Source organism: Catharus ustulatus, chromosome 4, assembly GCF_009819885.2.
Source record: "Catharus ustulatus isolate bCatUst1 chromosome 4, bCatUst1.pri.v2, whole genome shotgun sequence".
NCBI lineage: Eukaryota > Metazoa > Chordata > Aves > Passeriformes > Turdidae > Catharus > Catharus ustulatus.
In genome coordinates, this window is record NC_046224.1 from 44963772 (window position 1) to 45501050 (window position 537279).

General features: G+C 36.9%; 3 protein-coding genes and 1 long non-coding RNA gene across 16 annotated transcripts; 2 read left to right on the top strand and 2 right to left on the bottom strand.

Annotated features, from left to right (window-relative positions):
* Positions 1–71505: 71505 nt before the first annotated feature.
* PPFIA2 (PTPRF interacting protein alpha 2) lies at positions 71506–361397 on the top strand. 13 transcript variants are annotated; one of them, XM_033056913.2, is made up of 34 exons: positions 71507–71835; positions 79642–79892; positions 219760–219822; positions 246733–246834; positions 256545–256709; positions 266286–266360; positions 284660–284776; positions 293804–294025; positions 294612–294758; positions 296564–296698; positions 306153–306239; positions 306654–306737; positions 307089–307220; positions 308130–308192; positions 310127–310218; positions 312613–312748; positions 313231–313451; positions 316791–317028; positions 319545–319574; positions 320427–320557; positions 321073–321227; positions 325467–325560; positions 335479–335487; positions 342226–342307; positions 345996–346196; positions 347996–348058; positions 349409–349438; positions 350934–351109; positions 351957–352054; positions 353807–353982; positions 354074–354142; positions 355115–355274; positions 356830–356919; positions 359940–361397. In XM_033056913.2, the coding sequence occupies exons 2-33, from the start codon at positions 79644–79646 to the stop codon at positions 356886–356888; spliced, it is 3861 nt and encodes a 1286-aa protein (XP_032912804.1). In that variant the 5' UTR covers positions 71507–71835; positions 79642–79643; the 3' UTR covers positions 356889–356919; positions 359940–361397. The 13 variants fall into 13 exon arrangements, with proteins under 13 accessions (XP_032912808.1, XP_032912804.1, XP_032912805.1 ...); XM_033056917.2 differs by lacking the exon at positions 266286–266360 and having other exon boundaries at positions 71506–71835; XM_033056914.2 differs by lacking the exon at positions 335479–335487.
* LOC122149392 lies at positions 355459–358925 on the bottom strand. The gene is made up of 2 exons (XR_006162983.1): positions 358713–358925; positions 355459–356543 (listed from the first exon to the last, which is right to left on the bottom strand). It is a non-coding gene; the product is annotated as an uncharacterized LOC122149392 (long non-coding RNA).
* A 2981-nt stretch (positions 361398–364378) lies between the features above and the next one.
* ACSS3 (acyl-CoA synthetase short chain family member 3) lies at positions 364379–436278 on the bottom strand. The gene is made up of 16 exons (XM_033058454.1): positions 435971–436278; positions 428759–428903; positions 421363–421551; positions 416373–416507; positions 415938–416078; positions 413505–413585; positions 413326–413421; positions 405946–406097; positions 401111–401214; positions 384995–385090; positions 381408–381471; positions 370761–370842; positions 369662–369784; positions 365410–365509; positions 365154–365329; positions 364379–364876 (listed from the first exon to the last, which is right to left on the bottom strand). The coding sequence occupies exons 1-16, from the start codon at positions 436276–436278 to the stop codon at positions 364811–364813; spliced, it is 2058 nt and encodes a 685-aa protein (XP_032914345.1). The 3' UTR covers positions 364379–364810.
* Positions 436279–475455: 39177 nt separating this feature from the next.
* LIN7A (lin-7 homolog A, crumbs cell polarity complex component) lies at positions 475456–522807 on the top strand. The gene is made up of 6 exons (XM_033057643.2): positions 475456–475735; positions 495166–495284; positions 511482–511553; positions 513882–514091; positions 518989–519197; positions 520703–522807. The coding sequence occupies exons 1-6, from the start codon at positions 475456–475458 to the stop codon at positions 520743–520745; spliced, it is 933 nt and encodes a 310-aa protein (XP_032913534.1). The 3' UTR covers positions 520746–522807.
* Positions 522808–537279: the final 14472 nt, after the last annotated feature.

The window sequence follows — 537279 nt, forward strand, 5'->3', positions numbered from 1 at the left end:
AGAAACAAATCCAGTATAGCCTCAGCAGCCTCAGCCTTTAAGAAAGAAGGGTTTTTTTCCTAACCATCTCCTTCTACTGAGTCAATAGTTCATGTGTCTCCTTTGGGATCCCCTTTCCTTTAAAACGTCTCTTTCCAGGAGATAAACTCAATATGTCTTCACGAAAGCATAGGCACAATCTGCGTTCTTTCTAATTTCACTATTTTTTTCCCTAAAGAATGATTAATGAAACAACAACAAAAAAGTAACACACTGACATGATTTTCCTATTGCTAGGATACCAAAAAAAAAAAAAAATAAATGAGGCAAAACCTGAACTCAGCAACTTGGGTCCCTTTCCTACATCAATGGTTTTTATTTGCATTTCTATTTGAGAGGACAGTGCAGATAAATTCAAAGGAAATATAGGGCTGAAACTGACATTAGTCTTGTTTTAATATCTGTAGTCGTTGCTATTGTACATGGCTATCCATGACTCTTCTGGAACAATTCATAGCATCAATTCATTAAATTATTTAGATAATGCTTTTGTAAGTAAAGAAAAGACAAAAACCAGAGGAGGCAACAATGTATATCTACCAGCTGCAGCTGTAACAGTTTCTGCCTGTGCATCCCATGTCATTTCAGCTGTGCAAGGCAGAGGATGGGCTGGCGCCCATCCTGAGCTGAGCACCTCTGCCAGGTGCTGCACTACACCCCGTGGATGTGCCAGCTCAGGTGATGTGACATTATTTCACTCTGGTTTGTGGTGGAGACATGTCCAGAGCAGTAACCAGACCACAGGCATTTTTAGATCCTGTATCAGTCAGAGAAAGGCTCTGAATCCCATCCCCTCCTATCAGACACTGCCAACAGTGCACAGCTTTAACAATCCATTTTTTAAGAAGGAATTAATTAAATACTTTATGTTAAAAATCACACTAGCTATAGTACTGCAAAGTATTTTATATGCTACTCTACTATGAACTGCTGCTTTGTAGGAAAACAATTTGTATTCTGTGAAGATTTCTTAAGTATTCACAAACACAGTTCTTACTTACCTTGTCCCATAAATTACAAAGAACATAACTTACAATGTTTCTGTTACCCATATGATTACTGTGTCAAGCATATAGTAAAACTTCAGAGAGCTATGAAAGCACCATTAATCATGAAGTGCTTGCCCAAATGTTACCTTACCTTCTTTTACCAACCCCAGTAAACCAGCTTGATTCAGAAAGAAATGCAGCATCATTTAAAATCTGAGGAACCATTGGCTTAAAACATTGACCATTTTAAACACAAATTTGAGTTTGAAATATAACTCACCTTCTTTGTTGAGAATATTTCCTATTTAAGTGTAACAGTGTATATATGCCCCTGAAAAAGAATACACGTTCATTATCACATCAAAATATTCTTTCTGCTTCCTGAGGTATGATCTTCACAGAGATCCCACATCCACTAATAGTAGTGGGACTATTTAATTGTCATCAAACTTTCCAAGGCCTGAAAAAGCACTAGAATGCTATACGTCATAGGCTTTGTAATTCCTTTAAATAACTTAAAATCACGAACCTGTGATTTAGCATTTTTTAAACCCATGTCTATATATGCATTTTCCAGAAAATATTTTGCTCAACACCTGCTATCAAATGAAAAGTTAACCTTTCATGGAGTCAGAAATAGCTTGTAAAAACAAACGAAAAAACCCAACCTGATCTCACCTGCAAAACCAACACATAAACCTAGCAGATTCATTGTATATTTACATTATTATTTCAGAGAGTAAACACTGTAGCACAGGTTTAAGGCATTGACCTGAGCAGTGCCAGAACAAGCAGAGAGACCTCTGGCAGGACCAATGCAGGTTCTCATGCCCCAGAGACACATCTAGGGGATATCACTTCTCCTGCCTGTCCCTGAACCCTCTACAGCATTTAAGCAAGGAGCCACACAAGACCACAACTCTCTGACTTTATTAAAACACTGTAAGAACAGAAAGAATAAGTCAGTGACCCTTTACTTGGCAATGAAAACAAAAAGAGTGACTGGGTGTGTGTAATGGCTTCATTCTGTTGGTTGCTGACTCCTTCATAAGAGACCAAATTTAAAAAGGAAAATTTTTAAATATCCTACGCTTTTTTTTTTCTGACAAAGAAGATGCAATACCTTTTCCAGTGCAAGAATCCAGGCTGCTGCATTCCTGCTGTCAGACTCCATGAAAGAATCTCTGCAAGTCAGCATAATGGCTGTGAATGGGAAAATGAGAAGACAGCAGTTTCAGAAAAATCTGCAGTTATTAAGTTAGGGTTTAAATGGTTGTAGTGACCTCAACCGAAAAAAAAAAAAAAAAGTTATGCAGTATAGGATAGAATAAAGGACTAATTCTACAATTTTAGGGTTTTATATTTAAAACCAAAGCAAATTTAATTAATCTGAGAAATTTTCAAGTAACAGCAGCCCCTGTTAAGACCTTGAAGGATGACTTCTAGTTTCTTCTCACAATATTTGTAAACAACCCTTTTGTTTTTATAAAAAATCCTGCATCATTCTCATTTCCTTTTATTTAATTTGTATTGACTGCCATTGGTACTAATTATCCTTTCTAGTACCTTATTTCACGTGGCTAATATTTGCTGTAATGGAAGTTGCATAAATGGACTCCCTTCTTAGATGGGAGAGAAGATTGGAAGATTTGTAGGGCAAGAATTATTCTTTTTCTATCTGAATAGTGTAACTAGCCTTTGTGTTCTTGACCAAAGGTTCATAGTCATTGCTGTACTAGAAACACAAAGCCTACATGCCATTGCCAATGCCTGATTTAATGTAGCTAACCTAGTGCAGAGGGAATTCTAAGTCCCAAGCTGGGACCACAAGAGAGACTGTGTTGCTGCTGTAATAATTACAAAAACAAATTTTATTGTGCAGCCTTCCTTAGCACTTACGACCAAAATCGTAGAAAAAATGTATTATGTTTGGTTGGCTTTACTACTATGAAATTTAATATAAGAATAATTTAGTTCACATTGCTGCTATGACTTATGTTTTACAATTGCAACCCATTCTCTCAACATTACAAAATAAATGCTTACATGCAAAATTGGTAAATTTATTATATTTTACATTTAGCCTCAGTGCAAAGTAAACATGTCAAATTTAACAAATCCCAGTGCCTTCCTTGCTAAAAAACATATAACCTAAAAAACATATTTTATTTTGATGAGTAGTTATGTTCAGATTTTTAAAAGTAAGCAGTGATAGAAATAATTCCTGAGGAGGCAAGATGACAAACAGGGTTAGAGGAACACCACATCAATCTTAATCACTGCACAGAAAATAATTCATTTCATCTGACCTGTACAATAGTAATGGGAATAACAGACTCCCTATACTTTTATATCCAGACGCTTATTAATGAATATAAGAAAAGCGTGCTTGTGCATACGTGCATATATCTCTACATTGACAATGCAGCCAGCATTTTACACAATGCATTGGAGAGAGGATTTCCATAACTGTGCTTCCCAATAAACACATAGGAATGATTTGCTGCAGGGGAGAGGGGTGAGACTGAAAGGAGGCATAGTGTAGTGCCTGAGCCTCCAGTCTGCAAATTCAGGTATCACAGCTGTATGCACAGTAATGTATCCCTCTCATTAGCAGTGAATAAACTGGGACACATGTCACAGAGGATTAAGTACAGGCCACGGCACAAAAGAGCAGCTGGAAAACAAAAGAAAACAGCTTGGTCCCCATTTGCTCTGAAAGAAATAGTTTTTCGGGGAGCTTTGCTTAACAGGAGCCTTTGAATACATATCCGTAGCCACTGGCATCTGGGGTGAAAGTCAGTTTTTCCTGAATGTAGGCCTGCTGTGCAGGCACCAGCAGGTGCATGAGGGTGTCAAGCTCTGGCTGGGATAGGAAGGAGATGTTCAGCAAAGTAGATGGAAGGCTAAAACACCTGTGAACCATGGCTGAACCACTACAATCAATAGCAGGGCTGGAATTCAACACCTGTCTGTCCCTCAAGCATTGGTGCCTGGGTCCTGCACCAAACTCTCACAGGGGACAGGATGGGCACAGAGGCAGTGGGTGCCCATCCCTGCCCTGCTGCTGCCCCACTCGCCTCTCCTTGGCCCACAGCTTGCAGGAGCTGGGGATTCTGATAGAGGGCTGAAGGACTGGCACCAGGTAATGACCCAAATAATCCAGATACACACACTGAAGGTGGTCAAAGCTTTACAGTCAATGTTGCTCTCTAAAAAGGAGGATCATACCTCCATCTTGAGGCATTTTTTCCCCACATAAATATTGCATCTTTTACAAGGATGTTCAGATGGAAAAGGTAAGTATACAAATATAAAAATGCTAAGTTATTAAATCTAACCATTAACTGACTTATTTTGTGCACACTTAGGGTGATCCAGTCTTTACTTACATTTTGATTTGAATGGTTGCTTGTATCATTAGCTAAGCAAGTACCTACTTAGTATGTGCTTTTCTCATTTGATCTATGTTCCTATGGCCCATTTAGCATATACTTCATATATAATTTTTTTTTTTTTAAATGGCTTTGTTCACCTTTCTGGAGAACATCATGACTTAATGTAAGCCTGACTGTTTGAAAAACACCCACATCCCTGATACTGGGCCTCTGGGGAACAAACTAATGTAAAATTTCATAATTCAAGAGAAAATTCAATTTTATGATTCCATTATTCGGCCACCCCTTAGAGCAAATGAATCTTGGGTTTAATCCTAGGTTCCTGACTATTGCTTGTATTTGGTTCTATGACTAGCTGCTATGAAACACAAATACAGTGTCTCCAGTACCCTTTGTTCAAACTTTTAATCACTAATATTGAAATTAATAAGGTGCTTAAAGCTGTGACTTTGATTCCCATGTTTTCTTTTCCCCAAAATAAAATGTTACTTAAATTCTGCAGGGAGAACTTGGAATATTATATTGTGATGGTATGTCCAGTTCAGCACGGAAAATCCTCACTAAAAATTTACTGAGAATATTTTTTTAATCGTGACAACAGGCTAATGGGACCCTTGAAGTTGTTTATAATTTGTTTTTATCATTGTTGTGAGATCATTATGATAGAAAGTGTGAGGCTTGAAGCCATAGGGAATGTTAAACTAATTTTAACTGTGTGCATGACCAGCAGCTCTGCCTGTAGGATGGTAAACCTAGGAGGATGTCTATTTGTGTAGAGAAATAGAAATTTAAAAATAGTTATTTATTAAGAAATAAAATCCCTCATTAATAGAATTTATATATAAATATTTGAATATATTTTTGATTCACTAAAATCTAAATCTTTATGCATTGCAAAATCTTTGCTAAAAAACACGAAGAGTTAATTTCTGTGTGTGCTTGCAATCTACATTTTATGGGGATGACTGAAGTCCTGATTAGTGATGGTTTACTGTATAACTATAGAGCAGAGTAGGAGTGAGAAGGAAGAACAAAGACCTCAAAACAAACTGCAGAATATAGTAACAATTACTTCTTTTTTTCATAACACTTGAGTAACTGCTTTTAGCTTTTCAGACCTGTGTAAAATGTGTTCCTCTGGAATGTGTTTTCCTTCAATATATGCATTTTCCAATACAAATTTCTCGAGGCTGACATATTTTCAGTATATTTTGCATGACTAGTAGTGGAACAAACAGTAGAGGGGCTGCCTTTAATGGAAAGGACTGAGCAGTAGCTATAAGAGTCACAAATTTGACTGTGGGAAATTATATTCAACAAAATCCAGTGATTGCACTGAAATGATTCTTCTCAAGGCTAAATTTAAAACAGATTTTTTAATACTCAGTAAATAACTACAGAAGGATAAGAACAAGTGCAGGAAAATTATTTCCAGCAATGTGCAATGATGGGACTGAAACGCAATTAATTGTGACAGCAAATTTAAAATAACTTTTTTAATGTTTACTTTGAGATTGGGTGGCTACTGAATGTCTCCTATAACATCCAATAGTTGGTTAAAGACATTGTTTGGGGTTTCTGTCATTTCCACAAAAAGAATGAGAGCTTTCCTCCCAAGCCCAAATTTCTGTGTATAATCTATTTAGTATTCAGCGATACCTCATTATCATCACAGACTAAATGAAGCAGAATGGTGTAGTAGCTTGGTTTGCATTATTTTACTCCATGATTCCTGACCCTAAACTTAATTCAGTTTAGCACAGCTGAATTGTTACTGTCTTTTGCAAATTGAGTTGATGTCCTTGCCTTTCTTCTTCTTCCAGTGCTGATTTAAAGCTATATTGTAAAACACTGGGTGGTGGGCTGACCTCAGTGGGGCACAAGGTGCCAAGCAAAGCTCTTCTATCCCTCCCCTCCTTAGATGGTAGGGGAGGTTCCTGGGCTGAGAAAAGGACAGGGTGTCATCTCTCAACAGTTACTACCACAGGCAAAACAGATTTCACTTGGGGAACATAGAACAATATATTACTGAGCAAATGAGAGTAGGATAATGAGAAATAAAAACAAATAACACGTCCCCTGATTGCCTACACCGCCTCCCTTCCAGTGGCAGGGGAGGAGGAATGGGATTGCAGTCAGTTCCTGACGGACACAGGGGAAGCTCCAAGCAGCTTCTCACAGAGCCCAGCCCTGCAGCCCTCCCTCTACCAAAGAAATGCTAATCAATACTTCTCCCATCTCCACAACCTGAGATTGCAAATATACACAAAAAAGATCTCTTTATGCTTTTCAACAACAACAAAAAATAGTAATAAATATGGTACAAGCCTTCAGAGGAAAAATAAACAGTATTTGTGCAGGTTACTGTAAAGGTTAGAGGCCAATGTAAATGTAGAAGTTAAATAATGACTTAAGAATTCCACAAAGAAAAATCCATGTAACTTTAAATTTTTTGGTTCATTTTTGTTTCTGCATAACTATAAAATTCAGAGACTTTAAAGCTACCATTCAGTCCTCAATGCACAATAGTAAAATACTACTATGAAAAACATGTTAGCATATATTATGTCTTGAATTTTCAAAGTACCTAATCTTCTATCTTACATAGAAAATAATGGAAGATCTTACTAATATAAAAACTAGATCACAATATAAACTGTTCTTTTTCCATAAGCAAAAATTTAAAAAAATCTTTAATTTCTCATACTTTAGTTTCACCATATAACTTTGACTGTTTTAATCTAGAGGTTGCTAAACCTGTATGTGTTGTTTATCTGAACCACCTTTCAGAAAAGAGGGTTCCTGCTTTTTCTTCTCCTTCCATATTAAAAGAAAGAGATTTCATTCATCCCTCTTAGACCCTGTAAATCCTCACAGCCAGCTGTATATATATATCAAAAGCGGGCCTCCGTTTTCTGTAAAAACAAGATCCTAACAAAGATTCCTTTGCTGGCTCCTTTGCTGAAAAAAGGCAAAATAAGTGACAAAGAACTGAGGGTAATTTTTTCAGATCCCACGTCACTCTCCTGGTAAGCTGCAGAAAACTGAGAAAGAGCCTGGAAGAAGACATTTCATGTTCTCCTAAATCACTCTTAAAGGAGGCAGTCTCACTCTTTCACTGAGCTATTTGACCTGCAAGACCACACACAGCTCAGGAAAATAAGGTACCTTGCATCATTCAATAATTTACTCCCAGATAACTTTTGTCTCCCCATCATGTTTATCTCCAAAATATTCTTTCTATTGATAAATGGAAAAAATGCTCTCTTAATTGTTTGCAGTCTGCTCCCAGTGTATTTAGAATGAAAAACAACAGAAAATAAATTAAATGCATAAAAATACTTCTGGGAGATTACACCAATTTTCTAATTTGGTTCCTTAAAAAAATAAGGAGAAAGACAATTATCTGCTCAATTCCACAGACAATCTTCTACAGAAATTGTAGAGTTGGTACAGGCACTGGATCCTTCAACATATGAAAGCAAGCAATGTGTGCTGCTTGTTTTAGCTTTCAAGCCTGCCTACAAGTCAGTAGGCAGATAAGTATTTCGGAATCTAAGACTGAGATCAGCCCTTGAAGTGTGCCTTCAACAAATTACAGAATATAAAAATAAATTTCCTATAAAAGTACTGATGATCTCTTCTGGGAGATGCTCAAAGAGAGCCTTTTGCTTTTTCTACAAGCAGTGTCTTCAATATCTTTCAAAACCACCACTTAAACTCCTTCAAAACAAGACTGTGAGTGAAAAAAAAAAAAAAAGGAAAGATTATTTACAACATTAAAAATGCTCCATTTCATTCAAATCCTGTGGTCTTTTATTACCTAAAGAAGAAGGCAGGTGAATGGAAATAACACTTGATTTTCTAAATGACTGCAAGCTTTTAAGAAAATCTGTCTTGGCTCCTTAGCCACAGAGTTTCAGATGCTTAGAGCGGCAGAACACTTGCTTTGCTTTTAACCAGCAAAGAGAGCCACACAGAGTATAAAAATCCTGTTTCTTACCTAGCCACTCTCCAGAGTAGCTAACTCTCCTCTGGTATGGAGCAGAAAAGAACTGCTTCACCATACAGATATTGGACATGTATGAGGGGATATGGATGCATTCATCTGAATGTCAAACTCATTTCTTGATTTCAAGCAAATGGATCTCAGGAAACATGACACATACACAAGTGCTAAAATGACAGAAAATCGGCGCTATCAGAAGTAGTTGGGAACATTTCCCAGGGAGAACTCTTTTGGGGCAAAGTCAGAATTTCTCTTCTCTTGAGCAGCATTAGAGTTGAGATGATGCTGTCCAGACCAGCTAATCTCTCTAGGCATCACAGATTGCAAACTGGCTTATGTGCTCTGCATTCAAATCCAGATGCAAAGGTAAAAGAGCTCTATTCCATGGTCCATGTAAAAGCAAAGACTATTTCATAAATATGCTAAATGCTTTACTCATATATTTGTACATGACTGAAAGTAAAGTTTGTGAAAAGAATTGTGAGGTGACAAGCCTCAGTGATTTCAACTGCAATCTCATTAACCTTCTTTGCTTTGGTTCTTGATTTCAATGGAGCTGCAAACTCTCCCCAGCAACATATATTTGAAATACAGTAGAACAGAGAGCAGTCCTGAAATAACAGAGAGCAGTCCTGAAATCAGAACCCAGTGTTTGGGACAGAATGATACATGTCCTGAAGTAAAAAAAGAGTTTAAAAACACTTAGTCTTGGCTGATCAAGCAAGGTAACCTGACTTAGTGAGATGGCTCTCTGTTGCTATTTAAATAATTCTTAGCTGATATGTCCTTTTAAAACTTTCTTTAATTTCTGTAATATTAGTATCATAAACTTAATTTTTAAAAAATCAAATAAATTGTGATTCACAGCAGATGTGAATCTGTACGCCTTCTTGGTACAAGTGAGCATTTCATGCTGAGGATATGGCCTTAGTAGAGGTCATACATAGATTAGAAAAAGGTTACCTTTTTTATAATTTTTACCACAACAGTTGATTTCCTAAAAAGTAACAGAAATAGCACACTGTAATTACTAAAAATTTTCTAGTTACTGGGATGGTACTTGAAAAAATCAGAAGGGCATTTTGCAATATATATTCTCCTCCTCTAGGGGAAACAACTATTTTTTTTAACAAGCCTTACCTAAAACATGGCATTAAATAACATTTTTGGACAAGATTTAAAAGCAGCCTCTTTCAGGGATATAGGGTGGGAAGTAAGGGGAGTACAAAGGAAAGATAACTATTATTAATAGGATTTAGTCATCCTGGAATATCTGTTTATATTTGGGCTTTTAATAAAAAGTCAAGATTTTAAAGATTTATTAATACTGCTGGCTAACAGGGAAGCCTTTTTTTCTCCATTCCTCACTACAAGATGATCTGATGAGAAGGAATTCCAACCATTACCCCTCTATAGTGACATTATCTTAATAAAATTTATGAAAGTTTTATGGAAATAAATGATGATGTGTGAAGGAAATTTTATCTTGCTAAATTCAGATGAGGTTGTAGTGGGTTGACTCTGGCTACTAGCCAAGTTAAGCCCCAGCTGCTCACTCACTCCATCTCCTCTAGAGAAATGGGAATAGGAAGACGAAAGTGAGAAAATGAAATGGGCAACATAAAGGCATTTTAATAGGTGAAGGAAAGAAAAGGAAAAAATACCCAAGCAAAGCGTTGGTTGCTGAGTTATCACTACATGTGTTTTTGGAAAACCCCTTTGGCCAATCTGAGCCAGCTGTCCCCGCTGTGTCATCCTCCAACCTCTTGCCCATCCTTCAGCCGAGGTCCAAGGGTAGTGACAGACTAGGAAAAGGAAAAGGTTTTGATGCTGTGCAATCACAGTTTAGCAATAGTTATCAATGCTGTCTTAGTCACAGATCCAAAATAGCCCAGGAGGGGCTTTTGTGAAGAAAATCAACAGCTGGTGAGCTACCCTGGGGTTCATTCTGCTGTGTGCATTGTTCTTCACCCTGATTACATATCAAACCATACTGAACCAACCAGCAGAGAAAACAGGTCTGCACAAGATTTTCTGATGCTTTGAAAAAAAATACCGTTGAAGTCACTGTCCAAGTTTCAAGATCTTTAGGAATAAACCTAGAGGGAAAGAGCCCTTGTAGATGGTTAAATGCCAGCAGATTGTCACTGGCTATTATTCCCCTAAGCTTTACGAGTAGCTGATTATATTATACACAGTTGTGCATTCATTAAACAACATAATTATTCAACTAAATTTTGCTGTTTAGGCTACAGATGTCTCATTCGGTATATAATAAAGGCTAATAAAACATAATAATATTGAATAATTGGTTCATGCCATAATTAGATTTGACTCAGCATACTTGTGTGTTTATAAAGGCTCTAGATAGAGATTGAGCTTTATTCTCTTGAAACAAATAATTCAATAAATGAGGTAGTTGTTTTTTCTGGTTTTGTTACAATTCCTCCATTTGCTGATTTATTTTTTTAAATTAAATTCTTTTAATTTGAAGATGGATGAAAGAATTTTAAAGGACACAGGAGAAAGCAGCCAGAATTCATTCTTCCAGTCTGAAACTGAAGAAACGAGATTATTTCTCTGTATCATTATGCATTTTCAAGCATCTTAGTGTCAATTAACAGTATAAAAATTACTTTGCCTATTACAGGATGAGGATGGCCACCAACCAATCCAGAAAATTGAAGGTCCTTTAGATCAGGTGCAAATGCAAATCTCTCTGAATTCTATACCTGCAGTGACATGTTAAGAGGTAAGTGTACAGACCTCCTGAAAGGAATATTGCATCTTTAGTGGAAAGATTAAAAATCAACAAGATCAACTCATAACAAGAAATGTTTAAATTCTCTGAAATTATCCACTGTCTTATGGAAGGACATAACCATTTTCAATTTAGCTAAACTGATGGCCTTATCAGTATTTGCCCATGATAAAAAGGACTGTACAGAAGTTTTACTGTAAGAAGTTTACTGTTACTTGGAGTAACTAAGTATGCCCCCATTCGGATATCCCCAAATGAAAATAATTCAAAATGTATAGAAGGATATATTTTTAATATGGATACTAAGAGAGACCATGGTATTTCTGCTCTAGACACATCACTAGAAAACTTGTGCAGTGCTACCTGATTAGCTGTAGCTTGGTGTTTTTTCAGGTTTTGCCAAAGAAGCGGATCCTTGGGGGCTGAGTTATTGGCAGTGTTGCTACATCTCCCTTCCACTTCCCTCCCTCACAATTTTAGAATATCTGTATTCCCCATTTGTTTTGCAACCCAAATGTCTTGTGGACTTGAAAATCAGAAGTCCCTTAAGATATTTTTAAGAGTAGATTCATTCTCTGATCTCCAGCTATTGAATGTAGGAATACACTGTTGTACATCGCTCTCACTACATAGCTACTTATTATAATCAGCTCACAGATGATACTGACACTGCCTAGAGAGACTCTAAATGGTAGAGTCCTGGTGTCAAATATTTATAATCCAAATACAGTTTGTCTGAATATAAAATGAGTGCCATAAACTGAAGCATTCTCATTTTGAAAAGCTATTACAATTTAAAATTAACTTGAGAAAATTACGTAAGACCTACTATATGTTTTTCCTCTGGCATTAGTGCTCCAGAAAAGGCTTTATCATTTTCCATGAGCTGTAAGGCTTGTGATAAGATTTACAATGAGAATTCATTATTATGAATATTTTGAATTTGGGTTTGTTTTTTTCTGTTTGCCTTCTTTTTAGGCAGGGTTTTTTTATTTATTTGATTTTTAATTTTTTTTAAAATTTTTTTTTGGACTACTGCCTTGTTTCTCATACACAATATTTAAAAATATGTTAGTTTGTGCTTCAACCAAATATTCCACAAAAGTACACTTTCTTTGAATGGAGAGTGCTTTGTTCACATGATAAAAAGCAATGTGTCCACTCCTCTTTCATATCAGAAACCATTACTACAGGTACACTGTTTATGATAGTATTAACAATAAAGACTACTTTTCTAAAGAGCATTTTAGTAGAAAAAATCCACTACACAATGCAGTTCTGCATGTGACAATGCAATAATTCCTTATTAGTTTGGGTGTTCCATTTCTAGTTTAACTTCTAAAAATGTCATTATGCTAGGTACCCTTAGAGAAGAATATTAATCTGATCCATTTTTCTCTCTGTTGTTAAGTATGAAACAAGGAGGATGATAGACACAGTTTTGTAGAGATGAAGAAGCAAGAAAGCACAAAATGAAAAAGAAAAAAGTCAAACAGAGGTTCAAAGCCTCTTCTCACTGCATATGAGAATGGGGTCTTAGGCTGTACCAAATGTGCTCACATGTGCTTTGTGCACTACAGCCCTGGTTCTGAAATGAAATCAAACATCACATGAAGTCACTTCTTTTAGAAACATTAGGAAAATCAGGACTAGCATCCATCTCCCACTCTGCTATGCTGCCCCAGGGCAGTTCCTGGCAAAGCCTGGATCACGGGTTCGTCACTGGAGACAGCAAACTCACTGGCCCCTCAGATGTGACCTCAACAGTCTGTGGAGACAGGAGTGATTCTTCTGTCCACTCCTCAGCAATCTCCATTCCACTCTGCCCCTACTCAATCAGCTCAGAAAAAAAGCTCCAAATATGTAATGTGGTCCATATGGGATAAACTGTGTCAGAAATATGAAAGTCTAATGTAGTTTCTACCACCCACTGTGTTTTAAACGATGAATTCTTCTTTTGGGATACATTTTAATAAAGGTAATATTCAAGATACACAAGACACATCATGACTTCCAAAATTCAAATGTGCTGGTAACGGCAGCTATTTAAGATCTGTAACTCTGATTTGTGGTCACATACGTGAGTTTTTTATGACTTTAATTCATATTTATACCATTGCAGTACTAAGTTACACTCTTCCAAGTCAAATAATTTCTATGACGTACAGGTACCTTGGAGGTCTTCATGAGTGGTTTCTTTGTATGATTCCACTTAGGACATCTGCCAAAACAAGTGAGATTTAGATGTTCTAAGCTGAAGCTGGATACACACTCCTGAAATATTAGAACCATGGGGTTCTTTGCTACAGCAAGGACAGTTAATGGAAATAATTTGCACATTTTGGAAAGCAAAAAAAAACTTAAAACACAGGCTCCAGTGATAAACAGAATAAAGAAAGTATTTTGAAAATAATACATTCAGTCTTTGCTTTTATCTATGCCAGATTGTTATGTTAGAATGATAATATTTGATGTAATGGTATTTAAAATTAGATAAAATGTTTATTTTGTGATAAATTTGATTTGTTAGAAAGGAAAGGTAGGTATATTAAAAAAATCACATCTTTGCATATGATTTTGGTCTCAGAGCATTTTCTGAACACAGTATATGTTTTATCATTGAGCAAAGAAAATTTATGATTAGAATAGAGGCTAACAGCTCTCTTAACTATGTAAGCACAAATTGGAGTTACAAATCATAAATTGCTGTTGCCAGCAAATTTAAATTTTGAAAGACATGTCTTCTGCATCTTGAACATTGCCTTTATTAAGATGTATCCTAAGATAGGAAGAATTCACAAAAAAAAGAGACAGTTCTATGAAAAAAAAAGAAAATAAAAACTCAAGTTTGCTTTAAAGAAGAGTAGACAAAACAAACAACAGCTGTTTATAAAAATTTCAGCTGTCATACGGTACAAATGAGTGTCCCTCCCTTCCACACAAATCACTATTTGTTTATTTTTTCTGAAGCCTTCACTATGTTGCATTTGTGCTAAGTTTTTTCTAAATCTTAGAAAACTAATCCCATCAGGGTACGGCTCTGAAAATGAAGTGCTTCTGGTTTTCAAAACTGAAAGCAAAACTATCAAGATTTGTAAGTATTGCCTTATACTTTTCCCGGTTACTTATACAGTAACTTATACTGTTTCCAGTTACTTATAGTTTTGGGAAATGTTGATGTTAGGTTTATCAAGGCTTCTTGTTAGATTCGTATGAAGAATTTTTCTTGATAAGAATCTATCCCTGATTGACTAACATGCATATAAATTTATACAAACACATACATTTATGTATGCATATATAAATTGCAGCCAAAATATTCATCACTTCAGAGAAGGTAGAAAAAAAAAACTTTGTTTGTCTTAAAAATCTGAGTCTCATATTGTTTGTAGAATGCTATTTCTTTGCACTTTGAAGCAAGTCAGAATTTGGCAAAGAATTCATCCAAGCGTTATGAAGATGATTTTATTGTCTTTTCACAAAAGGTCCTAAAAATCTAAAAAGATTTGTTTATTTTCTGGGTTCGTAAAAGATGTCCCAGAATTTCACACAGTTGAGCTGCCTAAACGTCCCACTTCTCCTAACTCCAGACTTCCCAGAGATTTCCCAGAGGGCAGACACTGAGTTTGAGCTTTCCTGAAATTTTTCTTCTCTGCTCTGGGAGGCATTATGCTACAAGACACCAGAACTGAGAGCCTGATCTCCCCTGTCAGGTAAGGTAGTATGCAAGAAAAAAATGTGTGTTCTACATATAAATAAGGAAGATGCTGAACTCAGGACAACAGAACTAAGTGTCTCCACAGACAAAGTGCACAGTGTTGCAGTTTCAAGCAGTAAGAGAATTGATAATAGTAGCTCCTGTCCTCTTAATTTTCTATACAAGTAGAAGTTCTCTTGACCTGCTTTGCAGATACACTCAGGAGAGAAAATGCAACTCATGACAGATCTATTTCAAACTTTAGAATGTATCACATGCTACCAAACACTCTGGGGAAAAAGAAAAAAAAAGAAAAAAAAAAAGCACCTTCGGGCTTCTGTAATTAGCATTCACAATTAATTATTTCGTGAAAATTTGGACATTACTGCACTTCAGTTCCAGGCATGCAAGTTGGTTTAATAATTCCACTTTTTTTTTACAGAGAGGATACTAAATTATATGCCTTAACATCTGCTATATGTTTTGTACATAGTGGAAACAGAAATCCTTAAAAAACAAGCAGTGATTTTTTTCTGTTCAAAATATAGAGAATATTTTAGTGAAAAAGAACATTTTGCCAAGAACTGACTGATGTTTATGAAAAGTAGTACTGACTAACGACGCATTCAGTGAAGAAACTAGAGACACTGGGACAAAAGAACAGAATGAGAGCTTGTAGTTGAAATCTGGTTTCCATAATCACAGAGGATTCAATTTAACATCATATTGACAGGAACAAAAATTATGTGCTTCTTAAAACTTGGCTGCTTGATCCAGCACTTAAACACCAGAAAGTCCTTTCAGAGTAGGTAATCTTTTGTGTAATATTCATATCCTTTAGGGAGCAATTATTCCCACTTATATTGAGTAAGTTGGTGCTGTGTGGCAGTAAATTTCATTGCAGCAAAATTTCTATGAGCTGTGCTCTGCTCCCCAGGTTGTCTGAAAAGTTAAAAATGAGGAAGTTTATATTTTGCCTGGCTGTAAAAAGACACACTACCTACCAGTCAGTCAGGAAACAGAATCTGACAGCCTCACCAAGATTCAGCATTCAAATAAAAGCCAAAGTTAATTGAAAGTTTCTTTAAAATACTGCCAGGATTTGAAAAAAATGTGATAGCATAAATCAACAATTTATTAATTCGTTATGAGAATCTTGAAATATTTATTTAGTATTATCTCTACATAATTCCTCCAGGAATTACTGTTTTGAGTTGCTCATTTGTTTGTAATCACAGGTCACCTACAGGAAAATAAAATACTTCTAAATATGAGACAAAGATGGATGAATATTTTCTTATGAGTTCCTGCTAAAATTTCTCTGCTAAACATGGCTATATTCTATGCCATTCTTCCTTCAAAGGTGAGATCATTTCATGTGCAGGAAGAGTCTGTTTAATCTATTTCACAGACAAAAGTCATTCACTTCCAGAAATTCCCAATGCACTGACTAGTGACAAACTTATCTATTGCACAGTATAAAACACATTCTTCAAATCAATCACGACACTCTGTAAAAAATGTGCAATTCAACAAAGTTTTAGAATTAGTAAAGATTGAAGGAAAGATGATATTTGAGCTATATAGGTAGGAAATTGCAGTACCTTTTGCACTTGTATGGGAGAGCAGAAGTACTGTACCAAATGAACTCACTACTCTGACTGACCTGGAAAGTGCTAATGTTTCTGCTTCACTTATTTTGTTCCAAGTAGAAATACAGTTTTGAAGCTAATCCCCTTCTTGTCCCCATTTACCATGTGCTCCTTCACTGCTGAGAGCAGATTTGGTGTTCATTAAATATATTTTTTTCAAATGCAACTGAATCAGAAGCTTTTCTCTATAAGTGCTTCAGTGCTAATGGGGGCATTATGCTCTGAACCAGTTTTACCATGACAAGATCTTCCACCACATACTTAAAATTTTTCCTTAAAAAAAGAATCTGACCTCATGAGTAACTATAACACTCAACCAAAAGAATGAGTTGAATCACTCAATCCAGATTGAATTTAAACCAAAATAAACCCCATACTATCATATGGAGGGAGTGGGAGTAGCCTGTTTCAGTCCCTTCTGTTTATACATTCTATCCCATTGTGCTGTTCTGCCTCCAGATCGAGGTATAGAGATAAACTAAGTTTAATATTTTATGACTCAAATGAACTTCAATGATTTTAGAAACTCTTAAGTTGAAAACCCTATGTCTTTGGTTTTTTTAGCAGTGGCAAGCACATTGGCAGGAAACTCACTAGTTTCTTTCCTCATTTGATCTTGAAATAGAAGTCAAAAGTAGTCCTATACTCGCTGTTACAGTTAAATGATGTATTGTAAAAAATATGGAAAGAAAATGGACTAAATTATTAACACTATTTTCTCAGTCATGTTTCCAATGTTTCTGATTTCTGATAATCAGAAATAAAGTTTTTTTCAGTGTCTCTGACTTCTTATGAAATAAAGATGAAGTCAAGGTAACTATGTACTGCTGCACAGAGAGTGCTTCAATAGTGCTTTAAGAAATCATTCTAAGAGTAGATATTTGGAAAACAATGGTATCACTGATCCAGGAGTCTGATTACAGGAAAGTGGATTTATAGAAACATTGATCTGCAAGGAGCCACAAAAAAACCAATATCTTTCTGTTGATAACAATAAGGTCCTACACTGGAATATACGGAATATACACATAAAAACCACTCCTACAAGGTCACGCATAGCACTTGCTGTAAGTTTTGGCATATCTTCATACATTACCTAGAAAGTATAACAATTCTTAGCTTCAGATCTTGAAGAGTTCTGGTGTTAGTAATGACAGTGATAATTTAGATTTAATTTAGAGAAAAATAAAATCCCAATAAAAACTTTAAAATTAGATAAAATATTATTTTAATTGATATAATGTTGCTTAATTTATATAATATTGTTTGCTGTGAATCTGCCTATTATTTGCTATAGTTTATCACATTTTATTTTCCCTCAGAATGAAAGGAATGATATCCTTTTTAAGCAGCTAATTTTTGTTGTAAAAAAATATTTAAAATATATAATGCATCCTGCATTTTACAAACTGTCAATATTCAGTGTATGAAAAGAGAGAGGTCGAAAGAGGACTGAAAGAGTTTGCTACTGAAAACTCTTAAAAATTAAAGAAAAGATAATTTAGTGACCAGAAGCTGTATCTTCTCTTCTACTAGTCCAGACAGTGTTGGTTAGATAGGGATTACCTATGTTTGTGCTCTCATTAAAGTCACTAGGAATTAGCAGTTGAAGTTGATTAATCAAGCGAAAGTCATTGGTCCCTCGAAGCAGTGAATCTGCCTGGCAGAGATCTGCAAGCACATGGAACAGCCACGGCTCTTGCAGGCTGGGGAGGGAGGTGGTGTGGGGAAGTGTTGCCTGGGTGAGAGACATGCCTTGAACATCCTCTCCTCTGCCATGGCAGGTATGACAGAAATGTAAAGAAAGCAGCAGAATGCTTTCATACAGGCAGACTGAGCCCACTCACAGCTGAGAAACAGAAGACTGAGCCTCCAAGGATTTTCGCACAACTCCTTTGAATCATGAAATATCTTTTTTATCTATTCACCAGCATGGCATAACAATAGGTGCACTGTAAAGGGATTTATTTTCCTCTGGAACACCTGATGACCACTTCCACAGTGAATAAGACCTAGTTTAGTCAGAGTTTTCAATTATAAGCCTGAATCTTTCACAAATGAGGCCTCATCATCTCCATTTTATAAACAGAGAAATGGATGTAAAAAGATTATTTGGTCATGTCATCGCTGTTGAAGCTGGAAAGGGACACAAACCAGGAAATTCTCCGCTTTTGTCTTGTTCAGAAGAATGGCTACATAATATTTGCAATACATGCATCTCAGGGTTGAGACAGCAAAACAATTGGTGGATTTTGCCTTAAATATTGTGGGAAAAATGGGCTTTCCTTCCTTGTTTTATGCTTGTTCAGAAGTGAGTGTTTAGCAGCAGTAGGGAATGAAGGTTTTGTTGAAGAAATAACAGCAGGCTGATGGTAGGCACTGTGTGGTACTTCTCTGGTCTGCATTCAGCCCAGCAGGAGCACCAGAACAGCAGTGTTTGCTCACTCATAGCTCTGTGTTAAAATACAGTTAAACCCTTTATAATATATTTTTTTAAATATTATTGTTTTCAATTGATTTTCAGTTCAGTTTTCAATGCATGGGCCTGTCAGAAGCATGCAAACTCAGTTCTCTCCCCACCTCTCTCTTCATCCACTGAACATCAAATTTTGTAAAATGTAAGATATATCTTCTCAACTTGTACAAGAAGTGTTCTCTTTTGATGCATTTGGGTGCCATCATTATAACATTCAAATGATGTTCAGCAAATCAAAAGGTGGCATGGTAATGTGTGTTTATGGTACATTTTCTCTGTGTTACGTATATGCTTTTTCTTTTCCTTATGAGCTGTCAGTACAAGTACTTCACTACTTCAATTCTAAATAAACCCCAATGCATGTGCAAAACTAAAGTACAGTAATTTCACGAATACAAGCGGAACCATTTTGATCAAAATTTTGGTGGAAACCCGGAAGTGCGGCTAGTACTCCGGGGCGGCTAATATATTAACAATATTCTAAAAACTACCAACATGAAAGTGAGAGCCCGTGGCAGCCCCAATCCAAGCTGGAGCCTGGCCAGCCCCAGCAGAGGTGGGAAAACCTGGCAGAGGCGGGGCCAGCGGTGCAGGGGGCGGGTGGCAGAGCGCAAGCCAGCAGGGCAGGGGAGCCCTGAGGCGCGAAGAAGCCCAGCAGAACCGGGGCTAGCAGTGTGGGGGAACCCGGCTGCACAGGGGAGCATGGCAGAAGCAGAAAGCCCGGCGGTGCGGGGATGCCCAGAGGCACGGGGAAGCTCAGCAGAACCGGGACTAGCAGTGCAGGGGAGCCCGGCAGAACCAAGGCCAGCAGCGTGGGGAAGCCCGGCAGCGCAGGGGCCTGCAGTGCCGGCCAGGGCGAGCAAACGCGGCGGCAGCAGTGCAGATGGGAGGGGCGGACGAGCGAGCCCAGCGGCAGCAGCGGCAGCACCACCCACCCAGCCCCGAGCGGCCCCGCTGAGCTGTAGCGCTGAGTTGGGCCACCCGGCCCCGTCGGCAACCATGAGCGGGTCGAGCCTGCCTGGCCCCGCCCCGAGCCAGTAAACCCTGCTATGTCGCGATCCCGTTACTAATTGGCAAATTTGTGAAAATTGCACATGGATCCTTGCTACGAATGAAGGTGCAGCTAATATTCGGGGTGCGGCTTATCTATTGACAAAGACATCAACGTTGTCGACGCACCGGAAGTGCGGCTTATACTCCATGCGGCTTGTATTCGTGAAATTACTTGACAAAGGACAGAGGCCTTTGTAGCCTCAGTGCCCAAGATATTGCAACAATATTTGCAAATACTAATCACTTTGTAGCTGTCAGTACTCAAAAATGTTTATTTATTAATAATGAGAATTTTATTAGGTATGTGTCTTTATTCTGGGACCTGTCATGCTTCAAGTCTAATATGCTGCTTCATGGATTTGGACTTTATGGACCTTGTCATTTATGTATTAGGACAAAACAGCAGTAACTCTTCTCATGGCATTTGTTTTACATTCATCTCCATTCACCACTATTCCAAACGACCTGAAAAGACGTATTAATGTCTGTGTCTGCCTATTCTTTATTTAGGACTGTTGCTTTCTTTTCATTCTATGACCCCTCTCAATCTTTCGGACTGAATTTTAAGGAATACTTACTTGAACCTGACAGTTTTAAATTTCCTCCAAGAGACTTTTAGATTCTGGTTTTTGAAGCTGAAATGAACCCATTAATTCAAATGGTAAGCCTAGTGAAACAGTGGCATAGCTAAATATCTCTCCCACTAACATGACCAGAAAATGCCTCTGGAGTACTTGTTCAAAAAAGGGAATATCTGACAGAGAACAAAGGACATACGGGCATTAACCAATGTGACATTTTTTGCCCTGTGATAAATATTGTGGGTAGCAAACAACTGGAAGTTATAGCACTCCAAACCAAGAAGAAAGCTCTTATTCTAGGATATATGTACTGGATGTTTAAAGTCTTGTAGGCTATTTAAGTGTAAAACCACTCAGATACACAGAAGATGCAATGTTTTCTTGGAATTGAGGGCACAGTGAATTACACATTTAATTTTTATATCAGTAGACTGTCTGTAAAATGCTATAGGGAGTTAACCAAATGAAATATTGCCAAGATAAAATATTTTCTTGCTTACTTATATACCCAAACGTTGGAGATTAGGTCTAATAGTATTAGGTCTAATAGTTTAACTTTACCTCTAATGAATAGAATTTCTAATTGTAGTAAAGAAATATTAGAAACTGTGAAATAATGCTGCTAGATTGATTACTACAAGTGTTGGCCATCAGCCAGTCAAAACACATATGTTGGGATAACATTTAATACAATAACCTGAGACAGAACTCCATCAAAAATCCTAATACATGTTGCCTGATTAAAGAATATCAAAATACATAATCTTGGAGACAATGACTCAATGTTAGGAAAACAAACATGCTATTGCTTTTAATATTCCTTGATTTATGCCTGCTGCACTTTACAGAATCAATAATAAGCGAACTATTTTCAAACACAAATTTCCTGGCAGGCCTAAATGCAAATTGCCATACCTGATAAGACCAGGGAGCTTCGGATCAATGCCAATGCTCCAGGAATTGCATGACCCACCTGAACAGCAGGGCTGTGCTCCACAACAGATGCTTGCTGAGCAATGCACAGCTTCCCCACATAGTAATCCAGGTTTGGAAAATGCCACAATACATGACTCTTTGCATCTCTTCTTACCTTCCAGTAATGTCTTCGGACACTAAATTTGCTGTCCTGACAAATTAAATATTCTGTCTTATCACAGTTTTACGAACATCAGTGATCAGTGCTTTTGGATGGCCATCACTTTAAGTCTTTTTTTTTCCTCCTGTGACTACCTAATCACTGTAATTCCAAACCCTCATTTTGTTTATAAATTTCAAAATTACAGGGCAATTATTTGATGATTTTTACGCCATTTTAGAGAACCAAACTTTCTGAAAAGCACAGAGGTCCCAAAGTCTCCTTCCCACTGTGTGCTAGATTGGAAGTTGTGCAGATCAGAAGAGTACTTTCACAAGTGGGGATGTCAAAGGTGAATTCACCACTAAAGACTTAATGCAGTATCAGTGTTACATGCTGTTAGTTAGGGAGCATTTTAAATGGGTTTTGTTTCATGCCACATGTTACGTCTATTTAGTGAAAATTGATAATGAAAATAGAGGCTGCAGGGAAAAATCCTCACATTTGAGCAAGTTCCTTCAGTCTTCTAAAGCAATTGTCCTCAGTAGTTATTGTAAAGAGGAAATTATCTGTGAGAAAAAAATACATGCACACACACACACACATATATATATATACATATATATGAAGGAAAGATATTACTCAAGTTTTGCTTCAGTAAAAGAATTGTTAAGACCTCTTCTTGACAAAATGTCAGGAAGCACCCTTGTAATATGGGTTAAGTCTTTTTGTGGGTTGCTGGCAGTCTGACCTTGTAATGTTTAGCCTGTTTGGAAAATTCCAGGAATTCGGAGGACTGCAAGTGAGAAAAATAAACAGTCTGTTTTGTGTAATTTGTAATTGACAGTTGAACTGAGACAAATCAGTGAGTAAATTTATTTTATGGCGTAATAACTACAAGTTAGTTGCTCACCAGTAACTATTAGTTAGAGTAAAAACAAATGGTGTCTGCTTACACTGGAAAGAAGAGGAATTTTTATAATGCAAATTGTTAGGGATTGTAGATTAATAATTTCTCTTCTAATACCTAAGAATTCTCAACTCTACATTTTATGCAGTTATAGGAAGCACATAATACATGTTATGTATTTTAGGTGAAATGCCAGCAAGTCAGTCTTTTAACTGAATTTTGACTACATGGCAAACATAGAGGCATCTATAAACACCAGATCTTAAAAATCTTGGTTTTAGGGGTGGAGGAAATGTGCAGGTGTATCAAAGACTGTAAAAACTGCATCAGTACTATAAAATATAACAGCAAAAATTAGAACTGATAACCAAATGTCTTTTTCAAAGGTGTTTTTTCTTGTGAGTATATCATACTTAACTCCTTAAGCAGTGAACTATATTCTCAAATGAAGCAATGTTCCAATGCTACTGGAAACACAACCTCAAAAGACACATGGAAGACAAGTAATACAAAAAATGAAAAATAAAAAAGAAATTTAAAAAGGAAGAAATAATTACAGTACATAAATGTATATTTATGATTGAAATGTAAAAATGATTAGGGGTTGTTACAACCAAAACAGCCACTTTTTGAAAATAAATGTTTCAGTAGCAAATTGGACCACCTGAATTTGCAAAGCTCATCTCCTAGTTACTTGCTTTGAAAATGTGATTCATGGTGATTTCCTGTAATGACTGAAAGATTCTTGAAGAAGAGAAACTGGTTAAACCTTAAACCATAAATTTCTTATGTTGCAGCTACCATTTTATTGACTATGGCTGCTGTTTGTTTTTATTGTGGCATCTGTGTTGCTTTAAAACAATTGCAAACTTGTTCCTGTGAATGATGGCTATGAAGCACATTGTAAAAATTGCCTTTTACAGTAAAATAGTTTTGTTTTAAATATTTCTTCTTTTTCTCTAAGTCCAGTGACATGATATTCAGCCAGTGCATATGAGCAAAATTCTGTGACCTTTCTCCAGAGCTGTAAATAAAAGCTATCAGGACAAGCAATAAAATGTACTGTTTTTACAGTCCAGTGTCCACAGGATTTGTTGTATCACTAGTAAACAATTTCTCCTTCAAGATGTTTTAAAATTATAAGAAATAATTAAAAGAACAATGAACTTAGAGGACAGAAAAATACTTAGGGTATCCTTCCAAGAATTCATACTGTTCACTAAAATATATTTTCTTACTTTTTAATCAAGTGATTCTTATGTTCACTTGTACTAGAATCTCTGCAGAATTATGATGTTGTCTTGTGTGTCAGCTGTCGATATGGATGGAAGCAACTACTGCACTGATGTTCATGAGAAGTGAATTTGCAGAGGGTAAATGAATAACTTGTACTGGAATGAGTGTTTTTGGTGTAATCTATTTTGTCACTGCTTGTTGACCATCTCTGCTCCTCTCTGGAGTAAAATCTAATTAACTGGTGTCAGTCAGTGCCTCCTGTCATTCTCAAAATACACCATGCATATTGTTGGAATTAATAGTAAACCAGAAAACAATTAAACTAAGCATCACTCTGATTTCAAACTGGCGTTACATCAGTGTATTACCAAGAGAGGCAAGAGAAGAGGACCTTGTTGTTGGGCACTGAGCTACAACTCAGAAAAGATGGGTGAATTTTCCAGTTTCTCAGATTTTATGAGATTGTCAGAAGTCACAATCTTTAGGCATCTTAAATTCTTCAAACTATCATAGAAACAATACTGTAACAGTAAAAAAAAGACTATGTGGAAATCAACTTTTCAAGAGTTTCTGTAAAAAACTTAGGAATGTACAGAGTGTCCTACAACTCAGAACAAATGTGTTTATTTATCTGATGTATCACTGTCTTCAGATTAAGAACCAAAAAAATGCCAAACATGCCTTTTTTGCCTTAGATTACCTTCACTGAACAGTATAGATTTATCTAAACCCACAACACCTATCTTTACAAATATATTTTTTCAAAATAGAAAATTGAAAATTTTCTTACCTGGATGAGATAATCTTACCAGGCATCCTTGGTATTTAGTCAATAATTATTGCAAATCAAAAAACAGTTTAATTTTTCTCTTGTGTGTCTGTTTGTAGAGTAGCTTTTAAATGAAAAGAAAATATTAATTTGTTTTCTCTTGTGGTAAATGGAAATCTCCAGTGTTAAACAATTTAGGTGTGACTATAAAAGTTTTCTCAAATGCCTATGAAATTTTCTTCAGTATTTAGAGTTTATTTCATGTTATGCTGATATGGGGAAAAAAGGGGGGAGAAGAAACAATTGTCCCTCAATTGCTAGGCTATATCCCTGGAAATACCTGAAATTTGAGCTTTTCTGTGTTTGACCACTTATGCAAATTATTTCTGTTCCTCAGTTAGATGGATGTGATAGCATTCTGTTGGCTTTTTTCAGACTGACAAGTAGTGGCTCCTAGGAGAATTGCAGATGGTGTGCCTAATAGGAAATCTAGCAAGGTGGAAAGGTGAAAAGTCTTAAAATTGTAAGCTTTCCTTTCAAATAAAAGGAATGCGTACTGTCTTGGAAGATGATGGAATTTCAGAATAATTTTAATAATGATACTTCAGCATTTACTCTGCAGTGTTTATTCATTTTCTTAGAAAAACTACATTACATCAAGTTTTTAATAAGGTATAATCAATAAAGGTTAGGCTTTCACATGGGAAAACATTTAACAACACAAATTTTCCCTAAAAGGCTGACATTACACTTGAGCTGGTAGTCTTCTTTTGGACTTATATGACGATTGCAATGTAAACCTGGGAAAAGTCCTTTACATCCATGCCCTGCAGGGCTGCCTCAAGACTGTTAGATTGCATGGATTTTTCTTCCTCTGAGACCTAGCTCCACGGCATACAATTTCATGCCACTGCTTCAGGAAATTTTGTGCAGGAACTGCTTTCAAAGACAATGGTGGTGTTTCAGACTTCACCCACTTTTTACTGTCTCTTTAATGTGGTAAACGATGAGGGCCTTCCCTTGATGTCATGGAGTCCCATGCAAGTCCTGGACCTCTTTTTTATAACAGAGACACTGTGCTATTTGCCTTTTCAATTTGAACTATGTGCTTTCCATGCTACTAAAATAAATAGAAAACTCTTGACAACAATGGGGACAGAAAGAGATACAGCAAAGCACACTTCTTTTTCGCAGTTGTGATGGGGAAATAATACGACAATTAAAAAACAAACAAAAAAATAATACAGTAGCAAAAGGAAGAAAAATCTAGAAAGGAATATTTTAGCAAAAATATTTATCTAAAGATTTATATTGACATACTTGTACATAAAAGTAAAAGCAATAATCCTAATTTCTCCTTTGTGACAGAAGTCCTATCTGAGACTCAGAAGAAAGTTCCACATTCTATTTTTTCCCATGTGCTCAGTATCTATGAACATTCCTGCATTAACTGCAATACAGCTCTTTCCCCTTGCTTATGAAGGCTAAATCTTAGCTTAACCTGTCGCAGCAGACCTCTCGTTAGAGGTAGAAATGAGCCAAGACAGACTCTTATTCAACAACATGGAAAGGGTCCCAGTTTATTCTTCTTTTCAGATTAGCCACTCTGACTCTGCTAGAGCAAGCTCCTGCTGTAGGGTCCAACTGCACACTGACTGCTGGCTGTTTCCTGCTGGGCTATGACTGCCAGTATTGGTTTGCAGACTCTGAGCGCAGCTTTCACCCAGCTCAGCTATAACTGCAGGCTCCATCAGCAGGCTCTGACTCCATCGGACTCAGACTGACCTCACGGCAGATCTTTTACTGCAGCAACTCTATTCTTTATTTTATTCTTATTTGTATCTCTCTGGATCATTCCTTCTTCCTCAGGGCTCCTCTACCTCCTCAAGGTCTCTTCCTCCAAGATCCTCCTGACCAGCCAACCCACCCCTTTTATCACACTTATCTTTATTAGTCATAGTGTGACCCATTAAAGGCAAAGCTATTCCTCTTCTTTGGAAATTTGTACAACTTTGACTTATCAGGGGCGAGGTCGTCTGTAAACTCTTCTACACCTACATTAACCATTTGAAGCTTAAATGCACCAGGTTGAATGTCACTTTTTGAAGAAAGAATAGTTTGCATTAGAGAACAAGTGAAGTGTCAATAATACATATTTTTTTTAAAAGCATTTAATATGGTAATAGTTCCCAGATGTTTGTGTCATATTGTACAGATGCAAAGATGAAACATAAGTACAGATTATTACCCAGGGTTGCTTACATAGGAATATGTTTGGAATGAGGACAGTAAATGGACTGAGAGAAATTATTAACAAACAGATTGCTCCTTGTGCAGCTGTTGTAACAAACCAAGGTGGATAATAAATTCATCATAAATCAAAATTTAAATCTAAATCAGGCAATCAATTAACACTCATGTAATTTTTACACCACTCTAAAATGAATGTATTGGTTCCTAATTCCTTTCAGGTGTGTACAAACTTGCTTAACTGTAAACCTCAGGGAGAGTCAAAGCACTCGATTATTTTCAAGCCAAATTATTTCTCAATTGAAATGGAACAAGACAAAATGCAAGTTCCTGTTCCTGGAAAACAAAAAATCTAATTTTTTTAATGTCAGGAACTCAACTGGATTTATCAGAAATACAGCAAAGAAACACCAGCTGATTACAAGATGATTTGAGGCCATGAAAGTAACAATATCCTCCCAAGATCTGAATTCTATGTATAATTCTGCTGAAGAAGGATGTAAGAATTGCTGAAGGATACAAAAAGATTGCTATGCTGATAAGAAGATTGAAGTATTTTGTACATGGAGGCTAAAAGAGGCTGAAGTTCTTTGCTTTAACAAATTCGAGTTGAAAGGAGAGATCACTATTGCACAAAATATGTGAGAAAAAAAGTAATGGGAAGAGAATAAAATCAACTCTGAGAGCCCAGAGTAGCACACAGAAAAAAACCCAAAAAATCAACAAAGGACGAATCTACAGAAACTAGAGGAAGTTTTGGAACTTACCTAAAATGGAAGTCTTGGGCCCCAAAATTGCTATTGTCCCATGAAAGAAGATCACTTAGCTGCACTCTGTGTCTCAGGAGGGTCATTCTTCTTTCCAGCCTCACCAAAATGACAAAATAAATTAACTTCTATGTTTTTTCCCCCTTTAAGTTTTTCGTGGTCTATCTGTCTGAAAATGATAATAACTTTCAGTCCTAAGTTTCTTGTGAATTAGGACAAAATTTAAACATGGTGTTTATATATTTATTTACTTGCAACCAGATTAATTCCGGTGTGTGAAGAGGACAGATGGTAATAAAGAAAAATTTGCAACAGTGTGCATGCATGTGCACACATACACTCACACACACTTTTTCTGCATAGTTGCATAGCTTTGTATAGAATAACTCTTCAGCTGATTTTCAGTGTCTGTAAGCTATTTAAATACATATAATTGAACTGGAAAATTATGGTAGCAGTCGTCCTCAGAGATGTCTGAAATTAAACAGACTCTGTCATTAAATCACAGATATGTCTCCTAATTGTCTTGTTTCAAAATAAAGATAATTATTGGTAAACCAATTGAGGGCTCTGTAAATGTAAAATAATAACTGTAAATGTACTTGTCAGTCATTTAGAATGAAAAAACTGCATAATTATATCTATCAAACAGAAAGAAGTCCACTAAAATTTTCATAGTTATCAAAAATTAATTCAGGCTTCACTCTAGGAACATTTATTCTTACTCAAATAGAAAAGCCCCACTACCCCAGTTAGAATTTTCCGATCCAGAATAAGCAGGCACAAGTCTCTGAGTATTAACACACTAATTTACAGTTCCATTTTGAAAAACAGCAGAAGCAACTGGACCGTGGAATAAATTATCAAGGGAAGTGGTCATGGCAACAACACTTCAGAGTGAAGCCTGTGATATTAGCAAGAATGGCTTAATGAACTGCTGTGCCAAATGTAGGTCGAGATCTACTATACACATAGTTGGATTATCTGACCCTGAAAATGGAGACTCCAGTTTCTGCCACCATCAGTCTCTGCTTTTCCTTTCCCCCAGCCTTCCTGTCTCAATCTGAGGCTTTTTCCAGCTGCTGGTGACTGCCAATGGTGAGGGGCGGCTGTGTTTATGCCTAGCCCAGGAGCACCAGCTGTTTGGGCTCCTGACTGCCTCCACTGCCTTCCATATCCCTGGAGAATCCTCATTTCTTGTTTTGCCCCAATGAAGAAGCCATGCACAAACCTCATGAGAACACTAGTCTGACAGCCTGCATTTGCTGGTTCAGTAAAGCAGATGAAGCAAGTGACATAAGACAGCTCTCCTTCCAGAGTTAAAAAAAATAAATAAATGAAAAATGGGGCTGGAATGTTTGAAAAGTGCCTGTACCTATAACACAGCCCATTTTGTTACTGCAGGTATATACCAGGGGTTATCCTAGCAGGTAGGTGTACTCTTCTGGTTTTGACACCATCACCTCATAGTTTTTATTTCTTGTCTTGGTTTTATGTTGTTGTCCCCAATGTCAAATTGATTGATGGCATTTTTTTACCTTTGTGTATTTCTGCACCTTTGAACATGCAGAGATGAGTGCAACCTCAGTGTCTAGATGAAACACATTGCATGACATGTATGAACACATTCTTTGTGAATATAATCATTCCCTTGGTCTCCTTTCTAAAACCTTCCTTTGACCAGGAAGCTCCTCAAAAGAGAAATCCCTACAAGGATTACTTTTTTCTATCTTTCTCTGAGCTTCCATTACTAACTAGAGCTGAAAACGAGATAGACGTTGAGTCAAATTTTAGGTCCTGAGCCAGTAATGTCACTCTTTTCATGCTCTACTCTTACCACAGTATTATACCATAGGACTCATGCAGAATTCAGTTGTTTCCTATTTTTTTAAATTGATGAAGTTTTCAATACAAATTACAGCATTCCTAAAGCTACAAAAGAGTAATTTTATTGAGCTATAGCCTTGAAAAGAAAGCCTTTGCACAATTTTTCAACAGCGTATTTCGTAGTTGAAGACTATAATTACTATGTCTCTTGTAGAACCTTAATAAAAACCGTAACAGAAAAACCATAGCAAAACACATCCCCAGAAGAACACTGAAATACCTTGAATATTTCCCTTCCAGACTGCCTTCTTGACTCAGTAAGTTCATACCCAAACTGTGAAACGAAACTTTCAATAAAAATGGCATATTTGCCACAATAAAAGAAGGGTTACATTCCACACACATGAAAGTGAAAAATGCAGTCTATGCCTCTGCATGTTGTGATAGGTACTGCTCTGGATGATGCACTATGTAAGAAGGTCTATGCAATTATATATGAGTGTGTGCCTGTTGCATTTGTTACAAAAAACAACAAATCAAACCTCTGTACCCTTTAGTTATCTGGAATGTGATCATAATTTCAGAATGCAATTTACCTCAGAAACAGTCACAGAGTAATATTCAGTCACTGGTTCTGTTGGGCAGGCAGGTGTTCAGCCATGTCCAGGAAAGAATGGCTCCATCACACATAAGGGTGTTTTGGGAAGACAAACATCACACTACTCCAAATGTTCTCCCTACTCTCTTCTTCTTGCGGCTTTATATGCTGAGCATGAAGCCATATGGTCTAGAATATACGTTTGGTCAGTCAGTTGGTGTCAGCTGTCCTGGTTGTGTCCCATCCCAGCTCCTTGTGCATCCTCAGCCTCCTTGCTGGTTGGGTGATGTGAGTGACAGAGAAAGCCAGAGGGCTTATAAGAGAGGGCTTATAAACAAGCTGAAAAGGGACTTTTAACCAGGGCCTGCAGTGACAGCACAAGGTGCAATCGTTTTAAGCTGAAAGAGGGTAGATTTAGACTGAATGTAAGGAAGACATTTTTCACAATAAGAGTGGTGAGGCACTTAACAGATTTTCAAGAGAGGTTGTGTGTACTCCAATTCTGGAAGTGTTGAAGGCCAGGCTGGATGGTGCTTTGACCAGTCTGGTCTAGTGGAAGGTGTTCCTGCCCATGGCAGAGGTTTAGCGCCAGATGATCTTTAAGGTCTCTTCCAACCAAAACCTTTCTATAATTAAGTTTATGTCTAGCCATTCATTTATCTATCCAAACCAGTTAAAAACATAATAACATAATTACTTGTCCTATAGTTTTCGGTTGCCTCTAAAGTGAGCAAAGGCAGACAGAAAACATGTAAAAATCATAGTTCAACTATATTTGCTCATGGCATATAAATATTTTTATTGAGGCTGTTGAGTAGGTCATCACTTTCCAGTCTAAAGCATTTTCTGTATCTTCATTCATTCACTGGAGAAAATAAAATGGGAGGCTTCAACATTTCGGTGTAAGTAAAATAAATATTTGTTGTTTTTTTTAATGTGTATGAACAAAATATGTCCATATTCTTGTTTTTAACAAAGCTGCACTAGTGTAGATTGTATAATGACATTATTATTTGCTTTCTCATTTTCTTTTAAGATTGATTCCTTATATTGAATTCCATGAATTTGAATTTTTTGAAAGAATAGAGGAGGACTAGAATTCTGTGCATGCTTGTATCTCCTGTATTCATTTATACCATCATCCAAAAATGGTTGTGCAGCATTACTGAGACTCCCTAACAGAATTTCATACTCACACATTTTACTGCAAAAAAAAACAGAAAGAGAAGCACAGTGCAAATCAAACCACTTTTGTGTGGGGACTATGTGGTGAGAGCCATGTGCTGATAAAGACCTGTCAGAAAACAGATGACTCCAGGCCAATCTCTCCCTCTCATAAGCATTTCATATTCTTTTGGTGAGCTCTGGCCACTGAGCTTAAAAAGATGCCTTCCAGCCTCTCAAGTCTTCAAGGCAAGTCGGGGATAGACTTGCCCAGTCATTCCTACAAGGATCTGAATTTGTGGTTTGAAAGAATTTTACAACCTTTTACTCATACCTTATCATTACATGTTTGTTTAAGTAAGTTAGCTCATTATATCAAAGCCAGCCTCACCTTGTCCTCAGAGCAGTCAACATCTGGTGCTGATATACTGGTTGTGTAGGATTTTTATTTGCTTTCAAAGAAGGAAGGGAATTTGTTCAAAGCAAAGAACAAACTGACTTCACCTACATTCTTCTCACTACAAGAGGTGGTTTTGTACCCTGTAATAATTGAGCAGAATTGAATAGAATTGTCTCTGAGCATTGTGCAGATAACAGCTGTAGTATTATTAGTGGAAAACAGCTCTGTTAGTACTACTGACAAGCTGTTTCTGTTTGTATGAGTTCTTTTCTTATAAAGCATGCAAATAGACTAACAGAAAATTTCCCTTGCTTTTTCCACTTATTGTTAAAGGACATACATACTTTATAATTTAAAAAACCTGTTTCTAATGTTAACATAAAAAACATTGCTTTAAAAAGTTTTTAAACAGGTGTACATAGAATCTTGTATGTTCAGGATGTAGTAGAAAAATATGAAAGTCCAAAGTGTTCCATGGGTAAAATTGAGCAACAGATTTGAATTTCATTTCTTACAGGTGATGTAAGTAGTAAAGTCTGTACTTTAGGATGCCTACTAATTTCCATTAGAAGACTCAGTTTTTAATTACTTTTAGTCTTGTCAGACCTAATGTACTTTTTAGTTTGGAATTTTCATACTATTCTCACTAAAGAGAGAAATTGGAGAGGAAATAGAATTTTAAATAATTCAGTCTTTGCCCAGAAAGATACTTGGAAAAATATTTTGATTCCTTACATTAATAAGTCTTTAAAGCAGAGATATTTTTCTTTCTTTTGGAATACATACTATTTTCAAATTTTATTGAGTATAATAAAGTAACTACATTTTAAAAAAAATACATATTTCTCTTAGTGCTCTCTCAAACTTGGACAACTTATAAACTTTTAAAAATTACAATAGGCAAATAACAATTAACATTCATCTCTGTCCACTGTGACCCATCCACTCTCAGCTGATTGATGTGAATGAGCTTGGACTGGGAATATAGAACATATCTAGGCTGTTGACACAGTAGCAACAGTGGTTATTGGTAAAAATTGGTTGCAACAGTGAGAATTACAAAGAAGAACTAGAAGTTAGGGCAAGGCAATAATAATAACAATAACAATAACAATAATAATAATAATAATAATAATAATAATAATAATAAAGTTAGTGATCTGAGTATCTCTGTTGCATCCATTCAGAAGCAGAGAGAACAAGGTATGGACTGATCAAAAAAATAAGAGATGCCCTAAAGGAGTGTAGGGTGTCCTTGCTTCTGCCACTGAATGTCTTTGTGAGAGGCTATACAGTTCACTTAAACAAGACTGTTAGTATGTGGGTTTGGGTATGTCAAAGAACTCACCTTAGATCTATTTAGCAGAAAAGAATGAGGAGTTCTGCTCACAGCATTTAGAGAGGCAAAATGCATACAAATGCTATTAAAGTATTAAGTACTCTGAAAAAAAATCACCTCTGTGAGCTTCAAATTAGCACTATGAAAAATGGATGCTTTGGATAATTTTGGCCTTAAGCTATTTTTGGCAATTCTCGAGGTATGGAGTTACCTCACAGAAGGACTGTGTGGAGACTTTTATTTGCATCTTTTAAAAATGCATTGGATGCACTGGCAAGCATTTAGAAAAGCTCATGAGAGAATGAACAATTCTATGTGCCTCAGTAAATAATGGATGGATCCATGCACCTAGAATAATGAAGAAGAAGCAAACAAAACAACATCAAGATATGCTGTCAAAGGATAGTCTTTATTGTTGCACTACAGCAGACAGTGTTCTGAAGAAAAAAATTACATATGTCTTTCAATCAAATCTGTATTGAGATGTAGGAAGCCTAGTTTATGTAGACTGAGCCAATTTTGCAATTTCAATATGCTTTTCAGGAGTGGAAGAAAATGCATTATTATGTAATGCTAGAGATTTCCATCACTATTTAATTTTTTTATTTGGATACAGCAAGTAAGGTTCCAGAAAGGTTTTCCTTTCCACATTGTTTCATTAAAAGAAAATGCTTTCTTTTGGGCCTTCACTGAGGTGGAGGCAAAGGTCTCATTTAGTTTCACATGTGGGAAAAATGAAACTGCTTAGTATGCTTTCTATACAGTACTTTTCTAAATTTTCTGTCATTATTATGAGTATTTAATGAAAGTCAGAACTCACAAATATATGTTTTGTAAACATTTTCTATTGTTTTTTAAATGAATAATATTTTCTGTGCATATCTTTGGCACACTTTTAATTTTTTTCTCTTTTATTAAGCACAGCATTTAATTATTCCATCTCAAATAATAATCACATCTTGGAATATATTGTTGTTCTAGCATGAGGAAAATAAGATAAATGTGAGCCTGCACACATATGAATGCGATTCTCTGCACATTGCACAAACAACTTTTGGCGGTATGTATTTGACAGCACATAAATGTTTTTTAAAGATTTCAGTGCAAGTAATAAATTCCTGTGCTTAGCTTCTCTACTTGGCAGTTTCCCCATGATCCCTTGTTACAAGCAAAAGTTTATACTCTAATCTTTAAGGACAGGTTACGTAAAAGAAAACACCCTTGAAGCAAAATAGTGGCGTAGTTAGTTGTGTCATTAAAACCTTCCTGAACATAATGATCAGTCAGGCACACAGCATTATAGACTACTGTGCTTCTTTCAGTTTTAAATTACAGAAGGGCTCAGACCATGTTATCTGAAAGTCATTGAGAAGAGTCATCAGTGGCCATCCATGCCATGAAAAGGTCATCATTTCATAATAATTCAAAGTGGTGTCAAGCTGGCAGTTCATAGGAAAGAGTGAAACATCTTAATATAGAAAGGTTAGTTTATTTTCTGCTTTCTATATCCCAATTTACTGTTAGTATGAGTGAGGGAGAGCTCAGAGAATGGAGACAAACTTCTGTACCATGGCTCAGGTGTCTGTTCAGTTCAGCCATGAGAGGATTTAGGAAAGTTTACCACTTAGTATTGACTTTTGGTTACTTATTACTTATTCATAGAGATTATGTAAACTCAACTTCGTGTTTTGAAGAATGTCATACATATGTTTTCAGGGAACACATTCTGTACTTGCATACATTGCTTTTATGTTACGTTGGTTTTTTAGAGAGTTTGAGACAGATTTGAGAAATGAATGAAGCCACCTAATACCTTATCCTCAAAAAACCCAGTGGCTTCAACTACATAAGAAGCAATTTCATAGCATGCAAATGGCTGTGGCATATCCCTCCCAGCCCAAATTATTCTATGATTCTGTGAAAATATCAGTGGAAGATCATTTGTAAAAACCTCAATGCTCTACATCACCTCAAATATTATTAACTTTGGAGCATATTCTTCTTGAGCATAATCAGACTTCTGCCTTCTATTTTTAAAGGAAGTGGTACACTTCAGTCTGAGATTCTGAAATCAACAAATATGTTCTGTATAGCTCCTTGTCTATTGGGAGTCTCTGTTTTCTACTTTGAGAAAAGTTGTCTCACTGAAGAAATACTCAGAGATACACTGACATGAATGAGATTGCTTATGGTCTTGTAGCTCTGTTTCCTCTTTTCAGTTAATAAAATATCGATTGAGGCTCCAAGAATGAATAAGCGCAATAAAGCATCACTTAAATTGCATATATGAAACAAAATTAGATTTTATGAAATTAAACATCTTTACATTATAGTATGCTTTGTAATTCATATACACAACCTAAAGGGAAGAAGATAAATGTGGTCAGATTCATGACAGCCCTAAACTGGTTAGTGTGATGCTAATTATTCTCGCACTTAGAAAAATTTATTTTGCAATCAGAGCAAGTGTGGGGGGCTTCATGAGCAATGTGGTATGGCAACAGCACTGCATGAATATTTGACAACACAGTTTTAATGGTACAATACCGATTCATACCAGGAGATAGGTCACCTACATCATGTCCTAAATACTTTATAAGCTTATGTAAGCAACAAATACTTGAAGAGGAAAAATATTAATCTCTCTGAAGAACAGAGATCTCACATAACAGTATTGTTTCCTTGTTGCTTAGTCGTCTTAGTTGAAACAAGCTAAAATATGAAAAGAAATCCAGAATACATTGCATTTGAAATTAAATACAACATTATGCAATGGTAAAGTTTCATATCATTAATTATCTTTCAGGCACAGGAGAGTCCAGCTTCCATAGTCTAACAAAACTAGAATTTCTCTGCCTTTGGAATTGAGTGTTACAGTTGAAATATTAATAGAAATCCTGAGGAAAAGCAGTAGCTTCCCTAATCACAATGCAAAGCATGAAAACATGAAGTATTTAGGATGTCTAAACATGGGGGTAATCTAATCAAGATACCCATGGATATAATAATGAGCAGATTTTATGACTGATCATCTTTAGAATAACTTTACTTTTGCTGTCTTTGAAAGTTATGCCTTGAAGATGTGAGAAGAATTTTTTAACAGTCCTTTTAATCCATTTAATACCTTCGTCTCCTTGTTATTTGTGCATCTCTAAAATTTGGGGTGCAAGCCTGTTTCTATCCCTGAAGCTGTGGTGTGTTTCCTATCTGTACCCATCCACCATGCTGGGTGCAGCTCAGCACTGCTCTGATCTGCTCCTTGCTTTGCTTTCCAGGGAAAGACAACAGCACTGCATGGAGCAGAAGGAGTGCAGCAGTCCTTGGCTCGGATCTCATCACAGTCACTGATATCCTGGGCAAACAGTGCTCATCTGCCAGTTTAGATCCTGCTTTGTTGTGCCTCTGGCAAGTCAGGCATATGACTAGAGACAGGACATACAGAAAAAAGTAAAAGTACAGAAAATTCATACATACACGCCCATATGTATAGATAGATATCTGTGTACACATACATCTTTTTCTATACCCAGAGGAAAAGCTCTGTTTTAACCTGTGTGGAAAGTTTTCCTGTTACAGGCATGGCAATACAAATCCTCAGGACAGCTAAACAGCATATATTTTTTCCTTTTTTCTCTTTTTTGTTTAGATTAAATAGACACTGTATCTGAATTTGAGATCAATCTATAGTGTTATCCAGCAGGAAAAAAAAAGAATAAAAATCCAAAAGGACCTAACTTTTTGAATGTTCTTGACATGTAAAATTAACATAGTTGCTGTGTACTGGCACATTGCAAACACAAATAACAGATGTTTTTAAAATTCTCAGAGGTAAACCATTCTGACAACTTCCAGCAATGATAAAATCTGACAAGACACAGAGTGCTAAATTGAAGTGTCTTGTGCCTGGCAAGACTCTCTGTGTATCCAAAGCACTCACCTGGGGCTCTCCTACATGCATCACCTAAAGAGTTTCCATAACCTGTATTGGGAAAGCTCAAGAACAATACCACAAATGGCACTAAATTCTCTGTGTGCAAAATGGAAACTTATGGGCTTGCACAGGGATCAGCATCTGCCCTGTGATTTACAGAACAGTATTAATTAAATAGGAGTTGAAACTCCCTCTCACAGAGACAAAGGAAACTAGACTAAATGTATTTCTCTAATCAAGGAACTTGACAAGACACGTTTCTGTCTTTGGAACTGCATACCTTTGAGTAAACCATGCATACTTTTGAAAACATCAGTTTGCCTGCATTGTGGTGATTCTGAAAGAATAATATCATGGAACCATAGAATCATAAAATGGTTTGGGTTGGAAGGCACCTTCAAGATCATCCAGTTCTAAAACCCCAATATGGGCAGGATCACCTTCCACTAGACCAGCTTATAGAAAGTCCTGTTCAAACTGGCCTTGAAGACTTCCAGGGATGGAGCATCCACAAATTCTCTGGGCAGCCATTCCAGTGTTTCACTACCCTCACAGGAAAGGATTTCTTCTTAGTAACTAATCTAAGTCTACTCTCCTTCATCTTAAGATGATTCCCTGTTGTCTTATCACTAGACGCCCTTGCAAAAAAAAACCTTCTGCAGCCCTCTTATAGGCCCCTTCAGTGACTGGGAGGTGCTAAAAAGTCACCCCAGAGTCTTCTTGTCTCAGGCTGAAAAACCCCAACTTTCTCAGGCTTTTCTCATGGGTAAGGTGTTTCATCCCTCTAATCCTCTTGGTGTCCTCCTCCAATCAGTCCTTCTTATGCTGAGGACCCCAGCACTGGTTGCAGATATATTTGATTGTGTACCAAACACATGTGCTCTGTCAGTATGCTCTGGTGCGCAGTTGACAAAATGACCAGATCATGAATATTCTTATTTGAAAGGGACTCACAAGGATCCCCTAGTCCAGCTCTTAAGTGAATTGCCCATGTGGAGATTGAGCCCACAGCTTGGTGTTGTTAGCACCATGCTCCAACTGAGCTACTGTCAGCAGTGTACTCCATGGAAAAGGAGAGAAGGGTACTCAAACCTGTCCCCACAAGAACGTGCTTGCACATGTGTAAATGGACAAAAAAATACGACTTGAACTCCAAGCAGGAGAAGAGGTTGAAAAGGCCAAATACTTTTTGTTTTCAAAGGAATGTTTCTGATTTGTGTGAAATAATCAAGCATCTGTCATTCTTTAAGATCTCAAGATTTCTAAGAGATTTTTGCCAGCTAATCTGCAAAGGAGCAAACACTTTGTAGAATGCCTTCTGTGCATGTCTGCTTTTCCTCTTTTTTTCTCAGGATTTCTTTTGGTGTAAATTCAATACTAAATAAATCTGTAGGGTACAACAGGACTGAAAATTTAAACCCATGCAAATCTGTAAAGAGACTTGAGGAATAAATTGAGATATGAAAATACATTTTTTGTATACTAGCTACATTCAAATAAGCAATGGCACAGATACACCATAGAAGTAAATAACCAAGCAACTACATTTATCTTTCTGTTGATTGAGAACTTATTTCATTAAAATACATGGTAGCTTAATTGAGAGCTTTAGTCTTTTAATTTCTCTTGAGAAAATGCTTTGATACCGGTTTATCTGACAAGGCAAGACTTCAATAAATGAAGGAAAGAGCTTAGCAGACAGAAGTGCAATCAGTACACTGCAGTTATTCAAAGCTCTGCATCTGCTCAAAAGAACAACTCATAACAGTGCAAGAAATACTAATTTTCTTTTCTGTTTTATGCAACTCACTTAAAAATTTTTACTCAATTATACAGAAAAAACCCACCAGCTTTGAAGTTCAGGGTAAGTAACCTTCCCATCTAGCTCCCATTTACTGAAGGATGGACAGTGTTAAATTGTACATACATGTATATATAAAAGATAGTTCTAAGAGATTATTAGACAGTAAGGATTTGATCCACTTTTGGAAATAAGAAGAGATTTTTTTTCATGCAAACCTACTTTGGAATTAGATATAAAAGGGACTTATCTAGATAGTGACTTTATGGACCCCAAGGATTGGATATGAATATCATTAACATTATTAGAGGTCATCAATAATGACAAAAAAACTTTGATATCAGAAATTCTGATAATGCAAAGCCAATGTTAGGCTATTCTGCAGTATGTATAGTAATAGGTATGATAACCTACAGATTTTTATGCCATAGTCACTGAAAACAGACTGCCTTATTTTAAACGTGAGTTTTTAAAAAATGAGGTCATTAAAAAAGAGTTGTAAGTAAAGAGCAAGTAAAAAATATCTTGGATTGAGTGACCATAGGTGGATTTTACTGAATTAAAGTATGCCTACAATGAAGGTTCTTCAGACTCAGTTCCATCAGGCTTGCCTTTTTTCAGGAGAATGTAATTTTTCATTAAGAGTTAAATCAGGATAGCTATTGGTAAGTAAGTGGGAAGGCATCAGAATGACTCAGAATAGTATCCCACAGCAAATATTGAGAGTAGTTTGAGAATGAGTCACTGAAGAGGTTAGTTCCACCTCCTGAATTCATTAAACTGTTTTTTCAATGACCTCAGTAAAAAACAAATAAAAGGACCCCAAAACACCAACGAAAACAACTCTCCCCCCCCCCAAAAAATCCCCAACAAACCCTAGAAGCCCAAAAGCAGGCTAAGAAACAGAAGCTTAGTCAAAAATGAAACTCGGGAAAGGAAAAGAATGTTAAGGGCTGTTCTAGGGACTGATAAAGAAGTAGAGAGGCTGTGGCTATACTGAACAGTGGAGTTCAGCTGGGACTTGCATTTGTGTAGGCAGTCTGTTGTTTTAAATACCTTTCCTTCAATACAGTGCTTGTACCTGATGTGATGATGACGATGATGATGATGATGATGATGATGATGATGATGATGATGATGAACGTCCTGTTTAGTCTGTTTATCACTGATCACAGCCTCCCAAAAAGAACATGCCTGTTAGCTAAGACCAGTGATCTGGAGGGCATTTCTAAACAAGGTTCTGCCTGAAAACAAGTAGACTGGGTAGCATGAGAAATGGAGGTTGGCAGCCAAGAAGCTGTCTGCATATATTCCTAAAACTGGATGCTGTAGTGCTGAAAGGCCTAGGAACTGGTTTAGACACTGAAGCCAAAGACCATTTGAGTGGTTGAGTGTCCACATTTCTTATTTGGCTCAAGGTAATTCCCACCCCATCCTTTCCTCTCCAAACTCTAGATAAACATTTTTTGTTTACCCTTTCCAGTTTGAGTACAACAATGCCTGCCAATGTATGCCAATATATGTCCTGTAGTCCTTCAGAACGGAGCTATTTCATATAATGAAGCTGAATCTATTCTGTCAGCTGTGCCATGGTGAGGGCATGAGAGTGTTTAGAGGTTGCAAAACCTGGTGGGAGGTTCTCACATTTCTACTGACAACTAGAAAGAAATCATAAAAACAGCTAATTGCAAAGACGTCAATTTAGGTGATTATTCTTTTGTTCAATGCGCAGCCTTAGGGAGGAAGAGGCCCTGATGCTGACGAGTCTTGCTGGTTCTCAGAAAGGAAGTGTGTTGGGTGGCTTCTGTCTGTTAAGGTAGAGAATGAAGTGAGACTTTGTCAGGAAATTATGAACCATGAAACTGTAAGTACAGTATACAGTAAAACAAGGAGGAGGGGAAAAAAAAGAAAAAAAACCAACTGAGTACATGGAAATACATCATTAACACCCGTCATGTGTAGGACAGTATGCTGCATGTATGTAAAATAGGGGGGAAAGAAAACCATATAACCAGACATATGCAGTGAGTCAGGCTCAGCTTGTTTTTCACTAGCAGAATTTGTTTCCTATACAGCTATTTTCAGGCAACTTGTAGAAACTTAATAAATTCGATATAATTTCCCTCCAGGGGAAACAAACAGACATACCACATACAGGGTGTAATCATGGAATGTATTATATTCAAAATGAAATAAATTTCTTTATCTCACCAGTGAAATCTTGTTGATGTAGTTAGAAGAATGAATTGTGGCTGAAGTTTTTGAATAAAACAATTAAGTTAGCTAGCAGTGATGGTTGTTTTATAGTAGTTAGGAGAGAAAACAGAAACATGGAATATGCTGAATGGGAAGGAATGCATAAAATCCAGTCAGGATTTACAGGATTTTTTTTATTTTTTTCCCCCTTCCTAAAATAAAATAGTATTCTAAATAAGCAATCTTATATATAACTACTTCAAATAGACAGGTAAGACAGTTCAAATTATATCTGTCCAACTTTTTACTTTAGAAAAGTCCGAAAATGAAAAAAAAGAAAAAATATGCTTTGCAGAATTGGAAGTAACTGGATTTAGACAAGATGTGTGGAAGCAAGTGATTTGAACAACCTCATTTCATAAACACCTCAATTACCAGATTTGCCTGAATCACTTGGAAATTCATGAGAAAATCAACTGGTAGCTCTGTTCAGATAATGACCAAAATTTTATTTGAAGTCCACAGTTGTCACAAAAAATCAGAGAAAAGATAGCCTTCAATGGAATTTGAGTTTAGTAATGCCTTCTGGAAGAGATTGTAATATTCATATGTCTTCATTTAAAAACAAATAATTTATTGGATTCCCTTATTTATACTAAGAAGAGTTAACATTAGCATGTTTCTCCATGGGAACACTAACAGGATTTCTTTCCTCTATCAACTAGCAATTTTCTGAAAGACTTAAGTAGCACTTAAATATTCTGAAGTGGCAAATTTGGTCAAAACTGAGCCAGTGGTATCAGAAAATATTAGGTGAAGGCAGAGGAGGTATCTCACAATAGTCAAGCAAACAAAAATCCATGAAAAAAACCAATTTGAGTGCAGTGTCTTCACTCAGCTATGCATTCTGGTTTCTGTCCTTGCATCATGTTGTTTTCAAGACCATGCAACCAAAATCTGAGTAAAACTGTCACAACTTTCTACTCAGTTAGACACAGAGGAAAGAATTTAAGTTTAAAAAAGACAGATATTGGGGAATGATAAAATGCCAGTGTTGGGCAAAGATTCCAGTGGGGAATTCCCCAGAAAAGAATAAGAGATGTAGGAACTTCAGTTTCTTAACAAATGCTCACTGAGATCAGGCTAATGAAAACAAGTTTATTTAGCCGTCAGCAAAGTGAACCTTTTAAAAATAAGATAATTTCATTCCAGTTTGTCTGAGCACATTGCAACAAGGTGCACACACTTCTGTAAAAATGTGCAGTTATATTGGGGCTGAAGGTTTTTGCTATATATCCAAAAACCAGAGTTTGAGTATCACTTCAGACTCATTTCCAAACTGACCTTCATTGGTTCAGCTCAAAGGGATGTAGGTTATCAGGAGGGGAAACAAAGCTGATTGGAGTGTTTCTCATACATCTCTGGCTATAAAACTCTTATCATTTTCTTATTTTTGCTCAAAAAAGGACCTAGGTTTAACACAAATTATTTTTCTGTGTGTAAGGAATGTCAGTGATGTGATTTAAACCACTTCTGCAGAAATTTGTAGCTGTTATATAATGGTTCACAACATGTTTATGAAATGATTCATGCTGCCGTCATAGTGCCCTTCCAAGCCTTCTGTTATTTTTGTAGCACATAGAGCACACAGTACACAGAGATCTCAGCCATACATCAGTGCCTTAACGTGCCCTCTGTATTTCAGTATATTAAGATTTTACAAGATACACCAAAAAAGAGGTGCCCTGCCTCAACAGATCTTGCAGTTGACTTTGATACGGTCCAGTCTTGCCCTTGGAGCAGCTTGTAGCACTTTTAGTGCTCTTTCGCAAAATTGCATGGGAGAAAATGCTGCATACTCATTTGGAACTGCATTGAAGGCAGTGTTCCATGCTAGAGAATATGTGAACATCTCCTACTAGCCTCAATGAAGTTGCCCAATTAATTAATCGATGTTTAAACTACCTTAAAAATTAAAAGCGTTGTGTGTGATTAGTGCTTCTTGATGTCTTACGATGATTGTATTAAATGAAAATATTCCAGTTAATTCATGAAACCTCTGAATGAATCTTGTGCTGAATGATTGTAATTTCACGATTCTAAGCCGCACTGAGTATAAGCCGCACTTTCAGGTGTCGGCAACTTTTCGTTCTTTGTCCATACATAAGCCGCACCTGATTATAAGCCGCACATTACAATACAGAGTGTGATCAAAGGTATCTATTCTATCACCATCTGTTGAGGGTGGGGGCAGAGATCCTTATCTCAACAGCAGATATTCTGCTAATGGAACATCCATTGAAACCAGGCAGGGCATTGTTCTTTATCTTTTCACAACCCATCCTTCCTCCAGCGAGGCATTTTCTGCTAATGGCCATTGAGTCCCACTGTAGGACTGATAAAATTACTGCATCCCATTGGAGTTGCTCCAGCCAGGAGGAAGAGCCCAACATTTCTTACCAAGATAAAAACAGAGGTTTTGGGACATTAAGGGAGCCCCTTTCTCCACTGGACTCCAGAGGAAAACCAGATTTCACCACATCACCACTGGACCTCCAGAGGGAAGCTGCACCTTCTACAGGAGCACTGCTTCAACTGAATCACATCTGTCACTGCAGGAGGATGCAGCCACCATTTAATGGGACTGCTACCAACACCCTGCCTGACAGGGTGTCAGGTTGTACTCTGACTTTGTCAGGGTTTGGAGTTTGTTTCTTTGTAGTACTGTATTTCTATTTTAATTTCCCTAGAAAAGAACTGTTATTCCTAATTCCCATATTTTTGCCTGAAAGCCCCTTGATTTCAAAATTATAATTTGGAGGGAGAGGTTTTACATTCTCCATTTCAAATAGAAGTTCCTGCCTTTCTCAGCAGACACCTGTCCTCCAAACTAAAACAGCAACTTTTCATTCTTTGTCCATATATAAGCCGCACCTGATTATAAGCTGCACTTCGGGTTCGGACCAAAATTTTAGTCAAAATGGTGCAGCTTATAATCGTGAAATTACTGTACAATATGGGAACATTGATTCTATGCGTAAACAGAAAACAAAATCAGGTTATTTGTTTCCAGCACATCATCTAAAAGATGAATGGATATTTTCTTTAAATTAAGCAGAAGAAACATGAGTTAAAATAAAATGAAATGCCTAGAAATGTTGCTTATTGTACGATATAATTTATTTTTTTTAAACTTCTAACAAATGTCTTCCATTCCCAAATAGTGAATCACTTTACATTAGTAACTAAATGCTTTTTTGACAGTTTTCAGTTGAATTAATTGGTACCATGATCAAATGCTCTCTGTGACTCTCTGTCAAATGTCATGGGCAACAAAATGCTGAGTGATTTTATGACCTGGAATGCCAGTAATCTCAAGTGCTAGTGCAATTATTTGCTAGATTTCAACATCAAATAATAAATTGACTATCAGAGCAAAGGTTTATTGTAAAATGCACTGATTTTAAATAAATGTGAGAATTTGCAGACACACAAAAAAAGATGCAAAAGGATCTGGATTATTTAATAAGCCTTTTTTTCAGGAAGGGGTAAAATTTCACAACCTCACCATTAGTAATATCAAGAAGGGGAAGCAGGAAGACAACTATTTTTTTTATTCTATGACAGGCCTGACATTAATTTCCCGAAGGAGGCTCCTCAGAAGCCATTTATACAATTTATAGATCAGTTTTAACAACTGCTCCCATTTCAGAGTGTGTTAGCTACATTCATTGATATGGTTGAGTATTGTCTTACTAAGGTTGTTGATTAAGATCTTCTAAAAATTTTCTAGCTTTTAAAAAACTTTTGTCTTTTAAGAATTCTAATTTTTCAAAATTCTTCTGATTCCTTTACATAGAAACATCCAAGTCCTAATTCTTGACATACATGGGAAGAAAAAAGTATGCCTGTTTTCAAATTACCATGTCTTTGTCTTTCCACCAGAATTTTTCTGAGTATCTCTGAATTTCATGCCTACAGAAGTGAAGCATTAGAGTGCAGGGTAGAGTTTGGATCCTGCTTGGTTGTAGCAAAATAAGTCTTTTTGTCTGACACATTTTTATTTTGTCTACCAAGCAGATCAAGTAGCCTAGTAAAATCTGTTCCTCTAATCTAGAGGAAGTCTCTGTGGCTTGAGACAGGCCCCCAAAACCTGCTGACAGCAGTGATGGGGCAGTGCTGCAACACCCTCCATGCCAGCCTGCTGTGGGATGAAATGGCTGAGCAATAACAGATTGGCAGAGGGCATAAATCTGCTAATGGTGATTTGATGTTCTGGGTCCTTCTCTAATGACAGCAATATTTGGGAGGCAGCTGGAAAGACATTTGTAAATAAGATGGTGAGAAAGTCAGGCTCCCTGGGGAGATGGGGTCATTTAACATAGAGCTGTGGTGGGCAGGAGGTCGAGGGCTCTGTGGCACCTCACCAGGAGGCAGGAACAGCAGCTTGACTGGTGCCTGGGCGGTGATGTGCATGTGGCTGCAGAAATTCCTGCACGTTACAGCAAATCACTCAGTACCCACGTAAACTGAACTGATGGTAACAATTATGAAAAGACACTAGGAAGCGGTTGAGAATTTTGCCACAGAAATTCCTAAAACAGAAAAGTCAGTTTTCTTACCTATGTTACAACTGCTTCTCTCAAAAGCATTGTACTTGTCCAAGATTATTAACTATATCTCAAATATTTTAATTCAATATTTTATAATAACAATATTAAACAATAACCATTTCAACCAAGATTTTATAACCGTATTTATTCTTGTATGTAAAATTAATCCCCCAACCTCTATATATGAGAATCTTTAAAATAAATTAATACTTCTAAAAGAGTGAATATGTAGTGAAATTATGATGTCGCTTCTTACAACAGTTCGTGGAAATACAAATATTCACCTGCCTGTAGAGATTTCATTATACACAAAAATAAAATTATTAATAGCAGGAGAACTATGAATTGAATAACTAATATTTCTCTATACAGATATTGATAATTTTCTCTAGATAATGCTGTTAGAATTGTAGATTGATGTGTTACTGTGATAACTGATTGTCCTTTAACTAAAGAAGTAAGACTCCAAAAGATTCTTTTAGAGAAGAAAAATGGAGGTACCAGGAGTAGAAAGAGTCTCAAATGGCTATTATAAAAGAACATTATTTGAATATAAAAGAATTAATTAATAAATATATTTAAAAATAATTAAGAGAAAAGCCTTACTGACATATTAATGGGAGAAAGTTGAGAAATATTTTGCAGATTTTTCCCTATTAAATTAATCACTGAGATAAAAAATCCAGTGCTTTCAAATATACTATTCTTAAACAGGAATGATAAAGGTGATGGGAAATCAGATGTTCATTTTGAAAAACATAATGATTTCAAATAATAATAAACCTTTCAATTCCAATCTCCCTGTTTACTTTTAAATTTAGCTATTTAAATCCTATTAAATTTTGAAAAAGAAAAAAAAGAGAAAAAGCAGAGAAAACGACCATATACATAACCAGAATCACTGGTCATTTGTCTTGCCAGTTATACCACAGAGTAATGCTAAAACCTGACTGGATATTAAAAAGTCATCATCTCCTCAAGTGATCTTTCAAGATGACTCCCCCAACACCCTTTTTCTTGTTTGTAAAAAAATGCCTTCGCTGAAGCATGTCTTTCTACAGTATGATTATTATAATAGCAGTGATACAGATCACAGTTCTTTTAAAGTATGAGCCTCTTTCTCAAAAATTGAAAAAAATCTCTCTTACCCATTCTGCTTCCATTCTGATGGCAATGAACATGAAATACTATGGCTATAAAATAGGCATTTTTGAAATCACCTTCAGGCCAATATTCTTGGGATCTATCTACCTATCAAGGATCATGCTAACCCTTCAAATGAGATGCATGAGCACAGCCTAAAAAGATATATTTAATATAGATCAAATTCAGCAGGTAAAGCAATCAAAAGTTATCAGCTCAGGTTTCCTTGTGGGCCTATGAGAACATGCTTTCAGAAACTTGACTACAGGTGTGACTTTTGTGCAATGATTGCTTCAGCTAGCTGGATGCAAGCAAGTTTAAGTATAGTTGCTGCAATCATGCCTCTACTTGCAATGTAGACATAACATAAAATCTCCTGTGGAGAGATAAATCAAATGCTGAGAGTCAAATACATTTGTTGTCTCAGGTATGATTCAGGTAATTTACCATTACTAAATTTGCACAGTAGGATTGCTGGTTCAACATGATCTAAGGTCTTTGGTTGTTCTACACCAGTTCTCTCTGCAAAAGGAAAAGCAAGGAAAAAAGTTATTTTAAATTAGAAAAAGAGATGCTGAAACAAGAAACTCATCTAAAAAAACACTTTCATGCAGCCACAGATCAAATAATCTGTGCAATTTTAAACTTCATCTTGAAAACATATCTTTAAAAGAAATCCAGGGGAAAGTGCCTTTTCCTTTCCTTGATTTTTGTCCTCAATAAATGTGAATTACTTGACTTAATGATTTTTCATGCCACAAAATACAAAAACATATCTGACACTACAGTTAGGTTATAGTCACATTAATTTGTGGATTTATATAATTAAATGTAGAAATACAGTATTTTTGTCATTTCCTTCCTCTAATTATGTGGAGGCAGTACAATATATGCAAAAAATTCTTTTGCAATAAATATAAGAATTTACAATGGAAGATAATGGAGTCCTTCACTGTTTTCAGTGACAGTTTAGAAAAACATACATTGGTTTCTTGTTTCATGCATTTTTATCATACCTATTACATAGAAAGATGTGAAGCTAATAAAATACTAAATAATAAAATACTTAATAATAAAATACTTATCACAGAATATAGACATAGAATCACCAAGGCTGGAAAAGACCTCCAAGATCATCAAGTCCAACTTTTGACCAACTTCTACCACAGACATGAAACCACATCACAAAGAGCCATATCTACTCCCTTTTTGAACATTTTCAGGGATGGTGATTCCACTGCTTCACAGGGACCCTGTTCCAATGTGTAACCACTCTTTCAGTAATTTTTCTTAATATCCAACCTGACACTCCCCTGGGCAGCTTGAGGCCATCTCCTCTTGTCCTGTCACTGGCTGCCTGGGTTGAGAGGCAGATGCCTGGCTGCAGCCTCCTTTCAGGCAGCTGTGGACAGTGATAAGGTTCCTCCTGAGCCTTCTTTTCCCCAGCTCCCTTAACCACTCCTCACAGGACTTGTGCTCCAGACACTTCACCAGTTTGTTGTCCTTCTCTCAAAAGCCTTCAGCACCTTTTCTTTGAAGAAAAACTAAGTTGATAACAGTCTGCTTCTAAATATATATATATATATATATATATATATATATATATATATATAATGTTTATACAAATTCGCAACAGATGTGTATCAGTAAGATACGTGTTACCTCTTTGACAGATTAAGCTAGAACACACTTCTTTATTTTAATTCAAAAGCATAGGGTACAAAAGCCTTTTGACCTCTATTGTGAAACAGGACTTCAGGCTAAAGGTAATCTAAAGCATTCATTAAACCAGTTTAAAAATCTAAAATACACTCTGAGAAAAACTTCTCCCGAGCTGCAGATGTTGAGAGTTATTAGGCATCTAGAACCACTAAAAAGAAGCTATGTTTTGACACACACTAATTTATACAGGGTGATAAGCTGATAAGAAATAATGAACAACCTAAATAAGACAACAATATTGCATGCACATGCACATGGTGACAGATGTTGTTGTCATGTTTGCAGGAGTTTGATCCATTATTTTCTGAAGTCAGTGGAAATTATCTGGCTTTATAGAGACTGAATGAGACTCACAGAGCTTTATGGATTTTTTAATATCGTGTTAGGTTCCTTTGTCTAATAGTTAAATTCATAAAGGTCCCCCTTAGGAGAAAAAACCCTGTAGTAAGAAGCACTCTGGTCTCTGAAAGAAATTAGCTCCTTACAGATATTCAAAACTATTTATGAGCACTTTGGTGTGGCTTCATGTACTTTCAAACACTAGTTTGTGTGTATGTTGCTCTCACCCCCTTGCAGTGGTAAAATACTGTTCTTCATTGTCAATTGTTTTAGAAATGTCAGTTTCATTTAAAACTACTGCTTAATCTAAGTACCAGCATGTAACATAGTACCCCTGGAAAATGGATATGAGCAGAAGTTATAAAAATTATAACATTGATACCAAAGTATCATTGCTGCCTTCTTGATGATCAAGATGAATATTTTGCGAAGAAACCAAATTTTTACATATGACATCACTTGGTCCTCTGTGAAATTAATGCAATGCTGTAAAGGAAGGGACTTAGAGGAAGTGAACAGCACAGATATTCTGTGTTGGTTTCAATTCTAGGGGATGTTTCTATGCAGGTAGGTGTAGAACATGATGGGTTCAACCCACACATGCCCTGAGCCAGCTGGCCTGCACCAGCAGGTTTGGAAGCCACGGAGATCCAAGAGCACAGAATGATGCCTGAGTCAAGGACATTGCTCCTTATTTAATGACATAATTAAATAATTAATAATATTATTAATAATGACTTAATTAGTCATTGTTAGTCATCCTAAGAAGCAAAAGAGAGGATAAAGTATGGAAAGAATTTGCAAGATTGACAGGAGGAATATATCAATATCTTCACCTATAGATCCTATGCCTGTAGTAAATAGGTTCTAGTACTTCAGACCTTCTGCTCCAGAGATTACCCCCAAGCTCTTCCTTCCTAGAACTTTCAAACTCGTCTATGTTCACACCTCCCTCATTCCATTTAATGCACACAGTGCCTTACTACTTTTCCCAAAGTGTCCTTAAGCTTATTCAGTGTATTTGAGAGCTACTCAGTGGTTGTCAAGTCACTTACAAAGCGTCCTCACAATGGACAATTCTGTGAAAGGCTTCTTTCCATATTCGCCCGATCCAAGACTTTCCACTGAGAAATGTGTTTTCCATTTGTAGCTGTGATCCTGGAGCAAATTCAAAGAATTACATGAAGAACTACCATGAATTCTTTGTACTAAGTGGAGAATTGTGTATCCTAATAGGGCTATGATTCTAAAGAAATGTAAGTATCAATGACTTACCAAAATGTATGGGTCCCAAAACTTATTTGATAATCTGGGCTTCAGTGATTTCCAAAGGGGACGGAGGAAGTTAATAGCAGAGAGAGGAATTACAGAAGAATGCAAATTGCAAAATAATCCTTGTTTTTGTAATAAGTGTCCTCTCTTTAATAATACATTGCAGAAAAATTATTGTATTTCTGGATATACTGCATGCAACTGTAAATTGTTCCAGTTCTTCAGATGTACCCTTTCTTCCAGGCCATGCCTCCTCTTTTATTCACAGTCTCTCCGACTGAATGTCCGTGTTCTATTTAGTCATTCATCAAACTACACTCCTTAGCCCTGCAAAAATTTGCTTTTTTGACCTGTGAACACTAATACGGCTCAATGCCACAGCTTCTCCTCCAAACAGCTCCTGATTGACAGCACTCAAAGGAATTAAAAGTAATAGGTCTCTATGTGTATTTACTCTTTCTGCTGGCTTTCCTTCAACCCCTTAGATAGACAGAATTTAATTTAGAGTTTCCAGTTGTCATGAGTTGCTACAGTCTAAAATCAGAGTGGGGTACCTCCAGGTTCTCTTCCTTTGTTTGTAGTTTGAATCTTTTTCCCACTAACTCTTTTGGTTTCCAGGTTCTTATTTTTAGTAAATGGGAATGCAACAGCAGGGTTCTGCTGCTTATCAAGCCCTTCTTTCACTTTTCCTGCTCAGAGCATTCCATGATCTCAACAGTACAAGTATAAAAGTTCAAAGTAATATGTATTTGTCCTTCAATTCACAATGCTCTTAAAAATTTTAAGCAATGTTTCTAAATCTGGGATTAAACTAAGAATAGACCAAACCTTTCAATCACAAAGTATCATGTTTGCACTTTATTTTTATTTTACTGATGAATACAATGACCAAACTGTCCTGTCTTCTTTTAGGTTGTCATTTAATCTTTTCTAGTTATGACTCATACATTAAAAATAGATGATCAATATTTATGTGTATTGAGTGTGTTTATGAGCACTGAGTGTGCTCTTATAAGAAGAGACAAAGATGTTCTTTCAGAAGACCTAACCTGTTCTGTAGGCAAGTTATTTTTAAAAAATGACATATTTTTGAGTACGTGGAGATTCTGCTACTGTGGCAATATTTGATGCCTACAGTGTTGGCATTGATTGCACCCACTTCAGGCAGAATTACTTATTATAACGTTTATTGGAGCACTATAGCTAGTTAAAAGCATAGTTTCCTTTTCTTGCTTAAGGCAGTAGAAACCTTTGCACCTTGATTTTTATTTTAATGTAGCTATCACATTATTAAAGAAACTATGCTTCACTTCTGGAAACTACAGAACTATGTGGATAGACTTATGATGTAGATTCTAAAAAAGTGTTTTCTTTCCTGACACTGAACACTCTAAACTCAACTGGAACACAACAATAATTGTTATATTGTTATATGAAAATTATTATATTGTTATATGAAAAAATTATAGTAGGCAGAGAGTCATCTTTCAGACTGATTTAAAATACATATATACATTTGTAAACAAAATCCTTTTTTCTAGTAGTGGATCTATATGTTGCTTATTTTACCTTGTAGCTGCCAAGCCACAAAGCATATAAAATGGTATTTTTGATGCTATGAGAAGCTTATTTTGGTTTCTACCCTATGTGATGGTACGGACATGCCCACACAGTTTGGCTCATTACCTCTAAGCATGACTGATTCATTTTTGATGAAAAAAAATGGCACAAGGTGGCAAATGAGTCAACTGAAGCTATAATTAAAAGTAGAGCACATGAAAGAATTATTTTGAATGCCCAGATAAATCCACTTGACGTTCACTACTCACACCTGACAAAGCTGACAAATACTCTGGTGCTATAAAAGCCTAAGACATGCAAAAGCCTTTGACACCCAATTTGTTGGAACAAGTAGTGGAAAATACTGTTTCAGAGTGGGAAGGTGAACGGTATGAAATGTGATAAGTTTGGTTTGCTAGTGCTATATCTGGGTTTTATTCAGAGAATTATAGTAAATACAAGCTCTAGAGATTTTTCTTGTCTTCACCCTACCACAACATTTTCTGTCTATTACAGCATCCTGGAAAATAGCCTGTAGTTTGCCCTGTTTTAATTAAGCAGCCTCTTAGAATTTACTACAGCTCACAATTTTTTCGTTCAGCATTACAACAGGAAGGTTATTGAGGACCTGAGTTGCACACAAGCTTAGGAAATAGAATTAATTCTGGTACAAAATCATGAAAACACAAAAGCACAGAAACACTTAACAGAAGATAAGAATCAATATAAATTACCAGCATCTGTAGATTCACAACAATCTTCCCATCTCAGCTGGGAACTAATAGAGATACCGTCTCACCAGAAATACAGATGACTGCTCCAGGAAGGTATTGATCCACCTTGTCTGAATTCCCAGATCCAGCTTGTCTGAATTCCCAGCCAATGAAGAAAGTGTCTCCAATCACCTACTGAGGCAGACCCAATTGTTATGTGTTGACCCTGGCTGGATACCAAGTGCCTACCCAAGCTGCTCCATTACTGCCCTCCTCAGCTGGGCAGGGGAGAAAAAAATAATGAAATGCTTCTGGGTTGAGATAAAGGCAGGCAGAGATCACTCAAACAATACTATCATGGACAAAATGCACTTTAATTGGTGAAATTAATTACCAATCAAAACAGAGTATGATGAGAAATGAAATGAATAAATTAAATCCCAATATCCACAGAGCCCTACTTGTGAAGCAGGTGATCGATCACTCTGTCCAAAGCAGCCTCTTTAAGTATCAACAACTAATGTTAAATACCAAGGGAACTACTAAAAAACCAGGAATAATCCTGGGAAGTAGATGAACTGCACTGCTGCGTACGCCAGAGAATTTTGAAATGGACCAAATTCCTAATTAGGCAGGATTTAGTGCACGACTGAATCTAAATGCACACTACTTAGACAATCTTTAAGAAGAGTCATGAGAGAGGTGACAATGTGGTAAAAAGCATTCTGAAGAATTTTCCTCCCAATTACAATTCATTGAAACATTCCCATTACAGAGTTACTTCTATCTATACTCCTTTTTTCATTGAGAATTTCAGAGGCATTATATTTGATTAGATGTACTTATATCCATGTTAATTATGCAAATAAAAATGTAAAATTGTATTACATAAATCTAGGATGTTACTGTGAGAGGTTTTTTTACTGTGATTTACATTTCTTCCATTAGCAGTTCATTATTTTTCACAATGTCTTAATGAGTTGTCTAAATAATTCAGCATTGCAGTAATAATGCTAATTTGAATAATACAGCATCACTGTTAGTTATCTTGCAAACTTGAACTTCTACCTCATACAAGTTTTCAGATCTGTTTGTTTCCTTTAACACTCAGCCTGGTTATAAGCCTGTGGACATGATTTAAAATTTCTGGAAATCAGAAAATCAGCTCAAGATTAAGGTTTTGTCATACAGTTTTAGGTAGGTTTGACTGGAAAATGTTCACTATTTAAAGAAACTTATGGCTTATACTTAAGCACTCAAACCAATGCAATTATTGCAGTTCTGAGTCTCATGATCTCAAACCTCCTGCCATCTCACAGAATAGCCATTCAGAATCAAACCAGAATTTGAGTGTGCAGCCTGCCAAATTCTGAAACAACTCTCCTAAAGGGAAAATCTGGAAGAAATAATTTATCCCTTTAAGCAAATTATGAATTGGAATGAGAAAACTGAGACAACTTAAGTAGCTACTCTTTATTTAAGATCAATGTCTAAATCTAACCAGATAGGTGATTCTTTCTGACAGAGATACCTTGATAGAAAACCTGTCCTATTAATTGTCCAGAAATTAGTAAACTCTTACGGACAAAATACCATTATGTATAACAGAATAGCCATTATCTTAGCAGTTAAAGTTTCTCAGGCATGTGAAAGTGCAGAAGTTTTATTTGAAACAGAGGTTTCATCACCAAAGTCAGTCTGAAAATCATTGGTCTGAACAGGACAACCCCCTTTCAGAGGTCATTCTACCTGTACTTCTTTAGTTTTTAAACTTAGATCCAAAAAAGGCAAGGAGGTATTTTGGTCTCAGTGTGCCACAGGTGAGGACTAGCCTCCACGTTACAATTCTGTCCCAAAGAACACTCAGTTGCAGAAAAAGGAAGAATTTTAACATCTAGGACTAAGATTTTATACTTTCCCATTGATCAACCTAGGACATTTGCCCAAAATACAAATTCAGGTAGACTAGGAATGTGATCCAAAACCTCTTATCTCAAATGGACTCATAATCAATGCAGGCTTTTGCCCAGGAGTTTTCTCTCTCATATGCTACATTTGGTAAATAAGACATCTGACAAAGTCCTGGTCACTTCAGGCTCTGGTCCTCAGAAGTTCATGAGCTGTGCCATCAGTTTTATTTAACTAGTTGTGGGACAGAATCAGTGCTTGAGTAATCTTTTCATCTGCTCACTGACATGCAGTCGTTGTTGCATAAATTCAAGGTGGAGCTAGGGACTTTGAAATGTAAATTGGATTGTAAGTACTTTGTTAATCTTGTCCATAAATTGAAATTATTCCTGGGCTTGCAGAGGACAGGACTTTTTGCCATCTCTTTACCTCTCTTTAGATTTTGACAAAAATAATATGAAATCCAATTTTAATCAATGTAAACAGTGTTGCTCCACCAGAATATATTAGACCATAACCTAGAATACAGTAAGTTCTATTTAGTTAATGTATATAGAGGACATATGAAGGTCTTACACTTAATGGACGCTTTCTTTTTTGGATCCTTAAGTGATCCAAAGGCAGGTGCAGCCCTGCATGCATAATTCTATTTAAATAATGCAATATGAGTTTAGGAAAATGAATTTTTTTTAAGATATATACCTTTGTGTATGGGAAAGTTGCAAAAATAATTTAATCAGAAGTGGGGATTTTTTAAATTTCTGTTGATAAAGTTGACCTTGTGGTGCTTAAGGACATGGTTTAGGTGTCGACCTGGAGCTGCTATGTCAGTGGTTGGACTCAGTGATCTTTGAGGTCTTTTCCAACCTTAATCATCCTATGATCTTATAATTTACAGAGTCTCCCAATACAATGAAATAATAATAATAACAACAATGGGAAATTTCTTAAATCCTCTGCAAACTACAAAGGGAGGTTTGTTTCTGCCTTACTATCGTCCACCACTCACATTCCAAGCATCAGAAAGGACAACAAAATACATCCAAATAAACCCATTTGTACAATTCATGAAACTCTGTAGAAAGGAACTTGATCTTGAAATAAATAAATGTTTTTTCTGTGATTAAAACATCTCCCAAGCAATTCTGATTTCTATTCCAAATCACTCTCACATCCTGCAAGGAGCTGCTAGGATTTTTTGAACTGCAGATTATACTAAGATTTATATTTCTTCCAGCTACATGTGAGCATAAACCACAAGGAGCTAAATTCCTTTTTATTTCAACCCTTGATAATGTGATCTCCCTACTGAATAAGATACCCATTCCTGGGTATAATTTTTAAGTATACCAACATGAGAGAATAATTTACTTCAACAGATTTAGTAACAGAACTTAAATCTAAAATTTATCTCATAACCCACAAATTTAATATATAGATTTTTTATTAATGAAAAAATTCTGCATATAGAGTTTTAACACGGAAATATTTTCCTCCTTTGATCCAGGTATAGCTCCTTCTTTGTTTCAGACCGCTTTTAAGATTTTTTCATAAATCCAGTCTTGTTAAAGCCACAAGTAGTAAGAGCCCTTCACATAATCTAATTTTCTATATTGTTCAGCTAAAGATAAAAGATAAAATTTCAATTAAAACAGTGCAAATGTCATATCTAGACAGGGCCAACTTTTAAAATTCCAACTGTTAAATATTTATTATTAGTAGCAGCATGACTCAAGGAGATACTACTTGCTTATAATTCCAAGTGAGAACACTCATGCTTTCTCATTCTCCTTCCAACCATATCTAACACTGTCCAGTTTCCAAGCATTGCTCATTTGATAAGGGATATTAAGCAGTAACAAAAATGCAATAGCCACAATGTTATTTTTACAGAGGCATTTTCAAGACCATTGGACATTTCTTAACAGTTCACAAATTTTGCCTGAATTACAAGCTATTTCATATTTATTTTTAAAAATTGCTTTTATATTTACTTTTATTATTCTTGTTAGAATTATATTATTTTTGATAATTTTAATTAAATTTTTTATTGTAATTTGTGTTTCCTGTTCTGAAAGCAATTTTTTTCAGCTTTCCCAGTTTCAATTCAATTTTTCTTCAAGGAAACTGCAAACAGGAAATATTTATACAGGTATCCCAAGGATTAAACACTTTTCTTAGCGCTCTTTCCAAAGTTTCTTCAGAACTTGAGTTTAAATATTTCCATGCATACACATGGTAGAAAAAGGAAAAAAACCAACTCTGTAGATGTTTGACTGATGTTTGGTTTAAAGATGAACAGCATTTTTCACACCTCTAACCTATGGTTCTGTCTTCCTAAAGGAATAAAACATCACAGATCAACAAAGGTTGCATTATTCTATGACCACAGCATAACTATACAGCTTTTTTTTTGGTGTGTAGGAAATAAAGTCCCATTTTGAGATGCAAATACTTCATTCTTATTAGACTACAGAAAATAAGTAATACTAAAACATCTCAGACAAAAAAGTAAAATGCATCAAACTGCTTTCACATTTGCTCTATACAACCAAATTATCAAATTACCTTAACTAAAGATACATGATTTTTAAAAGAATGAGGTGACTTTTATGAATTATAATATCTTAGCTCAATGCTCACAACATTTTATTGCTGGATTAAGAAACAGGTCATCTCACATTGCCACACTAACTTGCTGCTTCTTTGCTAGAGCTTCTTCTATTTTTCATTCTTTGGTCCATTTTTATTTCATGTCTTTTTTGACTGGGCAATTCAATTCTCTATTTTTCTTCATTCAAACTATTAAGTTTTTTTTTTTTTGCATCCGCTTTTAACCTTGATTTCTGTTGCCAGTCCATCCTCTACTCATCCCCACAGATGTTGACCATGCAGAATTGGTGTCATCCAAACTGAGTCTTGCAGATGTAGCAACAAGAAAGGTGACATTGCTGTTTCCTCAGCTCAGGTGAGTACTTGTATAATTCCACCATATATATCAGCACAGAACAGGAGATAGAAGCAAAGGTAGGAATGTTCACAATGGACAGAAATCCTGTTTTCATTTTTGCAGACATTATAAGGATGGGTTTGCATTATTTATGCTTATTTAAAGTCAGCTTTCCTGATCCATTCTAAAAGTTTTCTGTTCATTATGTAAACTTTCCTTCCAAAGGAGATGACATCATTCTGCAAATTGCTGAATTTCCTTGTAAGTATACAAACTTCCATTACTGATTTGGTGGTTTTGGTGGTGATCAAAATACCTTCAATGCTAGCTCTAGTACAGTGCATACCAACACTCATTATAGAATAATGAATAAAGACATGTCATTAAAACTGCAATGGCAGTTTAGAAAAATGAAAAGGAATGGGCACAAGCACATTTCTCACAGGTACAGCAGCACTCCTCCATTGTCCAAAACCAGTCTGAACTCAATCTTTTGAGGGGTCTGTTCATTCAGGTTTTTGAGCTGAGGAAACTTTTTCCTGTACAGCTGTGTTGGGAACTGTTTGGTAGCTCACTTTTTCTTTTGGTATAATTTGGGGGGAGGGGAGGGGTGTTTGGTTTTTTATTTTCCTACTACATTGCATAAACTACTCCACAGACAAAAATACAGTAAGTATCATGCAAAAATTAGAAGTGATAATGAATGTTCTGTTTTCCTCTGCATAAAAACTCCTAAGCAGACTAACCAACCCAAGTTTCACACAACTAAACCAAGTTGCTTCTAAATGAATGAATTCTAAACATGCCATTAATCCACAATTAGACCCACTGTCTTCAAGCTGGGTTCCAAAGTAGTTATTGAAAAAGAATGTTCAAGCATGGTGCAAAGAAAAGATTAATATACTGATATAGTAGTATATGAAAATGAAATGCAAACATCATTCTGTCTTGAGAAAAATTTTAATATGAAAGATTTTTTTTTTCTGCTCTATTTGCTGTTTTGGTGTAGAAGATATAAGGGGAAGAGATGATTAATTTGTTTTGAAAAGCAATATATCCATTGCTTTATTTGCTGACCATCTAGAATCCTATTCTGTCACATTTAAACTTCTCTCTGACGAGTATTTTACTTTGAGAACAGCTTCATTTATTTTTGGTCTGGCCCTGATTCTGAGGAGAAAAGTGTCTGAGAAAAGTGTCTTGTATGTGCTTGGGCTTAGTTTTCCCTTACATCAGTGATGCAGAAGGAAGGACAACTGATATGTCATTTGAAAAGGAATGATGTCAAATCAGCATGTTTCTTGCTGATCTTCTTCCACTTGCTGAAGAATCACAAGGATGTATTTAGAATTTTGAAGACTGAGAATTCTTTCTTGAATTCTTTTTCGTGAAGGAAGACCAAAGCAAAGGTCTCTCTCTGCTCCTGCTGCTCTCCCTTTCTCTGTTTTTCTAAATACCAGAGCAATTTCTACTAATGGAGATGCTGCTTATATCTACAATGAAGGACACAGGAAAAATGAACAGGACTTCACAGTGTTGCAGATATAACTTATTCCCACTGTAACCATGGTTTCTTCAGTGAGTACTTCTATTGTTAGTACCTAATTTTAAAGGCAAAGAGGAAAACACCAAGTCTTTCTGATAGTAAAACAGATTTGAATCCAACATGACAGAATGTCTCACATAAGGAAAACACAAGACTTACAGGAGATATATCACATCTCTCCTTATTGCTAGGACATTCTTGAATTACTAAAAAAAAATAAAATGCTTGAAAACATTATATGTCTTTACTGATTTCTTGATACATTGTAGAATACTCTGAAATTATGAAGACTGGTTCACGCAACAAAAAGATCAAAAAGATAGTTTGTAGTATGTTAATTAGTATCATATACGTTCATCAAATACTTTCTTTAATAAGCAGTTTTTGATTAATTATGGGAATTTTAACTACATTTACTCCCAAATAGGCATTTTATAGCAAGTCATATTAATACTGGCAGATACTTCTTTTCCTCTTGAAATTGTATCTGAAACTTGGGACACTCCATCTTTAATTCCCATAGAAAATATCTACTTCAAATATAATAATAGTAAGGATTAATTCAATACAGAATTAAAAGTAAAATCATTAGATGAAGTTGTCAGAAATAAGCAGAGATAAATACATCTCTGTTTCCTACAAATATTGACTACAAAATAATCAAACCTAATATAGTAAGAATGGTGAAAATTCAAGCACATGGCAGGTAGGTAATTTCAGACATAAAGACTAAAAAGCAATCGCGTATGAATGCACACACATATATATATATATATAAACAATATTTTATGAATCCATATTTTTAAAATCCCTATCATAAGTTACGTCTAAATTTCATGATTTATGACTTGACTCTCTGAAACATAGTCAGGGTAGTAACTGAGTAAGAAAGTTTTCTCTCTTTTATATACACAGCAATAAAAGTCACGACAGACTCTACCAAAGTAATGCAAGCATTTGGAAATTCTGCCACAGGAGTTTCTGTTTATCATCTGGAAAACAGATTTGGGCTACGGAACAAACAGCTTTTACAAACCCAGAACAGTTGAAAGACAGATGGACAGATGTACCTCTCTTGGCTTTTTAGCCCTTGTATTTTGAAGATAATATTAAACAACACACAGATGATGTATCTTTAGGCCAGTCTACCTGCTCTGGAGTTTGCTGTTTATGTGGAGAAGTCAGGACAAAGGATTAAAGATTTCTCATGCTATTTTTACCTTCTTCCCTAATTCTCCCAGACTGAGCTCACAACTTCAGTCTCATTGGAACTGTTTCCTCCAGGTTCAGAAGCCCTAATCCATGTATAAAATGAAAATGAAACAATATGAAAGAAGAGACTTATGTGCTTAATTTTTTTTTTCACAAGCATCATTCTAGTTGTCCTTATTCTGTCTCTTTCATCCTCTCCACTCGGAAATCCTAGTTAAACTACAGGTTTGACATGCCTATCACTTCAAATCCCAGAGTCATAAGATTGCATGAGAACAAGTTTATTTTTAAACAAAATATGAAACTCTCGGGTTCCATTATGCTGCAAAAGAAGTCTTGAAAATGTGGCTAAATGTAACAAATACAGCCATATGCACAGAAAACCTGAAACTCAAGTTCTGAAATCTGTCACAATGAGGTACAGCTGGAGAGGAGAGCGCAGACCTCACAGCCCTGTGTTCTCTGCAACCCTGTGCTTCTGACAGCGCTTCTACCACAGATGGGCATCCCTGCAGCTCAGCACATTGCCAGCACTTGCTGCTCCGGGGACCCAGCGACACTGTGGCAGCCGCGACAGGAGACGACAAGATGCATCTCCGGAGGTGGAAAGGAGAGAAATGTCCTCAAGCAAAAGCCTGTCTTGTCCTGAGAGGGGTTCTTCAGGAGCCATGAGTTGTACCAAGGCAGCTGCAGCCCAGCTCTGGCCTGGCAGGCTGATGGGCACACCCGGTGACACCTCGCTTGCCGCAGCGCTGCATCCTACGCTTCTCCCTGCAAAACTCTGTCACCTCAAATGAACCCTCACTTGAAACAACAACAAACCAAAAAAGCAAGAAAGCTGCATGTACTTCAGTCTCCTGTTCTCTAACTTACACCTCATTTATGTGGCTCCCTATTTAAAGGAATCAGTCTTTGTGTACAGTCAGTATGAAGTTATTTGTAAAAATAATGTGTGGTAAATTGGCAGACAAGCACAGTTTAAAATATAGGCAATCTGTTGAGTGATTTAGGAGAGCTGCCATAAAATTTCATTTCTTATCATATGTTTAGCATTTCATGCAACATAGTACTTCAAGAAAAATGATAAACAGTAAAGATTACTTGAAAATGCCTTGTAGGGAAGAACACATAGGGCCATGTCAGGGCAGAGTGGGGCTCAAGGGAGAGTCTGGTGCCAGGGCCCATGTCATCTCCAACAAGAAGTGGGCATCTGGGGCATACCAGTGCAGCCCCAGCCCTGGGCAGGCAGGGTAGCACTGCGTGGAGCTGGAGAGCTGCTCCTGTGCCAGCGGCTAACACAGGGTTCTGTGCCCCAGGCAGGGTGGGGAGAAGTCAGGGAGGGGAGAGGGACGGTCAGGAGAGATGGTGCCTTGGGGTTCACTGAACTTTCAAGGAATAGAGAAATATCTATAAACAGTCCTATTTTAACTTTCAGAAAATTAAAACCTGATATTCTATAATCCGCAGAAAGAAAACTTCATTGCAATTTGTTCAGGGTGAAGCTCATAGTACTGTGATATAGTGAGTTTATGAAATAACGGGATTCCACTTCTTGCACTGGGCTACAGAAGTTTCCAAATACCTTGTAATATATTTGGAGCCTGAGGGCCCTGGGACCTATTAACAGTGATGGTAACTTTCTCCTTAGATTCCCCACTTGCTCAAATTGCATAAAGACTCAGAAAACCACAGCCATTTTCTATGGTCAGATATTAATACAGGAGCAAACATACCAACTTTTTAAAAACCATGAGCAAAAGGGAATATCAAGTGTTTTTGCAATTGTAATTAAAAATTAAACAGACATAATAAAGAATGATACTTTTGAACACGTAACTATTGTGAAATCCCAAGACTGCTGAGGCTAAAATCCATGACTATGTATGCCAGAATTTCATCCCAGTATCTAGTACTCAACATAGCCAATTTGTGGCATTGTCCTTCTGTATTAAAATCTATCTCAAGAAAAGTAGCAGGTCTAAAAAAAATTGACTTTATTTAATTAAACTCAATAGGTTTGATTTTTAAAGAAAGTAAATGTATTTTTTGTTCAGATGTTTATTAACATATATTTAAGTTCAAGTTCTGCAGAAGATTTCTCCATGTTTAAGAATGTAATTTATGTTTGGTTGGCATTAGGACTCCAATTTCTTGTGTGTTACACACATACAGATTTTCCTTTATCAGTAAAATATTTTCTATGCCAAACTCAGTACTTTTTTCAATAATTTTGTTGACAAAAGTACACTTGAATATTTTTTTCCTCAATTTGCATCTGTAGCACTGAAGTTCCATATTAGGGAATTTCTCATCTTTTTAAGATCTAATTATACCCACCATACATTTTAGGCCTGAGTTAAGTGTTAGATGAAGAGGTATCCTACTGCTTCTGAGAAGAGTCACACAAGAAAATGAGCTATACATGAAAAGGAAACTGTGAAGGAAAACAGAGTTTAGCATTCTAAGAGGGCCATACTGCATCATGGGATGAGGACCGCCATTAAATATTAATTAAATCAGTAGATGGGAAAAGAGCATCCTATACCTTGTGGGTGCTTTGACCTCTGAACCCTGCTTATAGTGGTAGTCACGGTCTTTATTCTTCTCTGTCCTTAACAAAAGGACTCATCTTCTGAACACAGCTTCAATTTAATTAAAAAATAACTGACTAATTGTATTGATCACCCTATGATGATAATGGTTGTTTTTTTTCTTCCTGAGAATCATGTAAATGTTTAGCTACATCTCTCTCTTACCATCGTGTGTTGTGTTTCAAATAATTCCTTGTATAGAGATTATTTTTACTTTAAAATGTACATTTTTCTTCTTTGCAAATTTCAGATAGTAATTTTCCTATTTTTTGAGAGATTTTTTATATTTTATAATAGTTATCTATGTGTATTAGATTTTATTTGCTTTTGTATCAACAAATGAAGACAAACAGAAACTGACCATCTAAAAGTAAAAGGTAGAGTAGCTCTTTAAGAAAATTATTCCTAATCAGTAATAGCTGTTAATAGCCATCTTCAGCATTCCCATAATAAATTGGAAAAATATTCTTGCCAAAATCAAAGAAATGCTGAAAAAGTAGGAAGAAAGAAGAATGTGAACAACAAAAATAATTTCCTAGGTGTGTGTGAAAAACCATGAAAACTTCTACTGGTCACATTTTACAGTAAGATTTGCTCATTTTCAATATTTTCATTAATTTGTGATTTTGACAAATTTATCTCATAATTTTCTGGAGATTTCTTATTGCACGGAGATTTTGTTTTAAACTCTTTTGGGGATATGTTGCTGCTTGTGCACAGAAGTATGTGCATGGGCATGTATGTCAGGTCTTCAGCTGGGATCTGGAATACTGCAAACAATGAGTTTTTGTTTGTCTCCGCTCTTCTACTTGTCTTTCCTCACCATATGTTAGCTAATGGTAGAAGTGTGAAGTTTGCCATATACATACAGATGTTAAGAAATCTTTGTCATGACAGAAAATAGTTTGAAACTAACAAGATAAATTGCTAGCAGCAATGCATATAATTAGCAGAAAATATGACTCATTTGAGGGGTAAAATTTAAAAATATTGCAAATACATACATTTCTCCCTACTACTCAATTTCTAGACCATTACAGTATTTTTCTGTTATTTTGTGTAGATACTTGAAAAACATAGAATTAGCATTTTTATATTTTTCATTAAATTTAACAAGCATTAACTAGCACTTGAACTTATAAGCAAAAGTAACATATTTGACAATAATGCATAATGCAACATATGTTGTAGAATAACTTCCTTTTATCTAATGTAATCTATAACAATCTAAGATATAGACAGCAAAATAAGGAGTAGGCTCAACATAACTCAGTTTTGTGTAAATTTAAATTTGTAATGCTGCATATTTAATGGCACCACAAGCAGTCATAGTTCTTGCTTCATGGATGGCTGAGTATTCATGTTACTGAATCTGTGTGCAGAAAAGAGCAAAGCCAAGAGCACTGTATTGGTGTGCAGCGTGACAAGGGGAGAGGCTGAAAACCGGCAACCCTCTTGCAATGCACTTAATGCTCTTTGGACCACACTGGTAAATAAACTTCTGGTTGCAAGAACAGTTGCATGCCACCCACTTCAATTTCTCTCTCCCCATCCGCCCCCCATTTTTTTTTGTTTGTTTGGTTTTTTTTTTTATTGTTGTTGTTTTTGTTTGCTATGTTTTATTTTGCTTTTTGTTTGTTTTGTTTTGTTTTTTTCTTGTCAGTCATTTTGTATTAGTATTTGAGATTCTCTGTCAGGTATATTTTGAGGGCAGCAAACTCAGCAGGTACATAATAAAATGGTTTGGGTATGACAACACATGTGAGTGCATGACCAATCAAAACAAAGAACTAATAGTGACTTTCTCTACTCCTACACCTTCCACTGTTTTCTTCTTACTGATGCAAATCTAAGGCTGTATGGTATGGTCCACATACTACCTTTTCTTCCTCAGTTTTACATCAATTAAGGAAATATTTTGTACAGATGTAACTCCCAAAGTCAGTCTCCTTTTTCCAGAAAAGAAACTGAAAATCTCTCCAAAATACTTGGTATTATGAGGTCTACAGGGCTGTTAGATGCCACAGTAAATAAATAATTCCATTTCTTCTTCTTGTTCTCTTTTTTAAAAGGCCTGATTTTGTAACTGGCCCTATGTACTCAACAAAATTAATTTACATTGTCCAGAAATCAAGAAAATTACTTTCTTTTGCTTCAATGTAATTTCATTAACAATTTGCACATAAAAAACCAAATAAAGAAAACCAAAACAAAAAACAAAAAAAAAAACCCCAAAACAAAACAATACAAAACAAAACAAAACAAAACAATACAACCCATAATGCAAACCTTAAAAAACTGTGAAAAAGCCGGTACACATATACGGTAAATCTAAAGAAATATCTCAGTGGAGAAAGATTTACAACTGTATAGTTATTTTATGCTCTGTAAGCATATGAGTATTTTATTAAAAAAAAAAGAAAATAATAAATGTTATTTTGAATACCTATGAGGATTTTTTCCCAGATGTAACACAGCCCCACAAACAACTCAGCATTCTCTAAAGTTTTTTACACCCAGCAGGAATGAACAACAACTGATATCAGGTTGTAGTGCTGGAATCTCCTAAATTATTGACTTTGCCAATTGACAAAGCAAGGAACTATTCTGTTGGCAACCAATTATCTTATTAAATTCTTTCATAGTACCAGATGTCATCATTCTCTTAACTGCACCAAATGGAAGGGGACACACTTTGGCTATATGTGAATGGTTTAAAGATGCATTGACATTTTTAAAGTAAACAGATAATTTTTTAATGAAAATTTGGTTAACTTTCCAGATAATGCATTTAACCTATGGTTTGTTATATCCTATTCTCCCTGATAGTATTGATATTACTTTCAAGTAATTCACTAATCATTTCCACTAACAACTGTTTTAAATAGCATCTCTTGTGCATTTTTTACTTTATCTTGTCACAGGCAGGTGGTGTACAATGAATCGTCTTACTTCAGCATCTTTCCTTGTGTGTCTTTGTTTTGGCATCTTTATACACTGCTGCATTCAGCCTAGAAGCTATGAAAATCCTGTGAGAGTCCTTCATTTTATTATTTTTGCTGAGCAGATGAGATTTTTTCCAATAATGACGCATTCTTTTTTAATAATAAAACATAACTCTCAACCACTAAACTTTAATTAATTCAAACTACAGACATGGAATATTTGAAAACATTGAGAATCGGGGCTTGTTTTAAAATTCTCTCTCTCTGTGCATAAAATCTGGAATAAGAAGTGGAGTGTGCATTTTGGCTTTCTCTGGCTAACCTGTCTAGCTGAGGAGCAATATTGCACCACAATGCAGTAATGCAATTTCCTCGTCATTGAAGGATTTTCATCCAGATGGACGGTGCTCTTGCAGCAAAGTTGAAAGATGATGAAATCCAACTAGTGTGAGCTATCTCATAGAGATAGAGTTACCTGGCAATTAGTGTGGAAATTCGGATTTAAATAAGGCTTTATGTGGGTTTAGTGGCAAAAGATTACATTTATTTATTTATTTATTTATTTATTTATTTATTTATTTATTTATTTATTTATTTTATGTGCCAGGCATGACCTGAAACACCTGTGTGATGCCTCAACATCTTGAATTTTTCATATGGGGAGGTTATTGGTCTTTACCTTCTAAACATTTTCGTTTGTGATGGAGCAAGAATCTAGGGGCGGACAGAGAGACTAGTGGTGTCAGTTTGTTGTGATGCCGGTTATGATATCTGTTTTGCTACCAATGGCATTATAGATTGGATTGTTTCTTAAAGACAAAATCTTTCAGCAGCAGCAGTTATGTGTTGTGTTATTCTTTGCTGATTCCTCTGGTCAACATGTACTTTGTGGTGCTTGAGCTTTGCTTTGGGATTAGTTCCTCCCTTAACTCACACTATGTAATGAAGTGGATTATGAATAAAATGACCTTTGACAAATGCTTTATGATCACAAACTTGAAAATGCTTGAAGTATTTTTAACACCATTATGCACTGTTTTTTTTATTAGACTTGCTGTTTTCATGGTCTCCATGTTTTACATTTTCATGGACTAAAAGGATGCTCCATAGATGAAGAGTGTGCATACAACACAATTTTCTCTTTCACGTTTTCATTTCAGCAGCTTTTAAAGACATCGCTGTTACCACTCAGATCTGTTCCACACCACTGCCAAAGCTTAATCTAGGGCACTTTGTAAAATACATGAAACTAGACAAAAATTATGCCAGAAATACAAGAGGTATCATGCCTCCACACACTCTTTTGCTTGCACTTATATATTGAAAATACTTAAAATAATAAATAAATGGTATTCTGAGAATCTGATAGCACAGCTAGCTACTCTCAATACAGCTGAATGGCAAGTTTCAATTTTTATGGTAATTAGGTAAAGTAAAATTTTCTATTGCTGCATAAGTATTTCAATAACAGACTGAATTAAAATGTTTACTCATATCATATGCCACTTTGGTTGCAAGTGACAGTGACACTTCAGCTGACCAACAGGAGACAGAGTGGAAAAAGAACAAAACTATTGTTCTTGAAGCCACTCTTAGATCACAAAAAAAATTTTCCCCTCCAGTTTCAGGTTCTCAAGTACAAGTGTGTGAGTAACTGGGAAACTCAAGCAGGTTTTCACCAGCCCTTAAATCCAGAAAAATCACACTAAAGGACCAATAAGACCAAAAAATTCCAGTGGCCCAATCAGCCATCCTGTAGCTGCAAACCAGAGCCTGCCCTGCAGATCAGACTGAGACAGAAATAAAAACTATCCTTTCCCAGCTAAGGGCTTTGATCTGTACCAAAAGGTGGTAACTATGCTATAAAACTCTCAGGCTTGTATTTTATTGATCTTTAACTGGCTTTGAGTAAATCACATCTAAGCTAAATGTATATTCCTCCTTTGAACTTTCTCCCTCCCCATCAAATGTCTGCAATGAGAGACTTTTAAGGCTGTCATGTTGATTTTTGAGGCCACATGTGAATTCTATATGTGGGGTGTGTGTGAGAGAGAGTGAGAGATAGAGAGAGAGAGAAAACAGAGTTTATGACAGTCTTCTAGTAAAATGCAGCAATCAAGTTCATAGCTGAAACAGGTAAGCAATTTAAAGGGAGGAACTACGAGGGAACCCTTAAAGCTATGATAATATGCAGAAAGCTTTTGGGAAATAAGCATGAATGTAATTGTAAAGTACAACTGGAATTCTAACTCAAATTACACTGGAATGTTATTTATTTACACAATATAACATTTTTCCTAGTCTTAGCCAAGATCTCCTGAACTTTATTTTTGTGCCTATCTCTTAGTCCCTAATGGTTTCTTTATAATTCTAAATACTGCATTTTTTGTTTTGTTTTTTTCTTTCTATGTAAAATTTCTAAGACTTATCTTCTTCATTTTAATATAGAAACCTTAATCGGGCCTTCAACATGCTGTAGTACCTATTAAAAGGCTTTAAAAATTAAAATGGTGCATCATTCATATGATTCAGGTATGATTCAGGAATCACTTTCCACTCTTACTGTGTTAGCTGAATCATGTAAGTTTGCCACCATTACTTGTTTCTCAGTTTGCACTGTATGTCTTCAAAGCAACAGCAAACCTTTTCCAAGTTGGTCTTCACCTCCCTTCATCATGATCAGTTATTCCTCGAGAGCATGGTGATGTCCTCTTTTACCATGTTCATAGCAAAGGATTTCATTATTCTCTACTCTGCCTTTGTTGGAGACAGCAAATGAGAAAGCCCCACGGCAACACTGACAGAGGCAAGGAAGACAGCTTTCAGATGTGTCCTCCTGACATATGATTATATATTTTTTGAAGTAACCTGAATAATGGTAAGGAGGACTTCCTAAGGTAACAGAGAATTCAGTCTCACCATATTCTTCCTACCAGTGTTCACTGATTTACTTTATCAGCTGTTAGTTGCAGTTACTCAGACACCTGATGCCAGTACATACATACACAAACACAGAACCTCCCAGAGCAACAGGGCATTTCATATTTCTGGGGTAATTAATGGACTGATTATAATTAATATAATAGAATAGACATATTAATAGATAATAGAATTAATATAATGCTTGGAGCTTAGATAAGCAAAACCATGTTTTGGAGATCTAATGGTCAAGTTCCATTCAAGGAGCTTTTAAGCTCATAATTAAAATAATATACTAAATACCTTTCACTACTAATACCTTTTCATTATTTCCATGGAATATATTATTATGCTCTTAACCAAAACTCTCCACTTAGGTTTTACCAAAAGATGTCCCCTACTGTAGGGAGAATTCCTTTATTATTATCAAGCCCAAATATCTTTTTCCATCCCAGGTTTTGTGGTTTTTTCATAGTTTTTCGTTTCCAATTCTTTAGGAGTTTTCCCTTCCTCCATCTTATTGATCTCAAACCCCTACATGCTTGAAGAGAAGGAGGCTCTTGTTTAAATTGGTGCCACAAAGCACAGGTGCTAATTGGCAGCTTCTGCACTCTGCAGTAACCTCAGTGCTGTGAAACATGGTCCTTCAGCCACTTATTCATCTGTGAATCTGCAATGGAGAAGATGAGGGCAGCAGGTCAACTAGTACAGGTAGCAATCCCAATACCTTGAGAAGCAATAATAATCTTTCTGCGCTGGGCTTTTGCTTTAATGATTGAAAGTCAGTAGGGAGGATGGGCATGAGGAGCTGAGGGGCCAATAGACTTCCAAAACTATTCTATAAATGTTTGTAAATCAAATGGCTGTGAAGGAGTTCTGTCTGCTATACAGCTTGCAAATAATTGCCTCCTCCAGTACATGGAACAGGGACTGGAATATTTTCCAAGGTGAGTGATGAAAACAGTCACATTGGGTGAACACGGACAGATCTCTCACATGTCTGACAAACACTTTATGCAGCAAAATGCTGTTTGAGAGAAGGAAAAAGCAGGATGTCATCAGTAGCACCCATCTTTATCAACATTTAGAACAGAGTGATACTTCCATGCATATAGATGTGTTATAAAAAGTAACAGTGGTGAGTTCTAGAGAGTTTGAAGCTGCAAACCATGATCTTTAATTTCAAAGAAAGGGATAAAAACCCTTAAACAAATAATGTAAAATCCTCCATCAGCTATGTCCGCCTTTGAAAAAGTTCATACCACCTAGTCTGGGCGGTGCCTCCTGAGGATGACTGCTCTCAGCAAGTGCTTTTGAGTCTTTTACTTTTTCCTTACTTGCCTAACTCAAAGGATCAGATTTGTGATAGTCATGCAGTGGAAGAATCTCATAGATTACAGCTCTTGCCCTCAGCTACAGTGAGATTATCAGGCAACTGCTCTAATGGTTTGTATGCTGATAATTAAGGCAAGATAATGATCTGAAATGTACAAATGAAATGACAAAAAGCTGCTTGGAATAATGGCACAGGTGGAGAGGAAGAGTTGTTTTTTTTCTCTTTTCACCTAGGCATTGCACTAAGAGGCCAAGCTCTGGTAACACACTCTGGCATGGCACCAGTATTTTCTTTGCACTTGGATTTGGAATGTCCATGTTGACAATTCTTCTCAGCTATCTGCCTTACAGCGCAGATGCGCATCCTCCATGCATTTATATTTCCCACAATACGGTGTCACACCTGCTGTGAAGCCAGCTCAGAGCAAGCATCACTGAGTCTCAGCACACTCCTGGCTGTGGCTCCCTCCTCTCTCCAGCACATGAAGAGACTTCAGGCTTCTGAAGCAACAAAGTCAATCCTTCAGGGATGAAATTCTTCTTCTATACAGAAGAAATGTAATATTTTTTGCAAGAACAAACTTTGAGTAGCTCATACACGCACATCATCATCCTCAAGGTGGGCTGAGCGAGCATCCTCAAGCCGGCTCTGAAAGCGCCGGCTGGTACCGGTTCATTGACGATGCCGGTTCCGCGGACAGCCGGCACTGTCCCGCTCGCCGCCCTCGCTCCGCCCGCCCCGGGTGCGCCAGCTCGGGCCCGGGGCCGGCGCTGCGGGAGGTGCTGGGGGCTCGGCTGCCGCGGCCCCTCCGGCCCCTCCAGCGCCCGGGGGCAGAGGAATTGTACGGGCTGGAGGCAGCGCTGCTCAACATCCACGCCCTCGCGTCCTCTTTTTTCTTCTTTTTTTCTTTTTCTATTTCTAAGGAGTGGGCGTGAGGGAATTAACGCCGAGCGAGCCGCGAAGCAGCGGCAGCAGCATCTGGGGAGCCGCGTGCGTGAGGCAGAGGAGGCAGACGCGATTACTTCAGAATTTATTTAAGGACTGGTGAAAACCACTGCAGCGGCTCCAGGGGAAGTCCCCGCGCCGAGGAGCGCGCCCAGCCCGGCTCCCTCCGCCTCCACCCTGCCCTCCGGGCCCGGCCGGGTCTGGAGCCCGGCCCCGGGCACAGCCTGCCCTTCCCCAGTGTGTGATGTTAATTACCCGCCCGGAGCACTGAGATATGGCAGGTTTTATCCCTGCTTTCTCACGGTCGGATGACCGCAGATGATACATTTTATTACACTCTACGGTTGGAAGAGATGTTGTGGCGTTTGCCCGAGCTCCTCAAAGCGCAGGCTGTAGCAGCGCAGCGCTGCGGTGCCGCTCTGGCTGCCGCTGTCCCCGGGCCGTGCGGGGCTGGCAGCGGTGCCCGGGGCGCGGCCACGTGCCCTGTGTGACCGCGGCTCCCGGTGCCGCTCCCGGTGCCGCTCCCGGCTCCGTGCGGCTGGCAGCGGGCTCTGCGCGGTGCCAGCCGGGCTGCGATGTGCCAGCCAGCCAGCGGCTAGCCGTGGGCAGAGGATTTCTCTCTGTAAAAGCAGAAAACCGCGATTGCTTTTTGACCATGCAGGCAGTCGTGCGTGTGTGTCGACTTCAGTCACGCAGAGGGACATAATTAGCTTGGGAGGTATCGAGGAACCAGGGAGGGCAGATACCGCTTAGTTAAGTTTAGCAAAGGATAAGAAATAAAAGAGAGATGCTTTCGCCCTGCCCCCTCCCCCTGTGATCGTTTGCCTCCAGCTGCAAGGATGCTGTTGCTCGAAAGGGGCTGCTGGAGCTTTAAGAGCCGCTCCCCCCCCTCCTGCTCCCGACAATGGTCTGAACCGAGCTCTGCTTCCCAAAGCAAAATTTGTAATATGCCATTTTTCCCATGGATGCTTCTCCTCTTGGCTGCTGACGAAGTGACCGAAGAAAATGTTGAGGTGCCAAGCAGCGAGACTTGCCGGAGGACGGGTGCGGGGGCTTGGGGTTCCTCGGAGCAACGCCTGTGTCACCATTGCTAGGAAGATGGTCCAGGAGTGCTCGGCTGTGTGAGTCCCCGCTCGAAGCCGGTGGAGACTGCGGTTGTTATTGATCAAGTGAAATAGCAGACGCCGAAATAAAAGATACTAGGTACTGAACCTTCTATTTCTGAGTTAGACCTTCCTTCCTTAGCCCCTATATCCTCGGGGGATGAGGTGCAAATGCAAAATCTAGCTGTCTGCCTCTTGCTGTAGTACTTGTCTGGTATTTAAATGCATTTCTATAATGGGAGTTGGGGGATTTCAGACTAAAAATGTGAAACCAACTTCTTTTTTTTTTGGTTGTGATTAAGGGAAGTAGAGGGTCAGAGGAAAAAGATACATAAAGATCAGATAGTTGGAATGAGTCCTTTTTCTAAGGTACTGTGCTGACCACCCCTCCTGTGAAGGAGAGCAGGATGCTTCTGTTAAAGGTGATATCATAGTTTAGTGGAGACTGGCAGGTAAGGAGTTAACTAGGAGGAGGAATATGCATGTAATGCCACTCAGACAATAGGAAGGATTTTCCTTATTGGAATTACACTGTGCTTCGAGTGATCCTGCTGAGGACATCTGAAGAGACATAATTGCAGTAAGATATGGTTTTATCAGTCACTATATCTATTTAACGATTTGGAAAAAATAGCTTGTAAATGCAAAATACCCGGAACAATCCAATGAAATGAGTTTTCAAGCTGATGTCACTGTGGACAGGCTAGAATGTATGGTAGGTAGATTTAGACTTCTTTTTCCTGCAGCAAAATTACAAGTAACTTGAAATGACTGCTCAACCTTGGTGTGCAAATCAAACATCAGAGTAAACAGAAAAGAAGCTTTTAAAGCCAGTTATGGCTAGAAGAGTGAGGGACTAAAATTAGATTCACATCTAAGGTGGTGGCCTTCAAGGTGAGCAAAATGAATGCTTGTCTAAGAGCCTTTGTCAGGCAGAAACCAAGTAGCTTTGTGTCTTCTTATTCCCAGAGCTTCCCAAGTGAAAGAACTCCATCTGGTAAATTATTTCCAGGCTAAATGAGATTGCAGAGGAGTTTGTTACAGTGTTCACTTAAATAAATATTTCCAAGACTCAATTAAGACAACAGAAGATGCCAAATAGGGTGGGGTCCAGTGAGAAGAAGAAAGACAACTTTTTCTTTTCTACTTCTATGGAATATGTACCACAGAAATTTCAAGTTGTCTTAGAGCAAGTCAGTATTGAGGACATACTTTGATACCTTGTCCATACATGATCATAATTGGAGAGAAGTTAATATAAGAGAGCTACTATCAATTAATTTGTTAAGGGAGTCCCTTCTGAAAAGAAGCTTTATAAAACTCTTAACCAAGGATGGCCATATCCTGTGCTCTGTGTAGGAATTTTTGTCCATTCCCCTTATCTGGATGTTTAAACTGAGCTGCAGAATTCCTAATTGAGCTAATACGGAGTTCACTCTTAATGGAGACATAATGCAGCTAATGCTATAGATTTGCTATGACATTTTTGCATGAAAAATCTTAATGTAATGACAGTGTAATGTGGTTACATTCTTTCCTCCTCTAGTAGAATGGATTACTTTAACCTGTAGTTGCTTTTTACCAGTTGAGCTTTGTGTGTTTAGAGGGGAAACTTGTTCGTGATTTCAGGTGATATGGTAGGCAGTGGTCACATAATATCCAGCATGCTCCCTGGTATCACATAACAGGCACTTGTGATATTTATGCGTTTGTTTGGAGGGAGTAAAATGACAGGAGATTGATGGCTTGTCTATGTTAGTGACTTTTCCAACCATCTGTAATGATCCAAACCCACTGAAGTCCATGAGAGAATTTCCATGAATTCGAGCATTTGCTGGATTAGATTCCATGCAAATGACTGGAGAAAACACTGAACTAGGAATCAATCAACCTGGAAAAGGCTTTGTAGTAGATGCAGTAGATACATGATGGACGAGAAAGATGATGTGTTTAGAGAACTTCAGTGTACTGCTTCTCAAGCTGCCATTGTGTATGGCTGGGTTGCCTGAGCACTCAGGTCCAGAGCTACTGTTAAAATAAGAGCCTCGGTTTTGTTTCGAATTGGAAGAGTCCTAAAATCATGACATTACCTAAAAGTCTATTTCTAGGGAGTGTTTATGTGCTCCATAGATTTCAAAGAAAGCAGGTATTTGTCAGTATCCTGGTCCCCCTTCACAACCTCTCTGGGGGTTTGGGATAGTTGCAGGTGCTATACAAGTTCTCTATGTGTTGCAGTTCTTGCAAGTTTTGGATGCTGTGGGGGCACCCTGACCAAGGGAATTGCAATGTCTGCTCTGTGGCTCAGGATGGATCTAAGGAACAGTGATTATGTACTTATAGTAAAATGCTGGTGATTTAATGCATCTTTCATTGAGGGGTTGCTTTACTTACCTTCAGGATACTGGGTAAAGTGATAAACTTTGAACTGTAGAAGTACTAACTTCAGTATCAATGAAGCTTTTATTTTTCTATTTAAAGAAAGAGAAACATGTTTGAAAAGTCTTATTTTTGTTGGCTTAGATCAGTCAAGCATAACTTTAGTTAAATTGTATTACTACAGGGCAAGTAAGCCTTTTTCTGACAAAGAGCACAAACTTTCCTTCTCTTCCTTTGAATTAAGAGGCATATAGTCATATAGTGCACATCCAACTTTTAATGTCACCTCTTTAAGTTGAAGAATATGTCACCTTGTCTATCCTGCCCTTCCTTTTCATTGCAAAAGAAAGCACTTCCTGGCTGCATGGGAAGCCTTAGCATAGAATGATGTACAGGAGAGCTCAATCAGTTATCATGGACTTCTGTGGTCTTGAAAATATGGGACAGAGGTGTTTAATCCACCACCTGTAGTTCTTAACACCGACTGGAAAGAAATTTCAGCTTCCTCAGTGTTCATTCTTTGCTGTATGTGTTCCACTCAACATACCTTTAGATTGAAGGAGATGAGCTCCAGAGGTTCCTTGCAACCCTAAGTATTCAGTGATTCTGTCATATCCTGACAGAGCAAGGTGGCTGTCCACTCACTAGTGGGTTGCTGTAGTTAGCTGGCCTGTACCTCACTTTCTCCTGATGACAAGGATGGACCGTTCAGGTCTTAGTTACCTGTTCCCCCTCTACTTCATTCCTCCCTCGACTTCTTTTCTTCAGTTTATTGCGACAAAAACCTGCAACTCTCTGCTGGCACAATGAGCTGCAGTAGCTTGCTAGATGCATGGTTAGACACCACTGGTATAACCAAGCAGGATTTGAGGTGTCAAGTCTTGGTAAAGAAATTCTCAGTAAAATCCGTCAGTGGGAATTTACTCGGTCTCTAAGAAGGTGCCTTCTTTTATGGCTGGGTATAGATACCTGAGTTTACTCAATTCAACACCATTCATCATTCCTTTGGAAAGAAGCAAAGTCTGTGTTTCTGGGTTCTTGGATTTGTTTGGTAGTTGATTCATTTGATTCCTATCCCATGGGATTATTCTGTGTGGAAAGGACCTTTGTAAGTCATCTGTGACAACCCCTTGCCCTGTGCTGGGCCAATGCAAAATAAGATTAATCTACTCACTGCAGTTTTGAAAGATAAAAAGATTATTAGTGGTAACTGTAATTTTCTGGATATTAAGGCAGATATTTATGCACTCGAATTTTGTCAAATTTAGATTTTGTAACCTTACCTGAAATTTAAGAGAGGTTAGTTTGCAATTTAGAGTTGTGGCAAGGCAATTCAAGGTTTCTGTTTTAAACTTGAGAGGTGGGATGCTAATGCTTCATGTACATTGTTGATTGTCTTTGCTTATTCTCTTTTTTTTGTCACTGTCAACTCTGAATTATTTTTCACTAATAGGACTCATCAAAGAAATGTAACTGTAATTGCCTCATAGGAGTTGACAGGAATGTACAGATTAGGGAAAGGGATACTATGCTGCGATAACAAATACCTGAACATAGGAGCTGGTGTGTGCAGACCAAGTGGAGAGACTTGAAGATATTTATGCATCTGATTTTCAGTGTGCATTCAGAGTTGAATGAGAAACTAACAGCCTATTACACTGTGTAAAACCAATTCAAAAGAGTAGAGGGCTCATTCCAATCTATGATCTTTTGGGGCCATTCCTGGGCATATGGTTATATTCCATCAATCATATGACAGGCTGATAAACACAGTTAGAAAACATGGAATATCCAGATGTCAATTTATGAATGTGCTTGGTCTTTCCAGCAGTTATGGTTTGAAAAATCAACTTGTCTGAGCCGAGCCAGTTTTTGGAATGGTAAGAATGGAGAACAAAAAGAAAGCTTAATGGCAGTCCTTTATTAATCTTGTTCAGTTCTGTTCTGAGTAGAATTGATATCTACATGTAGTTCTACATGTAGAACTGAGTACCTGAGACAAATACCTGCTATGTATGCACAGATCTGTTCAGCTGTACATTTATCATGTAGTCCAGGATGCAGCTTTGATTCATGCATATATAGGGTAAGATATCTGAGTTTTTTCAGAAGTTATGTAAATTCACAGGTCAGCCACAAAAGTATGTGTGGCATGGGAGTTCTGGAGTGTAATAGAAGTGGGCCTGCCAATATCCTTATTTCGATCCTTTTTGAACTGCAGCATTGAATGTGGCTGTGTCTCCCTATTAATACAATTGAAAAAGAAATATATTTTTCACAGAAAGAATGACTTATTCTGGTTAATTTATTAGAGAGATCACTTTCAGTGTTTAATGATTGAAATCCTTCCTTTGTAAAATATACTTCAGCTTAACACAGATTTATGGTCTGTGATAAGTGGGGAAGAGTAGGTAGATAGAGTGATTGCTTCTAATTTAATTGTATGAAATATTTCAACTGATTATATTATGAAACCAGACTAAAAATTGTTGGGGTCATGGAGGCTTTTAATCACCAAATTTAGGTTTCAAATTCAAATTCAAACAGTAGGAAAATCAGAAATGGCCCTCTTTCCCTACTGGAAATTTTAAAATACAATTCAAGTCACTCAGGATATCACCACATAGTGATTGGACCAAATTGATCATAGCAAAACAATTTTTATTTTATGTTTTAGCATGAGTCTCTCAGTTGTGTCTGTCTGCATGTGTTGTCTTGGTCCTCTATGTGCTTCTGGTGTATACAAACTCAATTCCTTTCAGTGATAGCTAAACTGGGAGCTGACTCTTAAATTTAAATCTCCTGACCCCATGTGTGAACCACATCATCCTGTGGTTAGCCAAAGGTTGACTAGTACATGCACACACCATCAGAAAGCTCAGGAAACATCAAGAGCTCTTGTAACTCTGTGACATAATTCACTTCCTATATAACGATCAAAATCATTTGTGCCCTTCTATTTGTCCTCAGCTTCCAATCTTATACTCGTGGATTGTGATCGGTCTATTTGCTGACCCTCCTCCTCTGTTTCTGTGAAGCTCTTCCTCTGCTTTGCCTGTCCTAGCTTTTGCTGCAGTCCCTCTAAATAAGCCTTCTTTCTTTTTTTTTTTTCCTTAATTTAAAAATTCTTCAAATATTCTCAGTATTTTGATTCTTTCCTGCTATCAATCAGGAAATTCATAAAAGGTGTAATAAGGTTCTGGGGAAGTAGCTCTATTCTTCAGCTTGTGTTTGGGGGCAATGCTAAATGGTGGCTGCCTCAGGTCATTGAAAGCATCTCCTGTGTTGACACATGTAAGAATGATAAATGCAAAAAAAGTTTAAAAAAAGGAAAATGAAAATGCTTTTCTAAAGGCAAGAAGACACAAATCATAGTAAATTGAACCGCACTACATACTAGAAAGGCTCTAAGAAATTTTTCTTCGAAAGCCCCACAGCAAACCTCCAGTTGATTGAGATTTTGTTCTTTTATTTATGGCTTGGTGACCCAGGAGCACTCTGAGAAGCCATATTTCCTTTAGAGTCGTTTGGGGTCCTCATGGGCCCCCACAAACAATCTGTGTGAGGGCGTGGTTCAGGATTCCCATATATCCCACTCCTCGCTGTTGCAAGAGTCAAAGCGTCCCTATCAGCGTTTCTGTCTGGCTCAGATTAAAAGATTGCTTTACTGTGTTTCTTTCCACTCTCAGGGTGAGGGAGGGAGAGGATGTATGTGGTTCCAATGGAATAATGGCATTGATCTCTGAACTTCCAGAAAGTGATGTACATCACCAGGCTGACTGCAAGAAGTGCTGTACCTTTTAAAGATTCTCCTGGGGCTGTGAGCCGTGGGAGAAAACTTCCAAATAGCAACTGCCTACACCAGGAGCTGCCCACCCATTCCCTGCCTTCTCTGCTGTCTTAGTCATAACCCAAGTTTGTTACTTCTGCTGTCAGAACGATGCAGTCCAGGCATTCAAAATAAGAGTAATGCATGGCCCCCTGCCTTCCCTGTACGCAATAGCCGAGACGGACAAGATGTGATAGTAGTGACATGAGCATTCATCTCATGGATTCCCTTTCTACTCCACAACCACTTACATATATGGCTTCCCACATCCCCATAATGACTTTAAGAGGTTTCCTATCTAGTTTGAATGCAAGGGGCTGAGGTAGCAGCAACTGTCCACACAGAGGTTTCCCTTCCTCTTTTCACAGTATTCCTGCAAACTTGTACCACTCTCACTCTGCCAGAGCCTGTGTGCCAGGGTAGCAAATGCTGTGCCTTTCACACCAGAAAACGATTTGCATGTGTAGGACGTTGGAAGTAATTTCTTGAATGGCAAAGCTTCACCGATGAGAAACCCCTGGGACAAGAAGTGTGACCCATGAGATGTTGATGATTGTGAGACAGGAAGAGCTCAGTGATATCCAAATTGTTAACTTTGCTCTTGAAGAATGGTCATGCAGAGACCATGGTCTCTGGCCACCTGCTGCGTACTGAAAAGTTATGATTGAACTGAACAAGTGGCAGATGGCCTTGGAATTTTTTAACTATCCCTTTGCTCACTATGAACTTTTCCATCCCAAACTGGTTAGGCACAGGTGGGAGCTGAGTGGAGACTGGTGATGGCCCCTTGCTGAGTACAGTGTACTAATATGATGTTGTGAGAGGTTCCTGGAGGCAAGACAGGCTCTTCTGGCTGGCATCCTGCATCCTGAGGTCCCTGTGGACAGTGGACAAAGCAGTTAACATCAGAAAGCTCTCCCAAGAATTCCCAAGGCTTCTCCCTGTGTATGAGCAGGGGGTTTGAGATTTACATAAGAAGCTTTGTAGCTGAAGCATGGGACTAGGTGATGCTATTTGCTCTGCTCAGGACAGATTTAAGAAACAAACTAGAGTGGTTCTGCTTCTGGTAATTCAATTTGCACAAGATATCACAGGGATGTAATTAGCAGAGTTTCTAGTTCTTGACCTCTTACTGAGCAAGCTCACTGGAGAATAATTTCCCCTGAGGATGGGAATAACTAGATAGAAAAATAGATTAACCTGGCATTGTTAAGGCAGCATGATACTGGATCAATGGTTAGCCTGAGCTGTACTGTAGAATTGCCTAGAGGAGGACAAAATCTGGCATTTAGTGGCAGCTATTGACATCAATAACAACAATTCAACAATGAAATTAAGTAAGAGAAGGGAGAAAAGCAACGATAAGGGAGACTACAATTGCAGAAGAAGTAGTTTCTGTCATTTTAGGAGAACATTATTTCCAAAACTATTTATTTAAAATATTCTGTAACACTCCATATTTTTCCAGTCAGCCTTCTTTAATTTTGGGAAGCACATTCAAAGTCTTTGCTCTGTGGAAGTAGTCACTGTATTTAATCCCTCTCTATTGACCATCTGATTAACATTGCACACCAGTTTGAAAGTGGGAACAATGCAATAATCTACTAACTGTGTCCATGCGACAGTTTATTCCTCTTATGAAATATCCTCAAATGTGTTCTCTACTGAAGAGCTCTTCCTTGATTTGTGTTCTTTTTAAAGAAATGATGTGTGAAGTGATGCCAACGATAAACGAGGACACCCCGATGAGTCAACGGGGGTCCCAAAGCAGTGGCTCGGACTCGGATTCTCATTTTGAGCAGCTGATGGTGAACATGCTGGATGAAAGGGACCGTCTCCTTGATACCCTTCGGGAGACACAGGAAAGCTTGTCACTTGCACAGCAACGCCTACAGGATGTCATCTACGACAGAGATTCCCTCCAGCGACAGCTGAACTCAGCACTGCCTCAGGTATGTAGTTAATAAAGGTGCTCTTTTTTTGTTTAGGTTCACTGATCTTTTACTTGATACCAATTACTTTAACCCTAATCAGTATGTATTCCTTGAGATCCAAATTTTGCTCCCATTGATGTCAGCTGCAGGACTCCTATTGAATTAATACTACCTGGTTTGGCCTCTCTGGGACCTCTTTTCATATTTAAAAGTAGGAGTAATGCTGTTGACTTGAAGGAGAACAAGATGAGGACTGTAGCTACTGGTTCTTTTGGCTGTTGCTCTAGCATTTACTACAGGTGAGGGATCATTTAAAAAAAAGATCTAATTGTAGAAATAAAGCAAAAAGAATGAGAATGTTTTCTGGATAAGAGTTACTAATAAACAACAAATAAAACTGACCTATGTAGATTAAATAAGGTACTACAAAAACCCACAAAAACAACTAATACCTTAATATTTAATGAAATTAAATTTAAATATTTATATAAATCTCATTATCTGAAGTAACCCTAATCTTTTTTAGGAACTTCAAAATGAACTATTTCAATTAAAATACTAATGTGATATTATATTTCAATATTCTATATCAATATAATTGTTTCTTAGTACACTAGAATTAAAAGCAAAGAAACATCTTACTTCAGTCTGTCTATGTTGCCAGAGGTTGGAAAGATACCAATTAAAAATTCAGGTTTTCTCCATGCTTTTTAATTCCTGTCTCTCAGCTGTCACTTATTAGGAAATGTGACCACGGGGCCTTGGGAGGAATTATGTCAGTGTGTGGTTGGAATAAAGAGGTAATAAGGATGAATGAAACGAATAAGAAAAACTTTAAGGACAGAAGAGGAAAATGACACCCTCTGAAATAAGGAACAGAAGTTGTTCAAGGGCTAACCTCAGCAGGTTTTTGAAATATCTTGGGATTAGACTAAATAAGAGTGAGAGAGACTGTAATTGTTTGAAGAACAGCATTAGCAACTTGAGCATTAGCTCCAGACAATAAGAATGCCTGTAGCTGTCTTGTGACAAACAAAAAGTAGTAGCAATGATCTTGATGTACTGTAAAATCAAGGTTGGTTTCTTTTTCTCCTTTTTGCATTTTATTTGTGGGAAGTTTTAGCTACATTTGTACAGGTGTCTCTCCATAGAAGAGTGAAAAGAGTAAGTGAAAGACAGCATACATTTTTTATTCAAATATTTACTGCTGGAAATCCAAAGGAGAGAGGATGCTCTGCATCTGTGAAGTCCCATTCAGCGCGCTGCTCAGTGTGCAGAGGCTCTCTCCACTGAGCCCATAGTGAGGTACTTTTGTTGAGCACTAGCAGGTGTCTAAGCCCTAATGATTCTGTCTTGCATATGCAGAACTCCTGCTAAAATACTGGAGACTAGCTAAGGAAAATACTATTCAGCATAAATGTCATACAGAGCATAAAAAAGAATTCTAAGGAAATGGATCACAATAGTATTTTATTCTTTATTTTTCTAGTAAGAAATAAAAATTAAAATCATACTGTGTTATGTGGTTTTGAATGATAGCTACACACCCCCAAAAAGCAATTGATTTGTCGGGTGAACACTTTGGTTTATCATGAACCATTACGAATGTTTGTTTCAGGCAGCATTCATCCTTATGTCTAAGACAGATGTAGATTTTCCATATGAGAAACTGTGTGACCCACTGCTTACACTTAAAAGAAGAATCAGGTTTTTTGTCCATCAAATATGTTTTCTAGATCTTGATGTAAGTGATTAAATTCTGTAGAAATCTGTTCTTATAAGTACAGAACACTGGCTTAGTAATATAACATTCTAGTAATAGAGTCTTTCAAGAATGTGATTTTCACATCATTGCCATACTATTTAGTTTCAATTCTGGACTTGAGATATTCTACATAGTACTTTTATTGTTTTTTGGTTTATGGTTTTATGAATGGCAAGCTTGCCTTGTTAACTGCCTGTTAGAGCCTTCTGAAAAAATACTACCTAATGGAGACAAAGAATTGTCTCTTCACTCAATTTAGGAAAAGAATATATAAATATAAGATATCTAAATGATAATTATCATATAGTTTCAATTTGACATCTAATGAGTCTTGCTTTATCAGAATTTATTCTTTTAGCTCTTGATCCCTCGAGTGGTTTCCAAAATTCAATTATTTCTTAGTATTTGCATAGTGCTTTGGGTGTAGAAACTGTGTATTGACACGCTTATATTCCAAATCATTTTTGTTAGGACACTGTTTTTGCTTATTGTCTGTTTAACTGTTGGCAGTGAAAAATATGTTCTGGAAAAATCATTAGACTTGTAATAAATAGAACCTGAACAAAAAGAGCTGGCATGAAAACTCAGCCATTGAAAAATCTTGTCTGATGGGAAATAGGAAATCATAAATAACATTAAATAGGAAGGTTGCATTATTAGTTAATGCTGTTACAGCTGTTAATGCTGTAGCCAATGACTGTAAATGTCTTTAAGTTTTTATACTGGTCTGCACTACAACAGAGCAATGTATAATTAACTATGTCTTTCAAATCTGAGTTACAGAAATACAGTTATCATGCTAAGTGCTATCACTGAAATAAATTTTATTTCCATTAGATTGGCAGTCTTAACTTTATGAACATCTGTGTGTAACTGAACAGCTATTTTTAAGGAAGGAGGGGAAAAGTGAACAGAGAATTACAAATCAGCTAGTCTAAATAAAATAACAGGGAAGACTTTAAAACTTGTTTTGGAGGAAAATCTAGTAACATGACAAAAATCTAACTTAAAAATATGACAAGGGCTTATCAAAATTATCTTTATACAGAGTAGCTCATTCTTTTGAACCAGAATTTTTAAAGTGGGGAACTACAGCATCCCTAAAATGGTATCTTTTGAAGTAATCTCATTTAAATTATTAATAGATGGGAGGTGTGTAAGGAAAAGCAATATAAAAGTTAGTAAGGTAAGTAGTAAAAGAGACATAAAATTTTCACTTATAGTAGACTGACAGGATGGAAGGAGAGTAGTAGTAGTTAATGTATTTTGAGATCAATTTTTATTAATTTGAACATAAGAAGCAGCATGCTAGTGGAAATTTCAGATGACACAAAATTGGATTGAATAGGCAGCTAAGGGAGTATTACAATACACAAGAGATGGGATGGTAGTGCATGATACAAGGGTGAGCACCCTATATCTAGAAGGCAATAAAAAAGTTCATCACCTTCTAGGTAACTGTAGTAAAGAGGGATAATATATGATTTACAATGGTGGTAGGCAGCAAGTGGGAGGTGGGAAAATGGAAAAATTGAGGTAAAAAATGGAAAGTACCATTTTGAAATGTCTTATGTAAGAGACTTCTGTTGGAAGCAGGTAAATATTAATGCAGTTAAACTAAGGGGTGGTTTGTACCTTATTTTCCTGAGTTTTGACTCAATAGTGATTGGGAGTCAACCTGAAACTGAAAGAGATTAAGAAAAACACTGCTAGAGGAAAGAAGAAGTAACTAATATCTTCTGCCTGAAAAGACTAATTGAAGTTTTCTTATTTCTGGGGAAACTGATTTGAGAGGGACCTTGAGTGATTTCATAGATTTTCGTGGAGAGACAGGAAGATGGAATGAGAAGGTGAAGGTGAAAGAAATGTTTTAAACCAAAAATAATGTTGATGAAGAAATAAATTATTATAGGGTACCATGAATAAAGATAGATCATTCATCAAAAGAAGGTCTTGAATTATGAAGTAATGGCATCTTTCTTAGACAAAGACATGGTGAAAACCCCAAACTGTTTTCAAGATGAAGCTGATATAAAAGACATTGTATGTCATAATACCTTTGGTTAACCTGTGAACTTAACTCAGAACAACCCTTCAGGTTCTTTATTTCAGACTTTATTGTGGAGATATTCAAGTGATCTTGTTTATTCTTCCCAAAGCTTCCTGTTGACAGTGGAAGCCTCTAAGGAAAGTGTATTTGGGTCTGCACGTTCCTCAAAAACAAGAATTTATTGCATTTAGGTCATGACTCTTGAGTCCAGAAAAAAAAGAATTGCTAAATACAATGAACTACACTGTAATGAGGAAGCATCTCAATACGTAATAGTGTGTTTTTACTTTATTGGAGAAAAATTAGGTCTTTTACTATAGCATAAGAAAGTGTTCTGCTAAAAAGGTTAGGAACTAACTCTGTTTCTGAGTGCTAGAAAGGAAAATGTTCAGTTACAACTTTCTCAAACAAATTTAACCATAATCTTCTCTAAGCTAAAATGTCTAGAAAATACCATCTTGATTAGTTACCTTGTAAATAAACTGGAAAAACACAGTGTACATCATTGTAAGACTTCGAATGACACATAGTTTTAAATGTACACTGGTAAACAACACTGAATGAGTCTTGCTTTTTAGTTGTTTTATTGTTTCTTTTAACCTTTCAGGAGTAATTTTCATGTTATGGAAGATATTACTTAAATGAAGATGTTAATAAGTTATCACTCTCTACTCAAGTTTATTTTGTTCATTAATAATGTACTTGCTCAGTGATTTACTTAGAAATTATTATTCACTGAATAGTTGAGGTTGGAAGGGACCTCAGGAGGTCACCTTGTCTAGCTTGTCTGCTGCAGCAGGGTTACTAAGAACAGGTTGCCCAGGACTGTGTCCAGATGGCTTTTGAATATCTCTGAGGGTAGATTCCACAGCCTCTCCAGGCAACCTGTGCCAGTGCTCAGTCACCCTTACTGTAAAAAATAAAAAATGTTTCCTGATGTTCAGGAAGAACAGACTGTGTTTCCATTTGTGTTCATTGTCTCTTCAATATTACATTACCAGGAAGTCCTGACCTGATCCTTTATGGTAGCAGATTTTTTTTAATGGCTATAAATCTTTTCATGTATTGATCATCAGAATATGCACATATGGTATAACTTTTTCAGTACTGTTGGCTGTCACCAGTCAACTCATTTTCCTCATGCTCTAGTACAGTTTCCAGGAGGATCTGCTCCATTATCTTGATGGTCACTGAGATGAAACTGACTGGCCTTCGTTTCCCTAGATCTTCCTTTCTACCCTTCTTAAAAATTAGGGTTACGTTTCTGCTTTTCCAGTCAGTGTGGACTTCACAAAGTTGACACAGCTTCTCAAATATGATGGATAATGGCCTAGACACTTCATCCACCAGTTCCCTTAGGACATGTGGATGCATCTCATCAGGTGCTATGGATTTGTGCACCTTCAGGTTCCTCAGATGTACATAATCTCAAACCCAGTCTTCAGTGGGTGGTTCTGCATTCTCCCAGTCCATGCCTTTGCCTTCTGCGATGTGGGATGGTGTGGCTGGAGCACAATGCGTAGTTTGCATGGTTCTAAACAGTTTAACTTATATGAATTGAATTCTTCTATGCATGGGTATAAAAGCTCCTGTCTTTAAAATAGACATTATAAAACTAAAGCAGTCCAGATATGTTATTCTTTGGTGGAGATAATTGAATAATTTATACTGAGAGAGACCATTGGAGCTCTATTTTCTTTGTTTTTTAAAATTTAAATTGTTCATTTTCAGTGAGTTTGAATATGTTGTGATTCGAGTGAACCTCTCTGGTGGAGATCTAAACACCTAGTTCTAGCTCAGTTTAAATTCTTTTGAATGTTGCAATTTTTTAAAAAAAATCTGCAATAGATATTTTTGTCAGCACTGTTTGCAAATCATTCTGGATATAGATATTAAAATTGTTTGAAGTGTGGAACTGCAATACTAAAATGAATCCTTTGATATCCTCTGGTACCCCATAGATTTCTACTAAATTGTAATTGTTAGCTACAACAATTCAGTAATAAAATCAGTAATAGAAATATAGTGGTAATCATTAAGGTTTTATTTGATCTAATAAGATACCACTCATTTAGAAATGCTTACTAGAGGCATGATAGAAGGGAAAAACCAAAGAGGGAAATGTAATGGCCTTGTTTTATTGAACCAGTTTATGTAATTTGATCAATGTTAACCTTTAATAGGATTGTGATTAGAGAATTTTGTTGATAGACTTGCAGTTTCTTCCAATACACTGAGCAATGAATTTTTTACTGCCAGACACAAGAAAGGTATAGGGAGACAATAGTGAGTCAGTAAGGCCTCATTCTGACGTTGTGTTTTCTGTTTAGAGGTGTGTGCATATAGTACATGGATACAAAACAGTGGCATCACACAGATACATATGTAGATACAAAAATTGAATAGCCCCACAGAAATAAATACACAGATTTAAACAGTCATAATTAAAATAGGCTTCATTTATTTAAGAATGGACATTTGCTGTTTGGGTGAAAATAATAGCTTGACCCACAGTATTGTTTTCAAAACAGCTCTTGTTCCTATGATGAAGATGGAATGATGGCTTTTTTTTACTATTTATTTCTTTCTGGTTGCGCTGAAGAACATAGAGTACCAATGGCATCCTGTATATTTGAATGAATAATCAGTACTTTTCTAAAGTTCTAAAAATATCCTCGTGTTGAAGGACTTCTGTAAGTTCTCCATCTATTTTTTTTTTTATCTTGCAAGATTATGCATTTTTCTCAGATTTTCAGGGAATAATTTAAAAATAATTCCAAGCAGTGAAATGGAGATCTGAGTGAAATGTGTCTGAGGTGAAAGTTCCACGTTTTCTGTCTCAAAAATCCAGTGATGTACTCTGCATTCATGTGTGAAAACTAAAGCTTCACCCAATGTTTGTTTCTATACCTGAATTTCCTCTATTTTATAGTTTTGCGGGCTACTGAATATAAACATGTTAATTTTCAGGTGTTCTGAATCCATGCAGTTTCCACTAAAATCAATGCAAGCAGCAAGTCTTTGTGACTGCCAAAAGCAGTTTAGATTACTAAATAATAGAAATATTTTCATGAAGAAATTGGGATGGTGCTTTTTTTGCTAATTATCTTAGCTGTTTGTCTCAAGATATTAACACTGAGGGGACCATATTGAGAGGTATGCCAAAAATCAGGTACTAACTATAACTATTAGTTGTAATAGAGGATACAGGATTTACATGTATAGAGGGAAGACAGAGTATCTGGAAATTGAAGAAAACTTGGAATTATAAAGTTGCAATGGTTTAAGTCCAATACAATGCTGAAGTATTACTTGTGTCCAACCTAACAAATGTTTAGGAAAAATTTAAGGTTTTCCTTCCTCAGTAGCAGAACATATAACAGCACATGGCAGTTCTTTTTTCCACATAAAATTGAATGAAAGTTGTTTTCGTAATGTTAAATACCCATTTTGTTCTGGTGGGTGACTCCTAACTAATATCGGTGGTTTACGTAAGACAGTGCTTTAGCTGGGTACTCTCTGGACTGTTTTTCTAAAACTGTCATCATATTCCCAACAAAGCCCAGTTAAAGGTATAGTTATACATACAAGTAACAATTTGAATTGAGTTTATTTCCTTGTTGTTGTGAAATTCTGTGTGTTCAATAGCATACTGCAAATAATTATAAGCTGGAGATTTTCTCTTAAAAGCTTTGGACTTAATAAATACTTGATGACTGAAGAAGACTGATGTAGCAATCCAGAAGAGGAATAAAATGTGGTATGGGGAAAAAAAGACAGAAACTTAAATATTTAGAGGAGGAGGAACATGTGGTGAATGCCTAAAGCAATCGTCAAGACTATGTACTCCCATTTCACTCTGTATCTGCTTCATAAACATTGATATCAATTATTTTAGCTTGAACCAGGTACATCAACTGCTACATTAAGTATTGATGGCTCATTATCTGAGTGTTTCAAAAGACACACAAATATAAGAAAAAATATAATGGTGCTGGTCAACAGAACAGAGCACAGGTGGTTGTCCAAGTCCCTATAAATTAAGCTGTTGCCATCAAAACTGTAGACACTGTAGTTTTAATAACAACCATAGTCATGTTTTTTTCCCCTAGTTTTCATAACAACTATAGTGATGCCTCTCAGTGTTTAAGAAGCATTTGGACAATGGCTTGAACAAAATGATTTAACTTGGTCAGCCCTAAACTGGTCAGGTAGTAGAACTAGATGATTATTGTAGGTTTCTTCTAACCAAAGTGTTCTATCCAGTTACACAGTGAGGAAAATCTGGGAAAAATAATGCAATTCTATAGAGCTTGAATTTGATAGTTTACTTTTTGCTCATGTCCTTGAAAGTGGATGGTAGAGGCTGAGACATCATCCAAGAAGATCTTGAAAACATACTCCCTTCTTCTTAAGTTCTCTATTGAAAGCAAAGGAAATGCAGAATATTTAAGAATGTTTGTTTGTATTGATGAATATGGATCTTTCATATGATCTCCAGGAATCTGAACTTCTGTGTATAGAAGTTAAGGGCCAGGTAGAGTAGTAACTTTATTTTGTGTAGTGTAACATTTCTATAGTCTACTCAAGAATCTGCTCCAAATCATCATTTGCTGAGTATATCTTATCCTTTAAGTTTTTTCCTATATAGGATCAGATTATAAGCATTTTTTGTTTTAATGATTGTTGGTGAACTGCATTCTTTACTGGGTATGAGTTCTAAAAAAATCCCAATTATACTGTGACAGTTGATTTGTTATGACAGTCAGTCATATGTCAAAACTGAAAATATTAAATAAATCTTGGAGACTTACAGTAAGGTTCTTTGTTGTAGGTTGGTTTATTTGAAATTATGAAGTAACCAAAATTACAGATTTTTTTTTTTTCCTTCTATGGTATTTTTTTAATGATGCTCTAAGCAGAAGGGAATATAGAGTTAAATAAAGGGAAGAACCAATAAGGAAAAGATAATGAACAAGTAGATAAACCATACTTCTGTATCAAAGGGACAGAATTCTCTAAGAAGGGTAGAGCAAAAGTCAGTCTACACAGGAAGTAAAGCCCTAGACCAGAGTTCATGAAAATCATATGGAGGTTTTCCCAGTTATTTCAATCAATGATAGAACTAGTCCATAAAGAGCAAGTAGTGAAGGAACAAGTTGAGCAAGGGGACAGAAAGAGGCCTGGGGATGATGGTGACAGTGGGTGAACATGAGCCAGTGTGTGCCCAGGTGGCCAAGAAGGCCAAAGGCATCCTGGTCTGGATCAGCAATAGCGTGGCCAGCAGGAGCAGGGCAGGGATTGTCCCCCTGTACTTGGCACTGGTGACCCCACACCTCCAGTTCTGTGTCTGGTTCTGGGCCTCTCACTCCAAGAAAGACACTGAGGCTCTGGAGAATGCCCAGAGAATGACAACAAGGCTGGGGAAGGGTCTGGAGCACAAGTCCTACAAGGAGTTCTGAGGGAGCTGGGGTTGTTTATCCTGGAGAAAAGGAGGCTCAGGAGAGAGGAGAGACCTCACTCCAGCTCCCTGAAAGGAAGCTGTAGCCACGTGGGGGTTGGCCTCTTCTCCCAGGCAGGAGGAACAGGATTAAAGGAAGCAACCTCAAGCTGAGCCAGGGAGGTTCAGGTTGGACATCAGGAGGAGTTTTCTCACTGAAAGGGTGATTAGTTGTTGGGATGGTCTGCCCACACCATCCCTGAAGATGTTTAAGAAACGGCTGGACCTGACACTTGGTGCCATGGTCTAGATGACAAGGTGGTGTTTGGTGGTAAATGGGATTTGATGTTCTCAGGGGTCTTTTCCAACCTAATTGATTCTGTGTTCACAAGTGCCCCTGGACATTCTCACTATCAAAATAAGACTCATGACAGTATCTGAAGTGCAAAATTCTAATTTTTGTGTTTTTTTCTTCCTGTCATAATGAGAAATTCTTTATAGGTATTCAACACTGAGAGAATTACTGCCTAAAAAAAAGATTTTTTATCCTGGAAAAAAAGGCAAAACTCCTTTCTTTAGTACTATACAAGTGCTATTTGGGGAAATGTGTTTTGGAGATGGAACTTGGAGATTATATACAGTAATTTCACGATTATAAGCCGCACCATTTTGACTAAAATTTTGGTCCGAACCCAAAGTGCGGCTTATAATCAGGTGCGGTTTTTATACGGACAAAGAACAAAAAGTTGCTGTTTTAGTTTGGAGGACAGGTGTCTGCTGAGAAAGTCAGGAACTTCTCTTTGAAATGGAGAATGTAAACCCCTCCCTCCAAATTATTATAATTTTGAAATCAAGGGGCATTCAGGCAAAAATATAGGAATTAGGCATAACAGTTCTTTTCTAGGGAAATTAAAATAGAAATACAGTACTACAAAGAAACAAACTCCAAACCCTGACAAAGTCAGAGTACAAGCTGACACCCCATCAGGCAGGGTGTTGGTAGCAGTCCCATTAAATGGTGGCTGCATCCTCTTGCAGTGACAGATGTGATTCAGTTGAAGCAGTGCTCCTGTACAAGGTGCAGTTTCCCTCTGGAGGTCCAGTGGTGATGTGGAGAAATCCGGTTTTCCTCTGGAGTCCAGTGGAGAAAGGGAAAGATAAAGAACAATGTCCTGCCTGCTTTCAATGGATGGCCCATTAGCAGAATATCTGCCATTGAGATAAGGATCACTGCTCCCACCCTCAACAGATGGTGATAGAACAGATACCTTTTATCACACTCTGTAATGTGCGGCTTATAATCAGGTGCAGCTTATATATGGACAAAGAACGAAAAGTTGCTGGCGCCCGGAAGTGCGGCTTATACTCAGTGTGGCTTATAATCGTGAAATTACTGTGTACTAAGTTTGGGTTTTTCTACTTCCTCTGCTTAATATCAGGCTGACATTGGAAATAATAAATATTCAAGACATTAAGATATACCGAACGCATTTGCAATGTTTTCTTTTCTCAAAGGTCAAGGATGAATACTATCTCATAATTGGTGCATAAGCCTATTGTCGTATATCTTTGGTCAAAATATGTAAAGAAAATTCTTCTGAATTGGCAATACTAGGTTTATGAATAATTTCTCCATTAAATTAATTTTTCGTTTGCAGTAAAATCTTGATATTAGAAATATTAAAAAAAGGTGGGGTATTTTAAGATAGAGAATTTCTTCCTGTTCAGTAATTGATAGACATTGATATCAGATCCTTGCTTCTGAGAGGATTAAGAACACATTGTAGATTGTCCATGCAAAATTTTTCTGTTGTCACTTTTCTACAGAACATACCCTTAAGTAAGAAGGTAACCTGCCTGCCTTGTCTTTTTCCATGAGTCAGTTGTGACGCATGATTGTTGTACATCATCTTCCAGAAAGTGAGTTATTTTGTGAGTGTAAGATGTGCTATGTATGAAGAACTGTGACATAAGTCAAAGTCGCAGTAGATATTATTGGAATATTTACATGGAAAGTTGTACATCAGCAAAATTTTAAATAGTTTGTGACATCTTCTGTTTTGAAAAGGATGATGCTCTACATGCTGAAGTTAAATAACATATTTCTTTTTCTGACAGGGTAGTAATTTTTAATGTATTAATACAAACGATATAATTTGTTTTGGCCATAGTATCCTTCAGGATCCTTCTTTTAATTTATATTAGTAAAATCCATATTTGTCTCTGTTGGACACTTGAGGTTCTTTTCCCAAATCGGACCTTTTTCCCAAAACAGTTCTTCAGCTTGTGCTTTCTGAAAGAAATTGTTTTCATAACATACAACTTGTTGGGAACAGTTTTCATCACTCTTAAGAATGGGTTTACCAGGACTATAGATAAAGCACTGGTGGCTGAGCATGCCCAGTCTTTGATGAACTACCATTACTGGAGGAGTTCTTATAGTAATAACACATGTTCTGATAACCAAGAATTTCTATTAAAATTCAAGTGGTTCTGCAGAAAATTTTATACTGATTTTTATTTTTAAAAAATTACAAAATTAATTTCATTTCATAATCAAACTGTAAAATATGATTAGTTTTCTAAAACATTTTTTAAAATCATACATTGCATTTTCAATGAAAGAGAAACTCTTTAAAATATTTTCAATCTTTAATTCTATCATTTTAGAGGAATATTTTGGAAACATTTAATTCAAATGCATCTTGGAAAAACAATTTTTTTAAAAATGTAGAATTCAGTTTTGGCAGCAGAGTCTCCATTTAGAGAAGAATGAAATTATTATTATCTAAAATTACTGTTTTGACAGCCAGACCTATTTTCCAGAGCTTTTCGTGACTAGGTTATTGTTTTTGTTAAGAAAAAAAAATAGAAAAGTTAGACATTTCTTAACAGACATTGAAACATTTTTTATGTTAATGAAAACGAGTGAAATGTTTATAGTTTTCATTTATAGATAATCTTCTACCTTGAATCTGCCTATTTAAAAAGGAAAAAAAGCAGCTTCAGCTAGAATAAAACATTGCACCTGAAATGAAAAGAAAGTTTTGGGTTTTTTTCAGTTTTTTGTTGTCAATGAAAGCAGAAAAAAATTTGCTCTGTAATGGAGAAGGTAAAAGCAATCTGTTAGAAATTAAAACAGTTAATTGGTAAATACTCAAAAGAACAAAATCATTATGAATATGGTCTATTACTTAGTATTCTCTATTTACTATTGTCTATTTGTGAATTCTTCTTCCCTATGAAAATATAAAGGTTTAGAAAGAGGAGCAACTAGGACTCTGGCTAGCCGTTCACACTCCAGTTTTAATAAGGATTACTTTAGGACAATATCCACATATGTGAGGTTTTTTGTCTTCTGTTATAAGATATATAATTCATCACTACTTCATGTAGGTGGGAAAATCTGCTCATTTCTCTTCTGTTTTAGTAAAAGGACACATGGCAATTATTTTGCCTCCCACAAACATTCCAGTTCCAAATATATTTATGTTTGTCTCTATTCATTGCTTGCGAGGAAAAAAGATAAGAAAATACTATGGACTGGCTTGATCTCATTAATTCTTTTTTTTTAAAGCAAAGTATTTAGAAAAAAATGAGGGCGTGCTTCTATTTAATTAGTTCTTGTTCTGTAGTTTAAAATAAAATGTTTCCTCTTTTTAAAAGAAAAAAATGAACTCAGCCTATATGCCCGTATAAATTGCCAATATTTAGGTATTTTGCACCTGGTTTATGTAAGAAGCTTCCCGGAAATTATTTAAGGAGCTTTATGTGCTTGCTCTCATCTAAGCAGTCTGGTCTCCTAACCCTTTGTCTCCAAAAGTAATTAATGCACTGCATTTGACATCAGTGGCTTTATTTTTGAGTCAAAGTCTAATGTTTTTTCTACTAATACCATGGCATATACAAATGGCTGGGAAATCTGATTAATATTCTGTTTGGGATTTCAGAGATAATTGGCCTTTAGGACCTCCAGGAACTGAATAAGGCCATTTCTTACCAACTTTTGTATAGACAATTGTCAAAGCTTATTCAATCACATTCGGTTAATGTGGAGTTCAGCAAACTAAAACTGTACCTTATAGTTCCTTCCACATTTTGGTCATAGTAGGAACTAAAAACCTGATTTGTCGTTTAGTAGCTATGGGGTGTTCAGTATTACTGAGCACATGGAGGCAAAAGAAAGCGAACAGAAAAGTTCACTGTGGTTGAATGATTTGCAACTTCAGCAAAGTGGTTGGAGTACGCAGAGAATAACAAATAGCATGGTTTCTAAGTTCTTGCCTTATGGCATTTTGGTAGAGTTTAGTTTTAACTAATTAAAGCAAGCTGTCAATTTACATCTTAAAATATAACATGAAGTTTAATTTAACGAAGTTATGGAAATAAGAGTGATATTACTGCAGAGCAGTTTAATTTTTTTTTTTTAATACAGTTTACTCTGGTTTTTTGTTGGTAGAAATACTTTTGAATGATGAAATTATTAATTTGTCTATCTCTCCCCTATAGAAGGTGCTTCTTTTCATTCATAATTTACTGTCTCTGAAAAACTGAGGAACGTATTTTTTCCTGTTTCGAACAGATAAACATTGCTTCCATGTTTACTTTCAATAAAAAACTAAAAATTTATTTACACAAGGTTAATCTTTATTTCTTAGGACTGAGGAGCAATTGCATCAAGGAGTGAGGTGACAACCTGCTGTAGATAATTTTTTACTTTCTTTGTTCGGGTCACTCAGCTGGTGGAAATGTTACAAGAAAATTGAGAGTGATCTTACAACTGCATTCAGTCAGAGATGAACAAATTGCCTTTGTAGACTGCACATGTGCTGTTCTTGTTCTAAGCTGTCTCCTTGTCCTGCAAAGTGAAGCTGAAGGTAGTGAAGCAGTTCATTTTTTAAAAGGAAAAAAGTCTTACATAGCCTGAAGCCTAAATCTCACATACATTACATGGGTAAACCCCCCTTAACATCAACCACGATTGTATAATTTTTGAATTCAAAATGAAAAATGTGAGACTATATGCTTGGGAATCTGTAAATGGGATGTAAGTGCACAGTGAAGAAATGAGACTTGTTAAAAAATACACTTGCCTGTGATTTATAAAAGTTCAGGTGTACTTAGGTCTGCCTCTGATGTACTATGAAGCCATAGGTCAGTCATTTTAATTTGCTGTTTATCAAATCCATTAAATAATTTCCTTTCAGTTTCTTTATATTCTCAGCCCATGCTTTAATCTATCTGGTCATTCATTAATTTTCACTGTCACTAAAGAAAACAGAAATTGTCCATACATTATGGTGCACATTATTCTAATTTCTTGATATCAAACTATGTTCAGATATACATTAGTCTTTAAAAGAGAACAGCAGAGTGATATTCACTCACTGTTTGATAACAGGCTGAAAAAGTGTTTTAATTGAAACTTTGAGATGGTTTTTGAAGTAGATTATTTGGACACTCTCATATGAGATTTCAGAATCTTTTCTTATTCAAACACAGGAGCAGAGATTCATCAAGAAGCCTGTTTTAATAAAGCTTTTAAGCAACTTTTGAAAGGGGAGTTGGGAGCAAATTGGTGTTAACAAGTAAGGGAAGGATAACCTGTGCACCAACCAGGCAGGTTTAATGCCAAGTCTGTGTGACATTAAGTGAAGCTCAAATTTCTGATTTAGGCTACAGGCAAAGAAGCACTGTAAGTTTTATGGAGTGGAAACTATTTATGAGATAGCTAAGGAAGAAGAATACTTAGCAAGTTTTCCTCCTTTCACCAAGCTTTCTCAGAATAAATGTTTGTATTTTAGTCTTTTTGCAAAAGTATTTTCTTTTTATATCTTGTATCTGTTCAATTTAGGTGTTTTTAATTTTTTTGCTTAATATTGGACCATAACCTTGGAAAAAAGGGAGTTGCTTGCTGTCTTTTTTGAACATCACTTTTAGGTTTAGGTGTGTAATATTTCTAGCCGTCTTAGAGCAATAAAAAGAACCATATATATGGTATACTGAAACAGCTGAAAAACTATAGTGTTCTAGCAGCATTGGTTAACCAATCTGCATGGGAAAGTGATTTGAATAGCTATTAAATGGGTGTATTTAATACAGAAATTAATTGCACTGATGCACAATCTTGCCAGATTTTTCTGATGTTTTGCTTAGTATGCAAGAATAATGCAAAAAAATAAAAGTGAGCTTTGAGTTATATACTTGTGGCATTTATGCTGCATATTTCATATTTTATTAGCAGTCCATATTTAGTGTGGCTGTGTACTTTAGATATTTACTGTAGATATTTACTATGTAATGATTTAAAAAAATATATAAATAAAAATTGAATAGATGCTTTTCTATCATATGGCTATATAGTGCCAATTGGCAACAAGAGCAGGGGCTTCCTGGGGATTCAGGGATCTGTTGAGGTGGGATCTGGCACCAGAGTCCATCCCACCTCCAGCCAGGAGTGGGACAGGTGAGAGTACGCACATATACTGTGACCTGTGAAAAGGTTTTTGTTGACTATGTTAATTTCTTTATTTTTATTGTTATGTTAATATGCTTTTTGATTTTTTTTTTGCACATTTCTTATTTGAAAGGGTAATTCAGAAGGAATTTCTCAATCCAGTTTTTACACTGACGGTTACATTCAAAAAGTATGATCTTGGAGGTTGAAGAAACTGGTGCACAGCCCATTTGACTTCAGCAGGATTCAAATACCTGCTAGGGCAGAGTTCTTCTGAAAAAGCAGGGGGCCTTGAGGATCTCAGACAAGTAACATTCATTGAAGTTTATGAAAATCTGAATTCTGTCCCACAGAGATTTAACAGTCATTTGGCTATCTTTTTAAACTCTGCTACCACAAATGTGATGAGTCCAATTTTATATGTAAGAATGACAAAACAGTATAAATTAGTGGATTTTGTTATCAATACCTAATTAGGTTGCAACTGTGGTTTGTTAGGGATGACAGTTATTACTGAGATTTTACAAAAAAATTGCTTCTCAACTAAAATTTCTTGAAATTCCCTCATATGGGAAATAAATTAGTCATTAGTATGTTTTGAACTTTATCACACATGATCTTACCTTGTGGTTTAGGGCTTAATGATCTGCACATGTTCTTTTGTTATAACAGAGATACTTTATGTAATTGACTGAAGAGATATAGTCAATGATTTTTACAGTAGTTGTTACATCAGGGTTTTAGTGGTTGTCCAACGTGCAGAAAGAAAGGACACTTCATTTCATGACAAAAAAACCAAAATCATCATGAGGCAAAATAGAGTCTTATTATCCCTACAAATGATTAAGTTTGATGTGTACTTCAATCTTTTAGAATGACTACCCTTCCTTTCAAAGGATTTTAGATGGGTGGGATACTCTCCTAATATAACAGCCATAATTAGAAAAGTGTCCCTTTTGGAAATGAATAGACAATTCCATTTTTACTTCAGTGATTATATTTGTGAAGACTGTCTAGTTAATTTAAAGCTGCAGAGGTACAGGATGCTATTAAGTAGCAGTCTCGTGCATTTTAATAGTTGTGTAATTCTGAATAATTTCTAGGAGGTTGTTAAAACAGATTCTGTGATACTGTTAGCGATGCTTTTAGTACAGTAGATTGTTCATAGCTTCCAAATATAAATGGGAAAACAGGTATAGGCTAAATCACTTGAGAGGCTGGGTGATTAACCTAGTTAGCAGGCTCACACAGTCATTGCAGCTCCACTTAACAGAGTCAGATGGGCATACATCAGTAGGGCGACTCTGTGGCCTAGTGGGACAGATTGCCCTTTTTCTTTGGGGCATCTGAAGCATTCCTATTGCTTTCCCTGACTTAAGGGAAAATGGCTCAGATCCTTTAAAGTATCTTTTGCCTAAATACCTTTGATTCCTCAAAGACAATAAGCTTCATAGAAACTGTTGAGCATAACCCAAGTTGTTATCCAAACCCCCAGACCTTCCCCTCCCTGGCTTTAGGTAAATGCTTCTCACTGTGCCAGTAATTAGCTCAGAAAGTCCAGCAGCTGCAACCTCTGCAGCCAGCAGCCTGCACTGCTGCAAGTTCTTGGTAAAGGAACCTTGATTTTCATCTGATCATCATCTGTTTTGTGAGAAATTAAAAACCTATAATTATGCTTCATTGCTTTAATGCTGAAAAATCCAAACCTGGTATAAAATGTAGGTTTCTAGAGTACCAGATGTTATTTTTTTTATTGCCTACAGGCTGGCCAATTGAGCATAATTGACTGAGAATGTATTTATTTTTTGGCTTCTCAGGCTGCTCAAAACTGAACGCTGAATTGTATAAGAGAGGTCATAGAAAGAGCACAGTATATTATGCTGTTCATCTCCTCTAGGCAGATATATGCAAATATATGTAATTTTGCATTCTGTTGTCTTTCTTCTGTGTGGAATTATTTCAAAAGAAAGTTGGTCTTTTCTGTTTTTTAATAACTGCTTGTAGTTTAGGGCACTTATCCTATGACCACTCTCACTAAAGGAATGCAGTTTCCCGTAATGTAAATGTAATTATGGGTATTGGTTTCATCTAAATCTGTTTTCCTGATTTTTTTTGCCTTGTAATAATAGTCACATGGTACAGAACCAACTAAAAAGAATAAACAAAGCATCTAAAAAACTTAGTCTACCTCATCACTAATGAAAAAGTCTTCAGAAAGTCTTCCTTTTTCATAGAGAGAGAAGTCTGTATCAGGAATATGTAAGTAAATCTATCATGTATATGCGCACAGAAACACTCTAACTGGACTGTTACTCTTAAAGAGCTATGGTGAGGGAATATGTTTCCCTAAAAATCTTTTGAAGTATGGACTTAGGCTTACAGTAACTGTGAGTTGAGTGTTGTAGTACAGAACACATAATGTAATTTATGAAACACACCACCAGCGTCTCAAAGTCTGGATATGAAAACAGGACAACAAAATCTGAAAATTTAATCTCTAGTAAATCTTTTTTCTAGGCTAGGATGAAGGACTGAAGTCACTAAGTCAGATGTAGTACCATGCTGATGCAAAATGTGTCAAGAAATATTTTTGAGATTTATTGGAAATTTTTTTTTATTCCAAAATTGCTAGTCCATTAATAAGCTTTCGGTTTCAAACCTATTGAAATTGTCTGTATTTTAGGTGCTAAAAGGATATTTTAAAAGTAAAAAAATAATTTATTGGATAAATTGAGGTTGACAGTAGTCTGGAAAAAAAACCAAAAACAGATACAGGGATAACATTTCTACTTTCTAATGGACTCATGAATTTCCTAGCAAGACCTGTAAGGTGATGTAAGATACTAAGGATGCTTTTCAAGGAATTTGGTAGATTCTCTCTTTTTTTTTATTATTTTTAATATAAGCTGCTCTTTGTTAAAACTGAAGACTTCAACCTTTTTCAGTGGTTTCTCAGTAAAAGTTTACATTGCAGCTAAAAGCATATTACTTCAAAATATCAAGAAGGTAGGAGGAAGATGCAGTAATTCAAACTAATGCCACATGAAGTTGTAAACTGGACACAGAGGTAAGGAAGCCTTAATGAAGACAGTTTACTTAACAATGAAAGGATTCTCAGGTATTGAAAATAGAAAAGTAAAAGACTACAACTGAAAAGGGACTGTTTGAAGTAACAAATGAAATTTGCAGCTGATGGTGAAATACCATGATTAAATATTATATAATTAATTTCACGATTATAAGCCGCACCATTTTGACTAAAATTTAGCTCCCAACCCAGAAGTGTGGCTTACACTCAGGAGAGGCCAATATATGAAAAAATTTCGGATATTTCCCTACCCAGAAGTGGGAGCTCGCAGCAGCCCCGAACTGGAGCCTGCCTGGTCCCAGGTGGCGGGGCAGCGGCAGCGGCAGCGCAACCCGGCTCTGGCAAGCATGACGGCTGGGCACGCCGCTCCCCTGCTTCCCGGCAGCAGTGGCGAGCAGGGCCAAGCCAGTAAACCCCGTGATCATGTGATTCTGTTACTGACTGGCAACTTCGTGAAAGTTGCACGCGGATCCTCACTGCGAATGAAAGTGCGGCTTACAATCCGGTGCGGCCGAAAAGTTGCTGACACCCGGATGTGAGGCTTATAATCAGGTACGGCTTGTAATCGTGAAATTACTGTAATTTATTTCCTTAAGTAAATCTAAATCTAGGAGGGATCCTGCAATATGGTAGTGCTGATAACACTAGGAAAAGTAAACAAGAAGTGTGTTAATCATAAAATTTAGAATGCCTGTGGAAAAGTAAATTATTTTTGTGTGTAATTAGTCTATATGTGAATAAAAGCAATTTTTTTCAGTCTTGAAAGTAATAGAAAAAACTGCTATAATGCCAATATTCTGGTGAAAATAATTCCATAGAAAATCATGTGTAATAATAAAATGCAGTTAGTATCTTAGTAACTATGTGAGTGAAAATCAAGCTAGTCTTACAACTGTTTTCTTTGTTTATGATCATATATTGTGGGTAGGAGAATGTACCTTAACTTCTTTCCAAAAGGTTGTGTTACATTTCCTCATCTGCTTAAAATCATAAAAATGCAAACGGAAGTTCTGAGTAAAGATGGTGTGGTTGTTCTGAAGCGCTTGGTAAGCTTCTGTAAAAAGAGATTTTACAAGAGTATGGTCCATCACTAATAATTTTTGCCATAAAAATCAAACATTCAATTGGTGTACTGTGAAGTGGAAGAGCTGTGATAAAAAGGAAGCACAATAAAAGTATCAAGCAAACTGAAAGAAAGTCACACTGATATTTAAAGGCACATCTTAGAACATTATTAAACACAAGCAATAAAAAACCCCTAATGAGCAAAATGGATTCTTTGTGGATCCGTGGTCCTTTCTGCTGTTGCTTTGTAATCAGTTTGGTTTCAGTGCCCTGAATTTATTAATGTGTTGTAAGGTAATCTGTATGCAAGTTTCCCTATTCTGCTCCTTTTGTTTCTCTACTATGAATTATATATCAGTATTAATAAAACAACGCTTTTCTCTCGAGAGCACGTTTTTAACACAGTGTGGGGACAGTAAGCAGTAGAATGTGCCTCACACACAAACCCTGCTCCTGCCATCCCATTGTAGTTCATGTATGCTTAAAGGAAATTCTGTGGGCCTGTGTGTAAATAGAAACAGCAGCTTCACAAAGTGTTTAGCTTTGTGTTGTTTGTTTGTGGAATGAGAACATGACCTATCCCAGACATACAAAATCGCCTAGTTTAAAAGGAAAGATTCTGGCAATTAAGTAATTTTTGATAGTTTGGTTATTTTATTGATGTTATATGGATCTTTTGAGATGTAAAAATGTTTCTGATTTGATACATTTTACTCATTTTAAAACAGTATAGGAGTAGCTGACAAGGAAGCAAGCAGAGGTATTTTTGACATTACTGGTTTGTATCACAACCTATTGGGCACTTTTCTTCCTTAGATCATTAATTTAGTGTTTTAAACCCTTATCAACTACTGTGTGACACACTTATCTGCAAGTTCCCTTACAATTATGTATTTCTAAATGTTCTTTTATTATTAGTAAAATTGCTTCTGGCACATGATATACGATATGCTCCAGTGCAGATGAAAACTTTGATATGTTTTGCTTTGCAAGTTCTTTGGCATAAGAAAAGCAGTATCTGAAAATGTCATGAAGGACTAATTACTAGTGGAAATTAAAACATGGCTGGTGATGGAGTAAAGAACCAATGTTAGAACTGAGTTGGAGCAAAATCACAAGTGCTTTCCTATTTATTTTAAGAAAACAGACTTGTTGCGTGCAACAAACAGTTTTTTTGCATGTTCTGGAGTGGTGAAGAAGTAGAGGGCTGGCTAGCTACACCTGAGTGAGTTTGAGGTTTCTGAGACGTCAAACAGAGGACAATGGCAAAGTGGTTGCCAGAGGCAGCAAACAGTTGGTAAGGGGAAAGGAAGGCACACAGCTGTGTGCAGGCAGAAGCTCAGTGGGCTAGCTCTTGTGTCAGGGAAGAAGCTGACCCCACAGAGTTACTGAGTGAGAAAGAACCTCTTATCAGGTAGTTTTCACTGTCAGCAGGATGGTTTTGCCCTCGGTCTACTTGCAGGTAAAGGAGATTTGAAGGGGGATTCTTCAGCACTTGAAGTTAATTCTTCTTGAAGAAGTCACGTTAAAATATCAGGAAGAATAACAGGGAGTGGTAGAAAAATGGTTATAGCTACTGAGAAATGGTTATAGCTACTCTAATCTCAGTAGGTTAAAATTCCCTGCTGATTCCTGTGACACTGGTTACTGAAGTCTGCATAATACATCAGGAGTGGTGTTGCTGTGAGTTTCTTGTGATCTACTGGATGGTGAAGTGCTGATATGGTGTCCTCTTGAAGCATTGTCACACTTTTGCATCAACCATGAATAATGCAGACTTTTTCCCTGGTACTTCCCTACATTAATGCTCTCTGCTTCATCTCTAATTTGCTTTCTTGTGGCAGTGCTGATGTTTTCATTAGCTGAGATTAATTTAACAGTGCTTCATGCTGATATCTAACTATAGTTACTCTATATTTTTTAATAAAAGCTCTTAAGCATGATTTTCAATTCACAACATTGTGTTTTAAGAGTGAATATTTTTATTGTGATCTCACTAGCTGTAAAGCCAAGTGGAATCTTTATCAGTGTTCTGTCAAGATTTTATAAGTGACCTTCTAACTTACAGAGAGAACTTCTTATCTCCTTCCACAGGGAAGGCAAATTACCTATAACTAAATTTCTACTGTCGTTTTACATGATTTATCTATCATGCCAATGTCTTCCTTTGGTTTGTGTTATGTTTGTGATTCAAAATCTTGATGATGTGCTGTTTCTGTTCAGAACCACTAGTCAGAACAGTTTCTGTAGGGCTATCTCACTCCATTGTGTTGGTGTAAAATATGTATAATTCTGATACCGTGCTATCTACTGGTGGCAGTAAAATCAGAAGTATGTCACTTTCTTCTACACATGAAAATAACTTCATTAAAAAAGAAAAGTGGTATCAGGATGGGCCGTTTTTTTTTCCTGATCTGTTGTAGAACTTTTGTTAGCCTTGCCTCTAATAATAACACTCTGGATCACTTGTACAGTCTTGAATTTCTGTTACTTTCAAAACCTATTAGTCTCTCCTTTAATTTTTCATTTCTTTGAAAAGGTCATATTCATTTCTTTAATTCTTGTAAGTCCAGACATTTGGATTGTGCCTTGTTTTAGTCAAGCAGTGACAGCTGTCTGCTACCAATAGCCTGAAGAAATGCATGTATTTTTTTTCTAGTAGCACCTTTTTTTCCCATTTCAAAGAAATGTTTAATATCAAATGAAGAAGTTAAAGCCTTTTAGTTACATATTTATGCTAAGATTAAATTTCTGCAAAGAATAAAATACTCGGTGTTTTGCATACTGATGCATAGTTTGAAGTGCTTTTTTAGAAAAAAGGCATTTGTCTAAGTATGTAGTTTGCTGGAAATAATTCAGCGAGCACTCAAATGTCCTTGTGGGGTTGTTGCAGATTCTACAGTTTTGTGCTATATTCTCTTTAAATATATGCTATGCCTTCTGAAGTTGTTAATTGTATTTTGTATTATCATTAAGTGATACAATCCCATTAATTAACTTAATTTTGATAAGAGCTTTATGTGAAGTAACTACCTTGTATGATGATATAGTAAATGCAGAGTACAAATGGAAGGGAAAGAAATTTTGTTTTAAGCTGTTATTTAGATTTGAGATCACTATAGATTATTGTTTGAACTTAATAATAAAATAATCTAATATTAGTAAATCAAACAGTGTAAGAAACATGATTAATCTGATATGCAGACCAAGAAGTCTAAATGTTAATTCTGGTCATTTTGTTACATTTTATTTTATCTATTTGTTGTAGAAATTTGTATTCAGTTGAATGTACCACCAGAACAACTTTTTGTCATTGTTTCCTGAAAAGTGCTTTTCTTACTGATAAGGCTTATAGATATTCAGAACTTTAAGTGGTGAAGTTAGGATGGTATTTCTATTAAAAAAGTAAACCATTGTTAGTTGTCCTTTAGTTCATAATGGAAATGGGGGATGGTGTGAGAGACTGAAATGTCAATGACTCAAGGAATCATTCATCTGCAAAAGCAGCAGGTGCTTTGTTGAGGCCAGGTTTGCACCCCTAGCCGAAGGGGAGGAGCAGAGTGCTTGGTATGTGGCGGTGAAATTGTAAGACAGAGGAGGCGTGGACCCATCAGCTGAGAATGACCACAACAAACCAAGCTTTCTCAGAATCACAGAATCAGGGAATAAGCTGAGTTGGAAGAATCCCCAAGGATATCAAGTCCAGCTCCTGGCCCTGCACCAGACCATCCCCGAGAGTCACATCATGTGCCTGAGACTGTCTGAGTGCTTCTTGAGCTCTGTCAGGCTTGGTGTTGCGACCACTTCCCTGGGGGGCTTGTCCCACTGTTGGAGTCAATGATACAAGAGTCTCCCTGAATTCTTCAGGGAGAGATTAGAGTGCAGAGGTTGAATTAAAGCCCTTGGATGGATTGAAGTATATTAAACTACTCACACATAAAGTAGAAGATTAAGCAGAAGATTACGTGTCAGTTTAAGTTTAAGTTAAGTTTTAGGATAGTAAGTGAGTCAGTAAGTAAGTTTTAGAAGGAGCTTCAGTGCTTTCAGTAAATAAAAGGTTCAGATGCCAGAGTAGAAGTGTGAGTTCTAGTGAAGGTTGAAAAACATAGTAATGTTTTTAGTAGAGGCTCCAGAAGCTCAGTTATAGACAGTGCTTAGACATTACAGAGCTCTAGTAAAAATATTGCTTACATTTTTCAGATAGAACAAGATAGGTTGTATGTGTAGTTTATACATATCCTAGCGTGTTAAGAAATTAGAATTCTAATAGGTTAAGAAGTGGTGGTCCGAATTTGTGTCTTAGCTTGTTGGAAAAGTCCTATATAAGAGTATACGCTGGGGAGAGCTGGTGCTTTTTGCCATCTGCTTTTGCCACTGCTTTGTGCCATGGCTTTTCTATTTTGCTATTGCTTTGCTTTGCTCACCATCATCTCCAACACCCAGGAAGAAGATAGGAGCAGCCACAGCAACATCAGCTTCCTGGGATCTTGACAAGAGCAGCTTCTGCTTCTATTTGGGACTCTATGCCAAAACTATGCATAGACTTTGATGACTGTGGCTTTGGTTTTGAGACTGGTGCGCTTTTGCAATAAACAGTCTTTTAGCAAATATTAGCTGCTTTGCTCATTTAAAATAACCCAACATGAAATTAGTGCGTTAAGAGCACCAAAAGTCATAACCTCGCATCCCACCCTCTGGGTTCATTGTTTAGCTGGGTTTTGAGACAGATAAGGGAAGAGGCTTAAAAGAAACAGATCCTGTGAGGAAGGGATCTGTCTTTCTGTCTTGCCAATATCCTCCTTTACACAACTGGCTCAGGTGTAAAACACTCCTCTGGGGGAGATATCAGGACATTCACATGTTAAGCCTGAAGTTCTCGTTGCATCTGATGAGTCATAACTTGCTCAACCACGTTGGTGTGAGAAACAGGAAAGATCTGTCTAAGAAAGGATCATAAACCATTGAAGCCCCCAAAGTGCCCCAGGGCCTCTCATTTCTGGCCCTTCCACCAGAGGCCTGTGCATAATCCACAGTGTTGGAACAGACTGTGTTAAATTCCCCCCCAGGAGAGGTACCTGGGCATTCCCACCTGAACCTGAATGTATAGTAAGCATTGAAGTCTTTGTTTTGTGGGCTTACCCTACCCCTAGCAGATCAAGACTGTGACCATCACTTCAACCAATGGACATTTGAAGTGAAACAATCAAGTCTCATCCCTGGATTCACAGGTGGTGTTTTCTTTCCTCTCTACTATCTTCTCCTCTCCTCTCCTGTCTTTCTTGAAAAGAATGAATTTTATTGAAAGAATTTTAATTTTTTCCCCTTAATGCACAGATTAAGTACAATTTGCATAACTGCAGAAAATCTCAGATCTCCACAATCAGGAGAATGCAAATTTTCTGTTTCAGTGACAAACTCCTTCATTCTTTCCCTGTTATGTATTACATTAAAACAATGGGATGTCTAGTTTATCTGAACTATTCTTTTTTTAGTGATGTACTATCCACAAAATTACTGAGAGGAAGAAAGTGAACTGTTTTGTCTCCTGTCTGCCTTTCTTACTTTAACAAGATAATATAAAAAGAAATGACAAAAAATCCATGTTGGACTTACAGTATGGTAATTTTTTCCTCAGATCCTGTGAGGTAGCTTTTCTAGCATAACTAGTTTTTTATAAATCCATGATAGTGAGCACTCGAATTTGTGAACACTCAACAGTGTTCAAAATCAAAACAAATATCATTTCACCCAAGACTCTTTACTAATCATTATCCTCTTGTTTTCTGTTGTTTGTTCTTTAACTATAGGAGTGTTGTAACCTGGTACCCAAGACGTGGTAACATAGGAGGATTTTTTCAAGGACCTTGTATATTTATGTATGTTACCTGAGTGCACATCAATATCTTAAAATATGTCCCTGATGAGAATTACTGTGGTCACAGCTTTTTAACTGTGAACATATTTAGTTACAGTCTGGTTTTGCCTGGTTGGTTTTTTTTTTTTTTAAATTTGGATCAGGAAATGTACACTGTGTTCTTCCTCAAATATAGTAGTATTTTAGTTGTCTGCTCATTCCCACTAGTTCCATAGGAGAATCTTTGGCTGAAGGAAACCAAAATGGTCAGCAGACTCTGCTGTGTATGCCATGGTTGTCAACATTAAATCAGAACTTCAGTTTAATAAAAGCAAATGAGATTGAGCACTGTTAATCTGATACTATTTGTCTGAACTTAAAAGATCTAAACATTTTTATTTTGAGAGATTGATAATGCGTTTGCAACAACCAAAAAAAGTCTTTTAAAGTACTAAACCCACTGGATAAAAATAAAATATTGAATCATAAAATTGTAGCATCATTTAGATTGGAAAAGACTGTTTAGGTCATAGAGTCCAACTGCTAACCCAGCACTGCCAACTCCACTGCAGCCATGTCCCTAAGTTCCACATCTATGTGACTTTTAAATACCTCCAGGGATAGTGACTTGACCACTTCCCTGGACAGCCTGTTCAAGTGCTAGACAACCCTTTTGGTGAAGAAATTTTTTTTTTAAATATCCAACCTAAATCTCCCTTTGGCATAACTTGAGGCCATTTCCTTTTTTTCTATTGGTGGTTACCTGGGAGAAGAGACCAACCCTCACTTGGCTAAAGCTCCTTTCAAGGAGTTGTAGACAGTGATAGGGTGTCCCCTCAGCTTCTTCTCCAGGCTAAACATCCCCAGCTCCTTCAGCTGCTCCTCAGACACTGGAGGGCAACTTAATTTTATTCCTCTAATAGTGAAATAGTTCTGATTATCATTCTATTTGGCATGAGATATAGAGTGTTCTATTTCCCTTCTTCCAGCACATTTAAATACAGCTTGATTTTCACTGTAGTTTAGAAACACTAAATCTATCTGTCAACAGTGAAACATAGATTATCATGGCCAGAACTTGTCTAAACAGATGACATGGAAGTGCATTTTAGTTTGTTGAAGCAACTGGGGTTATTACACAAGAGAAGAATTCCAGCTTCCTTGCAACACTGAAATGCCACAAATTACAACATGGTTCTTTTGTTACCTTCTGAATTTAATACATTTTGACATAATTGCATAGATTCTGAAGTCTTATGTAGCAAAATACTAAATATTTAATCATATTCAAGTTATACTATGCTGGCTGGAAGCAAAAAACTACATGGGAGATGCTCTGCAATATGCACATTCGTGGTACTCAGTGCTGAGCAGTTTCTCACAGATGCATGAGTTTCCAGACTTTCTACCACATTTTTTAATGCATTCTAACTGTATCACAGATTGTCATTCATATTGTTGCTCTTTTTACTATTTCATCCTATCACTGACAGTTTTTGTCTTGAAGGTGCAATGGCTGTTGAAATCTAATTCTCTGTGTAAAAATTTTAAAGAGTGATGTATGCTGACATGCAGAAAAGCAGATAATGAAGACCTCAGAGTCTAAGGACACTTGTTATCTTACCAAGCCCTGTAAGAAGGACACAGCTTGTAACTGCCAATGTATTCCATACAGGTCATACCTCCCCCCTCCCGTATTTACATGCCAACCATGCCCATTTCAGTGACTTAGTAGAGAAGGTTATGTGTATGCAAGCCAAAAAAAAAAAGTTAACTGCAACTGGGAACTATGGTGTAGATCGATTTAGATCAGAGCTACCAAACAAATAATAAAGATAAATTATTGTGAACATTTCTCTTCGATCTGAAAGAAGACAACGTGTTTTAACCATAGGAACAGTATTAGTACATAATATTATACAGCTAATAGAACCAGACAGACCTTAGAAATTCAGTCTTAAGGAGGCAGGAGGTCCTGGTGGTGATCAGAAAAGGCTGTCTAGTACAATGCCTCCCACTCTTCACTGTTCAGATTTGATTTCATTTAATCAAGAACTTTTTCATGCTTCATTATTATACTTCCCTCCTGGTGAATTAGAAACTGTGAGAAACTTTGTCTGTATTTCTAATGCCATTGGGAGAATCTCTGACCCAGTAGCCCATTCCAGTGTAGTCATGCTAACTCTGAATTAATGTGTGGATCTTGTCAGTCTTAAGAATGTAGATTAATAATGAAAGTGCAGAATGAGCAATGGATGATGATCTGGCTACTGTAAGAGAAAAACTGCAAACTGCACTGCAGATGAAATAATTAATACTGCTATGTCATACACCAGTTTTGCATTGTTCTCCCCTTACCCCTCCCTGACTATAAATTGCACTGACAGGCTCAGAAGCAGACATTCAAGTTGCTCTATGCTTCCTGGCTCAGGTAGGAATTCAGTTTGATCCAGTGTTCTGCCTTCTAAACGGGGTGTGAGGGATGATCAGATACATACGAGAGCAGTATGTGCTGCTCCTCTGGCTTGTGCTGATTTCAATGCTGCCTATGTGGATTTTAAAAGAACTGTCCCTGTCTGCAGTCACACACTACAGCTGTGCAAGAATTCCTGATCTGTATCTTATTTTCCAAGGAGTGTATTTAATTAAGAAATGGAAACTGCATTGCTCCCTTTTAGCCTATCAATGCTCAGTAGATCCATAATTTTATCAGATGTGCATTTCTCTCCCTTTTTTCCCTCCTCCTCCCTATTTGAATTGTTCTGTATCTTATGTTAGAAAGAGATACTGTTTATAGTATAAAATAGGATTTTATAAAGCAATAGTAAATAAACCTGAAACTTTGTGTAAACAGTGGAGGTTAATGAAACAGTGGGAGACAAGACTTTTTCCTGGTTATGAAAAGTTTGAAAAAACTGGTTATGAAAAGCTTTGGGTTTTGTTTTAATTTTGCTTTTTTCATGCTTTCCTTTTATATTTCTAAATCATACTTGTCAATTAAAGTTTTCTGGATCAGCTAACTCAGTTTTAAATGCCTTAGTCTCAGGTGTTACACTTCTTTCTCATATTTTCCAGTCAGTGAATGACAATGTGTTGGCTTTCTTTGTTTTCCAAGTTGATTTCTTTCCAGTAGATCTGTTCTAACATTTATCCCCTAATCGTGGTGGTTGGGAAATAAGTTGGGAATTGAGATGAGTGTATGTGCTTGGGTTCTTCTGTGCCCCATTTAAGAATTCTCATTAGGAATCGACTCTTCATTTGATATTAGGTTAAGAAGTTGTTCACTCCTTATTTGAAATTAACTTTCCTAATTTGCATATTTTTTCTTTAGTTGTATTTTTCTGGAAACAATGTTAATACATTATTTCTGTTGTATAGAGTTAATAATTTTGTATAATTATATCAGCTGTTTTGTGATAGGAAGTAAATGTGAGTTTGGGAACTGCTTCATTTGAAACAGGGAATTTCAGTACCACTCTACTGCTCCAAAAGCAACTTCAATATTCTTCTCCATTTCATTTATGTTGTGATTTTAGAAAAATTCCCTTGGGCCCCTTTCATCCCACTAGGAACAGGAAGGCACTAAAGCAAAGGCAAGCCATGTCAAATGCCACACAAAATGGAAGTGTATCAGTAGATAGTGCTAGTCCTGTCAGTTCATTTTTGTGGTATGAGGGGTTTACATGACAGTGTTCATTACTGATGAACCCTGAAATATAGAAAATTTGAGTTTGGGCAGGGGAAGAAGAAGAGGAAGGCTCAGACTATATCTAGCCTTGCTCATTAATATTGTGTGTAAATCTAACCAAGTTTCTTTCTTGGAAATTGTTTCAGAACACCACTTTTTAAAAACATGTCTATATGAGATTAATTTTTTTTTCTTGGGCTTTAATCGGCACTTCTGGATACATCAGTTTTGCAGATGAATCAACTTCTTACACTTAGTCAAGAACATGCATGTTTATCACATTCTATGAATGTATTGATATTATTGTCAGTTTTGCCTGACCATATATTTGGACTTGAACAGTCCGATGTAATTCTTTTCTTCTTAATGTGTTAGATATAAAATTTTTAATGTGGAATAGAATACAGAGTAGGCAGGCAAAATCCTGAGAATTTCTTTCAAGACCATCTAAAATACAAAAGGATTGTTGAAGTCGGTCTCAATTTATTTAAGCAACTTGTAAGCAGAAAGCATTTGGAATGCCTACACCATTTTGATGTCCTACATGTGCCTATGTAATTTTAAAAGAAAAGAAAAAAAAAGACAGCAAGCAACCTGTTACTGAGAGACTGCTCAGGAAGATTTCAATTTTTAAGACAGTCACAACTGCAACACTGAAACATGACTCTAGAATTTTTCTAAGCCTATGCAGATTTTGTCCACCAATAGCAGACTTAGAAGTGGTTTTATATATCTATCCTTTCCTGTGATGAGCCATTCAACATTGTAAACTGTTTCACTTTGTGGGAGAATAGAATGGCAATTTTGTCAGTTGACTCCACTGTCGTTTGAGTATTTTGTGTGTATTGGTGTATTCCTCCCACTGATAAATGAAATGGGTATGCTGCAGTAATTCTTCCATACTTAGAGTAGATCATAAGATTTGAAGGTGAGTTTTATTTACTTCAGTATAAAATTGTCTTTATTTCCTTATTGTGCATCTGGTTCACTACAAAAAGAGTTATAGAAAATCACAGCATCTATAAAAGTGGTGATTTTTGTGTGTCTGTAAAACTCGGTAGTTAATTTTTGAAGGCTGAGGTTTTTGAACTCCGGTTCAAAATTTTGTGATTACCTGTGTTTGATTCCTAGAAATTAATTTTCTTTTTCATAAAATTAAAGACTGCCTACGATAAAAAAAGATTCACTTTTTACTTGATATTAAAAAGTGTGAAATGGTCAAGGATAAAGGGGCCTCTGATGACTCTGATCACTCTGGATTTCTCAGGCCCACGTCCAGTTGAGTTTTGAATATCAGGGTCAGACTCTCCTTACCTGCTCTCAATAAACTGTTCCAGTGTTTGTTCATGATTGCAATAAAAAAGCATTCTTTTAATGCTTTGTTCAATCAGAATTTTTTGTATCCCACCTTGTACCCCTTGTCCATTGACTGCATTGCAGGAGCAGTCTGGTTCCATCTCCTTTTCACATTCTTCTTCATTATATATACACATTGATAAGAGCCCCCCAGAGCCTTCTCTTCTCAAGTCTGAACAGTCACTTTGAAATCTAAACAAGTGAGATGGTACTGTTCATGAATGTACTTAGAATTTTCTGATAAGTAACAACTTCAATGAAGACATGCCATTTCCATCTATTTGGTAGCTTTCTATTTGGCATCATGCCTGTACCTTGTGCCTGATGTTTGCACAGCTGTTGGAGTGTGCTCACAAAGAGACTTGCAGTAGGGAATCCAGCTCATAGTATGACATATTTCAAAATTACAAATTTTCAATCAAAATATAAAAAGAAAAAAATTTTAAGTATTTCAAAACTCATCCTTAGTAATGTTAATTCATTGTGCCTCAAGACAGTGCCCTGTGAAGTTTTTAAAAAATATGTGTTTGCTGTCAAATTTAGGGCTACTTCTGGCATCTATTAATTCTCTGCAGTGAACATGGAGATGATTTCTTCAACAAAGATGTGCTGTTAAGGTGGGGCAGTGGGTTAAGATAACAAGAGGAATTTAACTTGGCAGTGTTGATTAGCGCAAGGCAATATTGATCACAACAGTACTTTACGTGTTCTTGCATCAACCCTTGCATAATTTTTTTTTCTTACAGCAACAAAACATAACTCAATTAATATATTTGAAGGGAAATAGTAAAATCACAGAAATTTGTGGAAAATTCCTTTCACAATTGAGAAATAACTTCAGATAAAAATCAAAGATGTAGACTATCACAAGGGGCATTTTGTATCATGGTATACTTAAACGTCAGCTCCCACTGACTCCTCCATAGAATTCTGTTTGGTAATTCAGGTAGCTATCTTTCTTGTACTGTAGTTGGAGAAAGAAAGACGTCAAGAAACATCATTCCTCATGGAAGATAAATTCATTAATAATCAAAAAACTACTTTCATAGTTAGATGCACAAGAGAAATTATGAGGGAGGTCATTGTTTTGCTTACTTTTCATTCTGGTTACGTAGTCCCTGTTATGTCGCTGTATCTTGGTTTAAGGGTTTGTTTTCTGTTGCATTCAATCTGCATGTCAATATCTGGTATTAACAGGTTGCAATTTGATTTACTGGTGGGTAATTTCACCATGTATTTGAGACATTACAATAATTTCAGGAGTGAGTGTGGGTGGGAAGGCTTAACTAGAAACTTCGTGTGTACAAGAAATGCTTAGAGATTTTCAGGAATAAGTTTTTCTTCTGGTTCTGAGACATGACTATTTTTTCTGCTTTGATAGCAGGACTATTTTCAACCAAATGGTGAGGGCTCCCTTCCATCTTTGTTTCTTGATGCTTTCTTGTAGACACTCAGAACAGGAAGGGAAATTTGAAGAGTTTCACTCTTGACAGAGATCTCAAAGCAAACCTGGAAGTTCCTAGTTCTCCACCCCGATGGAAATGTATGATTGTATCTGATATATCCTTAAATTAGAGTTTGAAGGAAAAATCAATGTGAATACAATCCATCAGCTGGGGTGTTTGTTTTTTTGTTCGTTTTTTTTTTTAGTTACAGACATCAGTGTTCTCTTCTACAGAAGGAAGGACAATTTCTATTCATAAACCAGTTTATAGTGCTATTGTGTGGTTGTGAGAAATACATGATTAAGCAGAGCAAGAAAGAACACCCAGAAGCCTTATTTATTTCTCTGTTTCTGTAAACACTTCTGTATTCTGAGTTAAATAACAGAAATCCAAATCCTCAAATCCAAACTGCTCCAACTTCTGGTCCAGGTAGTGATGAAATTTACTGGGATTTTGATGTCACATTTGGTACAAAGTTCTGTTGTATTGCATGTTTAATGATCTGCTTTAGGGTCTGATCCAAGATCCCTTTTGAGCAACCTGTCACATTTCTGAAATGTCCTGGCAAGAGCAACCAGATTGAATGAACACAGATTAAAGTCTATTGGAGAACTTTGTAATTAGCATTTCTACCATTTGGCCAAAGATTTGAATTAAGACTTCATTATCTTTCTGTTATTTTTAGCTCCACACTTATCTTTACTCTGTCCTTTAGACTTGTAAAAAGCTTTTAACCACAGAGAGGGCTTAGTGGAATATTCTTTTGCCTTGGTAGCTTTGAAACTGTAGGTAGGGAATGTAATGTAGGGAAGTGCATCAGGAGCAGAAAAAATGGAGTTGCAAACTCTTGCACATCAGCTTTGGACAGCCCTGCTACCTAAGGGAGTGCGGTATTTCCTGCTGTACCTTAGATGTGCCAAAAGCCATTATGAGCACTGGCGCAGCACAAACTTAGGAACATGCAATGACCTTGGCTCTCACCTCCCTCAGGCCTCTCAGAAACAGAAACAGTACCATACAGTGAGATTGTCTTGTATTTCTGGAGCCCATACAGGTACTAGTTGTCCCCAGTGAGGGCTGGTGTTGCTTGCAATGCAGATCTGAAGCTGGGAAGTAAATGCTATAGACTTGTATTCTTTCCATTTTCATTGCATAATACCTTAATCTGTCCAAATCCTGTCAAATATAAAAAAGTGATATACTCACCAAACTTCTTAGTTCTGCTTCTGTGTATTTGAATAAAGGAAATAGTGAAGTGGCAAGGTAAGAATACACAGATGCTGCTTGCCACTGTAGGGAGAAAATTTTTGCAGTCAAAGCTCAATGGGAGTTGAAACTAGCAAGAACTGTGGGGGACAATAAAAAGATTTTTTTTTCAATTGTATTAATGGAAATAGACAGTGTAAAAATAACACTGTCTTGCTACAAGATGAGGATGGTCACCTCCTAAACAGGGACAAGGCAGAGGTGCTTAATGCATTCTTTGCATCTTTCTTCAAGACAGGTGATTGGCCAAGGGGCTCTCAGTATCCTGAACTGGAGGACCATGACTGCTGACCTTGAAATTGTGTAGGATCTGCTGCTTAAGTTGGATCTTCACAAATGTATCAGGTCTGATGGGATCCATCCAAGGATCCTCAGAGAAGGCAAGCCTTATGAGGAGCAACTGAGGTCACTTGGTCTGTTCAGCCTGGAGGAGACTGAGGGGAGACCTCACTGCAGTCTGCAACTTCCTCATGAGGGGAAGAGGAGAGGCAGGCACTGATCTATTCACTCTCATGACTAGTGACAGGACCTGAGGGAATGGCCTGAGGTTGTGTCAGGGGAGGTTTAGGTTGGGTATTAGAGAAAAGCTCTTCACCCAGAGGGTGCCTGAGCACTGGAACAGGCTCCCTGAGGAAGTGGTCACAGCATCAAGCGTGACTGAGCTCAAGGAGTGTTTGGAAAATGCTCTTATGCACATGGTGTGACTTGGGAATGGTGCTGTGCAGGGCCAGGAGCTGGACTTGATGATCCTTTTGGGTCCTTCCGACTCAGGTTATTCTGTGAAGGTATGAATATTCTGGGAACTTCCTCATCAGTCTTCCATTGTCCAGAGAAAAGAAAGTTTAGATTCTAAGGAGAAGTTATGAAATGGTGTCTTTAAAAGGGCAATAATTAGATTTGTTTATTTTGCTTGCAAACAAATAAAAATATCAAAAGAACAAGATAAAAATCTGTAACTTCAAGTTTAATTAGAGTGTAAATAATTACAGTATGTGAATTATCACTCATCTGCATTTTGTAATTTTTTTCAGATTTCTTTGGGTTTTTTACATCAAATCAGAATAGATTGCCTTCAGTTTTACTTGTCCAAACATGTGAGTAATAAAAATTGGATAAACATAGTGTTCTCAAAATACCCACTCAAAAATAAAGGACTTTATATTAGAAAAAGCAAACACCCATGAATAATCAAACAAAACTCTCCGTGTATATTGGGACTTAGTAGGAGGAAGAAAAAAAGAATCATTAGCAAAAGAACATCTGTCAGAAACACATGTTTATTCTTTATGTGTCTCATGAGATATACAACTTTCTTTTCTTATTGGAATATTTAAATTAATACTCTTCTTTGTAATAAAAACAGTTCATGTAGCTTGACTGTAAGACAGTAAATTCTTTCCAATTCTTCAGTATAGTTATATCTGTTAATAACAATGAGCATTTACTAAAAGCCACAAAGTGACAACTACATACCAAATATTTTAGATATTTTGTTTAAAATTAAAATCTGGAATAAATATAATTCTGTACCCATCTGAAGCAAGATTGTGTAGGGCAAAAATAATTTTTCTCACAGCTTAGTAATATAACCTTACTCATAGTTTCCTTAACCTATTCCACTTCAGTTGTAGCCATTCCTTGAAGCAAAACACCAAAATAATACTGGCTGTGATTTTGTTTTATTTCTAAATATCTGTGAACTTATTTTTGTAAATGGTCTTGAATAGAGAATCAATTGGTCATTGAACTGAAGGATCATTAGTAACAGATATTCTGTGCCGTATCTGAAGGGTGTGATATTTACCATTAAACTATTAGTAGGATAGATCCTCTTAACTTGCTGTCCCTCATTGTCTTTTGTAGATACATAAAATATCATTAAAGATTCTACTAAAATGAGTAGCTTACTTGGTGTAACTTCTGTCATGTTCTGCCAAGACTGAAAATCATGGATATGTATATGGATGAAGTATTTATCAAGAATTTATGATCTCAAGGGTGTAACTTACTGAACTGGTGTTCAGCAAGGGTCAGTTTGACACAACATAGTTTCCTCTGAGTCCTGCTTGGCTGAAAAGAATACAGATTGTTGCTGTACACAATCTTTTGTGTTGTGCATACCTTTCCTTCACTATTTAAAACCACATGACTGAAATACTGGTGCGTGCCTGGGCAAAAGGGCAAAATATAGCTTGGTCCTTTTTGGTTTGGTTTTTTTTTTTTTTTTAAATATACATACAGCTTTGAAATGCCTACTTTGAATTCATTATGCCTCCTCAATGTCAAACATGTTCATGAATAGAAGAAAACACAGCTTATTAATACTTAGATATGGTTGAATATTGTTTTTCAAATATGTGATGCAACAAATTTTTGTTGAATAATTTGAAAAAAAAGAAGAAAAAAAAGGAAAAAGCTTTAGATTCTTTTATATGGTGCTGCCAGGGCTCACTTGAAATATATAAAACTGAAAATACCCTATAACTCCAAATTGTGTTGTGAGTGAAGAATAATAAAGGCAGATTTGGCAGTGGCAAACCTTTAGTTATTCTGATGGTTAAAGCAGAAGAAATGGAGAGGTTGGTTTTTTGAAAGACATATAGGATAACTGAAAACCTGCATCCATGCACTAATTGTTGCTTTACAAAGAGATCTTTGTAATGTGGATGAAGAATAAGTAGGCTAGAATGAGATGGATGCATATGAAACACCGAGTCACTTTAAATTATTGTTCCCGTAAGTGAAGACTTTACCAAGACTTCTGTGTTACAGTCCATTCTTCATCTGTCTTTTCAAGTTGCCTTGTGACTGTGACTTCACCAGTCTGCTCCTGTGCAGGGTTTGTCCTGTGTTGAATGATTTATTATTTCTTTTGAGGAAAGTAACTGGCAGTGCTTGATGGAAAGTTCTCCTGGTTGAATGGACAGTCCTTTACTGGAAAAGCCTGGATTCATCGTTTCCCAGGCAGATTTCCATCAAACAGCTCTTCGTCATGTGTAGTTAGCCTGTGCCAGGAGCTGCAGGCAGGAAAACCTGTCTAGTTTCTCTGCTGCATAAGTGCCAAGGTGATCCTTTGGGAAAGATACTGCATCCTGGCAATTACCAGGAACTTCTGTTTTTCTTCTCCAACCTGTCTTGGTTATAGTTGGGCAGTTCCTTCACTGAAAGAAGAACATAATCTTCAAAAGTTCAGATCTGTTGGAGGTATTGACAGCTCCTGAAGCCAGGGTTTTAGAGCTTGCCCTGAGTATGTGAAGTCCAGCCAGTGTACTAGTCAAGCATTTCTGTGGATTGTGTGAAACACAAACCTGGAATGAGTGCCATTATGGCACAATTCAGGTGTAGGATACCCATGTACTGTGATTTAGATACATCTCTTTTCAACGTTTTGTTGTCAGCAGCTGTTCCTGAAAAGCTGTGAGTCATTGCCTAGGGATACCCAGAGCAGGATTGCTGGGTTTCCTCACAATTAGGCGGGAACTGCTGGCAGTGAACTGCAACTTTCCTTCAGATCTGCCACCATGGAGTGGAAGGACACGATTCTTGTAGTGTAGGTGGAGAGATTCCGTCTAGAGAACAATTTTTCTTCCTAGCAGGCTAGGTGAAATGTGTGGCTGTGCCAAAACAGCATTGCTTTCTATTAATCAAGGGCTTGCCAGGACAGTATGCTCAAGGGTAGGACTTCATTGCAGGTAACATTTTGTTTTGTTTCCAGACTGAGATGAATTTCTATTGAAAGTTCTGCTTCCAGTGGTGTTTGTTTATTAACATGTAATATTTAGGCTACCCTGAAAAACATTAATATTTAGGACCTTACTAAATCATGCATATTTGCATGAGCTATATCTGTAGCCATGTTTCTTTTGTCCTTTGAAGAAGACGCTATAACATGGTACTATAATGTCTGAACTTCAAGGATTACTAAAACAGTTACGAACCCTGTGTTTTTTTCTATAATTTCTTTTTTGATTTCCTGTGAATACATCATATTAAATCAGTATTACAAATGGCCTTCCCGTGAGTTTTGTTTTAGTAGCATTCCTTGTTTGTCTGGTGTAAAAACATGGAATTAGCTTTGGGAGTTTTGATATTCAGACAAGCTCTTTTTTGCCTTGTGCTTAAAAAATTGATATTTCCTTTTCCCCTCCTCCAAAGTATTTTAGCATCTTTGCAACTCTTCTCAATTATCTCTTCCTGTGGTATATGAAATCTTACCTTGTAATTTTGAGAGAGAAATTTTCAAGTATGGACATTGTAATAAGACACTAGTTATCCCAATACACATTTAGTATTAAAAATTAAATGTGTAAAAGGCTAAACTGAAAAACAGAGTTCACACTAATAACATAAAAGTCTAATGTACAACCATTTTCATAAAGTGCCTGCTTTTTTTGTGATTGATACAATAAGTGAGAGGAGTAGTTGGGAGGTACTGATAAATATTTGTCTATAAGGCTTTGTTCTTTTCTGTAAGAAATTATTTTATAAAAAATAATAATTAATGATTGCAATTCTCATATGTCAGGATTTAATTTGCATTAAATTCCAGCATTTGTGAGTATGAATGTTTTAAAAATGTGCAAAAATGCTGCCTAGTACTGCTAGGAAAAAAAAAAGGTGAAATGCATCAGGGCATTAATTGTGAAAATTCTTTTAATGTGAAAGCTAGAAGGTATGTGATGTTCCAGAACTTCATGTGCCTAGTACATTGATACATAAACTATAAGGCATCATCCACTAGAGCTCATTAAATGTTGCATTTCCATTTTCTATACAGTGAAATAGTGGGTGAGAGGATGTTTGATTCAGACTACTTTGAAACTAATCTGGAAGAATTTTCATGCAAAAATTCAAATTTTGATACTTGATCCAAAAAAGAAGCATGTTTCTGAAAAAAAAATCAATTTAAGACTATCTGGGGCTAATGCTGATTAAAAATTGGCAGATTTTTTAAAGAATTACTATTTCTGTCCTTTATTTAATGAGTATACTTGCAAGAAAAAATTTTATCTGTGATTCCGACTTCGATTTTGTTATGTTGCCATTTTGAAGAAACGTGTGCTCACCATACCTCATTAGAATGCAAATGTGTGATAATGCTAATTAATGCTTCTCGAGTTAAGATCTCAAATTGGAGAGCTAGCTATAGTTGGTGTTTTAGAGGAGCTCATTTTAAAGCTTCTCATGTGGTCTTTATGAAACCAACTGGACGGGTTTGTCCTCTCATTGATGCTTCTTACTCCAGACTAGTACACCTGGGGCTCCCCTCACACCAGTGTGAGATAAAGTCCTTTCAGTGTAGGGTAAGTGTGGATTGTTTTAGCAGGAAAGATGAGGCCTAAGATGCTAATTAACATTAATTAGGAGCAATTTGTTTTAATCGGGATTTTTACAACCTACTCTAAGTGGTGCATTCCTCTCTGCAGCAGCTCTTTTCAGGAATTCCACTAGATGAACCGTGTATAATGCTTTGAATAAAGGTTGGATCTGAATATCCGTGGAATCTTAACCTGTGCAGAGTACATAAACCTTTATTTACACTGAATGACAATTATTTGCATTTTTTTATAGTAGTAACTCCTGTTACATTGCATTTTTTATTGTGCTCTGTTACAAAGGTAACATCAGCGCATTGTACACACATTTGAGAGGTGGAACTGAGATTGGTGGACACTAGTGTTTTCCAATTAAAAAAAATTTTATTTAGTTTACAACAGGTATAAGGAATTCCATCCCTGAATATTTGGGTAAGGCTTCCTCTGGTTCTACAGCATCTGAGGTCTAGGCTGCAATATTTTGCATTGTATCAGGGACATGAGATCTGTTGCATTTAAAGGATCATTCTTAATTTTCATTGATATCTTTGTTATTATCCTGTTAATCCATATAAAGAATAGGGGAATAGCTGACTTATTCTTGATTATAGCTTGATGTCTGAAATGAGACAATGGAATCCAAGGAACAATTTACATAAATTAAATTGGAAGGGGAGCCAGTAACAGCTTTATAGCACTTAAATTTTAAATTCCAAAATTAAGCAAAAAAGTAAGACCCTTAATACACTTTTCATGGTGAAAGCAGACATGTTCACAAAAATGTATACAAATATCTCCTCTCATTTTACAAATGCTTTCAATTGAGATGGCAGGATGTAGTGGTCTTATCTAGTGCACAGTAAAAACACCTGACAGGTCTCACAAAAAACCCCAAACATTAGGTTGAAGACTGGAAAAAGTTGCACTATTGTTCATATTGTTACTTCCTGTTTGAAATTTTCCTGATTAACATACTTTAAGATCACGAGTTTTCATCACAGTCAGTTTTTCTGTGTGAAAATGAAGGAAAAGGAGTTAAGGCTTTAGGAGCTGAGACCTTCTGAGAGCAGAGTTGAGCTTGCTCACCCTATGTGAGCTGGAACAATCCCAGCTGGTAGAGAGTTCATGCACTGTGATTCCAGTCAAAGGAACTGAACTGTAAGCTGCTGCCCTGGATGTCATTGTCCTTTGGAGAAAGAATTATTCTGGTGCCTGCACCGAGACATCAAATTGCAGCAGTCAATGAGCGCAAAAGAGAGCCCTGTTCTGGGGGTAGGAGGCACAACCTCACCCAAGGATGGTTTGGAAATACAGTGTCTGGCTTGGTGAACCTTGGAACAAACACATTGCTTAAGGTGCAGCAGTCCTTAATCCCTTCTTGAATCCCACTTGTATGAGGAATTAGGGGAGGGAACAACTTTCAAGCAGATTATGTTTGTTACAGTACGCTTACAGCCAGTAAGATGAACAGTCTCCAGCCCCAGATCTCCTCAACACTGGTGAATGCCATCTCTCCCTTCAAACTGAATGATCCTCCCATAGCCATATTCATGTGGATTGTTGGCTTATTGTTTAAAATTAAGTCAAGAAGCTGGGGAAGGAACTAGTGCAGCCACAAGTCAAGGAGAAAGCTACTAAGGGGCATGTGAACCAGCAAGTTCATTCTAATGGGAAGATAATTTTCCATTACAGGTTTTCAAGGCAGACAAATAAAATGACTGTAAGGCATTTCCTCATCCTGTTACACTCTAAAACCATCCAAGTGCCATTTATGTTATTGAGAATTCAATTTATTTCACAGCAAGGTTTAGGCTCCTCTGTTTCTTTCAAAGTGGATGGAGTATTTTATTGACATAAAGACTGTAAAATACTGCAATTCTTTATGTGATCCATGGTGTCAACATAGTGCACTGCAGTGAGACACAGCTTATCAGTTTTCCCACTTCATATTCAAGGGAATTGCTTGCTAAATTTTGTAGTCACAAATAAAACCAAGTAATAGAAAATAACTTCTTAGAAGGACAAAATTAAGACGATGTCAAAATTGATGTTTTACCTATTTTTCCTCTTTATTTTCAACGTCTGTATTTTCTACTTTTACTGTGGTAGTAAATTACCAAAATGGTTGCCTTTCAAATCTCTGTTGTTCGCTTTTGGCAAGACTTGGGGGTACTTAAAGAGGTTAAACAGGGCAAGTACTAAATAAAGTCTATCAACAGATGTCTCTTACTAATGTGAGAAAAATTATGCAGGCTTCAATTTGAATGAGAAACGGAAAAGGTAATTTTATAATAGACCATATTACTGTAGCATATGATGTAAATGGCTTGGAGAAGTACGATGGTATGTTGGAGAATGGAGTATGAATGAATATTTTTTTTAAGCTTGTTTCAGCCCCCATCCCACTCTGAACTGTGAAAAGTCTGATATTGCAAAACGTTACATAAATTAACAGCTGTTCATAGCAGTTAAAAAGTGTAATTCATTAAATAAGATCTCTTGCATCTCCTAGTAATTCTGAGAGGATTAAGAGTGTGGTGGGGTGGGGAAGGGGAAAGCTGCACAGAGCTTGGTCAGCATTTGTCTTTACTGGTACTAGGAGGTGGGATTGGAGCAACCACATTCCAGAAAATTAATGTGATAATTTAAATATAAATCAGAATATTCTGTGGATGTTGCAGTGAGCATATTGCACTGTTGAAACACTTGTTGGAAAGCAATCAAAACACGGAATAAAATCTTTTGTTACATTGTTATGCTGTCTCTTTTTTCTGTTGAAAATCAGAAACACGTATATCAAAGAAGCAGAGGAGACAAAGGAAAATGAAAGTACTGCACCTAAGGAAGAAATAAAGTGACTGTGATTATGGAAAAAAAAATAGTAGTCATAATTTTGGTTGTGCTGTGCCTTTGTTGAAATTGCTACTGTCATTTTATTCCAACCTTTGGCTTTATCAAAGGTGTGAAAAAGAAGATGGTGCTTTATGAAGCCCAGTGGTTGTGATTTCAGCCCAAAAATGGCTACATTAGGCATTATGGAAGTGCAGCCATTGTTTAGAGCTTATTTGACAATGGTACTGTTAATATCTTTAGACCTTTTAATTTGAAAGGTTTATAAACTTCACTGTGATATGTGGGAAATTGAGAAACTTACTACTTTTAACTGGTATAACTGATAATGGGAGCAAGCTGCATGAAACTGTGTTCCACCACAGACACATTCTTGCAAAGAAGAAAGTCTTCTGCCCTGAAGGTAGTAATTGGTTTGGTGGATTTTAGTTAGTCTAGCCAAATGAAAGAAATGATTTGTAATAATTTATGTATTTGGCGTATGTATGTCATAAATTAATATTTCCATCAGAACCATACCCACTTTCATTTCCATCCATAATCTCTGTGAATCTCTTTAAATATGTACTAGGGTTTGAAATGTGCCCTCCCTAAGTAAATACTAAAAAAAAATCTATTTTATAAAGTCACCACTGGTTTGAAATAAGTTGAATCAGGTGCAAGTTATGTACATTATACACACAAAACAAACCTTTTAAAGAAAAATACTTGTGCCTTGTGTAACAGGTGATGCTTACATGTTTACTATGACACAAAGGTGAGTGATTTTATGTTTGCATGTATTTTTTCTTTTTTATAGAAGCATTGCAATTATTACTGCATCAGAAATCATTCCTGTTAGCATCACAATCACATGGAAAACTTGCGTCCTCTTGAACACGTTGTTATATAGGAAAAAGAAAAAAATTATGAAACTACTCTTTGCTCTATGCAGGCACAATTTTCTGGATAATAAATGCACTAATTATTTTAAGAGTCAGAAAGCAATTAAATACTGTGAATTAATGTATTAAATAATCTTGAAGCTGATGTAAAGAGTATTAATTTCAGCTATTTCATAATAAGTTGATTTTTCAGGCTTTTTCTGGGTTTTAAGGGAAACCATAAAGAATATTTCTAACTTTGCCATCCTCTTTGAAACATATCCAACAAACCTAGTGCAACTGAAGGCTGCATTTTATTTCTCCTTTTACACTGTTGATAGAGCTCTTTTGGTGTGACTCAGATTATCCTTAATCATATTCCCTTATCTTTGCACCTGAGCATGAATTCTGTAAGTGCTGTCAAAATTTCTTCCAATGTGTTAATGCCCTTTTTCTTTTAAAATTACAGTTAGTGTGAATACAGAGTAAGTTGCTTAAGATGTTAATATTTTTCTGCTTAAATTTTCAGGCAATACTTTCTCAGTGTGTTACTACAGATTTCCTCCAATTTAAAAGGTAATAAAGGGGAGCAATATTTCTCTCAATTTTTCCCCAGTGGGTACTATAAATTACGAAGAAACAAGTAATATGCTGCAGTTGAAGTTTTGAAAATAGAGACTTTTTGTAGAGCTTAATTCCTTAAAATAGTGATGTTCTGGAGATTGTGACAAAAATATACATTTTGCATTTGCAAACAAACACACTTTTCCATCTGAATTATCTGGCACTTATTTGAAGAATTGCTGAATTTGTCAAAGGGCAAAGAGTTAATTTTGTTGTAAACAAATAAACTTCTGCATAAAAGCCACCAAAGTGTAATCTTAAAAATGATGAAGTTATGATTACAGCATGTTACTTATCCTCAGGGAGGGGAATACAATTTTTCAGATGTTTATTCAGGAAGAAATTGGACCTCTAATTTTTTGGGACTATCTTTGTTGGTTCAGAAGCAGTGGCACTGTCTAGTCCCTGAAAAGAAGGTTTAACACAACATGTCAGAAGTTCTGCCAAACCTTATTCAAGGTTCTGGGCTGTCATCCAATGAACTTTTCTGGATTTTGAAAAAAAAGTGTGTCAGTCTAGACTTAACTGCAGGTAGTGAATAGCCACAGAGAAAATTGCTACTGTAAAAGAATAAAATTTTATGATCAGTCCAATTCATATATAAGTTAAACCCCATAAAACCTCTTCTGTGCACTGAAAGTTTTTAAGTAGAAACTTGTATTCATGTTATTACTTTCTGACATAATCTATTGTAGAAAAAAAGAGAGAGGTGATGTTTCAATTCTTTGACTTGATATCTAAACATTACACGGTGTCTTCACAGCTGGGATTTTATTTGACTCTCTGAAATATATCATTCAGGTAAATAAAAAAATCTGGTTTTTTTTCTGGGCAGAGAAAGATATCACATAGTCTGTGACATAATCATACATATTTATAGGGATTTCAGAAGTAGTTTTGATGGAAGTACTGTTAAGCTTTTTCTATTGAAACTGAATTTATGATCCTGTGCTTGAAAACCATCTGTTTCCAAAATACAAAAAAATTAGGATCCAGTAAGTGAGAGACAGTATTTTATTAAAAACACTTGAAAAGTAAAAATAAAGCACTAAAAATAAACTATAAATACAAATGCAAATATGATGTATATATTTACACAGACACCAAATTCATAAATACCTACTAGGAAAACCAGGTACTCCCTACCTGGTAACCCAATGGAGATGAGCTGCTATTTGTAGATAGTCACAAAAACTCAGGTCTTGCTTTCATACCACTGATTCAATAGAAGTTCAAGTAATTAAAATTCTCTGCTACAAAGTCCAATTAAGGATAGATTTACAGGGGTGGTGAAGTTGGAATTTATGTTTGGCCAGCAGCTCAAGTCTGTTGGTGAAACCTCAAAGGTGTGAACAGAGCTAATTAATTTAAACTTCCAAACCCATGGCAGCTCCAAGAGGCTGTCATCCCACTAGCATGAGGCTGCACAGGGGGTTGCCCACAAACTTTGGCATGTATTGTTAATTTTAACTATGTTTATATTTAATCTTTTTGCCCTTTTCATAGAGAAAATCTGAGAAATCAGTGTTTCTGTGGAAGCTGCAAAGACTATGTGATAGGCATGAGTGAAAACAAGGGTGAATTTATCTCAAAATATTGTCTGATTTGAGCATTCAATAAAGAATGTCAGAGAAAGCTTTGTCCTCTCTCCCTGCTCTTTTGTGTCCATAATTAAGAAGCAGTGATGAAATGCAAACAATGAGGTAAGAGATATCTTATGCCAACTATAGCATGTCTTAAAATCCACTAGCAGTTAACTAGTTGTTCATTGCCTCAATTATATCTATTATCTAATACAGTATTTGTAGTCGGTGTAAGGATGGATGAAAAGCAGATGGTAACTTAATAAGATACACAAGAATGATCAAACCATGTGTTCCCCTACAAGCCTAAAACCTTAATTGAATTTGTGTTTTAGGAAGCATAGAAGCAAAAATACCGTCTTTAAATTTGCCATATTGCATAAAGATAAATCAAATATTCCTTCTGTGTTGACAAGTAATGCAACATATCTGGTTTAGCTTTGCAACTTTTAAGGTATTAATCAGGTTTCTTTCTCTTATTAATAATAAAAATACCAATGTCAAGTTTAGGCAGAGTTGTCAGGAAAAAAATTAATTTTCACTCACTGCTATAATATGTATGGATGTGTGTAACTCATGCATCTGCATTTTAGTTTTATAATAGGTAGGGAGTACTAATGAGATTCCAAGCAGAATTCTTGTCATTAGAGTCCTGAACATTATACTGCTTCCAAAAAGATCTCTGATATTGGTTTAAAGAAGTTAAATTATGTAGACAAGAATGCTCTTTCTTTGGAGAAATCTGTAGTTCTGTTAAACACACCTTTATTCTTCTGTTTAGTAGCCTTGTACTTTGAAGGGGAAATCCTGAAGAGTATGCTTATGCAGGGAGTAAAGCATCACTGATAGATAGAAAGGTTTGTGATTTCAGCATCCTTGTGAAATAAATAGTGACCATGATCTTAATCTTCCATGAAAATCTTTCACTTACAGAAGTACTTGAGTCTTGGTCAATTAAAAAATTCAATTTGCATTTGAATTTATCACAGTTTTCTATTTCATGTATATTTCAATCTTATTGCAGAAATCCAAAATGTTTCATTTGGAAGAATATTAATGGACCATTTCAGCGTAATTTCTTGTGTGAGATTTTTGCTCAAAGTTCAAGTGAAGTTAGAAAATCTGCATTCATTTAAAATGGTTTTGACAAAGCAACATTTTTGAACAAAATAATACCCCATATTTATATATTTATATATTTATATATTTATATATTTATATATTTATATATTTATATATTTATATAGTTATATAGTTATATAGTTATATAGTTATATAGTTATATAGTTATATATATTTATATATCTTATTTTAAAACCGCTTTACTTCAATAAAGAATTTTTAAAAATAGCATTTTTAATTTTCTGGTGCTGTACTGCCTCTGTTCTTGTATCTGCACAATGGCATGTGTTGCACATTCTCAATTTGTTTTACCTCGCTCCTTCTTTCAAACAAGCAGTTTGCATTTTTCTCCACTGAATTATGTATTTGCATTTAAGTGATCAACAGCTGAATTCCCAGCTTCATAGTAGCCTCTCTTGTGCTTTGCTTATGCAGCTTGTCTGTGTAACACTATTCTCTGCACAGGTGGAACACACTTTTTGCAACTATGAAGTGTGAGGTTGTGCCTTGTGCTATTCATCTGCAAACACCAACCTTACTTCTTAACTCTTTGGGCCTAAATATTCTGCTGTACTAATGTGCATTGTGATGAGATAGAAAAGTCCTCTCTCTTGGAACCGTCTGTGCCCAGTCTGTGCATTGTGAGTGATAGAGTTACCTATAAACTAAAGTTCTAGGAATCACAGCTGTCTTTCTAAACATAAATAAAAATTATCTTGGGCATGAAGGAGAGAGATTAGTGGATATATATTGGTGTATCTCTCTTTTAATCTCCCAGTATTAGATAATCTCTTCCAAATAATCACAGCATGTTGAAAGTTCATGAAGTTCCTGAGTTGCCAGCTAAATCTTCTGCTAGTTAAAGGAACTACTAAGGTTATTTTAAATTCTACTGGTGGTGCTGCTGTTACCACTACCTGGAGTTTCCCTCACAGATATAGAGACTACAACTACTGGACAAAGTTTACTCTAAAAGGAGTCGGAAAAGGATAAGGATGTATCTCTGACTAGCCAACTAGAGGAGGGTATGCAGAGAAAACAAAGAAGAACAATGGATTTTTCACTGTGATACTAACACAAGAAGCTGATGAGCTGCTCTGGGCTCATCAGTCTATTCCCTTATGTGAACCCATGTCCAAAGGGATAAGAGTAATTTCTGCCTTTCAAACTCTCCCATTTTTCCTGATTATCCTTGCACCACTGATTCAATCATCTGGCATTCTGTTGCAGATTAATTCCCCCCTCATGGGTTTTTTTATATTGTTATTTTTATGGAGACAGGGTATGGCTTCAATATAGAAATGCATGTTACAATTTTAGGAGGTCCATTTGCAGCTGGATGCTTTCATATCAGCTAAAGGGAAAGGTAAATAGGATGGAGACAAATGAAAGGAGCTGAATGGGAGAGAGAATGTAATGGAGAGATTATTTTCTGGATAAAATGTCAAAATAATAGGAATGTGGAAAGTTGCTCTGGTTGTGGCACTCCCAGAGGATTTTATGAAAAAATTAAGTCATCTGCAAATAACAGGCGAGTGACCTGTCCTTGTGAAAGGAGCACACAAAAATGTTGAACTTTTTTCAGGTTTATGTATGATTTCTCATTTCCTCTTATCAGTCAAAGCTGAGCAATATTAATTACAAAATTAGACAACCTGTAGGCATCTTAAAAACACATGGCAACTCACTGTATTGGTATTAATCATTTAGGAGAGTAAGGCACAAAGAAGAAGCTGAAGCATGGATTTTTATGTTCCTCTCTCCACTAGTATCCAAAAAGCTAAAAGAAAGGGACATATCACGTGTATAAAAACTGAAGAGGGCAAAAAACAGTAAACTCATAGATTACCAAGAGAACTGGGGCTGTTGACCCCTGAAGAAGGCTCCAGGGAGACTCTGTTGCACCCTTTCAATATATAAGTAGGGATTATAATAAAGGTGGAGATTTTTACCTGGCCTGTAGTGACATGACATGGGACAGTGGTTTTGAATGGAAAGAGGATAGATTTAGATTGAATAGGTGAAAGAATTATTTCATGGTGAGGGTGGTAAGACACTGGAACAGATTGTCCAGGGAGTGCATGTCTTATCACTGTAACTGTTTAAGTTCAATTTGCAGGAGAAATGGTTGAGCCCTGCCTTTCTGATTCTGTTATTCTGTGATTTTTTGAAGATTCAAATTCTGTACAGGACCGTATTCAGCCATAACAATAGAGCTAAATTATTCTGGTGTGTATAGTATACATAACAATCATAGAATCATAAACCAGTTTGGGTTGGAAGGGACCTTTAAAGATCACCTAGTCCAACGCCTAGTGAGCAGACATATCTTCAATTGGATCAGGTTGCTCAGATCCCCAACAAATCTGACCTTGAATGTTTCCAGATTTCCAGGGTAAGTGATGCAACCGATGTTTCAGGACTTTGAGCACAGCAGAAATCAAATAAAAGATGAGATGCCCTTGGAAGGCTTTAGCTATACATAGGAACTTTTATGTTGATGGTGTCCAAACAGAAAAATACCAGATGTGTCTCCTATACTGTATTTTTAAAACTTCATTGTGTAAAATCACCATATGTAACAAACTTTTTCACCTTCTTAGAGGAATCCAAGTATAGATACCAGAGAAGACATTTAAGAATCACCAAGTGTAAGTTCCATAAACTCCAGACAGAAAATGAGCCTGCATCCCATCTGTTGAACTTTTTATCTTCTTTTGTAGTAAAAGTTCAATTCCTAAACAAGCTTTTTTAAACAATTACCTATCTTAGTCTTTCTTAGGATATGTTATTTAGATACATTAGCGGGGAAAGAGCTATTCATTTTCCAGAATCTTTGGTAAAGATATGATTTTGTATATTAACAAAAACTCAGAGTTGATTTTATATAAAATTTTGACACCAGAAGTTACCATCTCACTGAAAGGAAAGTAGGTTATGCAACCACGTTGGATAAAGCTTTCATCTGAAAATAATTAAGAAGAATAAACAATCGCACTAAAAAGTGATACGATTGTTTACTTGAAACATGCAGTAGATAAGAAGCTTAAGATAGTGAATATATTTGTATGGAAAGGTAAAATTAACAGCCAAGTTTAATGTCTCACTTAGGAAACTTTAACCATTATGAGGAACTTGAGGCTTGCATTGGCTCTTCATATTTCTGAATCTTACTGCAATTTCATAATGCTTTTCTGTAATCATCCCATGCCAGCTACATGCACCATGGCATCTCAGCTAAGTCATGCACAGTATTAGGAGTGGAAATATTGCAGTCATTAAACTGCCTGGAATAAAATATTCCATATATTAGGAGCACTGTGCTTTGTCAGTGAAACACAGTGAAACAGTACTGGAGTGAATGCAAGAGGGCAGTGTGAGATATTCATGTGGGAGATCCTCTAAGGACATAGACTGTAATAATTCCTGCAGTGACTCTGTGATCTCAGCTCCTATCAGCAGCAGCCATGTGTTGGCAGTTTTAGAAAATCCCTAAGTGTAGCATATTGGCCCCAGAGAAGATGGTGGGGGGGAGCCCTTTGTAGGTTTTAGGGGTGTGCTAGAACTTCGTGCCTTCTTCAATTAACATGGAAGGTTGACTTAATGTTCTTCAGCTATGATTCTGAATTGTTAAAATACAATTATGCCTTTATTATTACAGTATTATTTAATTTCTTAGAGAGTGATTTTTTTCTCAAACATGATGAACCAAAACCATGCTCCCTATGAAGGTGTTAAGGATGCCTAATAAAAGTGATGTGCTTGCTTCAAGCTAGTGATTTGACTGACATTTCTCTTAAAAATAAAATAAATTCATTTTAATGTGCATTTAGAAAGAAATGTAAATACTTTATATGTTATGCATGAAAAACACTCTCAATAATTTCTACTTTTCCAGTTATCCCACTTCCCAATGGGAGCTGGGTATGTATTTCTCTTTTAACAGAAAAGAAAAATATTCCTACTAATGTATGGTCGTCCTGAATCTGGATATGTTTATGAATACATACTTATAAGGGAAATTGATACAGTACTCACAGAGGCATGTAATTTATTAAAAACAATTTAATATTATTTATGAAGTTTAGGAACAGCTTGATGCTGCCTGTCATTATTAAAGTAATTGCAATACTTAAGTACATAATAAGGCAATTTTTCAATGTTGGAAACAATAATCAAAAGATAAAATACGCTCAAATCAAGGAAATTTTGAGTACATCCTTTACATGCTCCTGGCTCTTGCTTTTCTTCAAAGAACTCACATTGTTACTGTGTTACTTTCTAAATACAAAATCGTATTTTTAACTGATCCTCTCAGGAGAATTTAGTTATATTTGTATTCACACTGCTTTACTGCACATAGGTATAGAGATAAAGCAAGGCTGTGCCTGTAAGACATAGACCCAAGCAGAGAGAACCACAGACCTCAAGGAAATGCAGAGGCGCAATTTGTGCCTCTGGGAGGGAGGGACAAAAAGAACAACTTGTTCAACAGGGAATGTGCTTATAGCAATGCTCTGAGAAAGATGTCATCCACTGCTGAAGGTGATGTGGGATAGGAATGATTTGCTGCCTTAATGGCTTGCATTGTTTGCAAGGCTACATTCCTATTTGTGCTACAACTGAGGGATCTGAGAGCTCACATTGTTGCAGCTCTGCTTCTCCTTGTATACCTGACTTTTAATTATGCCCTGAGAATGACTCCTGACTATATATTACACAGAAAACATCATGGCATGCCGTCCATATTGGACCTGCTCTGTCACCAACAGTGAAATATGAGTACAACAGCGGTGGTTGTTATGTGGGGGAAATTCGCAGTATGACTGATTAGATTTTCTTTTGACATTTTAATCATCATAAAGGCTCATTGCTGCTTTGTTGCACTGGAACCTTTGTGAATTGGATAATAAATACATGTCATATATTTGAAGGATGACTCCTTTCCCTGAAATGAGTTAAGCTTGACTAAATGTTGAAAATGCTACAATGCTATCAATTGGCAAATACGCTGATTTCTTAGAATTGGTCTTAGAGTGTATGGGACATTTCTTTTAAAATATCCTACAGCAATTATAGTAAAACTAAGACTGTGTATTTTCTAGAAACCAAACTGCTAGTGGGCAGTTTATTTGAACAGGTAACTAATTACTATGATAACTAATTTAAGCTATTGTAGTTTTTCTGATAAATGCTTTTGGGAATTAACTTTATCCTAGTACAGTTTAAATGCATTTCAGAATAACTTGCAGTAGATTTGGATAATATCCATTCAATCAGCATCTAATTGGCAGGAAAAAAAAGATTATAGTATGTGAGTAGTTCTTAAAAAGATAGATCGTTTGTAAGTGTGCTAAAATACCTGAATAACTCTGCAAGGCATTACACAATGTAAATAGTCCCATCAAGCTACTAAGACTCATGAATTGAGTAGATTTAACTTTCAGACATTGCTAACAAACTATCTTATGAAAGTCGCATAGGAAAAGGTTCTCAGTCCTGTATCATTAGATACTTTTTTGAGATTCAGGATTAGGTCTTACTCTCTAGGTAGCCCTGAGTTATGAATTGCTTGTCTACATGCACTACTAAATAAATTTGGACTTTATATTCTAATAACAACCCAGACATTATTTCTAAAAGTTGACATTTGCCATGAGCAATTTTATTACCTCTAGTTGTTTCTGTATAGTACCTAATTTTAATGTCCTGCTTAATATGTGTCAGTTTGCAAAAATATGTACATAACATATGTCTTTTCTGTTTGGTCATCTGAAACTGTTTTAGCACAAATTAGTATGTAAATAGTGACTATTATTAATGTTGGCATTAGTCTGGAATAATTTATTATACCCACTCATCTTTATTTCAGATACTGATCATGTTGAAAATCAGTGAAGCATGTGAAATTGCAAATGACAAAGTGGAAGCATTTGCAATTCTGTCCACTTCTGCTTACAAATTAACTGTTTTAATCCTCAAAAAATAAAGTCTGCATGATATTGAAGCCAACAATATGAGTCCAGCCATTGGAAATTTTTCATGTCAGCAAGTGGAGAACTGTACCTGTTGTACCAAAATTTCACATAAGGAGGTCACATGATAAAGCAGTTATAGGCATGTGTATTCATTTCTGTTGTAGTTGTTCTGCACACGTTGACTTGGTCACATAATGTTGCTCTTACAGTATGTAAGTTGGTGTTGGCAAAACAAAGGAAACAGCTACAAAGAGTGTAGCTGATTTTGCTCAAGGTCATTTATGAAGTTAGCAGCAGAGGTGGGACTAGAAGTCAAATGTTTTCATAACTGTGCTCCAGACCCATCAGTCCCAAAATCCTATCTAGGTGATAATATCCACGTTACATTACAATGCCTTTCCTAAAGGGCACTAAACTCCAAGCTTGATTAATGGTGACACATTACTTTCTGTGACAGGAGCATAAGCTCTGAATGAACAATTATTTAAATGTTCTCAGCTGAGAATCATGCCCTCATCATCCATGCTTGATGTACAAACATGGTCTCCTGACTGTCTACGCTTTTGCCCATCTGTTTGGATGGCATGATGCCTGTTCTCAAGTAGGTCAAAACCTTGCCATAGGGCATGTATGCCAGGCAACAATGGATTTCAGTGGAAGACTGCATAACCCTGAAAGTCTTCACTTTTAGTGATGTTAGTCCTTCCTTTGGTAGGATTCCATCATTAGCTCCTCAGGAATGTATACTCATTTTCAGATATCTGAACAATAGCAAGGGAAAGGAAGAAATAGACCAATAGCATGAAAACGAGGTGATAAAGCATCTTTAGTTTTATCTCCTATGAACTCTGAGATAAAACAGTATCATTTTAGCGTTCTAAAGGGTGCAACCCACTAGTCCAAGGGGAGAATGTGGTGTGGTCTCTGTTGCATTAGGCTTCTCTGTTCATTTCTACTTCATCTGTTCAGTCCCCTGAGGCTGAAAACCAGGCAACATTGGTCAATGCACAGACCTCAGATTTCTCAGGAAGGCCACTTGCTGTACAAAGTATCACATGGGGAGCAGATTGTCTTAAAATAATTCTCATTCAGTAAATGTGTGAGTATATACACACAGTTTTAATTTCTCTGACCTAAATACTTGGCTTTTTAATATCTGGTGCATAAAAAGGAACATACAAAATGTAGTAACGGAACTGCCATGACTAGCTCATTGTTTGAACACTTATTTATAGACAGCAACATACATATCTCTTTCCAGAAGATAGTAAAATATCCTATATATATGTGTCAATGTAGGTCTTCTCTCAACAGAGCGACAGGAATCAGATGATCTGAGCCTGATGGCCACTGTACTCTGCAAATTATAAGCTAAGCTTTTTTAGGTTATATTAAATAGTGATTTAAATTTTCCATTACAAAATACTTTAGAAGCTATCATGTTATTTTATTTTTAGCCAGTATATACTAGTATAGCAATATAAGCAAAAAAGTAGTTAAAGCTGTGGTTCAGTACCCTGAAAGTCATCAGAAGGATTTAAACTGGCCGTAGTCCAATTTTTTCCCCCTATAATTTAAGATCTTCAGGGTTGTCTCAGATATGTGTTGCCTGAAATTGGTACTTATATTCATGTACTTGTTGAAAAAAAACCAAAACCAAAACCTACCAACACATTAAAAGCTTCTGGAATTCAAGTACTGCAAAAAACTTCATACAAGTAACAGTGCACTAATTCAATGAAATATAAGAGAATAAGCAAGGTGCCCTCTAGTGTAAAAATCTTAGCAATGCCTATTTATCGAGTATATTTTATTTCATATATATATATATATATATATATATATATATATATAATCATCCACTCTCTGAACTTTTAAAATTCCACTGATAATTCATAGCTGATTTTTTCGCTAGCATATTAGTCTGATTTATTGATGGTGAAGGCAAGTTCAGGCTCAACACCAGGACAAATCAAACAAAAGAATAAATAGCTCGAGTAGTTTTAGGCATGTGCTGTCCTAAATAACATTGGTTTCCATTATGGAATACTACTGGTCTTTTTTGAACAGTGTCAGTCCTGATATCCTCAGCCAATTTGTTGTGTTTCTTCCTCTCCCCACTTACTCCTGTGTTGAAGATTGAACTGTTGTATTCAACAACTGTGAAGTTGCTGCTGTGATCTAGAATCTAGAAAAAAGACCAATATCACCAAGGTTACTGCTTAAGGCTCCTCACATATACCTTATGATTGGTCAGCTGTTCTGTTCTGGATATAATCCAATGCACTCTTTTATTTAAATTGTCCCAGTTCTAAATATGAACAATATATGTATGCATACATATTTGTATATATCTTCAGGTGGACAGTCCGGAGTGCTTAAACCAAGACCCAAAGTCTCCAGATTAGTTTCACAAGTCATCTTGCTCTGTAAAGGGATTCAGTACATCTTCATGTTAGCCTGGAAGTCTGAAGGCAGCTGGTAGGAAATGTTAACTCAGATATTTCTGTGCACACTTGTGACTCAGTGCTTCTGAGAATTATTCACGACATGTTTTATCTTCTGAGATGATGGACTCTTGCTTAGTAGTCTAAAAGTAAGAATAGGAGATTTGAGGTAGTTCTTCTCATCCTAAATGAATGACCTGGCCACCAGTCTGCCAGCAGCTGTCTGGGGGCCCTCAGCATCCTGCCCACGTGGAAGCTGTGGTACTCTGCAGCCACAAGTGCAAGAACCTCTCAGGTAGAACAAGGGTGAGCTGGGATCCAGCAAACGGCAACCAAGTGCCCCATGTTCTCACAGGGCTTATGTAGCAAGGCTCATTTTGCCTTATTTCTGTACCATTGCATTGTTTTGCAAGTCCTGCATCAGCAAGAGCCATGGCAGGAGCTCCCATGCAGAGTAGGCATTTGACTGGAATTTAAGGCTGCCTTCTTGAACTGGGAGCTCTGATTTACAACCTTCTGTGTATTTTTACCAAAAGACATGACTTGGCTTCATATTTGGTTGGAAGGGACCTTAAAGACCATCTACTCCAACTGCTTGACTTGACAGGGAACCTTCCACTGGACTTGAGTTTACTCAGAGCCCCATCTAGCCTGGTCTTAAACACTTCCAGGAATGGGGAGTCCACAACTGCTTTGGGCAACCTGTTGCAGTGTCTCATCACCCAGAATTTCTTCCTAATACCTAATCTAAACTTACCCTCCTTCAACTTAAATCCATTCCCATTTCTCCTTTCACTACATACCCTTGTGAGAAGTCCCACTCCAGCTCTTTTCTAGGAGTAGGTACTCCATTAGGTACTGCAAGGCTGTTAAAAGACCTCCCAGAGCCATTTCTTCCCAAGGCTGAACAACCCTATCTCTCTCAGCCTGTCTTCATAAAAAAGGTGTCCCAGATCTGTGGTTAACTTAGGGGCTTCTTCTGGAATTGTTCAACAGGATGTAGCCTTTTACCTATGATGTACCTGAAGAATCTTTTTTTATTTCCTTTGATGTCCTTGGCCAAATTTATTTCTGCCAGTCTTTAGCTTTCCTAAGCGACTCTCTGTTTAGAGAATTTTTCTGTATTCCTTCTGGGATACCTTCCCCTGCTTCCACCCTCTGTAAGCTACCTGTTTCTGTTTAAGTTTTTCCAGGAGCTCCAGGTCTCCTGGTATTCTTCCCTGTGATCCATTTTGTAGGGATGAATTGGTCTTGAGCCTGGAGGAGACAATCTTTGAGTATTATCATTATTATAGTGTGTTGCTCCATATACTTCAGCTACATCTAAACATTCTTCAGGTACCTGACTTCCAATAATGGAAAAAAAGGACCGGGAAGTGCTGAGTCTTTGGAATGCATCACAATATACCTTCATGAAACAGCAAACTGTCAGAGAATCAGAACCAATTCAGAGTCATATAAACAATTTCCCTAATGGTTTTTTAGAGCTGCTTCAAAACCACTTGTCTAGCTTGAAGGAACATGCAGGGCCTTGAATATTCTTAGAGCAGTTTAGAAGGACTTAAAAAAATGCGATTTTGTCTGCTTTCTCTTGCTGTATCCCAGAAATAACAGGCAACGTTCAGAGAAGCTTGAACAGTTGTGCTCAAAACATTAGACCAAATCTTTCTTAACAAAGTTAATGAATGTGCCCTGCTGATGTCTCAGGGTACATTGGCAGTGATGGTCTTTTTCATCCAGAGAATTGTTATGATAGACCACAGGAAATGAAGCATCCTCCTCTGAAACACTAAGGGAGAGTTCCTGTCTCCCTCCACTGAACTAATACACAATGGTGTGCAATACAGTTCCCAGTTTCATCAGAACTTTCTGTAGGTTTATCTCTCCTACAACTTTACACCCCCCCCTTTAAGCATATAATTAATTTAAATTACATAGTTTGGAGGTCAGTCTGCAGAGGAAGAACTGTAGAGGAAGCTCTAGGAAAACTATCTGGATAAATATTTTGGTTAGGGACTATGAATAATCCTCTATTATTTGCTTCCTAGATTTAATCCTTTCAGTGGTAGCATTATAATAAGGGTCACCTATGATTTGCCTTGCACTCATGTTAATAATACTAGGAAGGAGAGAGTCATTTTACAGATCTTACAACTTCCCAGTCAGCAGGTCTGTATTTAGGGTTGCTATTCTAAGATACCTAATTTCCTGTGCGCTCTGTGAAGCCTTTGGTGCCTTAGTACAGGGTTTTGGATTCCACCCCAGTGACCAGATGCCTCCAAGTTTCTTACACAAGCTCCTGACACTTTTTTCATGTCTAGCCATTAAACTAGAGAGTTAGTCACGGTTGAACTCCAAAGGTCTTATGTCTCATCACGTGAGATATCTGGATATTGGGAAACAATATGGTGAAGAAGTCCCTGATCAGACAAATTGGACAATTTTTACTGAGGAAAAAATACTTAAGAGACAATTTATTTTCATAATCATAAAAATTCATAATCACAGCAATCAGAGCAGTACAGGTCAAACCCACACAACTACATATATGTCAACCTTAATTTAAATGTATTATTAAAGAGATTTTATAGGATTAACATAGCAGAAACTTGAATTCAAAAGCAACTCCCTTTGAATGAAAAGTAGTTCACAGAATGTCAAAACTTTGTATAAAAATCTGAAGATACCTGGTGCAGGTCTTGTTAATATCTGTGAAACATCTGAACTTAATCATTATTAATAACAATAATATATGTAGATATAGGAACTATTGCATGTATCACAGGAAAATCAGTCAGGCTCCTGGAACATTAATGACTGTCAGGCTTAATCATTCCTGGATTCACTGGATAGTGATGGATCTGATAAAATGTGATTTAGTCTCATGAAATTCTTTCAGGCCAGGTTGCTGGTACTGAAAATCAAAAATATTTGATCTGTGGCAAAAGCAGCTTTTTGCAGTAAAGGTCAAGTATTAGTTGTTCTGAAAACTCTCCTACCAAGTGAAACAACTCTTTTTGTTGGCGTTCAGTAGCTCTATAAAGTGGGGTGTCAGGGGGATCTTGCTGTGGCTATCAATAAGCAGCAACACAGACAAAAGCATCTTTAAAAATGTAGGTTAAATAAAAACTCAGAGGGAGGAAGTGGTCTGTGGTCTTCCTGCTACCATCCCTGCTACTTCTGTAGCCTTTCACCTTCTGTGCTAGAACTGGTAAACTTTATAAGGTGAATCCCCATGTGATGCACTTTTGATTGCTATTTTATTATGTGCATCCCATTTTCAGCATATTTTTTCCTTGCTGTTTATCTCTCAGCTAAATTTGGAAAGCTCTCTGCAGGCTGGTATTCTGTTGAATAAGCTGACTGCATGAATAGACAAGTGACGTGATTTTGCACCAGTTAGGAGGGACTGTAAAGTAAGAGTACTACTCTCTGTCTTGTCAAGGGTCTCTCTGTCTATATTAAATCTTGTTTCCTCATGTCATGTGAAAAGGCAAAACTAAACCAATCATCCAATTAATTCTCAGACTTAGCACATAAATCATTTGGAATAAGGGAGAAAGGGGAGATGCCCCATGCTCCAAAATAACATAATCAGGTCATATTTAACAAGTAAGTCTGGAGAGGGACCAGGAAGATCAGCTACAGAGATCTGCCCATAGAGCTCCTCTTAGGTACTGTTGTGTCTGAAGTGGCTGAAACCACTTCATGTTAGAGATTTGGGTTGAATGTGTCACATTTTGTGATAAATTACTCTGGGTTTTAATTTCTAAGCAGAGAGATGTTCTTGCATCATAATTCTAGTTTCACTACTGTGCCAGATCAAGAGTGAAGCAAATATGTATCTCACATCCAAAATCTTGAGATTTTGCCTTTTTTTCTCTCAATCAAAATTAACCAAATGTTTATTTAAATTTCATGTATATTTTTAAAGATGTCCAGGCTTGAGTTCACAAAGACATTATTTCACAAACTTTTATCACAAAGGTGCTTCTGCATTAAAATATAAAACCAAATGAAACACAGTACTAGAGAAGAGATGATGAGCAGGAGAAGATGATAGAGAAGACAGAAACAGGGCAGAGCTCTGAGGCATTTCAGTTGTGAGGACTTTGCCTGTGATACAAAAGGGAATCCGAGATGTCTTTGCTGCCTCTCTGGCTAAGTTTAAAGAGCTATACTTTGATGTCTATACCTGATTCTAATGGAGGTCCTTTGGGAATCCTCTAATCTTTTCCCTTTTGGTCATACATTAACCACCTTGTGAGAACATTCTCATTTCTTGTCATCACCTTTTGTGAAGTACATCATATACTGCTTTCCCAGTATCTCATTTTAGATATTGCTCCTGTAATGTTTCCTTTATTGAGTGAAGAATGTACCATATAAATGTCACAGTTTTATATAATATTATTGCAATTCTATAGTACAATAGGAACAAAATGAAAACACATAACTTTCTAAAGGTATCTATTGTAACTGCCACTGGCAGATACCCAAAAATCCTGTAAAAGAAGCTGCTACATGCTGCTAGCAGGTCATAACAAGCACACTCAAATCTTTGCATAATATGTCCACTTTGAATAAGCGGCTTTTAAATCTGAAAGTAATGCTGAAATTACTTCTCCCTGATTCTTTTCTGAAGAATATACATACATTTCCTAGACCATTCTTGCTTTTATTAGATGAATTTACTAACAGGAATGTTCAGTGATAAGAAGAGTTTTATTATTTATAAAAAATGAGTTTTGTAATTACAATTGTGAATTGATGACATCAGAAATTGCTTTATGTTATATAAAGATATAAATAAGCCCAGTTAAGGGACCAGAGATGTCAGATGAGAATACTCATACATTTCCAGAAAAAGAACAACGAAGAGTTGTTAATAAAATAATTAGAACACCCACGACATTGAGTAAATACTGAAAAAAACACTTTTCTCAGATTTAAAAAACAGCAGTAGAGATACAGTGAGTGAATAATTGTTCACTGTGTATTAGTCACCCTACTGCAGTAATTTTTATTACTAATAGTAGCTGTTTGGACCCCGAATTTGGATAAACTTTTCCATCCAATCGTTGATAAAAGTCTGCAGTTACACGGAGACTTGGAAAGAATTATTAGGAACTGTTGACTAAACACAGCTAGGGATTTGTGGAGACATGAGCTGTATCTTTCACTATCTCTTCCAGAGCAAGGGCTACCCCAAAGTCACAGGAGATATTTTATCATTTTCCCTGTGTAGTGATTGTAGGATTTCCCTTGCCTTCTCGGGCCTTTGTCTCTAAGAGCTGCTCACAAGAGTTCGCAGGATAAAACTGATACCAGTAGTCCAAGACTTGAGAAGATCCAGCTCAGCATCACGCTGATCTTTTAACCAGCCTTATGGTGAGAAGCAGTATAACTTCTCATTGCACCATATTGAAACGACCATCCAAGTGATGTTTAAGGGTTGAAATGTGCTCTGCATCATGGCACACAACAATCCATGCACACTGTGCCGGCTCTAGAGGAGTAGATCTTTCCAATTACCTGGTTACTTTATCCTTGTAACATACAATTCCAGACTGAGAGGAATGAAAGTGAGGTGTATGAATGAATGAGAATGGTTAATGAAAGTGTTACTTTCTTTTTTTTCTTGCTTGCTTGTTTTTCAAGGCTACAGAAAACAATATATAAAATTAGAACCTTAGTTTTAAACATTTGCATTTGATTTCAAGAATGTAGCTTACTGATTAAAAAAAAGTTTGCATTTTGTGGTACAGCTTCAGACTATTCCATATTTCTGCAATTAAAAAAAAACCCCACATGTTAAGTTTCCACTGTTCATCAAAAATACAAGAGGAAACGTAATGGTTTTTGCTAGCATGGAGCTTCCTACTCCTCTGTGCTCCCTGTTTAATTGGTTGCCTCTTCTCCCCAGCTGCTTAAGAGATTGTTCTGTCCCTGTGGCTTTGCTCTCTGAGGCTTCACACTCCTGACTTGCTCTCTGCAGTTGTCTCCTCTGCTGCTTCGCTCTGCATGTGAGCCGCCGCAAACTGCCATTGACAAATCTCTGAACATTAGATGATGGGATTTTTCTCTTTTCCTCTTACTGTGCCTACATGTGGAAAAGCAAGAAAACAAGGATGGGGGAGCATATTTGGTTGATGTTTATTCTGTTTCCCTCTCTATCCTGTCTAAATGATGATACATATTGTGCTTATATGTGCCTAAAGCATAGCATAATCAGGGTACAGGCAGTAGCATTGTACTGAAACTAAATAAATAAGACAAGAGTTTCTCTCAAAACCTTTTCAGTGATTTTCTTTAAAAGATTGCCATAAATCCCTATTTGCTTCAGAAAAACAATCTCTGCAGCAAAGTTGCAGAAAGACAGCCTTAACACAATGCCAGATTGTTTTTCTGGCTAAGTCAAACCATTTTCATAAAAGAAAATTAAAATTATAATCATATTGGGAGATTCTGAGATCCAAGTTAAAAGAAATTACATTTGAAACTTAGCATCCATCCAAGACAAAGCGATTTCCACTATTGGTATTTTTATTGACAGTATATTTCAAGAGAAATGCATTTAACTTAATTTCATAGAATATGGTTGCCTGAATTTATTGAGATGCAAAAAATGTCCTGTGTGCTTGTGTAAAGCTTTCTTATTGCTAATATATTTAATTTAAAATTAAATTGAAATTTAAAATTTTAATTGAAAAATTATCCCAAGCCTACCTATAAAATAGAATTCCTGCTTCAAGTTTTTTGTTTATCAATAAACATATTTCTCAGACAACCGCAATCATAATCTTAGGGGAGGACTGATTACCAACATACTAGGAAAATTTAATTGTATAGATGTCTTAGATTACGCAGGAAGTGACAGCTAATTATTATTTCTGGGAGTAACCTTTGTATATCAGTAGTGCAAAACAGCTCCACTGTGCGGCTGTACATATCACAAGTGGCGCTGCCCGGGGCTCAGTATTGGGGCCAGTCCTGTTTAATATCTTTATCAATGGTCAGGATGAGGGGATCGAGTTCCCCCTTAGTAAATTTGCAGACAGAAGTAACTTGGGCAGTAGTGTTGATCTGCTGGAGGTCAGGCAGCTCTGCAGAGGAACCTCGACAGGCTGGATCAATGGGCCAAGGCCAGCTGGATGAGGTTCAGTAAGGCCAAGTGCTGGGTCCTACACCCCAACAACATGGGGTCACAGCAACCCCATGCAGTGCTACAGGCTGGGCACAGAGTGGCTGGAAACTACCCAAAGGATAAAGTAGCTGGGGGTGCTGGTGACAGTGGGTGAACATGAGCCAGTGTGTGCCCAGGTGGCCAAGAAGGTCAAAGGCCTTCTTGGTCTGGATCAGCAATAGTGTGGCCAACAGGAGTAAGTGAGGACGCATCATGAAACCTGTGTTCAGTTTTGGGTCCCTCAACCAAAAAATTGACATTGAGATGCTGGAGTGTGTCCAGAGAATGACAATGGACCTGGTGTATGGTCTGGAGTGCAAGTCCAGTGAGGAGCAGCTGAAGCAGCTCTGGAGAAAAGGTTCAGGGGAGACCCTATCACTTTACATCTCCCTGAAGGGAGGCTGTAGCCAGGTGGGGATCAATCTCTTCTCCCAGATAACAATCTATAGGACAAGAGAAAACAGCACCAAGTTTTGTCAGGAGAGTTTCAGTCCGGATCTTAACAAAGCTTCTTCACTGAGTCGTCAAGCATTAGAAGAGACTGTCCAGAGAAGTGGTGGAATCACCATCCCTGGAAGTGTTCAAAAAATGAGTAGATGTGGCACTTCATTGTATTATTTAGTGAGCATGGTGTTACTCATTCAAAAGTTGGACTTGATAATCATGGAGGTCTTTTCCAAGCCTAATGGTTCTATGATTCTATATGTAACGTGAAGGCAGAGGACCCAATATTAAGTCTGAATCTCTCCACTTCAGACTGTAACTTTGAATTCTTACTTAGAAGATTTAATAATTTATCCATTGGTGAATTCCCATTTTATTGATTACACGTACTACTGAATCAGAATTAATTGGAATTACAATCTCAGTGTGCATTTAGATGCTCAACATCTGTAAATGATCTTGGACACAGCTCTGTTGTGAATGGGGAGAAAGCTTAGATCTTGTGGTGAGGGTGGCCCTTCAGTATGAGGCTTGCACTTGACTTGAATTCCTGATTCCTATGACATGGTCTCACTGAGTTTGCAGCACTCAAGTTTACAAAAGGGTTGTATGATTTCTAATTTACTCTGGGTGAAACAGCTAGAGAGAGCTGCAGGATTTGCACAGCATCAGGTTGATGGAGCTGGCAGGGATGTGAAGCCCCGTTTCTCTCCCCTGGTATTCTTGCACACTGTAGCTACAGTGATGGAAAGTATCCTGCCAATTGAGCTCTCTTGATACTAGAATTGAGAGCTAAAGGAAACCAGCCACCTGGAGCATTAATTATTGAGACATTTGCAGCAACTCAGAAATCTTCCCTTGGCCTTCTGGGCCTACATCAATGCTGTAACTTCAAATAATTATTGGGTCATTCTGTTCACTGACCCAGCCCCCTTAGAACATGCGAAGACTTTAAGTTATCTGAAATTTGAATCACTGGTCCTCATTAGTCATCCTGAACATTATTGATCAGAAAAGGATGTTGTAAGCTTACCTGACATCGGATTTCAGAAAGGCTGAGCCACCTAAGGCCAATTACCTCACTCCAGGAGGGAGAGCAAAAGTGCCAATAGCAGCACCCCGTGGTATCAGAGGTAGATCACTGCTCCTGGGAACTGGCACATGCTTGGGGCAAAACTGCTTTCCAGAGGGCATGGAGGTACAGGTTGTGTTTTGTCTTCAAGTGTCTTACAAATGTATGGCTGTCAACATGTGATAATGCTTTCACATACTGGCATCTCTTGGATACTTTGTTTGCGGGGAGAGGGGACAGGTAAAAAAAGGTTGTGCACAATGGATAGAGCATCCTGGAGCAGTTTCCTGCAAAATTAACTGAATATGTGTTTCTCCTTAGGCTTTGTCCACTGATATAAAGATCAGATTGTGTATTTTCTGTGAGCTGATGCAAGTCACAGCCATCACAATACAAAAGACAGCTTCCAATGTCATGCAATATTATTTTCTGTTCAGCCTACATTCCATAGCACTTTAGCAAAATGAAGACTTTCTGATGTGATTGCTACAGTGTCTGTTACAAATTACAGTTCAAGTTTATTTGTTGATAAAAGAATTTGTAATCTGACTGAGGGCAGTTCAGGTCACAAGCAGAAATTTTTTTTCAGGGAAAACAAATGTCAACATCTGCAAATGTTGTTAAGTTAATGAAAATGGTCTGAGTTCAATAAATATGACATATCCCTCATGGCACCAGAGTTTCAGGTTTCAGAGATGTTTGCACAATTCCCACCAAAGCCTGTCCTTTTCATCAAAAGCAGAACATTACCATTCTATTAATATTTAACCTTACTATGTGTGTTTTTGTTATTTATCTGTCCCTGTGAGTAACACACAGCTTTATTGGATTTGTGCTAACCTCGTTCCCGCAGGACTCTGACATGTAATTGTCTTATATTTCCCAAGTGAGGAAACAAAATGAAGAGAGATCAAAAACCTGGATTTGACAATTCTGCTTACCCTGTAGAATTCCTGAACTCTGAGAATGACCCTATTGGTGCCAGTGAAGGTTTTACATGGAGCAAATTGCAGCTGTTACAGACTGGAAGAGTGTCTCTGAGCCAGCTCCTTAGTGATAGATTCAAAGAGAATATAGGAGGTTAACTCCAGGCTTCCTACACCCAGTCTGACACTCTGAAACCGGTTTCCATCACACAGTTCTGTAGCTAACCCTTGCAGCTCATGAAAGGAGTGGGGTGAAGCTCCCCAGACCAGAGCTCTGGAGCTGCCATCTCCTCATGGGGCAGGAAGCAGCAGCTCCACACACACTTGCCGCTGCTGCAGAACTGCTGTCGAGCTCTCTTGGCTTCCCAGAACTTCGCCATGGTGAACATCATCTTGGGAAACAAGGCACAGAACACCTTTTATCTGACCTTGGCTGCACTGGCAGGAGTTCACTGGCCAGAGACTACAGTGTTTAAATCACATGTTCCCAAGCAAATTGGTTCCTTTTGGGTGTTTTTCTTCATTGTTTAATAGTCAAAACATTTTATTAGGCAGGCTTTGGCAATGTATCATTGAAAATATTTGCATAGGTAAAATGGAGTTGAACCTTTGCAGTTTCTTGGCATTTTTCTTCTTAGGCACAGTAAAGTTGGATTTTTTAAGAAAGAGCACCATCTTGTGGAGGTAGGTGTTCCAATGTGCAGAGCAGCCAAAATCCTGTTGAAAGCTGTGCAATTTAGCTTGGGCACTGCATATTTCAGCCAGTTGTACTCTCTATAGTTTTACCACTGATGAGGTAACATATTCCTTTTGTAATATCATAGAGATTCATGAGAACTTATTTGGAAGCATAAAATTAATTTCAGAGCTTATTGAAGTAGATAAAGGATAAGATTAAGTAAAGTGATACTTCTATACATACTCTAGAATGACAAAGTGACAAAACTAGATTTGAGACTAATTCCTGAGGCTTATGATTCCTGCAAAAACCATTTTAGACTGTAAGTTTGGCTGTAAGATTTCTTATAATGACCTTTGGACAGAAGCCATGGCTTTTAAAGCGAAGACAAGGAACTGTCCTTTGCAGTAGAGAGAGCTATTACAGCCCGGATTTGAGCCTATAGTGCATTTCTTGTACAGCAGTCACTTCTGTTCTAGATGTTATTATGGTGTAGGGGAATTGCAATTTTCGTAGACCTTCTGCTATGTTCGATATTTGTGTGTATCTTTCTGAACCAGCTCTGCTTCATGCTTTTTATTCCAGAGTCATTAAGCCATAAATGTCAAATTTAAGTCATAAAAATGTAAGATAGAACTGCTCCATTAAATGGAAATGAGATGATAAATTTATGTGAATTGATCAGTTTACTCAAGGTATCACTTGTTTACATAAAATCTAAATAAATCAGGGCTAAAAATTCACTTTCTTTACTGTACTTCATATGTATGTGGCATGTTCAGACCTTTCAGTGTAGTTGCTATGGCTCTGAACAACATAGAGTAGCTGTTGAAACCAGACCTGGTATTGCAGGTCCATGATCAAGAGTGGTCAACTGTGCTAGCATCTGTCAGGCAGCTGCATCACACTGACTTTGAGCATTTAGTAATAAATTAAAATCAGAAGTAAAACCTTTATCTCGGAGAAAAAATGTCTCTTGTTTAGAAACTAAATACAGATTTCTTTCATCTTCACTTAACCGCAGGAGAGATTACCCTATGGCAAACATTCTGTTGCACTGATATTATTTTAACATTTTATATAAATGTATATAATAATTCCTAAATATATATAATACAAACACGTATTTTCAGTTAGAAATAGATATATATATGTAGATATATGTGTGCACAATAATTTCCAAAAGTTTATTCAATAAGTGAATAGATTTATATTTTTATGTTTCTTTCTGAATATAACACTTTGCAATAACTTGGGTTTTTTTGGTGTAAGTGCAGTTCAAAATGGATAGCTTAATGATGTACTGAAGTACTTAGAAATACTTAGTATTACTAGAGCGAACTTCATAACCATGAAAATAAATTTTATATTCTCATTAAATGTCCCAGCCATCCTATATAGCCATTTATTGACACTATTATTTCATGTCAAATGGTTTGTGTTTAAAGTGAGCACTGACTCAGACTGAAACCTATGCTTTGATATGTGAATCACTCTTTAAAAAGAAAATTTCCTGAAAGGTTCCCTTTTGGCTTTAGAAGGAGTCAGACTATTTCTGATGGTTCCTGAAACACTTCAAACTGTAGATTTCTTTGTAGAAAGTAGCTTGTTCTTACTATCGCTGAGGGTAGGCTGACGCGACAGATGACAGTGTACCTTTGTTCCTATTCCAGTAGGTGTATTTTGTCTGTGCTCTGCTAAGGTCTGTGTATTTAGGCTAAAGGCATATATTAAAGTCCTAAAGTTTTAGCTCCAGTGAATGCAGATCAAAGTAAGTGCACACTATATATTACACTCTCATCCAAAAGATCAGTAAGGGAGACCTTTTGACCAAATGTAACAGAAAAATACAAGGAGAGAAGACTGGACATCTGACAGTCTGATATGCCCTTTTACCATGCTTAGACATACCTACTTTCACAGAAAACACAAGAAATTTGGTAGGACAGTTTGACTATCCATTTACAATACAAATTAACTTTTTGTAGGGGTATTGTTCTGTTTTAAAATTTGAAAGTAAAGATTTTTGTAAGCTCTGATTTTTTTCCAGAATTTAAAAATATTATCTTGCAGTGCTAAATGCTTTTTGCATGAAGGTAAATGACCAGTCTTTAACTTGAAGCTTACTAAGTGCTGTAAGTGAAAACTCACAAAAATAGGCTGTGTGTATTCTGAATTCTGTGGCTTTGAATGACTATTCTAGTGGAATTGGCATTTGTTGCCTTCCCCTATTTAGCAGTTGCTGCTTTGCAGTTTTGGGAAGCATGTTTCCTCTCTTATGTTGCTCAAAAAGCTATCATATGGTGTTCTGAAACAAACGCTTGTAGCAGCTTCAGATATTGTCACCTCTCCAATAGGTGAGAGATGCCTACTCTGGGTTTTGGTCACCTCATGTTTTGACAGAAACAAAGACGAATATTCACCTCAGCCACTGGGAATCAGAATCCCGTTCAGCAGTGCAAATTATTTTGATTAGTAGTTTAAGCTAATATTGAAGCCTACAAACTGTAATGTGGGACAGTGAATCTCCGTGAAAAAGGCAGAATACTATAAATGAGTATATATACCACTTTGTCTAGTTTGAGAAAGTCATTGCCTTTAGTCAACGTCTGTTCATGTTTAAGATGTGTGAAAAGTTTCTTCGTGTTAGGAACAACTTTTCCTCTTTTGGTACGTGTGATGGATGCCTCCTTCTGAAATTACACATAGTAATACATCTGCCTGGAATCTAAGAGCCACAGCTTTACTGGAGTTGTAAGGAAGGTGGTGCAATTTTATGTTTATTTTGTCTGAGGGCTTTTTATCCCATGCTTAATTATTTCTTATTTAGAACACTGCTTTAAGTTTTGTTTTATTGTTTTTTCTCTTTTTATATATACTGCTATTACAGTATAATATTCAGATTTTAATGTGCACAGCAAATACATCAAAACAAAATCATAAAAAACCCAAATCTTCTTATATAAAGAAAATATAAAATATAAATATTCTAGTTTCTTTAATGATCCTGGCTTTGTAGAGTTAGAACTGTAAAAGGCTGTGAGATGTGTATTCCTGCCAAGGGTTGTTATCTTTTATTATGCGTATCAAAATAATTTCAATAATTTGGCCCTGTATTTTGTAATGTCAGGATTGATACTCATCCAAAGAGGTCATTAAAACATGCAAGCTGACAGACAAGCTATATTTAAATATTCTATATGAAGCACCTGATTTTACGAACGTTCATAAGGAAATGTTTCCTTGGCAAAAGCTGGGTAAACCTTTCCATCATGGTTTGCTGGGGTGAATGTTAAGGTGTTGTCTGTTATCTGGTGAACCAAGAGAATGCAGCCATCAACTACTTAAACTAAATTGCAGTCTTTGTGTGGCCAAGAAGGCACAATTTCCCTGCTGTACTGTGTGTTATCTTTGATAAATTTCTGTAGATTTGTCACAGCCCTGCAAGCACAGTCACTGGCGCTGCTGTCTACTACTTCTACTTCTTAAAACCCTGAGTAAATAATCTTCAATTTACCTGAGTTGCTTTGATATAGAGCAATTTTTGCCCAGTTTTTACAAATCACAGTTACTTCCGAGATCCAACGCCTTTTCAGCCATGGCCACCTTGATTCCACTCCTGCAGGCAGGCTGTGTTTGCAGATGGGCATTTGAAAAGTTGAAGCATATATGTAGAATAGGACACATCTATAGAGGTGTTATGTGTGAGATGATTATTTCTGACACAGAAGTCTAGAGAAACTTTGCATCTTCCACGAATTTCCCGGTTTCGGAGATCCTATTCCTTCCAATTTTTTGATCATTCTTGATTGGGGACTTTGAGGTTTCTGTTTGGTTGCTGCAGGTTTTCTTAGTTCCCTTTGGCCTGGTGGGGTGCTGTGACAGATCCCCTGCCTGTGCTGAGCTGGTGGTGCTCTGCATGGTCCCATGACTCAAGAGAAGAGGTGACTCCCACCAGAGTTTGCTTTCCTTGTCATGCGCTTGCTTCTCTTTCTATTTTGCCACCCACTTGCAGAGAAGGAGAAAACGTTCTCAGAGATCACCAGTGCATAATTTTGTATGTCATGAATCAAGAATACTGGCAACAAATGGCAGAATTTGCATATTTTAATTCTCTGATTGGTGAATTTCACATTAATAAATTCAACAGAAATCGTTAGTGCTGACTTTTCCTGCAAAGAGCTAGAAAATTTTAAAACATACTCCTATACTCCTAATACAGCAACAATTCAGATAAAATTTCAGCCTCATTGCACTTTACAGCAGTGTTGTTACAAATGTCGTGTACACAATAATACCTCCAGAGAACAGACGTTACTGTCTTTTGTACAGTTCTTTCATGAAACAGAAGGACACACAGTTCTGTACAAATTTTTCACGAGGGATATGAATACTTGTCCCACTTGTGAGCTTTAAAGTTCAGTTCAGTAAGACATATATTTGCTATCTTAATGAGTTCAATAGTCTAAAAACGAATTTTTAAAAAAATCATGAGAAGTACTTGGTATTCCTATCTATTAGTGATTTTGATGGTTCATCTTAAACCTTTACCTAAAGCGGTTTAAGGGCAAATATTTTTGCAAGACTGGAACTCTAGAGACTTTTCATGAGTTAATACCTGGCCTTTTTGCTGAGCTTTAAAAAAATCCAGAAACTAAGAAAATGGTAATCCAAAATTATGTCCCATATTTTTCCAGATAAAATATTTTATGCATGTATTAAAAATATTTAACAGTTTACTTTATGGTCTTTTCTCTTGAATGAATCAATAAAATTTATTAAGTTTCATTAATAGCCATAATAACACTTCAAAGGACCCCGATTTACTTCCTTTGTAATTGCCTTCAGCATCCATTAGAACTGTTTATCACTCATTTTAAGCAATACGTAACACAAAGGATTTCAAAAATTATATCTGTTTGCGTTAGCTGTAAAAAGACATGTGAATTAGCTAAACTTTGTCATGCCTTTTCTGACAGGAAGAAATGAAGATATGGCTTACAGAAAAGTATTTTTTCTATGTAGTTTATATATATATTGCATCTAGGTTAAAGTAATAATGAAACAGGACCACTGACCAAAATAAAACTTTAATAATTAAATGGTCTCAATTTAAAATTTAATATTGAATAGTTTCAATAGGTTTTTTTTTAATATAAAGCTGACACGCTAATGCCAGCAAGTCATCATGACATATTCCAAACTCCTTCCTGTTTTTTTGGTGTTTTTAAATCTGCACCACTGTTACGGATTGGGCACTCTGCATTGTGCAGCAAGGTCCCATCCATGGCTGGGATTTGATTTTCCCGTGCGGAGAGCGTCAGCCAGGGTAGAAGCCCGGCAGACATGGTGTTTTCCAGTACTGTCCTTGCTCCAGCCAAAGGCCTTGCGTGTCCCTGGGATGCCTGCCTGTCTCCAGAGGTGCCAAGCCCCTGCTCCCCTGCAGAAAGGGCATCCTGGATGGTGCCGCGGTGGCCGGGCGGGCGAGGGACGGGTGGCGACCGGCGGGAAGGGATGGGCGAGCGCTCGGTCCGTGCCCAGGGCTGGACACACCGGGGCTGCTTTGGGCTCACAGCAGTGTCACGGCTCACTGGGAGGATGCCTGCTTTTCTAGTGTCATTTAACAAGTGTTCCTTGCTAGGAACAAAATAAGCTGTGTGCATAAATCTTCCCTTCCATGTCCATTAAAATGAAAATAGGCCTCTAAAGCATCTGTGTCAACTTGGCTGCTCTCTAAAGATTGAGTGCCTGAGTGCTGGCAGAATTTGTGACACGTATCGCTGTGCCTCTGGGAAACCATCAGATTCCCTTTGCTGACTGTTTGTAGGTGTGCACTCGGTGCTTGGCAGAGATTGGAAAGTGGGTCCTTACATTTTAAATAGGAGATTATTGTGCTTAAAGGAAAGCCTGCTGAGTGACTGAGGGGCCACTTTCTAAGCTCAGATATACAGCATGCTATGCCTGTTTACTGAATGTGGTGAACTGTGATACTGGGCAGAGATTAGTGCGCAATTGAACCTGTGCTTTCTCAGATAAGTTTCCTGTAAGCTGATAAATATTTTAAAATAATTTCTTGAACCATAGAGGTCGGGTGTTTTTTCCCTCTTTATAAGTATATCAGCAGCATTCCTAAGCATTTTTTCTAAAAAGCCAGTGTGCAACTCTGATGTGACCTTTGGTAGGATGATTCACAAATTATTTTGGCATGAATAGTTTCATAGCACACTTGTCCTCTTTGTACTTACAATTGCAAGTCATATGGGGATAATTGGTTTCATTTTAGAAGCAGCCACAATTCAGTGAGAATGTTACATCTTTCACATAAGGTGAACTCCTTTGAAGTATTTTCCTATTTACTTTATTTGGCTTTGTTTTCCTGTCTTTCTTCCCAAAGAAACATCCTCATCTTTCTGAAGATGAAACTTTGTTTTCTTAGTACTTTATAATCATCACAGAAGGCTGATTTTTAAAATGTCTTGATTGACATGAACCCAGTGCAAGACACAGTGGACAAAGTAATGTTTAAATATTTGTAAGTCTCTTCCAGTTATGCAATCTTTCAGCAGTAGGAAGTCAAAAAGTATTCTGGGTTTTGCCGTGAACCTTTTTCACTTTGCACAGTGCTGTTGTGCTCACGTGCTGCTCACAGAACCCTTCCTCTGCTGATTAGATAGCATAGAAAAAGACTAGCTCTGGCTTTTCATTAGCTGAAATAGAAAAATATAAATCTTCTTAGTATTCATTTGGTTAGATGATTCTTTTGATCACTTACATGTACATTAAGATGCTCGTATGCTGAATTACAGGGAAAACCCAATTCAAGAGGGTTAAGTCCTCACTTGGATGATAAATTAAGTCTTTTTTTAATGGCAGTCATGTAAACTGTCCACTGTTGTTGCCTCATCATTTTATTTACATAGCCTAGTTTCAGGGGGAAAGTTCCTTATGTTCCAATCTAAGCCATTTTTTCCCTTAAGTTATCTTTGCAATATCTCTGCAGTAAATATTCGGTGTCAGCAGAAACACTGTTCTGCCAGGCAGCCTTTGCTTTGTAACAGTTTTAAAACCTACTCATATTGTTTGAAATAGCCAAGTTTTTGTTTCAGGGTGTAGGTTAGTGGTGTTTTCTGTATTAGTTGGAGGAAAGGAGTGAAAGTATTTTCTTCTCTGTGTGTGTATTTCCAGGACTGATACATCACAGTCAGTACAGTAAAACGGGCTGCACAGAGCTGTACCATTTTGGACTTTTGAAGGGATAGGAACATGTCTGAATAGCCATAGACACCACTCCTGCATTCTGCCATCTTCACAACAAAGCATCTACAGATCTGAGCCAACTAGACTTTAATGAAAGCAAGATTTTCTTAATAGTTTCTATAAAACTAGCTTACCAAATTCCTGAAGAAGCCAATATAAAGAGAAACAAACCAGTAAACAAGATAAAGCCCATGTTTATCAATGCCTAAACCAAACCACATTCATTGTATAGCCTACCAAATCCACGGAACAGAAACATTTATGTTAACTGTTCTGATAGAAAAGGTCTGATGTAGTTTTGACAGTAGCATTTAATAAGCATTATAATTAATTACTCTTTTCTTAAAAGAATGAATGAACAAAAACATTCAGTGCTCTGAATTTAGTCAATGATCCTAGCCCAAGCTTAGTAATAAATCCCCAACCAATCATGAAGTAAATTATCATGAAAGCATAAATATTACAACTTTAAGACTTGACCTAGGAAACACTGAAAATTGTTAAATATGAACATTCTGTCAAAAGTTATTTGCTCTTACAACTGACAGAGTAATTTCCATTCTGTAATTCTAGATTTTTAGGGCAATTTTATTCACTACTGGAAGTAATTTCTTTTAATGACGAACTAATTAAAAAATAAAGGCTTATGAGTGGAGACTTTTCACTTAGCACAGCTCAGCTGCCAGAGAAATATCTGTGTCCTCCCACTTACCACAGATGCTGAGCACCCACCTTTTCTGTGAAAGGTGATAGGATATAAGCATGCTCAGAATGTATTGAAAAGAGCCTGTAGTTAGCAACACCTCCTGGCAATCATTAACTGAAATGAAAAGGGGGAGAAACAGGTTTTAATTAAAAATTGCTTCTCTAGAGTCAGCTGCTTGTAGCTGCATATTGCTGAAGGGTAAAATGATTTGTGAAACAAGCAGACTGAAAAAAAATATCAAATTTATAAAACCTCAGTCTTTTCAAGTAGAGGCACTACAGTTTTATGTAGTACTTCTGTCCTCGAGATGAATATGATCTGTATTTTGGTGATTACATCAGGGACACTTCTTGAAGGTGGTTGCCTTTTGAACTCTGCTTTGCAGAGTTAAGATACTGGAGCGTGGCAAGAGAGAGGAATGAGAAAAATCCTGCATTCTCTCTGTAGCAGTTGGATGCTTCTCTGCAGCATGCTGTACTGCCTCTGCTATAGACTACTTGTGAGTGTTGATCAAGATAACAGAAAATCAAGAGCTGGTCTCAACACATGGTCTCCATTCTTAACACTTGAGACCATCTAAGGTTTGCAGTTGTCAAGAATTCCCAGCAAGAATTACTAAGTTTCTTTGGTCATGTAATATCACTCTGATTGTCAAATAAGTAGTTTTGGCCACAATTTGACTCAATCAGTCTGGATTACTGATATATAATAAAAAGCAAAATAAAAAGCTCACCTCAAGTTACACAGAATAAAAGAGAGACTGAATCACTGGGATGCAATGGCAATATAGAAAAATACAGATTTTTCTGTATGGGTGCTAGCAAGATCAAGTTATTTATAAGGCCAAACCCTAAGAAATTCCGTACTTTTTTATTTAAAGAGAAATATCAGTATGTCAATAATTTTAAAACCCTTTCAGGAGAAAAGATTTCAGGTCACAAGGAGTGTTATCATCCAGAGTAGTTCATTATGGTACGTTTTAGGAAATAACTCTCATAATACATTAATCTAGAAAAATTTTCATGATGAGCTGACCTGACAAATCAAGAAAACAAGCCAACACAAAAGTGCTGTGTAACTACCTCTTTCTATTTCCACAAGGTAAGAAGCACAGCCACACCACACAGTTTTAAGGCTTAGAATAGAATAAAAGGAAAACATGGACAGGCTGTATTGATGGATCAAGGCCAGTTGCGTGAGTTTCAACAAAGCCTAGTGCAGTGTCCTGCCCTTGGGTCACAACAACTCCATGGAGTGCTGCAGGCTGGGGACAGAGTGGCTGGAGAGTGGCCCAGGGGAAAAGTAGCTGGGGATGCTGGTGACAGTGGCTGAACATGAGCCAGCGTGTGCCCAGGTGGCCAAGATATTCAATGGCATCCTGGCCTGGATCAGCAATAGTGTGGCCAGCAGGAGCAGGGAAGTGCATCCTCCTGTATCCAACCCTGGATAGGCTGCCCCATGAATTCTGTGTTCAGTTTTGGGCGCCTCACTAAAACAATGACATGGAGGTGCTGAGTGTGTTGTGAGATTGACAACATAGTTGGGGAAGGGTCTGGAGCACAAGACTTATGAGAAGTGGCTGAAGGAGCTGGGGTGGTTTAGCCTGGCTCAGGAGTGACCTTATCCCTCTCTCCAGCTGCCTGAAAGGAGGCTGTAGCCTGGTGGGGGTTGGTCTCTTCTCCCAGGCAAAGAGCAGAAGGACAAAAGGCAGTGGCCTTCAACATCAGCAGCTAGGGATAACTGAGTGAAATGAAAAGTAACCATTATCCATGGTACCAATCTGCATTATCCATGGTACCAATCTGCGTTCTTTTCCCAAATACGTTCATCAGCCAAAAATGCAACTATGATGCTGCATCCAGTCTGATTTATCTTGACTGAAGTTTTAGAAATAGTTGGTTGGTATTGATCATTCATTTACTATCTCTAATTTCCCTAAACACCAAATGATTTTCAACAGCAAGACTGAAAATGCGTAAAAATTTTTACTGTTTTCATAACTTTAAACCTTCTGGAAAGGCTTAGCATGTTTATATGCAAGTAGTTGAAATACTGCTGGGAAATGTTCCTGGATGGTCAAACACAATCATCTGTAGTAGTAATCTGTTGGCCCAGACTCTGGCACACTTTTCATTCATACTAATTTATACTTTTTCCAGGCAATTGCTAATTATGGTGTGGGAATAGGACTGTTGCAGGGACCATTCCCAATAGGCACTTTGCATGCAGGCTCTTTGGACACTTCAGTGTTGACTAACATATTTGTGTACTCTACTGTGCCAGTTGGCCACAACAACTGGGAACTTTCCCAAGCAGATTTAGTTTACTCCTATAAATATAGCTTTCCATTTCCCTCTAATGATGTCACAGCCTCCATGCCAACTCTGTTACCTCTCCTGTTTTAGCTTTGACACATTATGCCTGCCTCTTTCTTGCTCCATTAATTGCAACTCTAGAAATGGGCAGTAACAGCGAAACACACTGATGTTTGGGATGGGATTGCTTGGGAGGATGATCTTTGTCTAAACTGAAGCAACAAGCAAGTGAACTGAAAAAGGAGTTATTTGAAAGGGTATCCAGGAAAGAGACTTGTGTGTATTTTAAGTTGATGGTAGTATAAAAGCTAATTTTTAGCCCTCTTGAAATGGGATGTTTTTAGCCATGGAACTTGATCAAACGTATCTTTTTAAATTTAAGTGTAGCACTCTAATAGCCTTTTACTACATTATCTTTCAGATGCATTAATTGCAAAAATAAAATTCCAGAAATTAGTAAGCATTTTTGAAGTTTCTTGTAAAGCAAATTAAGAGTTCACTGGTTATTTTAATATGTGAACAGTTCAAAGACACATGAAGCAATAAAATATCTTGGTTAATTTGCACATAAACCAAAGTAATCTGTTCAGATATTAAGAGGTGGAGTGTATAAAATGGAAGTTTATATGGAGATAATTGTGAATGAGTCATCAGATTTTTTTTTAAATAAAATCACAAGTTTTATTTTAATTGTTGACTCATCTGTGATTTATTTTCCCAACTGTTCTATCTTGTTTCTCTATCAAACCACATCCATGGTCATCTTAATCTTTTCAGTTAAACAGACTGTGCAAATATTGAAAACTGTTTTACTATTTAATAAAATACCATTCTTGGTCAGTATCTGAAAACTTTGAGTTAGAATTGTATTTGTGCTGGTCTAGTTTGTGCTGGTCTAGTTTGTATGCCACCTATTTATTCTGAGGTGCAGTGTTGTTCAGTCTTAGGAAACCACACTTAACTGCAATTTCAGTGCTGCTAGAAGGTTTGGAGTCTTGGTAAATGGGCAGGAGTAGGAGTAAGATAAAATGTTTGCTTTTGATTTCCATCTGGCTGTGCAGAGAAGGAACAAGATATATTCCATCATGGTAAGCTACTATCTGGAGATGTAGACATAGATAGTGAAAATGATCAGGGCTAAGAAGGAATTTTTAAGTGAAGAGAGGCTGCCAGGATTAGCACTGTTTAGCTAAAGATGAAGGAAACCAGGATGTATTTATGTAAAAAGCAACTTCTGTAGAGGAGCAACACTAAAAATGTATCTATTTGTTTTCTGTAGAGGAGAGAGGTCAGTGGGTGAAGAGGAGAGATGATGTATAATTTTTCCTGTGGCCATTTTTCCTGTAAGGCATTGCTGAGAATATGTCCTACATCAGACTAAGGAAAGGACTAAACCTTTATATTGACAATGCAGGTTAAACCTGTAGTTGGCTCTTTTTTACCACCTTTTTTTTTCTTTGAAAGAAAATTCCCAATGCACTAATGTTAGGGGAATTTTCTGCATATGGCAAATGCGACACTATTCCATTTATTATTTTACTCTTCCATTTACCACAGGTATATTTTGTATACATTTTAAGTTCAATATATAGTGTTCTACTGTTTTTTAGAGATTTTCGGTGCCACGTTAACAACACACTAATTCACATTACCACTACTTGACCACTAATCAAAATTTAAAGCTGCTGCATGAAATTGCATGAAATATGTGAAACTCTGTGAAGTTCTAAATAAAAAATCCCAGCTTTGAATTGTAATAAATGTCTATAATATCTGTTGAATGTTCATAGGAAACATGTTCATGCTGTAGTGAAGGTGAAAGAAGCACAGATATAGTACTAAGAAATTAGGAAATGCCTGACCTTATTAGTTAACCTTGTAATGTGATTTAACGTGTTTGTGTCACTATATCCTTTAACAAAATATAAATAATTTTGCAGTTAATTTTGCTGCGCTCCACAGTCTTTTGTATCTTATTCTCAGCTATTAATCTTCCCTGCGATTATAGCAGCAGACTTAATCTGGATGTGATTGTGAATTCATCACTGCAGATGTTGCTTTTCACATAATTTATTTCAGAAAGTAGGAAAAGCCATTTTTGGGGTTTGTGTGGTTTTGGTTTTGTTTCACATAGTTATAGAAATAAGTATTTCTGACAGTAATTTTTCCTCAGGTGTACTTAATCAGTGGTGGGGGTTTTGTCATTGATTTTAATATCTTCTTGTCATATTTTGATAACTTCTTTTACATTCAGTTCAGGCTCCCAGGGTAGGATCCACTGCACCTAACTTCAGATATCTAGAGCTTAGGCATTTCTGTCTTTACTGCCTCCCACCTCTGTAGTGTGATTCATCTCAAACTAAAATAGACATCTAAAATAGGTCAGAAACAGTGCCCCTTGAAAGTGCCTGTCTTTATTGACTGTAAAGGGAGCCTGTGGTAACACACAAGAGACACAGACACTTCCACTGCAAATAAAGCCCACCAGAAGATGCCAAGGTTCATTTCTGCCATTGCTCCCATGAAAGAAAGAAATGTAAAAGCTACCTTCCCTTGGCGAGGAGATTTCAATGTGTCCTTGCTCAATAGCAGCCACATAATTCCCAGCTTTCCATCTGCTCTCATTCCACCTGAGAGTCTCTGTCTATGAATAATTTTCTTCTTCTGATGTAGAAATTTTATAGTCTTACCACTAAGCTTTCAGCAGTTTTAAAATGAGCTGTGACTGCAGAACACCAGGCAATAGTCATCTGCTCCCATATAGAAGGGACAAAGTTTTGTTAGATGAGAACAGTACTCAGTCAGTATCAGTGTTTAATTTAGGTTTCACTACATTTTTATGCTTTTGTCTAGTAGCACATTTTCCTGTCCAAGAGTAAGCTTTTAGAATGTGGTCCTTAATAAAAAAGGTTCTATCTTCATTTAATATTGGCACACAGGCTTGTTGATTATCAATCCATCTTCATATCAGTTTTCTACCTTGAGATACAGATTCAGCCATAAGAATGTTAAGAACGTAAACATTCTACTGCTTATAAGTTCATGGCACTTTTTAGATGCATGGCAAGATGAATCATGAATAATGCTGCTTAGTCACTTGCATGATAAATATTGAAGTCATCCTTACTGAATGCAGAAAGGAACGAGATAATACTTTTACTTTTCCTGTATCCTAGAAGTACTATCTTACTTAATATCCTATCCTACTTTTTTTTTTCCCCCAAAGCATATTTAATAAAGTAAAAAGGTGATTATTGTGAAGATTAAGACATAGAAAGTCCTTTTTTGGGGGTTTAGCAAGTTTTGAAGCCATTCAGCCTGAAGATGGGAAAAATGGTGGTTTTGTACTGTTGTCTGTTGACTTTCCTTTTAGAATTTACAGGAAGATAAATAGGGTAACTGAAAATCAACATTAAAACAGAATTAATCAGCACCGCATATTCTATGATTGCCCAGGCCTGAATTGTGAATTAAATAAAAAATGAAAACCAAAAATAATTAAATTCAATGGGATTCACATTTTCTAGCCCTGGGAAAGTAACTTTCAGTTGTATTTGTACCTTTTGGGTTTTTTCACAGAAAAATGCAACATTTGCTTCTCCTTCATATAGCTATGCAGTTGCTGGATCATTCTATATTTTTATAACAGTTTGTAAGGGGAAATGAAAGGGCGCTGAGTCAAGATCTGGAACAGCCATTTGCCCTCAGGATGGTATTGACGGTTTTGTTTTATAATCCTGTATCTCTTCTCTTCTGGAAAGATGAATTTAGACAGTATCAGTGCACAAACACTGCCACTGCACTTTTAGAAGGGAAAATCGTGTCAAGTGATTAAGGACAAGCACAGACAGGATTTTTAGAAGAAACTCTTTCTGCTTTCTACCGTGACCACTTATAAGGCTGTATGTATGCCAGTGAAGAGCTGTGCATCATAGTAGTCCTGAGATCTTTTCAAACTGCTATGTTATTCCTGATTTGGGGCATGTACTTAACAAAAAAAAAAAAAAGGACAATAAAAGGTTTTATTGCTTGTATCTAGCTATAAAATTTTACATTGTCTTTGGGAGACTACATTTTTTGAATAAATTTGGAGCAACAGGTGTGACATTTTCAAACTTACTTAGTCACTCCAACTGTTTTGGCTCTTAAGTGTACAACAATGAGGCCTAAATGCTCAAAATGGCATCAGCAGGGCTGATGTGACTTAAGAGAGGCTAATCAGGGACTGAGCATCCCTGAAAATTAGATGAAAGACTTCATTAATTAAACTATTCCATTAGTTACTGCTTTTGGAAGTATGACTGTCCTTCAGCAGATTCCAATCCCAAGGGTTGTTGTCCCATTCAGGATTGTTGCTGTTATATATTCAGGACAGAAAAGCTACCAGGGTAAACCTACTTAAGGGAATTTTATTAAATCATCACTAATATTTCAATTTTTTCACAATGTGAAAGAAGGCATAATTATGTGATTTTATGGGTTTATTCTGATTATTTTCAGGTTTGTGTTAATTTCATTCAGAAATACATTCACTGACAGTATAGAAAAATTATGAAATTTTAATCAAGAAAGTAAACAAACAGACTTCCTTTTGCAAAGGCCTGCTGATATCCACAGTCCTTACTCAAGAGTTTGTTTGCAGTTCCCATGCAACGTAAGGGACTAATCAGTCATGAATTTTATCTTTTGATTCATTTCTGTAAATTCTTACTCAAAGGACCTGTTTAGCAACTTGCATCAGTCAATATGACAAAAGATATTTTCCAGACTGAGCAGAAATAGAAATAAATAACAAAGACAATTGCCTTGGCACAAGCTTTCCCAACAGCCTTTATCTTTTAGATAAAATTCTGTTACTCATTTTCATTAGCAGTTTACTCTCTGAACCGTTTTTATACTTCCAGAACAGGATACATCTCTATGTAAAGATTGCAGAACAATTGCAATATAAAAAAATATCAGAATTAAAATTAATAATACTGTTAGGAAGAAAAAGTATTTTTCAAAGGGAGGATAAGAAGGTTTGAGAGGATATCTATTCACAGTAAGTTGTAGTGGCTGAACACATTATCTCAAACTTGTATCTTCTGTTTTTTCCTCATAGGCTTTCATCCTATTTTTATCTTCAGGATGAGGCACATAATGTAAATGTTCACTTAAAAAGAAAAGGCCACTCTGCTGATGATGATACATAGGCAATGATTATCATTTTATGCTCTTTCATGATTTCAGTCATCCTTAATGTACTGTGATCCTTTGCAGTAAAGTACATTATTTAGATCCTATGTTTGCTGATAAGAAGCTACTTGTATTTTGCCAAGTGCCATGATACCGCCGTGTATATGTGTATATAGTGCAATATAATTAGCTTAAGGCATAAATAACAAAACTGACACCTAAATGATATGACATATAGTGAAATAACAAGCTGACTCTTTACATTATTTCTTTTCTATGATCTGGGATCACATTACTTTGGAGGTTTTAGTCTTGAGTCACAAAGAGTTGAAGATTTGACCGAAATGTTAAAAATGTTCATAAAGACAGTCACTTCTGTGATTCAACTTTCATAAAAAGTTGTCCTTGATTCCATGGACCATCTAGACTTTCTCATGAAACCTACATGTCAGAAAACAGAAATGTAGTCCGGGCGTCAAAAGTGAATGGCAGTGTATGGATATGTATAGCAAATATAGCTGAGTATCTGTGCTTTTGGCAGTTGAAACTCAAGGGTCACGGAGAAAAGAAAATATCTTTTCAAACGAGGTATGAATTAACTTTAAGAGATAAATCTCTCAATTTTTTATGATTTGATTCACTACAGTTTCTCACAGCTCTGCTATCCTCTCCTTCAACTCTCACATTATGCTTGAAGTCCAGTATACTTTTCTATATACAAGTATTAAGTTTTCATTCAGTTTTTTTTTAGATTCACTCAGTCAGTGACTACCATTAACACATAACTTAAAAACAGATAAAATCAGTGTTTATATCAGGTTCATTTCAATTTTCTAATAAGCCTCAGCGTACAATCTTGATTTACTGATGGGTCGAGTTATACAGAGGAAGCACATATCCAGTGCTGAGAACTTGAATTGTTTCAAGAAAAATGGAGTGGTTCTTTGGACATTCCATCCTGGCTTTGTTGAACCATGTGGAAAGGGAGTCAGATAGAGAACTATTTAATTGTTAACTCTTCAGATTAGGAGAATTAATTCTTACACCTGTGATGACCAGCATACTGCAGGGCAGTGCTGCACAAGAGCCCTAGTTGTGGTCAAAAATTCCTTGTCCAGAATACAAAAAAAAGGGAAATTTTCCTCCTGTGCAAGCAATCAAATGGTATCTCTTGGATTTAATGACATTACAGTTGCCTTCCATAATTGTTGATTATGGACTGCATACTTGATAGGTTATACAAAATCTATTCTGAATGAACAACTGTACTCATAATCTCACTTAGATACTGAATGAGCAATTTTAATTTCATTGACCTTTCACAGCATGGAGAGATTTAGTTCATTTAGTTAAACAAATTCTCAAGTTGACCATTTAAAAGCAAAAAGGTTTGAAGAGTTTGAAGTTGATAAGGTGATGTTGACTGGTTTTATTTTTTTTAAAGTAAATGCAATACTTCGTAAAATATTTTAGTATGTGCAAGATTACTTTAAAAATTAATTGTATTCATATTTGCACTTCCTGTGAAACTTTTGGCATTGTTCTCATGTTTGAAAGGGAAGCCATCATACAGAATAGACTTGTTGGGACACATTTTATCCTTTAGTATTTCTGATATATAGTTTTTACTTCTAACAGAAGATATTCTGTTTTGAAGTGTACTTGTCCTCAAGGGTTATACAAATCTGTATGTTCAGAGTTAAAGCGGGACTTATAAGTTCATTCTGTCTTGGTACCAGCACTTGTTCTTGTGAGACAATTGCTGCTACAAGTGGGTATTTGCATACTCAAAAGCAACAAAGTGATGGAAATGTTGATAACTTGCTCTTAGTTACTGAGATGATGAAAAACAGGCTTTACTTATTGAGAAGATAAGCTGATCTATTTCTACCAGTTTTAAATTCTATAAGGATTTTCTCTTTGTACTAGAAACCTGAAAGGGAACAAGAGCTGTTCTGTGTTTTATTGTCTTTAATTCTCTCACTTTGCTTTCTGAAAGCTATACCAGCTGGAAATGGTTAGTTTCTGAAACTTCATATGTGTGAATTTTGTAAATTCTTTAAAGTATATTCATCAGATTTTGGTTTTGTGTTGCTTTGTTGATGGGGGAAATAAAGAAATATTTTTGGTGTAGAACTTCATTAAATAAGCTGAAAGAAACTGTAAATAAATTTGGGTGTAAAAAACAATTAGACTTCATTAGGATTGTCATTAAAATTTGATATGCAATTGAATATCTTTTTTTGGGAAATGTAGTAAAAGCTTAACATCATTTCCAGCCATTAATAGTTGGGAAATAGAACTCTTTAAACATTAGCATTCTCTAGTTTAAAGCAAAATCAGGATATTTTAAGCCAGATAAATAACATATCATATGATTTTCTCTCTATTTTGATGTCTACAACAGAAGATAATAAAGAAACATCAATTCAAGTACAGTGATGTCAATATTGGAAGATTAGTAGGTTTATCTGAGTCTATGAAGTAGAAGTGATTAGGTCTAGTGGTTTAATGTGAAAGCTCTCTAATGTTCTGAAAATCACACACACTGCTCCTGGAGGAAGGCATGTTTCTTTAATGTGGTTTTCCCTGATAAAGACAGAAACGAGAATAATATGTGATACAAAGTCCTTGTTTCTGGATAATTACTCACCTAATTGAATAAGAGCTGGTGATTTAAATCTTAACTCAAAACATCTGCTTTATATTGCACTACATATTCTGAAGAGAAACTATATATCACAAGGACCAGCACATTAAAAAGCTAAGTGTGTTTGTCAATTTTAAAAGTGCATCTTGTCTCTGCAGTCAGAAATAGAAGGGTTTGTATTAGTATCCCTGAATTTTTAAAGTACTTTACATAATCATCTGATATATATATATAATATATATATGCCTTCCTTTTTGATTTGCACCTTACTGGATTTTTTTAATATATGTATATCTCTGATATATATAACATATCTTGGGTTTTGTACCTACTATCAAAAATCATAGACTGCACTGAAATTTTGGAGAGTAGCATCTAATCAAAATGTAAAGCTCAATATAATTCATATGATACAGATTCAGTGCTTGATAACTCATGCATTCAAAAGTAACTGGAACTAAAGTAATCTCAGAAGCATTGCCATATTTCATACTTTTAAACATGTAGAACTTTTTCATGTTGGAGATTTTTTTTTCCTCCACTGCAAGTCTCAGCTTATGGAATAATTAAATCATTAGTTGGAATATTTATAGGAGCAAATATTTGAAAGGGAATTGCATCCACTGTAAGCACTTCTAGAACTGAGCTGTAGTCATGGTCTTTAGGTGTGTTACTCTGTTTGTCCTGTTTGGTCTCTTCAGCTTCCTTCAGTTCCATTTTCTGCTCTCTTCAGTTCACGCTGCTAGTCACCCTCCTTGGTCGTTGTTGCACTCAATTAGAATGGGAGACCTGGTTCCAGCTCCTTGTTCTGAGGAGATTGCTGAATCCCTGCTGTGGAGCTGCTGACTTTTCTGAAATGTGACCCTTTCCATAATTATGAACACTCATTCTGCCGTGCATCAGTTCATGCTTTACTGACTGTACCTGTGCTCTAACCACTTCCTGACAAAAGGCTAGTTTTATATTTTTCAGAAAAAAACTGCTGTAAACAAATGTTTCCAATCTATTTTGAGAGTTACACCAAAATGACATTCTGTTTCCATGAGGATCCTACAAGAAAATGATGTTGCCTGTATTACAGTGAGAAAGACAAAAATTCATAGTCATTACCTTTCCTCACAAGGTGGAAGTTAATGGAGAGTTAGAACAACAGCTATGCCTTCTCTCCAGATTTGTACTGATTAGATAGGGAGGTATGTTTTCTTTGGAACTGAAATGCAGGCATGGGGGGGGGCTTTTTTTTTTTTTTTTTTTTTTTTTTTTTTTTTTTTTTTTTGTGGTGGCGTTGGTGGTAGGTTTTTTAACTACAAATTTCTTCACCTAGGCAGGAAAGCCAAAACAGCAGATAAAAAGATCAGGAAGAGTATTTTGAAAAGCATTTTTCAAGTAAAAGGCAGCCAAGCGATCCCAGTAAGTCCTCCCAGTGGAAGGCTACAGCTAAGAGAAGATGCGCAGTCCTAGAGGAGCAAATAGGGAACTAGCTAAATACAGCAGTAATGTTATGATCATGAAAGGCATTATTCTGACTAAAGCTGTTGGGCTAAACTGTGAATTATCAACCTTAAGATTTAGCACATGCCACTATGAGAAAATTAACTGCATTTTCTATATTCCCTGGTAGAAACAAGGATTAAAAGTTATGAAAGTTGAAGCAAGGGAAGTTCAGGCTAGTAGATTCAGTTACTGAGAAGTAAAAGTACTTGTCTCTCAGAGTAATGTACATGGGATTTTGCACATGAATTCTTCAAATTATGCATTTGTTGAGGAAACTGATGTAAACTTTCTTCTTTTTCTGGGGCAAACCATTTTAAATGTCCACAAAAGAAATTGTATTCATTGCACTGTGGAGAAATAGCATGTGTTTGGTAGGCATATTATGAAGAAGAAAATATCAACTCATAATAAAAGGTCTTCTACTCAGATTATAAACAAACTGATATCTTTCATTTGACCAGTTGAGGGGCCTCTTTGCTCATACAAGCATCTAGATCTTCTGGAAGAAAAATCAAAGAGAGAAGAATACACTGTAATCTCAAATCTAGGTCTTAAGAAAATGTTCCACACAGTAGTTTTTCTTTGATTCTGTAGATGTTATAGAAGCCACATCATGGTAATTATAAAAAATTTCTAGATATGAATAGGATCTGAGAAAATTTTTTCTCTATGGCTTACAAAGCATTATTGCATTATACACCACTCTGACATACACATTTAAACAGACAAACATCTCTACATCTTTTCCAACTCCTTTCTTAGTCATTTTACTTTAGAAACTGCATTATCTCCTATTGCTAAAAGCATTAAGATAAAACAGAATAAAAAAACATAGGAAGCCTGGCAACTCCCCAGGCTTTTAGAATTGTGACAAGTTCCTTTCGAAAGTACCATTTCTTAAGTGGTTTTTTGTCTTTTAAACCTTGTGAATTAAATACAAACTGCTTGACAGAACATGCAAAGTTAGTTTTGCAACCACTTTACAATTTTACCCTTTTCTGTAACCCTATTTTTCAATTTTTCAAAATTGAACACTTTTTTTTGTTAGTGAAAGGCGTCAAGTTCTTTGAATATTACTTTTTTTATTGTCTTCATGTAGTTCAAATTATCTGTGTTTGAAGAAAAGATGTGATGAATGATTTTAGAATGTTCAGTGCAGGTGTTCACAATTATCAGCCTTAAAAATAACTCCTTTAAAACATCTTGTGTACAGCTAATGTATTAAGTTGTAGGTATATAGCTTTGCTAAGCACAGTAAGGCTCAGAATAAAATTCCAACCTTATACTTAACAATGTTAGGTAGACCTTTCTTCAAGAGAGATTCAGACTGAAGATGAGAAAAAATAATTAGAAAAAAGTGACAAAAGAGAAGCTTATAATGTGTATTATATTTAAACTGACTATAGCTCTGTAAACAGCCTCACAAATATTTATTTCTCCCCAGCAGTAGCACCAAAAATTAAGAAATATAAAAAATAATGATTTGGAGAAAAATATACAGTTTCTTTTTTTTTCTAGACAAGACAGTTAAAATGACAAAAAAGCCACCTTTGTGTTATTTAAAGCAAGTTGTATGTGTTAACATAGCTGTCAGCAACTGAAATGATAAAATTGTCGTTGTTATCAAATACAGCTATAAACTGAACATGAGGCATGCTTCAGGTTAGTCAGAAGAGGTCCTCTGTTTTTCGCTGTGCATGCTTGCTTGAAATGAAACTGTGTTTTATTGGTTAACTGGGATGCTTAGCATAATCACTTTGCAAGGCTGTGGTGGAGGGAGGTGATTATCACTGAGAACAGATGGGCAGGTCCAAAACGTTGCCAGATTCTGCACAAGCTCCATGTACTGTAGATTCTGGCTCTCTTTTCTTTGGCATTTCTAATTTTTATTCGTCGTGCATATTATGGACTAGCTGAGCTAGAGGTCAGGGAGCAATGACCTTACAGTTTAGCTCACAGACACAGGAGTGAGGAATTCAAAGCACTGTCACTCTCCAGCTGAACGGATGGGGCAGACGGAATTTTGTCCAATTGCCTCCCTAAATGTATAAAAGGATTTGTCTCCGAGCTTAGCACTCTGCTCTGCGTCTGTAGCTCTCTGTGGATTGTATTGTGTGTGACCAGAAATGATATTCTCTGATATGAACACTGTCTCTGCCTCTCCTAAAGTGCATCCTCCTAATGGGACTCGGTTTTATACTTTTCAGGTAAGTGAACTTCAATAAAACTGAAAGGATTTTAAACAATAGCTGAACTTTGAGTAAGAGTAGCTAATATGTTAAAAAGCTTATGTATTCATTAGTTTTGTATAGGTAGGAGAAAAATCAATATCATTATAGTAAATTTGCTGCCTTAAAAAGAGTCAGCATGTAATTGCTCCTGTACTGACACAAAATTACATTTATTATGATTTTGATATTGTTTGGGTTTTCCAATGATAGTCTCATCTTGCAATTAATTAGGTTTATAGTTCCTTACATGGACCCACACTGTTTTTCTGTTCAGTTCAAACAAGCACTCTGTTGAAATTAACAGAAATTCCAACTCATGTTATGCAAAATATATTTTAAAAACTTTGTATATTGTACCTGTCTGCATTTTTAATATTAATGCTGAATGTAATTTAATGCTAGCTGATGCTTAATTTGATTCCTGTGAATAGTAATACATGTGCAATTGATAGAACAGCATAATCTATTGGTAGGATTATTAAGATTCTCACTTTTAAGGCAAGTTTTGCCTCATCCAGGTAAATAAGCTTGTGTGCTTAGCTGAAGGTAAAATGTATTTTATGCTCTGTATCTTAATTGCAAACCAATATAATTATAACCATCTTCAAGTAGCATTTCATTATAGCATTTCATTATAAGTAATCTCCAGTACCTTGGCTCTGAAAAACTATGTACTCCTACATTAAGATTAAACAAGAACAAAAAACCCCTCACCCACACCCCTGCCCCAGATGGTCCTTAGAGCATCTTGGCCCTGCAAGGCAAATCAAACACTTCACTAACTTAAAGTGGCAACAGCTTTTACAGTGCAGCCTCTGATACAGTTAGGATTTAAATATCCTTTTTGCTCCTGATTGCTTAGCAGTTTTGTCTTTTTCATTACTTATGCTACTGTAGACAGATTCTTTACCATGTGATAAACCCTGTGTATATGACCAGAACAAACAAGCTCAAGCAAATATGATTGTAAAAGTTGATTACAAAATGAATGGCAAACTTCTGTTGCAAAATCTAGGTACAGCATTGTTTAGGTCCAATAATTGCACTTCATTCTTGTCTCCTTTTAAATCCATTGTTTTTAATTGTACCGTCTTGCCCTTCTTGCAGTGGTGTCAAATAATAGTTGAGGGCTGTGCAGAAAGAATGGCATCCTCCTAACAGTGAGGATCTGCTGATCCTGGCAGTGATTCAGAGAATGAGTGCCCCAGGCCTGTTCCTCTACTTTTTTCACACACTGACATCTAAATATTCTGTACAGCCTCCTGTAGCTATGCTCTTAAACACAGTTCCTGATGTCAGGTATTCTTTCTGAGTATGTCGAGTTGAAAAAGTCACAAAAATTAGGATGCTTGGTTGTGATACCAAAACTGAGTATCTTATTTTGTGATACTTTATGAAAGTGCTAAAGTATATATATATTTTTGATAATATGTATTATTATTATTATTATTACTAGCAATCCCTGTGATTACTGTAGATATTATCCCACAGGCAAAAAATTCCCTTTTCAAAATGATTTCTTCTGCAGATTTTTGAGCTAAGGGGTCACTAAATAAAAGGAAAATAGAACTAAATTTCCTGTTGCATCCTGGATACTTTAATGAACAATGTAGAATTAAATGACCTTGGAATGTAAAGCTGTTAATTCTGGACGGTATGTCTTTGTGTTCTAGAACAGCTTGGTGTTGTCCATGCAAAAATAATCCCATAAAATTAAAATAAAATTTTAAAAGAACAAACAAAAAACCCCCCCACAAACAAATAACAACCAAAGAGAGCCTGTATTGTCCTGTGATGTCCTTTTTCAATCTGTTCTCCATTTATTAATTTATATATGTGCAATATAAAGTGATGTGAAGCAACTTTCCAGTTCTTGCCTTGGCTTCATTGTTCCTTGTCTCCTAGCTTTTGACCACCATGTTTGCCCTACCATCTCTTTCCTCTTGAGTTACTTCAGTCTTTGCTTACAAATGTAATAATTGCTGAGAAGGACTTCATAGAATTACTGTTACCTACTGTGATCTGTTTTAGAGTTACTTTCACCTTTTGCTTTCCTGCCTGTTTTATTGTTTCTATATGTTACATTGGAATCTCTTTGAGACGGAGAATATCTTTTGTTTAAATAGTTTTCAAAGTTTTGGGATGGCTTAATGGTTCTTAATTTGAAATATGTACGGTGGTATTTAACCTAAATATGTGAAAATAATCTTAGCAAAAACGATTCTAGCATGTTCAAAACTGAACAAATACAAAAATTGTGAGATGAGGGCCTGAGCACAGATTGATGAAGGACAATGAGAGATTAAGCTACTGATTTCATTGCACATTGATGTAATGATTAAATAGTTGAGTTAATTGTGCATTGATTCAATAATAAAACATAATACTTTTTTCTGCAATGAAAATGGTACTGAAAGAAGCAAAAAGCAGGTGTGCAAGTTGTAACTTTATTATCAGCATTTCACGGATGTTCTCAGGAAGTGAGACCAGGTTGGATCCTAGTGGCCAAGGAATCAGACTGGCCATACAGGGACTCATCTAGTTGAGCACTTGGGGTGGGGATAATCAGAGTTGGGGTTTGACAAACTAACCATCTGAAGATTCTTGATGCTCCAATGTCTATCTCTAATTACATCAATATCTGTGATTATCTAGAAGCTATGATGTTCCTAGTACCATGGTTCTGCTCAGGAAATTCGTACTGAAACTCTGCAGATATTAAAAAGATGGTTTGGTACAGTGTATTTCCTGAACCACCTGCTATAATTCGAAGAAGCTTAAGTTTTGATCCATAGACAATACTTCATTAAAGCAATTAATATATAAACATATATATATGAGAAGAGTTTATATAAAGAAGTTATGTATTTTCTGAAAGGAAGGAGTTGTAATGCTGTTATGAACAAGGTTTAACTTTATAATAACCAGGGCAGTACCAAAATTCAGTGCTTTGTATTTCAATATCACTATGTTTCATCTCAATTTTTGTGTGCCAACCTGGACAGACTTCTGCAGCTATACAACAAAAAGCAGTGATTTTCTTTATTTTTGCATTCATCAAGCTTGATAAAAAGATAGTATTTATGCTACTTGAGGTGGATAAATTAGTTTCCAGGAGTCCCACAGTGAACATCTTTCATGAACATTGTAAACAGGAACATTAAAGTAGTAACATTGCCTTGCTCTCTGCTCCATCATGTATTTTGCTGTATTTTATGGTTATTTGCGTATAATATTGATGCAGGTGGAAAAGTTTGGATTAGAAAGGAGATAATTTTAACTTGATTACTGATTGTGAAATTGGAAACATTAATTCACTTAAAAAATATTTTTATCCAATTTGTTTTTGCTGGGGCCTTGAGCATTGCTCTTCTTTTTATGAAATTTTAGCACAAAGGAACTTAATTTCAAAATTTCAGATTTTGCTTGAAAGTTGAAATGCTGCTTTGGTCATTTAAAAGCAACTTAACTTTATGTTGGTCTTTGTCATATCCAATAAATGTTTTTTTGTCTTCCTAAATTGGTTGTATACATTGACATGTGTGAATACTAACATGCACAACTTCTGAACATTCAGCGTATCTTCACATTGTACGTGATGTTTATTTCAAAGAATTCAAGTTCAAAAAGAATATTTTTCTCTTTCAGTATCTATGAACACTATTTCTAGCTCTTACAAATTTCAGTTATTAATCTAAGCATACATCTAAAGCCCATAGCTATGCACAGACCTAAATGGAAAGTAAAAGGAGTTGCCAGTAGGTTCCAACTTAGGAACTAGGCATGTGCAGGAGAGAGAGAAAAAACATCCTCAAATTCCTGCTGTACATGCATGGTTCCAGCTGAATCTTTAGCTTTGAAATCAGCACAATGTAGTAACAGTTTCCACAAATTTTAACCACTTCTAAAGACTTGGAAGCAATACTAACCCATTTTACAGTCAGATGAGATTTGTCTTTTATAAATGCACTCTTAGGACAACCAGGGTGTACTCCTTATTGCTAAGAAGTAGCAAAGTGAGGGCTGATCTTTTCTGAAAACTGGAGAGATTAGAGCAATTTTTTAAAGTTATCTGATGATCAGAAGGTCCATAAAGAAATAAAATTACCTTCTTACAAAACCTGCAGAGAAATCCTAAAATATTAACGTGACATAAAGTTGTAAATATACTATGAAGTACTGTAAAACTGCTTTTCTGATCGAAGGTGTGAAACTGGGTTACTGGGAAACTGGGAAACGTTTCTATACATAAAACGTATCTATCACCATGATACTGATTTCTGCTGGCTGTTACTTCTTAGCAACTAAAAGTTACCAAGATACAGTGAATTAACAGAATGCAAGTAAAGATGTTGCCTTTTGGTACACAATGCGCCTTGAGCTCTGTGGAACCCCCCCCAGATTCTAAAAGAAATTCTAGATGTACTCATTAATTGTCCTATTAATAACTATGTTAGTAATTTAGATTATCTGTATCCCTACCCAGAAATTATTTTTTATACTGTTTTATATTTTCTTCCATGTATCTTATATGAAAATAGTGTATGTAACAAAAAAGTCACTTCTATAAAAGCAAGTATCTTATTAGAATTTGTAATTGTACTTATTAGCATACAGTTAGTAGGTATGTCATGCTAGGCTTGTTTAGTAGGCCACAGCTTTTCAACTGTTTTGTTGCTCCACATATTTCAGTGCAATATAATTTAGTATCAAAGGAAACAGCTTTTAAGTTTCTTTGGAGAAATGACCTAATGCTATGAAAAAAATATATATATTCCAGGTGATGGAGATGGGTTATTAGTCACCTTGTATCTCACCACTTGTACCGCAGCAAAATTCTTGTGAAATTGGGTGACTCTGTTCCTACTCTGTGCAGGATTAATTGCACAAGTAGAAAATACGCCATGTATAACGTGCAGAAGAGAGCCAAAAAATTGTGTATACTTTCAGAACTGTGTCAACTCATCCATGGGAGAACTGTGGAATCTGATTTTACCTTGAACTTCAACTGGCTGAGCATGTGGGCAGCTCCTTCCAGCAACCCTCTGCCAGGCGTGAGATTTCTCCCTTAGTTTTGCTTAAATAAAGATTTTCCTGTTCTTATTTATGGCACTGGCACGATCTCTTTTTTTTCAGAAGCATCATGTTGAAGTTCTAGGGGCATGATCTTTGTGAAATCTGCAAGTTCTAGCCAACTGGTAACTTGCACCAGGAATGATGGTGAACATCACTGAAAGGCCAGCTATGGCAGGGAGTAACTGGGTTGGTGTGGCAGAAGTTGTGATGCACATCATATAGGTTGCCATGGCATTCAGAAGCTTTGAAACCTGTGTTAGTGAATATAAATAACAGTGGCTGAAAGGCTGACAGTGAAGTAATTTTTAAAGACTTCAGACATGTTAACAGTGGTAGAAAATAGTAATGCTGGACCTGCGCTTTACCACATAGCCAAAAAAAAGTGACTTTAGAAAATATGGGCAGTGTCAAAGGCAGGAGACAATAATAAAGTGATTTGCATTGCAAATACTTTGGAAATATTTATAGCTGTATAACTGGGTTTTATATAATTTTGGAATTTAGGAATTCCAGAGGAGTGGTATGAGAAATATGCTTACAGGCTGTTTTATTCAGAAATAAATGAAAAAATGACAATAATGTTGGTCTCACATTATAAGTTAGTGTTATTTACTATTATTTTATTATTCTGTGTTATGTATTTTTATTGGCTGTTTGGTGAGAACAAACTTGGAGCTTTTCTGCTCACATATGGACTTGGTAATGCAGTCTTATTCTAACAGTAATAAAAAAAATTAATTTCTCTGTACAAAGCTATAAAATTTTGAAGGAGAAATATTTAAAAATTTTATACATTAAAACATAGTATGGCAAATAAACTTACAATAATTTTAGTCTGGAAGAATTGTTTCTAGACTTGAGAATGTGAGCATTTGTTAATCAGTTCAGCTATACTGACAATTAATAAATTTAATCATTTTACTAAGTTGGTGAAAATGTGGCACATGGACTCCAAAAATGGAACAGAATTATTCAGTCTGACAGGAAATTAAGAACATTGTCGAACTGTTCAGCTAAAATGTGTTAAAACTGTGTTACTGTGAAGTATTTAATGTGCCTTGGGTATCTGGAGAAATAATTTTGTTTGCACAATTGTCGGGGGGAGGGTTTTGCATAATTCTGTTGTGGCAGAGAATTGTAATTTGTGGCCATCAGAGTGGTCACTCTCTGACATTTTTTTAACCACAATCCACACCTATGCCACATAGAACATCTCTTGTTTTCTGCTTAGCTTCTGAGTTTTAGCTGGAATTGGGCTGAGAGCTGCCCCAGCTGTGGGGCTGTTCCACCATTTACCCTCTTCCTGCTTAAAAATCAGTAGTGCTGCATGGACCCATATTTTCCAGTTTGTTTTTCCAGCCAGTCAATAAAATGATCTGATAGTTTTTATGAATCTGCTCTGCATGCAGTGAACTGGGAAGGGTGACTTTCCTGCATATTAACTGACTGTTTTGATCTGTAGGTAACATTTGCATCCTTCTCTGGGAAGAAACACAGGTTGCTTGAGGAAAAGCTTTGAACCAATATGTTTCTAAGATAAACCTTATTACCATGAATCTGGTAATAGACATCAGGAAAATTTCTTACCAAAAGCCACAAGTCAAAACTAACTGTATGCACATACATACAGGCATACACAGATGCTTTAAAAAAAAAAAAAATCCCAAATAATCAAGAAAGTAATTGAGCACAGAACTGTCTATAGTATTTTCCAGTTGTAGAGACTTTGTAAATTATGTTGCTTACTCAAAAATACACTAATTAGAGTAAGCAAAGAATACAGGACCTTTAAATACATAGATACAACTAAAAAGAAATACAGAACTTAAAGTCTTTGTCTTAACTAAATATTCATGCAGATTTTGCTTTTGCTTGTCATAAAAACATTTTTTCCTACATAAATATTTAAATATTATTTGTTGAAACTAAACAGTAACCAAGCAGAGCAGTCAATGCAACTTTCCTATGTGGAATTCCTGTCATATAGAGTGTGGCCACTTCTACTTTGCAATGTAGTGAAATAAAGTCAGAAAGTACCTTTTCTTTCTCTTCCTGAACCAGTGGAGCTAGACCAGAGCTACTGTTTCTTTTGCAGCTGAGTGGATGTGACCAATAAAAGCAGGGCGCCAGTAGGAGGAATAGCAATAGGAGTGCTTTCCTCCTATTCCAGAAATAGGATCATGGTACAGTTTCTGAATCATAGCTAGAAACCGTGTTTCTGCCTCAATTTCAGAAGAGCTTTCAGTGTTGGATTATTTTACCATAATTTGCGTGGAAAATAAAGAATTATACTGGCGCTAGTAAGGATACTAAGGGTTATTACACATTTTTCTGTTTGATATTGGTTGTTCCAGCTGAATACAATCTGTGTAGCATTTCAGATAATATGCATTCTTTATAGGGAAAACTGGAACAATATAGGCATAGCCTTTTCTGAGAGGGCACAGACTATTTCTCTGTGAAGGAATGTTCTCAATATCCTGTGTAAATTGTGATGATAATCTGTAGAAAATGGCTAGGTTTTCCCCTTGATGAATATTACCAATATTGCTGTGCAGTACTGATGAAACTTTTTCATCCCTGAGAGGAGAGTGTAAGTAATTGGCTGATTTCATTGTATGTTTCAAATATATTCCCAGTAGTTATCTCAGATCTAGATCATACTGCTGCCACCTTCTTGATTTGCTACATATAGGACCAAATAGGGGATGCTACCATCCTAGAACAGTATTAGTTTTATTTTGTATAAAGCACTTTGTCCTCGAGGTCTTTTTATACATTGTTTAGAAATTTATAAGGCGAGAAGATCTGTTGCCTGCCTGATACTCATAATCTACTCATATCATCAGCTGCTGATGTTGAAAGGTGGGTGATCTACCTGAAAATTTCTTCTTTTACTTACATGTGTCTAAAAGCAAGGACAGAAAGCAAGTGAAGGCAGGAAATGCAAAATACTTGGCATGTTGAACTACCCCATGACTGAAGGAGGCAACAAAGTGCTTAAGTGATTGTAATGGTTTTAAATATTTTGAGATGTGAATAAAGGTTTTGCTGAGGAAATTATGAGGAACTATGCCTATAGATATGTCATTTTTGGGGGAAATTACTGTGATAGAAACATTAAAGTAAATAATTCTTCCTTTATAGGTTGTACTTGCATTTTGAACGCAATAGTGTTAGTATACATCACAATATTTTTAATCCTAAATTTCTTAGTAGTGATTTTAGTAAATAGATTTTATTTTGCCTCATCTATTCCTGTCTAGTACAATATTAAATTGGCAGCTATGCTTAGCAGAACATTTATGGAGGACTATGAGGCTAGGATTGTTTTAAAGTGACAGCTGGCATAATTCAGTTGAATTGTGATTCACTCAAAGATGTAAACTAATGAGAAGAATATGGATTTAGTATTTTCACTGGAAGAATTAGAATTAATGATTCATGGAAACTTAAGTGTTCTGTGTTATTTTTACACTAGGAGGAATTTTACAGTTCTGCATGACTAAGAGTGCTTATTCCTATGAAATGTGTTACTCCTACTGATAGGTCTAACAAAGTATAAATTAAATTTTATTTATATTTTTAATTAAGTATTCTACATACATCGTGGCAGCACAGTGTGAGGAATGAGTTTTTCTACACCATCAGCCTCAACAGCGTTGGCACTGAGCAAAGCTTTGCAAAGGGCAGTGAGGGGATGACAGTAGCTCTGAAAATGCTTTGAGGGTGTGGTTATCTGGAGGGATATTCTGGTGCTCTGAGCCTACCCAAGGAGTAAGGGAAGGCATTTGATCTGCATTTGATTCTCGCATTTATGTTTCCATTAGTATATAGTGTGGCAGGGTGAACGTTAATCTGTAGAGCAAAAGAGGAGGATCACGTGTCTGTCATCTACAGGGAAGTTGTTTTGGAATGGGTCATCACGTCCTCAGGCTGTACACCCACAAAGGGATGGAAAGCATCAGATTCACTCTCACAGGTCATCTTTCAGTTTCATTTTATCCAGGAGGTACCCAGGCACTCTGAAATCACAATGCAAACCAAAGTGCATTGCCACAATAGGGAATTTTGCTTCAGATTGCCTGATAGAAAAGAAACAATGGCAGGACTTGATAAAGAGGATTTCAGAATAAGGGCCATTACATGTCAATCCCAAATCAGGTTCTGGGAGACTGTATTTCTCTGAAGGAGTCCAGGAACATAAGCTGCCCAATGCTGAGTTAACCTTTGTCAATGCAACTATATTGATAAAGACTGTGTGGACTCTGTCGTACAGTCACTTCAGATTAATCTCTTCCATGCACACTATTTGCAGTGTGTTTTATTGTTTTCTTAGGACTCTATTATAAAAATAAATATCATGTGGAGAAAATTATTACTAGCATCTCGTATTTCTGAGCAAATAAAAAACATCTATTAATATATGGTTTTGATAAAACAAAGAAAAAATTTCTTTTGCGTTGTTATGGAAACTGCTTTTCTTTGCCATAATTTTATTTTAGTAGTAGACACAGAAAATTATTTCAGGTTAGTAATTGAACCTCTCTTTCATGTGATTTGGAACATGAGTTCCAGATTGACTCAGTGGATGGCTTTGATGCATCATCATCTTGAATGTGATCACATTCAAGGGAACACCCAGGGGATCAGACCCGGTCAGAATAGATTTAGGAGGATCAGGTCCTGACTGACCAATCTGATCTCCTTTTATGATGAGGTGGCCCACTTGTTGGATGAGGGGAAGGCTGTGGATGTTGTCTACCTGGACTTCAGCAAAGCCTTTGACACCGTCTCCCATACCATAGTCCTGGAAAAGCTGTCAGCTCACGGCCTGGACAAGTGCACCCTTTACTGGGTTAAGAACTGCCTGGATGGTTGGGCCCGAGGAGTAGTGGTGAATGGTGCTGCATCCAGTTGGTGGATGGTCCCTGATGACATCCCCCACAGACCAGCTTTGGGCCTGTTTAGTGTCTTTACTGATGATTGGGATGAGGAGCTTGCGCCGACCATTAGGAAATTCACAGACAACACGAAGTTGGGTGTGCGTGTTGATCTGCTGGAGGGTAGGAGGGCTCTGCAGAAGGCCCTGGACAGGCTGGATCCATGGGCTGAATCCAACAATAAGAGCTTCAACAAGACCAAGTGCTGGGTCCTGTACTTTGGCCACAACAACCCCATGCAGCACTAGAGGCTGAGGCCAGCATGGCTGGACAGAGACCTGGGGGTACTGATTAACAGCTGAACATGAGCCAGCAGCGTGGCCAGGTGGCCAAGAGGCCAATGGCATCCTGGCCTGTATCCAAAATAGTGAGGCCAGCAGGACCAGGGCAGTGATTCTCCTCTGGTACTCAGCACTGCTGAGGCTGCACCTTGAGTGCTGTGTCCCATGCTCGCCTCCCCACTTCAGGAAGGATGCTGAGATGCTGGAGCATGTCCAGAGCAGGGCAACAAGGCTGGTGAAGGCTGTGGAACACCAGTCCAGTGAGGAGCAGCTGAAGGAGCAGGGGATGTTTAGCCTGGAGAAAAGGCTCAGGGGGACCCTTTCACTCTCTAAATCTCCGTGAAGGGAGGCTGTAGCCAGGTGGGGATCAATCTCTTCTCCCAGATAACAAGCTATAGGACAAGAGCACATAGACTGAGGCCATGCCAGCAGAGGTTTAGGTTGGACATTAAGCAGAAATTCCCCACAGAAAGGGTCACTGGGCACTGGAATGGTTTGCCCAGGGACGTGGCGGATTCACCATTCCTGGAGGTGTTTAATGAAAGACTGGACGTGGAACTTAGTGCCATGGTCTAGCTGACAAGGTCATAGATTGTACTTGATGATCTCAGAGGTCTTTTCCAACCTAATTGATTCTGTGATTCTGCATCTTGTAAGGTTTGAAAATATAATATGGCCTCTGTTGGCCTGAAACCTTGGATAGATTGGCTGGCGCTGTCTTGAACAGTGAAGCATAAAGCTAAATATCTGCTAAACTGTGCTCAGCAAAAGAATGAGATTAATAACTTACAGTAGTGTGGATGTTCATCTCCTGAGACTGGGAACATGGTAGAGTTTTTGAGCAGCCCAACTGCACTGCAAATTTGAGATTTGGGTGAAGTTTCATCCTCTCTCTCACTTTTGACTTGTGAGGAGATTTGTAACAGGTCTCTAAAACCAACTCTCCTTCCATTACTTATGATTTTTTGTCATTAAAAGGCAATTTTTAGAGGGAAGCTTAAACCTCTGGAAGCACAAAACTATCAGTAATGTATTAATGTCAAATTTAATCCATAATCTTTTCAAGTAACAATCTTTTTTATTCAGCAGGTAGAAGAGTTCATTGAATTATCTCATTTTAAATGCTCTTCTTCATATAGGCATATACACTCTCTTCATATATACATCTTCTACTTAAAGGCAGTGTTTATCTGTGAGGATTTTTACAAGTTATTACTAAAAAATTGAGAATAAAGGGAAAATACATGTTCCCCCAATAATTTATATTTTGCTGAAATTTGCATTAGCTCTTTGCTTTCCTTTATAAAGAAGGAAATTGGATGTACATTACAGCCTCTAACACAAGCTCCTGATTCTGTTTTTGTTTATGTTTAGTTTTAGAGCTGTACTGAGAATTTACAACCTTCTGGAGAAAGAGAGTTTTGTACTCTTTCAGTCAATCAGAATTGCTGAATTAAATAATCATGACTCCAGCATGGTCTGTGACTCTGTCTCTAGAGTATTTGTGAAGGGATTTATTAGAGAAATATTATACTTAGAGTATTTTATGCATTTAAGGAGAAAAGACAATCCAGAAGTTCAAAGAAAACGCTTATGGAAAAATCCATGTGCTTATTTATCACTTTTAAAATAAAAGATAAAAGGATGAGTTATCTGTCCATTTCTTTAGTAAAGTAATTTATTTTATTAACTTGATAAAGATCCTAAAGCTGAAAAAAAATAAATAAAGTCCCCTGTCTATATGACAGACTATTGATTTCCAGGTATTTATTCCCTATCCTTTATTATAAGCATCCATGTATCTTCACAGGACAAAAGTCTGATTGCAAAATTTGCTGTCTATCCAGTTTATGATTTTTTTTTTTGTCAAATTAAGTGAAATCAGTGAAATTGTTATTCCATCAACTGTCAGATACTTTTTTAAGAGAAGTAGTGCTTGCAGGTGCACCTGTAGCTCCGTTTGCATGGTCACTAGGCTCAGTAGCATAAAGAAACATTGTTGCTCTCAAATATTTTCTTCCTTCAATACAAGACTTGTATATTTTAATTGTTTGATTGGTTTGAGGCTTTTTTTCCATAAAGTGCCATAATGAAGTTGTGATACTTCAACAGAAGTGTTTTGGAGCAGTTTCTAGGTCAATGGTTAATTAATCCATTTATGCTTTCAAGAGCTATGAATTTTTAAAAATACTAGATATTTTGTGTTTTACGGTAAGCCGCATGAAGTAGACCAGTACTTAGCATGTTTGTGAGATGATACTGTAGGAGATTGATTTTTCCTGAAATGTATTTTGAAATGTCTTGATAAAGCTTTATCCTGCAAAATTTGAGAAATTCACTTGAGAAATCTTTCTCACAGTACCTATCCAGTCACTTTTCCATTGAAATTTTTGTGCCCTGTAAATATATATGAATCAAGTATATAGACATGAATTTGAATACGTACTTGTGTTCATATACATATATTTGACTGTGAAAAAATTGCACTTTGGAATCTGTTATAAATGGCAGGGCATCAGAAATCTTTGGAGCACTGAAAGAGTTTTTAAGAATAGGAGGAGTTTTTTTATCATTTTGAGGGATTTCAGCAGCCAGAATTTAAAAATATCTTGAGAAAGCGTGAGCTCTTACAACTATGCAGCTGTCATTAGCTGTCACAGACCGCTTAAATATGGTGTTGAGTATTATTTAATTACTGACATTATTCACAAAATATTTTGTGTTTTTCCAGACAATTTTGAGGGTATGGCAATCTAGTCTTGCTTTGCATATGTACAATTAGCCAAAGGATGATTATTTTGTGGCATTTGAGTAAAATAATAAACTAATGAAATTCTAATGTCAGGGTGGAACTACAGCTGAAGCCCTTGGTATGTCATTGAAATAGAGTCCAGGAAGGAGTCCAGCCTTGTGTGCTGGTCTTTCATCACACCTCTACTCCTCTAGGTAGGAATATGATTTATGTGAAATGCTTGCATATTTCAGGATCTGTTTTCCATGCTATCTGACTAGTTGGGAGCTCTATAAATAGAAATTTTTTATTCCTCAGCTTTTTTACTGCTTTTAGAATATTACTGCGTAAGGCTGTATGGAAATGTGATCACAGAGAGAACTTAACTTCCTTTTCTCCAGAAAACCATGGACTGTCCAGGCAATTCTTTCTCATAATTCTTATTTATTATCTAAGTGAAGCAAGACTTTTCCTCTTGGAGACCTCTGACCTTAAACAAGTTGAGGAAAGTCAGCATATGGTAGGAGCTGAAATGTTTGCTAGCATGTTTCCTCTCTGATTCATTCTGAGAATGTCAAATTTCAGAAACCTGCTTTTGAATACTTGATTTCACTTTCAAGAGAAAAAATCTATTATCTGACCATCCATCAACGAATAAGAATTTCAGAGCTGTAAGGTGAAAATCCAAGAGCCATATGTACAGGTAGATAGTGTCATTACTTTTATTTTGGGTCACAGCTTTCATTGGAAAAGCAAGAATGACACTATATCTAAGTCTAAATCTGCAATTAAGCAACAGAGAGGAAATTTGAATCAGTGTACAATTAAGCATCTGTAACACTTGAAAATCCCATTTAGTCTGGATTGGGTTTTTTTTTCTCAAAGGTAGCCAGAACAAGGGAATGAGGTGTATCGACCAATATTTCAAGACCAAATGTGTTTACATTTGGCAAGTCAGCACCTCTAAAAGAATTTCTGGTAATTGCCTCTTCACGAAACAAAAATGTAACAAATCTCCTAGATCTCTGCAATTGGGCAAAGGGCTGAAGTTAGCTCTTTTGAAGATCACTATTTTTGTAAAAGGAAGGACTCAGAGAAAGAAATTGTTTTTATTAAAGAGAGGATTTTACAAAGAAGACAATTAGCATTCATTTTGATCTTGAGAAGCTGAAGTGCAGAGTAGTGTGGTTGAAGAATATGCTGGAAGCTTTCCTATGACAGCTGCAGCATCAGAGATCCAAATCACAAATTGGATTACATTTCTCTCACACACAAAAAAAGATATGGATATTTTCAAATTTAAGTCCCACTCATTTTGTGTACCAGCTGCTTTATCACCATTTAGTCTGCTGTTATTCCACTTACAGTTCTGATATAGTTACAGTACTTTTATCATCTCATAGAACATGACAAAAATATATATTCAGATAGCAGCTGAATATACAGTATGGTATGACTGGATCGTATAATCTACTGAAGTAATAATAAGAGCATTTTCATTCCATATGTTCTGCATATTTGGGAAAACCAGACATGTTAGCTATGATTTTTACCTCACATTTGCACAAAACCAGTGTAAGATTGGAGAGTCAAACCCATTATTTTCTTCCACCTAATTTCTTCCAAATAACAGTGTTGCATTACTTCCTGACAGGGTTTAATTACTGCTCCTAAGATTTTACATAAACTAAGGTTTGAGATTCTTTAGAAAATTCAGCAGTGAATTTATCTGGCCGTGACAAACCTTGCAGGCTTGTTGACATTATTATTTTCTTTACTGTGCATACTGTCTTTGTGCACGATGGGTAAGTTAAAATCATTTCAATTATATACATTTTATAAATGGTGAGCACAACTAAGACACATTTTTTGCTAAGTCAAGGTACAGGTCTATTTTTTTCTCTTTTCAAAAATAAATTTGCATTAAGATCAAAGGAAATACAGATTCCCTTATTTTTCCAGTGTTTTGGGATCCTCTATGCACTCATCTTTCCAATATAAACGTTTTACCTTCACTTTCAGGGCAATATTCATCTCACTTGGTATTCTATATCTATACTGTGAAGTTCTACCCAGACTTCTAAACCTGCTTACATTTTTGTGTACTGTTAAAGGATATAAACTACTGCAAAAGTACCTGTTTCAAAGATTATAAGAGCAGCTGAGGGTGCTTATCTTTAATTTTTTATGCGCTGATTTTTGGTCAAATCAGATTTACTTACAGTAATTATTTGGCTTGCTTTTAAACTTAGCTGATATATTGCAAATTTAGGGAAGAGTAAGTTCTTAGTGAAAATTTTGTGTAGCAAGGTTTGATGTATGGTTGTATAATCCCTTCTTGCATAATGTTCCTTTATAGAATATGATATAGACATGGTAAAATGACTGTTTTATACTGGAATAAACAACATTCTCTGATTTTTATATGAAATGTTGTGCATATAACCATAGTAAGATTGGCATTTCCAATTAAGAACAAATGTAATTTTGGCTTTTATATCCACCTTCTATTAATGAATACATCTAAAAATACTGTTCATTTATATTTGTAGTAGAATTGCTTTCAAATCTGAATACTATCTCTACGATATGTTTACTTCACTTACATTGCTGAAGGAAACTTCTGTCTGCTTAATTTTCATAATTTTTTTGATTTAATCCTATCTGTCAAGAATTGAGAGAACAAAACAAAATTATTATGTCAAAGTTTATTTATCAAGAGAACAGATTTGACTTAATAAATAATGGTCTTGTACGCTTGAAAAACTGCATATATTAAAATTGTCAGTCCTATAACTGCTTTATTGTCCTTTTTTTATTATTAAAAGAAGTGCTATAGGGGTCAATTGGAAGGAGACATTTTACATGAAAACTTCAATTTTTGTATATCTTGTCTAATCTTGAGAGAAACAAAATCCAAAGACTTCTGCTTTGTTAAAGAAATACCTTCAAGTTTGTAAGAATAAAAATTAGACATATTATTTCTGAAATTCAATGTAATTTTTCACTTTTCTAAAGTGATAAGGGAAGATATATCTACAGATTTCAAGAAACAATGTAACAAACAAACAAAATGTAAGGAGCAGTTTAGTTATGGAGAATGAACATTACCTCTCTTATTAATAAAAGCCTCATTGTAAAAATAGTTGTATATTTCACCATACAGTACTTAAAGCTAAAATCCATCCCAATTTTCTCCCTTCTGCCATTATGTTTGATTCCATACTGAAGAAGATGGTAAATTTTGCAAGTACAAAAAAATTACACAGAATGAAAATACAGTTAAATAATACAAATAATACAATTAAAAATACAATACAACTAGCAGTATATTTCAGGTAGAACAGATTGAGAGGCAGCTTACCTTTTGTCCTCTGTCTCTTAAAAGTAAGCTTTCCCTCAAGTGGAACTAGAAAAAGCAGATAACTGAAGCTTTTTTTCACTATTTCAAACCATCTATGTTGGTTATAGTGCTGATCTACAGCAGCTTACAAACACTATGACCTGCACAGTGAGGTGATACAGATATGGATCTACTAGGTTCTTAAACTCTTCGATGATTTGGTTCTAGAGCAGTGGAGTTGGGCAGTTTGTAGCAAACAGATGCAGCGGATTTAGATAAGCAGCTGTCTGGAAGATATTTCACCAGTTCTGAGAAACAATGACTTTTTTTCTAAAGAAACCAAGTGTAACTGCAGGATCCAAGGACTTCTAGTAAAGAAGTTAAGGAGTTACTGTCCAGAAAGAGAAGAACTGGTCAGTGTCTGTTACAGAGTAGAAAGCTACACTGACCCCAGATTTTCAAAGCCAGGGTCTATACTGGCCTACTAATACTTTAATAAGAAAAAAAACTCCTGCAAGTCTAATTTTGAACCTTTTCTCAATATCTCAGATATTTCAAAAGTCGTGTTTTTGAAGTGAGCTGCTTGGACTAGAATTCTTTAGTATCTCCTGCTTTACTATTTGATATAGAAGGTGCCACAGCCCTTTAAGCCAAGGATGACTTAACAGAGGGCAGAAAATGCAATTCATTTGTCAAAAGGCTCGTGTGGAGTTTACCTTTCCAAATATCAGCTGGCTCCAAAGCTCCCTTGATTAAAGCAAAAACTTTCTACAACCCATATAAGACAACAGGATGTGCAGGGTTTTAAGTCAAAATAAAGTCTTTGGCATAGGTGGATATTGCAGTAGAATGAGTGAATTTGTTTGTAGACCCACAATTCCAAGAAGTAGTATTTATTGCAGCCCCTATCAAAACAGATGGAGCTCCATGCTTCCCAACTTGCTAAATAAACAAAAATTAAAGCTTGTTTCATATAAGCTATTGCTTGTCTTTGTTCAGAGCAGAAGGCATATACTTCTCTTGATATCCCTCTCCTTTCTTGCTTCTGCCTGCTTTAAGAAAAGCTAAAATTTTGCACACCATATTGGGTTTCTAAGAGATAGAAGGGTAAAATACTTCAAGAAATTCAAGCTTCCTTCACAGTCATAAATTGGCATTCTTGGGCTTTGTGGGGTACAGAGGGCATGTCCATTTGAAGTCCTACTGTGGTAATAAGAATAATGAGATTTTTACCATTTATGATGTAAGGGTAGCACTATTGCAAGTATTCAGAATAAACAACTAGTGAGGCAACCTTTTTTATGTCTTAAAGGAAGGATTAATGATAAAGGCTGATGTCTTGTTCAGATTGTCAGTGTTTTCAAAGGCTACGAGCCCCCAAAGCTTTGCCACTATGTGAATGATACACTACACAAAGAAATACTGCTCTCTAGCAAAACTGGTGGAAATATATAAGATAAACTCCTTACTACTGTTTCTGGATATTTTAAATATAAAATTTCATATGAATTCATATCAATATCTATTCCAAGTTTAATATCCCATTAATTAATTTTGTTGGATTTTTAAAATCAAATACATATTAAATTATGAAGCATCACTATCCTTTTTATGAAAAAAAAAGTTATATTTTGGTGTCACTATCTTTCTGATTTAAAATAATAAGGCTTTAAACTGTAAGTCTTTCAGTCTTAGAAATGCTGGAATTTGATGGCAGTATTGTAGCTAAATTATAAAATGTATGAGATGCCTTGATCAGCAATGACCATAGCTACATAGGTCCACAAATAATGGACCAGAATAATAAATCATATTGTAATTAATTTATGTGGTACATTTACTTTAAAAAAATCCCTGTTATCCTGCTACTTGTAGTTGTTGGAAATTAGCAATATTAAAAGTATGATATTAAAAACAGGTAGTGTCCTTTTAACTTCCCTCAAGTTATGCAGAACTTCTATTTCCAATATTCTTCCAATACTAAACACATAGTTGGAAGTATTAGAATTTCTCCCCCTTATTATTTGCACTTGCAATAGTGAATTTTTTCTTGAATATCAGATTAAATATCTGCTATCTGTCTTTCTAGATGGAAAAATTGCAGCTGACTTTAAGTGGTTCTTGAAGGGCTCTAAAGTATAGGAGGGATAATAAACTTTCTGTTTATGGCCAAGGAGCAAAGCCACAACAATAAACAGGCTGCTATGACCTGTACTTTATTTTCAGAGTTGTTGGGAACTTACTGGTAATTAAAAAGTGCTGGAATGACTGCTAAGGAAAATAGCTACTGTATAGCTATCTATACAGATTGCCTCCCACTTTCTCTATTCATCTTACCACTTTTTCCCGCTACACTTCTTACATGCTGTCATCAGAACAGATATTTTGGAAAGGGTATTATCTTTAGACTTATCTAATGACCCTTTTTTCACCCCAAAATGAAAGGGCATGGAAATGTTAGAAGTTCTTAGACTTGGAATATTGTGGCACCATATGCTTAACAGGACATTTTATTTCTAGGCACTGATGCTACAGCTAAATTAGAGTGAGGTGGCCATGAGACTGATGAGATAATGGTTTGAAGAAACGGAAGTTATTATTCTTAATTTAGACAACAATGCAATTTTGGTTGTATTTCTTTTCTAAATTTTAACTATACAACCTTTTCTGGAAGAAAGCAGGTGCACAGTTTTTCTGCTCTTTCCCATCTTTTCCTCCCTGCTCCGGATTCCTCCCAATTTAGAAGCAGTTACCTGCTGTAGACAAGCTGCAATACTTTTGTGCTTCTCTCATGTGCATGGGCTGGTCTGTCTGTGTTACCAGCAGCTTCTCTGCCCTTCTTCTCCATTGTTCAATTGATTGAATAAGGGAGATGCAGAAAACAGGGGAGACATTTCAGAAACCTGTGTGGGATAGTGTACTCCTCTGTTGATATGCAAGATCTTCAGGAAGAAAGCCCTATGGTGGAGGAAATAGAGAGCATTTTTATGCTGGACAAATTACAGAGCTGTGCATGACATCCCATTGACCTCTGGCTGTGGGGATTTCCTTTCACCTTGTTTTGCATTGTGAGACTGAAGAATGTCCTACAAGACAAGATAGCTGTGTTACCTTGGAAACATCCAGCTACCCATGGATAATCTGCTCAGCACTTTTGCCATTTTTTGGAGCTTTTAGCCAGGATTTTTTATTCCACTTCAGCACCCTGATTGGAAAATACCAATTTCTCATGCAAAAGCATATCTTGCTGTCTGTCTAAAACCTGAATGTTTTTAATTTACTCCTTCTTCCATCTCACTCTTCACCCACAGAAACAGCCATTATTGCAGTAGTTTGAAAAAAATAAATCTTTTCCTACTTCTTGAGGGCGGCCTCAAAGTGTGGCACCATTTTTCTGAGACAAGGAACCAGGCACTAATTATTATTTAAGGTGATTACTTACTCTGAACTTACTATTGAGATCCAGAGTTGTGTGTCTCCACTCCAACACAATAAGGAGCTCAAAGATTCTGGTTGCTGCTTCTGGTCTCAGTTATAATATGCACACAAACCAAATTGAGGGACATCAGACAGTAAAATGCTGTGTATTTTTGAGATAATGTTAAATGTATCTAAGGTAAAGAGTTGAACTTCATGTTTTACTTAAACAGACTGGCTTATTGAGTCGGTTAAATTGAACCACAGAGCTGTGATCCTGAAAAACTGTTACAACATCTCATACAGACTCAGGCAATTTACTTGAGCTTCCTTTTTCATCATTCTTCAGAGGTAAAATGAGATTAAAATGCTCTTTTCCCCATCCTTTAATCTTCTGATGTGTTTAGATTGAGGATGTAAAGGGAAGGGAGTAGGGGCATTGGCTACATGACTTTCTCTACTGCTTTAAATGTCACTATTTTAATTTAGAAATTACTTGTGATTGGCCTTCCTGAGACATTTTCCCCCCATGTACTGGTACCAGAGGTGCAGTTAGCAGACTTGCTGCAACTGGATGTCTGTCAGCATGAGAGATAGGGAGAGGGGAGTTACTGATGACAGGGTCATGCTGCTTCCAATACCTGTAAGAGCAGTGTCCCCTCTGAAACCCAAGAAGCACTTGGTAAGCTACAACATAATGCTATTAATGTAAAGTCAGGGATATAATTCAGTGTAATTAGGACTGTCAAAAGGACTCTATCAATTTTTTAAGTCTGTGAAACTATTTCATAAAATGTGGTCTTCATTCTGTGTCAGATTTAAAACTGATAACCTTGTTTTCCTTTTCAAATTTTATGCAAAACTAATCCCACTTAAAGAGACTGCCTTTACCCACATTGTGCTGTGACAAATTCCTTAGGAAGAATCACCAAGAAATGTTAATTTCCTTTGTGACTTCTTAGGAAGAGGCAAAGCATTTTCTTTTCCTTCCTAGAAAAACTCAAAGGAAAATGTCTGGAAAAAATGCTCCTCTATAAAGCTTTTTCTGGGGACATGAGACAGATTGACAAAACCCAGTAGAGAAGCAGAACTGCAGTCTTATTTTTAAAGTGACTTTCCAACTTTCTGGAAAGAGGAGTCATTTTTGTAGATGGTTTTTAGATTGAAGTATACAAAGACTTATCAAAAAAATGTTCTCATTCTCTGGATGGACTTGAAGATATGTTTCATATTGCTCTCAGTATCAATAGACGCTGAGAAAAATGCACTAGTCTCTAGAACCTGTGCTTTAGAGATGCAATAAAAGAGACAAATATCTAGGGAACAGTCAAGTTTAAGGCACATTTGAGAGATGGTAAAGGCAAATAAACAGTGAGACACAATGATGTAGGATAATCTGGCATCATGGAGTGATACCTTGTATGTAATACCTAATAGTTATTGAAATACATATTAACAAAATGGGAGGAAATTAGGCTGTAAATAGGTAAACCTGAACTGTATCATGTGCATATAAATAATGTGCCTATTTCCAAAGCTGTTGGAACAGATTGCTGATACAGTTACTGTTTATCTCCAAAATTTTTTTGCCATGTTTTAGGCTATAAATAGTTTTTTAAAAAATATGGAAAGGATGAATTCAAAGAATTTTTCCTTTCTGTGATTATATTGTGATGATTTCTTCAGAGATCCACATCCTCTGATTGAAAAAAATCACAGAATCACAGAACATCCTGAGTTGGAAGGGACTCACTAAGATTATTGAAGTCTGACTCTTGACTCTGCACAGGACACTTCAAGAGTCACACCATGTGTCTGAGAACATTGTCTGGTGCCCAGCCATGCTCTGAATGAAAAATATTTTCCTAGTGTCCCACCTAAACCTCCCCTGACACACCTTCATGCCATTCCCTCAGGTCCTGTTACTGGTCACTACAGCTTATGAACAAGAGCTCATAAAAAAATTCTACCTGAAAAGTTTTATTGATCACATTTTGAAATATGATGAACTATGGTTTCAGCATATAAAACAGGGGTCTCAGAGCATCATGGTCATGTATATGTATGTAATCCAAGAGCTGAGTAGATCAAGGAGTGTCAGTCTTGCATATGATCAGACCTTGTAAGTTTGCTATGATTAAGGTGTGATTCTTTTAAATGGTAGAACTACATGAATAAATCCAATTGTGTTTCTATAACAAGAATTAAATTGAAAGTCCACTGTAGGCCAAAGGGAATTAAATGCAAAGCATGTCTAATACTCAGTGGCTAACAGGAACATAATTGCCATGGATAACACGAAATGACGGGATTAGAAATTAAAAATTGCACATTGTAATTCTTATTCTCAATTTATTGTGCATTGATTCAGTTGTGAAACCATGCATGACAGGGAGTTAAATAGGAATGGATCAGCTTTCATTGTCATCTTTTGAGGAAGTGGGAAAATATAGGACTAGCACGAACATATAAATTTACCCTCTTTCTAATGCTTAGACCAACACTTTAGTGCAGTCTAATTCATAGATATGCTTTTGCTGAAAGTTGCAGCTGTAGGAAATCTTTTTATTGCTCTGTAGGCATCTTAGAGAGTATTATTGAGTGCATTATGAATCTGCTTCTCATACAAAATGAGGTCTGGGTGAAAAAAAACAGTTGAAAATAAGCATAAAATATGTTTTAAGTTGAACTAAATATTTAATTAGACGTGCTTTATTTCACTTGCCAATATAAACCATGATTCTATATAATTTAAATATGTAGATGTTTTTCAGTATGTAAATTAGTACTTTGATATAAAAAGTCGTTATTTTAAGCATTAAAATTCAGTAAAAATATTAGCTAACTCTATCATGTAATGAAAGTAAACTTTTAAATTGTTTTATTGGCCTGAATTTCTAACTTTTTTTGTGTTACTGTTAGAATGAAAAAATAATTTGGTTCCCTCTATTATTTTTCCCATAACATGGTAATTGTTTTTACTGTCAGTTGTCATGAATCTGTATCTTTAAAAGTTACTTAATTGAAATATTAGCATGATACTATGTGAGAGATTGAGCAATATAGTGTAATATTGACACATAAAGTATAGATATTTGCATTAGAAAAAATGTTTATCTATTTTGTATCATACAGGGTAGTTTTTAGTCATTCAGCTAAGCATTTTCGGTTTTGCCCATCTTTGTTTTTCCATCTGCATTTCTTCTCTTTGGCTTGAATATGGTTCAGAAAAAAACATTGTAGCCTGTAAATAAGTGATTGCCATATCTGATAAAAAATGAATCAATTTGTCTTTCTTAGCTGAAGTCCCTGTGTTCAGCTGTTCACAAGTAGTATTTTTCAGCTTTTGGGCCATATCAGTGCCTTTTCAGGAATGAAAGTATCAGAAGCTTTCACCTTGCAATCCACTGGGCCCACCTTTCCTTTCTGCATGTGGTTTGTGCCTTTTGTGTACCATACTAGAACCTTAGTGTTTGATTTTCAAATTTTGTCTTATCCTGTTGGTAAGACAAGCCTGTCAAGCTTTGTCTGAAATCTTGCAGGCTTACAGGAGTCCAAGGGGCACCATCCCAGGCATCCAGTGAGTAAGGTCACTTCCCTGAATTAGTGCCACTTGTTCTGACTTTTTTTAAATTTTATTTTATTTTTTGTTATTGTTGGTTTGTTTGTTATAGTGTTTGTACTTCAGGTCAGGATGTCTATTCTGATTTATTTTCAAATGCAATGCAGTGAGTTTTTTAAACATTTAAAAGGCAGTTACAGTGATTCTACTACCAGAAGCCTTATGTCTGGGAAAGCTCTCTGAAATGTGTGTAATACATTCTCCCAACTCACAGTATTTCTTTGATCATAGAATCTAAAAAGAACCAGGAAATACTGTAAAACCTGACTAGATGTCTAGAAATCCTTTGGTTTGGCTTGTTTTTACTTTTTATTTTTTTTCTTATAATTATTATTGGTGTTACAAAATTAGAGTGCATAGTAGTGCTCCAACCATGTTGTAGCCTTCAGGGCAGGCTTTTTTGATGCATCAAAAGCTGCCAAGCTCTTGTGCAGTCACATAGAAAAATATCAAGAGACAAAGGTAAAAGTTGGCAGACGGACCATGACCTTAGGAAACAAGGTTAAGGTGGTCCAACAAATGAGACACCTTGCAGCCAGTGTGATCACTGAGGGAATAAATGTAACTTTGTTCACATGTTGATGCAATACAAACGGTGCTTTTATTACCAGGTTCCGTGTAAACACACCTGCCTGGTTATTATTTCATGTGTGTATTCCAGGAAACTGTGGCCAGTCATTTAAGCCTTGCCCTGTGTTTGTGTCATGCTGCTTTTGTGGGTCTAAGCCAGTTTGGCATTTTGAGAGTCCTTTGTATTCAGCTGAAATCTGAGCGAAGCCCTCTGGGACTGTTATTTATGGGTTTGCTTTGGTATTCTGTCATTGCTCTGTGCATGTTTGTGTGGTTGTATGAAATGCAAAACCCTTTGTTTACTTTCTGACAAGGGATTAGTTTCACCTAGAGTAAAAGAGTACTTTGGATGAGCTTCTGCTGCTAGCAGTGAGGAGGATCCTAAGCTCCAAGTCCTTAAACCTTTTATGCGAAGAGATCAGTGGGGATTGTTAAGTTGACTAAACTGATGGGAATTACTGTACTCAACAGCCCTCACAGAGCCAAAAAGGTCGGACATATGTTTCAAACAAATGTACTTCACCAGTGTAATGGGAAAGCAATGCAGTGTCAAAGAGTTATGCAATATGATGGAGAAAATGTCAGCAAAAATCATTAGGGGCTTTTGCATCGAATTTACACAGAGTGTATTGTGCTAAATGTAATGTAGCTGTTGTATATGATAAACGACATTTTTCCTAATTTCTACAGAATGTCTCTGCTTAATTATAAGTAACACATAGATGTTACCCATGAGATAACTGGATTAAGCTGTACTTAAAAAAAAAATAAAACCTATTCTAAATTATCTGCATACCTTAAAAAATAAAATAATGTTATGTGTTCATATAGTAAAATAAATCTTAGTCTGATTTGAGTTTGAGAAAGATTGTTATTATGGAATCCCAATTTACCTGTTTTTGTAATATATTTACAAGGAAGTTACTCTGTTTACTTCTGTACTATTGCAGGACTTATTTAACTGCCAGACTTTATAGTGAAATAACTAACGGAAATTCTCAAAAATGAAAAATATTACTTTTACATTATTAAAGTTACTTAAAAGCCTTTAAAAAATTATAACCTACTCCTGCCCATACGCTACAAATTTTCTCAAACCATACTATATATTTTTGTAATTTTTTTATATATTTTTTTTTTCAAAGAAGCAAAATATATGCTGTAAATTTTTTCCTGTATTTTAAGAAGTTGAAATGTGTTTTGCTGCATACCATCAGAAATCTTGGAATTACTGGACACACATGTTGGTGTATAGATTTCCACCCAGGGGAAACCCAAGGCTGCCCTCTAATGGCATTTTATCCTTTAATCCACTGTAGCCCAAAACTGCCGAGTAGAACAGCTGACCAGAACACCTGGTCATTATCCTGCTGCAGGTTACACCAATCAGTTGCAGTAATTACAGCTCTTCTTTATTTCTGCAGAACATTCTTCTGTGCTTTTCCTCAAATGAGGAAATGGTTGCAAATGTCCGGGGTAATTTCAGTGTTAGAGAGTTCACACAGGGGAGAATGGTTTTCAGGCTTCATAAAGAACTCTGTAGGAAAAAATTAAAAAAAAAAATACAACAGTGCCTAATTTATGAAGCAGTAGGCTGTGCTCTTTGCTGAAATGAATTTCATTTTGTCAACGCACCACAATTAGAGATTATTAGGAGAATGATGATCACTGTGCTTTTTTATGCCTCTTGATGTATGTTAGAGCTTCACATTTATCAGCTGGATATCATCCCAAATGAAGGGAAAAGCATATTCTGCCAGGACTCCAACTGGTCCAACTGGTACACCTGTGTGCTGGTGTGAGTTTTACAAAGGGTCTAGAAAGCAAATGAGAACCTAATGCAATGTAATTGTGGGCTGGGGCTTTTTTTATTTTTTGTTGTTTTTTCATTTTGAGCCCTGTGAGAAACAAAATGCATTTTGATGGGAGGTGTACCTGTAATATAAGAAGGCTGTGTTCTGCCTCAGAATGAGAAAAACAGGTGCTTTTTCTGGCATTATTCTTCAAAATAAAAAGGGGAGGGATTTGAAAGAAGGGATTATAAAGTGCATTCTCACTGCTTTTGAGCGCTTAATTAGTGTAATTTTACGCACCTCTTGTTTAGGTCCTGTTTAGGTCCTGTTGTTTGACTCTTAGATGTAATTGCTGTTCATACACAAACACGCTCCTGTGTTTTAAATAGCTATGTTTTTTCAGAGTACATTCATTTGATCAAATATGACTTCTTAAAGAATCACACTGATGCTGAGAAATAACACAGGTTTTTGTACTTTGTAGACCTTCCAGTATTACCTAAGAAAAGTTTCAAGTGTATTACTGTCAGCAAATCTGTCTGCTGGTCTGGAGGCAACATGTCAGGTTGAGCTGAAGCTCAGGAGGATCTGTAAAATATCATGTGCTTCCTCAGAGAAATGTCAGTATTTAAAATGAAAAGCTGCACTAGAATTTTGGTAATTCACTCTTTCGTTCTTCCAGGAGAATGAGGGGTGCACAGTAATGGAGTGGCAAGAGCTGTATTTACACTCATATCAACTGCAGAAGCAGTAAGATGACAGAAAGTACATAGCTCAGAAATGCAGACCCTCTCAGGGGTAACCCTATAATTTTGTAGGCTTAAGAGAACCTTTCCTATAAGCATTTAATCCTATGTGGTGTGGTCATGCTTCTTCTATGCAGCATCTGGAAGATTATAAACCTTGTAATTATTAGGAGAGTGAAAACTGCCGACTCCCTAAACTCAAAATTATGATTTGTCAGTAATTCTCAAAACTTTACCTGTGTGAGCATGTGACCTGAGTGTTGAAAACAGCCAAGAGGATAGGGAGAAAATAGATAGATACATGGAGGAGAAACTAAAGTGTTGATGTCTACTGAGATGGTAGCAACCACCTTGGATTTCTCTGTTTCCCTATATTCGTCCCCAGTCCATTTTAAAAGGCAAAATTATTTCACAGTGTTTCACTGTACAACCCTCTTTCAAATTAATATTTCCTAAAAAGTAAAGCTAAATAAACACCTAATTTGTGTCCCACCAGGTGGACACATGGGATAATAGAAGCTACGAAGAAATTTTCAATTATGTCTAAAAATTTTTCTCATATTAAAATAGAAACAAAAAAGAATTTACTGAAACAAAGGCACAACAGTGACAGCCTTGCAAGATCATAAGCTGGAATGGATTTATCTCTGGAAAAACGGTTTTACAAAACTATTGACAGAATAGGGTTTTATACTGAGTTCCTGAAGGCATAGTCTGACCATGGGTCTACGAAGGGCATTAGAGCTGAGAAGGGAAATTTAATAGGTGAAAATGATAAAATTAGGTGCCAAGTTGATGTAAGGTTGGTCTCCATAGATACTAGGCAGCTTTGAGTATCCACTTTTGGTGGTGGAGGAGTTTTTGTTTGATTCACTCAATGCTTCATGCTGACGGTGTTTCAGTGCCATAGTGGGGAAGGTATTTACACTGCTTATGCTGGGTGTTCAAAGTAGCTTTCCAGATCAGGGAGAGAGTCTTCCACCAGATCATACTTACTGCTTTCCTACCCTCAGACTGTGATTAGTACAGCATTAGTATTCCCACCCCTTCCCCTCCAAAAATCAGCAAACAGGTTGCTTGGATTTTCTCTTTGACAGAATTGCACTCTGTCACTCTCTGGAGTTGATGACCTCTTTCTAATCTATATAAAGTCTTGAACTGCTAAGCTTGTGTAATTTATCCTGTCATTGCAGCTGCCCTCTGGGATGTTGCACAGGATTTTTGATTATTTTAATCATGTAATTTTAATTGGCTTTATGAATGATACTCTTTAAAAGTAAAAAATAATTACAGAGTGTAATTTACATTTGGAAAGAGTACATAGCTCATAATAGTGAATGAATAATACATTTACTTGACCTTAAGCTTCTTCAGTGATGGTGCACTGATATGGACAGTTTCTAACATGTTTTATACTCTTAATTCTTTGAACAGTGGGTTTTGAAGGGTTTGGAATTCGTTGAGTTTTGGGGTTTTTTTCAAATGCCAAGTCTCCCTAGAAAATAAAGATTAAAAAAGACTGTCTGGGACATGTCTCTGTAAAATAATGAAATTATCTCCTTGCCTAATGCAGACACTCAGGTCTGCAATTAATACAATTATAAAACTATTCTGTGGGCCTTTCCCATATAGGAGTTAATTTCTTAGTTCCTGTCTATTTATCAGTATTTTCTAGTGCAAGATAAGCTGCTAAGACTTTTCTAGTTTGCAACTTTACTTGAATAGATGTATTTTAGTGTCAAGCCAAATTATAAATGCTGCCGCCTATATTAAAAATATAATTGGAAATTGGCAGTTGCAGGGAAGAGAAAGTCTAAGAAAAACTTCCTTCAACTAAAAACTATGCTTTTCTGTTGACATTCCATATGTACCAAGACCAAAGAAAATTAGCAACTTCTCTTCCCACATCAAAACACCCTCAAATGTGCATGAGCTTATTGTACAATGTAAAGCCTGGAGGCTCTGTTTTCTCGTTTTCAGTATTTAAATAGTAGAATATTGTTCTCGTACTTATTTAGCCTGCTAGGAGTCACTTACTCATATGTATATAATTTAATAAATTATTCATAATTATGAATTAGTTTTATGCCTCAAGTAGTGTAAATATTGGTTATGGTGATACTTCAGAGACACAGAAAAATCTTAAATTAATCCTAGAAATTTTTTAGACTATCAAAGTAACTAATTTTTGGATGTAATTTTTTTTTAATTGAATGAATATGTAGAATTACTGGCAGTTCTCCTGATTTTGTTTTGGAGTAATTGAGTCCACTGCAGTGGTTTTAAGGGAAACTTATAATTGGTGAGCACTATGTCATAATTTATTTTCTTTTGCAGATTAAATTCTGTCCTAAACTATTAATATATGGAATATTTATACAGTTACATAACAATCCCCCCCCTTAAAAAAAAAAAATAAAAAAAAAATATATATATATATATTCTGAGGTAAGGACACAGCTCTAAGAGAGTTGTACTATCTAGTTTTAGGTCAAATTATGTTTCAGGAGAAAGCTGAGGTATTTCTCTACCCATCACTTCATAAAAGTGATTGGTTATTTTCTGGGTGCCATGAGAGTTTCTCTCAGAGACAGAGTGTGCTCAGTGTACCTGCTCAATACATTGGCACAGCTGAGCTGCTGCTACTCGGACACTGTGTGAGATACTATGCAGTTACAGTGCAAGATGATCTCCAGCAAAGCTTCCTTGTGTTTCAAAGTCATTGTACTGTTGATTTAAAAAAGAAAAAGTTTATTTATCTCTCTGACAAAACTGACCTGTGGAACTGTATTAAAAAATGAAAACTGACTTTTTATATACTAACTTGATTTATGTGATGAAGAGACACTCTTGTATATCCTGCTTTGCAATAGTGCAGTGCTTCCATACTAAGAAATAGTGTTCAGTTTTCATCACTCTGATTCCATTTGCTCCTTGTATTTGGTGTATTTTTAGTTCTTAATCATTAGATACTGCCTCTTTCCCAATAATATCCCCCACTATGCCTCTAAGACTCTTTATATTCTGAAGTTGCATTTTTTTTATGTGTAAGTAAAATTAACTGATAGGAAGTAGGTGTTGCTGTGGATTAACTGTCAAGACAATGGGAGGACAGACAAAAATTTATATAATACCTTTTCTCTTGATACTATTCTGTAGCTAAAGTTAGGCTAATAATTCTGACATTTCCACTGTTTCAGTGTTTGTAACATTAATATCGTATTGGCCTTTCTATGAATTACATATGTTCTAATAAAATAATAGGTAAGAACATGTGTGTATGAAACTTGTTTATAAAACAGCATACGAAAGGAAAGGATTTTTAAAGTTAATAATTGCCTCAGAATTATTTTATTTTATTTGTGGATAGAGTGAGAACAAAATAATGGTATGCACTACTTCTTCATAAAAGATCTAAGGTAGACTGTAGTCATTATTAACTTTAGAAGACATAGTTTGACCATCCTGTTCTTTCCGTCATTATCACCACCTTGTTCAGGTCTACAGCATGTAGGAATGGAATAGGACTTGGCTATTGAGATTAAACTAGACCAGTGTACCTATGAGAACATTAATATGTCGGTTATTACTTTTCTTGTTGGAGTGGTGTTGTCTATGTAGGTAGATTACACCTCCCGAATGGATATATGTGTTTGAGACAGATGGGAGAGTGGGCACTCTATATCAGCTGTAAGGAGACAGACATTGAGCAGTCTCACCTTGACTTCACTGTTATTTGCACTTTCCTCCTCCAAGAATTGCCTTTGTTAATACCATATTTATATTTACTCTCTGTTCGATATAGCTGTTTTCCTAAAATCAGTTTTACACTTCTATTGTTAAGCATTTCTTGTAAAAGAAAATTGTTCACATTCAGAGCAATAACATTTACTAGATAGTAAAAAAAAAAAAATGTTGAATGAGGCTAGAAGTTCCATACAGAATTCAGTAATGTGTGAGTAGAAAGCCACAGCAGGACACAGGGTGATCCCACAGCTTAATATAACTATTAGTAAATGCCATTCATACAGTGAATAAGCGCTAATTCTTTTAATTACATTTAGATACTGTTGCTAATGTCTTTACATTGTGTGTATGTTCAGCATCAATATGGTGACTTGATTAATACATTGCCCTATGGCTTTCAGCTAGGAAGGTGGAAGTAGCACCAAATAGCATGAGTCTACAAAATGTCCCATTGCAATTCTAAATAAGAGTGTGGACATCCTTTAAATTAAACACTGTCTGTCCAAGCTACACATCCATCTACTTGATCAGGTAGCTTTCAAAATGTTCTACTAAGCCCACTATTACAATATATTACATATATTCTACTGCTTCCTCAGGAAGCAAGAACACTGTGCTTAGGGAAGAGGTGTGTATATGAATTCACAGTGCATACATTAAGCCAGTGATCCATTTTATTTCTCTTGCAGTATTTCTCTTACTGCAAGAAAAACTTCTGAGTGCAAACTGTGTCCTTGAACTAACAAAACACTGTAATAGTGGTAAAATGTCTTCCTTTACACATTTCTTAAATGAGACATCCCAAAATTTCCTGCTCAAATACATCCTATTTCCTGCACAGCATGTACTTAAGGCTAAATTTAGGAAATTGGTGTTCAGTATAACTATCAGCTTTTCTACTGTGAATTTGAGTGTCATCTGCTGAAAGTTGCCTCTGCTAAACACAATGCAGGAATGTGTTTAGAACTCAGGCTGTCAGAGTCCCCTGACGAGTATAGGTGCCAACCTCTTTTGTAAGGAAAATCCTATTTTAGTTTTAATAATTACAAAGAGTGCTTTAAAGTGTAAGAAAGTTTGCAGAAAGCAAGAAGTGATAGCTAAGAGAGCAGGAATGGCTCCATTAATCCAGCTATGTCCTAAATTTCATGGGAAGACCTTTGCCAATGGTATTCCTGTTCTCATCACTGTCAGCAGCAAATTGCAGCTTCAGTCAAAGTATTTCTTTGATAAGGGAACTGGAGCATGAGTCATCTTCATTTTGAAATGGACTTTAACTGGTCTTGTGGTGCAGTGAAAGTCAAGAAGAGATTAAAAAGCCTTGTGATTTTTTGGGAAGCTTTTTTCATGTATTTCTGAAAGCCAGTTTAAAATATCATTTACTGGGGATCCTGCTCTAGTTAATAGAACCTTTCCATGATGAGGCACTTGCTCTTGAACAAAGTTGATTTCCTTCTTGCTGGAGAAAATCCAGTAGCTAGAAGCAGATGAAAAATAACCTTAGGAGTTCACTTGCAACAATAAAAGAGCAACAGTGATAAGGAAACCAGCAGCAGATGTGAAAAAATAATAAAATAGACAAGTACTGATCTATAGCTTCTAATAATACCTCCATCATATATTATCTACTTAGTTAACACTGTAATAACCTAAGAGTTCCTCCAACTTTCCTGGTAACCTTAGGATTCCTCTGAGACTGCGGACAATTGACCAGCTCTGTGGTCTCACTTGAGCTGGCAAGTTCTGATCAGCTTTTGCATACAATGATTGAAAAACCAGATAAATTCTATACTGCATATACTTACTGCATATTTAAATGCAACAATTGTGCTCAGAGCATCCTGGATGCATCCAAGAACAGTGTTCTGCCCACTCTGTAATCTAGGAGAGTCTTTACTGTTGTAGGCTGACCTGGGATTGCAGAACACGGAGATAATGAATATGCAACTTTCCTCTGATTGTGAGGTTATCTTCATCTGTCTGAATAGGAAGGAACAAGTTTCTAGTTTTGCTCCTTCCTGATGTGTTTGTGCATGTATTTTGAAGAAACATGTACATAAATACTGCAGACTTTCTGTGTGTGTCAGCTATGACCCTTTTACACAAAGCACAACAGCCTGACTTCCTCTGCTGCAATATCTCTATTACTACAGTAGTTGACTCTCCACAGTATTAAAATTCTGCAGACAGAATATGAAGTTTAAAGCTGGATACTACTGTGGAGTACAACAAATGGAAAAACTAGCACAAATTACTTTTCCTCTGTTTCAAGAGCTGGTGATGGGTGCTGTGGCAATGCTAACAAGTCATGGCTAAGCCCTTCAGAGGGAGAATTGCACTGTCTGAAATGTGATCTAATGTTGACTATATCAAGTCAAATTTCCTTTAGTGCTCAGATTCTTGTATTTGGCACAGGTCACATGATAAAAATTTGGAAAACCATAAAGACAGATAGTATCTATGAGGAAAATTGTATAACTTCCAACTTGCAACAGCAAATAAAGCCCATCCAGCTTCACAGTTTATACATAGCAGCGTTCCATATGCATCAATGATATGTGCTAATGAATACTCCTGAAATAAAAGCAAATTTTTTTAAGACAACAAACTAATTTATTGTAATCTGATAATAAATAAAAATTACTAACTTAACAGTCCTTTGAATACTATTTTATGGTGGTTATTTTCCTTTTGTTTTCCTCTGTTTCTTCTAACTACCCATATCTTCTAGTTGATAGAATGAAGTGCATCTAATACCAATTACTATTACCAATGCTATGGGCCAACTAGTGTAGAGAGAATGAATGATGGACTTCTAAAAACATCCTTATAATTCCCTGTTGCCATCATAATTTCCAACTATGTTGTCAGGCACTTGATATGGAGAAACCAAGCGATTACACTAAAAGCTTTGTATGTTAAAACCACTCTGAAAATTGCACTGAATGCTTGCACATTTATAATTGGGGAGTATTAGTGCATATTTCTGAGGAGCAAGCTCAAATGAATACACAACTACTTAAACAGGAAGGTATATGCAAATTATTCATTTGTAGCTCGAGGAAATGAGAGGGACAATTAAAAAACCAAAATCATTAGCTAAATCTGGACTCTTGCTCTCACGGTATTATAGTTATCTTATTTTTATATTGTATATATAGTAACATATATTTGAAAATAATCTTGAAGCATCTGTTCTCTGGAGAGAAGCTGGGTATAAACAGCTTGTTCACACTTCACTGGTCTGTCTCTTGCACACATTGTGAGTCATACATATGCACTTCTGGGACAACTCTTTTGTCTCTGTCTTTTTCTCCTCTGTAGGACTCTAATACCAACAGCACAGGTGCAATATATTCCACCCAGCATATCATCCCCATTAACATTGACTTAATTTTGATTCCAAAATGGTAATTATTCTGAGAGATCAAGATAACCTCTCTGAATTCAGATTCTGATGGCATCCAGCATGTGGATTTTTGTATGACTTTAAACTGAAGTATATTTTTCATATTAGAGTTACTTTTTCAGTAATTTTTAGTAGTAATAATAATATCACTTTAGTACCTGTAGGCACAATTTTTTATTGCTTTTCTTTGTGGGTTGTTTTTTCAGAAACCAGTTAATAGAAAAAGTCCCAGTCCAGCATTTAGGACATTAGCATTTTGAATATCTTTCATTGTATTTTTCCTTTATTTGTCAAAATAATTTTTGATAATTTTTTCGTTATGCAGTTTTCATAAGAAATGCCTGATACATACCAGGCTCTAAAGGCTTTTATGCACACATGTACACATTCCTTATAGTTTAATTTATATGAGTAATTTTGGGTATTTATGGACCTTCACACGATGTTTGAATTATTTTTTGTAGTGTTGATTCAATTCCATGTTGTTAGGCATCAAGTATTCTAAAGAAATATTTGGAAAGAGCAAAACTGAAGAAGTTTCATATTCAAACAAAAAAATTCCAAAACAGTCACCAAACTGAAAATATTTCCTATTTACTTTTCAGGCTGCATGTTGTTTTACTAGAATACCTGAACTGAATATGCAGCTTGTTTCTCATTTTGATGGTTTGATGCTGTCTGCATTAATCCCAAAATAAAAACTGATCAGAAGTTAAACCACAGAAATATTTTCCTGGGCAATTCCTGTAAATATATTCCTACTTACTTATTTCTGTGTATAAATTAAATAGATATAAAACTGCATTTATTAGTAGCTTATCCCTTCAAAATCTCATGGAATTGAAAGACTTAAAAGGTTACAAAAGGAGGGTGTCCGGGAAAGAAATTGTTATTAGAGGCATAATCTAAATCTATGTCATTTTGTTCTAAACATAAGAGGGTTTAGTATGCTACCAGTAGCAATGTTCAATTAAAAATGGCTTATATCCCATAGTTCTGTTATTATGGTCTGTCTGTTTGATTTAATTCCACAATAAAATTGTTCTGTTAAAAATACTTGTAACAACATATGGACAGGTTTTTATGTTAGTCAAGCAGATGCACACAGAATTCTGATATGTACTTAAGGAGATATCCTTTTAAAAATATAAAGACTTAACCTATATTTACAGCTGCGATTTACATGAGTGTTTATTCACTGAGGTATTAGTGGCCGCTATCATGCAACCTATGCAAGGTTTTTTGAGGATATATTAAAATAAAAACTGAAATGACTATGATGAAGATTATGTCAAAAATAGCCTTTATCTTCAATTTATATATATATATATATATATATATGTGTGTGTGTGTGTGTGTGTGTATAAAAACCTAAACCAAACACAGGCTGTGAACAAGTACTAAGTGTGCTTTCTGACTAATTCAACACACTGTTAAAAAGCCTTTAGTGTGAAGTATGTTTTCCGTACTAGATTAACAAAAAATCTAAATAAGGAGTGGTGGGGTTTTTAAAAGTGGTGAGATGCCTAAACATCTGGTAGCATAAAGGTGTCAAACATTCTTGAAGCTTGTGAGAAGCGGACACAAAGGTTGTCACAGAACATGTGACATCTGTGTGTTGCCTCTCCTTGACTTGAGCCTTAAATGTTCCTATGGGCCCCAGCCAAGTATTTGGTTGTGTTGTGCTATATATTGTACACGGAGTGTGTGCAAGCCAAAAGCATAAGCAAGCCAGGTTAGGCAATTTGTTGTGGGTTAGTTAGCACCAAGTCCTTAGGAAGGACAAGAGGCACTAAGAACAGCATAATGGGAAGTGGGCAGGGAACACTGCCTGTCAGACCATCGCTAAATGGCTTTCAAGGCTGCAAGAGAATGCAAAGTGGAAGTAGTACCAATTCATAAGGGCTATGAATTTAAGTGGGAGACTTCTCAGATGTTTAAATTATTCCTGGGCAAAGTGATTTACAGTATTTGAGGAAAAGGTGGGCTGCTACATGACAAAAGAGCAACTATCTCTTCTCTGTGTGAAAAAAAAAAAAAAACCACCATTTTGATTATTACTCTCTTTTCCTGTAGATAAAATTGATGCAGAGAAATTCTGGACACAATATTTTGGGTTTAATTTAAAAAAATAAAGTAGAATGCAAGCTTCAGTTTGCAATGTTTATGACTTTTTATTTTAGATTGAGTTCCTCTGAGCTTTATGTGAGCCCAGAGAAGGTACAGGATATGATGGATATAATAGAGGCATAAGAGATATAATGAAGTGGATATTTTTATTAATGTACTTAGAAATTGAGAAACACTCCTAGAACCATATTTTTGGTTTTGTTTGTTTGGTTGGGCTTTCTAATTTTGCAAAAATAATTGTGTTTTGTACTGTGAAGTAAAACCATCCAGTCTATATTTTCAGGCTTACCCTAACTCTGCAAAGGCTGCAGTTCAATACATTTTAATTTTCAGTGTCAGAAACAGTTATCTCTGAGCTGAACACCTAAACAAAGGACTCTTCCTCTTTTTCCATGTGTCTAAACTCAATATTCAACCTTGCAGTTGTTTAGCTCCTGCAGAAACACAGAAGTGAAGCTCTCTGTGAGGGGTGGCTGGCCAGCAGTAATCAACCCTGTCCAGAAATGCCACCTCTGCTCTGCTTCTGCCTCATGAATTTACAGATCCCTAATCTGCAGCATCCCTCTTAATCCATCCCTGCTGGCTTTAATTTTTAAGGTTTTATTATAAGGTTATAGCTCATGTAAAGACCTTGAACTAACTAACATTTACAAAGAACATTTTTATACTTTCATCATTGTAACCTACAACAGTTGTTCTCATCAGAAATATTGCACTTGTTAAATTTGGAACGGAGGCTCTATATAGTGCATACACTCTTCAGTATTGGTGATAACTACTGAAAAAGTTCAATTAAGCATGAGATCCCACTGTTCCAGGCAACGTAGAAATGTAATCCTCACTGCAAAGAATGCACAGAGTAAAAATTTGGTGCATCAATTTAAGGGAAGGATGGAACAGAGGTGGAAACACACGAAAGAGTAAATTACAGTGTAAGACATGTAATTCTTATTGTGCTTGGGAAAAATGGTTGGAACTTCCAGGTTTTTAAGGCACATTACATGTTTCACAATTGAGTTTATCATCAATGGATGTTTCTTGTTTCTAGAACTATAATTTATACTCTAAAATCTCAATACTCAAAAGTAATTTAAGAAAGATAAGATCCTATTAGACAGCAATGACAGCAGCATGTCATTTGGAAGATAAAGAACAATGAAAGATTTAAGTACTCAAAACCATAATAAAACATGAGCAGGTGAAGATATAACACTTCATTCCCCTTTCAAAGCGTAAGTAGATTTTTGATTAAAGATTTTTCATACAGTGTCAGTACACATGCAAATTCCTGAATATCGCAAAGGACTAATTGAAATTTTTTTTATCAGTAGTGCCAGTATTTTTTCTCTCTTAAAAGTGATGAGGTGAGTTGGAATTAGTGCTGATTGTTCTGAAAGCAAGATATCTGTTAAAAAATCTTGAGTACTAAAAGACTATGAAATCAGCCATTTGGAATGTATTTGTTGACAGCTTTTCCTGAAAGCAGCACCATTGAATATTCTATATCCATTTAATGGCAATAATGTTGAGAAAAAGTGATTATTTTAATCACCAGAATACCTTGGGTAGTTCACAAAGCTCTATTTTGGAAATTTTGGAGAAAGAAATTTTATCTGGAACTAACTTAAAATAATGCCCAAACATTGAAAGACTTTAAGAACATCTCTTGTGCTCTAAAGCTGGAAATCAGGTTTTAGAATGCATTTATAAGTAACCTGAAATTACACTCATCAAGATGTAAAAGTTGCAATTGGTTTGTCTCTTTCATGATTGCAAATAAGTAAATATGTGAGGCAGGAGCTCTGATGATACATAAATTCATTCATAATATTCCTAGAGTTAGTTAAGATTTGTTGTTTCACTTCTCCAAAACATATGAACTTACTTCTGCTGGTCTTGAAAATTAAAAATGAGTGAGCTTCATTCCTGTTTTTCTGTTGTTTTGCACTTCTGTTGATAGAGCAGACAAATGTAAAGGGAATTCTTCAGCCATAAGCAACATGATTTTGAGAAATTGCAGTCTGCATCTTCTTTACTGAAGATCAAGTTCTCAGATCATACTGCCTGCCTTTTGAATTTAGCACTTTTAGAGAGGCTTTCTAATGTGGGTGGCATGGTTTTATTCTACACAGCATGCAAGGATTTAGTGTTTGTTTTCCATATCACTTAAAATTCAGCCGAACTGCCTCAGAGCAGTAGATGCTTTTACTCTTCTTCTGGGAGCTATAGGGATTATTTCTTATCTGCATCATTATGTGGAAACAGAACATTAATTTGCAACATTTTTATTGCAAATTATTGATATTATTATTGAAATGACATCTTTTTTTAACAAACTTTACTTAAGAGTCTCTGTCTACATTTTTAAAATGCAAGTTTCTGATTTTTGTTTTAATTTTGAAGATCATAATAAGAGTCAATTGAGTCGACCAAGATCTTAGAAACAACTATTATGAGGTGTGAATCACTTAATCTTCTCTATTGGAGCCCCATGAATTTATACAGCTGACTGCAGTCCCAAGGAAGCTAACACTTCAGCATAGCATGGCACAGAGCAATGTAGAAATTCCTGCTTTGTATTCAAAATCAGGTTATTCTGTTGTTGTTCCTGGGTTAGTGAGTGCTCTTTCATAGGCCTCATCACCACAGATAAACTGCTTTCCTTTCCGGAGCAAGGTAATTCAGGATAAATTCAGGGGTCTTCTATGGCACAACATTCTCATGGCTAGCATATTTTGTTCAGTTTCTGTGCCTGGTCTGTGCAATCTGGGCTGGGCTTCTTTTTAGCTCTTACACTTTTCCTGCTTTTATATGTATAAGGAATAAGTTATAAAATGTACTTTTTGTTCTGAGTGCAGCTCACACATGCACTGAGGGAGCAGGAAGCTCCAGGTGAACACACTGAAGTGTGTTCAGCCTGGACACCTGAGCAGCACCTGAAGCTTGGGGACTACTGGCACTGTCTGAAGATTCACACCTTTACTGGTACATTCTATTGCCAGGCCACCCAATGGTAAAACCAGATCAGAACTTAGTATTGTCATGCCTAAAGCCTGCTGAGGAATACTGCTATATGTGAGTAGGGTATTCTTGTTTTTCTGCTGTGAAAGTTAAAAAAAATTCATCCTTGTGTAAACACTGTGAAAGAAAAATTAGCTTTCCCATCTGCTTTCCTCTGACTAACATTTCTTCCATCACATGTTCAACACTAAGCCTCTGTGATGGAATTAAAAATAGATGGCTACAGAGGAGCCCACATCTATTAATTGACATTTAGTCTTTGAAACTTTTAACCATAAAATCACTGGGTTAAGAGACCCAACCAGGCTTTCATATGAGTGAGATTTTTGGTAAAGGCACCAGTTGCTCTCTTTCTACACTTTTTTACCGTTTTGACAAAATTCTGTTGGGAAGTTCAAATATGAAGATAAATTGATGAGTCTTACACAATCTGAAAAAGAGAAAAGGGTTAATTTTAATCCCTCAAAAAAGTGAAAAGCAGAAGGTTTTATTTTTTTCTGAGCCTCTTACCAGCCCATCATTGCAATATCTGATCACCTTGGACTCCCTGTTATAGTGACAGTGAATAATTGATCTGTTTGTTTGGCAGTGTGATACAAAAGAGGAAAAGGAAAACCATTCCACTCTGAGCTTGTCACACCCTCAAGATTTATCTGACTTGTGGGATCATAGCTGTGGATTCACAGGACATTGTGTGGAGGCTTTATCCTTTTAATCTTGGCTTGTAGTCTTGTAGTGGAAATGCTTTTAGTAATTAAGACAGAAGTAAAAGAGAGATGATTTTCAGGGTCTCAGTGGAGGAGAGGAGACAGGCAGCTTTAATGCTTGAGTGATAACTAAACCTTCACTGGAATATCATGCATGTAATTTAAAAAAAAAAAAAAACAAAAAAACTATTCAGTAGTTTCTAGCAGAATTTCAAGTGCATCAAAACTCTTGAGCAGCAAACCTAAACTATGGGCACAGTTCTGTGATTCTGTGAAACTGAAAAAGCTGCATAATCACATAAACTCACTTAAACAAATTCTCATGTAAAATGTCTTATTTTCAGTTCTACTGAGATGATGGTTGAAACAGAGTATGTTTGGAAAACAAATTGACATTAAATCATAACTATGATTCCTTAAAATTCCTGTATTATGGTAGAAGCACTGGGGCATTTCTCTCGCTATAAACTCTTGAACTACTGAGTATCACATAGGGCTGCAAAATGTATTGGATTGTTTTTCTCTTATAGATGTTTATCATTAAATCCATCGTTTTATTTGAGACAGATGAATGAGTAAAACAATAAAGCTGTTAAAATTAATCAAAAGAGGGAGAGCTGTTGACAAAAAGAGTGGGACTCTGGGCTAAAAAAGACAATTCTTCTGTAAAGTATGGTTGCATGACAGTCACAGCTATGACTATCAAAGGAATGCATATATTGATATAATAATGTATCTCGGTTCCACAACTAATGTCGTGTTGATGATTAAAACCACTACCCTTCTGACTCATATATTATTAACCATGTCTTCTGCCAGTGTTCCTTTAGTGTTTGCAAGTTCATAAGCCAAGCCATTGTCTGGGGGGTGTGTTAGTTAACACACATATGGTGAAATTCCTCATAGCTTTGCTTTTCCCCCGTTGTTGAAAAATAATACAGTGTATTCAAAACACGAGTTGTTTAATTGCAACATTAAGTTGAAATACAAAGTATTGACTAAATCTCAGCGTTTTGGTAACCAACCTTTTCACGACTTATTTCCTTTGAATACTGCTACAATTTTAAATAATGTTTCAACTCAAAAAATTGGTGTGTCCCATGTTAATTAATGTCATCAACACTCATGAACCAAAATGAAAGCAACAAATAAATGGAAAAAAGTCAGGAATTAATCATACTTTGAAGTTAGAAGGAAGGGAGAGAGGGAGGGAAGGAGGGAGGGAGGAAGGAAGGAAGGAAGGAAGGAAGGAAGGAAGGAAGGAAGGAAGGAAGGAAGGAAGGAAGGAAGGAAGGAAGGAAGGAAGGAAGGAAGGAAGGAAGGAAGGAAGGAAGGGAGGGAGGGAGGGAGGGAGGGAGGGAGGGAGGGAGGAAGGAAGGAAGGAAGGAAGGAAGGAAGGAAGGAAGGAAGGAAGGAAGGAAGGAAGGAAGGAAGGAAGGAAGGAAGGAAGGAAGGAAGGAAGGAAGGAAGGAAGGAAGGAAGGAAGGAAGGAAGGAAGGAAGGAAGGAAGGAAGGAAGGAAGGAAGGAAGGAAGGAAGGAAGGAAGGAAGGAAGGAAGGATTCACAGTGCATCCTAACAGAACACCTCTTTCATATCCATAAAATTATAATCATTAGAGAAATACACCTTAGAATCAGTGAAGTAACTGCTAACTCAAGATTATTTTTAGTTACAAGAGACACTTCATTGCACTGCGCCCTTCCTCTTGATACCAGTAAGATTAATTTCAAAAGTCGTGTCTTCAGGCCTGAGAACTGTCACCCTTGGATATATTTTCTCACAATTGGAGGCCACTTGCCAGGGAAACACTTGCATTTGCATATTCAAGTTTAGGAATGTGACAGTCCCCTTGGCGCTTCTGGCTTTCCACTTTTGGGAATGTCAAGTTACGGGTTTCCCCAAGATGTGGGCTTGGCAGCTATGCATCCATTGCAAACAGTAACTGGAAGAGAATTCTCTGTTTCCCTTTCTCCTTCCCCCTACCAAGTGCAAGAGCTACTTTCACTGCTTACAAGACAGTCCATTTAAGACATCCCCGTGAGTTTGCTTAACCAGGGCAACTATTTAGACACATTGTTAACTGCTATATGTGCAAGTTGATGCAACCTAGTTTAGCTCACAGTGAAATAAAAACTTTATTGAATCATTTCAGACAGTATGAAGTTGAATTACTTTCTGTTTTCCAAAGACTAGTAGCTGGTAGTCAATTTGCAATGTTACTTTTGATGAATTTACTGTCATCTGCATATTTGTAATTCTAACTGCTTTTGACAGTTTCTTAATACCTGTGAGACAGACATATCTTCTTTTGTGCTTTCTGTGGAATTGTGATTTTGCAGGTTACATTAACATTAGCTTTTTAATTTCATTTGCATCTGAAATACTGAAAATCTTGGTGGAAGGATTTATTATTGAAAGGAATTGGGGGGACAGGGTTGGTTGAATGTTTCCAAGCTGGAATAAATTTACTATAGTTAAAACCTCTAATGTATTCCTTACACACTCTGAGGAAAATAATGCTGTCACTGGTGCTTTGGAGAAGGTTTAGACATTCTCTTGCTATCTGAATGTGTCCTTTATGAAGAGTTAGCAACTCATTTTTATTTTGAAATGGAAGCTCAGCTAAGCCTCCTTCTGTCAGAGATGTGGTGGGTCTCCAGCATGGATAGGACATTGACCTGTTGTAGTGAGTTCAGAGGAGGCCACCAAGAGGATTACAGGGATGCAGCACCTCTCCTATGCTGAAAGGCCTAAATAATTGATATTCTTCAGGCTGGAGAAGAGAGGGCTTCAGGGTGACCTAATTGCAGCCTTCCAGTACCTGAAGGGAGCCTACAGGAAGGATGGAGAGGGACTTTTTACAAGAGCATGGACAGAAAAGCGCAAGGGGGAGTGGCTTCAAACTGAAAGACAGTAGGTTTAGATTGGATATTTGGAAGAAATTCTTTACTGTGAGGGTGGTGAGACACTGGAATAGGTTGCACAGAGAATTTGTAGATGCCTCCTTCCTGGAAGTGTTGAAGACCAGATTGGATGGAGCTCTGAACAGCATGGTCCAATGGAAGGCGTCCTTGTCCACTGAGGGGTGCTGAAACTAGATGATCTTTTAAGTCCCTTCCAACCCAACGCCCAACCCATTACATGGTTCTGTGATCTTCAGCACCCACCAGGAAGTCCACTGCATTTAGCACCTGCTAAAGTTTTCCTTCCCCATGCTTGCCAGTGAGCAGGGACGTTACAATGGTGAGGAAACAATTTTTTGAAACAAAATGTTGTGTTTCACCAAGAAAAAATGCAACTGAATAACAAAATGCCTTGTCTATGCTTTCATTCCTTAGGAAGCAAGGCTGGTGTTTTTTTGACTAAGAGAGAGGGCAATGCTACATTCAAACCATCTAATTTTAGGTAATCCCCTCAGATAATGAGTCGTCTTTGAAGCAACGTTTTTTTCTCCCTCAAGGGTCAAGAATCTTGAGCTCTTAACTTCAAGTACTCTGAATTACATTTAAATTAGATAAGGTATGCAAATTATTCAATTTCGTCTTTCTTGGTACAGATTCTCTGTCATAGCAGGTATTTATTAATCTGTGCTCTCTCAATTTCTTCTCTGGTCATTTAACTGATCAGGGTTCTTTGATCTGCCCTTTCTCAGCTTAGGAAATTTGCCCTACTAACAAAGCTGAGATCTTCATTACATCATACTGGCTACCTGTGTGTTTTAGGGTGATTCTTCTGGGCCCTACTAGCTCATATCTTTCTTGTCTCTTTCTCGCTATGTTTCATGAACACTCTATAGATTATAAAAATGATACTTGAAAGACACATCATGTACAGATGTAATCATATGATAGGTTGTTGCACTTGTTAACTTTTCATGATGATAAGAAGCAAATATTTGATTTTTTTAAAATAAACATCGGAAAGCTGTAGTTTTTTCAAGGCTCGGATAATGTCAAACAATTCTATTTTTTATTAAAATTACAAAATTGTATTAGTAGTGCTATTAGATCCTCCGTTGAGATTTGGATTTTTGCACTAATCAACCAAATACCTCTGTTTTGCAAACTAGATCCTGCCTTTTTTTATATATTCTTTTGTCTATATTTCCAGTTTGATGTTCTCAAAACATTGCTTTTGTCTGGATTTGGAGTCTTTCATTTTGCTGCAGAGGTGAGACAGAAAAAAATATAACCAATATTTATTCACTGATGCTTTGATGTTCATTCTTTGGCTGTTTGAATAACTGTCGTCAGAGTAGTATTTTACTCTTTTTATTAGATTCTTTTCATTGTAGTCAGTGAAGTCTGTGCTCTTGAATTTAGTGTTTTAAGCTGTGCTGTTGTCTCAGTTTTATATGGGCAAGATAATTATTGTTATACTTGAAGATCGTGTTCTTGGCTGGGTAAAATATCTGTATGCAGAGAAGCAAGATCGTAGGTGTCAGGAAATCCTTTCTTTCCTGGACCACTCCTTGGTCCCTGCTGCAGCATCAGGGACTAGTAGCAGCATAGCAAAGAAAAGGAGGTAATGGATGGACCCAGCTGTCTCACTCATTTTCCTCAAGTTGTCTGGTATACACAACTTCAAGCACCTTTGTCATTATCTTCAACAAATTTTCAGCATAAATTTCTGTTTATTTTCATTAAAAAGACATAGCTCTTCCAATATAGTCTGGGAGTAAATTTGGTCTGATTTATGCTTCAAGTAGCTGAAGGGAATGTTGCATATGGAGAAAATAAAGAACAAAAGGAAAGTTCCCAAAGCTTATGTTCTTCTTGGAGCATTTTAAATTCAGGCTTTCAGTCAGTGTGGTGTTGAGTTTTAAACCAATGTCGAAAGTGACAGTTTAAAACAGTTTTTAAAATTTTTTGTGGATAAACATGCTGGTTTAATACATAAAGACAATTAGTACTGTCTGCTGTCTTCATTTGCAAAGTTTTATGTTTAATTTAAATCAAAATTGTTTCAATTTTTCCATTCAAAATTAGAATTTCATTTCATATTTGAATGTACTCTTTTTTTATACTGTTTCTCATGAAAGTTTTTGTGGAAAGGCTGGCTTGCCTACCTTTCAAACTTAGGCAAGTTGCCAAATGTAGAAATCTACATTTGAACTATTTACTGGAGATGAATAATCAGGTTTATGTGCATTTCATCCTTCATTCAGAGCAGGTAGCTCAGTGTGCTGGTTCAGTGCCTGGGGGTGGAAACTGAGAGACAAAGGCAGAAGCCCACAACCCCCAGACTTGGCCCCACTTGGACTGTGAGGGTATAAAATCACAGGGGATCCTTTGCTTTGAGTACCTTCTCATAGGCACCAGGTCAAAAAGTTATTTTGTTATTTAGTTATTTTACCAAGATTAAATTATTTAAAAGATCCAGACATAATTTCCCTGCCCTGTTGCAATGCAAAAAGGTGAAATTGTATCTTAGGTCTAATGCATAAAACAGTTTTCAATCTCATAGATATACTAATTTTGGGGTTCCTTTAGGAGACAGTAAAAAAGAGGCTTCTGGTTCACTTCCAGAAGGTCCTTCCTCACTTACAGCTTCTTATTTATTGTGTATGTAAGTGCTTCCACTCCTCTCCACTATCCTCCACCTCTGATCTGTCTTTCCAAGGTGTAGTTTCACTGCCTGCATCTGCCACTGCTCATTTTTCAAATGATGTTAATGTGAAGCTGAACTGATTCCTGACATCTGACTGTTGCTCAAAGTGTTATGAACAGCCAAGAAAAAGACCAAAATCTTGTTATTTTGTGATTTCTGTTGCTTGGCAGCATCATAATCACTCAGTTCCTGAAACTGTGTGTAAATTGTGAAGGTATCACTGTACTGCTGTATGTTTGTTTGGTTTTTGGGTATCTTTTGGTATCTGAAAAAACTGGGAAGGAGACATTTAAATGCAAAGAAAATACTGTACCTGAATTCTAACAGTTAGACTTCTATCCTCACATGAAAAAGCAAATGAAGCAAAAGCAGTGGAGTGCTTGGAAACATTTCACATGTTTGTTCATAAAAGAAATATTCTCAGAACTATACTTGCACAGTGCCTAGAAAAGCTAGAGGCAAGTTATAATATAGATTATTTTAAATAATTATTTCTCTAAGTCAGGAGGATTTTATGTGATAGCCCTGACCTGTTCAGGACCTGCAAAGTGCTGTACAGTGAGATGGATTGCTTGGAAACTGATCCAACAGAGTAGCATTAAATCCACAAGGAATTACCACTATCTCTGTCTGTCCCACTTGTATTCTCAAGAGCAAGCTGAATTTTTTTCAACCATGTCTTATCTGGAAGGAAAAGCACTTGAAAGAAAAAATCAGACTAAGAACAATTCAACCAAAATGCTTTGCAGACTGCGTATTATCGGTTTCTGTACACATTTTTATCTAAAGGGACAGACTATGAAAAAACTGTGTGTTAACAGTGTTATTCATATTTACTGGGCTTATAGAATGAAGTTATAGATATAAATGAGGTATCAGTTGCTCCTTTTTGTTTGCACTCAGTCATACAGAATATCTATGTTCTGGAGTCCTCCAAAGTCTAGGCAGAGTAGGGTGGCTCTCAGGGGCTGCATTCTGCACTCACCCAAGGGCGCATCTCCTTCTCCTCACCCTGCTTCCAGGTGATCAGATGCCAAACTGTACCTCTCAAGGGAACTGGATGTCCCTTCAGGAAAATGAGGGAAATACACATTACTGCAAAATAAATTATTCACTGTCTTTTTTCCTTATGTAGAAATCTGAGGAGTGAAACACGAACAGGTTTTGAATAGGCTTCAGCCGACCTTTATGGGCAATTGAAGTTGTATGAGGCTGTAGAGATTGATTTAGGAATGGTTTTGGCTTTGCTGTCATACAGTAAGAGTGAGACTATAGGACACAAAGTTTTCAAATTAGAGCAAGTATGATTCACTGTGTTTTGAATGTGTTTCCAGAATTTTTACTTGGCTTAGTCTTTAACAAAACTCTGACTGTCCCTGTGATCCTTGTCCTGTTTCTGAGATTTCTCTTTCACAAGAACTGTGAGGTCTCTGAGACATTTATAGGCTCCTCAGGTGTGCTTGGATTCCATCTAACCTGGATCTCTCAGCAGATCTACTCTCCAAGGACCATGTGCAATCAGTCTTAACACATCTTCCTAAACTGCACTTGTCTTTTTACAGGGCAGTATGTACAGTAATTACACAATTACAAGCCGCATCTGATTATAAGCTGCAGGTCTGGGTGTCGACAACATTTCGGTCTTTGTCCATACATAAGCCGCACCTGAGTATAAGCCGCACTTTCGTTCACAGTGAGGATCCACGTGCAACTTTCACAAAGTTGCCAATTAGTAACAAAATCATGGGATCACAGGATTTACTGGCTTGGCCCTGCTCGAGGTGGTTGCCAGGGAGCGGCCCCAGCCCCGCTCGCCGCTGCCGCCGGGAAGAGGGAGAGGGATGTCCCCGGCTGCTGCCACTGCCCCGCTGCCCAGGGCCGAGGCGGGCTCTGGCTCACCTTGGGGCTGCTGCTGGCTTGGACTTCTGGGTTGGGAAATTTCCAAAATGTGTTCATATATAAGCCGCTCCTGAATGTAAGCCGCACTTCCGGTTTGGGAGGAAAATTTTAGTCAAAATGGTGCAGCTTATAATCGTGAAATTACTGTACATGTGTGTGAACTGCTGTCCCTTCCTTGCAGGCTGGAGGAGAGACATTAGGGGCGTGCTGGTTGATTATAGGAATAGGATTTGAGAGAGTGCAGGTGTCTTTGGTTGTTAGCTTATTTTTTCTTTTATTTTACTCTTTCACTCACTTAACCACTTCCTGCCTGCCTTCCTTCCTTCCTTCCTTCCCTCCCTTTCTTCCTTCCTCTTTTCCATGCCAGTCATCAATAAAATGACTTGGAATTGAACTTGGAACATAAATTTCAGACAGTTCATGCTTCATTAGACAGGACAAAAGTGTAGTCAGCATGATTTCCACAGACCTAGTTTGAAAAGCAATCGCTATCACACTGTCCAGGGTAGCCCAAAAAAATGTGTATTGTATTCCGTATTTGTACAATGTTCATATAGTTTTATATTTTTTACATAATATGGAATTTCAAAAAGGACATTTAGGTACTGGAGCATTTTCAAAGGACAACAAAGCTGCCAAGGAATCTGAAGCACAAGTCCCCTGAGGGAGCTGTAGTTGTCTAGCTTAGATAAAAGGAGGCTAAGGGAGTATTTTACCTCTCTACAGCTATCTGAAGGGAATTATAGCCAGGTGGGGATCCAACTCTTCTGCCTCATGATGTCTCAAGTGAAAGGATGAGAGGAAATGGCTTTAAGTTGCCATTTTTGAGGAGGTTCAGATTAGATATTAGAAGAATTTTTTTTCACTGAAAGAGGTTAGGTATTGGAATAAGTTGCCCAGGAAGGTGGTGGAATCCCTGTCTCTGGAAGTGCTGAGGTGTCTGGATGTTTGGGGATGTGGCTTAGGGATGATTATGGTGACAATGGGTTGTTGATGACCACACTAGATGATTTTGAAGGTGTCTTTTAACGTTGATGGTTCTGGGTTTCTGTTAAATGATCATGTCCTTTGTTTTCTGCACTTATAATTAAAAAAAATAAAAAGGCAACAAACTTCTAGTCTGAAAGGACTTCATGTGAAGAAAATTCTGATAATTAGGAAGGAAAGGCAAGGCAATATTTTTATTTTTTGAGTAAGAATGGTGACACATTTCCTTTTTAGTTTCTTTTTATTAAGTAAATTTTTAATGATGGAATAGATGCCTGAATTATTTCTGTGCCTTGGTGCAGCACAAAGGCATGACCTCAAGATGTTTTAATGGATATATGAACTCAAACTCTGCTTCTGTGATCACTGTTCTGAATCTTTATTCATTGTAATAAGCATCTCCTGCAAGATTAGTGTAAATATTTTATAGTGCAAATGTAAGATTTTATTTCAACTGTGGTGATTTTATCGAAATATTTTTAAAGGGATTAATAAAAGAATAATTAGAAAGTTCAGTTAGCTTGATATAGGTACATAAGTATATTTGAATCTTATTTTCTCTTTAAAAGGTTCACTTAATGAGGTATTAGCTTACATTGTCATGTAACAATACTGTGGCAAGACTACTATACAGGCTGCAAGGTCTGTCTTTCTACATATTAGGTTTCAAGGAATAGGTATTGCCAACTTCTTCATGGAGATTTCACTGTGCAGTGATAGGAAGTTCCCTGTAGTTCAGTCAGAGTGCTCCCGTGGACAAAGTGTGTACAGGTCAACAGAAATACCAGAGAGCTGTATTTATATAGATGGCTTATAGGTGGATCTTGGTGGGGTTTTTTTGGTTTTGTTTTGTTTTGTTTTATTTTTTTCCCTGGAGGCTATCATCATTAAATATATAATATTTTTTATGCATAGTGTGTGTGCATACATATGTGCAAATATTGCTCTGAGGGAGAGGTTTTTATTTCTGAGAGCAGGATTATCATTATTTTCTAGTAAGTAGGTTCCACTTGTCAAGAGGCTACATTATACAACCAAAAAGAAGTGGGAAGGATTCTGCCCTGGTTAATTCAATATAGTGACAAATTACATTTACTCAGTGAGTGTCTTTGAATTTTTCAGCAGCTTTCAATACCACAGGATATAAAATCTGACTTTCTTGTGTATTCCCTGTCCTTGTTTTGGATGTGGTCTGAAAATTAGAGCTGTACTGCTCGTATCATAACTGAGTGCAGGATTTCCTGCTTTACCAGAGCTTTGACTGGGGACTTGTTAAGAAGGTTTGGATTATAATGGTGTTGGTGCTTAGGAAAGTATATTCTTTTCTATGTGACCTGGATAGCAAGATCATTTGTAAGCCGAGTGTAACTAACTAGTTAAAAATGCGGTTGCTTCATGTTGTGAGGTTAGGAATACCAGTGTTGAAATTAATGTATTTTCACCTACTTCTCATAGGTTAATTTTAGAGATTTAGGTAAAACTACATTTAGTGTTATTTCTTCCAGAGAAACTTTGAATTGTAGTGTCATATATCTTTAGTCACTATTTCCATCCAGTTGTGAAAGGCAGATCAGTTTGCTGCACGTGTGCCATTATTTGGTAACTCCAGGAGGTGCAACATGGCTGTGTATGCACCTAGAGGGCATTTTGTAGGTAATGCATTTTCTGAAAATGTTTTCAGATATGTCACAGTCTCACACAAGGCTCTTCTATGTGGAAATCCAAAAGAAAGATGAAAAGGAGACTGGAAACATTTCTGAGTCCGTCAGTGGGATACAGCTTGAGGATCTGTCCCCCTGCTTGTGGTTTACAGCAAAGAGCCAAAGTGCTCATCTGAAACAAGAATATATGCACGTTCTAGAGATCCATTTTCAGAATTTGGTCTCCCTGTTAACAGTACTTTCTCCTCTAATAAACTTTAATTTTCTCCTCTGTTAAACATTTTCCAAAGGAAAATGTCCAAACTGTAGTAGAAATTGTCATTAATATTTATTCTAATATGTTGTACTTATTAAAGTATGAAATGCTAAGTTAATGCTATACCATTAGATGCATTCCTGAAAGGAATAAATATTTTGTTAAAGTGCATGAATGGGAATTGCTGCCCTACTTTCAATACATAACTCCTTCATAGATTTTTGTACCTCAAATGATTACCAGGAAGATCTTCATGACAATGTGATGCATTTGCCTCAACATACATTGTTTGAAGAAAAGCAATCTTAGAATTAATGCACAAATTTTATGCTTTTAAGGGAATATTTTTCTTTCACTTTTCTTACATTGACACTTTGGATATTGAAAGCCCAGTTGGATAGGAAATTACTATGGTTATGAGGAAATAGCCCTACAACATTGAAGTATCAGGAATCACTCATTTCCAACTATGCAAAACTTCCCATAGTAGGCCTGAAGAGGCAAAATACTAGACTTTAACACCATCAGAATTAAATTTAACATAATTCATTTCATACTTTTTTGTCACTAGGTCTCTCATCACAGTTTTAAAAAGGGAAAGAGAAGGAAAATTATTTACGAGATAATTTGAAAAATTATGATAAAATTACTCAGTGAATATTGCTGTTAAGAGTGATGAACAGCAAGGATAAATTAGTTAACAGAGCTCAGAAGCAGCAGTCAAAAGTGTACAGTAGATCTACCTTTTTAAACATAAGTGCAAAATTATCAGAAAATATCATGTATCAGACATATGAAAATTAAAATATGCAAAAAATTGTGAATTTACATATTAATCCAGATGCATTTGCTTCAACATTTTTAGTAGCTTTGTGTGAGTGTGTGTACAAATATATATATAGATATATATATCTATATTCACACTGAGATGTAATTTATGAACCATTGAATCATGATTAAATAAAGATGCACGAGACTGAATGGGTAAAATCTATAATGTGTTGTTTACTTGTGCTGAAGTTTTGTTTATTTAAAACAGTGTCATGCTGATATAATATATGCTGTGTTTTCCTTAAAAAATTATGAAGCAACAGTGGTGTTATAAATACATCTGAACATGATACATGAATTAACATGAAGTTGCTTTGGATGGAAATTATCTTTTTAAAAAAGTGACTGCTCTGTATGAAGTGAAGTACCTTTTAAGTAGAGAGAACAGCATTATAAAAATGTTTTCAAATATTCATGGCTGTAAATCTAAAGAAGGGAAATCTGACAGAAACAAGTTAAGTACAGTAATTTCGCGATTATAAGCCGCACCATTTTGACTAAAATTTTGGTCCGAACCCAAAGTGCGGCTTATAATCAGGTGCGGCTTATATACGGACAAAGAACAAAAAGTTGCTGTTTTAGTTTGGAGGACAGGTGTCTGGTAAGAAAGGCAGGAGCTTCTCTTTGAAATGGAGAATGTAAATCCCCTCCCTCCAAATTATTATAATTTTGAAATCAAGGGGCTTTCAGGCAAAGATATGGGAATTAGGAATAACAGTTCTTTTCTAGGGAAATTAAAATAGAAATACAGTACTACAAAGAAACAAACTCCAAACCCTGACAAAGTCAGAGTACAACCTGACACCCTGTCAGGCAGGGTGTTGGTAGCAGTCCCATTCAATGGTGGCTGCATCCTCCTGCAGTGACAGATGTGATTCAGTTGGAGCAGTGCTCCTGTACAAGGTGCAGTTTCCCTCTGGAGGTCCAGTGGTGATGTGGAGAAATCCGGTTTTCCTCTGGAGTCCAGTGGAGAAAGGGGCTCCCCTAGTGTCCCAAAACCTCTGTTTTTATCTTGGTAAGAAATGTTGGGCTCTTCCCCCTGACTGAAGCAACTTCCAATGGGATGAAGTAATTTTATCAGTCCCACAGTGGGACTCAATGGGCCATGATCAGAAAATGACTCCCTAGAGGAAGGATGGATTGTGAAAAGGTAAAGAACGATGCCCTGCCTGGTTTCAATGGATGGCCCATTTTCAGAATATCTGCCGCTGAGATAAGGATCACTGCCCCCACCCTCAACAGATGGTGATAGAATAGATACCACCCTCTGTATTGTAACGTACCACCCTCTGTATTGTAACGTGCAGCTTATAATCAGGTGTGTCTTATAATCGCGAAATTACTGTACTTGTTAGCATACAGGGACTTTTACTTAAAATTCAACATTTAGGGTTTTTTTGTATGACTGCATATTCTTGTTTAAAAGGCTGAAAGTTTAGAAGTATTTCAAGTATTTAAAAACTGTTATAAATCAAAATCTGGGGATAATTGCAAACATGTGATTTGAAGATAGATGGATGTTGATACATGCCTGTGGCTGTTGTTAAATATATTGATGAAGTGTACATTTTTATTTTCTGCAAAAGTAAGCTGTAGTATACAGTCAGGCTTAACTTTCTCAAATTTTAATGGTAAATTCACTGTAAAACACATCTTACAATAAGTTGCATTCTCCATTTTTTATAAATACTTGAATCCAACAATACTGTATTTCTGCCTGCTTCAAATACCGGCTTTACTTTACTGACTTGATAAATAGTCACAGAAATAAAGCTTAGGTCAATATTTACTTTGAGAAATGATTAAGCTCAACTATAATTAGCATGAACATTGTACGTATTGTTACATATGCTCCCAGTGGTGGAAAGAAATTATTTAAAGGTTTGGTCTAGAACTGCTGGGTGTTTTACAACTAGAACTTTTGAAAATGCCTGCTGTTAATTTCTTCTGAAGTAAATTTTGAAATCTGAAGAAATACCTCCTTGTCAGATTGCCTTCTAGTCAAGGTCTGTCTAAAGAAAAATGTTATTTATTGGGCTCCGCAGAAATAAATTAGAAAGTGATAAAAAGGAGGAAAAACAGGATTCAATGTGAAAATACATTCTTCAGAAGCTGAAGGGACTTCCAGATGTTTTAAATGCACATAGCTTCTTTCCTAGTACTTTTATACTCTAATGATTATTTCATGCAACAAGGAAGTCTGAACATGAAAAAACTATCAATTTGATAGGTAAATTGTACCTAATAATTTAATAGGCTTATTTATTTGGATGTTTTTCCATTAGATGTTTGAACATGGGGGAGAAGATCTTACTTTCTTCAAACCTCACAAACAGGTAAAATTCTTGCTTTATGTAGAGACCTCCCATGGAGCTGGGACTATTTCTCCATAGTTATTGGGCTGTTTGACAATGCCCCAGAGACCACTTCTGTGAACAGAGTGCAGAACACCAAAGTGAGCCACTATTTGGTTGTTCTCAGTACTTCATGAGCACTTCTGAGTACTTCATGTTCTGAGTACTTCATGAGGAGATGTAACAATACTTCCAATTTCTTTATGTGAATTTCAGTTGAGCCACATCAGTGTTCTCTTAGATAAGCTTTTTTTTTGAATGATCACATTCATCTGTTAGTATGGTGTAATTTAAATATACTGTAGTACTTTACAAGATTTTGTTCCATTCAGCAGAATCTCTGTTGCCCCCTTTTGCAGATGACGGTTGCTGCTGGTACGAGCATTGAGAATAACATTCAAAGGACCATATCCTGCCCTAATGTATGTTCAAAATATCTTGGTTTTTTTGCGTCATTTAAACGTGAAGCCTCCTTATGTGAATTTCATATTTTGTTACCCGCAGAAGCTTGTGCATCTTGAGGTTTCTTCACATTATGTATTTCAGGGTCAATGAATATTGTACTACAAGTGTGGTCTCAGCCTATCAAAATTCCCAAACTGGTGCAATTTCTATCTATACGGTTTGATGGTGCAGCTAAATAAAGATGATGATAATATATTCATAGTTCCTTCTGCATTTACCTTACTTCCCAGTCAGCTCAATGCTCCTGTCAGTTGAATTCAGTAGAACAGCAATAGACAAAATGAGGAAAGCAATGAGAGGCTATATTTATTCTATTTAACCTTGTCCTAAACTGCATTTTGATATGAAGATGTTTAATAATAAATGTGGAAGGAAGGTAATTTCATTTTTCTTGCTTAGGTGAATGTATACCATGACCTAAAATAGAAGGAGGAAGGAGGAATTATTGCTTATGAAAGGTAGAATTAGTGATGTATCTGGTTAAGAAAAGAAGTAAATTATTCACTTGTAGTATAATAAGTCTTTTTTTTTTTTGTTAAGACCAAAACTATTTAGATAATGGAAAGGTATTGGGTTAAAATTGAACTCTCATACATTAATGGGGAAACATTAATGAAAATTGGGATGTACTCTTGACAAAAGACTGTTGCTCTGAATTTTATGGAAGCTATTTTTTATCATGTAATGTGTTTACTAATTTATTTTTCAGCTAAGGATTATCATATTTATAGGGAAACTGGCAGATGAAATTCTGAATAAACACTTCCATCCCCTTAAGTTCTTTTAAGATACAGCAAATAATCAAAGAAAAAGCAAAATCTAGTTAAAGTAACTAATATCTAAAAGATAAAATGTCATTTAATATTGGTAAGAAGGGAATTTGTCCTCCCTGTCTGGGAAAATAATCTCAAACAATCTTTCTTCTGAAGAGTTTTTGCTCTTAAGGGAGCACAGAGAAATCCTTTACACTACATTCTTAGAAGATCGTTCATCTGACCATCTGAATCATTGTGGATTTCTGCATATATTCCTGGAAGAGGTCAATGTTATAAATTCTTGGCTATGACTTGTACTGTTTGATTCCATTTTCAGACTTGCTTCTGTGCAAAGAAAAAACACTTCCTCAATACATAGTGTATGATTAATCTCCAATCTCTTCTGGATTTTCACCATGACTTTAATTTCTCCAGTGCAATTTTAGTTTTCCAGTTTGCAAATTGCACCATTTGTAATGGAAGCTGGTAGACAGACAATATTTAGTAATATAGAAAGACAATAGCATGGCAGAAATTATGAGCATGGAAAAATGCACTATTTCCAATTTAGTTATAGAAGTCCGTACTATTACTTCAAAATCCTTTGTGATTTTTTAGTTTTCTTTGAGCAACCTGGTCTGGTGGAAGATACTCCTGCCTGTGGCAAGGGGTTGGAACTAGATGATCTTTAAGGTCCTTCCCAACCCAAAACATTTAATGATTTTTTAATTTATAATTAATAATGATCAAAATGTCTGTTAGTTATAAAGGAATCATGTTTTTTTATATAAGAAATAGTGCATATAAGAAATATCTTCATCCAAATGCACTTGAGCAAGAGCAAAAAGTGGAAATCTGTGCTCAGTCCTTCACCCAGCATCTTGCAGGGAGAACAGGAAAGCAAGTCAGTTCTACTTTAAAAGTACAAAACTGAGTAAATAATTTCTTTTGTTCCATTCAATGCCAACACCCCAATTACCTGTGTGAACCATAGTTTTAATGGTGGACATTAAGACTGCCAAGTCTGCAGCTGAAATTGTTTGAATGCATGGTAAATTTTCAATTATTAGGCTACATTATTCTGAAACGTTTCTTGCAATTACTGTGAATTGCACAGCTTTGTATTTCTGCCTATTATAAAAGGGATAACTACAGAGGATAACCTCAAAACCATAAAATTTTCAATCAGTATATATTGCACTGGTTCAACATTTTAATTACATGGCATTAATTATAAGTTGTAATTAATTATAAACCTCAGTTGTTTAGTCAAAAAGGTACAACATATTTGGTTTGGCTTTTCTGACTCTTCATCTCAGACCCAGAATATATTTCTAGAACTGCTCACCTAGAAGCAATGTTTGAAATATTAAAACTGTAAAGAAAACATAGAATAGATTGTTCATGAGACAAATATGCTAAAATAATAAAAAAGGCTTTCTTAAGCCTTAGTAACATTTCTAAATGTTATTAATAACGAACGTAAGCAGGCTCTTACATATAAAGGGTGTGTGGTGTGTCATTTTGCTTAATGGAAACACACTGCAAGGCTTGCAATAAGGCTGAAGTTCAGGAAGAAACTGCTACATATTCAAAATTTAGAATTCAGATATTATGGTGGCTTTCAAGGTACAACTTTGTGGACAGGTTCCCACATATTAAAAGTTCTAATCTCTGTGCTGTTGCTCTGTGAAATTTACACCTTCATAATTATAGACTTCAATTTACCTCTATTCCCTCATAAACTTTCTGGTTTATATTTTTCATTATAATCAACTTTTCAGGCAGCAGAAGTTGAGGGAAGAAATGGATATTATATACAGTAATAAAGTGCTTTGCAGGTTATTCTCCTCTGTATTGTTTAGTAGGATAGTAACTGCTAAGTTTGCTGTCTTTCATGCAAGATATCTCAACTCATGATTTCATGAGTCAATCTATCTATCTAGCTGATTGTCTGTCGGTCTTTCTGTCTTTTGTCTATCTGTGTTTCTGAATAGATTTGTCTTTAAATAACCGCTCCACTCCAATTGCTGTGTACTTTGTAAGCACCATTGCATGATAAGAATATCAGCAGATGTAAGCTTAAAGTGCACATACATTATAAAATAGCTGGATGAACTTTACTGATGGATGTAGAGTCACTTAGGACAATCTGTCATACTGCAATGTCTCAATGCCATTACATGATGACAGGAAGCAATGCATAGACAAAGACAGGACGCTTTGTATGCAGATCCAGTTGCTGTGGCTGCCTGACCCTGAGCTTCTGCAAAATTGCAGCACTAATACTTCCTTTCTTTAAGGTCCACTGTGAAAATGTAAATAGAAGAAAATGGTGACAGATATTAAACATGTTGTTTCTTCATTCAAGCCGGAGCTTGAATCTGTGGTTTTGTAAAACAAAATTCAACTATATAGTAAATGAAAACATACATCACTGCATATAATTGAAAAGAAAATTATTTAATTTTAATCAAGTGTAAATACAATGCATTTTGCTCTTGAATCATCAGCTGTAACACTCCTCATTAATGGAAAAACCATGTTTGTTTTGTCTAAACAGATACATATCTTCAGAAATTCTTTGAGCCAGTAGAAGTTTCAGAGTTTAAGTACTCTGAAATGCCAGATCTTTTGAATTCTAGTATATGTGATTCAGACTGATTTTATAGGTAGACAAAGCTTAATGAGCTTAAATTTTTAACATCAATTTTTAATTACTATTTTATGGCTTTACCCAAGGTGTAGAGCATATCTATAGACATTTTATATGGGAACTCTGTAGGAAAACAGAAAAAATATAAAAATATAAATATATAAGTAAAAATATAAAATATAAATAGGTTTATATTTTGTCAAATTCAGCTGATATACAGCATCATAAAATTGCTGGTTTTCATCCATCAGCAATCTTAGTTCTTTACGTTATTTCTAAAGGATTTTTGAGAGGGTTACAGTAAGGAGGGGGCAGAGGGTGAAAGCTTTGTTAATATACAGATGCCTTAACATATCAGCATATTTCTTTTCCTCCTATATGAAAATAAAACTGCACTTCCAGGTTGTTTTTTAATCAAAGATTAAATCCTGGGCTTTTTTTTCATAAGTTTGTTAATTTGAATAAGCTGGGTATGTATTTTCCTTATATTGTAGCCAAATGCTTTTATTCTGAGAAAATTCTTTTCTGTATTGGGAGCTGAGATCAAGAGGAAAAAGTACTCCAGAATTGCTACAGATAGGAAGAAAAAAGTCAAAGCCAAAACATGATTACAGGCCTCCAACCTTTCTCAGATTGTTATGAAAGCACCCTGAGCTTTCAGTTCAGCTACTTCAGCTCATTTTCCACCTTTGTAGAAATCAGGGATTTACCAAACAGTCACCTACCACTTGAAGCTAGAAACCCATTTTATGTTATCACCTGACACTTTCAAGTTCAGACCCTCTTGACACATAGATGTCTTATGTCCATGGAAGAAAAAACTTTGCAGGGAGGTTTCTTTTCTCAAGCTTTTCACAAACTCCATAAAGTCTTCAGGGGTTACTTCATTCACAAATCAACTTGCAAAAAGAAAAACCATTTCAGTTTCTTCTCAGTAGCAGTGACTGTGCAGCTCTGTATTTTCAGCATGACACTAATCTTTGGCCCTCACCTCTCACTTGCCTGCCACAGGGCCAGCAAATCCCACTGTGCAGCCCAGCATTTCTGCTTCTGCTTCAGATCTCGTGACAGGCAACGAGCTGGCAGATCTGCGGCTGGGGCAGCTGTGCCAAGTGTGTTAAATCAGGAGGTAGAAAGAGAGAGCAGCCATGCTTTGCAACTGGGGAGATGTGTCACTGGCAAGTGTATGCCTTGGCAGCAGTGGGGTGTCCTCATCCTCAAGCATGTGGCAGCAGCCCCCTGGCAATGCTCTTACATGCACAGCATCGTGTCCTGGCGCAGCTTTACAAGCATTCCAACACTTGCCCATGGCATTCAGCCTGACGCTGGCCCAATGCATTGATTTGGGAGACTGAAGATTGCAAAATGGAAATCAGGAATTCGGAATTGTAGCAGCATTTGCAAGGATTTGTAAGAACCAATTCCCAGATGATATCTAAATTTTTCTACACCTTTTTAATCTTATTTTTTAATCTTATGTTTTCTTCTAGAACTCCACTAGAAAACCACTGGGGTTTTGTTTGTTTGTTTGTTTGTTTGTTTGTTTGTTTGTTTGTTTTGTTTCCTTCCCTACTTCTGAGGCACAGTTTATGCAGGGAGCCTACAGCCATGGGCTGTAACCCTGTACAGCCACAGAAGGAAGATCTAGAGATGGAAAGAACTGTGCTTTGGGGGGAAGAACAGGTTTTCATTGGTTTGGTAACATTTTTCCTTTAGATTACTGCTGAGAAAATCTTAGCCCTGTCACCAGAAAACAAGTGGGACAAAATCTTTTCAAGGCAGAGATCTAATGTATAGGAAATAGTTTTCTAGGTAACGATGCTTCTAGATACTTTACTAGTCTCCTGTAATTTGCATTTGTCTCGCAGAAGAGGAATGGAGAAGAGCTATCAGCTGTTTATAGCAGGGAAATAACTCATCTGGCAAAAGACAGCTGACAAATTCCTTTTAAAGAATAAAAGAATGTCATCCATCCCAGGACGTGTGAAAAATAAGTCAGCTCAGATTCAGATTATTTCTGTTTTTAGAAATATGCAATGTTTATGGTGTATGGTTTTCACTTAGTGAAGCTGGGAACCATTCTTGCTGCTGTGATGCTATTGCAGGAACCAAGAGGAGGAAGCTGTCCCAGAGGAAAAGTTCCTGGACCAGAATAAACAAACAATTAAAATGAAAAGGGCAGCCATTAACTGGAAGGGGAAAAATAATTATGATTCATTAAGCATGGAGTGTGGAAGCAGGTGGAGGATCAGAGACACCAGTGGGAGCAGGAGCTGGTGGCTGTGGGGGAGGAACAGGATCTGAGATGGAGGAGAAGTAGAGTGGAGAAGGAAGTTTCTAGGGTGCGGTTCTCCAAACTGAAAAGGCAGGTATTCTCATGGAAATGTGAAGTTTTATTGGAAAGATGTCTCAGAGAGGCTTAAAGTGGAGAGAGGCACCCCCTCCTAATGCATCTTGAATTCCAGCAGATGAAACTTTGAATGACAGTGTAACAGGTGGCATTTGGCATTTGGTCAGGGCATTTCTACTTCTAGTTCTCTGTTCAGCCCAGATTTGATGCTGTATACCAGGCATATCTAACATGTTGATGAGAAAATGATTCATTACACTTTGGGAATTTATAGAAGTTGCATTACCAAATATACTTGTGAACTCCTCAGACTTATGGATAAGTTCCAAGTCAGTGAAATAATCAATGTCACACCAAGCTATATATTGCACTTAATTAAATAATGTAAGAGAAAGGCCCCAACTTCTAGTTCAACCGCTCAACTTGATAAGAGCTCTGCTTCTAGACAGCAGTAATCCTGGTACTGGCATTTAAATAACACTCTTACACTCTACTAGTGTAGCCCTTTTCCTGTAATTATATATAGCAATATATTACATTTTGAGTGGTAAGATGGAAATTTTGTTGTAATTGTTTCCCCAGCCAATAGTTCTGGTTTATTAAATTGCTAATAGTTGTCTTCTGGAAGGAGAAACAAACATGCCCCGAGAAAGAAAAGGAATTATTTCAAAGGTCAGTATTACTTAAGCACTTGTTTCATGCTTACAGCAGACTGGAGTTGGAAGTAATTGGAAAGCATACTGATATTGTGAGTGACAGACCAGAAGAAAAAGCCTGCACCAAAGATTGTGTCCTGAGTATCCTTGGTGCCTCAAGGAAGTGACTGGCTTGAAAATGCACAAACGCTTTATACAATAATGATGTAATATAATATTAAGGCAAGGATTAAACTTGATTTCAGTTTCCCAAAGGAAATGCCTGGGAAAAAAACTATACTGTGAGAAGTCTAGACAGTATATCTAAAATAACAGAATAGTTCTTTTCTTTGAGCGTTAATGACAATCAATTAGAAGAAATTAAGAGAAACTCTCCCTCCAGTGGTACATTTATATTCTCATGTTGCTACCACATGAAATAATTTAAGCTTACTAAAAATCAGAAATGGAAATATGATCACCCTGTAGATTTTGAATTTCCCCTGACCTTTGAATTGCACCATTGTTATTTCATTGATATGTAGTAAGCCTAGTAAATGTTACATAGGTACTGATACAATGAATTTTGCAATTATCTTCTTTTCTGGTTAAATTGTAGATGCCTTTTATTAAAAGTAAGTGAAACTAGCCCCAAAAGAAAAAAATGAAAAAACAAACCAAATAAACAAACAAACAAACAACTTCAGGAATGTTCATACATCAGTTATTTTTGTCTGATCTTTCTTATATCTAATTATTGTATTTATTTTATATCTACATAGCTCTATCCTCCAGATTACACATTTTATGCACCAAACAATATCAAATTATTAACATCAACTGGCTTCTTATTTCACATACCCTGACTTGTATATAATGTAGGAAAAGGCATAATTATAGGGTAAGAGAGAAATGTGAAGAAACATATGATTTGAAATAAGATAAATATTTAATCGTGAAACAGAAAGGAAGAAAAAGGAACATGTTTTGGCACCAATAAGCAGAAAGAAAGCTAGTGAAGATACCTGTAGCAAGGCATTCTGTGATCTGCTAAACTTTCTCTCTTCAATATATACTTTTCTATATGAATAGATTATTTCTGAGACAAATAATGCATAATTTTTACTACCATGCCTTCTTAATTTTGATGCATATTCAACTACTTCTTGACTTTATTATTTTTGCAATTTGACATATTGCAGATTTTATTCAAATGGAAAAATAATTCTTTTCAGATGCTAGTTTTTAGAATTGCTCAGGATTAGTCTGCCTCTGTCTAAATTTCTTATTTCAGAGTAGTATTAATGTAGTTCTGAACACTGGGTAGTAAGAAATCGTAAGAAATTTTACGTAAAGTAGTTAGTCTCCATTTTTAAATACTAATTGGAAAAGTATCTTTGAAGAAACAGCCTCATTTCATCTCTTCTGTCCTCTCCATGACCACATTCTCCAAGTGAGGATCAAAACCAATTTTTCGATTTTCTCATGGCTTATGTATTCAGCTAATACTGCACTTGAGGAATAGATAGATCAATTGTGAAGAATTTGATTAGTTAAGATACTTCAAAGTATGGATACCAACTTAGATTTAGATGTGGTGCATGTGCTGGGAGGCTGGTTTCCTCTCATGAATCCTTGATATCTTCTTGTCATGAGATCATTCTGTGCCTCCCCTTGAAGGGCATGATCCCTGCTAGGGAGAGGGGGAAGGGAAGCAAAAATGTGACAAGATTATAGGCATAGAAGCAAAATTGTTTCCACTTTGCAAAATTATCAAAGAAATAAAAATAGCTTGTGCACATTCCAAAAAGTCTTACTGGGTTTCAAAAGTGAGAGAAGTAGCTCTAAAATGATCTATTCTTCCTATTGAATTATGTAATTTAGAATTGATCTTAATGTATTTTGGTCATTTTCGTCAGATGAAAATTTGGTCCTTAGTCTCTTTGACTCACTATTTTGATAGAGCAAAATAATTAGAAAATTAATTAAATGTTATTAGCTTAAGCTTATCCTGGTCTAATTGTGCTTGCAATCTTGAAAAAGGAATTTTACATTTCTATTTAGTTACAAAAGGACTTTTGACATCTTTTTCTAGAAAATATCATTACTGAAGCTTTATTAGGAACTGTAACCTTGGAAATAGCTTTCTTCTAAAAATATCCTCCAATTTAATTATGCATTTTGGTTTGTTCCATAAACAATGTCTTTGATATTTCTCTTAGAGCAAATCAAAATAGAGAACTAATCACTTCAATTCAATTTATTTTAAAATATTAAGTAAACATCAGTATTTGTCTTGGAAAGGAATCAATTTTGATTGATAACTGTATTTGAGGAGATGCAGTTTTTCAATATGTATTTTTTGCCATTAGATCCAGTTGATCAATTTTTGAATTACCTGTGTAGTTGTTTAAAAGAACAAGTTTGTCATAAATTATGTAGCTGTAGCTGTAAAGTCTGTCACAAGTCTATGCAGTCACCTGGTAATCTTTACTCATTTTTCTTTTTTCACACATCTGTTTCAACTCAGAAACCAAATCCAAATGAAATTGCTAAAAGCAGATGAAGGGTAAATTAAAAGTAAGAGGTCAGAATCTCTTTAGTATTTCTGAATTGAGATTTAAGATGTGATCTCTGTGACATAGTCTGTCAGTCTGGTCTCATGACATCCTGCACAGAAGTAGTGTAGCATCCCTGTTAATTTTCCTGTTCTGACATCCCTTTGGGGACAAGACCAAGCTGTTCCAGTGGTAGAGTTTGAAGATCTCATTTAAATCCAGTTCCAGGACCAGCTGTCCAGGTGACATACATCTAGGGGTGGTATCATCATTCAATAGATTTTAGTTACTTCTGCAAAGAAATTATGCCTTAAGGGGTAAGGAGAGAGGTTTTCAGGAAATATCTTGTGGCATAATTCTTTTTTGGTAACTGTGGATGCATGAACTGAATTTGTGTTTTTTAGCTAGTCCAAAAACTCCAAAGGTATCCCTAAAGGCATGTGATTCTCTCCTCTTCATGGCCTTGCCTTGAAATATTCTATTCCCACATGACAAAAATTGTGATATTTTTGTGGTTATTCATTTATTAGTATGTCTGAGGAACAGAAAAGGTTTATACAGAGTTCTATGGAACTTATTTGGCCTGAGCAGAAGCATTTGCCCAAGATCAGGACAAGGAAGGCACAGTAAAGGGCAATGCTATGGCAAAAATTTGGGGATTCCTAACATGGTGAGGGAGTCGGGGACTGGAAGCCCCTGCAGACATCTTTAGTCTTAGATACAGCAGCCATCGTTAGAGTGGGTTTTTTATTCTGCCACTAGTAAGGAGAGCTCCAGCTGACACCTGGGAATGACCAACTGTTCCTGTTTTATTTTAGCTTTATTCCCATTGGTTTCAGTTACTGTTCATGTCTCGACCATCATGTTGTTTGATTGCTTTCCTGCTTGCAGTTCAATGCACTTTCCAGAGCTGCTTCATTTTGCTGGAAAGAAGACCTTACTGTTACTCGGAAGTAGAAATGCATTTCCTGTTTTTGTAGTCGCAGTGTTATTTTGGCATAAAGATGAGCATGGTCCTTGGTGGTCCAAAACTCTACAAAGGAGGTGGCAGCAATCAAAGCAGGGAAGGAGAGCACACACACCACAGAATACGGACCCAGCAGACTCTGGATGCTGCTGTGTGAAAGTGTATCATTCAACTCTCCACAGGGATTGCTATTTGTTTGTCAACCCAGGTGGCTGTGATGTCTGTCTTTTCCCATTCCAGTTGATTTACCTGGAAAATTGATTATGCATTATGTAGCTGAAGCCAATTATCTGTCATGTTGTCATGTTGTCGCTGCCTTGTCCCTCTCAATTTACTGCTTCTTTTTTATACTTAGATTGTAACTTCCTTGGGAAAGAAAACATCTTTTTGTGCTTTCACACAGTAGGATGAAATACTAGGCCTTGAGGAGAGTTTATAGTGCAAATGCATAAAAATTACTTAAAACAAATTTTTTTTTTTTCTTCTTTACATGAAGTGTTATAGCTTAAGAACTGAAGGGAAAGTTTTATTATTTTCACTGGGATCAGCCAAAGACAATGCGCAGTGTATTTGGCCTCTATGAGAAAGTGTTTCCAAGTATTGTACTTCTGATGGCAAACCTTTCCAAAGCACTGTAGATGTGGACTGATATATTTGGATTTATTAATATTTTAGAACTACATGCAAGTACCAAATTTCTGTGTCAAGTTTTGATAGCTTAGTCCTTTTCCCTTCTAAAGAAGTTTACTAGTGGTGGACTCCTAAGCCTGAGTGACTTTTGAAAGAGACATTTGAAGTCACTGCACTGGGCATTTCTGGTTGTTAAGAGTGAATGCATAGGTTGAAGTCAGCTTGAACCTGTTCCTCTCCTCAAAGCCGCTTTTTCTGTTTGCTCAGTATTTATAATTGTTGGGTTGACCCATATATACAACTCCCCCACGCTGATCTGTCTGGCCCAGGAAAAGAAGTCATTCTGTTATTTTAGGAAAGTCCATGTACACAACAGGTTGACCCTCAACTGACACAACCATTTATCTGTAATAAAGGCCACCCACTGGTCCCCTTGGTGTTGAGGTAAATTCCCATATGATAGCTGGGACTACTTCCAGAATTCTTTTTTGATCTTCATGGATTTATCATCCTTGTCTGTCTTCTCTGAGCTTTATTTCATGGTGGAGGTTCACTGATCAATCACACAGAATTGGCAATATTGCAAATGACAGCAAATATTCTTGGAAGAACAAAAACAGGTTTAGCAATTTGTATGTACATTTATCCCTTTTTCTTTAAAAAGTCCAGTTAAACACATTCAGATAATAAAGATTAAGTTTCTAAAATTCATGGCTTTAGTCAAGTCTTCTGGAATACAGAAGTCCTAATGTGGAAATTTCATCAATAGATAAAAAAAAATTATGATACTGCACAGAGTATGGGAGAAGAAGGCATCAGTCACATGAATGATTCTCTCCATTAATTTATTAGTTCTCTAATAACCAAAACAGGGATTTGGTTTTAAATATTTTATAAAGATATCCATGAAATACTATTCATTTATTACAGAGAATAATTTAAAATAACTTATTTAAAAATTAGAATATGTGTAAGTTCCTAGGCATACTATTATCTCAAGGTCTAGTGAACTTTTCATGCACATATGTTCATACAGTTCATACATAAGCTATGCATTAACAGACAAAATTTTTAAAATCTCCTCATAATTTGAAAATCAAGTTGAATAGCACCCCAAGGCAAAAGAGAAAATAAAACCTTATGCAAAGCTTAACAGGATGAGAGGGCAAGGATATTTTCAAGTATTATATTTCTACAGTTATGGGCTTGCTTGTCTGTTTATATAAAGTGAAAAAAATTATAGCTTTTTTCTACCCTCTATATTTGCAAAATTTCCTCATTCCGTTCTCCTGCCTGAGAAAGTGGGGTCTTTTTGAGCTGAGAAAGTGTTTTGATATGATTGCAATGCTTTGGGGTCTACTTTGTTTGGAGTTTGGAGAGAGGATGGGTTTGGGGCTTTTTTAATAAAGGTCTAAGGGGGTAATGGACACTGAAATTCTGTCACTGCACTTTAATTATTTTAATAATTTTTTTTTCCTCTGTTTTTTTTTGGCCACTGAATGCAGCTGAGAACTCCAAAATTTAAAGGATTTAAATACATGGAATACATTGCTCTCTTAGGGCATAGGACATATATATTTCACTTTTTAAACAAAAAACATTTCATTTTTTAAATAGAAGTTACTCTCATAACACCATTACTAAAATCTTAAATAATAAAGGCTGGAAATGGAAATTTTAGACAAGACACGGCTTTACAGAATTTTGAAAACCAATTGATTCAAATGAGATGAGAAGGAAAAGAGGTGCTGCAAGGTTATTTTCAGTTCTGTAATGTGAACTGATTTTCTTGCATGCCAGTAGAGCTAAAATAGATGACCACCTACATAAATATCTTTAGGACTTTTAGTAATATGATGGTTGCATGCTTAATATAGCACAGGCAGCAAGCCTTTCAGTGCACCAAGTCAGATTTCCAGTTCATCAAGCAGGTCGAGAGACTGCAGGGTGCTCTGCCCAAATTTATGGAGACAGTCGTTACCTTCCCAAACTGATTTAGCACTCAGAAAAGGATTTTTCCTACCAGCTTACCCACAGACAGCTTACAGACAAACTATGAGATAGCTGTGGTACGTGTGACAGAGCTGAAGCTGGGCTGAGCTGTAGGTACATGGCTCCAACTGAGACAGTGTTTTATGGGCAGCTAGGAAGCAGACTTCGGGTGGTAACAACACTTTGGAGACTTCTCCAGAGAGTACCAGTAATTTCACGATTATAAACCGCACCATTTTGACTAAAATTTTGGTCCGAACCCAAAGTGCGGCTTATAATCAGGTGTGGCTTATATATGGACAAAGAATGAAAAGTTGCTGTTTTAGTTTGGAGGACAGGTGTCTGTTAAGAAAGGCAGGAACTTCTCTTTGAAATGGAGAATGTAAAACCCCTCCCTCCAAATTATTATAATTTTGAAATCAAGGGGCTTTCAGGCAAAAAATATGGGAATTAGGAATAACAGTTCTTTTCTAGGGAAATTAAAATAGAAATACAGTACCACAAAGGAGCAAACTCCAAACCCTGACAAAGTCAGAGTACAACCTGACACCCTGTCAGGCAGGGTGTTGGTAGCAGTCCCATTAAATGGTGGCTGCATCCTCCTGCAGTGACAGATGTGATTCAGCTGAAGCAGTGCTCCTGTACAAGGTGCAGTTTCCCTCTGGAGGTCCAGTGGTGATGTGGAGAAATCCGGTTTTCCTCTGGAGTCCAGTGGAGAAAGGGGCTACCTTAGTGTCCCAAAACCTTTGTTTTTATCTTGGTAAAAAATGTTGGGCTCTTCCCCCTGGCTGGAGTAACTTCCAATGTGATGCAGTAATTTTATCAGTCCCACAGTGGGACTCAATGGCCATTAGCAGACAATGACTCCCTGGAGGAAGGATGGGTTGTGAAAAGATAAAGAACAATGCCCTGCCTGGTTTCAATGGATGGCCCATTAGCAGAATATCTGCCGCTGAGATAAAGATCACTGCCCCCACCCTCAACAGATGGTGATAGAATAGATACCTTTTTTCACACACTGTATGGTAACATGCACCTTATAATCGTGAAATTACTGTACTTTGTTTCTTATTCCTGGGATTCTTTCATTTCTCCTTGTCACAACCCTTGTCAAACAATATAAATTTACAAGTACTGAACTAGGTGTCTGAAGCACATATAACCCACATATTTTGGCTGTATGCTAAATACATTCTAGACAACTATCTTTTTGTGATGACACAGATTTTAGGGCTTCAGGCTGAGAGGATTATGTCTCTAAATCAAAGTTTGTGAGGTACAGAATGATTACTGTAATTACAAGTTTGCTTCACTATACATAACTAAGTCCCACTGGTTCTTTTTTTTCACCAGTGCAAGAGCACATACATTCCCCAGAGAATGGAGAACTAGTGAGGTATCATTTTCTGCAGGATTTGTGATACTGTTTTAGTCTAAGTCTAGCTTTTTATGAGATTTAAACATATCTGGTGAGAGTATTTAATAGTCTATATGTTTGCATTTGTGATTTTGCATGAATTTCACTAAAATACTACCTTAGGAAGATAATTTTTATTTTCTATCCCCTTCATATGACTCCATCATATTTTGTGGTGGTAACAGTGATCCTAAACAGAGCTTTCCTGAGCAGAAGTGCTCAAAATTGTCCTGAGCATTATCATATGTGTTTATTTAGTTATCAGTAGAAACAATGTAGTAAAAGGGGGCAGATGTAACATTGAATTGATAGTAATTTGGTAGAATAATGAACTTCAAAGGGAAACAGGAGCTCTGAAGAACCTCAAAGGTAACTAGAGTTGTTTGAAGTGTAACTTTTGTTTAGAGTGCTAGATCTGGATCAGCAAATATGATTAATTTTCAAAGTGACAGTCCCACTTCAAACAAGCCTAACTGTTTCTGAAGTATGTGTGGGAAGATTAGGTAGCAAACCTTCCCCTGGCACTGTCTTGTAGTAAATATTCTAAATAGAACTTAAATAAATAAATCTGCGTTTGTCAATTTCTGTTTTTTCCTTTTTATGGAGAAACATGGATAGTGTTAGGTGGAGTCGTCTAAATTATTTGAAAAATGAACAAAACTTACTTGTAGTTCAAATATTGTGTAATGTTTATGTGAGGTGATCATACACCTACGTGGGTAGGTCGTCAAATCACACACAACAAAACTCACAGATGTGCATGCATTTGTCATCAGAATAGATAACTCACCACTTCAAACAAGTCATGGACTATGTCCAGTTGGGGTACTGTTCTTCTGGAAGTCATGCTGTTCTCCTGCATTGCACAGGCACTGTTGATACCTGAAGGACTAAATAACAAGGTGTGGATGAAGACGCATTAATTACCTGGGCTCTGAGCAGAATCTGCCTCTGGTCCACCTACCTGTCCAGTGGGCAGCTAAAGAATGTGTTGCTAACGAGGCTGTATTTTGATGTAAATGTCTTGTTTATTGAACACCGTCATTGGAGTCCTATAGAGCTCCCAATTAGCAGTATTTTATATGTTGAACTATTGCTTTGTTATGATCTGATTATTAAGAGATACCTCTGCTCAAATTAAAGTGCAAACAAGATCATCTGCCAAAGTCAATAATATGGACTTTATTAAACAGTAAATGTGAGTGAGAGAGCTAGAAATAGGAGATGAGAAGGGGAGAGCAGAGTGAGAATTGAAACACTTCAAGGAGTTTTATATCAACTACCTTGTAGTCTTAAAAAAAATAGATGCCAGCATCTGAATGTTAACATAATTTTGAGATGTTTTATTATTCCTTTATTTCCAATAAAGGCATGGAGGTTAATAAGAGCTTGTTGCTTATACAATTTCTAATACAGAATACACCATTCCTTAATTTGGTTTTCTTGGCATCTGTAACTACATTGTGTATTTTTCCTCAGGACAAAGTCTATGTCAGTAATTACCAATTCATCATATTTCCTGATGAAGAACATCTGTCACTAATTATCTTGTTTTCACCACTGAAATTTTTAAATTTTATTGCAATAGTGTAGACAAAATGAAAGATTGCTGTTAAAATTTTCAGTATATGAAACAAGGTAAAGAGTATATCCCAAGCAAAATTGTAATTCCTTAATGAATATATATTTGTAATTTGTGAATATTAGCTATCTCTTAACTGGACTAACTGGGAAGAGAGCACGTTAACATATGAAGAAAAAAGTCACATATTTTCAGTTATCCAACTGAAAGTAGATTAGTGAAATCCATGGCTTAAATTATCTCCAGCACACACATCAAAAAAGTACTATATATAAAGACAGTATCATCACAGTATGTTTACACTGTGGTCATCTAAGTTAAGGATCTACAAATCCTTAAGATCTAAGGATCTGCAAATAAAGTGGAATTTACAGCTGTGAAACCATATACACAGATTCATTGTTGTGGACTCAAAAAATGGAAGTATCTTCCAAATGTCATTTATCCCACCTTTGTCCATGGAAACAAGACCATAAGCCCTCACATCTGCCTCAGTTGTCAGTGAAAGTGTCACCACACCATTCCTGCATGGCCAGGCTTGTTGCTTAGTTATTCTTACAGAGGGTTTTCCTAACACTGCACTGAACTGCTTTGGCAGCAGTTTAACCTTGTTGTGCCTTGGGACACTTGTCTTGTTGTCTTCCCTAAGAGCCAAAGCTGCATAAGGTTCCAGTTGAACACCGGCACCTAGAAAAATGGGATAATTGCATAATTGCTACCAATTTGTACTTCGTATTTCCGACCTTTTCTCTCTTTTCTTTTTCTTTTTTTTTTGGGGGGGCGGAAAGGGGGATGTAAATATTATTACCCACAAGGTTACCAAGTTTGAAGTGATCCCTGATGACCAGTTTTATTTGGGAGTTTAATTTACTTCTCAGAGTGAAGCTTTAGTTCTGCTGGGACAGTTCAGACCAGAAGCAGCCATCTACAGTGCAGAAGAGGTAGCATTCCCAATTGTCTTTATAGAAACCCTACAGAGAAAACAAAAACAGGATTCCAAAAAAGGTGCGGTTCCTTCCAACCCAAAAGATATAAATGGATATAAAAGATATAAATGATATATCAATTATATCCTAAAAGTACATTTATTCAATTTTGCTGTTCTTGGGTGACCAGCTTGGATGTAGAGCATCTAATATTTGCATCCTCAAGGATCCATTAGCAATTATTCTTGCCAGGAAAAGATCAAAGTGGATTAGTAGATTCTGTAAAAATCTTCCCCTGGGGAAAAAAAAAAAAAAAAAATCACCTCAAACTTTTAAACTTGATTATTTTTTTTCTTTTGTTAGAATCTAGTATGATTAATATTCTGAAGTCTGGAAGTTATTCAAAATAATAGAATTAAGCATGTTTGTGCTTTTTTCATGCTCCTTTTTTCCTGTAGTTTTACACTGAGGAAATTCATGAAAAAAATTGGAAACTGGAAAACAGTAAAATTCTGGGAAAAAAAAAATTAAAGTATTAAATTATTTAATGTTAATTATGTGGTGTAAATTCTGAAAGGAAAAAAAGTATGATTTTACTGTGGAAGGAAGGTAGGGTTCTGAATCAGAACAGGGAACTTGTTGACCTATTAATAATAACTGAATGTGTGATCATGGATAAAATTTACCCAGAGACAATGCTGAGAAAGCAGAGGAGACAAGTGTCAGGACAGTTACACAAAATGAGAGAGAAGAAAAGGTCATGCTGTATTTTGTCAAGTTTGCCTGGAAGAAAACAACAAGTTGCTCTGGGGAGAAGTAAATTGAAGTCAGGAGAGTAAAGAGTTTGGAAAGTGAGTCAGAGATGATAAAAACAACTAGACTAGGAATCTGGAACTGGCACCAAAAAAAGCTGCACATTCCTGATTCTACATTATAATAAAAGACCTATTCTGTTTACTGGTAAGTATGTGTTGCTTCTTATAGTCACCCTTCATATATCCTGTCAGGATTTATTTTAGATTATTTCTTAGGGCCATGTACTGACCTCAATCTGCCTTATCATAAGGGTTGTATGTGTGCAATGATGTGCTGCAACCATTGTACAGTCTGTAAAGCACTTCAATAATTTGCATATTGTCCAGGCTTTTTCTTTTTATAACTTTGTGTTTATTTTAAATTTGGGAGGGGAAAAAAAAATAAATAAAAGAAGGATTGTAAGCATAAAGCATAAAATCAGACTGTGCTGGCAGTGGGAAGTTGTAGTCTTGTATTTCAATGCAGCAATTTATTTTGTGCTGATGCTACTGCTCTGCAACCATTTCACATCTTTAATAATTAAATATCTGGAAAAATATATAACTGATTAATCAAAATGAAATTAATCCAATTTTCCGTAAAATTATTTTAAAATCAGTCAGAGTCTGTTATTTGAGACCACATTTTGCTCTTTTTATTTTGTGATAGGTGAAAATTTTTGCAACTGTGGAGGAGTAAATTGTCATCAGATTTTATGCAGTACATTTAATCAATCAAGACATATTGATATAAATATGTTTTATGCTAAAGGACATAACTTGAATATTATTATATGCTTTAGTTTGCAACCTAGCTATATCTGCAAATTATTTAGGCAATTCTGAGAAAAAATGAATATGAATAACTGTAAAACCAAGACCTTAATTATTAAATGGAAAAAAGTTGACGATATAATTCCCGTTATTATATATCAGACTAGTTTCCGTACTACAATAGTATGATTTAGGGAAATAATCCCTACAGTTGCAACTAATGACACTTTCATCCCTCTTCTGGAAAGTGTGTTGCCATAATCTTGCATATGAGTAATAGTTCTACAAAAAACAGTCCAGTGTGTATAGTAAAACATTCTGAACACACATTGTAAGCCAATGTGCAGTTTCATCCTACACTGTATATAAGGTGATGAGCTTTTTAGAAGTCATACACCTGAATTACACGTTCGGCTTTATTATGTTTACAACGTTTATATGAATGATGTTTTATTCCATCCCTTTCCAGTACTAGTTTGACAGATGTTTAATTTACTTATAGAGCCTCTGTGCCTCAATGTTCCCATCAGTCAGGGGCAAAGCACTAAAGACACAGTTAGTGTTATCTGAAAGTAACAGGGTGGGTTACTGTGATTCACTGTGATATCTGTTCCAAACCAAACCAATCTAGTTTACATGATTTGCGAGACAAGAGACCTTTAAGTTTTCAATCTGCTATTTTTACGGGGAAAGAAAAAAGACTGTAAGCTCATTGTTGTTCATAAATATGGGGAAATGACTCATTTGGTATAATTGGGTTGACTATATTATAACAAAAATATTTTAAAGTATCAAAAGCTATATTTTTATCATTATTAAAATATCTGCTTTTTTAAAGGGGTAAAGACTGTCAAGTCCTTTGAAGCTTCAAGCTTTATAGCCTAATACTAGGGATTACAAATAAATTACACTGAATTTTTCTCATCTGCTATCTTGTGCTTGAGACAGTTTTTTAAGCTTTTGTCAACTCACATCTATTATCATAATCTTAAGAGTCTCAGAGAACATAAGAGATTCTAGTAAAAAAAAGAAAAATCTGTTGTTAATTACATTATGCCTTTCCCCCCCTTTTCCTTCTGTTTTATTGTAACTGTGTTTCAACAGACCAATACCTGCTGGGTGGACGTTATTCTTCAGAAAGCATAAATTTTATAGATCAGTACGCAATAGATAATACAGAGCACCAAATTTAAATTATTTAAATAGAACTAGGAAAATATGAATAAGCCAACTGATTGCATACTTTATTTTGCAGTGTTCCATTAAAAATAATTTAACTGTGAAGAAGCCAGGAATGCCAAGCTAATTTGGGAAAGAGATTTGTGTTTGGCTGTGTAGTACTGATCAGAGAATTATATATGGATCATGTTTGTGGTTGTATTGCTAAAACCATATGAATTATATTCATATTATTATTGCCTTAGATTCAAGTGAAAACTACCATAGCATAAATCTTCTGTCTGTAGTGTCAGATTTCTTCCTGAAGTAATCCTGTGTGGGAAAATCATTGCCAGAAACTGAGCTATTGCCATAATACTCATGTTGTTGTGGACATTCTTTTTGACTTCAAAAATCTGGTGGAATTTATCTTTATATGGCAAGTGTGTACTAGCAAAATTTGGCAGATTACATCATAAGTCCTGACAGTGGTTTGTTCTTCCCATTATCTTTGAATTTCCCATTGTTTAGAATGGCTGTCATATCAACTGACATATAAACAGATGCATTTAAAGCCTCTTTCTGATTGAATTTTGACATATAATTTTGAGTACTGTGGTACTCTTGTTCTAAAAAATCATGAAAGCAACATGATACAGCTGGTGAATTTAGTTGACATTTCTATAAAATTCAGGTTACATAGGTCACAAAGCTACATGAAAATATCTATGTCCGTATATATTTAATAAGTTTGAATTCTCTTAATCAGATACATACATTTTATCTAGCATAGTCCTCAGTTCTCTATTATTATTTTGGGTTCTTTTGTAGAAGCAAGTGTTTGGGACTTTTTCTGTGTATATTTTTTCAGGTACTGAAAGTGTATTTGAGTGTTTTTCTGTTTGCTCATAAAAGCACTTATATCTCTCTTACTCTGGGAGCACAGTCATCACAGTAAACTACTTATTCACAGTAGCAGACCATGCACAGAGAGACTACTAGATTGAGGTGGTTTCTTCTGCCTAGGAGCCAATGGCTGAATAAGTAAATATTTACAAGACTTAGTTCAAAATCTGACATAGATTCAACTGATTATTTAAGAAAGGAATTCTTCTTGATGGAAAGCTATTAACAGTTCTGCATTTGCCAGATTTTGTGTTCAGTGAATATATAGGAATTATCAGTTCTTACAGATATTTACAGGGGATCTGAGCCTCTGAAATGTTTTTCCTTTCTTTCAAGAGCATTGATTGTGTGCTTCTGTGTGGGTATAGCTACACATTTAAAAAATTCAGTCTCTGCCACATTTCTGGAAAAAAAAAAAAAAGAAGTTAAAAATGGGGACTTGAGTTACTGAATGTAGTGGTTTTCAGCTCAGATGGAGATGAAACACCACAGCACTGCTCACTGAATCTCCCCTCTGTCAATCCCCCCACCCTGGTGGAGTGGGGAGGAGAATTGAATTAAAATTTGTTGAAGAGCAGTTTAATAAGTGAAAATAAAGTAAAATGCAATAATAATGATGAATAAGAATACAAATAGAAGAAGAAGAAGAACAACAACAACAGGAACAAGAAGAATGGGAAAAAAACAAGTGATGCACGATGCAGGTGCTCACCACAAGCTGACCAATGCCAGACTCCCCTTCCTGAACCCAGATCAGACACCCTTTCAGCAACTCCCTCCATCTTGTATGCTGGGTATTGCGTTCTGTGGTGTCTCTTTGGTCAGTTAGGTCACCTATCCCAACTGTGCTCCTCCCCAGTTTCTTTGGTATGCCTCCTGGCAGAGCATGACAAAAGGGACAAAAGAGGGTCCTTGACTTAGGATTGGCGCAATTTAGCCAAAAAATCAAAACATCAGCATATTATCAACATCATTCTCATTTCAAATCCCAAACACAGCTCTGTAACAGCTACTGGGAAAAATTAACTCTACCCTAGCTGAGAGCTGGACACGCAGTTCTCTCTCTTAGATAACCAAAATCTTGTTGTTGTCTTAGAATAATCAAATAGTGGTTGGACAGGGCTCTAAAGTCATTGAGTCAAATTGTTAACCCAGCACTGCCAGGTCCACCACTAAATCATGTCCCTAAGTGCCTCATTCACACATTTTTTGAATGCTTCCAGTGACGTTGATTCCACCACTTCCCTGTTGACTTGTTTCCTAACATCCAGTCTCTTCATCTTCCTTTGTCAATTAATGGAACTCTCAGGTTGTGACACTTAAACCTACTTCCCACATTTTAGATGTCTTGCAGACCACTAAGCAACCCAAAGCAGTGCTGGTAAATCCTTGATAGTTTGAAACACAATTAATGTCTATGTAAGAACCACTGGAAGAACCACTGTCTCTAAAGAAGAATTATTCCCTATCTATGTAAGAGTGGTCTGAGTCAAAACAACACTCAGTTCATATTAAAGCCAAATTAATTCAACATGATGTGGCCAACCCACATCATATGGTGGTAATTTTTTGAAGGGGTGGTAAAAAATAAATTCCGGTGCCTAAAAATGTGGAAGAGACTAAATCAATTTTACATTTATTTGTGGAGAAGTGTAGGAAACACTCTAGACCAATATCATAGTGCAAACTACTCTGATTTTTAAAAAGACTAATTCAGAGACTACTCTACAGTTTGGAAAGTTTTGCTTTTATGTATGAAGAGATCAATATTTTAGTCCTGAGAACCAAACAGATTTCCATTTTTCTTCCCCAGGTCCTGTTATAATACAGTATTTCAGGGTGCATGTCCAACCTAAAACTTGTGTGCAAATGAGCTCTCATTTTGAGCAGCAATGTAAAGATGAACATTTTAGACAACTGACACCAAACCCATGTGTTTGAATCATAGAATCATGGAATTATTGAATGGCTTGAATTGGAAGGGACCTTAAAGATCATTTAGTTCCAATCCCTATCATGAGCAGGACACCTTTCACTAGACCAGGTTTCTGTAAGCCCCATCAAACCTGGCCTTGAGCACTGCTGGGATGGGGAAAATCTTGCATTCAACCTAGTTTAGAATCAAGGAATATTTATTATTACTTCTCTGTAGCAAGAAGATAAACAGTGAATTATGTCCAGAATTATTTTGCATTTTGTTCTGATAATAAGAGTCAACAAGGATGAAACCTGTGTTCTGTCAAAATTGCTAAAATAAATCCTTGGTAATTTAAAAGGCATGGAGAATTTCCAAGAACATTTCCAGTGACAGAATTATAAGAAAAGAAAGAAGATACCCTTTTCTTTTGTCCCCTTCACACACAAATGGATTGGATGAAAACTTAATATATAAAAGGTTAAAACTCTGAGGGAATTGTAGTAGTGATTTCTTGTGTTAAATGAATTATATCTAAATTTGTAGGAAAGCAAATTGGTTGACATAGCTTGTGTTGAATGTAAAATAGAAATTATAAACCCCTACCATTCTTTTTCCACACAGAGATTAGTTCACTCACTCATTCCTGAAATGAACTGTGGTTCAATGACAGCAAATCCTGAGGAGGAGGTTTTAAGTTGAATCCCAGTGTCTCCAAAACTGAATTTTATGTTTTTAATTTAGTTTTTGTTATTGCTTTCACAAAATATCAGTATTTATTTCAGTAATTTTTGTGGGGGTGCTGAGAGACTGTGTTTTCATTTCAGCTCAATTTGGACTGGATCATATTCTGAGCAATTGAGCATCAGACATACGAGATCTCATAATTTCTGTGGCATACCCTCTACTTGGAGACTAGTTATGAGTGTTTTAGGTGTTTTTAGTAATAAAAAATAAACATTGAAGGCCTTTCCTGGGAACAACAAACAATGAAAGCAGGATTTCTTGAGCCAGCCCCTAGAGGAAGAAATGTAATGCTAAGAGAGCTGTAATATGCCTCCCCTGCCCAGTCCTGCTGCCAGGCAGCACTGCCAGCATTCCTGTCCCGATGGCATCCCACTCAGGCACCCTCCAGCCCCTGCTCCAGCTGTATTTCAGCTGCTTCACCAGGGAAGTCCTTGCATTTTGTTTATTGGTAACTCCTAGTGGTCCTTTTAGTGGCTACAGATTTCTGTTGAATTAGTTTTCAAGGCTTAATTTCATAGGCCAAGTGTTAAGAGAAAAAGACAAGCAGTAGTTACAACAGGCTCTGAGATTGTGTTTATTCAGATGGAGAAAACAATGCTATTTCTCAGATAATTTATCTTGAAAAAAATTGCAAACATCTTGATCATGGTATAGTATAAAACCAGTGCAATCAACTGAATTATTTTCAGAGTTTTAATTCACTTCAGTTCTTAATTAGCTCTACTGCCATACAACTTCTATATGAGCTTTAAGAGTGCAGTTGTGCCTGTCAGCTCCTATTAGTTATGCAACAGATATTATCTTCAGGGCTCCCAAAGTATGACTGACTGTCGTGGTCACTGACCATGCAAGATTTCTGCTGTAATTCCAGATGACAGTATTCCCTTGATCCCTGTATATATATACAAGGGAATTGCATGGGCAGAGGTCATAATCATCACATGTCATTTATTACATAACAGGGTGTAATGTTAAAACAAAAATATGCTTTGCTTAGCATAGAACCTGTGGGGGAAAAAGTATTTCCTGGAGCATTGGTCACAGGGATATCTTGGATAAATAGGTTATTTTAAAAATAAGTTTTACATATCATTTTGGAACTATTATGTGCAAGTTGTGACTTGTTATCCTAGTTATTAATTTATAAAAACAGATGTGACAGAAATAATAATTTGTAAAGCTCTAGGGGAAACTCCATTTACTCAGAAACTTTCCCTGTAAAAGGCTTATGATATAAACACAAGGAATAAAGCCCTCTTTCTGTCATCATTCAGCTCAGAGAATTCCAAGCTCTTCATGAATGAGCAGTCTCTAGTACTTCAGATGAAGCTGGCCACTTGAGCTCCAGACATATGAAGAGGTGACTGCTTGTCGTAAGTGCTTGCACTGCAGGTGTGTCAAAAGCACAGAGAAATTTCAGAGAGCAGCACCAGTGTCTGAATAGTTTATAGGCTTAAAAGGACAATGTTGGCCACTCAAGTAACAAAGTCTAAAACACTGGACACAGGTGGCCGAGCTAAGGTAGATGCTAATAGATGTTATAAATATAAACTGAAGATATTTGGAGGCTGAAAAAAAACATTTTATCAGGTATGGGACTCTCTGGGAGCAGAATTTTGAGTAATGATTTACTTAAAAGCAAAGGAAAACTTACACTGATGACCAGACAAAATTACCCTAAGAATAAACTCCATGCTACTCAGCAAACCAGTAGGAACTTCATTCCTTTGTTATTTGAGATTATATTGACCAAAGCATTAGAGATTGTACTGGAAGCAGGCTTGCCTTGGCAGCACAAAGATGTGCAATTTGATAGACATAACTTTTTTATTTGCAAGGAAAGTAGCAAATGCATGTTACCAGACCGGTGTGCCTTACTGTAGTTCAGAACTCAAACTGTAAGTCACCAGATGACATTTGTTATCCTTTCCACCACCTGTCACCCATCCGGATGCCCAAGCATATGCCAAAATGTCTATTTTAATTCCAGCTGAAGCAATACCAAGAAATGAGAAAACATTAACAGCAACAACATACTCCATAGGTTACAATGAAAGTTTATTCTGTGACACTCTGAAAGTGTTATAGACACTAACCCATGAATGTGCAAATTAGTAACAAGGGTTCCACCCAGGAGGGCTGTAGAGAAATATGTGTTTATGTGTGATTTTGTGCTTCAAAATTCAGATTCAGTGTGAGTGGAGATCATTAGCTTTCTATTAACTGTGACTTTTTGTTCAGTATGTAACATTACTTATAACCTTAGGGACAGAAGATCTTTTTTAAAAATATCTGAACAGAATAACACTGCTGGACTGGGAGTTTCTGAACCCTAATTTAAAACCTACAGGCAGAAGGTTTAATGATACTTTTGAAAAGCAAGGGAGGAGCATTTCAGTGTAAATCTCATTTTCAAAGCTAAGCTAAGGGTTTTAACATCAAAGTGTACTGTGTAGCCTTAAATGTACCTGAGGATGTAAAAAGCAAATACTGTTTAGAAGGTAGGACACAAAGCATCATTATATGGTTCATGTGACCAACAGCCAGTGTCTAAAACAAAATCCATTGAGGCTATCAGAACAACACTCTCTTTCTTACCATGCAATTTGCATGGAGATCTACTGTGCTTCCAGTTCCAGCTGCAAAAAAAATAAATTTAAAAAAACCCAAAAAAACCCAAAAAAAACAACCCACCCTTCGTTACATGTTTCAGAACATCAATTGAAAATTATTTGAATAACTTTTTAATATATAATACCATATACTGTTAACTATTTAAAGACGACTAAAACAGAATGGGACTAGGAATTCCCACCAAAGTTCTGCTGAACACCTATTTAGTTCAGATAAAAACTGCTTTCCACAGCTTGAAGAGAAGCAGCAAACAAAGCCCTTTTGAGATCATCACTAGCTTTTTTCTTAAATAAGGAGATTTAGTCTCAGCTTCATCCTACTGGCTAAGAAAATAAACCACCTGGACATGTTTTTTTTCTTGAACCACTTTCTCTTGGAGTGCAGTTTAACTGCTTGCTTGTGGGCTGATGGGCTCTTATGCACTGACTATTCTGGTCAAATTAAAATCAACCTAATATTTAAAAATATGTACACATCTTTGTTAAACAGTAATGCTGTTCAAGACTTAATTTTTCTCAAAACATCATCACAAGTCTTAAAGACTTTTCATCCTTTACCTTACTGTGTTTGTGAAATAGGTAGCGTCTTTTTTCTGTAAAGGATAAAATTAACCACTACAGCTTAGTATATCTTATGCCTGCCAAAATAAACACATACTGAGTTAAACCTTTTCCTTATTGAAATTAATGACAACTCTATGACTGACCTTTGTATAGACAAAAATTTATGTGTATTGCTGAAGAGTTGCAGCAATGGTACATCCAAGACGTTTTAATAGAAGTTTTGACAAGTAAAATATGCTTTTCAGAATACCTGTTAGTTGCATGCATAAAACTTAACATCAGGAACAGCTTAAAATTCAGTTTCATTTTATCTTGTTAATTCATAGGAAATTCATTCCAACTAAAAAAATATTGTTCTGAGTCATCACAGCCTTTCAATATAGTGACTGAATACATTTAAATAGCTAACTTCAATATCAAGTAACGTATTTTTTTCGCAACTCATATATTGCTTATGTTAATCTGATATTAGGTAGATTTTGATTAGTGAATACCTTAACTGTCTTCTCACATGCCATATTGCAAAGGCTGCCTAATGGAGTGGCAAGAATGCTCCTAAGTGGGTATGTTGAGTTGAACTTCCTTATGTGTGAAATGTGGTGTCTCTGTTGCTATGAAATTGGCCACTTTTGTTCTTCTGGTGTGGTTCTGATAGCTTATGTATGGGAGATATTGCCATCATTTTTAATCTTCTTTTTTTTTTCTAAACTTAAATCAGTAGTTACCTTTTATTAGCTAAGTCTAGCCTTGAAATGATTTTGGTAGATACTGAAGCTTATATATGCTATTTTAGTTTGTGTTGATGATTTCTAACTATTTTTAAAATGCTCAAACTCTAGAATGCACATGGAGTTAATTATCCTAGTGCTTACCTCTTGAGTAACTGCATATGTAATTTTATTCCACAGGAATTTGCTGCACTGACAAAAGAATTAAATGCATGCAGGGAACAGCTGCTTGAAAAAGAGGAAGAGATTTCAGAACTAAAAGCTGAAAGAAACAACACAAGAGTAAGTACACAGCAGACCTTTTCTGGATATCATGTGTGGGTAAACTTACATATAAATCTAGATCTTCATTTCTAGGAATAAGAAGACAAAAATCCAGCATTTTCGTGAGTGAAGGAGATTCTAAGTGGCAGGACACACCTGCCATGCCAGAGTCCTGAAGGAAATGAGTGTATTAGCCAGATATATTGCAAACAATTAAAATTGTAGGAGATTTAATATGTAACATGGTAAGGTCATTCAATTTAAATGTCTTTTAAAGCAAGGGACTCGTGCTGAGTAGCCTGCACATATCCTCATCTCTTATCAAGGCAAAAGGCGGGTTAAAACAGACAATCAGTTTTGCCTTGGATTTGATCTGAATAAGGAGGAGATGAAGGCTGCCACACATACCACAGGCAGTCTGTTGTGTAGTCTACATGCAGCCTTGTTACCCTTGAAGTAAGTGGCATTTGCTGTATAGCTGAGTGGGGACAAGATTCTATCCTGAAATGTATCGTGTTCTGCTTCAATCAGAAGATACTATTCTGTCTGGGAACAAGAATATATCATACAGCATCTTCTGAAAATTCTCAAATGATGGACAGAATTTTTTTCAGAATAAAATAATTTGCACATAAAAGTGTCTGGACAAACCAGAATTGATCTAGTAACACAGGAAGGTAGCAGAGGAGACTTTATGATGTTTGTGGAAAGGTGTGAGAAAAGAGATGGAGCAGTGCCAGATCAGGTGGGAGACAGGCTGGTAGTGCACATACAAAATAGATCTCGAGGCTGAACACCAAGAATGATTTCTCATATGCATATTTTGTTCTTTTGTGATCTGTGTAACTTTACCAATTTTCTTAATAAACTAATAGCATTTTGCATGCTCAGCTAACATCTCTTCTTTGTCAGCTAATTTGCATTTTAAAGAGAATCTAACAATATATACCAAAAGACCTGAGAGAGAGCCTTTCTCTCTGCATTCTTCTCCCCATCTATAGCACCAAAGTGCCATAGCATTCAGAAATTCAAGGCAGGACACATGAAACAAATGCCTACAAAGAGGCAAAGTTGACCCATCTACCTCTATGGTTTTCTGGATGTTCAGGAGATGATCACATTTAGTACAAAATTCTTAGAGATGATGGGTTTGGAAAATTTTATGGGAGGTATAGATGAGAGCTACTTTTTCTCCTATTAATTAATTAACTAATTAATTTTTAGAAACATGTAGGATTTGCACTGCATTTTCCAGGTTTAGCAAATCATGTCAGCTGAAAAGAAGTCTGAAGACTTTCTATAGCTGCTTAAATTATCAGTGACTCCTACATGTGTATTATTTTAGAAATTAAAAAAATTCTTTATCCATTTCACTGCAAAGTCCACTGAACACCAGCTTTAGTGTGTTAAAACTGCAGTGCACCAGTATCTAGTGTGGGTCTGATACAAGCAGTGCAGACTAGCAAAAATTCTAAGACTAAACTTAGTAGCCAAAGATAGTCACTTGCCAAAGAACTGTAAGGGAAAAGGAAGTTGACTCAACTGCACTTCATCTCTTAAGTCAGACAGATCTCTGTCACAGGCAGTTTCTTTGCAGAGCAAGAAGCTTAAAGATCATCCATTTTTATGTTTCTTGGGCTGTATAAAAGAAAAATTGGCAAGAGGTTTTCCAAGAGAACTAATATCAACAAATGGGAGTTACTGTGCTGTAATCCTTGCAAGTTAAAATTACTAAAATTGTTAAATACTTGTGTTTTCAAAATGAGGACCATAATGTTTAGGCTATGAAAAAACAGGGAATGCAGGAGATGCTACAGCAAACAATGGGAAGATAGAGTCCAAATATTAATGGAGAAGGAGAGAGAAAAAATTCAGACATGCCTTACCCTGACCTCTAGCATTTTCATTAATAAGTTATTACCCCATCATATTTATGTTCTTGCCAGGCTTTAGGCTACCATGTACTACAATATATTCCAGTGCTGGCTGTAATAGTAATGCTGTCTTCTATAGGGATACTCCTTTGATAGGGAAAGATGAGCATTTTAGATGCAAAAGCTGTTGTTTTCAACACACAGTCTCGATGATGTGCTAGTGATGAGATTTCCAGCAACATTCATTGGGAAGGCATTGCCTATAAACAGGTATTTTTGCAAACTGAGATTTATGGTGCTATTAATGCAAAACAACTTTAATATTCTCTAAAAAAAAAAAAAAAAAAAAAAATTGTTCCAAAATTTTTCTGTTAATTTAGCAAGGATTCAAATAAAATAATAATATTTGGAGGACCACTGATACAGAAAATTAAATGTCTTTTCTCATATATGAAGTTAGTCCAACTAGTGCATCTTTTGTCCATCCCTCTAATGTTCATACTTAAGCCAGCCCTAGCTTGGCTACATTAATGAGACTCACCTGACTGCACAGGACACGCTCATGCATCACCACACATACTGGAACTATTCACTGCAACCACTTTGTCCCAAGTAGCACTTCCTGCTGCTTTTAAATGAAGATGCTCTGTACCAAATTGCAGCTCCTGAATTTTTTAATCCAACCGTTTATCTCCTTGGGGTAACAGTAAAAAAGATACTGTTTGCTTCCTCCTATTCTGCTTCCTTCAAACTGAATATCAGCAGAAAGGAATGAAAGTGGCAATTCTGTCAGGTCCTGAGTACACACCAGCCTTCCAAGTCCCTTTACATTTTCAGTTATGCCTAACTGGCAGTATTTTATTTACTCTAGACCCACACCTATGTGTTTCTTAATCTTCTGGCAACAGCCTCAGACAGTTTTTGCTCATCACATAAACAAACAAAACACAAAGCTCACTTCACATCCTGATTTCCCACTCTATGCCAAGCTGTAGTAGCAGATCTTGACGGTAACATGTTAGAGAGACCATAACGGAATTACATTTTCTGGGTAAAATACCCTTCAGATCTCAGCCAAAATACCAGAAATTAAACTTTACCCCAGTATTTAATCAAGTTCTATTCAATCCTTCTGATGGTAGTCTCAGGTATTTGCTGTTGAATGTGTATTTTTGCTGCCTATGATAATTAACTTTTTCTGACACATTACAGTAGAAATATTTTCATGTTAAGAACATAGCTGGCAACTTAATCTATCAATACACGAGGCGAAATAGAAAGTGTGGGAGCCCAGATTGTGTGGTGTTGTGAATGGGAAGACAGACAGGTTCTCACTGGAAGACCATTGTATGGGACTTTGAAAACAGATAAAAAATATCCTACTAGAGACTCTTACAGTTATTTCTCTGGATAGTCTCTAGATAGAATGATCATCTATGGCATGCAGAAAGATGGCATCTTTTCTGAAACTGGAAGATAAGTCATTGTGATCTAGCATGTTATTTAATGGAAATTATAAAATAACACTAGCTGTTTAAATTTAAATGAAAATATTTTTCATCTTTGTATTCTTTTGAAGTAGAAAAAATGCATAGAATTAACTTATTACATTAGAATATTATTATGAGGAAATTTGGGGGTTGGTTTGGTAGGAGAAAAAAATATGTTCCAGTACTGCTATGGATTAATCTGATTGTAGATTTTTCCCTACAAAAAAGAAGGACCAGAAACATATCTGTGCTTTTTTAATAAAGTATAAATTTTTTGCACAAACTGGTCTGAAATATTTTAGTTCTAACAGTTTAGAAACAAAAAAATTATACCTCTGTTAATAAATGAAACAGCAGTAACAGTGTCATTAACTCTCTTGCTTCATGTCTTAGGAGATGAAGCATTTATAAAAGTGAACAAGGCTGAGTTGTATCTATTTTTATCCATATTTTATTTTCTCCATTCCTTATTGAATGGTTTATGACATAGCTGCAATTATGCACTGCAGTTTCATTATACCTATAAGTCAGAACTTAACCTATATTTTAGGATTCAAATTCAAAGTATGGTTTTACCTATTTTAGTTCATTTTCTCATATGTCCTTTAAATTAAATCAGTTTCATAGGGGTTGAAAATCTATCAGGTAATCTATTTCTTTTTTAAACATGATGAATTCTTATAGCCTAAAAACACTGTACACATGAAAATAAGTATATTGATCTCCTAAGGTTCTGCACAAGGCAAAACATGAATTCAATAATATAAGTAACAGTATATATCATAGCCCAATGTTATTGACTATCTTGTAGATTCGTGTCTCTTTTTTAAATAAAGAACTTATCTCAGAAAGTATTGTAATAATGTAGTAAATTTAATAGATAGTTGTTCAATAACTACATGTTTTTATATAAATATGTGGTGTTGGGCAATCTATGTAGTGTAGTAGTTATATTTCTATTCATTATTCTTATAATCCCCCCTTTCTTGCTATTGTTTTGTGTCCAATTATTCAAGTGTTACATTTTCTTTCACAGCTTTCACATATGTGTGATTTCATTAAGATTTTAGGTTGCTCACATTTTGATTTCTGTTCAGGACAGACATACAGTAGTTGGGCTATAACTTTATTTTTTCAGAGAAACATTTTCACTGTTAATTCACCAGTGTAGCTGTTGGAGGTGACACCACCTGACCATAGGTGAAAAGTGATGGCCATTACTGTGGAGCAATGCTGAAAAAAATCACTGATTTCGTGACTGCTTTTAGAGGTAGTCTTCATGTCAGCTTACTTTACTTGTCTTCTCTGCTCACACTAGAGATGGAGATTCACTGAACAATCTGAATTCTAAATATAGACTGAAAGAAAATTCCATTTTTCCTGTGCTGGTGAGAAATTCTAAGATGAACCTCAGAGGAGAATTGTCTTCTTAGTGAGTTACCTCATTCCTCTAAGGAATACCTTAAGCTAAATGTGTCTAATTCAGTCTTTTTCCCTGTATTTCTTTATTTATGACTCTCCTTTTCTCTCCATTATCATCTGCTGATTCCTTAATTTCTCCATTTATTATCCTGCTGTTAACTTTTTCTAAAAAACAAGTGTTTCAAAAATAATGAAAGTTAAGATAAAATATTTTACATTGATTAAAATCCAGGTCCAGTTTGCTGTAATAGCAAACTCTACTGAGTCACACTAATTTCAAATTATTGAGCCATCTTTCCTTAAAATGAGTATTTCAGCTTCTTTCATTTTCTATGTGTAAATCAGTGTCCATGTAGTCATGATGGTATGGTGTAGTAGAGCATGGAAGGTGATAATCTGTGCCAATGTAAATGTAGTTTATACCATTAAATCTTTTCAGTTTTTAAATTATTATTTTTGTATCTTTTTATGCTTATAAAAAGTAGTCCAGAGTTTCAGAAACAATCCTATTTACATAAGATATGATAGTCAGCGTGGCATCTTGAGCATCCTAAAATTTGCCCAGTATAAAACTCTCTTGTCAGATTATTTCATAATTCATTGTCAAGCTTATGCTTTCCAGTAGGAAAAGCATAGCAGTGATGCGTGGGTGATTCTGTCCTACCTGCTGCTGTTGATCTTCATCTTCTTTTCTCTGCAAGCTGCCTGTCCCTCTGAGTGCTTGACAACTGTAACAACTTGACAGCATGAGGGAGCAGAAAATGCTCAGCAGCCCATGATCACTATTAATGCCAGAGTTTAATTGCAACTTACTCGAATCCCTAAAGCTGTTTCTAACAATTCTTTTGCAGTTTAAATGAATTACCATTATTGTTACAATCTTATTTCAATGTGAAATCTTGTGATATATTCACAACTATTTGGAATATGAATTACTGAGCTACATATGTGGAGGGAAGTCCTCAGCATGCCCACCAGTTATTGTGATTTCCTTCAGATGTTAAACATTGGTTGACACACCATCATCTTCAACGTCAATCTTTTATGTTTATATTCCATTCCCCCATCATTGTAGCCCTGAGGTGCTTCATAATTCTGTCAGTGTTGTTGACATTTGCACTTCCCAGGGAAGCAGGGAAGATCTATTACCCCTTTTTAAAATATAATTGTAATTGGGGAAACATTGAATAAAACAGCAACTATTGTTACATGTTCTAAGTGGGGCAATAAAACTGGTGAAAGGTCTGAAGGACAAGTCTTGCAAGGAGCAGCTGAGGTTGCTGGGGATGTTTAGCCTAGAGAAAATGAGGCTCATGGGAGCCTCTATCACTCTATGGAGCTGTAGGTCAGGTGGAGTCTGCCCCTTCTCCCGGGTAACAAGTGACAGCACAAGAGGCAATGACCTCACATTACACCAGGGGAAGTTTAGGTTGGGCATTAGAGCAAATTTCTTCATCAAGAAGATTATCATGGTGATTGGATACAGCATTGGAGCAGGTTGCCCAAGGAAATGGTCGGATTGCCATCCCTGGAGGTATTTAAAAGATGTGTAGATGTGGCACTTGGCCACTTTGTTTAGTGAGGGACTTGGTAGTACTGGGTTAATGTTTGGAGTTGATGATCTTTTTTTCAGCCTAAACAATTCTATTAATTTGTGAGTCTAACATTTCACTAGAGCAGGGGGCAAAAATTTGCTATTGGGTTCTCAGTTAGAGTCAAATGTCCTACTCCTTAGGGGTTTTTTTTCCCTTTCAGCAGAACTGGGAGTAATATTTCACGAAGAGACCTGGTTAATGGTATTCCCTACTCCACTGGTTTTGCTATTAACAGTGCTCACAGAATCTGTGAAGAAACAGAGGTTATTTTTGTTGAAAAGCAAAAACAAGAAATTTTTACAAATGAGAAACCTATATTAGCATGCCTTCTTGAGCATTCCTAGAGCTGATGGTAAGGAAGAGTCCAGTGTTCAGAGGTAGTTTCCAGAAGAATGACTGACTGTAAATGCTCCAGTAAATAAGAACAGAAATAAAAAGTATTAAATGTTCCTAAGCACTGTTTTGGTTCTCCATGGGTCTTTTGACAGAGCTGTGACAATTGGTATACTGTAAAATAGGCAACATAGCATTTTGCACTTGATTTATGTAACAACTATGAAATGTATGCAGACATTGGAATTTGTTTTTTTCTTCTCTGAAATGGTAGTTCTAAGCTAAAAGCAAACTTAGCTTTTGTGTATGTTAAATGGGTGATTGTCATTGGTTTAGTATCATGTATTATGTATGTTTCTAACATGGCAGTAATGTAACATAAATATGTTATCTGTAGCTCTGCTACAGACTAGAGTGCTGTACAGTTCATCTCAAATAGCAAACTCCTCCACAATCATCCCATTAGAAATTCTGAGTTCCCACCACTCTGCTGTCTTCTACTTGAAAACTTTGTTTAACTTGTTTTAGCTCTTCATCACTGAAGAGCTCTTCATAGCTCTTCATCACATCATTTGATCTCTGTTCTGGCTTTGCTTAGTAAGTTCCTTGTCTTCTGTCCATGCTGACTTCCCATTCCTTGTTGGGATTGTCTGTTTGCATGAGTTCAAAACGAGGTTCTGGATGTATGTTAGGAGGTTTTTTGTGTGATCCTTATTTATCTCTTTGCTATAGGTTGTGTGTAATTCCTTTTCCATGTCAAGGTGTCCGTGTCGCCATCACTTTTCTTCTCTCCTAAACCGGATTTTCCCATTTTCCTTTCCAACAAAGTCTTGCATACAGGCTCTCAAAAGTCCCTAATGGTCACAGCATTTGTCTGGGAGATAACTCATTTAGGGTAGTAGGACACAAAATATGATAAATTTGCTCAGAGTTAGGCCAAAAAAATGGTTGCCAAGGTTTTGTTGCCGTGGACTGGTTTAGTGGGAGTCAGTTTGATCATGAGACAGCTACAGCTGTCTTCCAGCTATGTGGAAGGAATGGCCATACTAAAAATGCAACTGTAGATTGATGTTTCCCTTTTTCCCCAATTTCTTCAGAAATCTGTAGCCTTTTGGTTGGATTTAGACTGATCCAGATGTAGCTATGATGCATTGAAAAATTTCTACCTAAAGAGAACTGATCAGGACAAGGCAGAGGCTCCAATAGAGTCAGCCAGGAGGTGGGAATGACTGTGGAGAAATCTAAGTGCACAGCATGGATTAGAGGCAGGTTCTGTCTACCCTAGGCCTGTAGAGCTGGGCAGAGTTAGCCTGCACCCTCACAGAATCTTTTAAGAGACAGGACAGAGAGTAAGTTGAAGAATTAGAAATCAGCTGTTGTCATATTTTCCTCTAGCTCTCTCCCAGATAAACTAGATGGCCTAGAAAAACTATGATGATACAAGAATTTGGATCAAAATTCAGCAATTCAGTTCTATTTATGATGGCAATTAATCATTTATTTAAGTACTACAATGAACAGAAATACTCTGCAAATATTTGGAAAATATTCAGTTCTCATTTAATTTGCAAACTTCCCATAGCCGCATGCTGAATTCTTGATGGCTCTATCATTAAGTGGTCTCTTCAAATTTGTGTGCTACATCGGACTGCCTCAAATAATTAAAAATCCACCTATATCTGCTGTTAACCCTTTAGGGATGAGAAAGCTAGTTAATTTCTTGTTCATTTGCTTTTGATAAATACAGGCCACGACTTGGATTCAGAAATGAGAGGGTGACCCTCCTTTCTTGACTACGGGGAGTCATTGTAACTCTGTATTAACATTGTTCTCGTATTCATTCATGATTTTTTGTGAAGAATATAGTTATTGTAACATAACAACCAGGTGCAAATCCAGACAGGAGGATCATATTTGAAGCAAAGATGGCATCAAGCCATAATCATTCTTAATCTGACTTAATATCAACATACTACATCTCTAATGTAATTGCCTTCTGCTTTTGCTCTTCTATGTCTAGTAATTAATGTAAGAATAGAAACCATTATGTAACTAAGAATAACTGTGGATTACAGACAAATATATGTATTTAATAATAGTAGCTATATTAAGAACCAATTAAAGGAGAAATTTTAAACAATTGTCCATGTGACTTTGGATTTCCAGTTCAATGACTTAGATATAATTGTTTGTTGTAATTACAGTACATTTAACATGCATTCTGATTCATGAATTTATCTACCCTGATTTATCTTACAGCTGACCAAGTCCTTTTAATGTTCAGGCACTAAAAACAGCAATGGTAGCCCTATGAAAGTATAGGCAAATGAGGAATTTTCTACACAACATCAACATACAATTTTCGTTTTTCATTTAAGCTCAGAGTAATAATGAAAACTAAATATAATCTGTTTTTAAAAAATGTTATTTATGGTCTATTTTACAGATGTTTATGGACTTCTCTGTTTTTTGTTGTGTTTTTAAAACAACAGAGACAATGAATATTTTAGAGCATGTGCTAGTGATGAACACCATTAGTTGTGGCAGTTCTAATCAATAGTCTTAAAAATATAGTAAAATATACTGTTCACTCCCACATAATTCGTTAATTTGCTTTCAAGATAAATTGAAAACGTATTACAGTTAGACTGAATTAATTGGCAACTTATTTAATATTTTTACATTTTTTTTTGACTGTCTTGGCTTATTTGACTGTCAATACTCATCAATTACTATCACAAATGATATGTAAATATGTAATTAATTTAGTAAAATCTTTAATGATTTGTTGTTCTTACTTTTCATAGCAGAGTTTTAAATGAAATCATGAATAGATTTTCTATTTTTCCATTTATTCCATCTGATTTAGAAATATGAAATACAGCTAATAGTTCCAGCAATCTCTCCTACAATGAAAAGGAAAACTGCTGTTTGGTATCATGCAGTCTGTAGTTAGAATTTCTGTGGCATTTAGAGGCACAGAAATTAATAACTTTTTATTTCGAATCCAATAGCTGCTGCTGGAGCATTTGGAGTGCCTTGTCTCAAGACACGAAAGGTCCCTGAGGATGACAGTGGTGAAACGGCAAGCACAGTCTCCCTCGGGAGTTTCCAGTGAAGTTGAGGTCCTCAAAGCTCTGAAATCTCTGTTTGAGCACCACAAGGCTTTGGATGAAAAGGTACAGTATGGAAAAAAAGACTTAGTAAATACACTCTTCAACTTGCCTAATTGTGCTTTATGATGCAGCAGAGCAAGAGTTTTGTTTGTTGAGTCCTTGGAATAAACCCTGCACTTAGAGCATTTACAGGTATCCAGAGAAATCTGGATGGTAAGAATGTATGGCCAATAGCTGTAATGCACTCGAGGTCACTTCAACTATCTTTTGTAGACAATAGAAATGACTTCAAAATAAGCAAATCTCACTCCTACCAGGCATGCTTCTCCTTTTTGTCACTAAATAAAGAGGACCCTGTGGAATTTATTGAGGGTAAAATGTGCTTTTAAGTTGAGACCATGAAAGTGTAGGTATATCTCAAATTTTAAAAACACACAGAGGCAAGATGTTCCTAACTCCATAAGGGAATTTGGCTCTTAGATATTTTTAGGAGGAAAACCTCCTAAATTTCAGAGGTCTTTTTAACCTTTGCTGCATAAGGACAGTGTTCCCTTTACAAGTAGCATAGCCTATAGTAAGTAGTACATTCTTCATTATCAGAAGTGATGAAGGGCCTGCAGAATCAAGGTAAAACCAATGATAACTGCATCAAGTCATGCTGATGAAGAGGGTCTTTCCGCTGCATTCCTCATGTATCCTGTGCTGGAAAGACTCCGTTCAAAATGAATGAATCTTTGTACAGCTATGAATTATCACCTTGAGTACTGGATACATGTATTCATAAATCTAGTTCAAGTCTGGAAACAACGTGCTTGTAAGGTGACGTATCTGAATTAGTAAGTGCCTCAAAACTACACATGCAGGGAGCACGTGAGAAACAGCGCTCATGAGCAAAGAACCTCATTCCTTACAGGGTCTGTTTTGGCTGATTTGCTCATTGCTGCTGCTGAGTTGCTTCTCTGGTTGAGATGGCTGGGTAAGCAGGGATGGCATTGTGCAGCACAGCATCTGAAACCATTGACTGCGCAGATGAGCTATACTGTACAGCACCAATTTAATGGTCTCACAGTAAAAAATTTAACTTTAAGAAATATACTCAGAAAGCTGACTTAATGAAGGTAGCTGTAGATATATAGTAATATATGTATCATTGGTACTAAAAGGATGAGGCACTGTGGTTTGTGAGTCATATTAGGTTCAAAGTTTATTAAAATTAAGGAACTTAGACCAAATAAAAACTTCTTATGTGTTTAGGTATATCTTTTGGGTTATATGTTCTACTCAGATATCATGAAAGCATCTTTAAAGAAAATCTAGAAATTCTAGCCACAGTAATAAGCTTTTGGATGTCATTAAGTCTTAAAAAATACCATATTATTAAAAAGATCTTTTGAGGACTGATGGGGTTTATGCTCTGAGCTTTGATGTTTTATCCAGCACTTTAAATATCATGAAAACTAGGGTAGGAAGCTCTCCAGCTTTTATACGTTTTTGACATAGTGTTGGATAAGTATGAGAAAATAGTAAGAACTAAACTTTAAATATATTCTGATTACTCAACAGTTGTGTACCTCTTACACATTTTTTTTTGTGAATGTTTTAGTGTTTCGGTACCATGCAGTTTATTTTACATCCCATTTAAAAAACTGTTGTAGCAAATTAGATTGAAGCTACATGTAATATTTTGACTTGCATTATTTTAAAAAATGACTTACATTGTTGAAAATTCTATTCCTGTATTGTTTTAAATGTAATAAGTTAAAATCAGTATTCATCACATCAAAAAACTTTGGAATGACAGAGGTAGACATCTCATGTATTTAGTTGATTCCTGTCCCACTGGTAATGACAATTATCAGGGTAGAAAAGTCAACCATCTGCAATCATATTAACAGAAGATTAGTTTCATTATAAAAGAGATTTTGTAATTGGTTGGTCAAAATTACTTTTCTGACATGCTGTTTACTTATGTGTGGAGCCTTTTAATTTGATGCAATAAATCGTATTTTTACTATAAAACATTCTGAGATAAGTCCAGTAAACAGTTTAATAAATTATTTTTAGATAATTTGTTATAGGCCCAGCACATATTATTTTCAAGTAAAAATCCTATACAAAAATACCTGGTTTTATTGCAGTGTCTCTGAAAGGATTGGATGAAAGATGGTGCCTATATCACCCAGATACTTGATAATATAATGCTTTCACAAATTGTCAACATTATGGTGATTTTTATTTAAAAATAATGAAAGTAAAAAAGACTGCATGAACCCAAATGTGCTAAAATTTTTTTATGGCATGTGAGTCATATATTCTGCATGGTGACAGAAAAATTATGTAAGACAGATTTGTTTCAGACCCTTCAGAAATAAGATATCAATCCAGATATAAAAATGCATTGAAGTTTTAAGGCAGTAGTAGAACAATGTGGGTTGGAGCTCCTGAGAGACATCTGGCCCAACCTCCTGCTCAAAGCAGGGCCAACTGTTTCAGGTTGCTTAGGGTCTTGTCCAATAACTTCTGAATATTTCTGAGCAGAAAACCTATTCTGGTGTTTCACCACCCTCGCTGTAATTTTCCCCATAATGCCTATCTGGAGTTTCTGTTGTTGAGTATTGCACTGGTTCCCTCTTGTCCTGCAAGATCTTTCCTTCCTGCATCTGCAAGAAGAATTTGGCTTTATTTCCTCCACATCTTCTGTTTAGCTGGTTGTAGACAGCAATTAGATCTCCCATGAACTTTTCCTTCTCTACTTTGACCAGATCCCGCTCTCTCACTCTGTCTCATATTCTGTGTGCTCCAGCCCATGGTCAGCTTGGTGGGCCTTCACTGAAATCTGCCAATGTCTTTCTTTTACCAGGAAGCCCAAAACCAAATGCAGACTCAAAAGTCTGGAGGGAAATAATCATTTCCTCCAACCCACTGGTCAAACTGTATGCTGGCCTTTTTCATCACTAAGCCTTTTCTGCAAAACTGCTTTGTCTTCCCAAATCCAGTCTCATTCCCTAGAGTTATGCATTTTGTGCCAAGATTTGTGTCACTGATCACAAGCCTCTGAACCTTGCAGTCCAGTCCATTTTTGATGCACCACGGAATCTATTTCAGCAATTAACATCTCATCAGTTTCCCTAGAGATAAATGGAAGATCTTGCAGAAAATCTCAGTGAAGACAAAAATCATTCACTGTTCTCCTCTCATCCATGGAGCCAGTCCTCTCATCATGCAAGGCAGTAAGGTTGGCCAAATATCATTTGGTTTTGACAAGGGCATACTGGCTCTCCCCAATCACCATCTTGTCCTTTATGTGCCTGAAAATGCTTTCTGGAAGATTTGCTTTATAACCTTCCCTACACTGGCCAGCTTCACTTTCCTGGATCTTGCCAGGATAACTCCACTATTTCATGAAGAGGGACAAAACATTTGTGAGTTTGCCACTCATCAGGAATCTCCCTGACTTCTGCTACTTTCAAAGATGAAAAAGGCTTTATTATGACAAAGTAATCAAGTCTCTTGGCATCCATGGATGGAGTCAATCTATTGCCTTTGACTTATGCACGTCTTGTCTTCCTGTATTGCGGGCAATGCTTCACTTGCACAGAGTCTGCTGCTGTGCTCAGGGGAGGTCTGCAGGCAGAACCTCACTGTAAAAATGAGACGAAAAACATGATTTATAATGCACTGATGTTGCAGCAAAATAAACAGTGTCCCATCAGAAAATGCACACAAAGCTGAGGTAGGTTAACAGATAAAGAGCAATAAAAACTGTCAAAAGTGCACTGGAAATGTATCATGCAAATGAATAATGTAATTTTTTTCTTCAATTTTTTTCTTCACACACTATTAATGTAGCTGTTACATTCATGGAAAAGCATAAAAAATATTTTAATGAGAAGTTTTGCCTTTTAAACTTACAAAAATATGAAGAAAATCTTAAAATTATTCCTAAATGCAAATTTTCTTTCATGTTTTTGCTCCCTCCACTAAAACATCTTGATGTGTTGTAACAAGCTCTGCCACAAAAATTGACTGATCATGAAAGGATTCCTACATGCACAGTACAAGAACTACAAAACCATCCTCCTTACTATAAGAAAATGCAATGAAACCTACTAACTAACAGATTGGAAAGTGAAAATAAAATATATCAATTTCTAGGCAGGTCTACTTAAGTATAAAATAATCAGGAGTGATACCTTATTTCAAAGTCTATGGACATTCTATTACATGAAGTCTGGGCTTTGCCTTTCCCTTTTGTCCAGAAGATAGATCACCACAGAGAGACCACAGCTGTGATTACATCATTCTGAGAAAACATGGCTGTCATTGCAGTTTTTTCAGTCTGACAGCTCCTTCAGGATCTTTCTCATTATCCACATGCCACAGCCCTGCAGAATGAAAGCTTGTCACGAGCTTCCCATGTGAGAGAGTCAGTCCTGTTTGGCTGAACCCAGTAGGTATCTCTTAGCAAGTAGGAAATTGTAAGAGTATGATTTAGTCTTGCCCCATTATCTGTATGAGATCTTAATAGTGCCAAACAAAAGTTTTCACAGACTGGTTTTGCAGTTTTAATGTATTTTGTGAGAATTTTTGCTTTAGAGCATGGGGACAAAGATAGAGTTAATTTAGTTTAGAAATGCTCACCATTACATGTGTCACTCAGAAAAATCTCATTGTGTCTCCTTGGGTAAGTTGTGTCACTGCAAATGAAATTGATATCACACTAACTGTATTTATTATTGTCATTTATTATTATTATTATTATTTAGAAATTTGATTTTACAGAAGCTATACATATTTTCATAAGATTTTTCTATATGTAATTATACTAGCACTTTTAGAAACGCAAAACCAAAGCACATGGGCAGTTCTGTTAGCAATTTTAAATTTTCATCATATGAGAAGTTAGATTCTGTTTCACCTGAGTGTAAGGTTAGGTTATATCTCTCAAACAACAAGCATTGTTAAAAAAATGTGAAGTTTTAAACATTAGGAGTGATTTGGGCTAGGACCAATGTGAAGTTCTGACTTAACTTTTCTTATAGCCTTTGCTATTGTATAAGTGAGGTGAAATTTGCAGCAGTATTCATGGAGTGGAAACCTCCCTTCAGTTTTTACCCTGTCCTTCCTAATGCTACAGGTCTCAAACTCTTCTCTTTCTGCTGCTAAGTAGCTCATACCTCTGTGAGTTTTTTTCCATGCTATGAAAAGTTGTAGAACCAATGTAAGACGGCACTACAAAATATTTTGTGATATTATATATGAATATACATGGAATCATTTATAAAAGAGCAAGTGAAGGCAATATTTCCTACAAATCATTAGAGCTGAATAAAAACAGAAGCTCATGTTAACTTCATGGTTAGAGTAGACATTGAGTAGATAGGAAGTACAGAGTCCTTATATGCAATTCAGGAAGAACAAAAGGTAGAAAAATTATTGTACTACTTGTGCCATTCTATAGTTCTATTTGACTTCTAATATCAATTGAAAAATGTTTATTGTCCTGCAGACATTTTTTCCTCTTTTGCTTTAAACTTTGGGTTCAACTTTTAAAATGTGCATTTGGAAAGGAGAAAGAAGTAACTTCTCCAAACCCAGTTTTTTGGTCAGTGTTGTAAGAAAAGTGTCCAGTTGATCTTTACAGTGGAAAGCAGCTACCAGATGTTACTGTCTAAGCTAAGAATGAAAAACCCACTGGTCCTCTTCAGATTAATTAATGGTAGAAAAGTATACTTAATATTCTTGCAAACAAAATTAGCGTATTTGTGTCAGCATTGTCACTGTCTTTTTATTCATTAGCAGGTAACTAGGAGAACTTTTATTCAATAGAATAAATGGGGGGAAAATGATTCAATTCTAGCATGCAATTGTTTTTTAAAAAGCTCTTTATAGGCTGCAGATCTGAAGAGAATGAAGAAAGAATTTGACAGCAAGTAAAAAAAGTGGGAAGCAGTTGCTAGGAGATAGAGAAAGATGGGTGATATTTTGCACTGACAGGAGTGATAACATGACATTGACTATGCTACATTTAAAGATAATGTGGTTGCATTTAAAAAACAGAAGAATACCCAGTCATCTGGACATATGTTAGATACACCCTCTAACATGGAGAGAGCAACTCTTTTCTGCTGTGTCTGTGACACTACAATCATAAAATCACAAAGTGGTTTTGGTTGAAAGCAATAATTACAAATCACCTAATTTGTACCCCCTGCTGTGTTAGGGACACCATTCACTGGACCATGCTGCTCCAGGCCCCATCCAGCCTGGCCTTGAACATTTCCAGGGATGGGGCATCCACAGCTGCTCTGGGCAACCTGTTCCAGTTTCTCACCACCTTCACAGTAAAAAATGTCATCCTAATAACTAATTTACATCTGTCCTCTTACAGTTTAAATCCCTTCCACCTTGTCGTGTCACTGCCTGCCCTTGTAAAAAGTCCCTCTCCAGGTCTCTTGTAAGCCCCTTTAGAAACTGGAAAGTACTATAAGTTCTCCCTAGAGCCTTCTATACTCCAGGTATTTGTCCTTTAAAAACATTTGTGATAGCATTTCTGTTAGATCAGTTGGCATCTGGCTGTTGTTACTTTCTGAAAACTTTTTTAGTAAAGCTTTATCACTGCCCAAGAAAATAGAAATACATTGAAAAATCATATGAAATTTGAGCAGAGCAACTTCTGAAGTGATGCACATTATCTCACTAAGATAATTCTTATTAACTGTAGTTACTCACTTATTGTCACTTCCAGAAAATAGACAACAGTGTAATATGCCAATCACTAATTGGCATTCATCATATGAAAAAAACTCCAAACAAAAATTGTCAAATAAAAATAGTTCGCATTTGTTCCAGTTCCTTTTTCTTTAATAATATAGTGACCTGGAACAACAACCTTTCCTGCATCTCTCAGAAATGAGGATGGTGCTGTTTGGGATTTTTTTTTTTGCTGTAAACATAAATTTGAAGAGGGAATCCAATTAAAAATCCTTTGCAATACGTTTGTGTATGACTGAAAAATAAATGTAAAATGAGAAATAAAGTGGTGTAAACCAGAGCAGATTTCTCCTTCAGATCAGAGTGTTAATATAACTCTCTATTTTTTTAATAATAGAATCAAAGACTTCCCTCTACTTTAACAGCTGTTATTTATGTTTGAAAATAAAGAATTAGTTGCAGTCTTTCCAATGTCACTATGGAAAATGTGAATCTGAATTTGTTGTTCACTGGTCAGATGAAAGGAAAAAAATTATTTTCTGTGCCAAGGCAGAGTTGCTTTCAGTTTCTTTAGCAACTGTTAGATTCAGAGAACAAATAAGAGCCATCAGACTGCAATTTTGGTTAGGTCATTATAAAAACGGCAGTGTATTAACTATGTACATGGAAGAAAGGCAAGGTAAGGCAAGGCAAGGCAGGACAAAGGAAACAACTTCCAACTGTTGCTCTGTCTTACTCTGGTAATGTTCATTGTTGTCACTGACAATAGGCCAAGAATGAAAAGAAATGTATTTGAATATAATAGCTCAAGTCAGAATAGAAACATTAATTCTCTACCTATTTTGCTGAAGTGCCATGTAAAAACTGTGTCTCCAGAGCTGTTTGTTGTTAAGAGGCAGTGTTATTTACAAGCCCTAAAATGGCTGTATAAAACCCACTAGGATTCAGTTCTATAGTGCCACAGTATGTAAAGTTTAAGGGTAATTCCTCTGATTCTAGGTCCTTGTAGAGCTGTGCCATCCTCAGTAATGTGGACTAGTTAGTTTGCAAATTCTAGCACCATTTAAAGTGAATGCCAGTGTTAGACATAGTATAATGTATTTTTTAAAATACATTCTCCTTTATACAACACTTAGGCTTGAATACATGGAGGTTGCAGAAAAAAAAATCAAGTAAAGTTGCCAACTCATTATATTTTATTTTGACTTTTAATAACTTCCTGCTTGTGAATTTTCTCTCAATCATCTTGACCCAAGGCAGTGTAACAGGCAAAGGGATTGAAGACAGAAACACGATTTTAATTTTTTTTATTATTATATCTAATCTGAGATTTTTGTAGAAACTGTTGTATGCCAGCTCCCTTTGTGGTTAGAGAAGTTAAAATCAGGCCTCTTGAAGACAGGTCTACAGTCCTCACTAGTTATTTCAAATAAACTATGCAAAGAGGGAGAAAAGCTTCAAAGTACTGCATAAAAATATATTTACACTTGTTAGAAAGGGCATATAGTTTTGTTTTTAAGTGTTCATTTCCTGAATGTGTATTTTATCTTTAGATTTAGTCATTTTTAAAGTCAAGCAAACGTGCCGTGTTATAGTTTTGCTAATTTTTGTCTACTAAATTCTAATCCATTCTTGGGATATAGTGAATCTGTTTCCAAAATCTCATTTCTATCAATAGTAAATGAAAATGAAGTGTGTAAGGAAAGGTAATATTTATTAGACTAAGAGCTATCACTGGAAAAATATGGAAGCATTAGGGCATATACAGCTGTTTTAGGATCTCCTGTATTTGTCAAGGATGTGAAAACAATGAAAATGTGTCATGTTTCTTTGTAAATGAAAGACTGATTTTGTTTTGCTTTATTTTCCAGCTACATCTCTTGGTCTAAAAGAGTATGCTACCTTACCCTACAAACATTGCTAATAGCCTTAAACATCTGTGGATCAGCAGCTGGAACAGCATTGCTGCGGTGTAGCTGGAACATGTAAAGAAATATACCTTGAGTGTTGACTGATTAGCCAGGTTATAAACTCATTTGTTGTGAGGTGCCTAATGAAGTTCTGTAGATTAGGATAATCAAAGGGTCCCATAGCAGTCAGGAGAGAATCACACACAGCGCTGGAGGCCACTCCAGGTCTAATTTGCCTTTGGTTTTACTGGAAGACTGCAGTAACATTGCTGGCTTAGGTTACATGAGCTACATGAGCTGACAATGAAGCAGAGCACTCAAAACAGCTGTGATTGTGCCTTCAGACACAGTTAGTATTAATTTAGTGTTAACTATTAATAATCAATATTTAGCAATAATTAAAATACTAGTAATAATAATAATTGAGATCATAATCACCCTTGGAACAGACTAGGTTATTTATGAAACTGGGGCAAACACAGAGGAATTTTCTGCTTATGAGAGTACACATTGTTTATGACTTTTTACAAAACTGGAACAAATGCATGATGATACAAAAGATCTCTAGTATATGGGCCTGAAGGCAATGCTACAAGTTATTTTTCAATTAATTTATTGCATTCAGTTAATACAAACAGATTAGTCATCTTCCATGAAGTGAACTTAAAACATCTGCAAATGTTTTTCTCTTATCCTTTGTAAAAGATGTTTGTGAAAGTTTTATTTTTATGCCTAATGTGATCTTAAAATATTTTAATTTGCTGTGTATTCCATAAAATTACAGGCAGAATGTGGAACAGCATTGTGGCATTTAAAGTTTGACACATATTTCAATGGGTTAAGTTTTCTATAGTTAGATTTAAATGTTTACTACACAATATGTCTCATGAAAGGGTGCAACACACATGCCTGCAGATTGAGTGACAGGGCATACAGTAGAGCATATGGCAGATTATATAATCTTTAAAGACTAATAGAAATTACGTTACTGCACATATTTTGATTTTTCTTCTAGGTAAGGGAACGACTGAGGGTTTCTTTAGAAAGAGTCTCTGCACTGGAAGAAGAACTAGCTGCTGCTAACCAGGAGGTAACATAAAACACTTTCTCCCCTTTTGAGATTAAATTTCTCTAATATTCTGTCCCATGTGTTCCCTGTCATTTTCTTCAAAACTGTCAGAAAAAAAACCCCAACAAAACAAACAAACAAACAAACAAACAAAACCTAAATACAACAAAACTAAAGAAAAAATTACATTCTGAGTAAGCTTCTCAGCGAGGCTTGTTAAAGGTGGTTGTGAGATTAATACAACCTTCTGTTTACTGATGTATTCCTTCCTTCTCTTCCCTTGTGAGCAATCCAAAATCCATGAGCTAGTGACAGATTCCCAAACTTCTTATTGGGCTTGAAAAAGGAGTGAATCAAAAAGTATGTCAGATACTATAAATAATTCAATAACCTGAATTTCCATTTTACTATTAAGTAAAACACATACACATGTATATATACTGATTATATAAATGTTAGCATTGATGAAGGAAGGATTATGGATGACTGTGAAACGTAGGTTTGTCTCTTCCCCTTTAGCTGCAGTGTATCATGGTGTATTGTGCTGCCGTGTACCTATTGCCAGCCTGGACAAGAGATATTTTTTCCTGTTTGCAGAATGTTCTCTTTTGTTTTAAAGGGTGATCAGCAAAACATATTTGTATTGAACAGCTGTCACTACACACATATAGAAAGAAAGTTGGCACCCTAGAGAGATGATATTGAGGTCAGATAATATAAAAATGCTGCTGGTGACTTTATCATTCCCCTCATATTCTGAACCCACCTGACAAGGGCTTTTAACACTGCAAAAAAAACCCAGATAAGTAAGTTAGATTAAAACTGTTTTGGGTTATGGCTATTTCCTGGTGTCATTTTATTCAGGGTTAATACAGAAATTGAAAGAAGCCACGAACAACCTAAAACACTACCAATCAATTCTTGAAAAGTGGAATACCCGTAATTCAGAATAATGTGTGATAATGTAAAGTGGAGACTACTAAAGTACCTTTAACTAATTTAAACTGGAAAAGGTACTTTCTTAATGTTACTTCTTAAAAACAGGATCTTCAATTAATATGTTAGTACTCCTTCTTTATAAGTATGACAACTTATAAAACTAACATTATGATTCATCCCTTTGTTCTCTGAAGTAACTGCACTTCATCTGTTAAAAAATAAGGCTCTTCTTTCAGAAAGATACAAAAATGTTGTCTTAAAATAATATAGTTACATTATGTTGTTTATTCTGTTATTTGCATTAGCATTTATTAAATAGCAAGCAGTCTTTTTGGTCATTCAAGCCAACCGAGATGCATCGCACTGCTCCAATCCCTCCTGCTCATCATCCAATTAAATCCGAGTTCACTTCACTGGGCATAGGACCAGGTCTTTAGAGAATTGCCTTGCTATTTGGAATTTTAAAAATTTAGTGTAACTTTTTTGACAGTAAGAAATAAAAGCACACACAATGAAATTAAATTGAAATGGGACTTCCATAGCTATTTTTGCCACAAATCCTTAGAAATGTTGAACAATATTTGTGTCTACATGACACTGAAGGCATTTAGAAGGATACTGAATCAATCAAGCATAACACGCCCATTAACACAATCTGAATATTGTTATTCCAGTTTCCTCTTAGAGACTGTTAAAGCTGAAATTCAATTAAATAATAATGGAGAAAGACTGAAATGGGAAGAGATGTGGAAGAGAACAAGTGGATTGTTTTCAAACAGTTATGCATTTGAGCAAGAGTTCAGAAAATTTTCACACAGTTGAGTAAGACAAAATTAATTTGAGCACTGTAGTTTTTAAGTCTAGTTTTATGCTAAATTCCACAGTGAATACACAGGCAATAAAACACTTAAAAATTTATTGTATTATATATGAAAATAAATGGACTTACTTTTTTGGGGAATTGACTATATGGCTTTCAGTAATTTTTGTAGTCCTGTCTTGGTGTCTGTTCTCCCAGGAGAGATAATTTTCTCATACTTATTGTAAGATTGTACTATATTCAGGACTATATCTAAATACAAAATAGTGACAGTAAATTGGTTCCCTGATTTAACAAATTACATTTAGATGTATGATAAGTATCAGATAAAAAGTAGCAGAAATGTGTATGTTAAGATATTTCCTCTCCCTGAGAGCTTGTGGCTGTGGCTCTGACACAGCAGCAGCGAGAAACTGCAAACACTCGAGAGTACACACTGGAAATATTCTTATATTTAAAAACCCCTGAAATGGGAGACAACAACTGTAGTTTTCCATCATTAGGTCATAATAAACTCTCATTTAACAGTTTTTGTGGTGTATTACACACATAACAAAGGGAGTGAAATAATCTGTAACTGGCAAAGTTGATTTCAGTTCTAGTTGCTAACAGAGTCTTGCAAAGCACATAATGTTGGATAGGCAATATAACACATCTTGAATTCTAAACTCCAGAGCAATTGGGGTGGGCATTTGGGCCTGTTGGGGGAACTCAGCTTGTGCAGCTGATGTTTACATGTAATTACACCTGGGTAATAGAGAAGGGTTTTCATCTTATGAGCTTATATTTTATTAAAGCTTCTATTTTATTAAAGAATGGATTAAAAACTCTTTAAATATATGTTTTCCTAGGGGAAGAGGCTATTTGACTATTTTATTTTGCTGCAGCTGATTAGTGATTTTGGAAGGGGCCATTGTACATAGCAGCAAACTTAATTGCTATTAGTGAATTTTTTTGTGCAGACAGGGGCAAGATAACTGCAGTAATAAAATTCCATGTTCATCCTGCATTTTCTTTTTCATTTCTGCTTACACTCAAAGCCATCACTAGTTCATGAGTAGGAGATGTCCTTTTCATTGTGTCTATTGTAGGCAAGATAATTAGAAGATACTGTTAACAATTATTTTTGAGAAATTTACCTCCTGTTTAAAATTACTGTAAAACACAGCTACTTCTGCTTACCCCTTAGGTGCTTTTGAAATTGTGCTGGTTCTTATCTTCTTCCATGTAACCTATGGTCTCTACACATAATTTTATTGCTGAGGGTTATAATTTGCGGTTAGCAATTAGACAAGTTGCAAGTGAGACATCCAGTAACAAAGCTCAGTGGTATAATAATGTTCTTCTGTGAATATTTTTCAAGGGAAACGTGATGTTTTTCATTGAGTGTATGAATATTTGCAAAGTTGAACAACGATCTGCTAACTAGCCTCCTTTTTACACACTAATTTGAGAAGAATGAGTCTCATTGGCAAGAGAAGTAAATTTATCTTCACAGTTTTGTCATTCATGATCTTAATGGGAATTTAATGTTGAAAACACTGACAAGATAACTACTTTTGTTGTACAGCTTTAGAAATACTCCTATTACCATTACAAATGTGGATCTTTGTTAAAAATTTTGCTAAAACAGACACTTGAGAACAGCACACCAAGGTTAGTCATGGGTGCCATATGTTCCCAAGTACTAGCAGCTTCCACAGCACAAGAGTTCATAGATTATAGACCATGGCCCATAGTGACACTTTTAAATCCATTTCTGCAGCAATGTGCAGTGTTAAGTGATAACTGTTGCAATTTCCATTAACAGATCTCCCTGTTTCCCAGAGCCTTCAACAAATAGTTTAAAAAAACAAAACCAAACAACATTTAAGGCTTTTTTCCAAGGCTTTTTTGTAAAATCAATTTTTATACATAGTTAATAAAATACTGGAATTCTTTTGTTTTTAATGGTTGTGCTTAATTTGTGCATAAATTTTCTCCTGTTCATTTTAAACAATTATCCATCCCTTGCAACGTCTTTCTGTGTTAATAAGAATCATGTGATAAGTGGCATTCCAAAACCCTATTTTGTTTCCTGTTAATATGCTGACTTTTCCATCTTTCTTCATTAGGAAAAACTGTGGCATGAAAAATGTAACTTTACTTACATTTATTACTGCAAAGATACTCTTTAGGAACCCAGAAAACATTGGGACTGCAGAATATTAAATTACATCAACTACTGATTTGACTGTATATATCACTACTACCATATGCTTTTCCTCAGCATTGTTCCAATTGCCAATGCTATTTCCAAATTACATTGTATTGCCTCTGTCAACTGACACATAGATTATATTTTAAAACACTCAGGCTTCATTTTAAAGCCTCATTGTTACAATTGCTTCTGCAAAAGTTTACTTGACATTGAGGCTAAATTTAACTGCTGGAGCTCTCAGAGACCTTGCAGGAGTTTTGGATCATAGATCACTGCTTCATATAACTGCATTCTCTTGTTCAGGCAGTGGGTGTCTTCCTGACAATGGGTTAGTTTATTCATTAGGGTACCCTAATGAATGAAAAGAGGATGGCTTGAAATATCAGATTCTTTATGTTCCATACCAGGGACAGCAGGAAATGTATCCTTTTATTCAGCAAAGAACCTCCAAATACCATGATAATTGCCAAACTTCTGCTGTTCAGGGCAAATCAAGTTCACAGTAAAAAATGCAGTAAAATTGTTATAGCTGAGGACAGTTTTGGCTCTGCCCATGAGGGATGCTGCAGACATGACTATGGTATCATTACTGCTAATGAAATTTTCTGTAGTAGTTAATACATATATGTATTTCAAAGTGAAGTCTTAGCTAAATGTGGCATGTCCTTTTCACCCATGGTTGCACATGAAAACATATGTCTATGCCTAGCTTTTTCTTTTCCAGTTAAGGCATTTTTTACAGAGGTTTCTTGGTGGCCTTGGGCTTTCTGTGTAAATACAATTCAAAGTGATTTTTGGAGTAAAAATGTTATGAAAGAAATAGTTTGCTGGGGAAAATAGATGTCCATTTCTTGAGCATATAATTTACACAAAATTTCTTCAAACTAGAATTCAGAAATTATGTATATCAAAAATTTGGATGAAACTAGGTGGAATTCAGGGACCTTTTTTTTTCTGAGGGCCAGGCAGATGACTTATATCTGCTTCAGGTGACTTCAGGCAGACATTTTTTTGCAAAGAATCTGAAACACCCTTCCTCTATACTATCTCCTTTCAGCATATTGTCTCAGAATGCAACTGCAACTTACTGCTTTCTGAACTCTTTCCTACATGTTAATTTTTTTTAGTTTTTCTATAAACTATAGATTTGCAGAGGTCTGACTCTGAAGAGATATTCTTTGTGGTCTGAACTTTAGTTTAAATGTCTATGTAAATGTAGCAAAATATATCTTTTCTGCAAAGTTGTGCATAATTTAAAATATCTTGATTTGAAATGTAATTTTAAATGCTATATATAATTGCTTTTTAATCTGCATTTAACCTTAGCCGTCTAATTAAATGTTACCTCTGGAGAAAGTTATTGTTGCCCTTAAGTTTTAAATGTGGCAATGATGCAAAATTATGATTTTTTTGTGATCATTTTTTTATTATACAAACTTTACTGCATTAATTTATTTTTCTACACATTTGAATTAGTATGTGTAGCATGGCAATTGAAGAGGTGGAAAATTAGCAGCACTACAGCCTTCATTGCCTAATTTTTTACAAAGTGTAAAAGAACTAAGCACAAGAAATAGTCAGTTAAATTGCCATAACTATTTCATTTTATGCCCTCAATTAATTCTAATCTGATTTCTCAGAATTAAAAAAAACCACTAAAATCCTATGTGAATATTGAGGGCGTCAGGGTTCATTTTGCATTGCCATTACTTTTTTCACTAATTTCGTGTTTCACTAAAATAAAGAGCAGACTAGGTATAAAATTAAATGTATTTTCCAGATAGCAACAGAAGAGCAATAATTACTATTGACATATTTGAGGTGAACATCACTACTGCATTTGCAAAAAAGGTTTCTTAGTACAACTCCCATAAACTTCTGCCACAGAGAAAAATCTTCAGATTTGGACTACTAAAAGAACATACATTTTCTACCATGACAGCAGACAATGATGTTGCAGATATTAGTATTTTTATTCAAAAATCTTGGTGACTCAAGGATATTTAAGTGTTTACCACAGTGTAGTGCATGCAATGCAGAAATTATATATTGGTCTTCTTCACTGAGATGGTTTTGCAGAGCAGAAATGTGTTGCTGCCCAAATGTCTTCAAGTTTTTAAGACATCCTGAAATGCTGTGTTCTCTTTCTCCTCCATTAAGCATGTGGCCACCTGTAACAAATCCTAAAATACCAACGTGATGTTCTCATTTTGCACTGTGTTTTGTCTAAGTTGAATGCCTCCTGTGTGTTCTTTAGAAGACACTAATTTGTAAGAAAGGATTAGTGGTCTGTGCTCATGTGTTCATGGAGCACTTAAGGAAATATGTAGCTGAAGAAATAAGGTTTTTATTCCTTCACAAAGACAGTGTGATTAATAGTTTTAATAAAATGTTTGATATTGAATATTTGCTAACTTTTATATATTTTTTCTATGTATTTTTATATTCTTTTGAATATTATATCATAAAGACAATTTTTATTTCTGGTCTTATTTTCTAATATTCTAAGATCTGGAGTATGAATATGTTCAGCTGCTTTAAGGTTGTACTTCCTTAACAGGAATAAAACTCTGAAGCAGCTGAATACATTAATACTTGCACTTAGATGAAAAATTCAGGCTACTAAGGGTCTCCACTGCAATTTTGATTTATTTTTTTTTTCTCAGAACTTTGTGTCATGGCTAATTATCACTTCTTAATTTTATTTACTTGTAAAATTCTTTCTGGGATTTTTTATATGAAGATTTGTGACAAGATTGAATCCCAGTGTCACAGATTTATCATTGAAGAGTAGAGTTTTGTTCTGCTGTATTTATTTTTAAAAAACCCTGAGATTGTTTGCAGCCTCATTTTTTTGCTATGACACATCCTTGTGTATCAATAAGAGGATGCATGCTCTAAAACTATTGTAAACTGTTATTTGCATTAAAGAAAAAGAAAAATTTATGTTTAATAAAGTAATGCTTAAGGGAGCATGGCAAATGGTAAAAAAGCAATGTTAAACTGTGACTTGCTACTTCCTCATTCTCTACTCTTCTCCCAAAACCTGCTGTGAAGCTATGAAGCAATTGTTTAAATATGCATTAAAAGAGAAGTGAGATTGATGTTTGAAATATTTTTTGCAAATCTCTTCAAATCTACTTCATTTTTATGTCTAACAGAAATATTTGATTTAATGAAACCTTGGTCCCCCATGATTAGAAACTTGGGTGATTTAATGCCTTGTTTTACTGAATAAATGATGACTGTAGATTAAAAATTCCCAGTTTCCTTTAGACCTTGAAGCAAACTTTCCATAAAATTAGCACCTTCATCAAAATGAACAAAAATCTATTCCAGAATATTCATTAATGTGTGTGTCTCTATGTCTGTGTTTTAAAAGCATTTGTTTTATAGATTGATCATTGTGAAAACAAATTAAGTACTTATACCATAATGTAAAAATAAGAAATCTAACTTCAAATTCTATTACAAATACTCATACTATTCTGCTGTTTAAATGTTATATTCTCCTTTTTTAAATATTTGTGCCCTAAGTCTGCAGACTTTTGCCTTTGGGGAGACTATATTTTTGTATGCATTAAAAACTATGGCAGAATCTTAACTGTAACTTAGATTGCTGCAGAAATATATAGTCGTTTATTTAGTAGCAATATATTCCATCCTGACTTCCATACTGAAGTGCTTTTATTTCACATTTTTACTGTGATTATTACTGCATTACAATGCTCCCAACAGAGCTCCAGTAAGGAGCAGGATGCCATTTTGTGGGGAAAATACTGAAACATGGTTCCTGCTCCATAGCACATAACAGTGTAAATTTGTCTCATGGTGTCCATTGCTCATACAGCTGTTGAGCTTTACTGTAAAGCGCAGGTAGCACAGTGACCTGTGCAATACATCTGGCAAGCAGCTGTTACAGTAATTTCATGATTGTAAGCTGCACCATTTTGCCTAAAATTTTGCTCCCACCCCGGAAATGCGACTTACACTCAGGAACGGCTAATATGTGAAAAATTTTCTGAAATTTCCAACCCCAGAAGTGCCAGTCAGGGTGCCGAGCCGAGCACCTACCAGTAAAACCCGGGATTAGGCGATTGTTACAAATTGGTTACTCTGTTGCGCGGCAGGTGCAGGCGGGCTCCGTGCTGGCAGCGTGGGGGGCGGGGAGGGAGATGGGGGCTCCATGCTGCCATCCCCGCGGCCTGGGGGGCGAACAGGGGGCTCCCGCCCCCACCTGCCGCCGCGGGAGCAGGCGGGGCTCCTTCCCCTCCTCCCGCCGCTGCCGTGGGTGCATCCTCACCTGCCACCGTGGGGCAGCGCCAGGCTGGGGCGAGCGAACCCGGCGGCAGTGGTGGCCGGCCCCAAGCGGCCCTGCCGAGCTGGGCTACCCAGCCCCATCGGTAGCCCCATGCCCGCACGACCCAAGCCGAGCCAGTAAACCCCGCGATCCCGCGATTCTGTTACTATTTGGCAACTTTGTTGCACGTGGGTCCTCGTGGCGAACGACAGAGCGGCTTATAATCAGGTACAGCTTATGTATGGACAAAGAACGAAATGTTGCCGACACCCAGAGATGTGACTTATAGTCAGTGCGGCTTGTAATCGTGAAACTACTGTACTCTTTTTACCACCACAGGAGCCCTGTAAACAGTCTTATAGGACTCAGGCTCATCTGATACTCTGAATATTCTTGCTCCTAAAAGCATAGAGATGAGTTCAGTTGGGATGATTGGTTAGTTGTTTCTACAGCAGAAAAAGTAGGATGCAGTCCAGTAGTTAATGGGTTCATACGTATTGACAGATAGACTTGACTAAACTGCATAACTTAATTTTGGACAGCTGATGGTTGTAGTGGCATCTATTCAGGTGCACATTCTGTCACATGATTGTTGTTCTGGGACCCTGCACAAATGAATCCTATCACACTCACTGTGTTGTAACTCCATGCTTGGGAGTTAAATACAGGATACATGTCCCCTCATGCCTGGTTTCCTAAAGGAAGAGAGGCCGGGGCTGCAGGCAGGAAGGAAGTGACAGTGCTGTCCGTGAGGTCCTGCAGCTAAACTGTGATAATATAACTGTAGGACACAGGATTCTTCATCAAATGACACAACCACTCTGCAATAAATCAGCAGGCATGGACAATTTTCTGGATCCTATGAGGTTATTTGAATTATTTTGGGGGTCTGATCAGTGTTTTATATTAATCAGTAAAGAGGAATCACAGAGCATGCCTGACATTTCTGCATAACAGCAAAAAAAATATATCGATATATGACAGAGCTCTGTGAAGCTGAAGAAGATGCCTCAGTAATTGATAAATAGATCTCTACTTTATTCCAGGGAATTACAAAATAGGAAAGCTCTGAGTTTCCAGCACAGATTTTGTAGATTTCTAAATCACCACACATTCCTCACCCAAAGTAGAAAAGAAGGAGAAAGAGGAAATGGCATGGCAGCCAAAGAAATACAAGCTGAGGGGACATAGGGATCACACGAGCCAGATGTATGGTTGAACATATTTCACAATCATTTGCCAACACACCTGAAAACTCCAGGAGATTAATGAAATTGGAAGGTAACTTGTATATGGTTAGTTTAGGATTGTTCACAGTCAGCATGAGATTAGACACCAGGATAATTTCAGTTTGGATTTAGTGTCATCTGTTTGGCAATCTGTTTAGGGAGCTTAACAAATCAATGCAATGCAACTCTCACCAGATCTGATTTCACAAGGTCTCATTAGCAAATGCCTTACTTTAAACATATCAAATTCCTAAAGTAAAGAATATAGCACACACACAGATAAAGGTGTGCTTCGCTGACATGCATTGTAGAGGTCACTATTACGTGTAAAAAGTGTATCCTTAAAAATTTTAATATCTAATGTTTAATTTGCTCACAGTATTCAGAAAGCGCCTTTCATGAGACATCAGAAAGAATATATCATTTCTCTTTGATCTGTTATTTTGGGAATCATAAGCTTTGAAATGGATGCCATTTTATCCTGCACTGGAGGTGTGAATTCAGGTTTCAGAACATAGCTGCTTATCCTTCTGTCTGTGTCAGCTTTGGGGTCATTTAACATTTGTCATTTGACATTTGTCAAATGAGTCGTTCAAGCAGATGAAGATAGTTTCATTGCAAGAATTAGACTTGCAATATAGGACTGCAAGACAAAATGATTCTTTACCATTAATTATCTTTTTGCAGATCCATCTTGGTGAAAATGTTTTTAAGCTGCTGGAATAATGTATTCTTTTAACATTTGCTCAATGTGCTTCTTTGGAATGATTATTCAATTTTCTGTAAATTTGTTAAATATTAAATGATGTTTTTAAGATCATCTACTAACTCTCAAACCAGATTTTAAACAGTGTAACAAGATCATAGTATCTTTTATGCTTATTACTCTCCATAATAATTTTTAATGTATGGATAGACCTTACATGATGAATTTGTATGAAATATTTAAATTTATGACATGAGTCAATAAATAAAATCAACTTCAAGCTTCACTAGGTTCATATTTGTTAATCAATATTCCCATTAACATATGAACCAGAAAATGTATCATTTGTGTTTTCCTGTTAGTTCACCTCGACCCTACAGTGCACATGCAGCTCTAAGAGTATTCTGCAAATTCATAATTCCATTAACTAGCAAGAGTTACAAACAACAAGCCATCATATGCCTGTAATAGAAATAAATATATAAATAATTTTACTTGGAATTCAAAAATGGAAAAAAAAAATTGGGGGTTTGATTAGGAAATGGCAACATTAGTAGATAATAAATAATCTTCATTAGTACTAATAAGGACCATCAGTGTATAGGTAAAATTATTACAGGAGGAGCTGTAGAGGATTTGACCTGGTTCAATCCGTAGAAAATTAACTTGCTTGCTTTACTTGGAACCTGGACAGTGTGGTTTGGACACTTTAATCATGTAGAATATGTGGTTAGATACAAAAAGAAGGGAAAAAAGAAGCCCATATGTATCATTCCACTACATTAAAAAAAGCTGTCATATTAGATTCCATTCTGCAATAATCCTAGGATAAAAACATTATTATCTTGACTAGAATTAAATAGGTACATTAATGGATGCATTTCAAGTTTAATACTTGGAATACAGACTCTTACTCACTGTACTGAGGTTCAATTTCAACAGAGTGAGAATGAAACTGAGGTTGGGATTTCTTCAGTTTGTAAATGCACATCATGGTAGTGGTACATCAATTGTAGTTCTAGGATGAGGTTCATTTCCTTTCTGGATATTTCTCATTTCCTACTATCTGTTGTATATTTTCATGTTTTCTACAATCAGTAGCAGAGATGGTGATTTTAATACAGATACACTGTATAGGAAAATATGATAAAACTGAATATATATGCAGAATAGTGGTTTTCATAACAGACATGTCCAGTCAAAATAAATCTAAACAATCTCAAATCTCTAGATTACAATATGCAGACAAAGAATACAAAATTTCATTTGGGGCAGAGTGTTTTTACTCATAGGGACAAATATTGGTGTAACCAAAAGAGGAAAACAGTTTTGCAGTGCAAATAACTAAACAAACTATTTTTTCAAACTGAGCACTATTTTTCAAATTGAATTACATATGTAAAACAGGGGTTCTTATTAATTAAATGCTTTATGTGCTAAGACCAGTTACATAAAGCCATAGAGGTACAAATATCTGCGTATATATTATCATAAATATTAAATATATGTGTGCACACTGTGTATACATGTTTCAATAATTCATGTATTGTTGAAAAGAATGAACATTATAATGTCTGTGCCAAATCCATACTCAGCTCTGACAAGCTGGAAATCAGACCCTACCAATGAACTCCAGAGATTTTGAATACTAGTCTTTGTTGGAGTAATAATAAAAGAACAATTGTTTTGTTATTATTTTGTTGAGTTTGGTAAGGAAAAAAAAAGAAAAGCAAGAGAAATTATTCATCAGGTGTCAAATACACAACAATATAATTCAACCATGTAATTGATATTTGTTACTATTTCCCTATTGTGCTAGTGTCTGTAAAAGACAGTTCTTTCACTGTGTTGTTTTTCATACAAATTTTGTGACAAATTAAAAGTAGTACATTTTTGTTTCTGCAGAAAACGTACCCTGAAATGCATGTAGTAATCTGTGAAAAATCGTGACATATACTCTTCTTCACAATAGCACCTGCACCATTGCTTTAGATTGCTCTTGTTCTATTTTCTAAGTGCTGCTACAGAAATAAATGGTGCGTGCTCTAGAGTTTGTGTAATAGCACAAGACAGGTATTTACACAGTAACAATTTGCTCCAGAATTCATTATGAAACAGAGGAGACTATTAAACCCTACCGCCTTATTACCAGCCTGAAATGTTGGGGTATTACTACTTTTAAAGTTCTGCTTGGCATTCAGAGGGAGTCAGGGCTCAGTGGTGGTGTAGACGGGCAGGAGATGCTGGGGTGGGTCAGTCCCTGCTGCAGCCAGCTGAGTGCCACAGCTGTGCAGTGCCCCTGGACACGGCACCCTTGGCACCCACAGGAGTGACCTCCACAGGCGCGTCCATGGAGCACTGATAGCCACAACCTTGTCAATAGTTATCACAGGCACAGACCGCCAACAGTAAAGGACCACAGGGTTAGTATTTTCGTGTTTTCCATTTAAAATTAGCAATGTGCTGCAGATTCAGAGCATTTCTGGGCATTTCTGCATGTTGTCGTTCATTCTGTGCGCTTCAGCAACATGAAAGCAGAGTCTGAAAGCGCTGTCCACCGTACAAGGATTGCAGACAGCAGTGCCAACATCAAGATGGTAAGAATGAAATAAAGACCTGCCAGAAGCTGCAGAAGCAAGAGGTTTTAGCTTTCTTTGACAGAATTTGAAACATAAGAGGTAAAGACTTTAACTGTAAAAGATGTGTAACAGAGGACTAGAGTTTGGTGTGCTCCCTACCCACAAACATACAAGATTTATTTTCATTACTGTCTGACTTTCTACTACTGTCTGATCTCCAAGGCTCCCTCATGAGGATGATTTCACTGTAATTAGTATTTCTCCATAACAATGAGAGCTAAACAGCGATATTAAAAGGTGAGCAATCTCAAAAAGGGAGAATTCATTATGTAAATATGTTGAAAATATGTATTACTCATAACTCCCACAGTTTATTTTAATAAAGCAGTATTTTTCTTGATATGTCAGGACAGTTTTTAAAGGACTCAACTGTGTAAAGTTTCTAGAAAGCTCACGCCTAAATAACAATAAAATTCACTGAAATTCCAGGCAAATAGAAAATAAATCTAGCTGTGAGGTTGTCAGTCTTTAGTTTAAAAGTGAAATTTGCGCTAAAAAACCCTACTTGATTCTTTTTGGTTTACATCATTTAATGGGGGAGAAGGCAAAGTGCTAAGTTTAAGAAAAATAGAAAATGTTTTTTCTTCCTCCAAAGTGAGCACAAAGTGCATTGTTAGGGCTGATTATTTCATTCCCTGCCTCCCAAACTTTTCAGTCTGAAAAGACTTTTTTCTTTTACTTTGTTCCCTTGAAGTATAGCTAATATTGATTACAATGCTGTACATTCCCTAGGTATGTTAACTCCTAGGTATCATGAAAATAGAGCCCAAATTCTGTATTTACCCTATTAAACATACTTGGCTGTAAAGCTCAGAACCTGCATCACTGAATGGAAAAACTAAAGTGTTTCAAAACTAAAGTAATCTTTATGGAGATTCCTTTTTATCTACTATCCCCTGCATCTTCATGTAAAACTTGTGTGTTCCAGTATGTTTTCATTTTATCTAATAAACACAGTTTGCATTTTACCATTTTTTTCATCCTGGTTTTTCATTTCCTTTTTAGTTATTTAGTATTGTAGTTTTTTAACTACTGTGTGAATCATTTATTTATTTTGGTTTTATATCTTAATGTTTGTTAGTTAGTTAGTTAGTTAGTTAGTTAGTTAGTTAGTTAGTTAGTTCGTTCGTTCGTTCGTTCGTTCGTAAGGTTAGTAATCAGGCTGTTTTTCTTGTTAAATAGAAGGAATTTAAGCTATGGGTCACTGATTTATTAGCTCATATTATCTTATCCATTATGAAATTTTCTTATTACATTGTCCTTTTCACCACCATGGCTGATGGATATGGGTCTATCAGGTACTTCTTCAGATCAGTACTGGCTTACATATTCGTCTTCTGTTCTATGTTGTATTTTAATATTTGAAATCAATATTCCCTCAGCACCTGGATTCAAGCTATTAAGTATATAGGCATGATATGTAAATTTGGCCATTTATGGAAATGGAGAACAGTTCAAATTTTGAGTCTGAATTTCTGAATCCTAACTTCATTTAAAAAACAACATGATTCAATGATGTCTGTAGATAATGGACACAAATTCTGCTAATTTAGAGGGAATTTATGTGGGTAGTGTAGTGGAGGTATTTGCCAAAATTTTAAATTCAAAAAGTTGGGCTTTAGGAACTTTGAAATTATTTATTAGTTGAAACAGAAAGGCAGAAGTTGTGTAAGGTTTTGTTGAGGATTATGACAGAGTAAGGCTTTTGAAACTGCACCATTTGTTTTGAGGTATCTTTGACATCTGGAAGATAGAATTGAATTAAAATTGATTGAAATTCTTTAAGGTTTTGATGTGCTTTGTGAGTCATAAAACTACCATGCAAAAGTGAGAAGAATGTTGCAGATCAATATGCCTTTAAGAAGAGAACAAGCTGAATTTTTTTTTTTCAGATGAGGGAGTATTTTCCTGGACTTGAGCTGCAAAAGTTAGAAAGGTCCAACTAGAAGAGTAATACTCTACATTTTGTTCTTAAGCTGACAATGATTGCTTCGTTTTTCTCAACCAAGAAAAAAAAAGAACTTTTCAGTTCTGCTGAATGAGCTTGGCAAAGAAAGCAGAGAGCCAAATTTAGATTTTCTTTAGACTCAACTATGGAAAGACTTGAAATTTTACTCTTGTTTAGACTCACATTGAAAGGTGCTACTGTGATCCAGATCAAGTGTGCCACACAGGAAAATAATGTCTGTGATTGTAGAAATGGAATATAATCATTTGAGATCCACAAGCAGAAGCTGATAAGAACAAAAATGTGATGTATTTGATCATATTTTAGAAGGTACAGTTTGGACTTCAGTGTTTAGGTTGATTGTTCAGTTTTGGGTACAACAATCCTAAACAGAATAATGATATTTATCTGTATTTATTTTCTATTAATATCTCTAGGGGTGGGGGAGGGAGGGTATTTTTTTTGTTTGTTTTCAGCAGCTATGATGCCATCCTCAAGAATATTACCTTTTACTTTCCAAAGCAAAGAACATAGTATGGGATCCATTAGGAATGTAGCATTAGAGGTTAGATAGTATGAAGGTACTTGGAAAGCTGTCTGTGGACATGTTTTTTGGTAGATGTTTTAAGCTGGATATTATAAACATCAAAACATCAGTAGAAGAGATAGGCATTTCTCAAAAATAATATTACCAACTTTTATCTGCATTGAGCAATCATTTTCTTACCTAGATCTCTGCTGTTATTACTGTCTGCTGTTGTAATGATCATTAGAATTTAAGAGGTTTTGGAGTCTACCCAGGAAAAATTTAGTCATCTGTGCCTTCACCCAGATCATCAACCCTTCTTCCATGTTTTGGCAACCTCTTTAAAAAGCTACTCAAACGGTTCAGTGATTAAATGAACACATTTGCAAAAAAAAAAAAAATGCACATTACTGAAAGACAAATCAGAAAAAAAAAGTAAGTAATAAAAAGGAGTATGATAGGAATTAAAAACTTCTGCTTTGACAAAGTAAAAAGCAAAAATACTTGTAAGACAGTGAAGAATTTCCATGCTTCCTTAGGAGCACTAATTCTGCCTTAATATATTCATTAAATCAAGAATAGAACAAGTATGAAAACAGATGTGAGGTTCTTCACAGTTTAGATCTGTTATATGATGACTACACAAGAGCTGAAACTTCTGCAATGTGCCAGACTTCAAACTCTTTGTTGTTCCTGTATATATTTGCTCTGCATTCATTACAACAAAATAATTATTGAAACTGTAATGTTTAGCAATGATGGACTTTTAGCAAAGTGATTGTTCCCAGACATAAAAAAAAATCCTCCAAATAATGATACTCAATATTTCATTATTTTATTTGCCCGTCATCTAAAAGGGACAATAGATTTTTTTTTAATTTATTTACTTACTTTTACTTGTAAAGTGCTGGTACCCAAAGACCTGTAGAGGCTAAGAAAAATTGAACTCTTTCTAGTACGTGGTTAAATGCCAACATTTTGCACTAGTTTTTAAAGCGTATTTATTCAGCTAAAAGGCTGTTAAGTATTTGTGTAGATACAGGTAATAATTCAAAATGAAGGCATAGTGATGAACACATTTTAAGGGATGAACAAAATATTATCTTATGAAAAATCCAGATATATTGTTGCCTGTCAAGTAATAGATCCTACTATTTCACATTTTTCCACGTTATGTGTAGTTGCTCTACATCAATCAGAATTTTATAGTATGTGTGTTGAAGTGTCTCAATCTACCTGAAGGTACCTTTTAGCACTAATTGATGGCTAATTTTGTTCGGTGGAAGCCATAATTTCTGTAGTTTTGATTTGAGAACTATTTGAACCATAAAGAAAAAAAGTGAGTGAAGCAATTCACAAATATTTTCAACAAAAGCTAATCACAAAGCTAATACAAATATTAGATTACTGATTGTGTAAAAAGCAAGACTATGTTATTGAGATTATACCAGTCCTTTTTCTGTTACTTGAGACAGATGTAATTCTTTTATTTAAGCAAAATGTTTTAAAGTTCAGTGTATTTGTACAACCCCCAAAGACACAGGTTGTCTCAGACAGTTTTAATTCCCACTCTTGTAGTTTCTTATAATTGCTTGGATGAAAAGTTGCCTTCAAGTCTTGGTCTTGGCACTGAAATCAGTGGGAGTATATGACTTCTACAGGGGCTGTAACTTGGAATTTTTAGTGAGCAGTGAATCAGCCTGCTCATCAGAATCTCGTATTACAGAAATTTTCAACATTTCTATTAAGGAAGAATTTTTTTAAGTGGTGTTTTTATATCTCAAATGTTGGTCAGAGTGATTCAAATGATCATTAAAATAAACACTTAAATATAACTTAACCACATTTGAAAAGTTCCAAATTAAAATTACGTAAATTATTCACATCAAAGTAAGTTTATCTTAATGCCAATTAAACTTAATTTAATTTAATTTAATAAATGTTCCACAAAATCTTAGCTGCTGCACACTCTTACTGGGTAGTACTACCTAAAATTTTCCGTCCTAGCCCATGCTTTTGTGTTCTAGGATGGGACAGTCTTTTAGGGTGTTTCTGACTCAGGACCTACCTATGCAGACAAAAAAAGGATGATAGAAGCCTTAAAACTTACACCAGCTTTCCAAAAATGGCATCTATGCATCACACCATTGTTCTACTGTAGTTAATGCATAATGTTATTCATGAGGTAAATAATTTACTGCATGTGCTCATAAAAGCAAAAAAATACAGAGATATCTAACTCTGCAATTTAACGAAATGAATTGTTCATATAAGCCACAACTTCCAGCTTATCATGTTATACAATGTAAAAAAAAATTTAAAATTAGCACCTAAATCTTTCTAGGTTGTGTATTGCCTGAGAGTAAGCCACAAAATCAGACAGAAAGCAGCTTGTTTTCCAGCAGCTGCATGGGAATTTTAGTAGCATTACCAATAAATAAAAATATTTTAAATACAATAAAACCTACTTGTATATGTGCTAAAACAGTCAATGAGTAGTAGAGGGTGTTCATGTACATGCCTTTCTTAACAAAAACCATATAAAATGTATGTTGCTGTTACTAACAGATGGGAGGTTGACAGAAAACTAGCACTCTGTTTTACATCACTTGGGTTTGATTCATAACCTCTTGGTACTGTTTGCCTAAAGCAAAAGTTTAGCATTCATTGAATTCTATATAAAAGAGTAAGTCTTGCTCTCACAGTGTTAAAAAAATCAATGGCTAACTGTTGTTTCATCTTTCAAGTTAAAAAAAAGGGTCCTACCACAAAATAAGGACAGAAGATGAGACAGTGTTGACTATCATGTCATTTATTCCTTTATATACTTAATGACCTTAAGATACCATTAGCATTTTTGGGTTTTAAACTTCTCTGCACATAATGACCTAATTTTGCAAATGCTACAAATAGCCAATGTAGGATTGAATGGTTAATAGGTTTTAAAGATTGCCTGCTCAGTATTTTTCTAATTTATCATATATATTTACCACTTATTTTCTTTCTTTTGCAGATAGTAGCTTTGCGTGAACAAAATGCACACATTCAAAGGAAAATGGCAGCTGGGGAAGGGTCTGCTGAATCAGAGCATATTGAAGGAATGGAGCCAGGGCAAAAGGTTCATGAAAAGGTATAAAATGTTAGTTGCCATTAAATCTAACAATCTGTATGATAAATAATCAGGTTTTAGTTTTTATTAATGTGAATATTTCATGGGGTGTCCATTTAGAGTATTATCTGCCTAATGAAACCAATATGAAAAAATGAGCTTGTTTAAATGGAAAACAAAAGCAAATGGGCAGGTCCTTGCTCTTTGATAGAGTATGGAGTTAGATCTGTAGTTTATAACAGAATTTCCTTTGAATTTTTGCGTAATGCTACAATTACGAGTACTATATACTTCTGAGTGATCCTTTGTACTTTGCATACAGAAGAGCAGGGTGTAGTGGTATGTATATGTGGAAAGCTGTATATGCAAACATTGTTTCAAAAAAAGACCCTAAGGGGAGAACAGAGACCTAATAACTAGAAAAAGTAATTTTTCTCTGTGCTGCCTATAGATACTCTTCAAATTCGTGTCTATGCTTGTATAGAGAAAAGTTACTTACTTAGCACTCCTTCAGTAGGAAATAGGTATATAGAATTCAGGCAAAGTATTTGAGCTTAATGCTGAAAGGGAACAAAATGTAGAGACTAACTTGGAAAAAAGGCTTTCTCCTTAGCCTTAGATTTCCATATTGATAAAAACCAAGTTGAGCATCTTCCTCTTCTGCTTCAGAAGTATTAAATTAAAATGGTAGGATAACATAACATTTGGCAGACAGCTGAAATGAGTAGAGCTGCTGCTTGGATCTCTAATTGTGCATTTTTGTGTTATGCCATATGATGAACAGTGGCATAAATCATACTTAGTAAATATAGCTGTCATCATTATTTATTTTATAGTCAATCCAATTTACAATGGTGCACTTCCAGTGCAGGCATTAATTTTACACATTTTGCAGTTATGTGTATTTTCCTTTGAGTAATCTATATGGTTGAGAAACACACAGTAAACAAATACTGTTCAGCTACGCTCCCCTTCCTGCAAAATCTTACTCACAGACACATCTGTGAAATTTTGATAAAGTGTTCACCCCACTCAGTTGTGCTTTTAAATACAACTACACTGCTTAGCTGAAAATCTCTGCTTTCCCAATTTCTTTGCAAGCCGTTTCTTCTGATTTGAACCATTGGATTATTCATTGCTTACAAGCAGAACTAAGTAGAAATAAGACTATCCATCCTTTAAGAAATCTGCATATTTTAACAATAATGAGAGAAATGAAATTCAATGTAACATATTATTATCATCATATTTTTTTAATTGAATGTCTCTAGAGCAGTATGTCCAGAAAACTTCTATACTTCCTAACAAAAATTTACATTGGTCGGGTTAAGCTGAAGGAAAGGTTTTTACTTAATAGATTTTGCTCCTTATGGTAATGAAAGCATACTGGATAGGGAGTTAAGAGGAGGCTGTATTGACACCAGATCAACCAGTACACTCTAATTTACATCCTCTACACTAGCTGCTCTCTACCTTTCTACATTTATCTTGGTGACCATCATCAATTCCTTATTATTTAGGAAAGAGAAACTTAAAAGCTAGCAAATATAGAAACTTGCACAAAGAGAAGAGCTTTAAAGGACTCGGAAAAATTGTTTCAAAGAATGCTTGACAAAGATCACCTGCTATGGAAATTAAGATGCAACTGTTTCTGTTATCAGATATTCTCCTACTTAGATTTGTGACCACTTGCTGCCACCCAGATCCTTCACTTAATCTCTAAGGACAATTGCCTGTTTTCCCCAAAAATGAAAGCCAGGAAAGAGAACTCACAGTGAATAAGGTGCCCATTGGGAAATCTAGGGAAGCAGCTAGGGATGCTGCAATGGTGGGACTGAATAGCCAAAAATAAGATGCTGTGAATAAGGAGTTTTTTTTCAAATAAAGTCATTACTTCTTACTCCTCAAGAACCATGAAAGTTGAATTATACAGTAAAACAGTGTTTTCAGAAATGATCATAGGTAAATTAGGAAGCATTAAAGCTGCTTTGGAAAAGAGGAGTTCTTCTGATGTTGTCCCCGTTAATTGTTCACCATTACAGTATCCCAGTATCCCTTTCAGTTATAATTATATTTTTGTTTGTTTCTCTCTCATAATGGAGAATATTACTCAAGATTCTGTTCCTATTATTTTAATTTAAATATATTAAAAAATCATTGCAATAATTCTTCTGAAGTTAATGGAGCGTTATCAGAGATTAATTAGCCTGAGAATGACTATTTTTATCCTCAAGGATGCCATGGATGTATCAAAATGTTTCATGCTTGACAAATCCACTTCAGCCTGAATTTCTGTTACACTGAAGGCACAAAAGCTAAGTATAAGTGAAGTGTAAATCAGTGTGTTTCTTCTAGGAAGCACACTAGTCTTACCTATAGTAAGGGGAGTTTTACTGACAGAAATTGGTAATCTGCTCATAATAATACTAGAAACAAATTGAAACAGATATATATACCAGAATAGGTGAAAGAGCCTGATCTTTACAGTGCAATGAAGACCAGATGCTGTTACATTTTATGAGGAATTCAGAGCCTTATATACTTAACTTTTTGCAAGAACTAAACAGCTGGGTCTATTTTGCTTTATAATAAACCTCAGATTGTCACATTTAGCTTATATAAGAATCGCGTTTTTTCTTCTTACTCATAACATTAATATATTAAAATAATTAAATGTTCAAAATTAAATAATTAGTTTATGAATAAAAAAATCTGCGAAAACATTGACAAAAATTGTAGGCACTGTATCCTGTAGGAGTAAAAGGTGTTTTGCCAAGGCAAACATAGTGGGCTAAAATGTTCAGAGTGCAAATCAATTACTATTAATAAACATAAGAAATGTCTTTCAGAGCAATTATTAGAATCAGTTCTGGTTTTTGGACTTGATTATTTTTGGATTTTCTGATGTATGTTTTTGTATGATTAATAGAAAACTGCAGAAAACTTCCAGTTTCCATTTAAAAGTTTATATCACATACAGTCCTTTGTTTTGAATGAATAAATAAAAATCTTTCAACTGGCAGCATAATGAAATGTCAGAGAATGGAGTGAAGGAGGGACCTATGTATACATGTAATGTACAAAAAATACTGAGAGCTATGATCCTTGCCCCAAAGCATATACATTCTACATTAGAGAAATAATACAAAATACATTTGATAAGCAGATGATGAGTTTGTTTACAAGCTATGCAGATATCTTTCTGTTTTCTAATTATCTGTTTCTGGATTAATATTGATAAAGCTAATTCAAGAATTGTGCTGAGAGGGACTTAATCAAGGTTGATGGCTTGACACATCTGAGGAGGTGAGGAGTATTGAGTGAAAGGAAACATGGATAAAAGCTTCAGCTGGGATTAGAAGCCTTCATGAATCTAAGGACAGTATGCAGTTTTCTTTCACAAAGTGTCTAGGCAAATATTTTATAAGTACTGTTCTGCTTAATAGTTTAGTATGGCTGCATGGCTATGAATACTTAGTGCCCCACACTGCAGCATAGAGAGCTGCATTGCTTATGTGTAGTTTAAATGATAAATCAATAGACTTAGCTCTTCCCTTGTTTCATATAAATTAGTGTGCCTTTCATTCATACAAGTTTCTTTTCCTTTTTACCCAGTAGAAACCCCTATATGCTACTACATATTAAACCTGTTTGAACACAGCTTTAAAGGGGGAATTTTGCAGGGGAATTTTTCATTTCAAGTACTGTGATAGCTGACAGCATTGCTGTCTGACCTTTGCTGAGTGATTTACTGGAAGGAGTTGCCAGAACATAATTTGTAATGGTAGAGTGGGAAGACTACTAAGAGAAAGGTGCTAGTCAAGGCAAATGAGGATTGATTTTGTGTGTATAGTTTGGTTTGAACAGCTAGATAGGCCCTTGCAATAAAGGAGCAGTAACTGATTTCTGTCTGTGAGAGCTGAAAAAGTCTTCCAAAAATGTAAAAGAAATAGGCAGGCATTTGGGTAGGGACCAGCAACCAGAAAAAAAATGTCCACCCAACAAGTGAACACCCTCCCCTCCCTCATATTGCAAAAGGACTAAAGTGGGAGAGGTGATCACAGGCATCAGAAAAATGAATATGTGCTGAAAGCTGACCAGGAAACAGGCATTCTAGATCTTAAATTACTAACAAAACTAGGAGTCTTTTGATGGCTCAGTAGAAAGAGCAAGTAGTGCAAGAGAAGTCCAAAATGTGTGAAACAACCTAGAGAAGTAGAATAATTTTCAAACACGGGCAATCAACCACTTAGAAATGACTGTGACAGCTTAGGTTTAATGCTACTGGTCTTGGCATAGCTTTACACACTCTAGTTTGTGTGCTGGTTACATGGATGATGATCATGCTGCTTTTGCATGTTTAGTTGTCCTTTGGGTTTGGCCTATTGCATAGCAATGTGTCTCTGTTAGTATCACTTTCTTCTGAATGTTTTGTATCAGGCATTTGAATGGAATGGGGTGAAAGGAGTCTACACTATAGTAAAAAGCATCCTCTGGTAACTTATTTGTTCTTACTTCTTAAACTGCATCAGTAAGTATAACTGTTTGCAGCATTGATTTTTACTCTTGCTTTCATAAAAGTAAATGGCCTGTATAATTAGCTTGGTGGTGGTTTTACTTACTTTTTGATATTCCTATGCTATAGAATTCAGATAAGTTTGATCTGTGAAGTAAACTGTATTTCTGTCTCTTCCCTAATGATGTGGCCTTCATGACCAGATATTCTAAGTTGAAAGGAGTATCTACATCATTATAGAGCTAAAATTAATCTTTTTTTCCCCTGAGATTTGAGGCAAAAAATTCCAAATTTCCATGTGAGGATCATGGTGCAATGGGGATTTGTGGTGCAATGAACTTGCCAGTACTTTAAAAAAGAAATGTCAATTAGTGTTACTCATCATTTAGAGTGTCCTAGTAAAGAGTAGACATAAGCACACAATTTTAGGATTTAAATAAACAAGACCACAAGTAAAAAGAGAGAATACACTGTCACATAAAACCCCCAACCATGCAACCCAGTACTTACACCACAAAAATACTTTTTTCTTCTAGGAATTCTAGAAGACCAGACTTCTGAATTTTTAGATTACTTTCAATTATTCAAAGGTGCCTTATGGTTAAATTTAGTTCTCAAACATGGAAATGCTTGTCCATACGGGCATCCTGTGAGAATCACCTGTGCTCCTACTACCTAAACTAAGAGGCAAAAATGAGGAGTTCTGTCACATTAATGAGTCCTGTCTCTGCTGCAGGTTTTTCAGAGATAACCTCAAGCAGTGTTACTGGTTTCCTTTTCACCACTCTCTGAGGTTGAAGTCTAGCAAAAAATACAGAAATTATTGCTCGTGGACCAAATATTTTGTGCCAGAATTTCTACAACTGGAAAGAAAATGTCACCTGGAGATGCCTTTTTACTGTTCTTGGGATTTGCTTTTAAAAATTAAGTTTTCCTGTACATTTTACCACACATGTGGTTGAGCATAAATGCAAAATAAAATGGAAAAGAACTTTGCTGTATAACCTGAGACAGTTTTACTATTTCTTCTGGGAAATTCTGTAGATGGGTGTCCTTACTGGTTTTTTTATTATTTTACATTATGCATAACTCCAATTAGTTTGACTCCGGTGTTATTTTGCTAGGGTTTAACTGAAAGGGCAGGATAAATTAGATTAACAGAGACTACAATATTCCAGATTAGCTTTAATTTACAATTTCACACAGTGTTCCTTTTACCATTTTTGCAGTTGCTTTTCTTTTATTATCTCATGTAGAGTAAAGCAGCAATATAGGGGGGGTTTATGGTTCTTTGTAATGCTCCAATCTGCTGTCCTTCTCCCTGCTGACACTCCTATGTGAGCAGTAGATTGTCTTATTGCTGTGCTTTTTTTGGCTCTTGAAAGAAAGAAAACTATATTCCAGGGATGTTATTTTCCTTTTCATGCTGTTCAGTGGCCGGGAACATTTACTTTCCTCCTCCGTTTCCAAAGACCTTAAGAAATTTAAAAAATTAATTCTCCCCCCAAATATTTCTTGTTTATTTCTTGTTTAATCCCTATTATCTCCTCTTTCCTATCTCTGAGTGTGTCACCTGTTATAGTTAGTACCATCACTGTCATCAGATTCACTTGATGATTATTCCATCCTTTCTATTTCTTATCCCATCTTGTTTAACTACATTTGGGTGAGTGTAAAGGCTTTCTTTATGAAGGAAGAATATATTTAAACCCATAGTAATAACCATGGTATTTATGTTATATCAGTTATTTATCCAGTGGGGTGATATGGTGATGTAGCAGAAAAGAAAAAGAAAAAAAAAGTATCCCAGCTTACAAAAACCCACCACAGGCATCCTCTTGCTGTTGCTCTTTCGCTCATTGTTCCCAGGAAAGGAGGAATGCAAGTGTTGCTTTGCTGAGTAGAGATGTTATTGCTCATAAAACTTTGCTCTTACCTAGCCCAAGAAAAAACATCTTAAGCCTCTCTTGAGCCTTCCAGTCCAACGCCAGTGAGATTTCTGATGGGGCTGAGAAACCTGTGGAAAGGGGCAGGAGCAGAGGCCCTCACAGTGTGTGTAGATGCTGAGCACACACTGCAGCTGTGTGTACCTGCCATGTCTGTAGGAGGCAAGAAAGATGAGGGGAAAATATGTGATAATGCCACTTCTGAAGCACTGAAGTCTGAAAAAGTAAATGTGATAGAAACAGATGGACTGTTTGTATTGGGTAAACCAGTTAGCAAAAAACCCTCAAAGCATTGAAGCGTGTGAGCTATTTGCCACATTTCTTTTTTCAAGGAAAGATAGCTATTGGTCTTAGATTCTTTCATTGAACTAATTGAACTTAAGGAGTGTGTCCATATGTAGCTTTTTCATGACTGCCTTTGATAGACAGCATCATAAAATTTGTTGAAGACTTCATCTGGATGATTAACTTCTAAGACAGATTTAGGGATCATGTATGTTTTTTATTTTCTGTGCTAGTGTTTTGACCAGTTAGAAAGTTTTCTTTAGCATTCCTTCTTTAAAGATTTCCCAAATGCTTCAGTTTGCCTCCAGTACTTCCTTTTCCACCACTCCAACTAATTAGACACTATTTTTTCAATTTTGGGGTAGTATAGGGATATGAGAAACAAATTCTAATTGCAGTATCACTTGTCTTTCCAGAAATCTTGAATACTAAGTGAATCAGCAGGAAAAAAAATGGTTTTCAGATTTAATTTTTATTTGATTTAGTTATTCATATCATAAGGAAAAAAGCTTCATTATTGAAAAGAGAGTATGTCTCTTGCAGTTTACATACTCTCAGATACCATGGGTTGCCATTTCATAATTATCAGGGTTTATATCACATAAGGTACATGAACACATGCCATTTATTGCATTTGAGATTTGATATTTGGCTTATTATAACTTTGCAGAATTCCTGGACTACTTTTCAGAGAACTGTAGGGCAAATTCCATGCAAGATAAACTTTTCTAACCTGTGAAAACTGCTAAAATTGCTGTATGAGATTATAGCTGTAAAACAATAAATTATAATTGTCATAGATAAAAACTTTATCATAAATTTTCAAAATTTTGAAAGTATAATGGTTTGGATGTCTTATCCTGTTTCAGTATTTGAGTACTATTTAGTTTGTGACAGCTGTATTTTAATAGCATTTTGATTCAAGCAGACTAATTGAACACTTTCAAAATATCAAACTAAGTATAAATAAGTTTTTAATTTGCTATGCTTATCTTACCATGGTGTCCTGAAAGTAGATAAACGATGGTTCAGCAGCTAACATAAAATATCTAAAATATAATTAGGTAGTATGAAGAATATAACTTTGGAACAGTGTTACTAGAGTGAATTTTTGAAGCAATTTTATTCAGGGAAGAACACTGGGACAGGTGACCTTGATCTGGGTTCGTTTTATGGCTGATTGAGAAAAGAATGCTGTTAAAGCCATTAAATAATTTTCTTAGAATGTGCTAGAAGATTTCTGTATAAATCTATTTTGACAATAATAATACAAAATGCTAATGAAAGCTGGTTTCCCCTCAGAACCTGCTAGGGTATTTCCATATATACATTGCTATACACATTATCACTTGGACAATAAGCATCATTTGGGACCAATGTTTCTTTATAATGCCTAAAAATATAGTTACAGTAAAATACTTTGCTCCTGTGTCACATAGTATAAAATTGTACATAATCGGGAATGCTAATGACAGGTTAGGTACTTTGGTTTTATTTTTTCATGTTGCAGGTCAAATCAAATATTTCTGATTTTGTTTGTTCTTTATAACTGTTTTTTGGCATGAGAGAATTAAACTTGTATGAAGCTGTAGGCTTAGCCGATACTGGAAAAGGTTAATGTGAATATCTGTTGCAATGAGGCAATACCAGCAAGTCCTGCTGGTGAATGCACTTCTATCCTGAAATCAGTTATTTGCAAAATAAATCATATTGCTGAGATCATATCCCAAATCTTGATTTTTTTTTGTTTTGTTTTGTTTTTTTGTTTTTTGTTTATAACTATATTAATACCAAGGCTTTCGGCAGCATATAAATTACTTCACCAGAATTTGTTTCTAATGTAGATTTAACCAGTATGTTGTCTATTCTGAAAGCAGTTTCTGGCACACTGAGTTTGTGATTTATTAATGTTGTTTCCTGTCTGCAGCAGGGTATATTTTGCAAACAACATTAACATTATTTAAAATAAAATGCTGTGTAAGTTTAGTTAAGACCAATGAAAGCAATCTGGTGATTTTTAGAAGTATTGTTTTAATCTGTACTCAAATAGTCATAATGCCAAACAAAATCTTTTTGTGTGTAGTATTCTGTTCTTAATGCAAGTATTTACATCTGTGATGCTACATTCTGAAATCAATGAATTAATCTTCTGCTATTTTTTTCATAACTATACCTTGAAAATGTTGCTTTTTTTTCTTACTAGTTACTTTGGTAATTTTTAAAATAATCTTTGCTTTAGAAATTCTTTAGCAAGACCCCACATTAAAAGATAATAAATCAATGTCACTTCTCCATTAACAGCGCCTATCAAATGGCTCAATAGACTCAAATGATGAAGCCAGTCAAGTCGTTGAACTTCAGGAGCTATTGGAAAAGCAAAACTATGAAATGGCACAGATGAAGGAGCGTCTGGCTGCACTGTCCTCTCGGGTGGGAGAGGTAGAGCAAGAAGCAGAGACTACAAGAAAGGAGCTCATTAAAACAGAGGAAATGAACAGTAAATATCAGAGAGACATTAGAGAGGTAAGGAATTCACCATGCTCACCTCATATTTCTTGATTGCTGTTCCTGTCATATCCACTACAAACTGATAGAGGCCAATGTATACAAGCAGCAAAATTTGAGCACTGATGAAAGAAAGCCCTTAAATATAGGAGAGAGAAAATTTAAATTAAGAAAGAGTACTAGAATTTTATTCCTTTCTCTCAATAAATGAAAGTAAAATTTAATTTTCTGTCTCTTTCCTCCACTTAAATTTGTAATGTTTCTCACTATGCAGATATTCTCAATATGTTTGGATGGTTGGCTTCTAGAATCTATTTTAGTATACATTAGTTATCTTTCTATTACATTGACTGAGTATAGTATCAGTGCCACAGCTTAATTGACAAGGTGGAGTTGTGCCATAGGTTGGACCTGATGATCTCAAAGCTGATGCTGTGATTCTGTATCACAGCTACAAGAAATCCCAAATAACTCTGAAACTGAGCATTTACTGCAGAGCATACCTTACACTCCTGTCTACTATTAGCATGAAAATTAAACTGGTATAAAATTATGTACTGTTTTAATTGCATGGCTCCTGACGGGGATTTTTCAATCACATTAGGCAATGGCACAAAAGGAAGACATGGAAGAAAGGATAACTACGCTGGAGAAGCGCTACCTCAGTGCTCAGAGAGAATCCACCTCCATACACGACATGAACGATAAGCTAGAAAATGAACTGGCAAACAAGGAAGCCATCCTGCGTCAGGTGCTGCACCTGCATTAGTCACTTGTTTTCTTCATGCACAATGACAATCGATGTCAGTTTACTGTAAGAAGTTCTCATTAGGTTAATCTATTCAGTTTTAATCAACAGATCAGTTAGTCTAAAAAGTCCTAAATTGTTCAGCATCTCTAAATTTTGTATCAGCTACTACAGCTGCGAACAATAATTTCAATGTGTACATTCAATGTTGGAAAATAACTGTGTTTTCTGATAGAGTCTTTTATAAGTGCACATAGTCTTATTCCTTAAGTAGTGGAATATCCTTGCTTCTTATGTAACAGTTTTGGAATTTAGTTTTCTAAAAAATAGCTTGGGCTACAAGAATTCTTTTCTGCAGGAAAAATCAAAATTTACATACTACATATTCTAATGATTTTACAGATGACTAGAGTGCAAATAACATTTTAATAAGCTAAATTAACTGTGAATATGTTTTAAGAAAGCTTATAACATGACTGTGCAGCTTTCTCTCATGGTACTTTGTTTCCATGGTGATTCCAAATCTGGAATTCAAACTGAACATAAAACACTGTGTTGTGATTTAAAGAATATGACATAAACTGAAAGTAAACATGAAGTGAATATCATTCAAACTGTATCATTCAAACCCAACCTCAGTATCAGACATTTCTTCCTAGCATGTCTTTAAACAATTTAAAGTGCTTTATGGGAAATTAGCCTGTGTGATGCAATAATCTCTGCTTCCTGTAATAGTATGCAGATGTATTTGCACACACATGCACACATCCCCCTGTATCTCTGTGTATATATATGGATTTGACTACTTCTTCAGGGAAATTAAACCATCAGAACCCAAACTCTCCAGCTTTTGTCAGCATCCTTAGACTATTTTAAGAGGTATCTTCAATTGTCAGGGGGACAACCACCCAACGATGGAAAAAGTAAGGTACTTGTGTCTGAGTTCTTATTGTTGCCAATGTAAGTCATGCTGTGCTATAGAGTTCTGCCTCCTCAAAGCAGGAATCAAAACAACTAGGCTTAGAACATATACATGGTCACACTTAAAGTTCATTTGCAGCACTGAGATGAGAAAAACCTAGCTTGTCATGTTTTTTGAAGGATTAAAAAAGAATCTACAGTCACACTCCTTCTTCATTTTGTCTTGTATTACCTGGATTGAACAAGAAAGCACCAACTCTTAAAAAATCTTAATTCTGGGGTGCATCTCAGTAGGCCAAAAAATGCTGCAGTTATAAAAAGTCCTCCTATTTCCCTTTAATAGTTATCGCAGCTTACTCAATTTCACCTCTGTAAAATGAGATTTAATTGTAATTAATCAAATGTCAGTTTTAACTTTTTACAAAACATGACTACCATTCATTCAGAAAACCGTTTGGCAATTTATTCAGGGAGTTCTATCCTTTCAGAATTGTACTTCTTTCCCATTTTAGCTCATATGTAAATTTTTCTGAAAGATGGACTGTATTTCCATTTAGAAAATTCTCATTTTACTGGCACCAGTACTATAATGTTGCTCAGATAAATACTGCATCCGTCAGTGGAACTTTTTCATCTTAATTAGTGCCATTTTACAAGTCCTTTTGTTCACCTTCATGAGATCCTTGAGTGTCAAATCAGAAGTAACACTGGCAGCCTACATTGTTCCATACTTGGGTTAATACCTCCCCAGTAACCTCTCCCACACTGAGGGGTGTCTTGCCCTTGTCTTGTTGATGACTTTTGCTATCATTTCACTCAGAAAGGAAAGGAAAATCCTTAATATTGATTTTAATTTTTATGATTGTTTATCTGTCTTTGGCTTTCAGTTGGAAGACAAAAACAGACAGCTGCAAGAGCGTCTCGAGCTGGCTGAGCAGAAGCTGCAGCAGACCATGAGGAAAGCTGAAACCTTACCTGAAGTGGAGGCTGAACTGGCTCAGAGAATTGCAGCCTTGACTAAGGTACTGAGAAATAGGCTCACTTCAGAAGCCCCATTGTTTAACACTGATTTGCAGTCTGATTCCTCACCTCAAGGAGAAAACAAAGGTAGTGTCAAGCCAATTGAAAGAAGAAAATGTTTCTTGATAAGTATGTACACAAGAATGGTTTCAACGGTGTGTTTGCATTTCTTAGCATTTTGATGACAGGAAAAGTAGTTATCTGTTAGTTAGCCTAGGCTATACTTACAAAGGAGTCATGTATTTCCAATACAATTGAGCATTACTTAGTCTAGGAGGACTCATTTTACTGTGTAAGAGTTTCTAATTTAAGGGTAGGCGGAGAGGGAATTCCCTTTTCTACAGGTACTTAATTTTTCTGGATGTTTTCGTATACCATATATATAAATGACACCTAGTTTTATTACAATAAGTGCTACGAAATCAAATCCTGGTGGCAGGTGGGATCATTTGCAGCACAAATGACAACTTGCAGAACATGCTTACAAGATTTGCTTTGAATGATTCTTTGTATCATATGTGCAAAGAAAAATGTGAAACTCTGAGTGGATTGCAACTTTTTTTTTTTATAAATTTGTTATATGGCTGCTATCTTACAGAGAAATAAGAGGATAAATTTTCAGTGGTGTGCTTTTTATATTTGGCCTTTAATGCTTTCAGCTGTGCACGTAGTTAGTTAATACTGTAGCTCAAGTATTATCAGCTTCATAAAGACATATGATGAGATTTATGCATATATAGACTCTTAAAATCAGATAAAGAAAAATGCATTTAAGAGACTGTAATATATACAATTCTGATTTATCTAAGCTTTCCTTTCTCTATCACCAAGGAATGCTTTTATTAATGTGCTGAACTGTTTTTAAATTTGATGGACTTTTTGCAGTTCCTATATTTCGCATTTTTAGTGAAGCCTTAAATGCTGAGCAGCTCATTAATAAATTCTGATTTTTAAGTAATTTAGTTAAACAGAAGAAACAAAGAAAGGAAGTCTTTGGGGGGAATTTGTGTAGTTTATTTTTTATTAAGGCAAGATAATTATTCAGTAATCAAGGATTTGTACTGTCACTTTAGGTTTGTATGAATGCGTGTGAATCAGCAAGAAGGACTGAAAATTGGGGGAGGTGGCGGGGGGAGGAAGGCAAGAAGAATCAGCAAAAAGAGCTACATGAAATACCAAATAAATTTCGTTGGATTTTAATAAAAACTCAGGAGCACGGAAAAACAATCCCTTGGCATTTTAACTTTTTTTTTCCCATTTGTTTCTGATTCAGCAAATAATAATATATTCTGATGCCCTCAGTAGTTTAAAAATACTGTTTTCTATTTTAAGAGGATTTTTCCTGAATAAGTTCTCCAGCAATTAGCCACCAGTAAGTATTTGGCAGTCTCAAGCATGTCTTTTCTTGCAACTGCATTTTTCCTTGAACATATATTAATGACAAAAATTGTAAGAAGAAATCCCATTTCAACCATGCAGAGCACTCAGGGACTTCCATGAGATACTGTTGTTATTGTGACCATAAAGCTGCAATATACATCTTCGTTTGTCTTCTTACATTATTTCATGGGATGTGGTTAGAGAGCTGTGAATAGAGCTCACCCCATTTCACTTTGATGTATTTGATCAAAGTTTTTGCCAAGCAGGAAACTCTGAGAAATAGGTTATAATGCTGGTTCTTTTCATATCTCAGTGATTACATGAAAAACTGAAAACATGTGTTTTAGTTAAAATTGTGCTACCTTGGAACATATGACATGAAGAATGTCATAATTGGGCCAATAGGCTAAATAAACCTGTGGCCAATGTGTCTTGAATACAATTTCTTTGCAAACTGCAGAGCTTATTAAAGTGCTGCTTTGACAGCTCTGAAGTTTAAAGTCCATTACTTTTCATGGATCACATAAATGAGGCTCTGAACCAAGGACACTGTAATCACTGCAACTTACTTAAGTGGTTTTAAGTTAACTAGCTGGTGTGCTTTTACATGGGGCCAGCTATTCACTGACAACTGCAAGTCCTGCCTGACAGGCTGAATGATGCTGATTTTGCCTTGGTTGGACTTTATGGCAACATACATGCTGTCTGTAGGACTACAATTACCTGGCTGCAGAATCCCCAGAACCTGTCTACCTGAGCTGTGTATACCAGGTAAAAGAGTACCAAATCAGCTACTGTTTCTGTGCTAAAATAAACCAAAAAACTGATTCTCCTTCCTTTAGTACTATCTCAATGAGAGTAGCTTCTCTGAGATTAATGGGGTTACAATCATAAGGAAAAGGTGAATTAAGCCAAATATGCTTTATATGTATTTTAAAGCAAAGTAATGTGGGTTATGTGTGTCGCTGTGGGTAAAATACTAGACCAATTATTTACATGGGGAGATAAACCAAAAAAATTATGTTCTGGATTTGGCTGTAATTTTTCACCATCCCCACCCCACTTCCCATAAATTTAAAAGGCGCATGTTACAGTTCTGCATTCAAATTTTAATAATCTTGCTCATAATAAATTCAGGTTGGGATTCTGCAAATGAAGGATATCAACTGTGATCCTTCTATCATGTCAGTGTTTAAAATTAGTTGGTTTTCCTTTTTTTATGAGTATAAGCTAGTGATATATCTTTCTGCTACTTTTCCATGCCCAAACTATTTCATAAGGAGTGAACTCCCAAAAATTTGGACTATACAGTGAACTTGGATAAGTACTATAAATTTACCTGAATCATTTGAACTTTTCTTTGGCTTTGTTTTCACTGTGTTCTGCCCATTGGGTGAACAATTGGAGGGTTAGTCAGCCTCTGGCAGACTAACCTGGAACAGCATGATCCCATATACTGTGCTGTCCTGCCTGGCCATCACACTGGTACCTTTCTGGTCATGACAAGTAGCACAGCTCTCAGCATGTATCCCAAGACTGAGATTCCCATGACTCATTGAGCCACCTCCTACTCACTCTCACAGTACTGGTCTGTTTGCCTGCCTTGGAGAAGAGGCAGTTCCTAGTAGAAAGAACCTCCCTCCTGTATTAACCTTTCTTTATCCCACAAAATGTTTATTTTCCTCAGAAGGGACAGACATTGGAGCATCAATAATCTTCAGATGGTTAGTCTGTCAAACACAGTTTCTCCCTGCATGTGTTCAAGGAGGGGTCTAGTAGGGCCAGCCAGCATCCACCTACTTCCATTCACTCACTCCCACGAGTAGTCCTTTGCCCCCTGGGTGCTTATGCAGCAGAGGTACCAAGTCATTTCTCTGATCACAAGACTGCAGTCAGCATTTTACACCATCATTCCTGTATGCAGGTCACCAGAAATACCAGCCATGCTTTTCAGCTGCATTAGAGAAGCACTGAGATGGAGGAGACTGTATCATTATAAACCACATTTAGCATAGTAACACTTTCAGTTAATTTTAAAGGTGATAAAAAATTACTTGAGAGTTGGAGGCAAGTGGGACATAATGCTTGTTTTGTGTCAGTGTGGGGACGTGGTTTGCTTTAAGCAGGGAATAAGTTGCAAAACAAGTAAAAGGAGAATGTCTGCCACGAGAGGATGCAAAGAGGGGAAAGAAATTTCCCTGCAAGGAGTGGATGTAGTTAATACAGAAACTTCTCTGAGAAGAAGAGAGAGAAAATATGATGCATTGATAAATCTTCTTACAGGATTAAAAAAAAAAAAATCTTTGAAGGGGAGGGAAGCCAAAGAAAATTTCACATTCACAACTCATTTTGTCTTTTCAAAACACCCCTCTTATTTTGATTCCCTTTTCTTGGGAGATTTTGCCCTGATAGGAGGAAGAAATGAAAGAAGCAAATTTGACAAATCTAAATTGAAGGTGGTGATTTCTAAACCTAATTAGGAGGTACAGAAGGTAGTAGGAAGACAAAGAAGGGGAAAGAAGGTGTGACTGTCTAGTGACTGAAAGGCTAGGGTTTAGAAAAAGGGGACACCTGAACCAATTCATTTTGTCACATCAGTAACAGGTTAGATGCAAGTAAGTAGCTGGTAACTTTGTGAGCTACTGCAACTTGTCACCATGATCACCTATTTTCACCTTCAACTTCATAGCTCAGTTCAATAATTCATTCTTTCTTTATGAATAACACCATTATTCTTAGGATAGACTAAAGTATAAGATGCCAGTAGAAAATCTGGAGAGAGCAGGTGTTCAAAAGTCAGGGTCTCAAAACTGGGGAAATTACTTGTATCATTAGAAAAGTTTAAAACTCAGCACAAAAAACAAAAAAAATTGAATCGTGGCACCTATATTATACAAGTGATTTCTGCATCTGAATTTGGATTTCTTTCTTTTCGACTAAGATGCACAGACCTAGAAAATGTGCCATGCCATCAGTAACAGATGATGTAAAGGCAACATCTTTTTTGTGGGTGCATTAGCAGCAGGAGCACCATCACAGTTTTAACAGGGTTAGAGATCACAGAAGTTGCTTTGGTATTCCCTCAACGCAGAGTTTTCCTGGCTGTTACTACCTTGTGCTGGCTATTCCATGGCATAGAGAGTGCAAAGTGAGCATTAAGACTCATGCTACTTTCTCATAAGTGTCAGACATCATTAGTTTTGTCCGTATATTTTTAATCCAGTTTAAGATGCATGATTTCCCAAATCTATTTATAACTGAATGTTCTGTCTAAATGCTTTAAATGCTAGTTGTTGGATACCACACAATGTGTCATATTAATCCTGTTGTACAGAGTAGGAGCAAACAGGCATTCTTCTTACATTGAAGAAAGAATGTAGGGTAAGGCCTGCCAAGCAAGCAGTTATGTGAGCTCTACTTTCCAATGTTTAGCTCAATAAATTATTAGTAAAACAAATTGCAAGAAATCCAACTTTTCTTTAGGAACCTCAGAGTCCACAGTTATTTGTGCTCTCTCATGTGTGCCTAAAATTCTGCTACAGAAGCATGACAAGCACTGATGTCTCACTCCGCCTTGTGCCTCAAACTCCAAGGCTGAGATGGACACATTCAGTATTTTTATGGTAGGCTGTCAAGCCTCTCAAAGAGCTTATTCCTTATAATTTCTGGGTCTGACTAAGACACATGAACAACAAAAGAGTGTAACTGCCACAGATATACCATTCCTAAGCACGTGGCCTGGGGAAGCCCTTAGGAAAGGATTTGCAAATCCCTTAGAGAGCAGCTGGCTTGCTACAGGGGATTTTTTGTTTGGAGGGGTCTCTCTGAGACCTGGCTGGGGACCTTACTCAATGTAAAGGGTGATGGGCGGTGTTGAAACCCTCATTTTGGGAGGAGACACTGGTTACTGGAGCTCTTTGTCTGCAGGTGGGTTTCTGCAAGTCAGACAAGATGGGAGTATGTACATGAGTTTCTGTCTGTCCTTTTGATTCCCATCCCTGCTGCAGGAGGCTGCACCTGCAGTTGGCATATAATAAGCAGTGGTTAAAATCCGTGAGCAGCTTTAGAGCCCAGAGTAGATACTAAGTCTGTGCACCTGTGCTTGGTCTCTGCCAGACAAGCACTTGAGCATAATTATTGAATATCTTGACTATAAAATAATTTGATGCTTTTGGAGTAAAATAGAATAACACTTCCAGAACAAATGGTACATAAAGGAAACATAAAATATTCTAATACAGTAATTTCATGATTATAAACCGCACCATTTTGACTAAAATTTTGGTCCGAACCCAAAGTGGGCTTATAATCAGGTGAGGCTTATATATGGACAAAGAATGAAAAGTTGCTGTTTTAGTTTGGAGGACAGGTGTCTGCTGAGAAAGGCAGGAGCTTCTCTTCAAAATGGAAAATGTAAACCCCCTCCCTCCAAATTATTATAATTTTGAAATCAAGGGGCTTTCAGGCAAAGATATGGGAATTAGAAATAACAGTTCTTTTCTAGGGAAATTGAAATAGAAATACAGTACTACAAAGAAACAGACTCCAAGCCCTGACAAAGTCAGAGTACAGCCTGACACCCTGTCAGGCAGGGTGTTGGCAGCAGTCCCATTAAATGGTGGCTGCATCCTCCTGCAGTGACAGATGTGATTCAGTTGAAGCAGTGCTCCTGTACAAGGTGCAGTTTCCCTCTGGAGGTCCAGTAGTGATGTGGAGAAATTTGGTTTTCCTCTGGAGTCCAGTGGAGAAAGGGCTTCCCTTAGTGTCCCAAAACCTCTGTTTTTTATCTTGGTAAGAAATGTTGGGCTCTTCCCCCTAGCTGGAGCAACTTCCAATGGGATGCAGTAATTTTATCAGTCCCACAGTGGGACTCAATGGGCCATTAGCAGAAAATGACTGGCTGGAGGAAGGATGGATTGTGAAAAGATAAAGAACAACGCCCTGCCTGGTTTCAATGGATGGCCCATCAGCAGATTATCTGCCGTTGGGATAAGGATCACTGCCCCCACCCTCAACAGATGGTGATAGAATAGATACCTTTTATCACACTCTGTAACGTGCGGCTTATAATCAGGTACGGCTTATATATGGACAAAGAACGAAAAGTTGCTGTCACCTGGAGTGCGGCTTATAATTGTGAAATTACTGTACATTTTCAGTGTTTAGAATAATGACATTTGTTTTGATTCTAAGGCATATTGAATTTCAATTAATTTTCAAGTTTCTCTGTTCTGTCCAAGAGTAGTAAAGGTAGCATATACGTTACTGAATTATTAAAACAGCAGGAAGTTATGAAATAACAGGCAGTTATAAGAATCTTAAGAGAACATCATGTTCTTTCAAGAATGCTGTCTGTAAGAATTCAGATAGCATACATAATTCTGCCAAGAATTCCCAAAAATTGTTAGACTTAATATCACAATACCAAAATTTTCTGCTAGACAGAAAAGATTTTTATGGCATGGTTCGGACTGAAAAATTTACATTTTAGTTTGAAAAAAAAAGGTAAATTATACAGCTAGCTAGACAGACTGTCTTTTGAAGGACAGGTTATGACTGGTAGCACCACATTTCAGAGGACATGAATGAGATCCTTTTGAACTTAGAGCTTTTACTTTGGTTATCTTCATGTCTTGTATTAAGCTGCAATTAAGTGTATGGAAGCGATGCTTTAAGTTTTAGCTTTCATATTTTTCAGATTCTGTGCTTCATTAGTATCTAACTCTGAACCTCATATCAAGTGTCAGCAGGTTCTTTTCACAGTTTATCTGAACAAAGCAATCCTTTTCCAGCCTCAGAATCAAGGACACCATTTCAGCTTCAGGCCCAAAACGTATAAACAACAGTGAATTGAGGAGAACAATCTGGGAAGATAGGACATCATAACATGAAGCTGCAATTTGAAAAATCACCCCAATATATAAATGGACCAAAACTTATAAAAGTGTGAAAATTTGTGACTCAGAATCCATCTTGGGTGGAGCCATGGCTTGTACTGCCCAAGGTGTATTCTTTGAAGCTTTTAAAATAAATATCTAGTTTATTCCTTTAACACCGTCTAGCCTCTGTTCTAGGCAGCCTCTCAAGGCATCAGAAGCAGTGAAGTTTAAGTAACTTGCTTTTAAGTTTCGCAGTCAGCTAATTCAGCTTATAAGGAGTTTAATTTTTTAGGAAGGTGCCCCTGCTGGGTTCTGTATCTCCCTCTATGAAAATGGCTTCAAAAGAAGTAGAACTATGTACTTAAGTCTTCTCAGAGCTTGGATGACTTCAAATCATCTGATGACCCTTGGAAATGCATTAAGGGATGGCTTTGAACCAATGATGCAGGCAGGACTTGAACAGGGGAAAATTTTATTCTCTACAGAACAGGATAAATCTTGGTCACTCTGTGGAAAGATGTCTGTTCTGCAATCACAGTGACTTAACTTTTTCCACCCTATCTTTCTCATTACCCAGCTGGGACAGGAAGCAGTGCGTTAGCACTGGTGTGCTGAAACTGACTACTAAGTAAAAGAGAGAGATAAGTTAAAAAAGATCATAGAAGTATGATGGTCTAGTTCTAATAAACAGAAAAAATAGTTTCAGCTAATGAATAAGTTCAAGTACATTGCAATATGCCTGCTTCATGATCAGAAACAAAAACTGAACTTCCAAATGAGTTTAATTACTAGGACTTTCCTTTAAATTTTCAAGAATCTGAGTTTTGTGAATATACTATGAAAAGAATACTAGTGATCTTCAAAGTTAAGTAATAATCTTGTATTTATACAATGCAGAATTTTCTTATATGTATGCTTTCGTATCAAAGGCTGTAGTTTATGTTTATAAATTACTAGATCACAGGATTGCTTTCTGTATGAACTTATGAACTTTTGGTCCTGATAATACTACTGAGTTTTAAGCCATGGGCAATTTTAAGTTATTATGAACATCTGGCATTACTTTGGTTCCTATTCCTAATTAATCTGATAAGTCATTAGTAGATAAGCATATGAAAAATAGTCTCACAAAAATACAGCTGTAAAATTAGTATTTCTTGTGCCTATTAAAGTTTACTCATCTAAAGATGGAGTTCAGATCTCTTAGAGAGAGGGTAAATCTGACAGAGTGAAATAGCATTTGACAAGCGCGAGCTCACAGCTCAGTCATCAGTAGCACTCTCCCTATGCCTTATGCACATTCCTGTTTCCATAGCAACAAAGCCAATATAGCGTTTCCCTTTTTTGAAAGGGCTTTTTCAGTTTTAGAATAATAACATAGACTTGTTTGATATGACAATAACATGAATATTCATGTTTTGCCCCAAATGACCTAATTATGGTCAGCTTCTGTCAGAAATAGTAATAAACCTTTGGTTGGATTACCATTTCTATACTCAGTGGTAATTTTTCATTATTATTAATCCATTTTTATTTATAGGTTCTTCTTTTATCTGATGACCTTGATCTTCCAAAGAGATCCACCAGGGTGGACCTTTTCAAAGGGATGAAAACTATTGTTTATTTGGATGAAAGGCCTTATGTAGCCTGTTCTAAAATGGCATATGAAAGCTTGAGCCTTCTTTCTGTTTCCTAGAAATTAGGGAATGTACCATGACATTGCATAGTGTGTAACTGACTGACCCATTTATGCATTGTAATCATTCCTAGAGAATAGTAGAGGAATTATACAGGAATTTCTGATGTTGGCCTCTGAGTGTCCAGTCTGGTGTTCAGTTTATCGAAATTTAAAAAAAAAAAGAAAAAAAAAAAACAAAAACCAACATTTGATTAGACAGTTTTGCTTTGAATCCACTCTGTAGTAATGTGTCATCAGCCAGCCATCACTAACCTTGAACTTCCATGTGTAGGTTGATAGCTTCTTTAGCATTCCATTATTTTCAGTTTCTCCACATCAACTGCATCTTTTTCACCAAGTATCAGTGTAGTTTATTCCATGTAAAAATCTGTCAGTTAAAAGTATTAAATTTTCAGTCACACTTTTCTTTTAAGCATTCTGTGCTGTGTTCTGTTCAGTGTCAGTGTCTTTAGTTCTGATTTTTCAATTTTGTCCCTCTCCTTTTCCTTGACTTGTTAGTCTGATCCAACCTCTTCTACCTCATCTGATGATTATCAATATGTTATGGAAGCTAAACTACAAGAAATGATCTCCATACGTAGGAAGGTAGTCCTACTGGACTTTACTTTCTATTGCTGAATAGAATCCATCCAATTTGTTTTCATTTTTTAGCCTTTTTTTTTAATTGATAATCAACCATCGTGCAGTTCAGTGCTTCAGGAGCTTACAATTTTACGATGGCAGGTTTGTGTTCAAACCATGCACAGTCTGCATGTTACATTTGGCTGATTTCATTGCTCATAAATAACTCCAATGTTCTGCTGATGCTTGGATGTAACAGGCCTTTGTAGCTGACACATTTCAAGCAATGCTGTTCAGCTGCCTGTTTAAATAAAGTTTATTTTCAGAAAACTAAGTTTGCAGTTAGTAGTAGCTTGCTTTATGTTTTGTTTAAACTTTACTGAGATAAAAAATTCCAAAGACACCTAAATTACAGAAAAAGTCTCTATTTTTTTACAGGCAGAAGAAAGGCATGGAAACATTGAGGAACGTATGAGACACTTGGAAGCTCAACTTGAAGAGAAGAATCAGGAACTTCAAAGAGTATGTGTACTGCAAACAGCTTTTGTGCACTTTTCATTTGCCAGTATAGTGCTACATTATGTACTCCAGCACCCAAAACTACCTAATTGTAGATGTTTTGTTTGTAGCAGTGATGGCAGCATCTTCCTACTTCACCATCTTAATACACTAACTTACATCCAGTTGCGGAGTTGGAAACATTCTGCTGTTACAAAAATGGATGTGCATTAATCAGTAACTGTAATTACATTCTGTGGAATTCTTTTAGATAGTTACAGTTACCTTTTGGGGTTTTTTTATTTTTTAATGATACAAATCTGTACTGATTAATTTTGGACCCTACCAATCTGTCTCGTCTATTCTGCACTAAAGGCAAGGCAAAGAGAAAAAATGAATGAGGAGCACAACAAAAGATTATCAGATACTGTAGACAGACTTTTGACAGAATCCAACGAGCGTCTGCAACTACACTTGAAGGAGAGAATGGCAGCACTTGAAGAAAAGGTACAGTACAAACTGCAGTATAAAGTTTAGCTTAATAAAGAGTTCCCATATGTTCTACTTTTATCAGGATGGAGGCATCATGTTGATTTTGTGTTACCAAATATTACACAAATGTGGTCCAACTTACACATTCGACTTAATTCAAGAGTAGGCTCAAGTGTCTTCCCAGAAGTGCTGCAAATATGCTGAATATTTTGAGTCACATGTTTATCAGCCAAGAGCCTAATGAAGACCTTGGAAAGGGCTGGTGTGTGGATGGGCTGCATGAGGCAGTGATGAGAGAAAGTGGATGAGAACAGAAGAATGACCAGTTTTAGATGTACCATCATTTCAGTGTTTTAACCTGCTTATTTCACCTCACTTCCTCTGGGAAGAGTAAAATGTTGTCACCACAGGAGAAGGAGCATCTAGCCTTGGAGAGGGAGTGTTATTTACAGATTTTCCATTATATGAGACAATGTGGTCCTGCAAAATTCAAAGCCACTGACCTTTGTATTTGCCCTCTTTAATCCCTCCTTCTTCTGTGTATTCACCTTCTGTGTGATCTGTGGAATATCTTTCAGTGTTTTTCAGACGGGTATTTCAGAACTTCTCAGATTATATACTTCTGTTTATATAATTGAAACAAGATGTGGTACACAGCAAAAGAAGTTGGGAGAATTGGTTGTGTAAGAATGAGGCAGTTGCTCAGCTGAACCAAGATGCAAAGTTTTTGCTAATCTAGAAGACACATGCTCCTACATGTTTGAATTCTTGTAGCATTTAAAAATTAGTGTATATAATCCAACTGAAATATTAAAGAATTTTAATTTTGAAGTCTAACATATATGAACTTTGTAAACTTCTACATGTATGTAGTGATATCTGATACATTAACATATCTCTAATTTTTTCTTCTTTTTATTTTAGAATGTTTTGATTCAAGAATCTGAAAGTTTCAGGAAAAATCTGGAAGAGTCCTTACATGATAAGGTTCTGTAATATACTGTGATTTTATCTGTTTTTATCAAAATATGTGAAATTATTATTTGGAAATATGTATATGGAATATTAATTATCCATCTATCATGAAAAATCTTCCTGACACAAATGGGAATTCCTTTAATCACCTAGATGAAATAAATAGCCTTAGAGGGTCTCTGACTGTTGTTCTGAGCTAAGTTCATGGTTGATGTCCTAGCCTCAGGAAGTCAATACCAAAATTCATATTGATTTCACTGGCTTTGGAGTTTTATTTCTGAAAAAGTCTTATTTAACAGAGATGCGTGCATAACTGGTCGCGCTTTCATAGTGAAGAATGTAATTTTTTTATTTGATGCAATTCTTCTTAACAAGTGCAGTGGCATTATGCTAAATATAGCTGAAAGTGACCTTTCTTCATTCCTTGCAAATTAACTCCTAATGCTGTTTAGTGAATCAGTCAAATGGGTTATAAAATTTTCTTCCAATCCCCGATACCAGGATTTTCCTTTGAAGTTATTCCTGCCTTGAGTGCAGTAGGATACACAAATGTATTTGCATTCAGATTCACAGAAGTGTTTTTGCAACATATTAAATCCCTGTAAAAGAAATTGTATAGAATTTTAAAAATATAGCTCAATTCCTTACTAATATAAATGTATCATATGGCATCAAAAATTAAGACCTTTGAGAAAAATAACAAAATAAGTATCTGTTAAATAAATATATTTTCATCTACATTTATGTAACCTGTAGAGAAAGGTAGCAAGATTAATGTACCCAAAAAACAACCTCTTTCTGTGCCTCGGCATCATCACCATAAAGAATTTCTTCCTGATATCCAAAACCTACCCTCTTTCATTTTAAAGCCATTTTCTCTTGTCCTGTCACTACATGTTCTGATCCTAGAGCTTCTAAGTGTCCCTCTTTGAAGGCATTATTTTTTACACTTTGATGAAGAAACTGATGAAGCCATTTCAAATAGATGGACTTAACATCAGATACTAATAATCTCTAAGTAACTGGCAAGTCTTACCAATAGAGTATCAGTCATCTCAGTAATTCTGTTCAATCAAGATATTTTGAAAATACTCTAATACTATTTCAGTAATTATATATTAATAATTCAGAAATAATAATCACTGAAACTGATATATAATATTTATAGATACATTATTTATAGATATAGAAGATCCTTATCCTTCCTAGCCTCTTTCAATACTGAACATTTTAAACTCTAGGAAGAGAAGTGTTATATCTACATCCCATGTCTGTTCTTAATTTCTTTTAAAATTCTTTGGTTTCACTTTATTAGTAGATAACAATTATTTGTCAAATTTGGGAACAGTGCTGTTATCCCTAGTGGTAGCTGTAAATAGTGGGGCTTTAAAGTTAGTTCCAAAAATCCAATTTTGTGGCAAATTGTCCTTTTTTCCCAGCAGCACCTCATACTAGAGTCACATCAATGCAACAAGAGTGAGACACGCAGCTGCAGTTTGAGTCATCCAAAGTGCAGTTCTCTCTGTGTTTCTGTCAGTAAACATAAAGGCCAGTGTGCAATCCCTTAGTATCACAAAATCATGTAGGGTGGAAAAGATGATCTTGGTGATCATTGAGTCCAACTGTTAATCTTGGTCTCCATAGGGAAAGTGGTGAGTCACACAGTGAACTGTGTCTGGCTTTATAGCAGGAAAAAAATAAGTCTCGAGGACAAACTAGTCCTTCCAACACTTCCAGGCAAGGGTAAAACAGCAGAGTGCCATACCACCTCCTTTTGATGAGTACATCTCATTAGCAGTAGTGACACTTAAATGAGCTTCCTTTTCTTATTATAGTTAGTGTTAAGTTCAGTATATCTTTGCTTACTTGTTTAAATTTATGAGAACAATATCTCATAAGTGTCTTTTGTACCAAAAATTAGTATATCTTACTCTTCTTATTACCAGGAAAGACTTGCCGAAGAAATTGAGAAACTGAGGTCTGAACTGGATCAAATGAAATTGAGGACTGGTTCTTTAATCGAACCCACCATGTCAAGGTAATATTTTGCGACAAAAATTTTCTCACTTCAAGTTGAAATAGGCATAAAGGTAAGTGGCAAGCATTTATAGCAGGGATGTGTTCCAACCATATATAAATGAGGTAATGTATTTTTTTTTAAATATAAAGTCTGTGCAGTTATTATTACTATTGCTTTTCACTTTTTTCATGGGTAAACAGGGCCTTATATGAATGAGCGTGCACTGAAATATTAACGAGATTAATTAAAGTCTTTTATATTATGAAATATTTTGAAAAATATATCCAAATACACAACTTTTTTCTCAGACCTTAAAAATAAATTAGAAACAATCCTGCTGAAATGGTTCAGTGTGTTTGTGATCGTATTTATTCAATAAATAATATATTCAATAAATAATATATTAAATAATAAATAAATAATATATTTTCTTTTTCTTTATTAGCAAGGCATAATTCAGCTGTACTTAGTGTGTAGCAAAAGACCTTCAGCTGAGTGTGAAAAAATTATTCAGAGACACCTGAAAACATCATAAACAAACATTAAACATTGTGCCTCTTTATGATGGAAAATCAATATGGGAAGAATAGCAAGACAAATGCCATAAAAATAACCACTAACAGCTGAAAAGATTTTATCATTTTAGAAAGTCCTTCTTGCTTGAAAGTGTCCCTTGAAATTAAATTGTTGCTTTTTGATAATTGTGTGCCATGTGCTGTTTTCATAACAAGCAACATGTTAGTTTTTAAAACCTGTCAGCACACCTGCCAAGACAAAACTGGGAGCGCTGTATTTATCTGAAGTTACTCTTGTTCAATAGGTTGTTTCTTTTCAGCTGTTGCCTGCCCATTGATGTCCTCAGACATCTTGCTCAGTACCTGGACATGGTTTATCCCTCAACCTTTTATTATTTCTTGGAATAATATTTTTCTATAGGTAGAGAAGGGTAACGTAGTGAAATTCAGAATGTGATGCTTTTAACTGTTTGAATTTTTGCTCCCTCAGGAATGTGACTACAGGCACACAACACGTTTTTCTTGAAAGTGCTTGCAGGGCCACAGGCTACTGAGCTGCTGCAACGGCAGTTTTGATTTTGGACCAACCATCCTTGGTGAACAGCACCTTTTCTTGCTGGCTAGATGAGTATCATTAGCTTGTGCTCCGTAAACAGGAACTGATTAGCCCTTGTCAAAGGGCTGTTTGAACTTGATAAGCTATCTAAATATCTTGGGAATTCAGCAGGTTCCACTAAATAGTATACTCTTCCTTATGTAAACTCACCTCATGAAGCTCCCAGCTCTCTCAGGCACAGCAAGCTCTGAGCATTAAATACTTCCCATTCTCAGCCTGTATTCAATTCTGCATTGGCTGGAGTTTGTGCTTTCAGGAAAATAATGAAGCTGATCAGTAGATGAATATCTACAGCTGGACTGGAACCTCGTCTCTTTCTTTTTTCCTGCCCACTTGCCTCACAACTGCCAAATATTATTGATTATGAGAACAAAGTTCTATTGAGACAATTACTGTACATAGAAGATAAAAATAGTCACTGCTGTATGGGGGTTTTTTTGTTGCATTTCATTTTTTTACTGTGATCATGTTACTCATATATTTTTATGTAGAGATTGCTGGTGTGTTAGGAAACAAATTGTTTAGGTGTCTACTTCTGAGGTTGAATTCTCAAATGGTGCATGGAGCCTTTGCTCTTCCACCTTGGTTCCACAGCCCATGGTTAGGATGCTCTTATTGTACCATGCAGTGAACTTTTGGTGCTACTGTTTGGCTAAGGAAAAAGAGGTCAGGAACCACTGCTTGCAAACAAGAAGTGATGCTGAAGTAATCCTGCATAAGCCTCACTGAAATATCTCAAGACTTAGTAAGGCTGTAGGAAAAATTGGTGCTTAAAGCACTGAAAGTGTCATAAAATAAAGATTAGTAATTCCTAAACAATGTTAAATGTGATAGGTCAGTTTACTAATATTTTCATAATGTAGAGCACAGACTTACAGCAGGAAAACTTTAATCAATATGCTCATTCATGAACATGTAACATGCTGAGAGTAACCTCAGGCATATTTATGAATATACAGGATAATACATTCAGCTGTCAGTTCTAATTATCCTGAAATGTGCTTTGTCTTGTTAAAGTTTTGGATGATAAGTTTTTCTATGCATAGGTTTCATTTTAAAAAATCAGAGGTTTTATTATTTGGTTTCTCCCTAAATTTTATCATGCGATTATTTCAATTTTTCACTTTTAAATTACATTTTGTGAAGTGGTTTTTGCATTTATTATGTGATACATAGAGGTTTGTTTGAAAAAAGGAATCTATGTTGCTAGACTGAAAGTCATTGGATTGTTGTTGCTATTCCTATTACTCTCTCAGTCCACTTATGTAATTCTGTTTACAGACCTCATCTGGACACATCAACAGAGCTGAGGTACTCAGTGGGCTCACTGGTTGATAGCCAGTCTGACTATCGGTCAACTAAAGTGATAAGGCGACCTAGGAGAGGCCGGATGGGAGTACGCAGAGATGAACCAAAGGTTAATCCCCAATTTCTTCTCGTATATTCTCTGATAAGAGAATGTAGTTGTGGTTTATGCTAAGCTTATAGTTTGTGGAGTTTTCTTCCAGGAAGAAAACAACAGCAGTAAAAACAACCCACCAAACAAGAAAACCCAACCCAGAGAGCAGGGTTTCTTCCATACCTGATCAGGGAATTGTTGTACAGAATGACAGCAAAAAATGTTGCCGTTTAGACATCAGAGTTGAAACATACTTCATTATTTTTCTTTCCAGAGTGTTTTTCTGCATAAATTTTTCCTGTAGTAATTGTGTACCTAGATTATGATTATGTGAAAATACTTCATGCTATTTGCTGTAGTAGTGAGAGCATTAATGGAGGACTAAAAATTAAGTATTTTGCAGCGTTAGTTGCTTTCCTTTCCCTTTTTTTTTTTTTCTTTGAAGTTTGACTTTGTAGTTTTCTCTGACATAAACCATGTATGTCCGAATTCCGTCTCAGGTGAAATCACTTGGCGATCACGAGTGGAATAGGACACAGCAGATCGGTGTTCTGAGCAGCCATCCATTTGAGAGCGACACTGAGATGTCGGACATCGATGATGATGATAGAGAAACACTGTTCAGCTCCATGGACCTACTGTCACCAAGTGGCCATTCCGATGCCCAGACTCTGGCCATGATGCTTCAGGAGCAGCTAGATGCAATCAATAAAGAAATCAGGTATGTTGCTTGAACCAGCTGCGTTCCACTTAGGTTACAGCTTCAAGCTTCCTTTAGTGCTTGAGTTCAGAGACCATTCATGGGAGTTAGGGAATAACTTGTTCATTTAGTGGATTGATAATGTGTCTGCCTTCCAGAGGAGAGTATTGATTGTGTGAAGACAACAACTGAGTCTTTCTTTCCTAACCACAAAAATTTATTTCAAAAAACTTTCCAAGTGAAGAACTGTTGGCCAGTTGAAGAGAAGTAAGTTAGAAGAGGCGAACACATGGCAGATTTCACAGATTACTGTTCACAGTCCTTTTTTCAAGTCCTTTTTCAGTGTTACCTATGACTCTACTTGTTCAGTAACAACTTCCTATCGGATATATTTTATTTCAGTGTTCTTCATGTTTTCGACTGGCAACTATGTTAAATCTATATAAGCCATATAAGCCATATTTTCTAAGACATGGTTTTGATTTTCTCTGTAGACACAGAATATGATTTTTCATGCTCCAAGTTGGATTATAGTGCTTGGAAATGGGTAATGAATAGAATACATCTTACTAATATCTGTGCAAATTTAATGGAGTGGTAGAGAATCAAATGACATGTTTTAATTAAGTGATTTTTATAAATGAAACCATATTTTAATCTTAAAGTATTCTTGCATGTTTTTCACTAATGGTAGCTTTAAAAAAAACTTGGTATATTAGTGAAACAATCTCATTAGTGATTGTTTTCCAAGAAGGAGATAAAGGAAACGTTAGTAAATGTGTAAGGGACTTTCTAGTGATACTAGAAACAGAAATAATGTGGTTAGAAATACAATCACAACAAGACAGACTGATTTGGTGAAAGATAATCATTCTCTGATCAAGGTAACTTTAAAGAGAGAACTCTGTTGGAATATATTGAATTTCAGTAATTTTTCTGTTCTGGGAAAAACTTTTATTATAAATCTAGAGCTTTGCAATTTTTGCTGTCCCAGAATGTGTTTGTTCAAATAGGATTACACTGTTTTCTCACACCTTTTCCTACACCTGTCAAGACACAGAGTCAAAGAGATACTTTGGTGTTGGGATGGTAAATCTCCTTAAAACAGAGTACAGTAATTTCACAATTATAAGCCGCACTCCAGGTGACAGCAACTTTTCATTCTTCGTCCATATATAAGCCGCACCTGATTATAAGCTACACATTACAATACAGAGTGTGATAAAAGGTATCTATTCTATCACCATCTGTTGAGGGTGGGGACAGTGATCCTTATCTCAACAGCAGATATTCTGCTAATGGGCCATCCATTGAAACCAGGCAGGGCATTGTTCTTTATCTTTTCACAACCCGTCCTTCCTCCAGCCAGTCATTTTCTGCTAATGGCCCATTGAGCCCCACTGTGTGACTGATAAAATTACTGCATCCCATTGGAAGTTGCTCCAGCCAGGGAGAAGAGCCCAACATTTCTTACCAAGATAAAAACAAAGGTTTTGAGACACTAAGGTAGTCGCTTTCTCCACTGGACTCCAGAGGAAAACCGGATTTCTCCACATCACCACTGGACCTCCGGATGGAAACTGCACCTTCGACAGGAGCACTGCTTCAACTGAATCACATCTGTCACTGCAGGAGGATGCAGCCACCATTTAATGGGACTGCTACCAACACCCTGCCTGATGGGATGTCAGGTTGTACTCTGACTTTGTCAGGGTTTGGAGTTTGTTTCTTTGTAGTACTGTATTTCTATTTTAATTTCCCTAGAAAAGAATTGCTATTCCTAATTCCCATATTTTTGCCTGAAAGCCCCTTGATTTCAAAATTATAATAATTTGGAGGGAGGGGGTTTACATTCTCCATTTCAAAGAGAAGCTCCTGCCTTTCTCAGCAGACACCTGTCCTCCAAACTAAACCAGCAACTTTTTGCTCTTTGTCCATATATAAGCCGTAGTTCTGGGTTCGGACCAAAATTTTAGTCAAAATGGTGCGGCTTATAGTCGTGAAATTACTGTACATGAAAGAAAGAACCTTATCCATATTTTCTGTCATTACAAAGAAGTCTGCACTATGACTAGTTGAGGAAGCTGTAAATGCAACATTTATATTTGTTTTTAAACAATAGTAGTCTTTTGTCAGTTTAACAAGTAATACAGTAAAGGGTTTTCACAAGGAACAGTATTTCTAGGTGACATAGTGGGATATTTATTTGTGCCACCCTGAATCACATCACTGTTATACTTAACCCAACATCTTGACTCAGATGTTAAGTACAGTTTTACCTCAAAAAGGAAGCAAGGGTTCCCTTTTTATACAGCCATTTTTACTGGAAGTCTGCTGAGAGTAGTTTATTTCCTCAGCTGCTAATCTTGCACTGAAGTATAGGCTTTTTTTATCATAGCAACTATATTAAAGGACCAGGTATGTAATTTTGCAATTTTTTTATATGGTTCAGGAAAATCATTATACAAAGATAGACTTATAAATTGTACTGCATTTCATGTTTTCTTTTGTTTTTTTTTTCTAATTGACAAACGCTATAAGGGTTTATCAAATTTTTTGAGCTATCAGAAGAGATTAAAAAAGTATTTTGCCTCTTATTGTATTATACAAGATGATTCAGGATTTAGATTACTAAAATGAAAAACACTGTTATAATTCCCTTTCAAAATATTATTGGCCTTTAAATTTCTTCCATGCATTATTTCAAAACGAACAGTAGACATTTTATACAAATTCTGAAATGGATGTTAGGGAAGAAGATTTATCACAGCACGGGAGTTTTTAGGTTTCTATTTTCAATATATTATGCTTTTATTGAAATTCACTTAAAAACACAGCGTTTCAGAAACAGCTATCATTTTTTCATCAAATTGTAGAAGTAAACCAGACAATTTGTTTTGTGTGTTCTCTTGTTTTATTAATATGGATTACTTTAGCAATTTCCTTCTTAAAGGCCCAATTTCATTTGACTCTTAACTTTGTGATTTAGTGAAAGATAATCAGATGAAGCCAACGTAAGCTTGCATTAGTTATCTGTGGTTTATCGGATTATTATCCCCACCCCCCCCGCCATGTAATTCTAGCTCCTTTGCAAAGGAACCAGTATTTCTGAAATGTCATACACCAAACCTTGCTGTTGGACACATTCTTCAAACAGGCTTTGGGGATGGAAGAGTTGAGAAAAATATCTTGATAACTGGTGATTAGGAAAATAATGTTGGAAAAGGATATTGTTTAGTTATCCATGATATTCATCTTTGTTTGCTCTTACTTTCAAATCTCATTTGAAATGAAATGGTTTCTAGTTTTGTTCTATGAAGAGACAAATGCAACAAGAGTTTTCTTCTTTTACTTAATAAGGTTAATCCAGGAAGAGAAAGAGTCGACAGAATTGCGTGCTGAAGAGATAGAGAACAGAGTGGCCAGTGTGAGTCTGGAAGGCTTAAATCTAGCCAGAGTCCACCAAGGTACCTCTATTACTGGCTCAGTGACAGCATCATCACTCGCAAGCTCATCTCCTCCCAGTGGACACTCAACTCCCAAACTCACCCCTCGCAGTCCAGCCAGGGAGATGGACAGAATGGGGGTTATGACACTGGTAAGAAACCTTAGTATGACAGTGGTTATGTGATTTTTCTTGTATTAAGTACTTAATCTTTTCACTGTATGACTGACTCATCTCTCTAATTCTTCATTCACCTCTTTATCATCCATACAAATAGCAAATTCTCTAGAATATGGACATTTGGTGTCTTTGGGGTTTGTTATAGTAGTTTTGAGCATTGCATGATTCACTAGGGAGATAGTGATAGGATTAGTGAGGGCCTTCAGCACACAGGTTATGGAATTAATAAGAAACAGAACTGATCACTAGAATGACTTGTATGTAAAAAATGTTTACTACTGGAAAGTTCTTAAGTGATACAGTTATTACACAATAGTCTGTGGAACTATTGCCGAGTTTAAATTTCCAGGAAGTGTCTAGAAGATGTTAAGACATTCTACAACTTCTTATATGTGATCATTTGGATATACTTTTATATTTGGTGTACTCTTTTATACTTGCAGAACTTTTATGCTTTCTCATGACCATATATCATGCACAATGAAATAAGTTCTTTGGTTTCCAGTAATTCATTTAACTGATATATTTCAGTATTACAAGTAGCTCACACATAGACATCAAGCCACCATAAAATTACTGTGCAAGTAATTTCTAACCTTGCTGTATCTTTGAAGACACATTCAAAAATGTCTGGATCAATTTGGAAGGGGATTTTATTTTGATCCTAGACAAAAAGAATAAGTACATGTGTCAAATATCTGAAGATGGCATGCATCAACATATCTGTGGTTGTACAGCTCGAACACTAATCTGAGTACAGATGCAGGGTTCAGTGTTCAGTGTGGGCTATAAACCAGTTTGGAGTTGGGGTGAATTAATCCCTTTAAATACTAGCAGAGAATCATAGCAGCCCACTCTGCTGATCTCATACAGGGAATAGAATAGAGTATGCATAAGGCCATTTTTATTTGGTTTTCTCTGATAATGTCACCAATGTCCCCTTGTGGTCCATTCCTGGGAAGCAGTAGCACTGATTCTCTGTGGAGCTCTTGCCAAGAGAAAAGGTTGCTAAGAGCAGCTAGAAATGAAGTCTGGGAGTAGGAGCTCTTGTTGATGATCTTCTAGCCAAGTATTCCCTTTTCCTGGGAACTGACAACTACCCATACCTACCTCTGCTCCTCCCAGTTTAGTATGAGGTCAGCAGGGAGAAGGTCTGGGCAGGCAGTCATAACTTTGCTGCCCCAGTTCCCACTGCTGAACAGCAAAAACTAAAATATTGGTTGCATAGGTCATTGGGGAGGAGGTGAGTGTGCAGGCTGCTGTGCTGCCTGCCACCTATTTCACCAAGGCAGCACCTTCCCAAGTGCATGGTCTGGTTGCCTGTCCCCAGCTGTTCCAAGTAAGCAGTTTGGCTGCGGGTAAATGGGAGTGGTTGAACTGCCCCAGTACCAGCAGACACCTGCACTGCCTGCTTGGATTTCAAAACTGTAGTTTTGGGTCAATAGATTCATCAGATTCAAACACGAAATGACAGCATATCCTATGCAATTCAGGTTGCCATGGTCTCACTGGCATCCAGCTCTAACTGTGCTAAAATTCAGATGGACTTGTCTGACTTGTAGCTGGGCTCTTAACTTACCATAAACAGTAGAGGCATCCACCCATAGAGTGTTCAGCAGCGCAGCCCACAGCTTTGCTCACTTTCATCAAACATTTCAGGACACTTCTGCCCTGCACTGTTTCAGCAGGAGTTCCGTGTGCAATATCACTTCCTTGCTGGCTGGGAACAGACACAAGTCTGTCAGACATCCTCTAACTGCAACTTTGAGCTGGGAAGAGGTTTGTAGAAGTGTGATCTCTGGAGCCCAAATTGCCAAATGACCCTGTGATGGTTGGCTGGAGAAGCAGGACTACGAGTTTCCACTCATGAGCCCAGGTCCATGCAGTAAATAAATTCTTCAGTGTATGTTCAGCTTTCCTTAAATGAATGACATATCTACAAAAAATAAAAATGCAAAGGGGGTTGAAAAAGACCCATTTAACCAGCCTGCTGCTGTCAAGTAATACTGCAGAAGAGAAGTGATTATGTATTAATTTCCTGAAAATGCCTGTCATTTTTTCAGGCATGGTATTTGGTGATGATATTTTGTGGTATTACTTGGTGGGGCACCAATATATTTGTAATATTTGATAAGACTTCTAAAAAATATCTCTGTTGGGGATAATGTAAGTACTTATATGAAAACTCAAAAAATAGAATGTGCTACTTAGGCTTGAAATGTCCAATTCTTTTCTAAGTTTATGAAATTGAAGGAGAGTTCTAACTTTAGGAAAAATACCCAAACCTACTTTCCCAGAATGACATCTTTTTCTGGGGTTATTTTACGTTATTACATCAAGTGTATAATTAGTATACAAGGACAGTGATAAATTAATCTTTCCTTCCACTTCATAATTGTGAGAACAACATATGTGTGGTACTTTTTATGCTTCAACAATATTTATTAATAGTTATCTTTTGTTGTTTCTGCTTTTATTACCAATCTAAGCCAAGTGACCTAAGGAAGCATCGGAGAAAGGTATGATATTGGGGTTTTTTAAGTTTGTGAAAGTAGATTTATCATATCCCTCTGTTATTTAGATAACTAAATATTTGCTGGGGTCTGTTACCAGCAACTGCATCCCCTCCTCTCGTTTTCATTCAATGCCTGAACATGATCATTTTAAACCTATCTGTAAAGGCTTCCAGGAATCACAGCTAAGCCACAGAATCAAAGCCCACAAATGATATATTGGAGTAACGGCCTCAACAGCACAAACTTGAAGAAATACTTAGTTTTAAACTAAGTATGGACATAAAAGAATTACCTTCAAATGTATTTCAGCCATTCTTCTTACTGAAGTTGTTTACAAAACTGGAACTGATAATGAAATACCATGACAGAAGATGGCATTTAAGATAAACCATTATATGCTCTGACAAAATGCCTTTTTGTCCATGCTTACTGTCAAACACACTGACTATTCTGGTAACACAGTGTGTAGAGAGTTGTTATGTTTATGCCAGTATCCATCTTCTCTCTTACATCCTTGAGAAATTTAGTTAACTTGAATAATCCTGTTTAATGCAAGGAACCTACTTACTGCTAAGATTGTCTTCATGTTTAGACCTTCCCCAGCCTCTTCAGCATAAAAGGAATGAAGTTCTTTAACAAGCATAGTCTCATTCCTTTCAAATATGTGTCTTAAGCTACCATGCTTAGGCAATTGTTTTTCCCAATAGCATATTTCAAAAAAAAGAACCCTTACAATTTGCTAAACAAATTGCACTTGAAATCTTACATGCTTCAGTCCACTGAAAATTCCATGCAACATGTGTTGAAATGTTCTGGAAAAGCTAATATGCTCTCATTGGAGTCTCTCTTCCCCAGATTGCAGTAGTGGAAGAAGATGGGCGTGAAGATAAAGCCACAATCAAATGTGAAACTTCTCCTCCTCCAACACCCAGAGCCATCAGGATGACTCATACCCTTCCTTCTTCATACCACAATGATGCCAGAAGGTAAGATACCTGTAATGTGGAGCAGCACTTCACAGTTTACCACGTATTACTGTTTTCAAATTGTGTTGTTTAACTGCTCCAAAACGACCTGATTTCTTCTTGTTTCTCAAGTCATAAGAGAAAAAAAATCTTACCCAATGTCTATTGCAATGACCCTGAAAATGTTTATCAATGCTAAAGTACACACTGGTTATTTCTGGTTTGAGGTACAGTTTTAATGACTACTGGGAGTAGCAATGCTACAAATCCAAGAAATAAAATCAGAATGCTGACTACTGTAGTTTTCATAAATTGTTCTTAGCAAAGTAAAAATACTTATTTTCAGCCTTGCCTAACAGAGACAGTGTGATTTTATGTTGCTCTATAGGATACCAAATAATATAAAGATGTGATTGTTTCACTTGTTGGGAGATCATTACTAAATTATAATAAATTAATTTATTTGCAGAGCTACTCAGAAGAAAACAAAAATGTTGACATGTTATCTATTCTATTTCTTTATTGTCATTTTGCAGTAGTTTGCCTGCTTCACTGGAGCCTGAAAGCATTGGTCTTGGCAGTGTCAGCAGCAGTCAGGACTCTCTGCACAAAGCTCCCAAGAAGAAAGGAATCAAGTCTTCAATAGGACGATTGTTCGGTAAAAAAGAGAAGGCTCGACTTGGACAGCTCAGTAAGGACTTAGTGGTAACAAGCTAAGGTCACCATTTCACTGCCATTTTCCCATTTTTAATTTTGCTTTTTTGTTCAGTTTCCAATTCACTCATTTTTCTGTTTTGCCTGGCACAACTTTCCCATTGAATTTCATTGTTATCTGCAATTATACTTGTCAAGAGTTTGCCATGACTGTAATGTAAATGAAAGGAGAGTTCGGACACAAATTACTGGAGTCATCTTCACTGAACCTGGTGCTTCAATAGTCTGTTGAATTAGAGTAGAAATAGTAACACTGCATTTTTGAATAACCACATAAAGAGGTGAGAAGTTAATAAGCAATAAATGGCTGTAAGTAGTGTACCTATATCATACAGAAGGTCCTTCTAACAAAGTGTAGCTGCTTTTCAGATTTCAGTGTGTCAATAGATGCCCTCTAGTGCCTATAGCTGAATATCCTCAGGATAACAATTTCTTTTTACAGTTATGTTGCTCACAGCAATGCTTAGCTTTCCTCCTACTTCTTCTGCCCATTTCCCTTGCTGAGACTATTCATATTAATTCATTCATAGAAAAAAAATTCCTCTGCCTATTTCTATAAGATATGTCCATAAGGATACATGCCAACACAAGTATCAAATTGTAATGAAAGTGTCAATAAAATTGAAATACTGGCTCTTTCCTAGTCATGCAGATGTAACATAATTTGTGAGGCACTAAATTTTACTGCCATGGTGACCATGTCACATTTGTAAAAGAATTTTAAGGTCTTGCAGTAAACACTTAAGAGGAAGCATAAGCCTGAAATTAAAACCCTACATTTTTATTGCAATGTGTCCTCATCACAACTAACAGATCCATTGATAAAATAGTACAGAATTTTTAAAAGATAGTACTAAGGTCCAAGTATCGGAGTAAAACTGGAAAACTGAATATTCTTCATTTGTACTCCAACCTTTCTCCTCTCTGCCTGTGAAAACCATGTGTTCTTGAAAAAAAACCCTACCTAATCTCTAATTGCAATCTGAATGCCCCATTTTTTTTTTTTCACTATGGAAAGAATAAAACTGATTTATTCAGTCTTTTAAATGAGAATCTATAAACGACTCTTTGAAATACATCTGTATGCCATCATCTGCATTGATGGCTAATTTTATAACTTTAGACTGCATCTAAAGTTAGACTTTATTAATTCACATTTGCATTCCACATAACCCTTTTTACACATAATAATCTGTAATTTCTCAGTAAGTCAGGAACATAGAGGACAAAGGTGCAATAAATGTATTAGTCTTCCCTGCAGTTCTTTGGAATGTGGAACAAAAATGAAATAACAAGTTTCAAAGACTATCTCAGGAGCAATGAAATCTGGCAAAGGATTAGTTTCCTAAAACCCACCATGATTAATAATACATGTATTGAATTTGATAAAGTCCGTCTGTAATTCCCCATAGTAGATCAAGAAATTGCTAAAAGATATTAGTAATTTACAATTATATGAAATTTTTGTGACTTCCATTCCTTAATTTAAGAGCAAAATTTTGATATAATGCAGATTTTATTTAAGCAAACTAGATTTAATAGCATGTATAAAATGTGCAGTTAAGACTTACCTAACCAAAAGGTAGGAGGAAAATATTTTTCAGAAATTAAAAAGACATTGAGCAGCTGAATTGCAGGTTGTTTTTCTCATCTTAATTTTTAACATATCAAAAGAAAAGTATTTATTGAGTGGTCACTTTCATTCAATGGCAGTATCATAGAATCATACAATATCCTGAGCTGCAAAAATGAAATTTTTAAAAGAGCTGTCAAGGTAGTACTTGGCTCATTTTCACAACAGATGTGTTATCTGTGCAGCCGTATGATTAGGAGTTCTATTAATGGTAAGACACTACATCACAGAAATTTATATAGCAAGTCCTATCACTACAGCCCTGCAAAATATTTGTATGGCTTTCATACCCTAAATTTATATTGCAAAATCAATAAAAGAAGGTAATTAATTTCCTTGCTTAAATCAAACACTCTCATTTAATATAGACATATTCTTATGTTTTTTAATATGGAAAATACCTTTTCTTCAAAAACACATATTTATATACTCTTATTTAAGACAGTATTGAAACCTGCATACTTGTATTACTAAGTTCAACAGAGCTATGCTATTACCCAAAATATTTCCTTGCTCTGTGTTCCTTGCAAAACCCTGAAAGTATTCAACTCCTAAACTTGCCAGAATTTTATTATTTGATAATTTTACCTTCTCTGCTAAACCGTTAGCATTATTGCTCCATGCCAAATTCATGCCTTAGGAGATCTTTTCTTGAATCAAGATTCAAGATTTCTAGATTCGTTGTTTTCTCTAAGTTTTTGGAGAAGGAAAAATGAATGCCGCAGGGAGCTCAAGTGCATTTTTTTTCCTTCTTTCCTTCTTTTCCAGTCTTCTGTCACTTGACGGACACATTAGACACTTGTGTATTCTTCTCATGTTACATTTTAAATGTTCTAGACCCAAAACCAAATAATATATTCCAGGCATTTTAAGAGGTGCCCGAGCAAGCTGATCTGCATGGCAAATGGAAAGGTCAGCTTGTTAGGAAACATTTATAGTGGCTACATCCAATACAAGGTACCCTCAGTTATTCAAAAGCCAGATGGAGAGAATGGAGAATGGAGAAATACATTATTTCCCCAACTAATCTCCAACTTGAAATAAACCCTCATCCCATCTCTATGCAACATACTGAGAGCTGCTATCTCAAGAAAGGTGTGGTATTTTGATTGATTGCTGAATGAAAAATGTAATCCAGAGTGAGCAAAAAGCATTTAATGAGATTCTGTAAGACTTGGATAGGCAAATGAAGTAAAGAAAAGTATATGTTCATGTTTTCTGCATTTGTGAGATGCATTTGCATCATTCTCATTGTGAGACTTGTAGAAGTAGTGTCCTCTTTTAATAAAGTAAAAATCTGTCTAGACAAACAGGAGTGTTAGAACAGCATCTGCTTTAAAAGAGCAACTTAAACCCAAGCTTTTCTGAGTTTGTCATAGACATGATGCAGTAGTAGATTTTGTTCTCACTTGTTGAGGTACATGTAAATCTGATTTGTAAAAGGCTGTGGTACTAATTCAGAACATAACATTTATGAATTATTTTATTATTAAAATCAACATATCAGAACAGAAATATTTTATTTTTTTCTTTTTTATTATGCCAGTGTACACTATACAATTGTTCGCTATCTCCATTAGCTGTGAACTAAGAAATAGTTATGTTAAATGGAGTCAAGCACCAACATTTTACCACACCGTTGCCTTCTTTCTTGTGCCAGTTCCCCACCTTCTGAACTGGAGCACAGAAGAAAGGCAACCTTCAAAGAAGTGCTGCAGTGCCTCTGTCTGTGCACACAAGTGGGAGTGAGAGGACGCTGTGAAGCCAGAGCCAGGAGACTGCACTGAGCCCTATGAGCAGATTCCCTCCTCTTGAATCAGGGCAGTGATTAAGTCAGACCATTTTCCACTTCTGCACTAGGAAAGTCATGTCAGTGGCCATGTGGATCGTACCAGTCATGCCCTTAGTTTATAAAATTATTTTATTTTGCTCCACATATCCTTGCTTACTGCAAGCTTCCTTCATCACTCTGTGTAAGTTATTCAAGTTCCCTTGACTTTGACAGGATTTAGGTGCCTACAAGACACCTCCAGGGAGATGTAGGAGGCTCTTTACTTCTTTGACAGATTCTTTCTGTCATCTCTGGGAGTTTGCAAGGATAATGACATCTAAGACTCTCTATGAAAGCAAAATAAAGACTTTAGTTCTACTGCATTAGGTGATGCTGTGTTATGGCAACAGTAGAGAGATAGTTCTAGAGAATGCAATTTCATATGTACATTTCTCAACTAAGATTAAAAATTGGTGAGAGCATTGCTTACTTAGCACCATGAGACTGAGCCTTAGGAAAAAAAGAAAAATAGACAAAGGAGATAAGGCTGCTCTTGTCATACATTTTTGCTAAACACAAGGAGGGGAAAACATTTTTTTCCCTCTACTACTCTTTCCCATGTTGTAAATTCTTGTCAGAATTTACTTCTGCAGGTGATAGATGTTCTCCACAAACACCAGATGTCACATCTTAAGGAAGCAAATATAGATGATGATGGCGGGTGGGAGGGGAATTGAAGGCTTGAGGAGGGGAACAACAGGAAGCAAGAGAAAGGAAAATATGGTGGGGGTTTTGTTTGTTTTATTTTCCAGGAGGTTACATGGAAACAGAGGCAGCAGCTCAGGAATCTCTGGGATTAGGAAAACTTGGAACACAAGCAGAAAAGGACAGAAGACTAAAGAAAAAGTGAGTACTATTTTTATGTGACTTTTTGGCTGAAACTTGATTCAAATATCAGTATTTTTTTTTTTTTTTGTTTTACTCAAATGTGTAATGAGAAGCAAGAGCATCTACTATGGCATCTTAGCAGTGATGTATCTTTCCTGTGTAAAATTTTTTAAAGCTGCATATAAAATACAGGGAGAAATATTCAGACTGTCAATTGTACAGCATTATTTCATTTGTGAAAGAACATAGATTTATGAGAGATATTTTTCCATTTCATCTTGTCATTAATCCTGTGCTTTTTGCCTTCTGTGCAATTCTTGAAAAAAACCCAAAAACATATATTTAATTACTCCCTCTGTAGAATTTCTTTTTCAAAAGGGTAGGTAAGGTTTTTTTGCATTATCTAGTGAACAGAGTGTTATTTCTGTTTCTAGATGTCAATTGTTCCCCATAAACCCTAGCAGCTTCACTTTCTTTTTGCTTGTCAGCAAATGCAGACAAAAAACAACCTAGCTTTTTGTTTGCATAAATTATATAATAATCTAATGCTGTCTTTCATGCACCTCCTTGTAAAAACAGTACAGACTCCTAGCAGCTGCCAGAAGCTATGAAGAACTAACAAAATAAGGCTGCAAACATGAAAAAAACCTCTTGGCAGCATTGCACTTCCAGTGTAATTAGAGGATGTCAGAGAAAAAGATGGTACTTAAAACTACTTTCCTGTCAAGCACTTGATAAAATATAACTTTAAATGTACACATTCATGTAATGTACAAATGCAAGCATTCTGTTTAAATCTACCTCAGTTTAGCAATTAAAGGTAGAGAAGTAGTCACTGTCCTAGCTGAAAGAAATGTTTTAAATTCAATTAAGAAATGCACAATAGCATTCACAGGGATGTTGCTGTTGATGAGTCTTGTCCCTGTATTTCTTACCTATACATTTTTCTCACTAGTCAGTATTTTTAGAAATACGTGGATGTAGATTATGTTACCAGACTTTTTAAATTAAATCTTTGAGACCACCATTACCATTTGTAAAGAATATAATTTAATTTTCAGCAGCCTTTTTCTTTTAAGTCCCAATGTACTTTCCAGTCCTGAGGGCTGAATGTACCACAGTATTGAAATCATTTTGAAGGGATGAATTGTGTTCACTTTCTTATGTGTTAGTTCTTTAAACTGGGTAAAATAACATAAGACTTGGCACACACAACTGCAAACATGACATGACTATTTCATCTATAGATTGCCTACCAAGTTTTGGGTCTGTAAATAATGGGTGTGCAGATAATATTTTATTAAATTTCTGTCCAATCTCTCAGACTCCCATGCTTTCTGCTTTTCAAATCTTTCCTCTTTTTCTCCTGTGTGTCTGTCCTTGGTTCTTTATGGATTAAATGTTATCAATATATCCTTCCTTCTGCTGGAAGGAATCTTTCCTTTGTGATTGTGACTATTCTATTAGACTGAACTGTGTATTATTTATCCAAAGTATATGTTCTACAACTATCTCATGAAGAAATTCAATTTTTCCCCTGTTCCTTTTAGAGTTACCTGACTTAATAATTTCTCACTTTAGAATCTTCAGAATTGCAGAAATTTTAACATACATTGCTAGTTTACATATATATGTATATTATATTGCTTTTGAGGAACCATAATATAGGAAGAAATGTAACTTACTGTGTTAGAGATATACAGGAGATTTTACAGAATTATGGTAGTCTTTAGGGTGCCAAGCTGTCAAGAAAGTGTAAGAGAATTAACATCTCCTTGTAAGAGATGCAGTCACAGCATCACAGAATGGCTCAGGTTGGAAAGGATCACAGGGGGTCATCTGGTCCAACCCCTCTGCTCAAGCAGGGTCCTCCCAGAGCACATGGCACAGGGTTGTGGCCAGATGGTTTTTGAATATCAGTCATTTATTTGCATGTCTTACCTTAGAAAATATTGAATAGAGACAGGACAGAGAGTAATTTAAATGAAAAGTTTGTTGCAGTAACTCACATTCCTTTGTACCAATTCTTAACAATGCCCAATTCCCTCTGGAAGTAGCGTTGCCATACACACAGTGGGTGCAAGATTATTGAACTGTGTAGTGCAAATGAGGATACTATGCTATGTAATATTAATGGTGGTGGGGACGTGTGGAAGGTCTTTGTAAGACACAATAGGAGAAGTCTGAGAGTAATTTCCTCACTCGTGATGCAGCAGCGAGACCTAGAGCAGTATGATTTCAGTCCAAGTGGTTGATTCCTCTTTTACTGCTAAACAAAACTACAGTAATTTCACGAATACAAGCCGCACCAATTTGACTAAGATTTTGCTCCTAAACCGGAAATGCGGCTAATAATCAGGAGCGGCTAATACAACCTCAGAAGTGCCTGCCAGAGTGCTGAGCCGAGCAGCTGCAAAGTCGGCATTTTGCGATTGTTACAAATCGCTACTTTGTTGCACCGCGGGTGGAGCCTGGCTCCCTGTAGGCAGCACGGGGGGCGGGGAGAGAGGCGGGAGAGCTCTCTTTCCTCCTCTGCCACAGCCCAGGGGAGAGACGGGGGGGGGGGCCCGGCGCCGCCATTGCCGCGGCTCGGGGAGGAGGGGAGAAGCCCGCGCCGCCATTGCTGCGGCCCGGGGAGGAGAGGGGGGACCCGGGCCGCCCCTACTGCGGCCCGGGGAGGGGGGGGAAGCCCGCGCCGCCATTGCCGCAGCCCGGGGAGGAGAGGGGGGACCCGGGCCGCCCCTACTGCGGCCCGGGGAGGGGGGGGAAGCCGGCGCCGCCATTGCTGCGGCCCGGGGAGCCGACGGGAGCCCCGCGCTGCCATTGCTGCGGCCCGGGGAGGGGGGGGAAGCCCGCGCTGCCATTGCTGCGGCTCGGGGAGCCGACGGGAGCCCCACGCTGCCATTGCTGCGGCCCGGGGAGGGGGGGGAAGCGCGCGCCGCCATTGCTGTGGCCCGGGGAGGGGGGGGAAGCCCGCACCGCCATTGCTGTGGCCCGGGGAGCCGACGGGAGCCCTGCGCAGCCATTGCCGTGGCTCGGGGAGCCGACGGGGTGCTTTGTCCCCACCCGCCGCTGCCGCGGCAGGAGCGGGGAAGCTCCGTCCCTGCCTGCCACCGCAGGGCAGCGCCGACCCGGGGTGACCGAGCCCAGTGGCAGCGGCGGCCGGCCCCGAGCGGCAGCACAGGGCTGGCCCACCTGGCCCCGTCAGCGGCCCCTAGCGGGCCGAGCCTGCACAGCCTTAGCTCAGCCAGTAAACCCCGCCCTCCCGCGGTTCTGTTACTAATTGCACGCGGGTCCTCGCTGCGAACGACAAAGCGGCTTATATTCAGGTGCGGCTTATCTATGGACAAAAACCGAAATATTTGCCAACACCCAGAGATGCGGCTTATAGTCAGTGCGGCTTGTATTCGTGAATTTACTGTACTCTGCAAACCTTGCAGAGACAGTGAGCACAGTCGCTGGAACACAGAGCAGAGCACCTAGTAAGCATTTCTAACTGACTTGGATTGGGACATGAAAGCCCAAGAGAGCCAAATCCACCAATAGGATAGGTAAAGGATAGGCTAAAGCTGGGAAGTCCTACTTTATATTATATTTCAGGTCTGAGAAGGCTTTACTTGTGCTGGCTTTGTCACTCCCTTTAAGAAATAAAAAACCAAAGCCAAAGCAGACAAAACCAAAAACAACCTCCAAAAAAATTCCTGCTACAAAACACCCCTAAAATACAAAAAACCTTGAAACAGTGATGCCAGAGACAATTTTCTTTTCTATAAAAGAGGTATAGTACCACATACTGAAATTTGGTTTCTCTTTGATACATGAAAATTAGGTGAAATGGCTTTCAGCCCGATTAACAGCTCAGCAAACATCTGAGTTGAGTTGTGATTCTAGTGTAGGAAAGCAAGAAACAGAGGTCAGGTTCATTACTGTGATCGACATGTTAGTAATGTGATAGTAGTCATGATCTTCACCAGATGCTATTAGCTTTAATTTAGTTTGGATAGAAGTCATTATGAAAAGACAGCTTCCTGTTAAAATTACATCAAGGATACCTCTTAACTGAGAAATACTTAAAATGCTGTATTTCTAATTCTGCATTTTTAAATGCATTTAATTTCATTGGTAATTCCAGAAGGATGTCCCTTCCCCAAGGATGAAGATGCATGACATTTCAAATTTCCAGATGCTGCAGCAGCAGGTTCTAATGGTCCATTGGCTGTTCTGGGCGCCTGCTCCCTCAAGCAAGCATTGCATTGAGTCTGCCCTCATGGAGTTAGGAACACACTGCAGTGTGTTACCGTGCTTTAGCCTAATTTGTTTGTGTGGAATCAGGTACTGATTAATACATTTCACTCTGAAAAGTTTAATGAGAGAGTATGGTATTTCTTGAGACCACTTCTCACACTGGTGATAATGGCGGTCATTAACCAAAATTTCAAGGTTTCCCTGCTTCTTGTTTAGAAGATGCTATTTAGATGTAAAATTTCTTTCAGTTTCATTTGGCTCCTTAGACATCATTAAGATGTAATTAATGGTTTGTCTCAATGATATGCTACACATTTATAAACTTCCAACAAGAGTCTCTATTCATCCAAAATTTGGTTATTACAGTAGATCTATTAGGAACAAGTCTTACTCCTAAGGCATCAAAGAGAAATTAAGGAAGCTGTAGAGAAGTTTTAAATTATACCCAACGTTTCTTATAAGCTGAAAAGCTGAATTTAGGTTGCCTGACTCATCCATAGATGTTTACTCTCAACCATTAAATAAATGACAGTTATGGTTAATACTGAAACTTTTTAGGTCTTACTATTTGTAAATTGAGCATCCAGTTCTAGGAAACAAAACATGAGGGTAAGGGGTATTTAAAGTGTTTGGGATGTTAATCATTGTTTTGTGAAATTAAGTGAGGTTGGGGTGTATATGTGCTTAATTTAAACTAAATTTTGTATTTCACTTCACTTGTTCTATGTAAAATGCGGTGATGTTTTGCCTATAGAAACATCTACCTTTTGCCTGAACTTTCAGAGCCTGTTTTCCTAAAGACTTGTTCAAGAAAACTCAGGGTTTAGGACTAGAATTATTAATGGCACAGATACCATCTACCACAGTTACATTCATTTAAACCCCCCAAAGATTTAAATAGTTTGCACTCCTCCAAGCCATGCCTTTTGGTTAAGATGCACTCTCCAGAAGACACCCATTAAAAAACGAAGAATGGAGCTTTTCTCTTAGTGATTAACCAGTGTCCCTCTGAAAACAGCTACCTAATTTCCAGTTCTGAATTTTGCAGTTGACTCCAGCTGCCATTCTGTGTGATTGTTTATACACCATCTCATAGTTCATGACATCATCCTTTGTGGGCGTTGTGCAAACTGTGCACGATGACCTGGCCTTGGCATTCACATGACAGCCCAAACCAGGACCCAACATAAGACGTTCAGGTCAGTCCCGTTTCTGTTGCAACTTGTAAAGGCTCCTGAAAGGTTCAGGCAGAGTCACAGTGTCCTCTGGAACAGCAGAAGTTTATCAGTGAGTGTCCCACAAGACAATTCATACATCAAAAACTTAGTAGATAACTGTGGCTTAAAAACACTGTATTCCCCTTAAAAAAGCATATCTCTACTGACCTCATCTCAGGTAACAAATCAAGGCACTTAAGAGAAGCTGCATAAATGTTTTGCTGTCTTTTTCACTAAAATGCCATACATTGAGCCCTTTATGAAAATGTCCTTTAACAATGAGCTCAACCAAACTTGAAGTATTATCAACAATTAGAGTTGTGTTTGCTTCCCTTTTTGCTGTAACTATCTGAGTGAACATCGTTTTCTCTTTATCCAAAGTTTTGCTCAGGAATGATGTCAAATTGCCCTTACCCAAAAGCTTCAGTGGGGGCAAATACATCTCTAGAGTACAGTGAATACAGCTTTGTACAGTGTAGTATGGCTCCGAGGGCCAGGAACATTTCTGAAATGCAATGTTTGATTTAATCTGCAACAATATGCAAAGTAGCAAATAAGTGTCTCTCTGAAGAAATACAAGACATGTATATGTCATTTGTTGCGTTAAAGTGTGTTGTAATTGGTCATAGTTGCTGATATTTCACAGGATGTGCTGATTGTGTCCCCTGTAAGGCACGGCCATAAGGCAAGGTTTGGGAGACCTTGAAGTGCTCTGTAGTCCTAGATTGACACCCAAACGTGGATTTGACCTTGTGCATGCTGCTAGTACAGTGGGAGATTGGCTTGTGCCATCCCTTCTGCAGCATTCCCAAAGACAAATTATTTTATAATTGTGTATTTGTACAAACTATTACAAAAATCCATGAAAAAGAAATTGCATGCAAGCCAGCTCTTCTGGATCATGATGACAGGACCCAAGTCCAGAAGCTGATAAATCCCCCAGTTTATTAATATAAGTCAAAATCAGTTTTGTTTAATTTGACTCTGGACAAGAATCTATTAATTCCATATTTCCCAAACAAACTTAAGATGTGAGGTTTATATTTTCCAAGGAAAATCAAAGTAAACCATTCTTTCCCAAGAACCTGTTTTTGGGGAATTTACTCCACAGCTGCAGATTTTTGTTTGCTAGATGCAGCTTCCATGCCCTAAGGGTATTGCAGAAGAGCCTTGATGTGCCAGGACACGTACGTGTGCTTACATACATGAATAAATACTTGTAAAATCAAGACCTAAGCAATTCTTGTATGTAAAATTACGGTGCAAAAAGAAATTCTTTGTATTCATAGCCTTATAATTAACTTTGCAGAGAGAATTGCAGTGCTGTAAGTCTCAGCTGACCACTGTGATGTACATGTTAAACAGCAGGAACATCATATGAACAGAAGAGCATGTTGGATTAACTCTCTTTCTACTTAGGAGGGAAAAAATGATAAATGTTGATGAGTTCATTAGATAAACAGACTTTCACTTTTTCAATGGCCAAATCCAAGTTTTAGACCTCTGTCAACAGGCAATTTGAAAAAAATATTTAAGTAGACTGTTTTGTGGAATATTGTGGACTATTTTGTTTGAAACACTGCAGTTGTCCTGTAATTGCTTTTGAATCCATGATGCCCATTTAATTAGGTTAATTAATTAGGTTTCATGTGTGCAAGTGCGATTAGAATTTGATGTAGTGTATTTGTGACTACAAAATATTGCTGTCCTCTGCAGAATGCAAATAGCTGTTTGTAGTGATTTCTTTAATTGCACACATTTTAGAAAAGTCAATCCAATCGGATTAATTAGGGTGTTTTTCTTTGCCATCAACCTAACGTTCCTATATACTTAATGCTTATTAAGTACCATTGCATCTTAAACATATACAATTTATTTTTTGATGTAGCTCTTAAGAATATGTCTCTTTTATCCCCAATCTTTTATTTTCTGAATCTTTAGGAAAATTCAAGTTGTGCTTTTAATTTCATTCCTTCCTACCTCATCTATGAAAAACTCCCTAATGTTGTTAGTAGCCTTTAGACTGACCTTTAGTTTTTCCTCCCTTCCTAGTAAAATTTGTTTCTGTTTTCTCATTCTGGTGAAGGAAGGAGAGGTGTTCAGTGTTCTGATGGGCAGTTTAGGATTGTCTGATGTGTGCAGTGTGGTTTTCTCTTGGCCGGATCAGTGTCTAGTCTTTGAGACACATAAGTATGAAATTTATTTTTCGACTTAATTACTTTAGCAAATATTTTAACTGGAACACTTTCAAATCATTAGTCAGTCAAAACTTTTGCAGTATTAAAAATGTGCCTTGCTCTTACATTGATGCTTGCAGCCTTTTTAGCATTACAAATGTAAAGATAAATGGATATTTATTTTGCAGAGGATTATTAAACCTTACTTAGATTATTCTGATGATGGAAAAGATGACACAGCATATTTTATTATATATCTAACTAATATTTTTTAAAGATTTTATTTTTAAAATAATTCTTTTTTTAAAAAAAGTAGTATTTTTGTCCCTTGCCAAGTTTTAAAAATCCTCTTCCTCATAAAAGATAAAAAATATTTGTATCAGAAAATTGCAAATTTTTAATCAAACATAAGCCCCTAAGGCTCTAGTCCCTATCTTATCTACATATATAAGTCTATCCATTGGAATTTGGAACTTCAGGATAAATATAAGCCTATACCCTGATGCATGCAGCTGGATTTCTAAACAGCTCTCTCCAGCAGAAATAAGTATACTATCAGATTAACTGTAAAATTAGGATTTAAAGGAAGAATGAGTAAAACACAGCAGAGTAAAAAAATTCTACACAACTTTTTTGTTAATATACGTCTAAGGAAAATGTAATAAAATGGTGATAAATTTGTCACCTTATGACCAAAAAAAAAAAGAAACAAAACCAAAAAAACCCCCAAACCATAGAAATACCCTAAAGGTAAAATCTAGAATTAAAGGTCCATTTTTCTCTGCTGTATTTTATTATTCTCCAACAAGATACTCAGGAAGTGACGGAATGTCCTTTGATCCTCTGCTCCTATCATGACCTTCAGGTCCTGTAAATTGTCCCCAAGTGACTGCAAGAAAGTTTCTGGCATTCCAATCAATCACCCCGTTTGTCTCTACAATATCCAGAGCTATACTCAGTGGAAGATATAACAAATAGCAATTCTGGTTCAGTATACTCCAGAAGGCTCAAAATTAAAAACTTTTTCAGCAAAGGTTATCAGTTAGTCTTTACAATTAGCTCAGTAGAAAATGAGCATGAATCATGAGTGCATATTCAATTCTAGTGCTACTTCCATCAGATTGGTAGGTTTTGTAATAGTTCTGTAGTATTTATATTACATACCTCTGTTCTCCTCTTTCTTAATATCCCTGCCTTAAACTTTCTGTGTATAAATTTGTCATTTGTTTCCATCTACTTTTCTGTGTTGCACTTTCCCTCTTCTCTCCCAGCTGTTCTGCTGATCTTGCACACGATATCAAAATTTAAGTCCTCAAAAACAGTGCCCTTCTGAACTGATTGAAATGTCTGCAACCTCTTCTTAGTTAATCACAGCAAAGGTTTTTCATCTCATGTTTATTACAGCTATATCTATCAAGCATTTTTAGATCTCTGTAAATAAATTTTCAATAGAAATGTTATATTTTGAGGTGTCTGGGCTTCATTCATTTTCTTTTTTATGATGGCAATTAAGGGATGATGTAGCAAGTTTATTGTCAACAATTACATCCTACTTTCTCCTCCATATACTGTACCTACTATATTGGCAATAATAGGTTATCTAGAGGGCCAATCATTCATACCAGTGTTGCTACTGATCTAGTGTTAGTATGATTGATGAAATTTAAATATTTCCAGGAATAAATAGCCATTGAAAATGCTCACCTATGTACGTGAAATCTGCATGTTAAAAACAAACAAACAAACAAAAAGCAAACCAAATTTTGCAATCAATTCTAGGTAATTTTTAATTACTATGAGATACTTTGCTAAAATGTTATTAAAGTGCACATATAAAAGTAAACATTGGTATGTAGTCCACTCAATTTTACTGTGAGTCTGTGGCAATTTGGTTAATTCCACAGGTTTGGGATTTTCAACATTTTGGGGGGTTACATGAAAACCCCTATAAAATTATTCAAATCTAAGCAAAAAGCTTTGATTTGAAAATATTCTCCACTGTGTTTATTGATCTGTGGCATGAATATGTATTGTAGATGGAAGATGTGCTGTGCTGACTGGTACCTAATAAATTGGCAACATGATTTTAATGAAAATCTCATTTTGACAGTTTCATCTGCTCCTCACAAGAGCACATAAGTTTTCTAGAGCACTGAAAGACCATTTACAAAGATTTATGTAGTTATAATGGTGATATTATTTTATCTATCATACTATTTATTTTTTTATGGACTATTATATGTTCATTAACATTTATGTGCTTTTTTTCCATTCATCTCTCTTCATCTCATGAAAAGCATATCTGGGTAAGTTAAAATGCCATGGCTGCTGAACATATTAATCTTCAGCACCATGTTTATTTTCTATGTTTTATTCCTACTTTTTTTTTTTGTTTTTATGTGAATCTTATGTAACAAATCCATGCAGAAAACTGAAACTGAATCGATGCAAAAAATTGAAAGCTTTCAAAGTATGCAGAACAGTAAACCTTGAAAGCATACACAGATTTAGGTCAGGATTTACTCCTGAAGTGCTTAACAGAATGAGTTAACTACTTGGAGATAACTTCTGTCATTTTTTTAAAAAATAAACACATTTTGGGGGGCCTAAAGTCCAGAATCACAAAGAAATTTGAAAATTTAAGTTAGTGGAAAAATTATGAGTTGAACAAATGTTAAGGCATAAATTCTGTTTAAATAAATCACAGAGGACTCACAGAGTACACAATTTTATTTTTCTGTTTGAACCCTCATGCTGTTTTAAAGCAAACATATATGCAAAAATATTTTATTTGTGCATATAATTTTACTGTTTTCTTTTTCACCAGTTCATTTTTTTGTTTGTTTTGGTTTTTGTAATTGTTAATCCAATATCAAATTTTAAATCTTCATTTCTTCGATCTATTGTGGGAATGCTATTTTTTCTCTAATGAGAATTTTCAAGCTTAAGGAGGAAATTTCAGGAAGTGAAAGAGTACAAAGCTTAGAGAAAAAGAGTTACCACATTAACTTAGAATATATTATTACGAAATTGCTTTATAAAAATAGATTTCATAGCATTTGATCAGCCTGGGAACACTGAGGGTCTCTAATGTAGTGCAATACACACGAGATTGCAAGACTATGTATTATGCAAGTCTACTGATTTCATAACTCTTTTATTTGGCTTCTAATACTAGCCCTCTGAAGCTCTATTTGTCAGGGTCTGTCTTAACCATTCCTGAATGTTCTTCACTTAGCTGAACAAATATCTTCAGAAAAGAATGCTGCCCTTCAGTTTGCATACAGCTAAAATGTATCCCTAACATGGAATATCCACAGCACAGTTACTCTCGGTTGTCTCTGGGATACTGTGGAATTTATACTTCATTATTTTATAGATTTAAAAACATTCTGTTTATGAGTTGCATCTTCATTTCTGTATTCCAGTAATTTTTTTCTGCAAACTCCCTAAAGTTGAATACAAAACATTTTGTAAAACATTGGAAATTGAATTTTGTCTATCATTTCCAGTCTGACCTGATATCTGGTATCAGAAAGGAGAATGAGGGTTTCAAATAGTTCAAAATTCAGATCACTTAAGTGTCAAAGTTCAAACAGGATCTAGCATAGTTTTTAATTAGTGCAGTCATTAAACCAGTTGGATCCTTTCAGATTAAATTAAAGCTACATTGTGTGGCAATATGAAGTCTTGAGTCTCTCCCCAGCCTCCCACTCCACTTCCTACTTTAAACCCATTTATAGTCTTGAAGAAGATGCATATATATAAAATGTAACTTGTTATTTTTATTAGATATTGTTAACTTATGCAAATTCAACTCTTTTTATGCAAAACAAGAGTTACAGGAGTTACAGGATTCTGGCATGTCTTAAATATTTAGCAAATGACAATAGAAAGGATAAAATCCAATTACAGTTTAATTCATTAGAAATCCTCTCTCCCGGCTTTTTAAGACTTTGAATGTATGTTAGATTTAAAGTGGCAGATGTGTTTAATCTTACCTTCAAATCATAGGATTACTCAGGTAATTGTATGTTTGCAGTATATTTGGTCTGTCTGTGCTATCTGGTTCTCTTTTAGAAACCTATCATGTACAGTAGTTTGTTGTAAATGAAACACTTTAATGTTGCTGATAATAATAATCACAATAATGTCAGTTCATAATCAGAGGACCTGCTAGGTAAAAACTTAAATTTGTTTTCTGTTTGAGAAAATGTCTGTGACTAAAGGCCATTTCACAGTCTAAATTACCCGTTAGCAAAATTGTTAAATTAATTCTGCTTGTGTTTTACAAACATGATCTGGCTCTTGACTTCACTGTGCCTCCTTTTCAATTCATCTCACATTTATGATTATGTTTTCATTAAGAGACATTATATAATTTGTGCAGTATAATAACCCTGAGATCTTTTCATGTGAACCCTATTAGATATCAGAGTAAATCCTATTACTTGCAGCAGTATGAAGATCTGTGTCGAAATATTGTTTGCGTTTCATCAAGATGATGTCTGGGTGTCCTGCATTGTACAGTGTTTGCATTATGTGTGTCAGAAATCCAAAGCTGTCAGTGCTTGTTTGCTTCATTGGGGGCAGCCTTGTCTTCATGAAGGAAATTGAATGCCGCTAAATGACACACTTTAAGTCAAGATAGCAGTAACTTCCTACACAAATTCTATTTAAATATTATTAATATTTTTAATAAAGTTCATTGGAATTCATTGCAATGAATTGATGACAGTTGCTGATACAGAACTAGAATTTCCCTGATGCGAGAGAAGAATACATATGAAGCAGATTTGCAGGATAGCAACATAATTTCACTTACAATTTCTGCCTTCCTATTGGTTCCATGTGTTTCTCCAGTCCAAGGGATTATTGAAGCATTCCTAAGTGCCCATGTTATGAGACAGTTTTGCTCTCAGGTTTTTAGGTTGGTCTGGGCAGCCGGTTGTACCTGGCTCGTGGTGCTGAGGCAAATGGCCCAGTGTTGACAGTGTCTTTAGCAAGTCATTTTAGGGAGGATTAAACATCAGAAGTCAGTGCTAGGGAGGCAGCTCTGCTTCTCCAACACACAACTTCACATTATGTGATTTTTCTTTACAGGGTTTGATAAAAATGTGAAAACAGCTTTATGGGGCACTCCCTAAAACACACAAATAAAAGTATTTCTCAATTTTGGATGGATGTTAGATAGCTGATGTTCATTAAATTTTCAGACTTTACAAAACCAGGCTATGAGTAATGATATATTTTAAATAGCATATTCCAGTTACTCCCATAATATTGCCAAGAAGAGGATTTTGTTCTTTAGCAATAATAATGTTATCTTTTAAAAAATGGCTGTAATTTGGAATTCATTCCAATAGTAGTAAGTGGTTTAAAGCCCTATCTGCAAAATAATGGCATTTCTAGTAATGCCTAATTAATGTCAATTTTTCCTTATCAGCTTGTTTTCATACACTGCCAAAAACCTGAGCAAGCATGGAAATAATTGCATTTTAATTCCCTTCCTCCTTGCCAATGCAGCATGAACGCTTTGTAACATTTAGTATTCTTCTGACATAGTCTGAGGAGGGGGAAATCCCCAGTTCCCCTGCAAAGAACCTTCTAAATTAGACTGACTGTGTAATGCTTTTCATGATCCCCCAAACTCTGTATTTGTACTGAAGGGAAAAGGGAATAATAAGCTCTAGGGTATTTGTCTCTTCTTCCTCCTGTGATCAATTGTATGTTTTTGCAAGGAAAATTGAACTGTGGTTTACCAGTATTTTGCTTTGGGGTTCTCTTTTCAGAAAGCCAGTGACTATCCCATAAGTCAACACAACTGTAGACAACATCCTGTCCATCCTAAAATACTCTTTTCTATTCCAAAACAGGCAGGTCACTGGATTCATTTTACAGATGATTTGCATAATTGGTCAAAACAGTGCATATTTTTCCTAGATGATACTTTTAACTTAATTAAAGAGTGATTTTTTTTCTATAGTGCTAGTTCATATTACCAAACAAACCCCAAAACACACCATTAATTAGAGTTTTCACTGACTGCCAACTAAAGAATATATCTCTTTGTCAAAACCTAGAAATTAGTTTAGTTTTGGCTTATAAATTGAAGGTTCAGGTTATACATATCTCCCAGTTTGTATTAAGAAGTAGTCAAAGACTGATATTCCAAAAGTAAATTATAATTTCAATAAACTCTTATGTTGCAGTGCTGTTTATAAAAACCATCTGAGGAAGGAATTATAAGTTTTGAAGCGTTAAATTCTTCTTAAGGGAACAAAATACAATGAAAGTCCTTTTACTGTTTTTCTGCGTCAGTGAGTGAGGCACAACCCTTATGATGGATATATCTCATGTACATGTCCAAGTACAGGATTTTTAACTTTATGCTAGAAATATTTTAAACTCAGAGCAATTTCCTTCTACATGCAAAGACCATTTGGATTACATTTAACACACTGAAGGCTTTGGCTATAGTGCATATATATATATATATATATACACATATTTATAGCATCTCATTTCTGGCCTGGCCCCATTTTCTTCAGCCTAAATCAATGACCACAGCTCTGTTTTCCTTTAGCTCAGTGAGCCAAAGTGTCTCTGAAGTAACAGAAGTGCTTTCCCACTCTGGGAGAATGTACTGGTTTGAGAATCACTGGAATAATTCTCAGCCTCCACACCAAGCCTCAGTACAAACATTCCAAAGTCACAGAAGACTCCCTAGAAATATGCACTTTGTAATTCCAGTATAAAGGAACTGAGTTTTTCATAGGAGTGAATCGTTTATGTGCCGATGCCTCTTCTTCAGGCATCTCATTTCCTGAAACGACCCACAGGTTTAACACCAAATTCAAGAGAACAGGACTTCCTCCCCACCTCCTCGTAGTCCAGGTGCTGCTGCTCTCCTGTTTGGAGCAGGAGACCCTCAAAGCCATTATGTCCTTTCTCACTTAGCATGTTAGCCAGCCCTGCTCTTTCAGCTGGGATAATTGAAGGGAATATCCCAGATGATGGAAATTCTGAAATCAGGCTCCTCCAAGGATGGTGTCTCCATGGGACTCCCAGCTGCAGAAGGGGCTTGGGCAGGTTGAGGGGAAGGAGCACATTATACAGGGTTTTGTGCAGTGCATGCCCTGTCAGGGGACACCAGAAGTGGACAGGTGAGGCAGGGGTATTCCTGAAAGCATCTCCCTAAGGATGGGCATGCCAGCTCTCAGACCTGGTAGAACAGGAGTCCTGCAGCCCTGTTGTAGCATCTGAGGGAGGTACAGCAGCACCTGCAGAACCAACCCTGAGTTGCTGCAACCCTAATACATCATCCACAGGTAGCTGGGATGTGGCCAAGTCTGGCCATGCCTTAATTCTGCTCTCCTAAGCAGACAGGTGAATACCTTTCTTTCGCTGCTTGTCTCTCTGGGAATAAGGCATTCCTGCATCCCCATCAGCTGCTGAAGGTAACATGGTGTTCATGTACCCAGAGAGCAACTTCTCCTTTCAGTAAGGGTTGTGCTTTCACAGAAATCAAGCATAGCTCTACAGGGCTGGGGATATCAGAGTGACAATGGAAAGGTATGCTGCAAAGGCTGTGTGGGAGAAGAAGCTCAATCAACTTCAGTAATGATGTGAAGTATTTGTAAGGTTACACATAACTACAGTATAATTTCAGAAAATAAAGCAGCTTTCTTTCTATAAATATTCAGAGCCAGGGATTTAAATCATATGCAAAATCTTTATATGAGTTCCATTTCCTTCTAAAGCCACATTCTCTCAGTGTGACCCCTTGGCAATGCAAAAATCCCCAAAGGACTGCTTCTTACAAGTAAGATCACTCCATTTCTTTTATCTGCTGTGATTTTGTAGTACATATATTTGAAAGGTTGCTAAGACGGTGATGAATTGTCAAGGGATAACTGAACTACAAAGGCCGTAGTAATAAAGGACAGAAAAAAACTGAAGCCATAATTCCAAGATTTTCTTGTTATTTGGGAATATAAGCAAATTTTAATACTACATTAGCATAGTCCTTGTCTAATTTGTTTTTCACTATGGCTTGCTGCAGAGAGCATTCTTTTGTGTTTCGCTCAGTAGGAGGCAGCTGAAAACATGTTGTTAAATACCAGGAAAAAAAATACATTTGAAGGACTGCTTTTTCTACACCATCACCACAGTGGAAATGTCTGGTGAAATAGCTGAATGTTTTTAATATAGAGAATTTTCCTGGTGGTCTAGCTGACTAGTTTATATGTAACTATACCAAATATTTAATGCAGCCATATTAAAAGTATCAATTAAGCTTTAAGAATGGTGCTTTACATGTACACCAGTTGTAGTCCAGAAAAACTGCAGATACAGGAGATGGTTTGGTATTTGATCAGCTCAATAGAGACATCTATATATATGTATAAAATTGAGAAATCACATAAATTCTATAATTATAAAAATACATACATCAGTAAAACATATAGTATTATTTTATATATAATCAATAAAATCAACTCTTAAATAGCCACAGATGGCATATTTAAGGTACAGAATAGCTGTACTCCACAGACCCTAGCATTGTGCACAGCTGGTGCAGCTGACTTAGTGTTTCAAACACAGACACCTCTCAGATCCAGCTGCATTACATCCATGCTTAGTTCATGTTGCCAGTTCTGGGCCTTACTGAGTCATTGCCAGACCAGAGCTAAGTCAGTCTCAGGAGGAGTCCTTCAATTTTCTTTTCACCAGTGTCTGTTTTGATAGCCTTTTATTACAGAGTATACCGATTTTTTTATTGCTTTGGCAAAAGAAGAGACATAAACCTCTCCTTTTGTATGTTAGATGTTTAAAAGGATGTCAGAAGAGCTGAAGAACTGGGAATATATTGAGAGTACATTAAACAGGAGAAAGAGCTGTATTGTTAACTGGTGTGTTCTGTGCTTTTTCTATGCCTGTCATTGTGCTTCACTGTTATTACCCTTCACAAAAGGCAGAGTTACGTTCATTTGTCCCAACACATAGCTCCACATATTTACCATTTCTTGATCCATTTTTAGACATGAACTTCTGGAAGAGGCTCGGAGAAAAGGTTTGCCTTTTGCACAGTGGGATGGGCCAACGGTGGTTGCCTGGCTGGAGGTAAGTGTTGGCCACAACTTGAAAATGTGAGTCCCATTTGTAGACTGCTTCTGTGTGCTTGTCCTTACAAATCTTAAACAAGACTGCTGCAGCCTCTTCCTCTCCTCCTGTGCACTGTGCTGTCAGCACTACATAGGTTTTGACACTGGATGCTGTAAATTACAGACTAGAGCTGAAAAAAGTAAGACAGAATTACACAGTGGGATGAGGACCAGAAATGTGGTTGAATCCCAAAGTTTTTAAATCTTTTAATTACTCAGTCTCTAAATGTCTAGAAACTCCACAGACATTTGATGTAGAATGACGTGTTTATTTTAAATAAATGTAAAGAATTTGTAGTTTTCTGCCTTTTAAAAACATAATGGGAAAAAAAGTGTTCCTCTCACCATTTTCACCTGCAGTGTGGGAGATCCAGGTTGAAATCACTCTGATTTGACAGGCAGTGCCTTCACATCTGAAATATAATGTGCAGAGAGCTGTCCTTTATTTGGAGGACCTAAAGGAATGTGTTTTGGAAATCAAGAAGAAAAGCCATTCAGCAGAGCTGTCATCCATTTTGACAGAGCAATCAATGAATGTTTTAGGTGAAGGAACTACTCAAAAAAAACTTACAAAGATGCTGAGGGGAGAAGGCAGAAAGTAAGAATGTTCTCATACAAATCCAAAGTCACTTTTACATGGCAAGGTTGTAACACTTCAGTGCAGATACAAACTCTTTGTTGGCTCAAAGAACAAGTGTCTATTCCTTACTATACCAAGTATCTCTGCCTACTCACAACTTTTCTCCTGCCTGCTGTAGCTATCATCCATTAATCACCAGCTAGACCTTGAAAAGTTTTTCCCTTCAATAGAAAAAAGAGATCCCTCTCCAAACCGTTGACAGAAATATGCTAGTGAATAAATGAAAGATGAGAAATGAAAGCAGCTAATCTCCACAAAATTTTTGCTTCACATTGGAATTGCTAATTGCTGATGAAGAAGACAAAATGAAAACTGCAGAAAGTCAGTACAAGCATTTGTATATGACCTTGGAAAATAGGATTATATCCTCATTCCCAAACAATCTCTGTTAATATGGAAAAATTCATAATTTGACCACCGCTTTACTTTTTCATATGACTTTAAGAGTTCTGTAACCAGATTTATATCAGTCAGAAATATTTAGTATTACAGTAAAGGTTGATTTGCTGGAGACATGAACATAAAAAGGTTTATAATTTCTGAATACTAGTACCTCGTCTTTCAAGGTGATCTGCAGTTTCAAGCAGTTTTTGACAAGTTAATCCCTGACTTTTTTTTATCTTGATTCTTTTCTGAAAAACAGGATATGCTTCCCACTGTCTAAGAGAGGGGCTGTAAAGAGAAATCAGGATCTATGGAGTTCTTGGGGAATATGATGACAGTAGCACAGGAGAGCTTAAAAGGAAGTTTATGTTGCAGTAGTCAGTGCAGATTGAATACTGATGATGAAAAGATATGAGGATAGGAGTTGAGTGCTTATTCAGTGAGCATCAGGGCATTCAGTCAGCAGATGGACATTGTGTGTATTTTGTACTCTCCTGAAGAAAAATGTGCCACATCAGCTGAAGTAAATATTAAAGGAGAAAAAGACTCAAATTTAAGAAGTATACTGTGAAATTTCCAAACTTTATAGGGCTTTTCAGCATTAACATTTATTTTTGTTGTTTGTATGTAGCTTAGATATAGTTGAGAAATATTTTAAGAATTTTGTGTTTTCTCAAGTAATTCTGGAAAAGTATATTGATCTTGATACCTGAGACCTCTGTCTAGGATGATTTCTTTGTTCTTTTTTTAGAGACTGTTCATCCAACATAATTTTCTGCTAGACAGCTATTTTGTTGAAGAATTTACTTATTTTGTTAAAGAAATAATTTACCTAATGAGCAGCAAATAGTTTAATTTATTTCTGCAGGGTGAATAACTCCCAGTGTTTATGCTTTTCTGCTTTTCAAGTGCATATGTAAAAAAAATAATGTCAAAATAAATGACGTGATGAAATTAATTTTTAAGCTATGCATGGTTTTCTCACAGCTGTTTAAGTGCAGCTGGGTGTTATTGACAGAATTTTTGTTTTTTTTTTTTTCTTTCATGAAACATTCATTTTGTAACAGTTTACTGGAATCAGACCATATTTTTAAGGCTCAGTTTAGCATTGGATGGAGGGCAGTGTCTAATCCCATCAGTGGGAAGGACTTACTCAAACACAATGCAGTCATTTCTCAGCCTCTCTGCTACTTCTGGACTCAAAACCTGACTGAGCCTTTTGCAACCTGACAGTCAAATCTGTTTTCCCTGTGATATAAAAGTGACCTAAAGCTGTCTTTTATGGAAATATTTCCCAGATAAATATAAACATCTTAATAACAACAACACCCTTTTTACCCCTTGCAGGGGTAAATTAAAATCCTTTCAATTCATTGCTGCTTTCCAAATTTTTTGGTGAATTTTCCCATTTCCTTGACCTTGTGTCCTCTTTTAGTAAGCCTTTATTAAGAGAAAATAAAAAAGACAACCAATGGAATCAGCTAATTCTGATGGCCTATTTGAGATGCACCTAGCTAGGTCTTTGTTTTCCATTGTTATCCCTAAAATCACAGTAATTATGGCATTCACTGCTTATGTTTTTCTCACAGGCTTTTTTAAGCATGATGTACTTCATGCCATGATTAAAAATCTCACAAATATGTATCCCTGATATGAAATTGCCTCCTTTGGGAAAAAAAGAGCTGTAGACACTGATAATCATATTTAATGAGGCAGCATGAAATGAGAAAGCTGAGAAAAACGAGAGTAGTTCTCATTCAGTAGGTCCTCTTACAAGGAAAGAATAAGTTGTGAAGGAAGCGGTTGTTGCTGGCTTGGGCTAGTAAGACTAACATAACGAGAGGAAAGGCATGTAAGTACATATCTTCTAAATCTATAGGTGATAGAGCTGTGCTCACATTTTGCTGCACCTTTTAACCAGTATTCCTAGCTGGGATGTGACGCCATACCAAACTGTTCCCAAATTTTGGTTATTTGAACTGGGCTTGGTTAATTTCTACTCACAAAACAAAAGCTGAGAAATGTGAGATTGTGTCTCTTGAGACCGCCATGTTAAAAAAGATAAAGCCATTTTAGTACAAAAGTGAAATAATTCCTCTTAGATGGTTTTCTGAACATAAGGTTGCCAGATAGGCAGTAACACTGACTTACGCCAGTGTTTGGTCATTAAAAACCTGGGAAAGGAGTAACCCAGGGGATGGAGACAGCTCTAAAATAACTCAAAGCATACCTTGCTTTAAAAATTCTGATTACAGTAAAAGCAAAAAGAATTCACATGAAATCATGGAAATTTCAAAGGTTCTGAAACAATTTTGTTTTATTAAAGACTATGATGTTCATACCAATTTTTGTATGTTATCATGCTTATTCAGACTTATAGGTGTCCTGACTATTAATTAATTAATTGATTATTAGTGGTCATGACACCAAGTCTGACAGTTTAAGAAGCTTTTGGATAATGTTCTTGGTACATGATGTGATCGTTGAGGCTGTTATGTGCAGAGCCAGGAGCTGGACTTAATTATGCCAATGGGTCCCTTCCAACTCAGGATATTCAGGATGATTGTAATTTCATTTGAGAGATGAAGGGCTGTTTTGGATTAAATGTCCCTTCTGTTGTCAGCTCTGGCTAGGGATGCCAGCCTGGTATGTCGCTGCCTGCCGTGCCAATGTGAAGAGTGGAGCTATCATGTCTGCTTTGTCTGATACTGAGATTCAAAGAGAAATTGGAATCAGCAATCCTCTTCATCGCCTAAAACTCCGGTTAGCAATCCAGGAGATGGTATCGCTGACAAGTCCTTCAGCACCTCCAACATCCAGAACAGTGAGTCCTGTTCAGCTAACTTTTTCTTCCCCACTTAACCCTACAGGAGTCTGCAGAAAAACTTTTGTAGTAGCAGAGTACTATGATAGCACACACTTCACAATCAGTGAGAACTGTCTAATAGAGGCTCAGAACTACCTGTTCATCACTTGCTTGATTGTTGATTACTGATGTTTTTCTTTTATCAGATATTCGTATTTTTTAAAAGTCATTGTTTTGATTATCCTTGATGTTATCCAAATCAGTATGGAGCTTATTTGTAATTTTGCCTTTATTTTTGCCTTTCTCTTCCTTCAAATCATCTGTGCCAGCCTAATCAGATTGCATTTATCTTTTTGTTTGTTCTTTTTCTTTCTTTTTTTGAGGGGTGGAAGGGAGGCGGGTGTTGGGAGAGGTTATGTAGGAACACGGCTCTTTTGAGTCTTTTTCCCATTCCCTGTTTTGCACCCTTTCAAATGTTATCTAATATAAGTCAACTGGATTTAGGTTCTTCATGCTCTTAGGAGAAGCAGTGGTTGGAGGTGTAGAGGAGCATCTGGAAAGCAGAAGTGGAGCCTGTGCTTTCAGTGAGGAAGGAAGAGAAAGTGATGGCAGAAAGGAGGGAAGCAAGTAAAGATACACAGAGATACAAGTCTGAAAGGAAAGGGGAATATATCAAAAAGAGCAAGGAAATAGATCAGGGGAGAGCAAGAATGAATGTGCTATATATAAAAAGCAGGAAAAATAGACCAAAGTGATGAGGACAAAAAGAAACAAGATAACAAAAGGGAAGTTTTTAACCCTGAGATACACTGATGGTAATGGCAATGAAAGAAACAATTAAGACTAACAAAGAAGATGCTTGGTCAGATGGCAAACGTGGCAGAGAAGTGAAGGACAAAGACTACTACTCAAGTAGTGTAGCTCAGATTTCTACATGAAAGGCATTAGCAAAAACAATGATAATGTTAATAATATTTATATTTTGTAATATGTTGTCCTCATAAAATGTATGGAGAACCTTTTGGTGGAAATCAGAGTTCAGATACCTTTGTGAGGTATCCACTGAGCTACATAAGCAACTGGGCAACAGCATTAATATTGCTAGTGATTGCCCTTTTATCTTCATGTTGTTCATGTTCTTTAAAAATTGTAGTTCACTGTCTGATACTTTCTTCCCTGAAAACAGTTTTGTGTGTCATTACCGTGGTAATATTATGAATTGTAATGGATTTTACGAAAGTAAAGCAGTAAAGACTCAATATGATGTTTGAATCACTACACAAAATTAATTTTTATTTTTAAAGCATAAGAGGATATTACAAAGCAAAAAAGCACACTTATGAAGTGAGAGAATATTATGTTCAAGCTAAAAACACTGGGAATACTTTTGCCTTGTTTTTTTAATTCTGCCTGAGTAACTGTCTGCACACAAAGCATGTGATTTGTGCAGAATATTTAGGCTGGAAAATCTTTGGGAATTGAAACTTACCTCCACACAGAGCTGTGAGCTAAAGGTTGCATTTGCCAGTTGTTTATGAAATGCAGTTTTAATTATTATTCTTTCCTTTGCGGCAGTGCTCTGCCGGATTTCATCCATCAGTTCTAGTTGCAATACTCCATCACATCTGTTCAGAAGCCACTAATGAAAGATACAAACCAAGTTGTCTAAAGTTGTCTCTAGTTGCAGCTCGGTAGAGGCAAGAACGTGGTTGTGCTGATGGTGATGCGCTGTTAACTTACAGTGGTGCTGCCTTTCTTCTTTACCACTGCTTACCTAATGTGGATCCAACCTGCCTCCCTGTGGGCCTTGTCCCTAGCCCTCAGGCAATGTTTGGGTGACCCATGAAGAAATGGAAAATCTTGCTGCTCCAGCTAAAACGGTTAGTCATTCCACTTCCACTTTAAATGGTTTCAGTGCTCAAAAGAGAACAATGTTCCTGCTTTAACACAGATGCCATGCTTTCTGTAGGATGCTTCCCAAAGGGAGCAGGGAGTAATGAAATTCAATTTAAAGAACAGTTACATAATGTTTCAGCAAAAGAATTTACAAATGGTATTGCCATCACAAAAATTGTGTGACCCTAAAACCAGTATTGCACTTTTAGAGTATATAATAGTTTCAGTGCCACAGTGAAACCTCATTTAATGAAATGAAATTGTCACATTACAGGTGCAACATTTCCCCTGTAACCTCCTCCCTCTTCTTCTAAATGGTGTTTTGTATTTTCTGACATAAAAAAAATAAGAAAAGGCTTGAAACTTGTGCATTACACCATGTTTTCATTAATGCTAAGTATTTCTTGTCCATACTTGGGTATTCATGATTTTTGATTTCAGGTACATGGAGAATGTCATTTATTTATTGATTTTTGTCAAACCTCTCCCTTAAGACTAAAGTAAGACTTCATTTTTTTCAATTTGGAATATATGTTATTTTAGGTTTTGGTTGTTTACACAATATCATAACGACTCCACGAAGGTTCTTATAAAACATGATGACAATTTTCCAGTGAGATCTCTGAAAATATGATCTTCAGTTTGGCAAAATATAGTCAACCCAATCCATAAATGGTGGGAGAGGTATTGGAGCTAAATTTTGATGCAATGAGGAATTATTTCTTCAAATTTTATGCTTGTTGTAGTATTTAAAATTTTCTCATCAGCAGTAAGGAAGCCAATTCTTATCAGTATATTTTTTTAACTGAGCTCATTTCCAGTTTTATTATTGTTGGTAAAGATAAATGCAAATATAACAACACTGAACTGGGAAGAAGTAGAGTTGATCCTGTTTAACTGGCCACACAGAAAAATATAATCTTTCCATTAAAAATGTTACATAAAAAGCTCTTTTACAATACAGTCTCAACAAAACAGCTTTTTATTGTGAATATTTCAAAATCAAACTAGAAACAAAATACTACATCACTAATGCCCAAATTTTTAAGTAAATGTTTGTGAAACTGTGAAGAGTGTTTAAATAATGCTATAAAATTTCACCAAAATATAATTATTTTCTGCCTTGAAAACTCAGTTACATTTTATGGCTTTGGACTTGTAATTTTTCAGATAGTTTAGCCCAGGACATTGCCACTGGACAGAGTTATTTTATTCATGCATTTTATGTGTGTATTTTCATTTTCATTAACATGCATGTGAAAACCCCATCTTTTTATAACTAATTTTTATTGTCTTTGTACCTGCTTTACAATTGCTTCCTGCTGACAATATAGAAAGAGTCTGAAGAAGGCAGTTGGGCTCAGGTATGATCTTTCACATGACTTTTAGAAAGTGAAATTTAATAATAATGTAATTGGGTGCATCAATATGCATAGTGGAATATAATATTGTGACAGTCTCTCAATGATTGAATTATTATTATATTTTAGAGTTCTATTCTCGGGGCAGTTTTGTTAGGTAAAGCAGAAAGAGGTACATATGCTGTGAATATTTTTCACAAAAGAATTACTAGATTCCAAAGACATATTCTATCTCCTATCTAAAACTGTATTAAGAGTTTGAGAGTAAGTATTTTCCTCATTTTTCAGAATAGGACAATTAAATATGCCATGAATTTGAAAGCTAACTTCTATAAAATTACATTGATTTTTTTTTTTTAGAACAATTACCCAAATATCAGTCTACAAATAGTATTGTATAATTTAGTTAGAGCTGTCAAATAGCTACATTTTAAAATTTTTCTTTCTAATATATGCACACTTATACAATCTCACTATCTTTACTGATTACATTGTTTTTCTCTTCAAAATCTCACAAGAATGAGACATAAGGGGAGTATATTTTCTCCCATAGATAATATATCCATCTGGGTTTAATTGTGTTATTCATTTTTTATGGCATTAAAAATGAAACCAAATAGATAGGCTTAAAAATTATCCTGAGCACGATCCTGTTGAGGAAGTGTAAATCTTGAAATTTATTATTTCTCTAATGTTCTCTTTTGTAATACAAAATAATTAACAACAGTGAGATGTAAAAATCTATTTTGCATCCTAATAGGGCAACTTGTATAAAAATAGCTCAATATGTATGTCTTTTCATATTGTCCCTTCCTCACCCTAGTGAAATTTTAGCTGAACAATGAAGCCTGAGTACTACTTTCTAGGAGGAACATGGTTTGCTCCTATCTCAATTAATTTCTTGAGCTCTACATATGATGGATTTAGGTTAAAATTGTTCAAAGCTGAAAATATCTTATTTAAATGTAAGCTTGAGTGCCAAAGAACTGAAATTAACTTTAGTCTCTAAAGGACTTCAGGTGTGTAAACATGAAGTGTCATTAGATCCTTTTACGAATTTATGAAATTCTTCTCCCCACAAACAGTAACGAGACTCAGTGGATTCCCTGGAGCCATGTTTGTATTACCAGTTCACAGTTCAGGGTTTGCCTGGCAAAATATTCTAGAAGGTCAATTGAAACCAAGTAAGATTATGAAAAACACATTTTGATTGTGTAACAAGCTTGCTTGCATTTAAAACTCAAAATTAAAAAAAAAAAAATCCTTAAAACATAAAAAAACAAGATACAACAGGGAAAACTTCTATCCATAACAAATGTCTCATAGTGGCTCCCTCTTCCAATGTTAAAATAAAGCCAAAACAGAATTACTACTATTTTTTGACTTTTCTTTTTAAAACATAGTTTTTTCTTTTAGACATATTTTGTTTTCAGTCTGTGGTGCAGTCTTGAACAAATGTAAGAATTTATTCCCTGGCTCCGTTTTCTTCTCTCTGTAGACCCTGGCTTATGGTGACATGAACCATGAATGGATAGGTAACGAATGGCTCCCCAGCCTGGGTTTACCTCAGTACCGAAGTTATTTTATGGAATGCCTGGTGGATGCGAGGATGTTGGACCACCTGACAAAGAAAGATCTGCGTGTGCACCTGAAAATGGTGGATAGTTTCCATCGGTATGTTGGCATAAAGACTACACTCATAAAAATTCTTAGGTGTCTGCTTTAGGGCTGAGAATGAAAACACTTTTCTACTTTTCTGTTGTTTTGGTGTGGAAAAACATACTGAAAGGAGAGGGCTGACTGTCAAAAATCTGAATTGAGAGAGATTCTTTTAGTAATAGCAACCACATTGCAATTATGTCTCTCAAAACCAAGATACTGGTACAGATAAATTTCACAATGAACAGGGAACTATATCAATAGACTCCTGACAATACAGAAACAGTAATAATTTAAGTGGTGTGAAGTATCAGAAAGTGTTAGACTAAGCTTCAAAGCCCTGAGATCTCATAATAATGAAAAGCTATTGTGTGTAGCACATAAAAGCTGTTAACAGTACAAGCAATTTGACAGTTGTTGGGTTACCTAGGGATATAGCTAGGAAGCTAGATTGGAAATATGTAAATAAAGGCATTTAAACTTTAGGGAGAATGAGGTTTATGTGACAAGAAGTGGATTTCTTTTTAATATACTGTCTGATTTGTCACTTTTTTAAAGCCTGATTTGACAAAACATTTCACCACTCACAAGGACTGACCTTTTCTGAATACTACTTTTAATGCTTTGGGTTTCTTGTGCTAAAACAGTTATTCAAACATACTCATTTTATTATTTTTTTTTTCCATTTCATTCCTGAAATCTGTGGAGTTTTTTTACTGGTTTTGCTCTCCTCTATTCTCAAGATTTCCTACATGGGCACTAAGAAACACCTCATGTGAAGTGCAGGAAATACATCCTACATATATTCCCATCTTCAAAATTATCTTTATTAACTCTGTAAATGTTTCTCTTTAAATAACAGAACAAGCTTGCAGTATGGAATCATGTGTTTAAAGAGGTTGAATTATGATAGAAAAGAACTGGAAAAGCGAAGAGAAATGAGTCAGCATGAAATAAAAGGTGATAGTTCCTACGAATGAATACTGGGAATGTTTCTTCTTTTGAAGCTTGACACCGTTAACCCATTGTCATGCCATTTTAGCAAAGCATTTAAGCATGTGCTTTAAGCAAAACTAACATAAGTCCATCTTTCTTTAGAAAAAATCCTATCTCCCTAAATTAGGCACAGTTAAGTACTTTGCTAAATTGGGGCTGCAATTCTGAATGGTGGTTTGACACATACATTTTGCTAAATTGAATTTTGGGTATGGACCTTATCTGAACCTCTTTCAGGTTCAGAAGAAGGAGGCTGAGCAATGTGCAGCTCAGTGGGGTGTGCTGGGAGCAACACTTAAAAATGGGAGCACTCAGGACCTTAACATTATGCTCCAGCTTTTGAAAATCTTTACCTTTGATTTCTTACGTCAGAATGTGTAATAGAAAATGCTGCTTGGAGGGGTGACCACTGAGTGAGTTGAATTGGTACATAAGAATAGTTCCTAATAAAACTAGCCTTATTAGAAGATTTTGCAGCTGATTCTGGAGATTTTTTTCTGTGTAAAGCTCTCTAGAGCAGTTGTAGGCTCACTGCATGGTTCTTTTTATATATAACAATTAGGGTGGCTGGGGCTTTTTCAACTATAAGAAATGAATCCTTTGATTCCTTTGAGCTTTTCCAGCTCTAGTGATTACAGCAGTTAGCACTTCTCAAATACAGTGCTGATTAGAAGAGCTAAATAAAAAAGTTGAAGGGCTACAGTGACTGTGCATTTGCTCAAGGCAAATGATGGCATGCACTAATGCAAAGACTTTGCCTTGGATGTGCAGGCATCAGTGCCAGTCAGCCCAAGAAGGTCTAGCTGGAGACTGACATAGGGGAATTGGGAATAGGTCTCAAATTCTAATGTGGCTTCAGTGCTGGTTCCTGCTAGGACAAGGATAATAATTCATAGCCTCCTTCACTTTGTCATGCATTGGTCAGCTATTCATGGTCCCAGGTGGGATTTGGTCTCTGCCCACCAGCATCTTTCAGCTGATCCTGACCCTAAAACATGAGATGCTCTCAGCCAGGCGACGGAGAAATCCTGCTCCCAGAACAGCCACAGCAGCTGGACTGGTAAAGGTTCAGGAAAAAGCTTCATCACTTAATAAATAAAAATTCAGTACTATGTCTTCCACTACAAAGTATAAGTAACTTTTAAAATCTTACAGGCAGGGCAGGATACTTTTTCAGAATAGCCAAATCCTCAAAAACGGTTTCTTAGCTCCCTTTGTTGCCTCAGCTTTATAATTGCTATGGATCCTAACAACTCTACCAGCTTTCTGTACAAAGAATAGTTTGTCTCTAAAATTGTGAACTGATCTTTTACTTTATGGCATGTTAGTATATGACAGATGCTGACACAACTCCCAAAATGTTTAATACAGAACTCCCAAGTGAAGCCTTGAGGAATGGATTTTTTCCTGTGCCTTTGCACTGTAAAATCTTGCCTACAAATTGAAAAGGTATATATAGAAAGTGGGAGGAATTGAGTTATGGAGATCCCCTCCGGAAGCACATTTCTCCTTTGGAAACATTATTACTTGAAGATAGTTAATCACCCAGACTATCTGAATGGGAGGTACTAAAGCTATACGAATAGTGCTGGCATTCCTCATGTATGAAATAAAACAGTAAGACATGCACAGTGCATGCACAGCTACACACATGCACCTGTACAGTTTGGAAGTTATCAGGTAGCAGGAGACTGATGTGGTGTTATGTCCTTACAGATGTGCTGGTATGGAGCAATGATCGAGTCATACGCTGGATACAAGCCATTGGCCTCCGAGAATATGCAAATAATATTCTAGAAAGTGGTGTACATGGTTCACTTATAGCACTGGATGAAAACTTTGACTACAGCAGTTTAGCTTTATTATTACAAATTCCAACACAAAACACACAGGCAAGTTTGCTTATGGTACTTCTGGTTTATCTGTACCCATTACCTTTTATTTGTCTTCAATCATTTTAATTGTTTACTTTGGTATCTCTAGGCACGGCAGATCCTTGAGAGAGAATACAACAACCTTTTAGCACTAGGAACTGAAAGACGACTTGAGGAAGTAATTAATTTTATTTTCAGTATTTATAAAATATCACAATGAAACATTAAAATTAAATTGAATGCATGAAGACATGTTAATTTTCACATTGTTAAAAAGAGTCAGTTACAGCTTAAAAAAAACCCTAAACAGTTAGGGATACCCTTCAAGGTTTTTAAAGTCACCTCCATTTGGCTACATATTTGTATCATCTTGGATGCTAAATTTGACACTGCACTCTTACCTTAAGATGAGCACTTTTCAGAAAGGAAACATGCAGAGTGGAGTGGAAGTTTTGCTGGCCAGAGCAGGTGGGTGGGTGGGATGCCTGTGCAGTCTATTCTTTAGTACACTTACACCTTTTCTAAAAATTAAGAAGAAATGTTTCAGTTCGTTCTTTATTGCTTTTTTTCTTCAAAGTTCTTCAAAGTTAATAAAAATTAATAGAGTGTGATTTGGGGCAGTTATCTGGGAAGAGGAATCGCAAATCCAACTAAGGAAATTATTTATCTTAATGTAAGAGTCCAGTGCAAAAACGTTTAAGTCTTGGACTTCTGCACATGAGGAGAAATAAAACTTTTAAGGACTTGCTGAAAATGTCAAATGCCTATGAATTCAGTGCATGCACATGAATGTTTCAACCTTTTTTAGTACTTTATGTAATGCTATAATAATAATGCATATTAACCTCTTAATGCAATAACAAACCACTTTCTGTCACTGTGTAAGAAAGTGTTACTTTAGCTGATACTAAACTCCTTGACTATATCGAGCCAAAGATTTAAGAAGAGTTTTTCCACCCCAGTATTTAATATTTCTAAAGGTTTTACTTCTACAAGCATGTCTCAAAACATGTTACAGTGACTGGATGCAGTGCAAGAGAGCAGGGTAGTTGTTATGGAGTACATGTGGCAGTGGTAGGGATAGCACACAGCAGGATAGTTAATCCAGAAGTTCCATTTTGCTTTATCAAGTACAACTGTGTGTTGGCAGAGCGATGACAAGAACTTCAGGCGCGGTCCCTCATGGCGACGGCAGTTCCCCCCGCGCGAGGTCCACGGGATCAGCATGATGCCAGGCGCCTCGGAAACACTGCCCGCCGGGTTCCGCCTCACCACCACGTCTGGGCAGTCGCGGAAGATGGCCAGTGATGGTATGGGCTCCTTTCTGCACTTGTTCTTGGAAAGCACAAGGCTTGGCCTAGCATGCCAAGCTGACTTGTAATGCATGTCTGTCTCGCACCGTAACAATTGTGTTCATTTAACTAGGATGAACTGACTCTGGAAAAGTTGAATTAGGGGATGGAAATGCACTGACTTGGCATAGTATTGATTTTGTCAGGTTTGCTTCAGAGTGACAGTGTTTATTTAAAATACAAAAAAATGGCCATCTCACTATCCTACAGCTGTAAAGGAGACAATCAGAAAGACAGGAATTTATTTACTAACTTTCAACTGAGACTGAATATAATATCTAAGCAAATTTTTCATCCTGTTAGCCTCTCTAGCAGGTGAAGTGTGTTTTAGAGAATGCAATTAGAAAGGGCTATCACCTTTATTTTCCTACTTTACTTTCAAACTAAATAGCTTAGCCTTGACTATCAAATAACTGAAGTTGCTGACAGGCACCAGCAGATGAGTAGTTAGAAAATGCTTAAATTCAGGTACTAATTGAGTTACTACATACCAGTCTTAATTTTCTCTGGAATATTTTGATTTCCAAAAGATGCACAAACTCAGAAATGAGCAGAAAATTAACAAGCAGATCATAATTAAAAATAAGTAAAATTTTAAAATCATTGTAAAAGAACAGGGAGAGGAAAGAAATCCCATCACAGCTATTCCTTGACATATATGAAAGATAAAGCCCAGTATACCTGCCGGAAGTTCTGAGAAATATTAGTACACAGACTGGCCCATTTAAAAGACTGCTATTTATTTCATCATGAAATGATTTAGGTCTACAAATAGACTTACCTCAAAGTAATTGGATACAATGACTTGTAGAGATCACATCCTCTAACTCAATAATGAACTTGGTATGACAGTATTGCCACCTAAATTCCATTAAAGTTTCTCACCTTTAAAAACAGTAGTTTGTAATTGCAGTTACAGATGGAATAATTTACTGATTGTATCACAGAATTCCGTTGACTCCTAGTTTCCATGGCATTTCCATAACCCACATTACTGTAGTATATAAACAATATAAACAGTGGATTTAATCTTCTAGTCATGGTATGATGTAGACGATGATATTCCCATTTTACAGATGTGGAACTAAGGCACAGTGATTTACTTGAGGTCTTCCAGACAGTTAGTTCTTGAGCCGGGTATACTGAACTCAGTGGACTCAAAGGGAAGCAATTTTGAAGATCTAAATCTTCATGCAGGATTTGGGTTCCTATCTCCCAGCAGTAAGTCTGCAAGAGTATTTAAACAGCATGATAGGTAAGAGCATTAGGGTTTGCAACAAAAAAAAAGACAAAATTGAGCTTTAAACTGTATTCACTTTAGACAGATTCCAACAGGACATCAGCCATTAAGAAGTGCTGAGTTTTGAACTAGATCATGCCCAGATCACATTAGAGAAAGTCACTGTGCAATTTAACAGCCACTCTTCCAGTAGTTAACAGTAGTGATATATTTTACTGATGATTCTAAAAAGGCTCTGGTTTGTTTCCTGTTTTTTTCCTTCCCAATTTGCAGTTGCTTCATCACGACTGCAGAGGTTAGACAGCTCAACAGTTCGCACATACTCATGCTGACAAGGCCTAGCAAAGAAGCCAGCACTGAATTGTGAGTATTCTGTGGGGGCCATCATGAAAGCTCTTTATAACTGTCCACTACACCCCACATTATCCAAGCACGAACTAGCTTGGAGCAGAGGACATAACTAAGGACTCGCTAGGGTGGCCATTTGGTCATGACAACAGTCTTAAGCTCAGTCCAGAGGACACTACCAACCATATTTTGGGGAGAAGGCACAGGGAATGAACTTACTTTATGAGAAGTTGAAAGAGTTCTACTAGGAGCTGGAATGGGGGACAATGCTACTAAAGCTTTTTTTTTTTTAATTAAAGCTATGGCTCAATTTAGAATATCAGGTAGCTGAATAAAGTTAGAAAAAGACTTACCCATACAGAAAATCTTGAAAATTGATCTATTACAGAGATTCCTTCACTTCTCAAATCATTCAGAATTGACAAAGAAAGGATAATCTGAGCCGGATGCAACTTTGGATCAAATTTAGTATTGGAATTAAAGTTAAAATTTTCATTATACATCTTTTGAGTGAGGTTATGAATATCACAGAATCAATGTTCCAGAGGTCTGTGGAAATACAGTTTTCTATTTTATCCCAGCTTTTGTAAAAAAAAAAAGTACTTACATCAATATGGCACCATTTTATTTTCTAGTATTTTCTAGCTAGTATATTCTCAGTAAAACAGTTTCCATTTAATTACTTGGGGAATTGCAGGGCAGTTGGAAAAAATATTTGAATATCACCAAAACCTCATCAGGCACCAAACATGCTTCAATAGCTGTTGCATATTATAGGCAAGACATGAGCAAGGATCTGCAAGCAAGCTCTTGGCTTTTTCTTTTGATTCCCAAGACTGGGACAGACGTGGGGTCTTCGAGATTTTACAAACTCTGTATAGGTTCAAGAAATCCTTAGGAACAGCAAATGTTAACAGTGGGAAATGTAGATTGCTCAGGATCCTCCTGATGACATGAGCCTTACTTCATAGATCTTTGAAAGATTGCAAGAGTATAAAATCTTACTCTTAGCAAAAAGGGAACTTTTTGAGCCACCCCTGAAAAAATAAGCTTGGGGGTGTGTGGTTATTTGTTGGTTTTGTTTTGCTTTGTTTTTTCTGAAAAAGTGTACCAGCTGATTCTACAAAGATGATGATGAAGCACGTAAACTATAGAAATCTTTTTATATGTGTGCATGTATAGATTCAAGCATGGTATAAAGTCAGTGACAGGACTCTCACAGGGTTCAGTGGTGACAGAAACTAAAGACAGAGATATGAATCTTTTCTCCAATGTGCTTCAGAATCGCACTGTTGGAAGCAATAAAGCATGACCAAGAAGTTCAAACACAAAGCTATCTCTTAGACCAACAGTAATGGGCCAGGCACCTGAGGTGAGGCTTGAAGAGCACAACAAAGGCAGAAATGGAAAATTGATATGCTAACAAAAATTAATTTAAGATTACCCAAACCATTTATTCCCACTATATTAAAATTATACAAAAAGTAGCAAAGCACAAACAAAAGTAAAGTAGCAGACTTTTCTGGCATTATATATATATGGAAGGCATGTATTTTGAACAAAAATATGTGCATATAAAGCTATGCAAGCTATATAAGTTAACTTCAATTTCTACCGGAGTATTAGTAGTGTTTCAAGTATCAGTGGTATGTGTCAAATCACCACTTGCTGCTTGTCCACTATTCTGCCAATTACATCCTAATCTTAAACGAGTGGTCTATAAGGATATCAAATTTGCATCTACATTGTAAAGGCTAATATATGAGGTTAACTGACAGTAATATACTATTATTTCTCTTCTCACTTACCATATAGTCCTTTTCGAGAAGGAACAAGATGGTGTGAACTAGAACTTTAGTGTACACACATTCTGTAAGGGCAATTTCAAAATGCCATGCAGGTTAGAAACCAAAAAACAAAGTAACTTTGGATTCCAGTACATTATACTGAAAATCAAAACAACACCGCACCTCTCCTCCTCCCAAAAAAACCAAAAAACCAATGGAAAAAAATCAATAATAAAAAACCCCTAAAAGTAACAAAAAATAAAAAACAAAAAAACAAACAAAAAAACCCCCAACAAGCAAACAAAACAAAAAACCCAACAACAACAAAAAACCCAAACACAACAAAAGAAACCCCACAAAAATAAAACCAAAAAACCCATGCAGGGAAAATATTTCCTTCACTATTATATCAAACTTGAAAACTTAAACTTAATTTCCTGCAACTCAAAAATGAATGCATAAACAGAAATTGCACATAGAGGGAGATATCAGATTGAAGTGCAACAGAGGAGTTTTTTTGCCTTTACACAGCCAGTGGATTTGGCACTCACATTTTCCAAGCTTTTCCAACACTTTTAACTTCTACAACATTTGTCATTGCCAAGTTAGAAGGGTGATTCAGGACAGATTTCTTGCCACAGGCTGGAGCAAGAGAACACAGTACTTTAACTTTTATTCTAATGAAATAGTAAAGAAAATTTGGCAAAATCAGTCAGTTATGTCCTTTACCAATGAAGGCTTCCAAGGAGGATTTGTAAAGATAAATGAAGAAGCAGCATTCCAAAAACATGTGAATGATAATATGGAAGCAGCTGGTCCATAGCAAAGAAACCATCAGGGTGGAAAAGGTAAATGCTGTCAAGCTGCAGTGAGCTAGGAAGAAGAATCACAAAGTACATCAGCAAGGTCTGTACACTGAAAATGTGTGCTTAGTCTTGTGCCAAACAGGCAAAGGTCTCCAGATGCAGGAAACTAACCCCAGTGCTGAACCAAAACAGCAGGAAAACAACTGCAAAATTAACATAAGCAGCAGTCTGTGTTGACTGAGGACAATCATAGAAGATTAAAATTAATCGATGTTGCAGATCTAAAATTAAAAGAATGCATGCCTCCCAGGAATATTCAAAACTCATATTTTAGGAACTTACTAAACAACTTACTTAGTGCTATATTTTCTGTTGTCATTGCACTTTAGACTGAATTAGAATCATAGAATCTTGCTAATTAATGTTTATTTTTTTCTCTTAGATGTCATCTCTTTCTTCTATTTTACCTGAAGTGCACTACAACTACATAGAAAAAGAGTATTAAAACTCTCTGCAAGAACAGGTTAATAGGAAAGAGAACACATAAGGTTTATCATACAAACAGATATGATGTTCCTTTCATGTATTGGTTAGTTTAAAACAAGAATAAAAATTGCCTAAATTATTCGGAAAAAAAACCAACCAGAAAAACAAAACAATCTCCCCCTTTTCTCTCAGCATCTCTGTCATCAAAACTTTGACAGTAGTGCACATCCAAAGCTTTTATCAAATGAAGCCACTCATCTTTACATTGTTACATCTGTTTTATTGTAAAATACTAGACATTTACGTATTTACTGTGTATGTATTTCTTTTAAAATGTGTAAGTCTTATGTAAATGGATATAAATATGATTTTTTAAAAATAAAATCTATGGTACATGGGGTCTCAGTGCAAACATTTGACAATACAGTGTCAATAATACTGTTTGTATCTTTCCATTCCACCATTTTTACAGTTTTTGGATTGTAACAGTCAAATGAATATGTTTAGCAGAGTTAGAAGCTTCAACATGTTCCTACTGAGAAAAATCTGTCAATATTTAAAGCTGAACACCTGCCTCTGATGATGTACAACAGAATGACATAACCTGGAACTGAAGCCAAAATGGACCTCTAAAGATAAAATGGAAATGTCAGATACCTACAGAGAAGCATCATGATGGCTCATCTCTTAAAAACAAAAAAATAAACCCAGAAAAACTGTTTATAAAAAAATAAAAAAGCAATTTAATAAAACATGATTTGTACAAAAAACCAAAAACTTTCATCTATGTTACCTGCGGACCAAGAAGAATCTTGCTTTACCAAGAGCCACCTTTTCGTTCCAGGATCTTGCAACACCAGCCAGCATTGGAAAATTAAATCCAATATTTGCATAGAATCAGATTCTTGTTTCCAGAGATATTCAGCAAAGAATAAAAAAAAAGAAAAAAGAAGCCAACCCCCACCATTTCTTCATTCTTACAGGGCATTAGACAGGCTCTTGTCTAACGTTATGCTTTTAGCCAAGATGGCCTTGCTGAGACTTCACAGAAGTCAGTTTTATCAGAGGAAATAACTGAAAGACAGAGTGATTAATATATAGTGTATAAAAGTTTAGAAGAGCAACTATTACCTGCTGTGGCTTTATTTGGTGGTGTTATTGTTGTTTATTCTTTGTTTAATGGGAAGTTTCAAAGTAAGACCTACTTAATAGTCATTTACCTATTTGCTATTTTTCTGCTGCTTGATCTTAGCTCAAGACCTGTCTTTTAGTTATTTCTTTTAGCAGTTTGATCTGCAATGTTTGCACGTACATAAACCTTTGTTTTGTCTATTTTTATTTGGCAAACTTCGGTCAATCAGATGGTGAAAGATTTTTCTCCCCCAATGTCAATAAAAAAAAGAATTCAGTGCTATTTGTGTTCATAAGTCTATTAAGTTTGGTATATAGTAGCATCGAGCTTGGAAACCAGATGCTTCTCACAGCTAAGCATAAGCACATTGTGGCACTAACTGGGATGAATTACAATGGAGCTACTGGTGAGAATCTGCCACGAGAGGGAGCACAGATCTTGCTAATGGGTGCAGAATGCTGGCACGGTTATAGCACACAACTGCAGAAAGTCAGGGCTCTTGTACGCACAGCTCCTTGGACTTGACCAACATTCATTCCTCTCCTCCCTCAGTCTCCTTTTGGATTATTTTACTGCAGAATGTCACAAAGTAAAGCAATGCAAACACTGCCACTGTCAGTGGCAGCAGTATCATGTCAATACACCTTCCCTCATAAACACCAGCTCTTGTTTTGCAGAATTCCTTTTGCAGTCCACACTAAAACTTAAAGGGCAAAGAGGAATGAAGTGTGTTGGGGACAAGAATCAGCCAGATTTTATGACCAGTGTGGAAGTTGTCCTGCCCCATGAATACAGCACACAAATTATGTCTTTCACAATGGAAGAAAACAGACCAGAAGAATTTAAAATATTGTTATTTTGACTTCAGTTTTAAGGATAATGTATTAAGTCTCCTAATTCATCCCTGTGTTCCTCACACAAGGTGAAGCTCTATCATTTACACCTAGAAACTGTGGTTATGTTAAATGTTGCCTATTTGGCTCCAACTCTTTCAGTATACTAACTACTATATCTCCCTCTTCCAGCCAAAATTCAGTAACTCACTAACCATTCAAATCTACCCACTTGCTGCTTCTCTCTAAAAACAAAATTAAGAAAATTACTGCAAAAGGCTCCTCTGGAAAACAAAAGTAATGGCCATGAAACAATAATTTTCCTATACTGTATTGCTGCAATAACATGCCTTTCTTTGTCTCAGTTTTCTGATTGTTGATGCATGAGACATTTGGCATTTCTGGAATTCTCCACTTTACCAGTGTACAAGTCTTGATCTGAAATTATTACTACCAAAAAAACATACAAGATTTTTTTTAAAAAAGATAACGTTAAAAAAAAATAGCTCAGGCTTCCTCAAAAAACAGAAGTTATTACAAATATTTTCGTCATGTAGAAACCTTAAAAATGTTAGCTATGAAAGCTCTTCATAAACAGTTCAGAGGAAAGATAATTGTTTCTTGCTAATATTAATGAGAGCAAATAGCCCCTCAGAAAGGTAAGTGCATGCCTAAATATCTATTATTAATGCTTTTCGGGGTTTTGTGGTATTTTTTTCAACTCCTTAAAAGAAGCAACCCAAACTAGAAAGCAGTTTACTTTTCCTTACAAATGGAGAAACTGGTTAGGAGCATGAGCTGTCATTGGGAAAATTATGCAAGATCTAGGAAATCAATTCTCTGCCTCTACATGCATTGCAGGATCTCTTCTACAGAGGTTTTGTTCTCACTAATTATTTCCCCTCCCCTGATCTTGCCATTACATGATGGCTGCAGCCAAGGTAATGATAGCAAACACACACAACAATATCTTACCTTCAATTGCAAAAGTTAACGACTGCACACCTTGTGAATGTCCCACAGTTTCTCTGTTAAGACCCTTGTAGTGTCTCACTGATTTTAAAAAAACACACCACTGACAACTCCCAAGAACTCCCTCTTGCTCTGTACTGTTCAGCACAGGTTGCTAAGTTGCAGCATTGTGAAATACTTGGTGTGGGCCTCCTGTTAAAGCCTTTATACTTGAATAATTCATCCAGAAGAAAACAGTATCTTAAACTAATGCCACTTCTGTAAGAAGTACTTCACGGAAGTTTTAAGGACATCTCTGGAGGGCCAAATTATTTCCACTTTAAAATCTCCAACCCGTCTATTTCGCATATCTACCATGAAACATCATTAGCATTTACTTTTATTCCCTGTTCAGACTGTGATTTTCAGCTGAAGTGAATAGCTGAGAGGGAGAGGAGGCACCTTATGCAATGATTCGGCAAGAAACAAGGACAGCGCAGGCTCAAACTGGGCTGTTATAGCATGACTCTATGACCTGGTTCAACATGACTGGCCCAGCTGTCTGCAGTCCCTAGTGAAAACAGACATTTTATTTAGTCCTTATGTAACTGGCAGAGCTCACCAACTCCACAAAAGTGTCACAGGCACAAGGCACCAGCAGGGTATGGCTCATGTCATGTGAAACCTATCACCTTTTAGTTCCTACATCAATGCATTGGTTTATTTCATCACTTTACAGCGATATCATCCTTACCTCTATCCACCACTACATAACAGTATTTCTGGACCCTTTTGAGGATCTTTCTTATACAACAATATCATCTGAATTTATCTGTTACTTACTGTTTCTTTCTCTGGTAAGCACTGCTGAGTTTAAGCAACTTGTCTGCTTTTATACTTTTCTGTGAGCATCTCTTTTTAAAAGGACTTTTACATTTATTGTTCAAATACCTGCAGTTTGAGAAGTACTGTATGTGAAAAATGTATCCTCCATCCCCTGGGCTGTTGAGAACCCTGTAACAAGTCTGAACTGGCCTATAAAGTCCAGAATGGGCTGCTTAGCATCCATATTTGCTAAATTTCTTGGCTATATACACCTCAGCCTAAAATGCTTAATTATGGCAGCAAAAGCACATTCTGGTTGTCCTTATAATGCATACAAACCACCAAAAAAAAAAAAAGAAAAAAAAAGAAAAAAAAAACAGAAAATGCAAAGGGTAAAGGGTAAATGTCTGCCTTTATTTAATTTACATGGGGTTTTCTGAATATTACTGTGGAAAAATCAAGATTTTCACAGATTTGAAAGCCAGAAATTATTTATCATTTTACAAGAAGACTCTTTACAAAATTACTGAGTAAAAAAAAAATGATAGAGATCTAATTTATAGCAAAAAGACTTAGGGGAAAAAAAAAAGAAAATGGAATAAAGAAAGCTAATCTTAAAATTTTTAATTTTAGAAAAATCTAAAAGACAAGAGCTTACAATTTACAAGCAAGAACATTTTATGTCTGCAACAGTTTTCACAATCCAATTTCTTTTGTGCTGTCCTCTGTTCATGTTTTACCTTTTGTAAGCTGCTTTAGCCAAACAAAAGTTACTGGTCACATCATAGAGCAACAGATGACACCATATAAGATGGATAACCCAATGACTCCTTCTCTTAAGGACTACAGCAATTAATGAGTTCTATTTGAAATTCTTAGCCATCTTAATAACCAACATATATTGACAGCATGCAGAGACTTTACTATGTGTCTGTGGCAAGTGGTAAAGAACACAGTAATGTTTCCACAGTAAAAACATTTAGTCCCAAATCATTACTTGTTTTTAAAATGCGATATTCTTAACCAAAAACAAGCTTCTTTGCATACTTGAAAAATTGAAATTTTTGTGATTATGTATTATCTCATTTAGTTTTTCTTTAGTAATTCTTCAATGTGTTTAAACACACTAGCATCCTCAATGGTTGGCGTTATCTGAAAAGGAAGAATACAGTAGTATGTGATAGTAGGTAAGCATTTCATTCAGAGATTCTTCTAAATTTATACTTCAAAAGCAATCAAGAAAAAGGTATCTGTAAAGCACTAAAACATGAAAATATTTTGGATAATCTGCAATAGAAATAAAACATAAAGTACTACCTGATGTCATGAACGAGAACAGTCAAGAAGATCAAAACCACCATGTTGTGCCTTTGGATGTGCATGTGTGCCTAATTCTTTGAAGCAAATACAGCAAACATCTCTAACTTACCTTGTATGGCTTTCCACTGACAAGTGCAGAAAGAGCAGAACGTGGAATCTTGCCAGAGCGTGTTTTTGGTAGCTGTTTCACAAACATCCCCTTCTGGAAAGCTGCTACTGGACCAACGTTGGTTCGAACTCGCTCAATAATCTCTTTCAAAATCTTATTCTCCTGTGTCTTTATACCTAATGAAGAAGGTAAAATCCTTTATCTTTCCTGAGACTTTTGCAAATGTTAGTGACATCAGTTATCAGTGAATGCTCACCTTGTCTCAGTACACACAGTGCAAATGGAACATGTCCTTTTAAAGGATCCTCCTGGCCCACAACAGCACAGTCTGCCACAGCGGGATGGAAGAGAATACACTGAGGGATGGAAAAGAAAACTAAACTGAACTAATAACAGATAATATTTCAGTGAAAAAAATGGTATGAGATGTTATGGTATGAACAAAAAACATAGACTTTTTCCTACATTTTGACAGCAAAAGGTCAGTACACCTCAGGATTCCAATTACATGTGTTGAAGACGTACATGTGGATATATTTTCATATACACTCACGCATGGTTTTCAAACACACAGAAGATATAAAAACTTTAGCAGCACGACATAGAAATATTTAACAAACCACAGGTAATTTCCTTACAGTTTTGTGAGAGTATTAGTGAGATCTCTGCCAGAGCAATTAACATTTGTTTAACATTATGAGTAACATGGGACTGAAATGCAGGGACTAAGGACCAAAACCACAGAAGCACTCTTACTACAGACTTTCAAAGTCATATTGTTTCATTTTCTCTGACTCTTAGTTTTTCATTCTTTGTTGCTGTAAAAGCATAGTTTCAACCAAGGCCAAATATAGCCTCAAACTGCAGCCAGCCTAGCTCAGCTCACTGTCTTGGAAACATTAGATGTCAGCCTCCTGAGACAAAAAGGAAATTAAACCAGAGCCTCCTTCCTTCCTACTACATGTTTACACATCACATTGATAAAATATATCAAATTCTTTTAGGTAAAAAAAAGTAAGCTTCCAATTAGCCAGTTGAGGTACTCACTTCCAGGAAAACAGTCACCAAGATGTGTCAGTACATACCAAGATGTATGTCACCAAGCCTGGGACAAAGCTGGCCTTAAGTTGTCAGCAGTTGTGAATTCTCTTCCAGAGCAACCGGCTCTTTTCAATGCGCCTTGTGGCATTCTGCTGTCAATAGTGCTTTCAGCACTTTTTAGTCCTCTCAACTCGACCACAAGGAGGACCTAACCTGACCCTACACTGAAGCCACATAATGTGATTGTGCTTGTTAATTTTTCTATGCATACAAGGGCTATGTGCTTGCTAATAACTGAACTTCACCTACTGTGTTGCCAAAATCAAAGGCAGTGGGTTTTAGGAATACAGAGACTTTTTGGTTGTTTTTATTAAGTAGGAATACCACATTTGCACTGGCTACTCATACAATCATGTGAGAATGAAAAAGACAGGAAAAGTATAGAGAAGACAGGGAAAAAAACCTGAAAGAATGGAAAGCTGGCTCACTGTTGTTAAGATTAACAAAAGAAAGGCTCTTGTATGATCTGTTTATGAAACTGAATAGGGAAGGAACAATTCAAAGGGGCTATGATAACCCATCTTCAGAACAGATTTCGTCATCCTTAGCTTTTATAGTCAAAACGGAGAAACTGACTCCATGTGTCATGGTCAGTACAATATACACTAAGTAGTTTTCAGCAAAATAAAACTGCTCAATATATTTCCAGCATACTGTGTCAGAAGCCATACTCATTTCACAAACTATGATCCTAGAAATCCCCCATGCCAGAAAACAGGCAAATGCAAAACATTGACCTAACCATAGATGCATGCTCTATCAAAAGTACAGAAGCATGACCATTTATGCACAGCTTTTGAAACTGGATTATTTTTCACAGGAATTAGATAGGATGTGCACAAGCTAAATATAGTATAGTACACTGGGCTTATACCAGAATTAGAAGGGCAGACGAGCCTGCTTCAAAAAGCTGAGTATACACAAATGCATTTGAATTCAGGTGCAGCCTTTGTTGTCCAAAGGTCATTGTATCCACACTGACAAATCATATAGGAATTAATCTTATGCAAGTCCAAATCCCTACAGGGTTTCAATGCATCACATACACTTAATGCACTTCGGTCACTTACGGGCCAGAGCCTCAGTAATGCAACCTGAGAGGCATATATAACCAAAAAAGCCTCAACAAAAACAGGAAAGAAAAAGACAACAAATTATGGAAAAGCAAACTATTAAGTCTACAACCACAGTAATTACTGCTTTCCACAGGAACACAGAAAAAAGGATCTACAGTAAACTGGCATTACCAACAAATATCATAATTACCTACCAGGCATCAGCAGGACTCCTAAGGTTGAGACTTAAATGTTGCCAGATTGTTTTGTTGTACCTTGTTCTTGTCATTCCATTTGTTATTCCTAAATCTTATGCTTAACTGGAATATTGTAGTTATTGTAGAATTTTTCTTCAGTCTTTTGACTGAAGAAATGCTTTTGACATGCCTTTGTCAAAAAGGCAGAAACATCATGATCAGGGGAAAGGGATTTCTCAAGATAAATTCCTCAGTTCTCAGTTTCAAGTCTGTTGCCTGAGATAGTCAAGATGTGATTAAGTTTTTTGGTTTTTTTTTCAGGAAGGAGCAAGAAGGGACACCACAGATTTACAGACCAAAGTGAGGGGTGGATCAAGATGAGGCCATCATTCACTGGCCATAATGGCCACCATTCACTGACTGGTCAGGTAAACTTAACATCTACTGCATTGCAGTAAACGTGGAGCTCCAATAGTATTAACAGATACATGAGACAAAGAAACTAATTGTGTGGAACATAACAGAGCTAAAACACTTAGTCAAAGCACTAAGGAAAAACTTGTTAAACTTGTAATGCAGCTATAATGTAAATGTAGATAACATACTTGCTCAACAAGGTGACTGTCAATTACATAGGGATTCAATGGACTTCTAATTCTGTATTTACTGATCTTACTAAGGAGCTAATTGTGGTTCTCTTAACATTTTCCCATTTATCTAGCAATCTGCAGTGCATTCATTAACAGCACTCTTGGTTTTTAGCTTTGTTGTGAATAGGAAGGCTTCTAGAATGTCACAGTGATGAAACATTATGTTTCTAGGGAAAAGACCTAACTAGCAGGGAGAAAAACAGAGCCACTGAGCTCAGTATGATGGATCCAAAGGAAATATAGCAGAGAAGGTGATTCAATTCATAATTTGTTACTGCAGTTTCAAACACAGACTGAAGCAAAGCAAATGCCCAGATTGGCCCATGAGTAGCAGAGCAGTAAGGGGTGGGGATGAGATTCCTGCTGTGCTTTAGCAAGGAAACACAAAACTACTTCTAAGTGAAAGAGGCTTAAGCAGACTGAAAGCACCTTTAGATCTCCATAGACCCAAGTCAGGGCAGCAACTGTTTCAAACCTGGCTGACCGATCCTTGATGGATTAATGTTTCTGTGAACTTGTTCACTTCTGTGCAATCAAAATTTCTTCTATTCTCTTATAAGTTTTCTAGCCTTCAAAATAAAATAGTCACTAGACTAAGTGACATTATAAACCAAAAAATGACTCACAGATTAGTTTCTGATTCAGTGAACAGTTAAATTCAGAGTTCTTAAAAGCACATTTTTCCCTTGTACATGCCCAGCACACCTTCTCCTATATTCCCTGAATAAGCAATTGATATGTCATCAGGGAAATTTGTAACTGGCAATCAATCACAGTGACTCCAGAAAGGTGAGTGAACAATGATAAGGAATTCAGACACTATTATGAACTTCACTATTTTCAATCTTTTTGAGTTGCACGGGTATTATATTAATGACTTTCAATTTAACAGCAGGGTTTTTTACAGAAATTTTAATTGTTCATTTAGCACTGTTCATATAATAAGAGACAAAACAGCTGTCAAAAATCTCTGAAGTCTTCCAATCAAGAAAAAGCACTGAATGTGAGTCTCTGGGGAAAAAAAATTAAAAAAATAACCAAAACCAAAAAAACAGCCAACACTGACCATTGTATTTTAGGAAAAAAAGTTTCTCCTCCTAACTACACTAGCTGGTGAAACTACCTGTCACTCTGACACTACACTATCCTAATGTATTCCCAAATAAATACATTATTGAAGCTAAAAGGTATGCTTCCCACTGTACCACTTAACCCCACCTTTAAATACCAAAATATGCCTGCCTTACCAATTCCATGGTACAAACTGCTTATTATTGACTAAATTTGCTATGTTTCTGGAAAGCATCTTAAAAGGAAGAACCTGAAATAGGAAATGTTTTGGTTAGAAGTACCAATGGAAATGCAAACAAAACAAGCAGAAAGAAAATGAGAGATCTTTCTGTGCAAGTTTTTGAGATGTAAGATGTGATGAAATGCGAGATTTTCAGTCTCAGCTTGCTTTATTCATCTTTCACTCTTCTATTTTGTTGTCAGGCAATGCTAACCTCTTCAATCGCACCTGCTGAAATTCTGTGTCCAGCAACATTGATCACATCATCAGCTCGAGACAGGACATATAGATAGCCATCTTCATCCATATAACCAGCATCCATAGTATCATAATATCCCTAAATGCAACACAATGAAAAATAAAGTCAGAGTACTAGTACATGAAACTACCAGAGTTTCATGGTAATTTACCATCAAACCCAAAAATTAAAAAAACAAACAAACAAACAAACCAGACTGGTTTCAAACTATACATGCTTTTTGGTGTTTGAAAGATTTAATTCTGTAATATTTGTCATCATTTTTATATCATGCAACTCCCTTTCCAGCAAGATTTCGTTGTCTTTATTAATACAGAACAGAAAAAAATACATAAACCCTGACATTTTGCAACTCTGCTTACTTTGATCCCTGACAGCTTGGAGAAGGATGTTGTCTGGATTTACACAAGGAGAATGGAATTGCTGCAATATAATGACAGCTGTCAAATTGCTCCTAAGGATACCCCTGTTTGTTGTATCCAAACATACACTGTGATCACAATGCAACTGCAGACTAAAAACTCACTCATTTACTTTCCTTGAACCAATCTTCCATTCTGAACACTTGTATAGGGCCAATCTACCTATTTCTACAAGGAAAGAAGTAGGCCAATCCTTGCATAGTTCAGCTGACAAGGAAACATAACTAATGCAGCAAAGAGCCTCCAGTGTATTCAGATTCACAGTGGACAAGTGTATTTTGGAGTGATATCAAGTTAGCATGGCTGCATGTCAACAGGAGGAGTGTATTTGAAGCTGTGCTAGTGTAAGGTTGCAGGTTTATATCTTAGGTTAAATGACATGAAATAACTTTTTTGGCTCAGAGGCTTATGGTTTACTTTTTCTGTTTCAGATCTTTAAAAGTATACCCAAGAGTTGAAATTATCGGTGAAAAATAATGTATCTTGAAATGATTTTAATTACATATACATATATCAAAGACCTCCAATGAAATTATGACAACTTATGATAAACCGTTTCCCAGGTTAAATCAATTTTCATTCAGTTCTGAAGCATTACCAGAAGTTTAAATAATTGATTTCATAGTTCTTACTGGAAATTTTTGGAAATATAACTTCTGAAATGTTTCTTGATTTTCCCAAAGACCTAGGAATGCTCCAGGAGGCAAAGGCAACCTTAAATTGAAGAGAGCAGAGGGAAGTAGTAAGAAAAATAGCTATAAAAAATACAACTCATGCTCTCCATACTTTGTTTTCAGATAAATAATCATTGTCTACACAATCAGAAAACAATTCATCTTAATAATATGCTGGTAATCGATAAAAAAGGCTCTATATTATTGTTATCAAATGTATATAGCTGTGCATGGTATCCAGACTATACATTTTACATAATACAAGCACCTCAGTAAAATAATATTTGGCTTAGTAAGCACTATATACTGTACTATAAATAGGTTAACAGCATTTAGCTTTTAAAGTTTTACAGATTAAGTATCTGTCTGAAATTTGTGTACATACACTATGACATAGGCAACTACATTAATACAGCCTCTCTCCTAAACCCACACACACACATGCATAGACAGATGAATTATCAGAATTATCAGTTTCTGTAAAAAGATAAAAGTCAAAGGACTTCAATCATGAGAATATGAATAAAAATGCTTTACTGTTTAAACTCTGCATAATACTATTGGAAATATTGGAGAAGTTCTGTGAAAGTATATTTATACAAGTCACTGATAGAACTTTCTAAAGTAATTGTACTTAAAGCTGCAAAATTCTGGATTGCTTTATTAGTTGAGTTTTGAATACATACTAAACACCCCTTCTTCAGTCAATGATATGGGCATGAGAAAATACAGGACACTTCACATCCGTATCTGTCAGAGGAGAAGCTGAGATGCCTCAACTAACAAAGTGCTTGTTTCTTTCTTCAAAGCTCTGACAGGGTCAAACACAGATTTCTTTAACTGCCTGAGAGATATATATTCAGGCATATCAATGTAAGTTTTATAAAGTTTACCCCTAATAACAGAGAGAGAATGATCAAACAAACATAGTTATTTCAATAAAATCATAAATGCACCATACATATTTTACTAGCATATGCCTGCATTGCTAACTAGCAAATATTTAGCCTGCAGTGTTTTATTTTCTTCTGATAGTATCCCTGTGACACTAGAAGGCAATATCTCTAGTGAAATAGTTCACTGTAGCATAGCAATTCTGCTGTCATTACAAGTCTCCTAAAACGGTCAGTCACATGAACAGGTGCCACCAGCTCTGTGACATGTGCATTTCTAATATTACATTTACAAAAAGAATAGTTACAATTTTTTATACATATATATATATACACACACACACAGAGAGAGAGAGAGAGAGAGAGAGAGAAGCACACTTTAAAAAAATCCTAGCTCAAGTAAAAATAGTACAAACTACATTGAAAAGGTCATATCATCCAATAATGATTTGAATGCCTGATGTTCTACAATCCTAATTTTTTCAGTTTAATTCAGGTCAGTTAGCATAATAGAATATACTCCTATAAATATTACTATCTATTTCTCTGAGGGTTCTTGCTCAACACATCCCATACAACACATTCCTTGAAAGTATGTTAAGGTACGGCCAGAAATACCAAGGCACTTCCCAGGTATTTACCCAGAGTTCAGGAGGACAGGTTGGCTTCTGCCCATCTGGAAGAAATTCACTGCCCTATTTTAAGCCTTTCAAGCTTAGTAAGCGTCTCTGTGATATAAAAGCATGACTCATGGAGTGTTTGCCTTGGGAAAAAAGATCAGAAAAACAATATATTGATCCTGGTGTTTGTGCATGCATGTGTTTAAAAGGAAAGAAAAATCTCTTGTTTAGATTCAAGAAAAGCCACCAGAGAATGGCACTTACTATGGTTGTTGCCTAGTTGCTAATAGTACAGCAATTCATAACAGTCTCAGTCATTGCAAATTTTGCACTTTAAATTTATTTAGCAGTCTGAAACATCTTTGTCATGGGAGAGAAAGAACAATTCATACTGATAAAGTCCTTAATCTCCCCACAGCTCTATTCAGTACTTTACAGATAGTCACTGAATAGAAATAAACAGTTTTATTGTAAAAATTAGAAAGGCATTTTCCTTTCTGTTATTGTTTAAAATCTAAACAGAGAAGTGTGAAACATATCACCAAAAATATAACACTCACTTTCACCATTTGGTTTTCTTGTCCTTGTTTGGATTTTTTTTTTCAGGGAGACCATGGGTGTCTCACCTTCTAGTTTGGTAGGGGGTTTTTTGCTTGTTTGTTGAGGGTATTTTTTTAGGAAAATTGTATTGACAAACACATCCGTGAAGCATATTTTGTCAGTCTGTGGAAACAGACTGCTAAATTAGGGGCTACCACACGAATCTCTACAGCACATAGCACAATACTGACAATTTATGAAAATGTGCTGGCTTTCTGCGAAAGATGACTTGCAGTTAGGACCCCATTCATCCACTAAGAAAAAAGTGAATGCCCTCTTCCATGTTTTAATCTTTCAGACACAGTAATTGCAGAGCAATGGGTACATACAATTCTTTGATGACAGCAGAGTGTTCAGCATCATGACTGAGAAGAATTTCTAGGTTCTGTGCAAACACAAGTTAATAAAAGTAGAATTCAGCTTGCCAGAACATAATTATGTGTATTGAAATTTTGTCAGGACATCAGAATTAAAACGTCCAGAGCCAAATATAAGTCCAAACCACTGCTGTCAGTGGGAATGCTGCCATAAATTCCGAAGGGAGCAAAACTGGATCGTAATTACATGAAGAGCCAGAAGAGAGAAACTGAAACTGTCCAAAAATAACAGCAATCTGAAAACAGACATCTCTTGTTTTTATCAACCCCTCCATATTAAAAAAATTAATAAAATTAAAAAAGGAACATTTTGAGATGTTTTATTTGGGCCTTTTTTCCCTAGAAAATGCAACACACTCCTACAATAAAAACTGCATTTAAAAACTGTTGCCTCACTTGGTCTTGATACTCAAGATCTTTTGGTGATATTTTTACTATGAGATATATTGACCAAAAATTCCAGGTATGCACAAGTAAGCATGACTGCCCCTCAAATAGTCCTGCTTTCCTTTCAAAAGGGACAGGACCACAGATGGCCAAGACAGGAGTAGGTAGGTTCCTTCATTATCGTTTTCACAATATACAAAGAAGTTGCTTTGCTTGGTTTCCCTTTGGGACATATTTACTGTATTTCTGTAGCTACCTGTTACCAGTACAATAACAGCAGTACAAATTATTCTCCATTTACCCCAGTCAAAGTAAGATTAAAATCGTTGGCGTACAAGAATACAGATCCAGGTCTATTTCTCATTCAAAGGTTGAACTTGAAACAGCATCAGGGAAACTAGGCAAACTGTGTAAATTAATGATTTAAATAATATGTGTTCATTTAACAAATATTCATTCTGGCTACATTTTACAAAGATAAGCAGATAATTTTGTTATAAATTGGAGAGACTAAGATGAATGAGTTTGACAGCACCACAAAAAGACTCTAAAGTACTTTAACAGTAACTGTTTTCTGGTACAGAATTTTAAATCACAATCATTATTTGGTTGTATTAAGCATTATTTCACAGTTCATTTATTTTTCTTACAATGGTTGTAGACCTTTCACAGAACAGTCCACCTTAAGCTTAGCCCAAGAAATCTGACTCCCACATAGCACATCATTTGAGAATGCCACTCATCAAAATGGTGTAAGATTCTTTATTAATGGAACCAAGCAATTATAGACAGAGAACTCAAAAGAGAATTTGCACAGAAAACCAGATTTCTGAAATGAAATTAAAAAATATTGGAGAGTTACATTGCTGGAATTTAGAAAAGTCATCCTTTTATTTTATGGAAGGCAATGAGACTCAGAGGCTATTCATTACAGTCAGTCAAAGCAAATATAAGCCACTGTTAAATGAGTTTGGGTTTCTGAATGGAACAAAATAATCTTGACTGGCAGCTATAATTATTACTCAGCATTTATGTAGTGTTGCACATAAACATCAATGTAACAAAAATTTTTGATTGCAAGTCTTAAAAGCATCTGGAAGCTTTTTCAGACTCTAGGAACAACAACACAGGAAAAAGGGTGGAGAAGAGGATCTTGAATGTTTATCAGTCCGCATGAAATGTTACTTTAGTTAGCTGAAAAGGGTCATAAAAGTAGTTGATCTCAGTGTGGATTTTGCTTTACTGGGAAAAGACAAAAAGGCCATCAAAAACGAGTGAAACTACTTGCAAACAATTCAAACTAAATAAAGTTCAAATAGTATTTACATGTACTCAGCCAGAGATCTGCTAGAAAAAACATCCTTGGACAAACTGCTCTCACATTGGAAGACCTACGTATTGTTTCATCTGTAAAGGGAAAAGACAAAGCTAATAAACAAGCAGAAGACTGTTAGGAAGATAAATCTTTGGCACAGGTTCTTTGTTTAAGTTGACCTTCCTTATAACACAGGCTGAAAGATGCCATCTACTAAATCTTGCCTCAATCCCATAACTTTTGGTTAAAATAGATATCTAGGTTAGACCTAAAAATATCAAAGTAAACCACTGTGCTTCCAAGAATTTATTCCAAAATCTTAATATTTTCACTGCTAAAACAGTGTTTTATTTCTCATCTGAATGCATCTAGTTTCAGCTTCCAATTTCTTTATGCTAGATTAAACAGACATCTCTCAGATATTATTTTGTCCTCTGAGTACTTCCTGGTCTTGAAAAAGTTACTATTTAACTGATCTTGGGTGAGTTACACACCACAGGTTTTCAGACCACACAGATTCCAGCTCTCAGGTCATATTTTCCCCAAAATCCAGTCACTTTTTCAATAGTCTTTTGAAATACAGACATAAGAACCAAGTATAATGCATCAATAGATGTACTAACACACATTCACAGACAGTAATGCTGGCTCCTCCTCAGTTTCCCTACTGAATAACAAGGAATCATACTGCCTGCTTAGTTACACTAGCAGCTACCTTTCATTCAAAGATCCTGTGTATCCAGAGGTTTATCCACTGTAATGTAAAAAGCTCCTTGGAAAGTGACTGTTTTCTAGGGCCCTTCATCTTATAGATCTAGCAAATTTTCACTTTACCTAGCTGCATAGCCCATGCTTATAAGAACACATTGTCATTGCCTCCTTTTCTTCCTGAGTAGGGGAGAGCACAAAGAGAGCTGTGACTTTTCCCATAGGTGTACCCCAGTTGGAATGCCCAAATGTTCACCCATCAAGCCTTACAAGATCCTACTTCTTTTCTTTTAATGAAATACCAAGGTACTAAAGTGTGCTGCAGAAGATTACATCTTTTTCTTTTCTTTCCCTTAAGCTCTCTAGGCTAGCATTCTATTGAATATTATAATGATTACAATCCTGGCTTCAGGTTGCTTTTCCTTCCACACAGATACTGGCTTTCTTTTCAATACATTGTAAGAAATATTGAATGAGTAAGTTTTTTTATTGAGCATTTATTTGCTTGCTAAATACTGTATAAATATTGAACACATTACCACAAATAGGAAAACTGTCAAGGGGTTGTTTACTTTGAATAACATCTCATCCACTAAAGGATATTCACTCTAAGGTATTTGCTTTGAAAGCACAGTCAAGTTTTTCTTTGCCTAACTTTTAACATATAATCATAAAAAGCTGTAAATTTATCATTACTACTTCTTTATAAATATTGACTATTTAAAATTTATCCTTGAATAAATATTTTTAATGTATTTTAGTTTTTGCACCATTGTACATAAAGTTTTGCATGACTGTACTCAATACAATGGAGTGGGTCATCATTTGAAACAGATTCTAACTCTTTAAAAACATTGTGATTTTTTTTCCTCTTCCTTCATGAATTCCATATCCATCAAAAAAATTCCACAACATTAGTAATTTCCAGAGCATCTCAGGCTGCCACTTTTTTAAAAGCAATTAAACAAATGCAATTAAAGCATTTCAGAATCACTGTATGATGTAACTACATTGTCTCACCTCCTGCTGAATATAGAACATATTTATGTGATTCCATGCAGTGGAGATAACTAAAGCAAACTTGTAAATGCTTACCCTGCAAAACTCCATTATTATGGTACAAAATTTCAGTAACTTCAGTATTATAAGCTGCACCTGATTATAAGTCGCACTTCCAGGTGTTGGCAACTGTCTTGGGTTACAATACAGAGTGTGATAAAAGGTATCTATTCTATCACCATCTGTTGAGGGTGGGGGCAGTGATCCTTATCTCAATGGCAGATATTCTGCTAATGGGCCATCCATTGAAACCAGGCAGGGCATTGTTCTTTATCTTTTCACAACCCATCCTTCCTCCAGCGAGTCATTTTCTGCTAATGGCCCATTGAGTCCCACTGTGTGACTGATAAAATTACTGCGTCCCATTGGAAGTTACTCCAGCCAGGGGGAAGAGCCCAACATTTCTTACCAAGATAAAAACAGAGGTTTTGGGACACTAAGGTGACCCCTTTCTCCACTGGACTCCAGAGGAAAACTGGATTTCTCCTCATCACCACTGGCCCTCCAGAGGGAAACTGCACCTTCTTCAGGAGCACTGCTCCAACTGAATCACATCTGTCACTGCAGGAGGATGCAGCCACCATTTAATGGGACTGCTACCAACACCCTGCCTGACAGGGTGTCAGGTTGTACTCTGACTTTGTCAGGGTTTGAAGTTTGTTTCTTTGTAGTACTGTATTTCTATTTTAATTTCCCTAGAAAAGAACTGTTATTCCTAATTCCCATATCTTTGCCTGAAAGCTCCTTGATTTCAAAATTATAATAATTTGGAGGGAGGGGGTTTACATTCTCCGTTTCAAAGAGAACTTCCTGCCTTTCTCAGCAAACACCTGTCCTCCAAACTAAAACAGCAACTTTTTGTTCTTTGTCCATATATAAGCCGCACCTGATTATAAGCCACACTTTGGGTTTGGACCAAAATTTTAGTCAAAATGGTGCGGTTTATAATTGTGAAATTACTGTAACTATACAAACACTAGAGGAAGTGTAACTAGGGTCTGGTAGCAAATTTACTGGCAGTCACTACTCTCTGGGAAGAATAAGCACAAGGCAAATGTCCCGTTGTGGGTGAATATAAAGAATGCTAGCTAATGAGACGGTGCTGATGACTCCTTCAAAAAAACAAACATAATGGGTTTGTGGTATCTTCAATGTACAAGATGAAAACTAGAATTTACATGGGATTTATCTTTGCTAATGTTCCTTATAACAACAGACAACCTAGAAAATTCTTATGGTTAATCAAACTTACATATATACACACACATTTTCAAGTGTTCATTAATCACAGGCAGGCCAGAACAATGCAAGCAGAAGTGTGTCACTATACCAGACTGGTCTTGCTAATGGAAATGGAAGTCATTGCTCCTATCATTTTCCCTTCAGAATAAATTCTTGGAATCTTTCATGTCCAGAAAGAAATACATATAAATTTAAAAACAATTCCTCCAAGCCCACCCTCATGATCTGCAGTTACCTTTATTTTCCCTTATTCTTCTATCACAAATGTTGTGACACTCCTTTCAAATACTTTATCCTGAAATATTTGTAAAATCAGAAATATTGTTATATTGTCCAGGTAAACTATGTATGTATAATAGTTTTTATCCAAGAATAATCTGTATAAAGGGCAGAAATGATGGTTATATGGAAAAAATAAAAACAGAAGTGTATCAGTTGGCAGAAAAGTAAACATACTTGGGGCAGCAAGTTGGAGTAATTAGATGTTTGAACTACCTTTCTAGAGTATCTGATTCCTGCAGGATGAAATTAAAATTTAAAGCTCTGCTGTAAGTAAAAATATTTTAAATACTGTGCTTAGGAAAACTGCACGCATCAAGCAGCACCAAAAGTCTTTACCAGGAATTTGTGTGGGATAAAAACAACCACCAACAGCAGTTTAACACTTCTGCACAGCTGGCATTGTAAGCAGTGCATGGCCACTCTCCTCTCCAAGAAATACTGAAGAGCATTTCTCAACTCACCTATGCTACAGGCGAAGCAAATCCCTGTGTTTTTTCATATTTTACTGCTGAGTGTATTACAGAATAACAGTCAGAATCATCCTGAATCCTCTGTTTTCTTCCAGCTGTGGGGACATGCTCTGGGTGGACAAACACTGCTAGTAACAAGGATCATCCCCACTATTTTAAAGAGTCTGTACATGCAGAAGACTGTTGAAAAGAGAAATGGCTTCTTTGAAGGAGGACATCAGGAAATCAAAAAATAAAATAAACGATACAATAAACATAGACATGATAAAATAATAGTATCCCTGTCTGACTACTCTTTCTTGAGTGATACATTGCAATTAAAAAACCAAAAAAAACTCCTCCTTTTCATTATCAATTTATTTGATTACAGCAAAAGTCATGTTGAGCAAGACAAGACAAAACAAATTAAACAAAAACAAATCAATATATTAACACATTTTTAATCTCTTGAGAAAACATCTAAATGTGGGGCAACATTAGGGAAGATAAATTCTGGCTAGAAGAGGTAGACATTAACCTCAAACAGAATTTTTTAATACGGCAATATCACTCCTGATAGGCACTTAAAGATAGTAAAACTCAAAAATGTGTGCACACATATTCCAACATTACCTATTAGTCTATCTTTCAACTTGTTTAGCAGAGTTGCTAAAGATGGAGTTCTTCCCACTCCTCTTTTGGTAGGTAAGATTAAGTACGTACCCTAAGCCAACTGTGCCACTCCTGCAGGCACTGGAGGGACATGCACACATCTGGAAGGTGATTTATTCCATCCTAGTTGAATAACTAGGCATGAATAATATAATGAATAATAACAACTAATCTGAGTTTCTAAGCAGCTAGGATCAATTTTTTTACAAAATCCCTTTTCTCTCTCCATTGATTACAAGCCTATGTTTTATTATGGCCTTAAGCAGTTCAGAGGTGGGAGCTTCGAAAGACAGTTTTCCACTCTGAACTGGGTTACTGAAACTGCAAATCAAAGTCTATAAAAGGCTGGACCAATTTTAAGCATTTGTGCTTGATGATGGAATAAATGTACATACTCAACAGTGGAGTGAATGCACAATCTTGTACATGTCTACATGTCACAAGAAAACTATGCCTAAATCTGAGTCTGCTGACTTGGGTAGTGAAGCCTACACATCTGTGTCCTGGTGGCTTAGCTGAAGATGCTGAGGCAAGGTATAGACATCACCCTGAGAACACACATCTGCATCACACAGTACAGAAAGTTCTTGTGATACTTTAGTCTCCATATAGTTACATTAGATCAGTCGTACAGCTGAGTAAAAAGCGTCCCCATCTTGGCAACTCCACCTCCCATGCAAACACTGTGCTAGCCCACCCACATTGTTAGTGCTGCACATCTGCAGCTCCAGTGTTGCAGCTCCTGTCTCTCACCTCCAGATCATGTGTCTCAGTCAACTGCAATCCTCAGCTAACTGCACCAACAATTTATAAAAATCCATCCAAATGCTTCAGTTTTTGACAGATTTTCAGTTCACTGAAGGTTAATTTTAACCTTTGTATTTCCTTTCATTCATATAAGCAAGCAGTGAAGGCTGAGCTACCACAACTCTCAAAAAATATACCACAGAAGAAATGGATTAATACATTTCTTCTGGGACTTGTATTTGTTTGACGCTAGAAAGTGTTCAGAGCTGAAGTTACCTTCTGTGACTGAAAAAAAAGGTGGTTTCAGCTACCACATTCATCACAAAGTAGATGTCTCTCTCGGAGGGAAAAAAAATGTTTTAAGAAAATGTCATTTGCCTGAAAGCCTGTAAAACCTCCAGAATACAGAGCCAGCATGGGCTGTAAAGAGTAGGAGCCTATAAAATCTTACAGGAGTAAGGAAAGGTCCTAGCAACAGTGAGAAGGCAGCAGGCAAGATAAAAGATGTTCACAAGGTGATCTAAACAGAGGCCTCTTTAGTTAAGGAAATGTGCCAAGAAAGGTGTACTTTCAAAAAAAAATATTAGAGTTTATGGAACTCATCTGTCAGGAGTCTGGTTAATGGTACTAAAAATCACCTACATGATGCAGAGCAGGGTTTATTGATTTTTGTTCTTCCTGAAGTCCTTTCCTGTACATATTTTGTCCAAGTACTGGTACACCCATGCAAAGCACACACCGACACATCTTGCTTATTTTTACAGAGAACAGAAAATACATGTTCTCTCTCTAAGAACGGGCCTCAGTTGGAATTAGGAGATAGTGAAATAAAATGTAGCATCATATCTGTAAGTCAAAGCATGTAAATCGATAGTGCTGTACTAAACTTTCACTAAACTGAAAGATATAACAGTGAAGGGAGTGATTCAGTATCTTGCTCATACATCACAAGAGGAAGGCATAATTCTGTGCCAACACTGATAATTAAGAAAATGGTAAACTTTGCTGTAGTCAGAAAACAAACCAGCAATCCACACTCATTCACCCACACAATTTCATCTACAATTTTTCAATATTAATGAACATAAAACATTCTGGGAGTTTGGTATCAGTATCAGAGACAGACATGCTTTTCAATCGTTGCTACTTCAATTATTCTGATTTTTATATAAACTTTAGTCAAAAGACAATCAACCCATGTAGGAAGATTCTTTTAACTGTAAGACTCTTTCTATAAAAATTTCTTTTTCTTACTTTACCACAATATTTCCCAAAGTCTTGGCCTTCACTGGTTTCTTATTTTCATCCAGAATCATGACTGTAAAAAAATAATATAGGAAGGAAACTGAAGTTTAGTAGTGTATTTTTAGGTGGAGGAAAGTGTCTTTCTTTATGGGTATCAACTAATGTCACACTTTAGAATGGCTATACGCCAAGCAACAAAAGGAATTACAGTAATTTCACGATTATAAGCCGCACTGAGCATAAGCCGCACATTACAATACAGAGTATGATAAAAGGTATCTCTTCTATCACCATCTGTTGAGGGTGGGGACAGTGATCCTTATCTCAACGGCAGATATTCTACTAATGGGCCATCCTTTGAAACCAGGCAGGGCATTGTTCTTTATCTTTTCACAACCCATCCTTCCTCCAGAGAGTCATTTTCTGCTAATGGCCCATTGAGTCCCACTGTGTGACTGATAAAATTACTGCATCCCATTGGAAGTTGCTCCAGCCAGGGGGAAGGGCACAACATTTCTTACCAAAATAAAAACAGAGGTTTTGGGACACTAAGGGAGCCCCTTTCTCCACTGGACTCCAGAGGAAAACTGGATTTCTCCTCATCGCCACTGGACCTCCAGAGGGAAACTGCACCTTCTGCAGGAGCACTGCTCCAACTGAACCACATCTGTCACTGCAGGAGGATGCAGCCACCATTTAATGGGACTGCTACCAACACCCTGCCTGACAGGGTGTCAGGTTGTACTCTGACTTTGTCAGGGTTTGGAGTTTGTTTCTTTGTAGTACTGTATTTCTATTTTAATTTCCCTGGTAAAGAACTGTTATTCCTAATTCCCATATTTTTGCCTGAAAGCCCCTTGATTTCAAAATTATAATTTGGAGGGAGGGGGTTTGCATTCTCCATTTCAAAGAGAAGCTCCTGCCTTTCTCAGCAGACACCTGTCCTCCAAACTAAAACAGCAACTTTTCGTTCTTTGTCCATATATAAGCCGCACCTGATTATAAGCCGCACTTTGGGTTTGGACCAAAATTTTAGTCAAAATGGTGCGGCTTATAATAGTGAAATTACTGTAAGTAATTTGAGAGTGCCAAACTGAATAATCTCATGACATTATTAACATTCAGCCTTAAGTACAAAAAGTCTTAAATAGTAACAGTGCTTTGAAAGCAGAAATAACACAAAGTCCCAAAAGAGAAAAACACAGAACCAAAAAGTAAAATAAGCTTCATATTGGAAAATCTAAACTTGTGCTTAGCAAAGGATCATTAAGATACATGACAAATAAAAAATATGTGGGAAACATGAGCAAGAAATAACAACCAAGATGACTGAAGTCTAACCCAGTTCACGTAAGAAACAGCAGTAAGTAAGTATATCTGGTTTTTAAAAACTCTCAGGAGTCTCAGAAAAATACTCTTCAGCTAACAAGGTTCATTGTAGTCTAGCATGAAGAGATCAAGTAACTCTTGAACTACTCAAAGCTGCACAGCAGGGTAATGCTCAAAGTACAGGACAGAATCCAGACTTCCCAACTGAAGCCTTTTCCCTAGATGACGCTGGCCCATTACCTTCAGTGAAAGCATCATATGCTGATTCTGAGATTTCTGAGGAAATCATCTGAAATAACTTTTTTTTTGCAGTTATCTGGGAAATGAAGCTAACACAACCATCCATTCCATCTCAAGGTGTGGGCAGAAGAAAGGAATGAAAGATATCTGCTTGGCCTATGATAATGAAATTACGTACATAAGGTGAAGCAACTAAACCATAGAAAAACAGGGAGGGAAAATTTTGACAGACTGGGCTGATAAGGATTGCACGCTTTTAGAAGTCTGGCCAAGCAATGAAAGCAATGTTCAGCTGTATCTAAATCTCTACAAATAATCTTACATTCTGTATTACAAAGTTCCAGAGGAAATGGGGAAAAGTGGATGACAGACTTCTGACAAAAACTCTGCTAAAACTTACATGAGTAATATCATATCCTATCTCTTCAAAGAACACCTACATTTGTAATTTACTATTTCTGGCTGAAGCTACTCCTTCGAAGATGATGGTAATTTCAAAGCAACTGAAGATCCCGCTGGAAGCAATGGCTTCAGCACACAGACACAAGCAAGTACACAAGGCCAGTTTTACAAAGACCCACTTATGTAGCTGTCAGTGTTTTCTCTCCTATTCTTACGATACTAAGTAAAATCTAATCAGTTTACTGTTACATCAGGGCAGCAATCCCAGTATTTAGCCTTCTCCTTGCAAGCTGCATATTTCAATGTAGAAAAATCTGCGGAAGTGAGATACTACGCTGCTCACTCCTGAATTACTGAAGAACAGACTTGTTTCTTCAAAATGTGGGACCTGCTTCAGTCTGAAAATGCAATGAAATGATCTGCAAAGATTCAAGTAGATCAGCAGAAAAGTACAGCATAATGTCTGTTTTAAGGCAACAGACCTAGAACTTAATACAGTATCTTGACTCACTTTTAAATGCAATTTGTGCCACTGCACTTTGATTTCATAACTTTTATTCCCTTTATTCTTAAAATCAGCAAGAAATCAGTCTCTTTTTAGCAATATGTAATAGGAAATAATTTATATCTGTTTTAAAATAAAATAGATCTTGCAACTTTCTCTTTATATTGCAGCATGGCTTTACCAGCCATTAAGAGCTGCATGTATAAACTACATCACACTGCATGTATAAACTTCATCATAGTATCTTCTAACTGGCAGAAGGATTTCCTCTAATAAATATAGTAACAGCAGGAAAACAACATCAAACAGAAGTGGATGACAGCAAGACAGCAGCCAATATAGAGTAATTTTCAAAAATTACAATTACATTCTTTCACTCTTTCCTATTTATTACGACTCTGGAGAAACTTCACAGATTTGTTTTAAAGATGTTTTTAAGCTATTGCTTGTCTTCATGCCATAACTGTAAATGCTGAAACCAAGGGCTGTTAAAATTTTTGGGGATGGTTTTTAATGCTCACCACCACTTGCATGTATTAAAAGAAAATAACAGCTTAGATCTTTCTGACCAATGATGTGAGAACTTTTCCTGAAGACTACTTGATCTTTAATGTAATTATTTTTCAGATTTCAAGTAATTCTTGAAAATTGTGTTAAAATCAGCGTTCCCAGTTATTAAAATACTTCTGCATTCTTAATCCTGTAGCTGCACCCCTACATGCAAATACCTTCCAGACAATGAGTGCTCATCCTTTTTATGCTAGTTCATAGCCTACCAATTTCTCCTGGTTGGAAATAAAAATGCTACACAGGTACTGAAAGACAGTTCACTTAACAACTCTCTCAAGTTGTGTAGAAATGCAGAAGTATAGACGAGTAATGTGTCAAAGTATGTGCTAGTCTTTTCATATAGAAAAGGCAGAAGTACGTGATCAATTTTCTTGAAGATAACTGACATTTTTATTCACAATCCCATTCCACAATACACAAGAAAACAGGAAGGAGGAAAATACCTTAATAAGACCATAATTTTCTATTGCTACAAGATATGACAATTAAGGAGCGCTTAGTCAGGAATACAAGCAATATCTTTTCCTAGTAACATTTTTAACAGTCTTACCATTATATCCTGGCACTGGTTTTCCGGCCTGTCCAGGTGGAGGTGTTGTTGAGTTTCCCAAACCAACGCAGGAAGCCGTAATTGGAGAACCAGATTCTATTAAGAGAACACACATATCATCAGCTAAGGCTGGCTTCAGTTCCATTCAGTATTTATTAGTTCTAAGTTTTTTGATGCTCAGCACATCAAAAGTAAAAAAAAAAAATCTAGACAAAAAATGGAAGGTTTAGAATTCACAGAACCATAGAATATGCTGAGTTGGAAGTGATTCCCAGATATCATTGAAGTCCAACTCCTGTCCCTGCACAGGACACCCCAGGAATCACACCATGCACCTGAGCATTGTTCAAACACTTCCTGAATTCTCTCAGGCTTGGTGCTGTGACCACTACCCTGGGGAGGCTGCTCCAGTGCTCAACCACTCTCTGGGTGAACAGCCTTCTCCTAATATCCAATCTAAACCTCCACTGGCTCAGTTTCATGCCATTCCCTTGAATCCTGTCACTAGTCATGAGAGTGAAGAGATCAGTACCTGTACCTCCATTTCCCCTTGTGAGGAAGGTGAAGGCCACAGTGACATCTCACCTCAGTCTCCTCCAGGCTGAACAGACCAAGTGACCTCAGCTGCTCCTCATACACCTTCCCCTCAAAGCCCTTCACCATCTTCGCAGCCCTTTTTGGACACTTTCCTATAGCTTTATCTTTTTTATATTGTAGTACCCAAAATTGCCCCCACCACTTGAGGTGAGGCTGCCCCAGCTCACAGCAGAGCAGGACAATCCCCTCCCTTGCCTGGTTGGCCATGTTGTGCCTGATGCCCTCCAGGACACCCCAGGCTGGCCCTCCTGGCTGTGTGGGCACTGCTGACCCACATTCAACTGGCCATTGACAAGACCCCCAGGTCTCTTTCCATTATTCCAGCTGATTTCCACTGATTTCCAGCTTCTTATTCCCCAGCCTGCACACCCAGAGTTGCCCCATCCCAGGTGCAGAATCTAGCACTTGTCTTTCTTTAAATTTCTTCTCTCATTTCTACTTACTCTGACAACTCTATATTCATTCCAAGTGGCCTGGTACTGCTTCCATCTCCTGTGTATTTCCTGGTCACACTTGAGTTCTTAATTCATCTACACAGACCTCTTCCCCCTTTGCCTGATTTCTCGCTCATCAGGATGCATAATTCTTGAGCCTGGAGGAAGTGATCCTTGAATATCAGTCAGCTCCCTTGGAACCCTCTTCATTGCAGGATCTGTCCCCGCAGGATTCTTTCAAGACCTTCAGAGGTTAACATTAGCTCTCCTGAAGTCCATGATTACAGTCTTGCTGCTCTGTTTCCTCCTTGCCCTCTACTGAATTCCACAGTGGTCACTACAGCCAAGGCTGCCCTCACCTTCACATCTTCAACAAGGCATTACCTGTTTGTTATGATAAGGCTGAGGAACACACCACTCCTCATAGGATCCTCCACTACTTGTGTCAGAAAGTTTTCATCAATGCTTTCTAGTAATGCTGATACCTTTCTAATTATCTCCACCATTAAGCAGCTAGAAATCCTTCCCTCCTCACCTTCCTCTCTTTCTTAAAATACTTAATTTCACATAACATTTTTATACAATCAGAGTTGTTATCATATAAGAAGAATAAATACTATCAAGTCATATAACAGAGAGTCTAAGAGTGAAAAAAGCCCAGCTGCTCTTCATTCTTCCCCTCTAAGGAAACAATCTACAGAAATTATTTTGAAATGTTGCTGTAACTCTGAGCCACAGAAAACAAAGTATAGGTGTTTTAGATATTAGCAGGAACACAGGATGAGGCTTTACTTTAAAAACACGACTTTATCATTCTGATGATGTCTCAGGTCACTTGGCCTGGAATTCATAGTCCATGCCACCCAGCAAACAAAGCAGGTTTGTCTCCAGCTGTATATGTATATCTGATCAGTATGCTCAACCTATTTTCAGTACTGCTTGCATCAGGAAATGAAAGGAATTTTTGTTGTGAATTTTTTCAACCTCCATAGCATTCATCTCCCACTTCAGAAGTTATGTGACTATTCAAGTGCTTAAAGAAGCAAGAACAAGAACAAAAACAAAAGTTTCTTGTAGTGTTTTTACAGTAGGTGTTAGTAAGTAGCTAGAAGTTTAGCATTTACAGCAGAGCTAAACTAGGGCCTAAATACAACCGTGGGATACAGAATAAAAATTATCAACCCTCCATGCTAACAAAGTCAGGCTAAAAAGTTTGCTTTGCTGTTTCCTAATCCTTTTGCGTTCTGTCTTCTACTTAATCCAAATTCCCTGCACAATCGTGGGGGAATATTTTCTTCTAACACACAGGCTACAGTTACAGTGGTGACACAATATCAAAATGATCTACCATACCCCATCCATGATCACACTGAGAAGTTGTAGAAAAATAAAATGCATTCAACAGTTTTGGAGCTTTATTTTCTGCACAGTATCTATACTGAAGAATTTTCCTCTTTTGCTTGAGGAAACAGTGAATTGGAAAAGAAAGTAGAATGGACAGTTTCTTTCTCGACTGTGTTAGAAGTGGCAGCATGGTGTACATATTGCTTTACGTATTGCACAGCAAGAGCTACCACCAAAACATAGGAATTAGGTTTGCTACTGAAAGACAGGGAATACAGCACCACTGTTAGCCTGATGCACCAGTAATATTGGTGCGGACTGGGAATTGACAGGCATTTCTCAAGAGTCTCAATTCAAAGACCCCAAGGGGAGAGGAAGAATTCCTGGAAATTAGTTTGGGTTTGCCTGACTCTCTAGTACACTCCTAAAGAAATCAACAGAAACTTGAAAGGAAACTTCATTGTACTAACTTGTCTGGTTTTTTACCTGCTTTTTGGACAACAGCGACTAAGCCTGAAAGAAAGTCCATTTATTCTGGAGAATCACAAATTCTAAAACTTTGTGAAAAAGTTTACAATTGTTGCTTTTTCTTCTATTGCCTTTTCAATTATCAATGCATTTTTATATTTACCCAGTGCTCTAATCTCTAAGCCATACATTCAGTTCCCACAGGCCAGTAAGACGTTTTATATACATGAAAAAAAAAATTACAGGGTTTTTGGTACTTCGATCAGATAATAATTCAGAGAGGGAATCCCAAAGCATCTGCTCTTTGTGTTAGGTTAACCATTCCTGAATGCTAAAGACTCCCTTTCAATGTAGAATCACAGGAGTATTGTCAAAAGAAGGCATAAAGCTTTGTTCTGTACATTTCTTGGGAAATCAACATATATCTTTCAAATAGGATGCTGGTTTGAAATATCAATTTCCCAAACCTATTAGGAAACAACTGCCTCTTTCTAGGACAGCTTTTTTTATCACCAAGAAAATAGTCTGAGTTGAAAGGGGAATTCAATTCAAAATCCTCCTGAAAGGAAATCATCACTGTTCAGAAGAATACAGGATTTTAAGTATGAAAGAGATATTTTCCTTAACAATTATGTGTAATACAAATACTGTGTGGCCCTTTATTATAGATTTCCAATAAATAAAGTTGCTAACGAATTTTTAGTTTCAATTAAGGTTAGTTTCTCCACAATATAAGCCAGGATCTATGTGCAGGTTACAAGATTCAGGTCTGAAAACAGCAACAGTCTGAAGAAGGGCAACACCTGTCAAGTGTACATTGTATTCCACCAGTCCCTTAAATCAGGTTTCTGCATATACAAACAGTGTTCATAACTGAAGATTCTCTCAAATTAATGCACAGCACCTAGACACTTCCAGTGCTGAAGGCTTTAGGAACCTCTGTATTTTTAATGCAAGGAACAGAACAGTAGGTCTGTCTTACAGTCTCTTTATCAAAACATTTGCACATTAACTGTCCACTCACTAAGCTACTAAGTTAGCTCACCCTCCAGCTGAGGAAGGCCTTTCAGGGACAACCAGATCATAAAAACCAATTTCCTTTCTGCATAACACCTTATGTGCATAGCACTGATGTGACAATGAAACAGCTATTTTGAAGAGCAATGTTTTATACTGGAAGACAACATCATTTCACAACTAGTCTGGTAAATCTATTCAACATCTGCTCTGAGTTACAATGAAAACAATATGGTGTACCTCTGCGAATAATGAAAAGCACTTCATTGAAACAGAGAAGACAGAGTTACTGAGAGATGGCCTTAAAATCAAGGCTGTTCAAGTGTCCCAAGTCCCTCCTTATGCTGCTTCTTTTCAGGATAAGGGCTAATGTAAATAAATGGTCTTCAATATTCATAGATGTGATCTTTTTTGTTTTGTCCTACTCTACCAGTAAGCGAGTGATATTATTATAAAGCTATTTCAATATAATTGAAATATCCAGTATAAATTGGACAGCTACTGAGTAGTCTGATACATGCACTTTTTTGCATTTGCACCTTGGAAAACAATTCTTATGCCAGAGAAGGTGCTGCTGATCCAGAAGCAAAAAGTGCACTCTCCTATGAGTAGCTAGGGGAGTCTGTAAGTGTATATCTGACTTCATTAATCAGAAAGCTTCCACCTATCCATGTGCCTGACTTGTAGAAGCTGTGCTCTGTCAAATTATGTAAAGTAACAGCTGGTAGCTTTTGAGCTCAAAACTCTGTTGCTCATTCACAGTCAACAGTCAAGTTCAATTAAAATAAACAGTTTTGAAATAACTGAGGACTTTCAAGATTAAAATCTACCACTTACTTACTCTGTGTCACTTACATTCCTGATGCATTATAATTTCTAGACTGTGTCTCATATTCCTCAACATAACAGACTGCCATGCTGCTGAAATAGCGGCTTTTTCGGTAAGAAAAATACATTGCATTTTGACATTAATATTTGAGCTTGGGCAGCACTAACTGGGTAATGTAAAGCTGCCAGCTTTGAATTTCTTAGGATGCATTGGAGAGACACTAAAAGCATACAAAAGAGGTAGGAAGTTGTTATGTAGCAGGAGAAAGACAGAAGAAAAAGAAGCAACTGTCATACATTAACATATTAATGAATGCAATAAATATAATACACAAAATTCTAACTGTGGCTGTGCTGTTTTGAGCCATTCTTCTGGCAAGGCTGTCACTTTTGTTGTGGGAATTAAATGAATTACTACAGCAGAAGACTGCACTGATAAAATAGAAAGGAGGGTCTATGAAGCAGGCAAGCTTAGGCAGCAACTCATTACAAATCCATTCACATCACAAGAATGTACCTCTGAATAGACTCCTTCCATATGCTCCCTCCACAGTGGTCATTTTAATTATGCCAGAAAGGGTGAATGAAGAATTCAATAAAGTTACAGCAAAATGCTTTCTAGTATGACAACAACTACTGGGCATTCTGGAACAGAACACCACAGTACCAGATGAATTATAGGACTCAAAATCTGCACCACAGTATGCCATACTGCTTCCTTAAAATAAAACCAAATCTAACACATCACAGAAAAAGTATGCACTGGCAATGTCCTGAAGATTCAGGGGTCATTCATCAAGTATTCATACAGACTTCATTTCCTTCATCCTTCAGCATACAACTACACAGAGCAAAGAAGTCAGTCCTTCATCTCTTAAAGCCAAGCAAACTTCTAGGTCTGTAACTGCAGTAGCAGTAAGTAGCCCCACTCACAGCTTGTATTTACCACTGTTAACCCTGAAAAATTGTGTCTAGACAGTCATGCTGCAGGTTGGTAGCCCATGCACCAGTTCAGTCTTATGCTTGCTGATGTTGGATGAAAATTTCAGGTAATTGCTCTAGCCTCTGTACAGTACAGTTCAGCCATACCCTCAGGAAGGCCTCAGAAGTATCCACTGTCTAAATTTGCCAAGCTCCTTTCTTCACTCCTTCCCTGAAAGAGATCTACACCAGGCCAGTGCATGACACTTTATTAATGTATAAAAAGATCAAGTACACATTGCTGATGCTGGGTATTTAAGTACAAACAATCTCATCCTAATTACACATCAACACTAAAACAAGGAGATGACACCTGGCCACTATTATCCCAGAGCACAGAGAGGCACTGGTAAGTACATTTAGATAATCCCAACACAATGTAATGTGTGATGCTGCCACCAAAATCCACAGCACTGCTACATGAATGCTGCACCATGAACCAAAACTTCACCTGCACTGCATTGTTAGTAAATATTGCTATGCCACACTCTAAGAGTAAAGGCTAGTGAAAAATTACTTTCAGAGCTATGATAATTATATTCTGAACTTCCCCATCCATTTTACTCATTTCCTCTTCATTTTATTTAAGCTTGTCATCAAGTGAAGTAAAATTTAATGGAAGAGCTTACATTTACTGAAATTCTCATCTAGTAATATATTTAGCATGGTACTACAGCAAATTATAACAAAAAAGTGAGAGGAGCCACAAGAAGACAGCAAGGATTGAAGACTCTGAAGAACTGTAAATTCTTGAGGATACCCTGATTCAGTTTTATCCAGTGTCAGAAAGAAGTATGAAATTAAATCCAGTTCACAAGTAATACAGAATTAGATTAGATTAAAGACAGCCTGTCATCCTAAATGATAGAAAGTTCTGTTGGTTAGTAGCAAAACCTCAAAAATTCTTTCATGCATTGTTTGATATTTCATTTCACTCCTTGCTTTTGAGGACTATGACATGCAGCAGAAAAATTCTTAAACACTGACTGTAATTATAATTTCTTTTTCCTCCAACTGCATTCTTAATTATTCCTCTTATGAATTAAGCACGTACAGCATCAACACAACAAATACAGGTGCATATAGAATAATAAAATATGATGAGTGAGTAGCAGAGGTCTACCTTAGCAAAAACCTCAAGAAATATCAACTTTTAGGTGAGCTATGCAAGTTTGGTGATTTGTAATCAAGATTTTCACACTTGTCTTACAAGGAGTTATTCAACTCCTTAGAAACTTAAATAAAGCAAGAGTAAAGAATACACAGTAAACAAATGGAAAAAAAATTCAGTTAAGACTTGCTTTCTCAAATGTTATTTAAAGAGATTCTCACATCTAAAGCATGACCTTGTCCATCAGGCTGTTTACAATTTAGGTTACATTCATCTGGCAGAAGAATTTGTTATTTTGAGGTAGCTTCAAAATACGCTTTTCCATCCCATTAGCACTATAAAACAGAACATAAAACCTCTAAAAGTTAACTGTAAGCTTCATGGAAAAACAACAGGGCTTTTCACCTATTCTTCACACCCAAGTAAAATTAAATTTGACCTTTCTCACTTGGTTAAATTGTACATGGAACCTTAAAAAAGCTCTCCTTAACTGCCTAATTTCTCTACTCAGAAACTGTAAAGTAGAAACTTCACTCAAACACATGGAAAAGAGATATGAATAGAAAATGAAGCAATCATTTTTTAAAATGTGACTAAGATTCATGGACGTATGAGGAAAAAAGGTGACAAAATAAGCTAACGGTATTTGAAAACCTGAAGTCCATTTCTCAAAACAGAAATCCATTTTGTTTATAAAGTAATTCATTTTCTGAAAATGCCTGCATTTCCATGCTTATTCTTAGAATTAAAGGTCAGAAGAGAAACCAGGAATTCTTTTAGTGTTTTCTAAATCCTTTAAAGCACTTGTAATCATAATGCATCTATTACCATGAATACATATTACACTGGTGAAGGCCAAATACTTCTAATATAACAGTTCTAGTCCTGTACTCAGTTCATTTACTTTAAACACAATCAACCCCAAAATCCATTAAAATTCATCCAAGACTCATTTTCATAATTATCCAACCACAGAATGTACTTATGAACTGTGGAGGTTGGTATTATACATATATAAAAGGTCTCTGAAGATTTCAAAGCACAGTTAAATGAAATTGCCAACATAACTAGACAATATATAACTGCAAGGAAGGTCCAACTTGTTTAGTTCAGGGTTTGTGGGCCCTGACAAATATTAAAACCAAAGCAGAAAATAATTGGTTATCACTAACTAGTAATGCAGTAATAAAGCACCAGAAGTTTATGTTTTCATTTTGTAACTACACCAGGGTCCTTTACCTCCAAATATTATACATGCTATTATAATGTACATCTTATAAGTTGCCTATAGCAAAATGACAGCCAAAATTAGAGAATAGAAAGCTTTTTGGTTGTATTTGGAAGATGTCAGGTGACATGTTTAAAGATGCATTGAGTCAGGTAATGCATTGAATTATATTTTCAGACAAAATAAATTTCAAATTATTTTCATCCTACCGTGACATCATAACTGATGATGAAATACTAAGAGATAAATGGAGAATTTTAAAAGTAATTACACATCTCAGTGCTAACTGTTTACTGTTTAATTGTTTTGAGGAATCTTAATACATTGCATGCATAGTAATACCAACAAGATGGAAAAGACAGGTAAAATTAATACTGTGCAATTCAAGTATCTTTATCAAGATTTAATATCTTAGATGTACTCGCTTTCTACCCTCCCTCTGAGCAACACAAAAAAGCAGTTGTCATGTGCCAAGAAAGAGCCAACAACCTCTAACATCTTCACACTCATACCAACTGGAGGTGCTGCCACAGTTCATCCCCTTCAGAGAGATGAGACTGCACTGTTCTATTTTAACATATTCATTCCTAAGTGTGTCCCCTTGTCTTCTTCATTTGCCCAAATGTAAATTAAATATTCAGTGCACACTATATATTGCCCATAGCTCAACTTCATAACTTAAGACTGCTTTACAGTTCTTTTATTTTCAATCATCTAAACCATATCAATGAAATTTTAAGGAGGAAAACATTTATACTTCATCCATATTAATGTATGTCCCTGACTGCACGTGGAAAGACAATCAGAAAAGATTAATAAGCACTGAGAAACTGAAGTCAAATGGGAACAGAAAAGCTTAATGCACACTTTTTATCAGTTTTAAATTAGAAAATGTCAGCACAAATGAGCCAGACTAGCAGTGGCACAGCCAAATAATGAATTTGTATCAACACAGAGGAGGAGCTGACAATGGGGAAAAAACAGAGTATAGCCATGAGGAAAAGAGAATCTTCACAGAAGTGTGAAGTACAGAGATGCAATATTTTTGGAGGGGTTTTTTGCTTTTTTTTTTTTTTAACTAGAAGGATGTAGTACATTTACAGACTTAACCATGTTCAAATTGTAATAAATTCCATAAATAAAAACGTTTTTTTTTTCCCAAACCACAACACTCCTGGCCCAGTATCTGGGTACATTTCCCAAAATGCACTGGACAACTGAAAGCCATGTGAAATGCACATCTGAAACAACCCTCAAATGAAAAATGTTTTTGGAGAAAAGACACTGTGAAATGTGAAAGACAGTGAATAGCACTGAAAGCCACAATAAGCCTATGAAGCTGTAACAATTCATTCGAACCAAAAACACCCTAGAGAAAATGCATATAATCCAGACATACCTTCTTTAATGTCCAAGAATGAGAAAACCATACAACACTAAAAGGTCAGTCTCTGCCTCAGCAATGTCCATGGCCACTAAATTTTCTTCTCTATCCTTCAATACGGGCAACCAAAAACCTATTTGCGTGTCCTTACATGACATTGAAGGAATGATGAGCTACTAATGATATACAGTCCACATGTGATTACAATGGCTGAAACAATCCATATTTTTCATACCCTTAAAGGACAGAATGCAATTCTCCAGGGGGAGACATGAAAAATGTCATGAATGCCTGTTATAAAATCAGTTACCCAGTAAAAAATGCTCAGGCAACTCAGTAAATCAAGGCTGTGGAGCAGCAGAAGTTTCTGGCAAGTAATTCCCACTTCTGTGGAACTGTTTGCAGGTTATCAGCTTTCACTAAAAAAAATACGATCCAAGTCTTGACAGGATGCACACATATTTAAAAAGCATGAACTATATCTACACTGAGGCACCTGATAAGCTAAACCAGTCACCTGGACTTGGGAAGAAATTTGCTTCATCTCTCTCATTTCAACTCCAGACTCCTGGTCCCTGTAATTCCAGAAGTGAATTTCTGTCACTCCAAAAAAAAAAAGTCAAAAATTTTGTTGCAAATTAAACAGCCATCCTTTCTTTAGTTTACCTCTCCCACTGCCTTTGGGTCTGAGAATTTCATTATATTGAACAAAGCCACTGGACTGATCTTCAGTTTTGAATGGGGCAAAGTAGAAGGTGACTGAAGAACAAAATGTGTAATCCAACTGACAAAAGGGAGATGAAGGTCTAACCTGACAAGGTAATTCACCTAAAGAACAGTTCTTCAGTGCAAACCTGAAAAGATTAGCTAACAATTCAGTGGCAAAATCTATCTTTCCAGACACTAATATGAAGGAGATTCTGCACAATGTTGCCAAGGCAACACAATGGAAACTGAAGTCAGGGGACTGCGTCATGCTGCTTGGAGATCACATTAATAAACTCCTTCCCACACATGACTGTCTCAGAGGCAGTCAACTGAAATATATTCATCTGAGTACACTTACCCATGATTCATATTTTTTACACTGAATTCAATGAGACATTTGTGTTGTTTATACAGTCCTCATAAAAGATCTGTATAACCATTATTAAACCACTACATTTAATTACCTAACAACAGTATGTCCTAATAAAAATATTAACAACACAGCCTTTGTATGTTTTAGTGGTAAGACACAGATAAATAAATTTAAAAGAAAATTAAAAGGGATAGAGTACATTATTAATTATATTACAGAATTTGGAGAATTCCTAACAGGAAATTGTATCACACTGTTTCAAAATATCCAATACAATCTGCACATACTATAACCTTCTTTGTCAGCAGACATAATGTATCAAGAGCCATTTGATTTTTGCTCTAATGCCTCTTGCAGACAACTACTCCTTACTGGATAAGGTGGCCTATTCTCATGAAAACAGAATATGTACACAATTGTTTCACAGTTTTGCCTGCTAGTGAGCTGATACTCAGGAAATAGTAGATAACTCCTATCTGAACCTACTACACTTGCACACACTGTAACTTTCATTTCCACAGTACACAACTAAAAAAGTTTGGAAACACGTCTCTTGGCTGAGATTTTATGCAAGTCATATTTTATCACAGAATTTTCAGCTTCAGTTCTGTTTCATCAGAATTTTCTTACACATCCTCAAAGACAGAGCCTCAAAACATTTTTGTTTAAAAATATCAAGAGAAAAAAACCTCTTTATATCTCATTATGAAGAAATGGGAATCTGACTTACTGTTTCCTCAAAATATCAAAAGTGATGTGGTAGACTTTCATTTTTTAGCTAACACGAAAGCAGCTGAAGATGTTTAATACAAACTTTCAGAGCCTTCTGCTTCCACTGCTCATGACAACCCCCTGGCTGTTTCCTTTTTTTTTTTTTCTTTTTTTTTCCCCTAGAACTCAAAGCTAGCTGCAGAATCAAGGTAAGCCAAACTCACATTTCTTTGTCTATTGAGGCCCTTCCCTCAGAATAAGGGTAGTCATATAGCAATTACAACCCAAACACTGTTTAGGCCACTTCAAATAAATCTGGCAATTTAATTACCTGGAATACTAAAACAGAGCAACTGTATCATTGCCTTAAAACATAACTGCACAGAGAGACAGAAAACAAGGTCCAAAATGTGCATTCCAGTTCCCATTCAGAAAAAAATATCACAAAACATACAGATCAAAATATAAGACCAAAAATTATCTCTCAGAAAAAAAAAAAAAAAAGAAAAACAGAAAAAAATCTGTTTTCTGATACTGAATTTAAGTCTTACTGGATAGCTTGCAACAGGATACTTGCCTTTCTCTATTTAATGTCTGCAAGACTGGAATAATTCTACTTACTTCACAGGGGTCTCAAACGTATTAATTGCTTGTGTTTGCACAACAACTTTGAAGATGAAAATTACTATTGAAGTGCTAAGCGTCAATTTGTATAAATAAGCAAAAACTTAACACCTGCACAAACCCAAACAAAACTCTCCTCTCTCCAGGTACAGCTGAGCATAGGATCAGAGGATCAGAAAATAACGTTCTTTCATCCGTTGCTGTATCTCCAAAGAAAACAGCAAGTTCTTCCCAGTCCTTACAGCCTAAATACTTCTTGGCACCCATTGATCCTGTGACTTACATTTTACAGTTTGTAAGATGTGCTTACAATACTTGCAACACAAACATTAATACTTAAAATGAGTGTTATTGATAAAGATGTACTGACACAAAGCAGTTTTAAGCAATCAGCTTCTCCAGGTGTAGCTGCTTTGAAGTCCCTTAATGGAAGTTTCTTCTGTTTCAAAGTCCTGTTTCAATTCACACTGATTTCAAATACATCCCATAAATCTTTGAAGAACAAATGAAAGAAATCCACGTTACTTTGTCCATACTAGTTTATTTCTAGTTATATATATGGCAAAGAGGCCAAGAGCTTTGAAGAAATCTTACTAAACCTGAAGAAGGAAGTGGTTAACACTCCTACTTTATAATAATACTTTTGTCAGCCTTTTGTTTCCCTTACCTCATACTCATTTTCATCTCCAAATGATGACTCAGTCACTTCTCATCTCTACAAAACTCATCTTTTCCTTACCTTTCTCAGTCATTAAGGAAGAATAGAAATCACCCTATTATGCAAGAAACATTATTTACCCAGCTACTTCTTCTCCTCCTCTATCTTCTGCTTTAGCCTCAGCTGAAAGAGCCAACATAACTGCCTAAGTAAGATCTACAGTTTTTAGGTAAAATTAAGATGCCAGAAATTCTCAGCTCACTTTGCAATGCTCTTGTTTTGGAAGAATGAAGATAAGTATCAGCTTAAGGAATAAGCACCAATTTTTCAGACTAGCAAAGGTCGAAAGCATTTTCATATGTAGAAGTAGGTCACAAACTTCCAATTTGAGGTACAACTTCAGCTGCAACTAAGTGGAAAAAAAAGATAATTCATTTTGTTATAAAAAATATGCATTTTAAAAACTTACTAGTTCTACATAACACAGCTAATAGTCTCAACTTCCTCCTGAGAGAAGTGATTAGGGTTTTTTATTGTGTATTTAGTATGCCACTTTTTTATTTTGGAGACAGTTCAGAAAATTGTTATTTCTGAATCTGTGGGTCCTTATTCTGTCATCAGTCACTAACCTTGCATATTTCTAATGAAGTAAACACCCAGTTATCTACTCTGTAAAATATTTCACATTCAGTACATACACCTTTAACCTCATGTACTGAAATCCAATCCTGTTTGGTTGAAATGGTTTTTCCAGCACAGAGATCCACTTTCAGCATTTTGACAAGTGACAGACAAGGATGAATGTGACAGAACTGCTTGTTTTTTCACAGTTAATGGGATACATTTTGTATTTGGCTAAAGAACAGGTGAGTGAAGAGCAGAAGGGAAAATTGCTTTCATCTGTAGCAATGGCTGCTGTGCTCCAGGAACCGGGAGTTCTGGGGAACCACGAGCCCACACTGCCCTTATGGCCAAGAGGCCAGTGGCACCCTGGAGTGCATAGGGAAGAATCTGACCAGAAGATTGAGTGAGGTGATCTTCCCCCTCTACTCAGCCCTCGTGAGGCCAAATCTGGAGTTTGTGTTCAATTCTCCACAGATCAGGAAAGACAAGGAGCTGCTGTAAAGAGTCCAAGTAGCAAGTTCTCCTGGTAAACCTGCTCCAGCATTGGCTCCTCTCTCCATGGATCTACAGCTCCTTGCCAGGAGCCTGATCCAGCATGGGCCTCCCACAGAGTCAAAACTTCCTCTCAGGCATCCGCTTGCTCTGGTATGGGTGTCCTCCACAGGTTGCAGGTGGATCTTTGCCCCCCATGGACCTCCATGTGCTGCAGGGGGGAGCTCCTTCACCCTGGTCTGCACCAGGGGCCGCAGGGAATCTCAGCTCCGGCACCTGGAGCACCTCCTGCTCCTCCTTCTGCACTGACCTTGGTGTCTGCAGAGCTGCTCCTCTCACATGCTCTCACACCGCTCTTCTTGGCCTCAGTTACAACTATGAACTTTATATATATATATTTATTATTTTTAAATTTTTGAATATGTTATCATATATTTCCATGTTACCACCGTTTCTAATTGGCCCATCCTTGACCAGCAGCACTTCCATCTTTGGAGCTGTCAGGGATTGGCCCTGCCAGACATGAAGGAAGCTTCTGGCAGCTTCTCACAGAAGGCATCCCTGTAGGCTTCCTTGGGCCTTCTTGGGAGGCATCCAGTATTTATATACACTGAAGAAGTGCTAGCCGGACTTCTCAGTGGTGCACATTAACAGAACAAGAGGCAACAGGTACAAACCAAAACCAGATATTCCATCTGAGCCCAAAAAATACACATTTATCATGAGGACAGTCAAACATTGGCACAGATTGCCCAGAGAATCCCTATCCATGGAGATACTCAAAATTGGACAGGATCCTGGGCAACATTCTCTCTCACCCTGCTTGGGAAGGGAGACTGAACAAATGAGCTCAGGAGGTCCTCACCAACCTAATGACTCTGTGATTCCTACTTCCTTATACCTCGAAATTCAGTTCTTTGATAGGAACTGACTTAGTAAATTTTTCCCTTCAGACTGAAGGCCTCACTTTCATTCAATTGCTCACATTTCCACACAAATCACTTAGGTCTTCACTAATCAAATTAGTAAATGCTCTCAAACAATGTATTTGAAATGGTCTTAGTTCAATAAGTCACGGTACAATTTAATTTAAGAGCATGTCATGAATATACAAATCAAGAAACACACTATACTCTGAAAAATGTCTAAAACACACCCTTACCTCTACACAGTGTAAGTTCCATTATATCCATGTGCTTAAGATCTCTCATAGATATTTACATACTTGAGATACATCTGAAAGAACACTGTAACGTGAAACTCCTGCACTAAACATATGCAAAAGCTACAGCAATTTTACACATAATATATATATCTATATATCTGCACAGACAGATAAAACCATGCAAAATTACATACAGTAACAATCATTATTGACAGTTCAGCCATTCATAAAACCCATAATTTAATCTTTCAGCCTTTTTCAGTTAATTTCTCATTTTGGATCACTCAGGCCTGCCTACAGACATTAGGACCATAGAGAACTGAATAAAATAGAGATCTTTTGCCTTGTATCAATCAGTTAATCAGTAGATTAAATCCAGAGTAAATAAAAAATGACACTACTTTTTTTTCTCCCCAGTACTTTTTTAATATTTATATAAGATTGTGTTTTGGGCTTTTTTTAAATAAAAACAATGCACTTTAAGTCTCCTCAACTGATTTAATTGCATAATATATAGATTAATTAAACAATTTCTCACTTTCGCTCTAATCTTCTATAGTTTCTATTTGATCTATCATGGGAGAACATCAGAAGGTTTTTCTTTATGGAGAAAGAGACCACACATCTCAAATCAATGATCCACAGAAAACACAAGAGGTATTTCTTGGAAAGGAAGGAAGGAGGGATTTTTTGTAATATATTTCCATTGTTTAATCAGCAATAAGAAGCAAAATCCAAATTTAATCTTCTAATAGTGAAATTTAAAGATATATGAATCCACAATTATAAGGAGATACATTTGATCAAGTCTTAATCCAGGATTTCACTAGGATTTTTGCAGTTACCCAAAGACTGGTAGTCTGATTCCTTCATTGCAGTGAAACAAATGGAAAACACTGTAAAATAATCACTAGAAGTTGGATGTCATCCATACAGAACAATATTAAATACCAAGGAGTCTAGTCTATGCAGCAGATTGTTTGTTTTTAATTACAGAAATTATATATGCAAAAAACTTGGGTTTAAACCTTAAATAGCAAACATTCTGTCACACAACAGTCACACAAGCAAATAACATAAAAACACACCTGAAAAAATATTGATACAAACTTCTTTTTTTGAGCATGTATACCAGAAAATACTTTCTTTTTTTTTTAATATAGCTTTTACAAATGTCTTATTATTCTATAACTACCCTGAAGTCACTTTTAAGATCACTTCCAAAAAACATTATTCCGGTTTGAATTTTTTTTTTACATTTATTTAAATGTTCATGGAAAGAGAAAAAAAACTTACCTTCAAGTTCAGGAAAAAAATCTGAAAATATTCTCCTCACTGTATTTTATAAAGGCTGTTTTACACCACTCACCAGTTTGCCACCAGTGGTCCAAAACAGGCACCTTGAAGACTCTTTTTGACCATTCTAGTGTGTCCACGTCACAGTGTTCACCAGCTACAAACATCGTTCTGAACCTTTAAATAAAAACAAAGTCTGTATCTTGATCTGGATGTGGAAAGGAAAAAAAGACAATGAATACAATAAATGTCTCTGGTCACTGTCCCAGATCAAGGGAAAACACAAAGAAGGACTTTACTTTTTGTATTCTTTTTCCTACTAAGTAACAACTAGAATATTTGCAGAATTAATTTAAGTGACTTAATACATCATCGTGTAAAAGAAACTTTAATTGCTGAATGCAAAGATGTTGGGAGACCAGAGGCAAGCAACTGTAAGTTGAAGTAAAAAATAATTAAATGCTCTGTACACAGTAACTAGGTGGATATCTTCATTACCATTGCAGTACAATCTTCCACAACCAGATCCTGTCATTGACATTTTGTTTCACGTTTTTCCTCAGTGCATTTTGAAACGAAGACAATGCTGAACACAGGACCTCACTCTTGTCCTTCAGAAGGGGCCACAAACTGCACTGATTTTGTAAAACCAGCAGACTTGTGGCCACAAAAGGAGAGAATTCTTCGATAACGTAGGCATGACAAATTTCACTACAGACAGATGTCATTTAGAAAGACTACGTGTTTAATCTTTCCATGGAAATGAAATCCAGAAAGCAAATTAAACAAACACCAAGAACATATATGATGTAGGGAAAAGTTATCTTGTTATCCCCTGAGCCAAAAGCAAAATTCCTCTCTTTTGAATTGCCAGCTTTAATTATCAGATTTCATAACCGGTAGGCTCAAGCTAAACTTCTGAGAAGAAGAAAAATTAGCTCTTAGGCAAACTTACAGCACAAAACCACCAAAAAGAGTATCAGAGCAAAGTGCCAAAAACCTAAGCCTAAGAACTGTAGGATTATTTTATCCTCTCGAACAGTATAGCAAAACCATGGCAATGAAATTATTTTTTAAAAGCCCACTTAAAACTTTAAAACATCAGTCCACCTGTTACTGCAATCATCTGTCCCTGCAATGCACTTAATTGAGAAGAAAGGGCTTAAAGCCTCTCTGTTAAATAAATGTCCTCAAATGTTCTGAAAACCTACATTCTTAACATGAAATTCAGCACAATTAAGCTTTTAGGCCCTATACAGGAGTGCAGCAGAATGTACTTCAAATATCACCTGACATATAGGGGACAGATCAATGTTCCTATGGTGCTGAAGCAATAAATATTGTTCTACAGAGCACATACATTTTGGTGACACTCCAAGCACAGAAGAAACCACACCTCCCAACTATTTCCCAAAAGCTTACATGTTCATATGGGTAATAATCTGAGCTTCACTTTTCCAAATTAAAACATTTTGGAAGAATTTTTTTTTAATTCTGGAATGCACACATCAGTTTGGGGGACAAGGTGCTGGCAAAGAAAAACTCTATCTGCATGATATTAAATAAGATTTTTTCCTAAAAATACAGCAATGAAGGTTCACTTGTACCTCTTAATATTAACTGGAAACAAAGAATTCTTACTAATTTTCAATGCACCTGGAGACCCCATATATTACATACATATATTACATACATATAAACACACACACATATCTATTTATTTATTTATTTAAACATGTACAATTTAAAAGAGTATTTTCCCATGTTCTGATTTTTCTCCATTGATGTGTTTGTTCATTTCCCTCCCTGAACAGATTTTATATTAGAATCCAAGCATGGGAGGTTTTGGTGACAGAGTCAAGAGAGACACAGAACACAATTGCAGCTCAGCTCCCAAAAAGGAGCTTCATGAGCACAGTTCAGGACTCCAGCAGAAAGTGTTGATCACCATGTGCACAACAGCAGCACAGAGCAGGGGACAGCAGGTAGAACTGCATTATGTACTTCAACTGTCATAAATTCAGGGCCTTAACCACATGTCCTCTTAGCAGCATGTGTGAAACTTCAATTCTATGAGAAAATATTTCCTTCAAACAGTTTTGAATTTGCTACTTTAATTTCATATCCTCTTGTTTGTGCATTACGAGACAGATAATGGAAGCTTCCTAGCTACTTTATATTCACTATTTCTGCACAGTTTTTATGCAGTCTCATATTTCTTTCTAAAGTCCATTATTATCCAGTACCAGATGAACAACCTAGAACCTCTAAATACTCTTGATATAAAATTGCAGAATATTCTTAACTGAGCAAAAGTCAAGCAAGCAAAGCAGACTATGGAGCACAAATGGCAAATTATTACTTGTATATTAATCTAAACTTCTGAGTCGTTGCCCCATTTCATGCAAAACCATCACTTGTCAATTGTTTGGAAATTAGAACAATCCAGCTCACAATAATTAAGTCAATTATAGGATGAAGTGGGATTCCAAATACGGGAAGAGTTAATGGCTTGGTATTATAGAGCTCCCTTCTGAAGAGAAAAATGGATTCAAAGAACTGAACAGAACATGTTTAGGTAGAAGAAGTTCACGGAATTTGGATGTTACTTTTTTATTGAACACAAAAGGCAGCAATGCTCAGCAGTGCAGGATGTAATCAAAAGCTGTGCCTTTAGATCCCTATAAATATGTCATCTAATGCTGCTTTTAACCTACAGTATTAAAAACTAAACATCTGTTTTACTGTTAAGCATGAGCTGTGTTTAAGACATAAGTGACATTATCAAAAGCAAAAAATTTCAAAGAGCAAAGATTTTTTGGATCTTTACTGGAGCAAAGATTTTTCTCCAGTAGACACAAGGAATTTAAAGCATACATACTAGAACCTTTGGAAATCTCATATATAATTTTTTACAGAGGCCAGTGGTACCACAAACATCAGTTCTTAAGAGAAATTTGTTTAACCTAGGTTATCTCAAAAGAACACAAGTTTGTTTAGAATTCAACTTACTGATGTGAATCAAATACTCCCTTATGTATGGAAGCTGCCATTGCCTACCACCTCTTCTCTTTATCAGTAACTGTCTTTTTTAACGTGATTTTTTTTAAAGTAACATTGACTTTTACCATTTATTTAGCAGAACTTTTCAGAAATAAAATGTACCATGGTGGCAACCTCTTTCAGGACTGCATTCATGGATACAGTCTCTAAAGTATGGATCCATTTTAGTGCATGTAGCAGAAAGACATTTCAAAGATTCTTCACCATGTAACAAAGAAGAAAGCATCACAGATCAAGTGAATGACCTAAGACTGCTTTCAAACTGAATCAGACAGAATTTACTTTACCTTGAACAGAAAAATCTATCCAAGTAACACCCAAACTCAAGTATTTTCCTAGAATGGAAATTTTAATCACCTGATAGACTTTCTTAACAACTGTACCTACTAGATATTAAATGCTGCATTAGAGGTTTTAGTAAAGAGCACATCTCAGTGAATGACATGGTTCAAAGCTGAGTGAATTATGAGACAATTAAAGTTGCAGACAAGTGGAGAAGCTAATTTGATATGACTCAATAGAAATTATTAAATATCTCTTTACATCTGTGGCAACTGATACTGCAAGGAGACTTATCTAGAATTCCCATTTGGCCAAAGAATGTGACAACTTACAAAGCAGGTCAGCAGATTTCCCATCAAATGAATACTCCAAAGACAAAGTAATTGCCTAAGTGCTAAGGAACAGCAATTAAATTTTCTAGCATCTGAATCACTTTCTTGTCAATAAACATCATAGGACAATAGCACATTAGTGTCTCAAATGAGCTTGTTTCTTATTTCGAGGAGGAGTAAGGATTGATGATAGCAGTCAAAACAGATGGAAGAAAGTAATGATAAGCTTGTAATTAATATCTCAGGAATAAATCCATCTTACTAATAATAAACTTGAGCAATTAAGAATGTGGAGGTCTAATGAAGCTACATGGCTTTGCATCATCCCATTCTCTTTGAACAAGGGTCACAATAGAGTTACTTGTGAGTGAATACTGCCTATACAGTCTGACACAATCCCTGCGTGATGCTGAGCAGATCATTCAACTTCAAGATTAGATGTGCTCCAAACCCACGTATTTTTCATTTTTAGAATGTTTACCATAAGATACAGAAACTTGGTCTGTAGAAATATTAAACACTCACAGATCAAAGTTGCTGTGAGGAGCATTTCTTAAATATAACACTCATACAATACTACAATCTTTGAAACAGTGGTATTTCAGTGGCTCAGACTAGATATTCAAAACTAACAGTAGACTTTATCCTTAATCTCTGTATCTCAGCTTCCTATCTACAAAATACAGATAATACCACTCTCTCACCTCACAGGGGATTTATGAGGATGAACTCAGTGAAGACTTTGAAGCATGCTGATGGTATAGTGATAAACTCCTTAAAAGCAGTACAAGACAGCAAATAGCTCTTTGGACACACACATAATCATAAAAAATAACAAAGTTTTGGGGGAGCAACAAAAACATTGGCTAGCTTCTGATTAAACACTAAAGATACTGTGCACTTAATAAAATAAGAGGTTATGTGGAAAAACAGTATGGGATTACATAATCCAAGACTGCATTACTGAGTCTAAGCACAGGGGAGTAAAGTGAAAGATGGGAGAGTAATCACTCAGTAAAAGTTCTTAACATTAGAGTCATAGACTTTTTAACAGCTTTCATCTCCTCAAAACTATCAGTAGAATTTACAAGCAAATATGCATACACCTAGATTTTCAAGAATAGATTAAAATGACACTCTACAGAGGTGGGGAAAACCCCAAATACTCTTATTCTTAGTTTATGTTGCCTGTTTCTGGAAAAAAACTGCTTCCAGTGTATCCTTACTTCACCTTTTCAGTGAGTACTGCTTTCCCAGGGCTGCCTCAGGGTCCTGCTGACGGATTGCTCTAATTGCAGTTGGTGAAGTAAAGAAGGCAGCTACTTCATGCTCTGCTAACACACGGAAATAGGCACCAGCATCTGGCGTTCCCACAGGCTTCCCCTATGGAGAGAATAATTTAAAATGTCACAGGATAAAAATACCTCATAATTCCTTGACAGTTCAAGATTTGAGCACGTAACAGTAGTGGTAACACAGCAACAGAAGTAATTTCAAGTAAGACTTCAAAGGAGGCTTTGTTAAAAATAATAATACTGTGAGTGTATTCACTTGTAGAAATAAATTCACGAGCTTTGGGAACCATCCCTTACATGAACACAGCACATACTAGCTACTACTTAGAAAATTAGGACAAATAGACATGAAAATGAAAAGACACACACAAAGACATGCTATTGCTGCGTTATTGCACTGGAGACAGCAGAGAGGCATGTCTGTACCTAGCCTGAGATGCAGTTCAGAAAACACCCACACTCCCTCTGAACAAGGAGTCTCTGGACACAGTGGCACTGTAGCTATATCCCCATGCACAGACAGCTTTTCTTACTTATAATTCCCACTTAGTTGCTTACAACTGGCTTTCTTGAATGTTCATGCTACCCCACATGAAGCCTGAAGAGATCCTGAAGGGCCCCTATTCTGTTTTAGTGTGCTACCAGACTGTGGTGTGGTTTGGGGTTGGATTTTTATTGTGCTAAGGGGCATAGTCAAGAATTGGAAACAGAATCATATATGACAAATTGTTCAATGCCAAGTAACCCTAATGAAAAATAATCAAGAATACTTCTCTGTGATTTTGAAAATATGAAAAGCAGTCAGCACAGAATCATATAGTCACAATCTTACTGTATGCATAATTACCACAGTGCATGAACTACTCCATACATATTCTGAAATTAAAAGGTGATGGTAATGTAGAATGAGTTTTAGCTCCACCAGTATCACCATAACCTTTTCACTAGAAAGGCCACACTTAGAAGATGAACTTTGACAGAGTATGCAAGTCAAGAGACACACTGCATCCAACTGCGCCTGAACACTGGCAAGAGCACTGGTGAACCATTAATCAGATTCAAAGAACACAGGACAGGCAAGACTGGATATGTACCAGTGGTTTTGCAGCCCTATGGTGAGCCACTGGTGAGAGGCACTTTAAAAAGAGGAGCATAATAAAAGATTTTTTAAAAACAAAAAAAAATAGAATGTACAATTGAAAAACCATTTTTAAAAAAGGATTAAGCAGGAAACAAATGGAGAGAAAACAAATGAAAAAGAACAGTTCCCATTCCAAGTCACAGAGAGTAGTATAACCAACATCAAAACCCTTCTTTTTGCAATTAGCCTATCCTTAATTACCAAAAAGAAATGCAAAATTATGCTTGCTGAAAAAGTAGGTTACATCAGTTACATCCTTCAGTTACATCCTTTTTTCTGTCGGATAACACACAGTACCCAAAGAAAAATCTTTTGTCAGACTGTCTTGGAGCATCACCCTTGCAGACTTCTTCATCACAACTTTCCTGTGTTCATCAGTATTTGTTCATAAACCTGATGGTTCAAGTTAATGCTCTCTCCCTGTAATGTCCAGTATACCTGCAGATCTGTAGGCACACGGTTAAGAGTTCAAGCCCACATCACTAAAGCTAAAACAAATGACCTCAGGCTCTGAAAAATGCCAAATTGTCACAAGCTTCTCATTAAGTAATTATGCACTTGAACTAGTATCCATCATCTTGGACACCAAAACACCTAGCTGTGAAGTAAGTTGAAATTGTTCAGTCTGCCAGTAATAAAGTAGACTGTTACTTTTAACCAAATGTAAATATTCAGACCCTTAAAAGGTGTCCAGCCCTGAGCACACCCACTCCTTCCCAGATCTCATTTCACACCTGATCTTCACCTGAGCTTTGTCACAGACATGCCTGTGTCTCAACTTACAGCAAGCCTGAGCCTGACAGTATCTTCCAAAAACTGTTAAATCTTCAGGAGTGCTTGGGTAAACATGCAGGACTCTGACAGGTGGATATTTATGCCACAGGGAAGCTTAAAGCAGTTTAGGTATGGAGTTACCAGTCCCAGATATAGGCGAAAACCAAATAAAACACAAAACAGTAGAAAGTGGAGAAAATTCACCTGACAGTTCATAGGAAATATAACCCACAGAATAAGATATTCATTTAGGAAAAAAAAATCTGGCGCAGGTGTAAAATATTCTTACTGGTTCTGCAGAAAAATTTCCCAAGCATCTTGGAAGCTGCTCAGAGTTTAGAAAATGCATAAACAAAAATGGACATACTGTGTGAGACCAAAATAGTTAATGGCTTAAACATTTCTGAGATCACTGAAGGACTTCGCCCATTGTAGCAAAGTGTGCAATGAAGCTCATTTGCAACCACCAAAGTCCATCCCTCTGAATACACCTCCCGATGGGAATTCGGACTGTGAGTTACACCACCTGACAGGGAACTTCAGATAAGATAAAGGTGGCAATATTGTCCAAATACCTCAGGTCTAAGGAGAAGTAAACAGGGCTGGGAAACAAGAATGCATCCAAGAGGGAGGAGGTGGAGTTTTTTGGAGTGTGATAGCAAAACTTCTGGTCCACACAAGACAGAGAGAGTGAATATTCACTACCATGGGACAATCACATGAGAGGAGGCTCTCATGTCTTAGAAGGGGTCATAAACCATCAAAGACCCCCAAATGTCCCCAGACTCAATCCTCAGGCCTTCTACCAGAGTCATTCAAAGTTCTGCAACAGATTCAGATTCTGCTGCATAAGACAGTGTAAACCTCCCTCAAGGGGGAGGTGCTTGGGCATTCCCACACCTGAATGCACATTAATTAATACCCATTGAATACTGTTTCACACCACAGAGAAGACCAGAGGAAGAGGACCCAAAGGACACCACTGGATCCACAGGGGTGGTTACTAACTTTCCCCTTAATCTGTCTCCCTTCTTTTACCCCCTCCTCTTTTCTTTATTTCTTTCTGTCTCTCTCTCCACCACACATGTACTGATAAATAAAATCCATACTATTGACTTTGGCATATGGTCTTGTTTGCACCTTAATTAATCTCCCTAATAATCAGATTGTAACACATAAGAAAAACATATCTGAGACAGTGCAAATTAATTTCAGAGCCCAAAACCTACAAATAAAAACCTGCCAGAGAGAGAGCAGTGATTTATTATACAAAAATTTTAAGAAGCACTACCATATGCCATGAAGGCTTATTAGCACATGCAATTTTTATTTTAAAAAGTTAACAATACGAACATTAAACCACAGTGTTAATTGAATTCAGAATATATCGACAGACTGCTGAGTCAATTGGGGACTGAGCAAATGAGGTACTTTTACTGGATTTCAGCAAGGATGAGTTTGAGACCTGTTGCTACTCAGTATTCACATCAATACTGGAGATGAAAATTATTTTTAAAATAACTGACAAAAATATCTATGGTTGACAGGAAATAAGAGCAGAGTAAACGGGAACAGGGCAGTAGAAAGAGAGTGATCTGTCTCACCTAACTTAGAAGAGTAAAGTAAAAACACACACTTCTTGTATCAGCTAGGAAGATTCCCACAGAAAAGTCCTACCAAGAGACTCTGAGACAGACAAACAGACAGCAACATCTTTCTGGAAACATGCAATTTATGAGATGTTGAAGAGCTAAGCAGACATCTTGAGGCAAAATGTGCTGATGATTTATGATTTCATACATGATTATCAAAAAACATTCACAGACACCAAAAATTATCAAGTGGATAGGAAAGTTCCTGTATGGAGAAAGTGAGAAGCCACCAGGATACACTACGTAATTTCACAATTATAAGCCGCACCATTTTGACTAAAATTTTGGTCCGAACCCAAAGTGCGGCTTATAATCAGGTGCAGCTTATATATGGACAAAGAGCAAAAAGTTGCTGTTTTAGTTTGGAGGACAGGTGTCTGCTGAGAAAGGCAGGAGCTTCTCTTTGAAATGGAGAATGTAAACCCCCTCCCTCCAAATCAAAAGCCCCTTTGAAATCAAGGGGCTTTCAGGCAAAGATATGGGAATTAGGAATAACAGTTCTTTTCTAGGGAAATTAAAATAGAAATACAGTACTACAAAGAAACGAACTCCAAACCCTGACAAAGTCAGAGTACAACCTGACACCCCATTAGGCAGGGTGTTGGTAGCAGTCCCATTAAATGGTGGCTGCATCCTCCTGCAGTGACAGATGTGATTCAGTTGAAGCAGTGCTCCTGCACAAGGTGCAGTTTCCCTCCGGAGGTCCAGTGGTGATGAGGAGAAATCCGGTTTTCCTCTGGAGTCCAGTGGAGAAAGGGGCTCCCTTAGTGTCCCAAAACCTCTGTTTATATCTTGGTAAGAAATGTTGGGCTCTTCCCCCTGGTTGGAGCAACTTCCAATTAGATGAAGTAATTTTATCAATCACACAGGGACTCAATGGTCATTAGCAGAAAACGACTCCCTGGAGGAAGGATGGGTTGTGAAAAGATAAAGAACAATGCCCTGCCTGGTTTCAGCGGATGGCCCATTAGCAGAATATCTGTCATCGAAATAAGGATCACTGTCCCCACCCTCAACAGATGGTGATAGAATAGATACCTTTTATCACACTCTGTATTGTAACGTGTGGCTTATAATCAGGTGCGGCTTATATACAGACAAAGAACGAAAAGTTGCTGACACCCAGAAGTGCGGCTTATACTCAGTGCGGTTTATAATCGTGAAATTATTGTACTTGAGGAAAGAGACACAGAAGAAGAGTTATAATAAAATGTCCAACAATGCAGGAGCAAGAGTGCATCAATCCCCTTTCTGTCTGACCCCTAACAACCAATTCTTCAATTACCACTAAATCCAAAATGATGAGGAAATTCTCTCTGTACAGAAAATGTAGTGCATGGAACTCATTGCCACTAAAACCTGCTGATGTCAAAGCACACACAAAATCCTTATGTATCAGAATTCAAAAGAATACGCTCACAGAGGCATTCATCCTTCTGATGGTGACCCTGCTGACAAAGCTCCACTAAAGACCTGAGACAACATGGCCTACTGAATTCATTCCACAATCAGTACGGATGATGGCAAAGTGATCCCTGCCAGACTTCAGAGACAGTGTTTGCTTTGTAAGCTGATGATACTGGCTTACAAAAATTGCAAGAAAAGTTTGATATATCCAAGAACTCTGTAAAGAAGGGTACGTAATTTCAAACCTGTTTCTCTTACATATCCTGCAAATCTGCTGCAACTACAGGACTCCAGAGAAACTTGTGAGACACTCCAGGCACACAGATGAACTGCCACAGCTCTGTGGGACAGTAGCTCATTCTATGACCTAGGCCACTCAAAGTACTTAATGCCTGGTTCTTCACAAGTGTGGGTATCCTATTCCTTACCCTAGTTTCAATTCCAAGTCCTAAACACTGGAACTACAATGCTGCCTTTTTCCTCACATCACAGGACCACAAGTAGTAACTAGACTTTCTCTTTATACTGCCCTGTTGCTAAAAACTTGAAACCCTATTAGCAAGAGCACCCCTATTAGCAAGAGCAAGAGTGGTTGTGAGACTTCAGGTAGCTTATTTGTTGCTGATGTTTGTCATGTTTTGAAGATAAACAACACAGGACAGGTTATTTAAAACAAACAAACCAAAACAAAAAATACACTTGCTTTTGTAGTCAAAATAATTTATCATGATTTTCTCACTCCTGACAATGGTGTAACAGCAGGTGAAAACTAAAAGCATAGTTTCCATAGTAAATGTTAAAATGATAAGTTGTCACCTAAGTAATTTAAAAATAAAAAAAACCCCACTTGAAGTAGTGAGGGTATGAAGTCAGTACAGTTTACATTCAATAGTGGTTGTCCACAAGCAAAAAGAATGTGATTTTCTTCCCCCATGGCTAAACAGCACACTGATACTCCCTACCCAAAATACATAACTAGGTAACTTTTTAGGAGATTTGATGAAAAATTACTGAATATTTACTATTGATACAGTCTGCTGAAGAAGAAGAAAAATGATGCACTATTCTCTTCGTAAATATTAATTTTATTACTTTGTGCACAAGACCTTCCTTTTCTTCCCATTATTAACCCTCAGAAAGACGACACTGATCTCATTAAAACTGTCTGAAGCCTTGATTAGTGACATCTTGGAGAAGAAAAATGGGAAATGTACTATTTCTGATTAATAATGATCTCACCAAGAGCAAAAATCACAAAGCAGATACGTAGGCCAACCTGATATTAACTCTAATTTTCCTTTACGTTCACTGATAAAAAAGTAGGATTTTTACTCCCTTTGTTTTACAACAGTTCAAACTCAGAGGTACCTTTACGACGACAATAATCACATTGATGCTAATGCACTAACTTCTGACAATTCATGCAACAATTTTAATGCAGCCTAACACGTCATCAGTGTTGAAAAACAGTCACTATAAAACTTTTTATTATCTGAAAGCACTTGGCAATTTTCTTACACTGCTTTCCTCTTCTGCTTAACTATTGTGGTGGTGTTGAATGTTAATCCCCTTAGCATGAAGAATCTAATTAACATCCATTAGGCACTTAAACATTAATTAGACTACAGTAATTTAATAAGTTAATACAATATTTGAGTCTATAAAAGTGCATTTCTGCTTCTGGGTGAAATTTTTGCTCTTTCTTATTCAGTAAAATCATCAATAAATTCTGAAAAAATAACAATGTAAGGCAGAATGATTACTTTTTTGAGCAGCAAAGTAAGGATGTTGCAGGCCACTCTAACTGGACTAGTCTCCTCTGCACTCTGATAGGTTTCATCCCCTGAAGGAAAGGACTAAGCCCTAATGTCATCTGAGTCTTGGGCTAAGCTTCCTTGAATGGTAGAGAGGAAAGAAGAGACAAGTCTCCTAAGCAGAAGTTCTGGTTCCAAGCATACAGCTCTCAATTGCATCTAAGATCCAGTAAGTATTTTTCATCACAAGATATACAAAACACAACACCCTCTCCTTATTCCAAAATAAAGGTAGTCTAATCAATAACACAGGTACACTCCACCATCTGCTCTTTCTAGTTCTGTCATTTCAGAGTTTCTTACGCTACTATTACCCTTCACAAAAAAAGTAGACAAGCTTGAAGGACAGTGAAGTAAGTTTTCCTTAAAAATCACAGCAATAGATGGGGGAGTATAAACACTGAAGATACACACACAATTTAAGTATCTGTGGCATGAAGAATAGACAGGCATAAATAGGATCATCTGGATCATCAGTTGGAGGAGATGCTGTCATTTCCAAGGGGGGTTTTTTAGACTGGATCATACCTCATACAAAACTGTAGTATTACCATGAAGGAGAGGTCCATAGCAAATGTAGGAATGACCAACAACCCAGCCTAAATCAGAAGCTGCCCACCATACCTAAAATGAGATATAAACAAAATTATAGTTAGGAGTTACAAGAGGCATTCATGAACGTTTACACAACATTTAAATAGAATTACCTCACCGGGTTTGAGGCCATATACAGCTGACATGGTCCAGTTAAGCATAACTGCATAGCCTCCAGTTGGTCTCACAACACCCTAAATGAGAAAATTTGAGTATTTAAGTACTTAAGATTAAGATTTGAAGAATACAATCATATTGCTGTCTTCAATTAAATGTTAAGGTTTTAGCAGCAATGGAATTAAAGTTGTCCAACTCCAATACTTCTCACTTAAAAATTATCTATTCCAACAAGAACGTACTAACTTCCACTAAAGAAGTAATATTGGAAAACAGAAACCAAACATACAATAAAACAAACATTCAGAAGATAACTAACAAAGCTAAAATTATCTCATAAAAGTTGGATATAAAAATACTCAGTCAATATATGCTAACAAAAAATAAGAGAATAATTTCACTATTATAAGCTGCACCATTTTGACTAAAATTTTGGTCCAAACCCGGAAGTGCGGCTTATAATCAGGTGCAGCTTGTAATTGTGAAATTACTGTAATTACCTCACTGAAACTGTACCATTTAAATGCTAGGCATAATTTAAACTCATTGCCTACTCTATCTGTATCATCTTTGCACCTGCAAAGTAGATGATTCCCGAAAAAAGTGGGGTGAATTACTCCCTGAAATGTCCCTTTCTGCCCTGACTCTTTCTAAAGATGACAGAAAATTGGCTTAAACCAATGCATACTCTTTAAAGTTTACTATCTAGCCTGAAGCGAACATATGAATGCTAAATGAATAGCACCCCAGTCTTCAGCTAAAAGAGGGATTTGAAAACTAGAATGAGAGATTATCAACAGCATCATGTGCCTTGGTAAACCAACAACCAGCACTGAAACATCACGAACAGCAAACTTTTGGACATATTTTGCAATATTAGTATGGTCAATATATATTTCATCACCTTCTAGCAAGAAGAAAGAATTAAGTAAGCTACGTTCTGGTGTCCTGATCTAAAATTCAGATGAAATCCACTGGGTCAAACAAATATTCACTGCATGGACATTACAATGCAGTTGTCTGTCTGTGCTATATTCTCTTGATGTACTTAATAGAATGAAATAGGCACTTTCAGGCCTCATCCAAGAAATGAGGGACTGCAGACATACATTAACTCATTAAAATGGAGATTGCTAAGGCAGAGAATGGTTGACAGGCCCTTCACTGATTTCAGACAGCAGCTTGTCTTTGTTCAACTCAGTTTCTAACTTAGCCTCTGCTCTGAAATCAATAAAAGTTTTTTAGGAAGGTCATAACCAAGTAGTTTTACCTCCATGACCATTTAAATTAAGTTACTTAGACAAATAAAAAAGTTACCTTATTCACTGAGAGTTACTTATTGTAGCTTACTGCTAGCTGAAAATCTCTCTCTTGTAAGGGTGATTGATTCAAGGTGTCTATATTTTTCCATGCACAAACAACACAGTGAAATAAACTTCTGAGAACGATTACCTCTGAGATACTCTATTGACACACAGTCAGGGATAGTACCTGTTTTAACAAAGGATCTTATCTTGGGTTTTTTGACAATATAACTGTATGATTTAGGATACACAAGTTGCTTTAAAGATAAAAGTAGAAGACATTTTTCTCAGCAAAACTGCTGTTTGTTTTCCCTTACATCCTAAGAGATTCTGAACTTTATAGGCAACACCATTAAATAATTTTTTAGCAGTAGAATTTTTCTCTCCAGGGTGTATGAGACTGTCTGAATCAGTGGTGGTAAGACTATCACCATATCATATTTAGTTTGTCTTCCACATTGTAAAAGAACATTTTAAGTACCAAGCAAACACTCAAGAGAGTTCACTTTCAAAATACAATTCTTTAAAAATACATAGTTAAAACTAATTTACATTCAAAAGCAAACATTTCCAAAGAATAACCTTTGTTAATTTTCACTTAATCTAAATCTCTATTTTTAGGTTATTATGCACTCAGAATTGTGCAGTAACACAAGCATTCAGAACATGCTTTATTTCATTTAATCTGTAATGCCATTATCTGCAAGAAAATTAGCTAATATATAAATAATGAACAAGCTGAGTCAGCAATAAATGCTATCACACAAGTGATATATTAACTGGTCTTGTCATTAAGTGACTACACTATGCTATGTAAAACGTTAAAATACAGAAGATAATAAAAGATATTCTGCTGTCCTCAAAAGTCCATTTTGTACAAATATTTGAAGAAAATGCATCTTATCTTTATATTAGTATTATTTAAATTTTAAAAATGTGATTTATTCCTAGACGCTGCCTTTAATAGGGAAATGTGAATAAGTGAGATTAAACCCTTTGTAGAATGCTTATCATTTATAGCACTGTGCTCTGGCAAACATTTTCAACCTTTTCAATTAAATATTTTTTCAAGGGGAACTGCAAATAGCTGGTCACAGGCACTTAAGACTACTGATGATCCCTTACCTTGGGCAAACCTGTTGTTCCAGATGTATAGAGAATATAAAGTGGATGGTCTGAGGGAATGGAGACACATTTTGAATACTGTGCTTTTGCAAGTTCTTCTTCCCAGTCAAGATCACGACCTTTGGTAAGAGGAACATGGCCCTGCCCATTGAAAAATAAGAAATTTGTCAAAAGAAAACCACATGGAATAAACAGAATTCATTCAAGAAACATGTAATATTCAATTTTTTTATACATTATTAAAATATTCAATTTTCTGTAATCTTTCTACTGCATTAGTTCTATTTGGTATTTAAATCTTATAAATATAATGTTCAGCTTTAAATAACAAACTACAACAGATACAGTAAAATATTTCTTGCAAAAAAAGTAAAGGCACATGCACTACACAAACACGTGAAAGTTAACACAAAGGCACTTCAACTGTACACCCACCAAATTACGTCGCTGGTAAACGAGAACTTTATCAGGTTTGCTCTGTACCCTTGCTAGTGCTGCTTCTAGGAGAGATATGTATTCCACTTTCCTTTTCGGTTCTACTCCAAAACTTGCTGTTACAATAAGTTTCGGCTAAAAAAAATAAAAGGAGATAGCTAATATGCATATTTGCAATGGATTTTAGATATGTAACCTAATAACATTTTCCATTAAATTCAATGCATACAATTTATCTTTACATAATTAGACACAGGGGTTTAGATCAGTTTTCTAGAGTACATCAAGCTTGCGTAATCTCACTGTTCATGCATCTGCTTTTTGTTTGAAAGAACATTAATACCTTCTGACACGTCACAATTTTCAAACACATTTGAGTAAGAAATCAACAGTATTAACTTCTTATTAGTTGCACAAATATTAATGAACACAGAGAGAAACCTCTGACCATCTTAGCTCCTCCACTAAGGAGGAGTGGTGCAGTAATGTCAACAGTTAGCTGTACTGTTTTGCCTTCTACATAATGCTTCCAAGTTCATATTTCAATACTAGTTGAAGAACTTTGCTGGCTTTTTCACAGCCTGCAATAAAAGTCACAGGACAGAATACAGAAGAAAGAAGGAAAAAAAGGCAAACAAGAGACAGCAGGAAGCTAGAAATACAGGAAGAGAATAAGCTAAAGTCATAAGGCACATGAGGGAAGTAAGGCTAGAGTTTTTCAAGAGATGGTTGAACAACTGAGGGTGCAAAATCCCTAAAAATCAGATTTGTATAGTTCTGGGTTTTTTTAGACTAATATCAAATTCCATATGTGGATTTCACATTTTTGTCAATACATTAATCACAGCTTTTATGTAAGACTTCCTAAGTGAAGAAATCTGCATACATGGTATTTTGACTTAGGTCTGAAGACCAGTATTTTAATTTTTTGGTTTTTTGGGGAGAAAAAGTAGCACCAAAGCAATTATGTGTTATAGCGTATTTCACTTCTAAAAGAATGAGTCTTCAATCTCCATTGTTTTGAAGTTTTAGAAGTTTCTTTATCATATGGCGCTCAGTTTGATCAAGCTAGTTTACAATTGTATGCATTAGCATAAATCTCATCAAGTAGGCATAAACCACAATGTCACAGCTAAGGCTAAATTAAATTCAGCAGAGAAAGCACAGACTAAACAGTTTTCTTGTGCCATCATAAAATGTTTCCTGTCCAAATCTGCCATTCAGAAGAGGTCCCTAATTGGTGTGTAATTAATATAAAGATTTTGGATAAGCTTTAAATTTTCAGCATTCATTGATTTCCCTTTTTGGAATGGACTGATGTAATAGAAGATGACACAATACAATGCAGTTAAGCTGAAAACTCATTGGAAGACCACCCTGAAGTTAGACTGCAATAAATGTAAGATACACAGCTCCATTCAAATATTAAGGTGGAAGACTCTTGTTATCATTAACTTTATAGTAATTTGTAAATTAAATCACCTGTGCTCATCAACTGCTTTGTATGTAATAAGGACATCTAAAAATAACCAAAACTAAATAACCAATACTAAAATAACCAAGGTGATGTACTACCAAAGTGAAGAAGCATCATGGGTCACTCTGGGCAAATCAAAGGCCACTACTGGTTTTAACTGCTCTTTTCTTCTGCCTAATGACATTATTTGCCCTGCACCTCTGCTCTCATATTGCTTTCATACATCCATTTCCCACCTCTTCTGTGGCTCCATGTAGTCCTATATGCTAAGATCAGATAGAAATATAATAAGTATGAAGAAAAACCAGGGAGAGTTCAAGGGTCTGCTGGAGAAGAAATGACAGAGATAGTGAGTGTAGTGGCAAAACCAGTACAGTAAGCTATCGAAAAAAACAATACTACAAAGAGAAATGAGATAAAGCGAGGCCCAATAGTAAAGGTGTTGGTATAAGAACAACACTTTTATTCTGTTACAAAGACGCCTCCTACAAATTCTTCTATACTCTCTAATACTCCTCAAGTGATGCAGCTAAAAATCCTGAAGGGATGGCATCCAGAGGGGCATGGACAAGCTCATGGAGTAGGCCCATGACAACTTAATGAGCTTCAGCAGGGTCAAGTGCAAGGTCCCACACCTGTGCCAGGCCAAAATCAATGCCCCCAAAAACCTGTGCCCCCAAAAATCAATGCTCTCTGGGGAATAAAGGGATTTAGAGCAGCCCTGCCAAGAAGGACTTGGGGACACTGCTGGATGAAAAGCTGGACATGAGCAATGCCTGCTATAATAGGACAAAGAGGTAATGCTATTAAACTACAAGAGGTTATAGTTAAACTAGATATAAGGATGAAATTTTTCGTAATGAGGGTGGTGAAATACTGGCACAGGTTGCTCAGAGAGATGATACATGCTCTCCCCCAGGAACATTCAAAGTCAGGTTTGACAAGGCTCTGAGTAACCTGATCTAACCGATGATGTCCTGCTAATTGCAGGGAAGTTGGACTAGACAACCTTTAAAGGTCCCTTCCAACTGTTCCATGACTGTATGAACCTACCTATTGCTTTGATATTTACAAATTACATATTCCCAGACCCAAGTAAAAGGAAAGATGCCAAAAAATCCTGTTCTTGTGCTCTATATCACTTCATCGCAATTCACTGCAGAATGCCTGTAACTGCCAACACCTGACACAAGTAGAAATTACCAGCTGCAGGACTTTGCAGCATTCCCAGACCTATTTAAAATTCAAGATGAATTAAGGTAAGATGGCCAAGTGTACCTTTTCATAGTCACTAGAAAGTGCTTGTTATTTCTTTCACTCAGACTTTCCAACAGAGTATGAAGTTTCATCTTTCTTCCACAAGATCTTACAGCCAGCACAGCACATCTTTTAACATTTTCTAATTAATTTTAGCAACATCAGGTACTGCAGCATCTAAACTAATTCACATAAAAGCCTAATAAAAAGCTTAGTTTATTGTGCAACTGCCTTATTTATTCAGCATTTTACTGTCTATCACAGGTACTTACAGGTAGCGTCAGGAGTGTGCAATTCACCTATCATGAAAGCTTTACCATGCTGAAAATTGGGGCATGTTTTGAAATTTATATTAAGGATGTAGCTCTCCTTATTCACATTTTCATTATACATCAGACTGGCCAAAAAATCATCCATAACACTGCCTTTTAAAGAAATCAAAAGGCAATGTAAATTAGGACTTAGTCCCTGGTTTGCAGCTAATAATTATATAGCTAACCCTTCAAAAGAGTTGCTATGTGACCTTGGCTAGAAGACTTAAACAACTTCTTTTTTCATTTTAATGAATGAAGTAAGGCTTATGATTATTATGCTCTCTCCCCTTTCTCCTGGGGAATAACCACTGGGATTAATTAGTTAATAATTGCAAAATACTCTAAAAGTAAACATGATAGATTATTTATATTGTAGCCACCTCCATTTTTAAAGCCTATAATTTTTTCTTCTACATTATTTTTACCTAATTATAGCTTATTAAAAAATGGGGAAGTGGGAAGCAAGACAAGGAAAACTAGAGAGCTGTTGTTAGCCTTTTTCCATCATTCCAACAAACCATTTTGGCCATTTTATTAACCTCCAGGACAGGAGGGGAAATGCATTCAACCCTCTAGTTACACACATTTATAAAACTGAAACTTCAGTCATCTGAAAAGCACTTCTGCACACAGAAATCTAAATGAAATCCAAATGAAATCTAAATGAAAGTTCCACAAATCCTGGAGACTTGAACCCTACACAAAATCCTGTTTTGGTTTATATTTCTAAGCAACATGATTCAATGATAAGACAGCACCCACAGAGAGTCTGAATGCTTCAGGTGACTGATCAAGGTGACAAAGACTTTATCTTGTTCACTAGTGAAAACAAGAATAAGCCATTCCACTGGCTGGTTGGAAACTAATGCGTACACAAGCTACTAATATGCCTATATAAAGTACTAAGAATAGTCAAGTACTATTTTCATTTCAGTAACATAGACTTCATAATGCTTTATGAACTAGCTCAACTTATGTCGAACAAAAAAGCTTTTAAAGCTTTAATTATGTAATCTGCACAGTCACTTATTTAGGGTAACTGTTTCCATAGCTGTCCTGCTTTGTGTAGAAATTAAATGAAGCAGAATTATAACTTGTTCTAGTTCCAGCCAGGACAGGGTTAATTTTTGTAACAGCCAGGAGGGGCATGGCCAGGACCCAGAGGTCCTTCTATACCACCTCAAGCCACACACAAGTGGGAAAGGGGGATGGGTCCTTTCTGGAGGGTGTGGTGGGTTAGCGCAAGCTCGGCATGGTGCAACTCATTCACCTCACTTGTACACTCTGCTATGAATATTATTGCTGTTACTGTTCATTTATTTCATTGCTATTTCTAGCACATTGCTCTTACCTCAACCTGATCTTTACCTTTTAGGCCTCCAAGTCTCCTCTCCATCCCACCACAGGGAGGAGGAGGGAGAGCGGGGAGCAAGTAAGCAACATAAGGCTTGGAGTGTTTCAATGAGAATAATAAATTGGGGAATACCATTTCTAAATCACAACATAGCTGAAAAAATGTACTAACTATATGTCTACACATCAGATAAGCCAATGAAATCACTTAGGGTTGGCAGAATCTTCCTCTTGATGAAAATGATGAACCAAAAGCCAGTATTAAGGAGATGCTTTATAGAAAAAGATTGACAAACATGAGAAGAAAGCACACTCCATATAGAGCATAAAGAGTGTGTTAAACTCCTGGTTTTGTAGAAGGGACCAAAATTGCTCACTTGGTGTCTGCTATACAAGTATCAACCTCAGCACAGACATAGTACTTTGTTCATATTGCAACAATAGCTATAAATTAATTGAGATTGTGTGCCACATAAAGAGAAATGTTATCCTATCTGGGAAAAAAATCCAAACAACAGGTTTTTGAAATCTACTGATAGGAATAACTAATGCAATGATGTTTTAATGCTCCAAACAGGTTATTTATTACCTTTGCATGATCAATGCGAACCGAAAGCTCTTTAGACGCAAATCCACCAAAAATCAGGCTATGGATGGCTCCTATTCTTGCACAAGCCAGCATACAGTACACTGTCTGTGGAATCATGGGCATGTAGATGACCACACGATCTCCTTTCTTCACACCATGTTTGATCATGACATCAGCTAACTTGGAGACCTGTACTGACAAAACATTCATATTTGAAGTTTCTCCAGATCTGCTGTTGCCCGATAAAAAAAACAACTTTCATACAGTCAACAGATGCACAACATCAAAGAGACAAGCCAGTATGATAAAGAAAGTTGATGTAATGTAATCAAGGTTCAATAAATTTAAGACAATTTTATTTTTGCAAAAAACCCACTAATATATTTTTCTTTTGTAAATAAAAATGGAAGGAGACTAATTATTGCAGTTAGTACATTAAAAAAAAATCAATAGCAATGTCCAGCAAATTTTTAAATGACAGTCTACCAGTCATTCTTTTATTCATGTAACAGTTTATATTTCTCAATTTTAGCTCTTAAGACTGAATGTAAACAGGTCATTTCATAATATAAGTTGTCCTACTTTGAAACACAAATCAATATGTAGCAGTATTTTCTTTACTGCCGTATTATAAACTTCTCATCATCTGAGACAAGAGACCTTAAACCCTGAACCAAAGGAAATAGCTAGATTTAAAATCAATTTTTGCTCTCATTGTCAGATTTTCATTTTTGCTATGCAGAAACTTGAGAGACTCTGTACAGCAGCAAAGGACTGGAACTCAAGAAATACAACAGACTGATCAGCAGCAATGCCTCAGTAACACCATGAGAAAATATTTATTACTTTGACAGTACACAACATTCAATCACAAAAGTAGTACTGAATACTTCATTAGTATTTACCACATATTAAGTTGGATTATGGTAAGCATGGGAGCCTGTGACAAGCACTGTGAAGCTGTCCCAACCTGCTTGTTGTGGAATGGCAATGTGGCATCTTCCAAAAGAAATGCTTTCATTTATAGTATTTAAAAATTGGAGCTTTCTCTTTTTAAAGAGTAACTACATTCAGTCCTAGAACTCTCATAAAATACTGAAAATATATATCAACTGCTTTGTATGCAGTAAGGACATGTAAAAATAACCAATACTAAATCAGCTACAGTGATGTACCTACCCAAGTGAAGAAGGATCATGGATCACTCTGTACAAATCAAAGGCCCACTGGTATTAACTGCTCTTTTCTACCGTTTTACCTCTCTGCCTAATGACATTCTGGTGCCTCTGCTCCCATATTGCTATTACATAGCCATTTCCCACCTCACTGTTTTTCTCTTCAGTGGAAATACAGGTTCAGACTTCAAGTACAGTAATTTCACGATTACAAGCCACACCGATTATAAACCGCATTTCTGGTGTGTTGGCAACTTTGATGTCTTTGTCAACACACAAGCCGCACTCAATTATTAGCCGCACTTTCACAAAGTCGTCATTTAGTAACAGAATCGCGGGATCACCGGGGCTTACTGGCAGGTGCTGACCTTGGAAACATTATTTCCAAGTGAAAAAAGACACAGACAATAGCTGCGGCAGCATACCCTGCAAGTTTTATTTACAAGCCGAAAAAGACACGAACAATAATGTGGTCATTTTGCGAGTATTCCCAGTGGATCTGCGTTGCCTTTAAACAGCCGCTCAGCCACGCGTGCGAGCAGCCGAGCTCCGAGCGGAGCCGCATCTCTGTGCCGAGCCACATCTCCGCGCCGGCACAGCCAGCCGCTCCTCCACGCGAGCACGGCCAGCTGCTCCTCTGCGCGAGCCCAGCGCCGCCCCTCCTCCGCGCGAGCACAGCTGCACCCCCTCCACGCGAGCCCACCCCCCACCGCTCATCCGTGCGAGCACGGCCAGCTGCGCAGCCGCACAAGACTGAAAATACTTTAAAAAGTACAGAGAAATATCACACACTTTTATCAAACTGCCGAGGTAACTCGCCGAGGTAACTCACCCCGATAACACCTCCTGCCTCTCAGTAACGCCGTCATCCACAGGCAGGCAATAAGCTGTTCTCTGATTGGTTCATCGTCGGAACAACGGGAAACCGTTGGATTCAATGGATTTCAAACCATTTTTGCTCAGGACAGGACCAGCATGGTACCAGGTAAGGGCAGATATCACATTTTTGTTAATATATTAGCCGCCCCAGTTTACTAGCCGCACTTTTGGGTTTCCACCAAAACTTTGGTCAAAATGGTGCAGCTTGTAATCGTGAAATTACTGTAACCTGAGATAGTAACATCCAGAAGCTCCAGGAGCATCTGCTCTGTCTTTGCACTAAATTCACAGCTCATTCACAATGAAATAGCACATTTCTACATTCTCCCCAAGGATTTAAGAAAATAGAAACACAGAAGCCCCAAGCAGGCACTCTTGCATCAAAAGATACTGCGTAAGTTCCATTTTCCGTAAGCATTGCATAAATCTGTGCTATTATTTTCAACCACAAGGAACATGTTTGTAAGGCAAAGTCATCACCACACCAAGCTAAAAACTCACACACACTAAGGTATTGATATGATTTGTATGCAAAAGATCTCTTATCTGAAATATTACTGATTTTCAAGAAAAAGTATCTTTAATGCTAGACTTATTAATATCTATCAAGATCATATAAAACTGATATACACTATCAAAACTCAACAAAAGCCAAAGACTAGACATGTACAAAGACAGCGTTTATTGCCATAGCACCTGCATTTACAGTCACTTCTAAGTATAATTAGTGAAAGTAATTGTAAATAAAGATATCAACTCCATTTACAAAGGTAAATTACTTTTCTATACTTCCTAGTGTGAAAACATTAAAATCTGCAAACACAGAGCTAACACCACCTCCTCTCAAAGAAACAAGAAAACTGATCATTATCTTCTCTGCTTTTGACTCTCAAGCAGACTGTTGACAAAAAGGCCAGAGGCAATGAAAATAACATTTAATGAGTATTTTTATAGTCACTTTAAGTTTGGATAGTAGGCAAAAAATAGTTAAACACAATGGACAAGTATTATTATTATTATTCATTATCATTATTTCATAAATCATTAGTAATAATTATGACAAAGGCAATGTTTGCCTGCTAAAGGAAAAACACACTGTGCAATGATCATAATTAGTAATTTTGTAATAGAAGACTCCCAGTGCCTGTAAAAAGCTATGTAACTGGTTCCTGGGTGTAGGAGGGAGACAGTGAAGAGATTTACATATATTTAAATAATTTTTATTGAAATCTATCATAGCTAAATTGTATTTAAAGCAGAACATGCGTACAGCATACTGCAGACAGGAACTACATGTCACATGTTCAAAACAGTAATCGCTTGTCTGCTCTTAATTTCCCCACCCTAAAGACCGTAAGGTCACTGAAGAGAACAATCTAATACAATACACAGGTATCTTTCATTTTCCTTGTGACCCATCCTTCTGATAGACAGAGAACATTTGGGCTACACAATAAAACACTGTCTCTATCTGCAACTATTTGGAAGACAGGGGAACATTGTAAAGCAGGTTTACACTGCCCTTCAGATTGATGTGGTAGCCCTGAAACATCCAAGCAATCACTCTTTCTAAAACAAAAAGGCAGGGCAAAAAAGCGACTACTGACAATTCATGAAACTGTTAAAAGCCATGTTACAATGTATTGTCATTTATGATTTACATTAATACAGTGTAGTGCACTTTATCATTCAAAAACTAACATGCTAATTCTCCACTTTTCTTCAAGTTTAAGACTGCTCATGCACTTTAATATATTTGACATTTCACAAATAAAATCACTTGAGACTAAGTGATACAATAAGAAACTCAAGTAGGCTTTCAGCTTGGACCAGAGCATACATTGCACTTCTATCAAATGCATGGACCCAGTGGGCATGTTTTTACTTTTAACCAGCAACTAAATACTACAGCTGTATTAGCAGCTAAGGTCTCTAAGTCATTCAGTTCTGAGGTAAACTCTAGCAGTTACCAAAAGCAGTTTTGGTCCATGCCAAAAGAATTCATCTTAAAGGATACAAAACCACAAATCAACTCAAAATGCTCAAAAGAGGAGTTCCAAACTATTCTTGGTTGAACAGTGACTGGGACACACAAGCAAAGAATCCTTCAACGCAAGCTAAACTCTCCTAGACGTACAAAATCCATGAAAAAAATACAACAGACTACATCCCTCCCATTTTCAGCAGATCTCTTTGTTACTTTCGTTTTCAGGAGTCCAGCAGCTAGCAGATAAACCAAATTAAACTTACTGTACAACAGGGGATCAGAAAGCTTCAACAGACAAGTTATGAATATCAAATATTGCCTTTCACATTTATTTGCTTTTGATTAAGAACAAACTGCAGAGAATTCAGAAATAGTATTTAGATAGGACTCAGCCTCCAGCAAGATTATAATGAACTTCTAAGTGAGTACTGCAACATTTCCCAGAAAACTTAAACCAGTTCTGGCACTTGGTTTGGCAATGCTCTGTCACAAGACATGCAGATGAAAGGATGTGTATGCCAACTAGCAAAATTTCCTCACTTGGCACAAATTGACCATGTCTTAAGACAATTAATACACTGAAAGAGACATAAACTTAATAAATTTAATACAATATCAAGCTTAAAAAGCAGGAAAAAAAGGCTACTTTTCAAGTTCGTTTCAGAGGAAATTTCTACCAAGCAAGTTCACTTAAGATAATTTACATTAAAATGTTGTATTTCTGCATTAAAATAAACCAAGTGTTATATGCAACATATATATAGACTGATTTCATATATACGCATATATTTGCGTATCTATTATGTATATATTGTAATTATCAAAGGCAAATGACACAAAAATTGTATATATAAAATTGCAATTGTACTTATTATATACTAGTATAAATAAAATTAGATAAGGAGCTGGATCCTTTCAAAGTCTTCTGACTCATTAAAACACCAAAGCTAGCTATTCCAGCTCCAGCATATCGTATGTCACGTTGCTTTTTGGATTTGGTAAATAAATAGAAAACTGGTAAGGAGTACAGTAGTTTCACGAATACAAGCCGCACGGATTATAAGCCGCACCCCCGGTGCCTCGACAATGTTGCTGTCTTTGTCAATAGATAAGCCGCACCCCGAATATTAGCCGCACTTTCGTTCGTCGCGAGAATCCGTGCGCAGCTTTCACAAATTGGCCAATTAGTAAGAGGATCGCGGCATAGCGGGCTTTACTGGCTCGGGGCGGGGCCAGGCAGGCTCGGCCCGCTCATGGTTGCCGACGGGGCCGGGTGGCCTAGCTCAGCGCCACGGCTCGGCGGGGCTGGCCGGGTGGTGCTGCCGCCGCCGCCGGGCTCGCTGGCCCCCCTCTCCCGTCAGCACCGCCCCGCTGCCGCGTTCGCTCGCCCGGCTGGCAGGGCTGCCGCCGCCGGGCTCGCCGTCCGCCCCGCTGCCGCTTTCGCTCGCCCCGCGCCGCGCCTCGCGAGCGCCGCACCCGCCCCGCGCCGCGCCCGCCCCGCGGCGCTTTCGCGGCTCGCGGTTCGCGGTTCGCGGCGGCGCTTTCGCGGCTCGCGGCTCGCGGTTCGCGGCTCGCGGTTCGCGGCTCGCGGTTCGCGGCGGCGCTTTCGCGGCTCGCGGTTCGCGCCTCGCGGTTCGCGGCGGCGCTTTCGCGGCTCGCGGCTCGCGGCTCGCGGTTCGCGGCTCGCGGCTCGCGGCTCGCGGCTCGCGGCTCGCGGCTCGCGGCGGCGCTTTCGCGGCTCGCGGCTCGCGGTTCGCGGCTCGCGGCGGCGCTTTCGCGGCTCGCGGCGGCGCTTTCGCGAGCGCCGCTTTCGCTCGCCCCGCCGGCAGGGCTGCCGCCGCCGCCACCAGGCTCGCCGGCCGCCCCCTCCCGTCTGCACCGCCGCCGCGTTTCCTCGCCCTGGCCGGCACTGCAGGCCCCCGCACCGCCGGGCTCCCCCACGCTGCTGGCCCCGATTATGCTGGGCTTCCCCCGCTGCCAGGCAGCCCCACCCGCCGGCCTTCCTGCTTCTGCCATGCTCCCCTGCGCTGCTAGCCCCAGTTCTCCCGGGCTCCCCCACCCTGCTGGCTCAGGCTCTGCCGCCCGCCCCCCACACTGCTGGCCCCGCCTCTGCCAGGCTTTCCCACCTCTGCCGGGGCCGGCCGGGCTCCAGCTTGGCTTGGGGCTGCCGCGGGCTCTCACTTCCGTGTTGGCAGCTTTTAGAATTTTGTTAATAGATTAGCCGCCCCGGAATATTAGCCGCACTTCCGGGTTTCCACCAAAATTTTGGTCAAATTGGTGCGGCTTGTATTCGTGAAATTACTGTACATGTTTTCTATATTTTCCTTAAAAGGTTCAATGCATAACAGGTTTATCACTCTTTGTAGCTGTATTAATTCTCCTTTCTTGCAACAGAGGAATAAACCCCTCACAAACTGAATTACTGTATTCTGAACTTCATTTCACATTTTAAACCACAGATTCACATTACTCCAGACACTACATGCACATCCTTAAGTACCATGAGTCTGTTGCATACAAGGCAATCCATCTTGCACATTGAAACACAATAAGGAAGAATACGAGCTCAACTCCAACATTTCTTTGCACTCAGCGCTAAGTTCAACTGTTACATGTAACTAGAAGAAAAAAGGCAGCTGAACAAGAGTAGCAGCATGAGGGCAAACCTCCAGCAACAGCCCTGAGAGCCAAGAACTTTCAATGGGACAGGCTGCAAACACTGCAAACACCCACGGTGGCTAAGAGCCCATGGAGAAGCACGGAGTTAACTGAACAGGCTGATGCAGAACTCGATATTCACAATCTTATCAGAAGTAAGCTACTTCAGCCAAAAGGGAAGTGGAAACCCACAAACTTTCCAGACAGAAGGGCCACCCAGCCCTCTTATGACAGCTTACATAGGGCAGGTGACACAGCTTCCTTTGGAGTTCCCCCAGTTAAATTTCATTTAGGCTTACACTCAATTATGTGCAGCAATAGCCAAGGCACACATTTCATTTCTATGGAACTGTACTTTCACTCATCACAGCAACTGTCAAGAGACTTAACTAATGCTATGTCCAAGATAATTAAGATCTGTTAGGGGAAAAGAATATGAAATCAAATACAGACAAGTTAAAAATTTAACCAACCAGGAAAAAAACTATTAAACTGTAGAAGAAAAACAGGAAATAGAGAAATTTCAAAACCTATAGGATGCAGCATAATTTGGCAGAGGTAGTAAAGCTTATAAATCTGTACTGAGCACAGCAAAAGGGGTAAACTAGTGACATAGATAATGTCTACCTCTCTGGTATCTACCTACCGCGCGATATTTATTGTCCTTTCTCATTAACAAGGTTATTCTGAAACATACCTGTTCCAGAAGTTCCTTATATGTTATTTTCTCTTTGGTATTTGTCACAGGACTGTCATAAATAATGGCAATTTGGTCTCCTCGTCCATTCTCAACATGACGATCTACAGCATTGTAGCAGATATTCAGCTCTCCACCTACAAACCTAAAAGAGAAGTTTGAAGTATGTATCATCTAGCCTTCCAAACTAAGACAACTTTTTTTTGTTATTTGGCATTTTGTGTTTTTAAGGAATGACAGCATTCAATTAAAACATAGCTTTTAAAACATTATAGTTACTTCAGGAAGTTCTTTTGTTCTTTTTTATTCTGTAACCTCATGATTGACCCAACAAGCTAAGTAAGACCACTGGTGAAAACAGAAAAGTTAAAGTACTGTACCTTAACTGACTAAACTAAGAATCTGCTAAACATGGTCTTGGTTTAACTTACTTTGCATTAATCAACCTGATTTTTATATGCATGGTATCACAGAATAAGCATAAATTCACATAAAATAAACTGACATTGTGAAAATTTGACATTTGACATTATGCTATTATCCGACTTTGTATTGGCACACACGCTTACCCTTTTCAAGGAGAACAGGTTCAGGACTCAGAATAGTTTTATTCATCTCTTGGCAATAACAGTTAAACACATAAGCAACTGTAGCTCAATTAAAGGGATCCCAAGTTATAAAATCAAAGGATTATAGTGCATTGGCCAACACTGTTTTATATCAGTGACTCAAAATTTTCTGTGAAGTGATATGAGTCATAGCTTCTTCAATAGCTAGGCACATAAGAAAACTCTTATCTTCCAGTTAAAGAAAAAACATATCATAAACTTAGATTTCACTTTTATAGTCGTTTTACCAGGAAAAGAAAATTCAAGTGCAGTATAATCCTCAAAGTACAAAAGCACAAAAGGTACCAGATACAAAGAGAATTCTATTTACTGGAAGATGACACAATACCTAAAAGTTAAAGTTCACACTAAATCATGTCCTTTTGTTTTTCTATCTGAATGTGTATCTCTGTCCAGCAAAAATAGCAATACACAAAAAAATACACAGTTGAAAGATTCCAAAAGGTTCTATGGGGACAACTGTACAGTGGTAACATATTATTGTAATGCAACTAGAAATAACAGATGGCCTAAAGTAACCCACTACTAGTGTAAAAAAAGTATTTTCTTCTTCACTTTTCCCATTTAGTAAAGGACTGCTCTAAATCAGGATATTTTATTTATTGCTCTTATATCTATACACACAGATGCTTTGAGATAGTCTTTATTGTCCAAAAATGATAATCATGAAATTAAAACCACTTAGGATGTTTAGGATGCAGTTTTCTTACTGCAACTCCTTTACAATGCCATTAATAAGGAGAAAGTGGGGGACCATGAAAGTCACAAACCATTCTGTACAAAAGTCTACAAAGTCCTTCCCCTAAAAGGAAAACCATATGAACAATATAGGATCCAGAATTATTTCACATAATAGAGAGTAACTCTGTATTACTATCATAAAAGCTGTGTAAGATTCACGTTTTTATATCAAATCACTGTAGGATGATATTAACAAGGGACCACAGTGCCTGGTCTATGCATATCCACTTAAAAATAGTAAAAACATGAGCAGGCACAAGAGCTTTGGTTCTTCTAAAGATACACAGCAACATCAACATGAATTTTTAGCAATCACTTACAAACAAGTGTGTGAAAGACTAATCAAAAACCAAGACTATCTGGAAGGTGTGATGAGAGCTTTGTTTCCCTGTTGCAAACGGAAAAGGTTCTGATAGGATCAGAAAAGCAGAGATCCACTTTTTTACATGAAATGAGAGTAGAAGTTGAATAAAAATGTTGGACAATATAAGATAATATGAGATATTATTACGTAAATTGATCCTCTCAGTTTTAAAAGTGTAAGCAACATTTGAATAGCAATCTGGGCAACATTTCCAAATTTCAAACGGGATTATATATTGCACTTAAGTCTTAGTAGCAGAGGAAAAACATATGTTGCAAAATTACCCTCTGCTTGCACATGTTCGAGAAAACTGTTTCCACATTCCTAAACAAATAGCTGTTTTAACCCTCTTAACTGGCATTCCACAAGATTCCAAAATAATCTGTTAAAGTGTTTCACTAACTTCAGCAGTAAAAACATTTTTTCTCTCTAACATCTAAAGACTATGTTTCCCATGTGGCAACTGAAGACAGTTTAGACCTGTTCAAAGCCAACTCAAGGAAGTTTTTCCTTCAACTTCTTTGTCAAATTCTACGTGGTTTAAAATCTAGGTCTCCATTTTGGCTTTTATATCAATGTCAATTCCTTAATCTTTTTCTTAAGCAACCATGCTTCGTAGTTCTTATAATTTTCCATGTAAAAACAGATGGTTTGTACTGTATCAGCCAGTGCTGCACTTTAGAACAGTACCTGAGATTACTGCTTCAAAAAAAATCAAGTCAGGGGATGGTGACACTGATCACTTATTTTCTGGAAATCATTTCACATTCCACTGACATAATACTGCACTTCCAATGGCAGAGAGTGAAGAAAAGACACTGGGGTATATTGCAAGTTTCTTTCATGCTCTCACAGTATTTAGAGGAAGAATTACCTATGCCTACATTTTAAATACAGTAACAGCCTCCTTCCACTTCTTCAATTGAAGTAGATTACACTCGAAAATATATGAAAAACGTCTGTTTCTCTAAGTCTCAGGTTTTGCAATCAAAAGCAAAGATACTGAAAAAAATTGTATTTTCAATTGATCTAATAAAATGCCTCCTAAAGAAGAAACAAATTCTAACTCAAGAAACACATACATTAACTTCTTAGTACTATTTTTCAGGTCCCCATAAAGAGCTTCCAAGCTCAGCCTCTGACCCAGAACTCCATCTTTACCCTGGTATGCCAGCAAGCTATGTTTTTGCTTGGAAGCCTGTCCTCTTTCTCATCTGAGCCTGTTTTCTCTTCAGCCTGTCCTCTAAAAGACCCTCCTCTATGCTCTCTCTCTCTTAAATTCAAAGAACTTGCCCATCTGTCACCCTGCTGAGCAGACTGACTGCTGGTAACCATTTGGGACTTCAGAGGCATTGAAGTACAACACTACCATATACAGCCTGTTATCATTTAAAGTGAACTTAAAAAAAGAAATAAAACTACATGTTGCACATTAAGACATTTGTTTATACAAATTTGAATTGCTAAAGTTTTATTATCCACAGAACAACAGGTACCTGGCATACAAACAATTACAGCCTGATGCTGAGTCTCCAAACTTGCATCTTTGTATAATGCCAGAGAATCACAGACTGGCTTGAGATTGGAAGGAACCTCTAGAAGGCACCTGCTCAGAGAGGTCTGTGGCATCCTACTCTTCAGGGAAAGGCAGAGCCTAAGATTCATAAATTCTCATGGTCAAAAATAATGACAAAAAATCAGAGAGTCTGTAAAAACTTACGAAGTTTTATTAGTAAATTCCACACAATTTGTATGGAAATTTGTATTAGTCCCTGATACTCTAGTACAATCACATGGCAGTGGGTTTTGGATAAAGGTAGGGTGCAAGATAAAAGAGAGATGAAATAAAGAGGGGGAGAAGAAAGAAAGAAAGAAAGAAAGAAAGAAAGAAAGAAAGAAAGAAAGAAAGAAAGAAAGAAAGAAAGAAAGAAAGAAAGAAAGAAAGAAAGAAAGAAAGAAAGAAAGAAAGAAAGAAAGAAAGAAAGAAAGAAAGAAAGAAAGAAAGAAAGAAAGAAAGAAAGAAAGAAAGAAAGAAAGAAAGAAAGAAAGAAAGAAAGAAAGAAAGAAAGAAAGAAAGAAAGAAAGAAAGAAAGAAAGAAAGAAAGAAAGAAAAAGAGATCACCAGTCCTGGCTTCAGTGTTGATCCAGCTGATGGGCTATCCAGAGACCTGAGACACACAGGTACCTGAGTTTTGTGGGGATACCATGCTATAGATAAGTTTCTTGCAAAGTTTTCTATGCAAATTATTTATCATGCATGATCCATTCTTCTAGACCTTTCCGAAAATGGGTCAGAGGGCTTCGGCAGTCTCCACCCCCACAGACCACGCCCATTTCTCAACCTTCCTCCTGCCCTGTACCATTGATGCCTTAAGTTTTAGTTTTCATATTTTCCAGATTCTGTACTGCATTAGTATATAACTCTAAACCTCATATCAAGTGTCAGCAAGTTCTCTTCACAGTTTAGTTGGACAGAGCAATCCTTTTCCAGCCTGAGAACCAAGGACACCGTTGCAGCTTCAGGCCCAAAACGTATAAACAGTGAATTGAGGAGAGCAATCTGGGAAGATGGGATTCATAACATGAAGCTGTAATTTGACAATTAATCCCAATATGTAAATGGACCAAAACTTAAAAAGTGTGAAAACTTGCGACTTGGGGATCCATCTTGGGTGGAGCTCTTGTATGGCTGGGCTCTTGTACTGCCCAAGGTGTACTCTTTAAGGCCTTTTAATAAATACCTACTTTATTCCTTTAACACCATCTAACCTGTGTTCTAAGTATCCTCTTAAGGCAACCCCATGTTGTGCATAACTCCAGGACCTAGAACAAGGTCCCAGAAAAGTGCTGCCCTACCTCTGCCCTTCTCCAGCCACAGCCTATTCCTTCTCAGTGTTATTATTACCAACAATCCTTGGGTGGCTCCACAGCTATCTGCCTATGGGTGTTTGAGACATACACATCACCGCCCTTATGTGCTAGGCTTCTAGAAGTAGACTAGTCAGTAGACTAGGACCGTGTCTAGATGGCATTTTAGTATCTCCCAGTGTGGATAATACAATTCCTCTCAAACCGTCCGCTCCAGGCCCCCGGAATTTGCTTTATTAGATGAGGTATCCTAGATACCAAGGTTGAACGAATTCTTTAGGAATTTGTACTCTCTCCTACCACTTTGGAAGACAATTGGCTAGAAATTAGCTTGTATAATTGGTTAGTTTACCTTTAGAACTTTTGACTTAGATTGGATGCTGTTCTCTGTATAACTTTCTATTGGTTATAACTTCAATCCTCCTTGAATCTATAAATATGACTGTCTCCCCTTTGTCTAGGGGACTTCTGCTAGACCATCTTTCACATGAAATAAAGAATCTTATGGAAAACATCTCGCAAGGCCCCAAGTTTTTCTCTGCTGGCTGCATGGACTGCTGAGAGTTCACTGACCAATATCAGTACTCTCCTGCTCTGGTAAAAGACCGACCAGAGACAAAAGCAGTTCACATCCCAGGATGGTGACTCCACAACCAGCTCTGTGCCAGTGCTCGACCACCTTCACATTGAAAAAGTGTTTCCTGGTGCTTAAGGAGAACATGACTGCTTCAGTTTGTGCTCATTGCTTCTGGTCCTGTCACTGGACATCACTGAAAAGAGTCTAGTTTTGTCCTCTGTACAACCTCCCTTTAGGTATCTGCCCACACTAACATGTGTCCTGGTTTGAAAAGACAGGTGTGCTAGGGAAGTGTGAGGCCTTCCCTTGAAATAGAGCTAATAAACCCCTCCCTCTAATCAGTATAATTTTGAAATTAAGGAGGTTCACAGTCAAAGATATGGGGATAGGAATAACAGTTCTTTACTAACAGATCTAACAACACAAACAAAACAACAATACCTGTGAAATTAACAACAAACAGAGCAGTAACCCCAGTCCTGCTCGGCCGCAGGCACCCTTCCCTGTGCTGCAGTCACCAGTGCTGGGCAGGGGCAGATCCCAAGCAGCTGCGGAGTGCGGGATTTGATGGTAGCAGTGTCCTAGGTGGCAAAGGGATGGAGGAGAGACTTTTTGCTCACAGTGTCAGTCCCGGTGCTCAGCAGGATGCTTGGAGATAGCAGGTTGAAGGGAGAAAGCAGCAGTGTGGGGTCCAACAGCAGAAAAGGTGGCTACCGGCGTTGGAATGGTGGGGGTAGCAGAAGCAGTCATTCTCTCATGCTCTCTGTGAGCAAACAGGCCAAGCAAGTGCCTCTCCTCTCCTTTTCAAGCTTCTGATCTCATGGTTTTTCCCCTCCTTTTCCCCCTTTTTCCCTCCTTTTCTTCCCCCTTACTCTGCCACTAGCCATCCGTGCTAGAGCCTAGCCATCAGGCTTCTTACCACGTCAATGAGGAAAATTCCACAGAGAAGAAAGGGAAAAAACCAACCCCCAACAACATGGGAACTTCAGTTTCTGCATCCACCGAGGAGGAAACATGCAAGTTAAAAAGTGAGGCTAGAAAAGACATTGGAAGACAAGTCTGACTTCAGACTGAAATGTTTATTTTTCCCTCTCATAAGGTGAAATACTTCCACTTGAGAAGTAATGTTTTACAAACACCTAAGTCTGTTATTTTAAACAAGCAACTTTATCCTGCTCAGCAAATCAAACCACACGTGTTTGACAGAATCTGATCGCAAAACTATCTTCATTTGCATGTATAATATTCTCATTCCTTAGTCCTTCAAAAGTAACCATTGTACTGATTTCATTATACAGTTTGGGAATGCCACAGTCAATGAGCTTTACTGGTGTTTAATCACAGGATTACAGAATCTATTAGGTTGGAAAATACTTTAAGATAATCAAGTCCAACCATTAAACACAGCACTGCCAAGTCCACCACTACACCTTGTCAGTAAGTGCCACATCTACACGTTTTTTAAATACCTCCAGGTTTGGCAGTAGTTCCTTCAGTTTTTCCTGACATGCAGTATTCCTAATATCTTTGGACAGTATCCGAGATTAAGCAATCCCAAAAGTCAGTTTTCATACACCCCTGTTTCCCTATGCCTGCTTTCCGGGCATATGAAGCCGGGTTTCCCACGCTCACGGCAGCCTGTTGGTAATTCAGAACCAAAAGGTGTTGGATGGGGACCATCAGGCGCACCCATCCACATCATTCAGTCGCACGTGGACTCACACACGCTCATGTCACACCTGCCAGAGTGCACGCTAACACGCCCTCACCCCAACACGCTCATCCATGTTGTTTTTCATCATTAATTTTAACCAAGTGTAATCATCTTGTGTAACTCCTTCAAGCCCCGCAGTCGTCTCCTCCAACAGCGACGGCATACCGACAATCCCAGAAAGATGCTGGGATAGTTCTGTGGTGAGACCCCCAACCAGCAGACGCGCAGCCCCTGGGCTGGCAGTCCTCTCTCCTCGCTGGAGCCGAGCCGAGCCGAGCTGCCCCTGCCTCCGCTCCGACCGGGGCACTCGGACACTCACCAGGAGGCGCTCCCCAGGCTGCCCCTCTCCAAGGTCCGGACCCAGGGCTTGTACCACTGGATCTGCTCGGCGACTTCTCCCCAGACCTTCTCGGGCTCCGCCAGGCAGGACCGAAAAACTTCCTCGTAGTTGCCCAGCGCCCGGGAGGAGGCGGCGCGGCCGGGCGGCGAGCGGGGGACAGCGGCGGCCCGGGCCGGGAGCGGGACGCCGGCACAGGGCGGGCCCGGCCGCCGCCAGGCACCACCGCCCCGGCCCGCCACCGCACCTCTAAGTTTTGGCAGAGCCGCCAGCTTGCCGAGGAAACCCATCTTCCACGGCCTTCAAGGGAGAGGGGCCGCACTGGCTTGTCTAGGGTTCCAAAACGCCCTCGGACGGTACGGGACGGAACGGCAGCGGCTCCCGGGGGTCGGCGGGGCACAGCGGAATTGCCCCGCCCGCGGCCTGGCCCTGCCCCCGGGTGCCACCGCCCCTCCGAGCTCCCCGGAACCACTGGAGCAGAGCGGTGAGGGTCGCTCCAGCTGTGGCGGCAGCCGCGCTGAGCGAGCCGGGGAACGGGACCGGGCCGGGGAACGGGGCCATGACGGGGTGTCCGGAGCCGTCTGCGCTTGGCAGCGACCGAAGGCGGCGGAGAGACTGGAGAAGGACACGGACACTTCGAAGTGTTTGTGACTGCGTGACATGTAGCCAGAGTACTCCTCAAATATGTATTTTGAACTACATTCTTGCTTTGAGGAACTTCCCAGTGATAAAGGGAGGCATACTGTTCGTGCCAGAATAAAAAAAAAAATAGCTCATTCTTCTTTTCAGAAAGCCTGTATCATCTGTAATAGATCTTCTGTTTTGCTCATTTTGGCATATATTTTGAAATCCTTCTTAAGTTTCAGTGGCTGTGATTCAGAGTATTATAATGCGCAAGTCAGCTAAGATATACACCAGCTTCAAATGTCATTGTATCGCTTATAAAATTATTTTAGTGCTTTAATAGGCCTATCCATTGCAGGTTTCTCAGCATATTCTTCCCATAATCACATTATAAAATTCCATACAGTAAAGAGAAACTCTAGAATGTGTTTTATATTCATTACTAATTTAGGAACCTGTTTCCTGACTGTTGTTGAATTAGTGAAATAAGAACATAACAATTTATCACATTACAGGTAAAGGAATAAGAAATGAGAAGAAATAGACTGAAAATTGACTTAAAAGAACAATTCTGATTTAAAATTATCACAGAATCACGGGGGTTTTTGTTGGTTTTTTTTGTTTGTTTGGTTTTGGTTTTTTGGTTTTTTGTTGGTTTTTTTTTTTTGGTGTGCCTGCTCAGAAATCCTCACACACAGCCTCAGACTGATATTCACAATCCTACTATGCCTATGAGTCCAGCACAGTGACTGTCTACCAGAGATGTGCAACTGGTGGACTGAACAAGAGGTATCAGTTGCCCAGCCCAATTGGTGAATCCCACTTCCCCAGTTCAAATTCCTAGAGGTATATTATCCACTCCCAAGGAGTAACCCTTCATACTATTTGCCTTAGAAACTATCTTCTTTGGATCACCAACACTATAATCAATGCCCATCTAGTTAGGAACAGCCCTATAGCTATTGCATGCAGCTGGCCTCTGGGTGGTTTCTGAACTGAAACAACATCTCCCTTTTCCCTAAAGGGGAGAAAACTTTGGGGGCCAAGTGAGCTAAAATATTTAAGTATATGTAACAGGCTAGTTGTACACATTAACACTGAACAAAGTAACCTGAGCTTTAAACATGTAATGTGTCTGGTGATGCCTAATATTTCTCGTGGTGTTGAAGAGCAATGCTAACCATTTTCCCACTCTGTTCAGTGTGTTTAATGTGAAGGTATAAGTATTAAGCAAAGGAATTTGCTCTGGAACAATAAACACTGGTATTAACTTTGAATATATGTCTTACTAGAAGTGCAAGTGAACTTAATAGGAACAAGGAGTGTATTAAATTCTTATTTTAGCTAGCATACTACTGATGGAATGTTGCATGAAGGAATGTTTCTAATGAGTATCTGTGGAACATACTTCATTAATTAAACTCATCGCACCTCATACAGATAGCTAAGAAGGTAAAGAAGGGATTGCTGACTCTCCCAACTGCATGCTATTAATTTAAGCTTCACTTACAAATATCATTATAGTAGATTTCTGAAATGATGAATTTTTTTGCAAAACACGATATTCCTGAAATTCACACTCTACAAAGAATTCTGAAGTAATGTCAAGTGATTGTGTAACAATTACCCTTGTAGCTGTAGACTTTCTTGAAGGACATACTTATGACTAACCATATATCTAACAAAGAACAAATTATGGTACTGCTGCAATTGCAAAAAAAAAAAAAAATCTTAGCTGAAGTCTTTATTTTGTTCAAAAATTATTTTTTTCCCCCACAGCTGCATCCTCTAGTGTAAGACATTCGTGTTTGAAGATACTTGTATCTTGGAAACCGATTAGCAGAAAAGTATTAAAAATGTCATTTCCTGTATACAAAATGCTTTGATTGTCCTAGTACACAAGATTGGTAATTCATATTTCAGTTAGAGACATTCTGTAAGCACAAAGTTAAACTGTAGTTAAAGAATAAGTGTGTATGTTAAATTGCTTCGCTATGGTTCTGTACCACCTTTTGTCCAACTTTTAGACTGTATCTGTCTCAAAGCACTGCTAGTCTTCTATGAATAAGTTTCAGAGTCCTCTATATCACTTATATCCGAAAAGTAAAGGCAGTCACAGTTTTCTAAAATATGCAATAGTGTGCAAAGTTCTATCCAAAATAAACTTTTCTGTTTTCATGACAGGTGAAATAAATAGGATCAGTAACCACCAGTTTCTAAGGCATATAAGTGGATATAGTTATTATTCCAGTTTGATATCCAGTTTTAGAATATGAAACATATCACATTGTTTTTGAAATCTATTAAAACTTTCGTACAAAATTCTAAATAATTACATTATTGCTTGAAAAACAAAAAGTCCATGTTCATTCACCCCTCTAGCCACCAAGGTGCTGGCAATTAATGCCCTTCTGTTTATTTCTGTCTCTGGCATTGAATGTTTGGTGTGCTGAGAGATAAATTATGAGGACAGAAAACCACTAGAATATCTGTCTCTGCAGGCAGAAGCCACTTTCTACAGACTTCTGGAAAGTGCTGAAATCAAAGTCTGACTCAATCCATGTGAAAATGAGTTAGAAATCCTCTGGGGTGAAAATGTGATTCTAGTTTCAATTATTACTGATATTATCATTTGGTTACAACCTGAGGAGGTCTTGCAGTTCAGGACAGACTGTATTTCTGTCTTTTTTTTCCCCCAGATCAAGTTCTTTTTCTGAAAGTATCTTGGGCTTTGAAAATGCGAGAAACAAAACCAGATAGATAATTTAAAGATTTCTTAATTTAAAAACAAACCAGAACCAAAATCAAACAAACCACCTAAAAGCTAACTAAAACCAAAGCCAAACAAACCAGCTAAAATAAACAACTCCACATTATGTCACCTAGCAAATCAAGGCCATGAAAGCAAAATATTTCATGCAAAAGCAAAATTTATGGTAAGTTCTTTGCTAGAGGAAAGAGTCCATGGCAAATTCTTTGTAGAATTTTAACTTCTGCTTTGCATTTCTGCTGTTGGAGATTTAAACTGCAAACAAAATGTAATTTTTATGAAGACTGTTGTTGAACTTTGATTTTTAGATAATCCATATCCCTGAGCTGCCCAGCTTCCTGAAAGTGCCAATTATTGATTATTTGTCTCTACAAGAGTAAAATCTGCTGTTTTATCCAATGCTATTCCCATTTATTTCAAATGCCTCTACCACTGCTTTCCAGATGACTACACCAGAATCATCACAGGCAAAAGGACCGTTACTACAAAACTTTCAAATTTAAATATATATTCTTTGAAGGGCACTAAAGGACTTCAGGCACTGACATTCTTATGGATGTTTCTTTTGAACTTGATAACAAAAATGACCATGGATTTCACAATTTTTTACTCAGAAAGTTGTCTTTTTCATGGAAATATAAAAATTCCACTAGCCCTCAAACTAAATGTTAGTGTTAATATCAGTATTGTCATAAAAATAATTTTTAATTACCTGTTGTATAAGTATTTCTTATCAGCTGTGCTTTCTGAAATAGAGAATACAGCCCAAGGAATATGAAGAAGTTAGGAAGAACTGGAAGAACTCTATGATTAAAAATTACGATGCCTATAAGTCCTATTTTCAACCTTCATGAAAACTGATTTTCCCCAGAATATTTAGGCTTAACTAGGCCGAAGGTACACTGATTCTGTTTTCTGTCTTGATGGGATGAGGAGGGTCAGGGGAGATGTATCTTGCATGTAGGTAAAGATGAAAATTTAAAAAAACCAAAAATGCATATGCTTAAGATTTTCAAAACAATACCTAAAACGTAGTACTGTGCTGGTTTCACACTCAAGGCTCTGCATTTCACATGAGAGCTCTGAGTGCACAAAGAGTGCAGAACTTGCATTACTGGCTGGCCTAAAGACTCACTGGACACTCTTAGAAGCACAGAGTGAAGTTGACACTGCTTCAGTATTTATCTCATTTTTTGTCACATCCCTTTGCGAGAAGCTGTCAGTCGCATTGCCAGGGCAGCACACTTGGCTAGGTGCCTGGCCCATAGTCAATTATCATATCAGCATGTCCTGAAAAGCCTCTTCCTGTGTAACCAACATCAACCTAATCTGCTCCATTTCTGGGCATGTCCCAAAGTTTCATTCTTGCAATCCCATTCGCAATAGTTGCTGGATTTTCCTCATGTGACACATTTCATGATCCTTATTCCACTACACGATTATTCACTGTATGACGAGAAGAGTTAATGTTCAAACATCACCGTGGTGATGTGCTGGTTTAGTTCATCTGCAGAATTGTCTTGCAAACAAACAAGAACTTGACAACTAGATGGACTAAGTGTAATTTTAACATTAATTTTAATTTCATTGCAACTGTCTTTTATTACTGTCTGCTATATTTTTAAGCATGCAGGATCATCCAGACCTGTACAACAAACAATTCTGTGAATTTTTTGAATGATCCCACTTTTGAGTGGCTCTGCCTGGTAAAGAACGGATGACATTTCACAGCAGCTTAGGGAAGAAATAGTAGCTGTCACTCAGTTTGCCCCAAATAACATCAGTAATAATCTCTGAAAATAGCTTTTTCTATAGCTCATCTTGCAAATTAGCATGTCACAGGATTCGTGAAGAATCTAAATAAGAAAAATAGGCATGAATTCAGGCCCAAGAATATTGTATAAAGCAGAAAAACTCTTTGTGGTAAGCCAGCAGCAAAACTGTGTGCCCAAATACATTTAGTCAAACATTCAAGTCAACATTTTCTCATGGCCTCATTCTTTTATGGTGCTGAAATGGGCTGCCAGATGTTCACATTTGCACCCTTGGAAATCCAATTCCAGAATTAAATTCCTATAGTAATTTTAGATTGCAAGTTAAAATTTTAGACTCACTAAATGTAGGCCAAAAGTCATTGATTACAACAGGGCAGAGGCTACATGCCCACCCCAAAATAATATTTTTAAAATTAATTTAGAGTCTCAATAGTTATTTTTACCAGTGTAAAATGAGTACAGCAGATTCATGGAAACTAACCCAACTTTTCACAAATCAAGGAGAAGTTCAATGTCAAAGGCAGTGAAGAACCTTCTGCCATCGTGATAACCTCTGGAAGCCCTATGGAACTGGAAAAAGACAGGAAGACCAATTTCTCTGTTAAAGCAGTGTAGTTAAGTGGATGTCAATGAGGCAGACATACCAAACTGAAACCTGGTCATTTACCTTATCATTGCTTATCATTGCTGTCCTATTTTTTTCTTTTCCAAGCACCCTGAATATTACTCAAAGTAGATATGTGGTTCTGATTTTGAGGGTCAAAGGAAGGAATTTGAACGTGCACACTGCATGTTCAAACATTTGCTCACTTCTGTTATGGGAAAGCAGTGAATGACATCTGTGTATATGTTTTAGGTAGCGTACAAAATTGGATTTTCAGGTTTTATTTTTCCATAATAACTTTGGGGGGCTTATAATCAATATTTCTGCTGACTGGAGTAGCTGGGTTACTTATAAACCAATAGAACATTCATCTGTGTCTTCCTCAGTTATCCAGTGTGTTTATTTGGAATTATCTAACAAATGATATTTTACTGTGTAATTCAATAGAAGAGGCTAAATTTCCCATTTATTTTGAAGATATATATCCCTAGTGAGAGAGCCATGTAGTTGTTACCACAGCCTTTCAGAAGACTGAATTCATGAATATTTTTGTGAACTGTTTAGATATTCATTACAGCCTAATCATCCAATATAAACCTGGGAGTTTGTTATAATTTTAGAACCAAGTCTTATGGGCTACACCCAAACATTGTTTTATTGGGTGTCAAACCCCAAAGAGACTATTTAAATAGTTGTGTCTATGTATAATGGTCTCTAGAAACTAGACTCCAAAGTCTGATTTCTTGGCCTGTGGGAATATTATGCTAGCAAATCCAATGTCCAGGCTCTACAGCTCATGGTGAATATAAGCAAATTCTCAAATAAAAGTGGAGTCTTTACTTTTCAAATAGACTTGGGTTTCATCTCATAAAAATTGTACGTGGCCTCATTAACAGCAGAAAAATATTTTTATATGCAGTTAACGCTTTGATATTTTAAAAAAGTCTCTTGTAAGAAGTCACCCTGAAGGATGCCTCTCCCTCTGTAGAACACTATGGTATTTCATATGAAAAAAAATTAAAAGCATCCTTCCTTGTAACAATTGGAAAAGCCAGATGGAATCTTCTTTAAAATTCAATTCACAAAAAGCTGACCTATTTTTTTTGACAGATAACATATTTAATGAAAGAAATAAATTCATAGGATTCTGTTTTTCCTGTAAGAATATTTGCTCACTCTTTACACCATTTGTGGCTTACTCTTTGTCTTTCATTTTAGTTAGGTAATAGATAAATGTAGAAATCAAAAGCTAAGACCCTCTCATTCTGGCACTAACAGACCAAACAATAGATAAAATACTATGGATAAAACAGAAAAATACGCCGTTTTTACTTACTAACTGCACCATAGCCAAATATCAAACAGTTCATTATTAATAATTATACAAATCTAGACCTCAAATCTAGATTGTGAGCTACACAATCTCTGACCAACCTGAATTAGTTTGTAAATTGTAAAAAAGATTTTGCTATAAAGAGTATGAAACTATTGTGGATAGTTTCCAAGTCTTATTTGATCAACCATTAGTTTCTATTTCTCGTAATCAAGAATTCTGAACCTAGGAAAAACAATGAATTGCCAATTCAATTCTCTTTCCAAAGCTAACAGCATGTCTTAAATAGGTTAACTTTTTTAGGACAACTATCATAAGGTTTTCTGTTCCATCACCACCTAGTTTGTTATGGGGTATTACCAATCTTAAAAATGTTCACATCCAAGAATCTCCTTGTATAAGAAAACATTCCAATCATATACATTTCTTTACATTCTAGTAATGTAACAGCCTGACTAAACACAAAGGATAGTAAAAGATATGGAAAAAATTTAAATAATTAAATTAATCTAAAATAAATTACTTAGAGAAACAAATACTTCTCAAAAAATTTTTCTGATAATTTTTGGCAGTAATAGTCTTATTTTCTTAGGACCGCCAAACAAAAGAACAAAATGTTTCTATATCGACCAGTAGATTTATTTCCAGCTGTCTGATCAGGATGTGTTAGGATTAAGACCAATTCCCTCTGATTTCTGTCTCAATACCTGTAGTGCCAGTTCAAGCAACAGGGCTGTCTAGATTAAACAGTTGAAAAATAATCATTATCCACAGTCTTAGTCCTCAGTAAAAAGGCTAATGATAATTCCATTTTCATTTCAGTGATAATTTTCATCTTCATATGCTGAATATTTTCTGCATACACTTTTAAGGCTTTTAGAATTTTTTCAAGGTTACCTCTAGAACTGTAAACATTTTTCAAATGCATGTTTTAATGAGGAAAAGAAAGGTGTTGTAATACGGTGAGTAAAACCAAGCAGCAAAATCACAAGTACTAATTTTCTTACTAACTGTTTGCATCTAACCAAAGGAAGAATTCCTTCATTATGACACATCTTCACAAATATTTTCAATCTAATTTTGGTTTCTTTCTGTACTTTTGTACCAAAAGGATCAGGCAGTACAACTTTAAAAAAAAAAAAAAAAAAAAAAAAAAGCAAACTCTGGTATGACTTCAAGCTATCCTAACTCAAATTTTCATTCTTTGTCACAAACTTTAGAAAGAAGCTGTACTTTGTCAGCCTCAAGAAGCTCCAGCCCACTCTTCCTCTCTCTTAGCTGCCACTGCTAACCTGTGCAGTACAAAGAGGAGTCAGGACAGGATGAAGAAGCTTCATTTTGGCGTCCAGAGGCAGGACAATGACTTTGAGATAGGAGCTGGGTTTGCACTCCAGGCTTAACTCTCAGGATTATTTCATGGAATTGGAAAATTATTGAGTTTGGAAGGGACCTCCGTTGGGGAACTAGTCCAAACCACAAACTGGGTCACCTGGAGTCCAGATTACTTCTGAGTATCTCCAATTAAATGCTAGTGCTCAGTCACCTTCACAGTAAAGAAAGGTGGTGTGATCCTGTGTTACAGTTTGTGTCCATTGCCCTGGGCACCACTGAAAAAACACGGTTCCATCTTTCCCTGAGGTGGAGGTGAGACTGACCATGATGCCTTGAGATGCTACCTAGAATAGAGGTTACACAGTGTTAAAGGAATAAAGTAGATATTTATTTAAAAGGCCTTAGAGAATACACCTTGGGCAGGACAAGAGCCCAGCTATGGATGATACATTTCCTCCAAAGCCATCTTCACCTGGCCCCTGGAACTTGCTATAATAGATAAGGTATCCTAGATACCAAGGTTGAGCCAAATTCCTTAAGAATTTGGTCACTCTCCTAACACTTAGGAAGATAATTGGTTAGAAATTATTCTGTGTAATTGGTCAGTTCGCCTTTAGAACTTCTCACTTAGATTGGATACTGTTCTTTGTATAAACTTCTATTGGTTGTAGTTTGAATCCCCTCTGAACTCATAAATATGGCTGTCTGCCCTTTGTTTGGAGAGAACCTGCTTGATCACCCTTCGCATGAAATAAAGACTTGTGGAACTTGTCAAGTAAGGCCTCCAGTCTTTCTCTGCTGGCAAAGTGTGCACTTTCTGAGAGATTGTTAAATGATATTAGCAATCTCTGGTCCTGGTAAATACCACCAGGGACCAAAAAGGAAGCCACACCCAGCCATACAAGAGCTCCACGCAAGATGGATTCTGAGTCACAAATTTTCACACTTTTATGTTTTGGTCCATTTACATATTGGGGTTAATTGTCAAATTACAGCTTCATGTTACGAAGTCCCATCCTCACAGATTGCTCTTCTCAATTCACTGTTGTTTATACTTTTTGGGCCTGAAGCTGCAACCGTGTCCTTGGTTCTCAGGCTGGAAAAGGATTGCTCTGTCCAACTAAACTGTGAAGAGAACTTGCTGACACTTGATATGAGGTTCAGAGTTATATACTAATGCAGTACAGAATCTGGAAAATATGAAAACTAAACTTAACAGCCTGTAGTTTCCTGGATACCCTTCCTTCCACTTTTTGAAGATACAAGTAACATTTGCTTTCTGGGAAGTTCTTGGGCATTTCTCCCAATTGCCATGACTGATCAAAGATTATCAAAAGTGGCCTCATGATGACATTAGCAATCTCCCTCAGCATTTGTGGGTGCATCCTATCAGGTCCCATGGATATATGTATGTCAACTTTGCTTAAGGATTCTCTGACCTGATCCTCTTCCACTAAAGGTACATCTTCCTTGCACCAGACTTTTTCCATGGTGTCTGAAACTTGGAATTGCTGATGGACACTCTTGCTAGTAAAGACTGAGACAAATAGGACATTTAGTACCTTTGCCTCCCCATGCCCTGTGTAACCAAGACCCCTATCTCCTTGAGCAATTCTCATTTGAAGCCATTCTCATTGTTTCAGGCATCCCTAGCCAGATTCAATTACATTTGGGCTTTAGCTTTCCAAACTTCATCCCTTGGATGCTTGGATAATGTTTTTGCATACCCTCATGTTACCAGTCCTTCCTTCTCTTTTCTCTGTGCTTTCTTTTTGTTTTTTGAGTTTGGCCTTGTTCATCCACACAGAACGCCTGGTATTTTTGTATGCCTTGATATTCTTTGGGATAGAACTCTTTTGAGCTTGGAAGATAAGGTTTTTTATTCTGATTAATGGAAAATTCACAAAAGGGAAAGGGGGAAAAGCCATTCCTCACCTACTGACTTGCCTACGAAAACACATTCATGTGTATGAGACACAGTTCTAGAGGTAGTTGGCGCACTTTGCAAATTATATCACCTGCAGCATTCCTCCAGCCTTCAAAAAGATGAAATTCAGAGTGCAGGCCTAAAGTTAAGTGCTTCATCTGCCTAAAAATTGATACAGACAATTTAAAATATTTTTAAATATTTTTAAACCCATATATCCCTTAGTTAAGGTGCCCTATAGCATTTCAATCAGTTAAGCTTGAGGACTTTTAAATAGAGGGATTTATGTTAGGACAGTTTGTTGAAGTGGAACTCTTAAAAACCTTGTAAAAAGGTGAACAACACGTGTTAGAATTTGTCTTCATTTAAATAGAATACAGCATTTTTACACCTGTTTTGCATGGTTTAATGCATTTCGAGTCTTATAATTAAATAAGGCACAAAGCAATAACAAATTCTTTTTTTTGTTTTTGAACTTGTGATCTAGAGATGATTCATTGTAGCTCATTAATCAGGCTGAGTTATTTATTTCACTCATTTTTGACTCATGTGGTAATGAATCCTTCACAAGAAAAACACATACTGCTTATGTTATAGCTGTATGTGCTTAAGAGGGTGTTTGTGCTTTGCTGTTGGTTTTTAATCATATTTAAATTTACTACTTCTTGTAATGGACACTTGTGTATTTATAATAGTATTCTGTTTACTCCTTAGATTATTCATGCCTGAGTGCCCTTACTGCAGAAAAAGATTTAATGAGCTTCAAGAGGATAGCACTGCAAAAACAGTAAAAATATAAAACAAGTGCCTGCATACTAATGTAAGCCTCAAGCTGAAACACATCACCCAAACCTGGGCTGACAGTCCTCCCATGATGTGCCTCATGTTTTAATAGGATACATTTATTCCTAATTAGAGTATCTCCTTGCCTGATATCTTTCTAAATGAACCAACATTATAGCCAAGCATTTCAACAAAGCACACTCTAATCTGAATCTTTTATATGTAACAACTCCATGTATTAGCAGGCTCTTCTATTTCACATTCTGGCTTTCAAAAAATTCAGCTGTTTTGTCATGGTGACAGTGGACAACTGCCACAATGGAATTCAATCTTGCCATATTCATGTTTGAATTGGATGCATAATCCTATAATTTTCTTCAATTGCTTTTATTCAGGAAAACACAGATTTCACTTAGTTGTGTCTTTTTGGTAAAATACAGTATTGTTTCCTACCAGTGCTAACTTTATAATTAATCTTCACAACATTTTATTTGTGTTGTCACAGAACTCAATAGCTTTTTTTGCTAAAAAATGTGAAATCACATTGTCCAATTTGCCACAAAACTGAAATCTACTTATTTACACGCTTTTATATTTCCTATTTAATTCCTTCTCTCACTCACCTGCAAGGATTTTGAAAATTCTTGATATTTTTTCTATTTTCTATTTCTGATGTGTAGGATTCCTGAAGTCTTTTCTGCTCTCAGCAGTGCCACACACAGTGTCCTGCAATTGGATTCCAAAGTACATTAAATATGTTATCACAGCAAATCCTTTGATCCTGCATTATTGAACGCTCAAAAAATGTTTTTTTCACTTCCTTCTGCATTAATCAAGCCTCCCATCCTGCTGTCTTTGAAATCTAAAGTTTGTCTCTACTGACTGCTAAACAAAAAGCTTCACAGTGCATGCTGTACCTTTACCAGTTCTTAAATTCCCTTCACTTTCTTCTATTTCTTTTTGACTCAAAATTTTGCAAACAAAAAAAAATTAACAGAATAAAATCACGTATACAGTATTCCCATCCACCATCTGTTGATGTCATTCCCTGACTCTTCTTATTTCCAAGGGCTCTTTTTAATTGTCTTATCCTGTGGTAAAACACATTGAGATTAAGGCTACCTTATCCCTTGCCTTGGGTTACCAAATACTTCCTCCCTTGCACAGATAGGCTGGCATTGTGCATCTCAAAAAACAATGCCATGAAATTCCTGCAAATAAAAATGGGAGTTTTGGCTATTACTTGACTCTGATACAAGATATAGCATGCTACTTTTCACCTTTAAAGGTCTGTGCATTCATCTAGGGGCTACAGGGAAAGGCCTTTACTCCACATCATCATTATACTGGTCCAACAAAAAAAAATTATATTAATTAATATAAAGGTAATCAGTTTAAGTAATGACACAAGTCTTGTATAATCCTTCACCTTCCATTTTAAGTAGATCTGGAACAGCTCATGTTGGTCCATGGGTAAAGATATCCCAAAGATGCCAAAGCCGAAGTTTAGCCACAGAAAAGGACAACATTGAGGGTTTTATCCCCTACCCCATGTGCTGGACACCATGTCAGAGTTTTCTGTAATTTACAGCCTGAATGCAAGCATTTGTACAGTGATCCATTCATGGTCCACTGAAAAAGGTTGACACCTCTGTGAAGAGATGCTTTCAGAAGAGAATGCCAGTTTCCTAGGAGGAAAGCTGACAGTGTGGGGTGCTACTTCCACAAAATGCCATTGCAGGATTGCTTTATATGGCCACACAAAATTAGTCCAGGTCCACAGAATCCACAAGATGAAATAGTCTCATGACATTGCTCTCAAGCCAATAACCATTGACAGAAGAATATCAGGCATCTACCTTACTTTTGAGTTTCTGATACCTCTCCTCCATAGGCAAAAAGGAGTTTGATCTCCAGGGTCCCCTAGCATCGTTGAAAGTGGTTATGAAAAGAACTATGAAAAGGTGTGAAATGAACACCTGAAAAGGGTTTTTCATTTACCAGGCTTATATCTAATGACTTTATCATGGATTCCTACACTTCACTAAGCCTCTGGAGAACTCTAGAAGAGACATGGCAATATCAGCAGTAAAATGAACAGGCAATTGATAGGACTCAAGAGACCAAGGTTTACTGTTGACCTTTTAGCAAGAAATTTAAACTCTATGCTTTAACCTCTTCCTCTATAAAATCCAGTTTTGACAGTTGTCTCTCTTTGAAGTGTTTTCAGATCAATTGGTAAAACCTGAGTTATTATCAACTGCTTCTGTGCAGCAGTGTGGGGATCAATATGCCCTGTATGTGCCAGGTTTCAACATCATGAGTTTCTTTGCCACTTCCATTAGTCACCATGGGCCATTGACATGAAGACTATTAGAAAAAAAGTGTACTAAAAGTAAGGACACCCCTGGCTGCTTTGCTTTCTATCTTTGTGCTTTCTGATATACAATTTTACTCTTTCCACACTACTCACAACAATGCAGCCAGACTTGGAGATAACTGTAATGATAAATTACTTCTCAGTAGTAATTTTAACTGGTTTTGGCTTCTACATACATGTAATGCATTCAACAAAAAATCTGAGTAAGAAGATTCAATCACAATCTAGATGGTAAATGGGTTTTCTCAGAAACAGCTGTATTAACAGCAAGGAAAAAACAGGATATGATGGGTGTCATGAGAACACAGCCTTCTCCTTAATTTAAAAGCTTTACCCCAAAATTCTTTCCTATTTCTCATCTGGGAATCAGGGAGTTTTAGCAGATGAGGAATGATTATTTATGTCACATAATAAATTATAAACATAACCTACAGTCATAAGTGTTGCAATTACAGGGGAAACCAACCATAAGATTTGTGCAGGGCTATATATATAGATATTCCAAAGAGAAATGCATTATTGTAGTAGTTTCTAGGACAACCTATCTTGGGCAATAGAGAGTATATTTAAATTATTAAATCATGGGGCACAATAGGAATAGATATCTAGAATGAAAAATTTGTGCTGAGATTCTTAATGGTTAAAATACACTTTCTATTTTTAAGAAAAAAAGTAATTTAAGGTTCCTTCTAATCTGATCTCAAACATTACATTGGTAGCATCTTAAATGCATTGACTACTTCTTGGAGCATTTCTTCTGCTTTATCATCATCTGAAGGGAATTCCAATTGTCTACCCAACATCTGGTCTGTCATGTGAAATTCCAGAAATTGTCACAGAACACGCCATGCTCAATGTCTTTGTGAACATGTTACGGAAGTTTTGAACTTCAGACAGTGGCTCTACATAAAATGCTAAAATAAAGTCTGTAAAGTCTGGTTTTGTGGTACCAGGCTACCGTGTCTCTTCTAGCACAACAGAAGTGCTGCCCAAGGCCAGGAATGCATCCCTGGCTAACTGGTGCTGTCACTGCTCAAATACACAACATAAGAGGGCACACTGTACTGAATTGTTTTCTGATTGCTTAAGAAATACCTTTCTGGTTGACAAATAAAGTAAAATCCAGTTGTTATTTTTAAAGTGTGCATTTTCTCCTGTTTTTTTTGTTTTTAAACATGAGTCACAATACTAGCAAATAAAAGCCATATTTCAGTGCAGTTCTTTAGAAGAATTTTTACAACAGACAGTTTCTTCCTGTAATTTTAATCTATTACCTACATTCCTCTTGCTTACTAATGCTAGTCTGTTTTTATATCAACCAGTGCTCTTTGCAGTATCAGAGGATTTGACAGCTGCCCTAGTGTTGACAATGATGTAACAGACAGGTATGTTGATACCTTCTAGTTCTGATGCAAGAACAAAAGCAAGCGTCAAAGAAATGAGAAACAGATTTTTTTTCTGAAAAATCAGTCAGCTAAAGTTAAAGAAGTCAATAATTAAAAAGAACACATAATTGAACATGTTGAGTTGGACTGGTACAGAAGAGAAACTCAGTGAAACCTGTGCAGAAATTAACAAAAGGCAGAGGCAGCACATCTGACCCTCCTTCCTATGTGCAAAGAACACAGAAGAAATTTAGTCCTTCTTCAGCATGCATCACAAAAATCTGTCCAACCACAATGAAAATTACCACAATCAGAAATATCTTTTAACTGAAACACATTTTGAAATAGAAAGAAAACTTCAAAAAGCTCTTTTGTAGAAACAATTTTTCATTGCAATCTATGATTTTAGCATCTAAGCTGGTGCAATTTGATTTCTATTTGCGAAGAAAATGCTTAACTACAAAATTGAATGTTATTTTAAGATAGTTTTATAGCCAATCATGGCAATAATTTCACTAATATTAAATCATCTGCTGCTGCTGGGGTTTTTTTCTACATGACATTTTTGTAGGCTATCTTTGAAACATTTATTATTCCTAAAAAAAGCTCTGATGTAGTGATATGGCCAGGAGAATATTTTTGTAATCAAGCTTGCTTTTGGCTAGTATCTGCAAGATTTCATTTAATCCAAGTAGAAGAAATGCAAAACCCATCTACAAAAAGTAGTATCTTTTTTTACTTCTGACATGATACATAAATATAAAGTGAATCCTAGTAATAAACACAGAACTTATGTGGAGCCCATAGATGCAAAAATCTTTTTCCATAACATGAGGAGCCAGAGGTCATAATCTTCTGTCTCTTGGACCTAAGTTAGAGGTTGAGTACTTTTCAAAGCACTAACTCACTTCCCCAGCAATTTTAAGGGTACACTGTGCTAACCATTAGAGCTCCACTTTCTGCCTCTCATTACTAATGGTCAAAACTGTTGATTGCATTCCAGCTGGAATACTTTTATGGTCAAAGCACTATCAGTATAAAGGATACTGTTTCATAGAGATCTGTCAGTGCAGAAGTGAGATATCACCATTCATTTCTCACCAAATTAGAAGTCCTCTTGTTTTTCCCTTTGAGCATCCTGCATAATTTGAGAGCAATACATTGCATTGTCTCAGTTAAAAATTACCGATAATTACCCATGATAATTTTAATTTGAGCCCTTCTAATGAATGTTTGACCTTTTCTGAACCACAAACCACAAAAATTGTGGTCAATTAATCTTTAAATGTGCATTTCATGTGTTGGAGATCTGAGGAAAGCTGAGTTGCATATAAGAGAGAGTACCACAGACCTCATCACTCTACCAAGGGCTGAGACAGAACTGAGAAGTGGGTCTTAGGGCAACCAATATCAGCTGTTGGATGCTCACCTGGGAGCTCAAAGTATTCAGCAGTTTCCCAATTACCACAGTGCCACTGCCAATTATAGGAGCTGCACTCGATCTACTTGTAGATGCATATAGGACACTCAGGTGGGTCATCTGTGATTTTGGTCTTGCCCATTGGTATCAAGGAGTCTTGCCCACAAAAGACGTATAGGATCATTCTAGACCAGTAATGATCCATGGAGTTTATTTTCAAATCTGTGAAATAAATATCTTAGATTTGGCTCATCCAAAGAATAGGATGCATGCTCAATGGACAGAGAGTAATAGAAACAGAATAGCATCCTTGCTGGTAGAAGCCCTTCAAATCCCTGCTATATAGGGTAATCAGGATACAGGGAGAGATTTGGAGTAGCTCCTTTTAGAACTAAATGTTGCAGGGATATAGATAGGGGGTTTTTTTAATTGTCATATACAAGCTTCCAAGAAAATTAGTTTACAACATTTTAACTAGACAAACAATTCACCATTCCATTCCAATTATACTATCATTATATATACCAAATTAGTACAAATATAACCAGCATTCGCCTTACTAAAAATTAAGTTATTGCTAAGACCAGGCATTATTTAAGGTTTTCATTTAGATACCATAAATCCTAACTGTGAAATAAGAAGTGCCAATAAACTAAACATCTTTAACTATACTTTAATTTATTTGAATTTAAAAATAATTTAAAATGTTGAGACGCAGATTTTCTCATTTGGAATTCTTGAAGTGTTTTTAAGGATGGAGTGGTTTGCTCTTTTGATATTGCTGCCACTTATACACAGAATTATCAAAACTCAAGCCTTAAAAATGTAGTTATTTTTCTCTAAAGTTAACAGTATAATCTCTTTCTAAAAAATATTGCCATTTTAATGTAATTCAATGGATATTTTTATTATGATGCACCATTAAAGAAGAAACCAAATCAAAATTTTTAAAATAGCCTTGGCTTATTTAAAAAATATACTCCATTATCCAGAAAGACTTGGAAGAAATGTAATACTGAAATTATATGAGAATATTTTCTCAAATAATTAATAAGAGTAAAAGCAATACAAACTGTCTTCATAATACTGTACTTAATTTCTATTCAGTCATATAAATTATTTTCTTTTTTTTTAAATTCTTGTATATTATGTTTTGCTGGTGACTTATTTGTCCCAATTATAAACTCCTATGCTGCACTCGGTCTATGTTCTTTCTTGCAGAAATGAGTGTGTGAAAGGTTTTATTTAAGGTCATCAGAAAAAAAAAATAGCAAGATGTCCTATTTGAGTTTCTCATTTTCTAGTTATTTATGCTTTTTGCCTTATTTTATGAGAACAGCATAGTAGAAATATTTTTCAGGTTCAAACAATAGCTTCTAAAATTTTCTCTGGAATAGAACTGTAGTGGTTCATTTCTTCTGAGTCACTCATGACTTCTACACATTCATTGTCAAAAGTTCATCCTCTTGATTTTTGTTAGTCTCATTTTCAAGTTTCCTAACAATCCCATTGCACTGAAATATGGGTTGTGGTGGTGGTGGGTTTTGCCAGGGGAAGAAGGGAGTTGGAGTTTATTCTGGTTTGGATGGCTCTTTCTGTTACATGCAACAGTAGCAACACAAGGAACCCTTTCATCCAGCTCTGTAGAGTAGCATGATGAAATTATAGTTAGCTGGGGAACCAGATATTTACTTGTTCACCTTGCTTCACATATCTCTCAACTGCAATACTCCTTAGGTGGGTATGTCCAGTTTTGTTAAAGAACCCCAAATGAAAGCTTATGTCTGTATTGTAAACATAGTTTATATATAGTTATAATATAGTCTTACGTAGTTATCATACTCACACTGTGATAAGACATTAGTCTCCCCCCAGCAGCATCTGTTGAAAACTAGAAGCACTTTTATATTTTGGGACAGTATTTTAATATACATGGTCTTCACCTAAAAATAATTGAGCTGCTTCAACCCAGACTGACAAGATTCTTCTTTGCTTAGAAACCAGAAATAGAAAATTACAACTCAAGAGCTAATGAGTCACAAAATCATTATGTGAAATCAGGCTTTAAAGCACAAAACATTTTGCATCCTCAGTATCACTGTTGCCCATGCAGGAATATAGGTTAGTAAAAACAAAATTATAAGGCAGAAAAGCAGGAAAAGCAAGATAGGGTGTTTTGAACCTAGAGATCTGCAATAGCAACAACAAGTATTGCTTGTAGATCTTCTCAGCTGAAAAAGAAAAAAAGGAACTGTAACAGATTTTCTCCTTCAAAATCTATTCATGTTTCATTGTGGAGGCTTTTCCATGAACAGCTTTAATTTGTTTCAGCATGAAGGTATCAAGTACAGAGTGAATGAAGGGAATGTTTAGACAGAAGCAGTAGCACAAACTAAAAAACGAATTTTGGTAGCTAATGTGGGGTGGAGGCTGAAATGCAAGTCTAATGCATTTATTGTTATCACTGTTTTGTGGGATTTATGCAAAAGTGGCAGACTCGTACATATGGGTGTTTTAATAATAAAATTCAAGGCCAGAATAGTATCTTTCACTCAAAAACACTTTGAGTTACTTCATTCTGCTGTTTCTATATTCCATTTATTTTACCAATACTCACACAACCAAATATATTTGCAGTGCTAAGATAACCCGTAGGTGATCTCTGGCATCATGCTAGAAGATTATCAGAAAAGCAAGTTTCTGCAACATAAACAAACAAGAAAGTACTGAATTTTCATTCCCTAGCTGAAGGAAAGAATTTCAAACATGATAATACAAATAAAAAAGAGTCTGTCTTTTCAGAGAAGATTCTATGATGTAGTAATGATATAAGGAATGTTGAAAGGAAACTGACTAAATGACATTCATTTCTTTTGAATTTAAAAGAAAATGAAACAATTGGTATTTCCACTTCAAGCACCTCAAGCTAACATTATCTTTTAAAGCCCTCAAGCCCTGCCACACAGATGTAGAGCTGCAAGGTTTTATAACTCAACCAAGAACCCTTCTGTTCTCTCATTGAAACAAGAAAGGAAAATGGAGCTCTGTAAGTGATGCAGAGAGGAGAAGTTCAAGAAGGCCATCAGCAAAGTGCCTAACTAGTTCCTAAAATCTCCCTTACACATTTCTTTTCAGCTTGAAGAGTACACCCATAGAAAGACTCCCATTAAGCTCAGTTGTGACCCTCCTCAGCCTGCATGTGGAAGGGAAACATTTTAAGCAGTGCCCATTCAGAGCAGCAAACCTCCCTTTCTTTGGTTGTTCAGGGAATACTTTCAATCTAAGGTACCCTTATGGCATCAGCCTAGATAGGAAACACAACCACAAGGAACAAAACATAATATTCCTTGATAATGTATTAAAGGGAGAAGCTGCACTACTGCTAAGTGTCAGATAACTCACTACCATGAAAAAAATGTTTATTCATCCATTTTTCTAGACAAATCTACAATGATACAGGCACATTTTTTCAGCTCTCAAACGGTTGGGTGCTTTATCCCAACCAGAAGTCTTTTTAATGACCTGGATCCACCAGGTTATTTAATATCAAGGCCTTCTGAAGATTGTTTCAGAGTGAAAAGCTCTAAAAGAATGATAATGCTACACAGATTCCTGAAATAATAGAAGTTGCTTTGTTCAGTGATAGCATTTCCTTACTTCTGTGTCTGGCAGCTCCTAAGAAAGGAACACCACAGATCATAAATTCCATACAAGGCTATATAAATGGAGGAAATTAAAATTTCGCATGAAATTTCTTGTTCCACTGCAATAACATTCATGACGCAATCTCAAATTATAATCTTTAATCATACAGATTAAAGGGCACAAAGCGGTGTCATATGCCAGTGTTTGCCTTAGTGACAATATATCTTTCTCTTGTGCTTCAGATATCTGACTGCTTGGGATCACATTCAAGGACAGCCATTTACCACTTTAATTCAGTTTCTACTAGTAGTGCTGTGAGTTCAGAAGGGCCCAAATTACTATCAGAAAATACCTTCCATTTAATTTTTGACTTCTTCTGACAACCAGATTTAATGGCTTTCACTTTATTTCTGTGACTGCAAATATGGAGCTCATTTAAAAATTCTGTCTCTGCAAAGTTGTGTGTTTGTCAACCTATCAGTCTTCCAGACTATTTAATGAATTCTGTTGCAGAGATTTCCAGTAAGCACAAAATTGCTGCATGCCTTTAGTGAAAGCAGAGATTTCTCAGATAAAGGATTTCTTCTCTGGTTTTAGATCTTAGACTGAATTTCAAAAAGAATTTATTTTTACATATTTCCCCAGTTTGCATTGTCACATATCAAACCCATTGTCAGTCATCTCTTAGTAACCTCAAATCCTTTTCGCTTTTTATTTTTGAGCTTTTCCATTTAACAGAGCTTTGTTTTGAGTCTCATAACCTAAGGTTTTGGGTGCAACATATCTGCAAGCAGTTTCAGATGATGTAGCCAGTACTGTATGAGTGATCACATACATTACAAGGGGAGAATCTCTAGTCATTAAGAAACCCATGCAAACCGGTGTTATTACATTCATATTCAAGAAGCACCAGCACCGAAATGGCTACTGCAGAATAGCAAGTGATGAAAACATCTTTATCTCAGAAAAAGATCTTCGCTGAGATGAGATGTTCCCTTCACTTCCACAGTTTTAAGGAGTTGAGCTCTATTCTAGTTATGGCATATGAAGAGAACACTGCCAGTCGCAAAAGACAAACTCTGCCTACTCTCAGCATCATACTCATCACCTATACTCCCTGGGTCTTTCTCATCAGTTTCTGTGAACCAAGAAAGGTCAACATAGCATGTGGGAAAGCAAATCTTACCAATTTATTACAAATAGCATAGTACTGCTATGTCTGACTACTGCATGGACTACGTCTGAGCAGTAGTCTATGTAGTGCACCACCAGGATGCACTTCTAGCAGAGAAACAGAAGCCTTTGGTGTCCCATTAACTGAGGACGTAAGGGACAGAGAGAAAGGTTTAAGGAAACAGCATGAACAGATCTTATAGTAACTTTCATCACTCTTGCCGGTTCAGTGCTGATAGAAACACAGTTAGACCTTGAAAACAGTGAACAATAAATAGGCTTGAGAAAATATAAAGCAAAAGTATAAGGGATACTCTGAAAAAAAGAAGAGGCAAGAAATATATTATGGCTGTTGAATTTTAAGAAAAAAATTAAAAGTAAACAAAATTATTTAGTCTGGTTTTTTTTCTGTAATGAGGATTTTTAAATTATCAGCTATATTATTAAAATATTGTGGTTGTGAGGTAGGAATCCATAAAAAGAAAGGATGAATATAAGTTATATGGGAAATGAAGACCAGAAGAACCTCTGAGCAAGTTGTGGGAAAATCCTCTGTCTCTTCTGGAGGACTAGAAGACAATGCTGCTTTCCTGCTCCCTTTTATTTAGTTTGGTAGCACACAAATAGGTCCAGTATGACTGGGATGGTCTAGGGTCTTAATAATAAGACCTGTCCATCTGACACATTTACTATTAAAAGGTCATTCCAGCCTCTCAAACAGGCAGATTAAGGTGCTTTAAGTGGGAGTATATGTCACTCTTTTTTGCCTGTGTGTTTCATTTTTTCTTCTCCCTTGGCTACCAACCAGAACTGCCACAGTCACACAACACAAATGCATAACATGATGGCTCACATCACTACTCATGATAGACCACAACCCCATCTTCCTGATCACACAGGCCAGCAAGGACAATTTGCTTAAAGAATTACAGCATCAAAAGCAGCTAACCTGTACTGGACTACCACCTCCATATGATTTTTATCTAGTTTTTGCTTTGGAACAAAGCAAACATAAGGAAACTTGACTATCCTCAATTCAAAGGCATTGTGTGTCAAAACAGCACTTTTAGTGAACTCCTGCTTGCTATCAAATTCTTCTACAGTGTGCAATTGAAATTTCCACAGCTCTAAGGTTCTCAGTTAAATAGTTTCAGCTATTCATCTGAAGAGCCACCCACTCATGAGTGAAAACGATTACTACAAAAATAAAATCCTGCCAGGAAATTAATTAAATTCATAACTTGCAGCACAAAACTAGTGCTTTATTTTTAAGAGTAGCTTTTTTTTTCATTTACTACTTTACTCTTCCTTCATTAAATAAATATTAGTGATGCTGTTTATCTATAGAATTGTTTCATTCTCTGTTACTCAGAACTTGCAGTTGTCCATGGATTTGCAATGAATAGGAACATTTTTAAACAGAAATATATTTTTCCATATGATTTAAAAGTTGCATAGAAAATAATGAAGCAGGCAGGAATCTGCCTGTATGTAATTACATCTGCCAATCTTTCAGCCATACAGCATTCACCTTACATTATTTTATTGTGTTTGATGCTGTTAGGTTTCTAAACAGTATGTGCTGTAAACAGTGTTGCCCATGGCACAAGTCTGCTGTGCAGTATTCAGGTCTCCCAGCACTAATCAGGTCAGCAGATTTGAAGTTATCCTGTTCCACAAATGGAAAAAACCCCAGATGTTGAAAACTAACCTTTCTAGTGCTGACCAGATATAGCAAAATAGTTGTGCCCCATAAAAAACAATCTCCATCAAACAATTAATTCTGTGTACAAAATGTCCTGGTATGCTAAATCCTTATTGGGATAAAAAATAAGTGACAAAATATCTGAATTAAGGATTTATTCCAAAGCTTGCTAGTAATACTTGCAAATAGCTTTTATGAGTCAGAATGCAAAGTTTGCTACATGGTGGCTTAATTTGCCAGCCAAGAGGTGCTCTCAAGCTCTGCTAATCAAAAGATTGACATGGAGCTTTTGGGATCAGACTAAGCCTGTTTCTCAGAAGCTGAGAGAATTTAATTGAGTTGTCAGACCAACTTTAAAACCTTTCTTCTAAAACACAGCTAGTTTTGACCCTTTACCACTCCAGCAGAGTGAAATCTCAGCACAATGCAAGAAAAATTAGACATGAAAATGGCTGTTAATCAGACAGACAGGTAGGTGTGTCTCTTTCACAGTTCAGGAAAATTACTATGGTTTCCGAGAGTTTTATGGACTTCAGAAGCCTATTGCTGAAAATACCATTTTGTAGTTATTTAAAGGTTAGATGACAAATCAGTGAGACAGTTGGCTGTATGCAGAATATTTTTTCAAACAGATGTCTTCTAACGCAATGATTTTATTATTGTCTAATATAATTTTTTAATTTGCCTTGTTTAGAAAGTTAAAAATATCTTACTTGCTCTCTCATGTAATCACACGTAAATGTCCTTCAAAACTCTCCTAGTGTATGCATTAAATTGCACTTCATCCACTTCAAAATTCATGCCTAGCAGTTGTGATGTCTTCCCTAGAATGCCCTTTGTGTCCTCAGCAGTGCAAAACTAGTCAAACTGGCATTAGCAGTTCTAATAACACAGCCTACAGGGGAATATATGCAAAACAGATATGCACCTATACCTACACTTAACTGGTAGAACCACAGGCTGGTTGAAGTTGGAAAGGACACGTGGGGGAAAGCAGATCCAGCACCCTGCTCAATCAGGACCACCCAGAGCTGGCTGCCCAGGACCATGTCCAGGTGGATTTTGAATATCTCTAAGGAAGGAGACTACACAATCCCTCTGAGCAGCCTGTTCCAGTGCTCAGTCATCCTCACAGTAAAGGACTGTTTCCTGATGTTCAGAGGGAGCCTCTTGTGTTTAATTTTGCCTCTGATCTTGTCACCAGAAATCAAGGAAAAAAACTCTGGTTTCCCCTCTTTACATCCTTGCATTGTGAACAGTTTCCCTTGAACTGTCTTTTCTTCAGTCTGAACAGCCTCAGCCTTTCCCTTGAAGGAGAGTTGCTCCAGTCCTCTAATCATAATGACCCTTCACAGAACTCTCTCCAATATATATGTATATATCCATATGTCTTTCCTACTGGGAAGCCCAGAACTGGACACAACAGTCCAATCTGTGTCCTCACCATTGCTGAACAAAGGAGAAACATACCCACATCAGATATATACCATCATTTTCTGAAGGTGTTTTGCTACTTACACATCTCAGGACCAGCATTTCCAAATTTCTTTTTCAATTCCTGTACTAAATATGATAATTAATTTAATAAAACAGACTGTATGGTATATTGAGATATTCCATGCAACTATGTGTATGTACACATCTATGTTTCCTACCAGAGATATTCAGAAGGCCCCAGTTATGTTACCTTTAGTATTGTTTCATGCAGAGTCTCACCTTGGTCCGTGTCACCATAGTTTTCGTTAAATAATTCAACGCTGTACTTTTCACTGTTTGAACTTTCATTTTTCACCATTTGAACGCTATTAGGTTCTCATCTGACAGGCAGCTATGGTCCTTATAAATCTCTTCGTATCTGGAGAAATAATTTTATTTTCTTACCCAGTGGTCATGCCAACCATGCATATAATTTCCCTTTTCTCCCCTCTCCTCCTCTAAATACATTTTTTCTGACATATACCTCTTGGACTTCCTAATTTCAGAGAAGATTGATGCTAGTAACTACTTAAATCATCTGCAGATACATCCATTCTCCAGCACCTGTTTCTATTTAATCATGCTTCTTAAACTTCAAGGAATGGTCTTCAAGAGACCTGCAAGATTTTTTTTCTGCTGATCTGTAAAATCATGTACTAACTTGAGTTTGAATATCTTTTCTTTTTCACTTGCATTACTCTTAGTAATTCTTAAACACAATTTTTAAAGGGTAGCAAGATTAGCATGTAAAAAACTGAGTAAAATAATATGTATCTTGTGTAAAAGGCAAGCTTAACACCTCCCACAAACAACTACAAAACCTGTGAGCTTCATGCAATTTTGTTTTGATTATATTAATAAAATAAGTTTTCAAAAGCCATTTACTTTTACTATTATAATAAATTCTGCCAGGAAATGATCAGGCAGGATCTGAATATTAAATAGAGACAACATACAGAGGTTTTATATTACTACTCCCTTTACTTTTAAAAATTAAATACTTTGGTAATGGAATAATTCAATGAAGCATTCATCTGAAATACAAAATATTAAAACCACCAGAATAATTAATACAGCTACTTTTTATGAGAAAATAATGGAAATAGGACCAAAGAGGAGATGATGTTTTGCTCCTTCATAACAAGAACTGCATTGCCAGTCAGGACTTAGAAGCAGCTAAGCGCAATGAATACAGAAAAGGCAAAGATACCAAACTTCCAGAACTGGTTAGAAAAGGAAAAGCAGTAATTTTGATCCTAAAAGTAAGTCATATTGAAAGCTAAGGAAAAGTTAGCAAGTAGTAAAATGAAATACAGTATTAGTTTTAATAAATGTGTGATAAAATATTCTCGTATATTTTTCATACATTTCTGTAACTAATAGAAGATAGAAATGAATAGTTACCGTAGGGGATGAACTAGCTTTTATATTAAAATAATGTAGAGTGCAGGAGCACAAGCATGAGGCAACAGCAGGGACATTGAAAGTTTGGGCAGAGGACGATGCTGATGGCCCCAGGGCTATAAAAATTCTCCAGCAATCTACTACTGATTATTGAATGAATGTAACCTTGGGAGCTGTACAAAACCTGCATAAAGGTTCACAAAACTCAGGTATATCCGGCATATGTAGACCACAACATATATTGCGAACCCACATTGATGCCACATTGCAGATTAATGAAGAAAAAGCAAGGTGCAGCCAACACATGAAAATAAGCCCTGGAGTGAGAAAAAAAGCCATTAATATCAGCATCATGGTCATCCTATGAAAAGACCTGGGATGCTGCTACCTTGCTAAAACAGTTGATTCTAATACCAGATAAAACAGTTAAGACTTCAATTATGTGAACAGTTAAGTTCTTCTTGACTTCATCTATCAGGTCCTCCTTTTTTTAAAAACAAAAATATTAGAAGTATAATAATTTGGTGGGACTTTGAGCACGTATTCAGTAAATGTGATGCAATTAATTGGGATCAGATCCAGACAGTTTGAGGTTGCAAAGGGGTGAATGACTGTGGGAAAGAAAAATTGCAGCAATACAGCATCACATGTTAAAAGGAAGAAAAGTAATAACTTTTCAAGAAATAACTGTTATTACTTATATAAATATATTTCAAATATTTTTTTATAATCTCCCTGTATTAAGGGACAATACATTATTATATAGTGTGTCAAAGTAAAAAATACCCTTTTCTTCAAGATCTAGAAGAACATCAGGCCTAATAACAACATTCAAAACTAAGATACAAATGATGAAGCAGTGTATAAGAAAGTGAGAGGTGATAATATAATTCATGTCATTTTGCTGACACTCAGCTTCACAGACTGCTCTGCCAATCACCAAGAATAGCAACAGTCATTCACCTAGCAAGGAGAAATGATTACAGGCAGGGAAAGATAAGGACAAAGTTTGTTCCTTTGCTGGATTCCTGATTCAAATGCTGAATATTTATGTTAACTTATCACTGAAGTTCACATACTTCAAAGGCAATGTATAAATTATGTTGTGTGTTACTGAAAAATAAATGGCATTTTCTTTGAAGTTAGCTATTCTTGACACAATAACGTAAATTATGGTTTAATAATTGATGTCTTTGTTGCTGTCTTTTCTAATCCTGTAAGTGGCTAAAGGGAGCAATGACTAAAATTTCTGATTTTGATTTATTTCTCCTGCCTGTGGAAAAAAACATTATAGCATGAGAGAAAACACACCAATTCGGCTAGCTGCTATTGCAAGCTGTATGTTAGAAGATGTCATCCAGTGGTAAAAGGCTACAAACACCAAATATGCTTTAAAGGTGTATGTCAGTCTGCTATTGCCCAAGATTGTGAATACATGTATTGCTAACAGGCACTCCCAAGATAATTCGAGAAAGACCCACAAAGCATTTCCTTGCAATTTTTGCTGTTACAGTTCGTAAGATACTTCTCTTTATTCCTCGGGAAGCATCAGAAATTATTCACACACTTTCAGAATAAACCCTGAGCAATCCCTTCACTTCCAAAGATTCTTAAGCCTTTCCTCAACTTTTCCCCAAGCAATCTCAAATTTGCAGAACCTTGTCAGAGTGCTGACAGGATGAAGCACATAGTGGTTCACATAAACATTCCTTGTTTCCCATAAGCTATGTGAAGACAGCAGTATAATTCATGTTTTTTGATATATCCCAAAGTCTGACAGCCTGAAATGTTGCAGCAGTTGGCTAAGTTGAAGCTCCACTACGTCTGGAGAGGACTAAAAGGAAAGGAAGTAATTCTGAAGAATTTGCTTCCGTTGAAATATCCTCCACTATTGATCTCTCCTGCCATATTTTAAGTCTGTCTCCACCCAAAATTTAAAAAAACCCTTTTGGATTCATTCAGTGTTTCATAATCCTTAAATGTTTTTCAGGGGGAAAAAAATAGAGTAATCAGAAGATTGTAATCAAGCATGATCTATCGTTGACACAGTGATGCCAACAGTCAAGTCAACCAATAGAAACAAAGGCCCAAAGAACAAAACTCATCGTGGTACAGCTGTCTCATTCCTTTGCTAGTCAAGCTGGAGCCCTGTGCAGTAGTGCTTTCTGGTAACCAGACAGCCGTGGTACCCTACTGGATTGCTCAGTGACCAAGGGTGGATCCTTATAAGAAGCCCTGAGAGGTTGAAAAGTCCTGCTGCATTCAGGCATTGCAGGAAAACACAGAGCAGCCTGAATGTGACCTCCAGGCCTAGCACCGACCAGTCCAAATCAGAAAGCTGGTATTTATCAGTTCTGAAATCTATGGCCATCTGTTCTCTAAAGCTTTGTAATAATTATATTCTGCCCAAATCTAAGCTACAAGGCCAGTTTTCTAGATGATTTATAATCCCACCCCCTGAAATTACTACACTGTATTAGGAAAGTTGTCTTCATAAAAATGGATGTGGGAACACTTTCTCTTTTAAATCGCTACATCTAAAACCTGGAATGTGCTCATCTTTGTTGATGATGTTTGATATGAATGAAACCAAACCCCTACTTAATATCATTTAATGCCTGAAGTTTCCTGATATTGCACTGGTAGAAATATTTAAATTCCGGTTTTTTTTATAATTGAAGCTTGCCCTAAACACACTGCACAACATTTATTTCGGTTTGAAGAAAACAATCATTTTTGTCTTTTTTGAATTCTCAGTGATGCAAAGCTAGAAAGCCTTCCTGTGCCAGCCACAATTTGTTTTGTGGTTAGTGGAAAATGAAGTAATGCCTTTAAAATGCCTAACAGCTGGTGATGGAAGCTTTATCCATGAAATTGTCAACAGTAGTTTTGCTTTGCCCTAGAGTATTTACCATTTCTGTACTGAAATATTTATCAACCCAATGATGGGCAAAACACATCTTTGTTTTGCCTAGTCTTTTGGATTTCTTTAGTTCTTCTGTCATTGTGGATGGTAATCTAATCCATGAATAATAACATTAACTCTGAAAATTAATTAATATAATTGATAAATTATGTCTCAAATAGTTCTTGCAATGCTCAGCATAAAGGCTAACTGTTCCTCTTCACTTGTCCACAATGCTGTTTTGTTTACTAAGCCTGGAAAATAAAGGCCGTTGTATTTTCTTTTGCTGCACTCCATGCAATTTGTATTTTTATGTGGGAGCAGGAGAAGTAGCTTGGAATAATGGAAGTTCAAAAGCCCAGTAGTTCTCCACAGAGGCATTCCCCTACTCAACTTCCCAGAGAATTAGCACGGCTCAGTATCTGGCAGCACTGGATCCTAAAATATCCTTCATGGCTCACTGCAATTAATTCATTGTACATGAAGATTCAATTCTAGCATGTATCACTGAAAGTAGTTTCAGACTTAATTTCTCAGGTGTTGAATTCCATAGAAACACAGTTAAAAAGCATTTTCTTCACTTAATAATAAGAAAGTTCCTTAGCAGGCCAGTCACAGCACAAAATTCGCTTAAATATTCAACTGAATATGTGGTAGTAGATTTATGGATGCAAACAGCCTTTACCTTGTATCAGAAATACCAACACAGGCATTAAGTACAGTAGCATTGGGTCCTCTAGGTGTATCAAACATGATATTTTAACTGAAGTGCAGGAAGCAAGGAATAATAGCATGACCATGAAAGAAACTAGAGGGAAAGAATCAAAATTTCACATGGGTTTCTGGAGAGAGGGTCAAGAATCATTCAGGTTGAAAAAGACCTTTAAGATTAATTGAGTCCAACCATAAATTTGGATGCTGTTTATATGGGATTTTGTTGGCTGAGCCATCTGCATCCTGGGGTCTTGACCAGCTTTATCATTCTCCCTTGACTAATCTTGCTCCATCAGTCAAATCAGCATGGACACATGAAATTGCTCCATCAGGAAACAAGAGCATGCTGCCTTCTCCTGAAAAAATTTCTGGTCTTCATCTGTCTTGGTTGCTTGCATGTAAATAGAAGAAATGGCACTAATCTTCATATTGAGGCCTGGCCAGATCAATCAAGTGCAAGACAGGGATTGGAAACACAAACCCTGTACCCAACGAAGTTTCAGTAAGCTTTCCAGCAAAGCAAATACTGAAGGATCTACCCTGCCAGCAGACAGCACTTTGCCATACAACACAGATAGAAGGTGTCAGAGGCCTGTGAGGGCTGCTGTGTCTCATTGCATGGCAGTGTTCCCCACAAGCAGGCTCACCTTCAGCATTACCATGGAGTTCAGGCAGCCATACACACGTTATGTACTCCTTTCTTTATTTTGTTGCCCAAGTTGGCTGAACTTAAAGCCAGCTCTGCTTCTACACTGTTGGCCTGGAAGATGAGCAGCGTTTGGGGAAAAGCTTCTCCTCCAACATCTGCACAGATTGAAAGTGTAGAGCACACATAATTGATGGGGGATGGTGTTGCAAGGACTAGATATAGAGGGGAAGATCTTTTCAGTACCACACCTTATATTTCTAATCCTAAACCAGAAGAACAATGTGAATCAAGATCCTAAAATCCCCTGCATTTCTTAAATAATAACAGTTGTTCATGATAGTCTGGTTCTCTTGGAAATATCCTGGAATACAGGCAAGTTCTGTAGTTTTACATAAAGACAGTTTTGAAATTCTTCACAGTCTAGGAAATCAGACCCAGATTTTCTTTTGCATGGATACTAAGAATCCACAGGTATCCATAGGAGGCGAAAAAAGAAAACGGGTTTTAAAACCCTCTACTGGCCCATCTATGAGATAAAGAGTTACCCTTCTTGCTGCCGGAGAACTCAAGTTCAAAATAGTCTGTTTAGTTTCATTTCAGAAGGAAAATTAATTAGTTAACTGCAACATTGAGACCTTTTGCAGGAAGAAAGCAAAAGAAAAAATGATAAGTCAAGCAAATTCCTATACCACAGTCTGCTGAGATCAGTACCCTTCTCTTGCTATTGTCCTTGCTGAGTTTCTGAGCTGTTTGGTGTTCCAATACTCAGTTGTCCCCATCTTAAATCCATTGACATTTTCTTAGTGATACATAATCAAGTCAAAGCTTGACTGACCATGCAGGTTTCACACACAGCACTGGGAAATGTGACACAGAAATGTTCAACCTTATGGAGACCTCTTGGCTTCAGCAAAGCTAATTTACTTCAGTCTTTATAATGACATTGTACAGGTCTCATGTTCCATCCTGATTAGTAACTCAGAGCAGTGGGGAAAATCAGGGGACATTCTCTAGCTGGCACAGCCAAACTCGATCTGGAGACATGAGGTAAAGTTGCTGGACTCAAACTTATTCTGATCACTCAGAATTATCAAGTCCTTCTGACTCTCCTAGCACATAAGATATCAAGTGATAAGAAGAGCAGCTATCAAGACAATAGGAGAAACTGTAGTGATAGGCCTTAGCATTAATACTATTAATAATAGTATTAGGCTGGTCTAGGATTCTTGCAGCTGCATGTCATCATATATGGGACTTTATCCTGACATGATTTCAACAGTGCACCTTCAGTACTCACTGGCAGTTACCCAAAAATTCAGTGAGCATATCTAGTGGGGAGGATCCTGTATAGGAAAACTAAATGTATTGCACCGGTGAAGATAAGTGAAATGCAGGTTGTAACTGCAGGAAAGGTGCTGGACAAGCAGGATTTGAAAGGCTTGCTCTCAGTGTATGAAATCTTCCCTGTAAAGAAAGGTGACAATAAAGATCAGCAGTACTTCTGCCTTTCCTCAGATTAATTCCATTGAAGACTGTGAGGATCCATTCCCCTACCATAAAATCGGTGCTGTATCCTCACTGATTTTTTAGCTAAGTTTATTACCATAGCATAATATAATATGCAATCAACCCCTTAGTGCAGATCCTCGATGCATCTAGGGCAATTCAGTACATGAAGTGCATATGCTGGCCAGGGCACAGGTAGGCATTGTAAAAAAAAAAACAAACCAAACTAAAACAAACAGACAAACACAAAAACAAAGCAGAAAGGTATTACTGAAATGAAAGGACAAAGCTGGACTCTCAAAAAATAAGCTGAGTAGAATCAAGCCAGGACATGGTTTTTCTCTGATGATTTATCCCCCTCACCCTATCACCTCACTCTCCGGTAAAGCAGAAGGCCTTGGCTGGGGATATTCATACATTACTGTGCTTCTGCAGGGAACAGATCACAAGGTAAAAACCTGAGTTGGTCGCTGTGTCCACACCCTCACATCAATTATCAGGAGCAAACGGGCAACTACCCAGCAGTCACTATGCTCAGAGCCACTGCCTCCAAGGGCTGCCTGTCAAGCAGAATTAACTATCTGTCCTTGAAGGGAATTTGCTTGGCTAGGCAAAGCCATGTAACAAAAGGTGGTTTTTTTGTACCAGTGCAGAGAGATGGGACCATAAAACAGAGCTTCAGTATGAAGCACTTACAGGCTCATGGCAGCATTGCCTAGGTGAGATACTCTAGACAATCATGGAAGGCACTAAAACAGACCTGGAGAAAAAGAGGAGGTTTATTGTTTGATGACAGATGTTGATGTGACAAAAGTGCTGCTAAGATGAGCCTTGTTCATCATCAGTGACTGTGGAGAAACCAGGGCAGAAGACCCCTACGACCTGGTGTTAATCCCAACAGTATTGTCTATTTCTTCAAATAGTTTTTCTTTTAAAAGCTAGATATAAATGTTTGACAGTTCTGCAGTCATTACAGTGAAAAAAATTGAGAATTTAGTCTCTGGCCTGGAAAAGAACATGGGTCAACTTGAAAGCAAAGTTGATGGCTTTGAATGTGAATGAAGAGCAAATTTACCAGAATGATGTCATCTGAAGGTTATGAGCACATGAACAACAGCATGTGTTGGATAATATTGTTAGTCAGTATAGAATCATAGAATTATGGAATTGTATGGGTTGGAAGGGACCTTTATCTCATCTGGTTCCACCCCACACACCCCCCTGGCATGGGCAGAGACACCTCCCACTAGATCAGGTTGCTCAAAGCCCCATCCAGACTGGCCTTGGACACTCGCAGGGATGGGGCAGCCACAGCTTTTCTGGGGAACCAGTGCCAGTGGCTCACCACCTTCACAGTAAAGAAATTCTTCCTTATATCTATGCTAAACTTGCCCCCTTTCAGGTTGAAGCCATTCTCCCTTGTCCTATCACAACATGCCCTTGTGAAAAATCCCTCTTCAAGACTGTAGTATACTGCCAAGAGGAAGTGTTCTGACTATTAAAAGTTAGTTCTCAAAAAAATTAGTCAAGAACCTTAAATTTGTACATACTGTCCTGAAGGCCTTCCAGGAAGAAAATATCGTATATGTCCTTTAATTAGATTCTGAACTGACTCAGGCACATGTTCTCATATTAATTAACTTCAATGACAGCAAAGAGTACACCCAGATGTTTGTCAGACTAGTCTTGCAGACTCTCCAGCTCAGGAACAAAGACTTCAAACTGCCTCTAGTCAAACAAGTTTACTGGGACTACACATAGTCTTATCAGCATCTGTATGCATCTAAAACCTACACAGGTCCTGGAGTGTTTATGCCTCTGGGATGCAGATGAAGGAAATAGAGTAATTTGGCAAGTGAGCATGACTGCATTGCAGTGAGCAAGGAGATCAGAGTGTCACACAGATCAGCTCTGAAGTGATGCTGACTGGAGGTGTGGAGATGCCTCCCTCAAACTACTCCTCAGACTAAGGAAACTTAACCATATTTCACCTTGTTACTCCTTCCTTCTGAATAAAAAGTTATATTCTCAACAGGAATAATCAGTCACCCTGACATTCTGGTACCCAGATGTCCTTAAGTAGAATCAAACAATAAGCTGAGTTGGAAGGGATCCCTCAGGACCATGGAGTCCAACTCTGGCCCTGCATAGGACACCCCAAGAGTCACATGTGTACCTCAGAGTGTTGTTCAAACACTTCTTGAACTCTGTCAGGCTTGACGCTGTGTTCGTTGCCCTGGGGAGCCTGTTCCAGTGCCCAACCATTCTCTGGGTGAAAATCTTTTTCCTGATATCCAGTCTAAACCTCTTCTGACTCATAGGGCTGTACACACATCATCTTTAGAAGCAGTTTGCTTTCTAACACTTCCCAATTAAAATGTGAAAATGCATTGTAGATCCCAAAAGAGCTTCTTAATCACATTTTAATTTTTATGACTTGAAAAAGGTGCTTACAGAGTACACTAAAATCAGTGTTAATTACAGTAACTCCTTGCAATCAAGGTCCCACCCATTTTGATATGCATATCACAATGTCACTGATCTTCCACAAAAATTAACGCAGGATTAAGTTTCAGGAAATACAAGATAGATATGATATATGATAGATAATATCTATGATACATAATGTTATCTATTGCACTGTTCATGCTCCAGAATTAATTAGTTGTGGCAATTTTATGCAAGTGTGGTTTGTCCTTGCACTTACTTTTTTTTCTTAAGTCTCCATAGTTGACTGTGCTCCTTCTGGTAACTATCACTATTAGTTCATCACTAATAACTCTAAAACTTTTTAAAATTACATGTTCTTCAATTTTACATTTTTTTAAAGGTAAGTATCTATTTTACAACATATACTCTTTCATTCCATATATAGAGAGACTTTGAGGAAAACAGTGAAAAACCCAGTGAAGCACAATCAGCAAACACATTTCTTTGGACAAGTCTACTTATTTGTAGACTTTCCCATTCAAAAGTTTCTTGTTAAGAAATCACATTGATCCAAAAATTCTATTTGAATGTATATTAATAGACTGGACAAAGAGCATAGGTGGACAATTCATTATGCTGGTTTCTGAGGAGAGCTAATCAATACTTTTGTTCAGTGGTTCACATAAGTAAAAACCCTATGTGAATTCATTCATTATGGGCATGTTTCAACTACAGGTAGAGTGCCTGCAGATGATTTTACTGGCATTAAACTAACTAACTGAAGATGTCTCTGGTCGCACAAAGGATATTTTTCACTTTTCTCAAAGGTCCTCAGTACTGACAAAGTGATAATCTCATTCTTAAAACAGACAAAATAAGTAAAGTCAGAGTAAAAAAGGGATTCAGGTTTCAGATTTCATGTGTATTTAAAAGTAATAACAGATTGAAGGTCTGATTTATAACTACTTTTAAACTGCTTCCCTGCCTAAAAGAAAGGGGGGCACCGTGCCCACCAAGGCACAACCCACTTTTCCCAACAGCAAACGTAGGCCTACCAGTAACAGGTTTGCTTTTCCTAGGTTTTGCAGTATTTTTTTTTTTAAGAGGTTACATCCACTTACAGGATTCTACAGATTACAGGTGGAAACTCGCCAGAGAGAGCAGACCCTCCACCTGAATTTCAATGTAGCTCAAGGAGAATTTTGGCAAAGCTTGACCCTGTTCTCCCTGTTGTCAACTTCAATTAAATCTTTAGCAAAACTGGAAAGAAAAAAAAGCCCAAATTTATTTCAGTGTTTGGGAAAAAAAACAGTGACTGCACAATCTACAAAAAGTAATCCATTACACAATATTAAAATGTAAAATGAGTCCTGTAGGGAAGTGCACTTCTGTGGTACAGGGTAGTACAGTGGAAAAATACTGAACTAAACACAGCTGTGCATCCATGGTAGCTGTGCATCCAGCTCACCTGAAATATTATTTGAGATGACATGGCTCTCCTGGGACAAAATGAACTGTACTTGTGAGAAACGCATATAGTTCTCAGAAAGCACTAAACCACATTTCTTATGAGTAACCAGTGCAGCTCTCTACCCAATAAATAAGCTGCTGTTAAACCATTGAATTTCTCAAATAGAAGGTCCTGCTATGGAAACTGCATGGAAAATAACCCGTGGATTTTTTTTTTTATTGAAGGTTTCTTTCCCCTTTAGATGCAAAATGCTACTCAAAAAACAAATCTGAATGATGACAAAAATTCTGAGTCTTCTGAGCATTCACAACACATTACAACATCCCTGCAATCTTTGCTTCCAAGGCACTAACTGAAAGAGGGAAGGTTTCGATGAGATATTAGGAAAAATTTCTTCACTATGAGGATACTTAAGATACTGGAAAAAAGTTGCCCAGAAACATGGATGCTCCATCCCAGGAAGTGTTCATGACTGGAGTGGATGGGGCTTTAAGAAACCTGTTCTATTAGAAGATGACCCTCACCATAGTGGGGGGCAGGGGTGAAAACTAGATTAGTTTTTAAGGTCCTTTACAACACAAAATCATTGCTTCATTCTACCAATTATCCCATGCAAAGCTTCAATGTGCTACTCTGGCAGCCAATGAGTGCAGTCAGAGTGGTGCTGGGTTTTTCCACTTTGCACTGCACTGTGCTGCATAGAAATAATTTTCTGGCCCATGCAGCACCATTTCTTGAGGGAAGACAAAGGGTCATAAAAGTCATGAGAGTAACAGATCATACTCATTATCTCATCTAACCTCCTGAATACCACCGCCATCATATTTTCTTTAGAAGTTAGATCAAACCAAGCCATTTATAAAGACTTCTGATTTTTGGTAAGATTTCAAACAATCACAAGTAATTGATCCCTATAGTACCCTAATAGCTAGACTAGCACATCTTACTCAAGGTTGTGTCTGTTAAACTTCCAGTCATGGGATCTACCTTATGTCATAAGACTATAAATTTAAAGACTTTAAATCCCTCCAATATTATGCCTCTTCCTACATACTGTGATTAATTCCCTTCTTATCTCACTTCTTTGATAAACTTTGTTTAAGATCCTTCAACCTCGTGTGAAAACTGATTTTCTGTCTTGAACGGCAAACATCACATCTGGACACAGTATTCCAGTCAGTCACTTTATGGATGCTACATACAGAAGAAATTTCCCTAGTTGTGTTTGCCATTCATCATTTATATATTCAAGGATTGCATTGTCCTTCTGGCAACATCCCATAAAGAACTTACACTGAATGGACTACATAAGAACATCCCTACCAAAAACAATCTCCAGTCCTGAAGTAATCATTGCGTTCTTCATTGCTTGCTTGCAGCAGCATTAAAACACATTATCTTTTAAAATATAACAATTGAATCCAGCAATTCACATAATTCTTACTAGCGATTTAGAGACCTTATTAGAGATCCAGAGAATAATTTATGTTGAAAAGGATCTGAAAAATATCCAAGTCTGATCTCTTGCTTAAAGCCAGGCTAGTGTCACAGCAAGAACAGGTTGCCCAGGCCCTTTCTCAGCCTCTCTGGACACCATCTTTCACAGTTTACCCACTTTCAGGTAATTTTTTTATTTTATATAATAAAATCTGTATTATCTAAAAGCATAGCCATGGAAGCCTTTATAACCACATTTTAGGTATTTGGGAAAAAAATGCTAAATTTACTTTAAAAATTTATCCACAGAAAGTCTACAGGCACCTTATTAGCAACAGCATTGTTTACTGGCACCTGACCACTGACTATCTGGTAGAGAAATGTTAGTTTATAGTCCATGTAGCAGATATAAAATCTGTTTATTCAGTCTAATTTCATTGGTTCAGTAAACAGCATGTGCTAATGAATTAAAATCTCCAATACAGCCCAAGGAAACAACAAGAAGACTGAGAGTCAGACGAGTTGTTTCTGTCCAAAAAGATATACTTTCTAAGACAGCAGGCTGGCTGGTACTCATTTTTTTGACTGCTAACTTTTGCTGTAAATGATCTCCACTGCTCCTGGGAGTTAGCAAAGCAAAAGCTACTGCCTCATTCCACCTCCTTTCTCCAGTTCCTAATTTCAGCTGTACGACTTCTGCAATTTTCTGCAAAAGTTGAGCTGCTTAAAGTGTTCCTCATCTTGGTCTTTAACATTCTTGGGAACTAACTATGCAGCTGTGCTGATTAGAAAAAGTTTAATTTCAGCAGATGCTGCTTTTCGCCTTCTTTGTGAGGTTGTCAAACTTCTATTCAAGTCTCTTATCCAAGTGCCCATTAGTCCTTCAAGCACACAAAATCTGACCAGCAGCAGATAAAAGATAAACCCAGAAGGACCTTATTGCTTTGCACAGGTACCCTGCTCTTGGCATTAATACTACAAATTTATTAGTAGAGAAGTTATTGTTATAAGAGCATTTTGCTTCAAAATGTCTGTTTGCAAGGTACTAAGAAAGTTGGTCTGAGGGTTATGAAGTCCTATATGGAACGCAACTTGGTGGGCTAATTTACTTGGCATCTTGCTCTTAATTTTATTTGACTACACTTCCATATCTTTAATAAAGTTTTTTTTAAATGTCATAATTGCATGGATGTTGTCACATTAGGTTGTTATAGCTCCAAATGCTTATTTCTTCTCCATTTGGGACCATGAATCTAATATACAGTAACGTGACGACTTAAGAGGAGCTATTACACTTTATGTCAACCCAGCTGCTACACGAGTATATAAAATCTGCATAATAACAATCCTGATGTTAATTTTGATTTTAAAAACTGTTTGCCAGGAACTATTTCTCAACTTTTGGTATTTTAGCTAATTGAAACGTTTTCTTGCCAAGATAACCAAATATGCAAATGTTTATATTTAATTAGGTGAATTTGTGCTGAATTCAGTTTATCAGAAGTGGGTGGTTCATATGTACATTATTTAAACTCTTCTAATTTTAAAATGGCAAAATGTATTTTTAATCTGCTCTGAAAAACTTTCAATGGCAATTTTTCCACAGCTTCCCTATACTTCTCTATACTAGTGCTTAGATACCCTTGCAGCTGAATATTCATGTGCAATCTTGAACTGCCATACTTTCAAGTCGTCTGCGGTACAGACAAAAAGTGGATGAGGAGAAGAATGCTACCTTGCCCTTTATCCCAGCATCCCAAATGAGCCTGAGGTGCATAGCTGCTACAAAGGGAAAGTTAAATAGGACACCATTCTTCACTCATTTATTCTTCTACACCATCGTCCACCAAAGAGAAGGCAGCAGAAACTCAGTGGAACTCTGCCACACTGTCACTTCTTGGATGGCAGCTGACCACCTTCCGTTCTTTTCTTGTGGACGATAAGAGTAGAAAAATCAGAAAGTTGCCGACAAAAGCAGAACTCCAGTGAAATTCCACCTTGGTGGATGGTCTTTAACAGAGGCCTCTATGTTAACTCAAGCAGCAGCTGACCTAGAAGAGGCGGCCGCCACGAGTCTGTGACCAGTCCCTCGCGGTGGAGCTGGTGCGTGTGCTGGGTTTCTCAAGGACGGCCGGTCGCACACAGCACTTAGAAAAGAGGTGATGGCTGGGCTGATGAGGCCGACGCCTTGGTCCATCCAAAGGGTGGCTACACCATATGTCCCTTAATCCAAGGCCCAGCACAATGCCAGGAACCGCCTCTCCCGGCTCTGCCTGTGGATTCCCCTTCCTCGCAGGCAGCCTTCGGAGCAGGGCCTCAGCCAGGCACACGGTTCCCCGTACCACTGCCCAGGCCCGGCCCGGCCCACCGCCCCCGGCCAGGCCCGCCGGATCCGGCCCCGCCGGTCCTCCCCGCCCCGCGGCGCTGCGGAGCTCCCGCCCTCGCCCCTCTCTCTTCCTCCGCCGGCAGTGCGGCATCCCTGGGGCGGCGGGACCGACAGCGAACCGCCCCCCGAGCACAGCCCGGGCTGCGGCGATCTCCGCGGTCCTCGCTCTCTGTCCCGAGGCGAGCGCGGTGAGGCGGGGGCCGCTCGCCGGGCCCAGCTCCTGCAGCGCAGCGATGCCGGCAGCCCGCGCCGGGCCGCGCCGGGCCGCTCTGCGCCCGCAGCATCGCGGCGGCCCGTGTGCGATGAGCCGCCCACCCTTGGGCACCTTCTCCGCCCCGCTCGCCTCCTCCTCCCACGGAGCCACCCTCCTCCTCCGCCCCCTCTCCCTCCCAGCCTCCTCCCCGCCCTTCCCCGCACTCCACGCCAGTGCCGGAGCCGCGCGTCACTCGGGCTCCAGCCCCGCCGCAGACATGGCGACACTGACAGCGGTCCAGCCGCTCACGCTGGACAGAGGTAAGCGCGGCTGCCGCCGCTCCCCGGCCGCGCCTCCCCGGCCGCCCTGCTCGGGGGCCACCGCGGCAAGCGCCGGGTCTGCCCCCGCAGCTCCAGCGCGGCGGGCGCTGCCGCGGCAGCGCTCCGACCCCGCAGTGCCCGGGACCGGCTGTAGCAGCGGACAGCAGGGACGCGCCTCCCCGCGGGGCTCCGGTGGGCGGCGGGAGAAGGTCTGAAACGGAGGAGATAAAACTTTGTGCGGGCAGGGGCCGGGATGGGGCAGGTACCCCACGGCCGGCGGCGCAGCGGTGCCGCAAGCGCAGGACGCGGCTCCGCGGTGAGCGCTCCGCTCCGGAGGCGCTCCTCGGTGCCGCTCCGCCGTCCCCGCCCTGCGGGGCTCCCCCGTGGCCGCCCCCCGCCGCTGCTTGGCGCCGAGGCCCCGCGTCGCCACCCCCGCAGGTGTTTGGGCAGGGGATGCTCGGTGGCGGGGCAGCGCCGTTCCGGCAGCGAGTCGGGAGCCCGAACCTCCCGACGAGAGCGTCGTTTGCCGGCAAAATGCGGCTTTTTGGGGGCTTGCGCGGAGGTGTGCGGGGATGGGATTCGTGACTGCAACTTGTCCATTCGCATGCAAAAGAACGGTTCTGCGTATTCCCGTAGACAGCTACTCGGTCCGGCTGGGGAAGCGTTGATGTTTGGGTAGCCTCGAGACAGTGTCGGTAACCTTGTAGCGTGAGAGGGTGCTGAAATCTTGAAGTTTAGTATTCAACTTTTGCTCCAGGCTGTAAAAATTGAACCTCTCTTCCTTGCAGTGCAGTTGTTTCCGTAACGCGGTGCACCAGAAACCTCAATAGATTTCTGTGGGTTACTAGAGAGAGCAACTTCGCTCCTATCGCACCATCGGGTAGGGGTCCATCAGCTCCCAGTACGGCGTTCTGAATTGCCGAGGTGTCCTTTTTCCTCACTTGCATGCAGAGGCTCCAAGAGGCTCCCATTCCCTATAAATCTTGTACTCTTGAAAGCATAATTGAGTCCAGTGCCTTAGTGTTTTAAATGTTTGGGTCTTTTTTTCCAAAGGATTAAGATGGGTTGTTGAAGTAAGATGTAGATTTTTTTTTTTTCTGTGAATCCCATGCAAATGAAACACAAACTCAGTTTGAAAATTGTAGATGAGAGGTAGGCACCCTTTCTAGGACCCATTTGAGAGCAAAACAGCCCACAAAATACTCCAAATACAGTTTGCTGGGCTTAGATTCCGGCATTAGTAGAAAGGGAGAAGCTAAAGTTATTTTTACTGAAATAGCAAAGTGTTAGCCTGCACTTTAAATTAAACTGCTCAGAAATCCACTGTGTAATCTACAGTTTCACCCTAATACTGTTTTCAGTAAGCAGGACAAATCTACTTTCTGGCAAAGGGTTGAACAGATGGCAATCCATTAGCAAACCTGACTTTTCAAAGGAAATATTACTATTTCAGAATTATACATCCCTTTTTTGTAAAACTATGCTTTAAAAATAATATAATACAAAAAAATGCAAATTAGTCCTAATATAAATATAAGCATCTGTTGTCTGTGTCCAGAATATGCCTAACCACTTGGCAGGCGTGTCAATGTTGGAGTCTCCCTGGTTGTCTGCCATGGCTGGTATTAGTGCGAGTGAGATAAAACATCACAGAATTGTAGGATGCGATGTGCAAAACAAAAACACAGGCAAGAGGAAATAGATTTAAACAGCACACCTGGCCTGCAGAAGGCCATTTTGTCAGAGGGATGCACATCATCACTGGTAACATGCTGCTGCATCAACTGTAGAGGATGGGCTGAAGCAACTCCAGAAGCAAACTAGACTAAGCCAGTGCTTCCAGATATTTCCTCTGTAGTCTTTCTTTCACAGTCATGGGAGAGGGAAAGTTCTACATAGTGAGATTTTCTAGATTTCTGTTGTTTTGGTTAAAGCAGATGAGCCATGTTTACTGTCACTATGCCTTGAACTTTTCTGCTGTGGTCTAGGCATAGCGCTGGAAAATCTTGTACCTTCATATCCATTTCACCATGTCCCACAGGGAGCTCAGCACAGCAAGAAAATAGGGAGCATTTCAGAAGAGGTGGTATTGTTAGCTTTGTGTTTCTGGGGGAATTGCTGCTTGATCTCTGTCCAGGAAGTGTTTTGCATTCCTCCTTGTTATGGGTCACTGATATGGTAAAACGTCATAAGGATATATATTTATTAGAAATCTGAATTACACTCTGACATGGGCAAAATATATTGACTGTATTCTAATACATAGATGGGAGCTTTCTTAAAGCCTGACATAAAAGGCATTCAAAACCTGTATGGTAAAATGAATTACCATTTAAAGGTGAAGGGCATGGTGTGTGTGAATGATTGAAAGCCAATTATATTCTGGAAGATTACTTCAGTCCAAAGCACAGGAATTAATTTCCTTAATTCCTATCATCATGTGCCTTTCTACCTGCACAAATGTGTGCAAGTTCCATTAGGGCTCTTTAATATGTAGAACAAGTTCACAAAATAATGGAAATTTTAATCACTTACAATTTAATCTCTAAGGCTTTTGCCTGACCTTTGCGTGGTGCTCTGTTGGGAGGAGGGGAAGAAATCAGCAACTGCTTCAGGAAGTAAACCTAAGGCACTGTAGCAAGGAGTGGTACCACTTAGGGGAAGGTGGCCCCCGCATCTGGAAGCTTTGGGAGAGGCAGGTGCCTGCTGGGTATCTTCCAGCGCCAAGTGAGTCTTCTCTCTGAGAAACTGCTCCCTTCGTATCTTTATTGCAAATGTCTTACACCCTGGATAAATGGCATCCTATATGTACGTAATCCCTGGTGTCCATCAGAGCTAACTGGTGGAATTTTCCAGGCAAGGTTCAGAGCTTAAACCTTCAAGATGTAGGGAGCTATACCTTGTTTCAGGTTAAGACAAAGTTACAGTAATGTCTTCGATGAAATGTCAAGCCAAAAAAAAGCAAACTTGAGATTTTTTTTCTTTTTATTTTACAATCAAGGCTATGGATTTTTAGGTACATTCCCAACTTAATTTACCTCCTTCAAAAAACCCAAAATGATCACTTCAGTCCAAAAGAGAAATGTTTAAAAACACCTGTGCAGTTCCTTTACACTTCTTTCACAGGTATGTTTCCAATAAGAGCTTTGTTGACCCTGACAGACGGCTCTGGTTGCACTTAGTTGGCATTTTCCAACAGTGTTTATTTGTATTGGCAAGCCTCTCATCACATCTTACTGCCTTTGCCTCTCCTCTCAATGTCCTTTGTCTTTCATAGAACCATTGCTTCACCCTACCCCATAATCAACAGTAGCTGCCTTTCCCTTTATTTTCCAGAGCCCCAGGTCTCCCTCACATGCTGCCTTCTGTTGCCTTGCTCTTCTCAAAGCCCTGGTGCAGTTAACTCCGTTGCTCTGTGTGTTGCCCTTAATCTTTATCCATTTTCACTGGAAACCCAATTTCCTCCTCTTAATCCTCAGTTCTTCTGCTGTCCGGTGACTCTCGGCACCTCACCAGCCTGCATTGTCTCAAATGCTGCATACAGATCCAGCAGCAATGTTCTGCTTTTCTCCAAGTGCAGTGTCATCTCCCCCAGCCAGTTCAGCATCCTCATGGTTATATGAAGACATCCTGTGAGTTCCTGTGTACACATTCTAAGCAACGAGAAATTAAAGCAAGCTTGTTGTGGGTGGGATCACTTAGACTCTTCTAGCACAGTCTGATGAAAGCATTTTTACAAGTACCATTACCCTCCTGGAAGTAAGTTAGAAGGAAATAGATTTCTGTGCTTCCCTTGGCGCACATTTAAGAAGTAGTCATATAGAGGCCTGTAAACTGAAGGAGGCATCTTTCTAGCTATGCATTATAGATGCTCCTCTCTATCTGAACTTATTTGACTAAATGTGATATATTTTTCATAAGCCTTATCTTAATTCAAATTTTGCTTGTATTCTTCCTTACAAGATGAAAATCTGCTTCAAAAGAAAACTGACTATGTATTTTCTCAAACTGCTGCAAAAGCTCTGTCCAGTTCCTCTGAATAGGATAGTGAAAATGGCAGCTTTAAAAGGGCATGTTCTTGTTTTTGAAGATAAACAATTAGCTTATACAGAGACCACCTCCTGATCAAGAACAAGGGAATATCTTTTTATATGAAGGGGGACTTTCAACTGTCTTTTGTTAATAATCCATGTCCTACCATGTTTTTCACTATATAGTTATTATTTATGTCACTGATGGTTTCACTTTTTTATGTGACTGAGGGTAAAAATAAATTTGAATAGGCTGAATATACAGTGCTGATACTTTAATCCCTGTGAAGTTTCTTAACAAGGTCATAACTATTGGCTATTGACAAACAAATTTCTCTTGATTTCAAATACATCCTTGGAAATTGAAAGATTTGTTGCTGTTTGGCTGGAATGCATAACCGAGTTCTGTTGTTTTTTATGAATGCAAGCAAATATTTTTCCAGTGGAGTGGGTGTCCCAAAACTTCCTGAAAATCCATTATAAAGCACCATGTTCAGTGACAATAAATAAGAATATCAGTGGGCTTGGAATTGCCGTTAGCTTTTAGACAAACTTCAGATGTGGTAGTTGATGGCACCTGACCATTAATATACATGGGTACTTGCTAGAGGAGTACTCCTTCCTTTCTCTTCTTCTCTTCCTGTCATTTTTCTTCTCGCTACTTCCACATAGCCTACGTAATTGGGGATTTTTTCCCCATCTGTGCCTATATATATGTATAAAACAGAAATTGTATTGAACATAACTTGCATTAGATTGTGCGTGTATTATTATAATGTATGTTATCCTGGGAAAAAATAAAACATACTCATCAGGAAGAGAAAATCCGATTCATAAAGTGTGAAATACAGTCCTTGACAGGGGAGCAGCATAAAGCCAGATCTCTTTTGCACAGGGTGAAGCCCTGTGGAGCAGTGCTAAGTGATGTGCTGTTCCCTGCCTGACTGCCTGTCTGTCATGGGGATGTGTTCTCTTGCTCTTTAGCATAGCATGCTAAAATTCAAAAATCCTTCTGCAAGTGCCGCACACTTCAAGTCTAACATTTCTCTTCTTGATGTGCCAACTGAGGACATACAAATAACCAAATTCATTCTTCCAAGAAAAAAAAAAATCTATTCGTTGTAGGGACAGAAAAATAAGTGACTATTCTAGTTTAAGGCCAAAATATTTGTGGGTTTTTTACATCAATATGTTACAATTTATTTGGGTTTTTTAAAATGCTTTTTTTCTGAAAGGATGGATTAAGGTAAGTGGATTGAGGCAGTGGTTTGTGGGTGTTGACTCGGATGCTTTATGAGGATCTGTGCAGTTAAAGCATTGGTTAGTTCAATGTGTAGTTCAGCTGTGCCACCTGGAACTCTAGAGCTGGAGTGAAAGCAAATACCCTCTGTCATGTCATGGAAGCAAATACATGTCTGATGTTCATGAGCGGTCTTAAAAAACATGGGTTAAAAATTTAATACACATGTCCAGCTTAAATGTCTCTGTAGAGTCTTCACCTGAAGAGATGCTGGGGCACATGGGAGCTCTGTGCAAGGTGGAATATACCTGAGGTGGATGGGCACCCATAGGAGCACATCTTACAGGTTGGACTTCACCTTGTATGTACGGCCTTGTCCTCCAGCCCAGAGTGATGATGCATGGTGACATGGAAATTGGGAGCTGCACCTGCATGCAGACAGATGGAAACATCTACAAAACTCATAGCAGCTTTTAAGTCACCTTTGTGAAGTGTAGAGGGGGAAAGCCCTAAACTCTCAGTTGCTTTTCCTTCAGGAACATGTAACTAATAAGAAGTCAGAATATGCAGACGATGGATGTGCTGTCAGGACAGATTTGCGAGGCACCTTTTAATTCGATGGCAATGCAGGGACCTTGAATTCTTTCTGCTCTCCTTGATGAAAATGTTCTTTAGACATGGTAGCAGTGAATGAATCATTTTAGTCTATCTGAAGTTATCCTCCATAGTGGAAAACAGTGCGGTGAACTTGTGTGTGACCTGCTTTTGACCCCTTTAAGAGCACCTGCTATGGCAAGAGCCTGCCCAGTTGCAGGATTCACAATTCAAGAGTATTAGTAATTATAAGGCATGAAGGATGCTGTTTTCTATGTTGCAAATGTATACTGTCTATTTACAGATAATGTTGGAAATGAAGGATTTATTTTCTAAATAGCATCACTATGCTAGGTCATACATATTTCAGTTTCACACTGATGTCTGAGAGATATTTTCATAACTTCAGACAAATGTATTAATTTTTTTATGTACAGTAATTTCACGATTATAAGCCGCACCATTTTGACTAAAATTTTGGTCCGAACCCGAAGTGCGGCTTATAATCAGGTGTGACTTATATATGGACAAAGAACAAAAAGTTAATGTTTTAGTTTGGAGGATGGGTGTCTGCTGAGAAAGGCAGGAACTTCTCTTTGAAATGGAGAATGTAAACCCCCTCCCTCCAAATTATTATAATTTTGAAATCAAGGGGCTTTCAGGCAAAGATATGGGAATTAGGAATAACAGTTCTTTTCTAGGGAAATTAAAATAGAAATACAGTACTACAAAGAAACAAACTCCAAACCCTGAGAAAGTCAGAGTACAACCTGACACCCTGTCAGGCAGGGTGTTGGTAGCAGTCCCATTAAATGGTGCCTGCATCCTCCTGCAGTGACAGATGTGATTCAGTTGGAGCAGTGCTCCTGTACAAGGTGCAGTTTCCCTCCGGAGGTCCAGTGGTGATGAGGAGAAATCCAGTTTTCCTCTGGAGTCCAGTGGAGAAAGGGGCTCCCTTAGTGTCCCAAAACCTCTGTTTTTATTTTGGTAAGAAATGTTGGGCTCTTCTCCCTGGCTGGAGCAACTTCCAATGGGATGCAGTAATTTTATCAGTCACACAGTGGGACTCAATGGGCCATTAGCAGAAAATGACTCGCTGGAGGAAGGATGGGTTGTGAAAAGATAAAGAACAATGCCCCGCCTGGTTTCAATGGATGGCCCATTAGCAGAATATCTGCCATTGAGATAAGGATCACTGTCCCCACCCTCAACAGATGGTGATAGAATAGATACCTTTTATCACACTCTGTATTGTAACATAGGGCTTATAATCAGGTGCGGCTTATATATGGACAAAGAATGAAAAGTTGCTGGCACCTGGAAGTGAGGCTTATACTCAGTGCGGCTTATAATCGTGAAATTACTGTAAATAAACAATTTTCTTAGTTCTATCCTATTGCTTGAGTTGGACTTCTCTGATAATGTTACCAGAAAGAAAATTTTTGAAAAATGTAACAAGTGAAGTCATCAGCTTTTTGCAGAGGATTATTTGTCTTTTGAGTTCACACGTGTATATGCCCATTTCTCCTTAACACAGATGACCCTCATGCAAGTGCAAAAAATACAAGTACAAGGTTTTTTCTGACCTGTGTTATTTGAATACAAAATACTGTTCTTGAAGGTAATGCAACAGAATTTGAAATAAGAATTAAGTAAAACTAATAATTCCAGTTACTTGTTAGAAGCACAAATAATGAGAAGGAAGGATTTAAGAGGAGACCAAGTTAAGTCAGATAGTGTTTTGAAGCACATAACTCTAAATTTGTAAATCTGCCTTCCATCACGTGGAAGGCAGACTCACAAAACATTTGTTTTACATGATGCATTTTTGACATTTTTAAAAGTAATATTTACTAATGTGCTGTGAACTGTACATGTATGTATAAATCCAGGCATTTTCAAAGTTAATCTCAGTCAGCTTAATCTTCTTTTGAGACATTTGCTGAAGAGTCAGCCTCTGAATGAGAAACATTCAACTGTTAATTCTCTATTCAGATGAGAAGATTCGATTGATATTTTTTACATATACACATACTTATATTTAATAACAATATTTTCCTGAGTGTATAAACCACAAGCTTAAATCTTAGAGATATTAAATAAAGAGGGAGATGTATGTACATATTTGAGAGCTTGTTTTACCAGGGTCCAAAAGGGAATGGTTAAATAAACCTAAAATGTCTCAAATGCAACTTAGCTAAGCTACCAGGAATTGCACATGGCTTCTCGTATTGTGTTGTTGCCCTACTGCTACTTTACTAATAATTCTAAGAAAAAAATATTTTTCTTTATTTTTTTTATTTTTTAAAAGACAGAACAATGAAGTATCCATGAACACACAGAGCATCAAAGCATTGATTTTGTTTCCATTCAAACAGGGGTAATTATAGAAGAAAGAGTTTTGCGAAAAATAGGCTCTTAATTTATTTCTCCTGAACCAAAGTTACATTTCAATAAAATGCTCTTTTCAATAAAAGCCCATGTTTAATCACTAATCCTTCACATCCAGTAACTCTTTAATTTTCTTTTTCAAGCATGTCTTCTGAAAAAGTAAATCTCCTAGACCTTAAGGAATCAATTCCTCTACAATCAGTTAAGCATTGGGGAAGAATGTACTTGAAACAGATTAGGTGGATAACTGTGGCCATCAGCAGCAGTCCTAGCCCTCAGAAACGGACATATCATCCTCACTTTTCAGTAGACTTGGCAGCTGTGTTTTTGTGAATCAGCACAGCAGCAAAAAGATAATATAGCTTTGTTACACAGAGACAGACCAGAGAAACTTGAGAGGGCGTGGTGGCTTTCAAATCTATGAAGCAGTCATTGGAAAAATAGGTGGTTTTGTGCCTCATCTCCTCTGTAGCCTGACAGTTTTGTAACACGATAGTAACAGCTATGGAGTTCCTATACATCACCTTTTGCATCCTACTGGTACAGCTATGTGAAAGTGTGTGCCCCCCCTTAGGTAGATGCCTTGGAAAATCAAGCTGCAACCTGAGAGGAGTTCTAGTACTCCTGTTTCAGTTCTTGGGATCATTCAACATGTAGGACACCAAGCAACAGAACTGCAGAGGTGACAGTGACTGTTTCACATGGGCTTTCTGTTCCAAGGTTTTGTTTGTAACTTGCTGCAGCAATTCAACAGTCACAGCTTTCTTCAAAGATCATCTTTTTTTCAAAGTTGAAAACTAGCAGTGGTCAGTTGTTGAAATCTGCCAGCAGCTAATCTGTACTGCCTCATTTTGCAGAGATTTATTAACAAAGGGTTTTATTTATATCACTTTCTTCTTGCTGTTGTTGGTTTTCACCTACACACTTTGAAAGAACAGGGTTTTTTTTTCTTTCTTGAGAAATTACTAGAATGTAACCAAGTACCAGAGGGATTCAATCTGCAAAAGCAGTATTGTTAAAGCCACTAAAATTTAAGACAATATTAACTCTCTTCTCATTACCTAAACCTACAAAGAAAGTGTTAAACGTGTATCTAATTATTGTGTTGCACCCATTGTTTTGCACAAATTACATCTTTTCACTGTTGTCTCAGTACATTCTCATACTATGTAGAAAAATAGAAGGTAAAATTCTGATTCTAGAATTCAAGTGACAATTTGTATTGTCACTATGTACACTTGCCAGTAGCCCACAGCCATCTTTCTCATCTTTCTGGTAATCACATGAAGAGATTTAAGGCTAAGATTAGCTGGAGAGATAAGAACTGAGGGGAGGCAGCAGGAGACTCTAGTAATGACATATGAGCAGGAAAAAAGTGAGAGTTACTGCTTTGGCTCAACACACAGTGCCTGTTGTGAAGGAGAATTAGCATCCCTAAGTTAACCCTACCTCCCTTTGTGAGACACCTGTTGGGTCCTTTTTATCTCCTCTTCCTGTCTTCTTCCCTGCCAACAAAAATCTCTGTGATGCAGACTAAAAACACAGGCTGGAAGTAGCAGTGTAGGAAAGGCATGAGGTTGCCCATATGGCCAATAGTTTTGTTTCATGATGCTCACATAGTGTATATAAATACTTGATTTTACTTAGGCAGGGGAGCAAGAGAATGGATTTTAGCTAAGAGAAAAGTGTGTTGTTTTTCCTTCTACTTTTCTTTGTTCAAGCTAGCTTATTCCTTGTAATAATTTGTTTTCTGCTTCTAGCTTAGTCAAATTTTCAACTCCTTCACTGATTTGATTTTTTTTTAATCTATATATTTGAAGTTTAAAACACAAAAGTAAATGTTATGTCCAAGTCCTCAGGTTATATTAATGTATCAACCCTTTATTTTTCTTTTAATCTAGAATCAGAACCTCTAAAGTGATTACATTTGCCATTCCAGCTAAGTGTCCAGAGTGCTTTTGTTTAGTTTTTAAAGGCGCTTCGTGCCAGCATTGTGAGCAGTGTCTGCCGACACAGAACTGATCCTACAAGATCAAGTGATGTGATGAAGAGACAGAGAGGCTGGTGAAGTTATCAAGGCATTACTTTACCTGATGTTTATCACTGCAGAAGGCAGCAGGCAGTTTCCTTGCTTTCATGTAGTTCAAATTCTAGGAACTTAATGAATTAAGGCCAGTGGTATTCACCGTACTGAATTTCTCAACAAGTTACAGCTTTCCTTCAAAGGATATTTTTTGTTATTTCACAGTTTCAAGAAATCAGACAGAACATCATTTCACATGTCCTATGTAGGTAAATAACAGCTTTTAACATCTGTGATCTCTATTTTTTAAATAAAAGCTTTCAGAAAGATTGAGAATTTAAATAACAAAAGCCAGAAACTACAGAATTCTCTGCTTCTTGCAAGAAGCAATAAATAATAAATGCTTGTATATTTCTTACATAAGTAATACATATTTATTTGAATACAAAATAAACTTTAAAAAAACTGTTGTCTTTTTGTACCATATTTATAGCCAACTGTGCCAAGTCAAAAAGAAAGGATCCAAATTATGTCTCACCTGTTCTATTCGTCAGTGAGTGGCTAACTATAAATCATAATTATGATCACAAAGAGCAGGTATGATGAAACATTATAAAGTTAAAACTGCATACAAAGGAAAGAAATTTTATCTTTTAAAAAAGGAATTTTACCTTTCCCTCTTCTCTACAGCTAATTTAGGGAAAAATACAGAGATTTTTAAAGTATTGCATTAGAAAATTACCATAGTTTTAAATGCTCTTCTGTTCTTTGCATTTTCAGCTTTATGTTTTGATCTGTTCTCTTAAAGGATGATTTGGTATCTTGTTTTTGCACCAATGCTATGTTCAATGTCTTCTATACAAAGCAGTCAAATGTAAAGCGTTGTTGTAGCTGTAGTTTATGTTTCTCACAGATGGCAAAATTTTCTGGTAAAAATTTTCAAACTCGTATTTATACACCTCCTCATCATGATTGCTCTAGAAATTGTAATGAAACTAATAATTTGGAAGAAGAAAAATTACATCAGTGTTTAAAAATTATTAGGAATTAAGGTTAATTTTAAATGTTCATCTTTGAAAATTCTAATTGCGTTATTGCACTTCAGGCATTGAATTAAACTCATCTTATTGAAATGATCCTGAATTATCCATTAATTTTTTGCTTTACTGTTCTATGATTCATTATTATTTCTTAAAAAATCAGCACTAGAAATGTGACAGTACCATGACATTTTCTCTAAGTAACTGTTGAACCCGTAATTGCTCTAGGTACTCTACAGATCAATCTCACACATACACAAGCAAATCAAGTCTGAAATGGCTGACAAAGGTCCTCCTGTGACTTACAGTAGTTATGTGAAGGCTTCAAGGGAAACACTGAACTAGTTCTACCTCCGTATAGTAAGGAATATGCTAAGAAGATAGACTAAAGTGAAGAAAATACAGTGCTCACAGTTGGCCTTCATGCTAGGTTAAGGCTGTGAAAATCCCTAGCTGAGGATAAGAGCGGAAATCACCAGTCAAAACTTAGTAGAGTAAGAAGCAGGGCAAGATTACTTAAGACATTGTAGACATTGTAAGGTTCAGAGAACACAGCATATTTTTTCATTTAAGGGAACCTTTTGAATGTTTGAATGAGCTAAGCAGAGTATTTAGGATCAGTTTGCCTGAAATGTCATCATTTTAGTGTTTGTCCAAAACAGCCAGAGTGACTGAAGTATCTGAAGAGAGCACTGCATGGCTTTCCTGGTGTTGAGGATACCGGATTGAGAGGTCTCAAGACAGTTTGCTGTCTCTGATCACAGATGGCACTGCTCCCCCTGCAAATAAACTGTGTCCTTTCTCTAAGTTATTTTGCAAAATATCTCAGACATTTCAAACCGGTCTCTCTTGTTTAGGTGTTGCTGCCAAAGCTGCTGGAAAAACTTGTGGTATATAACACTGCCCTAGGTTGTGCAACAGTTGGGTCACAGGCTCTATGTCTGAAATATGGACTGAAGCAGAGAACTTGGATGCCTGTGGTGTGCCTGAGAAGCTAGAACCAACAGAATCTGTGTGTGGCTCAAACATATAGACTAATCCAAGGTCTGATGAGTAGCCAGAGAAAATGAGCTGTATGTAGAAACTTATGGGGATATACAATTGATGTTGTTGAGGGCAGTCATCTCACATCGGGCAAAATGAGACACACACAGACATATACTCAATTATAGCTCATGATTTCCTGATTTTTTTCTCACACATTAAGAAAAAAAATCCATCAAATAATTGGTTAAGGCATTTTGAAAACAAAACCACATTGGCCTACCTTGTAATGACACTTCTCTTGTCAAATGCAACTCTATTGAGGTATGATGTCTCCTGGACTGCGCGGAGATAAATTTGCATGAGTCTTTCTCTATATAGCTGGACAGATATCTATATCTACTGATGTATCTATATCTACTGATGTAGGTGTATGATATGCAGGATGCAGGCATTCACATCTGTGGTAATCATCTAGTCTTCCTTTATAGTCGACAAAGGGACAAGGCACACCAGAGTATGATTCATTTCATGTAAAGTAGGTCATATGAATTGTAGCCTCAAAGTGTCTGTTCTTCCTCATTGACTGTAACAACAGTTGAGGGTGAGTCGCTGAGCTGTCCATGTCTACGTCAAAAGTGTGGCAGCTGAAATCCTCACCACAAGATGAGTCATGAGAGCTCTGTAGGGTTGTTCTTTGTTATTTTTATTTATGCATTCATAGTAATGTTTAACCACAGTAAAGTGGCAATGCATTAAACCAGAGTGTGAAAGCATTGGTAGTATTATTCTTGCTTAATCTTGGTTTTTTTTTTAATTTGAATAGACCTTACAGATGCATACTATGAAGTGTTAAATAATTTTGCTGTTTTCTAACAGTTTAGCTCATTGCTCCCTGTATATTGGGTGTGATTTACCGTGGTGAAGTACATCTTTATGCTTGCTGATTAGCATGAAATTTGGGGCAAGATAAACATATCAATTTAAATAAGAAAAAAGACTGCTCTTTCCCTCAGCATTTCTGAACTCTCCAGATTAGACTAAATAAATATATTAAGTCAATGGAAGGATCTCTGAATTTAGGAGAGCACTATGCTGATAGTGAGGAACCAGAGAGATGAGTGGAAGCATATTGGACAGTCTGGTATTGTAAGAGTAAGACTTGCCATGTTGTATAAACCAGTGGCTGACAGCAGAACTCTAGTACAGAGCATTTTCCAGAGACAGACACTGAAATTTTTCCGAAACTGGTATTTTAACCATGAAGTCACATAAATACTTTGATACAATGTACTAGGGCTTTTGGATTTGAATTATGAATGAACTTTGCTAATCACCACTGAATTTTAATTTTCCAGCCATTGCTTACCTACTGTCATTTGATAGTGTTTGAAGAAGACTGCTAAATATAATAAAGCATCCTGTGTAGGCCTGTGGAATTATGATAAAAAGTTGACAGAATAACATTAAGAATTCTAGAATGTATTCTCATGAGCTTAGAGGAATAACTAAACCTGAATGCAAGTATTAGAGGAATAAAAACTACTGGCAATTATAAGGACCTGTTATGTCATGCAAATTCTTCACCTTCAGCCTGATTAAAGGTCTTCAGGCACAACAGAACAGAGCTTGCAAATTTCCAGGATTATTATTCTGTAATGCCATGGTGACGCTAGTGAATATTTTAGAGACTTACCGAGTATCCTTCTGTCAATTTGTAGTGATGTTTTACCTCATTGAGGATATCAAAGGCTGGTGTTTGTGCAGCACATTTACTTTTTCTAGTAACCAGCATACTAATGCGGTGACAGTCTCCAGAATTAACAGGAATGAGGCATAGAAAGACTTCTAGAAGATGAGAAACCTGTCTTCTAATACCTTGATAATACAAGAGGTCACCTTATTTTGGCTTCTTTGGGGGCAACCCAACAACTGAATTCTAGAATACTTACCAGAATAAAGAAACACTGTGTTTCTGTGTGATTACTGGTTTGACTCAAACTGATATTACATAGCATTGCAGCTATGCCTAATATTCTCTTAAGTCAGAGGATAATATATTTATTTTAAAGATGGCAGACCAATTCTCTCATAGACTATCATAAAAAAGAAAGGTTAGATAGATACATCTTGGTAGATAATTCTGCAGTATAAGACATGCATATCCTTCTTTTTCAATAGTCACACAGGTATTAAATGGGATGCATTTAGCCTACTAAAATAATTTGCTACATTTTTCCCAATAATTTTCAACCTGACTAAACTGAAACAAACACAAACTCTGCACAAAATCTACCAAAGTAGAACCTCAGCCTCGACAGCTTACAGAATATGCTGAAGCCTGGTCTACTCAATTTTAGTGGTAATGTGAAAGAGCACCAAGTTCAGACCAGCCAGGATTCATTCTGTGGATTCCTAATTTGTTTTCAAGTTGTAAAAACTGTGTTAGAAAAAGCATTTGCTTTTTAAACGTCTATCAAATAAAACAGATCAGTCTACAGTGTTCACTTGAATAAAAGCCAGCAAGTGAAAACCATAAATAACAGAACAAAGAGATAATGACAAAGGCCGGATGACCTTTTTTTTCAACTGCACTCAGCTGTATATATATGTATACATGATGTATACAGTGTTCCACAGCAGTACGGTATCCTGCTACTTCTATGTCCTAGTGGTTTCTCCAAAGGTTTGTATAGTAATCTTCTGCTGGTGTCCTGCTAGCAGTGCAAGTGGAACATAATTCAAATGAAAATACAGAAAGAACACTTGAAATGAAGGGGTTTTTTTTCTAAGAGTCATGCTTTTCTTGTGATGAGTGCACTTGATAAAATACATTCCACCCACCCTCAGCCCCCTGCTTTCTCTGTGTTCCACTGATAAACATGACCCACCACACTGAAAGAGTATAATTCGTTGAGGCTGTAGGCAAGCATGATGATGAAAAGGAAAAAGAGGAATGAATGTTAAACAGAATGGGAGAGAGAGGAATTGTGCATATGTATGAGAAAAAAAAATTTAAAATATGCTAAGAGCTGAATTTAATAAGGAGAGCAAAAAAGTGCATTTTCTTTTTAAGATGAACATATCGTGGAATATAAAGGAATGATTCTACCTACATCATCAGTCAATTCCTACCAATTTGTGGGATATGAATGGGGGAAATGATGATAACCACATCAGTATGAGTTTCATGTTAGTATAATGGAGTTCATATTTTGGAATATGAACCTACTCTCATTTTTTGAGAGTAGGCAAAACAATCCTTTTCAAAAATAAGTATCTTTGCTTCAAGAGAGGACAAAGGAAATACACAGAGAAAAAAAGTAAGGATATTTCATTTAAATTGAACTTAACCAATTTTAGCATAGTTCCAGTAATTTTTTAAACATATTTCAATGTAAATACACGCACATTCTTTTCATCCATTTGGCTTTTTCACAAGTATGTAAGAAAATGTTATTTAAGAACAAATCCTTGGTGACAGCATTTATAAGCAAAACTAGTTAGATTTATAATCAAAGGTGGATTGGAGACAAGAAAATTATCCTAGCAGTATTTGTCAAACATATGACAGTGCCTTCTAGTTGACTTCAACAGGGGCAGATTCCCTGCTATATGCTTTATTTAATGTAACTTTAAAGTGCTACTCATTGCTAGTCATAATATCACTTCTCTAAGCAAGCACTTACTCCGATTTTAGCTGGAGCTCACCTTGAGAGAACCATCTAGAACAAACCTGTGCATCCCTTAAACTCTTGTGCACTGCTAAATCTCACTTTTTCACCTGTCCTAAAATTTCCCCTTCAAAGTTATTAATGAGAAGGAAATACAGCCTGTTTCATGAGGTCATATTTTATACACTCACATTTTTACATTTTAAGCCTGCTCAAAGTAGTCTGTTTTGTGCAAAGTGTTGTATTTTGCTCCTGACAAAGCATCGGCTCATAACCAACAGCATTGGCCCTGAACATACACCTCATTTTCCTTCTGTAATTTATATACTGTTCTCTCTTCTGTGAGCAGTATCCCACAAGTCATTGCCATATTGAGCGAGCTATGGGCCTAGTGATGACAAGAGAAAGAAGACTGCTTATTGTTACTGGGTAGGATAGGTGAATAATAAATCAGAGCAAGAACTTGGGTATTGGCATTCATGTATTTTAGCATGCTGGCTAAATTTAGAGGTGTGAAAAATCAGAATACTGTGAGGATATTCTGCTTTTGTTTACCTCCAGTCACTTCTGAGTCAAAAATTTAAGTAATATAGTGTTGACAAATGACAACTTACTGCCCAGTTTTGCCTATGAGGCTATGTAGTAAACACCCATGCTAGACTTTTCAACCAGAAGATGAATTTATCATTTGTATTGTAACACTCATCACTTTAAGAGTGATTAATTACCATCTAGAGTCTGACCTATGCCCTAGGGAAATGTTTAGAGCTGTACTTAACTCTTTTAGATTGATTAATGTACCTAAAGCTTTTTATGTTTCCTTCCAATCAGTACACATTTTTCATTTAATATAGTTTATTTCAGGACTGTAGAAATGTGGGCTGTTTCCAAGAACTTTCAGTTCTTGGAATGATAACACTTCAATGTAAAATACCTGCAGAATAGCAACCAACCTGCCATCCGTGGCATTATCTTTTACAGCTCTAGCTGGTGAGAGGCAAAGACAGTTCAAAACTTACCTGAATTGGACTGGATAAGACCTCAGTCTGATTTAGATTGTGTCAATAGCTATTGTGTATAACATGAATCATAGAGGCTTGATCTGATCTATTATGGTAGGCTGTTGAAGTTTTTTCAGAATAAATCATACGATTGCTTTGTACTGTCTGATATATCATTTTGCACTAACTAGTGGATTCAATACTTAACTGGGGACTGTGGATTCAATACTTAACTAGCTACAAGTCTTGTGTGGCAGATAAAGAAAAATTCCAATGCAAAACGTTCAATAGCTTTGTTTAAAAAATCATTGTAACATTACTGTTACTGAGAACATAAAAAAATGTGTTAGGTTTTCATATTAGGTTTCCAACCTTAATGATTCTGTGATTCTGTGATACTTAATGTTTTGTCATTCTCTTGTACTCTACTGAAATGGTTCTTGCTAAAAGTATATTTACTGCTACTTAAATCTTAAAACCGTTTTCTTTGATATATGAGCTCTTATCAGTTATAATCTTCTCTTTAGAATCTAATGTTTTCTTGATTTGCGTGGTCTTATCCCACATCTCCTTCTACCTTTCTGATCATCACTTCAGTAAGTGTTTTAGAGAAACCTTGCTTGATATAGCTGTGATCTGGTAACATAGACTGAGCAGCCAGTAGCAGCTAAAGCACTGCTTGGGGCAAAAGTTCAGGTGCAGTTGTTGAATGCAGAGTCAGGTTAGTTTTATCTGAAAAATCTATGAGCTCCAAGACTACTCTGCCATTCAAGCTACAGCCCACTAAGTGGAACCAACCTCCTGAAAGAAGCACTATGCTTTCTGCCGTGCTTCATCTCATGATTTGAACTATCTTTTGGCAGATGCTTCTAAAAAAGCTTGAGAATTGTTTAGGTGTTTGTTAATCTACTAAGGCAGAAACCACCATGCAGACTAGCTGCTTGCTCTTTTAATTAAATTGTAAATTTTTTGAGATGTCATCTTCTGTTTTTCTGACACTGATGCAGTGGATAATGTATTTCTTATAAACACAAAATTATTGTTATGATTTTTTTTCCTATTGCAGCCCATCCACTGTCATGTCTTTTTCTATTTCCAGAAGATTTCTCATGTGTTTGTTGCATCAGACAGTATAGCTCAGTATAGCTTAGTTACAAGCCAAGGATGGTAAGAACTGTTTCAATTAGCATAATCTCCCAGTCACAAACAGTACAATCTTTGTCATCAGAAAGGACAATTATATAAGGTTGCTTCTAGACATTGTAGTAATTTTGGATTTGTGTGGCTGAAAGGAGAGGTGGGGGGAGAGGGGGGGTCTGCACATAAAACATGGAATTAAAATGCCTCAAATACTGTTTTATCATTTAATACTATGCATTCTTTTCTTCACTGGGATACAGACCTATGTTTGGCAGAGTGGTGTAACTGCCAGTAGTGGTGGCTATGGAAAAGACAAGAAGATGTGAGAACTGCCATACAGCCAAGATGGTAGCATTGTCAGGTTCAACTCTACCAGCAAACTTAAAGGCTACTCTCCATAAGACCAGCCACTATTTCTTGTTCCACTGTGTCCCCAGCCATAAAGGATTGTTGGGCATCATGGGTTGGTTTGGGCTTTTTTTAATGTATTTTAGTAATAGCTGTGTAAATTAGGAGCTAGTGTTAAAGAGAAAAAAATTTGAGTCAAGGTACTGGTACTGTTCAGCCAGACTAGAATCCCACTTGCCATTCAGTATGGGTTAAGTCCTCTGGACTGCTCTTCAGAGACACTTTGATCTTCCCCTTGCCAATACACAGGTACTTAAGGAGAGGTCAGGCCAGCAAAAATACTGTTTCATGTATTTCTCCATGAATTTGTATGGGTCATATGGGTTTTGTGTCATAGATCAGGTGATCAGTTCTTTGGAGACCTAGATGAGAACCTTACATTTATTCTTCTCTGGTTGACTTCCCATTCTTTGAGAACAGACTTTACCTGTTTCTAGAAAACTTTATTAGTTGATATTTACTTTTATAAGAAGAAAAGATTTTATTTTTTTTCTTGGATATTTTCATCCTGAGAGTGCTTACATAAAGACACAACTTCATTTTTTCAGATTTTCTGAAAGTAAACCCTATGTTTTTCCTGTGCCTTTTTCTCTTATGCAGACAGTAAGAAATATTTTAGTTCTAAAAGATTAGCCACTTTGAACTTGTACCTTTGTTCCAAAGAATGTTTCCTTCTAAGATTGAACCTCTGTCTGTTGTACATGTATGTGCATGGTTTGTCAGTACTTTGGGTTTTGGATCTCTCAGCAGCAGTGTTGTTGCCTAGCAAAGCCTGGTATGGCACAAGACTAATATAGCATGTAAAACTGATTTTAAATTTAAAATTACTGTCAGTGTACCCTTTTTAATAATTTATTAGTCACTGTTTATAGTGATCTGTATCCCTTTTGTTTTCCCCGCTCAGATGTTGCAAGAGCAATTGAGTTACTGGAGAAGCTTCAGGAATCTGGAGAAGTACCAGTACACAAGCTACAGTCTCTAAAGAAGGTGCTGCAGAGTGAGTTCTGTACAGCTATCAGAGAGGTATGAATTTGAGATTTATAGTTATTTCTCAGACTAACATTCCTCACCTGTAAAGAAAAGCATATTTGCCTTTCAGTGCTGTGTTGTATGAAGGAGGATGGATGTGAGATGTGTCTGTAGCTGCCTGCTACTGTGCAGAATGTTAAACTTACTGAAAAGCAGATGCAGAGCAGTTGCGTCAGCAGGACATCAAGGCTGAGTCAGTTAGCCTTGCTGAGGAGAAAGGGTGATTAATTAGTAATTTATTATTCTGTTCCTGCTGCTTGAGGGTCTGTGGTAACCTGTACAGCACTGTGCTGGGCTATGGGTGCATGCTAGGTTGGGTCAGTGCAAGCTTGAATGCCTCTCCTGTGAGTTCAGGTGTGTGATAGAGAGGTGCTGATAAAATCAGAATTCAGTGACAACCAGAAGGGGCAAGGCTGAAGTTAACTGACCTGACAGGAATCTTACCTTGGAAGTCAGTGGTTGGGTCCCAGTGGGCTTTGCTCCTCATGTCAGAAATCCTTGTCGCACTGCTAAAAGAACTGTGATCATTCCACTACCAGTTGTGGTCAGAGCCTTCCTAAGATCTGCCCAACAGTAGATGAGTAGTAATTGCTTTCTTCGAGACAAGCTAGAGAAGATGCACCACTGTTCTACATACACAAGCTGTATCTTTAAAGCAGTTAGATGGCAAACACTTCTGTTAGAAGTTTCTTAGAAAGGAAACATGCTTTAATACAACATTGCATCAGATATTTCACCTACTAAACCAAGGACTCAGCCTGCTGAACAGAAGCAGCTCTAAATGCCCTAATGAGGGCAACATCTTTTTAGCAGAAAATCTGTAAGAACTTCTGTTTCAGTTTATCTCTCCACTGCCTGTAACTAATCCTCCATTGCTGAAATCAGTGGGGAATCTAATGTTCCCTCAATGGTAGCAAAATTGAGCTCCTGATAACTAGGCAACAGCAGCAGATTGATTGAGTGGATTGCTGAGTGGCTGGAAGGAAAAAAGAGATGAACACACATTAGTTTAATAAGCAAAATGGAACACACTCTTTGTTTTATGGAATATATTCTTCAATATGAGAATCAGAGAGAGGCTTCCACCTAATTATATTGAAGTTTACAAGGCTTTTTAAGGGGAATAGTGTTCTCTGACAATAAATAATAAATAGTGTTCCCTGACAATAAATAATGGTACTGTGTACCCTTAAAAGCTGATACTCTGACTAGTCCTTTCATTTAACCAAAATAAATGCTTCTTTAAGTAACCACAGAGCACAGAAAACTTATGGGATTCCTTCAGCCAGCAGAGCCTGGTACTCCAGTTGTTAAAGGCAGCTTTGAATCTTTGCAGCATCATTGGTGAAATCTCAGCAAATTTATGTTAGTCTCTGGAAAACAGTTTTAGCAGAAGCAAACACAAAATTTAAGAATGAGGAAGTTGGCTTAGAAAAATGCATTCTCAGTTGAATGAACTGAAAGTAGATCTTGACAAAATCATCTCAGGGGACAAAAGGACTTTACAGAGTATTGTGTAAAGACAACCTACACGTGACTGGATCTAGTTATTACACAAGAATTGTGTAATGATGAATAAACAGTTCTACCAACTTCATAAACAAAAATTGTATTTGTTATTAAGTATATATATAACCTATCCTTCTCATATATCACTAGTAGAGAACAAAATTTCCACACTCAAAGAATTTGTACCGTTCACTGCTATGGATGTAAATAATTTTTTTGGAAAAAAATCTTCAAATATAAAAGGCCTAATAATAAATGTTTTCATTTAGGGAGAGTAGGAGGTTGACATATGTACATTGTGAGTACTTAAGGTTGTTCAACATGTGACTTCTCTTTTCAGTTACATTAAGTCCTTGACAAATATTTAGACTGTAACTCTTTTTTCTACTGGTTGAAGAGCTGTTGGAAAACTTAGAAAATAATTGCTTGTATATTAAAAAAAAAAAGTATAAAAGCATGGAATATTTTGGACATGTACATTGTTAGCCATCTCCAATCACTGCAACAGGGCTGGAAGGGTATCTGAGCTGTATCATGTCATTAATTGGGGATGCCCTTCTTGTATGCCCTTCATGTACACTGGAGTTTATTGAATGGCATAGATTTTTCTGAGTGTGTTTGAGATAGCTGAGGCTAGACAGAAATTTGTCTACAAATGCTCTCTCCAATTGTTTATCTTTTCTTATCTTAGTGCAGTAACTAGATTTTAATTTTCTTTATTAGCACCTACACAGACTAGAGGAGAAAATTATTGACATTACAAGAGTATGTATGGCAGTCAGTTGGAAATAATGAGATAACTGGGAGTGAAGCAGACCGGGTGTGAGCTGTAGGTAGGAGTAATCAAAATGGAATGAGGAGGTAGGCTTTGTGTTAGTATGCAAATTCTGAAAGAGGCTGCTTTTTATATATATGCAGATACTCAGATCTGCAGTGTGCTGTGTTCATTCTATAATGCAAGATCTGAGCCTTATTTTCTTTCATCAGAAAATCTAGTAAAAGAGATTAAGGCTGACTTTCATAGTCCTATAAACACCATAATGGAGGAACTTTGGAAAATAAAAATTTTCACTTTCCAGTCTAAGAAATTATGGAAGCTTAACTGTCCAGTGAGTTGGGTTGTTAAAATAAGTTCCAGAGACACTCAGCCTTGGGCTGAGTGTAGGTGAAAGGATCAAAGATGAAATGCAATATGCACTGTACTAACTAAATGTGACTTGTCCTTTCTACGAGTAGGAATTCTTTAACTACAGAAGCAGGAGGTTACTTTTATGACCCATTAGCCTTTAAAGGTATGAGATATGTTATTAGATGACATACATTCCAATCTAATGTGTAGGAATCTATCTAATGGCTGTAATTAATTGTATTTATGGGAATCTATTTAGTAAATAGAATTTCAAATTCCTACACTAATATTCCATAGAAATAATTTCTTTAAAAATGACTGAGTGAATGAAATTTAAATAGAAGTACTTTAGCATTTTTCAAGGATGCTATGTTAGGAAATGGTGATTAATGGTTCTCACTTAGCTAAATATAAGTGCCACCAACTGAAATATTCTGTCTGGCACTAGGCAGGAATATGGATTAGCTCTGAAAATAATGGAAATAATTGAAGTGTGTAATGGCCTCAGTATTTCCTTTTCACCTGGATACCCCTAAACCAGAAAACAAGTTAACCAAAGTTTGATCACACTAAAAGTCAGTTTGGAAAAAAAAAAATTGATTGTGTTTTAAAATTACTTATTTTAAAAGCTCCCTAGCTACATGAAGATTAATTAGCCTTCTATAGCTTTGTCTTCTGATAAAAGTTGCACAAATCTTGTCCATTATACCAATAAGTCCTTTACCCTTCTAAATGTTTTTGCTATTTATTTAAAGCTGTTGCTGTGTTACAGTTGTCTGATTTCCAGGGGATTACTCGAATAAATGAATGGCTATGAAACTGAATGCATAACTGAACTACTGAGAAGTTATATTCATATCCAACATAAAACCAGACAACCTAATTGATAAAGTTACTTTAATTTTTTTAAGTCAGCTAAAAGGAAGTTGTAAGAACTGTAAGATAAGGTGAATTTCTGGTCTGGCAAGAAACCCTAAAGACTTGTGGGCACAGATGATAGAATAAAAAGCTGAGCAAAACACAGTGGTTCATGCCCTAGCAGTTTATGTGAATTTCATTTACTGCTAACATCTGATGATTGGTGGTCAGGCACCAGGAGAATAACAATACAGTTTGATAAACACTTGCGTCTCCTGGTGAGCAAAGTTTTCTTTCAGGTTGATTCCCTGATTTCCATTTCTGTGCGTTAAATATGTAATATTTAGGTGTATTTCATTTTTCTCCCAGCATACCTTTGCTACTCAACTTTCCATTTCAAGGTTAAATTTAAAGTTTTTCTGTTGTGGAGATTATTTGAAATAAGATCTGACTGGGGAATACCATTGGTGAATCAATGCCAGAATTAATCAGATAAAAATGTGGTGTGGCAACCAGACACACGAAAGTAACCATTATTTTATATTGCTAGGACTCCTACCAAAATATCATGTCATCACAGAAAAGAAATTCTGTAGGATTCAGTCGCTGACAAAGGGGTAGCAATCAGCACAAAGTACTCTAACCTTGTCCATCTTGTATGAAATTATTCTTTGGGAAAGCATGTTGTCTTCAAAAATACTTCAGTTCCTGCCTCAGTAGTTTCAAACGTTTTTTAAGCTTGCTGTAAAATATGAATCGAGCATCCTGGACATTTAAAGACCCCTATTGACTTACAGGCATAGAAATGGTAAAGGCAGAATAGTGACCCGTTTTTAGGAGGTCCTGATGTCCCTAGTTACTTTAGAGATATATTTGTTTATGTTGTATAGTATTAAAATCAAAGTTTCATTACATATTGGGTAGGATAATTTAATAAGCTTAGTCAGTGTTTTGGAATTATTTCCTTTACTTACTGATTTTCATTTCCATGCCTCAGCGATCTGAACACCCAGAATCCCAGTGCTGCTGATGCGCAGTGTGTTTTTTACCTGGTCATTTCCTCAAGTTCCCCACCCACACTTTCCATTATTAACCCTGATGTATGTCTTTGCAAGTATTAAGGAACCAGAAGAAGGCTGCTGGGTGGTGAAAACTGAATGTGGCAGTACTGTGCTTATCACTATACTGTGATGCCATGTGTGACAGCAGAAGGCTGGCTGGAACCCTTAGATGTTCATTCACTTCAGATGTCCCAGTATGGTGGTGTACTCCATTTTTACAGGGCTCTACTGAATGTAACAATCTGGATATTAGCTGGACTCAGGCAAAAATCCTCATTAATTCTTTTATTCAATTAATAATTTAAGATTTTAACATAGGAGTCATTTAAGTACCTGTTTTTATTGTGTTTCAAGAATCTTAAAATTAGTTTGTTCAGTTTGCAATATAATGCTGTTCCTTCACATCCCAGACCTAGTCTCTGAAAGCAGAATTTCATTGTTTTCTGCCTCATGAGTCCTTATAAAAATGGAGGTGCACCAGGCCAAATTCTCTCAATTGGCACCACAGTAAGCCCCAGAGTCCAAATTCTGCCATGTTAATGCTTTATTTTTGCTGGAAGCTGCATATTTGTTAGAGGAGGAAAAATACAATTCTGGTCAGTCTGTCATCTCCACAGGGCAAGTCCAGCTTTTGAAATTTTTAAATTATAAGATGCAAGCTTGGGAAAAAAAATGTATTGAGAAGACTTACTGCAATAATTCACAGCACAGAACTGTGATTAAAGCTCAGTAGGAAGCCTGACATCTAAAGACCCCCTGCTGTCACATTTACCCGTGCAAACCGAACTTTTGGTCAGACTGAGCAGAAGTGATATGTCAGACTCACTAATAAGGCAATTAGTAAACAAAAGGGCAGTAGGACAACACATAGGAGTAAAGTGACGGAGATTTATCAGCTCAGATTTGTACCTCAGGTCACAAAAACAGTATGGTTATATTAGCATGATGCCTCATTAGACTGGCTGGGAAGCAGAGTTCTCCTTAGGCTAATCTGATGCCTTGTTATAACTTGTTCTAGTGTTCCTGATAGCTTATTCAGAATGACTGCACCATTAGTTTAGTGGTAGGACTCATGAAGTAGCAAATAGGGAATTGTGCAAATTGACTAATTTCATTCAGTATTTTGCATGTTCATGCATTGATTTATTTGTAACTTTTCAATAAAATTTGTATTTCTGGATGCTAATTGTAAAGTTTATTTAGGTTTTTTTAGATATTGGAGTGGAGTACAATGTCAACCAAACCAATTCAGTTTACCTGAATTCTGGGGTTGTGTAGCATTTGCAAGAATCTTCTACTGTACCTTTCAATCCCTTTTTCATTTCCACTGTCCCAGTGATGAAGAGCCACATATAATAATGATATCAGTTTCCACTAAATGAGTACTTCCATCACTGATGGGAAAGAGCATTACTTAGCTTGAGTCAAATATGATGGTACAGTACAGTAGTAATGTATTCATGTTTTACAGAATTTTGCTTTCTGCCTCCTGATTGCAGGTACTGTACTCATAATGATGAGTTGAGAGAAGGATTTGTAACATATGTTAATTAGGTAATTAAAAAAAAACCAGATTTTTAAAGATGAGCTGTTTTCCACCATGCTGGATTAGACATTGAGGAAGTTAAGCAGAAAAGCTCAAGTTAGCAGTACAGAACTTTTTTTATTTAATTACCCTGCTGTGTTAAAATATATGCCATTTTTTAGGGTGAATGTAATCTGAAATTACTCCAATTTTGAAAAACAATGAAGTTTCTTTTGCCGGTTTACCATAATTGATAGAGACATTACTCTGCTTGCGAGCCCTGGATGGCATGAATGAGAACTTTTGCAAATGATTACCTTGTACTCAGCAGATGGCTTTCATTAATGGCAATTATATGAATTTACCAAGCTGCCCAAGCATTATCTGAGGGAAGGCATTATTTAGTCTCTGAGCAATTACTAAGTTTCTACCACTTATATGACTTCACTGCGGGAGATTTAAAACAGCTGCTGTTGTCACCTGTTTTTATAGCTGCCTAGAGCTAAATACATAGATTACACAGATAGAGTACTCCAGAATCTGGAACCAGATTGTATCATTGGTCTTTAATGGGTGCTTTCTCCCACTGGTTTTGATTAAAGATAAATGTTTAGAGTTGGCTGATGGCTATATATCTAATCATACTTATGCTCTGCTTGTGTAACTGTGCCTTTCACAACAGATAAATAAATACTTTAGTGTTTCAAGAGTCCTGCAATGTTCGAAATTGAAACAATCACATATCTTGTATGGTGTGTCTGGGTAGATGTATCATATTTACTAAAACTGAGTGGTGCTCAGGTGATGTTCTCATTTTGCACACAGCTGCAGCTGTATGTGCTATAGAAGGTGACTTCAGTGGAACATATGGGGTACACCTCAGCATCTTTTTTGTTTGCTCACATTATCTTTTTAGTTTATTGTTGCAGTATCCTATTTGATTACATAAAACTCTTGAGAATTAACAGAATAGCCTCTGCTGCAGTTCATCTCAAGCCTGCTTCTTCCTCTTGAGAGGAATCAGCAGCTAGGTTAACTACTGAGTAATATTAATAAGTGACAGATTGTTGGAAGCCACTGCACCTCTTTTTTTGCCTTGATGGAGCCTCAGTATCCCTCTGCTGCTGCTTAACTGATGTCACTGATGAGACTCCTGAGAAATGCTGCTCAATCTCCATTTTCTTAAGAAAATACATTGTAGAACTGTTTGAAAATTCTATTTAATCTATATTTTTGTTGTCATTTAAAACAAGCATCAGTAGTTTCCTGCCTTCTCAGCTTGATAGGAACATTTGAGATGAACTTGCATGATGATGTCATGTTTCATCCAGGTGCTCATTTTGGCAAGGTTTTGACAAATCTGTTAAAGTTTGGAATATGTCTTTTGCACATGTCAGCCTCACAGCGTATACAGACTTACTGATAAAGGGGATGAAATCAGTGGTTTTTAATGCTTGGCATATTTTTGAACTCAAGAGTAACTGGCAGCAAGGTCTAAGAGAGTTTTAAATTATAAGCTGTGAGTTACAAGTGGTTTTACTGGAATTAGCTAATCACACATGTTGGTATTTCTTTTTATCCCAGTATATTGCAGTAGAAACAGCAAAAGAGACTTTCAGGACTGTATTTTGCTAAGGTTTAGTGGTTGTAAAGAATACAGTTTCCGCAACACCTGTAACACTGTTTCAAAGATGCCAGATCATAGTTCCCATTGACTTAGAGAATACAGAACATTGTGCAAGAGATAGGAAATAAACTAAATTATCCTATTATGGTTTTTTTTGTTCCTCATATAAGTAGTTTTTACTTGCTTTATACTTACTTTTCCTTATTCTTAAAAGAGTGTTAAGCAACTTCCTACTGACTTCAGAGTGTCAGGAATGACTTCAGACAGAATTGACATTGGAGGGAAGAGGGGGCACACAGAGGACACACAGGTCTTGTGTGTCCTAACAGCAACACCAGGCATGTTTCAATTGACTCACCCAATATGTGCAGAGGATGTGACAGCGTGGCATTTTCAGGTACATCTGCTATGTACTTCTGCTCACACATAAGGGAGGAAAGAGATTCTGGCTCCCGCCTGTAACCCCTGTTGGGTTATTTCTTGGACAGACACAGCATCATATGGCAAGAGCTCAGGGACCAAAACTTGGGTCAACTTTCTGACACCACCACAGATACTGCCAGAGCAGAGTGCACACCACTGTTTTACACACAAAAGAAATATCAAAAATTTCCACTTTAACTTGAGCCTTTATAAAGTATTTCACCCTAAATTAAAATATTACACCTTTGCAGTGATTATACTTAGTTTATTTTTAACAATGTCTCAGGCCCATGCTGGTTTTTTCGTACTGCCTAAGGACAGCTTAATAATGCATTAGTATTCGGATCAGTTTTTTCACTTCAGTAGAACTGACCTAGTTTCCTCCATAACCTCCATCCCCTAAAGAAGGAAATATTTAAATAAAATATCCTCAATGAAAATGCTAAAGCCAACATTTGTAGTATTTCTTGTTAAACAAGACAGAATTTCATTTACAGGTTTGTGCTTTTTAATGGGTTAGCATCCCTGTGGCGTCATGTGGCAACATCCATGCAATATTACTTCATGGAACGGGGTTGCTGCAACAATTGTGAAAATGATGCACAGTTTGGTTTTGAAAATAGACCCCAGGGGTTTTCCCAATGCAAACATGTAACTGCTCAAAGGTTAATAAGAGCTTATCATGTAAAAATATTCAGAATGCCAGCAACCTTGAATGACCACATTCTGTCTGATATAAATAGCTCATTAATACAGACTAGTTGTCACAAAGCAGCTTTTTCAAATTCAGTTGTCGAAATTCAGTAGCTGCAGGCAACAACTTACATAATACAGACATATCGGTGCTTCCAGCAAGAACAATAATGTATTACGTGCCTTCCTCTCAAAGGTGCTTTTCAGCCATTTTGACCTCCCTGTATCACAGGTATCTATTGACTTGTCTTGGTGACATTCACAAAAGAACTTTTGCCAGCTTGCACTGAGGGCAGACTGAAGATTATGTACAGTACACTGTGAGCTTGGGTGTAAAATTACCTAATTCTACTTCTGTTGGGATTACTCAAACACCTGTCATAGTCCTATAACAAAATGGGCTTTTGTGATTTGTTTGTTCTAACAATCTTGTTTAAGACAAACCTAAGTTTATTGTAAATTTGAAGTTGTGGTGTATATACATCACATCCATGGTGTTTTTCCGCAGCCAGTGTTTTTTTGGGTGATCTGTCCCTCATAAGCATTGCTATTTAGACAGTTCTCAAATTCTCTTACTTTCCAGTTATTCAGAGTAGTCTCTTCCCCAGTTTTTTAAATTAACTACCAAAGATAAAAGTAACTCTTAACACAATATTAATATTTTTGGGTCAACTAGATTGATAGAAAAGAGAATCAGCCTGCTTTCAACTACCCTATGGAGCTACTCTCTTCTGAACTATGGTGTATGACAGTGTTTAGTACAGTATCTTAGCAAGAGGCTATAGCTCTGTATATATATAGTTCAGGAGAAAACATGCTCTTAAAGATGTAGATGTGCTTCCCCAAGCGTGATTATCACAAGGGATGATTTTTGAAAAGCGGAACACAGGTCCAAGACCAGAAATTCCATCTGCCATTGAAGAGATACAAAACTTAACACACCGTCGCTAGATATTTTCCACTTTTATTGAGCTGCCACAGGTTTATGGCTGAATGGAAGTGCTCCACTGCTTTGGTTTTGAGCTCGAGTAATATTTCAGATGTAAAAAGTCATTGCAAAAGAGGAATTAAGAAAGAGGAAGTGTGGTTGGGTTAGCTGCATACCTCCATGATGCTAATATACATACTTTTGGTTGTGTTTGACATGTTTTCTTTTTTTTATGTCATCATCTGTTCAAGTGTCATCTTAGATGAATAATTAGATTTGTTTGTAAGTAATTTTGTAGAAAAGTGAATATTGTTTGAAATTTCAGAAAACCTGCCATAAAGGGCAGAGATTTTAAAAACTTTTGAGCTCTGAAAAGTCTGTAGTTCAAGCAAAAATGGCAATCACTGTAAAATATTACCAGGTAAGATTCCATGGTTTATGCTGTACAAGAGGTTACCAGAGTTCCTGATCTTTGTAGCATTTAAGATGTCCCTGCTCACTGATGTGGTCGAGCATGATCTGAATTGAGTGCTGAAGCACAGCTCAAAGGGAGTGCTCTCCAGGCATACAAACCAATGCATTTCTTTCCACAGACATAAATATGTTGAATTAAGAATGGAAAATATAAACAAGAGGTTATGGGTAAGGAAAAATACCAAACAGAATGTGAAAGAGTCAAAAATCACAAAAACAAAGTAGAGCAGGAGAGACACAACCAATTTGCGCTGCGGATGGCATTTGCTCTCAGAAACAGGGGATTCACAGGTACCACAATGGAGGTGTCTGCAGCTCTCCACCTTAGCTCTGTAACTTCTCCCAGTCACCAGATTGGGCATTCTCCTGGCCTGCCCCAAGGTCTGGTTCATGCACACCAAGTGAAATGAAATGTGGGTCTCAGAGCAGAAGCAGACTGAAGTCCTGGGAGTCAGCTCCAGATTTGGAGAGGAGGGGAGAAGAGAGGCCAGCAGCTATGCTGAATAAAGCATCTTCTGCTTTTATCGCCATGGTAAAAGTCTGATTAAGATACTTCTTTTTGCTTGACATCTTAGAAGGGAAAAATATTTATCATCCCCTCCAACATACGAGGGCAATTAGGAAGACAGGGATTCAGCTGTTTGATGGCAGATGCATAGTACTGAGGTGTAAGTAAATAACAATCTCTCTTTTATAGCTTAGCATCAGTTCTGCAAGGATGCACACATGTACACTGTTCCATTGACATGACTACAGAAGCGCAGTGAAACCAATTATGTCCTTCTTGCTCTGGTTATTCTCATGCTAACTCTCCCCTCTGTACTGTCTGTCAGGCTCTTGTCTTCCCTTCCTTGAAAGTCTTCCTCCAAAAATAGTTAATTCTTTTCTACACTTGAAGCAACAAAAAATATGGCAAAGGCATCAACCCAGACAATGCCAATTTTTATTTTAAACATAATGTATCAGTCTTTTACAGATTTTTTTTGTCATCCCTTCATCCCTTTTTTCTTCACCCTTTTAACCTACTTACCTATGATTTGCTTAAGTCACTTACTTAGGTTATGACTTCTTGAAGGAAGCATTTTATATCTTTTTATTATTATCATACTGCAGGCATTGTAGAAACACAGCTGATTATTACTACTTACATGTATCATCTCGTGCTGAGAAATCCCTAACATTTTTGAAAAAGGTTACTTCCCCGCTTAGAACTTTCAGAAAACTGTATCTGGGCTTGTTATGTCACTGGTCTAAATTGCAATGTACTTTGTTTTGGATTGTGTTTATGGGGGTTTCTGAGCACCTGTTCATTGCTGTAAAATGACTTCTGCCTTATACCCTCTGCCTTTCTGGTGTTCAGATCAGCCTGTTCTAAAGTTGAGCATCATTATTGTAGGTACAATTGTACTTACATATTTCATCAGGACATGAATCATCAAATACCTCTTACAGAAGTTAATGGAATAAAATTGTTTAATTAAATTCTGTCTTAGAGAATTAGTCAGAAAAGATGCTGCATCATTCTGGTTGTAAACAGAATACTGCTTCTAGACACTTTTACAAAACAGGTTGCTAAGTGCACTGTTTTTCCTGGACCTTCTACAGCTTTGCATTGACTTAAATAGCCAAGCCCTAAATAACTTGCTGCTTTGTTATGAATCCATATGGAGTAATTTTTGCTAAGAAGCTAGCTCCTAAAGTACCTGTAAGGCTGTGCTCAAACCAGCTGCTTTGTCTCCCAGCTGAATGCGTGGGGAAGAGGCCCATCATCATAACAATAATACCTGCTGCATCTGACTCACTACAGCTCCTGCTGGGAGAGGTAATAAAATGTGCATTTTCTCTGTGCCTGTGAGAGCTGGCACAGTACAAGGAAGATTCACTTGCAAGTTCAAATTTTCTAGCTGTAATTTACCTCCCTCACTCTTTTTGTAATCTTGGAGTAGTGTGGGAGAATAACTTTAGGTTATGTCTGAGGAGACTACCTGCAGAAGCTGAAAAAAGTCTGAGGTCTGTATTTGTGCTTTCAGAGTATTGCTTGGTAGGAGTGTTGTATTTCTGCTCCACAGGAAAGAGAAAACAAAGCCGAGTATGTCTTGCTCCACAGCACAAATGAGATCTGTGCGAACAAACCCCTGTCTGCAGCAAGCCTTTACTCAATGAACATTCAGCACATAGACTCTCACAATTTTGGTAGAAATTGCTGGGGGGGAGGACTGGTCTGAAACATTACATTTACCTTCCAGCTGCAGGTTTGTGTCTGGAAACATTGACATTTCACCTGTAATTTAATCTCTATTACTAATGAACGGTGGCAGCTCTTTTCCCTAGGCACTAGACCATCAGACTTTGTATGGAGTCAGTCAGTAAATAACATTACTAAACACCTGTGTAGTCATACACACACTCAAAAAATATATAGTTGTACATACAAAAGTAAATAGGCTCTTTTTCAAGTTAGTAACAAGTAGTAACCATCTAGTTACTGTACTGAGCAACTGGCTCTAGGTGGCCCTGCTTGAGCAAGGCAGTTAGATAAGAATCACTTCCATGCTCAACCAGTCTGTGATTCTGTGATATGTTAATTTTCTTTATTTGGCTCAATCATACTATACAACGATGTCTTTCAAAATGATTTATCTATCAGAGTCGACAAAGGTCACTGTTGTAAAATGTTCTTTAGTAAATATCCTAGAGAGGAGGTTTTCAAATGCTTTAAATTAAAATCTGTGCCTTTGTCTTTTTCTATACTGACTGATACTTTGTTTAAGTAAAGAAATCTACAGTAGATCTTACACAGGCATCTTAAGGATGACAGCATTAGATTCAGGAGAATTGTTATATGTTAAAAATATAATCAGATGTACAGATAATAGTAGGAATTGAAAGAAAATATTTTTTAAAATCCATTTCGGTTACTTGTCACGTACAGTGGATTGAACAAGAACTATATTCCATACCAGGAGGATTTAAATGCCACCTTACTCAGTTTGAGAACAAAGAGATTTTCAGTTTATGTGTTCTGTGTACATAGAAGAGGGAGCAGAATGGATTTGTTGTGCTGAAATCGTGGCTAAGGTGGTGCTGAGAACAGCATAGATAAAGGGCTTAGTGTGGCTACAGGAAAACAAACAACGTTTGTTTATGGACTTCAGCGCATTGCAGAAATGAGCCCTGAGTAGATCTGAACCTTACAAAGATTTTAAGGGGCTTGGTGGAACAGGTACAATTAATCTCTGTTTGGTTGTCAAACTGATTTAGTAATAAGAAAGTTATGTGGGTGTGTATGTTTTATCATGCTTAACCTCAAATTACATTAAGCATTATTTAACAGTCAAATGGGATAATTAGGTTTACAAATGCCTCAAGCAAATATTCAAGACTGGTTGTATCTGTTACTTATAGACAATGAGATCTGATATGCAGGACCCTTTTTTTGTAAGAACTATGCTACAGATACTATGATCACTAATAACTCTGCGGAAAAACATTTTAAATCTGTAAGCATTGAGAATTTGCAGATTACCCAAGGATTATATGACATTTGATCATATTGTTCCAGAAGTTTTTGATCTGCTGGATTATTTTTATCTCACTAATTTAATCACACACTCAAGAGTCTGTTCTTTCACCAGTATACAAGTTAGTTACCAGGATACTGGATATTAAAAAGTCTACCAGCTAGACACTGGTAGGATCCAGTCAACAGGAAGTTACATGACTTCAAACCTAATCAACTAGGACACAAATGTATCATTATCAACTCACCTTTGCAATAATCAACTTCAGTCATGGATATTTTAAAGAACATTTTAGTAACTGTTCCTCTGTATGAAATACTGTGACCTATTTTCAAAGCAATTTAATGTCATAATATTTCAGTATTCAAATATATGCCTTTAGACATTTTAGCAAGCCACAGCATTTAAAGCTGTGCCAGCAAAAACAATATGTAGAATCTGCTGTCATGTTTTAAGAGGAAGAGGAACCTGAAGAAAATACAGCTTTATTAGTGGTTCAGTACACTGTGGATTTTGAAGAAAAAAGTATGTAATGATTCATCACTGCAATTACACATTATTTGTGTATTATTGCCCAAATAAGAACAAAATCCAGGTTTCTGCAGTGGTCAGTGCCCATGTTCCCAATGGAAGCAAGTTTTTATTTAAAACACAGGAAGCAAGAAGATTTTCATCGTGCTCCCCTTGTCTCAGTTTACATCATTGGCCCAGGATTTTTTAAATTCAATTCTAGAATGACGTATGTGCTGACAATAGTCAAGACAAAGAAGCTTTTGCTGTGTTTTGGAACTGTTTGTCATATTTTAGATCTCTGAAATGTACTGCATTTGTTATCTCCTTTCCTTTTTTGCCTTTTCCTTATGTATGATACCCCAAGAGAAAGGTTTGGGGATCAGTCATGACCAAACATTTTGCTCTTTAAGAGTGCTTGATTAACAATATGTCTGTCCACTGAACTCAGAAATGAGCTACAAATCTTAATTCTGTATAGATGTTTGCAGCATATGCTTGTCAGTGTGTTAAGTTTCATGTTAACAGGCTCAGCAGGAAGAGATGCATCATTATGGTACTGCATCACAAGTCATCAGGACACGGGGATGGGGAACGTTTGTCTGTCAATGGGACAAGCCATTGCTTGTAGGTCACTTAAGTACTTCTCTCCCAAAGTAACATTTACGTTACCAAACAGGAAAGTTTTGGCACTTCTGCTAAAGCATCAGCAAATGAGTGAAAGGTAAATATATTTTTGAAAGTACATTTGAATCTGCACTCCTGAAGGAATCTAAGAACATTGCTGTAAAAACTAACATACTTTACCAGCAAAGGTTCTCTCTGATGAGGAGGGCAGCCTGAGATACAAAGCACATGAAACAAAATTTCTGATGAATTAGGTCAAGAAAACAACCACAGTCAATCAGTGGCATATAGCAACTTTTTTTTTAAAAAAAGTGATTTTAAATAGTTAAAGAAATGTTTGATTTGTTTGGTTGTTGCATTTGTTTGCATTTGCACCTTTGTCTTCCAAAAACTTTCCTGTATGTTATATAAAAATATTTTTATTTTTTAAGTTTGCGTTCAAAATAACTGGCTAGTATCAAGGCTTTGGTTGTTATTTTTCCTCTGAGAGTGTCACAAATCCAAAGAACAAAGGCAATGTAAGACAAAGCTTTTTCCTTTCCCTTTGCTGCACATGTTTAAAAGGGAGAGTTAAGGACCAGGGAAAGTGGGCCAAAAGTGTATACCAGAAAAAGAAGACAGAAAGTTATATATATTGGTGGGGTTGATTTTATGTAATTTGTGTGTATGTAAAATTTATTTTTAAAGGATAATATTACTCATTGACCATGTCTGACCTGACCTACCAGATTGTCAACCCCTTTTCACTATACCTAGTTACAGTTGACGGTAGTTGAAGGTAGTACTGCGACCTTTCTCCAGAACTATTTTCACTTCCATTCTTCAACTAAGCAGCATTCTTCTTCTTCTTCTGTATGCTGAGCAGCTTACATATTTTTTTAACATCAGTTTCCTAAGTCTTTTAGTTGATAAGACAGTTCAGACATTAAAGAAGCCATTGTTGGAGGCTGAGATACCACTCAGGTGAGTTCAGATCATTTGCATTCAAGTCAGTTGCCTGGAAACACGAATTTTTGATAACATAGAACTTAACTGTTCTGGTTTTAGGAAACTGCTTGCTGAAGAATGGAAGAGAGTTGTGTTGGAAGATGCAAAGTTTGGAAAGTATTGTGAGAAACACAGATTGATGCTCTCTGTTAACCTAAACATCTTCAAGTTTTGCAGACACTTGACTCTGTGGTTGTGTGAATACAGCATTAATGAAAGCTGTTTTTTGAGGGAGAGAGAGACTCTCCTGTCTGGGTTAATATAAAATCCTTGTTTTGTTCCTATAATTAATTTCATTTTATTTTCATGAACATTTTAGGTGTATCAATACATGCATGAAACCATAACTGTTAATGGCTGCCCCGAATTCCGAGCCAGGGCCACTGCAAAGGTAGGATACTGCAGCTGTTGAAATACGTGTTACCAAAGTGATCTAGTAATTGACTGTGCGCGTGTGTGTTTCAGGTATTCGTGTGTACACTGTAAGAAAATTTAGACATCAGTGGCAGCCCAGAGTCTAGAACCAGTGCTACTTCCCAGGTAACAATCATAATGGAAAATTTCAACCTTTATGCTGCTTCTGTAGCTTAAGAAAAGAGAATGATTTTATGGACTATGATGCTTTTTGAAAACTTGCTTTGCAAAAGCAAATCTACTGGTTCTTCTGTAGCAGTCTACCTACAACAACAAATATTTTAATGGACTGTTTTCCCATGCATCTCATCCAGAGAGGACACAATTATTTGGGAGGTAGAAACTAAACAATCAAAATTCCCCTTTTAATTAATGGGAACTGTAGGTACTGAGCAAGTGGTAAGGATGAACAGTGACAGAAATGGCCTGATCAACATTTTATTGGCTCCACAGCTAAATGTAAGCCTGTTTTTTTTCTGATACATTGCCTGTTTTAATAAAATACATTGTCTCTGTCCACATGGACCTGCCTTTCTTATATCCTGACAATGACAGCTATGTTACTGCTGCTGCTGAAGTGATAAGGGAATTCACACAACCATGAAAGAGCCCATTCTGTGTGCCAGTATGAAATATGCTCTGTATTTTCATAACATGCAGAAAAATAGATGCTTCCAAACAAGGGGATCCACCGTGGGTTTCTTTTTCCTGTTATCATTTTGCACAAAACAGTGTCTTTTATGTGGTCTTTGCAGATTCTATGTGAAATTACTTGCAAAACCCATAAATCTTTGTTAGAGATACTTCTTTATGATCCCATTCCTGTGAACATAAACTCCCTGAAGTCCTAGTGGAACTAAGATCTCTTGCCATTAAGTATTTTTGTTTGGAGATTTTAATTTAAAGCTGTATCAGAAGAGGAAGGTTGGGAGTGTGTTACAAAATGATTTAAGAGTATTTTAGAGATGCAAGCTTCATAATAGCAGCAAATAACCTAATATGCTCTAAATTACAGTGTATTTTCCATATTAAATAGTACTTTCTTTCCTGTAGGACATTTTTCTGATTTTAACCTTCTAATTAAAAGCTAGTGGTCAATGTAAATTCATAAGATCTTTGGTTCTATACAGAGAAATGTGTATATGAAATTCTGATTTGTTTACACTGCAATAGAAATTATTGCTGTGTTATTTAGTAAATGGGGAGAAGTCCAATTAGTGTTTCCCATTCTCATTTCTTACTCATATAGAACAGCAGGTTACAGAGCAATGTTTCAATATCGCAATATTTCCTGGTTATTTCTGGGCTGTCTGCATTTCATTCTCCTAGTGCATTCATGTCTGACATAATATGTATGCATGATGACAAGTTCTGCATGTGCAAAAACATATAATTGAGAATGATCCATTATGTCACATCATCACTAGCTTCTATTAAGCATAAGCGTTATAGGATGCTCAAAAATATTAGTGTAATGCAAAATTGTTCAAACAGTTTGAACTACAAACACATTTTAGAAACAGTAAAATATTTTCTTAATGTTTATTTTATGATTTATTAAGACTGATAAGTAAGAAAATGCTTGTAGTGAAAAATCAAGTATAAATGTAATGTTTTCCTGGATGCAAGCTTTATAGTATGTTACTTCATTTTTTTTCCCCTGGAATAAGTTAAACAATTTAGAGTTTTCTAATTGATTTATGTATCTGTTGTTGTCTTAAGATTTAATTTTTCAATAAAAGTTTTGATGGAATTGTATAATAAAACCTCCTGTTCCAGAAGTTACTTAGTTTGCAAGATTTTGCAGATTATAAATTACATTTTTAATTTAAGAATATAATTTGAGGATTGAAAATGAATAATTCCATAACTCTGAAAGCAAAGCAGAGAGTTACCAATTCATTTCATCCATTTTATTTCAACTAGGAACATATTAGAGATCCCATTATCTTATCCCACAGGAATAAATTTTCTCCCTGTGAAAAGGCAAAGAAGAAATGCACTAATGATCATAAGGGTGCACCACCACAGAGTAAGGCTTCCTGTTGCCTACTTCTGGCTCTGCTGGTAACTTTCTGTATTATCTTTGACAAGTCACCTGAACTCTTTGTTTCTCTGTTTATTCCTTTATTTCAAAAACATTGGCATAGAACTCAATTATTTTAAAATATTTTCATATAATCAGAAAATGTTAGAGTAAGATACTGAAATGTTTTCACAGGAAGGAGTTCTTCCTGCAAATGAACCACAAAGTGTCTATCACTGTTCCCCCTAAATAGCCAAATCAATCATTTTTTTCTTCCAGGCAACAGTTGCTGCATTTGCTGCAAGCGAAGGCCATTCACACCCACGAGTGGTGGAGCTGCCAAAGACTGAGGAAGGCCTGGGCTTTAATGTCATGGGAGGAAAGGAACAAAACTCACCTATTTATATTTCTCGCATCATTCCTGGAGGAGTGGCAGAAAGGCATGGTGGGCTCAAACGTGGGGACCAGCTGCTTTCAGTTAATGGAGTGGTATGTGGAAATTTGATAGAGCTTTCATTTTTATCTGGATTTTAATTTTTCCCAGCTGTTCTAACACCATGATTTAGAATGCAGCAAAACAAAAAGAATTAGTTCTGTGAGAGACCCTTCAGTGTGCGTTTGCAGTGCAGTGAGGCAGAGCTTCACCAACAATTTTGTGCCATTACAATTTTTGTTGTAATGGAGAGTGCTTGAAGAGCTTAATTTCAAATCCACACCACCTGCCTAATTTACAAGGAACCTATGTCCTTAAATGATAATTCTGTAAATTCCTCTTGCAGTAAAAGCTTAATAACAGACTGCGTTCTTTCGTTTCGTAGCCTTCGAGGCACACAGCCCTTTCCAAGCATAGTGATGGCACAGTGGCACTCGTGCAGTCTTGTGACCTTCAAAGCCTTTGAGCACATAAAATTGAAAGAAATTTGGTACACACATTTGGTGCTCATTTGCAGTGGAGGGCACCTTCTAGATTTCTTTTGGTGGTATTCATCCAGCTGTGATATCTTTGTCAGAGAAATCAGCTGTACAAATGTTCCCATACAGGGAGCATGTTGGTAAAAAGGTACATTTTTCACATGGTCATTTTTCATGTAAATCAAGGTGGAGTATTTTGTAGTAATTTCACTGTGAATGTCAATCTGGTGGAGGTAAAAAAAAAAGAAAAGGGCTGTTGGAATAGAATACACAAGTACCTGACTCCATGATACGGGTCAAATTCTGCCTTTCATTTTGCTTTGCATTCTCTTTTGCAAAGAATGTTAAGTACTGAAAAGATAGGAAACAACCTTACCCTTCCCGTTATGAACATGTAGTCTTTTTGTCTTTTTCCATGCAAACCTCCATCTGACCCTGTATTTAAATGCATGGAAGGCACAGAGTAACAGTTTCTGAGTCCAGTCAGAAATCTAAGACTTTAAAACTTTAACTTCTTCTTTGTTGCATGCCCATAAACAATAAAAATGTTGCTATGTTTTCATCTGTTTCTCTCAACACTAGCTATTCCCTTTCTCTTGTAACAAAATTTTTATGTAACGCTTCAGACAGATTTTTTACCATTTCTTCTATCACCTATCATGGTCTCAAAAGAGAAATACTAGTTCTGAAAACTTGATTGTACCAAATAGCAATGAGAAAGGAAAGAAAAACCCACTGAAAAGATTATTTAGTCTTTAGAAAAATAAATAAATTTAATATTTAAGGAAGTTGGTTGCCTGAACTTCACTGATTTAAAGTTGATCAAAGAATTTTGGTGTTGTTTCTTTCAACAAGTGATTAAAAAGGCAGACGAAAATAGTTTCAATTTACTAATTGATGGATGGTTTCGAAAAATCCTTTTACTGTGAATAGTGTCTAGGCAAAGACCAGAGACGAAAGTGGTGAACATTCAGGTGTCAAGATATATTGAATTTGAACCTCTTGTCACCTCTATTTTATGATTCTCCAGTCAAAAATTTGATGCATGTGCTCTTGAATATGTATTTAGGCAATGCAGCAAAAAACACTGTATGAAATTCCCAATTGCATGTGGACACATTAGAAAGTTTAGAGACGCAAGAGAAATATTTTTGTATTCAGAGTCCAAACAACAGAATTCAAAGTTTGAATTCAAGTGGCATACTTAAATAATCACAAAATCATAGCACAGTTTGGGTTGAAAGGGGACGTAAAGATGATCTTGTTCCAATGCCCCTGCCATGGGTAGGAATACTCCACTAGAGCAGGATGCTCAGAACCCCATCCAACCTGACTTTGAACTGCCAGGTATGGGACATCTACAAATTCTCTGACAACCTGTACCAGGGCCACACCACCCTCACAGTAATGAGCAACTATTCATAAACCAGTCTTGGCCTGAATAATCCCACACAATATAATTTTTAAAAATGCAAAAAATATAGAAGTTATTATTTGTTTGGAGATAGCTTGAGATAGGACAAAAAAAATCTAAATTTAGCATTTTTCACTGGGACTGTTTCACTCTGTGATTCTCTTAGCTGGAGAATAGCAAATAATATACAGTATGTTCGGTAGAACAGACGGCTCAGTGGTGGGACGTGAAATTAAATATGTGTAACTTGTTTGTGCTCAATCACTGATGGTTATCCAACTTAATAATTAGCAACATAAAATTAGAGCTATGTGTTCAGAATCCAGATTTGTTATCCCAGCGTGACTGGGAAGAGTATTCCTTGAGCTGTTTCACTGCATGTTAAAAAACAGTGTCTTCTCATTATGCTAAGTATTTTGTTACTTACTCTTGTCCCACACCCCCTAAAAATATAGGAAATTGAAAGTAATGAGCCCAGCAGATTGGCTGGACAAAAACACTTACAGTAATTTCACGACTATAAGGCGCACCCTTTTGACTAAAATTTTCCCTGGAACCCGGAAGTGCGCCTTATAGTCCGGTGCACCTTATCTGATGGACAAAGTTCAAAAAATTTGCCTACCCGGAAGTGAGAGCTGCGAGCCACGGGGGGAGCCGGCAGGGCCATAGCTGCCAGGTGGAGACGGGGCGGAGCGGTGGCGGGCACGCCCTGGCCCCGTGGAGGCTTCACAGCCCCTACACAGGCACCCCCGGCCCCGTGCAGGCGGGACGGCCCCTACACAGGCACCCCCTGGCCCTGTGGAGGTGGCATGGAGGGGCGGCGGCCATAGCCCGGCCCCAGTGAGGCAGCACAGAGGGATGGCGGCCATGCCCCGGCCCCACCGGATACAGGCGGGCCTGGGGGCCCGTGGCACCGCCCCTGCCGGGTACAGGTGGGCCTGGGGACCAATGGCTGCCGGGTTGGGGCAGGGCCTCGTCCAGCAACTGTGCGGAGGGAGCTGGGGGTGGAGCCTTGCTGCAAAAAAAAAGTGCGCCCTATAGTCCAGTGCGCCTTATCTGATCTACAAAGTTGCGAATTTTGCCGACTCCTGGGGGGTGCACCTTATAGTCCAGTGCGCCTTATGGTCATGAAATTACTGTACTGGTGCCTGTTGATATCTGACTAAGGTTCTGCATTTGTCAGATACCTTGTGTGAGTCAGATACAGAAAGGATACAAAATAAATTTATAATGACTGTTTTGTTTAGGGATACCTAATAGAAATACTCTTCTCAGTCTCCTAACTTGTGGGCTAACAGATTTTCTTTTTTGTCTTCAGCAAAGTGATTTTTTTTTTTAGATATATGGCAAGCCTGTTAACCAGAATAGAGTAATGGTTGGTATTTGCCCACACAACATTTGCAGTTCTTTCAGCTGTTCTTATCTCTATAGTGTTTTGCATCGTCCTTCTCTTTGAGGCAATCTGCCAATGCAATAATGGAAAAAAAAAGAATAAGTTCCTATAAGTATATGTAGTAAAAAATTATATGTTAAGTAAAGATATACTTTCAGTGGGCAATTCTAAAGTAAGATGAGTGTCAGATCCTTGCAATGTTCCCCACCAGCATAATCCAGTCAGCAAAGTATAGAAATGACCTATAGATACCAGCAGGAGTCCTTTGCCAGCACAGCCTTAAAGGTTTGCAGAGGCAGAAGAATTCCAATAGCAAAACAACTCCCTTTGCCCTTTCCTTTTTCCCACCTCCAAGGGCCTCTGCTATTTCACTTGTGCAGCTGTTGCTAAGCAGGTAGAATTTTTGTAATACCTTGAAAGTTGGAGTGCAAGCAGCAATAAAGACATTAAGAGCAAGTATAGCAGTCATATTAGTAACGGCTGGAAACTGTGGTTGTCAAGATCTGAGTGAGGTGTGTTCAGAGAGTAGGATTTGTATTTAGCAGCACTATGTTTGCCTTTGGTTTTTTCCCCCTTTGCTTATGGCTCAGAGCATTAGGCTTAATTCTGTATCATTACTGTTCAGATCAATGGGAATTTTCCATTGACCTGGATAGCAACAAAGTCAAACCCTTCATTTCTAATTTCTAATACTGTCTAAACTGGAAAAACAAGGCTGGGGACAAACAGGAGAGAAAACAGACAATCATTAAATAAATGCAGTTTGCTAGGTTGTTAAATGACGTATTAAAACACACCATCTTGCCATTCCCCTACAAAACAATCACAATTTCTTATTGGTGTCTTATTGGTAAGATCCATCCAGCACTTTGAAGGCAAATGATTCTACTTCATGTAACTTTGGAGGAGTAAACATAAACAATGTTTATTCATAACATGTTCTAAGTTCGTGTTGATGCACAGCAAAACCAAAGTGACACCACTGAATATCCTCTCATTTCCTCTGAATGTCCATGCCATACCATAGTGACCATGATTTATGAGCAAAAAAGGAAGTATAAAACAATGCCAAATTTTGTACACTTTCTCTTAAGGTGAGACTTATATTTCCAAAAGCATGACATACATAAGAGTTTTCGAAGACAGCAGGTAGTAAAACTTGGATTTATTTTAAGTGGGAGGTAAAAGATTTAGTTTTAGATGATCTAAAACCTATGTGAAGGTCACAGATCCTCAGGCTCTTGGGTTTTTTCTCAGCAGAGATACTTTTGTTTTTTGGAATACATCCTACAATACATGGACAGTCGTGTACCATTAGAAAACTTTTCTGTTTTTCTAAAGTGTGTAACAATGCACATACCTAAAAGGCATATGACTCCAGTCAGTCACTTAGTGGTAGAAATGGAATACTCTGTTTAACAGCTGAGTAGCCTCCCTGTTTTGGAAATTTACTGTTCCAAGCAGCATTAACATAGAAATCAGGGCTTGAAAATTAATACCTGCCCAGCAGTTCATGAGTTTCACTTAATGCTTTCTTTTCAGTGGTCCCTTAAAAAATGTAAGGTGTGGAAACTACATAAAACTCTGACTAGCTTTCCATATGAAAAAGACACAAGTCTAGATCAAAGCACCGTATTCACTGTTAAATTTGTTCTTCCTGCTCCCAGAGTGTGGAAGGAGAACACCATGAGAAGGCAGTGGAGCTGCTGAAGGCAGCCAAGGACAGCGTGAAGCTGGTGGTGCGCTACACTCCCAAGGTGCTGGAGGAGATGGAAGCTCGCTTCGAAAAACTGAGAACAGCCCGGCGCCGGCAACAGCAGCAATTGCTCATTCAGCAGCAGCAACAGCAGCAAAGTACACAGCAAAATCATATGTCGTAGGTGAGAGGATTCATTGTTCTTCCCTAAAGTCCGCTGGCAGCACCCCACCTGGGCCGGTCACTTCCTGGGGTCTGTCAGGGCAGCGTCTGGTGCCAGAGCCCATCCCTGCTCCAGACAGGAGCAGGGCAGCCCCAGACCTGGGCACCTGCCTGGAGATAGAGACAGGCTGGGACATGAGCCCACAGGGCGCCCAGTTTAGTGGGACCCCATGGTTGGGCAGGGCAGGACTATGGGGAGCTGGAGACTGGCCCTTCTGGGGCATTGGTGGGGCAGGAGATGATGGCCCTAGGGGCTGACATGAGGTCCTGGGCTGTGGACAGGATGGAGGGAGCCGCAAGGGGGACAATCAGGTACTCTTGGGGCCCCAACCAGCCCTTAACTGCAGTCAGGATGAGCAGAGCTCGTTCTTTGGTACATTTCCACATGGTTTTTCCCAGTAAAGGTGCATTTTGAAAACATGTTAAAGGCATAGCAAATTCTGGAGCCAGTTTCAAACTAACAACCCTGACATCAAAAGCCACTGTGCACTTCTAGCTTATCTGCAATTAAAGAAGTCCCAGGAATGGGTTTTTTTATATTAACAACCAGAGCATTTATGACAAATAAGAATATGCCACCAGATTTAGATAGTTCAAAGCATTTTCAACTAATCTGTTACCACTCTGCAATGAAGCATCAAGATTTGCTGGTGATAAGTGAAGAAAAGTCTTCCAATCCTCTTCCTTGCAACAGGGAACCCAGACTTCATTCTGGTTGCTCTGCAGGGCATCTCTAAGTGCTTGCTTTTGGTTTGGTAGGAAGTATTTAATTCACTCTTAACTGACATTCAGTATCACAGTAACTTCCAAGAGGCTTGCAAGTCTCCCAGTAGCAGGTTCAGATCTCTATATATGCAGTTTTTCTGAAATTAGTGAGAGTTTGTGCTATGAATACATTTATAGATATGCTCCATTTGTATAAATAAAATCAAGTAGGAAATGTGTCCCAACCCTAATCTCATCACTGTTCCCAAAACAGTATGCGTGTACTGGAAGAGTCAACAAGTGACTCAGAAAGTCCCCAGATGGTCAGAATCTGAGGCTCCCAGTGATGGTTTCATCCTTGTTAGTGTTGACACTGACCTCTGTTGGTATTCAGGGGAAAACACCCACCTTGTAAACACCCTGTCCTGTGACCACCAGAATTCCAAATTTGTTGAGGCAAGCAAAAGTCCTGACAATTTTTTGAATCCCACCTCAGGGCCTCAACGCAGACAAGAGGTATAAACCATAGTATTTCATGAAGTAAGTTTTGGGTTTCTGTGTAAACCAAGGCCATTGCAGGAGACAGACCTACACATGAAGTTTTAAATGTTTTTCAGTTGCCTAAATAATTTCATTAGCAAGTAAAGAAATTTTGCTGATTTTAAATTGAAAGGGAAGAAAGGCAGGAAGAGACAGCCAGCAGCTTAATTCCTCAATTCTTTGTGCTTGCTCTGAGGAATATGTTTCTTTAATTCTAGGTTGTTCTCGAGAAAGAAGAAGCCTCAATCAAGAGTTCAGTAATCAAGCAACTAGAGCTGTACTCTAGTATTCCAGCAAAAGCAAACAACTACAGGAACATGAAACAGAATTCATCTGGAGAATGTACAGTACCAGGCTAAAGTGAGCCATAGGGAGGGTACCATCATGATAAGGCCTTTCAGCACAGAGCAGTCTCAGATACCTTTTAATTCTGTGACTCTATTCCAAATGAGAACAGCATGATTGGTAAACCCTATGAAACAGTGAAGTCCAGGGCTTCCAAATAATTCTGTTTGATCTCATCTTGCACTCCCTACTCTGAAAAATTTCTAGTTGGTTTTCTCTAGTCACTGAAAGTTTTGTTTAAGGAGGTTAAGATTGGCTGCTTTTGAAAGCAGGATCTTTCTCTACAGTTATCTCAAAAAATGAAACACATCAGTTCCAAATTTTGCCACAGATATCAAACTCGTACATCACGGTTCATAACCACTTTGTACTATATATTGTAGAGCTGTTTTAACCTAACTTCCTGTTTATAATTTTCAGATTTCCCTCTGGAAATAGCAATTTACTATATTTATAAAGTATTCCATTTGTAGAAGCAATTGGCTTTTTACTCTTGGTGTTTCCATATATTTTATTATGCATCAACAGAGTGAGAAAGTTTTAGGTCAACTTTAATTTTATTAGTAGTAAAGTTAGGGAAGCCTAGAACTGTATTTTTAAATGTAGGTATTGCTTGTATCTATTATAGTTATATTCAGAAATCTATAACTGGATATATTATATATTTATTCTATAAAATATATATTGTCTGAATGTACCTGTTAGAGAAGTAGGGTCTTTGCTTAGCATGTAATGCAAATGTAGTAAGCTAATGTTGGCAAAAGACCGAGCTTTGTTTGGCAGATATTACTGTGATAGCATAATCTCTGCATTTCTGTATTATTTAATTTATTTTCCAGTCTAATGTTAATATATTTTATAGAGGAGGAAGTGTAAGTTGTTTCTTTTAAGACTCACACATTATCATTTAAATCAATTTGAACTTAGAGTTCAGACTTTTTTTAATTAAACCAAGTTGGAATGTGCAAGTAAAATCTGTAAGTTCTTAAGTTTACATGTCTGCTTTTCCAAAGAAGATAGTCAAAGCTGGAAGGCTATAAATGTTATCTGTGTTCAAGAAAATAAGAGAATGGACCTCCAAATCCTAAAAAAAGATGATTTTTACATGCCTTCTATGCTTCATTAGAAAAGACTTGGGAGAGAAAAGGGAGATTAAGGGAAAACCATACAGTCATTGCATGTTGAAATTTCCTGCTGATGTCAGTGAAAGTTCAGTAATGTGAGGAATGGAATGTAGAAATGGTCAGAAACAGAGTTCTGGTTGTGAACTTGGAACAAAGTCAGAAACAATTAATATATTGGAGGATCTATTCACAAACAGAGAGACAAAGCAAAACAGTGGAAATTGGCAGTATCATAGCATATGTTAGAAACCAAATGCAGGCTAGCCAACAGTCTTTGACAGTGTTTGATCAGTGTAAGTAGCCATTGAAAGGAAAATTACTGTATTTTTAAAACCAAGCAGCATAAATTCATCTAGAGAAGCCTCATTTTATACAGAGAGGTAATTATATTCAGAGGTCATTGGTGACAATATCAATTAAGACAGTGGAGTTTGAGAACTACCAGAACTGAAGATGAAATATATTGTATTGTGCTCTGCACGCTGTCTTTTTATACTTAATAAAATTGTATGTACCTATTTTAAAACTGTTCTTTAACAGGCATTGCTATTAATATTGACAGTATATAAGTTGTTATTATGACTGCATATAACTGTTCTGTATCTCTTCACTATGATTTGAATTACACTGATAGCTACATTTTCAGAGACCAAGTATTCAGATTTAGTCAGCCCACTGTACTGCATTTTTCCAAACCGCCTCTCCACCTCCTTCCCTCCTCTTCCTCAAAAAATTTGAGTGGAATGTGCTGATTAATAAATTTCAATAATAGACTGTCATTCACATAGAGAAGCATATAAAATTCATTTTCATATATTATTATTCAATAAATTATTTATACACATTAAAATTAACATTCTAGTCTTTGCCAGCATTTAACAGTAAGAACTGTCAATGACTTTGAAGTGGAAACAGGAAGAAATAACTTTCTGTTGCTTTTCATGCCCCTTACTGATCAATAAAACAGCTACTTAATCACAGAATAACCACTGTCCCTAAGCCTGTGATATGGTTTTGCTTGTAGCTGGTATTTTCATTTGTGATTTAAATGTATTTAGTCCTGATTCAGCATGGTGCTTCCACATGTGCACAGCTGAATTAGTATCCAAACAAGTGCAGGGAAGACAACCCTTTCTACATGCAGGTCTGCAGGTATTTCTGCATTGTATTTTAACTGATTGGTGTCCTGGGATTTGCTATTACACTACACTAAATTGATATTCTTTCAGTCAACTTAGTGAGTTTAATTGCCTATATTTACCTGTGGGGTTCCTCATGTTTCTCTGCACTGGCAGCAAAATGAGTTAGAAGATCCAAGATGCCTTTTTTGTCTCTTCATTACAGTACCAAAGGAGTGTTGACACACTCTTGCATCGTGTTAACTTACACCAAAGATCCAGATGCAGGATCTAATAATAATAGAGATTTAAGGTTGGTGGCATTTACTTAGTGAAGCTGATGGCTCTGCTGTACTAGCCATAGTTCACTGTGACATTTGATTTGACTAGTACTTTAGAAGGTATTGAAGAATTCCATAGTCTTGGATGAAGCAAAAACCCCACCAGCTTGAATTTCAGAATTATGCAGAAAAGTGTCTGGAAGCACTAAGGACCATTCCATGTGTAAGCAGTGGATTATTAGCTAGAAGCAGTACTGTCCATAAGTATTAGTGAGACCATTTCCATATCCAGCTTTCAATAAAACAAAATAGATTTCTAAACCTGAGAGTATTCAGGGCCAGTTTGCAAGAATGTGCTGCCTGCTGCAATACATGTCTGTTGGGACATACAGCTCATTGTGGTTAGCCCTGAGATGGTCAGGATGAATTAGGGATGTGAATGTTAACCCTGCTTGTCCGTGAAGGGAATGCAGCCTGAATGAGCAGAAGGCTTTAGATACATGTTTGATGAATTCATTGTCTCTACCTTCAGCTGTCCGAAATCAAGCTGTGGAACTTACACTGACTGTTTCCAAAGTCAAGAGTTAGAGGTATCCATTAAATGTGATTCATTCCACCTGTCTGACATATATCGTAAAATAGAGTAAGGTATTCTGTTAAAAAGGTTGTAAGCAGAGCCACTACTAAACAACTTAAACTACTAGCTTGGAATAAATAGTGGCTTTTGAGGGGGTGTTGCTGCTACACTCATACACAGCTTGGAAATAATCAATAAAAAGTCCCCAGTGTTTGAATTCCCTGATCTTAAACCTCTACATGGATAGCTCAGATGACCAAGAGGCCTTGCACATATTCTGGTTTGTAAGGAGGTTCTTGTCACTACAGATGTCTGTTCTTAACCATTCTAAGAAATTTAAGAGCTCAGCACAGGTATTTTGTGAGCAAAATGCTTTGGTTGTGGTGCAAACAGGAACAGATTGCAACGAGCTTCAGCCTGTGAATGCTAATAGCAGAAGTCTGTACTGCCACCCTCAACACTGGGCTAGTGTGTGTGCATTTTACAATACCTGCAACCAAAAAGATTATCTATTGCTTTTGATTTCTGGTTACAAACAGAGATGCGCAGAAATGACAGCCATTAAACAACTGGTAAACTTCCACCACAGGGATTTGGGATAACAGAAGTCATAGCAAAACTTGCCCAGTTCTGAAATCTAAAACCTGGAGCTATCTAGGATTAAGTAAAAAGATTAGAAAAGCAGATGTCTAAAAGGAACAGCCAAGATCCAAGAGGAAAAAAAGTCACATAGGAGTTTAATCCCTGATTAGCTTTCAATTTACTTTCTTATTTTCACATATTCTTGTGAACTCATCAACCACAAGAGATGCATACAATTCAGCAACTGCAGTTCCTTTTGTCAAAATCATAAAGAGCTGATAGGGTGGAGGAGCACCTCTTCTCTTCCTTCCTCTTCCTGAGACATGTTAAGCTGGATTGTGCTGCAAAAAGGTGATAACCAAACATATCCCAGTCCTACTTCATTAGTCCTATTACAGTTTTTCCCCACCAGAAATCCTCAAATTGAGAGAACTCTAAGTGTGTTTTCTCAAAGCAAGTATATTAGACACATAGACACACAAATTCGTGTTCATTTCAAGGAAAACTGTACTAAGCCTAAAGTTGTAAATCTTGCCCAGCCTTTTAATTTTCACCCAAAACAGATCGACATAAGTTGCACTTATTACCAGTTGGAAGCCTGAGATTAGCTTGTAAATTGGCCCAATTAAAAACTGGATCTCAGGAGACACTTCCATAATATTTCTGTTGAAATTGAAGAAACATAAAAGATAAAGTACAACCTCTGAAGTACAGAGTAGCCAGTGCAGCACTACAGGACATGGAAGATACTTCAATTTTTTCCCATTTCCATGAAAACTTCTCCAGAAATGCAGAATATTATTTGTATCTGAATAAGTTACTTTTTTTAGTTGGGAGCATAAACCATGTCTCTTACAGCAGTTTTTTTGGAAAGAACAAGACAAAATGCTTAGCTAAAACAGCATGGGAAGAATTCTGGGTATGCTAAGGTCACCATGAATAATTTGATAGGCAAGAGTGGCCCCTAGCCAGATGAGAGCAACTCAGAGAGGTACTTCTTCACTGATCTCTCTCTCCTATCACTCCAGCTTTTGGCTTCACAAATTCCCCTTGACAAGAGCCCAAAAGTCACCACAAAGTTGTTCCAACTCTCCCACTGTGGTATTCCCTCAGCCTTCTTTCCATGTGATTTTCTTTCGGCTGAGCAGTGACACTTTTTGATCACATACAATCTCTTCAGCCAAGTATAGCATTTAGGCTTTGCCAGGTCTACCTTCTGGAGTTCTCTGCTCTTCACTTGCCCTCCATATCCATTAGCTGCCCTCTCATGGCCACCATAGTCAGCTGTCTTACTTGCCTTGCATGAAATAACTGCACTAACCCTCAAGGATACATGGGGGAAAATACATTGAGAGGGCAGGAAAATGGTAGATAAACCTTGAAAAAAAAATTAGATATGCTAAGAATGTCACCTCTTTCCTGAGTCAGAATGTCACCTCTTTCCTGAGTCAGCCCTTTTTCATCAGGTGACAATTTTCACTTTCATTTAGTTCCCTGCTGACAGGGCACTATGACAGTGACTGTGGAACAACCGCACACCCTTGTCTGGCTTAAAAAATAACTCCTTGTCTGGAGCCAATGGACATCTAGACCTGCTTGAGGCATCACACCGTGAATTCACACACATGCAGTAGGTCAGAGTCATTGTGCACACACTGAACAAGTGAGGTTTACATCTGGCATGTAGACCCATGTCTGTCTGGAATTTCACAGGTGAAAACGTGGAACCAACTCCTGCAAGCATCCTAAGACTGAGTCAGTGCCTTCAGCCATCCGTTGTGAAAGTGTATTATAAAAAGACATTCAGGAAAGAATCTTCCATTTGTTTTCAAATTCTATTTCAAAGTAAGTTTCCACCAGTAAGCAATGAGAAATCAAGAGCCTTTCTTAAATTCCCAAACATCAAACACATAACAAACTATTAATTTCATTACTAACACCATGCTTAAAGTGTGAAACTTAGACCAGCACCACCTTTCAAGCTGGTGGTGGTTTCAAACGTCAGTTTTGTGCATATCAAGTTGTCCTTATCAAGTATCAACAGAAAAACGTTAAACTGTTCACTATTGGGTCTTAGTATCCCTAAAGGATAATAAAAACTTGGTCATGTGAAGGGGCTTTAAGCATCGATTAACTCAGATTAAAGTGTAGGTGCTGACTAGGTCTTTCGAGCACTACTTCTCTCCACTATGTGTATGGCACCGCAGCAGGTTTACAGCCCCGAATCTGTGCGTCCCTACCTCCGCCTGACTCCGTGCAGTGGGCATGGCAGGTGGAGCTATCAGCTGAATGTGCCAAGGGAGACGCCTAGTGTAAAACGATGCTCATGGCACCGAGAGCTGCTCATTCTGCTTCTTCCCTTCTAGCGTTAAAGAGATGCACACAGAGATGTATGCAGCATTCGTTCAGCATATAGCCACACATTTTGCAATGAGTGGACAGTTCAGAACTGAACTCAATTTACATGTAGAGTAACACCACAAGAGTGAATGCTCTCTGTGCTAAGAATGGCAAGTAGCAATAGGATTATGGCAATAAAGGCAATACTCTTACCTGGGTAACAATTCTAGGGTTAATGCAAATATTGGTTATAGTTATTGGTCCATAGTTATTGGACCACACGCAGGGTCTGACCACACTTCATCTATTGTTGCTGTTGCTGAAGATTATACATGTGCTGATGAAAAAAATTTCCCAAATACTAGGCAAGTGTATCATCTACACTGAAGTAAATGATAGATGAAGCACATCTCCATGCCTTGTTGAAGGGAGCCTTGTAAAGTAGGTGCAGTAACAAATTAATGCAAGCCATGAATCTCCCACTGCAGCAGGCACTCTGCTTTTAGAGGGGGGCTCGCCAAAGATAGCCAACAAATTGTGCTTCCATTGTAGCTGTGATTTTCTCAAAGATGATAACAGTCACTGGCTGGTAATACCCTCCTCAGGGACACCCAAAAGGAATCCTGAATCATTAGATCCAGGTGTATCTATGGATTAGCTCTAAAGGGATTTTTATTTCTCCCCTTCTAGACACTCCTATAATTTCTTCCTCTTCCTTCACCACCTTTAATCAAGACTTTGATACTTAGTTGAAGTATGCAAGCATCTAGAAGTCCTTTTCAGCAGGGAAAACAAACTAGGAGCTACATTTTGTATTCCATATCCTATATTCTCAAGCAGGATCCTCTCTGAAAGGCCTGGGAGAAGGCAATACCCCCAAGAAGCACCAGCTTGACAAATACAGGAGCCCTTAGGAAACTGGCAGGAGTGTTTACAAGAAAGGACAGAGGAAAGAAGTCAAAATTATAAAATAGTCCTACCTTCAGCAAGCTCCAGAGGTAAAGCCCATGCTCTGACATCCTTCACTATTTGTTAAGGACCAGATGTCCTGTTCAGTTTTCATGCTCTGACTGTGGTGCTTAACAGCAGCCCCAATTCTTCAGTTCTGTTGGAAACCCCCTGACTCTGATAAGGGTTACAATCGTAGGCAAGGAAGGGTAACAGGAAACCTATGCTCATCCTAGAATTGTCTGGTATGACCACCTAACTGTTGGCCAAATTCGGGCTTTAAGGCAAGGTAAGGCCAAAAGTGTATTTTGTCAAAATCCATGTCAATTGCTTCAAATTGTAATCTCCTGACATCTGCAAACAATTCTTCCATGGAGGCTGGTGTGGCTGAGGCTGGTTTCTTCCCTGTATCCCTGGCTAATTCTAGGATGATTATTTAAATCTGCATGGAGCAAGGAAGTGGGAAATGTCATTGGCTCCAATGAAGTGCAGGTGGTTTTCATGTGATACAAAAGAGTTTCCAACCAGAGTCTTTGCTGAGCTAATGAACCCTCAGCAGCTCTCTGCATTACAATTAGTACACCTCCAAGGCATGTTTTAGAAGCAGTCAAGTTGCCTTTATTAAATTATTCAGCTCAGCTATGCAGGTGATCTGGCTTACTGAGGAGATGAATGCAATCTTAAAACAAATTTGCTCTGTAAGCCAAGAGTCAAAGAATGACAATCTGCAAAGCTGGAAAAAAAAATAGGAGGGAAAAAAAGAATAGTTCCAAGTGTCAAATCAGATGATGATTTGGCATGTTTCTTCGACTGTGAAACTCGCTGTTGAAGCAGCTGAAGTGACTCAGAAGACATTTTCAGAGACCGGTGTCAGTGAAGATGCAATTGCAGCTACCATGTCTCTGCAGCTAATGGAGAGAACAATTTTCTCCAAGAGGTGATTCACCTCATCTGTTTAATGGTTACTGACACAATATAATAGCTTTGTTTTTTTCCAGTAGTGGCAGAATGAGAATTTTCTAACCATTTTCCTCCATCCCTCTCTCTTGCCTAATTCCCACCTCAGCTTGGACATGTTTCTCCTTCAGCCAGTGTAGCAGCATAAAACCACTGTCTCACCTTCCCTGTTGGTTTCTTGATTTGCCTGTAGGAGCATCTTATTCCCAACCTGTCACTGAAGAAAATATATCTCTTCCATCTCATATTAATAATGGGAAATACCTCTTTTCCTGCATTCACTACAAAGGGAACTTATAAGAATGTATTAGATAAGAAGCCTAAATTTTAGATGCTGCAGATTGCAACATTTTACCTGACAAGCACAGAAAGTTTTGCCACAGGACAGTAAATCAGTGCACAGAAACCAAACAAACTCTGACTGTATGAAGGCAGTTACTGAGACAGAGAACATGTCTGTGTGTGTCTGCAGCACACAGACAGTGCTGAATCAACGACTTAACTGAACAGGCCCAGCTCCCTCAGCCCATCAATGTAAGAGAGGTACTCCAGTCCCTTAATCATCTTTGTTGCCCTTTGCTTGACCCACTCCAGGAGCTCCATAACTCTCTTGTGCTGAGGAGCCCAGAACTGGACATGGCACTCCAGATGTGGCCTCACTAGGGCTGAGTAGAGGGGCAGGATCAGCATTATTTATAACTGAGAAGCTTGGGAAGTAGCAGTTTAAATGCCTAAGGACAGCATCCACATTTTCCCAGAGATCCAGATGGAAAAGGATTTTGTGCATTTTGATGCCACTCCACATCACAACAACTTCTGAGAGATATAAACAGCAGCCTGGTTCTTTGTCATGCACTGGTAATAGCAGATGAGGTTATTCAGGCAGAATACACTTTTTTGATCGCAAAGTTTTTCATTTCAGGAGAGAGATAAGCAGGTTCAAGCAGGGTAAGCAGTTAGATGCATCCTACATACCGTGAGATGGACCCTGCTGCTTTAGCATCCTTAAATGTGCAAAATCACAGGAATCTGACATGGGTGACTGCAACCACTTTGTCACTCTAAGTCACGGGATTTTAGGGAATAGAGGTTAAAAAAATAAAAGCAAACAAGTGACAGATGCTGGTCACAGAACAGTATAAGCGTTTAAGAAATCATGCCAAGTTATACCACCTGTGGTGCTGCAAAAGGTCAAAAAATTTCTGCCTGGATATTGCTGTGTCCTTCAGCATTATTCATGAGTCACTGTCCACACACACATTTATTTTGAGGGTATACAAGCCAGGAACAACTTGAGCATTGGAAAAAAGATGCCCACACTTTATGATCTTCTTCAGGATCCCAGGATGCTGACCAGTCCTTAAGAAAGTGCAACACTGTATTTTCAGCACTTTGAAGCTGAATTTTCTCAGAAATATAAGACATAACACAACAACATGCTCCAGATGTGTGCCTGAGGAAACTGCCATTTCATCCTCAATTCATTAACCTTCTTCCCCACAGAGTCATAATTCAATTCAACAACAGAGGTTACAAATACCTGCAGGTAGCACAGATTTCTCTTTGCTTTTCATTCAATGCTCTCAGTCACTATAATTAATATGCAAACCTGTTCATCATTCTTGAACATAACTATTCAAAGTGCACAGTGATCATTGGAAAGAAACTTCCTCCAATATTTGACAAAGGCAGAGAATAAGTTATTATACATTGCTATTCCAGTATGTATACTTGATGTTTATCAGAAACCTTGTTGTAACTCCATCTTGCCTTAAGAGGATGAGGTTTGGCAAGGAGACCTCCTCAAGAAGGCAAGAACATCTAGAAATACCCAAAGAAATACACAAGTCACTCAGCAAAGAGTTGTGGTGGATTTGAACTCCACTGTTACTACTGCTCATACTCCACCCAGACCACAGCCCACAAAAATCCACATTCTGCAGCAACCCAGTGGTTACAAGGCTCTTGCTCCAGGATATCCACTCAGTCTGAAGAAGGGATATGGGCTGAAGGTCCTGACCCTGCCTATTTGTGCTCCATGAGAAGTATGCCTGCTTTGTGACCAAAATACAGGTTGCAAGGGACACACATGAAAATGAGGATGAGCAGACTGCTCCCACCATGTCTGAGCACATACAAGAGATCTTGTCACAGGACTGAATGTGCTGTCCTTGCAGGATGGAAAACACCCACATTTTGGCCATGTAGTAACTGTGCTTCCAGACATATGATCAAAAAGATCACAGAATCCTTCAGAAAGAGAGGATCATATGCCACACAACTCATCCACCCCAAACCTGGGGAAAAAAGAAACAAAAATCTGAATTAGGGGCAAATTAAATGTCTGAGAAGCCTAAATCATCATGCAAGCTGAAGTACTATCTAGTTTAGTTGGAAGGAAGTACCATCTGGTTGCAGTAATGCAACTCAAATATGCACTGGAGACACCATGCCCTGAAACATCCTCTTCTCTCCTAATCAAAACAGTCCCTTTCATAGGCAGAAAAGGGCACAAACTCATCTTCCCTCATCGTGAGTGAGTGCTGTAAGTGACAACCCGGTTAATAAAAGGAGAACAATTGCTCATCCCCTTTTACTTTGTAAATGAAGCATTTATCCCTACTTAGACCATGAAACACAGGGCTTGGGCACAGGGTGAAAGGGCAGACAGACCTAAAGAAAGACAGACAGATTGATCTTGACTGGAGAAAGACACTATATTCCAATCCAGATTAAGACACTTAAGTAAGACAAGTTCTTCATCAAATTCTTGCTATTTAGGCAGAGCCCTGCTTCACAGTATGTATTCCCAGAGATTACACTGGGGCCCAGGTCCCTCTCCCCATATGTTGAGAATTTCCTGTATTCCCAATGTTCTGAATTCATTTACAAGTACAAGGCCCTTGGCACTGGGGATCTCTAGCCTAGCTTGTGGACCTGGAGTCTCTGATTCTCAGCAATATTTAAACACCTAATCCCCCTGGAGAATTTGAGCCTTCATCTGCCATAGGATTTTGTAAAGTGCCTAACTCCTGTATATTTCAACGTTTTAAATTATACAGTTGTTTTTTTTAGTAATATATTTAAAATTCTGTACTTCAAAGTTTTAGAGAAATGGCATTTTTAAAACATCCTACATTATGTAGAAAATCTGTTCCTTACGTTTCAGATTTTTTTTTGGGGGGGGGGGGGGGCAGTGGGGGTGGGGGAGGATGAGGGTGGAGAAGCAGAGTTCAGACCTTGTCCTGTATTTCCTACTTTTTTTATTCAGACTGAACTGATTAGAACTACTACTGGACCCAGAATAGATTTACCACTTTCACATACTCTCCAGTGACAGCTGAGTAGTTTAATGATGCTTTATCCCACATTAGTGGCAAAATAAATTGCTTTTCCAGCACACACAGAGCTTTATAAAAAGAATAATCCCACTGGAAAAAGGATTCTTCAGCTTTGAATTCCTGCACCCAAAAGGGCCTCAGCTGCAGCAGCTTTCTCTGGAGAAGCCAGAGGGAGCAAAAGCTTACAGAAGTGCAGAGTGTCATTTGAAGGTATGCACTTCTATTCAGACCAAAAGAATATATATTATAGTGTTCTTATCTTTGGGTGCTGCTGAATTATTTTACTTTTGTAAGTATTTGTATGTTATACTTTCTTCTGGATTGGTGTTATGCTTATAAATTCCAATTTTCAGGCTATGGCTATTTAAGTCACGTTTGGCTCAGATGCACAGCATATGCTTTCAATATGGATTCGAGTTTTTTTCCCTTCTCTTACAAAATGTTTCATTTCATTTAATTGCAGTGGGAAAATTACAGCATCAAAATTAATCCAGAAGCTCTTTTCCCTCCTTCCAGCTCTAAGTTAGAGCCCAGGTCTGCATGTCTGCCATGCCAAACAGCACTGACGTCAGCTCTGACCTGCCAAATCCTGCCTGAGCATGCATGTCATCAGAAAATTTTGAGGACTGTTTAATGTTGGGGCAATACTCTAATTCCTATAGCACAGGCACTTCTCAGATAACCCACATTTTCAGCTGGATTATACATTGCTTTTCTCCTTTTCAAAAGGAAACAGGAAACAGGAACATAAAAGCATTCATAAACCACAAAATATTTTCCAGGCACATTTCTTCCTGGAATTAGAGGAAGAACAGTTGTAGGTGCTGCTCCCAGCTTTTAACCAAGTTGCCTTCCAGATTAGAATCAAACAGAGCTAAAACATGCAGAACTTCCCCCTTGCAGAACTGCTGCTTGCCAGGAGCCTCTAACATCTCTAAAGACCCTGAGGTTTCTGAAAAATTTATCCACAGTGGCATGATGAAAAAGCTGTGGGCAAAGGTTTTGCCTGAGACACTACAGACATCTACATCTAACATACCAGGATTATATATAATAAAATTATATGGAGGCTGAAGACTCAGTCAAGCATCACATCCAATCCCCCAAAAATACTCCTATATCATTTAAAATAAAGAATCTGGCAATACTGCTATATTATTTTTCTCCCTTCCCCCAAATGGACTCCCTTTTTAGGCTTTGAAATTGCTAGAACCTGAATATATAAAGAATGCCTGTGCACAGGTGTTTCTACTGGTTCAAAAGGATGTGAAAATAAACTTTGTTGCATCTTACTCTAATTTTTTATACATACTGATTTCTTCTTAAACAGGTCTGAAATTTGTTAAAAAGTGGAGGGTTTTATCATGTGTTCAGCAACATTTTCTCTCTGACCTAATTTCTAACTAAACAGATGGGCAAAGTTTCTTTAAAAATAATTAGGCTCTACAGGAAGAGTTCCTCAAGAGCTCCTTTCACTTACTACCTATCAATAACTACTGTCCTAGGTAGAGATGTACCTACCTTATCTTACCAATTCAGTAAGAGCTGACTGGCAATGAAGACCATCAAAACAACACTGCAGTTATTGTGAGCACAATTTCAAATTCCTACTTCTGGATATCATGGCCAAGTTAAACAGAAAACATGATTGTACTCGATATGCTAGTGTGTGAACATAGTGTGGGCTCTGGCTCTCAAGCACAATGCAAGTTATGTGAACCACTGTATCCATTATAATGGCAATAAAAAACAATTTTCCACAGACCTTTTCATTTAAAGAAAAATTCCTCTGAAAAAGAGGCTCTGAAAATGGGGCAGCAAGTCTCACAAGGGTTTCTGAGCTGAAAGGATCAAGAGAAACCTTCTGCCACAGTAGCAGGAAGGCTGGGCTGGTGCAGAGGACACTGGGCAGACTTTGGGGCTGGCTTGCTGCAGTTAAGCTTCAATATCAGCTAGGCTAGTCCTCATTTCAGCTTGAGCACCAAAGCTGTGCTCCTGCCCTTGTTTACCCTCAGCAGCAATAAACCCCTCCTTTTGAAAGCAAAGGAACAGTTTCGGATACCAGAGGATTTGGAGCAGAGGCTCTGGCTATTTTAATGTTGTTCAGGCTTCAGTCATCATGAATATCACTTTACAGCTTGGCACATAAACAGTCCATTTTTGAAGCATGAGAAAATGAATATATTGTAACTATATTCTAGGCCTTCTGGCCCAAATCTGTTCCTGGTGAAACTCCAGGGGCTTCAGTGGAGTTGCAGCAAGAATAAACCTAGCTGTCTAGCTGTTCTTTACCATACATTATTTCTGATTAAAGGACAGTTTGCATGAAGATAAAGAGTTGTTTCTGCATATATGCAACCCAAATGGGACTCAAACTTATTCATGCAAACAAGCATATTGCTTATGAGCAGTAAAACTCCATATAGATGGAAAAAATGGACAATAAAAAAGCAGTAAAAAATAGGCCTATTTACTTTATAAAAAGGGATGTAAGTAATCATGGTATTGTTGAAAGAATGTATTAAAGCAAGACTATACACGAAAATATACACTTTTTTTTTCCCCCATAGTCCTTATCTTCCACAGAAAAGAGATGGGAATGTGGGTTGTGGGAGGCGGACATGGTCAGGATACCCCTCAAAGCTGACCATTTCTGCTTGAGAAGTCCAATTTCATGAGCACTTTTCTAAAAAGAGTTCCACTCTCCTATTTATTAGGAAGTTTAGAAATAACCAATTTCAAGTTTCAAAGTTCAGTCATTTTTGTATTTCACCCAGGAAATTGAAGTGAGAAATTTATGAATTTATGAAACCCTGTGTGTTTCAGGCACTGGTAGGATACAGCTGCTTCAGCCCTTGTTTATTTGGTTTCTCCTCTACTTCATGCTCAGCTTAAGGGATTTTAGAGTTATTAAACTTTTTCGCAGTTGCCCAGAGTCACCATCCCTTTACTCCATATTGAGTAGCAGCCATGTGACCACTGCCCTCTCTACTTTCTGTACTTACTTTCCTAGTTTCAGCAGAAACCCCTTTTTTTCTGTCACCAGGTGTGTCTTTCAAAGCAAATTCCCAGTATGAGATACTCACTTTCTCCCAGACTGGGTGTTTGTTCACCCACATTTCCATCAATCAAACTTCAGATTAGTGGGGTGTCTGCTTTCCCACTGCATGAAACACCTTCATGGGATGTGTCTTCCTTGGTCAGTTGCACGGAGGTCACTCACTAGGCTGTGACAAGTCTCACAGAGCTTGCAAGGAAGAGGAGGGTGAATGCTTAAATTTCGGATGAGGCCCAGAAAAATCCCCATTTAGTCATGCAGGGATTATGAGCTCAAATCTTACTATTTAGGTGCTTATGTCTTCACTACTGCAGGCATTCAAGAGGATGGTGCTCATCCATCTGAAGAAGTTTTACAGCCAAACTATTCCCGTTTGGGAGTTCACAGCATTATACACAACCTGAGAAAAATAGGCCAGAAGGACTCCCAGCTCCTCAAGACACAATGTTAATGAAATGTAGGAATCCTAGGATTCAAATGACAGCTCTTGGTAGGCATTGATCCAGATGAGAAGGGAATGTGATGTCTGCTTCCAGTACCAGCTTGATACTATCCAAAGGAGACAGAACCATGACATTGAGGACCAGGGCAAAGGCAGACACCTCCAGATGACTGACTGACTCTACTCCAGCCAACTGGAAAGGATTTTAATACTTTTAAAGCTACCTTTTCAAGTCATGTTACATGGATTTTTAAACCAGAAAATAGTATCAGTTCAAAAGAATTTATTCACAGAAGATCAGAGAAATAATGAGAAAAAAATATCTTTTCTTCTGCTGCGACTTCAGGTCTGAGGGCCTCTCAAAGAGTGTCAGATGCAAATTCACCTGATTTAATGAAACACCTTTCTGAACTCTCTCTGGGCTTGCTGACCCTCATATATCATGGTATCACCTTTTTCAAGCACAGATGAGCAATGCCTTTGGCATCATAGCCAGCATCATTTTTCAGCAGATTGCAAGAGATTTCATAAGTGTTTCTAATACTCAAGAAGTAAATAGACTCTCTGGATCAATGATGCCTTTCAACTGGTCAGGGGAGTGGAAAGCAGGAGACTTTTGAGAAAGTAACAGTACAGGGTTTTGCATGATATCTGAGAGTCCAAGATGCGTAACCTCCTGGAGAGAGGAAAGTGGGGCACCTGTTGGATAAAGGGAAAATATATCCTACTGTGTTTGGGAAGGGGAGTAACTCCCTCAGTCCAGCCCTGGTCTGGTGCATGGGTGTACATATCTCTTGGACTCTCTAGAGTGAACACTGTGAGATGCAGTGAGAGTGATGACCACCAATGAAGCCTAATACTCAACAAAAAAAACTTCTGAAAAGCATGAGAAAAAACAGTTCTGCTGTCTCTGTTTTTTTAATCATCCCACTAATCCAATTGCCTATAGGAGAGGCCTGGTTCTAATGCTCTGGGGCAGCAGCACATCGACAGATGCACTGCTCACCCCCTCCACATTTGGGGATGAACCCCCCCAATCCCTCATGCAGGGTCAAATCAGCCAGCAAGATTCCAGCCCAGTCTCCAGCTGGCCAAGCTCATTAGGCCTTTAGCTGCCAGGAAGGCAGTTGTGGCCAGCTGTAAGGCTGATACCCCATGCAGAACCTACCAAAGGTCAGAAGTCAGCTGGCCAGCTGTGAGTCCTCCAGCACACCAAGGTCCAGCTGAGAGGAGCAAGGAGAAGTGATGAGCGAGTCAAGGATTCTGCAGAGGAGAAGGTGGAGAAGGAGGAAAGGAGGGAAGAAGGGAGTGAAGGAGAAAGTTTAGGGTGCAGAGAGGTGAGCTGCCTGCTGTGGTTAAGTCTGACTGTTCCTGACAAGCAGGATGAACTGGGAAGAAGAGATGCTGAATATCACTGAAATGTAGCTATGAATTTGAGGTGTTCCTAGGAGTATTTAGACAAGCACTACAAATAAAGATCCCTTCATCCTCCAAGAACTAATTACTAAAATGTATCACTTTTAAGCCTTTCCACAGGAAAGGAAAGAGCTTGATCTTTTCCTACAGACAAAATGAGTGGTTTTCCACACAAGCAACTCAAGAAATTTGAACATTAAGAAAGCAGGATTTTTGTCTTCATGTTACATTTAAGAGATCTCTTCCAGGCTTCTGTGTTGGTTTTG

What these genes read in the sequence shown, in the direction of transcription:
- ACSS3 (XM_033058454.1), bottom strand. Translation starts at nt 436,278, where the DNA reads ATGGGTTTCCTCGGCAAGCTGGCGGCTCTGCCAAAACTTAGAGGTGCG. An exon ending in TTTACCAGCGACGTAATTTG is followed by an intron (nt 416,079 to 416,372) that starts GTGGGTGTACAG and finishes TTCAATGGGCAG; the next exon opens with GGCCATGTTCCTCTTACCAA. An exon ending in ACCAGTGCCAGGATATAATG is followed by an intron (nt 381,472 to 384,994) that starts GTAAGACTGTTA and finishes ATTTTTTTACAG; the next exon opens with TCATGATTCTGGATGAAAAT.
- PPFIA2 (XM_033056913.2), top strand. Translation starts at nt 79,644, where the DNA reads ATGATGTGTGAAGTGATGCCAACGATAAACGAGGACACCCCGATGAGT. An exon ending in GGACCATATCCTGCCCTAAT is followed by an intron (nt 219,823 to 246,732) that starts GTATGTTCAAAA and finishes TTTATTCCACAG; the next exon opens with GAATTTGCTGCACTGACAAA. An exon ending in TGATCTCCATACGTAGGAAG is followed by an intron (nt 306,240 to 306,653) that starts GTAGTCCTACTG and finishes ATTTTTTTACAG; the next exon opens with GCAGAAGAAAGGCATGGAAA.
- LIN7A (XM_033057643.2), top strand. Translation starts at nt 475,456, where the DNA reads ATGCCGGCAGCCCGCGCCGGGCCGCGCCGGGCCGCTCTGCGCCCGCAG. An exon ending in GCCGCTCACGCTGGACAGAG is followed by an intron (nt 475,736 to 495,165) that starts GTAAGCGCGGCT and finishes TTCCCCGCTCAG; the next exon opens with ATGTTGCAAGAGCAATTGAG. An exon ending in TGCTTTCAGTTAATGGAGTG is followed by an intron (nt 514,092 to 518,988) that starts GTATGTGGAAAT and finishes TCCTGCTCCCAG; the next exon opens with AGTGTGGAAGGAGAACACCA.